The 539,809-nt window shown below is 40.4% G+C and overlaps 22 protein-coding genes, 2 long non-coding RNA genes and 1 other non-coding gene across 43 annotated transcripts in view; 13 read left to right on the forward strand and 12 right to left on the reverse strand.

The window, feature by feature from the left end:
* Positions 1-15,339: 15,339 nt before the first annotated feature.
* Positions 15,340-20,083, reverse strand: LOC144901916 (uncharacterized). Its single transcript, XR_013630078.1, has 3 exons — positions 19,298-20,083; positions 18,734-18,763; positions 15,340-15,553 (listed from the first exon to the last, which is right to left on the reverse strand). It is a non-coding gene; the product is annotated as an uncharacterized LOC144901916 (long non-coding RNA).
* Positions 17,129-18,969, forward strand: twist1b (twist family bHLH transcription factor 1b). Its single transcript, XM_058084700.2, has 2 exons — positions 17,129-17,821; positions 18,389-18,969. Exon 1 carries the CDS (start codon positions 17,283-17,285, stop codon positions 17,793-17,795), a length of 513 nt encoding a protein of 170 aa, XP_057940683.1. The 5' UTR covers positions 17,129-17,282; the 3' UTR covers positions 17,796-17,821; positions 18,389-18,969.
* A 35,078-nt stretch (positions 20,084-55,161) lies between the features above and the next one.
* hdac9b (histone deacetylase 9b) lies at positions 55,162-95,509 on the reverse strand. 6 transcript variants are annotated; one of them, XM_058084671.2, is made up of 12 exons: positions 95,182-95,509; positions 94,902-94,955; positions 82,136-82,377; positions 81,851-82,055; positions 78,835-78,958; positions 78,636-78,757; positions 69,839-69,970; positions 67,977-68,092; positions 63,256-63,378; positions 61,467-61,644; positions 61,175-61,389; positions 55,162-56,937 (listed from the first exon to the last, which is right to left on the reverse strand). In XM_058084671.2, exons 1-12 carry the CDS (start codon positions 95,273-95,275, stop codon positions 56,593-56,595), a joined length of 1,950 nt encoding a protein of 649 aa, XP_057940654.2. In that variant the 5' UTR covers positions 95,276-95,509; the 3' UTR covers positions 55,162-56,592. The 6 variants fall into 6 exon arrangements, with proteins under 6 accessions (XP_057940654.2, XP_057940652.2, XP_057940658.2 ...); XM_058084669.2 differs by having other exon boundaries at positions 78,835-78,965; positions 81,849-82,055; XM_058084675.2 differs by lacking the exon at positions 94,902-94,955.
* Positions 95,510-119,130: 23,621 nt separating this feature from the next.
* Positions 119,131-124,419, reverse strand: LOC144901917 (uncharacterized). The gene is made up of 3 exons (XR_013630080.1): positions 124,311-124,419; positions 122,038-122,087; positions 119,131-119,752 (listed from the first exon to the last, which is right to left on the reverse strand). It is a non-coding gene; the product is annotated as an uncharacterized LOC144901917 (long non-coding RNA).
* Positions 124,420-129,428: 5,009 nt separating this feature from the next.
* ankrd28b (ankyrin repeat domain 28b) lies at positions 129,429-152,019 on the forward strand. Of its 2 annotated transcripts, XM_058085165.2 has the most exons (28): positions 129,430-129,719; positions 131,975-132,058; positions 132,344-132,422; positions 134,409-134,479; positions 134,585-134,785; positions 136,359-136,446; positions 136,669-136,811; positions 136,986-137,198; positions 137,275-137,353; positions 137,439-137,553; positions 139,333-139,415; positions 140,551-140,614; positions 140,722-140,790; positions 140,869-141,009; positions 141,134-141,245; positions 141,339-141,365; positions 142,627-142,701; positions 142,779-142,980; positions 144,930-145,017; positions 145,103-145,220; positions 145,356-145,575; positions 146,285-146,372; positions 146,484-146,567; positions 146,658-146,803; positions 146,873-146,955; positions 147,075-147,157; positions 148,748-148,839; positions 151,217-152,019. In XM_058085165.2, exons 1-28 carry the CDS (start codon positions 129,693-129,695, stop codon positions 151,498-151,500), a joined length of 3,159 nt encoding a protein of 1,052 aa, XP_057941148.2. In that variant the 5' UTR covers positions 129,430-129,692; the 3' UTR covers positions 151,501-152,019. The 2 variants fall into 2 exon arrangements, with proteins under 2 accessions (XP_078653712.1, XP_057941148.2); XM_078797586.1 differs by lacking the exon at positions 141,339-141,365 and having other exon boundaries at positions 129,429-129,719.
* Positions 152,020-153,679: 1,660 nt separating this feature from the next.
* On the forward strand, positions 153,680-163,784 carry LOC131137418 (uncharacterized). The gene is made up of 5 exons (XM_058085359.2): positions 153,680-153,956; positions 158,753-158,873; positions 161,477-161,625; positions 161,708-161,975; positions 162,059-163,784. Exons 1-5 carry the CDS (start codon positions 153,906-153,908, stop codon positions 162,220-162,222), a joined length of 753 nt encoding a protein of 250 aa, XP_057941342.2. The 5' UTR covers positions 153,680-153,905; the 3' UTR covers positions 162,223-163,784.
* Positions 163,785-165,267: 1,483 nt separating this feature from the next.
* Positions 165,268-176,047, forward strand: LOC131137401 (carboxypeptidase Q-like). Of its 2 annotated transcripts, XM_058085321.2 has the most exons (11): positions 165,268-165,436; positions 165,724-165,853; positions 165,944-166,153; positions 166,321-166,437; positions 167,528-167,735; positions 167,817-168,024; positions 172,281-172,392; positions 173,755-173,846; positions 174,772-174,867; positions 175,174-175,279; positions 175,547-176,047. In XM_058085321.2, exons 2-11 carry the CDS (start codon positions 165,724-165,726, stop codon positions 175,705-175,707), a joined length of 1,440 nt encoding a protein of 479 aa, XP_057941304.2. In that variant the 5' UTR covers positions 165,268-165,436; the 3' UTR covers positions 175,708-176,047. The 2 variants fall into 2 exon arrangements, with proteins under 2 accessions (XP_057941304.2, XP_057941305.2); XM_058085322.2 differs by lacking the exon at positions 165,268-165,436 and having other exon boundaries at positions 165,724-165,831.
* Positions 176,048-177,464: 1,417 nt separating this feature from the next.
* Positions 177,465-180,990, reverse strand: dscc1 (DNA replication and sister chromatid cohesion 1). The gene is made up of 9 exons (XM_058085323.2): positions 180,695-180,990; positions 180,456-180,624; positions 180,197-180,331; positions 179,849-179,939; positions 179,394-179,532; positions 179,272-179,324; positions 179,055-179,209; positions 178,842-178,990; positions 177,465-178,168 (listed from the first exon to the last, which is right to left on the reverse strand). Exons 1-9 carry the CDS (start codon positions 180,862-180,864, stop codon positions 178,057-178,059), a joined length of 1,173 nt encoding a protein of 390 aa, XP_057941306.2. The 5' UTR covers positions 180,865-180,990; the 3' UTR covers positions 177,465-178,056.
* Positions 180,991-181,165: 175 nt separating this feature from the next.
* Positions 181,166-186,470, forward strand: mrpl13 (mitochondrial ribosomal protein L13). The gene is made up of 7 exons (XM_058085324.2): positions 181,166-181,334; positions 181,708-181,831; positions 183,094-183,187; positions 183,367-183,427; positions 183,542-183,628; positions 185,209-185,330; positions 186,327-186,470. The coding sequence occupies exons 1-7, from the start codon at positions 181,221-181,223 to the stop codon at positions 186,349-186,351; spliced, it is 627 nt and encodes a 208-aa protein (XP_057941307.2). The 5' UTR covers positions 181,166-181,220; the 3' UTR covers positions 186,352-186,470.
* Positions 186,471-195,715: 9,245 nt separating this feature from the next.
* Positions 195,716-326,800, reverse strand: col14a1a (collagen, type XIV, alpha 1a). 2 transcript variants are annotated; one of them, XM_058084545.2, is made up of 50 exons: positions 326,683-326,800; positions 320,997-321,159; positions 319,277-319,519; positions 314,715-314,821; positions 304,683-304,799; positions 301,074-301,217; positions 299,738-299,833; positions 282,364-282,516; positions 282,143-282,262; positions 281,908-282,072; positions 281,646-281,810; positions 280,467-280,618; positions 280,142-280,271; positions 279,461-279,606; positions 276,589-276,718; positions 275,059-275,198; positions 274,815-274,941; positions 272,291-272,430; positions 269,064-269,196; positions 266,396-266,431; positions 262,841-262,983; positions 259,298-259,430; positions 256,839-256,961; positions 254,870-255,019; positions 249,027-249,143; positions 248,474-248,620; positions 245,741-245,815; positions 242,502-242,641; positions 238,232-238,355; positions 230,300-230,443; positions 229,948-230,112; positions 229,842-229,880; positions 229,627-229,765; positions 227,998-228,140; positions 226,267-226,376; positions 222,673-222,831; positions 221,004-221,081; positions 220,457-220,543; positions 217,135-217,188; positions 215,137-215,232; positions 214,687-214,740; positions 209,008-209,061; positions 204,606-204,659; positions 204,452-204,523; positions 202,919-202,954; positions 201,465-201,531; positions 200,562-200,753; positions 200,376-200,453; positions 199,323-199,478; positions 195,716-195,869 (listed from the first exon to the last, which is right to left on the reverse strand). In XM_058084545.2, the coding sequence occupies exons 4-50, from the start codon at positions 314,797-314,799 to the stop codon at positions 195,841-195,843; spliced, it is 5,337 nt and encodes a 1,778-aa protein (XP_057940528.2). In that variant the 5' UTR covers positions 314,800-314,821; positions 319,277-319,519; positions 320,997-321,159; positions 326,683-326,800; the 3' UTR covers positions 195,716-195,840. The 2 variants fall into 2 exon arrangements, with proteins under 2 accessions (XP_057940528.2, XP_057940527.2); XM_058084544.2 differs by lacking the exons at positions 319,277-319,519; positions 320,997-321,159; positions 326,683-326,800 and adding an exon at positions 317,413-317,610.
* On the reverse strand, positions 325,738-349,216 carry deptor (DEP domain containing MTOR-interacting protein). Its single transcript, XM_078798090.1, has 10 exons — positions 348,899-349,216; positions 348,738-348,827; positions 342,392-342,570; positions 342,001-342,124; positions 337,286-337,464; positions 335,612-335,794; positions 334,801-334,938; positions 332,364-332,434; positions 332,029-332,133; positions 325,738-328,817 (listed from the first exon to the last, which is right to left on the reverse strand). Exons 1-10 carry the CDS (start codon positions 348,910-348,912, stop codon positions 328,695-328,697), a joined length of 1,206 nt encoding a protein of 401 aa, XP_078654216.1. The 5' UTR covers positions 348,913-349,216; the 3' UTR covers positions 325,738-328,694.
* Positions 349,217-349,670: 454 nt separating this feature from the next.
* trnar-acg (transfer RNA arginine (anticodon ACG)) lies at positions 349,671-349,743 on the forward strand. The gene has a single exon. It is a non-coding gene; the product is annotated as a tRNA-Arg (tRNA).
* Positions 349,744-350,276: 533 nt separating this feature from the next.
* On the reverse strand, positions 350,277-371,556 carry limd1a (LIM domains containing 1a). Of its 2 annotated transcripts, none has more exons than XM_078798089.1 (8): positions 370,041-371,556; positions 362,854-362,955; positions 357,101-357,168; positions 355,757-355,819; positions 354,786-354,916; positions 353,332-353,383; positions 351,781-351,852; positions 350,277-351,480 (listed from the first exon to the last, which is right to left on the reverse strand). In XM_078798089.1, the coding sequence occupies exons 1-8, from the start codon at positions 371,071-371,073 to the stop codon at positions 351,343-351,345; spliced, it is 1,659 nt and encodes a 552-aa protein (XP_078654215.1). In that variant the 5' UTR covers positions 371,074-371,556; the 3' UTR covers positions 350,277-351,342. The 2 variants fall into 2 exon arrangements, with proteins under 2 accessions (XP_078654215.1, XP_057940534.2); XM_058084551.2 differs by having other exon boundaries at positions 351,781-351,849; positions 370,041-371,555.
* A 7,335-nt stretch (positions 371,557-378,891) lies between these two features.
* On the reverse strand, positions 378,892-427,694 carry lars2 (leucyl-tRNA synthetase 2, mitochondrial). Its single transcript, XM_058084547.2, has 21 exons — positions 427,525-427,694; positions 424,179-424,412; positions 422,098-422,229; positions 414,937-415,028; positions 414,799-414,859; positions 414,634-414,723; positions 414,212-414,355; positions 408,673-408,780; positions 405,494-405,653; positions 405,106-405,210; positions 403,457-403,572; positions 403,106-403,389; positions 394,224-394,322; positions 389,656-389,793; positions 389,467-389,570; positions 387,695-387,874; positions 387,437-387,606; positions 385,909-385,986; positions 385,723-385,834; positions 383,414-383,541; positions 378,892-381,106 (listed from the first exon to the last, which is right to left on the reverse strand). Exons 2-21 carry the CDS (start codon positions 424,404-424,406, stop codon positions 380,927-380,929), a joined length of 2,709 nt encoding a protein of 902 aa, XP_057940530.2. The 5' UTR covers positions 424,407-424,412; positions 427,525-427,694; the 3' UTR covers positions 378,892-380,926.
* Positions 427,695-435,475: 7,781 nt separating this feature from the next.
* On the forward strand, positions 435,476-438,149 carry tmem158 (transmembrane protein 158). Its single transcript, XM_058084571.2, has one exon. The coding sequence runs from the start codon at positions 435,721-435,723 to the stop codon at positions 436,420-436,422; it is 702 nt and encodes a 233-aa protein (XP_057940554.1). The 5' UTR covers positions 435,476-435,720; the 3' UTR covers positions 436,423-438,149.
* A 1,610-nt stretch (positions 438,150-439,759) lies between these two features.
* Positions 439,760-449,113, forward strand: cdcp1a (CUB domain containing protein 1a). The gene is made up of 9 exons (XM_058084549.2): positions 439,760-439,997; positions 441,311-441,517; positions 441,588-441,950; positions 442,019-442,387; positions 444,248-444,445; positions 445,324-445,692; positions 446,760-447,113; positions 447,186-447,273; positions 448,400-449,113. Exons 1-9 carry the CDS (start codon positions 439,937-439,939, stop codon positions 448,839-448,841), a joined length of 2,451 nt encoding a protein of 816 aa, XP_057940532.2. The 5' UTR covers positions 439,760-439,936; the 3' UTR covers positions 448,842-449,113.
* Positions 446,520-452,061, reverse strand: clec3ba (C-type lectin domain family 3, member Ba). The gene is made up of 4 exons (XM_058084572.2): positions 451,937-452,061; positions 451,767-451,862; positions 449,588-450,763; positions 446,520-447,097 (listed from the first exon to the last, which is right to left on the reverse strand). Exons 1-3 carry the CDS (start codon positions 452,034-452,036, stop codon positions 450,363-450,365), a joined length of 597 nt encoding a protein of 198 aa, XP_057940555.2. The 5' UTR covers positions 452,037-452,061; the 3' UTR covers positions 446,520-447,097; positions 449,588-450,362.
* A 642-nt stretch (positions 452,062-452,703) lies between these two features.
* fez2a (fasciculation and elongation protein zeta 2a) lies at positions 452,704-461,736 on the reverse strand. 3 transcript variants are annotated; one of them, XM_058084563.2, is made up of 10 exons: positions 459,294-461,596; positions 459,025-459,133; positions 458,803-458,916; positions 458,531-458,663; positions 457,111-457,364; positions 456,889-456,969; positions 456,682-456,757; positions 456,529-456,594; positions 455,247-455,274; positions 453,134-454,031 (listed from the first exon to the last, which is right to left on the reverse strand). In XM_058084563.2, exons 1-9 carry the CDS (start codon positions 459,602-459,604, stop codon positions 455,264-455,266), a joined length of 1,155 nt encoding a protein of 384 aa, XP_057940546.2. In that variant the 5' UTR covers positions 459,605-461,596; the 3' UTR covers positions 453,134-454,031; positions 455,247-455,263. The 3 variants fall into 3 exon arrangements, with proteins under 3 accessions (XP_057940543.2, XP_057940546.2, XP_057940545.2); XM_058084560.2 differs by lacking the exons at positions 453,134-454,031; positions 455,247-455,274 and adding an exon at positions 452,704-453,116 and having other exon boundaries at positions 459,294-461,736; XM_058084562.2 differs by lacking the exon at positions 455,247-455,274 and having other exon boundaries at positions 453,135-454,031; positions 459,294-461,593.
* On the forward strand, positions 459,356-465,662 carry ubxn11 (UBX domain protein 11). Of its 4 annotated transcripts, XM_078798188.1 has the most exons (14): positions 459,364-460,325; positions 460,668-460,708; positions 460,768-460,845; positions 461,167-461,267; positions 461,344-461,395; positions 462,832-462,893; positions 462,963-463,044; positions 463,108-463,325; positions 464,552-464,629; positions 464,710-464,812; positions 464,883-464,968; positions 465,051-465,124; positions 465,251-465,397; positions 465,470-465,662. In XM_078798188.1, exons 1-14 carry the CDS (start codon positions 460,258-460,260, stop codon positions 465,606-465,608), a joined length of 1,329 nt encoding a protein of 442 aa, XP_078654314.1. In that variant the 5' UTR covers positions 459,364-460,257; the 3' UTR covers positions 465,609-465,662. The 4 variants fall into 4 exon arrangements, with proteins under 4 accessions (XP_078654313.1, XP_057940536.2, XP_057940542.2 ...); XM_078798187.1 differs by having other exon boundaries at positions 459,356-460,325; positions 461,368-461,395; positions 462,963-463,325; XM_058084553.2 differs by having other exon boundaries at positions 459,358-460,325; positions 462,963-463,325.
* A 441-nt stretch (positions 465,663-466,103) lies between these two features.
* hacl1 (2-hydroxyacyl-CoA lyase 1) lies at positions 466,104-472,863 on the forward strand. The gene is made up of 17 exons (XM_078798184.1): positions 466,104-466,320; positions 466,681-466,785; positions 466,857-466,897; positions 466,975-467,055; positions 467,127-467,199; positions 467,273-467,350; positions 468,375-468,469; positions 468,548-468,660; positions 468,742-468,877; positions 469,368-469,473; positions 469,574-469,657; positions 469,758-469,859; positions 470,044-470,198; positions 471,191-471,349; positions 471,692-471,799; positions 471,878-472,064; positions 472,677-472,863. Exons 1-17 carry the CDS (start codon positions 466,270-466,272, stop codon positions 472,707-472,709), a joined length of 1,707 nt encoding a protein of 568 aa, XP_078654310.1. The 5' UTR covers positions 466,104-466,269; the 3' UTR covers positions 472,710-472,863.
* A 1,017-nt stretch (positions 472,864-473,880) lies between these two features.
* On the forward strand, positions 473,881-486,762 carry colq (collagen-like tail subunit (single strand of homotrimer) of asymmetric acetylcholinesterase). Of its 5 annotated transcripts, none has more exons than XM_058084566.2 (17): positions 473,881-474,368; positions 475,393-475,502; positions 476,938-477,024; positions 479,070-479,114; positions 479,290-479,316; positions 480,763-480,834; positions 481,080-481,142; positions 481,211-481,237; positions 481,306-481,350; positions 481,435-481,470; positions 481,551-481,631; positions 482,455-482,551; positions 482,924-483,045; positions 484,184-484,303; positions 485,068-485,209; positions 485,338-485,440; positions 486,523-486,762. In XM_058084566.2, the coding sequence occupies exons 1-17, from the start codon at positions 474,257-474,259 to the stop codon at positions 486,590-486,592; spliced, it is 1,359 nt and encodes a 452-aa protein (XP_057940549.2). In that variant the 5' UTR covers positions 473,881-474,256; the 3' UTR covers positions 486,593-486,762. The 5 variants fall into 5 exon arrangements, with proteins under 5 accessions (XP_057940549.2, XP_057940551.2, XP_057940548.2 ...); XM_058084568.2 differs by having other exon boundaries at positions 473,882-474,368; positions 485,083-485,209; XM_058084565.2 differs by having other exon boundaries at positions 473,883-474,368; positions 482,924-483,054.
* A 6,821-nt stretch (positions 486,763-493,583) lies between these two features.
* On the reverse strand, positions 493,584-501,037 carry plekha8 (pleckstrin homology domain containing, family A (phosphoinositide binding specific) member 8). The gene is made up of 13 exons (XM_058084265.2): positions 500,886-501,037; positions 500,386-500,502; positions 500,152-500,307; positions 499,963-500,084; positions 499,741-499,896; positions 499,634-499,671; positions 499,470-499,567; positions 498,477-498,765; positions 496,779-496,864; positions 494,601-494,659; positions 494,323-494,524; positions 494,189-494,250; positions 493,584-494,102 (listed from the first exon to the last, which is right to left on the reverse strand). Exons 1-13 carry the CDS (start codon positions 500,923-500,925, stop codon positions 493,905-493,907), a joined length of 1,623 nt encoding a protein of 540 aa, XP_057940248.2. The 5' UTR covers positions 500,926-501,037; the 3' UTR covers positions 493,584-493,904.
* A 217-nt stretch (positions 501,038-501,254) lies between these two features.
* On the forward strand, positions 501,255-502,830 carry fkbp14 (FKBP prolyl isomerase 14). Its single transcript, XM_058084908.2, has 4 exons — positions 501,255-501,582; positions 501,652-501,803; positions 501,862-501,989; positions 502,192-502,830. The coding sequence occupies exons 1-4, from the start codon at positions 501,386-501,388 to the stop codon at positions 502,348-502,350; spliced, it is 636 nt and encodes a 211-aa protein (XP_057940891.2). The 5' UTR covers positions 501,255-501,385; the 3' UTR covers positions 502,351-502,830.
* A 462-nt stretch (positions 502,831-503,292) lies between these two features.
* chn2 (chimerin 2) lies at positions 503,293-535,945 on the reverse strand. Its single transcript, XM_078798119.1, has 15 exons — positions 535,823-535,945; positions 534,451-534,676; positions 528,889-528,933; positions 525,588-525,626; positions 522,204-522,259; positions 520,993-521,024; positions 520,805-520,918; positions 520,462-520,732; positions 513,076-513,159; positions 511,795-511,879; positions 509,532-509,705; positions 509,363-509,440; positions 507,805-507,942; positions 507,622-507,727; positions 503,293-506,426 (listed from the first exon to the last, which is right to left on the reverse strand). The coding sequence occupies exons 2-15, from the start codon at positions 534,497-534,499 to the stop codon at positions 506,255-506,257; spliced, it is 1,443 nt and encodes a 480-aa protein (XP_078654245.1). The 5' UTR covers positions 534,500-534,676; positions 535,823-535,945; the 3' UTR covers positions 503,293-506,254.
* Positions 535,467-539,809, forward strand: part of cpvl (carboxypeptidase vitellogenic like) — a 6,858-nt gene continuing 2,515 nt past the window's right edge. Inside the window, exons 1-9 of the mRNA XM_058085599.2 lie at positions 535,467-536,318; positions 536,398-536,570; positions 536,645-536,766; positions 537,162-537,276; positions 537,371-537,429; positions 537,526-537,605; positions 537,685-537,751; positions 538,779-538,901; positions 538,976-539,107. Coding sequence (XP_057941582.2) covers positions 536,314-536,318; positions 536,398-536,570; positions 536,645-536,766; positions 537,162-537,276; positions 537,371-537,429; positions 537,526-537,605; positions 537,685-537,751; positions 538,779-538,901; positions 538,976-539,107 — 876 coding nt within the window. The 5' untranslated portion in view covers positions 535,467-536,313. The remainder of the gene's footprint in view (positions 536,319-536,397; positions 536,571-536,644; positions 536,767-537,161; positions 537,277-537,370; positions 537,430-537,525; positions 537,606-537,684; positions 537,752-538,778; positions 538,902-538,975; positions 539,108-539,809) is intronic.

A 539,809-nucleotide genomic window follows, 5' to 3' on the forward strand; every position in this document is an offset into this window, starting at 1 on the left:
TTTATGTTGTTCTTATTGTTATATTTTTATAGTTATCTTGTATACAAATTGAGGGAATAAAATAAAAATAAAATTAAAAAATAATACTATAAAATAATCATTTAAAAATAATATAATATAAATATATTAATTAATATAATAATAATAATAAATAATTGTTCCTGATTAATACATATCTTTGTTGTCTTGTGTGTGATTCTGTTTGAAATAAAAAAAAATCAAATTAAAAATTGAAAAGTATCGATATCGGTATCAGCAATACTGACCTGTATTTACTTGGCATCGGATCGATACCTTAATATTTGCATCTCGACCAGCCCTGAAGTGAGCGTAGAAGTTTGTGTAGGTATGCAGCCAACAAGCACGGGAGCCCCCCCCCCCACAAATCACTTGTTTGAACAGAAGCATTCCTCTGTCCCCCTTGGGTGTACGACGCTTCATGATCATGATTCCATGATATATGCTGGGGGGCAAGAAGTCATTTGGCTTTCAATTTATTAGCCTGCTGATTTATGCTCACTGCGGAGGCCATGATGGTGACTCCTACCACAACACACACACCCCCCCCCCTCAACCCATCCCTTTTTTCGCTTTACACCCTAATAATTTAGTAATGGATGATGTGAAAGCTGAGACTGTTGGCTAATTAGGAAAGTCAGGGTAAAAAAAAACAACAGGAGTTTACAAGACAGCACGTCATTTATCAGTGGGTATTGAGTCACTGTGATTGTAGAGTAAAACAACAGCAATTTCAACTAATGCTAGCCTTAATAAACAAAGTGGTCATCAACGCAACAACGAATATAAACTAACGGCTGAAGTTGACAGTAGTACGTATATTATGTTGGCAATTTTTGAAGCAGCATATTTGTGGCGTTACAAGGTGTTCCATGCCTTTCGTCTGAGTAACAGCCTGCTTGGAGCCTCTTCCCTTGACCACCGCTGGGAAGGAGGAAGCTCCATTACCAAATGACTCACTAAGGAAAGAAAAAAAAAAAAAAAAAAAAAGACAACGTGAAGTGTTTTGGCAGTGTTTCGAGCAGCTTTGTGCGTAATCTACATCCTTGGACGCTTCGCTTTACTCTCACATTTTCCACCATTCGGCCTCAAAGAAGATGAATTTTATGATGCTACAGTATAAAGTCAAGTTTTTTTTTTTGTTTTTTTTGGGGGGGGGTAATTAATCTTGTATTCTCGTGTTAAACGATGCCAAAGTTTCAGATTTGCCCATTTGGAAGTTAGCCCTGAAAGAAGTTTGGGATGGCTCCAAACACTCGGTTTTAGAGGGCGTTGCAAAACTGTTCCTTTGTGATGTCACAGAGGAGCTGGGTTCCTTATGGGCGTGGCTATAGGCGTGATACACTTGAGGCAAGGTTTACGAGGCAAGCTCAGGTTATCGGAGCAAGAGAAAAATATTTTCATCCGTCAACTGAATTTTACAGGGGACTGTTTTTGTGAACATGAACACGGAATATTCGCCAAACAGTTGCTGAAGCCACACGCTGTGCGTCCACTGATGTTTGAAATAACCACAGCGCTAACTGTCTGGAACACGATAGCACCACAAAAAAAAACGTGTAATGACCACATTTCCACTACCGATTTTTTGCCAAGATTGTCTGCAGTTCGTAAACACGGCTCCCCTCGCGTCCGACTTCTGAGCTCCACGGCACCAGCGCTACCTCTGACAAAGTGTGTCTGACAATGAGTGCTCCTCCTCTGGCAGGCAAGGTTGGAGGCAGTGGTCACATGTCCCGGTTCTCCTGAGCTCCACAGCACTAGCGGTGCTTCTGACAAAGTGTCTGCGACAATGAGTGCTCCTCCTCGGGCAGGCGAGATTGGAGGCAGCGGTCCATGTCTCGGTTCTCCTGAGCTCCACAGCACTAGCGGTGCTTCTGACAAAGTGTATCTGACAATGAGTGCTCCTCCTCGGACAGGTGAGGTTGGAGGCAGTGGTCACATGTCCCGGTTCTCCTGAGCTTCACAGCACTAGCGGTGCCTCTGACAAAGTGTCTGCGGCAATGAGTGCTCCTCCTCTGGCAGGCAAGGTTGGAGGCAGTGGTCACACGTCCCGGTTCTCCTGAGCTTCACAGCACTAGCGGTGCCTCTGACAAAGTGTCTGCGACAATGAGTGTTCCTCCTCGGGCAGGTGAATGGTTAGGAAGCAGTTTGCACATGTGACCAATCACAGCGGAGTTAGGGAACCCGCCGAAGCACAACTACAGCTGGAATAGGTGCAGATTCTGGAAGATCTACAAAGTTTTCTGAGCTGGTTATTGTATGTAGCTGCTCTTTAGGGGTCGACAAATCAATACAAAGGTTCGGAAAATTAGCATAATAGTTCCTCTTTAAGGGCAGCACGGCAGTCAAGTGGTTAGCGTGTAGACCTCACAGCTAGGAGACCAGGGTTCAATCCCACCCTCGGGCATCTCTGTGTGGAGTTTGCATGTTCTCCCCGTGCATGCGTGTTTTTTTTTTTTCCGGGTACTCCGGTTTCCTCCCACATTCCAAAAACATGCTAGGTTAATTAGCGACTCCAAATTGTCCATAGGTATGAATGTGAGTGTGAATGGTTGTTTGTCTATATGTGCCCTGTGATTGGCTGGCCACCAGTCCAGGGTGTACCTCATCTCTTACCCCCACGACTCTAATGAGGACAAAAGCGGTATAGGATTAATAAAATGAACGTGAGGTCTCGTGGCTAAATCAAATCAAATTACAAAACAATCCTATTACAAATGTTGATCCAAAATCAGAGGAGAACGTCAATTTATGGGATTGGGGAGCCGTGTGTCACTGGTATTCAGTTAAGGGTTAATGGTACAAAAAATATGTCGAAGTCCACTTTTGGGACTTTGAGTTCCGCTGTACAGATGACAACCGTCAAGACATAAATATGAATCATTGCTTTAAGGCACATTAAACCTTATTTTAATTGTGCTCATCCTATGTAGCGGTAAGTGGTAAGTTTAGTCAGGTGTCCCATAATGGTGTTGGGAGGGGGGGGATGTGTTGAGAGCGTGGCTGCTGACAGGTCTGATATACCAACCGTGACACTCCCAGTCCACCGATGATGTACAAAACAGATGGAGAAGGGCTGGGAATGCAGAATGGGAAGGATTCCACATTCTGATAATGAGCACAGCAATAATACATGTTAAACGTTCATAGCCACCATGCCCCCCTTTCCCAACCTCTATGGGACGGGGGCACTGCTGTCAGATATTGTTAAACAACATATTACTCATTAGGAATTTTACAGATGTTCAAAATCGGGATCAGCTGTCGATCCGCTGTATTTTGAAGAGTGGATAAAATCGGCTTTCATCACGAGATTGAGACAATCCGGTTGCCGTATTAGGTTCGTAACTCTGGGCCCCACTCCACTCGAATCCCACCACTGGCCCAAAGAAGAAAACACAACGCCACCATGCAGGCATTCGTTTCACTTTCCACATTGGATATTTAGCTACTTAGCTACTTAGCTACAGTGGTAGTTCCCCCCCACTGTGACACCCCTGGTCAGTGGACATAAAATCGACCATTTTTGCTTTTAGCATGAATATATGAATATTATCATTTTTGTGTGGCGTTTGCATGTTCTCCCCGTGCATGCGTGGGTTTTCTCCGGGTACTCCGGTTTCCTCCCACATTCCAAAAACATGCTAGGTTAATTAGCGACTCCAAATTGTCCATAGGTATGAATGTGAGTGTGAATGGTTGTTTGTCTATATGTGCCCTGTGATTGGCTGGCCACCAGTCCAGGGTGTACCCCGCCTCTTGCCCGAAGAAAAAAAAATTATCTTTAAGGAAATTGTATATATTTCTGGCCTAAATTGAGTATTTTGAAGCATAAAACTGTCAAAGCCAACTAAAATACATTCAAATTGTGAATGTAGTATTCTATATTGGTCACTAGGTGTCAGTGATTGTTCGACCTGACTTGATCGCCAGAACAACAGGCTTTTCTTGCAGCTCAAAAACATGAATTTAGTCATCATAATAATAACACAGGCTGCATGGTAGACGAGTGGTTAGTGCGCAAGCCTCACAGCTAAGGAGACCCAAGTTCAATTCCACCCTCGGCCAACTCTGTCTGGAGTTTGCATGCTCCAGTTTCCTCCCACATTCCAAAAACATGCTAGGTTAATTAGCAACTCCAAATTGTCCATAGGTATGAATGTGAGTGTGAATGGTTGTTTGTCTATATGTGCCCTCTGATTGGCTGGCCACCAGTCCAGGGTGTACCCCGCCTCTTGCATGAAGACAGCTGGGATAGGCTCCAGCACCTCCTGCGACCCTTGTGAGGATAAGCGGTAGAATATGAATGAATGAATGAATTTTTTCATTGGACTTTTCTGTGCATTATAACAGAAGAAAACTAATTAATATGAGCTAGCTAACAATGCACGTCATTTGGACACACCTATTTTGACTATAAAGACCTGTAAAAAAAAACCTCTAACAACGTTGCATCGTCTGATATCCATGCTGTGATCATACATTAACATATAAACGGATGATAACATGTAATCATTGCAGTATCTTGCCCTATTTTGATGATTGTAAACACTACCGAATCTGAAAACACTACTATACCCCGCCTCTTGCCTGAAGACAGCTGGGATAGGCTCCAACACCGACGCGACCAGTAGAAAATGAATGAATGGACTTTTCTGTGCATTATAACAGAAGAAAACTAATTAATATGAGCTAGCTAACAATGCAAGTCATTGGGACACACCTATTTTGACTATTTAGACAGCTGGGATAGGCTCCAGCACCCCTGCGACCCTTGTGAGGATAAGTGGTAGAAAATGAATGAATATGAATATGAATATTATACAATTTTCTCAAGCTACCGCACCTCCCTTGAAGTCCTTGAATCCTGGGCTCACGTTTTAAAAATAACTGTAAACGGTGTCAGTACAGTTAATAAAAGGTTTTATGACGGGGACAGAACCTGGTACAAATGAAATATACTCCTAAAGTCCTAAGTTATATGGGAAATATTATAAGAATATAAGCAGAATGATGTGAAGCTTCGGTGAAAATCCCCATCTGGGAGACTGCACCACTTCCTCAGTGATGAGTCCAAACAAATAAAACCCCTCAGAGCAAATACACCAAAATCTACAATCAGCTGAGACCACGGGGTAAAAGGGTGGGGGGTAAATCTCTTGGAGGAAGTCTTAGCTAATTTCTGTCAACCAAGAGGGAGAACAAGCAAGACTGAAGGGTTCCTGTTCCAAAAACAACATAGCTGGAGAAGGTAGCCCATTGTGGAAGAGGTCGCCTCCAACTGACACTCCGGGATGAGCAAAGGTGAGCAGAGATGAGAGCACAGCTGCAGTTCAGAGGGGCATCGGTGTCGCATCGTTTCCATCCGTGCGTCGGGTTTTGAACACCTCTGACGGACTTGATAAAAAAAAAAAAGATGGAAGATAAGATTCCTCGCTGTTTAATATAGAAGTCAGCGGGATCCTATGCACTGCTTCTGTGTTGTTCTTGGCCGGGGATGGGACACCCTCCTCCGCCATGATCACTCCCCAGGTCCTGACACCCCTCCCCACACCTCTGCCCATCACCCCCCCCGTATGCTATTCATCCTCATATGCAGCTGGAGCACTCTGTTTGACCTCCTCTCTCCTTCAGACAGAACTTCAATGTACTTGTGGTTAGCGGAAAGTACCACTGACATTAAACTCATCACTTTGATAAGGTGCACTATAGATACAGTAATGGGGGGTACGTCATAACCAACACTGAACTGAACTGCACGGTGGACGAGTGGTTAGTGCACGGGCCACACAGCTAGGACACCTGAGTTTGATTCCACCCTCTGCTATCTCTGTGTGGAGTTTGCATGTTCTTCCCGTGTATGCGTGGGTTTTTTTTCCGGGTACTCCGGTTTCCTCCCACATTCTAAAAACATGCTAGGTTAATTAGCAACTCTAAATTGTCCATAGGTATGAATGTGAGTGTGAATGGTTGTTTGTCTATATGTGCCCTGTGAGTGGCTGACCACCAGTCCAGGGTGTACCCCGCCTCTCGCTTGAAGACAGCTGGGATAGGCTCCAGCATCCTCCGCGACCCTAATGAGGATAAGCGGTAGAAAATGAATGAATGAATGAATGACTCAAAATGATCCAAAAGTCAAACCCGCTCGGTTGGTTTAATTCATGCAATTACTGCTGAATGACAAAATATATCTCCTGACTGTAAATAAGACTGGAAATATACCACAAAGTCACAGAAATTACATCCACCATAATATATTACATATAGTCATTTAAAAAATGTCGCTAATGACAGCACTTGAAATAGTCCACAAAGTCATAGAAGTTGCAATGACACAGCAGAATACAACCTCTTGTCAGTCATTAATGACAGCGGCAACTTTGTAAGACTTAATCAAATCATCTCCAAGTCAGACTTGAAAAATAGTCCACAAAATCAGATAAATTGCCATGCAGTAATACAGTAGAATACAACCTGTTATTTAGTTAATAGAATTACTCCTCTTGCAAATAATTAATGACAGTGACAACTATGTACAAAACAACAACTCCAAATAAGACTAGAAATAGTCCATAAAGTCATAGAAATTACAGGAGTACACAAAAATAGAATGTGTCATTTGATTCATGCAATCACCCCTATTGCAAATTATTAATAATAGAGGCAACCTTGTCCAAAATCATCAAAATGACTCCAAATAAGACTCAAAATAAACCACCAAATCAGAGAAATTGCAGTAATACATCAGAGACAGAAGCTATAGAACAATCGCGTCACGGTTCAAATGAGCAGTTGGGGGGGGTCAGGACAAGGGGTCCGGTATGGTACGCCCCTTACTTAGCACACTTGAACAGCGGAGTTCTCAGCTGGGAATCAAACCAGCCACCACTCTTAGCATACAATACTTTCCCACCCGAGGCCTCGCAAGAATGAAAAATGACTTTCGCGAAACTCGGCAGCAGTGGGACTTTCCGTACTCTTGACAGTCCACAGACCTTGCAATCAACCAACTGATTTGACTGGCTTGTTTTTGTTCCACCTGATGAAATAGTCCCTGTGTGCTATGTGGTTGCTACGTTCATTCCAGCGGGATACAAATGCGTATGCTATTGTTTTGTTTCTGCTAGCAAAAATAGCTCATGTCCTTGATTTTATTTTGACAGTACAAATATTACACGTTGGAATGTTAAAATACAACCGTGTTCTTTTGTTCAAATTCAAGGACATGGCAGCGTAATGTAAAAAGGCACAGAATTGAACGAACAAACAAACATTCTATACCCTATCCATGTGGGTCTAGCATCGTCAGACTACATATTGATGATGTATACACATGCGTGTAAGGAGACAACTATGCTTTTAAAGTAGAACTGCACTTATAATCCTTATGTGAAACATGATGCATGTGTCTTTCCCTTTTCTGTGCATTGTAGCGCAAAAAAACAGCTAATATGAGCTATGTCATGCCATGTAGTGTTTATGTAATTCTTCTGCATACACACAAATATAGTGCATTGTAAGTTTTATTGCACCACATGGGGGAAAGTACCCCTATGTGATTTTACTGTATTTTAATATTTTATAGAAAGCATTATTTCAATGCCATAGAAGAAGATACTATGTCATGCCATGTAGTGTTTATGTAATTCTTCTGCATACACACAAATATAGTGCATTGTAAGTTTTATTGCACCACATGGGGGAAAGTACCCCTATGTGATTTTACTGTATTTTAATATTTTATAGAAAGCATTATTTCAATGCAATAGAAGAAGATACTATGTCATGCCATGTAGTGTTTATGTAATTCTTCTGCATACACACAAATATAGTGCATTGTAAGTTTTATTGCACCACATGGGGGAAAGTACCCCTATGTGATTTTACTGTATTTTAATATTTTATAGAAAGCATTATTTCAATGCAATAGAAGAAGATACTGTGTCATGTCATGTAGTGTTTATGTAATCCTTCTGCATACACACAAATATAGTGCATTGTAAGTTTTATTGCACCACATGGGGGAAAGTACCCCTATGTGATTTTACTGTATTTTAATATTTTATAGAAAGCATTATTTCAATGCAATAGAAGAAGATACTATGTCATGCCATGTAGTGTTTATGTAATTCTTCTGCATACACACAAATATAGTGCATTGTAAGTTTTATTGCACCACATGGGGGAAAGTACCCCGATGTGATTTTACTGTATTTTAATATTTTATAGAAAGCATTATTTCAATGCAATAGAAGAAGATACTATGTCATGCCATGTAGTGTTTATGTAATTCTTCTGCATACACACAAATGTAGTGCATTGTAAGTTTTATTGCACCACATGGGGGAAAGTACCCCTATGTGATTTTACTGTATTTTAATATTTTATAGAAAGCATTATTTCAATGCAATAGAAGAAGATACTGTGTCATGTCATGTAGTGTTTATGTAATCCTTCTGCATACACACAAATATAGTGCATTGTAAGTTTTATTGCACCACATGGGGGAAAGTACCCCTATGTGATTTTACTGTATTTTAATATTTTATAGAAAGCATTATTTCAATGCAATAGAAGAAGATACTATGTCATGCCATGTAGTGTTTATGTAATTCTTCTGCATACACACAAATATAGTGCATTGTAAGTTTTATTGCACCACATGGGGGAAAGTACCCCTATGTGATTTTACTGTATTTTAATATTTTATAGAAAGCATTATTTCAATGCAATAGAAGAAGATACTATGTCATGTCATGTAGTGTTTATGTAATCCTTCTGCATACACACAAATATAGTGCATTGTAAGTTTTATTGCACCACATGGGGGAAAGTACCCCTATGTGATTTTACTGTTTTTTAATATTTTATAGAAAGCATTATTTCAATGCAATAGCAGAAGATACTAGTGCAGTTTTCTTTGTATGAAGCCCAACTTTGAGCCGCCATTTAAAAATAGCACCGCTGCACCCGTACGTCCCAGTTTGCAATAAACCAGAGTCTTCCAACACAGTTCCTTAAGAAGCTGAACACAAACGCAGCACTCTCTAAACTCCACCACAGCACCTGTTTATAGGAGAGTCACGATAAAGCTACTGGAACTCTGCTCTCAGACGTTTTCATTGCGTGGGTCACCGCACCGGACAGCTTGCCGTAGCAGCCGGGGTGAACATGTGTGTGGTCTGCTGGATGCCAGCAAGCTTTATAGACAGCAGAAGGCACGGCTCAGTGGTGTCCAGGTTTTAGGATTTAGCAGTGGCCAGGGGGAGCTAAATACACAAACGGACTTTCCATGGAAAAAGTTACTCCATGATGCTTAGATGCAGGGATACACCAGGGCGAGATTTTGATTCATGCATCATTTGAGATGTTTGGTGAACAAAGTCTAAACTTTGTGTGTGTGTGTGTTGCTTTCCAAGCTGTGAAAACATACTGTAGGTTTGTTGCGTCTTTGTGGCTAATAAGGTGTCATTGTTCCCTTTTAGCTGTCTCACACCCCCGAAGAGTCACTAGGATGACATAAACAGATTTACCAGAACATGAAAAACACCCTTCGGAGGACCCAGACCCCGTTGCCTGTGAAGATAACACCTATGAGGGCACGCCTTGAAGGAATTTCCTGTGTAGTTTCCACCCTAACCTTTATTAGCTTGGTATTGCTAACATGAGGTTTTTAACTTACGTTTTAGGTTCTAAGGAGGCAGGAATTGCTGCTGCTGAAGCGTGGATACCCTCGACATTGTCACGTGGAGTCCGAACATTAGCTGTCCATCTCATTACCGGCCATTTTTTAATATTATGTTCTTGGGTTATAAAGACATGGTATCGTTCAGTAGTACTATCCTCTGTTGTTGCCAGCTTGCAAAGCTATTTGAGGATCTTTTGAGATTGACTTGACTTGACTTGACTTGACTTGACTTGACTTGACTTGACTTGACTTGACTTGATCAGAAACATTTCATCAAGTGTAGTAGTATTGGGGGTAGCAGTTATATTGCAATACTGTTATGACCTGACTTGATTTGACTTGACTTGATCAGAAATATTACATTAAGTGTGGTAGTATTGGGGGTAGCAGTTATATTGCAATACTGTTATGACCTGACTTGACTTGACCAGAAATATTTTATCAAGTGTAGTAGTATTAGGTGCAGCAGTTATATTGCAATACTGTTATGACCTGACTTGACTTGAATTGATCAGAAATATTTCATCAAGTGTAGTAGTATTGGAGGTAGCAGTTATATTGCAATACTGTTATGACCTGACTTGATCAGAAATATTTAATCAAGTTTAGTAGTATTGGGGGTAGATGTTATATTGCAATACTGTTATGACCTGACTTGACTTGATCAGAAATATTTTATCAAGTGTTGTAGTATTAGGTGCAGCAGTTATATTGCAATACTGTTATGACCTGACTTGACTTGAATTGATCAGAAATATTTCATCAAGTGTAGTAGTATTGGAGGTAGCAGTTATATTGCAATACTGTTATGACCTGACTTGACTTGATCAGAAATATTTCATCAAGTGTAGTAATATTGGGGGTAGCATTTATATTGCAATACTGTTATGACTTGACTTGACATGACTTGATCAGAAATATTTCACCAAGTGTAGTAGTATTGGGGGTAGCAGTTATATTACAATACTGTTATGAATTGACTTGACTTTGGGTGGTTAGCATGTGGGCCACAGAGTCAGGAGATCGGGAAGACCTGGATTTGATTCTCTTCTTGGGCATCTCTGTGTGTAGTTTGACATGCATAAAACAGGCTGCACGGTGTTCAAGTGGTTAGCACCCAGCCTCACAGCTAAGACACCCAAGTTCAATTCCACCCTTGGCCATCTCTGTGTGGAGTTTGCGTGTTCTCCCCGTGCATGCGTGGGTTTTCTCTGGGTACTCCGGTTTCCTCCCACATTCCAAAAACATGCTAGGTTAATTAGCGACTCCAAATTGCCCATAGGTATGAATTTGAGTGTGAATGGTTGTTTGTCTATATGACCCCTCTACAGCAAAATACAGTTGTTTTTTTTACTTGTCCACTACTGCAGCTTCAAAAACCCTGCAAGTGGATAACAATCGAGAAGTTCTAGGTAGGGTGGAGGACGCTATTGACGAAATGCAGCATTTGGCAGAAGACATTGAAATTGTCAAAAGTTATTACTTAAGAGTACTATCTGTACTATTCTACAAAAAAAAAATTATGTTTTTCGGATTATGACCATCAGCTATAAATTGAATGCAGCCTCTGAATTAGGATTCCAACGATGAAGTGCCAAATGCCGTTTGCGACTATGAGCCTGACAACAGGCTTTGGGTCAGACCTCTCACACAAAGTGAAGCTGTGCTACAGGAATAGTGACTTGAGGCCCGATGAGAAGGTGCAACATCAAAGCCTGTTGCTTTAAAGGCTTTCTTTTACTACTTGGTCCAGGAGTCTTGGCTCCTCCATGTCCAGACAGCTTATAAAGAGTCACCTCCTTCCTCAACACCCCAACTCCTCTGTCACTCTCACAGGACGGCTGGTATCAGAATTAAAAAAAAAGAAACGAAAGATATGTCTGGATTGCTCTACTGAATGGCGCATTTTGTTACTAAGGAAAAATGTTGTCATCCACGCTGCATGACCTCATTAGCCCCCCCCCCCTCAAAGTTGATTGGGCGCTTTCTTCTCTTTGAAGCGCCATGTCGTTCCTCACAGCATGCAGCTGATCCATCTTGGCGAGCTGGCATCAGACCGGCTGCGGTGGCGGCTTAAATGGAGTGAACACGGATATCACAGGCAACTGTGGGAGCTTCGTACATGTGGGGGGACTGTGGTTTGTTATTGCAGCAGATATGAGTGGGCCGATAGAGAAATGCTGCCTTTAAAGGCCCCCGGCAGAGAAAATAGACAGGTCTCTGTGGATCTGGCTTGGGTTTAGATCAGGGGTCTCAAACACGCGGCCCGTGGGCCACATATGTCCATATGTGGCCCGCAGGACACTAGTTTGAGGCCCCCGCCTTGATATGAAAGTTTAATGTGGTTACATAACTGTTAATAGTTATCCTCCCTATCCGTGTGGAAGTGGTAAGTTTTGGGCTATTTAAGTTTAAAGGAAATAAATCGGAGGCTACCGTTGAGGTCGCTAGCTCTCTAGTTTGCGAGTTAGCATGTGTCTCAAGACCCTGCAGTTGCGCAATCTGTTGTAAATCGGGGGTCTCAAACATGCGGCCCGCAGGGCCAAATGTGGCCCGCAGGACACTAGTTTGAGGCCCCCGCCTTGATATGAAAGTTTAATGTTAGTGCGGCCCTCGCAAGTTTGATATGGATGCTGTATGGTATCATGTACCCAGAAAAAATGATTACGTTTGATTAATGTTCATGTTAAAGGTTAAATAACTCTTAATAGTTATCCTCCCTATCCGTGTGGAAGTGGTAAGTTTTTGGCTTTTTTAAGTTTAAAGGAAATAACTTGGAGGCTACCGTTTAGGTCGCTAGATCTCGAGTTTGCGAGTTAGCATGTGTCTCAAGACCCTGCAGTTGCGCAGTGTGTTGTAAATCGGGGGTCTCAAACACGTGGCCCGCAGGACACTAGTTTGAGGCCCCCGCCTTGATATGAAAGTTTAATGTCAGTGCGGCCCGCGCAAGTTTGATATGGATGCTGTATGGTATCATGTACCCAGAAAAAATATATTACATTTGATTAATGTTCATGTTAAAGGTTAAATAATTGTTAATAGTTATCCTCCCTATCCGTGTGGAAGTGGTAAGTTTTTGGCTTTTTTAAGTTTAAAGGAAATAACTTGGAGGCTACCGTTTAGGTCGCTAGCTCTCTAGTTTGCGAGTTAGCATGTGTCTCAAGACCCTGCAGTTGCGCAGTGTGTTGTAAATCGGGGGTCTCAAACACGTGGCCCGCAGGACACTAGTTTGAGGCCCCCGCCTTGATATGAAAGTTTAATGTCAGTGCGGCCCGCGCAAGTTTGATATGGATGCTGTATGGTATCATGTACCCAGAAAAAATATATTACATTTGATTAATGTTCATGTTAAAGGTTAAATAACTGTTAATAGTTATCCTCCCTATCCGTGTGGAAGTGGTAAGTTTTTGGCTTTTTTAAGTTTAAAGGAAATAACTTGGAGGCTACCGTTTAGGTCGCTAGCTCTCTAGTTTGCGAGTTAGCATGTGTCTCAAGACCCTGCAGTTGCGCAATATGTTGTAAATAAAAAAAGTATAAATGTGACTATAGTCGTGTTTTGTCATGTCTACAGGGCTCTAATAATGCTTTAATTTTAATCTGAAAAAATAATTTGTCTACCCACCAACTATATGTGGTTTCTTAATTTTTAATTATTTGCCGTTTTATTATTATTATTATATTTATTTATTACTGATTGATTGATTTTCTTTATTCTTGATCTTATTTTGTGTAGAAAAATGAAGATATTTGAGAACAGTGGAATGTTTTATCAGAGCTTTTTTTGTAGAAAATCGGAACCAAAGCAAAGTTTATTCATTTTTTTGTTTTTAATTATTATTATTATTTTTTTTTGAAAACCTGATACGGCCCAGCCTCACCCAGACCCTAGCTCCAGTGGCCCCCAGGTAAATTGAGTTTGAGACCCCTGGTTTAGATGGTATAGTGAGTGAGAATCTGAGTTCTGTCTGCCTTGATGTGACCTCAGGAAGAAGTGCTTAAGGACGCTCAATTATGGCTGACTGTGTGTAGTAATGGACCGCAGCGGAATTCATTGATAAGGTTTGATTTAAATGGGCGAGTGTGGGCACACGTCATGGATTTCTGCTTTTATACGCGTCCTTTCCTGACAGTCTGATGAAGGTTAGGTCTTTATTAAAGATCAACACTGGAGGAGTTGTCCGGTGCTGACATCATGTAGCTGAGAAGCAGCTGTGTTTTCTCAGAGTCACTTCAGCAGCAAAGAACTGACCTCTGCGGCACAATCTGCCAAGGATTATAAATATAGAGTGGGCCTGGACGCAAGCTTCTATTTTTTTTTTTATGTGCATACAGTGCAGAGTAAGAGTCTTAGGCCACCAAGAGCTTTGTTGTTTTAGAGACCTTTTTTCACAACAGTCATTGTGACGTAGCAAAACAACTAATAGTAGGGCATAGGAAGCTATATTCACATGACAACTTGGTAAAACGGCTGCACGGTGGACGAGTGGTTAGCGCACAGGCCTCACAGCTAGGAGACCCAAGTTCAATTCCATCCTCGGCTATCTCTGTGTGGTGTTTGCATTTCCTCCTACATTCCAAAAACATGCTAGGTTAATTGGCGACTCCAAATTGTCCATAGGTATGAACGTGAGTGTGAATGGTTGTTGTCCAGGGTGTACCCCGCCTCTCGCCCGAAGACAGCTGGGATAGGCTCCAGCAGATAAGCGGTAGAAAATGAATGAATGAATTAATGAATGTTTTCATTGGACTTTTCTGTGCATTATAACAGAAGAAAACTAATCAATATGAGCTAGCTAACAATGCAAATCATTGGGACACACCTATTTTGACTATGAAGGTCTGTAAAAAAAAACCCTCTAACAACGTTGCATTGTTTGATATCCATGCTGTGATCATGCATTAACATATACACGCATGATAACATGTAATCGTTGCAGTATCTTGCCCTATTTTGATGATTAAAAATACTACCGAAACTTCTTTCCTAGGTGCATTGATCCACATACTTATGCTAGTACTTATGCTTATACAGCGACAACACTTACAATGTCCGCTCTCCTTGGGATGGCTGTATCTTCCAGCACATGTTCCCTGTGATTAGCAACTCAAGCAAGCCAGTGGCGGAAGAATACACTATGCGCTCAATCACTGGACAGTCTTGACTATTATTAAGGATAAACATATAATGCATATAATGGGATATTGTAAGCATGACAATGGTGGCATCCTATTGAGTAGAATAATGCTGCTTGGAGATATTATGTTATCTTTTTATAGACCACTAGTTGAATCAACGGTGTCTCTGCTGGCTCAAACTGCCTCCCAACTGTCTCGTGGTGGCCCGTAACGGCGGCAAAAATTGCACATGCAAACTCTACACAGAGATGGTCGAGGGTGGAATCGAACCCGGGGCTTGCACACTAACCAATCGGCCGTGCTGTTAAACAGATGAGCATATTTTTTTTCTTGCTGGCTGGGAATCAGAAACTCCAACCACTTGTGCCTGATGCTTGCCTCTTTAGGAAAGGTAAACAACAAGGGAGTCATTGCAAAACTGGGCATGCCCATGTAAGGAAGTCCGGGTTACAGTGATGTCAGTAGGAGTCTGTGTTGAAAAAAACTTAGTAAAACACATCGTGTAGAATAACATTAGCAGTTTTTCCACTGGTCTTAACAGTTTAATCAGGGGTGTATTTATGTGTAAAATTGAAATGAATAAAAAATGAATGAATGAATGTTACTCACATGCATGCTGACATCAGTACCATGGACAGGGACAGCACACAGGTAAGCTCACCTTGACAAGGCTCAAGCTGCTCATTACCTCATATTGACCGTAGCACTCTGGAATAGAATTCAAATATGAACTGCTTAGTGACCATACAAACAGTCCATTGCCACTTAAACAAGCCTGTGTGTGTTGTCGGTACCTGGAGGTGCTCCCTTTGGAACAATACATCACTCTCAGGCCCCCGTGAAGATGTAAATGGATGTTCGGCTGGTGTTGTGCCCTCTGACCTCCACTGCCCCCCAACCCCCTGTTTCCTGAACCAGATGCTGCTCCTGTGGACTTACAGCCTCCTCAAACTAAACAAAGTAATCCTCCACTAAACAAGATGGGTATTGTATCACCGTGCCAGTAAATACGGGAGGGTCTCGCACACACAAAGCCGCCTTCTCCTCACCTCTTGGCAGGAGCCAACAGGAGGCCCCTGATGCACACATTGTTTCATACACCGACAAAGATTTATAACGTGTTTAAAACTACATTTGTGGCTTATAACCAAAACATGCCCTCTTGTGGGGAATATAATTAGAGCATGGGGGGGGGGAGTTGGATAATCTGCAAACCTGGCTGCATTACAAATGTGTCAGTTCGGGCTCATGTGTTGCATAATGAGGCGCGTTTGATCTCACTGGGTTTAGGTCAGACTATGGAAACATTATTACCAAACGTCATGCGGGTTGCATGCATGGTTGCATAATAGAATAGTCTTTTTTTTTTCCCTCCCTTTTTAGTATTTTCTTTTGGTTTGTGCAGCAACTTCAATGAGGATTAATCAGCGGAAGAACAATATGTCCGTATTTTACTCCTATAAAACATAATAACATGCAATATTAACTCTATTTCTATTTCTATACGACAATATCTTACATCAGAAAGAACAGGTCCCCATCCAACGCATACCACATCATATGATACGGAGCCAAAACTGGTACCAATGACTTCCTGTTTCTCAAGAACGATACAAATACTAATACTAGATTGTGTAACTTTGTCCTTAAATATCATAATAAAACATGACAAAAGCAGGTAAAACTTCATTAATGGTAAAGGGCTTATCATCCGGCGGCATTGTTGTACTGCAGCGATAGAAACAAGCCCCGGGCATCGTAGCGAAAGTGGCGGTTGAGGTTTCAGGTGGTTGATAAGATTTGATGTGTTGTCAATTTGAGATCAGGAGAAGTTAGAACAGGCGGTAAGCAGCACATTACAGAAAAGGAGCGTTTGATTTGCTCATGCTAAACCACCTACAGAAAAATACGGGTAATCTCCATTTTTTTTAAATAGGTTTTTAGTTATGCTACATTTTGTTATGCACCCCTAATCCAAAGCACACCACAGTCTAATGGAGTTTTAGGTCTACTTTATAGAACTGCAAACTACACACACAGCAATAAAATGTATTATTTTTAATAAATAACTCTTATATTGCATCATTAGATTATGCAATCAGTCATGTTTAATGACAACAACGCAGGGAATTATCTTTTTCTGTTCCGTTATCTGGGTTCCTTTTGCAAGAAGACAGAGTATCCCTCGTGTGACGTCACTCGCCTTCTCAACCAATCGCATTCCTCCCCAGCAAAGTTTTCAGCCTATAAGAACACGCTAACTTTCTCAAGTGTCAGAAAAGACTTGTCCTCCCGGAGGCCCATCTATGGATACTTTGGTGGCTTCGAAGCACACAGACCTACAGGTGGACTAACCCGTGGACTTGATGACAGGGATATAAGGTCTGGGACTCTTCTTTAGAGGGGGGGGGGCACTGTTTCAGTGTTGAGAGTGGAGATGTCCGAGGAAAATTTGGGGGAAGAGTCAAGCAGCTCCCCGGTCTCCCCTGTGGACAGCCTGAGCAACAGCGAGGGGGAGGCGGACACGCAGCCCAAAAGAAGCGCGAGGAAGCGGAGGCCGAGCAGGAAACACGCCGAGGACTCAGACAGCCCGGTGCGGGGGGGCAAAAGAGGCAAAAAATCCAGCAGCAGCGGCAGCCCGCAGTCGCTGGAGGACCTCCAGAGCCAGAGAGTCATGGCAAACGTGCGGGAGCGCCAGAGGACACAGTCTCTCAATGAGGCGTTCGCGGCCCTGAGAAAAATCATCCCTACTCTGCCCTCGGATAAACTGAGCAAAATACAGACGCTCAAACTCGCCGCCAGGTACATCGACTTCCTGTGCCAGGTGTTGCAGAGCGACGAGCTGGACTCCAAGATGTCCAGTTGTAGCTATGTGGCCCACGAAAGGCTCAGCTACGCCTTCTCCGTGTGGAGGATGGAGGGCGCCTGGTCCATGTCAACATCTCACTAGCACCAGGACGACTTAAGCCCAACACGGTAGGGAACCGTTTATTATTATTTATTTATTACTAAAACTATAATATAAATAGTCAAAAATGCTTTTTTTTCACCTGAAACACCCAATCCAAACAACAAAAACATATTTTTACACCCAAATACAAAATGTAAACTATAAATATATGGTTTTACAGTAAAAATGCATGATACAAACAACCGGATATACAACTTTTTTTTATCCACAATGCACATGCAAACTGCAGCATGTTTTTTTTCAACTATGCCAAATATCAAATGTGAGTTTTCAGCTAAAACAAATAGTGCAAATTCAAAAATATGTACCATCCACAATGCAGTATAAACAATACAAAATGCAAATGTATTTTTTTAGTTAAAATGTCAAAATAGAAATAGTTTCCTTGCTAAAATGCATGTATCAATTGCTCAAATATGTTTTTTTTTTTTGCTCAAATGTCAAACATTGCTTTGTTTTTTTTTCCCAGCCACAATATATAATACAAACTGCAAAAAAAAACATATTTTCTTCATGCATTGCCTTTTTTTTTTAAATCCCACTAACAGTGAATCATTGCGTGTACTTTACAGGTGACTGCTGATTCTATACTTCTCACATTTTGACGGGACAAATCTGGAGTCCAATGCTGGATACATGGGATCACTATTTAAAGCAAAGACCATGGAGGTAATGCGGGGGATTTTTTTTTTTTATTGTTTTTGACCCCCCCCCCCCCCCTCCAAAACACCCCCCCCCCACTCTGATAACGACGGTGTCTGTACAACGTTGTTGACGACGAATGTTGAAAATATCACGGTTGATGAAGAGTTGTTGTTTTTTTAAACCACCATGTATTTGTACTCATTTCTGCCTAAGTGGAATGAGACTGTGTGTGTGTGTGTGTGTGTGTGTGTGAGTGTGTTGGTGTAACTCACATTATAAATGGCTGTCTTTGTGGATCCAACCTGTGCAAGAAAAAAAAAATATTTTCAGAATACATTTATTTATTTATTGATGGTACATTTAGGGACTACATCCTGTGTCTGAAATACAAATACATTCCTATTTTTATTATCAATTTTTGTAAATGTTTGTATATATTTTTTGCAATAAAGAAAACCAGAATATTTGGCCTATTTTTTTTTTACCTTTTTTTTTGGCAAAACACAAGAATAACCTAATAGAAAATGAAAAATATACCGTTTTTAATACAGTACTTCACATAATAAAATCACATTGACATAATTAGATTAGCATACTGATGGGAAAATACACTGCCAAAAAACGTAAAAATTAAATTAAAATTTATATAATTCATAAATAAACGAATATAACATTTCTGTTTTTAGGAAAGTGAAGTAAAAACCAGCATCCCGAATAAGAATCACGTCGTTGCATATTGTTTTGTTGTTCTTTTAATAAGCTAGCACGCTAGCATGCTAGCATGGCATCGTCTCTGCTGACGTCATAACAGTCGACTTGAATTTAATTAACCCAACCTCGACCAAATGATAAAAGCCGACTTCTGGGGCGCTCTTGATGCGAACGGCTACGGGTGCTGTCATCGCCTTGTGAGAGATCGTCTGTGACGTGGGAAAGTTTTTTTCTCACTGTCCAAAAAGAAAGCCGTGACCGTTTGAAGGTGTGTAATTGGCCTCTTCGAGGCATGTATGGAATTCCCAGATGTCTATGAAATTTAAGGAGGCCGTGAAGGTAGCATGAACGTGGGGGCCAATTTCACTGTGTGTGTGTGTGAGGTGGGTGTGGTGGTGTGGGGGGGGGGCACAACCCCACAAACACATGCACGGGCCCGAAGTTTAAAATCGCATGTAGTGTATTGAGAAATAATAATTCCATACCCGCATTAAACGCATCACCAGCGAGCAATGGCGACACATTTAAAACAACCCAGTTGCCAATGGAGACGATGCAGAGGCACCGAATGAAACCTATTTAGAACAGATGTTACTATTTTTCCTTTTTTTTTTTTTTTTTTTTTTGAAGGAAAAAGTCACGTGAAATCAGCAGATGTTCAGCAGAGGCTCATTGCAGTGCAGAGTGCAGTCCACGGACGGAACACACACATACACACTCACTAATACACAGTCACGCATTCGGGCCGAGTGGGCTCACAACCGAACTAAATATGCTCAAAAACATCCAAATTTGTCGATGAAATGGATTATAAACCTGCTGGTCACGTGGGGGGTTTTGTGGATCATCGCCACGCGGGAGAAAAAAAGGTAGGCTGTTTTATATATTTATTATTATATTATTATTATTTATATATTATATATGGAAATGTGCTGATGGAGACATTAATCTCGAGAAAATGCGTGAAAATGTGCAAAGATCAGAGTTTTTGTACTGAGGTCAGTATAAGCAGTGTGTGTGTGTGTGTGTGTGTGTGTGTGCTCAGAAAGGGAAGTATGAAAATTATTTTGCAGCTGTTTGGGGGAGGAGGGGGGGGGTAAAAGCAGATTTAAAAGTATTAACAAATATAGCTTGCACTATTTTTGCACAACAATAAAAATGCACAATAAACCATATAAATACAATTTAATTGAATATTTGTACATTATGATTATATTAATTTAATTTATTTGGTTAACTGTATTATAACATCAATTTATGTTCATTTTAATTGTCACTTTTGTTATTATTTATTATGTGTTGCCTTCAAAACAGAACTAAAATGCAGTGAACAATTTTCTAAAAACTTTTCTAAATTGAAACTAAAAATATTTAAAAACCTTTTTCATGCGCATAAAAGCCCTACCTCTTTGAAATGTGTGTAAATGTGAGTTACCCAAAAGTCATAATTCATCTATTTCGCAGTTGTACAGTACATCATTTTTATTATTATGAATTACTTATTATTTTGTTATGTACAGAGAAACCGTGATGAGAAAAGTATGAGTATTAGTATAAGAAAACATACTAACCCGAAAAATACAAAATTCAGTAATCCCTCATAATCATCCCCATAATAAAGCAAAGTAAATTCCATATTTATAAATGGGATATTTTCACAGAATCTATTTACAACCTACCAAATATCACTCTTAGAGCCCTCCAGACATGAAATAACACCCCTACATTCACTTTTACACTCAGGATGGCTGTAAATTAGTCAGCCTTTACGTCCAACAGCTCAAAATAAAGCATTAGCCGTTCAACACTTCCTAGTTCCCCTCTTCTAATGACTTATTTCCTAAAACCTAGCTTCAAAACCAGCATGCAGAAAGTCACATGACACATGACCGCGACGCCCACACTCTGAACAGCAGCTCCGAACCACACAATACATCCGCTGTGACTGTAACATTACTTAGAATACTACATATCACCTCTTTAAATGAGTTTTCTGAATGCCTTATATTTATATTTCTATCCATTTTTATGCTTCAAAATGCTTCATTTAGGACAAGAATATATCAAATGTTATCAATAAATCATATTTTGTACCAATAATAGGCCGTACACAATCACGAAACTTAAACAGCAAAGCAGCAAGGGACGACGGTGCTAATTTTGGAGTGGCCTTTTATTGCAGCCAACCTAAGAATCACCTGTACACTAATCATGCTGTCTAATAATGAATTATGAATGCTCACTAACACAGATTTGGACAGAGTAGTGAACAATATTTGCGTTTAAAAATATTATAGTTTGCATGGTTGTTTGTCTATATGTGCCCTGTGATTGGCTGGCCACCAGTCCAGGGTGTACCCCACCTCTCGCTCGAAGACAGCTGGGATAGGCTCCAGCACCGGCAAAATGAATGAATGAATGTTTCTGTAACCGATACCGATACTTTTTACTCAAACATTTTCAAGATCGGGCTGCGCGGCGGTCGAGTGGTTAGCGCGCAGGCCTCACAGCTACGAGACCCGAGTTCAATTCCACCCTCGGTCATCTCTGTGTGGAGTTTGCATGTTTTCCATGTTTTCTCCGGGTACTCCGGTTTCCTCCCACATTCCAAAAACATGCTAGATTAATTAGCGACTCCAAATTGTCCGTAGGTATGAATGTGAGTGTGAATGGTTGTTTGTCTATATGTGCCCTGTGATTGGCTGGCCACCAGTCCGGCGTGTACCCTCGCCTGAAGGCAGCTGGGATAGGCTCCAGCACCCCTGCGACTCTTGTGAGGATAAGCGGTAGAAAATGAATGATGAATGTTGCAAGCTTGAGTGGTTAGCACACAGACCACACAGCTAGGAGACCGGTGTTCGATTCCCCCCTCGGGCATGTCTATATGGAATGAATGAATGAATGAATGAATTTACAGAGGTAGGACATATACACATAGCACAAAACATAAAAATACACAAAACACACAAAACAGCATATGGTTGCTGATGTGTAGATTGTGTTCCAATTAGAAGTATTAAGGCCAAATCAGAACCAAAACATTAACAATGACTGAAGTGTATTTTTTTTTTTTTTTTGGATTAGAGCGAGCAAAAATGGAGTAATGATACCCCTTAAAGCCGCCATGTTAAAATGTCTTTGCTTGTTCACATCAGCTGTAAAGGATGTAAAAAAGCATGTTTAAATTGGCAAATGGTACATTTCAGCTCATAATGTGGAGGCGCTACAGGTCAGCGTTTCATCACGAGGCTCTGTGGAATGACGACACAACAAAGTCATGCAAACTGATTGCAGACCCTTACCAAATATCTTGTGAAGGGCACGGTCAAAAAACGTGTAATGAGTGCCACCCATACTGCAGACAAGACACAAAATGGGGTGTTTTTGTAGGAGGAGTACACAATGATGTCACAGACAGGAAAAAAAAAAAGGGCTGGAAAAAAAGGCTTGGCACCTACTGGAATTGGCCACATCCCCATTGGCTCGGTGGAAAAGCTGAGAAAATAAACAGGCAATCAGAAAGCGGCGTGAGCGTACACAAAGGCATCAAATCAGATTTGAAAACCTGATTTTTTTTTTTTTGACTCAAAAGGCGATGATTATTCGCGGTCGTCGGGTGTCCGTGAATAGAGGGCCCCTCCAGGAAGTATAAACTTGACATGAAACGTTCTACCACCATTTCAAACATTCCTGTTTATGTTCAATCAAGACGGTATTTATATTCATTCATATGTGATATACACGTGACTGAAGCGAGACTAATGTACTTTATGTGATGACAATCCGGTCTGGGATGCAGGCCGTCAGAAATAGAGGAAATACAGGAAATATAGACATATAGACAAACAACCATTCACACTCACATTCATACCTATGGACAATTTGGAGTCGCTAATTAACCTAGCATGTTTTTTTGGAATGTGGGAGGAAACCGGAGTACCTGGAGAAAACCCACACATGCACGGGGAAAACGTGCAAACTCCATATAAAGATGCCAGAGGGGGGAATCGAACACCGGTCTCCTAGCAGTGTGGCCTGTGTGCTAACCACTCAAGCTTGCAACATTCATTCATTCAGTCATTTTCTACCGCTTATCCTCACGAGGGTCACAGGGGATGCTGGAGCCTATCCCAGCTGTCTTCGTGCGAGAGGCGGGGTACAGCCAATCACAGGGCACATATAGACAAACAACCATTCACACTCACATTCATACCTATGGACAATTTGGAGTTGCTAATTAACCTAGCATGTTTTTAGAATGTGGGAGGAAACCGGAGTACCCGGAGAAAACCCACGCATGCACGGGGAGAACATGCAAACTCCACACAGAGATAGCCGAGGGTGGAATTGAACTCGGGTCTCCTGGCTGTGAGGCCTGTGTGCTAACCACTTCAATAATAGCTAAAATTAGTAGCTAAAATTTGACGATTCGCTATCATCACCCGATAACAAACTGCTGCTCACTGATGTCACTGATGTTGTCGGGTACGGTGCTAACTTAGGAGTGGCCTTTTATTGCAGCCAGCCAAAGAATCACCTGTTCGCTAATCATGCTGTAATAATGAATTATGAATGCTGACTAACACAGTTTTGGACAGATTAGTGAACAATATTTGGTGGTGGACGGTGGACGAGTGGTTAGCGCGCAGACTTCACAGCTAGGAGACCCGAGTTCGATTCCACCCTTGGCCATCCATGTCTGTGTGGAGTTTGCATGTTCTCCCCGTGCATGTGTGGGTTTTCTCCGGGTACTCCGGTTTAGATTAATTTTATCAATTAATTATTGATATGGGCGGCACGGCGGTCTAGTGGTTAGCACGCAGACCTCACAGCTAGGAGACCAGGGTTCAATTCCACTCTCGGCCATCTCTGTGTGGAGTTTGCATGTTCTCCCCGTGCATGCGTGGGTTTTCTCCGGGTACTCCGGTTTCCTCCCACATTCCAAAAACATGCTAGGTTAATTAGCGACTCCAAATTGTCCATAGGTATGAATGTGAGTGTGAATGGTTGTTTGTCTATATGTGCCCTGTGATTGGCTGGCCACCAGTCCAGGGTGTACCCCGCCTCTCGCCTGAAGACAGCTGGGATAGACTCCAGCACCCCCGCGACCTTTGTGAGGATAAGCAGTAGAAAATGAATGAATGTAAAACTATTTTTTTGTGTCATGTTGTGGAATAGTGGGCTGCACGGTGGAGACCAGGGTTCAATTCCACCCTCGGCCATCTCTGTGTGGAGTTTGCATGTTCTCCCCGTGCATGCGTGGGTTTTCGCCGGGTACTCCGGTTTCCTCCCACATTCCAAAAACATGCTAGGTTAATTAGCGACTCCAAATTGTCCATAGGTATGAATGTGAGTGTGAATGGTTGTTTGTCTATATGTGCCCTGTGATTGGCCGCCGACCAGTCCAGGGTGTAACCCGCCTCTCGCCCGAAGACAGCTGGGATAGACTCCAGCACCCCCCGCGACCCTCGTGAGGAAAAGCGGTAGAAAATGAATGAATGAATAATTATTAATTATATCAATGATATAACAATTCCAACCATGAAGTTTCAGTTTCACCTTCAACTAACAACATAGAATTGAAGATCCTTGTAAAAATCTCTGCAGGGTTCGAGGAACCCGTCATATCCGAGTTTTACTTCTATAGTATTGTCCCAAGAGAGGATATAATAAAATGGTAATGTGAAATGCGAGCTACTGTACACGATGTGACTGACAGCAGCCTGGTTTTTAGAATGATACAAAGCATACTGCTCTAAAAAAAAAAAAAATAGAAAAAACAACACCTCATCATCCAATGTCAACCTTCTAAGAGCTTCAGTTTCATTGAGCGACACGACACTTGCACTAGCGTCAGTCTAGCAAAACTAGTTCGCATTGCTTAAATATATATATATATACATATATATATATATACACACTGCATTCAGAATACAATTTGCCCTTTTATTTGCACTGCAGAGTGAAAGCTGCGGTGCTGCACGGCCACAGGGGATTAAAGATGTTCCTGATCCCGTCCCTCAGGGCGTTTGACTCCCCGGGTATTAATCCCATTGCCTTCATTAACCCGGTGGCCCACCGATAAGTGGGGGCTCACACTAGTAATTAATGCGTCATTACCTCCACTTACAATGATCCCCCTGTTCCTCCTACACCGTCTCCTAAGTGGATTCCAGGCAGACGGGGGAGAGGATCCTTTTGTGGAAGCAGGACAAGTCAAATTGACCATCAACACCCATGTTTTAGGAGGACTTTAGTGCGCTTATGTGAACCACACAGAGAGGAAAAAAATGGACTCCATGTGAGTTCCTCAAAGGTGGAAGTATGAAACGGATTCGTAAGTTGCTTGAAACGTGGCATTAAAAAAAAAATCAGTTCTGGGAAGCTTCTTTTTTTTGGGATCAAGAAATAATTTACATTGGAAATGTAAAGATCAGCACTGCACGGGGGTCACAGGGCTCACAGCTAGGAGACCAAGGTTCAATTCCACACTCTCTGTGTGGAGTTTGCATGTTCTCCCCGTGCATGCGTGGGTTTTCTCCGGGTACTCCGGTTTCCTCCCACATTCCAAAAACATGCTAGGTTAATTAGCGACTCCAAATTATCCATAGGTATGAATGTGAGTGTGAATGGTTGTTTGTCTATATGTGCCCTGTGATTGGCTGGCCACCAGTCCAGGGTGTACCCCGCCTCTCGCCCAAGAAATAATTTACATTGGAAATGTAAAGATCAGCGCTGCACGGCGGTTGAGTGGTTAGCACGCAGACCTCACAGCTAGGATACCAGGGTTCAATTCCACACTCTCTGTGTGAAGTTTGCATGTTCTCCCCGTGCATGCGTGGGTTTTCTCCCGGCTACGTGACTGTTTAGATGGTCCACTGTACAAACCAGCTAAATCTCAATTGGAACGGATAAATATGGAAAAACAAAAAGTTCCTGCATGGAATCAATGAGTTGTAATCACTCAAACTGTCAATAAGATCTGCCTTCGAGAGCGTCCGTCTCCAATTTCACAAATATTTGGAGCGCAACTTTATACTTCCAGCAAGTCTACCTTAAGTATGTTTGTTATAAACATATATGACTGTGTGTTTATAGAAATCAACTTGGTTTATATGGTGTGGAATTCTACATATCCCACGGCAATGGAGATATGGAGCAGGTCCCGATCGTAGAAGAACATTCCATTATCAAACAAAAAAACAGGAATTATTACTCACGGTGGTCGAGTGGTTAGCGCGCAGACCTCTAGGAGACCCGGGTTCAATTCCACCAATTCAGTTTGCATGTTCTCCCAGGTTTTCTCCGGGTACTCCGGTTTCCTCCCACATTCCAAAAACATGCTAGGTTAATTAGCGACTCCAAATTATCCATAGGTATGAATGTGAGTGTGAATGGTTGTTTGTCTATATGTGACCTGTGATTGACTGGCCACCAGTCCAGGGTGCCCGAAGAAAGCTGGGATAGGCTCTAGCACCCCCTGCGACCCTTGTGAGGATAAGTGGTAGAAAATGAATGAATGAATGGTTCTTGCCTGGTTTTAAAGGACAATAAAAGTAGTGACTTACAATGTGTTTCTTCACTTCGAAGGAGGAGCATCACAACGACGCACGTTCATCCCACGGACAGAAGGAACACCTGGAAACCAAGAACCACAGTCGGAATAGGCTTGATTTGTTTTTTTAAAAAGCCACACTTTGCTATTATTATTTTTTTCTGTTTGTCATGTGGGTGAAAATATGCCATAACGTCAAATACTGAAATGATATATTAGGAAAGCAGGAAGTGAACAAATGTAATAGTTACCAATTGTAAAAGTACCAGATGGAGGGGTAGGATTTAATAAGCTTTGCTTCTTCCTACTCCTTTTGGACATGTGGAACTGTGAACCGATTATGTGATGCATTCAATCGTAATCTGATAATTCTTCAAATAAAATTAAACCATTACCATATTTTTATGTTTTATAATTTTTACACTTTTATTTAAGTCATTTTTATTTGATAACGTTCACAGTTTGATATTGATTTATTATATACTTTAGTAGTTTTTACTTTTAATTTACATTTAATTTATATTACTTTTAATTATTTTTTTATTTTTAATGTTTTTGTTATATAATTGATTTTTAATTTTGATTTTTAATTTTTAATGTACACTTCTTGGAATTTTATTTCTCTGTTTTTATAATTTTACACCTTTATTTAAGGAATAATAGTTTTTTATTAGTAATATATTTTTTATTAATTATTTTTTAATATTAGATTTTTTTATACATTTTCACAATTTTTACATTAAATTTACAATAAATTAAATTACTTTTATTGTTATGTTTTATAATTTTTACACTTTTATTTAAGTCAGTTTTAAATGAGATGTATTTATTTGTAATTATATTTGTAATTATTTATAATTAATAATAATCATTTATTTAATTATTTGTAATTATATTTGTAATTATATTTGTAATTAGATGTTAGATGTATGTATTCTGTCATCTATGTACATATTTTTTTAAATGTCATATTTATACATTGTCCAGCAATTATGAACATAGCAAAGGTGTAGTAAATGTATCAGAATAAATATACATAACATTGTATTAATAAACAAACAACTGCAACATTATAGCAGCCTTTGAGTTGAAAAACCGCCCTGCAAGTAGGCTGAGCTGTACGATTGTGACCGCACGACAAGAAAACGAACAACACGACGTGGTGTTGTTGTCCTTATTTTCATTGTTCCTTTGATTGAATTCACAGCCGCCGCAGCCTTTAGAAAATTGCTGTTGAAATTGATTGAAAGCGATTTGTCATGCGTCACTCTGGTTAGGTTTGGCCACAAAAACACTTGGCTGGGCTTAAAGTTGTCAAAACCGGTGTTGAAAAATGGAACACCACGTAACTCGATTGGACTCAAATACCCTCGTTTATTGGACTCATGTACCACCCAGATCGATCCCCCAGCTTTATTGACCGATGACCAGTTTTTGGTTGTTTTTTTGGAGCTGGCTTTCAATTTGCATGTTGATTCATCGCAGGAATGAAGATGCTGTTAAGCAGCATGGTAGCAGTATGCAATACTGTATATGAGTACTGTATTTTCTGGACTATAAGTCGCTTCGGAGTATAAGTCGCACAAGGCCAAAAATGAATAATTAGCTAGAAAAAACATACATAAGTCACATGAACACATACTGTATGTCTTTCTGTTTCCTGTACTTTCTTAAAATATAAAAACTAGCGCTGTTCGATAAGTATCGGTACCAGTTTTTTTCCCCAATCATGAAAAACGGTATTTACCGGATTTTCTGGACTATAAGTCGCTCCGGAGTATAAGTCGCACAAGGCCAAAAATGCATAATTAGCTCAAAAAAACATACATAAGTCACATGAACACATACTGTATGTCTTTCTGTTTCCTGTACTTTCTTAAAATATAAAAACTAGCGCTGTTCGATAAGTATCGGTACCAGTTTTTTTTCCCAATCACGAAAAACGGTATTTACCGTATTTTCTGGAATATAAGTCGCTCCGGAGTATAAGTCGCACAAGGCCAAAAATGCATAATTAGCTCGAAAAAACATACATAAGTCACATGAACACATACTGTATGTCTTTCTGTTTCCTGTACTTTCTTAAGATATAAAAACTAGCACTGTTCGATAAGTATCGGTACCAGTTTTTTTTCCCAATCATGAAAAACGGTATTTACCGTATTTTCTGGAATATAAGTCGCTCCGGAGTATAAGTCGCACAAGGCCAAAAATGCATAATTAGCTCGAAAAAACATACATAAGTCACATGAACACATACTGTATGTCTTTCTGTTTCCTGTACTTTCTTAAGATATAAAAACTAGCGCTGTTCAATAAGTATCGGTACCAGTTTTTTTTTCCAATCATGAAAAACGGTATTTACCGTATTTTCTGGGATATAAGTCGCTCCGGAGTATAAGTCGCACAAGGCCAAAAATGCATAATTAGCTCGAAAAAAACATACATAAGTCACATGAACACATACCGTATGTCTTTCTGTTTCCTGTACTTTCTTACGATATAAAAACTAGCGCTGTTCGATAAGTATCGGTACCAGTTTTTTTTTCCAATCATGAAAAACGGTATTTACCGTATTTTCTGGAATATAAGTCGCTTCGGAGTATAAGTCGCACAAGGCCAAAAATGCATAATTAGCTCGAAAAAAAACATACATAAGTCACATGAACACATACCATATGTCTTTCTGTTTCCTGTACTTTCTTACGATATAAAAACTAGCGCTGTTCGATAAGTATCGGTACCAGTTTTTTTCCCCAATCATGAAAAACGGTATTTACCGTATTTTCTGGAATATAAGTCGCTTCGGAGTATAAGTCGCACAAGGCCAAAAATGCATAATTAGCTCGAAAAAAAACATACATAAGTCACATGAACACATACCATATGTCTTTCTGTTTCCTGTACTTTCTTACGATATAAAAACTAGCGCTGTTCGATAAGTATCGGTACCAGTTTTTTTTCCCAATCATGAAAAACGGTATTTACCGGATTTTCTGGGATATAAGTCGCTCCGGAGTATAAGTCGCACAAAGCCAAAAATGCATAATTAGGTAGAAAAAAACATACATAAGTCGCACTGGAGTATAAGTCGCATTTTTTGTGGGTAATTTATTTTACAAACTACTTAACCAAAACAGACATTACATCCTCTTGGAAGGCAAGTTCTAACAATAATAAAAAAATCAAGAACAAGCTAAATAGGTATAAGATATGCTAACACAATATTATTCAGCTACACAAAAAATAAACATGAACAGAAAACAGTTTTTTCATTTATAAGTCGCTCTGGAGTATAAGTCGCAGGAACAGCCAACCTATGAAAAAAAAAGTGCGACTTATAGTCCATAAAATATGGTATATGTTCCATGAAATTGTATTATTTACCTTCATTTAGTAGCAAGTCTCTTGGCTTTGCAGCTTCTAGTAGTCAGATTTCAGTTTCTACTATGTGTTGCCGGGTCAATGTAATCTGCCCAGGGCCTTCAGAACCGGTCGTGCTGGCCCATGTCACAAACACAAACATAACAGGTCACCTTTTGTGGATGAATAAGTAAAAATATGAAATAATTTCATTAAAAAACAAATAACGTGTAACTGAATACCAAAAAGCAGTCAATTAATTGGATAATTGGTTAATCATTGATTAATTGTTGCACACAATAAAATCCGCATTTTTCCATGCTCTGAATAATCAGCATCTATGATGTATTTTATTGAAATGTTTATACTTTTTGGCTGCACGGTGTACGAGTGGTTAGCACGCAGGCCCCACAGCTAGGAAACCCAAGTTCAATTCCACCCTCGGCCATCTCTGTGTGGAGTTTGCATGTTTTCCCCGTGGGTTTTCTCCGGGTACTCCCGTATCCTCCCACATTCCAAAAACATGCTAGGTTAATTAGCGACTCCAAATTGTCCATAGGTATGAATGTGAGTGTGAATGGTTGTTTGTCTATATGTGCCCTGTGATTGGCTGGCCACCAGTCCACCAGGGTGTACCCTGCCTCTCGCCTGAAGACAGCTGGGTTAGGCTCCAGCTTTTGTGATGATGTTGTAGTGTAGTTACATATTAGTCAAACTATGACAATATATCACTTATAAATAAGGAATCCTGCTTATTATAAATTCACTTATCACTATCGGGTCTGGAAGCAATTACCTGCAATAAACGAGGAATTACTGTATACAAAAAAATGGTCATATTTCAAATCAACTGTCAGAGTTGTGCCTCTAATGCTATGGCTAATGTTTATTATATAACAGATATAACAGAAACACAACACATTTTTTGAAGTTGGGCGTGTCCCGGAATGTGCCTGTTTGATTTTCAACATTACATTTGATTATACCGAACACCCAAAAACTACAAAGTTGCTTATTTAGCTAATCAAATCATGGTTTATTATTGAAAGAACACCAGCCAACAAGTCATCTTGGAAAACATATGAAATGAAATATCAGCATATAGTGATCACTTTAGAGTTAACACAGTTGTGTTGCTGAAACGCTGTAGAAATAGCCGACATGGTCCAAATAGTAAGAAATACATGTGGTAGATTGATTTTCCACAGTCTGTGTGTCTCAACTCTTTTGGAAGGCCTTCAGGGAAAGTGGAATATGTGTTTATTTTGTATTAAGAGCATATTATCACGTTAGAAGAATGAATAATGAATTGTGATTGGACTGCTTTTATGTGGACAAAACTGAAAGTATTAATGAAGTGTTAGTCTCAAGTGGGGGTTTTGTGTGTGTGTGTGTGGGGGGGGGGGGTAATAAAATTAAAGTCTCATCTTAGCTTGTAACTCTTATTTAAAATGGCAATACATCACAAAAAGTTGCTGACTGTTAACTTTGGCTTTGTCTATGAGAATATGGATATTTTAAGTATGCATTTTTTTTTTTTACACACAAACGTTTTTGAATTTCACCCATCATCACACATATGTCTCTCTTTTATGTGCATTTTAAAGATATAAAAACAGATAAAAAGCGACAACTCAGTAATGCACGCAATGGGATACACCTCCAACAAGGTTGGCGTAGTAACAGGTATATTCAGTATTTTGTGTATTTCACCCATTGCATTTTAAAGATATAAAAACAGATAAAAAAGCGACAGCTCAGTAATGCACGCAATGGGATACACCTCCAACAGGGTTGCCGTAGTAACAGGTATATTCAGTATATTGTGTACTTTGCCCATTCTAAGCATTACCGGAACTTCCTTGCTTGGCGTATTGATTTCCCCTCGCAAGGTCGTAGAACCCAACACCTAGCGTTAATTCTTACAAACTCAGACATAAAAACATCTCGGATATGTAGCCTTACCCTTTGGTCATGTCTGAGGCGTTGTGTCTGCTGTGAAGCTAGCCGCTAGCCCGTGTCATTATACCGGTAATGTGGGTCAATCATAATAATAATAATTTTTTTGAGATTTTTGGACGACTTTATAGACTTTTTTGGCTGTTTTTATTCGGGATGTCCGATATTGGCTTTTTTGCCGAAAACCGATGATATTGTCCAACTCTCAATTTCGGATACCGATATATGTAACCTGACATACTACGTATCTCATGTAGTGGAATGAACACGTATGTGTTGTATACAGCATTGTTTTACCGTATTTTCTGGACTTTCTTCATAGGTTGGCTGTTCCTGCAACTTATACTCCAGAGCGACTTATAAATGAAAAAAATATTTATGTTACATAAACACATGTTTATTTTTTGTGTAGCTGAATAACCATTGTGTTAGCATATCTTATACCTATTCAGCCTGTTCTCTATTCTTTTATTATTGTTAGAACTTGCCTTCCAAAAGGACGTAATGTCTGATTTAATTAAGTAGTTTGTAAAATAAATTACCCGCAAAAAATGCCACTTATACTCCAGTGCGACTTATGTATGTTTTTTTTTTACCTAATTATGCATTTTTGGCCTTGTGCGACTTATACCCCGGAGCGACTTATATTCCAGAAAATACGGTAAATATCAGTTTTCATGATCGGGAAAAAAAAAACTGGTACCGATACTTATCGAACAGCGCTAGTTTTTATATCTTAAGAAAGTACGGGAAACCGAAAGACATACGGTATGGGTTCATGTCTCACATAAGGATTATGGATCACGAAACATATTTTTAAAGTGTAGTTTTCCTTTAAAAATGTAGCCAGCCAGAGTGTATATTTTCAAAAACTGCAGTTCTGTATGTGACGGTGTAACACTGAGATTTTGGTTTGTGTCATAAGTAGTGATGTCACAAGATCTTGTGTTGCCAGATTAAAATGTGACAATATTTCTCAATCAGAAAAAAAAATTGTCCTGTGGGAACTGGTCCTGGGATGCTAATGAATTATGACGCAATATATGAAAATGAAGTCAATGATTTTGCTGGTCTCAAGTAAGAGGGTTCACTCTGTGCATTGCCCAGTTTGTCCCATAGAACAACGCCATGAACGGAGTGATCCGTTTTGTCAGTCATACATTCTCTTTGTCTCGGTGGGTGGAGGCGGGGCTGCTAGCATACACACAGAGAGTAGTACGCATGAAACGAGTAGATTGAATTTTTTAAATTGAAATTTTTGACATTATCTCGTGTTTTTCTAAACTCATTAAAAAACAGAACATGAAGTTATTGACTTACGGCTTTCCGTCAGCTTTACAAGACTTCAAAAAAAACCTTCACGGTGCTTCCTGGGTTCTATATAAGTGTGTTGATTCTGCTGATATTTTATGTTCATGTGGACGTAGCCTTAAGCAAGCGGCTCCAAAACAAATCCAATTCCGTATTAATCAAGTATTCATATTATATGTTGTTTTAGTGCCTTTCTCCGACCTTTGACACTTGGCCCAGGGAGATGAAAATCCCCAAAGAACATAATGGCTCCCTTCCTGTGTAAAACCAGGGCCATAAAGGACGATAATTAGGGTTGTCGTGGCAACAGGGTCCATGCAAGCTGATGGTTCCACGATCTCACTCGGACTCGAACTTCAAACAGTATCAAAGCTCCAGCCGGGGCCAGTATACTCGTTCTGGTTTGAATTAGCGGCAGACTTCCACGGCTTACTCTTTAAATTCAAGATCAATATGGAGCCCCTCTCACCCCCACCCAAAAAAAAGGCTCATGCTAGAGTTCTGGTTCAGTTCCCGACAGACCCAGGGTTCTGGATTTCATTAGAGACAATGATCTTATCTGTTTCATCTCACTGCTGCCCCAAGGTTGGCAGGAGGACCAGCGGGTTCTTTGCAGTTTGAGAAGGCTCGCAGCCAGCCAGAGGCCTGTGGATGGGGTCGTTTAAACACTCGTGCCCCCGCTGCGAGTGATCAAATATTTTCCGGCTTTTGTAAACAGATTTTCATCTTTCAACCCCACAGGACACCGAAAACACAACATGTCTTCTGTGGATATTCGAGGATGTTGTACATTTGAAGAGATTTCAGACCGTCGGTGTTAGCTTTGCTTGTATTGAACGTGTCGGCACTTGTGTCAGGTTTCTTTGACGCTGGTCTTCAACGGCGCACCGTGCGCACCACTGGTACCTGGAGAGGCTGCAGATACACTTTAACAGGATTAAACACTCGGGGGCCATTTATAAAACATACTTTGGTATGAAAAAGTGTTTGCCCTGTCTTGATTTCTTATTTTTTTTTTGCGTTTTTGTTTTATTTAATTTAAATATTAGTCAATGACGGCGACTCCAAATTGTCCATAGGTATGAATGTGAGTGTGAATGGTTGTTTGTCTATATGTGCCCTGGGATTGGCTGGCGATCAGTCCAGTCTCGCCCAAAGACAGCTGGGATAGGCTCCAGCACGCCCGCGACCCTCGTGAGAAAAAGCGGTAGTAAATGAATGAATGAATTAGTCAATGACAACACAACTGAACACAAATGGTGAAAACATGAAATAATGGTGAACCTCCCCAGGAGTGTCCGGCCTAACAAAATCACCCCAATAGCGCAGCCACGACTCAACCAAGAGGTCACAAAAGACCCCACAACAACAAAATACAAAGAACTCCACCATAAAAAAGACACTGCTGAACAAAAAAAACAAAAACAAATTTGCTCGAAAAAATCTTAATGATCCCCAATACCTTTGCGGTAAATACTCTTTGGAAGGTGAGTCCAATTAAATCTGGCATTAGGGTAACAAGTAAGTAACTAAGTAGAAAAAGAATCATACCAACAGTAAAATATGGTGGCGGTAGTGTGATGGTACGGGGCTGTTTTGCTTGCTTCAGGACATGGAAGACTTGTTGTGATAAATGGAACCATGAATTCTGCCGTCTACCCAAAAATCCTAAAGGGCATCTGTTGGTGACCTCAAACTGAAACCAACTTGGGTTCTGGAGCAGGACAATGATCCAAAACACACCAGCAAATCCACCTATGAAAGCCTGAAGAAAAACAAAATGAAGACTTTGGAGAGTCAAAGCCAAAGTCCTGACCTGAATCGTATTGAGGTACGGTGGTATGACCTTAAAAAAGGCGAAAATTTGGCTGAATGACAACAATTCTGCAAACATGAGCGGGGCAGAATACCTCCACAGCACTGTAAGAGACTCATTGCAAGTTACCGCAAACGCTTGATTGCGGTTGTTGCTTCTAAGGGTGGGTATTAGGAGGGTATTAGGAATGCCCGATAAATGCGATATCGGTTGATATTGGTATCAGATTTTTTTTCCCGATCATGAAAACCGATATTAAACAAAAAGCTGTATACAACAGATATGTGTTCATTCCCCCACAGGACATCGGTATCAGCTGGTATCGGAAATTGAGAGTTGGACAATAACGATCAGTATAACATCGATTAACAACAGTACAGTAATAAAACAGTAATAACTATACTATTTTATATTATTAGCACCAAAAATGTATTTTTGTGCTGTAATGTTTTCATGCCAAAGTAACCGCGCCGACTACACACGGCACTCCAATTTTTGGAATAATCTTCCCATCTGGAAATGTTTTAAAACGTCTTAGAAGATACAATCCTGGCAATCAGCTAAGCTACACCGCCACAGTTTTAGCTCAGCCTGCTCAAGGGAGGGATGCCCTGCCATGGTTGGAGATTGTGGTGGTGGGGGGGGGGGGGGGTGGTTGGGAAGTTAAGGTGGAGGTAAACAAGCAGAGAGACGGGGGACAAGAGGCCCGGGACCCGGAGCCTGAAATTGAGAAGCCTCCTCATCAAGGGTTAGGGATCACGCGGTCCTGGACTTCCCTTCATCACCGCCGAACTGGGAAAATGCGGAGGACAGCAAAGGGGGTCAGCACGTCGCCCCCGTTGCCGTGGCAACCAAGCGAGCAGCCAAAGAAAATAGATGACAAGTACGGTAATACGAGGTGTAATCACCAAGATTACTTGACTGTGGTGTTTTTTGCCTAAACTCTTGAGACTCTTAAACGAAAAAAAAAGTTGTTTAAGGGAAAATGAGTCAATGTGGTGGATTTCCTCCATGCTTCCAGAAAGCAGGAAACCTTGAGGGACATGCTTGGGAGAGACTCTCCACGAGCAGCCATTGAGGGATTCCAGTCCACTTCCACAGCCAGTTATTTATTTTCCGGTTCTTTGTACTGGGTGCCCTGCAGATGGAATCTCGGATCCTCTTAAAGGGGAAATTTTATGACTTATTAACTGTCAACAGTTCATAACCTCAGAGGAGCTATTAAACTTTCTCCTGTGGTCACACCGAGAAAAGTCCGTGTTTTATTTGGATTGGAAAGATATTTTGGTGCTCCACCCTGCCCACGAGCGCAACAACAACAACAACAAAAATGGCTACAATCAGCTTAAAGATCAGATACTTTGGTGTAAGTGAACTCACCACCATGACAAAGCAATCCTGCAATATTAACCTGTAAAATATTTCTCATAAAACGGCACGGTGGTCGAGTGGTTAGCGCGCAGACCTCACAGCTAGGAGACCAGGGTTCAATTCCACCCTCGTCTATCTCTGTATGGAGTTTGCATGTTTTCCCCGTGGGTTTTCTCCGGGTACTCCCGTATCCTCCCACATTCCAAAAACATGCTAGGTTAATTAGCGACTCCAAATTGTCCATAGGTATGAATGTGAGTGTGAATGGTTGTTTGTCTATATGTGCCCTGTGATTGGCTGGCCACCAGTCCACCAGGGTGTACCCTGCCTCTCGCCTGAAGACAGCTGGGATAGGCTCCAGCTTTTGTGATGATGTTGTAGTGTAGTTACATATTAGTCAAACTATGACAATATATCACTTATAGGAGACCAGGGTTCAATTCCACCCTCGTCTATCTCTGTATGGAGTTTGCATGTTCTCCCCGTGCATGCGTGTTTTTTTCTCCGGGTACTCCGGTTTCCTCCCACATTCCAAAAACATGCTAGGTTAATTAGCGACTCCAAATTGTCCATAGGTATGAATGTGAGTGTGAATGGTTGTTTGTCTATATGTGCCCTGTGATTGGCTGGCGACCAGTCCAGGGTGTACCCCGCCTCTCGCCCGAAGACAGCTGGGATAGGCTCCAGCACCCCCTGCGACCCTCGTGAGGATAAGCGGTAGAAAATGAATGAATGTAAAACTATTTTTTTGTGTCATGTTGTGGCATAGTGGGCCGCACGGTGGACAAGTGGTTAGCGCACATGCCTCACAGCTAGGAGACCCGAGTTCAATTCCACCTCCTGTGTGGAGTTTGCATGTTCTCCCCGTGCATGCGCGGGTTTTCTCCGGGTATTCCGGTTTCCTCCCACATTCCAAAAACATGCTAGGTTAATTGGCGACTCCAAATTATCCATAGGTATGAATGTGAGTGTGAATGGTTGTTTGTCTATATGTGCCTTGTGATTGGCTGGCGACCAGTCCAGGGTGTACCCCGCCTCTCGCCCGAAGAGAGCTGGGATAGGCTCCAGCACCCCCGCGACCCTTGTGAGGAAAAGCGGTAGCAAATGAATGAATGAATGTTTCTCATATTTGAGTCTATGAGGCTCACTTTCTTTTAGCGTGGATGTTTTATTTGGGCTGGTGGAATGGTGTTGGTGGTGTCACTAAATCATTTATCACCGGCCAAAAACAACCCGGATGAATAATTGAGTCCAGATGTAGCTAGTTCATGCAAGATACCAAGGTTCATTTCCTGTCTGTGCTTTGTAAGACAACCTATTACGCCTCCCAGGCAGCTGCTGGCTACACCGACCCAGCCTGAACATCAACACTCCTCAGGTGTCGGCGCAGGAAGCCCACAAAACGACGCATAACTTCTATCTTTTCTGTGCCGCAGGCAAATATTCCACTATTATAGACAATGCTGGGATGCTGGAGCCTATCCCAGCTGTCTTTGGGCGAGAGGCGGGGTACACCCTGGACTGGTGGCCAGCCAATCACAGGGCACATATAGACAAACAACCATTCACACTCACATTCATACCTATGGACAATTTGGAGTGTAATTATAATAATAATAAATGTAATTTATAATGCACTTTACATCAAATAAATGATCTTAATAGAAGTTACAGTTAACAGCAATTATCACAATAACACAATAAGAACAACCAAAATAATTAGAGCAGTGGAGGTGAAAATTAGCAAAGCCAAACGAACACAACACAGTGGACCAAAGTCGTTAAATATGCATTAAAATAGGCAAATTATGTAAAAGCTTTTCTAAAAAAAGATATGTTTTTAAGCCTTTTTTAAAACAGTCTAATGCCTGCGGCGCCCTCAGATGGTCAAGGAGTCCGTTCCAAAAGCGCGATCGCCCGTAGTTTTACTAATACAGTAAACCTCGGATACGTATATCGGACTCGGATATATCGGAAATTCGCTCACAACGGACAGTTAAAAAAGAACCAATTTTTCTGTAATGCATTTCCAATAAAAATTCATTGCATATATCAGATTTTTTTTATAACGGATTTCGCCTATTTCGGACAAAATCTCCAGTCCCGTTCCAATTTCGAATGGCCGCATCGTGGCCTTTGACCCATCTTTGATCCATGTTCACAGCCAAAGCTGAAGATTATAACATCTTTGTATGAATTACAGACATGTACATGAGCATGTACAACGAAATAAAAAATTCTCAAATCTGTAGAAATGCCTTCTTGTTGCTATTAGCGAGGTTTAGAAACCAAACGATAAACGTAAGTGCAAACGATAATGACGTCACAGGCTATTGAAATGTATGGGAACTTGCCAATAAAGTTAAATTCTCATTACCTTATGTCTCTTTTCATTGCCCAGTCCAGGTACATTGGAAACATAGTCAAGGAAGTGCCTTTTTATAACGGATAAAATCCGATTTACGCATATACCGGATATAAATCCGATATATGCGTAAAACGGACATTTTCCGGTATACGCATATAACGGATTTCGCTTATATCGGACAAAACCAGTGGGAACAATTGAATCCGATATATCCGAGGTTTACTGTACTATTCGGACCCCTACTTTGCAGAGATTCGCTTATCACGGCACCAATGAAACGTGCTAAACGAGAGACCACCGTAAAGGAAAAAGCATCCTTTCATAAATCCATGCGGCCATTAGACAAAGTGGCAGGTTTATTTCACTGCTACATAATTATGATCAAATGCTAACTAAAGAGTTCATAACGTCACACACACACACACACACACACACTCACTCACACGCAGTAGCGCTTGCTTTGTTTATTTTACATGCTAAAAGATGTGGAAGGGCTATAACTCTATGAGGCTGCCTTAAAAGCATTCTCTTCCGGGGGCCCTTGGGCTTCCATGTGGTAGTCATTAAGTCCTCGGTGCAGGTGACTGACACTGAGTGACCACTCCTCAGCAGCCATGCATGCGATAATGAAGCACAGCTTCCTGGTTACAAAGACAGTTCCATGTTTTTGTCCCAGTCACCAGCTATGCAATATTCTTGTGAGATTTAGCGATGAGATTTGAAGTGACATCGATGTGCCCGTGTGCAGGTGGGAGCACCGAATCCAGTTCTTGGAAATATGCAACCATCAAATTCAGTAATACGAATTCATTCATTCATTCGTTTTCTACCGCTTTTTCCTCACAAGGGTCGCGGGGGGTGCTGGAGCCTATCCCAGCTGTCTTCGGGTTGAGAGGCGGGGTACAACCTGGACTGGTTGCCAGCCAATCACAGGGCACATATAGACAAACAACCATTCACACTCACATTCATACCTATGGACAATTTGGAGTCAACAATTAACCTAGCATGTTTTGAGTACCCGGAGAAAACCCACGCATGCACGAGGGAGAACATGCAAACTCCACACAGAGATGGCCAAGAGTGGAATTGAACTTGGGTGTCTTAGCTGTGAGGCTGGGTGCTAACCACTTGTCCACCGTGCAGCCTATTTCCTGCATGTCAAACTATAAACTCCAGTCTCCAAGCTGTGAGGCCTACGCGCTAACCACTCGACCGTCGTGCAGCCTGGAATAATAATAATTAATATTATGATCAACTTCCTTGATTCATTCATTTTCTACCGCTTATCCGCACAAGGGTCGTGGGGGTGCTGGAGCCTATCCCAGCTGTCTTCGGGTTGAGAGGCGGGGTACACCTTGGACTGGTCGCCAGCCGATCACAGGGCACATATAGACAAACAACCATTCACACTCACATTCATACCTATGGACAATTTGGAGTCGCTAATTAACCTAGCATGATTTCGGAATGTGGGAGGAAACCGGAGTACCAGGAAGAAAACCCACGCATGCACGGGGAGAACATTCAAACTCTACACAGAGATAGCCGAGGGTGGAATCGAACCCTGGTCTCCTAGCTGTGAGGTCTGCGCGCTAACCACTTGACCACCGTGCCGCCGCTATAAAACATATAAACACAAAAGGCAAATGGGTTTTGTGTGGACAGAACGAGTCTGGAAGTGGATGTCAGGATTGTTTAGAGGAAGGGGTAAATAGTGGAGTGGATTGGAGTGGCCTTCGGACTTGGCTGTTGTGTTTAGACTGTAATTAGTCTTTGCTGAATGAGCCTCCTGACAGAGGGCCCGAGACTGCGTGGCATGATAGAATAAACTATAAACAGCCCTGTTTGAAGGATTCTTCGACGGTCATAAACCAAGACGCCTTCCACAAACTACTGCCTCTAATTTTCCAAATGGGTGGTCTGAATTTCCTCGTCGACCAGAACTTCCTTTTGGTTTGAGCCAGTTTCTCCCACACTTCTGCATATTTGCATTTTCTCTCTATTTTTTGCTATTCACTGTTTCCTGCTCACTGCTATGCTGCTTTTCCACTGACAAGTGTACTAAAAGATACAATCTTGTTGTGGGAGTGGATATCATTTTTGATTCATAATCTTACAAACTCAACAGCCTCAGATTTCTCAGTGACAGCTCCAGCAATAATAATAATAATAATAATAATAATAACAACAAAATGGAACATACCTTATTCTGTAGCGATTACACCAGAAAGTTCAGTTGTAGTAGAAATTTTAGGTAGAGGACGCCTGCACACACAGAATAAAAACAATGTTTCTGTATATTAGTAGTATTTACTTTGGGATTGGAATATCGTGGATTCACGTTTTTTTTTTTTAAATATATTAACACATTCGTGACCAAAGTTGTTTTTATACATCAAAATATCCACGACAAATGGATATACAGTAAAGTCTCGTTATATCGATATTCTCGGGACTCGGAAAAAAATACCGATATAACCGGACTATCCATATATCCGATCCTGCGCCGAACTGCATTAAAAGTGGGCGGATCTTTGATATGGCATGTAATTTTCTCCTTGAGTTCATGGATTGCGTATCTAGCATGCTTTTGTACTACAATAAATTTTGTACTACAGTAAATAAAAATAAAATTACGCTGTAGTGATTACCGGTTACCGGGACATAATTCACCCCGGAACTATCGATAGGGAAGGTGTTGCCACCCGGAGGGGTAGGCGCGAGGGACGGGTGTTTTCCGCTGTGTGTGCTGCACTCTGGTGGTGGAAGTGTGAAAAATAAAGTTGACTGGAAGCAGCCGTTCGCCGTGTTCTTTTTTGGTATTGAAATCCTTAAGCAAAGATTGATTTAAGCTGCTTTTGTATCGATATAAGCAGACCAAATTGGCTGGCGGGAGATGAAAAGGGCATCCTAGTAACCGGATTATCATAATAACCGGGTATCGTACTAACAGAACTAATTATATCATAAAAGACTAGAAATTTGCCGGGAAATGAAAATAGTATCATAATAAGTAGTAATTCATTATAACCGATATCGATATAACGAGACTTTACTGTATTAACACATTCGTGACCAAAGTTGTTTTTATACATCAAAATATCCACGACAAATGGATATACCGTATTTTTCAGACTATAAGTCACACTTTTTTTGGTTTATGTTACGGTGGTCGAGTGGTTAGCTCGCAGACCTCACGGCTATTTGCATGTTCTCCCCGTGCATGCGTGGGTTTTCTCCGGGTACTCCGGTTTCCTCCCACATTCCAAAAACATGCTAGGTTAATTAGCGACTCCAAATTGTCCATAGGTATGAATATGAGTGTGAATGGTTGTTTGTCTATATGTGCCCTGTGATTGGCTGGCCACCAGTCCAGGGTGTACCCCGCCTCTCGCCCGAAGACAGCTGGGATAGGCTCCAGCAACCCCCCCACACAACCCTCATGAGGATAAGCGATAGGAAATGAATGAATGAATGAATGTTGCAAGCTTGAGTGGTTAGCACACAGGCCACACAGCTAGGAGACCGGTGTTCGATTCCCCCCTCGGGCATCTCTATAGGGAGTTTGCACGTTCTCCCTGTGCATGTGTGGGTTTTCTCCGGGTACTCCGGTTTCCTCCCAGGGTGTACCCCGCCTCTCGCCTGAAGACAGCTGGGATAGGCTCCAGCAACCCCCACGACCCTTGTGAGGATAAGCGGTAGAAAATGTTTCTGTTTTGGTGAAGTAGTTTGTAAAATAAATTACCTGCAAAAATACGACTTATGTATGTTTTTTTCTACCTAATTATGCATTTTTGGCTTTGTGCGACTTATACTCGAAGCGACTTATAGTCTAGAAAATACAATATAGTATATACACATATATACAGTTATAGGCCAGGCTATGTTAAAAAACATTAGTTTTCCTCTTTGGCCCAAGTGAGGGCGCCTTTTTGGCTCTTCTGTTGTTGTTTTTTTTTTTTGCACGGTGCTCCCTCCAATAGAAACACATTCCTGTCATGCCTCACTGCGGTTCTCTGTTTAGAATTCTCATTACAAACGGTATTACATGCACAGGCTGGAGATGGGGAAGATGCTGAGGGACCCTTAAGTTGTCCAAAGACTGCAGGAGAGAAAGATGGAGATGCGGCAGTCAGAAAAAAAAAAAAAAAAAAACACTGTCTTGATATCAAACCTATATGAGTAGACCCTGTGATTGACGAACCCCTCCGATATCCAGCAGATGATTTATGATTATGAAGTGGAGCTGCCTCTCAAGATACCGCATCTTTATGGAAAGCAGACCTGCTCTTTTCTCCCGACGTTCTCTCATGTTGGTCCAAGAGCGGCACCAGAGGACCGGAGCAGACATCACTCTCCGGTTGTTCTGGGTTTTGTTGACTGACACGTGACCGCATCCATCAGTGTTAAAGAACTGCAGCTACGAGGTGGTGCTACCTGCGCTAACATTACCCTGAAGAGTCTTTTTGACTCTTTGTACTTCTGTGACATTTAGCAGACATTCAAGCCTTTTAACCTCAAAGACATGATTTCACAGAGTTTCCAACTTAATCCTTCACAAAATCTCCCGAAGAAAGAGTCTACAGAGCGTTGAGCCCACACTGAGAAGGCAAATAAATCTGTATTTTTTTTAAAAATTGCATTAAATCCACATTGAAATGTGTCAGTTTGAACTAAATCCATTTTATTGTGTCATAAAGCGGATTTGTTTGATATGTTAGACATTTCATGACACTCACACCAGTCTTAAATCAGGGATATCTAAAGTGCAGCCTGGGGGCCATTTAAGGCCCGTGGCTGTTTTTGTATTGGCACTTTCTAAAAGTATAATTAACTCATTCGCTCCCAAAGATGCATTAATATGTCTTTAATGTGTTTTGGTTGTTTTTTGACACAAGAGGCACAAAGAGGTGATGATGTAACTCCACAACAGAAGAGAGCATGTTTGGTGCAGTCTTAAGCCAAACGAGGTGGCAGAAGTGTGTTTTATAAGAGCTCAGCCAGCATCTTTTCCATAGAAATACATGCTCCGCAGCAAACCAGGAAGTGAAAAGGCATCTCGCCCTGTTCTCTCATTTGTTTTTCTACTTCTAATTTTTGTACTTCTGAAAAATCCGTCAAAAATATAAAAAATGGCTGGGATTGAATGAGTTAAACATGAAAAAAAAACTTTTAAAAAATGAAAAAAAGAGCAGTAACAGTAATGAAAAGAAAAAAGTTGTAATATAAGAAACAAACAAAACAAAAAAGTTTAAACTTAAATTGGCAAAAAGTTATAAAATTAGGACAAAATACTATGAGAAATAAAGTCAAAATATTCCAAGAAAAAAATTACATGAAGAAAATATTTGTAAAAACTTTAATATAAGGAGTAAAAGTTCATACAAATAATCTACATGGGCAATATATCGATATTTAAAAAATACCGATATTTCTTTTAAGCATGATATCCAAAACAAGCATATCGTTCATATCGATATAGACTGGATTTGATGCGAAGGTCTCACGTTTCAAGATGGCGCCGCTGTTTCTTCTGCAACGTTTTTATTATCTAGTGCTTTATTTATTACTTCCTTATTGTTTTTGGTGTCATACCGACCCCTTAAGCAAGTGTGCAGCTATGGATGTTCTTGTTACGTTTGTAGCTTGTTCCATTGTTTACATTCGGGAGCAGCTGTTTGCATTGAGCACCCCTTCGCTATGCAGAGCAATCAGAGATCCCCGCGGAGATGCAAAGGAGGAGAGGCTGCATAGCTTGAGTGAACAGTGAAAAAGACGAGGCTAACGGTGCTAACCTGGCTGCAGAGACTACGTGAGTGCAACATGATTGAACAGTATATTTACATTTTTTTTATTTTCTATATTTATTTAAAGTTTGATAAGATTGTTTACATTTTAGGGTGAATCACCATGAAATTTGACTTGCGGTGAAATCTGCACATTGCACATGTTACATGAATCGATGTAAACCTACTGATGCAGTTAAGCTTTATTCACCCAAATGCAAGCACGCTGCTCCGCTTGGTGTAACGAGGTCTCTGCTGAGAATGACATTAAGCTAAAACCACCTGTTACCCCCCCCCCCCCCTTTCCCTCCACTCGTGGCATAATGCAGCCTTGTTCATGGCACATTAACACCAGCTCATACGATGTGGCAGTGCCAGCTGAACTTCAAGAAGAGATGATCTGCCACTGACCTCCGTTCACCGCAACTTGTGGCGTCCAATGTGTTTATATTCACATGCCCCCCCCCATGCAGATGAATGGCCAGATTATCCGAAAAAAAAGTCTTAACACTGGCGTGAGCATGTGTCCCCGTCTGCTCTGCTAACACATTCCTGCATTACATCGTCGTTGGTGATATCGCGTCTGCAACATGCCTACTCAGCAATGTGGATCTGTCCCAAAATAAGAAATTGTATAGTTTATTCCTAATTATAGCTTGTGGGGATTATACAGTAACTCTCAGGGGTACCTATAAAACGTTGCTGGCTTCCACAACTCAACGTTTACTTATTTACTTCTTCTCCTCTGATTGCACAGATAAAAATCATTTGGCAAAGTGAAGCAATGCACAAATATTAGCCAGTATTTATCTCAATGTTGCGTCTTATCATATATCAATCACATGTTTACATACACTACATCATTTAATGACGTAAACATTTCTGTAAATCTTCAGTCATTGAGTAAACAACTGAATTTATTTGGATTTTCGCACAGTCCAAAAAACATACTGTGGATACCATTACCTAATTCATTAGACTTGATGAAGGTTCCAAAATGTAGTCCAATGTAGTCCGAAAAAAAACTTTTCCTCCCATTTTGTGTGGAAGTGGTACATTTTTGTCGGCTTCTTACTTTGTCCTTCTTCCTCACTCCATTTGAAATCATTTCTTAAGTTTATAATAAATAAATTGGAGGCTAACTAGTTAGCCTCTAGGCCTATGAACTCTGCCTAGCAACAAAGAACCATGCAAACGTTCAACGTGACCAGGAAAAAAAACTAAATACAAGCTACATACATACAGTCCAAAAAACATACTGTGGATACCATTACCTAATTCATTAGAGTTGATGAAGGTTCCAAAATGTAGTCCTATGTAGTCCGAAAAATATGTTTTCCTCCCATTTTGTGTGGAAGTGGTATATTTTTGTCGGCTTCTTACTTTGTCCTTCTTCTTCACTCCATTTGAAACCATTTCTTAAGTTTATAATAAATAAATTGGAGGCTAACTAGTTAGCCTCTCTGAGCCGTTTGATGTATAGGCTGTGCCCTACGAATTCTGCCTAGCAACAAAGAACCGTGCAAACGTTCAACGTTTACTACTGGGGATACCATTACCTAATTCATTACAGTTGATGAAGGTTCCAAAATGTAGTCCTATGTAGTCCGAAAAATATGTTTTCCTCCCATTTTGTGTGGAAATGGTATATTTTTGTCGGCTTCTTACTTTGTCCTTCTTCTTCACTCCATTTGAAACCATTTCTTAAGTTTATAATAAATAAATTGGAGGCTAACTAGTTAGCCTCTCTGAGCCGTTTGATGTATAGGCTGTGCCCTACGAATTCTGCCTAGCAACAAAGAACCGTGCAAACGTTCAACGTTTGCTACTGGGGATACCATTACCTAATTCATTACAGTTGATGAAGGTTCCAAAATGTAGTCCTATGTAGTCCAAAAAAAAAAAGTTTTCCCCCCATTTTGTGTGGAAGTGGTACATTTTTGTCGGCTTCTTACTTTGTCCTTCTTCCTCACACCATTTGAAACCATTTCTATAATAATAAATTGGAGGCTAACTAGTTAGCCTCTAAGAGCCGTTTGATGTGTTGGCTGTGTAGGCTGTGCCCTACTAACTCTGCCTAGCAACAAAGAACCATGCAAAACATAGATAAGACATGACCTTAGATGACATTACCTTAACACTACATAGAGTCATGGCATGATACGTGAAGCGAAAAACAAGTTTTCCTCCCATTTTGTGTGGAAGTGGTACATTTTTGTCGGCGTCTTACTTTGTCCTTCTTCCTCACTCCATTTGAAACCATTTCTTAAGTTTAGAATGAAAACAATTGTAGGCTAACTAGTTAGCCTACAGGAGCCGTTTGATGTGTAGGCTGTGCCCTACGAACTCTGCCTAGCAACAAAGAACCGTGCAAACATTCAACGTTTACTACTGGGGATACCATTACCTAATTCATTACAGTTGATGAAGGTTCCAAAATGTAGTCCTATGTAGTCCAAAAAAAATAAGTTTTCCCCCCATGTTGTGTGGAAGTGGTACATTTTTGTCGGCTTCTTACTTTGTCCTTCTTCCTCACACCATTTGAAACCATTTCTTAAGTTTATAATAAATAAATTGGAGGCTAACTAGTTAGCCTCTAGGAGCCGTTTGATGTGTTGGCTGTGTAGGCTGTGCCCTACTAACTCTGCCTAGCAACAAAGAACCATGCAAAACATAGATAAGACATGACCTTAGATGACATTACCTTAACACTACATAGAGTCATGGCATGATACGTGAAGTGAAAAACAAGTTTTCCTCCCATTTTGTGTGGAAGTGGTACATTTTTGTCGGCTTCTTACTTTGTCCTTCTTCCTCACTCCATTTGAAATCATTTCTTAAGTTTAGAATGAATAAATAGGAGGCTAACTAGTTAGCCTCTAGGAGCCGTTTGATGTGTAGGCTGCGCCCTACGAACTCTGCCTAGCAACAAAAGAACCGTGCAAACATTCAACGTGTACTACTGGGGATACCATTACCTAATTCATTAGAGTTGATGAAGGTTCCAAAATGTAGTTCTATGAAGTTTGAAAAAAAAAAGTTTTCCTCCCATTTTGTCTGGAAGTGGTACATTTTTGTCGGCTTCTTACTTTGTCCTTCTTCCTCACTCCATTTGAAACCATTTCTTAAGTTTATAATGAATAAATTAGAGGCTAACTAGTTAGTGTCGGCTGTGTAGGCTGTGCCCTACGAACTCTGCCTAGCAACAAAGAACCGTGCAAACGTTCAACGTGACCAGGAAAAAAAACTAAATACAGGCTACATACATACAGTCCAAAAAACATACTGTGCATACCATTACCTAATTCATTAGAGTTGATGAAGGTTCCAAAATGTAGTCCGAAAAAAATAAGTTTTCCTCCCATTTTGTGTGGAAGTGGTACATTTTTGTCGGCGTCCTACTTTGTCCTTCTTCCTCACTCCATTTGAAATCATTTCTTAAGTTTAGAATGAATAAATAAGAGGCTAACTAGTTAGCCTCTAGGAGCCGTTTGATGTGTAGGCTGCGCCCTACGAACTCTGCCTAGCAACAAAGAACCGTGCAAACGTTCAACGTGACCAGAAAAAAAAAAAAAAATTGCTACATTGCTGCACCTGCCAGCTAGCTACATTTTAGCCACACGTCACAATAATAATAAATTAATAATGAACCACATAGCTTTTGTTTTTGTTGTCTGTGCAGACAAGTTGAGTCTTCCTGGTGGAGCCTCCCTCCGTGGTTGGTGTCACTGACCAATCTTTTTCATAGAAAACCACCACAGGGAAAGATGATCCTTTTCTGAGGTTAGATCGAAACGTCGCCTTGAATTATCTTGAAGAGGATTCTTTCTTTGAAAACTTGGCTGTCGTATTGGAGGCAGTGCATTATTAGCGGCTATTTTATTTCCCTTATGTTTAATGCCCACGAGTTAACATATATCATGTGGATCACTCACGACAAATCCCAACGGTCCACGGTCACAACCCGCAAATGGCAAAAATGAGAAGTTCTGAGCTGGGACCTCCTGATGGTATGTTGGCATGTACTTGGGGGAAGAAGTCTTGCGGGTGCCATTGCAGTCAGGCAACACTTACATGCACAGCTTGTCCAACCATTTGGGAGAGCAACAGACTGGTTTTACGGTCTCCGAATTGGACGGCGTTAGAAGGCATAGGCACATAAAAGCGCCTGGTCCCCAGGAATCAAAGTGAATAGACGCCAGAGCCACACTGATGGCAGGAGAGTCCAAGTTTGTCCGTGCTATTCTTTCAATTCTACATCCCGGGATTCCTCAGTATCAGCCAGGTCAATCAGTGGCTGAGATAAACCAGTTGCTTAAGCCGGACGGGTCTTTGAACACAGCAGGGAGAACTCCCCCAGGTCTCTTATCGCATTAAACTTGAAAAGGTACATTAATCCTTGGAAGGCTAAGATAACAGTAAGGTTGACACCCGTCAGGCGGACTGACAGTATTATAAACGCTATCTCCAAGGGGTCATCGGTGTTTTATCTCAGGAGACAAGAGGAAAAGTTATGGATTGCTTTCTCTGCTCTTAAAAGGATGTTTTTAACTCGCTGGGGGGGGGTTATATGTTTTCAAGAGTGTGGGATTGTCCAATTGTTTGTTCAACCCTAGATATTTTTTTACGAGAGGTAGGTATTCATCAACAATACTCCCATTACATTTCATTATAATCCATATATGGAGGATGTCATAAAAATATTTATATGTGTTAATATTTTTTTATTATGAATTTCAACTCCAAGCCAATCCTTACAACTCTTATAAAAATACAATACAAAAATAATAATAACAATCAGTAACAACAATAATAAAGCATGTTAAACTCCAAATTTAACACTGAATGGCCGATATAAGCGGCACGGTGGGCAAGTGGTTAGCGCGCAGACCTCACAGCTAGGAGACCCGGGTTCAATTCCACCTTCGGCCATCTCTGTGTGGAGTTTGCATGTTCTCCCCGTGCATACGTGGGTTCCCACATTCCAAAAACATGCTAGGTTAATTAGCGACTCCAAATTGTCCATAGATATGAATGTGAGTGTGAATGGTTGTTTGTCTATATGTGCCCTGTGATTGGCTGCATGGCCACCAGTCCAGGTTGTACCCCGCCTCTCGCCCGAAGACAGCTGGGAAAGGCTCCAGCACCCCCCGCGACCCTTGTGAGGAAAAAGCGGTAGAAAACGAACAAACGAATAAATAAAGTGAGCCTTCTCATCGGTCATATAGTCTCTTTATCTCTGTGGGTGGAGGCGGGGCTGCTTACATGCACACGGTGTAGACGAGCGTAGCCTTGTGAGGAGCAATGCAAAGTAACATGGTAAATCGGGAGACAAAAAAACGCTACATCACAAAAAAAAAATGCTGCTCTATAATCCAGCTGAAGAGCCACCTGTTTAAGAAATGCTGCAAATGTTTGACAGAAAGTACAAAATCATGTACCACAGTGTGTTGTACGAGCTGTGAGGTCTGCGCGCTAACCACTCGACTGCCGTGCATCCCCGTTTTAGAGGTCTTCATAATCAAAACAGGTGTGTCCCAATGACATGCATTGTTAGCTTGCTCATATTAACTAGTTTTCTGTTATAATGTACAGAAAAGGGAAAGAAATGTGTTCATGTTTCACATAAGGATTATGAATGATGGGGAAAATTCCCTAAAAAGTGCAGTAAAAGTTACTATTTAAACCTGAGGAGAAAGAAAGGCTAAATATGTCAGTTTCCGAAGGAAAAATGGGTCGGTTGACAGGTAGTCCTGTCTCGGAATACTCTTTGTTTCTCCTTCACATTCCTTTTATGGAAATAAAACGCTCCAAATCATTTACTGAAATCAATTTCCACATTCGAAAATGCAGCCTCCAATGAATTAATCTTTGTGAAGTTCATGATTTAACGTCAAATGGCAGCCGTGCAAGGCGACATAGAACAAAAAAAAAACTCTGGCTTCACACAGGCCGCAAACATTCAGTTAGCTTTCAGCAGCACACCCATCTGACATCAGTCCCCCCCCCCATCCGCTCCTTCTTTTTTTTTTTCAAACCAGGACACAAAACACTCTCCTCCACCGGCTGCCAGGGGTGCACTGTCCCAAGCCTCGAGCGCCGTTAACAGCGCATGGAAAGAAAAACACCACGTTGTACCATGAGATGCCAGATTCATGCAAATCTCAAAAGAACACGCGCTAGAAAACTTGGAAACTTTCCTCCGCTGTTCCTTAGCTGTCTGTCATCCTCAACTTTGGTGGGCAGGAGTTAAAAGAGTAGAGTTTCGCTGAATAAATGTCTTACTCATTTATGGCTGAATTATGAGGACACGGCGATATATGGTGTCCAACTCTCAACACGTATTTAGAAATGGGAGTGAAGATAAGTGAATGTTACTGCCAATACCAAAATATGTGGTAAATGATGGATCATAATGTAAGTGAATGCACATGATTGACAATAATCATAAACTGTAGAGTGGGGGAGGGGGTGCATTACATACCTGGACCTTCACCGACATGATCCACTTCACAAAGCATTATTAGAACCCTGTAGACATGAAAAAACATGACAATAGTCACATTTATATACATTTATTCACTGTTTACAACATATTGCGCAACTGCAGGGTCTTCAGACACATGCTAACTCGCAAACTAGCGACCTAAACGGTAGCCTCCAAGTTAAAAAACTTACCACTTCCACACAGATAGGGAGGATAACTTTTTTCCACTCGATTATGCCATGGCTGACTTCATGCAAGTTAAGGTAATGTAATATAAGGTAATGTCTCAATGTTTTGTTCTTGTCTCATTACTGCCACTCAGTGACCATAATACTACATATCACTTGCATTTCAATATGTTTTGATGAGTATTATTAATTCATTTCGGAAAAATCGCAATACAGCAAGGGAGAGATAATCGAACCATGATATTTCGAGGAACCAATGTATATCAAACAACATGACAAAAACATGTAATGTAATGTAAGATGTCGCAATGTTTTGTTCTTGTCTCATTACTGCCACCCAGTGACCATAATACTACATATCACTTGCATTTCAATATGATTTGACGAATATTCTTAATTAATTTCTGCGCAACTGCAGGGTCTTGAGACACATGCTAACTCGCAAACTAGAGAGCTAGCGACCTAAACGGTAGCCTCCAAGTTTCCTTTAAACTTAAAAAAACCAAAAACTTACCACTTCCACACGGATAGGGAGGATAACTATTAACAGTTATTTAACCTTTAACATTTTCAGGGTACATGATACCATACAGCATCCATATCAAACTTGCGCGGGCTGCACTAACATTAAACAAAATCAAGGCGGGGGCCTAAACTAGCATCCTGCGGGTCACATTTGGCCCGCGGGCCGCGTGCTTGGGACCCCTGCCGTTATTACTCACTATAAACTGGAGCTTGTCCATATTTGGATTCACTTGATTTGGGTTAGCAAACAAAGACAAAGGTGGCTTCTTGGTGTTTTTTGGTTATTTTCTGATGGATTAGCTTCATAATTGCTTTTTCCAAAATACACATTTGAACGGTTTCCTCGTGTATGCAGCGTTTTTTGCTCGAATTTTCCATTACCTTTAGTTACAACTTGCGTGTTTCCATCGCATCTCTTGTAGGCGGGTCCGACAACAACCGGACGTGACGTATGCCTCTTCCGGTTCGAAACCAAGCTACAAATGTTTTATGCTACTTCTCATCCACGCATACACCAAAACTGAACTTTGTGACCTAACAAGTTCGCTCCATTGAAAGCTGAAAAAAAACACTTACCGGTACTCCATTGACTTTAATGTGGAAACTCCATAACCGTATTGTTCAGTGTGTCAGGGCTGCGAAAGTTGCTAATTTTCCTCTGCGGCGCTACTAGCTAGATAAAGTGTGTCTCGAGTCAAACAGCTGATGATACGGTGGTATTTGATTGGTCAAAGATATGCCAATCATGCAACTGACCAATGACAAGTCAGTAGTAGTAGTAGTAGTAGTAGTAGTAGAAGCGGAATTGTTATGAATTTATTTTTAATTACTAACAAATCCAGATAAATATTAACTCAAAACTGAACTGCTAAATTAATTTATTGTAATTTTATAATTTTTTTATAATTGTATATTTTAATGATATTTTAAACAGTTGTGTGCCATTAGTATTTACTCTGGCCCAGTAACATGTACCCATTGGGTGATACCAGGATTGTAAAAATACACACTATACTTGCCTTTTTTTGGGGGGGGGGGGTTGAATGCAACGTCAGTAAAGAAAAATATACTCAATTTGTCATTTGCAAATTGAGAACTGTCATTCTGTGGGATTGAGTTTTTAAATTGTAAGCTGCACTGAAGCGGAATCTCCAACCTTGTGGTCCTTGGGACCCAGAGAAACATTCCACGTTTCGCGCCATCAGTGGGAATATCATGGATTTATTTGGGAGTCTCCGCTATTAATCAGTAGTCTCAAATGACGACCGCGGCACGGCTCGCGCTCATCAGTCCAATTAGTCGTGATGGAGGTGTGAAAGGGGCCAAAATGCTGAAATTCTACATTCTCCCCTACGGAGAGCTTCAAAAGGAAGCGTACGTCATAGATAGAAAGTTAGGAACCGAGCCTGACATATGTGGTTTAAGCTATTAGCTTTGATTCATGTCAGCATGGACAAGTCGAAACTGAAGGTTCCTATACGGCCTGGAGTTTATTTTTCTCTCCGAGTGCTCGTTTCACTCAAGTGGCTTTGAACACTGGGTCAGTGTTTTTGTATTTGGCCTGCTTTAGCGACTACATGTGTTTATTATATGTATTATTGTTCATGCATTATTGCATTTCATCATGAAAACAATCACCTTCAAGGGCACTTTGGTGGCATCCTTACATATTTTTATCACAGGTTTGAATGTTGTATTCATTCATTCATTCATTTTCTACCGCTTTTTCCTCACGAAAAAGGAGCCTATTCCAGCTGTCTTCAGGCGAGAGGCGGGGTACACCCTGGACTGGTCGCCATCCAATCACAGGGCACATATAGACAAACAACCATTCACACTCACATTCATACCTATGGACAATTTGGAGTCGCTAATTAACCTAGCATGTTTTTGGAATGTGGGAGGAAACCGGAGTACCCGGAGAACTCCATGCAAACTCCACACAGAGATGCCCGAGGGTGGAATTGAACCGTGGTCTCCTAGCTGTGAGGTCTGCGCACTAACCACTAGTCCGCCGTGCCGCCCTGTTGTATTCATATTATCATTTATTTATTAGAAATTTGAATCATTAATACGCCATTCTTCAGTCTTGGAAGCTAAGCAGGTAATGGTTAGTACTAGGATGGGAGACCACCTGGTGCTGTAAGGGATGCACGGTGGTAAAGTGGTTAAAACAAAGGCCTCACAGCTAAGAGACCTGAGTTCAATTCCACTCTTAGGCATCTCTGTGTGGAGTTTGCATGTTTTCCCTGTGCATGCGTGGGTTTTCTCTGAGTATACCAGGATGCTGTAAGGGCTGCACGGTGGAAAGTGGTTAGCACACAGGTCTCACAGCTAAGATACCCGAGTTCAATTCCCCCCCTTTTTGTGGAGTTTGCATGTTCTCCCCGTGCATGCGTGGCTTTTCTCCAGGTATACCAGGATGCTGTAAGGGCTGCACGGTGGATGAGTGGTTGGCACACAGCTAAGAAACCCGAGTTCAATTCCACCCTCTCTGTGGAGTTTGCATGTTTTCCCCGTGCATGCGTTGGTTTCCTCCCACATTCCAAAAACATGCTAGGTTAATTAGCGACTCCAAATTGTCCATAGGTATGAATGTGAGTGTGAATGGTTGTTTGTCTATATGTGCCCTGTGATTGGCTGGCCACCAGTCCAGGGTGTACCCCGCCTCAAGTCCATAGACAGCTGGGATAGGCTCCAGCACCGCGCGCGACCCTTGTGAGGATAAGCAGTAGAAAATGAATGAATGAAAATTTGCAGGCTGCACGGCAGTCGAGTGGTTAACACGCAGGCCTATCAGCTAGGAGACACAAGTTCAATTCCACCCTCGGCCATCTCTGTGTGGAGTTTGCATGTTCTCATGGGTTTTCTCCGGGTACTCCGGTTTCCTCCCACATTCCAAAAACATGCTAGGTTAATTAGCGACTCCAAATTGTCCATAGGTATGAATGTGAGTGTGAATGGTTGTTTGTCTATATGTGCCCTGTGATTGGCTGCATGGCCACCAGTCCAGGGTGTACTTCGCCCGGGATAGGCTCCAGCACCCCCTGCGACCCTTGTGAGGATAAGCGGTAGAAAACGAATGAATTATAACGGGTGATGGTGACTAACTGGTTAAAAGTCAGCAAAAATTCCAGAAATTTGAAGGTAAATTAACTTTATTTTTTTTAAAAAGTGTGTCACACAAGGCCAAAAAAAAAAAAAAAAAAGACAAACTGCGATGAACAGACTTCCAGAACCGCCCCCCCCCTCCCCTCCCTCCCTCTCTCTCATCCATCTCTAAAAAGTGCAGGGCTTCTCGGCACAATGAAATCAAAGAACAGGACTCACATTATTCTGATGGTGTTTACTTAACCTAGCACATTAAACCCCAGACAGTGTGAATTGTACATTTCATAATAAGACAATAAGACAGTTCAAATGAATCCAAAAACACTCACAAGCAGTTTTACACGTTGTCGACGGTACGAACGAACGAACGAACGGTAGGTTTTACAGCTATCCAATACATTTGACCGATCACTTTAAGACAGACTATACATGTCGCAATGGGCACTTTCAGGGGACTGGAAAAATAAGAAAAATTACGGTCCCGTCCAAATTTTTTTTTTTTTTTTTTCCGATCTCTTCAATTGACATGACATCAAACAAACCTGCATATGTTGAGGTACGCACGCCATTGGCCATCTCCCATATATATATATACATATATATAGGACTCCTTTGACCGTATATCCCCACTCAACTTTGTAATCCGCCTTGACAGTAAATCAATTGTGAAGCCTTGTGGCCCCCTCGGACGGACTCGTGGTCCATTCCAAGGCCCCTCCTCTCTCTCTTGCAAACATTCCTACACACATGAATCACTCCAACTTCTGGCTTCTAGAAGGCATTTCCTGCCCGGCCCTCTCTCTTACTCTCTGTGTCTGATTCCTCTGCTGAAAGCTTGGGTAGGTAGCTTTTTTTTTTTTATTTTTATTTTGGACCCGCAGGGATTAGAACTCGGCTAACATCAGGTCCTGGCTCTGAGAGCACTCCGAGAGACAAGACATGGAGACACATGAAGACGTGTTGTGTGATGCATGTGCATGTGCACACCCCCGGGGGTCAAGGTTTACTGCGTTATCCTTAAAAACTGCAATCTGAGTAGTTTTAAGGGTATTCCACTGTTAGGATTTCTATTGTACATTCACACTAAGACAGATGTTCACCCCTTAACATGGAACATCAATGTAGTTTTTTTCCAAAACAACACAGTAGGTACCCCCCCCCTTGCCCCCCCCCACCCACCCACCTAAAGATTCAGTGGTAAGAATGTGCACACGTTGGCTCATTCACACCTGTTTTAACCTCTAGAGATGCACTACTGATGCTAAATCCACAATATACGTATGTACGCGGTGCATTTATATGGTTTTCTTTCACTTGAGTAGACTCCAACCAATGTAAGCAGCTGGTTTGTTTTTGTATTATTTACATTAAAAAAATGTAGCCTGAACATATACGGTACTAGACCAGGATTATGGGGGCTCGGAGGGATTGATGGAAAAGGGATCATTTGATGCTGCGTGATAAAGACAGCCTACAGTGCAATATATATATGTGTGTGTGTGTGTGTGTGTGTACACTAAAGGGATGTGGTTTTTATCTGCGAATGTCGGAGTGTGTGACCTCTTCCCGGTCCTCCCTCAGATCATGGCTCTTATCACCAGTCTCCCTTTGACCTGGTGGAGATAGGTGCTCCTTTCCGCTTCTAAGCTCTGATTGGCCAGAGCCTCGTCCTCGCTGTCCAGCGGCTCCTCCTTAACCTTGATGACCCCGTAGTGCGCTTCGGGGAGCTCCATGCTGGAGCCGCCGCTGCTGCTGCTGCTGCTGCTGCTGCTGCTGCTGCTGAGCGTGTGCTTCCGAATGACTCCTCCGGGGGGCAGCCTGTCCTCCTGCATGCGCTCCGTCTGTTGCTCCTCCTGCTCCTCTTCAGACTCCTGCAGGTGTGCGTTGGGCTGACGTAACTGCTCGATGGACTTGGAGAGAAGCTGCGGAACACATTGACAAAAAGAACATCTCTTTTATATGCTATATATATTTTAAAGAGGAGCAGTACCACTGTTGGCCACAAGGGGGGTGTAAGAACAACAAGTAACTGATATAAATAGCCTTGTAAACACACTATAGACTTTTTCCAAATCCCTAATCTCTTGTAAATTTCCACGGCTGCCCCCTACTGTTGCAGGCACTGGAGGCTGAGAAAAAAAACACCCCCCCCCCCCCCGCCCCCTACACCCCTGACAAGCCTCTACTGGGAAATTAATTAGGGCAATGTTTCACTGATCCCTGGCTGTAAACACTCAGGGCTCATCCCTGATTAGTGGCCATTTATAACCTCCGCTTTAAGTGGCTTTGCCCGTGATCTTATTGGGAAGGTTGATCAGAGCGCTGCTTGTTCACGGGACAAGATGTCGGCATTATTCCAAAGTTCTTTTCCAAAGGGGGGTCATACTGTGTACAGTACATAAGGCGCTATGAAATTTGTGTTATTGACGCCCAAAGGGGGAATCGAACACCGGTCTCCGAGCTGTGTGGCCTGTGTGCTAACCGCTTATCCTCACAAGGGTCGCGGGGGGTGCTGGAGCCTATCCCAGCTGTCTTCAAGCGAGAGAGGCGGGGTACACCCTGGACTGGTGGCCAGCCAATCACAGGGCACATATAGACAAACAACCATTCACACTCACATTCATACCTATGGACAATTTGGAGTCGCTAATTAACCTAGCATGTTTTTGGAATGTGGGAGGAAACCGGAGTACCCGGAGAAAACCCACGCATGCACGGGGACAACATGCAAACTCCACACAGAGATGGTCCAGGGCGGAATTGAACCCTGGTCTAAATTTGTGTTATCTTTTTACAAATTCAGTTTATTCTGTTAAATTAAATTAAATTAAATTAAATTAAATTAAATTAAATTAAATTAAATTAAATTAAATTAAATTAAATTAAATTAGTGTGTTTATACCATGTTGTGATTAATCTACCTTAACCACAAGCATGATTTAAATTAAATTAAATTAAATTAAATTAAATTAAATTAAATTAAATTAAATTAAATTAAATTAAATTAAATTAAATTAAATTAAATTAAATTAAATTAAATTAAATTAAATTTAATTTAATTTAATTTAATTTAATTTAATTTAATTTAAATCATGCTTGTGGTTAAGGTAGATTAATCACAACATGGTATAAACACACTCATACAGCCGCATTAGCATGCTCTGCTAAACTAAGCTAACCCAGCTAGCTTGCATTCACGTTCCGGTAGATTCTGTCTGCGATTCAATCACAACACGGTATAAAAACACTCATACAGCCGCACTAGCATGCTCTGCTAAACTAAGCTAACCCAGCTAGCGGTAGATTCTGTCTGCAATTCAATCATGACACAATATAAACACACTCATACAGCTGCACTAGCATGCTCTGCTAAACTAAGCTAACCCAGCTAGCTTACATTAACGTTCCGGAAGAGATTAGTTCCACAGTTTGTACGCTAACTTTCGACATGTTTCGTTCGGGAGGGGAGCGGGTTATTGTTTTGTGATGACATTTCGCGGTGCAACGGCAAAATACTTCCCCACTGAAACATTCGTTCTCCTCATGATGACAGCGTTTTATTCATAATTTGTCATTTTTCTGTGTTTACGGGCCAATTTGGTGATTCTGTCTGCGATTCAATCACAACACGTTATAAAAACACTCATACAGCCGCACTAGCATGCTCTGCTAAACTAAGCTAACCCAGCTAGCTTGCATTCACGTTCCGGAATAGATTAGTTCCACAGTTTGTACGCCAACTTTCTCGAGTGTTTCGACATTTTTAGTTCAGGCGGGGGCGGGTTATTGTTTATGATGACATTTCGCGGTGCAACGGCAAAATACTTCCCCACTGAAACATTCGTTCTCCTCATTATGACAGTGTTTTATTCATAATTTGTCATTTTTCTGTGTTTACGGGCCAATTTGGTGATTCAATCACAAGCATGCTCTGCTAAACTAAGCTAACCCAGCTAGCTTACATTAACGTTCCGGAATAGATTAGTTCCACAGTTTATACGCCAACTTTCTCCAGTGTTTTGACATGTTTAGTGATTTAGCCAATTTTTTTGATTCTGTCCGCGATTCACTTAAAGAGGAAAAATCGCAGGCCCCGAAATAGTTGATATTTTTTTTTACTTTCATTTTGATGCCATCCGCAATAAAACTGTGAAAATCTTCACATGTCACTTGTACAAATGACTGAGGTCATTTGTACTTTTTATTCCTTCCCGGTAAGAGTTCCTCAGTGGTTTCCCTATGACTCCTTAGGGCCCAGTGTTGGGACACATCAATGTGTGCGCTCACACAATACCGCCTTTCACGGCGTCATCCACCTCACACGCGTCCCTCACCAGAATAATTAGTCTCTGTGTCTCACGACGTGACCTCGGCCAGCTTTCAGAAACACAAATATTGCCATAGAGGAACAAAATGTATTCTGGGCGCTATTTTTTTCCCTCCTTCTGTGTTTGAACTTAGCTGAATTGAATTTCACAGCGTTAGCATGTGAACAGCACTGATGCCTTAAGCTATGATAACAGAATAAGTGCAGAGGAAGCGTTTCTTCCCCCATTTTCAAGTCCGGCAGAGAAGCAGAAATAACAACAGGACAGCGAAGGAAGAACAGACCGCAACCACTTGATTTTACACAAAGGTTGAAAAATAAATGAGTGTGTTGAAAGGAGTCCTATCCTGATCATTTCAAAGGATTTTAAAATGATTGGGGGTCCCGGCACCCCCCCATCCAGCACCACCGTCACTGCATAGAGACATGCCCCCTCGGTTCTGGCCAAAATATTTCAATATCGAACAAAGCAAAATTTTGTTCTCAATCATAAATCACTCCACACTTTTTATTGCTCTCTGGTTCTACCATATCTTACTTATTGTGTGGAAATATGGGCTAATAACTATAAAAGCAATCTTCACTGGCTAAATGTACTGCAAAAAAAAGCCAGTAAGGATAATTCATAATGCCGCCTACAGAGAACATACTAAATATTGTAGTTAGTATGTTCTCTGTAGGCGGCATTATGAATTATCCTTACTGGCCTTTTTTTGCAGTACATTTATTGTGTGGAAATATGGGCTAATAACTATAAAAGCAATCTTCACTGACTAAATGTACTGCAAAAAAAGGCCAGTAAGGATAATTCATAATGCCGCCTACAGAGAACATACTAACTCCTTATTTCTAAAATCACAAATACTTCAACTTGCTGATATAGTTCATCTTCAAACAGCTAAAATAATGCATAAGGCTAAAAATAACCAATTAGCTAAAAATGCCATCCAATACTTCTCTACAAGAGAGGAGAAATATGATCTCAGGGAAGAACTACATTTGAAACACTTCTATGCTAGGATGACGTTAAAAAGCCATAGCATTTCAGTATGTGGAATCATACTATATGTATCACTATATTGACAGTTACTATGGTACCCATTATGTCATTGTATGGTCATATCACCTCATACTTTGGTAAAATAAAATAAAATAAAATAAAATAAAATAAAATAAAATAAAATAAAATAAAATAAAATAAAATAAAATAAAATAAAATAAAATAAAATAAAATAAAATAAAATAAAATTTATTATTATTATTATTTATTTAATTTTTAAAATTAATTTATTCAATAAAATAAAACAAAAAAAAATAAACTATATTAGGAAAGCAGGAAGTGAACAAATGTAAGAGTTACTGATTGTAAAAGTACCAGATGGAGGGGTAGGATTTAATAAGCTTTGCTTCTTCCTACTCCTTTTGGACATGTGGAACTGTGAACTGATTATGTGATGCATTCAATTGTAATCTGATGCATGTTCAAATGAAATAAAACCATTACCATTACCATTGCCGCCATAGGGAGATTGTGAAACCGGACCACTACAGCAAAGTGGAGACTGCTGAATATAATAATGCGGTGTCCAGAGCTAAGGCATAACAACAGCGTATGCTAGCATTAGTGCGTGCGGCCATGATATGTTGGTATCAAATGGTATCAACTCAGCATACTACAAACCCTAGCTGACCAAGTCATAGAAAGAATACCATGTACTAAAAAATGGTCAGTGTACAACTATGTCAACCTCTATCTGTACTGTGCATTGGAAGAAAAGCCCGAAAATACTTCAAAAAGCAAATTCTCCCTTGTGATGTGAATATTAGCATACCTTATTTATATGGATCTGCTGCTGGTACTGTTTCTGTTTCTCCAGGAAGTGCTGGTGCTGCTGCTGGATGACCAGTTGGGCCAGTGTGTTCTGGGGTAAGGGCGCAGACTGGGTCCTGTTCAAGGGTCGATGTTTGGGTAGTTTAGGGCGACTGCTGGAAGGGCGATCCTTCATGGCCAAAGGGGACGGAGGGTGGGATGACAAGGAACCCGGACCTCGGGGATAATAAAATAAAAATAAATACTAGTTTTCTATTAAAAGTCGTTTCAAATGTTTGACCGTTTGGCGTTACCAGTGGAAAGCATCTTCTGCTGCCTCATCTGTTCCTTCTGGAGGAGGTGTTGGAGCAGAGCCTGGTGACTGGAGCCCACTTTGGACTCTAGACCGGTGTGAAGGGGAACAGGACCCAGGAGATGCCCGGGAAGTCCATGCTTTATTTCTGCTGATCTGTCCTTCAAACCCATTGGCGCCTGAGAAGAAAGGACACAACAAAACACGATGCTCAGCATAATATAGTTATGTAGGACACTTTGTGCTAATAAATGACATTAGTATAAAAATAGGAGCCATTTTATGTTGAAGAGCAGACCTCCTTGGAATGTGCCTGAAGTGAATGATGATAAATCAAGTGGCGGGTTATCAAGAGTTGTACTTGAGTGGACTTGGACTTTTTGTGGTGATAAATGAGGTAAGAGTAGAAGATAAGAGCACGCCTGACACCAGACACTGCACCACAATATTTATCTAATGGCTGATAAAATCATGGAGTGCCACAGAGGTGAGCGGCCTGTGGTCACATGGAGGTTGCAGCCACTGATGGCCGACTTTCAAGATTTAAAAAAAAAAAAAAAAAACTCTTCATCTAATGATACACTGTATGGTCATATGACCTTGTACTTCGGTACGTGACAAAAAATTACAAAAAAACCCCAAAACAAACTTAAACTATATTAGGAAAGCAGGAAGTGTACAAATGCAACAGTTAATGATTGTAAACGTTATGTCATTGTATGGTCATATCACCTCGTACTTCGGTATGTGACAAAAAAATTAAATAAAATAAAATAACTTCAACTATATTAGGAAAGCAGGAAGTGAACAAATGTAACAGTTACGGATTGTAAATGTTATGTCATTGTATGGTCATATCACCTCGTACTTCGGTACGTGACAAAAAAATAAAATAAAATAAAATAAATAAAAATAAAATAAATGAACTTGAACTATATTAGGAAAGCAGGAAGTGAACAAATGTAACAGTTACTGATTGTAAATGTTATGTTATGTATGGTCATATCACCTCGTACTTCGGTACGTGACAAAAAAAATAAAAATAAAATAAAATAAAGGAACTTAAACTATATTCGGAAAGCAGGAAGTGAACAAATGTAACAGTTACTGATTGTAAATGTTATGTCATTGTATGGTCATATCACCTCGTACTTCGGTACGTGACAAAAAAATAAAATAAAATAAAATAAATTAAAATAAAATAAATGAACTTGAACTATATTAGGAAAGCAGGAAGTGAACAAATGTAACAGTTACTGATTGTAAATGTTATCTTATGTATGGTCATATCACCTCGTACTTCGGTACGTGACAAAAAAAATAAAAATAAAATAAAGGAACTTAAACTATATTCGGAAAGCAGGGAGTGAACAAATGTAACAGTTACTGTTCGTAAATGTTATGTCATTGTATGGTCATATCACCTCGTACTTCGGTACGTGACAAAAAAAATAAAATAAAATAAATGAACTTAAACTATATTCAGAAAGCAGGAAGTGAACAAATGTAACAGTTACTGTTTGTAAATGTTATGTCATTGTATGGTCATATCACCTCGTACTTCGGTAGGTGACAAAAAAATAAAAAAAATAAAATAAAATAAAACTATATTCGGAAAGCAGGAAGTGAACAAATGTAACTGATTGTAAAAGTACCAGATGAAGGGGTAGGATTTCATAAGCTTTGCTTCTTCCTACTCCTTTTGGACATGTGGAACTGTGAACTGATTATGTGATGCATTCAATTGTAATCTGTATGTTCAAATGAAATAAAACCATTATCATACTTACATTCATAGGGGACGATGCAGTTGAAAGCCCCAAAGATATATTGGGTAGGGACGGAGATGTGTACAAACTCAACACGGACACGGAGCTCTCAGGTCGGAATAATCTTGGCTGTGAAGGCCATCTCTATAGGACACAAGAGGGACAGAAAACATTGCTGTCAGATTGATAAAATATATATATATATGTATATATATATATATACAGGCTTCGCTACACATCTTAAAATAAAGCCTGAATCTCTGCTAACTATCCATCAGTCAGCTCAATAACTCATTCATTTTCTACCGCTTATCCTCACAAGGGTCGCGGGCGTGCTGGAGCCTATCCCAGCTGTCTTCAGGCGAGAGGCGGGGTACACCCTGGACTGGTGGCCAGCCAATCACAGGGCACATATAGACAAACAACCATTCACACTCACATTCATACCTATGGACAATTTGGAGTCGCTAATTAACCTAGCATGTTTTTGGAATGTGGGAGGAAACCGGAGCATGGAAACTCCACACAGAGATGTCCAAACCGAGATTCGAACCCAGGTCTTCCCAATCTCCTGACTGTGTAGCCAACATGCTAACCACTTCCACACCATGCAGGCGGTTACAATTTCAAAACATGATTCTAAACTAAACACGATCTCTTCGATTGTGAATTTGCATTATGGATGCACGTGGTTAGCACGAAGGTCACACAGCTAGGAGACCCGAGTTCGATTCCACCCTCAGCTATTTCAAAATACTATATTAACACATTAGTTGCCAAAGTTGTTTTTATACATCCAAATATCCCACAACAGATGTAGTTGTTGTTTACAAGGTTCTATTCTGTCCCCCAATTCCCCTGAATACTTGTTGGTCACCGCCTTCGGGTCGTCTCTCCAGGAGGACGTCACTACTGGGGCACACTTCCTGTACCCAGCAGAGAAGGCGACCAGCATGTGGTTTTGGAACAGCCTTGTTTATCCTTGCGACCCCTACCAGTACTCAGTGACCCGAACGTGGATATCCGGCCCGTATTCGACCCGAGGGACCCGTTCCCTCTGAAAAAGGATACCTAATGTAACGGTGTGTAAACACACGATGCTTTTGCAGCAGGCATGAGGTCTACAGACGGCCCCGCACGCCATCAACGACTTTCAACCGGAGCCTCAGCTTCCAAAGAAACAATAGCAAGCCTGTGTGTTTATGTTGCTCGCATGTGGGTGTCTCTTTGGCTACCAGCGCCTGGGATATCAATTAAACGCCACAGTCCGTTTGTCTCCACAAACCCTAACCCTTAGACCAGGGGTCTCAAACTCAATTTACTTGGGGGCCACTGGAGCTAGCTGATAAAACATTCCACTGTTCTCAAATATCTTTAAAAAAAAACTTACCACTTCCACACAGATAGGGAGGATAACTATTAACAGTTATTTAACCTTTAACATGAACATTAATCAAACGTAATAATTTTTTCTGGGTACATGATACCATACAGCATCCATATCAAACTTGCGCGGGGCCGCACTAACATTAAACTTTCATATCAAGGCGGGGGCCTCACACTAGTGTCCTGCGGGCCACATTTGGCCCCGCGGGCCGCGTGTTTGAGACCCCCGATTTACAACACATTGCACAACTGCAGGGCCTTGAGACACATGCTAACTCACAAACTAGAGAGCTAGCGACCTAAACGGTAGCCTCCAAATTATTTCCTTTAAACTTAAATAGCCAAAAAACTTACCACTTCCACACGGACAGGGAGGATAACTATTAACAGTTATTTAACCTTTAACATGAACATTAATCAAACATAATAATTTTTTCTGGGTACATGATACCATACAGCATCCATATCAAACTTGCGCGGGGACGCACTAACATTAAACTTTCATATCTAGGCGGGGGCCTCAAACTAGTGTCCTGCTGGCCACATTTGGCCCGCGGGCCGCGTGTTTGAGACCCCTGATTTACAACATATTGTGCAATTGCAGGGTCTTGAGACACATGCTAACTCGCAAACTAGAGAGCTAGCGACCTAAAACGGTAGCCTTCAAGTTATTTCCTTTAAACTTAAATAGCCAAAAAACTTACCACTTCCACACGGACAGGGAGGATAACTATTAACAGTTATTTAACCTTTAACATGAACATTAATCAAACGTAATAATTTTTTCTGGGTACATGATACCATACAGCATCCATATCAAACTTGCGCGGGCCGCACTAACATTAAATTTTCATATCAAGGCGGGGGCCTCAAACTAGTGTCCTGCGGGCCACATTTGGCCCAAGTTATTTCCTTTAAACTTAAATAGCCAAAAAACTTACCACTTCCACACGGATAGGGAGGATAACTATTAACAGTTTTTACCATACAGCATCCATATCAAACTTGCGCGGGCCGCACTAACATTAAACTTTCATATCAAGGCGGGGGCCTCAAACTGGTGTCCTGCGGGCCACATTTGGCCCACGGGCCGCGTGTTTGAGACCCCTGATTTACAACATATTGTGCAATTGCAGGGTCTTGAGACACATGCTAATTCGCAAACTAGAGAGCTAGCGACCTAAACGGTAGCCTCCAAGTTATTTCCTTTAAACTTAAATAGCCAAAAAACTTACCACTTCCACACGGACAGGGAGGATAACTATTAACAGTTATTTAACCTTTAACATGAACATTAATCAAACATAATAATTTTTTTCTGGGTACATGATACCATACAGCATCCATATCAAACTTGCGCGGGGCCGCACTAACATTAAACTTTCATATCTAGGCGGGGGCCTCAAACTAGTGTCCTGCGGGCCACATTTGGCCCAAGTTATTTCCTTTAAACTTAAATAGCCAAAAAACTTACCACTTCCACACGGATAGGGAGGATAACAATTAACAGTTTTTACCATACAGCATCCATATCAAACTTGCACGGGCCGCACTAACATTAAACTTTCATATCAAGGCGGGGGCCTCAAACTGGTGTCCTGCGGGCCACATTTGGCCCGCGGGCCGCGTGTTTGAGACCCCTGATTTACAACATATTGTGCAATTGCAGGGTCTTGAGACACATGCTAACACGCAAACTAGAGAGCTAGCGACCTAAACGGTAGCCTCCAAGTTATTTCCTTTAAACTTAAATAGCCAAAAAACTTACCACTTCCACACGGACAGGGAGGATAACTATTAACAGTTATTTAACCTTTAACATGAACATTAATCAAACGTAATAATTTTTTCTGGGTACATGATACCATACAGCATCCATATCAAACTTGCGCGGGCCGCACTAACATTAAACTTTCATATCAAGGCGGGGGCCTCAAACTGGTGTCCTGCGGGCCACATTTGGCCCACGGGCCGCGTGTTTGAGACCCCTGATTTACAACATATTGTGCAATTGCATGGTCTTGAGACACATGCTAACTCGCAAACTAGAGAGCTAGCGACCTAAAACGGTAGCCTTCAAGTTATTTCCTTTAAACTTAAATAGCCAAAAAACTTACCACTTCCACACAGATAGGGAGGATAACTATTAACAGTTTTTCCCATACAGCATCCATATCAAACTTGCGTGGGCCGCACTAACATTAAACTTTCATATCTAGGCGGGGGCCTCAAACTAGTGTCCTGCTGGCCACATTTGGCCCAAGTTATTATCTTTAAACTTAAATAGCCAAAAAACTTACCACTTCCACACGGATAGGGAGGATAACTATTAACAGTTTTTACCATAAAGCATCCATATCAAACTTGCGCGGGCCGCACTAACATTAAACTTTCATATCAAGGCGGGGGCCTCAAACTGGTGTCCTGCGGGCCACATTTGGCCCGCGGGCCGCGTGTTTGAGACCCCTGATTTACAACATATTGTGCAATTGCAGGGTCTTGAGACACATGCTAACTCGCAAACTAGAGAGCTAGCGACCTAAACGGTAGCCTCCAAGTTATTTCCTTTAAACTTAAATAGCCAAAAAACTTACCACTTCCACACGGATAGGGAGGATAACTATTAACAGTTTTTCCCATACAGCATCCATATCAAACTTGCGTGGGCCGCACTAACATTAAACTTTCATATCAAGGCGGGGGCCTCAAACTCGCGTCCTGCGGGCCACATTTGGCCCGCGGGCCGCGTGTTTGAGACCCCAGCCTTAGACCGATGTCAGGGCGTCTCACCGGAGGTCCCCGCGAGAGTAAACAGCCATGCTATAGCAAAAACACAGCTGCTGTGTTAAGATTGCAAAGAGATGTGTCATATCTGCCACCCGCTATAACGGTCGCTTTTGTGGGCTCGGTCCAAAGGGGGAGCCGTGGTCCGTAAACTCAGTCTTTAAATCTACTGGGAAATACCTTGAAGCCGAGCCAGTGACAGAAATACAATGACAAGCCAACAGCAAAGCTCAGAGCCAAACTTGAATTTTTTTTTTTTTTTTAAGAATAATTGTGCAGAACATCTGGAGGAATAAAAAACGAGCAGGATTCTTCTTCTGTTGTTTGCACTTAAACACTCACATTTCCTGCAAAATGTGTTGTTTTAACACAAGTAAACCCGGCACAGTCGGACATATGGGTCAAGCTGTGCCTCTTTAATGTCAGTGCGGGTAGTCATTTTCACTAGAGGGGAACAGACAGAGGGGCAAATGGCTGTTTTTATAGCTGCAGGCAGAACGCCAAGCAAGCTTTTCGTACTTTCACACCAAATACATGCAAAATATACTGTATGCTTCATTTGGCTGACGTACCTCTGTTTTTGTAGTAGTAGGCAAAGAGGAGGGTCCGTTTTCAGCCCCCAAGGCACTGGAGGCCCCTATGGGGGAGCTGGGGCCCGAGCCGGGGGCACTGTTTGTGGGCGTAGAATCTACAGAACATCAAGGTGGTTTTCAGTATTCACGCTCACACGCTCACAAGACACAAAAAAAAATCCTGGAATATCTTATGTAATACTCTCCTGTGACATTTGACTACAATTGACTATTTTTTGTTACATAAAAGCAGCCCAGCACTTACAGTATTTAACACAGCTCATATAGACAAACAACCATTCACACTCACATTCATACCTATGGACAATATGGAGTCGCTAATTAACCTAGCATGTTTTTGAGTGTGAATGTGAGAGGAAATCGGAGCACGAATCTAGACGGAGAACATGTAAACACCACACAGAGATGTCCAAACAAAGATTCAAACCCAGGTCTTCCCGATCTCCTGACTGTGTAGCCAACATGCTAACCACTTCCACACCATGCAGGGGGTTACAATTTCAAAACATGATTCTATACTAAACATGATCTCTTCTATTATGAAGTTACATCATCACTTCTTTTTGCCTAAATACGACCATGGGATGGCTGCAAATGGTTAGCACGAAAGCCACACAGCTAGGAGACCAGAGTTTGATTCCACCCTCGGTCATTTCAAAATATTATTAACACATTCGTTACCAAAGTTGTTTTTATACATCAAAATATCCACAACAAATGAATGTTGAATGTTGTGGCATAGCGGGCTGCACGGTGAGCTAGTGGTTAGCGCACAGGCCTCACAGTTAGGAGACCCGAGTTCAATTCCACCCTCGGCCATCTCTGTGTGGAGTTTGCATGTTCTCACCGTGCATGCGTGGGTTTTCATTCCAAAAACATGCTAGTTTAATTGGCGACAAATTGTCCATAGTGGACAATGGACTCCTATAGAGCAGCTACACACAATAACAGGCACAGAAAGCTTTCTAGATCTTCCAGATTCTGCACCTCTTCCTGCAGTATTTCCATTGACGTCCGGCTTCACCTCAAACGATCTGTTTAATTTACTCCACCCCCAGATTGGTTACACTTCCAAGCACTCCCGAGCACTTCTGGATACGCAGTTCCGTATTTACTTATTGATTTAATTGCAGTTTTTATTATTTGCCGTTTTATTATATTATTCTAACTGTTTTGTTCACTTATAACTGTTAATAGTTATCCTCCCTATCCGTGTGGAAGTGGTAAGTTTTTGGCTTTTTAAGTTTAAAGGAAATAGCTTTTTCTAGTTTGCGAGTTAGTTGCGCGATATGTTGTAAATAAAAAAAGTATAAATGTGACTATAGTCGTGTTTTGTCATGTCTACAGGGTTCTAATAATGCTTTGTTCATTTTAATCTGAAAAAAATAATTTGTCTACCCACCAACTATATGTGGTTTCTTAAGTTTTTATTATTTGCCGTTTTATTATTATATTTATTTATTTATTACTGATTGATTGATTTTCTTTATTCTTGATTTGTTTATTTATTTATCATCTTATTTTGTGTAGAAAAATAAAAAAATGAAGATATTTGAGAACCGTGGAATGTTTTTTTTTCTTGTAGAAAATCGGAACCAAAGCAAAGTTTATTAATTTTTCTGTTTTTAATAAATGCGTTTTTTTGTTGTTTTTTTTGGAAAACCTGATGCGGCCCAGCCTCACCCAGACCCTAGCTCCAGTGGCCCCCAGGTAAATTGAGTTTGAGACCCCTGACTTAAAACAATAAAAGGAAATAGCTAATAAACAAATGATAAACAAATACATAAATATTGCGAGGGGGGGGTTTTAGTGTATGTTTTAACAGAAACAGTCCATCATACCCATTAGCTCTAGCGCCCTCTTCTTGTAAGGCGTCATGAGGTTGCTGTCTCTCCTCTTGAGCATGGGACTGCTCCTCCTTTCGGCGACTTTCTGTTTCAGTCTGGACCGCACCTTCAGGTTGGGCTCAGAGGCTGGAAAAAAAACAGAAAAAGGACCTTTAGGTTAGTTTCGGTTCATTCTCTCAGGAAGAAAAATGATCTGGTTGTGTGAGCGAGTCAAGCTGTATTCTTTTCCAGCCGGCGTAATGACGCTTGTGAAAGCAAACATGAGCATCGTAAAAAAAAAAGAAGAGACTGCCAAATCAGCTTAGAAAAATACAAACTATTACCACAAATTCAAAGTCGCTTTTTGATCAATTAAATGAGTCAGGCTCTAGGCGCCATTTCCACTTCATCTGGACTAAATTAGCCCGAGCAACACGCAGGGCTGTAAGTGAAAATCTCCGCTACCTGCCCGCCCTCGTGACCACAGTGTGATACAGTAGCAATAGTTAAACTAACAGAAAAACATGGCAGATGTTTCAAGCAATCCCCCCCCCCCCCCACACACACCACATGCTCACTCTTGCTAATGCAAAACAGAAATACCAACACACTGCACGCGCTCCTCGGTTCTTAACCTGATCCAGACACAATCAATCAGATTTGATAGAAAGGCAAGTATTTTTCCCATGAGACATTAGCGTTTTTTGTGCTTTTTATCTGCGATTATTAATATTTTTTATAACATTTGTCAAAATTTGAATAGTTAATTTACTCGGGATAAAGGCACGTATAACAAAACAAAACCTCAGACTTTGCTTTGATCGATCGGATACTGGTCAAAAATCATTTCATCGTCATATGCGTATGTTTTTCAATGACAATCACCTGTAACTGGCACTATTCCGGCCTGAACAAATGTAGTGCCTTGCTCGAACCAACATCTTGGGCATTGTCATCCTTCCTTTACAATGCACAGGTGTGCCAAAATGGGCGGCACGCGGTCTAGTGGTTAGCGCACAGACCACACAGCTAGGAGGACCAGGGTTCAATTCCCGCGCATGCGTGGGTTTTCTCCGAGTACTCTGGTTTCCTCCCACATTCCAAAAACATGCTAGGTTAATTAGCAACTCCAAATTGTCCATAGGTATGAATGTGGGTGTGAATGGTTGTCCAGCCCAGGGTGTACCCCACCTCTCGCCCGAAGACAGCTGGGATAGGCTCCAGCACCCTCGTGAGGAAAAGCGGTAGAAAATGAATGAGGTGTGCCAAAATAAAAACAATCATGTCTGCCGTGTGGACAGTAAATGCCAACACATCTTGCCGGTGTAGCATGTTAATACGGCATTTAAATGTAAACATTGTAAATAGTTCATATATATTTCATATTTCATAGTTCATGGTTATTTTCATGTAAAACTATTTTTTTTGTGTTATGTTGTGGCATAGCGGGCTGCACGGTGGTAAAGTGGTTAGCGCGCAGGCCTCACAGCTAGGAGACCCGAGTTCAATTCCACCCCCTGTGTGGAGTTTGAATGTTCGGTAGGTTAATTAGCGACTCCAAATTGTCCATAGGTATGAATGTGAGTGTGAATGGTTGTTTGTGTATATGTGCCCTGTGATTGGCTGGCCACCAGTCCAGGGTGTACCCCGCCTCTTGTCTGAAGACAGCTGGGATAGGCTCCAGCACCCCCTGCCACCCTCGTGAGGATAAGCGGTAGAAAATGAATGAATGAATGTAAAACTATTTTTTTGTGTTATGTTGTGGCATAGCGGGCTGCACAGTGGTCGAGTGGTTAGCGTGCAGGCCTCGCAGCTAGGAGACCTGAGTTCAATTCCACCCCCTGTGTGGAGTTTGCATGTTCTCCTCGTGCATGTGTGGGTTTTCTCCGGGTAAAAAACATGCTAGGTTAATTAGCGACTCCAAATTGTCCATAGGTATGAATGTGAGTGTGAATGGTTGTTTGTCTATATGTGCCCTGTGATTGGCTGGCCACCAGTCCAGGGTGTACCCCGCCTCTCGCCCGAGGAAAGCTGGGATAGACTCCAGCACCCCCGCAACCCTTGTGAGGATAAGCAGTAGAAAATGAATGAATGTTGTGGCATAGCAGGCTGCACGGTGTGCTAGTGGTTAGAGCGCAGGCTTCACAGCTTGGAGACCCGAGTTCAATTCCACCCTCGGTCATCTCTGTGTGGAGTTTGCATGTTCTCCCCATGCATGCGAGGGTTTTCATTCCAAAAACATGCTAGGTTAATTGGCGACAAATTGTCCTTACTGGACAATGGACAATTTGTATTGAGATGTGGACTCCTATAGAGCAGCTACACACAATAACACGCACAGAAAGCTTTCTAGATCTTCCTGCAGTATTTCCATTGACTTCCGGCTTCACCTCAAACGGTCTGTTTAATTAACTCCACCCCCTCAGGTGCACCCACTCAGCTGTGATTGGTCACACTTCCAAGCACTCCCGAGCACTTCTGGATACGCAGTTCCGTGTTTACTTATTGATTTAATTGCATGGAATGCAAATGGTGAACCATGAAGTTTTATACTGTGTGAACTAAACTTTAAAGTACTTCATAAGAACTATGAACTTGCAGTAAAGGTTGTCAACATGGTGATAGTGAAATGTTTAAAATGGCCACCTACAGCAAGGCGAATAATCATGTTATGTAAAGCTGTTACACAATCAGACACTCAGTCTTAATTATTCAGTTTGCAAATCAATATCTGAAGAGGTTTTCTGTGTCGAACATACAGCTGAACATGGCGAGGTGGGGGCCATGACGCGCCTGCAGGGGGAGGATGGATGTGGGGGCGGTGCCGCAGGGTGGACGGGGGGAGGCTCAGTGGGCCAGATGCTGCTATTTCTGGCATTTGTCAAAGGCAGCCAAAGCCTCATCCCTAATACGTGGCGCGAACCTCTAATCCTGTGGGCGTGAGGATGAATGAAAGCGTGAGGAAGAACGGAGGCAGGAGGAAAAAGAACGGAACGGAAGAGAGAAAAAAAAGGCTGCTGGGGAGTCCTGCGAATCTGCTTTACGCCCCGCTGCCTTGATTGCTTTCTATTTTTACACACCGCTGCCACCAAGCAACGTATCCCAATTGGTCGCCACGGGAACGCCAGACAGCAGCATGGGAAGGAACACTTTCTCACCGGTCTCCGTGGTAGGGAAAAAAAACATCCTGGGGCTCATTGCTACCAGTAGGAAATAATGGAAGCCGCAAAATGTAATGGAACCTCAAAGGTTAGCCGGTTAGCCTCAGATTTTGATCTCATTTTGGGGTAAAAATACAGTTCTAAATAAAATATTACATAAATACATCTCATTGTGGAATACCTGAATATATCCCAAATAAACAATGGGATTCCTCACATTTGTTCCAACTAACCTAGCCATAATGGGGGAAAAAGTGATGATAACCATAGAAGCTGTAGAGAACCCACATATTACAATTTAAAAATTAGCATATTTAAGCAAAGTGTACATATTCTGGGGGCTAATTAAGCATTTATTTAGCATACAGTATATTTAGCATACACTATAAGCCATTAATACCACCAACTTGTGAATGTAGTATTCTATATTGGTCACTAGATGTCAGTAATTGATGTCAGGCTTTTATTTTATTTTATTGATTTGAATAATCTTAAGTGGCTAATTTTAACTACTTATATCTGTTATACCCTCGTGACATCGTGGGTCACCTCTCGCGAACTTGCTTGTTTTTTTTCACAGCGTATGAACGCACATTGTGTTCTGTGTCCTTGTGGTGTATTGGAGTGACCGATCTGTATTCACTACTACTACCATTAGAGGGTGTTGTTTACTCAAGTGAGAGTAGAGAAGGAACACTATATTGGATGATACGAATGTAAAGGTGACTATATAGGCGTTATATCATATCTAGTGACATATTTAGAAGACCAGGGTTGGCTCATATAGCTAGCTAGTAGCATATCCATAAGGATATTTTTGTCCATTATGAAAACTCGGAACTTCAAACAACACCGTTTGAGCGGCTCGCCTCTCAAAAGTGGAGCTTTTCACAGCGTATGAACGCACATTGTGTTCTGTGTCCTTGTGGTGTATTGGAGTGACCGATCTGTAGTCACGACTGCTACCACTAGAGGGTGTTGTTTACTCAAGTGAGAGTAGAGAAGGAACACTATATTGGATAATACGAATGTAAAGGTGACTATATAGGCGTTATATCATGTCTAGTAACATATTTAGAAGACCAGGGTTGGCTCATATAGCTAGCTAGTAGCATATCCAAAAGGATATTTTTGTCCATTATGAAAACTCGGAACTTCAAACAACACCGTTTGAGCGGCTCGCCTCTCAAAAGTGGAGCTTTTCACAGCGTATGAACGCACATTGTGTTCTGTGTCATTGTGGTGTATTGGAGCGATCATCTGTATTTACTGTATTTACTACTGCTACCACTAGAGGGTGTTGTTTACCTTTACGAATGTAAAGGTGACTATATAGGCGTTATATCATGTCTAGTAACATATTTAGAAGACCAGGGTTGGCACATATAGCTAGCTAGTAGCATATCCATAAGGATATTTTTGTCCATTATGAAAACTCAGAACTTCAAACAACACTGTTTGAGCAGCTCGACTCTCAAAAGTGGAGCTTTTCACAGCGTATGAATGCACATTGTGTTCTGTGTCCTTGTGGTGTATTGGAGCGATCATCTGTATTTACTGTATTTACTACTGCTACCACTAGAGGGTGTTGTTTACCTTTACGAATGTAAAGGTGACTATATAGGCGTTATATCATGTCTAGTAACATATTTAGAAGACCAGGGTTGGCTCATATAGCTAGTAGCATATCCATAAGGATATTTTTGTCCATTATGAAAACTCGGAACTTCAAACAACACCGTTTGAGCGGCTCGCCTCTCAAAAGTGGAGCAAACAATTCTTATGTTTGGTGCTCATTAACAGGCTTGAGGGGCAACATATTACTGTTAGAACATCATTAAAAAGCCCATTTTGCATTATAGAGGATTTTTAAGGTTCCTCGGCTTCCAGTGTGAAATGGTAAAATTCACATTTCAAGTCCGACAAACCTCCCTTATTTATTATCTCCGGTAAGAAGGTAGTAATTGTTTATTATAGGCAATAAATAATGCTTGGTTTTGTACATTTATCTAAAAACTACTAGTGATGTAGGGATGGAACCCATAAAAATCTGGTCTGTATGCAGGATTTTTTTTTTTTTGCTGACAGGATGTTTTCTCATTTTAATTTCAGTGAATATTGTAATACATTAATCTTGAAAAGTAGGTAGTAGTATCTGTGAAAGGTGTACAATTTGGTGCTGATCCAAAAAAGTAATGTTCAACCTGAGTGATTTATGATATTCAGTATTTTTAATGAAACCTAGCCATGTGAGAAACAGTCACATGTCGTTCGGGGGAATATTTGGCAACGCTGCTTCCTGCTAAACTTGGAATAAGAAGCTATTTACTGTGTTTTGTAAGAGAACCGAGAAGTATGTGTGACAAAATATAATATTACTGACAAATCTGATTATGAACCTCAACCAGAATAAACATTAGCCTTTGACCCTTTGGCCGAATGAAGCAGTCGGGTGTCTCATTGAGTCATCTCTAACCTTGTTTTGAGAAAGCTATCTTTTCTTAAACAAACAATCTTCTCGAGGTCCATCCTGCCTTTTGCCACGCTGACCTCAGCAACACCTGCCAATCAGCCATCAGTGGCAGCGAGTGCCTGGGAACAACACTACCTTTGTGTGCCGGCCTCGCGTGCCACGCTCTCTCAGAGGGCTCTAATGAAGACAGACAGGAAGTGGGGGAGGAAGGACTGAGCAGGAAATGACCACATATAGATTCAGGAATCCAAGGAGCAACAAGTAGTTTTATCAGTGTGAGAGTCGGGCTCATGCGGTTCTCATGTTTCTGCAGACTGTCTTTTATCCTCATTTGTGGATAAAAAGTAGACCTATTATGCTTTTTTTTCAACTTTTCTGACCATTAAGTTTAGTTAGAATGTTATATTCCCGTCTTAAACGATGCTAAGTTTCAGATAACGATAATTTACAAAGTTTGGGATGGCTCAAAACGCTCAGTTTCAGAAGGCGTGGTAAACCTGACTCTTTGTGATGTCACAGAGGAGCCGACGTCCTTATATGGGCATGGCTGTAAGCTCTCTGTCGGATTCAGGATCCAACACATATGCCTGTATATTCAAAGCGGACATTTTAAAAAGATACATTACCGTTCATTATCAACTTCTATGTTGTTTATTAACTCGTATAAAGTTGAGTTAGCGGCTAGCGGCACAAATTCGTGCGTGGGCCGTGGGTGGAATATATTAAAACAGACCGTTTTCGCGGGTAGTATGAAATCCAAACAAAAACAGCTGAATAGGGGTACATTCTGGAAGATCTAGAACGCTTTCTGTGCTGGTTATTGTGTGTAGCTGCTCTATAGGAGTCCACAATTCAATACATTAATTCATTCATTTTCTACCGCTTTTCCTCACGAGGGTCGCAGGGGTGCTGGAGCCTATCCCAGCTGTCTTCAAGCGAGAGGCGGGGTACACCCTGGACTGGTGGCCAGCCAATCACAGGGCACATATAGACAAACAACCATTCACACTCACATTCATACCTATGGACAATTTGGAGTCGCTAATTAACCTAGCATGTTTTTTGGAATGTGGGAGGAAACCGGAGTACCCGGAAAAAACCCACGCATGCACGGGGAGAACATGCAAACTCCATGTGTGGAGTTTGGGAACTCGATGTATTTCCTAGCTGTGAGGTCTGCGCGCTAACCACTCAACCGCCGTGCAGCCGACTCAATACAAAGGGTCAAAAAATTAGCATAATACTGTCACAATATAATGTTTAATGTGATTATTGCAACAAGCAGATGAATCTTACTATAAAGTGAATTTAACCAAAAATATCCAATTCCTTTGTGTGATCTCTAAATTGGATATGTACACATCATGACAGTGCAGTCATGCATTGCAGTTAAATAACTCAACAAGTCGCACAGTTTCGGGTCGTAATTAAAGAGACAAGGGGAAAAGAACATCATGTAATTCGGTGAGGTCATTGCTGAATTATGAGTTGTTAGCGTGGCCAACTTTTGTGCTGGTGAAATAGATGGGACAGGAATTATTCTTATTTATATAGCCTTCCCCCGACGGGGTCCTCAAGCTTTAAAGCAACAAACCGAAGCGTTTTGCCTTTTGGTGGGAACCTGCGTCCAGTCAAAACACTTTGTAAAGCTCACACCTTATGAGAGAGAGAGATCTGCTTTCGTTTTCTCATTTATTCTAAGTAAGAATTAGAATGTAAAATAATAACATAAGTCATTTTAGTAGAAACACAACACTATTTAAATGGCCAGAAATATTTCAATATTGAACAAAGCTAATTTTTTTTCTCTTTATTGCTCTCTGGTTCAATCATATCTTTACTTATTGTGTGGAAATATGGGCTAATAACTATAAAAGCAATCTTTACTCATTAATTGTACTGCAAAAAAGGCCAGTAAGGATAATTCATAATGCCGCCTACAGAGAACATACTAACTCCTTATTTCTAAAATCACAAATACTTCAACTTGCTGATATAGTTCATCTTCAAACAGCTAAAATAATGCTTAAGTCTAAAAAAAAAAATGTCATCTAATACTTCTCTACAAGAGAGGAGAAATATGATCTCAGGGAAGAACTACATTTGAAACACTTCTATGCTAGGACTACGTTAAAAAGCCATAGCATTTCAGTATGTGGAATCAAACTATGGAATGGATTGAGTAAGGAACTCAATATATTGATAGTATATTGATAGTTACTATGGTATCCATTATGTCATTGTATGGTCATATCACCTCGTACTTTGGTACATGACAAAAATAAAAAAATAAAAATTAAATTAAATTAATTTTTTAAACTATATTAGAAATTATAAAAAATAAAATATATATATTAATTTTATTTATTTATTTTTATTGTATTTTTTTAAATTAAAATATTTATTTATTTATTTATTTTTAATTCAAAAAATATTTTTTTTATTTAAAAAAAAATTAGGAAAGCAGGAGGTGAACAAATGTAACAGTTACTGATTGTAAAAGTACCAGACGGAGGGGTAGGATTTAATAAGCTTTGCTTCTTCCTACTCCTTTTGGACATGTGGAACTGTGAACTGATTATGTGATGCATTCAATTGCAATCTGATGCACGTTCAAATGAAATAAAACCATTACCATTATTACCATAAGTGAATGAAATGTTCTTATAAGAAATTCCTTGGTGATGAGCCCTGCAGGGATGAGTCTTATTAATAAGCCTAACTGATGTTATTAGCAGGTCATCAGCATGCCCTTAGGAAACACTCAATGGCTCTGCCGACCTCTTGATTGACAAGGGGTCAAAAAGAACCTCACTGTATTATTAATAATGACTATCGGAAACAAGGGTGTAGTCGGAGTCAATCGTGTGCCTCGAGGTTCACTTTAATGTACCCCGAAGGACTCACTATTGGACTCCAAAGTACCCGTTCCTGGGCCCAAACACATCAAGTTCCCAAGCTGTAAAAGCAAGAAAGGCAGCACAGTATTCCCGAATTATCCCTGAAGGTGTAATGAATTTTCTGAGCGTGGAGTGCAGTGAATACAAATTAACATCGCAAAAGTCAGCGAGCATGTGGAATTTACATTTGCACGTACGACATGAGCCTGCGTGTAGATTTATGTGCCTGCATTTTAATGCGTCCTACGTGCGCTACAGAAATGCAGAAATATGCAAACCTGTCTTCCTCAAGGGGAAGTCGTCCTTGCTGTCGACGGGTGACGGCAGAGTATAGTGGCAGGTAGGGGACGTGCCGCCCAGAGGCGGAGAGCTTTGGTCCAGGGATGTGTGATGGGAGGAGCTGACCACACAAAACATGGAGTAAATATGAGCGTGATGTGTTTGAGTGACGTAAAAAAAATAGTAAAAGTTAGTTACCTGTACCAGAGCTTTGGGTGATGAATGAATGAGTGATTGACGCCATTGCTGGAAGGGTCCTTTGCTGATTTGCTCAACAGGAAGTCTTGGAGTTTCTGCTTCACCTCAGTACTGGCCACTGCACCTGCCAGACCAAAAGATGGAAGAACAAAGATTGGGGTTACCCTAAGGCAGGGGTAGGAAAACTACGGCCCTGGGGGCCACATCTGGCTCGCTAAGTGTTTGAATATGGCCCGCCTGTTTTTTTTTTTCATTTCAAGTATTTCATTTTAAATTTCGCACTTTTTTTTTTGTTTATGTTACGCCTGCACAGCGGTCGAGTGGTTAGCGTGCAGACCCAAGTTCAATCCCACTTTCGGCCATCTCTGTTTGGAGTTTGCATGTTCTCCCCGTGCATGTGTGGGTTTTCTCCGGGTACTCCGGTTTCCTCCCACATTCCAAAAACATGCTAGGTTAATTAGCGACTCCAAATTGTCCATAGGTATGAATGTGAGTGTGAATGGTTGTTTGTCTATATGTGCCCTGTGATTGGCTGCATGGCCACCAGTCCAGGGTGTACCCCGCCTCTTGCTTGAAGACAGCTGGGATAGGCTCCAGCACCCCCGCGACCCTCATGAAGATAAGCGGTAGAAAATGAATGAATGTTGTGGCATAGCATGGTGGACTAGTGGTTAGCGCGCAGGTCTCACAGCTAGGAGCCCCGAGTTCAATTCCACCGTGGTGTTTGCATGTTCTCCCCGTGCATGCGTGGGTTTTCATTCCAAAAACATGCTAGGTTAATTAGCGACTCCAAATTGTCCATAGGTATGAATGTGAGTGTGAATGGTTGTTTGTCTATATGTGCCCTGTGATTGGCTGCATGGCCACCAGTCCAGGGTGTACCCCGCCTCTTGCTTGAAGACAGCTGGGATAGGCTCCAGCACCCCTGCGACCCTCATGAGGATAAGCGGTAGAAAATGAATGAATGAATGTTGTGGCATAGCATGGTGGACTAGTGGTTAGCGCGCAGGTCTCACAGCTAGAAGCCCCGAGTTCAATTCCACCGTGGTGTTTGCATGTTCTCCCCGTGCATGCGTGGGTTTTCATTCCAAAAACATGCTAGGTTAATTAGCGACTCCAAATTGTCCATAGGTATGAATGTGAGTGTGAATGGTTGTTTGTCTATATGTGCCCTGTGATTGGCTGGCCACCAGTCCAGTTGTGTACCCCGCCTCTCACTTGAAGACAGCTGGGATAGGCTCCAGCAACCCCCTGCGACCCTCGTGAGGAATCAAAACGTTTACCCACCCCTGCCCTAGGACTCCATAATGTATTCTCACCAAAAATCCTGCACATCATATTTGACTTGGACTGAGTGGGCAGACCCTACTCATGTATGAACATCTCCCCCTAGTGGCCTCTCAGTTAAAGAAAAAAAAAATCAGCTCTGGCTAAAAGAACCCCTCTTTCCTTTCCTACAGGAGGCGGACAGTTCCAGGGCACCGTTTCAAATTACCTGACCTGACAAAGTCATAAGTTATCTCCTCTATTATTAGACAGAATGTAAAAACAGAAACGTAACCTAAGACCCAGAGCTATTTTCACGGAGCTATTAAAAGAAGTTTTCAACAAAATGTGAGGAAGAAATTGGCCTGGGCAACCTCAGCTTTTTTTGTATTGCTTATCATTGTGAGGCATGTGCCATTTAATTATAGTAGTTAGCATCATCGTCATCTTGAAATGATTGCTATCTATTTTCTTATTGGTGAATATTTACGGTTTATATAACTTCTATGTTGTTTATTAACTCGTATAAAGTTGGGTTAGCGGCTAGCGGCACAAATTCGTGCGTGGGCCGTGGGTGGAATATATTAAAACAGACCGTTTTCGCGGGTAGTATGAAATCCAAACAAAAACAGCTGAATAGGGGTACATTCTGGAAGATCTAGAACGCTTTCTGTGCTGGTTATTGTGTGTAGCTGCTCTATAGGAGTCCACGATTCAATACATTCATTCATTCATTTTCTACCGCTTTTTCCTCACTGTCTTCGGGCGAGAGGCGGGGTACACAACTGGACTGGTCGCCAGCCAATCACAGGGCACATATAGACAAACAACCATTCACACTCACATTCATACCTATGGACAATTTGGAGTCGCTAATTAACCTAGCATGTTTTTGGAATGAAAACCCATGCATGCACGGGGACAACATGCCGACACCACGGTGGAATTGAACTCGGGTCTCCTAGCTGTGAGACCTGCACGCTAACCACTAGGGTACCATGCAGCCCGCTATGCCACAACATTCATTCATTCATTCATTTTCTACCGCTTATCCTCATGAGGGTCGCGGGGGTGCTGGAGCCTATCCCAGCTGTCTTCAGGCGAGAGGCGGGGTACACCCTGGACTGGTGGCCAGCCAATCACAGGGCACATATAGACAAACAACCATTCACACTCACATTCATACCTATGGACAATTTGGAGTCGCTAATTAACCTAGCATGTTTTTGGAATGAAAACCCATGCATGCACGGGGACAACATGCCGACACCACGGTGGAATTGAACTCGGGTCTCCTAGCTGTGAGACCTGCACGCTAACCACTAGTGTACCATGCAGCCCGCTATGCCACAACATTCATTCATTTTCTACCGCTTATCCTCATGAGAGTCGCGGGGGTGCTGGAGCCTATCCCAGCCAATTAACCTAGCATGTTTTTTTTTGGAATGTGGGAGGAAACTGGAGTACCCGGAGAAAACCCACGCATGCACGGGGAGAACATGCAAACTCCACACAGAGATGGCCGAGGGTGGAATTGAACCCTGGTATCCTAGCTAACCACTCGAACACCGTGCCGCCCCCTTATGATATTACTCTTAAAAAAACCCATTTGACTAAAACGAATAGTCGCACCTTCTCTCAGGTGATGAATTTCAAATAGTGAGGATTATAATTTTGGTGTCCCCCATGGTTCCTTTCGCCTTAGGCCCAACTAAATGACTCAATTTCCCCCTCGGTGTCGAGCTCTTACTCTCTCTAGCGCGTTCTTTGGCCCGGAGGCTCAAACTGGAGATGTGCTGCTCTCGCCGATGCCTCTCTAGTTCTTTCTCCTGCTGGTTCTGTAGAAGCTGATGATTCTGCTGCTGTTGTTGTTGTTGCTGCTGCTGCTGCTCCAGACGCCTCTCCTTCTCTGCAAGTTCCTGCTGCTGTTTCATGGCCTGGAGCTCCTGTTGAAGCTGAGAACCCAGCACAGTCATTTTTCTGTATTGCTGTAATGGATAATTTAACGCTTGTCTCAACAAAAAAAAACACCCACCTTGAGGTGCTCCTGGAGTTGAGCCTGATGCTGACGGGTCAACTTCTCATGCTGTTTCTGGAACTCGCTGATGAGTAGCTGCTTCTGGATCTGCTGCTGCTTCTGGATGAGAAGAAGCTCCTGCTGCAGTTGCCTCTCCCAGAGCCCCGGGTCTGACCCCGGCCCCAGCATCCTCAGGTCTGTGCGTAGGTCCAATGGCGAGAGAGGTTCCACGGCCAGCTGTACGTCTGACTTTATCTCCACTGAGAGAATAAAGAACAGGAAAAAACGTAAATAAAAAAAGACGGAGAACTTCAGCAAGTATCAGCTGGATGGAGGACTGGGAGGCATGGTTTTTCTCTCATGTGAACCTGCAATTATAATAGTTTCTAAAAACAAACACTGGATCGCATCCGGCAGCGTCTACTGGGAGCAGCTACAGCAGACCCAAAGGACGCTTGGCACGAAGTGAAGGAGTGGTCATTTCAAGGATTTCTGTAAATACAATCTTCTGTCAGTTCTAATCAACAAATGATGTCCAGTCCAAGTATACACAACTATACTACTGACATTCATTCATTCATTCATTCATTCAGGGTTGCAGTGGTGCTGGAGCCTATCCCAACATTCACACTCACATTCATACCGACAATTTGTCAGCAATTAACCTAGCATGTTTTTGAATGTGGGAGGAAACCAGAGAGAACATGCAAACTCCACACAGAGATGGCCGAGGGTGGAATTGAACCCGGGTCTCCTAGCCCAATATAGTACACAGAATATGAGTAAAAAGCCATAAGCAGTCCCCTCTCTGTGTTCTTTGCTCTTCTTTTCTATCCCCTCCGGCTCCGGTCTGGCTGCTCCAATATAATGCATAATGTTTGGAGTAAAAAGTATTATTATTATAATTATTATTTTCATTATTTATTCTGCCGCTTATCCTGAATAGGGGTACATTCTGGAAGATCTAGAACGCTTTCTGTGCTGGTTATTGTGTGTAGCTGCTCTATCGGAGTCCACGATTCAATACATTCATTCATTCATTTTCTACCGCTTTTCCTCACGAGGGTCACAGGGGTGCTGGAGCCTATCCCAGCTGTCTTCAGACGAGAGGCAGAGTACACCCTGGACTGGTGGCCAGCCAATCACAGGGCACATATAGACAAACAACCATTCACACTCACATTCATACCTATGGACAATTTGGAGTCGCTAATTAACCTAGCATGTTTTTGGAATGTGGGAGGAAACCGGAGTACCCGGAGAAAACCCACGCATGCACGGGGAGAACATGCAAACTCCACACAGAGATTGCAGAGGGTGGAATCGAACTCGGGGCTACTAGCTGTGTGGCCTGCACGCTAACCACTCGCCCACCGTGCAGCCCAGTACAATATCAGCAATACAAATACTGTTAATATTTTTACATACTTAGAACACTCCGGCTTAAAAAATGAGCGGCTAATTTATGACTATATGGCAAAATGAGCCATTTTGTGTCAGGCGAGTATTTTTACTGTTACAGTAAAGTCTCGTTATATCGATATTGTCGGGAGTCGGAAAAAATATCGATATAACCGGACTGTCGATATATCCGATCCTGCACCGAACTGCATTAAAAGTGGGCAATAATGCACTCGACATTGTTCTATAGTATAGAACAATGTCGAGCAGCTTAAATCAATCTTTGCTTAAGGATTTCAATACCAAAAAAGAACACGGCGAACGGCTGCTTCCAGTCAACAGAAGAACCAACGAACGCCAGCATGTACATATGAAAAACAGTGATTATTGCAAGCGATAAAAAGATATCTGAATACAACACAATTAAATACATGTATTTGTACGCTTCGTTGGAATAGGTGTGTATGCTATGTCAGTTGGTTCTTCTGTTGCAGGCATGTGTTTGGCCAGCTATGTGGGGTGGGTTGAGCATGACCTGTGAACCAGGAAGTGCGGGAATCGGTGTGTGTGCTGTACTCTGGTGGTGGAAGTGTGAAAAAATAAAGTTGACTGGAAGCAGCCGTTCGCCGTGTTCTTTTTTGGTATTGAAATCCTTAAGCAAAGATTGATTTAAGCTGCTTTTGTATCGATATAAGCAGACCAAATTGGCTGGCGGGAGATGAAAAGGGCATCGTAGTAACCGGATTATCATAATAACCGTGTATCGTACTAACGGAACTAATTATATCATAAAAGACTAGAAATTTGCCGGGAAATGAAAATAGTATCGTAATAAGCAGTACTTCGATATAACCGATATCAATATAACGAGACTTTACTGTAGTTTTATTTAATTTTATTGTATGGTTGCAATTTGCATTTTGACTTAAATATGACGTTGTTTGTGTATAAAGAAGTGTCTCGGAGTGCTCGTCCTCAGATGTTGGAACACCATATATACACTGATCTTGGTCCACAACGTCCTGCCAAATCGATTAAGCGTGTTAGCAAAGGTGATGGTGATGTAAGAACCAATGACACATATATATATATATATATTGGGCGGGTTGCTACAAAGTGTTTTGACAGCGGAGAAACATCCAAACCTACTTGAAATTCCAGTAGCTGTGGGGAGATTTACAGAGTGCATTCATCGCCTTAATGTTCTCCAGGCAGGAGGTGGCAAACACACTCAGTTAGTTTATCACCTGAAACCATTTTTTTGCCATTATTTAGCAACATATGAAGATTTTAAATCATCCGTCCATAACAGCCATCATTTGAGAACATCCGCATGTTCCGTGTGACTGTGACGAATCACTATGTTGTCTTTTTCCCTCCTATACCGACCGCCACCATTCCACGCGTATGTGGCGGCGCTGATTATAAATAGCAACATAAAAGCAAGTGGCGCAATCCCGGTCTGTGACAACCCCCCCACACCCTAGTATCCACCACCCTAACTTGTCGCTGTCATGGCAACGCCGGCTACGTAATTACACCCCACCACCACCACCAAACACCACCACCATCCTGCAGATACGTAGACTCCGCCGCTTGTCATCTCCTGCCTACTGTTGCAATGTGACATGTGGGCTATTATATCAGCGCTTATATAAGAATGGAGTCCCCAGCAAAAGAGAGAAACAGACAAAAAAAAGATTACAAAACCCTCCAACACAAACACATAACAAGAACGCTGAGTGATAACTAGTCTTAAAAAAAAAAAAAAGAGGTTCAAAAGACTGAAGACAGCCAACGGGGGACTCCTGGGCTGCGGTGTTCTATAAACAGCTCCGCTGAGATGACAGCGGAGGGCACCAGCTCAGCAGGTATGGGAATAAAACGTACCTGTAGATCAGACACTTCTCAGATGACGAGAAATATTCATCTCGGCGTGTAAATACCCGACAAAAGGACTCCCGTGTAACGGGGCGCTGTTCCAGGGACAGCCGTGAACCCGCGAACCGTTCAAGGACTCGGCGTGACGCCGTTGTTGCTTCTGCTTAATGGTGCTAAAAATAGCAACAAAAACACCTGCTGCTGGCTGGGAGAACTCGCCACTGTGATATTTAATTAATCTCATATTTCATTCGCCAACCCCCGACAGTGAATGACATTAAAGATCTCCGCTTTGATCGGCGCATCAAGCTGAGACGACATCGCTATTCCTCAAATAAGGAAGTAAAGCGGAGGCGGGAGTGTGAAGGCTTAAGGCCACATTTGATAACCAAGGCTGCACAAAATGGCCCTTGAGGAAGGAAACCACGACAGCCTCATGCACCCTGTTCTATTCTTGTCCACTTAAAAATAAAAGCGTTAAGGTACCGCGTGATGAATTTAAAACATCTTTCATGACTGCGGACAATGCTGCGCTTCAACACAATAGCATGGTGGTATGGGCGGTAACAAAAACTTCTTGCTCCCACCTGCAAACTGAAATCTGCAGCTTCTGTCAAAGGAAAAGAATCCGTAGGCAAGACAAGAACACCGGAGCACCAGTTACCAGGGGCCAAATATAAACGCTTTTCTGAGCACGGTCTTAATATAGAGCAAGTGCGAAAGACTGTCACATTTGTGAGGGTGCCAGCTTAAATTTAATGCGGGCAAAAAATAAAAGCGAGGTAATGTCCAGCCGAACGCTCCAAAAGTGGTACAATTTGGAGTGTACCAACTGTTTCTTAAAAGACAAAACTTCAACAAATCACCAATATATGGAAAATCAGCAAATTTTGCAATACTTCAATTCCGCGATGAATTTGTGACGATAACCATAGAATCTGACATGGAACTTTGGAAAGTTTTCTATGCAACATAAGAAAGGCTGTGGCTTCTCAGTACAATATTCATTCATTTTCTACCGCTTATCCTCAACGGTCGCGGTGGTGCTGGAGCCTACCCCAGCTGTCTTCGGTCAAGAGGCGGGCTACACCCTGGACTGGTCGCCAGCCAATCACAGGGCACATATAGACAAACAACCATTCACACTCACATTCATACCTATGGACAATTTGGAGTCGCTAATTAACCTAGCATGTTTTTGGAATGTGGGAGGAAACCGGAGTACCCGGAGAAAACCCACGCATGCACGGGGGAGAACGTGCCAACTCCACACAGAGATGGCCGAGGGTGGAATTGAACTCGGGTCTCCTAGCTGTGAGGCCTGTGTGCTAACCACTACCGTGCAGCCTGCAATTTTTCATTCATTCATTTTCTACCGCATATACTCACAAGGGTTGCGGGGATGCTGGAGCCTATCCCAGCTGTCTGGGATAGGGACAACCTGGACTGGTGGCCAGCCAATCACAAGGCACATATAAACAAACAACCATTCACACTCACATTTATACCTATGGACAATTTGGAGTCGCTAACATGCTAACCTAGCATGTTTTTGGAATGTGGGAGGAAACCGGAGTACCCGGAAGAAAACCCACGCATGCACGGGGAGAACATGCAAACTCCACATCGAGATAGCCAAGAGTGGAATTGAACTCGGGTTCACACGCTAACCACTCAACCACCGCGCAGCCCAGTACAATATCAACAATACAAATACCATTCAAAGCCGTTAATATTTTGACATACTTGGAACACTCCGGCTTAAAAAGTGATGTGGCTAATTTATAAGTGTGTCCGAGTGTAGGTAGAATGGCAAGGTTTATAGTGTGTAAATATCCTTTGTTACAACGCCTGGGGCTTATAGACAAGTGCACAAATATTTTTTTTTCCTCCTTAAAAATTTGGTGGGTGTGTCTTACAATCAGTTGTGCTCAACTGTCCGGAATTTAAAGTAATTAAATATCACATGTACATATTAATTTGATAAGCTGTTTTCAATGTAAATTGCATGTAGTTGAAAACAAAATGAGGCATAATGGACAACAAACAAACGGATCCATTATGTGTCAGGTGAGTATTTTTACTGTTAGTTTTATTTAATTTTATTGTATGGTTGCAATTTGTATTTCGACTTAAATATGAAAGTGAGTACCAAGTTTTCCGGACTGTAAGTTGCACAACAAAGACGCGAACGTTACTGTTGACAGCCACAAAAGAGAGCTCTAGGTTAGTGACGAAGATTAAGAATTCAATGTATTCAGTCATGTGAAATGAGATCGGGAGTTCGGAGCAATTTATTTTCGGAAAAAATACAGTACTTTCACTTTATGGCAGTTCACTTTATGGCAAAATGAGGCATAATGGACAACAAACAAACGGATCCATTATGTGTCAGGCGAGTATTTTTACTGTTAGTTTTATTTAATTTTGTTGTATGGTTCCAATTTGTATTTCGACTTAAATATGAAAGTGAGTACCAAGTTTTTCATACTGTAAGTCGCACAACAAAGACGTGAACGTTACTGTTGACAGCCACAAAAGCGAGCTCTAGGTTAGTGACGAAGATTAAGAATTCAATGTATTCAGTCATGTGGAATGAGATTGGGAGTTCGGTGCAAGTTATTTTCCGAAAAAAAACAGTACTTTCACTTTATGGCAGTTAACTTTATGGCAAAATGAGGCATAATGGACAACAAACAAACGAATCCATTATGTGTCAGGTGAGTATTTTTACTGTTAGTTTTATTAAATTTTATTGTATGGTTGCAATTTGTATTTCGACTTAAATATGAAAGTGAGTACCAAGTTTTCCGGACTGTAAGTTGCACAACAAAGACGTGAACGTTACTGTTGACAGCCACAAAAGCGAGCTCTAGGTTAGTGACGAAGATTAAGAATTCAATGGATTCAGTCATGTAGAATGAGATCGGGAGTTCGGTGCAAGTTATTTTCCGAAAAAATACAGTACTTTCACTTTATGGCAGTTCACTTTATGGCAAAATGAGGCATAATGGACAACAAACAAACGGATCCATTATGTGTCAGGCGAGTATTTTTACTGTTAGTTTTATTTAATTTTATTGTATGGTTGCAATTTGTATTTCGACTTAAATATGAAAGTGAGTACCAAGTTTTCCGGACTGTAAGTTGCACAACAAAGACGCGAACATTACTGTTGACAGCCACAAAAGAGAGCTCTAGGTTAGTGACGAAGATTAAGAATTCAATGTATTCAGTCATGTGGAATGAGATTGGGAGTTCGGTGCAAGTTATTTTCCGAAAAAAAACAGTACTTTCACTTTATGGCAGTTAACTTTATGGCAAAATGAGGCATAATGGACAACAAACAAACGGATCCATTATGTGTCAGGTGAGTATTTTTACTGTTAGTTTTATTTAATTTTATTGTATGGTTGCAATTTGTATTTCGACTTAAATATGAAAGTGAGTACCAAGTTTTCCGGACTGTAAGTCGCACAACAAAGACGCGAACGTTACTGTTGACAGCCACAAAAGAGAGCTCTAGGTTAGTGACGAAGATTAAGAATTCAATGGATTCAGTCATGTGGAATGAGATTGGGAGTTCGGTGCAAGTTATTTTCCGAAAAAAAACAGTACTTTCACTTTATGGCAGTTAACTTTATGGCAAAATGAGGCATAATGGACAACAAACAAACGGATCCATTATGTGTCAGGTGAGTATTTTTACTGTTAGTTTTATTTAATTTTATTGTATGGTTCCAATTTGTATTTCGACTTAAATATGAAAGTGAGTACCAAGTTTTTCATACTGTAAGTCGCACAACAAAGACGTGAACGTTACTGTTGACAGCCACAAAAGCGAGCTCTAGGTTAGTGACGAAGATTAAGAATTCAATGTATTCAGTCATGTGGAATGAGATTGGGAGTTCGGTGCAAGTTATTTTCCGAAAAAAAACAGTACTTTCACTTTATGGCAGTTAACTTTATGGCAAAATGAGGCATAATGGACAACAAACAAACGGATCCATTATGTGTCAGGTGAGTATTTTTACTGTTAGTTTTATTTAATTTTATTGTATGGTTGCAATTTGTATTTCGACTTAAATATGAAAGTGAGTACCAAGTTTTCCGGACAGTAAGTCGCACAACAAAGACGTGAACGTTACTGTTGACAGCCACAAAAGAGAGCTCTAGGTTAGTGACGAAGATTAAGAATTCAATGGATTCAGTCATGTGGAATGAGATTGGGAGTTCGGTGCAAGTTATTTTCCGAAAAAAAACAGTACTTTCACTTTATGGCAGTTCACTTTATGGCAAAATGAGGCATAATGGACAACAAACAAACGGATCCATTATGTGTCAGGCGAGTATTTTTACTGTTAGTTTTATTTAATTTTATTGTATGGTTGCAATTTGTATTTCGACTTAAATATGAAAGTGAGTACCAAGTTTTCCGGACTGTAAGTCGCATAACAAAGACGCGAACGTTACTGTTGACAGCCACAAAAGAGAGCTCTAGGTTAGTGACGAAGATTAAGAATTCAATGGATTCAGTCATGTGGAATGAGATTGGGAGTTCGGTGCAAGTTATTTTCCGAAAAAAAACAGTACTTTCACTTTATGGCAGTTAACTTTATGGCAAAATGAGGCATAATGGACAACAAACAAACGGATCCATTATGTGTCAGGCGAGTATTTTTACTGTTAGTTTTATTTAATTTTATTGTATGGTTCCAATTTGTATTTCGACTTAAATATGAAAGTGAGTACCAAGTTTTCCGGACTGTAAGTTGCACAACAAAGACGCGAACGTTACTGTTGACAGCCACAAAAGAGAGCTCTAGGTTAGTGACGAAGATTAAGAATTCAATGTATTCAGTCATGTGGAATGAGATCGGGAGTTCGGAGAAATTTATTTTCGGAAAAAATACAGTGCTTTCACTTTATGGCAGTTCACAACATGGTTAACTTCTGATTAGAAATTGTTGTAGAAGAACTTCTAAGTCCTCCAGTGTCTCAAAACAGAGTGGACTTTGGAGTCCATATGTCTGTAGATGTTCTGCCCGATTAGAGTTGAGGCGCCTCCATTTTGGCTGAGCGCACCTTCACTCGATGCTGTGGTAAACAAGATATTTATGAATGACAGCCCCCCAAATGTGTTTTTAGCACCAGTGGGAGACAAGCACCCGGCCCCATGCCCAAATTTCTCCCTGTTAGAAGGCCCCCGTCGAGTGGCGATTGGGTGACTCACGGCCTGTGACCGTTGCAGTCTGAACCACCAAGTGTCCCTAACGTGTTTACGTGTCTCCGGTCCATTTGCGTAGCGTGAGTACTGCTCTTGGTTACAGTGACAATCACAGCCTTAATTTGAGATGGCTGCTTGAAATAAATGTAGCTTAGCATGAGAGAAGAGTCATTCATAATATAAATATCACACACTGAATAGAAAGTGCAATGGTTTTTTTTAATATATATATATATATCTCCAGTTTGCCCTTGTGTCATTAAATGAAGGGTATAATATTCAAACCTATGCAAAAGTAAAAACAATTAACAGTAATCGGAATACTGGTGATTCCACATAAAGAGTTAATTAGGTAACGCAGCAAGTTCAAACAAAAGTTTTTCCCCTTGTAAGACTGGTTTAAATACTTTAAAATAGTACAACCGCACCAGTTGCATTTCTATTATAAGTGATTTATACAACATGTTTTTTAATCATTTTTAGCAATAAATTTGAGCTCCTTTTGTGTTGCCTGAGATGTTTACTGATCTAAATCTGACAATATAAATAGAACCAAAGACAGAAGATGTTCGACAAAAAAAAAAAAAAAAGCTGATCCTTGAGACTGCAATGTGGCACTGGATCTACCATTAAGTGTCTTGTTATTTTCAGGAGCTGGCATAGTCTAAAGCAGGAAACGGCACTTTTATTTTTAAAGACACAGGCTCGTCCTTGCAGCTGAGCCAGATTTGAGACTTGCGGGCTATCTGTGAACAAAGAGAACTGACCCGAATCACCACGCTGGAGCCAGGAGTCTGGCCATCTCCTGTTCTGCTGTCAACAAACAACAACTCACAATAGCCCTTCCATTAACTATTAATGCAAGAAGAATGAGAAAACGAATAACAGACAAAGCAACATGTTATCTGGAAAACTCATATCACAAATATACAACATAAGGTGGCAAGAAATATTTCAATATTGAACAAAGCAAAATTTGTTCTCAATCAGAAATCACTCCACACTCTTTATTGCTCTATGGTTGTGTGGAAATATGGGCTAATAACTATAAAAGCAATCTTGACTCGCTAAATGTACTGCAAAAAAGGCCAGTAAGGATAATTCATAATGCCGCCTACAGAGAACATACTAACTCCTTATTTCTAAAATCACAAATACTTCAACTTGCTGATATAGTTCATCGTCAAACAGCTAAAATAATGCATAAGGCTAAAAATAACCAATTAGCTAAATATGTCATCCAATACTTCTCTACAAGAGAAGACAGTTGATGTTTGCTACCTCGTACTTCGGTACGTGACAAAAAAAATAAAAAAAAATGAAAGAAAAAAAAATTTAAACTATATTAAAAAATTACAAAAAATAAAAAATATATATTAATTTATTTTATTTTTATTTTATTTTTTAATAAAAATATTTATTTATTTATTGTTATTTTTTATTTAAAAAATATTTTTTGTCTTTAAAATATATATATATATATATATTAGGAAAGCAGGAAGTGAACAAATGTAACAGTTACTGATTGTAAAAGTACCAGATGGAGGGGTACGATTAATAAGCTTTGCTTCTTCCTACTCCTTTTGGACATGTGGAACTGTGAACTGATTATGTGATGCATTCAATTGTAATCTGATGCATGTTCAAATGAAATAAAACCATTACCATTACCATAATCTTTTAATTAATTATTGACTAATTCTATTAAATGTTGATATCGTGTAGTCATACAATAATACCGTATAGCTACAAGAATAAAAAACAAACATCACTATCTCCTTTGGTGATGAAGACAAACAAAAGTGGGGGAAAAAAAAAAAAACCTAATGAAAACTAGCCGGTCATAATGATTGTTTTTGTGATTCGGTCATGATCACTTCAAACACACGCTGTGAGGGAACATGAAGGTAGACGTGCCGCACAAGGATGCTTGTTAGGTAGACCCTTTATTGTCTGCAAGGTTCCAAATTGAAGCAGACTTGCATGCTATTTTGCACCCAGACACCGAGCTAATTAGTTTATGTCTGATAATAGACACGTACATTTTGCATAAAAAAGGTTACGGCGATTCCTGACAACAGATCTTTTCCGCAACTACCACAAGCACCTCGGACAACATCCATTAACCTAAAAAATTCAGAGCGTATGAGCTTGTATTATAAATCTACGCAGGCGAATTAAACAAGCGTAGATTGCTTTTACTGTATATGTCAAGTACCTGCCATAAAGTGAGACATTAGGGTAAATTCAACAGACAAATGACAGAATTGTCTATAAATATATGTTCCAAAGCGCCGTTATATCAGGAGCACGCCGAGATGGAATGATAACGCACAGACCGCCTAATCTTAGCAGCCTAATGCCATAAGCCGAAAATAACTCACCTAAGAATAGCTGACCCACAGAATAAGCAAGGAGGCTGAATTCAGGCGCTCCGTGCAGCCGTTTGTTTGCCTCGGTCACACAAAAGAGGACAAGAAGTGTCACAACGTGATTTACGGATACGTGGAATGTGTCATCCTCGTGTCTTTATTTCTAAATTTACCTCTGAGGGGCTTCTTTTTTTCCGCCTGGAACCCGAACCTGTGTCTTTCATTAAATCTAGTCGTGGGATAATGTAGTTCAATGAAATTAACTAAATTATGAAACACACATGACGCACATGGTTTCACTTGACTGCTATTCAAAGACCATTCAAGCGTTTTATCAATAGGGAGAGATGCATGAGAAAGTGACTCATCCTTGAGTCCATTCACTGAATAGTCATTCTGATGTGACTCAGCCATTGTATATTAATATTATATACCAATGTATGTTACGAGCATTCATTCATTCATTTTCTACCGCTTTACCTCACGAGGGTCACGGGGGGTGCTGGAGCCTATCCCAGCTGTCTTCGGGCGAGAGGCGGGGTACACCCTGGACTGGTTGCCAGCCAATCACAGGGCACATTCCTGTTTTGTAGCATTGTTAGAGCCCTCCAAACATGAAATAGCACCCCTATAGTCACATTTACACTTATATTACCCAATATAGTAGATATTCATTCATTCATTCTTTACCGCTTATCCTTACAATGGTCGTAATGGGTGCTGGAGCCTATCCCAGCGGTCTTCGGGCGAGAGGCGGGGTACACCCTGGACTGGTGGCCAGCCAATCACAGGGCACATTCCTGTTTTGTAGCATTGTTAGAGCCCTCCAAACATGAAATAGCACCCCTATAGTCACATTTACACTTATATTACCCAATACAGTTGATATTCATTCATTCATTCTTTACCGCTAATCCTCACGATGGTCGCGGGGGGTGCTGGAGCCTATCCCAGCTGTCTTCGGGCGAGAGGCGGGGTACACCCTGGACTGGTCGCCAGCCAATCACAGGGCACATTCCTGTTTTGTAGCATTTTTAGAGCCCTCCAAACATGAAATAGCACCCCTATGGTCACATTTACGCTTATATTACCAATACAGTTGATATTCATTCATTCTTTACCGCTTATCTTTACAATGGTCGTAATGGGTGCTGGAGCCTATCCCAGCTGTCTTCGGGCGAGAGGCGGGGTACACCCTGGACTGGTCGCCAGCCAATCACAGGGCACATTCCTGTTTTGTAGCATTGTTAGAGCCCTCCAAACATGAAATAGCACCCCTATAGTCACATTTACACTTATATTACCCAATACAGTTGATATTCATTCATTCATTCTTTACCGCTTATCTTTACAATGGTCGTAATGGGTGCTGGAGCCTATCCCAGCTGTCTTCGGGCGAGAGGCGGGGTACACCCTGGACTGGTGGCCATGCAGCCAATCACAGGGCACATATAGACAAACAACCATTCACACTCACATTCATACCTATGGACAATTTGGAGTCGCTAATTAACCTAGCATGTTTTTGGAATGTGGGAGGAAACCCGGAGAAAACCCACACATGCACGGGGGGAGAACATGCAAACTCCACACAGAGAGATGGCCGAGGGTGGGAATTGAACCCTGGTCTCCTAGCTGTGAGCAGAGGCAAAAAAAAAAAAAATAGAGAGTCCTGAGAGAAACCTTTAAGCTGTCCCCTCAGCACACTTTTTCCACTTCCCTAAAAAAAAGTGCACAAAAACACAACATCCCGTTCATGTTCTCTGTGACTCATTTCTGCCGGAGTGCATAGCAGTAGTGGGAACTACACTTCCTCTTTGTATTGTTTAGTAGAAAAACAACATTATATTAAAAAAAAAAAAAACACTGATGGACACTACACGGAGCGGGAAAGAATAAATACCTGGAATCAGGAAGAAGTGCCTGTGTTCTACCACGAAGCCCAGCTGAGGGTCGTCTTTACACACACAGAAAAGAGAGACCGAGTGCAGAGTTAGGAAGCGAGGGAGAGAGTGAAAGAGAGGCGAGTACACAGAGAGGATGGACGAAGCGTGTTTGAGGAGAAGCGAGGCTGGATTGCACCAGCAGGAAAAAAAAAAAAAAAGAGAGAGAGAGAGAGAGAGAGGGGGTGAAAAAAAAACTGAAAAAGGCTGAGATTCCCAGGACTAGAAAAGGCTGATCACCTGAGCTGTTCACGTTGTGCATCCCGTTCTGGGCTCCAACGTTGCCGTCTGTTGTGGAGAAACTTGACTCGCCCTCGTAAATCGTCTGCAGCATACTCCACTTAGCGCTCAGGTCGCATTGCACGCCGTGACCGAAAAAGCCACCCCTACAGCCACCTGGGAGGGGGGGGGGGGGGCGCCACTCCTCTAAGACACCACTCTCACTGGAAAGCAAGCACGCTCTCTCTGCAAGGACTGTTTGCGTTCTGCCTTCCTCTTTTCTCAGCAAAGTGTCAGCAAATGTGAAGCAGAGTTACTTGGCAAAGCCCGTACTGTGCAACTGAGCGCCTCGCTAAAAGAGAGTGATGCAAACCAAGGGAGGGGAGGGAGTGAGCTTCATTTGCATGTGAATCAACAACTGCGTGGCCCACAGGTGACAGAAATAGAACAATAGCCAGCCCCGGCTAAAAATAGGTCAGGCGAGGCGCGGGGATTGGAGCAGCATTGATGCGTTTAAAAATACCACACCAAACACAGCTGTCTTCTGCAGCTCCTGCCAGAAGGCATGTCTCCTGACTCCCTCTCTGCAGATGGAGGCTTGATTCCTCCTCCCCCCTCTCTCTCTCTTTCTCTTTCTCTTTTTTTTTTATTACTTGAGCTGTTGAACAAGTCTCTTCCACTCCTTACTTCTGTCTTCATTTGTTCTCTCAGGTATGACAGAGACAGCATCCCTGTGTACGTTGATATATTTAACAAAGATTCTTAGAGCTTGTTAAAATGTACTGCAAAAAAGGCCAGTAAGGATAATTCATAATGCCGCCTACAGAGAACATACTAACTACCAGGAAATATAGGCTAATAACTATAAAAGCAATCTTCACTCACTAATTGTACTGCAAAAAAGGCCAGTAAGGATAATTCATAATGCCGCCTACAGAGAACATACTAACTACCAGGAAATATGGGCTAATAACTATAAAAGCAATCTTCACTCACTAATTGTACTGCAAAAAAGGCCAGTAAGGATAATTCATAATGCCGCCTACAGAGAACATACTAACTACCAGGAAATATGGGCTAATAACTATAAAAGCAATCTTCACTCACTAATTGTACTGCAAAAAAGGCCAGTAAGGATAATTCATAATGCCACCTACAGAGAACATACTAACTACCATATCTTACTTATTGTGTGGAAATATGGACTAATAACTAGTATAAAAGCAATCTTCACCCACTAATTGTACTGCAAAAAGGCCAGTAAGGATAATTCATAATGCCACCTACAGAGAACATACTAACTACCATATCTTACTTATTGTGTGGAAATATGGGCTAATAACTATAAAAGCAATCTTCACCCACTAATTGTACTGCAAAAAGGCCAGTAAGGATAATTCATAATGGCGCCTACAAAGAACATACTATCTCCTTATTTCTAAAATCACAAATACTTCAACTTGCTGATATAGTTCAACGTCAAACAGCTAAAATAATGCATAAGGCTAAAAATAACCAATTAGCTAAAAATGTCATCCAATACTTCTCTACAAGAGAGGAGAAATATGATCTCAGGGAAGAACTACATTTGAAACACTTCTATGCTAGGACTACGTTAAAAAGCCATAGCATTTCAGTATGTGGAATCAAACTATGGAATGGATTGAGTAACTAATTAAATTAAATTAAATTAAATTAAATTAAATTAAATTAAATTAAATTAAATTAAATTAAATTAAATTAAATTAAATTAAATTAAATTAAATTAAATTAAATTAAATTAAATTAAATTAAATTAAATTAAATTTAATTTAGAAAGCAGGAAGTGAACAAATGTAACAGTTACTGATTGTAAAAGTACCAGATGGAGGGGTAGGATTTAATAAGCTTTGCTTCTTCCTACTCCTTTTGGACATGTGGAACTGTGAACTGATTATGTGATGCATTCAATTGTAATCTGATGCATGTTCAAATGAAATAAAACCATTACCATTACCATAGAGCTGTTTCTTTCATATGATTCACAAAAATATAGGTTTTATATTTAAACATACTGCCTCCGACCACAAAGACGTTACACCTATAATTCCCTTTCTCTGGTCCATATCAGTTGAAGGGGTGGTAAACCACCTGTTTCTTTCCCTTTTCACACAGTAAAACATTCAAGCTAACCAAAATCACAAGATCGCTCTCTGGTGTAATTGCTGGGTTGCACGTGCCGTCACGTCCTGTTGCAGTGGTCACGGGCTCCAGCAGATGGGGGGTCGGATGAATATCTGTAGCTATAGCAGTGAAATGTCGCATACATATGCTGGTCTTTTCATTCATTCAGTTTCTGCCGCTTATCTTCACCAAAGTCGCACACCCTGGACTGGTGGCCAGCCAATCACAGGGCACATATAGACAAACAACCATTCACACTCACATTCATACCTATGGACAATGGAACAACAGCCCATATGCTGGTCTGTTGTTACTGAGACAGTCCACCCTAAAGGGAAAAAGAGAAAACCCATGCATGTACGACGGTGGAATTGAACTTGGGTCTCCTAGCTGCGAGGCCTGCGCGCTAACCACTTGTCCGCCATGCAGCCATAAATGGAACACTGTTGTTTTTTTCGGTATTTTTGTGAGGGCTATAGCATCAAAATAGGTATTTCTGTTGTTAGCTAGCTCCTATTAACTCATTTAATTTAATTATACTCATTTAGAGTAAAATTAACCTAGCATGTTTTTGGAATGTGGGAGGAAACCGGAGAACATGCAAACTCCACAGGTGGAATTGAACTCAGATCTCCTAGCTGTGAGGCCTGCACACTAACCACTTGTCCGAAAGGCAGCCATAAATGGAACACTGTTGTTTTTTTCGGTATTTTTGTGAGGGCTATAGCATCAAAATAAGTATTTCTGTTGTTAGCTAGCTCCTATTAACTCATTTAATTTAATTTTACTCATTTAGAGTAAAATTAACCTAGCATGTTTTTGGAATGTGGGAGGAAACCGGAGAACATGCAAACTCCACAGGTGGAATTGAACTCAGATCTCCTAGCTGTGAGGCCTGCACACTAACCACTTGTCCGAAAGGCAGCCATAAATGGAACACTGTTGTTTTTTTTGGTATTTCTGTGAGGGCTATAGCATCAAAATAGGTATTTCTGTTGTTAGCTAGCTCCTATTAACTCATTTAATTTAATTTTACTCATTTAGAGTAAAATTAACCTAGCATGTTTTTGGAATGTGGGAGATAACCGGAGAACATGCAAACTCCACAGGTGGAATTGAACTCAGATCTTCTAGCTGTGAGGCCGGTGTGCTAACCACTTGAACACCGTGCAGTCAGGGACATTCATTCATTCATTTTCTACCGCTTTTTCCTCACGAGGGTCGCGGGGGGTGCTGGAGCCTATCCCAGCTGTCTTCGGGCGAGAGGCGGGGTACACCCTGGACTGGTGGCCAGCCAATCACAGGGCACATATAGACAAACAACCATTCACACTCACATTCATACCTATAGACAATTTGGAGTCACCAATTAACCTAGCATGTTTTTGGAATGTGGGAGATAACCGGAGAACATGCAAACGCCACAGGTGGACTTGAACTCAGATCTCCTAGCTGTGAGGCCGGTGTGCTAACCACTTGAACACCGTGCAGTCAGGGACATTTTGTGATAAAAAAAAAAAAAACGCTAACCAGGAAATGTACGTGAAACGAGGCAAAATTTTGCCTACATTTTTGACATAAACCAAAAAATACGGTAACCAGATTCCACTATACCAGTAACTCTTCACCTCTGTTACCTGTCAATTAAATTAGAGAATAAAATAAATACACAAAAATAACCAGATTATGAACTGGCTAATTATACATAGGCTATCTGGATAAAGAACGTACAGTAAGTACAAGGTCTGCTGCAACATGTGATTCAACCGACTCATTTTTAGCACGTGCTAAGATCGCTGCGCTCATATAAATAGAGACTCCATTCTCATATTATTCATGTGATGGACTGGCTTCCCCTTTTGATCAACTATTCCTGGCCTTTTTAGAGGTCAGCCTGCGGGGTCAACGCGCTCCTGGTCTGACAGATGCTGTGACAGATGGGAGTTCTGAGTCTTTAGCAGTCATTACTTTGGACTTGAAGACTTGTTATCTCTCTCCCAGGATCTTATCCTTCATAAAGATTAGGAGCTTCCTAAATCTGGAAAATGTGTCACTCGAGTCAGAGGCACTGAGGGGGGAAAAATAAAAATTGCATGCAATCAGATGAGAATGTTTACGAATAAATTGTAAAAAATGTTACACATTAGTTGTGCAACGCAGTTATTGACTTTCGGCTGTGCGGTGACAAGAGGATGCAAGGGTTAAATGTTTGTCCAGCTGAAGCAACACAGTAAAACTCCTTCTGTGTGTGTGTGTGTCTGCAGCCAGTCGTCAGAGCTCGCCACCTAAAAATAGCAGTGCTGGCTCCACGCCCCTGGCTGGGGGACAGGTCAAATTATGAAGGAAGATCAAAAATTTAAAGGCACAGGCTGCTTGGCCACAAAGCCAAGGGCTGCCTTAGTGGTCAGGTTTGATTTGACTTTTATGGGAGGGAGTCAGATTATATCAACAATGGACCTTGGCTGCATTTGGAAGACATATTAATAGAAAACTCATGAAATGTTATACAGTAAAGTCTCGTTATATCGATATTCTCGGGAGTCGGAAAAAATACCGATATAACCGGACTATCCATATATCCGATCCTGCGCCGAACTGCATTAAAAGTGGGCGGATCTTTGATATGGCATGTAATTTTCTCCTTGAGTTCATGGATTGTGTATCTAGCATGCTTTTGTACTACAATAAATTTTGTACTACAGTAAATAAAAATAAACTTACGCTGTAGTGATTACCGGTTACCGTGACATAATTCACCCCGGAACTATCGATAGGGAAGGTGTTGCCACCCGGAGGGGTAGGCGCGAGGGACGGGTGTTTTCCGCTGTGTGTGCTGCACTCTGGTGGTGGAAGTGTGAAAAATAAAGTTGACTGGAAGCAGCCGTTCGCCGTGTTCTTTTTTGGTATTGAAATCCTTAAGCAAAGATTGATTTAAGCTGCTTTTGTATCGATATAAGCAGACCAAATTGGCTGGCGGGAGATGAAAAGGGCATCCTAGTAACCGGATTATCGTAATAACCGGGTATCGTACTAACCGGAACTAATTATATCATAAAAGACTAGAAATTTCCCGGTAAATGAAAATAGTATCGTAATAAGTAGTAATTCGTTTTAACCGATATCGATATAACGAGACTTTACTGTATTTATATTTATATTTCTCAGGGTTCAGGTTTTTTAAAAAAAAAAGAGTAATGTGCTTGCATGTTGTCACACCCCGCCATTATACATCAAATCACATCAGACTGTTTCATGGAGGTGGTGCTGGGGGGGTCGGGGGGGGGGGGTGTAAAACATGAGAGACGCTCTTGACACAGTTGGTTTATGTAATTGCCATCGTGCTGTTACGGCATCTTCCAGTTGGCTTCCCTGGCAAGCTGAAAGCATGCTTCCCGAGTAGCAGCACTGGCCTGGATACACGCTTAACCCCACACATAGTACATACGTGGGACTGACACAGCGAGGGGACGGACGCTGCCTCTTCAACTTAACACAGCTTTTATCTGACGTCCCACTTAAATGTAGTGGGTTTGTCACAGAAAGCAGATTCTTTGCACAATATGAAATCATCTTGTGTGTTATTAGTATCGTACAATACAAGCAGTTGATGTTTGCTAAATACAAGGATGAAGAGTCTTGAACCAGTCATGATGTGCTATATATATCACTATATTGACACTTACTATGGTACCCATTATGTCATTGGGTATCACCTCGTACTTCAGTATGTGACGAAATAAAATTAAAAAAACAAACAAAAAAACTATATTAGGAAAGCAGGAAGTGAACAAATGTAATAGTTACTGAACGTTATGAACGTGCTCCCATAAATAAATAAAAAAAACACTGGACTCCCTCGCACTAGTTACAGCATGTGCAGCAGGTAAATAGACACTGCATTATGGTGGAAATGCGCCAAGGAAAAGGAAAGCCATCACCATGAAAGTGAAAGTGAACATTAACACTGGACTCTCTCGCACTAGTTACAGCATGTGCAGCAGGTAAATAGACACTGCACGATGGCGGATATGCGCAAAGGAAAAGGAAAGCCATCACTATGGAAGTGAAAGTGAACGTCACAAAATGCTTCAGCAAGAGGAGAAACACCCACCAATATTTTTAACTACCGCAGCCATCATTAAGGATAAAGATGTATCCTTGAGCATGTTAAAGGATCTGGCTGGAAAACCGAATCAATATCCCAGTCAGCGATAGATGGATTTGAGAAGCTGCGTAGCGGGAGTGAACAATGGAAAAGATGGTATAAAGGTCTTCAATGACGGCATCAACAATGTTTGCCATCTGTTGTCATGGAAACATGAAGAACGTGAAATGGAAGCGCTAACGGCGCTAACGGTGCTAACGGCGCTAACCCGATTGCAGAGACTACCATGAGTGCACCACTATTGCACAGTATATTTAACTTTTTCTATATTTATTTTAAAATGTGAATATACTATTTTATTCCAGTGGCTATTTTTAGCAAAAAATTTTACATTTTAATAAAAATTTGGCTTTGAATTTTGTCTAAATTCAGTTCATGGAAAAAATATTGATATATATAATATTGGTATCTGTTTTTTTTTATTGATCACGGCTGCAAAACAAACCAAAATGGGGCCTAACATAGTTGCAACTACCAATATTTTAATAAAGAAGAACTGAATTAAAGAAAGAACTCATTGCAAAACGGAAAAGTGATCATGTGGATCTCATGGCCTCATGTAAAAATGGTAAAAATGACGTTAAATGTTCATTTATCCCTTTCATGCATCATTTTGAATTTTTTTTTTGCATGTAAAACTATTCTAATAATTTTTTTGTTAACAATGTTTGGGATTTATTGGATTTAGATGTTTTCTTATGGGAAAACTTGATTTGGTTCGAGTAAATTTCAGTTTGCGTCAGACCTTCTGGAACGGATTAATGAGGCTAACCAAGATTCCGCTGTATTAACTTGAAATATATGTTAGTAGTGATTAACCTACAATGTTTATTTATAACTGACTTCCTGGGGCTGACGAGGGATTGTGGGATTGTAAAAAGCTCCATCCAAATGCTCGGACCCAGTAAACCGGCAATGTGGCACGACTGTTATAGCTCCGACTGCGTCACCCGTGGCCTTTGTCTGCTTTAGTCCTATTAAAGCATTTAAGTGTGAAAGTCAGCGTCTCTGCAGGATAGTCAGTCTGGGGCAAGTGACACCATTGGGGCACACGCATGCACACGCATACTGTCTATACAAGACCTGAACTTTAGTAAGGTATATAAAATAACATACACATAACAGATTATTCAGGCTACATGACAAATAAATTAATAGATCTCATGCAAACAATAAGGGCCTCAAATGTAGTATTCTCGTGTTAAACGATGCCAAAGTTTAATTAATGAGGTTTGCGCATTTGGAAGTGAGCCCTAAAAAAAATTTGGGATGGCTCAAAACACTCGGTTTCAAAAGGCGTGGCCAAACTGTTCCTTTGTGACATCACAAAGGGGTGGATTTCCTTATATATAAATTATTTGCTCTTTACTTGCTAGAAATGCCTCAAAAACGTAAAGCCATATTTGTTTACAATTCCTAAAGACGCCACCATCAGGCACAAGCGGTTGGAGTTCCTGATTCCCTACCAGCAAAAGAAATACATTTTACACGTAACAGTTCACCTGGTATTATTGTATCTGTAAAATTGTCATGCAATCTGCTATTATTATTTATTATTTTATATTTATATTTAAATATTTAAAAAAATAATAAAATATTATAATAATTACAATAAAATTAAAATAATAATAATTATTATATTATTATGTAAAATATGCAAATATAACAATAATATTATATATAATTAATATAATAATTAGCATTAATATAATAATTATAATAATCATAATAATTCTAATAATAATTATAATAATCTAATAATAATAATTATTATTATTATTATTAATAATTATTATTATTATGTGCTTGTGTCCCTTTTTTCAGGAGCACTTTGCAAACAACAGACCATGTCAAAAAACGAAATTGATAAAACCATCAAAAGGTTGGCTCAGGCCATGATGCCGGGTTGTATGTTGAGTTTAAATGAAATACTTTGGAAAGATTGGGCGGGCCGTATTCAAACACTTGGCGGGCCGGATGTGGCCCCCGAGCTGTAGTTTGCCCACCCCTGGTCTAGTCTCTAATTCCGGATCGGATTCCGAATCCAACACAATACAATATGGTTGACATTTTAAAAAGATACATTGCAATTTATTATTAACTCCTATACTCTACCGGAAGTCCTATTCAGCACTTGCGAGTGTGACTGGAGGCGGGCCGTGGTTGGAATACATTAAAACAGACCGTTTTTCCCGGGAACCACAAAATCCAAAGAAATACAGCTGAATAGGTGCAGATTCTGGAAGAACTAGAAAGCTTGGTGTTTTGGTTATTGTGTGTAGCTGCTCTATAGGAGTCCACAACTTAATAGTACAACTAATAGGTCTCCATTAACAGTCCGGTTAAGATCAGGTCTGGTCTCGTTGACCCAATCATGTGACACACTTAATAAATAAGGAAAGCCGCACCTTGTCAATCAATAGCATGAGAAATTGGGTACTGAAAATACAAACAGAGCTTACACGGGCAGACTAAGAGTTTGTGTGTTTCAAAATAGGAACACTGACCAACCAACAATAGAGATACGTAACTTGGAGCACATAAACATGTCATTTATGCAAAGGCAACTTAAATTATCTTTGAGGATTGGATATTTCCTGTTGTGGTACATCAAAATGAAGGCAGTTGTATGTCAAAAAAAAAAAAAAAAAAAAAAAAAAAAATTGCCACAGTTACTGTAGCAGTCCCAAGTCAACACCCGACTTCTGTGACTTAATCACCATGGCACTGCCGCCTCGTGACAAAGTGTGCATGATGAAACCCAGCAGGGAGGCAGGCGAGAGCGGGATAAGTGTTGCGAGAAATAAATTAGGTGGACAAAAAAACGGCGTTATTTTACAAATGTGATCCGGCTAAAAAAATGTGTTGTTCCCTTTTCACAGCGCATGATCCGTTGCGTGCGAGGGAGTGTGCGGGATGCGTTTTATTGTTTGTCTGAACTTCACAGCCCCCCCCCCCCCTTTTAAAACCAACCGTGGGAGGATGGTCATTTATACAATCTAAAACAGGGGTCTCAAACTCAATTTACTTGGGGGCCACTGGAGCTAGATTTCAGATTAAAATGAACAAAGCATTATTAGAGCCCTGTAGACATGACAAAACAAGACTATAGTCACATTTATACTTTTTTTATTTACAACATATTGCGCAACTGCAGGGTCTTGAGACACATGCTAACTAGCAAACTAGAAAGCTAGCGACCTAAACGATAGCCTTCAAGTTATTTCCTTTAAACTTAAATAGCCAAAAAATTTACCACTTCCACACGGATAGGGAGGACAACTATTAACAGTTATTTAACCTTTAACATGAACATTAATCAAACGTAATAATTTTTTCTGGGTACATGATACCATACAGCCTCCATATCAAACTTGCGCGGGCCGCACTAACATTAAACTTTCTCAAACTAGTGTCCTGCGGGCCACATTTGGCCCGCGGGCCACGTGATTGAGACCCCTGATTTACAACATATTGCGCAACTGCAGGGTCTTGAGACACATGCTAACTCGCAAACTAGAGAGCTAGCGACCTAAACGGTAGCCTTCAAGTTATTTCCTTTAAACTTAAATAGCCCAAAACTTACCACTTCCACACGGATAGGGAGGATAACTATTAACAGTTATTTAACCTTTAACATGAACATTAATCAAACGTAATCATTTTTTCTGGGTACATGATACCATACAGCATCCATATCAAACTTGCGCGGGCCGCACTAACATTAAACTTTCATATCAAGGCGGGGGCCTCAAACTAGTGTCCTGCGGGCCACATTTGGCCCGCGGGCCACGTGATTGAGACCCCTGATTTACAACATATTGCGCAACTGCAGGGTCTTGAGACACATGCTAACTCGCAAACTAGAGAGCTAGCGACCTAAACGGTAGCCTTCAAGTTATTTCCTTTAAACTTAAATAGCCAAAAACTTACCACTTCCACACGGATAGGGAGGACAATTATTAACAGTTATTTAACCTTTAACATGAACATTAATCAAACGTAATCATTTTTTCTGGGTACATGATACCATACAGTATCCATATCAAACTTGCGCAGGCCGCACTAACATTAAACTTTCATATCAAGGCAGGGGCCTCAAACTAGTGTCCTGCGGGCCACATTTGGCCCGTGGGCCACGTGTTTGAGACCCCTGATTTACAACATATTGCGCAACTGTAGGGTCTTGAGACACATGCTAACTAGCAAACTAGAGAGCTAGCGACCTAAACGGTAGCCTTCAAGTTATTTCCTTTAAACTTAAATAGCCAAAAAATTTACCACTTCCACACGGATAGGGAGGACAACTATTAACAGTTATTTAACCTTTAACATGAACATTAATCAAACGTAATGATTTTTTTCTGGGTACATGATACCATACAGCATCCATAGCAAACTTGCGCGGGCCGCACTAACATTAAACTTTCTCAAACTAGTGTCCTGCGGGCCACATTTGGCCCGTGGGCCACGTGTTTGAGACCCCTGATTTACAACATATTGCGCAACTGCAGGGTCTTGAGACACATGCTAACTCGCAAACTAGAGCGCTAGCGACCTAAACGGTAGCCTTTCAAGTTATTTCCTTTAAACTTAAATAGCCAAAAACTTACCACTTCCACACGGATAGGGAGGACAACTATTAACAGTTATTTAACCTTTAACATGAACATTAATAAGCGTGTTTGAGACCCCTGATGTAAAAAGATATTTGATTGTTGACTTCCTGCCTTGGTGGATGCAGAGTTTCATCATGTCACCCTGGGGGCAGAGTGTGGGGGGAAAGATGATTATCAAGTGCCAATTCCTGCGCACCAAGGGATGTTCCTCCTCGTGCTAACAGCAACCTCTGACGTAAGACTACCGCCCACCTCCTCCCCTGAGCATCTTCTCCCTGGTGGCTGTCCTGACACTGCAGGGAAATTAACTCTCCTCCCAATGATCTCATTGCCCCCTATCTTACTTACATCAGCTACTCGTGAGTCACCATAACTGCGGTGGAGATTCTCCATTAACCTGCAGGGATTAACGTATTTACTAGTGAGCTAACCGCAAAAGGATTGGAGGCTGCAAAACATCCCGTTTTTTTCCGCTTACCTTGCGGTCAGTCTCATAAAAGCACAAAAGCCTTCCAACTGTTGATATGACGGTGAAATCCAATTAGCGTGTACATCTGGATGTGTTATGCTAGTGCGTTTCTGCGCTCATGATTTGGACGCGTATGCTTTTTATTGGGTTACTCTGTCTGGCGTCGTGTGGTATTTCCTGTTGGACGTTCGGGGCGATACAGAATGCTCTTAACAGGTTGGATCAAGTAACATGAAAAAAAAAAACATTTGAAGGCAGTCAAACCTTTCATGAAACACAGCCAGCAAAGTTTGGCAATGCATCCAATAATAACACAGTTAATTGGACCCCACTTCCGCTCTTAAAAGAGTGAACATGAAAAATATAAAGTCATCAGTGGGGCCCGTGTACCCCACTGATGTACACTGAAAAGCATCCTTTTGATGTTAAGCTTAACTAAACTAAAATAAAACTAAAATAAACTAAAATAAACTAAAATAAAACTAAAATAAAATAAAACAAAACAAAACAAAACAAAACAAAACAAAACAAAACAAAACAAAACAAAACAAAACAAAACAAAACAAAACAAAACAAAACTAAACTAAACTAAACTAAACTAAACTAAACTAAACTAAACTAAAATAAAATAAAATAAAATAAAATAAAATAAAACTAAATAAATAAAAAAACAAAACAAATTCATTCATTTTCTACCACTTATCCTCAAGAGGGTTGTGGGGGTGCTGGAGCCTATCCCAGCTGTCTTCAGGCAAAAGGCGGGGTACACCCTGGACTGGTGGCCAGCCAATCACAGGGCACATATAGACAAACAACCATTCACACTCACATTCATACCTATGGACAATTTGGAGTCGCTAATTAACCTAGCATGTTTTTGGAATGTGGGAGGAAACCGGAGTACCCGGAGAAAACCCACGCATGCACGGGGAGAACTCCACACAGACATTGCAGAAGGTGGGATTGAACTCAGGTCTCCCAGCTGTGAGGTGTGCGCGCTAACCACTCGACCGCCGTGCAGCCCAAACTAAAGTTAAAATAAAGTAAAACTACTCACCCTTTGAAGAGTGTTACAAATGTTGGACCGAGCCACATGTTTGAGACCCCTGATTTACAACATATTGCGCAACTGCAGGGTCTTGAGACACATGCTAACTCGCAAACTAGAGAGCTAGCGACCTAAACGGTAGCCTCCAAGTTATTTCCTTTAAACTTAAAAAGCCAAAAACTTACCACTTCCACACGGATAGGGAGGACAACTATTAACAGTTATTTAACCTTTAACATGAACATTAATCAAAGGTAATAATTTTTTCTGGGTACATGATACCATACAGCATCCATATCAAACTTGCGCGGGCCGCACTAACATTAAACTTTCATATCAAGGCGGGGGCCTGAAACTAGTGTCCTGCGGGCCACATTTGGCCCGCGGGCCATGTGTTTGAGACCCCAGATTTACAACATATTACGCAACTGCAGGGTCTTGAGACACATGCTAACTCGCAAACAAGAGAGCTAGCGACCTCCAAGTTATTTCCTTTAAACTTAAATAGCCAAAAACCTACCACTTCCACACGGATAGGGAGGATAACTATTAACAGTTATTTAACCTTTAACATGAACATTAATCAAACGTAATCATTTTTTTCTGGGTACATGATACCATACAGCATCCATATCAAACTTAAACTCTCATATCAAAGAGGGGGCCTCAAACTAGTGTCCTGCGGGCCACATTTGGCCCGCGTGTTTGAGACCCCTGCTCTATTGGAACATAATAATTGGAAGGTTATGTCACAGTTGAAGGGGAGGGATTTAAAAAAAAAATAAAAAGGTCCGAACAATGTCACGCCTTCCAAAATGGCAAAAACATTTTTCAAAGCAATTTCAAAGCATCCACGTATTGTGCGCTGAACTTGAGGTCAGTTGACTTTCTAACTTTGAATAGGTCTCTGACGCCGTGCATTCATCTGCTGCCATTGGCTTTCTATAAATAGTCGCAGAGCACAAAGGCGCTCTGGAAACAGAGGGCAGCGGTTTGTGTTTTTACTGATCAATGTACTCATCTCTGTTGGAAAGCATTGATCCGTTGGATCCATGGAACCACGCTGTTGTACAACTGCCGCCTACATACATTCAGCCCACTTCATGCTGAATACTTTTAAGCACTCTTTCGACTGTATATAATGACAGCTTTCATTACTTCATGCTTTTAGATTTCTTAACATGGAGCATTATTATGCAGGGTTCAGGTGCCAGCTTGAATATTTGCCTAATGTACACAAATAAGACAGATGCCTCACACAAAAACACAAGCCAAGTGACACAAGCGGAACTGGAAATCTTGCAAAGCTTAGCTGACCTTAAAAAAAATTCCCTGGAGGACTCATAAAAACAAAGGTTCTCTATCGGAAGCATGTTTACGGAGCACATCCTGACCCATATCCCTGCATCACCCCTCTGGGTGCCCTGGAGATATTATCTTATGTCGTGATGAAATAAAAGTATACATGTATTTTGTATTAATGCGCATTTAGAAAAAAAACAACGTCAGACTTGTTTATCCTAAAAAAAAAGCCAGTCACTGCAAAGGTTTAGGCTATTTTGCTGTAAATAAAACCACGTCAACTCAAACCATGTTGCAATATGGTAATTTAGTAGTTTAGTAGTTTTATTTCATTTGAACATGCATCAGATGACAATTGAATGCATCACATAATCAGTTCACAGTTCCACATGTCCAAAAGGAGTAGGAAGAAGCAAAGCTTATTAAATCCTACCCCTCCATCTGGTACTTTTACAATCAGTAACTGTTACATTTGTTCACTTCCTGCTTTCCTAATATATATATATTTTTTTAATAGAAAAAATATTTTTTAATTAAAAAATTAAAATAAATAAATATATTTATTAAAAAATATAAATAAATAAATGATATATTTCTTTTATTATTATAATTTTTATGTAGTTTAATTTTTTAAATTAAATTTTTTCAATATTTTTTTGTCACGTACCAAAGTACATATTTTGTTCAAGTATTTGTTCAAGTTCAAGTATTTGTTCACTTCCTGCTTTCCTAATATATATATATATTTTTTTAATACAAAAATATTTTTTTAATTAAAAAAAGAAAAATAAATACATATTTTTATTTAAAAAATAAAATAAAAATAAATAAATAAATATTTTTATTATTATAATTTTTAATATAGTTTAAGGTTTTTTTATTTAATTTTATTTATTTTTTTATATATTTTTTCATCACGCACCAAAGTACGTATTTTGTTCAAGTATTTGTTCAATTCAAGTATTTGTTCACTTCCTGCTTTCCTAATATAGTTTAAGGTTATTTATTTATTTATTTATTTTTGTCACGTACCGAAGTACGAGGTGATATGACCTAACAATGACATAATGGGTACCATAGTAAACATCAATACAGTGATATATATAGCACATCATGACTGGTTCAAGACTCAATATGTTACAGTCCTGTAGACAGTAACTGCAAATTGCATTTGTCAATGACCTTTAAAGACTAAGTTCCATTCAAGGCCTGTTTAAAACAACGCAAGCAGGAAATCAAGTTTACTATGGGAAGGGTGTGTTGACGCGAATTGTCCAGAGCACTTCCACCTACGCCGACGCTGCTTGACCATCGACACAAGTTTTTCCTCCTGCAGAGTCTCAAAGGCTTTAAATTCAACAATACCTAAAAAAAAAAATAGCTCTTCCTCTCCTTTCCGCTCATGACAGAATTGCCCCTTAGTTTATCCACAACATGTGTCATGATGTTAATGACCACACAAAAAAATTTGCATTTACAGTGGAACCTTGGTTAGCCTCATTAATCTGCTCCAGAAGGTCTGACACAAACCAAAATAGATGCCTGCCGAATCAATTTTTCTCATAAATAATCATGTAAATCCAATTAGTCCGTTCTGGGATACCCAAAATATAATATACTTATTTAGCAATAATAGTTTTACATGCAGAAATGACATGAGGACATGGGGGTGCTGGAGCCTATCCCTGGACTGGTCGCCAGCCAATCACAGGGCACATATAGACAAACAACCATTCACACTCGCAATATTTTTTTAATTAAATAATCATGGTTGTGATATGACTTTATTTTCATTGTATAACTTTTTTTGCTAACTTAATTTAACTAATACTTAACTTTACTTTTTTACCAAAAGTTTATTATGATAAAATTATAATTTTTTTTCCTTGTTAGAATCTGACATTTTGGTCTTCATTACATTTCATACATTTCACTTTCTTCATGTACATTTTTTTCTTTTAATGTTATGACTTTATTCCCATATTATAACTTTTTTGCCAACCCAATTTTCCAAAAATTATTTTATTTTGTTTGTTAGTCATACTATAATGTTATGACTTCTTTTCTTTAATAATTGATTTTCTACTTCTAAAATGACATTATTTTTACTCATAATCATAAGTTTATTATTATATGGACAATTTGGAGTCGCTAATAAACCTAGCATGTTTTTGGAATGTGGGAGGAAACCGGAGTACCCGGAGAAAACCCACGCATGCACGAGGAGAACATGCAAACTCCACACAGAGATGGCCGAGGGTGGAATCGAACTCCAGTCTCCAAGCTGTGAGGCCTACGCGCTAACCACTCGACCATCATGCAGCCCAGAATAATAATAATTAATATAATGATCAGCTTCTTTCATTCATTCATTTTCTACCGCTTATCCACACAAGGGTAGTGGGCGTGCTGGAGCCTATCCCAGCTGTCTCTGGGTAACAGGCGGGGTACACCCTGGACTGGTGGCCAGCCAATCACAGGGCACATATAGACAAACAACCATTCACACTCACATTCATACCTATGGACAATTTGGAGTCGCTAATTAACCTAGCATGTTTTTTTTTTTTACCTGCAGAAAACCCACGCATGCACGGGGAGAGCATGCAAACTCCACACAGAGATGGCCGAGGGTGGGATCAAACTTGGGTATCCTAGCTGTGAGGCCTGTGTGCTAACCACTCGTCCACCGTGCAGCCCTCCATTTAATTCATCTTTATTATTATTTAAAATTATTTTGAATGGTTTTCTGCAGGTAAAACTATAATTATTCTTGATAAAAAAAAATTAAAATATTCTTCAGTGTCTGGAACTATGCTTCAGTATTAGTATTTTTTGCTAAATTCTGGAAGACAGACAACAACATATACCGTATCATCCAATAACAATACAGTGAATTTGAGCCACGGCACGGTGGTCGAGTGGTTAGCGCGCAGACCTCACAGCAAGGAGACCAGGGTTCAATTCCACCCTCGGCCATCTCTGTGTGGAGTTTGCATGTTCTCCCCGTGCATGCGTGGGTTTTCTCCGGGTACTCCGGTTTCCTCCCACATTCCAAAAACATGCTAGGTTAATTAGCGACTCCAAATTGTCCATAGGTATGAATGTGAGTGTGAATGGTTGTTTGTCTATATGTGCCCTGTGATTGGCTGGCGACCAGTCCAGGGTGTACCCCGCCTCTCACCCGAAGACAACTGGGATAGGCTCCAGCACCCCGCAACCCACGTGAGGAAAAAGCGGTAGAAAATGAATGAATGAATGAATTTGAGCCAGTATGAGTATGGGACATGTCATGGAAGTTCAACCAATGACTTTTTTTGTTTTGCTTTTCAAAGAGAGTGAAAGTAGGTTTTGGAAACAGGTGGGACTGCCAATTCCTTCACACCTCTCTTAGCCGCAGGGACCTTTACGACCCCTCTACTCTTAGATATCCAGCCAGTGTGTCCAATCCCTGTGTAATTCTTGGATCAGTTTGTTCTGCACATTTCACTCAAAGTAAGGAGGGGCAGCAGCCACGACGTCCCGCAGGTCCATAACTCACGGGACGTACCGATAGAGGTGACGTTTTCCCGTAGATGAAAGGTAACAACAAAGACATTTTTGGCATGACAGTGAATAGACGTGCGAGCCCGGGAGGTTGATGGGATGACAGGGTGTGAAGGCTAATGTGCATGGGACGTCTGAGGTTGGTCTGTTTTGGCCATCAGGGGAGACGGCCCCACCCTTTATGACAGTGAGGCGGCGATCTGCCCCGCACATCAGACATACCAAGGATTCTGAAGCATTGCTAATTTATCACCTTCAATGATATCACCATGTAGACTGTATTGAGAAGGAGCCCGTTAACACTGTATAGCAAGAGTGCGGCTAATTTATGGCTAAATTCTAATCTCAGAACTACTATTAATTGTTTAAATATTGTGCAAGTCAATGAGGAAACTAATAACAGTGTAACAGTGATTTACTGTATCGTCACTAAACTCATCACACAACAACTTAACCCTAAAAATGTATACCAGAAAAATATAAAAATGTGTACCAATAAGAGTTTTTGTAGAAATTGAAAAAAAGACCCCAAGACATTCATTGTGGTTCTGCAATGACGTCAGCCTCCCTCTGGGCTCCTCTTGCGGAAAGCATCCATCCATTTTCTATGCTGCTTTCTATGCTCCTACAAAGAAATGCTTTGCTCAAACTAATGAATTCTGGGAAAACTTTTAAAAGTAGTATTTTTTTATTTAAAACCATGAATGAACATGTATTGGTATATGTTTGTATATTTATGAAGTATATATTTTGAGTGTGAAGTCGCTGTGTGATGAATTTTGCCCGCCTGCAATTTCCAATGAGTTGACGAGCTTATTGTGAGATTTTTCATAGATTGGCTCCTGTCAAATAAAGAGCTGCAACCAAGTGTCACGGAGTTGGACACGTGTGTACGAATTTTTTTTTTCATGACATTTCCTTTACTTCAGAATTACTACTAATTGTTTAAATATTGTGCAAGTCAATGAGGAAACTAATAACAGTGTAACAGTGACTTACTGTATCGTCTTACCTAAAGAACACTAAACTCATCACACAACAACTTAACCCTCAAAATGTATATCAGACAAATATAAAAACATGTACCAATACGAGTTTTTGTAGAAATTGAAAAAAAGACCCCAAGGCATTCATTGGGGTTCTGCAATGACGTCAGCCTCCCTCTGGGCTCCTCTTGCGGAAAGCATCCATCCATTTTCTATGCTGCTTTCTATGCTCCTACAAAAAAATGCTTTGCTCAAACTAATGAATTCTGGGAAAACTTTAAAAAGTAGTATTTTTTTATTTAAAACAATGAATGAACATGTATTGGTATATGTTTGTATATTTCTGAAGTATATCTTTTGAGTGTGAAGTCGCTGTGTGATGAATTTTGCCCGCCTGCAATTCCCAATGAGTTGACAAGCTTATTGTGAGTTTTTTCATAGATTGGCTCCTGTCAAATAAAGAGCTGCAACAGAGTGTCACGGAGTTGGACACGTGTGTACGAATTTTTTTTTTCCTCAAAATTTCGTGGGTGCAGCTAATACACTGCTGTATCTTGTACAGCGGAATTTACAAGTCAAATATACACAGAACGACTTTACACATTAACAAAATCTAACACAACATAATTCTAGTGCATGGCAAGGTTTGCACCACTCAAACAATAAAGTGTTAAACTCGTCATCAACTATACATAGCGCGTACACGCTAGCCTGCTCCTTTACGAATTAACAGCCGCAGCCACAACTCTACACAGCGAGAACAGAGCTGACTTTTTCACCCAGCAGGCGATGCTGGATGAGAATGTGAGATTAAAAATGATTTGAATATTTATGAGCGTCGCCGTGGTGTTGATTTAAGGACAGCATTAGCCAAAATGAACAAAGCAGAATAAAGGCGTGAATATGACTCAGTTTCTTTTTTTGTCTATTACACTTTACATTTTAATCTGCGTGTTTTAGGTTCGGTTCAACGCCACGAGTTTGCGTTCATTTGCATTGAAGATAAAATAGACTTGGTAATGATGCAAGCATTTCAGTGAGCAGAACACTTTCTGTCATCTTAAGCCGCCAACTGATTTTTGACATCTCATATTAATATGTTGCACCTCTGCCAACACATTCAGTCGCTCAACTTCAGACCACAGCAAAGAAAGAGAGCATGCAGGAAGACAACCAGCCTGGCATGCAAGATGGAGGAGAACAATCATTCATTCATTTTCTACCGCCGGGGTGCTGGAGCCTATCCCAGCTGTCTTCGGGCGAGAGGCGGGGTACACCCTGGACTGGTGGCCAGCCAATCACAGGCTACATATAGACAAACAACCATTCACACTCATTATCTCCTCCAAACGGATATCCGTTGCATCGTTTTATTGTTTACATCACTAGCATCGTCTCGTAATATAATTATAATAACAACACAATCTACTGTCTACTGTAATCCAACTAAAACTCAGCAAAGAACCCCCAACATTATTATGTCTTATTTATGTCTTAAAGGGGAACTGCACTTTTATGTGGAATTTTGCCCATCATGCACAACACATATTTCTTTGCCTTTTTTGTGCATTCTAGCGTGAGAAAACGAGTCAATATAAGCTAGCTAACAATGCATGTCATAGGAAATACTTATTTTGATATTAAAGCCCTCACAAAAAAACAAAAAAAACTTCAACAGTGTTCTATTTACATAACAGACTTGTATATTAACCAAGCTATAGCCATATTATTATTGTATTATTATTGTAGCAGCTAACAAAAAAAAAGACAAACTATTTTTATCTGGCAAACTAACACAAAGCGTTGCTAATCGCTAGTCTCAGCATCGTTCAATTTCACGACAAAGACTCAACAAGATGTTTGTTTACCATTAGCATTTTCTTACCTGAGGACTGGTGGACATGTCTTGTGCTGGAAGACACAGCCATCCTAAAAACAGAAAAATGCTGCTGACAGAACTAGCATATATAAGTATTACATACTTATTACATATTATCATCGATGTACGTGTTAATGCATAATCACGACATGTATATCGTTGTAAGAGTTTTTTTTCATAGTCAAAATAAGTGTGTCCCAATGACATCTGTTGTTAGCTAGCTCATATTAACTCATTTTTTCATGTCATAATGCACAGAAAAGGGAAATAAATATGTGTTCATGTATCATATAAGGATTATGAATCATGGGCGATAGTCGAAATAGGTGTGTCCCAATGACATCTGTTGTTAGCTAGCTCATATTAACTCATTTTTTCATGTCATAATGCACATAAAAAGGAAAGAATTATGTGTTCATGTTTCATTTAAGGATTGTGGATGATGTGCGATTGTCGAATTAGGTGTGTCCCAATGACATTTGTTGTTAGCTAGCTCATATTAACTTGTTTTCTCATGTCATAATGCACAGAAAAGGGAAAGAAATATGTGTTCATGTTTCATATAAGGATTATGGATGATGGGTGATAGTCAAAATAGATGTGTCCCAATGACATCTGTTGTTAGCTAGCTCATATTAACTCATTTTTTCATGTCATAATGCACAGAAAAGGAAAGAAATATGTGTTCATGTTTCATATAAGGATTATGAATGATGGGTGATAGTCAAAATAGATGTGTCCCAATGACATCTGTTGTTAGCTAGCTCATATTAACTCATTTTTTCATGTCATAATGCACAGAAAAGGGAAAGAAATATGTGTTCATGTATCATATAAGGATTATGAATGATGGGCGATAGTCGAATTAGGTGTGTCCCAATGACATCTGTTGTTAGCTAGCTCATATTAACTCATTTTTTCATGTCATAATGCACATAAAAAGGAAAGAATTATGTGTTCATGTTTCATTTAAGGATTGTGGATGATGTGCGATTGTCGAATTAGGTGTGTCCCAATGACATTTGTTGTTAGCTAGCTCATATTAACTCGTTTTCTCATGTCATAATGCACAGAAAAGGGAAAGAAATATGTGTTCATGTTTCATATAAGGATTATGGATGATGGGTGATAGTCAAAATAGATGTGTCCCAATGACATCTGTTGTTAGCTAGCTCATATTAACTCATTTTTTCATGTCATAATGCACAGAAAAGGAAAGAAATATGTGTTCATGTTTCATATAAGGATTATGAATGATGGGCGATAGTCGAAATAGGTGTGTCCCAATGACATCTGTTGTTAGCTAGCTCATATTAACTCATTTTTTCATGTCATAATGCACAGAAAAGGGAAAGAAATATGTGTTCATTTTTGATGTAAGGATTATGGATGATGGGCGATAGTCAAAATAGGTGTGTCCCAATGACATCTGTTGTTAGCTAGCTCATATTAACTTGTTTTCTCATGTCATAATGCACAGAAAAGGGAAAGAAATATGTGTTCATTTTTGATGTAAGGATTGTGGATGATATGCGATAGTCGAATTAGGAGTGTCCCAATGACATCTGTTGTTAGCTAGCTCATATTAACTCATTTTTTCATGTCATAATGCACAGAAAAGGGAAAGAAATATGTGTGCAAAAAGTGCAGTTCCCCTTTAAATGGCTTATTTTCTCTGATTAAGTCTACTATATTGGGTAATAAGAGTGTAAAGGTGACTATATGGGTATCATGTCATGTCTAGAGGGCACTAATAGTGTTAAAAACATATTTAGAAGATCAAATACCACAAAAGTATTCCACTTATGAAGAAGGAATCCCACTTTGCGAGAATCCCCGAACCAATAATCGCGATAAATGTTGTTCATCTTGTCCTTGTGAACACAATCTAGTGTATTGACTCATCTTGAGTGTATCGTGACACCCCTGGTATGTCCTGTTCCTATGGTTACTTTGCGGTTAGTCCATCCGCCGTGTCTCTTGTTGTGTACATATAATTGCTACTTCATGCTGTCATGTAAGCCTGCACTGCACAGACAAAGGAGAACATAACAGAAAAGCCTTCGCGGAACAGACACCAGCACCGTCCTCTGGGCATCAACAACACCCCCCGCCTCCTTTTGAAAACTCACTGACCCAAACCTATTTTTTTTTTTCCAGTCTAAGAGAAATGTCAAGACCAGACCTAGAACTTGTCTCTTGCAAAGGGAACATAGCAGCCAAATATAGCCCGGTAGTCTCTACGGCCGCTTCACATCCACAAGGCTCTACGGGGCTCTGCAAGCGGTACTTAACTTTGGATGCCTGCCATGTAGTCACTTACTATCAAGCATCATAACTAAACAAAATAAATCATCACCGTGCAGTGGAGCAAAAAAAACGGTGCCTCCTAACCTAATGCAGTTGGATGAGAAATACAGCAAGAGCCAAAAATAGAAGAGAAATGCACCATATTTAATAGAAGCAGCATGTTCCAAACTTCGGGGTTGTGACCCAGGTCACTTTTTATTGGGTCACAGTCAACATAAAATGCTGTAAAAAAAAACAAAAAAAAACTTTATTGGTCATTAAGCAGGCACACAACTTCCTTCCTGCTTTGTTGTCATTAAATGAATCATGTATGTCTTGTGTATGAGCGTGTGTGTACTGTCAATAAACACAAAGATGAAGAAATATGAAATATAATGAAATGTATGAAAACAGAGTATCACATAATCAGTTCACAGTTCCACATGTCCAAAAGGAGTAGGAAGAAGCAAAGCTTATTAAATCCTACCCCTCCATCTGGTACTTTTACAATCAGTAACTGTTACATTTGTTCACTTCCTGCTTTCCTAATATATATATATATATATATATTTTTTAAAGACAAAAAATATTTTTTAAATAAAAAAATAACAATAAATAAATAAATATTTGTATTATAAAAATAAATACAATTAATGAATATATATATTCTGATATACCGTATTTTCTGGACTATAAGTCGCTCCGGAGTATAAGTCACACAAGGCCAAAAATACATAATTTGGTAGAAAAAAAAACATACATAAGTCGCACTGGAGTATAAGTCGCATTTTTTGTGGGTAAATTATTATTTTTTGCAAATAAATTATTTTACAAACTACTGTATTTTCCAGACTATAATTCACACTTTTTTTCATCGGTTGGCTGTTCCTGCGACTTATACTCCAGAGCGACTTATAAATGAAAAAAGTGTTTATGTTACATAAACACTGGACACCTTTTCTGTTCATGTTTATTTTTTGTGTAGCTAATAACCATTGTGTTAGCATATCTTACACCTATTCAGCCTGTTCTCTATTCTTTTATTGTTAGAACTTGCCTTCCAAGAGGACGTAATGTCTGTTTTGGTTAAGTAGTTTATAAAATAAATTACCCGCAAAAAATGTTACTTATACTCCAGTGCGACTTATGTATGTTTTTTTTCTACCTAATTATGCATTTTTGGCCTTGTGCGACTTATACTCCGGTGCGACTCGTGTATGTTTTTTTCGACCTAATTAGCATTTTTAGCCTTGTGCGACTTATATACTTGAGAAAATACGGTACTTGACCAAAACAGACAGTTCTAACAATAAAAGAATAGACAACAGATATACTAACACAATGGTTATTCAGCTACACAAAAATAAACATGAACAGAAAAGGTGTCCAGTGTTTATGTAACATAAACAGATTTTTTTCATTTATAAGTCGCTCTGGAGTATAAGTCACAGGAACAGCCAACCTATGAAAAAAAGTGGAAAATACGGTAATTTAATTGTTTGGGTTTTTTTGGGGCGGGGTTGGTCACATACGGAAGTTGTTTTTTTTTTATTTTATTTTTACCACGTACCAAAGTATGAGGTGATACCATAGTAAGTGTCAATATAGTGATACTATATATAGCACATCATGACTGGTTCAAGACTCTTCATCCTTGTATTTAGCAAACATCAACTGCTTGTATTGTTTCTTGAATTGGCTCATCGTTGTGCATTGTTTGAGTTCCTCACTCAATCCATTCCATAGTTTGATTCCACATACTGAAATTCTATGGATTCAGTATACTACAATTGTATGGATTCGGTTTACATCACTAAATGAATGACACTAACCAAGGTTCCTTTACTTACTGTATTCAGGTTCTATGTTTTATTTTTGCACACTGTCTTGGTCTGTGTACCCTGATCTGATTCTAAGTATCACTTTAAAAAAAAAAAACAATATTACAATAGCACACCTATTTGTGTGAAATTCGATTGGCGTCCATCACAACAAAAACCCACCCAGACATTCTTTTTCTCGATTGTTACTGTAGTTTCTGCAGTGTGGCATTAAAGGCTGCCTTCACACTGTCACGGTCAGTCAAGGATGGCCCACATAAACAGGAAATAAATTCATCACCTTAGCTGTGAAAAAAAAATAAACAAATAAAAATATATTTTAGTTCCTGCGTAACGTGTAAACAGCCCCCCCTCCCACTTTTGCTGTCTATAAAGTCTTACCGTGTTGCATCTATATACCGTGTTTTAAGCAAACACAAGCCTGTCTGGTGCCAACTTTAAGATTAGAATAATAGCGAAGATGCGGCGCACAGCGGGGATGTCGGCATCACGCTGCGTCTGTGAAAATTCTCCTCGGCGATTCGATGCTAACTTATCAGGTCCGGTGAATAATTCGCAGATGCCTGCCAAAATTTGTTCTATCGAAAAACATTTTGTCTAATTAGCACATTCATTGGTACTAGGAAATTATGTGTCAGGCTAAGTGGAGGGTGCTGTTAAAATGACTCCCCCCTCCAACCCCCCCCCCCCCCCCCCTCGACACAGCTCAGATGGTACCTGCCCCCTCAAGCCATCTGAGCATTTCAGACATCTGTGAGCGTTAACCTGCCAAGAACAAGTCTAATGTAAAAAAATATTAAACATTCTGAAATGGAAAGACAAGCTAAGGGGGGGGGGGTCATTCTGTGGGACGGCGGAAAGCTTTCATGTAAGCACGAGTGCTGTTTTTTTAGTGTCAATGTCAAAGTGGAACTGTGTACACTGTGGGGGGCTGCTGTGTTCCAGTTACCTGGCATCAATAGAATTGGAACAGGAACGCCAATCCACATTTTCGGAAAGTCATTTCTAACCAAACACATTATGTGGAATGGCGGCGTTTCCACCAAAACAACCCAAGCAGACTAAGTCCGACTAACTCTTAACACGGTGTTTACCATACAGCCGCCCCCCCCACTTATCGCAGTTAATTGGTTCCAGGTAAGTGAATTTCTACAAAGTAGGATTTAATTCATTCATTCATTCATTTTCTACCGCTTTTCCTCACGAGGGTCGCGGAGGTGCTGGAGCCTATCCCAGCTGTCTTTGGGCGAGAGGCGGGGTACACCCTGGACTGGTGGCCAGCCAATCACAGGGCACATATAGACAAACAACCATTCACACTCACATTCATACCTATGGACAATTTGGAGTCGCTAATTAACCTAGCATGTTTTTGGAATGTGGGAGGAAACCGGAGTACCCGGAGAAAACCCACTCATGTACGGGGAGAACGTGCAAACTCCATATAGAGATGCTTGAGGGGGGAATCGAACACCGGTCTCCTGGCTGTGTGGCCTGTGTGCTTACCACTCGAGCTTGCAATATTCATTAATTCATTCATTTTCTAGCGCTTACCCTCACGATGGTCACGGGGGATGCTGGAGCCTATCCCAGCTGTCTTAGGGCGAGAGGCGGGGTTTGCATGTTCTCCCCGCACATGTGTGGGTTTTCTCCGGGTACTCCGGTTTCCTCCCACATTCCAAAAACATGCTAGGTTAATTAGCGACTCCAAATTGTCCATAGGTATGAATGTGAGTGTGAATGGTTGTTTGTCTATATGTGCCCTGTGATTGGCTGGCCACCAGTCCAGGGTGTACCCCGCCTCTCGCCCGAAGACAGCTGGGATAGACTCCAGAACCCCCCCCCCCCCCCCCCCCCCCGCGACCCTCCTGAGGAAAAGCGGTAGAAAATTAATGAATGAATATCTACTATAGACTGCATGGTGGTTAAGTGGTTAGCGACCCGAGTTCGATTCCACCCTCGGCCATCTCTGTATGGAGTTTGCATGTTCTCCCCGTGCATGCGTGGGTTTTCTCCGGGTACTCCGGTTTCCTCCCACATTCCAAAAACATGCTAGGTTAATTAGCGACTCCAAATTGTCCATAGGTATGAATGTGAGTGTGAATGGTTGTTTGTCTATATGTGCCCTGTGATTGGCTGGCCACCAGTCCAGGGTGTACCCCGCCTCTCGCCCGAAGACAGCTGGAATAGACTCCAGCAAGCCCGCAACCCTCATGAGGATAAGCGGTAGAAAAATTAATATCTACTATATTACATAACACAAGTTTAATAGTGACTATAGGGGTGTTATTTCATGTCTAGAGGGCTCTAATAATGTTAGGTTTTACATAAATATTCCATTCATAAAAAATGGATCCTATTTAGCAGAAATTCACTTATTACGGTCGAGTCTGGTAACAATTAACTCAGATAAACGATGGATTACTGACCATCTCCAAAATGAGCTATACTGTAATTTGGGTGACTTTTTCATCTAAATCTGCATTTTAGTCTTGATACAATCCTGTTCACACACACACACATTCAAGCAATCATACAAAGTCTCACATATAAATGTTCCAGGGACTTACTAGTCTTTGGTTTAATTGTGGAGTCCTCGCTTTCCACAGGTCTGTTGCATCTGTTGGGAAACAAACGAGGAAAAAGTCAAAATAAACAGTATGAAGGGAAAAAGGCAATCATTCAGTAATTGTTCAAACTTAATATTCACAATGGAACCTCTAATCTCAACCGTCCCTTAGGCTCCATATTTTTCGCGGAAAATACACCCCTACAATCACATAAACCTTCATTGTTCTCACCGCCGACATCAGGACGTCAGCAGAGACGTCAGCATATTATGCAAGACTTCAGCGTGGCTCAGATAAGTGAGCGTCAAAGGACTGACTTTAAGGACACGTCTTGCTTTTTCTTTGGCTGTACTGTGGCACTTATTTGCAAAAAAAAAAAAAAAAGCCTCATTAAGGTGAATAGACAAGAATATGCAAACCTTGGTTTTAGACAAATTATTAATATTGACATATTCTAACAGTCCACCTGGAATTATTGTATCGGTAAAAGTGTCATGTAACCTGCTATATGTGATTGTGTCCATTTTTTCAGGACCACTTTGTAAATAGAAAACCATATCAAATAACCAAATTGATAAAAAAAAAAAAGCTACCTAAACCATCAAAATGTTGGCTCAAGCCATGATGTGGAGTTTCAATGAAATACTTTGGAAAGAACGGATGGGCCGTATTTAAACACTTGGCGGGCCGGATGTGGCCCCCGGGCCGTAGTTTGCCTACCCCTGGTATATACCGCCAATTAACCTAGCATGTTTTTGGAATGTGGGAGGAAACCGGAGTACCCGGAAAAAAACCCACGCATGCACAGGGAGAACATGCAAACTCCACACAGAGATGGAATTGAACTCGGGTCTCCTAGCTGTGAGGCCTGCACGCTAACCACTTGTTTGACGTGCAGCCATATAATATTTATTCATTTATTCATGTTTTACCGCTTATCTTCACTAGGGTCGCAGGAGTTGCTGGAGTCTATCCCAGCTGTTTTCAGGCGAGAGGCGGGCTACACCCTGGACTGGTGGTCAGCCAATCACAGGGCACATATAGACAAACAACCATTCACACTCACATTCATACCTATGGACAATTTGGAGTCGCTAATTAACCTAGCATGTTTTTGGAATGTGGGAGGAAACCGGAGTACCCGGAAAAAAACCCACGCATGCACGGGGAGAACATGCAAACTCCACACAGAGATGACCGAGGATGGAATTGAACTCCGGTCTCCTAGCTGTGAGGCCTGCGCGCTAACCACTCATCCACCGTGCAGCCATATAATATTTATTCTTTCATTCAGTTTCTACCGCTTACCCTCAATAGGGTCATGGGGGTGCTGGAGCCTATCCCAGCTGTTTTCAGGCGAGAGGCGGGGTACACCCTGGACTGGTGGCCAGCCAATCACAGGGCACATATAGACAAACAACCATTCACACTCACATTCATACCTATGGACAATTTGGAGTCGCTAATTAACCTAGCATGTTTTTGGAATGTGGGAGGAAACCAGAGTACCCGGAAAAAAACCCACGCATGCACGGGGAGAACATGCAAACTACACACAGAGATGGAATTGAACTCGGGTCTCCTAGCTGTGAGGCCTGCACGCTAACCACTCATCCGCCGTGAATATAGACAAACAACCATTCACACTCACATTCATTCCTATGGACAATTTGGAGTCGCTAATTAACCTAGCATGTTTAGCATGTCCACACAGAGATGACCTAGGATGGAATTGAACTCGGTTCTCCTAGCTGTGAGGCACACCACTCACTCACCGTGCAACCTCGCAACATTTCAATTGTTATATTTTATATTGATGAGGGCTATGTAGCATTTAAGCTAACTTCTGCCTGTAAATCATTACTTTGTTTGACTATATGATGATGATAATAATAACAATGGACATTTTACTCATCACTCTATATGCCTTGTTGTGCCTTATCAGCTGTTACATTTAACTAGTTTGACTTGATCACGTCAAAAGAGAAGAGGAATTGTTCCTTGGCTAGCTTTAAAGCTTTAAAGCTTTAAAGCAGGGTCTGACCGGTTTGATGGCTGTGTTAAAATTAGAAAACGTGTAGGAGGCAAGCTGTGTCTGCGCCATGATGACGACCGAACTATAAATACTTGAATATTTCAATGACAAGAACGACGACCACTAACTCTTAAGTGTCCTCTGCGTGGGTCCACACGCGGCAGGTTACATTTAAAAGTACAAAAATAACATTAAAAAAATTCTGTAAGTTTAAGAGGATGCCCGTCCGATTACATACCCTTTTTTTTAGCTGCTGTGGTCGTTGCTCTATGCTTGTTTTCGTTCAGCTTGCTGTGTTTTTCTCCATAACATCTGCATCAACAAGCACTGATAGCACCTGTAGCTTAGGCACATACAGGACAGCATTCAAATGAAATTGCTGACATCTACTGGTCACTTTAAGTATTGCGTCCACATACACTAATGTTACATTTCATAGGACAAATGCACACATCTACAAAAACACTATATCCAATAACTCTCTTGTATTTGATTATATTAGATTAAGCAAGTAGGTTGATGTGAAGTGTTCTGGAGTTTGTCCTGTAGTTCAAAAACTCCAGCCAGATATGCTTTATATTGCAGGACCACTAACGACCAAATATGGTAATGGTTTTATTTCATTTGAACATGCATCAGATTACAATTGAATGCATCACATAATCAGTTCACAGTTCCACATGTCCAAAAAGGAGTAGGAAGAAGCAAAGCTTATTAAATCCTACCCCTCCATCTGGTACTTTTACAATCAGTAACTGTTACATTTGTTCACTTCCTGCTTTCCTAAAAAAAATGTTGTTATTATTTTATTAAATAAATTAATTTTAAAAATAATAACAATAATAATAATAAAATCTTTTATTATTTATTTATTTTATTTATTATTAAAGTGTTACATTTGTTCACTTCCTGCTTTCCTAATATAGTTTAAGGTTTTTTTTGTTAGTTTTTTGCAAAATAGAATCAGAATCAGAATTGCCTTTATTGTCATTGTATTGCATACAACAAAAGTGCAACTCCATGGTGCATTTTGTAGAAAGTAAAAATAAGAATAAGGAAAAGTATAAAAATAAAACAAGGAATAACAATATAAATGTATTTATTATTTATTATTAATTCAAATATAATTTTTTTAAATTAAAAAAAATATTTTTTTAATTAAAAAAATAACAAAATATTTTATTTTTATTTTTTTAATTTTTTATTTTTGTCACGTACCAAAGTATTTGTATTTGTATTTTGCATAGAACACAATACACAAAGTAAAGAATCGACTTTACCAGCAACTGGACGGTTCATACCGATCAAACGAACAATCAGACATGGGAAAAAATATCGGAGGAATACACAAATCTGTTAAAATGAGAGGGTGCAAGGAAAAAAATTGCAAAATTGTGTACTTTCCCAGTGAAAACTGCACAATTGACAGATATTCCTATGACAAAAGTGCTTTTTAAGAATCTATTAATCGCCGCCAACTGAACTGCCCAGTCTGTAGTCATCCACGGGAAGAACCCTGGTATACTTTATACCAGCTTAAAGGGAGACTTTCCCACTTGTGTGTATTACATAACAGCCCACTGGTGAGTGTTTTTTGGTAAAAGGAGCAAGGCTCACAGTGATTAGTCCAGATTATACACAGATTTGTCATTGTCATAACTCTCCATCTGTTCTTGGTCTCGCATTTTTATTTGTCACTTCAAAGCATTCTTTTTTTTTTCCCTAGCCTCTTCTTAGTTTCCCGTTGGGCTCGGTGGACAAATGTCCTCCCTCTTGTCTCTCTTTACACGTTTCCCACAGCACTGCTCATCAAATGTCACCATGTTTTCAGAGGAAAGTGCGCCACACGGCTCGCTTGGGATATTAATCCCAGCTCGGAATATTTGATTTGTGATTTTATATTTTGTTGATGCTTTCTTTTCCTGCTGTGTGTGTGTGTGTGTGGGGGGGGGGGGCGTTGTGATTAGACATGACAACAATTGACGTGACAGCTCTTTTTCTCACAGAGTCTCGACCAGCCAGATGTTTGCCATCCTTCAATGGTGTCATCCCATGGCAAGGGCACAGCTGGACTTCAGGGTACTGTATGTCACTGTGGTCGTCTCTGCACATTGTCAGGTCACATGACTGACACCAAAGTGGTTTGGATTGTATCATTTCTCACTTTCACAGGCCTTAAGGGTTGACCAATTCAGAATTCAACCAAAAATATTTCAACAAAGCCTTTAAAACTTACTCAAAGTCGAGGTTAAACGCTACTTACTTGTTATGAAACTTAAGGTGTTTCTGTGACAAAGTGAACAAGTTGTCCCTTGTATTATTGTATTCATGATTTGTTATTGTTATGAGTTATGTCATTGATAATAGTGCTGTATTCATTCATGGTAATGGTTTTATTTCATTTGAACATGCATCAGATTACAATTGAATGCATCACATAATCAGTTCACAGTTCAACATGTCCAAAAGGAGTAGGAAGAAGCAAAGCTTATTAAATCCTACCCCTCCATCTGGTACTTTTACAATCAGTAACTGTTACATTTGTTCACTTCCTGCTTTCCTAATATAGTTGAAGTATTTTTTTATTTTATTTTTGTCACATACCGAAGTACGAGGTGATATGACCATTCTAATATATGATATGATATAATATATAGTTCTATATAATATAATTTAATTCTATATAGTTAATTCTATATAATTAAATTTAATTCTATATAATTAAATTTAATTTTTTTTTCATTAAAAATTTGTTGTAATTTTTTTATTTATTTTTGTCACATACCGAAGTACGAGGTGATATGACCATTCTAATATGATATGATATTCATTCATTCATTTTCTACCGCTTTTTCCTCACGAGGGTCGCGGGGGATGCTGGAGCCTATCCCAGCTATAATATAGTTCTATATAATATAATTTAATTTTTTTTCATTAAAAAAATATATATTTTTGGTAATTTTGTAATTTTTATTTATTTTTGTCGCGTACCGAAGTACGAGGTGATATGACCATTCTAATATAATATATGATATAATATGAGATGACATAATATAATATAGTTCTATATAATATAATTTAATTCTATATAATTTAATTTAATTCTATATAATTTAATTAATTTTTTTTCATTAAAAAAATATTTTTTGTAATTTTGACATTTTTTTATTTATTTTTGTCGCGTACCGAAGTATGAGGTGATATGACCATTCTAATATAATATATGATATAATATGAGATGATATAATATAATCTAGTTCTATATAATATAATTTAATTCTATATAATTTAATTCTATATAATTTAATTTAATTCTATATAATTTAATAAAAAAAAATTCATTAAAAAAATATTTTAGTAATTTTGACATTTTTTTATTTATTTTTGTCACGTACCAAAGTACAAGGTGATATGACCATCCAATGCCATAATGTGTACCATAGTAAGTGTCAATATAGTGATATGTATAGCACATCATGACTGGTTCAAGACTCTTCATCCTTGTATTTAGCAAACATCAACTGCTTGTATTGTTTCTTGAATTGGCTCATCGTTGTGCATTGTTTGAATTCCTTACTCAATCCATTAGTAGTGGTTTGGGTTATGTAGTTCCATTCCTCATTGACTACTGTAGTTTTGTGTACCTTATTGTAAAATGTTACCAGAAATCTACCAGGGTGCAGGGTGAAGGAATGGGCATCTGTTTTCAGCATTTATGGATTTATTGCTCGGTCCAGCCTTCCCTTTCTCTTCTTAAATGTTACTTTGTGGGAACCCCTCGGTGAGAAAGTATTCCCACTGGGGTTTAGTGTGGCCTTCAGCAGGTTTTAGCATGAGATTAGGAGGATTTACCCTCAGCAAAGACCTGCAGCCTACCCTTAAAAACATACTCATAGTTGCAACAACCTCCCATTCACCCCCCCCCCTCCCCCCCAGCCTTGTATACAATGCCTTGAAATATGATACTGCCCTGGAAACACTAATACTTTCCCTGGAAGACTTAGTCTTACATTTATTTCATCTATGTATTTAGACTGTTGAACCATGATCCATGTCTTCTGGATCTAGCTTTTCCAGATTCTATTGGCTCTATATTATGGTGTTTGTTTATAGCTTCATTTATTGTCTTCCTAGTATAAAAATTACAAAGGGCTCAAAGGGATCACAACACAAACTGTAGTTCTTCCATATCCCATTTCTGACTATTCCTGAAAATTTCATGCAATCCATTGAGTCAAAGATCGTCTATATTCGTCTTTTCCAATATTTGCCTTTTGAGCCAAAGCACATTTTATCATCACTTAGTTGTTGTATGAATATCAACAGGTGGCTACACAGATTAATTATGTAACTTCTGCCATCTAGTGGATGAACATTTAATTGTTTTGCCTGTCACTACAGTATGTCACTGTCAGATGAACAGACAGATGAACAGGATTTTCTATATTTTTGTAGAAATATATTTTCTGGAACTGGATCATTTCCCGGAATCGCTGCTTTAATTGATGTGCACTGATGTTTTTAAGGATTTACTGCAAAAATATTCGACATATCCATCCTTCAAATGCATCCTCTGTGCGGGACCACCGGTTGGATAGTCCTGATCAAGGACGCTAATGAATAGTGATGTCCTTAAATAACGGGAACAGGTTGTTGCTCACCATCATGGCACCATCAGTCCGCCATGATGGTAAGCAACAGGCGCACAATTGTTTTGTACAATGTACTCACTCTGAGTATAATGTCCTTAAATAACGGGAGCAGGTTGTTGCCTACCATCATGGCACCATCAGTCCGCCATGATAGTGAGCAACAGGCGCACAATAGTGTAGTACAATGTACTCACTCTGAGTATAAATAAAGTTATGTGCTGTGCGTAACATTTGATCAAATGAAATGTTATTTATTAAACACAATGAATATATATGTATATATACTACAGACATATTACCTACATATTGATGTCAATAAAAGCCTGAGAATCTGAGAACCATCATCACTGACTGTCAGTAATTAAACTAATCACCCAGCTAAACGATTAGCTTAAAGCTATATTGTGTCGGACGACAACAGCCAGTCTTATAAATCAATAACATTTGTATGACACATACTTCTTTCGTCTGGTCGTTTGTAGCGTCTATTAGAGCAATTAATATCCGAGCAGTGTGCAGAGGACATGTTTGCAGTGCAATGTTTCTGGATTCCGCTCACCATCATGGCGGCCAAACACAGGCATGGTGTATTACGGAAGTGTAATAGACATACTACCTCATATTTCTAGTGTCCTTGTTTTTTGGGCACTTTCACATACCCAAATCAAATGCGTCAAAGAGCGCCAGCCAATTGTATTCTTTCTTCCTCACGGGGAATATTTGACCAATCGGATAGCATCATTTTGGGAGGTGGAACATGGCGGCGCTAATGTTATGGAGTTTCCGCTACTCGTTTGCTTGCATGCAATCAGGCCAGGGTTTCTAGCAAAGCAGCTAAGCTAGCGTCACGCTAGGCCTCCAGCAGAACCAGCGGCTGAGGTAGCAACAAGATCAAAAACACTGCTGTCAGGAAAGGAAACAAATATCCCTTTACGAGTCTGCATGAGAACACGTAAAACCACACAAATATGGTGGTTCTCAAAATTCGAGACCAGGTAAGAACGCTGTGTGAGAGGGCAGATCTAAAGATAGCATTAGACTAGCTAGTGTTAGCATCGATTTCAGTCTTTCTAGGGGAATGCAATTGCAATATCTAGCTATTATCTGAATCGGAAACGTTTATTATAGCACTTGAATGTATGTTTCAAATGAGCTGCTATGCGTTGCCTAGCTTATACATCACAGTTGGTTAATCTAAACACAACCACAGCTTTTGTTGTAACCATAATACCAATCTCTTATGCATGGGGGACTCTTAATGGCACGGATGAGATGTAACCTGTTAAACAGGACTGCTTATCTCCAGCAATTAGCCTCCTCCTCTTCTCTACAGCTAATGAGCTATTGGACTACAAAAAACAACCAAAATGACGTTAGATATTTGCCGATAAAGCTCTGTCAAATGTTTTCTTGAGACTCGTACCATGACAACCATGTCGCTGTGTTTGGTGTGACGGTGAGACATGCCTTATGAGATGTTTACCTTTTTTTTTTTATATAGCGACGACATTGCAGCATAAGCAAACAAGACAAAGAAATTACGTCATTTTGATATCAACATCCCACTAAGCTATTGTTATTTGATTAAAAACGTTCACTTGTGTGCATATTATTTATTTCTACACATTGCTTATTGACCTCTATTACATTTTGTAAGGTCTATAACATATCTTTATAATAATTAACATACATTATGAGTGTTGTGGGAAGTCATATGTCACGTGGTTTTATAAAACCCTCATTATTGTGAATACAAACACAGCTTCCATGAACCTCAAGTGTTTTGTTAGGCTTAGTTTGTTATTCCATGTGTGTGTATGTGTCGTCACCGAGCGTTTTTCCAATGATCTGGTGCCTTGGTCTTCTGTAAGCTGTAAGTGTAAGTTGCTTGAAGAGCCGTCTCCATGGTGACAGTATTAGAGGCCTTGCATGAGACAAGGAGCATAGAAAATCTCCTGCAGCATTTTGAGCTGTGCAATTGGAAACAACAACAAAAAAAAAAAAGCGGCTCTTGTCAAAATGAGACATTGTAGTAAGGAGCACAAGTGCAGACTTGTTAGCGTGAATTGATCGTTGTGGCTGCAGATATTCATGTACGTTACAGAGGGAGATACTTGTTGTGTGACAGTAAGAGACGAGCTACTGGTGTTGTTGTCTTGAATGCTTGCATTTAATGGAGTCGTTCGAAATCAGTAGTCGGTAGGTTCAAAACCACCGTCATACTATTCCTTCTTATCTACCCATAAGCGGTAGAAAATGAATGAATGAATAATTGTAGGCTGCACGGCGGAAGAGTGGTTAACATGCAGGCCTCACAGCGAGGAGACCCAAGTTCAATTCCACCCTCGGTCATCTCTGTGTGGAGTTTGCATGTTCTCCCCGTGCATGCGTGGGTTTTCTCCGGGTACTCCGGTTTCCTCCCACATTCCAAAAACATGCTAGGTTAATTAGCGACTCCAAATTGTCCATAGGTATGAATGTGAGTGTGAATGGTTGTTTGTCTAAAATAATGTCTCAAAAATAAAAATTACTATGATTATTCATTCATTCATTCATTTTCTACCGCTTTTCCTCACGAGGGTCGCGGGGGGTGCTGGAGCCTATCCCAGCTGTCTTCGGGCGTAAGGCGGGGTACACCCTAGACTGGTCGCCAGCCAATCACAGGACACATATAAACAAACAACCATTCACACTCACATTCATACCTATGGACAATTTGGAGTCGCTAATTAACCTAGCATGTTTTTGGAATGTGGGAGGAAACCGGAGTACCCGGAGAAAACCCACGCATGCACGGGGAGAACATGCAAACTCCACACAGAGATGCCCGAGGGTGGGATTGAACCCTGGTCTCCTAGCTGTGAGGTCTGCGCGCTAACCCTTAGACCTACCATGATTATTTAATTTAAAAAATATTGCGAGTGTGAATGGTTGGTTGTCTATATGTACCCTGTGATTGGCTGGCGACCAGTCTAGGGTGTACCCCGCCTTACGCCCGAAGACAGCTGGGATAGACTCCAGCACCCTTGCGACCCTCGTGAGGAAAAGCAGTAGAAAATGAATGAATGAATTTAATGAGTTCAAACAAATGCAGTGGACCAAATTGTTATATGGGATAATAAAATAACATAAAAGAACAGATTGCAGCAAGGTGAATATAAAATAAGAAGTATTTATGTAAGGGAAACACAAAATTGTTAATTAAAAAAGTGACCTTGACATGATGTTCTCGCTGTTTTTTTCATTCCAGCCTGCTTTGCTGAAAGCCATTTTCAATGTGGACCCCGACGAAGTGCGGTCACTCATATTCAAAAAGGAGGATGTGAATGCACAGGTAATCCCTGAAGATTTTACCGTCTTATTTTTGAAAGCCGCACACTTTTATCTTGTCCTTGAATTGCTTCAGTGAAAACGGCACAGTCACATTTCCTGTTGCAAATGCCATTTTTTTGTATTGCGTTTCTTGCTGACGTTCAAAGTGACAAACGCACTTTCAGCGGGAATGATGATCACAGGGTTTTTAATAATCACCATAATCAGCATTTTTGTGTTATTTGTCATAACACATGAAGATCACAGTAATGTATTTATGTGTTTTTTTATGTCTCTCTCAATGCAGGACAATGAGAAACGAACACCACTTCATGCTGCCGCCTACCTTGGAGATGCGGAAGTTATAGAGCTTCTGATACTTTCAGGTGTGTTTTGTGTTGCAAGGCTACAGCTAGCTAAATGGTTTATGTTGTGAGAGGATGTGGTTGTGCCCTTTTACACAAAAACAATGGACGCTCCAAAGTCACACTTTCAATTGTTTATGTAAGATTTAAAATAAAACTAGGGAAGTAGGGAGCAGGAATTTTCCACTGCAATTCTGTCGCTCAGTGACGTATTGCTGGAGTTAATAATTGTATTGTGTGTAATAATTATTTTTGTTAGCATTAGCCCCAAACTAACTCAGTTTTTCTCCCATATTCCAAAAACATGCTAGGTTAATTAGCGACTCCAAATTGTCCATAGGTATGAATGTGAGTGTGAATGGTTGTTTGTCTATATGTGCCCTGTGATTGGCTGGCCACCAGTCCAGGGTGTACCCCGCAAAAATAATTAATTAAAACTAAAAACATGCAAAGTTAATTGGCGACTCCAAATTGTCCATAGGTATGAATGTGAGTGTGAATGGTTGTTTGGCTATATGTGCCCTGTGATTGGCGGGCGACCAGTCCAGGGTGTACCCCGCCTCTCGCTTGAAGACAGCTGGGATAGGCTCCAGCACCCCTCGTGAAGAAAAGCGGTAGAAAATGAATGAATGGCCCTAACTAACTGCATTGGTTGCATTGACTTGAGCTTTCCGAGAAGTTTGCAATAATCTAGTGTGTTTCTGTGGTAATCATAAAAAAATCCATACAAAATGAAGTATTTTGTCATCTTCAGTTTGTTTGTAATTATAAGAAAATATTGTTTCGGTGATATATCGCGATACTTCGTTCCACGATACTGTATCGATATTAAAAAAAGTATGATATGGATATTTTTAGGCATTTATCATAGACTGTATATGGTATTTATTCAAGTGCAAACACGGCAAAGGTTCATTTCTGATTTGAATTTAAACCTCCGATGGTTAGGTGGCAGCACTTAGGTAGTCAATTTCTACACAAAGTAGGGTGTGCAGAAATTAACAAAACCCATGCAGTTTGTAAAATGTGTCGTGTTTCCCGAATAATAATAATAATAATAGTATTCGGGAAACACGACAAATCTGCAAGACACCATGAGGACCTGCTGCTAGCAAGTAATGCGAAGGTCCTTTTGTATACTCCAAAAGTAGTACTGTGCTATTGCAGGTATTTTCTTTTTCAAATTGATATCACTATTTTGTTAAATAATGATTATTTCAAGCATCTTAAAATGACTTTTTTTTACTGATGTTAGTTACTTTGTTACACAAAAATACACTTCTGATGGTGGATAAGTCAGGGACTGTATACTGTATACATAAGAAAATATATTTTCGGTGATATATCGCGATACTTCGTTAAAAAGTATGATACGGATATTTTTAGGCATTTGTATGCTACAAAAGTAGTACTGTGATATTGCAGGTATTTTCTTTTTCAAATTGATATCACTATTTTGTTAAATAATGGTTATTTCAAGCATCCTGAAATGACTTTTTACTGATGTTAGTTACTTTGTTACACAAAAATACACTTCTGATGGTGGATAAGTCAGGGACTGTATACTGTATACATTTTTTCCACATCTAATCGAATGTGAATGTTTTTTTAATGTTTTTTTTTGTAAAAAAAAATAATTTTAATTTTAATTTTAATTTTAATTTTAATTTTAATTTTAATTTTAATTTTAATTTTAATTTTAATTTTAATTTTAATTTTAATTTTAATTCAAAGCTGGATGTTAAAGCTTATTTATCCAAATGCTACACTCAGTGCATATTGCTGGTGTAATTCCAGGAAATAATCTTTAACTACAAGAAAAACAAAAAAAATATCACCTTGTTAACAGTATCGTGATATCTTGTATCTTGTGATACGGATCGTATCGCCAGATTCTTGCCAATACACACCCCTATTATGTATATACAAGTCCACTTTGTTGTGCAAGTTGTATGATTAATGTCCTTAAATAGCCTCACTGCTGGTGTCACCTGACTTGTACTGTAGGTGCCAGAGTAAATGCCAAAGATAGCAAGTGGCTCACTCCTCTGCACCGAGCTGTTGCCTCCTGCAGCGAGGTACTGTATATGAATATCCTCTCTCACATACACACAAACACACCACAGTGAATATTAAACAAGGTCAAAATTCTAATCTTATGTTTGTGACATTTTTTGCGGCAGGAGGCCGTGCAAGTGTTGCTCAAGCACTCTGCAGACGTAAACGCACGAGACAAGAACTGGCAGACGCCGTTGCACATCGCCGCGGCGAATAAGGCGGTCCGATGTGCGGAAGCACTCGTGCCGCAGCTGAGTAATGTCAACGTGTCGGATAGAGCCGGACGGACGGCGCTGCACCATGCAGCCTTCAGTGGTCACTTGGAGGTAATATTTATCCCTTAATATGTGTCTGTTTATAATAAAATACATTTATTATAAATTTATTATAAATAAATTGCAGCTACATAGTGGGCAACATATAATAGAACTAATTCTAAATGTAATGCAATGCAGTTCTACATTACGGTGAACTACAACGATTAGGAGTGTAACAGGACGGTTCAGAACTATCAAAATTTTCCCATAATTCATTGCATCTGAGCAAAGCATTTAATTGGACAACAAGCGGCATAGACTCTAGATGTATGGATGATGCTGCAATGCTGTTTCTGTCCATCAACGGGACACAGAGGAGCCCAGAACTCGGAGAGAGGCTGACGACATTGCAGCGCCCCAGCAGGCACAATGAGTTATTATTATGGAAAAACTTTTTAAAATATATATATTTTTCATTTTAAGCTCTTGTTGTAACGGTATATTTTTTAGGTACACCTTTTTGAGTGTTAAGTTGCTGTGTGAAGAGTTTATTATTTGTAAGATTACGTATTGAGTCAGACTGTAATTAAGAGCCACAGCATTAAAAAAATGATTTTCTACCGCTTATCCTCACGAGGGTCATACGAGGGTCGCTGGAGCCTATCCCAGCTGTCTTCAGGTGAGAGGCGGGGTACACCCTGGACTGGTGGCCAGCCAATCACAGGGCACATATAGACAAACAACCATTCACACTCACATTCATACCGATGGACAATTTGGAGTCGCCAATTAACCTAGCATGTTTTTGGAATGTGGGAGGAAACCCACGCATACACAGGGAGAACATGCAAACTCCACACAGAGATGGCCGAGGGTGGAATTGAACTTGAGTTTCCTAGCTGTGAGGTCTGCGCGCTAACCACTTGAGCACCGTGCAGCCCCGTATCAAATACACATTATTATTGTTATGCTTTTTCCACTTTTCTGACTTATAAATGTAGTTAAAATGTAGTATTATCGTGTTAAATGATGACAAAGTTTCAGATAATGAGGTTTGCGCATTTGGAAGTGAGCCCTGAAAGAAGTTTGTGATGGCTCAAATCGCTCGTTTTCAAAAGGCATGGTAAAACCGTTCCTTTGTGATGTCACAGAGTGGCGGAATTCCTTATATGGTTCATAGTTAGGAATTCCGTGAGTGGAATAAATGAAAACAGACCGGTTTTGGCCGGAAGCACAAATCCAAGGAAATATAACTAGAATAGGTGCAGATTCTGAAAGATGTAGAAAGCTTTCCGTGGTGGTTATTGTGTGTAGCTGCTCTATAGGAGACCACAACGCAATGAAGTACCTTTAGGCCAGACACAACATTGGATACAGAACCTCGGCCAGCGTTTGTTCCTACCTTGTACTTGGGCCAAAATGGTAAAAACCTGCCAAATTAAGGTCTGTGCGCTAACCACTTGACCACCGTGTAGCCTGTTTTGAACATACCAAAATGTATTTCTAATCTAAAACACTCTATGCTTTCACCTCAGATTACATAACATAGTGTTGTTAATTTTTCCACTCTGGAAATGCAGAAACACTGTTGTCATCGTGATCATGACTCATAGTTTGTTTTTTTTTATTTAAATCTCATCAGATGGTTCGGCTTCTGCTCTCCAGAGGGGCTAATATTAATGCCTTCGACAAGAAGGACCGGCGTGCAATCCATTGGGCAGCCTACATGGGTAAAAATATATCCACTTGTTATGTCATATTATTAGTTCTCTGTGTTACCTAAACCTGAAATAGGAGCTCCTTTGCATGCATCAAATGGATGACATTGGACATGTGTTGGGGCAATTAATCACTGATTACATTATATTTTAAATAACTGTTTATTTTCAACTGTTATTTCCTCCAATGAATTGCATAATCATGTTCATGTGCATGGGGAATGTGACCTTCAGGTCACATTGAGGTGGTAAAGTTGCTGGCGTCTCATGGAGCCGAAGTCGCGTGCAAAGACAAGAAATCGTACACGCCTCTTCACGCCGCTGCCTCCAGCGGGATGATCAGCGTTGTCAAATACCTCCTGGACCTCGGGGTGGATGTGAGTTCTAACCGCTATCAGACTGTTCGCCACATTCATTTTGAAACTTAAATATGTCAGGTACGCGCTAAGTGAGAATTGGTCTTCTTCGGTGGTTCTGAGCTGTTATTAGCTTATTTTCCTCATTCCTAACATTTCTAACAAATGTAAAAAATTAACGATTTTGGTTTCCAGATCAATGAGCCGAACGCATACGGCAACACGCCCCTCCATGTGGCGTGCTACAACGGGCAAGACGTGGTCGTGAACGAGCTCATAGAATGCGGGGCGAGCGTCAACCAGGTAAACGAGAAGGGCTTCGCTCCTCTACACTTTACCGCCGCCTCGCGTCACGGCGCGCTGTGTCTGGAGTTGCTTGTGTGCAACGGGGCCGACGTCAACATCAGGGTGAGTTATCAAGACATACTCATGTATGTTCGAATTCGTGCTCGCAACATCCAATCACATCTCTGTACCAATTCAGAGTAAAGATGGAAAGACTCCTCTCCACATGACGGCTATACATGGACGGTTCTCACGGTCTCAAGCAATTATTGAAAACGGTGAGCTCCCTTGTAAACGTTACTCACTCACAGTAAAACAATAACATTTACTCAAAGGCACTCTTGTGTTTCTTCTACTCTGAAGGTGCAGAGATTGACTGCGAGGACAAGAACGGGAATACGCCGCTGCATATTGCCGCACGATACGGACACGAGCTGCTCATCAACACGCTTATTACCAACAGAGCTGACACAGCCAAGTGGGTGAACTTGTACAAGTACAGTTGCTAGCATATCCTCATAATTTAATATGGCGGGTTTTTACCATATTGACCCAAGTACAAGGTAGGAACAAACGCTGGCCGAGGTTCTGTATCCAATGTTGTGTGTGGCCTAAAGGTACTTAATTGAGTTGTGGTCTACTATAGAGCAGCTACACACAATAACCACCACAGAAAGCGTTCTACATCTTCCAGAATCTGCACCTATTCTAGTTATATTTCCTTGGATTTGTGCTTTCGGCCAAAACCGGTTTGTTTTCATTTATTCCACTCACGGACTAGTTAACCTTGTATTATGTTACGGGTCAATTTGACCCGTTTCAGTTTTTGTGTTAATGACCCTAGATGAGGAAAAGTCACAAAATTTCATGAAGAAAAAGAAAGGATAACCAGTACTTTGGTCAACACAAAAACTGAAACGGGTCAATTTGACCCGTGCAAGGGTTAACTAGCATGACTTGTTAACAAATCATGCTAGTTAACCTTGTATTATGTTACGGGTCAATTTGAGCCGTTTCAGTTTTTGTGTTAATGACCCTAGATGAGGAAAAGTCACAAAATTTCATGAAGAAAAAGAAAGGATAACCAGTACTTTAGTCAACACAAAAACTGAAACGGGTCAATTTGACCCGTGCAAGGGTTAACTAGCATGACTTGTTAACAAATCATGCTAGTTAACCTTGTATTATGTTACGGGTCAATTTGACCCGTTTCAGTTTTTGTGTTAATGACCCTAGATGAGGAAAAGTCACAAAATTTCATGAAGAAAAAGAAAGGATAACCAGTACTTTGGTCAACACAAAAACTGAAACGGGTCAAATTGACCCGTAACATAATACAAGGGTTAATATGGCGGGTTTTTACCATATTGACCCAAGTACAAGGTAGGAACAAACGCTGGCCGAGGTTCTGTATCCAATGTTGTGTGTGGCCTAAAGGTACTTAATTGAGTTGTGGTCTACTATAGAGCAGCTACACACAATAACCACCACAGAAAGCGTTCTACATCTTCCAGAATCTGCACCTATTCTAGTTATATTTCCTTGGATTTGTGCTTCCGGCCAAAACCGGTCTGTTTTCATTTATTCCACTCACGGACTAGTTAACCTTGTATTATGTTACGGGTCAATTTGACCCGTTTCAGTTTTTGTGTTAATGACCCTAGATGAGGAAAAGTCACAAAATTTCATGAAGAAAAAGAAAGGATAACCAGTACTTTGGTCAACACAAAAACTGAAACGGGTCAATTTGACCCGTGCAAGGGTTAACTAGCATGACTTGTTAACAAATCATGCTAGTTAACCTTGTATTATGTTACGGGTCAATTTGACCCGTTTCAGTTTTTGTGTTAATGACCCTAGATGAGGAAAAGTCACAAAATTTCATGAAGAAAAAGAAAGGATAACCAGTACTTTGGTCAACACAAAAACTGAAACGGGTCAATTTGACCCGTGCAAGGGTTAACTAGCATGACTTGTTAACAAATCATGCTAGTTAACCTTGTATTATGTTACGGGTCAATTTGACCCGTTTCAGTTTTTGTGTTAATGACCCTAGATGAGGAAAAGTCACAAAATTTCATGAAGAAAAAGAAAGGATAACCAGTACTTTGGTCAACACAAAAACTGAAACGGGTCAAATTGACCCGTAACATAATACAAGGGTTAATAGTAGTTCAGTGTCTTTTACTACATTAGCTACATTCTACTGTATAGTGATATGTACATTAGTATGTGATCATGATGGTGTCTTTTACAGACGAGGGGTCCACGGTATGTTCCCGTTGCATTTGGCTGCCCTTAGCGGATTCTCGGACTGTTGCCGAAAGCTTCTGTCTTCAGGTAACTCTAGTGTTTCCCCATACATCGATTTATTTGTGGTGGCCCGCCACAATTACATTTGGACAGCCACAGATACATTTTGGAGCGTCCCTCACAAGCGCATTGTAAAGTGATTTGTCTTTGTAGCTTGTCGTTACAACGCCGTGCAGCAGATGGCATCGTAACTCTGCTTCTTAACATACTAATACTATAAAAAAAAGTAACAACGAGCTTGTCAACCCATCAGAAATCGCAGGAGGTCATTACAAACTGACTACAAAGAACACTAAACTCATCACGCAGTAACTTAACCATCAAAAGGTGTGCCTGAGAAATATACAAACATGTACCAATGTCAGTTTAAAATGAAAAAAAAGTTGGATGGATTGATGGTGCTGCAATGTTGCCTCTGTCCAGCAGAAGTAGCCAGAGGAACTCAGAAGGAGGCTGACGTTAACGCAGTGATCTAGCAGGCAGCATTGAATGCGTTGCTCAGACACAAACCATAAAGGAGATTTTTTTTTGTATTGCTACATGTTTGTATGTTTCTAACACAAACACTCATTTTTGCACCATGGCCAATTATGTATATTAGACCATTGATCCCAATACCACACATAGATTGCAGTCCTGTGGGAAACACTGAACTCCTGAATAAAACTTACTTGTGAACACATTGATGCTCACTATGCTGATATTTTAGTATGACAGTATTTCGAATTTGAGCGGCACAGCGGTCGAGTGGTTAGCGCACAGACCTCACAGCTAGGAGACCAGGGTTCAATTCCACCCTCGGGCATCTCTTGTGTGGAGTTTGCATGTTCTCCCCGTGCATACGTGGGTTTTCTCCGGGTACTCCGGTTTCCTCCCACATTCCAAAAACATGCTAGGTTAATTAGCGACTCCAAATTGTCCATAGGTATGAATGTGAGTGTGAATGGTTGTTTGTCTATATGTGTGCTGTGATTGGCTGGCGACCAGTCCAAGGTGTACCCCGCCTCTCGCCCAAAGACAGCTGGGATAGGCTCCAGCACGCCCGCGACCCTCGTGAGGATAAGCGGTAGAAAATGAATGAATGAATGAGAATTCCGAATTTACAACTGTACGAGCTAATGGTGCTAATGTGATTTGAGTCTCTGCTCTTCGTCCTTTTCAGGTTTTGATATAGACACTCCCGATGACTTTGGAAGGACGTGTTTACATGCTGCAGCTGCTGGAGGGTGAGTGTCGTTGGAGCCGGATGTGCTTAAACGCAAATGTTTGTATCAGTTCATCACGCCCAACAAGTGTATTATCGCCAACGCCACCCTCGTACAAATCTCTGCAGAAACCTGGAATGTCTCAATCTACTTCTCAACACGGGGGCAGACTTCAATAAAAAAGACAACTTTGGCAGGTTTGTCATGTTTTTTGTTTTTTTTTTAATATCTCTGTTCAATTAAAACGATCTGCTAAGCAATAGTTGCCTTTCCAGGACTTCCCTGCACTACGCTGCCGCTAACTGTAACTACCAGTGTTTGTTTGCACTGGTGGGCTCGGGGGCCAGCGTCAATGACCTTGATGAGAGGGGGTGCACACCTCTCCACTATGCCGCTGCTTCTGACACAGATGGAAAGTCAGTATTATGTTTTTTTTTTGTATTTAAAAGCTAAAAGTTCACATGCATTATTAAAAATACTGATTAACACTTGCATACATAATTAAAATATCTTAACGAGTATTTTCATTTTTGGCTCTAGGTGCCTGGGATATCTACTGCGAAATGATGCACATCCAGGGATCCGAGACAATCAGGGCTACAATGCTGTACACTATGCCTCTGCATATGGACATCGCCTCTGTCTGGAGCTGGTGAGAGCATCGCCATTGAGTTCATGCTGTTTCAAACTTACTGTACTTAGTTATATCAATAGATGTACTTCTGAAACCCCTTCATTGTTTTAGATTGCAAGTGAAACCCCTCTAGATGTGGTGAGTAGTATTTGTGAATTTTCTTCATGTGATTTGCCGTATATCCTCACATAGTAGCAAGTACGTAAGAATAAATAAAAGTAATTTTAATACAACTGCGCTTTTTAATACCAATCAAGCTATGAGAATTTGACTGAAAATAAACAAGTCGCTCATTTAATTAAATACAGAACTAATAAAATACACGCATGGTCTTGCAGAACTGCAGCAAGTGCAAACTTGAATAGATTGTGTAGTTCAGTCACTGTGTCATTGTTTGAATAAAAACTACCTTGAGGCGATTGGTCTTCCAATTGTAACACAGAAGTAAAAATTTACATTAAATTAATAAATAGCACGGCTGCACGGCGGTCGAGTGGTTAGCGTGCCTCCCACATTCCAAAAACATGCTAGGTTAATTGGCGACTCCAAATTGTCCATAGGTATGAATGTGAGTGTGAATGGTTGTTTGTCTATATGTGCCCTGTGATTGGCTGGCCACCAGTCCAGGGTGTACCCCGCCTCTCGCCCAAAGACAGCTGGGATAGGCTCCAGCGACCCTTGTGAGGACAAGCGATAGAAAATTAATGAATAAATAGCACGGCTGCACGGTGGACGAGTGGTTAGCGTGCAGACCTCGCAGCTAGGAGACTCGAGTTCAATCCCACCTTCGGCCATCTCTGTGCGGAGTTTGCATGTTCTCCCCGTGCATGCGTGGGATTTCTCCGGGTACTCGTTTTTTTTCCCACATTCCAAAAAACATTCAAATTGTCCATAGTGTCCAATGTGGGAGGAAACCGGAGTACCCGGAGAAAACCCACGCATTTTCGAGTTCGATTCCACCCTCGGCCATCTCTGTGTGGAGTTTGCATGTTCTCCCCGTGCATGCGTGGGTTTTCTCCGGGTATTCCGGTTTCCTCCCACATTCCAAAAACATGCTAGGTTAATTAGCAACTCCAAATTGTCCATAGGTATGAATGTGAGTGTGAATGGTTGTTTGTCTATATGTGCCCTGTGATTGGCTGGCCACCAGTCCAGGGTGTACCCCGCCTCTCGCCCAAAGACAGCTGGGATAGGCTCCAGCAACTTCCGTGACCCTTGTGAGGATAAGCAGTAGAAAATGAATGAATGAATGAATAATAAATAGCATGCCTTGCAGGTCTAGCAAGAGTTGTGTCAATAAACACCCTCAGCCACTATTTGAGGAAATACGGTATTGTGTCACTGTGATCCTCGGCTCTAAAGTCAAGCAAACAATTTTATCTTTCTATTATTTGACTAGTTAATGGAAACCTCAGGGACGGACATCCTGAATGAGTCTGACATCAGAGCACCAATCAGCCCCCTGCACCTTGCCGTGAGTCGCATTTATCAAAATGCTCCCCAAAACCGATTCCTTCCCTAAATCTAACCTTTTATATTTATGGGGTTCAGGCATATCACGGTCACCACCAAGCCATGGAGGTCCTGGTGCAGTCCCTGTTGGATCTGGATGTGAGAAACAGCCAAGGACGCACGCCTCTAGATTTGGCTGCGTTTAAGGGCCATGTGGAGTGTGTAGATGTTCTAATCAATCAGGGTGCCTCCATCCTGGTCAAAGACTTCACCTTAAAGCGAACCCCCATCCATGCTGCAGGTATGAGTCTGGAATAAATCAACATACTGTACTAAATACCCCTGAAAAAACAGTACTTGTGTACTTTTAATTAACCCTTAGATGCATGAGTGACTGGACCCTACACTCTTCCATAAGTGGGTCAAAAATGACCCATATTAGAATCAATGTGCCATTTTGGTTAGGAATAATGCTATAGCATACTTGACTATGCCAATGCTATATTATATATTCCAGATTGACAGGTGTAATACCTATACTGCATATTATATTTTACAAAAACTGTGCTAGTGTTAGCTATTTATAAATTATGCCCAACAATACATATAGTAATGTTAGCCAGCTAGTGTCAGCTAGTTATAAAGTAGGCTAATTTGTTGATAATACTAACATATCATAAAAGACACATACACAATATTATATGACGATAATACTTGTTGGATTAGCACTTGATGTGTAAAATAATCTTCCTTAGGGGTGACACGTGTGGTCTACAGTTAATTTATTCCTGGCAGCCAAAGTTGATAGGAATCAAAGGTTCCTATTGGATTCCATAGAAAATGCATGCAGGTCATTTTTGACCCACTTATGGAAGGTCGGGGTAGTAACACAAAAACTAAAATTTCTTGGAAATGTGTAAAAGGTAAGTTAAAAATGTGAATGGTATGATATCAAAAACATGTTTTTTGAGGAATACCTGGAATATGAAATGATAATAATTTTTAATTACGAAGATGTTTCAAGAAAACAACCTGACCAGGTCATTTTTGACCCACTTATGGAAGGTTGGGGTAGTAACACAAAAACAAAAATGTCTTAAAATGTTAAAAATGTGAATGGTATGATAGCAAAACATGTTTTTTGAGGAATACCTGGAATATGAAATGATAACCATTTTTCATTACAAAGATATTTCAAGAAAACAACCTGACCGGGTCATTTTTGACCCACTTATGGAAGGTCGGGTTAGTAACACAAAAACAAAAAAATCTTAAAATGTATAAGAGGTAAGTTAAAAATTTGAATGGCATGATATCAAAAACATGTTTTTTGAGGAATACCTGGAATATGAAATGATAATAATTTTTAATTACAAAGATATTTCAAGAAAACAACCTGACCGGGTCATTTTTGACCCACTTATGGAAGGTTGGGGTAGTAACACAAAAACAAAAATGTCTTAAAATGTATAAAAAAGTTAAAAATGTGAATGATATGATAGCAAAACATGTTTTTTTTAGGAATACCTGGAATATGAAATGATAACAATTTTTAATTACGAAGGCATTTCAAGAAAACAAGCCGACCAGGTCATTTTTGACCCACTTATGGAAGGTCGGGTTAGTAACACAAAAACAAAAAAAATTTAAAATGTATAAAAGGTAAGTTAAAAATGTGAATGGCATGATATCAAAAACATGTTTTTGAGGAATACCTGGAATATGAAACGATAACAATTTTTAATTATGAAGATATTTCAAGAAAACAACCTGTCCGGGTCATTTTTGACCCACTTATGGAAGGTTGGGGTAGTAACACAAAAACAAAATCTTAAAATGTATAAAAGGTAAGTTAAAAATTTGAATGGCATGATATCAAAAACATGTTTTTTGAGGAATACCTGTAATATGAAATTATAATAATTTTTAATTTACGAAGATATTTCAAGAAAATGATCCGACCGGGTCATTTTTGACCCACTTATGGAAGGTTGGGGTAGTAACACAAAAACAAAAATTTCTTAAAATGTATAAAAGGTAAGTTAAAAAAGTGAATGGCATGATATCAAAAACATGTTTTTTGAGGAATACCTGGAATATGAAATGATAATAATTTTTAATTACAAAGATATTTCAAGAAAACAACCTGACTGGGTCATTTTTGACCCACTTATGGAAGGTCGGGTTAGTAACACAAAAACAAGGGTTAAACACAGTAATGTCAATTAACTGTTGGTCAACCCCCTGCAGCCACTAATGGTCACTCGGAATGTTTACGGTTGCTGATTGGAAATGCTGATCTTCAAAGCGCAGTGGACATTCAAGATGGTAACGGACAGTAAGTGTTGCATTCATTTAGTTTAGCATTTTTTATTTTCAAGAAATGTGAACTAATACCTAACATCTTGTCTGTGACTTCTTAGAACCCCTCTGATGCTGTCAGTTCTAAGCGGACACACAGATTGTGTATATTCTCTGCTTAACAAGGGAGCCAGCGTAGAAGCCAAAGACAGGTGGGGCAGGACGGCTCTGCATCGAGGAGTGAGTGTAACTTTGCCTTATTTCTCTGTGTAACTCACCATTAAAAGCTTTTAAAAAAAATCCATTATTTCAAGCAGCCATCTGTAACAACAATCTGTGCAAATCTGTTCTTTTATCATTTTTTTTTTTCCCCAGGCTGTGACTGGTCATGAGGAATGTGTGGAGGCTCTGCTTCAGCACAATGCCAGCTTTCTGGTGCAAGACTGTAAAGGCCGCATGCCGGTCCATCTGGCCGCAGCGTGTGGACACATCGGGGTACTGGGAGGTCTGCTGCATGCTGCCCAATCACTGGAAGCACCTCCAGTGTTAACAGACAGCCAAGGCTACACGCCGTTGCACTGGGCCTGCTACAACGGTATGGATGGAAGACATTCTTCTTCATGCGTACAAGACAGCTATGCAATCTGTTCCAAACATGACAGGATTAAGGATGTCTTTCAGTGGTATTCAGAGTATGCTGGAGCCTATCCCAGCTGTCTTCGGGCGAGGCAGTACACCCTGGACTGGTGGCCAGCCAATCACAGGGCACATATACACAAACAACCATTCACACTCACATTCATACCTATGGACAATTTGGAGTCGCTAATTAACCTAGCATGTTTTTGGAATGTGGGAGGAAACCGGAGTATAATATGATAATGGTTTTATTTCATTTGAACATTCATCAGATGACAATTGAATGCATCACATAATCAGTTTACAGTTCCACATGTCCAAAAGGAGTAGGAAGAAGCAAAGCTTATTAAATCCGACCCCTCCATCTGGTACTTTTACAATCAGTAACTGTTACATTTGTTCACTTCCTGTTTTCCATAATACAGTTTTTATTTTTTTTCATTTTTCTTGTAATTGAATTTAATTTAATTTTTTCATAAAACATTTTTTTAGTTTTTTTTTTTTTTTGGTCCCGTACCAAAGTACAAGGTGATATGACCATCCAATAACATAATGGGTACCACAGTAAGTGTCAATATAGTGATATATACAGCACATCATAGTCGTCTTAGTCTTTTTTTTTTTAATCTTCTGACCCAGTACAACAACATACTTTTTATTTTCAGGACACGATACATGCGTGGAGGTCTTGCTGGAGCAAGAGGTTTTCCAAAAGGCTGAAGGAAATCCATTCAGCCCCCTCCACTGTGCTGTGTAAGACATTTCAATCATTGCAATATGTGAGGACATACCTTAAAGTAAAACAGGTAAAGGAAAAACCAACAACATTATTATTATTATTATTATTTTTTTTTCTCTCTGAAGCATCCGTGACAATGAAGGTGCTGCTGAGATGCTAATCGACACCCTGGGCCCTGGCATTGTCAACGCCAAAGACGGCAAAAACAGGTGAACTCAAGTGTAACAGTCACTCGGTTAAACCTCAATAAAGTTTAACGTATTTAAAACCGCATCATTGCCCTCGCGCCATTTGCTCAGGACGCCCCTGCATGCCGCCGCCTTCACAGACCACGTTGAGTGTCTACAGCTGTTGCTGAGCCACAATGCCGAGGTCAGCGGTGCGGATGCGGCGGGGAAGACGCCACTCATGATGGCCGCTGAGAACGGTCAGACCAACGCTGTTGGTACGCCGGCTGCACACCAACAAATATACTTCAGCGAGAACTTGAGATTAACTTTAATTTCTCTTAAAGAGCTCCTGGTCAGCAGTGCAAAAGCGGATCTGACTTTGCAGGATGCTGTGAAGAACACGGTACTTCATCTTGCCTGCAGTAAGGTCAGTATATTTTCACCACCAGGGGTCTCTGTTTCACTCTTTTTACTGCCTTTTGCAGTAAACAGGAAACTGAAGCCGTTTGATTTATCACCATTTGTAATGCTGTTACTTTTCCACAGGGACATGAAACCAGTGCCTTGTTGATATTGGAGAAGATTACTGACAGAAACCTCATAAATGCCACGAACGCCGCCTTACAGACGTGCGTATCATTTATATTTATTACTATTTTAGTACGGATGTTCTGATCAGGGTTTTATGATCCTGATACCGATCCCGATAATCCATAACTGAAACCAGTTACCAATACAGATTTTTTTTTTCATTCATTCATTTATTGATTAATTTTTTTGAATTTGCAACTGTGTTACACAGAGAGTACCGCCCCTCCCAGTACTGTATTACCAATGTCCAATACATCATCTCGACTTCAAACTGCATTTATTAAAAACAAAAACATTTTAAAAACTTCCGTTGGTTCCAATTTTCTACAATAAAAGCTCTGATAGAACATTCCACTGTTCTCAAATATCTTACTTTTTATTTTTCTACACAAAATAAGATGAAAAATAAATAAACAAATCAAGAATAAAGAAAATCAATCCATCAGTATTAAATACATAAATATAATAATAATAATAATAATAAAACGGCAAATAATAAAAACTTAAGAAACCACATATAGTTGGTGGGTAGACAAATTATTTTTTTCAGATTAAAATGAACAAAGCATTATTAAAGCCCTGTAGACATGACAAAACACGACTATAGTCACATTTATTTTACGGCATATAGCGCAACTGCAGGGTCTTGAGACACATGCTAACTCGCAAACGAGAGAGCTAGCGACCTAAACGGTAGTTCAAGTTATTTCCTTTAAACTTCAATAGCTTAAGTTAAGAGCTAACCTGAATGCTCATCTTGCACAACAAAAAGTCTTGAAGGTGATGACTAAGTTAAAATGGGCTCATTTAAAAACATTCTTAAATGTATTGCTACTTAAACTTACCACTTCCACACGGATAGGGAGGATAACTATTAACAGTTATTTAACCTTTAACATGAACATTAATCAAACGTAATCATTTTTTCTGGGTACATGATACCATACAGCATCCATATCAAACGTGCGCGGGACGCACGAACATTAAACTTTCATATCAAGGCGGGGGGCCTCAAACTAGTGTTCTGCGGGCCGCGTGTTTGAGACCCCTGATTTACAACATATTGCGCAACTGCAGGGTCTTGAGACACATGCTAACTCGCAAACGAGAGAGCTAGCAACCTAAACGGTAGCCTTCAAGTTATTTCCTTTAAACTTAAATAGCCAAAAACTTACCACTTCCACACGGATAGGGAGGATAACTATTAACAGTTATTTAACCTTTAACATGAACATGAATCAAACGTAATAATTTTTTCTGGGTACATGATACCATACAGCATCCATATCAAACTTGCGCGGGGACGCACTAACATTAAGCTTATCATATCAAGGCGGGGGCCTCAAACTAGCGGGCCGCATGTTTGAAACCCCTGCGGTACACCGTTCTTTTTGCTGTACATACAAAAAGGTCAAAGAACACTCGACGCTTTGTCATGCACAAGCGAGCAACATAGGCGTGTCATATAGTGTAACTAACGCATTTTTTCCCCAGTGTATTGTATTAAAGAATACAACACAGCACACACTATGTTCAAGGAAAGCAAGCTCATATGTGCAGACAATGAAAGACGAATTATTTGCAAATTGAAAGGATTCATCACATTAATTGTAATATTTCTTTTCCAGGCCTTTGCATGTCGCTGCAAGGAACGGCCTGACTGTGGTAGTGCAAGAGCTACTTTCAAAGGGAGCCAGTGTCCTTGCGGTGGATGAAAACGGTAAATTTACTATTCTTATGTACATTCTTATGTACTAAATCAAATCAACTTTATTTGTAGAGCACTTTTCCTGCAAAGAAATGCAACACAAAGTGCTTTACAGAATTAAAAACAATTTCCACAATTAAAAGGGAAAAACAAAGAAACAAAAGAAAGCCCCTCCTTCCATACTAGACCCACACACACACACACACACAATCACACAATCACACACAGTAGGGAGACATGGCATGGCACTGAGGAACAAGGAAACGCCACCTTTGGGGCCGTCCACACTGGGAGGAGCTGCAGGCCGTGCCATCGGAGGACCAGCACCCGGGCCCCCCGACTCAGACAGACGGGCGGACCCCCACATTAAAGGGAGGAACCCCCAGCCGGCCGGGTCGAAGGGACGCAAGGATGGCACCCCCTCAGCAGACCCGAACAGCCCCCAGTGTGGAGGACCCCCCTGAGGAAACACTGGAGTTAAAAGCTGAAGACCAAGAGCAAAAAATAAGACTAAAAAGATAAAAACAAAACACTGGAGTTAAAAGCTGAAGACTAAGAGCATAAAATAGGACTAAAAAGATAAAAACATAACACTGGAGTTAAAAGCTGAAGACTAAGAGCATAAAATAGGACTAAAAAGATAAAAACATAACACTGGAGTTAAAAGCTGAAGACCAAGAGCATAAAATATGACTAAAAAGATAAAAACATAACACTGGAGTTAAAAGCTGAAGACTAAGAGCATAAAGTAGGACTAAAAAGATAAAAACATAACACTGGAGTTAAAAGCTGAAGACAAAGAGCAAAAAATATGACTTTAAAAGATAAAAACAAAACACTGGAGTTAAAAGCTGAAGACCAAGAGCATAAAATAGGACTAAAAAGATAAAAACAAAACACTGGAGTTAAAAGCTGAAGACTAAGAGCATAAAATAGGACTAAAAAGATGAAAACATAACACTGGAGTTAAAAGCTGAAGACTAAGAGCATAAAATAGGACTAAAAAGATAAAAACATAACACTGGAGTTAAAAGCTGAAGACTAAGAGCATAAAATAGGACTAAAAAGATAAAAACATAACACTGGAGTTAAAAGCTGAAGACCAAGAGCATAAAATATGACTAAAAAGATAAAAACATAACACTGGAGTTAAAAGCTGAAGACTAAGAGCATAAAATAGGAGTTAAAAGTTAAAAGCTGAAGACCAAGAGCAAAAAATATGACTTAAAAAGATAAAAACAAAACACTAGAGTTAAAAGCTGAAGACTAAGAGCAAAAAATAGGACTAAAAAGATAAAAACATAACACTGGAGTTAAAAGCTGAAGACCAAGAGCATAAAGTAGGACTAAAAAGATAAAAACATAACACTGGAGTTAAAAGCTGAAGACAAAGAGCAAAAAATATGACTTTAAAAGATAAAAACAAAACACTGGAGTTAAAAGCTGAAGACCAAGAGCATAAAATAGGACTAAAAAGATAAAAACAAAACACTGGAGTTAAAAGCTGAAGACTAAGAGCATAAAATAGGACTAAAAAGATGAAAACATAACACTGGAGTTAAAAGCTGAAGACAAAGAGCAAAAAATATGACTTTAAAAGATAAAAACAAAACACTGGAGTTAAAAGCTGAAGACTAAGAGCATAAAATAGGACTAAAAAGATAAAAACAAAACACTGGAGTTAAAAGCTGAAGACCAAGAGCAAAAAATATGACTAAAAAGATAAAAACAAAACACTGGAGTTAAAAGCTGAAGACAAAGAGCAAAAAATATGACTTAAAAAGATGAAAACAAAACACTGGAGTTAAAAGCTGAGGACTAAGAGCAAAAAATAGGACTAAAAAGATAAAAACATAACACTGGAGTTAAAAGCTGAAGACCAAGAGCAAAAAATATGACTAAAAAGATAAAAACAAAACACTGGAGTTAAAAGCTGAAGACTAAGAGCAAAAAATAGGACTAAAAAGATAAAAACAAAACACTGGAGTTAAAAGCTGAAGACTAAGAGCATAAAATAGGAGTTAAAAGTTAAAAGCTGAAGACCAAGAGCAAAAAATATGACTTAAAAAGATAAAAACAAAACACTGGAGTTAAAAGCTGAAGACTAAGCATAAAATAGGACTAAAAAGATAAAAACAAAACACTGGAGTTAAAAGCTGAAGACCAAGAGCAAAAAATAGGACTAAAAAGATAAAAACAAAACACTGGAGTTAAAAGCTGAAGACTAAGCATAAAATAGGACTAAAAAGATAAAAACACAACACTGGAGTTAAAAGCTGAAGACCAAGAGCATAAAATAGGACTAAAAAGATAAACATAAGAAAAGTTTAAAAAATGATTTAAAAACTATTCGATTACTGTAAATCTTACGTGTGGTCATTCTCTCCAGGTTACACACCCGCCTTGGCTTGTGCCCCTAACAAAGACGTGGCGGACTGCCTCGCCCTCATCCTGGCCACCATGATGCCTGTGTCCCCTTGCGCCCCAGCGCCCACCCTTCCATTCAGTGCCGTGAACCACTACACCACCAGCCCCTCCAAGAGTGCCACCTTTGACAGTCTGCCTGTACTGCGTGGCCAGCACACCTCCTACTGCAGCTTCAACAACATCGGCCATCACGATGGCTTCTACAAAGACGAGGAGCTCAACGACTCGGATTCAGAGACATACTGAACGACGGGGAAACACACACACATACACACTGTGTCTTAAAATTCACCCATGGCCAGCTTGAGAGGGTAAAAGAGATGAGCCCCCATTACAGGAGCCTTAAAAGTCATCCCCTCCCGACCTCATCCAGCACCATGTGTCCTTCCAGCTGAAAAAAGGCGACACTGACCCACTACTGAGTGACTGCACTCTATAGGCGTACAGCAACCTTTTTTACTGCAATAACATGCTGACGAAGGACAGTAGCACCTCACGGAAGGCAAAACCAGCATGGACCAAATGATGCGGATGCATTTTAACCCCAAGTAATCGTATAAGTGAGATTGTCAGGTTATTTCGTTTTAATTTTTGGAGTTTTTTTCCGGAGGGGCGGTGTGCAACCGTTTTTTTGAGATGTGTGAAATAAGGTTGATTTCTGCACGCTATGAAATTCAGAATGCACTTCAATGTCTGTGCATCACACAAAGTGGGGGAACGGTAGTTTCTTGGTTTTAAAGATCAATTTTTTAAAAAAAAAACAAACATCCTGACCCCTTGAAAAAAAAAAAAATCACACTTAGTGATATGAATTATTTAAAAATAATTATTTACATCAAATTATTTTGTTGATCGACCTCACCTTTTGTGTATCAAACCTGTTTGTTGCGGTTTAGTCTAAAGAATAAATTATTTGTGTACTTTTGGGTCTTATTTATGTGCTGGTTTTGTGCCTTCATTAGTTACTGAGGGTCTGCAGTCGCATTAGGTAAGTAAAGCATTTGTGAGAACTTCTCATTGAGAAGAGCTGCGTTCATGTTGAGGCTCCACCTTGCGACGTGAAACACTGTAACAAGGTTAGAATACACTTTTTGAATTACTTTTGTGTGACTTATTGCACAGTGTTTTTTTTTTTATCAGGTTCTGCTTGTCTTATGATAAACACGAACTTTCATCTCCCGCTATTGAAATTTCCACACCTTCCTCTCTTGAGTCATTTCAACCTAACTGCAAATATGTACATTTGTTGGGATTCCTTGTGGTTTTCTTCAATGACAATGTACATACAAAAAAAAAAAGAACTGGAGTCTAAGTTGCAATGGATTATTTCATTAGGGAGATTGGTGTATATTTTATGAGTAATAAAGAAATTGGTAATTTAATAATGATAATGGCTCATTATGGGGTGTTTTATTGTACTTTAATCACATTTTAAGAAAGTTTGGAAAATGAATACAAAAGACCAGGTGGAATAAAATATACAATTTATTTACTGAAGACTTTTAGTTAGACTTATTATAAAGACTTACTTAATTTCAAAAATATTTTCAAAAAGACAAACACTAAACTCCACTTGGCTGGTTGGCAAACAAGACAAAACTACTCACAAGTAACAGTAAAACCAGACAAAATACTAAGAACAAAAATGTAATTGAATCAATAATTATTTAATTAATAATCATTTAATTGAACGATAAACACTTCAAAATTAGTGCAGCTGTGCGCCATGGCTGTTAGTGATGCGTTCAAAAGACTGCCGACTGTGGGACTTACGCACTTCCAATTGACAATAAAATAAACCATTCCATTACAATACATACAAGTCCGTTTACATTCACACTTCAAACATCAGCAAAGACACGCACCTATTACATATTTGTCACGAGAAACAAATATGTATTTTGCTGTGTAGCATTGTCATTTTAGGCTAATTTGAACAGAGGCTATAATGCTAAGACAAAAATACCACTGGTTAGCATTTCAGCCTAACGGCAAGGAGACTAAGTTCGAATCTTTGCAAGAGCATATATCTGTGGTGTTTGCGTGTTATATTTCTCATGATTGAGTGGGTTATCTCTGGGTACATTCCAAAACCATGTTAGTTTAACTGATATACCCTAAATTGTCCATAGGTGTCAATAGTTGTCCATACAGTGCGTGCACGCGCCCTGTGATTGGCTTAGCAATCAGTCCAATCACCCACGGTCACCTCTTTAAAGAGAAAAGCATATTAAAAATATATGAGGTTGATTTCTATAAAACATTTAAATTAACTACATGCTATAAAATAACTTTGTTGAAGACAAACATGTGAAAAAAAACAAGTGAAAAAAAATCGTAAATCACACCCCTCACTTCCGCTTCAAGTGACGTAAGGACGTAATGACGTCATCTCGGCGTCACGCTGCCTTTGCCAGACCAAACAACTTTTCCAGACTGTGAGTCTGAACTCCACATCACGACTCATACAGCTGCGGAACACCGAGAGGCGAAGATTTATCAAGATTGTCGGGGGAAAAAAAACAACCGAAGCGCGACGACCATAGACTTTTAAGGACTTAACACTATTTCGAGTACATATACGTTTCCTTTTTGGCACTTTAAATTGTTTTTTTTCTCTCCACTTGACCGCCGTCTCGCTGAAAATTGAGATGAGGACTTTGTGGTTGTTGTTCCTGGTCGGGCTGGCCGTCAGTGAAAAAGTAAGTTTGCTTTAACTTGACCTTTATAGCTTCCTTTTTTACTTTAATATGTAATTTCTAACTTGGGCCTGTACTTGTTGTCCTGTTTTTTGTCGAAAAAACGAGTTCTCTGTACTCTTGTACTTTTTTCCCCCTAATTGGTCCACCTGGACTTTATTTAACTTTATTTAAACTAACAATAACTTTATTTAAAACCCTCACAAACACGAAATCCCTACTTGTTTACAAAATATGTTGTTTGTTTGGCGAATATTCAGCCAAGGCCTTTTCAGTGCATGTGTAAGTGCCTGGATTGGTGTCAAGTTCACACAGGACCAGTCTGTTCTTTACTTTCACGAAAAAAAAACTGACTTATTCTCACCCACGCACTTTGGATTAAGCTTTATCTTAAAGCAAGTTTAGTCCACATGCTGCCTGAGGCCATTTTTCTCCCTCAACAACTAAAAAGCAATCTGTTTTCTCCTCTGTGCATCTGTTGTAAAGCTGGAAAACACCTGGAAATGGTCTAAGGTTGACCTATGGTCTATTTCCGACATAGGACAAAAGATCTAATAGGTAGAATTCAGTACAAATATTTGGAAACTATGCCACTTTTATTAAAAAAAAACATAATTATGAATCATGGGCTGTGTATTGTTTAAAGCAAGCCAGTTGAAACCTGAGACTGTTATTGAAAAGGAGGTTTATAAAGTTTCCCCACCTACAGTGCATACTGTATAAGGCCTTCATAGCTTGAAATGAGTATCGGAAATAAATCCGAAGACGGAGGAACAGTCTTTCAGATGCTGAGATTTGAATGATGAATGTTGAGAGAGGGCTTTCTGCTCATGACAAGATCTGAGCTGGTTTTTTTTTTGTGTCATCTTCTGGATGGATGACTCACGGTGAGTCCCTGCGGGCTAGCCCGGGCAAGCTTGGAGCTAGCTGCGTAGGATACATTTGAAAATTTGTGAGCGATAGTCGGGCACCTGCTTTCATTGATGTATCCCACTTGGTAAACCGAGGGACACACTGGACTCCTCATCATACATCCACATTAAATAAACTTTAAATTATCGGAATACGGGTCAAGGTTTTATTTGGATTGCATTAAAATTTTGTGTTTTTGTACCAACACTTGAGATCTCTGAAGTTATTACATTTTTTATCATAAATTGAGTGCAATTCAAAGGACAGGAAATAGTTTGTTTTATCACCTCCTGTAGCAGATAGGTTGCCACACATGGTGGTCGTCTATAATCATGCATTTCTAGTTATTCTTAACTTTATGGCCAAATATACTCTTGTAAAGGTATTAGCGGAAGTGTAAAGTAGCAGGATTTTTGTTTTGTTTTTTTGCTCCCAAAACCAAATTAGACACACTGATATTGGTAGATTCTCACATCAGTACGCCTGTCACGATAATCACAGGCCACATGTAGTCATGGAAATATTAATAGAGTTTAGGATCTAGCCAATTTCCACGGCTTTCTTTATAAATGTTTTAATCATAACCAAAATCACATGAGTTCCTACATCAATAGCTGTGGTATTGTACTGTCAAAAAAGGACCAACCATTTGATTAAAAATGTGGGAAACTCTACTGAATTAACTATTTGGTGCGTGTTGATCTCACTGCTTTGTTGTGTCTTTGGCAACAATCGTGTAAAACTGTAATTGTAAAAGTATGTGTTTTGTGTTAATGTTTTTGAGACTTGTGGCGTAACTGAGTTAGCAGAACTACAGTCAACCACTGATGACATCATAGATGGTCGACTGAGCTGACCACGATTCCTGGTTCAATGTACTTCTAAGCTAATAGACTGCTAGCAAGGACGTTTTACGATACAAATACATTAAGAATACAGTTTGTATATATATATAAGTAATAAATCCATGAATACTATGCGGCACTGTGAATGCCCAACTGTACACAAAAGCGTTTGGTGCTGCTGCTATAATGCTAGCGATGACAGCCTTGTGTACTTACGTGGGTTACACAACCATGCTCCCATTCTGTCATTAATACTGACCTGCAGCCCATGGGAGGAATATTTTCAGGGTTCCAGACTAACTTATTTTTTTTCTTCGGGGCACAGTGGCCTCTAAATTACAAATTTTTGGAGCACAAGCAGAAAATTTAAGGTCACACAAAACCGACTTGCAAAGTAAATATTCACATTTCCTCTCATTTTCACTGTTTTACTGATAAATATTCAAACAATAAAGCACAACTGTCCTTGTTGATGGCATCGTATACATTTCTTCTTCTTCTTCTATATACTTCTTCTTTAGGAGTTAACTAGCTAATTTCCACGTTACTGTCACACAACTAGGGTTTAGAAGACAAACCATAATCATTATAACCGCGGCAAAACAGCAAGGTTGTGAAGTAACACTTTATAAAGTTAGCATGTACCTTTTTTTAAACGTGACAGCCAAAGTAATTTCCCTGTGGGATGAAAACGAGCTCAGAACGAACCAAATTACTTGTTTGTTCTAAACACAATATGTCACTGTGGTAAAAATAAAAAAAAAAGTCATATACAGAGTCGGTGGACAAGAGAAGAGATGGATAATTATAGGTAGCTAGCTAGCTGTCGTCAGGCAAAATGTGTAAACAAAGATGGTAGAATAGTCCAACTTCAATGCAAGCGTGAGCGATCACACACACTGGCATCGACTGTACATTTAATATACGTTATAAGAGTCCAGAACAGATAGACGCATAAGTAGATGGAAGAAGTCTCATATTTTAGTCTGGAGCCCTGATTTTTACCATAACACTATAAGGCCAAGTGGTTTTATTTATTGCAAAAGCAAAATCTTGCATTTCCCCAGGCCACGCTTTTAGGCTGCTTCATATGTTCAGTGTTTTACTGCTGCGACCAAGCTATTTCCAGCATACTCTTCTCCTCACGACCAAGCACCAGGCAACCAGATGAGTATATACTGTATGCTGTGTGTGTGTGACACGGTGTATGTTTTCCAGATGTCTGCTTTTCTTCTAAACCCACATGCATTATTATAGCAACTTTCTGGCACGGGGGCAAGATGGTGAAACTTTTTTTGTTGCATTTTATTCTGTTACATTGTCGCTGCAATAAATCTTTGTGCGCAGAGTGTTGCAATAAGTCCTTTTTAACATTGTGTAGTTCATTTCTTTGGTCAGGTATCAATTTATGCTTTCTGTATGAGAGGAGCATTGCGGAAGATGGGAGACTGTTCAGTAGTTAAAACCACCTGAGGTCACAGTAAGACTAGCCTCTATCGCCTTAAAAGGGAATCCTGTTGATTGAAGCGTTCCCCCTACATAAGGAGCGTCTGTCTAGGAAGTAGACACTGGTGTGAGATGAAGACCAGTGGAAATATCAAAGAGTAACTGGTAATGTTCCTACTGTTCCTAAAATGCTTTTCCTGGATGGTTAAAGGTCCTGCATATACACCTTTATGGGTATTGTGTTGGTTTGTTAGCTAGCAGGATTAACTCATCAATTATTCATTCATTCATTTCTACCGCTTTTTCCTCACAAGGGTGCTGGAGTCTATCCCAGCTGTCTGGACTGGTCGCCAGCCAATCACAGAGCACATATAGACAAACAACCATTCACACTCACATTCATACCTATGGACAATTTGGAGAATTGTGAATGTGGGAGAAAACCCACGCATGCACAGGGGGAACATGCAAACTCCACACAGAGATGTCCGAGGGTGGAATTGAACCCTGGTTCTCCTAGCTGTGAGGTCTGCGCGCTAATCACTAGACCGCCGTGCCGCCCTCATCAATTGTTATTTTTAAATGTTGTTTTCATTGGGTTGGAGAACCCCTCTTAGAATGTTCTGAACTCCCTTTTCTATGCCAGCGTCATATTATATGCTACCTGGAGAAGTTGTGCCATTGTGGAGGTTTTCTTCAGACAGAAAACAGCGCCAAGTAATGTACCCAATTTCCTCAAGAACAGAAATCCAGTCCACATGGTCAACAGTGAATGAATTATTATGCCCATCCCTAGACCACACATGCCTCAAGAACCAGGAAGTAGCCAAACAGACACAAATATGGAACACCACACTGTTTTGGTCACATTTTTTTAGAGGAATATATTTTTTTCTCTTTACCATTTGGTCACAAGGGATTTTTTCAGGGCTCACTTTCAAATGCGATAACCTCATTATCTGAAACTTTGGAATCTTTTGGCATCTGAGGTTTGCGGGTTTCTGAAAGCCTCTTCTACCATTTCCACAACAGCAACTCATGACAATGTGACTTATTTCACAACATGAAGATACACATCTGCTTTGTGCATACCCACTTCATTGCCACTCTCTTAATCAAACCAATCCGCTTATTGCGCGACATTTATTACCGTGTCTTCTTGTGTGTTTTCAGCACCTGTTTTACAAGAAGCTTCTTCTGCTTCCTTTCTCCATGTTAGCACCTGTGTTAGTGGAAGCATAGCGTGCATACCAGACGTGCATACTTCACATCTCAATGGGCCACATTCATCCCTGTGTGTGTGTGTTTTGTCCGTGTGTTTCTTACGGAATGTCAGCACCGTATTACGCTGCATTCTATAAAAGTAATGCTTCCATAATATTTATATCATAATATCCTCAACAATTATTACTGTAAATGAAAACTGCATGCGTGTCGTGATGTTTGAAACTGGGTACTTCCTCTGATCAACAATGATAAGTGTTTTGTGTTTCAACTATTCAATGGTTCCCTGTGAGTGTGGATGACATTTTTCGTCTTCCTCTTTGTAGGTGATAGTCATGGGAATGAGTAATAATACCGTGTTTCCTCTTTCAGATGCTGGTCTCTTCCCAGTCATTTATGGGAGATGACATTTATATCGAGGGTCAAACATCAGGTGAACTCCCAATAGATGATGAAGATGGGGATGGCTCAGGCTCAGGATCCGGAGACTACGGTAAGGGTGATGTTGATCTCATGCCAATAGATTATTAGGTGTGGCCTTTTTTCATATATCACAAAGTACATTTATATTGTTATTAATTGGACTTGCTAACACAGCATGATAAATACTTGTGTGTTCCGTCAATTGCGCACCAGATGTTTGTCTCGGGGTGATATGTATTAGGTGGGGTTTCTTAGAAGCCAGCAGATGCAAAGTACATTTCACCTTTTATTTGAAATGAGTCATCTTTATGCCCCTCGGGGGAGAGCATTTTGTGCAATCAAGAGGACACATTTGTGGGTTTGTAAAATCTGGGTGTACTAAAAGTCAAGTTGCGGATCTAAGCAACTATGCTGTAAACATCCAGAGTGCACATTCTAACACTTTGCGATGCCAAAATAAGGTTCTCTCTCACTGTTATGAAATAGCACATTGCTGTGAAAAAGTCTTGTTTTAATTATCTTCTTCACAGCAGTCCTCTTGACATGTAGTAAAACAATAAATAGCAGCAGAGACGGTTAAATAAATTACACGGATTTCCACACAATTTCCAAACAAGTGACCGTGCAGGTGCTTTAGTGAGGATCTGGATATACTGTCACTATATAGCATCAATGGAACACATCCACCACCCAGAATCACAGTAGCATCACCCTTGTTTTCATCACCCTCCATTAAACAGGAAGTAGCCTGCTTGCTAACAAACACATATAGCTGTTAATACCTCTATATAATCTTCTATATTCAGTAGAACCTTAAAATTTGATGACAGTCTGTTACATGATGCTCACTGATCTTCCTTTTTCCATAGGAAACAATTGAAATAATCTGTTCCAGAGTCAAACCATCACCATCATGAAACTTTTAACTACACATTTGATGTGTTAACCAACTTCCAACATGCCCGGGGGTTGGGGGGCTGTGGAATTTGACCAAATAAGATTTTCGGGGAAAAATGATCACTTTACATCATAAAGGGATAAAGTTTCAGAAACCCAGACAAAGGTGGGTACTGGACCTGTCTCTCTCGTTAAGTGCAACTTTATACTAAAACCATTTACTATTGCTGGGACTCAAAAATGCTTAGGAAAATGGGAATTGCCCCTCTATAGATATGTCATTTTTTTCTACCGCCTCATCCAAATACTACAACTGTATGTGGCCAATTATTGAATAAACACCATAAATATACCACCAAGATTACAATGGCCACTTTGTTGTAGGAAAGTATGATGGAAAAGTAACATGTAAAAGAGAAAGCGGGGTCGGGGGGGGTCTTCATTCATCAACCATAAGACTACAAGGGTGGCTATCGCATTGTTTATAGCAAATGAGTGGTATGGAAAAACAGTGCAGTGCTGACTTGGTGTAAGAAACCAGATACACATGTTAAGAAGCATCTGTCACATGAATTATGTTTGACATGGAAGATAAACGTTCACTATTCCGCTTGCGTTTGATAGGCTTGTTTTCAGCTACTTTATGCAACACACCATGTACACTCACACAGTTGGATACATCATTTCAATAGCATGTGCCGTTATTCGCATTACAAAGACACTGAGTTTGTGTGCGTCCATATTGAATGTTTGCCCACCCAAGCATTATACCGAAAGTGATGTTGATTTGAAGTTAAAGAGGTACTGCACTTTTTGGACGACTTTTGCTCATCATTCACAATAACAAACACATTTCTTTCCTTTTTCTGTGCGTTATAACACGAGAAAATGAGTTAATTTCAGGTAGCTTACAATGCTGTCATTGGGATGCACCTATTTAGACAATGAAGCCTTCTAAAAAAAATGCTTGTTTGCTGCAAGTTGGGATACTGCAACTATTACATGTTATCACTGTATGTGTTAATACATGTTCACAGCATGTACTGTATATCAAACCAAGCAACGTTGTTAGAGGTTTTTTTTCAAGGGCTTCATAGTCGAAATAGGTGTATCCCAATGACAGCATTGTAAGCTAGCTGAAATTAACTAGTTTTCTTGTGTTTTAATTCACAGAAAAGGGAAATAAACATGTGTTCATGTTTCATATAAGGATCGTTAATAATGGGCAAAATTTCCAAAAAGTGCAGTTCCCCTTTAAGACTGAATCAACACCGCCTCTGCTACTGAAGCCAAGTAGTGCGCTTCAGTTTGCTTTAAGACATGACTAATCAACAATAAACTTGACATAATTGTGAGAGATTGTAATGATCATGTAATTGATTTTATACCCATTCCTGCACACGACACCTCGCTACATGTTGTTAACACATGCACACACACACACACACACACACACACACACACACACACACAACTTCATACATCACCTCAATTCTCATGTGTCCTCTAAAAGGAACCACACACATACACACAATGCACAATTCTATGGTTGTCATCATATTTTCCATCCTAACTTGCGTTCATCTGTTCTGCTGTATAAGATGAAGTCTCTTGTGAAAGGTGCAGTTTTCTGTCATATTTTCCCTAAAAGTTGTACGACATCTGGGACGATCACCGCGTACATTAGCCATTAAAGCATTACTGTAGCAACAAATCCTATGGTGTAGACTAAATGTATAACACTGGAAAGTGACTCATATAAATATGTTTTTGCAGACAAAGAGGAGGAGACGATAAACATCACAGAGTTTGTCAACGTGGTCAAGAGCAACGACATGCTCCCAACTCAGTCCGCGGCAGACCCAACAACCAAGGCGATGGACACTGAGACAACAGCGTTCACCGAGGACCCAAAAATCAAGGAGGTAAAAAAAATACTTCCCATACTAACACTGCTGCTGAAAGCCTTTTATAACAATTTCTAATGGCTGCTTGTCCCCTTTTTAGGTTCCAGTTAAGGACCCAGTAGCTGACTCGTTCACACTTCCTCCCAGTCTGAGCACCACCTCTGAGGCCGTTAGCACCAAAGAAGCAGACGAGGACAACAGCCTGGATAGGTGGGACGACTCCAAAACCAAAGTCAAAGACACCGAAGATAAAGTCACAAATACAATTCTGACAAACGAGGTTGACGATGGTCACGGCAGCAGGCTATTTTACCCTCCTGATGACGTGACATCTGAGAGCATGTGGGAGAGGACGGAGGTGCTGGCAGGTGAGCGCATTTTTTAATAACGCAGGCTACTTTTAGTGGAAAAAAAAAAATTGGAAATATAACATTTTACATGTGTCTTCCAGCGGTGATAGCTTGCGTGGTGGTCGGATTGCTCTGTGCCGTCTTTCTGCTGGTCCTCCTCGCCTACCGCATGAAGAAGAAGGATGAAGGCAGTTACGATCTCGGCGACACCAAACTGTCCACAACAGCTTATCAGAAAGCGCCTACCAAGGAGTTTTACGCCTGAACTGACCAGTAGAGACTCAAAATGGATACCATCACCTGCCAGTTTGGACTGTGAACGGCTCATCCTTTTTTTTTTTCTCTTCTCCGCATCTTCAACAGCATCAGCATCCTCTCTCTTCTCTCTTTACACATCTTCATCTTTATAGTCAATGCACAATTCTCAGGATGGGTGAAATCTATTAATCATGTCGTTGTAATCGTAAAAAAGGATTTTGGGCATCAATCAGAAAGAGAGGCTCCCAGGATCACAGCCATCACACTGTGCCTTACTTAATAAACCCACACTGCCTCCCTACAATGGACTTGCCGCTGCAGCTGATTGGTCTCAGCTCAGTCGAAAACGGTAATGAGGAAGTTGGCCGAAACCAAAGAGTAGGACAGCTTTGAATGCTGTTATGAAATGGTACCACATATGCAAAGTATTCCAAAGGTTAATCAATGTTTCCCTTTTTATTTTTATTCAAGGTCAGATTTCATGTGTTGTTACATTTCATTTAGCGCTTTTTTTTTTTTTTTGCTTTGACTGTAAGAACTTTTTTATTCGCTGTTGTGACAAGTGAATATCTTATTCCATATTATGTCCAGTATTGGTACGTGAGATGTGGTTGTCCTGCAGGTACTCCCCTTCCCCCCTTTATGAATTTATGAATTTTACATTGTAACAGATCAATATAATGTTCTTATGTTGCCTTTGGAAATTGTAGCTTGTTTGCGATTATTATTATTATTTTTTCTAATTTCTTTTGAGAGTTTGAGTTCCAAAAGCCATTTAAAGAAAACAATTCCAGTCCATACATTGTATTCCCACCATCTTTGCACACGCATCTAGTGAAATTGTCAATATTTACAAGACTATCTTATGTGATGACTGAGTGCAGCAAGCGAGGCCATCCCACATTCCTTTGTGACTGCCAACTGTATGCAGCTATAATAACAGGTTTGGCTGCTGTTCCGCAGTCCCCAGAGTCCTGGCCTTTCTGCACAATAAGGTGTTTCAGTCAAACACAGGCGACGGAAAACGACAGCTTGGTCTTCAGCTGTAGCATTCCCATTTTTAATGCAGTTATTTGTAGTTACTCTGTTGTATATCTCAGCATTTAATCTGGTGCTAAGCGTATGTCATAGCATTTTCATGCCTTGTTTGCTTTGTGGACGCAGGGAAGGTTATTTCGGAGCAGCTCTTTTTTTTTTTGTTTGTTTTCAAAAGTGGACTCATAGTTGGACCGCTCGAAAAAAAAAAAAAGTGATTTGTTTTTCAAGATCATGAGATTATTGCGCTTGGCCGCTAAAATATTGTTTCTTTAATTCCCCTACGCAAGTAGAACGCAATCATCTGTTTTACGGTTGTTTAATTTCACACACCATGTATTTTTAGACACTTTTGTTTCATTTAAAACCTCGATTTCTTTTTTTTTTATTGCAAATTTAATAGCTTCCACCTTTTGTTAGTGAGATGGCATGTTTACAAATTTTCCGTTACCATGCATTTCCAGATAATGTGTGGAAATCTGGTAAACTACCTACATTTCATGGCTGGAATAAACAGAATGTTATGAACATTAACCCGCTGTGATTTACTGCTTATAAATCCATGTTTTATTACTTTTAATTAAATTGAAGCTCTAGCTCTTTAGTGGCTTGAACCACATTTTAAAATAAAAATATAAAAAATAGAAATGCAAACACATGCACAATGTAAAGCAGTGGTTAGCTGCTGCAAACATTCTTTTGGGATTATTTAGTAATTATAATATGTATTAATTTATGCTACTTTAGTTTGTAATCTATGTCAAGTGTACAGTACTTATGTTTTAAGCATATTTGTTCCTACTGATCAAATATTTTAAATGTATTTTTTTTTGTTTTCCTGGAAAGCTCTGGTTCATTTATTTGTTAGTAAACCAGCAGTATGCAATTGTCTTTTATATGGATACATTTAATAAAAGCTATGAAAGTGGAGTATCATTCTCTGAAGCCTATTTTTCATACATTATGTTAGACTCCCATTGCAGACAGCACCTAAAATGTCCTAGTCTTCTGCAAGCTTAAACTATTATACTGTGTGTTTGCAGTTTGCACAGAACTTTCAGAATAATGTGCAAGGAACCAAATGGCCTGAGGTTTTCCCAAACTCGATGATCCATTCAGGAATACACAGATGGTAGTGACAGGCACAAGAGGCGTTTGGATTTCTCATCGTAAGGTGTTAAAAGTTGCTGTATAGTGTTACAGTAGATATGTTTCTGCCACAGAAAAAAAAAGTTATCCCAATGGTAAGTCATTATGAGATAAGAAAGTCAAAATTAACACATGAAAAGCCACAATTATGAGATACAAACTGCGCATGTGCAACAGGTGCCGCCTTTTTCACTTACAAAAAATGGCGACACAATTGTAAACAAGGTGGTTATCCTCCGAACAAGAATGCGACCCCGGACAACTCATTACACTTGCAGCAAACGTCGAACGTTTACAAAAGACACATAGTATACCTTGTAGCGGGGCAATGGTCCTTGGGGGCCCAAAGCAAAAAAATAATGGGCCCCCAGTGGCCGATAAACCTTGTGGTTCTCGCTGATTGACAGATAGGGCCGTGCGGGGTCCTCCAAGGGGGGTTTGTTACGTCATTGTTTCATAATTGCATTGTAAATGCTCATTGTTGTCGTTTTCTGTGCAGTACATGTATTCGCACTTGGGGCACCCGGTCTCGCGAGAGGACCCCCTAAAAGCCGGGACCCTAGGCCCCGCCTCTGAGTATAACCAGTCACACACATGTGGCACATGCGCAGTTTGTATCTTAGAATTTTGACTGTTTAAATTGATTTAAAAATGGATGGATTCATCTGGCTAAGTTTTTTCAGTGGTGGAAACGGTCTGCCATACATACAAGAGGATTGGAGCATTTGTAATTCCTCATCTAAACATGTAGAGTTTTTTCAATATAATATTTAATTTTCTTTTGTATTTTCTGAATTATTTCCTTTTGTTACGTCTTTTATTGCCGAGGGCTTGTAGACAAGTGCTTTTATTGTGAAATAGTCTTGAGCGGAAGTTAGCAATCTGAGACGGGCTGTATCATTAGCACAGTTCTGTCAATGTGTCAACATTTTACTGTCTGACTGTTAAATCCTTTTGTCCGCATTTCACTCCACCGTCAAGTCACCATATAAAGTCCCGAACAGCAGCGATAAAGGTTCTACTCCTGACCTGAAAGGGTTCGTGTTATTTCAATCGCTTTTCAGTCACTTTCAATCACGTCGTCAAATGTATCAATCTCTGCTGCTTGTTTGAAGTCCTCCATTGATCTAATTCATCGTAAACAACTAATATAATTTACCTAAATGGTGTTTTTGGGGACTCGGTTGCTATCTTCCTCTTTCTTTTAAGTGAAAGTGAAACTCTTACTGCATCACAATTCCATGTGAAGGCTTTTTTAAAAATTGAAATTCAAAATTAGACAGCTAGCATTGCTATACTAATACTAACAAAACTGTATCCTCAGATGGCACAGGGTGGCAAACTGGTCATCCTCCTCTCCATCCTTGTGGGTGTCTTCATGCTGACCTCTGTGGATGGGCGACCCCAACCCTCAACTGTGATCATATCTGATGTAAACAGTACTGCTTGGAAAAGTACCACAAACTCTCTTTTTAAGCGTTGACTCTAAAGTCTATGACTAAGCAATCTTAAAGCGCTCACACTAGGCTGCAATGTCATCCCAGATGTGGCAGCAGAGGTTTCAAGCTATGCCGATGTGGCTAAACGGATCATCGACCTTGCTGTGTTTGGAGCGGCCCGGAACCGCTCATATCGACGTCTCGCCGACTTCACCGACACTATCGGAAACCGAGTCAGCGGCTCTGTCAACTTGGAGATGGCTATTAAATATATGTACAAAGCCATGATGCAGGATGGTTTGGACGTACATCTGGGTGAGTCATTCTGTGTTAATGTTCATCTTGGATGCATGAATGCCACATGACCTCAGATATCTTTACAGCCTTGTTAAAAGTTCCGCTCTGAGATGTCCGACCTCGGTTGTCTGAGATGGAGAAAGATCGCTTTTCAACTCTAACATTTTATTTTTGTGTCTCACCAGAACCGGTAAAAATCCCACACTGGGTGAGAGGAATGGAGAGTGCACAGATGATTTTGCCGAGAGTGAAGAATCTGGCCATACTGGGACTGGGTAGCAGTGTAGGGACACCACCTGAAGGTCAGCCATATTGGATATGTTCATATTTTTAAAGTCAGTTTAAATACAGTGGGACCTCAAAGTTGTAATGGCACAATACAGAATTCCATCCAATTTTGAATGCATCTCTAATGAGTCACACGAGACCTCAAATGATACTTTCTGGCTGGGTGGCTTGCTTTTTCTTTGGCTTTTTATGCTTTTTATGCAAGGTATTTGACACAATCAGTAATATACACTAGTGTGTGGATATGATTGGCTCTACATTGAATGATGGTTAACGTTAGTAGCCAAACTTAGCCAAATTGCTATCATTAGCTGACAACCAGTATAATGTACGGATGCGTGTGTTAGGTCAGCATACCCAAAGCAGGAAGAGGTGGGATGTAAACCTAGCAGTATGTTAAAATTTTCGTACGTTCAAAAAGCTAACGTTTTTTTTAGAATAAACCCAAATGCTCACCTCGCTCATGGTGCAACCAAAAATGTAAGGATCGAAATCGACGCTTATACAGGACTATTAGTAGTGTAAGTGTTTACTGTCATTACCGCATAGTCTTTGTGGTACAGTTACATTTTGTGCTAATGTTGGTTTTTGTTGCACTGTGAGTGAGGAGGCATTTGGTTAGATGACCTTGTGTCATTCATTCATTCATTTTCTACTGCTTATCCTCATGAAGGTCACGGGGGGTGCTGGAGCCTATCCCAGCTGTCTTTGGGCGAGAGGCGGGGTACACCCTGGACTGGTGTGGTGGTCAGCCAATCACAGGGCACATATAGACAAACAACCATTCACACTCACATTCATACCTATGGACAATTTGGAGTCGCTAATTAACCTAGCATGTTTTTGCAATGTGGGAGTAAACCGGAGTACCCGGAGAAAACCCACGCATGCAAACTCCACACAGAGATGGCCGAGGGTGGAATCGAACTTTGGTCTCTTAGCTGAATTATTTGTTATTAATGCATTTCAGGGGTGGTCTGAGAGTGCGACCCTGTATTGTGTCTGATCTTAGAGGTTCCACCGTATCACCAATGTAGCATAAAGTTTCTTTTATGGTGAAACACTGTGTATTTTAAATGTTTTTTACATATTCGCTGTCTGAAGGTATTGAAGCGGAGGTGTTGATTGTTCAGTCTTTTGAGGAACTGAAGCGCAGAGCCAGTGAGGTCTCGGGAAAGATCGTTGTCTTCAATCAGCCGTTTGTCAGCTACGGGGAGACAGTGGCTTACCGTTCTTATGGCGCCTCAGAAGCATCGAAATTTGGAGCCGTGGCGACGCTCATCCGATCCATCACTCCTTTCTCAATTAATAGGTACAGTACATATTTAAAGTCTTAGCGGACTTTGTAATCAAGTGAATGTTTACATAATATTCCTTGGCTTTTCCCTTGTAGTCCTCACACCGGTTGGCAGGACTACAAATATGGCGTGAAGCGCATCCCTGCCGCGTGCATTACCATTGAGGATGCTGAGCTAATGTGGCGTATAGCGCAGAGGGGACAGCGGATCACCGTCAGACTCACTATGGCGGCCAGGACCTTTCCAGATGCCGATTCCTTCAACACGGTGGCAGAGATAAAAGGATGGCAGCACCCTGAGCAGGTACCTTCTTCCAGTCTGCCGCCATTTTTATTTACAGTAATATGTTCTCAATTCCAAATGAACTTGAATGGGACTTTAACATGAATTTATTTATAAGGGAAATGCATGTCACAAACTTAATTCCCACTCAAAACTGTTTACTGTTTGTGCTGGATTTAACCCTCCTCTTGTGTTAGGGTCGGCACCGACCCGTTTTACATTTTAATGCATAAAAAGAATCAATTTGTTTATTGTATCAAGGCTTTTTGACTATTTCAACAAAATAAAACCAAAAAAATAATTTTTACTACATTTTAAAATGCACCACTGTATTGTTAGGGTTGGTTTCGACCCGGTTATAATAATATGACTATAAAGCAATATTTTGAGCCACAACCGAAATCATAAGTGTACAATTAGCCAACACAATGACAACCAGCTCCTCTTCTCCTCGTGTAAGCTTCAGGGGATTCTCATTTTGACCGCTTTTCCAGTATACCAGCAGAAAAACAAGGTCCAGACATGTGAGGGGAATTCACTCATTTGATTGGCTGATTTCACATTTACAATTTGGATCATGGAAAGAATGGCAACAAGTACAGTGAACCAACATCTGGACCTGTTCTGCTTTTTGATTTCAGTTTATACTCAAGTTCTGTTGCTGAAAACAATAACTTTTTCTACCTTTTCTTGACATTAATATATATGGGTCAAAATTCACCCGAACACCATAGATGTTTCTTTAGTGATTAATACTAAAATGAGAAAATATATAAAACTAATTGATTTAAGACATATGTTCTATATCCCTCAGTAATAGCCAGGTAACAAAAGAACCTTCAATTAATAATAATAATAATAATACGTTTTATTTGTATAGCGCTTTTCAAAATACTCAAAAACACTTTACAGAAGAATGAAGTTGAATAAAGCAAGTAAACAGAATAGAAGACACACCAAAATACAACATTCATTGGTTAATACACAGTTAAAACATGAGTAAAAGCGGGGCTGATTCTTTTGAGGTTCATTTTACCATTTTTGGAAATTGAAATGGAGGTGTATAGTGACAAAAAAAGGCCTACATGCCGACACCAAAAGTATTAACACCAACGTTTTCATGGATGAGGAAGCCTAAGAAGGTAACCAAGACATGAGAAGCAAATTTGATGGTAACTTATTATTTTTTGTGTATTTTATAGCTGATTTAATACACGGGTCAAAACCGACCCGTTAACATAAGAGATGATACCTAGCTAACACAAGAGGAAGGTTAATAAAAATACTATATATATTATTAGAGGTACTAAAGGTTCAAGTCGATTTCAGACAAGGATCTAACCCACATGTTTACTTATTCTACATATTATCACACGAAAAACAGATTATTTTGTACTCCAGCACAGTCCTCCTCTTCCTGTTTTGATGTTTAGGCTACTAAACAAAGTGGTCTGTTCACCTTGAAACTAAACACGGTATAAAAATGTAGCTTTGCTTTATCAGAATCTTATCGTACAGTATGTCACATACCACAACCTGAGCCGACATGCATTGTTAACTGACTTGTGCGGGGTCTTTGAGACGGCACATACCTGCACACCGGGAAAAACGGGTAGAACTTGATAAGCCGATAAGTCCCTGCTGCACAAATCTCTAAAAAGTACTATCGAGAAGGAAGTATAGTACATAAACACACTGGCCACAACATTATGTACCTTTTGATCATTTAGTGGTTTTCAGCGGTGCACTGCATGATACAGAGAGCTTTTTTCTAGTATTTTGGTTACCACATGTAGCTACATTAGAATGAGCTAACATTATTACACTGCTGGAAATGATAACCACAATAACAAGCATAATATTAAATAGATACGTGTTACTCAACTCAACAGTATTAAGTATTGCATGTTGAGTCATGCGTTGCTATTAAATAGAATACAGCAAAGGTTGGAGATGATTCATTGGAACTCGATGATTGTGAAAGGTTAGCGTACCAGCCTCTAATCATTTACAGTATCACGCCAGTAAAATTGAGGCCTGATCATTTTACAGTTAGAAAAAAACATATGTACAACTTGAGGAGGATACAGTCCAAAGGGGCAGACACAAAGAGCCCATTGTTGTCTAATTACTGCAGGCCAATTCCTCTTTGTATATATGAATTGACACTTTTATTAATATAGAATAAGGAAATGAAACCCATGACTTGATGGACATGGCAAAAGTAGTTGGACTGTGTACACAGGGATGGGTATTTAGGGCTTAGTGACTCAAAGTGTGAGGCTGAGTCAGTCAGTCAGTCATCACAGACAAATAAGTTGTCCGTTGTCTATGTTCCCATTCAGCTGGACGCTTTTACACTGAATTGAATTATAATTCCGATCTTTGCCTTGGTAAGCCACCAGTAGTTTTCTGTATATAATGGGATCTCACAAGATTAAAACATGACTGTATTTCTCATTTGGAGAAAATCTGTCTCTTAAAAACAAGGCAGCCACAAGCCAATAATACTATAAACCAGGGTTCACCAACCTTTTTGAGGCCGATTGCTACTTTGTGAGCACGGATAGTATGAAGGGCTAAATAACAAAATGACAAAACTTGCACGGATCACTTTTTAGTAATCAGAACAAAAGGAATAGTAGTAGTAACACTATGTGAAGCGACTGCTCACATATCAATGTTAATTATTTTCCACAACAATGGTAACAAAAACATATTTTTTAACAAGAAACATTTATTTATGTGCTCACATATTTGAAAGTCAGAGGGAACACCTTTCTGTGATTTTTTTTTCACCTGCCTAGTGAAAAAAGTCCTCTTGTTTGTCCATAGCTGCCTTTAACAAACGGGGCTTTTCCGTCCTTAATGCGCTGCCGGGTGGGTAGCTCGCATTGAAGCTTTTGTGTCTCTCCACATTGTGCCGCTTTGGTATTGCAACAGTCGTCCCGCAAATAAGACACATACATTTTTCTTCAAAATACGTAAAGAAAAATTCTTTCTCCAATCACTGTGGAAAATGTAAGTCCTTTTTCGCTTTTCTGCCATGTTTTTGGGAGCTAAACTGCACGAGTAGGCTAACTCCTCATCACCGCTGCACTATATCAGAAAAGCGGTGAGCGGACTCGTGCGCACACATGAACTTTGAAATTTTTTTGTTTAAATTTTTGATGCTATAAGACGATTTAAAAAAAAACATTAATGTAAGCAATTCTGATTCAAAATTTAAAGCACAAAATAACAATGATAATTTGTGACCAGTGCTGTTTTTGGAAGATGCCTCATGGGCGCCTTAAGTGGTCCACATGGGCGCCCGTGGGCACAGCGTTGGTGACCCCTGCTGTAAACTATGGTATCACAACTATGAATGATGACGTATGTAATATGGAAGTGGCAATGCGCAAGGCAGGATTGGAACCGAACATTAAGTAAGACATTAAGCACACTATAAACCTTGCAATCCAACCTACCTTGGTGGTGTTTTTTTTTACCCATCAGAGTTGAACAGCTGGCGGCATTATAAAATCCAAGCAAAAGCTGTAGTATTTCTACATTTGATCAAAGTTACTTAAGATTTGTCAGATTAAAAACACGATCGTTGCACCAGACTTTTATCAAAACATGTGATAGCATCTTTCACTACTTCCATCACGGGAGATGTATTTTTTGGTTTTTATTTTGCATTAACTAATACAATCTGCCATATATTTTACATCTCTTTGCATAACTACACATCAACATAAATGATTTTAACTTTTATCATTTTTAGTTTTTGTTTCAATTTGTAAGAAAAAGTCTATTTGTTCAGTCCTATATTTTGTCATTTTTTAAAAGTAATGTTAAAATATCGTCTCGTTTTGTTAGATATTGTAATATAGTGTAGTATCCTGTCTAGTGAGTGTATCGTGACACCCCTAGTTTATAACTATGCAGCCTATTGTCCTATAAATACACTTGGGTTGGTTGGACTTGACTCATGTAACTACAGCCACCGTTGTTAAGTAGTCATCTGTCATCATAGCATTACTTAAAACATTGCCTGCACATAGGGCGTACCTATGGGGACTTTTAGGGGGGTTTTGATTATGAAACAAGATCTTTGCCTCTGTTGATGATGTTTTCCTTTCAAAGTGATGCAATCTGTCAATGTCATTGTCCCCGCTTTGTTTGCCGACACGAATCCAGCAACAAAATTCCCGGAATTAGTATTTGTCCCCAAAGCCGATGTGCCAACATCTCTTTTCAACGATTCCATCTCTTGGACATATTTCTGCCAGGTGGTCCTTCTGAGTGGTCATCTGGACAGTTGGGATGTGGGCCAGGGTGCCATGGACGATGGGGGTGGAGCCATGGTATCCTGGGAGGCCCTGTCACTCATCAGAGATCTAGGTAAGCCAAGATAAACAATCACAAGCACATGTAAACAAAGCTCGGTCAATTATTCACCGGTAACAGTACTTTAACACAACACAAATATCTCTCCTCACATCTGTTTGTGATAAAATAAGGATACACTATTTTAGAAGTGTTTGAAAGTGTATGAAATATATCATTTTTTTTGCAGCATTATGTTGAATAAGAAAGTCTCTAAACTTTTAATTCTATTTATACATGAGTAGTTTTTCAAAGATATACTAATTAATTAATCATGCTATTGAATATGGCCTATTAGTGAAAATAAAATATGAATATTTAAGCAATTTTTGCCTAAATTAATCATTTTTCATTTTCTATCTCCTGGGTCGCGGGGTTGCTGGAGCTTATCCCAACTGTCTTCAGTCCAGGGGGTACACCCTGGACTGGTGGCCAGCCAATCACAGACAATATACAATCACAGACATATAGACAAACAACCATTCACACTCACATTCATACCTATGGACAATTTGGAGTCGCATGCACGGGGAGAACATGCAAACTCCACACAGAGATGGCCGAGGGTGGAATTGAACTCGGGTCTCCTAGCTGTGAGGCCTGCGCGCTAACCCATTTGGTCGCCGTGCAGCCTAAATGAAGCATTTTGAAGCATAAAAACGCTTAAATGAAAGAAAACATACTAGGAATTAAGAAGAGGCATTGAAATTGTGAATGTATTATTCTACACTGGCCACTAGGTGGCAGGAATTGACAAGCACTAGACTTGATTGCTGGAACAACAGGCTTTTTTTTTGCAAACAGTTACATTCTGTCAGGGATGATGAAAAATACAACAATGAATAATACCATAAAATAACTGGTAATATCTGTCAATTGAATTTATTCTAGATGTATTTTCTGTATGATTTCAATTGTTTGAAACATTTTTTTAAAGTAAAAATCGCCTTCACTTTTTGTTTACTTTTCACTCAGCTCCCTTAGGGAACACATTTCCTGCACTACACACAAGCATGCATTGTAAATGGCTTGTTTTCTCTTATTATGAGTATGTGGGTGTTATTTCATGTCTAGAGGGCAATAATAATATGAAAAGCTGTATTTAGAAGCTCGTAAACAGATTTCTTTACGCTATAACTGTGAAAATATTACTACTTTGGGTCTGGAACCAATTATTACGTTATTATGTTGGCTCACTAGTTAATTTCAGCTATTGTCATTATTTTTGTTTGTTGTGCTTTTACCATAACAGCACATTTTGGCAAGCGGGAGCCCACTTTAACTGTTATCTGTAACGTACAGCCTTTTAAATACGGTCAATACAACAGTTTATAGGGATACTTTTTTATTGTGAAGCGGTTCCGTTTATGTTTCCAGGTTTGCGCCCAAGGAGAACCATGCGCACGGTGCTATGGACAGGCGAGGAGGCGGGTGGAGTCGGAGCGCAGCAGTACTTCAATCTCCACAAGGTACAAGAACTAAGTGTTAAATTGAGAGTGCGAGAAAGCAGAATTACACGAATCTTCGTCTTGCTTGTGGCTTTGTGGTCAAGCCAAAACAGTCGCTCAAGCAAGATATGTTGCTGTCGTCTGCTTATGGCACGTTCTGCTTTTCCATACTCACAAATCAGCAAAACACTTAAAATTCACCACAGAGCTCCTTTGATGAAGGATTTTACATTTTTAAAGCTCTAAGAGTCAGTCAGCAAAGTAAAAATGTAATCGTCAGCACATTTGTAGGTGAAAGGATACCTTGACCTTAATGATATTGCCTCAAGCAGTCAAAAATCTATTCTAACGAACCACATTGAGTTATACACATTATGTCACTATGTCCTATGTGATAATGTAGTACCGTATTTTCTGGACTATAAGTCGCACAATGCAAAAAATGCATAATTAGGTAGAAAAAAACATACATAAAGCACTGGAGTATAAGTTGCATTTTTTGCGCGGAATTTATTTTACAAACTACTTAACCAAAACAGACATTACGTCATCTTGGAAGGCAAGTTCTAACAATAAAAGAATAGAGAACAGGCTGAATAAGATATGCTAACACAATGGTTATTCAGCTACACAAAAAATAAACATGAACAGAAAAGGTGTCCAGTGTTTATGTAACATAAAAGTCGCAGGAACAGCCAACCTATGAAAAAAGTGCGACTTATAGTCCGGAAAATACGGTATTTTTTAACTATTAATACACATAATTGCATATGCAATACATTCAGTGGTAATAAGTAAAACTAACAAAAGTTTTGTGATATGTGATTGGTCGCTTCTGACCCACCCACAATGGGCCCCCCCTTTGAGCATCAGATTCAACAATCAAGTGTAATCACCACGTCTCACTTTACTGTTTCTTTTCTCAACTCCACTTTTTCCCGTTCAGGCGAACGTGTCCAACTTTGACATGGTCATGGAGTCGGACATGGGGACATTCAAACCAGTGGCGCTGCAGTTTACTGGCAGTGTTGAAGCACAAAAGGTGAAAATACGCGCAAGACCCGCAAAAAAAAAAAGCACCAACATGGTTTTGTATTAAGTCCTTTGCTTTGACATATTTACCACATGGTGGTGCTGTTGCTATAGTTTGACCCTGTTACTGACATTAACTTGGAATTGGTCACACAGCTCAATGCGCTTTCCAAAGCAGCCACTGTCACTTTAAGGTGTTTGGCCAGATCACCACAAAATTATGGGACAAATGAGCATTTCCAATTCAATCCTAATTTTGCCAGTTTTGCCTAATTTTGCTCATTTTGAGCAGCCAGTCTATTGTATGTACCAACAGGTGATGGAGGAGGTGGTCAAACTGTTGGCTCCTCTCAACACGACCAAGCTGGAGATGCATGGTGAGGGGACGGACATCTCACCTTGGATGCAGGCCGGAGTACCGGGTCAGTTTTTTCATCTCTGCAGCATGACGTTGCTTGCCGCAAAGGAAAATAGGAAGTATTTTATGCTAGTTTTGTGGTAAGATTGTATAACTTCCTACATATGAAAATGCTGTGCATTGAGAATCACTTCCTCTCTGAAGGTTGCGAAAGATGTCAGTTAAAAAATATGATGTAATATCCAAAAATTATTACTATTATTATTAGCTTGTCTGATTGTGTAATATCATCACAGACTGTTTTTTTTTTTTTTTTTTGTACCTCAATCAGGTGCCAGCCTCCATGTGGCAGACAGTCGCTACTTTTGGTTCCACCACACAGAAGCTGACACCATGACCGTTCAGGACCCTCAGGACATGGACCTCTGCGCTGCACTTTGGGCCGTGGTGGCCTTTGTGGTAGCCGACCTGGAGGACATGCTGCCCAGGTAGACAGGTAGCACACTGGAGGTGGGTGCCCATGACATTGTAGCTAAGCAGTTTATGTACTGTATGTATGGGCGGAAGGCTATCATTGCACAAAATACCACCGAATAAGGGAGGATTTTTCTTGAAAAAAAATGTCATGGTATTTTTTTTATTTTTACTGGCTTTAAGTCATACTGCTTTAACATAAAGCAGGAGGGACAAATGGAACATGTTTGTTTAAAATTTCCCATTTTACATTGTTTAAAAGTATTATTTTGCATACCACGTTTACATGTGCTTTTAAAAGTTTTAAAATGAATATTTTTATTGTTTTATTTCAAGCAATAAACTGTCATTACTTGGCGTTATTCTTACTAAGTTGGCTGTTTTTAGAAGATGCAAGTGATGTAGCTCAATATTTACGAAGCTATTTGAGCTACTGAATTTTCTGGACTATAAGTCGCTCAGAAAACGCACAAAGCCCAAAATGCATAATTAGGTAGAAAAAAACATACATAAGTCGCAATGGAGTATAAGTCGCATTTTTTGTGGGTAATTTATTTTACTACTACTTGACCAAAACAGACATTACGTCATCCTGGAAGGCAAGATGACGGGGGCATTTGTATTCTGTCGTTCTCAGTTTTCTATGTAAGCTAACTCTACTATTTCAATATTGAATTGTTAAGAAGTAGGAAATATCAGTGTGAAAGTCCAGAGTGCCCTCTTGTGGCTGTCTGTGAAATTATATATATTTTCATTTATAAGTCGCAGGAACAGCCAACCTATGAAAAAAAGTGCGACTTATAGTCCGGAAAATACGGTAATCATCCACATTTTGGCTTAACTGGTGGGCCCGGGACCCAAAATCCTCATTAGAACCACAGTGGTATGCAGGAGCCTATCCCAGTTGACTTTGTACAGGAGGCGGGGCACTGCACATCCAGGACTGATGGCCAGCCAATCACAGGGCACATATAGACAAACAACCATTCACACTCACATTCATACCTATGGACAATTTGGAGTCGCTAATTAACCTAGCATGTTTTTGGAATGTGGGAGGAAACCGGAGTACCCGGAGAAAACCCACACATTTTTTTTTTAAGAAAAACTGAGCATCTTCAGTTCATCTTCCTCTTTAATATATATACAGTATACTTCTCCAAAAATTAAAGGGAAGGACTAAGAACATTACGTCAAAGTAGTGTGTTGATTTCCATTGATAATTTTGATGGTCAGTACATTTAACTATGTAAATAACAAAGTATTTACTGAGAATATTTCATTCATTCAGATCTAAGATGTTTTTTTTTAGTGTTACCTTGATTGTGTTTTTTTAAAGCAGTATATATTCCTTGCACATTGGAAGCGAAATATCTGATTTTGTGGTTTTATTTCATGCAATTTAAATTCAATTTAAATTTATCAGGGCCAGCAAAGCCTTCTCTTCTGGCCTAACACGATCACAAATGCATTCATAACTTACATAACTTCATATCTAGTATTTCTTCCATGAAATTGTAGTAATTCATTGTCAACAGTGTTCCTACGTTCCTAGTATGTTTCCTGGCTGCACTGTTCCAAGTAGTGTAAGTGTATGTTTGACTTTTTATGTCCAATTAGATCTCAGATTCAGAATGGGGCTGTTTTTTTTTTACCTCACTAAAGGGTTCACAGAGCCAGCTAGCTGGCCTACAATAACGTAGAATTTTTCCGTCCTGATTGGAGGATGGCTGACTTATGAAGAGAAATTAACATCTCTGGTGAGTAGATGTATTTTATTGAAAAAGTGCACACACACACACACACACACACACTTGCTCAATCAACTGATAAGTCAGACTTCCCATCAGTGATGTCAAGGTCGGCCAACCAGTGTAGACAAAGGTCCTCTTGGAATCTGTGTGTGCGTTGATGGATGTTGTTGAAACAGGCTTTAAGTCACTTTTTTTTTGTCAGCGTCTGCTGAACTCATGGGATGATTCACGCACACAAGTTGTGTTGGTTGCGAAATAGTCAGCGTAGGTTTAACACAATGAGTCACACATCAGTGCTGACACGGGCTGCAAGAAGCCGCATGCAGGCACAAACAACACAGACGTCATCTGTTGGAATTGGCTTAACTACACCCCCCACCAACCACCACCACCCCTGGAGATGAGACCTTTTATGTTGCCACGTCTCCACCTGGTGGACAGCCAGTGGAACAGCAGTAAGTAAACATCAAAATGTGATGAAATATCTAAATGTATTACTTTTAGCTGTAATTTTATTTAGTAAAACTGAAGAATATAACAATTTTGCATGATAAATGCCAAAAATCAACATGACAGCACATAAACATGTACATAGAGATGTGATGGAAAATGTTCATGTAGCCACAGGTCTTCTGGAGTTGAACACCTTGGTGCCGTTTTGCATGGAAGATCGAGCATATTTAGTCAACAGCGCTCCTGTAGTCTGTTTCTCGCCACACAGATCCCTGAAGGAAAGAGGGAGGTAAGATTACCCACTATACAAAAAAAAAAACACAATTTCCCATATATAACCTTTTTAATGCGGCACAGCGGTCTAGTGGTTAGCGTGCAGACCTCACACCTAGGAGACCAGGGTTCAATTCCACCCTCGGCCATCTCTGTGTGGAGTTTGCATGTTCTCCCTGTGCATGTGTGGGTTTTCTCCGGGTACTCCGGTTTCCTCCCACATTCCAAAAACATGCTAGGTTAATTAGCGACTCTAAATTGTCCATAGGTATGAATGTGAGTTTGAATGGTTGTTTGTCTATATGTGCCCTGTGATTGGCTGGCCACCAGTCCAGGGTGTACCCCGCCTCTCGCCCGAAGACAGCTGGGATGGGCTCCGGCACCCCCTGCGACCCTCGTGAGGAAAAAGCAGTAGAGAATGAATGAATGAATGAACCTCTTTAATGGACACTAAGTCTTGCTTTCATTGAACGCTACTTCCTTAATTTTGTCAGAGCACATTCTGCTGTTTGCAGAAAATGCTGTTCCAATACGATGGGACACATTTTAGGCGACATGGGGAACCAGATTCGGGGAACCTGGATTATAATAACAGCAGCTTAAAAAAATAAAGAGCGGAAAAACTTGATAAAGTATTGTACAGAAATGAATCTAAAAGAAGATGGCACCCACTCTATATAAGGGGTGATGTCCTCTTCAGTCCATTTCTCTCGCAGTGTGAAGAGATGGTTAAAGCGTTCCAGGGTGTCCTCAGGGAGATCTTCCACCCTAAGCAGGCAAATGGTCTCGGGGCGGGAGGTGCGGTCCACCAGGGCCACACTCTGGAGGGCGTATAAACATATGGAAATAAGCAAATCGATGTGGTGATTAAAGATGGAGGCTAACCTTAAGTTGGTCTAGTCTGGTGTTCATGCCCTCTGGGACGCTCTGCTGCCAAACCTCGTTGAACTCCCCCAGGTTGAACTTAACAGCATTCTTCAGCAACATCAGCGCCGTGGCTCGGCATACTTTAGCCTCATCCAAGGCGTAGAACACCTCGCCTGTTTTGGAGGCAAGAGACTTCAAGTCTTATGGCCTCATTTTTATAGATGATGCTGTTTACCATTTTCAATGTAGCGTGTCCCGTAGCAGTTTAAACAATGCTCGATCATCTCTCTGCGAGGACGAGAAAAACGATTACCCATCAGTATTTATAAGTGTCTTTAAAGCGACGGCGACGCTAACCTGGGTTCTAGGGGGCCCAACTCCTGGAGACTGGTTTGAAGCGGAACCTTGTCGAAAGGCCACGACTCGGAGTCCACCAGCTGTGTCACATGACCTAGTAACTTCATCTCGTAGTCTGAGTCCAGCACACGCCAGCAGCCTGGATACGAGACAGCTTTGCTGGTTATGGACACTTTATTAGGTACACCTGAACAATGAAATCTGCCTTTACCGAGACAATAATGCTAAGTTTTGCCTTCAGTTTTGGTTTATTATTGTGGTTGCAGTGGTGTAAAACTGCAATTAGTGCATGTGTTGTCAGTATATACCATCGATTGTGAGTGCAGAAATTGATCGATTTGTGCGCTAACGATGGATCCATCTCGGGCGCAGTGCTATCTATCGATCGATCGCATAGATCCATCGTTAGCGCGTAACATATACAAGGAACAAAACAATTAATATAAAGAACGTACCGTTTATCTGACAAGCATGGAGGGTCTGCAAGTGTTTCGTTATCTCCTCTTCACTGGCTTGGATTGTCTCCAGCAGATCATCCATGGTGTACTACAACACATCACACACAGTTTACATACAATGTGAAATAGAATGTGTTGTCATGTGACCACACGCATCATGTAACTAGGACTGGGACAACGTGTCAATGTCATCGATGACATTGACACAAAAAAATACGTCATGTTTGTGGCTTATGTTTTCAGGGACTTTCAGGGATTAATCGATGCATTGAAAAACTACTTTCTAGATTAATCGATTACAGAAATAATCGTTTAACCCAGCCCTACATCTAACATGCACGTTACCGTGTTCTCCGTGTTCTCCTGCTGCCCTGCCAGAGCAGGTCCTTCATAAGGGTTCTCCATTAAAACCCGTAACAGTTTCTTGAGCCTGGGACGTTGTTTCCTCACTTCCCAGTAGCTGTTGCAAAAGCCCCAGATCTGTCATCCCAGGAAGCAACACAATACACTCATGTAAATGTGCATATGTCATATATGACAGTAACATGTCAATCATGGAATGTGTTTTAACTTGGATACATATTTCCAGGATAATGCATCTTACCTGAGCATGAAGCACCTGCATGCTCTGCTGGCTGCTGGTTAGTTGTTCAGATGTTTTACATCCGGGTAGGAAGAGCAGCAGGTTGGACGTGTGAGCAATCTTTAAGTCGTACGTTTTGTCTCCACTACACAACACGGCGTGTTCGTCATTGTCTCCTCTTATCACCAAGCTGCCACAAACAGACCCATCGTCAGGCGTACATAATCAATTTTAATATGTTTAATAATTATAATTCCTACCTCTGTCCAGCTTCAATGTGTTGACATAATGTGTCGTCCAGCTCAAAGAGACAGTAGTTATCAGAGGAGACGCTGTCTCCAATAGACAAACACTGGACAGTTGGCTGGAGATCTTCTTCGTTCAGCTTGGCGATCTCAAGTGTAGCTTGAACTTCCTCCAAAGTTCTCATTTTTCAACAACCCACCACAGAATTAACATTAATAAATGAAATGAACGAGTAAAAGCGCACACGTTGTAGTTTTTAAAGAGTACGGAAATGAGGAAGTGATGTCGCTGCTCGGCAAAATTACCCGCTCTCTTTTTTGCCGCCGGAAACCGCTTAGTGTGTCACATCAAAATAAATCCGACACAGTCAAGTTTGAATGCATTTTAAAATGCAACACTATACTAAAGCGGGTCTGTAATATCTTTATAATACACAACATTAACTAGTTTATCTAATTATCACAAAATTAACCGAAAAAACGTTACTTGTACGTAAGATAAAGCGGGCGATTTAAATGCGGAACACTACTTGTGCACACAATGTTTCAAACGAGTACATGTCGTAGTTGCACAGCCATTCACGTTGAGGGTCAAATATGTCGAGGATGTTGCTGTAGTGTCATCAAAATGTCAAGTTTCTCCAGGTCTGCACAGGTAATGTAATTTAACATGATATCACCACCTTTTCTGGAGCTATGTATTACATTTTGGTTACCCGTAGGTCAGTTCACGGTCTTCGGCTTCAACTGCTAGCTAACAACGCTACGTCCAGAAATGTTTCACACCTGACTTACATAGCTTTGATAATAACAAGCTAACAGTCAATGGAGAATCGTATAGTCTGATTTGTTGGACAATATTTAGTTATTGAAAATAACCAGGCGGTAATACCGTAAATGTGAAATACAATGTTGTTTTGTATATGACCAATGTGGTATTTATGTTATGGTTTGTGTTGGTCTTATTTGGTTAAAATGATGTAACCATGTCAATGTATGTACTGTACTGTATGTATGTATCTTTTCAGCAATGGGCGACCTTCGCTCGCTCATGGTTCCTAATTGATGCCAGGATGCAACCTCCAGGGAAGATAGCATCCATGTGCTCTGTTAGACTACAAGGGAAGCACAAACCCATTTACCACGCAATAAGTGAGTTGTTTTACACACACACACACACACACACACACACACAATCCCATGGTTCATTCTTAACATTGTATAGCAGTTTTTGCACCTTCAGTGGCCTACTTGCATATTTTATCATGTTGAAAATGTACATAATGGTTTCAATTATTCATTTGAAACAATGTATATTAACACATTGTTTTAATGAAACTGGTATAATTTTAATTACATTAATTAATTTAAAATATAATTAAAATTTAATTTTGTACAACAAAATTGAATATGATGATTGTATTAAAGCATGGGTTTCTTATTAAAATAGTTATATTACTATCTACGTATTGTGTATGTATATTTGCATTTATTAACATTTTTTTAAAGTGATCTTATTTAAATTAGTTATTAATACAGTTATTATATTATCAAATTATATAATTATATTATTAGAATTATTCCAAATTTAACAAGGTAATTTTCATTTTTTGCACATAAAAAATATAAAAATATTACCCACTGAAATGTACTATACTTTATCTAATATTAAATTACTATAATTAATTTATCAATTATTGAATATGATGATTGTATTAATACATGGGTTTCTTATTAAAATATTTATATAACTATCTCCATATTGTGTATGTATATTTCCATTTTTATTAAATTGTTTTGAATATGTGATCTTATTAATACAGTTATTGTATTATCAAATTATATGATTATATTATTAGTATTCCAAATTTAAAAAGGTAATTTTTATTTTTTGCACATAAAATATATAAAAATGTTACCCATTGAAATGTACTGTACTTTATAGAATATTAAATTACTATAATTAGTTTATCAATTATTGAATATGATTGTATTCATGCATGGGTTGCTTATTAAAATATTTATAACTACGTACTGTGTATGTATATTTGCATTTTTATTAACATTTTTTGAATATGTGATCTTATTTAAATTCGTTATTAATACAGTTATTATATTATCAAATTATGTGATTATATTATTAGAATTATTCCAAATTTAACAAGGTAATAATTCAATTTTTTGCACATAAAAAAATTCTAAAAATGTATTACCCATTGAAATGTACTATACTTTATTTAATATTAAATTACTATTATCAATTGATCAATTATTAGTATCTAAAGTAATTATATTACTATTATTATTTTTGTGTACAGGCTAATATGAACCCAGTAATACTACAAATATAAATACTACTTGTACTGCTAATGGTTGTGGTCGTTGCCATGGTGAAACGTGTCCTGTGTGTCCAGGTGACTGCGGTGATCACGTGGTGGTGATAAACACCAAACACATCGCCTTCTCTGGAAATAAATGGGAGCAGAAAGTCTACTCATCCCACACGGGGTAAACGGACGCCATCAAACCTGCTTAAGAAAAGAAAAGGCCATTTTGGAGTCGCTCGTGCAGCGTAGATATCAATAATTCATGGAGTTCCTGTCAAATAACTGCATGCATGATGAAGGAGCGACGATAAATGAAGTGGGCATGCCTCCTTCACAGTCCATTCTTTGTCTTTTCCAAAGTTATCCTGGGGGCTTCAAACAAGTCACTGCTGCTCAGCTCCACCAAAAAGACCCCAAAGCTGTAAGCATCACTAAGACCGGACCGCACACACACACACACACACACACACACACACACACACCGAGAGTTGTCATTCATGCACACTAACCTTGTCAAACGCTCTTTTGTCACCAGATAGTGAAGCTGGCGGTGTACGGCATGCTGCCCAAGAACCTACACCGACGCACCATGATGCAGCGACTACACCTCTTTCCTGAACACGTAAGTACACGTACGGTACACATAAGTACACGTAGGTTTGGACTTTGGAAAAAGAATAAAATAGTACTAATAATACTACTAATAATACTAATACTAATAAAGATTTATCAGAATTTTCTACCACTTATCCTCACGGGGAGGTGCTGGAGCCTATCCCAGGCGGGGTACACCCCGGACTGATGGCCAGCCAATCACAGGGCACATATAGACAAACAACCATTCACACTCACATTCATACCTATGGACAATTTGGAGTCGCTAATTAACCTAGCATGTTTTTGGAATGTGGGAGGAAACCGGAGTACCCGGAAGAAAACCCACGCATGCACGGGGAGAACATGCAAACTCCACACAGAGATGGCCCAGGGTGGAATTGAACACGGGTCTCCTAGCTGTGAGGTCTGCACGCTAACGACACGACCTGATATATTAGAACATATTAGGACAGAAAAATAATTATTCATTGATTTTTATAAATTAAAAAATGAACTGAATGTAATTAATTTGGGGGGTGGGGGGGGGTTAATTTAATATCTTTTATTTGTGATTTTTTTTGAAGTTGTCCTTTATAACAGTAAACAATATGAGGGTGTAATAGTAATAATAATAGTTTAATAAGAAAAAAGTTTTATATTAAGACAAAAAAGTCATAATTCCTCAATATTAAAAAGGTTATAGGTATAAAAAAAGGTTGTAATATTACAATATATTAAATTATTTTTTGAAGTGAAAATATTATGAAATAATTAACAAAAAAAACTGGGGGGGGCCTCACAGCTAAAAGACACGGGTTCAATTCCACCCTGTGTGGAGTTTACATGTTCTCCCGGTGCATGCGTGGGTTTTCTCCGGGTACTCCGGTTTTCCTCCCACATTCCAAAAACATGCTAGGTTAATTAGCGACTCCAAATTGTTCATAGGTATGAATGTGAGTGTGAATGGTTGTTTGTCTATATGTGCCCTGTGATTGGCTGGCCACCAGTCCAGGGTGGTAAAGTGTAAAGTTATTCCAATAATTAAAAACATACTTAGTATAAGCATCGTAGAACGTGAAATAACTTATGACAATGACACAAACATAGATATATTTTAATCAGTTTCCTGTCATATTTATTTCTACTGTACAATGTCGCCCTTTTTAAAAGACGTCTCTCCTTGCAATGCACACTGCTAGCAGTAGGTGGCGCCTGGAGCCGGTGGGTCCCATAGTACTACTGTATGTAGTATGCATGCATCATTCCAAGTGAGAGCTTCCATTGGGGGGTACTTGCCAGCATTCCCTACTGCAATACCCTGGAGTACAAGTATGGCGTGTGAAGTATCTTTTTCATGTCCTCATGAATATTAATCTCCACACCTTTGGTGATTAATCAGACGCTGGCGAGGCCTCCGAGACTCATTTCCAAGGTCATGCAAAGGTTTTTAGAGCGTTGAAGGCCTCGGCTAAGTCGAAGACTACCTCTGGGTCATACTAATTAAAATAAGGAGGGGTTGCGGGTTTGCTTCCTGAGTAGTGCCGAGCTACCTCTGAGCAAAGCAGAGCTCAGAAAGACTTGATTTTTGTTCTGTGTCGCCATCAGGAGCTGCCCGAAGACATCCGCGCCAACCTGACGGAGGAGCTGCCTCAGCCCAGAGAAATTCCCAGGAAGCTCAGCGAGTACACGCGGGAGGAGATGGACGCCTTCCCCAGGCTGTGGACGCCGTGAGTACAACACAGCGTGTAATAGTGATGTAATAGCGATGATCCGCCGGCAGGGGGCGGTGTTGAGTCAGCGTCCCATCTGAGCGATCGTTACAAGCGACCCCGGCTGTCGCTGGTGGGAGCGCCAGATGGTTTCCAACACTGCAGATGCTCGCGTCATAAAGAAGAAGAGATAACTAAGACCCCACAGAGACTCCTTAGCGCCCCACTAAAGACCTAAATACTCCATCACTCTTAGACTTTCCAGTCGTCATCGGAATGCTGATTTGTTTCTGCTGCAAAACACATAACATACGTAATATGTAGCCTAATACCACATAGGCACAAAGCTTACATACATATGACGTATATATATTCTGCTTACGTGACTTCAACATCCGTCTGTTGACGCTGCTGTGACAAACATTGAATATACATTTTTTTTTATTCCCCGAGTTGATGTAATGATATTCATGGCTTGTCAGAGTATTTCTGAGTGAGTTTGCTGTTATGGTTTTAATATTGATAATAATAATAACAGTGTCATCCTGTATGAAATCATGTAAAAAGTTCTATAGAGTCAGTCGGGTGCCGAGGTCAAGCTAATGCTGGTTTATTTCAGAGAGACACCTCACTCTTGTTAACATTAACAATGGTTTCATCATTCATTTTACGCTCTCGTTGTGTGTTTCAAAGATGTTAATCATTGCAGTTAATATTCTCCCAGGACCTGGGAGCACACACACACACACACACACACACACACACACACACACACACACACAGAGAGAGAGAAACAACAAGTGCTCAGAGAGAAGATAAACAGGACCAATGTGGAAATGTGGAGGTGTTATTAGGCATTGTGGATCAGCTCAGCCTGATCATATCAGACTGCGGCCTGATATTAAACAGGAACAACAACAGAGAAGTAGACTATGATGCGTTTGGTGTCATACAGTAAAAAAAGAAAACCTGTTATAATCTCTGTCATACTGATGTGTTCTCTCCACCGCATAGACCCGAAGACTACAAGATGGAGTGATCGCAGCACCGCCACACCCACATGGACGCCTTTTCAAACGGATTAGGAGAGTCACTACTGGATTTTTTCTCTTCCAGAAATAGGATTGAACTCATCAATAAAAGTGAACTAATAACGTAGCATCCATTGTAGTTTTTTCGTGTTCCAATGTAATAAACATTTAAATAGACATTCTTTTTTAGCATAACATATACACACATACACGCACACGTACATATGTACAGACATACATATGCATACATACACACACACAGGTACATACATATGTACATACTTACACACGCATACATACATACACACACATATATAAATACATACATATGTACATACATACACACGTACATACATTCATATGCATACATACACACACAGGTACATACTACTTACACACACATACATACATACATACACACACACACGTACATATATAAATACATACATATGTACATACATGTACATACATACACATACACACACGTACATACATACATCTGCATACATACACACACACATATACATACATACACACACACAGGTACATACATATGTACATACTTACACATACATACATACACACACACACATATAAATACATACATATGTACATACATATACATACATACACACACATATACATACACTTATGCATACACATACATATGTACATACATAGATACATACGTACATACATACATACGTATGTTTCCCCTTTATTTTTGAACAGAAAAGTGCATTTCAAGCAAGTTGAAAAAATAAAAAAAAACCGACATACTAACCCCTTACCTTTTTTGTCAAAAATTACAAAATTCAAACGCCTGATTTTTATGCCATTTTTGGGGGCTTCTGGGCCCCCTGTTGAGCGACCCACCCAAAAATGGCATAAAATGCCAGAGTTTGATTTTTGTCATTTTTGACAAAAAACGTAAGGGGTTAGTATGTCGTTTTTTTCATTTTTTTCAACTTGCTTCTAATGAACTTTTCTGGTCAAAAAGACAGGGGGAACCTCACACACACTCAACAGGGGCCCCAGAAGCACCCAAAAATGGCATAAAATGCCAAAATTTTCGGGCGTCGATTTTTGAAAAAAACGTAAGGGGTTAGTATGTCGTTTTTTTCATTTTTTTCAACTTGCGTCTAATGAACTTTTCTGGTCAAAAAGACAGGGGGAACCTCACACACACTCAACAGGGGCCCCAGAAGCACCCAAAAATGGCATAAAATGCCAAAATTTTCAGGCGTCGATTTTTGAAAAAAACGTAAGGGGTTAGCATGTCGTTTTTTTCATTTTTTTCAACTTGCGTCTAATGAACTTTTCTGGTCAAAAAGACAGGGGGAACCTCACACACACTCAACAGGGGCCCCAGAAGCACCCAAAAATGGCATAAAATGCCAAAATTTTCGGGCGTCAATTTTTGAAAAAAACGTAAGGGGTTAGCATGTCGTTTTTTTCATTTTTTTCAACTTGCGTCTAATGAACTTTTCTGGTCAAAAAGACAGGGGGAACCTCACACACACTCAACAGGGGCCCCAGAAGCACCCAAAAATGGCATAAAATGCCAAAATTTTCAGGCGTCGATTTTTGAAAAAAACGTAAGGGGTTAGCATGTCGTTTTTTTCATTTTTTTTCAACTTGCTTCTAATGAACTTTTCTGGTCAAAAAGACAGGGGGAACCTCACACACACTCAACAGGGGCCCCAGAAGCACCCAAAAATGGCATAAAATGCCAAAATTTTCGGGCGTCGATTTTTGAAAAAAACGTAAGGGGTTAGTATGTCGTTTTTTTCATTTTTTTCAACTTGCGTCTAATGAACTTTTCTGGTCAAAAAGACAGGGGGAACCTCACACACACTCAACAGGGGCCCCAGAAGCACCCAAAAATGGCATAAAATGCCAAAATTTTCGGGCGTCGATTTTTGAAAAAAACGTAAGGGGTTAGCATGTCGTTTTTTTCATTTTTTTCAACTTGCGTCTAATGAACTTTTCTGGTCAAAAAGACAGGGGAAACCTTACACACACTCAACAGGGGCCCCAGAAGCACCCAAAAATGGCATAAAATGCCAAAATTTTCGGGCGTCAATTTTTGAAAAAAACGTAAGGGGTTAGTATGTCGTTTTTTTCATTTTTTTCAACTTGCATCTAATGAACTTTTCTGGTCAAAAAGACAGGGGGAACCTCACACACACTCAACAGGGGCCCCAGAAGCACCCAAAAATGGCATAAAATGCCAAAATTTTCGGGCGTCGATTTTTGAAAAAAACGTAAGGGGTTAGTATGTCGTTTTTTTCATTTTTTTCAACTTGCGTCTAATGAACTTTTCTGGTCAAAAAGACAGGGGGAACCTCACACACACTCAACAAGGGCCCCAGAAGCACCCAAAAATGGCATAAAATGCCAAAATTTTCGGGCGTCGATTTTTGAAAAAATTGTAAGGGGTTAGTATGTCGTTTTTTTCATTTTTTTCAACTTGCTTCTAATGAACTTTTCTGGTCAAAAAGACAGGGGGAACCTCACACACACTCAACAGGGGCCCCAGAAGCACCCAAAAATGGCATAAAATGCCAAAATTTTCGGGCGTCGATTTTTGAAAAAAACGTAAGGGGTTAGCATGTCGTTTTTTTCATTTTTTTCAACTTGCGTCTAATGAACTTTTCTGGTCAAAAAGACAGGGGGAACCTCACACACACTCAACAGGGGCCCCAGAAGCACCCAAAAATGGCATAAAATGCCAAAATTTTCAGGCGTCGATTTTTGAAAAAAACGTAAGGGGTTAGTATGTCGTTTTTTTCATTTTTTTCAACTTGCTTCTAATGAACTTTTCTGGTCAAAAAGACAGGGGGAACCTCACACACACTCAACAGGGGCCCCAGAAGCACCCAAAAATGGCATAAAATGCCAAAATTTTCGGGCGTCGATTTTTGAAAAAAACATAAGGGGTTAGTATGTCGTTTTTTTCATTTTTTTCAACTTGCGTCTAATGAACTTTTCTGGTCAAAAAGACAGGGGAAACCTCACACACACTCAACAGGGGCCCCAGAAGCACCCAAAAATGGCATAAAATGCCAAAATTTTCGGGCGTCGATTTTTGAAAAAAACGTAAGGGGTTAGTATGTCGTTTTTTTCATTTTTTTCAACTTGCGTCTAATGAACTTTTCTGGTCAAAAAGACAGGGGGAACCTCACACACACTCAACAGGGGCCCCAGAAGCACCCAAAAATGGCATAAAATGCCAAAATTTTCAGGCGTCGATTTTTGAAAAAAACGTAAGGGGTTAGCATGTCGTTTTTTTCATTTTTTTCAACTTGCGTCTAATGAACTTTTCTGGTCAAAAAGACAGGGGGAACCTCACACACACTCAACAGGGGCCCCAGAAGCACCCAAAAATGGCATAAAATGCCAAAATTTTCGGGCGTCAATTTTTGAAAAAAACGTAAGGGGTTAGCATGTCGTTTTTTTCATTTTTTTCAACTTGCGTCTAATGAACTTTTCTGGTCAAAAAGACAGGGGGAACCTCACACACACTCAACAGGGGCCCCAGAAGCACCCAAAAATGGCATAAAATGCCAAAATTTTCAGGCGTCGATTTTTGAAAAAAACGTAAGGGGTTAGCATGTCGTTTTTTTCATTTTTTTTCAACTTGCTTCTAATGAACTTTTCTGGTCAAAAAGACAGGGGGAACCTCACACACACTCAACAGGGGCCCCAGAAGCACCCAAAAATGGCATAAAATGCCAAAATTTTCGGGCGTCGATTTTTGAAAAAAACGTAAGGGGTTAGTATGTCGTTTTTTTCATTTTTTTCAACTTGCGTCTAATGAACTTTTCTGGTCAAAAAGACAGGGGGAACCTCACACACACTCAACAGGGGCCCCAGAAGCACCCAAAAATGGCATAAAATGCCAAAATTTTCAGGCGTCGATTTTTGAAAAAAACGTAAGGGGTTAGCATGTCGTTTTTTTCATTTTTTTCAACTTGCGTCTAATGAACTTTTCTGGTCAAAAAGACAGGGGAAACCTTACACACACTCAACAGGGGCCCCAGAAGCACCCAAAAATGGCATAAAATGCCAAAATTTTCGGGCGTCAATTTTTGAAAAAAACGTAAGGGGTTAGTATGTCGTTTTTTTCATTTTTTTCAACTTGCATCTAATGAACTTTTCTGGTCAAAAAGACAGGGGGAACCTCACACACACTCAACAGGGGCCCCAGAAGCACCCAAAAATGGCATAAAATGCCAAAATTTTCGGGCGTCGATTTTTGAAAAAAACGTAAGGGGTTAGTATGTCGTTTTTTTCATTTTTTTCAACTTGCGTCTAATGAACTTTTCTGGTCAAAAAGACAGGGGGAACCTCACACACACTCAACAAGGGCCCCAGAAGCACCCAAAAATGGCATAAAATGCCAAAATTTTCGGGCGTCGATTTTTGAAAAAATTGTAAGGGGTTAGTATGTCGTTTTTTTCATTTTTTTCAACTTGCTTCTAATGAACTTTTCTGGTCAAAAAGACAGGGGGAACCTCACACACACTCAACAGGGGCCCCAGAAGCACCCAAAAATGGCATAAAATGCCAAAATTTTCAGGCGTCGATTTTTGAAAAAAACGTAAGGGGTTAGCATGTCGTTTTTTTCATTTTTTTCAACTTGCGTCTAATGAACTTTTCTGGTCAAAAAGACAGGGGGAACCTCACACACACTCAACAGGGGCCCCAGAAGCACCCAAAAATGGCATAAAATGCCAAAATTTTCAGGCGTCGATTTTTGAAAAAAACGTAAGGGGTTAGTATGTCGTTTTTTTCATTTTTTTCAACTTGCTTCTAATGAACTTTTCTGGTCAAAAAGACAGGGGGAACCTCACACACACTCAACAGGGGCCCCAGAAGCACCCAAAAATGGCATAAAATGCCAAAATTTTCGGGCGTCGATTTTTGAAAAAAACATAAGGGGTTAGTATGTCGTTTTTTTCATTTTTTTCAACTTGCGTCTAATGAACTTTTCTGGTCAAAAAGACAGGGGAAACCTCACACACACTCAACAGGGGCCCCAGAAGCACCCAAAAATGGCATAAAATGCCAAAATTTTCGGGCGTCGATTTTTGAAAAAAACGTAAGGGGTTAGTATGTCGTTTTTTTCATTATTTTCAACTTGCTTCTAATGAACTTTCCTGGTCAAAAAGACAGGGGGAACCTCACACACACTCAACAGGGGCCCCAGAAACACCCAAAAATGGCATAAAATGCCAAAATTTTCGGGCGTCGATTTTTGAAAAAAACGTAAGGGGTTAGTATGTCGTTTTTTTTCATTTTTTCAACTTGCTTGAAATGCACTTTTCTGTTGAAAAATAAAGATGAAACCTCACACACGCTCAACAGGGGCACCAGAAGCACCCAAAAATGGCATAAAATGCCAGAGTTTGATTTTTGTCATTTTTGACAAAAAACGTAAGGGGTTAGTATGTCGTTTTCTTCATTTTTTTCAACTTGCTTCTAATGCACTTTTCTGTTCAAAAATAAAGGGGAAACCTCACACACGCTCAACAGGGGCCCCAGAAGCCCCCCCAAAATGGCATAAAATGCAGGCGTTTGAATTTTGTAATTTTTGACAAAAAACGTAAGGGGTTAGTATGTCGTTTTTTTCATTTTTTTCAACTTGCTTGAAATGCACTTTTCTGTTGAAAAATAAAGATGAAACCTCACACACGCTCAACAGGGGCACCAGAAGCACCCAAAAATGGCATAAAATGCCAGAGTTTGATTTTTGTCATTTTTGACAAAAAACATAAGGGGTTAGTATGTCGTTTTTTTCATTTTTTTCAACTTGCTTCTAATGCACTTTTCTGTTCAAAAATAAAGGGGAAACCTCACAAACGACATACTAACCCCTTACGTTTTTTGTCAAAAATTACAACATTCAAACGCCTGCATTTTATGCCATTTTGGGGGGCTTCTGGGGCCCCTGTTGAGCGTGTGTGAGGTTTCCCCTTTATTTTTGAACAGAAAAGTGCATAAAAAGCAAGTTGAAAAAATGAAAAAAAAAAACGACATACGTTTACGTACGTATATACATACATACGTATAAACATACATACATAGATTGTTGGCGAGGAGGAGACAAGTGTATGAGCTGACCTGAGTCCTGTGTTGAAATTGAGCTGTACTATTGGCGTTAAGGTTGGCAATAATGTCACATGTAACAACAATGGAAAGTGTTGAGAAATGTTGACAAATCTAGGGCAATCACAGCTGCACTGATTTGTGAGCCAACCAGTGATTACATATCTGGGAAGCACTTACCAACATCTTTCATTTGCAGTGATGTGCAGTGAGGGTCATGGATGTTGAGGCTCCTTCAGAAACACGTAGGTCATTAACATAAGAAAATAGAGTATTTCACTTTCATTGGAGAAAAAAAAGAGTTTCTTTTATTTTACAAACGGGAAAAACATTTGTGGTCTTACCTTTTTATCTGTATATGAAGTACATGCACCCTTTCCTTCTCCGGGAAAAGCCCGATCACTTTCTGTTGAGCTTGGATATATATACATAAGCCTCCATTTTGACAGTCAAATTCATTCATAAAAATATTAAAAAATATCTTTAATGCATTTGATATGTTGCTAAAACAAAACAAGCACAAAAAAACTAAACAAAAAAAAAAAAAACAGCAGCGATGCGGGGAGTACTGTCGCGCCTCCGAATGTGACATTTCTATGTATTTTACTGTCCTGTTAGAATAATGATGACACTATACAGGCTTTAGAAAGTCATGGTGTATAATTAATGTTTCTGCCCTGTTTTCCATCTAAAGAAAATACAGAAAATGCATGTTTCACAGTTCATTGGACAAATAATGCTTTATTTTGTGTTATTGTATTTATTAATTTTTTAAAAATAATTTCATCTACCTCCTATGACCGCGTCTTGTCACTGTTAATTTGTAGTATGACTTGATGTGGTTTCACTTCTTTTTTTTTTTAACCTATTTGATTTCTCTGTGACCTTGAACTTTGACCTTCACCTTGATGTTTTGACCTGTAAAAAAATATGGTGCCAAAAAATGCACACTTTTTGCGTGACTATAAGACAAATAATACCATACAAACATTTCAAGTTTGACATTATAACAAAGACTCAAAGGTTGACTGCCGTACAGTTACGTTACGATGACAACATGAAGAGTCGGGTCATAAAAAATATCGTTAATAAAACATGTATGTATTCCACAGTGTTCAGGTAAGAATATTTGTCGAAAGAACCAAACGCTGCACGGAGAAAAAAAAAGAAAAGTATGGGATGGCGCTACCTCCAAAGTTGTACAAATCACAATTCAACTGAGGTAAGGACGAAAACCCGGTCTTGGATCGTGAACGTTCATTGGTGCGGGACATCACTTTTGGAGGCTAACGGTTGTGGCTAACACTCGTGACCGTCAGATGGCTAAGCTAGTAACCCGAGAAAATAATTGAATTTGCTACCAAAGACGTATTTATACGCTTTTTTTCAACCCGAACGCCGATGCCAAAGATGTATTTATGCGTCTTTCATTTTATAAAAGCTCGGCCTGCATTTTTCCGATGTATTAACGCGCTACACAGTAAGCAGGAAGTGGACAAAGCATTTTTTTTTTGTTTTTTTCGCATTTTCCTGATTACGAAGTCGCCATAGCGGGTCTTTTTGATCTGTATACCGATTTTTGGCTTGAGCTCTTTATATTCCGGATGCTCTTCTGGACAAATACTGATGATGCTTACTAGTGGAGATTCGAACCATACGCTAACCACTACAGAGTGTTAGCAGGTTATTCATTGACGCAACATTGTGACAGATGCACACGCGTGCACTCACACATTTCAATTTTTCCAAATGTGAAAATTGTACATACTTCAAGTTTTTTATATTTGTAAATAAATTGGTATTTTCATGTCAAATAATAATTTTGTGTGTTGTTGTTGTGGTATAGCGGCTTGGATATTTTATTAAATATATATATGACTATATTTGTATCAGAGTGAAAATTATACTTAAAATATTTGTCTGATATTTTGCTAAAACGTACCTATATCCGTACTAAAGAACGGAAATTGGTTATTTTGGTGTTGCGCTAGGTATGTGTATATGTATACAGTATACGGGGAGCTATTGTATTATATGGAATGAATATGTTTTATTGTCTTGCATGGTTTTGCAAGTGTATGTTTTATGTTTTAAAAACATATAATAAAAACAGAAATAGTCTTATTTGGAGGCGTTATTATTTGTGTTATGGGAAGATGGCGGCTGTCAGTCATTGTACTTGGATAAAGGATTCATTAAAGCGAGTCAGGGTGCCGTCGGGTTTGAATTTCGGACTATTTTGAGTCTTTGTGCTCATTTCTATTATCGTTTGACTTTGGAGGTTCCACTGTAGGACGTAAAAGAGAGGAGCACCTAACGAGGGGGTGTGGTCTCACCTTGACGATGAAAACAGAAATCAGGCACTTTTTGCACCGCTTCTCTTCTTCTTCTTTTTTTTTTTTCTTTTTTACAGAGATATCATACAAGTGGGATATTTACATCCACTGGGAGTGGGGGTCCGGGTTATGATGATGGGTGTGCGTTTGGGGATCAATCTGCATCCTTCATCTCGAGTCCTCCTTGCTCGTTCCGACATCTCTTGGAAACCTCCCGACCGCTCCCGGCGACCTCAGCTCCATGTCTTCTGAGCGGGAAGAAGGCTCGTGAAGCTGGCGATAGTGCTGACGGAGGTAACGGCGGTAGTAAGTGTCCTCTTCTTCCTCCTCATCATCATCATCATCATCTCGGCCTCGTTGGTCGTCGTTGTACGCTAGCTCAGCAGGGTTATACGCTTGGTGGTACGGTTGATAGCCGCCATGGGGAAGAGGTTGGACTGCAAGAGCGTGTGGGGGAGGGGGGATGAGGATATCGGGGGTCATTTGTGGCCGAGGCGTGAAAACGGCTCCATGGAAAAGTGTCAGAGCTGCCTTGAGGACTTGGGAGGCAAAAATCCCACCACCAGAGGAGACGAGAAGCGAAGGTTTGAAGCCACGTGAAGGAGCATGCATAGGTCCAAATCTTATCCCCTGGTCATTGAGAATTAGTGCCCCAGATTTCCAGAGGGGGCAGGGGGCGGGGGTTTTTTAGGGGGCCGATTTCTAGAAGAACTTCACTGGTTAGTTGACTCATGCGCTTTTGAAAGACAAGATTAGCGCCTAAGAGATTTGCTGCTGCTGCATAAAGCTCTGCTTCTGGTAAACTAATCCAGGTTGTTTTTCTGGGGAGATTGTCACAGAATAGCAAAGCGGTTTCAATTGAGAAATGCAGCCAATGCATTCCTTCTGATACGCAGCTACAATTACGAGTATTCAGGAACTCCAAGACGTGCAAGCAAGAACTGAAACGTTCTCAAGCAGTTCCTGCAGTTTAAAATGCTTGGAAGGCTTGTCTTTGAGTTTACAGGACGCACGGGCAGGAGGACTGGGGAAGGGGGGGGGCACTCCTCAGTAATCATTGCCATAGTCCTGTTGAACTTGAGTCAGGGAGGAGGAGGAGAAGAAGGAGAAGAGGAGATGTTACCTCATGTCAAAAAGTCACCCAAAGGTACAAGAGGCTCCAAACTGTCAAGCAGCCCTCAGTTGAGAGATGGGAAATTATTAGTGTTGGACTGGAAGAAAAATATAAAGAATATGAAGGAAAGAATACAACCTGAATGAATGGCCATCACTTTACAATAAGGTGCACAAAAATAGAGTAGTTACCGAGGAACTAATAAGGAACTAATGGCTAAGGCATATACATTTAGAGTAGTTATTCAGGAAATAATTAGTAGCTAATGAGGAACTGATTAAAATAGTTACGGAGGAACTAATGACCAAGACGTACTATACATTTAGAGTAGTTATTAAGGAAATAATGGGGAACTAATGAGAAACTAAGTAAAGTAGTTACGGAGAAACTCACAAGGAACTAATGACCAAGGCATATATATTTAGAGTAGTTATTCAAGAAATAATTAGTAACTAATGAGGAACTGATTAAAGTAGTTACGGAGGAACTAATAAGGAACCAATGACCAAGGCATATATATTTAGAGTAGTTATTCAAGAAATAACTAGTAACTAATGAGGAACTGATTAAAGTAGTTACAGAGGAACTAACAAGGAACTAATGACCAAGACATACTATACATTTAGAATAGTTATTAAGGAAATAATGGTGAACTAATGAGGAAGTAAAGCAGTTACGGAGAAACTAAGAAGGAACTAATGACCAAGGCATATATATATTTAGAGTAGTTATTAAGGAAATTAAGGAACTGATGAGTAACTAATGACCAAGACATTGTACATTTAGAGTAGTTATTGAGGAACAAATTAGTAAGTAATGGGGAACTAATGACCAAGACATTATGCATTTAGAGTAGTTATCGAGGACCAAATAAGTAACTAAAAAGGAACTAATGACTAAGCCATCATACATTTAGAGTAGTTATTGGGGAAATAATAAAAAACTGAGTAGAGTAGTTACGGGGAAACTAATAAGGAACTAATGACCAAGGCATATACATATTTAGAGTAGTTACTAAGAAACTGATGGGTAACTAATGACCAAGACATTATACATCTAGAGTAGTTACTGAGGAACTAATGTCCAACACATTATACATTTATAGTAGTTATTGAGGAAATAATGGCTAACTGATGAGGAACTGAGTAGAATAGTCACTGAGGAACTAATGAACTAATGACTAAGTCACATACATTTAGAGTAGTTATTGCGGAAATAATGACTAACTAATGAGTATTTACCGAGTATTTACTATACTACAGTACTGAGGAACTAATACGGACAAAATGACCAAGGCACATACATTTAGAGTAGTTACTGAGGAAATAATGAGTAACTTAGTAAAGTACTCAGTAACTAATAAGGAACTAATGACCAAGTCATATACATTTAGAATAGTTAGAGGAATGTATTCATATTCAGGAATGTATTATTTTTCTTTTTTTTTAAATGTTGTTTTCTATGTTTTTTTTTATTACTGCTTAGACATTTGAGTAGAGAATTGTTTACTACTGTACAACACAACAAATTCAGTATTTTACAATGACAGGGTGCAACGTTTCATCCGCTAACGATTTTCAAAGTCTCCAAACGACAGAAAAACATGTGAAGCGTGACGTTCTAGAATAATAAATGTGCTTTGATGGATGAAGCGGCATCCATCAGCCACGTGCAGCAGACGACGGGCGCCTCACGAGGACGACGTGTGATCAGAGGTGTGAAATCCTGGCTGTGAAGCAGACACACCTGCTTTTCTTTGTGTTGCTTTTGTGGACGGCGCCACCTTTGTTTACATCCCCACACAGCGTCCTCCAATGGATAAAAGTTCCCAGCACAAAAGCTCTCTGAGAGGGCTTTAGGAGAACAATGACCACGCCAGAGTCTGCTGTCCATGAAGTTTACGCTACGTTGTTGTCTTTACGGTGCTAGATTTGGAAGATGGGTCCACTCTTCACTACAATTACCAAGAAATACACTAAATAGAAGCTTAGTAAATATACAGTATACATCTGTTGTTCCCATCAACTGTACTAAAAAGATGGCAAATATATGTATGAAATAAGTCATGCAAATGTGACATTGTACATTTAGAGTAGTTATTGAGGAACAAATTAGTAAGTAATGGGGAACTAATGACCAAGACATTAAAAAACTATAAAAAATGAAAATAAGGTGCACAAAAATAGAGTAGTTACTGAGGAACTAATAAGGAACTAATGGCTAAGGCATATACATTTAAAGTAGTTATTGAAGAAATAATTAGTAACTAATGAGGAACTGAGTAAAGTAGTTACAGAGGAACTAATGACCAAGACATAGTATAGTATACATTTAGAGTAGTTATTGAAGAAATAATTAGTAATTAATGAGGAACTAAGTAGAGTAGTTAGGCATATATATTTAGAGTAGTTATTAAGGAACTGATGAGTAACTAATGACCAAGACATTGTACATTTAGAGTAGTTATTGAGGAACAAATTAGTAAGTAATGGGGAACTAATGACCAAGACATTATGCATTTAGAGTAGTTATTGAGGAACTAATGTCCAAGACATACATTTAGAGTAGTTATTGAGGACCAAATAAGTAACCAAAGAGGAACTAATGACCAAGACATTATACATACATTTAGAGTAGTTATTGAGGAACTTATGAGTCACTGATGAGGAATTGAGTAAAATAGGTACTGAGGAACTAATGACTAAGTCACATACATTTAGAGTAGTTATTGAGGAAATAATCATTAATTAATGACTGAGTAAAGTATTTACAGAGGAACTAATAAGGAACTAATGACCAAGGCATATACATTTAGAGTATTTATTGAGGACCAAATAAGTTACTAAAGATGAACCAATGACCAAGACATTATACATTTAGAGTAGTTATTGGGGAACTTGTGAGTAACTGATGAGGAATTGAGTAAAATAGCTACTGAGGACCTAATGACTAAGTCACATATATTTAGAGTAGTTATTGAGGAAATAATGATTAATTAATGACAGTAAAGTATTTACAGAGGATAATAACAAACTACTGACCAAGGCATATACATTTAGAGTAGTTATTGAGGAAATAATGATTAATTAATGACAGAGTAAAGTATTTAAAGAGGATAATGACAAACTACTGACCAAGGCATATACATTTAGAGTAGTTATTGAGGAAATAATTAGTAACTAATGAGGAACTTAGTAGTCACTGAGTAAGTAATAAGGAGCTAATGACCAAGGCATATACATTTAGAGTAGTTATTGAGGAAATAATGGGGAAATAATGACAAGCTTAGTAAAGTAGTTAGAGCAAGTAATAAGGAACTAACGACCAAGGCATATACATTTAGAGTAGTTATTGAGGAAATAATGACAAATGTATGTATGAAATAAGTCAGGAAAATGTGAAATAGCTTACTTACCTCCAACATTATATCCCAAACAGGAGTTCTGGTCACAATATCCTGGAGGTCCAGATGGTCCTGCGGAGCCTGGGTTGCCCGGCCTCCCTGGTGACCCCGGGTTACCAGGCCGACCGAGAGGACCCTGGCTGCCTGTACGCCCCTCACCTGGCAACCCTGAGACGTAAGAAGATATGACGCATCAATGTGGATTGTGTTGTTACTGTCATTTCTGCATAAAAGGAAGCCACAGTGGGAGTGAAGGGATAAAAACTATGTCTTAGCAGACATTTAGTCAGAGGGTTGACTTTTGTGTACTCCATTCGGTTTTACATTAGCTGTCACACCGGATCCTTTGGTCATCTCTTTAAATGTCAGCCCTGAATATTTCTGATGCAGTCTACTGAGCAGGGATAATCCTTCGTCGTGCCTTCCATCATTCATCAGCATTCATCATTCATCACCGACACAGCATTATGATGTTATTAAAACATCCCGTCGCAATCAAAATTCTTTTGAAAATCAGTCCATGAAAATCAGGGTTGCTGGTGAGTCCCAGCGGACTTTGGGAGAGAGGTGGGGCACACCCTGGATTGGTTCACCAGTCATCAGATCACACACATAAAAACAAACAACCATTCACACACATTCGAAATTGGGAATGTACTGGAGCACCTGAAGTAATCCCACACAAGCACAGGGGAGAACATGCAAACTCCACACAGAGCTGAGATTCAAACCCAGAACAATATACACTTGCACAAAGTCAGCTTGGATAGGTTTCCAAGCTTCCTGTGACCCAAACTAGGACAAACAAAAGAAAATGAATAAATTGATGAATGAATGAAACCTGATCTGGTTTGAAATGAACTGGCTATGTGTTATAATAGTGCAATGTTTTTTTTTTTAACCGCCATTTTTTACGGTTTATTTTGATTCACACCACAAATAAGAACATCCGTAAACCAATCATATTGTTTAATATATCAAAGACTGGACCCAATAAGCGGTTCTCATACAGAAACACAAACAAAAACACGATGATCAAAACATGGTGGGGGTAATATCACTCACCTGGGGGTCCGGGGGGTCCTCTAGGCCCCTGATTTCCAACACCTGGACTCCCCCTCTCACCCTTCTCTCCAGGCAGACCTGGAGATAACAAAGTATAGTCGTATAATATTTATACTAGTGTAGAATGACTACACATTGATTCTAGAACCGAATTGTTATGTGTTTATCTTGTCCTTCCTCTCTCACCTCTGTCTCCTGGTCGTCCGCTCTGCCCGTTAGAACCAGGGAAACCAGGCCTGCCGGTTGACCCTTGTTCTCCCTGAGGTCCCGGGGGGCCTCTTCTACCGGGTTCACCAGGTGGTCCAGGCACGGTACGCACCGAAATGGCTGACTGGGCTGGGATTTGGTTGAGGACGGAGTTGTAACGGGACAAATGGTCTGCAAACAGGAAGGTCAGATGATGATGATGTTTGGAGGGGTGGCCTCATCTTCCGTATCATCACCGTAAAAACAGCCTTTGGGAGTCTGACATCGGGGGCCTGCCTAAATATTAGGGGCCGCCTGGAGATCTGGGAAGGACCTTGCAACCATATGACCCTGTCCTGTTGCACCACCATCACTCCTAAACTGAACTGAACTCAAAAGCAAGTTCATGGTGCTTCTCCGGCCTGTTAGCTTGTCAGGAGACGTCGTTTTGAGACTTGTTGCCAATGGCCTGCACAGGCACAAATGTTTGAGTCACGTGGCTGGATTAGCTCCCGACGACAGGAACAGACCCCGTCCCACACTGTCAAACTTATGTTAATATTACCAACTGGCCAGAACTGTGAACAAGTCTCAGAAGCCCAAATGAAGAGAGTCCAGGTGCCCAGTCAGGTAATCCACCACCTGCTGCCATGGCTTCCCTATTTGGGACCATTACCGGTGCTTTTACACCGAGTTAGAGCAGACCCGGAGTGGGGACAATTAAGGGGTAAGCACCACAATAGCCAGAATTTCAGACCTCCTGGACTAAACCTTGTTGCAGTTATGTGTCATACCCATACCCAGGACATCAGAGTTAATACAATGGATGTAATATGTCACTGAGAACTCTTGTACTTAATTATACTGTGCAAGTGTATCCAATGAGGTGCCTACAATACTCACTCTGAATGAGCTGCTCACATACTTGGCGTGCGATGGCGCGCACGGCTGCTTGGGACTGCACGTCACCCTGGGAAAAAAACCTCACAGTTATCTATTTATAGTACTGTATTTTCCGGAATATAAGTCGCTCCGCAGTATCAGTCGCGCCAGACGTTTTGTCATTTTTTGTCACTTACCGAAGTACAAGGTGATATGACCATACAATGACATAATGGGTACCATAGTAACATAGTAACTTTACGATTCAATATGTCTGAAAAGCAGCAGGTAGAAACGGAACTCATTTAACTCTACAACTTCTCCACATCTCAGTAATTACTGATAGTAAAACACATAATTAATGTAGCCAAACTAACAGATGGATGAATAAATTATGGTAACAGTTAGCGGGATGCTTTATAGTGAAAAACATTGCACTTAGTTAGATAAAGGATGTTAATCATTAAAGAAAATGTAAAAATCAATTACATATTGTTATTATAATAAAACATATTGTTATATATAATAAAAATGTTTGCCTTAATTTTATTGGGTTTTTTTTCAACGACAAGAGAACTGTTCAAAAAATAAAAATTTTTACTTTTAGCGGAGTTATGGCCACTTCTCTGGGAAAAGGATGTACAATTTCGGGATGAACTATGGAATCCCGGCTAAACTGAGAATTCCATTTGTCGACACAGTGTGGTGCACATCTCCTAGTGGGAAGTCAGTGCTCCCGCAGGATTGTGTCCAACATGTTAACACATCACCATGAAAACATAATGGACTATCCTGCAGGCTAGTTTAAATCCCTGAAACCACATTTGGTGAAATGCAGTCTGGCACTTTTATTGCAAACCCACAACAGATGCAGGTGGAAGTTGGGGGGGGGGGGGCTTAAATATTTCATGTAACTATTTCCTGTGAATGTTTTAACTTTTCCCTGTTAAATGATCATACATCACCCCTACGCTGGGAAGTGAGTTTCATCATTGGGGGAAGACGCCCACCGGGGGCACAAAGTCGCTGTGTATTCCTGAAGAGACTTTCTACTCCAATAAATGAAGCACAGCTGGATATAAATGAGTGTCGGAGAAGATGAAATTGGATGGAAAGAGCTTTGATTCGGGGGGTGGCAAGCTGCGTGTCTCGGTGATGGCACCCTGATCAAAAAGTACAGACCCTGCTCTGGTGACAATCCGAGGAATGAAGGTGGACTTGATTTGTTCTAAATGAAGGGGAGGGAGTCGCAGGCAGACACAGAAGGAACATGTGAGCCAATATCACACTTTTTTTTTTTTTTTTTTTTTTTAAATGGGAGCAGAGTCGCACATTGATTTGTTCAAACCAAGACAGTGTTGGCGAGTGTGGCAAAGTAAAATTTCCATTTCAGAAAAACTTGATTAGTTTGAACCGCCACTGATTGACTGAGTGTGTGTGTGTGTGTGTGTGTGTGTGTGGGGGGGGGGGCTTACTCTTTCTCCTTTGTCTCCTTTGATACCAGCAGGACCCTGGGAAGTGAAAGCACAGGAGAATAAAGATAGGACTCTTATTATTCTTACCCCTTTCTACAATCCAAAGTACTCAGTTGAGGTGGAAACGCATTTTCTACTTTGACATATCATGTGTTCATGTTGTCTGTGTGTGTATTTATAACAACAATAATAATACGCTTGAAAGCTGCCAAGCTCATCAAGGCTACAGATGCATATATTACAACGCCTCAGGTTTGATAAGTATCATTTTGTGCCCAGTACAACATTTGAATAATGGCTTATTTGTCCCTGAGTCTGTGTGTTTGTGTACAAGTGTGTTAGCCAACCACAGGTGAATTTGGAAAAAGTGTTGCCCCCTACCTGATTTTTTTTTTCCTGATCATAAAAACCGATATTAAAAAAAAAAACACATATGTGTTCATTCACATATCGGTATCAGTATCAGCTGATAGTGGTATCGGAAATTTAGAGTTATACAATATCGGCATATCAGCAATCCTTATATCTTACATGTACTGTAAATGTATCAAGTATAGCATTTTGTAAAGCTTCTTCTGATCGGTACATATGAAGTATTCAGAGTGAGTATGTTTTACTTTATTTTAGTTTTATTACAGCAGTACAGCGGGTCTTTGCTCTTCATGCTTGTATGGCAGTTAACTCATTCACTACTAAAGACTTAGTTATATGGTTTTTTTTTTAAAAACCCAACCGCTCGCCCCCAGAGGCAAAAAAAAAGATGTGACAATGCAACTGCATAATAGAAGAGAGCATGTTTGGTGCAGTTTTAAGATATTAAAATGGCAAAGAGTTGACAGAAATGCATTTTATAAGAACTCGGCCTGCATCTTTTTTTCATAGAAAATACACGCTGCACAGCAACCAGGAAGCAAAAAGGCACAGAGTTTTGTAGGGTTGACAAGATTACAAATTGAGGGGATATTTTAATGCATTCATGCACACACACATAGTTCAGTTCCAAATGTGAAAACTGTAAATAGTTCATAGTGTCACATTTATTTTCATGTAAAACAACCACTTGTTTGTGTTGTTTATGTTATGGCTAAATGTTAGTCTTGCTCCGATTGATTGGGCACCGATCGGGATTGGCCGATATCAGTGAAAAAGTACTGTATCGATATCGGCCGATACTTGCATCATGATGACGATCCTATCCGCCAAGCAACTCTTGGCCATTTTCATTTAGTAAAATTAGCTCACACGATAATTGGTATTGATATTGGTATTGGCTGATTTCACTAATGGAGTATCGGGATTGGTATCACTAGCATAAATCCGTGATCGGAACATCCTTACTAGATAAATATGGCTAAATTTGTGTCAAAGTGAAAGTTACTCCTGAAATGTATCTTTTCAGAAAAATATGTTTTTCGCCTTTTTTTGTTGGGAACTGATATTTACCTTCTTTCCACTGCTGATTACAAAAGAATGGAAAAGGGTTGCCCAATAAATGTTTTCCAATGTCTTTCCATGAAATTCTAGATTACTTACAGGATGTCCTTGATTCCCTTGGGGTCCTGTTGACCCATTCGGTCCTGTAGCACCAGGGGCACCAGGGGCTCCCTGGCAGAGGTAACATATAACAGTTAACAAATGAATCAGATTGATGTGAACAGCGGGAGTAATAATAAGAACATCAACTTACAAGAGGCCCCGGTGGTCCTTGTCGGCCCTGAGGTCCGTTGTTACCTGGCAGACCCTGTGACAGATACAGAGAGCACGTGGAAGACTTTCAGAGCTCCCGTTCTGATTGGCCGTGTACACTGACAGCAACAATGTCATTATCTTCTCCAAACAGCAATTATTATAACGAGCTGCTGATGCAAACCAAACTCACTGGCATCCACTGATTGACAACAAATCTACCAAGCTCTAATCACATTCGGAATGTTGTGTGCAGTTTTACCCCCTGTTTATTGTCATAATTTATACTACTTTAGCTCTGTTTTGATACACAGTTGTACAAATCCGGAAAACTTTCCATACTGGAATTATTATTATTATCTGTTTGCTTCGTTGCCCGATGCCCTTTCAACATTGACTCGCTCCTTCCATGGCTCTTATTTCACCCTGAGTGAAGTGGTGCCAATCAAAAGCAATACAACTGCTAAAATATTGAACACAGCTGAAGATACAACCCCCCCCAGATATTAGAATGAATTAGCCTCTCGGTTGTGATTATGTGTTTTTGGCTTGCTCCACTGTTAAATCCTGTAAGACAAAGACGGGCTGGGAACATTACATTCCCCGTGGTGTTGAGTTTTTAGGAGGCGGCTACAATATCAAGGGGCTCTTCAGCCTTCCAAAGGAAAACAGCAGCTCCGAGCGTTAAGACACAATGGCACGAGCTCTATTCTTCACACAGTAACAAACGACTGCAGCGTGAGAGACGCCCAGTCGTCACACGTTCAAAACCACCATCTCACTCTTGCACATATGGTTGTAGTAGTGCACATTTTGGAACAAAAAAAAAAAAGCACCAAATTCTTGGGATGGAAAAGGTTACTAAAATTCCAAGTGCAACCATCCAAAAAAATTGGGATGTGATTGAAAAGCCTCCGGTCTCACAGGACCAACTGCTGTTACACTGTAAAGACTCACTACAGCCAATCAAAGCTCCATTAGTAAGGCATCTGTTAAGGTTTACTCTCACGGAAGAGCCAAAAACGGCAGAATGAGCTCAAGTATTTCACCAATAGCGGAGAGTCCCCGTTTTAACAACACTGCTCATATTGTTCATCTCCCTTTTGAAGCAATTAGTCAAATATTTTCTAATACACTTCACAGAATTAATATATTGATTTTTTATTTAGTATATTGGCCACACAGTCAGGAGTTCGGAAGACCTTCGACTCTCCGCTTGGGCATCTCCGTGGAGTTTTGCATGTGTGTTTGTGGTTTTCTCCCACATGAATGTGAGTGTGAATGGTTGTTTGTCTATACGTGCCCTGTGATTGGCTAGCGACCAGTCCAGGGTGTACCCTGCCTCTCGTCCAAAATCATCTGGGCAATCGGGTCCAGCATACCCCTGTGATGAATGCATGTTTCTGTATGGTGACTATTATGTTGTATTATAGTAAACAACTGGAAATGATCATGCTATAAAACACCATAATGTTGTTAATAATAATAATAATAAATTTAATTTATAACGCACTTTATATCAAATAGTTACAATAAAAGAATAAAAGTTAACAGCAAGTGTCACAATAACACAATAAGAACATCTAAAAAAAAAATAGAGCAGTGGAGGTGGAAATAACCAAAGCCAAACTACACAGTGAACACAACACAGTGAACCAAACACATTAAAATAGGTAAGCTATGTAAACGCTTTTCTAAAGGCAAAGATAACATACGGAGAAAGTAACATACCCGTGAGAAAGCTATTTACAAGCGGTAAAAAAAAAAAACAGATCAGACCAGGATTAACCAGGATAGGCAGTGTTGCCATGGAAACTCACACCTAATTGGAACTCAAAAGTTGAGGACGATAACTGTTGATATATTTTTGAGCTCAGCCATGATGGGGCTGAGATATTCTCTCTTCTTGAAATGGCTTGCCAGAGATTGCACACTGTTGCCTCAATCATCACTGTAAAATAAGGAGGTTGATGCCATAACGTATTTTGCTGGAGATGTGTATATAATATTAATATGAATATTGTCTGTTGATTGAGAATTGTCCTGTTTGGGGATTGAATTTGCAGTTTCGGCTCATGCACCCCTGCGATTGGCTGTGGAACAATCCTGGGTCCCACCCAAAGTCCGCTGGGATAGGCTCCAGCATACCTTTGCAACCCTAATGAGGATTAAGCGGTATAAAAAAATGAATGAATGAATGCTAACGCACCCTATTCGTCAGTGCAATTAGGGTCGAAAGTGATTTTTTTTGTCTTTCAGCATCACTGCGGCATCAAATGTTTAGTCTATTTAACCAGAAGCTACTATTTGTTGTTTATGGATGATCTAAATCTATCAGTAAACAAAGTATGTGTGCTCTTCTTTTCTGTCGTGACAGTATGTTGCATTAAGCCTCTATCTTGGGAAAAAATCGTGTTGTCCTCTGTTAGACAAGATTTTGACAGCTCCAGGGTAAACACTTCCATGTCAAGATAAAAAAAAAAGTATGGCTTCTCTGCTTCCCTTCCAATGGGATGAGGACAAAAATGCTTTCCTGTTGTTGCAGCTGCAATGAGCTGAAGTTGTTGGAATGTCCCTTGCCACAATTTTGTAGTTTCACTTATAGTTATTCAAACATATATAAATTATAAATCATGCTGATTTGTTCTACATTCATTCATTTTCTTTCCGCTGTTCCTCACGAGGGACGCGGGTGGGGGGGGGGGGGGGGGGGGTACTGGAGCATATATTTAACAGTATAACAATAAAACAGTCTTACAAAGAACACTAAATTCATCACACAGCAGCTTAAGACTCAAAACATAAACCTCGGAAATATGTAACAACACAAGTTCATTCATTCATTCATTCATTTTTTACCGCTTTTTCCTCACAAGGGTCGCGGGGGTGCTGGAGCCTATCCCAGCTGTCTTCAGGCGAGAGGCGGGGTACACCCTGGACTGGTGGCCAGCCAATCACAGGGCACATATAGACAAACAACCATTCACACTCACATTCATATCTACGGACAATTTGGAATTAACCTAGCATGTTTTTGGAATGTGGGAGGAAACCGGAGTACCCGGAGAAAACCCACGCATGCACGGGGAGAACATGCAAACTCCACACAGAGATGGCCGAGGGTGGGATTGAACTCGGGTCTCCTAGCTGTGAGGTCTGCGCGCTAACCACTCGACCGCCATGCAGCCGATATATTGGTATATGTTTGTATATTTATTAGTTATAAGGGCTTATATGGGAGTGTTAAGTTGCTGTGTGATGAGCTTAGTGATCACCCATGCATGCACGGGGAGAACATGCACTCGGGTCTCCTAGCTGTGAGGTCTGCACGCTAACCACTGGACCACCATGCAGCCGATATATTGGTGCACGGGAACGAGAACATGCAAACTCCACACAGAGATGGCCGAGGGTGGAATTGAACCCTGGTCTCCTAGCTGTGAGGTCTGTGCGCTTACCACATGACCGCCGTGCCGCCCATAAACATTCATATATAAGCTAATTTTTACATTTTTTTTAATGTAAATTAAGTGCTGCACAGTGGACGAGTGGTTAACATGAACAGTCGGCCACACAGTCAGGAGATCGGGAAGACCTGGGTTTGAGTCTCCGCCTGTGCACTCAGTTTGCATGGTGCATGCGTGGGGTTTTCTCTACCCCGCCTCTCGCCCGAAGCCAGCTGGGATAGGCTCCAACATACCCATGACCCTAGTGAGGTTAAGCGGCATAGAAAATGGATGAATGGATGTAAATTAATCATTTTCAAGTATAAAAATAGCTCAATGTACTAAAATACAAGGAATTAAGAGGCCGCATTTTATTTTTTTTATATTTTGTCAGATGAAATCTACTTTATAGAGTAATACAAATATAAAGGTCTTATTTAGAGGGCTCCGATAATGTTAAAAATCATATTTAGAAGATCCAAAACAGCTTATGTATGCCACAGAAGGAATCCTACTGGACGAGAATTCACTTATAGTCGGGTATGGAACCAATTAACTGTGATAAATGAGGGATTACTGCATAAATAAAATCAACAAACCATATAACTTGCTGCACAACTGTTTGCTTTGCCTTTGTAAATATTATGAAGGATAAATAAATCATCAGTTAGTCAAGAACTGAATTGCAAAGCTGTTTAGCTAGGGAGGTTGAGATTTGGGATATAGTATTCAAATTGCAAAACATTTCATTGGAATTAATGAATATGCATTTTTTCACATAGTAATTCCATGAAATTATTATACTCTTTGATAAGTGAAGTGATCCTTATCAACACTTTGTCTTCTGATTTGCTGTTCTTTATTGTTCTACACAACATCACCATGTTGTGTAATATGGATAAATAGATCCACACTTCCACTTCCTGTCAGATAAAAAAACAACAAGTGAGGTCTTACCCTCGCTCCTGGGGGGCCGTCTCTACCTGGGGAACCTTGGCTTCCAGGAACACCCTGAACACAACACAAGCAAGTAGCTTTACATCATCATAGCGACACTCACTGTTGTCAATATATATGGGACCTTTTATGCACATTTTTCAGCTCTTTGTAATGATTCCTAGAGAGTAGCTACACACAATAACCCACACAGAAAACATTTTAGATTTTGCATAACCTATTCCAGCTGTATTTCCTTGGATTTGTGCTTCCTGCCAAAACTGTGTTGTCATTTATTCCACCCATGGCCCGCCTCCGGACATGCCCACTCCACTGTGATTGGTCAAAAGTTCTTCTTAACTATGACCCATATAAGGAAGTCCGTCCCTTTGTGACATCACAAAGGGGCAACTTTACCACGCCTTTTGAAACAGAGCGTTTTCAGCCATCCCAAACATTTTTCAGTGCTAACTTCCAAATGCGCAAACGTCATTATCATCGTTTAACACGCAAATACAACATTCTAACTACATTTATGGGTCAGAAAAGTAAAAAAAACATAATAGGTCCCCTTTCAGGAAAAGGATAAAACAGCTCTCAGGTCCTTCCTCAAACTGGTCCCAGTTGCTAGAATGGGTAGTACAAATGTCTTGTCCAGGCTCTGATGAACTAATTGATTAAGAGGCGTGTCTTGTTGAATAATGTTTCCACACTAACAGTGCGCATAAACTATAATTACAATACCACATTTGCCGTTCCTCCAACTGACAATTGCAAAATACCATCATGGATTAAGTGCTGTGATGATTAATCGCTGTACTTGTGAGTATTGGAGGACTCGTAAAGAGAACAGTAAACACAAAACGACAATTTATTACAGCGGGTCAAACAGGACACACATCTTCTGATTAATGATTTGTAATTGATTATAAGCTGGCTGGACTGCATTGAAGACATTGGTAGCCATGTACGTGTTATCTAGTAATATGTTGGTATTAAGATCAAATGTAACAGGAACTGTAAGACGATTTTCTCTAAACATTGTGGAACACAACACAAGTGGAAAGTTTGCAGCATCTGATTGATTGTTCAGTTGTGATGGTGGACACTGCAGGAATAAATAAACACCATTTATTTACCAATATCCAGTAAAATGCATGTATACAGTCAAGGGCTGGGACCTAATATTACGATATATACAAATATTTTTTCCATAAACTGAATTTAGACAAAAGTTAAAGCTAAGTACGTGTGCAAAATTTTGTTTTAATGTAAATATTAGAGAAAATAATATAATAAAATGGTATATTCTCTTTTTTAAATAAATATAGAAAAAGTTAAATACACTGTTCAATCTTAAGTGCAATAGTGGTGCACTCACGGTAGTCTCCGCAACCGGGTTAGCACCGTTAGCGCTTCCATTTCACGTTCCCCCATGACGACAGACGGTAAACATGCTTGATGCCGTATTTGAAAACCTGTTCAATCCCGCTATGCAGCCTCTCCACCTCCATATTTCCGCGGGGATATCCGATCGTCCGACATAGCGAAGGGATGCTAACAGCTGCTAGCTGCTCCCGAGTGTAAACAATAGCGCAAGCGGCAAACTCCAAAGTAATAACATGAACATTCATAGCTGCACACTTTCTTAAGGGGCCGATATGGTACAAAACAATAAGGAAGTAATAAATAAAACACTATTAAACACTAAAAACGCGACAGGAGACAAGGAGCTGTCGTAACTAGCTTGCACTTGGGCGGCGCCATCTTGAAAATTGAGACCTCCGAAATTAAATCCAGTCTATATCGATATGAAAGATATGCTTGTTTTTTTTTATTAAAATATATTTTATAGGTTTGTTTCTTCAGTTTCTTGTTCATTTTAATGCCTGGCACAACAAAGCGTACCTTTATTTGGACAAATATAATGATGGCAACAAAAGTAGCTCATACAATTTGAATTTTCTGGCACTACAATGGCCTAAGAACTTATTTTAGTAGAGTCAAATTGAGTTGGCCTTACAGCAATGGTTCCCAAACTTTTTTTTTTTTGCAGCGCCCCCCTTTTGGAGATGAAATTATTCCCCTGTTCCCCCGCTGTAAATAACAAAACACCCATGAAAACAAAAAATAATGCAAGAAGGCAGGCGGCTCACTCAAACACCCACACGCATACAAACGTCCAACTGTATTTTCCTGTCTCAGACAAACAAATTATAACACAGTACACACAGATAAAGAAAATGAAAGCAAGCAATAAAAATGATGGATGCCCAGATACACAATTTGTTGTTCGTTGCAGCTGCATTTTGTTACCCGTCAAATTGAGAGATGAAGAGATGCTGATGACAAGCAGACGCGGTATTAACAGCGTCAACACATGGAGGACAGAGAATGATGGAGAAAGGAAGCAGGAACATCACTGATGTATTAAATCGGGGGTCTCAAACACACGGCCCGTGGGCCAAATGTGGCCCGCAGGACACTAGTTTGAGGCCCCCGCCTTGATATGAAAGTTTAATGTTAGTGCGGCCCGCGCAAGTTTGATGTGGATGCTGTATGGTATCATGTACCCAGAAAAAAATATTACGTTTGATTAATGTTCATGTTAAAGGTTAAATAACTGTTAATAGTTATCCTCCCTATCCGTGTGGAAGTGGTAAGTTTTTGGCTATTTAAGTTTAAAGGGAATAACTTGAAAGCTACCGTTTAGGTCGCTCGCTCTCTAGTTTGCGAGTTAGCATGTGTCTCAAGACACTGCAGTTGCGCAATATGTTGTAAATCAGGGGTCTCAAACACATGGCCCGCGGGGCAGGACACTAATTTGTGGCCCCCGCCTTGATATGAAAGTTTAATGTTAGTGCAGCCCGCGCAAGTTTGATATGGATGCTGTATGGTATCATGTACCCAGAAAAAAATATTACGTTTGATTAATGTTCATGTTAAAGGTTAAATAACTGTTAATAGTTATCCTCCCTATCCGTGTGGAAGTGGTAAGTTTTTGGCTATTTAAGTTTAAAGGAAATAACTTGAAGGCTACCTTTTAGGTCGCTAGCTCTCTAGTTTGCGAGTTTGCATGTGTCTCAAGACCCTGCAGTTGCGCAATATGTTGTAAATAAAAAGAGTATAAATGTGACTATAGTTGTGTTTTGTCATGTCTACAGGGCTCTAATAATGCTTTGTTCATTTTAATCTGAAAAAAATAATTTGTCTACCCACCAACTATATGTGGTTTCTTAAGTTTTTATTATTTGCCGTTTTATTATTATTATTGTTATTATATTTATTTATAACTGATTGATTGATTTTCTTTATTCTTGATTTGTTTATTTATTTTTCATCTTATTTTGTGCAGAAAAATAAAAAAATTAAGATTATTTGAGAACAGTGGAATGTTTTATGTTTTTTATGCTTTTATTGTAGAAAATCGGAACCAAAGCACTGAAAAAGTTTGTATATTTTTCTGTTTTTAATAAATGCGTTTTTGGTTTTTTTTTTGAAAACCTGATGCGGCCCAGCCTTGCCCAGACCCTAGCTCCAGTGGCCCCCATCTAATACAGAGACCCCTGTATTAGATGGAAGTTCCAATATTCCTCAATGTTATAGTGCACCAACACACACATTGTTATTCTTCCTATATATTATTTCAATGTAACATTGTGTTGCATTGGTTATAGAGAATGAGGCTGAAGATATCGGAAATAGAAGCGAGCAAAAAAAAAAAAAAGCCGCTATCACAGTGTGTGCTGATCGCTCGATCAATGCCGTCGGTTGGACAGCATCGCTGATTGACAAAAGGAACCGCTGATTGGAATAATTTGGGTTCTGTGCAAAGGAAACTAAATGACTGAAGTGTTCTGATGTCTTTCGGCTCCGAGACGCTTGGAAGGAAGGCATCGGTTTGCTTCACATAGCTGCTGCCAAATCTGGTTGTAGATCTAAATATTTTATGAGGTGCACCCGTTCAAGCTCAAAAACTCAAACAGGTCATCAGATTTGACAACATCTTAACTTTAGCATACGTATTTATAAATAATATGCATGGTATCATTGTGTTTAAACCATAGTTTCAAAGATGATATTCAAACCCAGTACTCTCTTGGTTGCAGTTGGTAAGACCGTCAGCCAGTGACTTCACTTTAAATATATATTTTTTTATACTGAATTATAAGTCAGAGTTGACTAGCGCTGCTTGTGGTTCTGCTCACAGCAGATTAATATTTAATTTGCTCCGACAGCGCAGTAACAGATAACACCAGCTTCGGAACCTGAATAAACAGTAGGCGTGTAAATTGTTCATGAGTTTCAAAGAAAAGTCTCCATTTCATCCAGTCAACTGTCAAAGTGTACTTTGGGGGTTTTATACTTGGTCGAGTATTAGTATTAGTACTGATAGCACAGCCTGTATTATCAGATGCTACCGTGAATCAAGCATAAGAGTTTTGAGTTATACTACAGCAACACTGCGTGTGTGTCTACAGGCTGCTGGCACTCAAGTGATAATTCTTGGGAAGAACATTTGTATTCATGACAAACAACACACACACACACACACACACACACACATATATATACAGCTGGGTTTATTTTGACCCGCTTCAGCTGGGTTCATTCCATCATTATCAGAATAGAAGGAGCAATGGAATTATTTGGTGTGTTGGACAGACAAGGAAACAGTGTGTATTCTTTTGCAATGTCAGGTGTCACTACTCAGTCTCGCCAGTATATGTATGTATATATATATATATATATATATATATATATATATATATATATATATATAGTGTATTTTTATTTTATTTTTTTCACTATTTTTATTTTTTTTTACTATTTTTATTTTTTTACTATTCTTATTCTTATATTTTACTATTCTTGTATTTTACTATTTTTATTTTTTAACTATTTTTATGTTTATTTTTTACTATTTTTATTTTTTACTATTATTCTTGTTTTTTGTTTTATTTGTATTTGTATTTTTTTTACTATTCTTATTCTTATATTTTACTATTCTTATATTTTACTATTATACTATTATACTATTTTACTATTTTTTTTACTATTTTTAGGCTTATTTTTTTTTACTAGTTTTATGCTTATTTTTTCAACCATTTTTATTTTTGTTGTTTTTTTTATTGTTTTTATTGTATTTGTATTTTTTTACTATTCTTGTTCTTATATTTTACTATTCTTATATTTTACTATTATACTATTTGACTATTTTTTTGCTTATTTTTTTACTATTTTATTTTTGTTGTTTTTTAATTGTTTTTATTGTGTTTATTGTATTTGTATTTTTTTACTATTCTTATTCTTATATTTTACTATTATACTATTTTACTATTTTTTTTACTATTTTTAGGCTTATTTTTTTTACTAGTTTTATGCTTATTTTTTCAACTATTTTTATTTTTGTTGTTTTTTTTAATTGTTTTTATTGTTTTTATTGTATTTGTATTTTTTTACTATTCTTGTTCTTATATTTTACTATTCTTATATTTTACTATTTGACTATTTTTTTGCTTATTTTTTTTACTATTTTATTTTTGTTGTTTTTTAAATTGTTTTTATTGTGTTTATTGTATTTGTATTTTTTTACTATTCTTATTCTTATATTTTACTATTATACTATTATACTATTTTTATGGTTATTTTTTTATTGCATTTGTATTTGTATTTGTATTTGTAGTAAAGCAACCTTACCGTTGGCCCAGCAGCACCGATCTCTCCTTGCTCTCCCTTCTCCCCAGCAGGCCCCTGCAATGCAAGCAGTGTTCCACATATCAGAGTCCTCGTGGTCGTATTGACAGGTACCAAGAGGCAAAGAAACCCTCACACATCAGCTTTCCTTCATAAGGTTTTGCTCCAACATATACTATCGGCTTTGGAAAGCTTTGGACACAATCCTACAAATGCCTGGCAGGTTATTTGAGCAACACCTCATCTTTTGACAGCTTATACTGGCAGGTGTTTGATAGCACAGATGCTGTGAAGTCTGTGAGCACATATTAGGGCTGCCACACGGACACAACACACATTTAATTACTTTTCTATGCAATAATTTAATGTCTAATGAATTTTTTGATCAGCAATTACGATGCAAATGTGGAATTCAGGTAATACTGGACATGGAAAATATTGTATATTTCTTACCGGGGGTCCTTGAATAGAAAGACCACTGGGTCCCTGGGGACCTGGTGGTCCGGGTGGTCCAATAGGGCCAATCTCTCCCACAGGCCCATGAGGTCCCTATGAAATAATCATATGTTATGAGATCTTGCGAGATTAAAACATGACAAGATTTTTCTAAAAAAAAAAAAAAAAAAACTGAATTAATTAATTAATTAATTAATTACACAATAATTGAAAATTAACTCCATCATTTTGCCGGCCGCCATATATTAATAGCCATGGTCTGCGCGCTAACCACTCGACCACCGGCAAGGCCACAATGTTGCCACAATTTTTTTTGAGTTCATAAACTCAAACATTTGAGTATGTCAGAGCTTTAATATTTGGAGCTGATATTAGTTGTTATTATATTATACTTTATTAATTTTGGGGTTGAAGAGAGAAATAGCTTTCTTTTTTGCATTCTTAATTGATTCTTGGTTTGGTTTATTCATGTTTAATAAAGGGCGGCACGGCAACCTAGTGGTTAGCGCGCAGACCTCACAGCTAAGAGACCCGAGTTCAATTCCAGCCTCGGCCGTGTGGAGTTTGCATGTTCTCCCCGTGCATGCGTGGGTTTTCTCCGGGTACTCCGGTTTCCTCCCACATTCCAAAAACATGCTAGGTTAATTAGCGACTCCAAATTGTCCATAGGCATGAATGTGAGTGTGAATGGTTGTTTGTCTATATGTGCCCTGTGATTGGCTGGCCACCAGTCCAGGGTGTACCCCGCCTCTCGCCCGAAGACAGCTGGGATAGGCTCCAGCACCCTCCGCGACCCTCGTGAGGAAAAAGCGGTAGAGAATGAATGAATGAATGTTTTTGTGAATGAATGAATGAATGTTTGAGTCTTAAGCTGCTGTGTGATGAGTTTAGTGTGAATGTGAGTGTGAATGGTTGTTTGTCTATATGTGCCCTGTGATTGGCTGGCCACCAGTCCAGGGTGTACCCCGCCTCTCGCCCAAGTGGTAGAAAATGAATGAATGAATGTTTAATAAATACTTTTTTATAAGTAACTACAAATTATTTTAAGTAGGTTACACAAATCTGCAAAAAGTTGATATTAATCAAAAATTACAAGTTAAATAAACAGAAAAGACGGATAATGCACGTGGCAATCAACATTTATAAGTAGAACTTTTAAGAAAATTTTAAGTTAACTATACTTATACCAATTAATTATTTTGAGCAATCGTATTTAAAAACTATGTTTTTAACTTAATCTTACTTAATGTAGCCATAGTTCAATTTAATCAAAACATACTCAAAATGCAACAACATGTTAAATGAACTCGACGTAAGTAAGTTATTAGAATTTTTTAAGTATGCATTTAAGTACTTTAAACATTCGGGTTTACAGTGCAGCTATTTCACATCTCATGAACGGATTTGCTAATTCCTTTTTTGACTGCCCACGAGTGTGTCGTCATCGACTTTTGAAATTATATACGTACAGTAGACCGTATATATAATAAATCCGCTTTTGTCTTTGCAAAACTGACCCTTGTTGAAGACGCACATCAAGTGGGCGATGTTTGACTGGCCTCTTTGTTTGTTTTAGCCCACTTGAGAGTTCATTTCATCCTCGGACCGCTTGAATAGACAGTAGACGGGGGTGTTCTGTCCTTGGAGATGAGGAGTGGGGCAAAAATACAGTATGGAGAATGTACAGTCAGCAAGTGTGTGACTACATCATTGCTGAGAGACCTTGACCGTGTAGTGGGTGTTTTTAAAAAAATATATATATTTATTTATGCTCCCTTACTTCTTCCTCTTGGGGTGCATCTGCAAACCTCTGTAGCATTGCAGTGGAACCTATTTAATAATAACCTCGCAACAACAACAAACAGCTCACAGTAAAAGGGAGTGATGTTTGAACCATGAGGCAGCGAGGGACGACTATACAGTATTTGTCTTTATGCTCCAAACAAACCCAAAGAAGAAGGTACAAGAAATGTAACATTTTTTTTTAAATCTTACCGTCACTCCAGGTTCCCCTCGGTCTCCTCGCGCCCCCCTTATGCCTGGACCACCCTGAAACACACATAATCAGTTCAAGCTTCCCGAGTATGCACAGTTTACTTTTTAATGTTACATGAGAACATTCATTCATTTTCTACCGCTTTTTCCTCACGAGGGTCGCGGGGGGTGCTGGAGCCTATCCCAGCTGTCTTTGGGCGAGAGGCGGGGTACACCCTGGACTGGTCGCCCGCCAATCACAGGGCACATATAGCCAAACAACCATTCACACTCACATTCATACCTATGGACAATTTGGAGTCGCCAATTAACTTTGCATGTTTTTAGTTTTAATTAATTATTTTTGCGGGGTACACCCTGGACTGGTGGCCAGCCAATCACAGGGCACATATAGACAAACAACCATTCACACTCACATTCATACCTATGGACAATTTGGAGTCGCTAATTAACCTAGCATATTTTTGGAATGTGGGAGGAAACCGAAGTAACCGGGGGTGGAATTGAACCCTGGTCTCCTAGCTGTGAGGTCTGCGCGCTAACCACTCGACCGCCGTGCATGAGAACATCTCCCTCACATATTTGCGCCACTTTTGAGACAAGAGGCTGTCAAACTTTTGCTTCCTCTGCCCATGAAAGGGAGCCAGAGAGCCCAGAGGGAGGCTGACGTCATTGCAGCACCCCGCCAGGCACCAATGAATGCGTTGCTCAGAGGTAGTGTATTAAGAGTTTAGATTTTTTTTAACTTGTTGTAGCGCGCAGACCTCACAGCTACGAGTCCAGGGTTCAATTCCACCCTCGGCCATCTCTGTGTGGAGTTTGCATGTTCTCCCCGTGCATGCGTGGGTTTTCTCCGGGTACTCCGGTTTCCTCCCACATTCCAAAAACATGCTAGGTTAATTAGCGACTCCAAATTGTCCATAGGTATGAATGTGAGTGTGAATGGTTGTTTGTCTATATGTGCCCTGTGATTGGCTGGCCACCAGTCCAGGGTGTACCCCGCCTCTCGCCTGAAGACATCTGGGATAGGCTCCAGCCCCCACCGCGACCCTCGTGAGAAAAAAGGTAGAAAATGAATGAATGAATGAGAACATCCCCATCACATATTTGCGCCACTTTTGAGACAAGAGGTTGTCAAACTGTTGCTTTTGAAGGTCCTGGTTTACATGGGATCTTCAAAAAGCCTCATTCCTCATGGATATCTGAGCAGCTCCTAGCTAGATACGTGCACCCGGTATATATGGTCACCACTTCAGAGGACCGCTTTGTAAAAAAAAAAAAAAAAAAAAAAAATGCTTCCTCTGTCCATGAAAGGGAGCCAGAGAGCCCAGAGAGCCCAGCCAGAGGGAGGCTGACGTCATTGCAGCACTCCGCCAGGCACCAATATTTATACTCATATCATAGTGCGGGTAAAATGTGATTTAAGAGGTGACAACGAGATAGAGATTATTTCAGAGAAGTAGCCGAGCTATGCGAAATTAGCTGAATGCTAAATCTCATGCACCAATTGCTTCTATATGAATAATGCAAACTGCATACTGTCAAACTAATAATAATAAAAAAAATGTCTGACATTCTGTGCAAATGGAGGTGGCGTTGAAAATGAGATACCATACCGTGAATATTAAATATTAGTATTCCTAAACTGCACTATATTAGCGCTACAAATGAAAGGAAATTAGCATATATTGAAGAAGACTGAGGTGTGTGGATATGTGGGGGTTGCAGATGACAAAATGGACCAAAATATGATGCAAAACAATGAGAATTGTGTCTGACTAACTTTCATTATGGTCTCAAACCACGTGGTGCTGGTGGTGGAGACAGACAGTGATAGAGAGAATACAGAGGGGCAAGTAAATAGCGGAAAACAAAGGATGTATAGAAAATTGCCAAGAAAATAAGACTAAAGACAAGAAGCCTCAGGCCTGAAATGAGATACTTCATTTGCTTTCTTAGGACATCCCATTTTGCTTACTAATTTGCGAGGGGAATTCAGCTACTCCAAAGTAACTTTTGGTATCGAAAATACCAACTTTTAAAAAGTCAGATAATTATTCTCCGACAAAATGTTTGAATTAACTTTCACCATGTTCAGAAACCACTTCTGTAAAATGAGGTTTCTTGGGAAATACATTGTAGTGCCGCTAATCAAAAGTGTTTGCTCCAAACTTTTTGATTATAGAACTAAACAGAATGAACAACTGTTGGGAATTTAGGGCTGGGAAGAAATGCGCTGAGGTACAAATAAGTGAGACACTAGCCATGTATACATGGACCCAAATATTCCAATTGCATTCGGTTTATTTGCTCAAACAGAAAGTCTAACCTTTGTATACACCTCATTCCGAAAAAAAAAAATGCCAATCCAAATTAATATATAATCAGATTCATAAGGGTGGAATATTCCTTTCCCCAATCCGATTGAGGTATCTTGTACCCGCTCAATCGGAAAGTTGTCAGACTGCGTTGTTCTTCGTGGTGTTTTTCTTCTGTTGTTTATTGGCGGTTGGCAAGCAGCTTTCGTGGAATATTCCTTTCCATGTATACCAGGGGTCTCAAACACACGGCCCGCGGGCCAAATGTGACCTGCATGTTAAAAGTTAAATAAATGTTAATAGTTATCCTCGCTATCCATGTGGAAGTGGTAAGTTTTTGGCTTTTTAAGTTGAAAGGAAATAACTTGGAGGCTACCGTTTAGGTCGCTAGCTCTCTAGTTTGCGAGTTAGCATGTGTCTCAAGACCCTGCAGTTGTGCATTATGTTGTAAATAAAAAAAGTATAAATGTGATTATAGTTTTGTTTTGTCATGTCTACAGGGCTCTAATAATGCTTTGTTCATTTTAATCTGAAAAAAATAATTTGTCTACCCACCAACTATATGTGGTTTATTAAGTTTTTATTATTTGCTGTTTTATTATTATTATATTTATTTATTACTGATTGATTGATTTTCTTTATTCTTGATTTGTTTATTTATTTTTCATCTTATTTTGTGCAGAAAAATAAAAATTGAGATATTTGAGAACAGTGGAATGTTTTATCAGAGCTTTTATTGTAGAAAAGCGGAACCAAAGCACTGAAAAAGTTTGTATATTTTTCTGTTTTTAATAAATGCGTTTTTTTTTTTTGTTGGAAAACCTGATGCGGCCCAGCCTTGCCCAGAACCTAGCTCCAGTGGCCCCCAGGTAAATTGAGTTTGAGACCCCTGATGTATACTATTGCTTTCGGAAAGGTCATTCGGAAAGATTCTAAAAAAAACTTGTCATGTAAACGTAGCTAATGGCTTCATAAAAGCAGACAAGAAAACAATGGGACCTTACAGGGGGCCCGGATGGTCCTGGGGGTCCTTTGCTGTCTTGGGAACAGGTACAGGAGTGAGGCATTGAGGGGCAGTCCTCTTCAACCCGCTGTAACATAAACACATTAGTACACAGACTCAAACTGTTTATTTTTTAAAAACCTACCCCAATGTTTCACAATTAAAGAGTATTAACAGATTGTGAGAAGGTGATACCATTACTCACATAGGGGTGGCAATAAGTTGATACCTGGAATGATGGCCGATGGCCGCTACTGTTTCATAGTCCGTCAAGTCACAGTATTGTCGATGCGGTCCAAAAGCGACAAATGAAAACATGCTCTTCCCTCAAGGTGCTCATTCTCATAAATGAAATTGCCCCCCCCCTTACTGCAGGTGCTGTTTAATGCCTTGCCACTGATTCCACTTCATTTGGATCTCATTTCAGTTTTTTGTCATTCTGGTTTTTATCGGCACTCGCATTAATGGGTCTGATTATCTCAGGCTGGGATATCGTCCAAATTGCTGCACATTCAGACGTATGTGTGTGTTTGGAGTGATGGTCTCACCATAGCTGGCAGTTCACAACACTTATCCCTGCTGGCCCAGGAAGTACTGCAGATGATGTCAAACATCTGGAGCTGGAACTGCAGATAGATGTAAAATTGGAATCAGTGGGACATCTTCATATGTAATGGTAATGGTTTTATTTCATTTGAACATGCATCAGATTACAATTGAATGCATCACATAATCAGTTCACAGTTCCACATGTCCGAAAGGAGTAGGAAGAAGCAAAGCTTATTAAATCCTACCCCTCTGTAACCGTTACATTTGTTCACTTCCTGCTTTCCTAATATATTAAAAAAATGATATAACAGTATAACAATAAAACAGTCTTACAAAGAACACTAAATTCATCACACAGCAGCTTAAGACTCAAAACATTAACCTCGGAAATATGTAACAACACAAGTTCATTCATTCATTCATTCATTCATTTTCTACCACTTTTTCCTCACGAGGGTCGCGGGGGTGCTGGAGCCTATCCCAGCTGGCGAGAGGCGGGGTACACCCTGGACTGGTGGCCATGCAGCCAATCACAGGGCACATATAGACAAACAACCATTCACACTCACATTCATACCTATGGACAATTTGGAGTCGTCAATTGGCCACCAGTCCAGGGTGTACCCCGCCTCTTGCCCCAAGACAGCTGGGATAGGCTCCAGCACTCAGGATAAACGGTAGAAAATGAATGAATGAATGGTATGGTTCCCAACATACTGTGTGTGATTGAGGTGTTCCTTCCATGCCGATATTCATTCATTCATTTTCTACTGGAGCCTATCCCAGCTGTCTTCGGGCGAGAGGCGGGGGTACACCCTGGACTGGTGGCCAGCCAATCATAGGGCACATATAGACAAACAACCATTCACACTCACATTCATACCTATGGACAATTTGGAGTCGCTAATTAACCTAGTACATATATTTTTGGAATGTGGGAGGAAACCGGAGTACCCGGAGAAAACCCACGCATGCACGAGGGTCCATGCCGATGTATTCCATTAATTATTTTATGACTGGTAATTATGAGGTAACAATGTAAAAGCCCTTTTTTAAGTACTTTGATGTACAAAAAGTGAACAGTTTTTCTGGTCTGGCTCATTTGTTGAAACAAAAATTGCATTATTAAAATAACATGAGGAGGTACAAAGAGGAGATGCAGTGAAGGAGGACACGAGGGTAGTTGGTGTTAGAGAGAGACAGATGCAGAAGACAGGGTTGGATGGAGGCGTTGATTTGCTGTGACGAACCCTGAAGGGAAAAGTCCAAAGAGAAAGGAGAAGAAGAAGGCTACATAATTGTCCTAGTTTTTTGTTTATGTCCTTATATAACAGTATATTACTATAATTATTCTTATTTATTATTATTATTATTGAAACATTTCACTTTCAGTGCTTACATAATGCCAAAGGGATGATATGTTTTGTTGTATTTTGCTAAAAGAACCAAGAGAATTGAGTAGGGCCTTTGAAGAAATTAGCTTTGAAGCATGAGTGAACAGTTTTGAGAGATATATGAGCTTTTGCAGGCGAGCTATGGAGTTAATGATCTTAATAATGTCATTTCTGTTTGAAGAAATCAGCCAAACCAATGGAAGAAAAAAAAAACGGAAACCATCCTAATCATTTAATTAACGTGCAAACAAGCCACGCAGAACTCCATACTCACCGGGGCAGAGTTGCTCCGTCGGTTTCGAGACCGCACCATGCGCCCCAAGACCTCCACACCATCCGTGGTGATGTTGCCAGCCGCATTGATGCCTTTTTCCCCAACGGCAGTACAGTCCAACACAACCTTCACCGCCGTCTTGCTGATGGTTACATGCAGCTAAACAGAGAGGATAATTAGATGCATTAGTTTGCCTAATGGGAACATTCAAATATTTGTGTAATGGTTATATTTCATTTGAACATGCATCAGATTACAATTGAATGCATCACATAATCAGTTCACAGTTCCACATGTCCAAAAGGAGTAGGAAGAAGCAAAGCTTATTAAATCCTACCCCTCCATCTGGTACTTTTACAATCAGTAACTGTTACATTTGTTCACTTCCTGCTTTCCTAATATAATTTAAGTTTTTATTTATTTTATTTATTTTATTTATTTTATTTATTTTATTTATTTTATTTATTTTATTTATTTTATTTATTTTATTTATGTTAATTTAATTTAAATCTTTTTTATTGTTTTACCATTAATTGTCATTGCTATTTGGGCTAAAATATTTCATCAATCCATTACAAAAACTATTTTTTAAAATTTTTATTTTATTAATTCTATGTATGTATTTGTTTATTTATTTTAATTTAATTTTTTTTATTTTATTTTATTTTTTGTCACGTACCGAAGTACGAGGTGATATGACCATACAATGACATAATGGGTACCATAATAACTGTCATTGCTATTTGGGCTAAAATATTTCATCAATCCATTACAAAAACTATTTTTTTAATTTTTATTTTATTTATTTTATTAATTCTATGCATGTATTTATTTATTTATTTATTTATTTAATTTTTTTTATTTTATTTTATTTTTTGTCACGTACCGAAGTACGAGGTGATATGACCATACAATGACATAATGGGTACCATAATAACTGTCATTAATTGTCATTGCTATTTGGGCTAAAATATTTCATCAATCCATTACAAAAACTATTTAAATTTTTTTTAATTTTATTTATTTTATTAATTCTATGTATGTATTTATTTATTTATTTTAGTTTAATTTTTTTTATTTTATTTTATTTTATTTTTTGTCACGTACCGAAGTACGAGGTGATATGACCATACAATGACATAATGGGTACCATAGTAACTTTCATTAAATGTCATTAAAAACAATGACCACATCAATGTCTGTTCAATAATGGTCGGATGAACAAAAAGTGAATGTGAAGGCGACACAGCCTTTTTGGAAGTCGGATGTTGTTATTGTATCAACCTGATCAGATAAACCCGCAAGACTGCAGGTTGTTTGTTTTTATGAAACAAAAGAAAATCAAGGCAAAAAATCAAATAAATAAAAGAGCAACACATTGTTTGCGTTTCACGATTCATCCAAAGCTAATGTCTCAGACGTCAACAGCACCTCGTTTGTTTTGTCTTAGTTATCACTTTCCAGACAAGAGACAAATTGCTTTTGGTTCTTCCAGCGAGAGTGATGCATTATCACTTATATTGCACATATCATGTTGGGGGGGGGTACTTATTAACTCTATTGTGCTGTGAGCGGAAGAATCCAATCCATAACGCTTTGTTATCCACTGGTTCTTATCTTCAAAGAGTACAAACAATGCTAAACAATGGCAGAAAAGACAAATATGTGCTAAAACCTACCAAGTCTCGACAAAGTTTCTTTTGAAATGTATGCAGTTATTTAAAACCTAGGCTCCCAAAATGTGGTACGCGTACTCAACTGTGATGGGGGTTAATAAAAATTAAAAACCACTGGCGCCTGAACGCCTCATAGCATGAATAGCACGGAACAGAAAGGGGAAGTTGTTCATTGCTCTGTGCATTATTAAGTAAGTTTGATCATTATTTTGTGCATTAAAGGGGACCTATTATGCTACTTTTTCGACCCTTTGTATTTTGTATTGAGTTGTGGACTCCTATAGAACAGCTACACACAATGACCAGCACAAAAAACTTTCTAGATCTTTCGGAATCTGCACCTATTACGGATGTATTTCGTTGAATTCCGGCCAAAGCAGTCTGATTTAATTGGCCTCCAGGCATGCCCACTCCGCTGTGATTGGTCACACGCCCAAAGTGCTTCCTAATACAAACAAACTCCACTTTCTAATATACTGTCGTGGGATGAATGTCTTCAGAGAGCTAATTGAAAAGTGTTTAGGAGCTTCTAGCAGATCATGATCTACTGGCTGGAGACCCCTTGACTTACTATGTATGAACTCAGAGTGGTAACGTAGGCACCACTGATGCGATGGAGCTCCGGAGGTGCTGCCTCCAACATTGCCAGCCCGAGGAGGCACACTCATTGTCGGACACACTTTGTCACAGGCACCATTGCTGCTGTGGAGCTCAGAAGCTTGACATGAGGGCACCCAGTGTGTCCAACATTAACGCACTTTTCGGGGGGGGGGGGGGGGGGGGTTCACGTTCACGAAAAACAGTCCCGTGTAAAATACAGTCTAAAATAGACAAAAATAGTTTTCTCTTGCTCCGATAACTTCTGTCTGAGCTTGCGTTGTAAACAGAGAAGCATAGCTAGCATGAGGACATAAAGTGCCCATAAAGAAGCCCGCACCTCTGTGACATCACAAAGGAACAGTTTTGCAACGCCCTCCGAAACAGAGTGTTTGGACCCATCCCAAACTTCTTTCCGGACTAATTTCCAAATAAGCAAACCTCATTATCTGAAACTTTAGCATCGTTTAACATGAGAATAGAACATTCTAACTACATTTATAGGTTGTTAAACCTTTACTTCCAATTTGGTATCATCCAGACTTCAACCATAGCCATTGTGAATAAACAAAAATAAATGATATGTAGGATCCCTCTTGGTACCGACCGTTTTTGATGATTTGATTTTCAAATCTCTGAAGGGTTACACGACTGTAAAAAGTTTGTGAACCACTGACCTAAAAAACAGAATTTCTTAAGAATATGTTCGACCCCCCGCCCAGCATTAAAGGTTTACAGTTGCATTAAGTGTTACTGGTGATGTGTGCTGTCATGACTTCACTAATCGCTCAGCTTAATGTCAAGAAAATGTCACTTCACTCGTACTTTTATCTTTGCAGTTTGGCCTGTCTCAATCCCTCCCACCTCACCGCTTAAGAGCAAAAAAAGTGGATTTATGTCCACAGTAATCCTTTCGTACGCACCGCTGCTTGAAATGTGCGCACCTATTTGAATTGAAGCTGCGGCGTTAACTACTCAGTAGTGACCTTGATAAAGTAATTATCATAAAGTAAGGCAGAAAACTCATTTGTAAAAATGCTTATATTTCCACTAATGCGGATAAATCAGCAGGTTGTTTAACATCCGCTTTTATATTACGAAGCAGTGAACTGTGATTGAAAAATTCATGTTGGGATAGATGACATGCAAATTAAATGAGTAAAATCTAAATAAGACAGTGAAATACTGTCACTGACTGTAAAAAAAAAAAAAAAAGCAGAGCACCCCAAGGCAAATTGAATAATTCTGTGAGGACAATTTCACTTTTTATAATACCAAACACCACCAAAACTTTTTAAGCAAAAAAAAAAAAAAGACTAACCTTGTGGAAACTGCCATGGAAAAGTTTTCTTATTTGAGTTCCTTCAAAGGTGACAGTCTGAAAGTCTCCTTTGTAGTCATAGTTGAAGAATGTCAGACTCTTCCCAGAACCTGCAAGAGTTAGTAGTTGAGAGGAACACACACACACAATGATAAATAACCTTATATGTAAATAATACATTGGTATTTGCATGCTAAAGAACAGATCGTGATCCAAAGCATACAACTTTTTTGTACTTCCTCATTCACATTTTTTGAAGTTTTCATTCATTTTCTACCGCTTTTCCTCATGAGGGTCGCGGGAGATGCTGGAGCCTATCCCAAATATTGCCTGTTTTCATAGACTTCTTATGCATCGATCGTGTTTTGATCTGACAAATCTTAAGTAAGTTTATTCATTCATTCATTTTCTACCATTTATTCTACCGGTCGCGGGGGTGCTGGAGCCTACCCCAGCTCTTCATCAAAAGGTGGGGTACACCCTGGACTGGTGGCCAGGTGGCTATAACTTTGCATGTTGTTTTTAATGTTAAAAAAAATGTACAGTTGTACTAATGTTTACATTAGTAATATTTTGATGTGGAGTAAAATAGACTGCAGATTGTAGTAGATTAGTTTTTTGTTTACACTGAAGGAACTACATTTCCCATGATGCTTGCCAGAAGTACTGTTTTTCCAAATTAGATACAGATATTGCCTGTTTTGATAGATTTCTTATGCATCAATCGTGTTTTGATCTGACAAATCTTAAGTAAGTTTATTCATTCATTCATTTTTCTACTGTTTATTCTACCGGTCGCAGGGGCGCTGGAGCCAATCCCAGCTGACTTCAGGCAAGAGGCGGGGTACACCCTGGACTGGTGGCCAGCCAATCACAGGGCACATATAGACAAACAACCATTCACACTCAATGGACAATTTGGAGTCGCTAATTAACCTAGCATGTTTTTGGAATGTGGGAGGAAACCGGAGTACCCGGAGAAAACCCACGCATGCACGGAGAGAACATGCAAACTCACACACAGAGATGGCCGAGGGTGGAATTGAACCCCGTGCGCTAACCACACAACCACCATGCAGCCGAGAATAAACACGGAATATGAAAATAATATATGTGTAGTTTAACAGGATATATTAAGACATATTAGGACAGAAAAAAAATATTAATTGATTTGAAGAAGATGACCCTGAATGTAAGGCAACCCTAATTTTGGGGGAAAATGTATTAATATTAATATTATGTATTTGTGATTTGTTTTTTTTTTTAAGTTGTCCTTTATAACAATAAACAATATGAAGGGAAAATAATCATAATTATAATTTAATAACAAAAAAGTATTATATTAAGACAAAAAAATCATAATTCCTCAATTTTAGAAGACTGTGGTTGTAATATTAAATAAATAAATTAAATTATTTTTTGAAGTGAAAATATTATGAAATAATATATTAAAATAAAAATAACGCAGGCCTCACAGCCTTGATCTCCTAGCTTGTGAGGTCTGCGTGCTAACCACTTGACCGCCGTGCAGCCCATTTTGAAGCAGTTCTGATAAAAAAAAAAAAAAAATCTGATAAATCTACATTCTAATTAAACGATTTTCCCTACCTTGACTTTCAAAAATTGCTGCATCATGCATCGTTTATCGGGAGGTGCTGAGGCTGCAGAATACATCACATTTCTACATATGGAGCCAATGACAAGCTAGAGAGCCAAATGAAATCAACTCACTGTCCAGTATGAGTCCCACCAATGGCTCGCTGTCTTTATTGAGGATTTCCCACAATGCAAAGGGCTCCTGTGGCGTCTCAGGAAGCAGGCGCATCATCATGGAGATGGTGTACTCAGAAGGTAAGCCTTCAGGGTGGAGGTACCTGACACAAACATATGAGAACGGGCGCACACACACACACACACACACACACACACATACATACAAAAGATGAGTTAAGTGTGCCCCGAAGGCATGCACCCACTAGGTGTCTTTTCCGGGTCTCTTTTCTGTGAGAGAGCATTGAGCCGCCTCAAACTGTCTGTGAGTGCTGTCTTCTTTTGATCAGGAAAATCTAGCTTTTTTTTTTGGTGGGGGGGGGCTACTCTGAGCACACGAGGTTCAAATGATTTCAGCGCTCTTGTCAATGTCACTTCTGGGAAAAAAAACGAACACTTGCCATTAACGAGGCTAAATTTAAAGGCGCTTGGCGGAGAAGTTTGGAATTCTTTGGACTGCGGGTGAACATTGGAAGTTCAGTTAGCGTCTGTGTTCTTGTATTGTTCACAGAGGCTTCATGAGGCGGGGGTGCTGGAGCCTATCCCAGCTGTCGTCGGGCGTGAGGCGGGCTACACCCTGGACTGGTGGCCAGCCAATCACAGGGCACATATAGACAAACAACCATTCACACTCACATTCATACCAATGAGTTATTCATTCATTCATTTTCTACCGCTTTTCCTCACGAGGGTCACGGGGGGTGCTGGAGCCTATCCCAGCTGTCGTCAGGCGAGAGGCAGTGTACACCCTGGACTGGTCGCCAGCCAATCACAGGGCACATATAGGCAAACAACCATTCACACTCACATTCATACCAATAAGTTACAAAACTACATAAACATTAAAAGAAACTTTAGACTCTCTTATTTCATCAGGAAAAAAGTTTGTTTTTAGCCTTTTCGTGTCTTTATAAATTAGGAGTAAAACATAGGGTGGTTACAGAGAAATGTAGATTCATTCATTTTTAATGCTTTTTCCCTCACAAGGGTCATGGGGTGCTGGAGCCTATCCCAGCTGTCTTCGGGTGAGAGGCGGGGTACACCCTGGACTGGTGGCCAGCCAATCACAGGGTATTATATATATATATATATATTATAATATTATTATATTTGTATACTATATTAATTTAGCAATGCAACAGAAACCTAAACTAATTTGACAAATACATTCATTCATTTTCTACCGCTTATCCTCACGAGGATCACAGGGGTGCTGGAGCCTATCCCAGTTGTCTTCTACCCTGGACTTGTGGCCAGCCAATCACAGAGCACATATAGACAAACAACCATTCACACTCACATTCATACCAATACGTTTTAAAACTACATAAACATTAAAACTACATAAAGAAACTTTAGACTCTCTTCTTTCATCAGGGAAAAAGTTTGTTTTTAGCCTTTTTGTGTCTTTATAAATTGGGAGTAAAACATAGGGTGGTTACAGAGAAATGTAGATTTTTAACCAAAAAACAAATTTTGACCAAATTCAAGCAGAATGGTGACTGATGTTCATATTTTTTTGTTTTCGTGACACCTCACTAACCATTCACAAACAAACATTTTCAACGATGATTTCGGATCTTGACTCACTTGGTGGGTTGGGACACCATGGCATCGCGGTGTAACCGGTAACACGGGTAGCTATTGAACGAGCCTGGCTCCAGAGAAACTCCAGATATGGTGCTGTACTCCTTCTCCACCAGGCCAAACTTCTCCATCATACGAAAACCTGCAGGAAACAGATCCCAGATCAAATTCTCTTCTATGGGATTGTCTATGAAATCACGTAAATGTCCCCGTCTTACCCGCCATGGCGTTTCCGCTCATCAAAATAGATGGACAAGCTGAAAGGTAAAAATAAATTAATGTTCCTTTAATGTTGCTTTCGACGCTATAAGTGGGATTACTCACTCGCAGTGGCGGCTTCGCAGACAAAAGTAATAAGCTGCTCCTCGATTTTCTTCACCGCATCCAAATCGTCCACGAAGAAGACATGTCTATCGCTAGGCTTACTGGCTATGTTGACTAGTTCTCCGTAATCTGCATCGGCAAAGCCGATTGCAAATATGATGTATCCTAGGAATGGGATTAGTTAGAGTTCAATGTCATTGAAAACACCTACAGATGATCATCTGCGTGAAGACGTAATGCGGATAATGAGGAGTTGGAGATGGAAACGCACAACAGTCATACACTGCAGTCCAATTTTATGACATGGAATGCAAACATGGTTCATTTCGAGTTAGATGAACATAATACGAACCTTCCATCTGCATTTCCTTGGACACTTTATTCACATCGTCTTGTGAACGTCCATCAGTGAGGACAACCAGGACTTTGGGTACCCCCCTCCTGACTCCAGCATCTGACGTGAAAATGGACTCCTTCACATGCTTGATGGCTCGGCCTGACAAAAGGACAAAAGAAATCAGTTTGAATTTATGATAATATATACTTTTTGTTTGGCGGCACGGTGGTCGAGTGGTTAGTGCGCAGACCTCACAGCTAGGAGACCAGGGTTCAATTCCACCCTGTCTTAATATATCCTGTTAAACTACACATATATTATTTTCATGTTCCATGTTTATTCTCGGCTGCATGGTGGTCGTGTGGTTAGCGCGCAGACTTCACAGCGAGGAGACACAGGTTCAATTCCACCCTCGGCCATCTCTGTGTGGAGTTTGCATGTTCTTGCATGTTCTCCCCGTGCATCCGTGGGTTTTCTCCGGGTACTCCGGTTTCCTCCCACATTCCAAAAACATGCTAGGTTAATTAGCGACTCCAAATTGTCCATAGGTATGAATGTGAGTGTGAATGGTTGTTTGTCTATATGTGCCCTGTGATTGGCTGGCCACCAGTCCAGGGTGTACCCCGCCTCTCGCCCAAAGACAGCTGGGATAGGCTCCAGCACCCCCTGGACCCTCGTGAGGAAAAAGCGGTAGAAAATGAATGAATGAATATACTTTTTGTTTGGCGGCACGGCGGGCGAGTGGTTGGCGCGCAGACTTCACAGCTAGGAGACAAGGGTTCAATTCCACCCTCGGCCATCTCTGTGTGGAGTTTGCATGTTCTCCCAGTGAATGCATGGGTTTTCTCCGGGTACTCCGGTTTCCTCCCAAAATTCCAAAAACATGCTAGGTTAATTAGCGACTCCAAATTGTCCATAGGTATGAATGTGAGTGTGAATGGTTGTTTGTCTATATGTGTCCTGTGATTGACTGGCCACCAGTCCAGGGTGTACCCCGCCTCTCGCCCAAAGACAGCTGGGATAGGCTCCAGCACCCCCCGCGAACCTCGTGAGGAATAAGCGGTGGAAAATGAATGAATGAATACTTTTTGTTTATGTTTATTTGCTGCCTAAAAGCAATACAGTTATATCATGTGCAACAACTGCATGGATGATAATACGGCATACTATAACATTATACATGCACTAATTTAATTAAAGCACATCTCTTCCATTATGGAGTATTTTTGACCCGCTACACAATTTAATCCATTCACAAATTACAGTTTTACAAGTTTAATTCCTGCACTCAGGCACTAATGAAATACACGATGCCTGAAAATTTCTGCATGGAAAATGAGAGACCTACAAAGTCTGCAACCAGTCCAGTGAAGGTCAGGCTTTTTCCATTAGCATTTAGAATAAGCGTATTTAAATGAGCGCCTGATGTTTACAGATAAGACTGACCCAGACAAAAACATGTCACAAAGGTTGAAAGTTGATGAACTTTTTAAAAGTCCAATCATAGCTAAACTTAAATGGACTTAATCAGTCAATAAAATGCATCCAGACACTTGGGGAAGTTTTTCAGACCCAACCACTGCACAGAAACTTTTCATTAGAAAGAGCACAACAAGAAATGTTGTTAATCTCAGTTATGGGAATTGTTAAATATTGGATGTTTTTGTTAGATAATGACAAATAACTGTAAGAACTGTAAGAACATACAGTACTGGACCTCATTCAATGTCTATTTAGTACAGTGGCTCTCAGTTATTTTTTGTTATGCCCCCCCCCCCCCACACCCCCACACATTCGAAATACTACAAAAATTGATCATATCTATTCATTTATCTGTACTGTACAGACTGGATTTGAAACTGAAACCAGGAAAATCAGGAATCAAATTGCCTGTTCATTCATTCATTGTGCTGGAGCCTATCCCAGCTGTCTTCGGGGTGAGAGGCGGGGTACACCCTGGACTGGTGGGCAGCCAATCACAGGGCACATATAGACAAACAACCATTCACACTCACATTCATACCTATGGACGATTTGGAGTCGCTAATTAACCTAGCATGTTTTTGGAATGTGGGAGGAAACTGGAATACCCGGAGAAAACCCACGCATGCACGGGGAGAACATGCAAACTCCACACAGAGATGCCAGAGGGTGGGATTGAACTCGGGTCTCCAAGCTGTGAGGTCTGAGCGCTAACCACTTTTTCCACCGTGTAGCCGATATATTGGTATATGTTTGTAAATTTATTAGTTATAAAGGGACTATATGGGAGTGTTAAGTTGTTGTGTGATGAGTTTAGTGATCACCCACGCATGCACGGGGAGAACATGCACTCGGGTCTCCGAGCTGTGAGGTCTGCGCGCTAACCACTCGACCTCCGTGCAGCCGATATATTTGTATATGTTTGTATATTTATTATTTATAAGGTATTATATGGGAGTGTTAAGTTGCTGTGTGATGAGTTTAGTGATCACCCATGCAAGCACGGGGAGAACATGCACTCGGGTCTCCGAGCTGTGAGGTCTGCGCGCTAACCACTCGACCGCCGTGCAGCCGATATGTTGGTACATGTTTGCATATTTATTAGTTATAAGGGATTATATGGGAGTGTTGAGTTGCTGTGTGATGAGTTTAGTGATCACCCAGGCAAGCACGGGGAGAACATGCACTCGGGTCTCCGAGCTGTGAGGTCTGCGCGCTAACCACTCGACCGCCGTGCAGCCGATATATTGGTACATGTTTGCATATTTATTAGTTATAAGGGATTATATGGGAGTGTTGAGTTGCTGTGTGATGAGTTTAGTGATCACCCAGGCAAGCACGGGGAGAACATGCACTCGGGTCTCCGAGCTGTGAGGTCTGCGCGCTAACCACTCGACCGCCGTGCAGCCGATATGTTGGTATATGTTTGTATATTTATTAGTTATAACGGATTATATATGGGAGTGTTAAGTTGCTGTGTGATGAGTTTAGTGATCACCCATGCATGCACGGGGAGAACATGCAAACTCCACACAGAGATGGCAGAGGGTGGGATTGAGCTGTGAAGTCTCCGCGCTAACCACTTGACCGCCGTGCAACTTGACCGCCGTGGTCAATTTCATGCTTATGTTATTTAGACAATAATGTCTTTCACTTTCATTTCTGTAGTATTGTTCTGTGAGAAGATATAAACTGGCACATGTTAGGGGTGGAATTGAACTCGGGTCTCTTAGCTGCGAGGCCAGCATGCTAACCACTTGCCCACCGTGCAGCCCCAAATTGCATGTTGAGTACTATAAATGTGTACATATTGTACACTGTCCGCCCCCCCCCCCCCAGGGGGGGGCTGCCCCACTATTTGAGAAGCACATGTAGTATAACGCTGTATGGGAAAAGATCATGAATCTGTCCTGATGATCCTGACTGATTGGTTTATTATGAACACACTTGTTGGAGGTCTGCCATTTCTTACTTCCTGCCCATCCATATTAGTATTTATAGTTCATGACGCTCCATATGACCTTTTGATAATGGCATGAACAATCACCACCATCAATCCACACAAGCGCTCCTCTCAATTAACATTTTTTTTTCTCATCCTTCTTGGGTTTTCACTGGAGTGTCTGAGTTAATAATGGAGGATGTTTCTTGTTTTTGGGCTGCATCCGATGTATAGGGGGAGACGGGGGTTATGTAGGTTGTTGTTGTTCGTCTATAAACACACTTACTTACATATACGCACATGTAGTTTTAATGTTTATGTAGTTTTATAAATTACTGGTATGAATGTGAGTGTGAATGGTTGTTTGTCTATATGTGCCCTGTGATTGGCTGGCCACCAGTCCAGGGTGTACCCTGCCTCTTGTTGAAGACTGCTGGGATAGGCTCCAGCACCCCCGCTACCCTTGTGAGGATAAGTGGTAGAAAATGAATGAATGTATTTTATAAATTAATATGTATAAATATTATAATATATATACAAAAATATTCTATATTAATATATCTAATATTAATTAGTATGTATATTTAATATTTAATATTTATATATAATATTCTGGGCCAAATTTACTGGCCCTCGAAACATTCTAAAAATACAATTCAACATTAAAATAAAATGTAAAAAAACAGAAAAATTCGAAAAAATGCAGTAATTTTATAAGATCTAAATAAAAGACAAAATATTAAAAACGTGAAGTCATGATATTATTGGGGAAAATAGCATGAAGTTGAAATTTGTAATTGTAGGAAAATAAGCTAACATCAAAATATTACTACAATAAAAAAAACTGAAAAAGGTTGAAATACAGTATTTGTAAAAATTGTATATACTGTATATATATTCATCATTAAAAAAAAAATTTTTTTTCATATAAAAAACCTGCATGGGTTGGATAAAAAAAATGTAAAAGTGGCCCCTGATTTTTTATTTTTTTACACCCCTGCACTAAACAGTGCTTATGACTTATCTTGACTTGACTTTTTACTTGAGACTTGACTTGGGACTTGAGATTAAGGACTTGCAAACCACTGACTTGCGCCCACCTCTGTTTCTCCGAGGGCCACGAATTGCAGAAAAAAAGCCCCCACAGCCGCCCGCCTATGTTGCCGGGCAACATCCAGTTATAAAAATAATTATAGCTGCTAAACTTTTCCCTTGAGAACATGTTGGAGGATGGCAGACATCCGCCACAGTTACATTCTGTACATCCCCCGCCCCCGCCATCTTAAAAGTCAAACTGACAGGTGTGTTAAGAGTGGAGCTGATCCACGCTGTGATTCTTCCTCTGCATTCATATCACACGCACTCGTCTGCTTACTACCGCATGCAAGGACATTGAGACTAATTAGAAGCTATATGTGCTTTCTGGTTTCATGGTTTGGCTATGTAGCAGGAGAACAAAACGAGCCCACTTTGAATGTAACACGTGCAGGAGTGACAGCGTGAAGGCTCATATGCTTCCGCTTATTTATGCTATATAAACCCCGTCTGCAGTTCCTAACACCAAACTAAAACAAATTATTGGACCACATCCATAACTCTTTTTTTTTTTTTTTTATACAGAGCTGTCAGCGATGACAAATGATCGAGCACTTGGCCTATAAAATCTGCCAGTGGTACATCTGTTTCTGGACCGTCCTGGGATCGCACATCGGGATGGCGGAATTACTGAAGCCAGCCTTGTTGAAAGTGAGACGCAGAGATCATCATAGGGGACGAATGATCCGGGAACTCAGACATGGAACGTTTGGTTGTGTGACGAGAAGAGCAAGAAAATCAATGTAAGATAAAGAATGTAGGTAGGAAGTCAATTAGAAGATTGAAAACAACAAAGAATAGACAGAATGATATAAACGTGACGGTAGATTACGGTTCAGCGGCTTAATTAGCCAGTAATCTTTGTGTGTTAAGGAAACCTGTCAGTTCGGATTTTGGCTCCTTGTATAAGAGCAGTTTCATATTCATATCATCATCATCATCAGCAGCAGCAGCAGCAGGGATGTGAGAGATAAAAATATTTGAAAATAATCTTTTTCCTGTTTTAGCACGCAAAGCCTTGCCGCATCTCCAAACCTTTGTTGTTGCAGTGAGATATTTTTACCTCAGCCAAGGAGCTTATGTTTTTGTTGCTTTTTGTTTGTTTGTTTGCCAGCCTCTCAGATTATCGAAAAAAAAAACATTGGGCGTAGTTTCATGAAGTTGGAAGAGGGAACGTAATATGTGGACCAAAAAAGAACTTAGGACAGACCAATGAAGCATGGTTAATCATTCATTCATTCATTTGATACCGCTTATCCTCACGAGGGGGTGCTGGAGCCTATCCCAGCTATCTTCCAGCGAGAGGCATGTTTTTGGAATGTGGGAGGAAACCGGAGTACCTGGAGAAAACCCACGCATGCACGGCGAGAACATGCAAATTCCACGCAGAGATGGCTGAGGGTGGAATTGAACTCAGGTCTCCTAGCTGTGAGGCCTGTGTGTTAACCACTCAATCCGCCGTGCAGCCTGCAATTTTTCATTCATTCATTTTCTACCGCTTAGCCTCACTAGGGTCGTGGGGGTGCTGGAGCCTATCCCAGCTGTCTTCCAGCGAGAGGCAGGGTACACCCTGGACTGGTGGCCAGCCAATCACAGGGCACATATAGACAAACAACCATTCACACTCACATTCATACCTATGAACAATTTGGAGTCGCTAATTAACCTAGCATGTTTTTGGAATGGGGGGGGGGGAAAAAAATTTGATACAAATTAGATACAAATATTTGCCTGTTTTGATAGACTTCTTATGCATCAATCGTGTTTTGATCTGACAAATCTTAAGTAAGTTTATTCATTCATTCATTTTCTACCGTTTATTCTACCGGTCGCGGGGGTGCTGGAGCCTATCCCAGCTGTCTTTGGGCGAGTGGCGAGGTACACCCTGGAATAGTGGCCAGCCAATCCCAGGGCACGTATAGACAAACAACCATTCACACTCACATTCATACCTATGGACAATTTGGAGTCGCCAATTAACCTAGCATGTTTTTGGAATGTGGGAATCGAACTCGGGTCTATGGGGGGGAAGAAAAACCAACACATGTACGAACATGCAAGAACATGCAAGAACATGCAAACTCCACACAGAGATGGCCGAGGGTGGAATTGAACTCGGGTCTTCTAGCTGTGAGGCCTGCGCACTAACCACTCGACCACCGTGCAGCCAAAAGTATAAATATTTTCTTATATTTTTGCTGGAAATTGTAAATGTAAATCATTTTGACTATTCTTCAGCAACAGGTCGGCTTAAATCAGTGCTTCTCAATTATTTTCTGTTATGACCCCCCCCAGAAAAAGTACCCCCCCCGATTTGAAATACAAGAGAAACTGGTAATATTTATCTGTATTGTACACACTGAAACCAGGAAAATGCAACAAAATGGCGAACATGCAAGCATATTCAAAAGTCAAATTCCATGTTGAGTACTATAAATGTGTACATGTTGGCAGGTCCGCATTGAAATGAAAGCCTCCTGCGCCCCCACTGACAGTTCCCCGCATTCCTTAAACAGGACAGGATTTTGGCCTGGAGTACTTTGAGATAAGTTGCCTGACTTGAATATAATTTGTGCTTGTTTCCTGTATGGTTGTTTTTACCAGGAAAGGAAAACAAGGATGACTGAATGAAGCCAAGGAATGATGGAATGATGGAATGACATGGTTACACCAGAGTAGAGAAAAGGTGGAAAAGAAGGGATCGGGTAGAGATAAATACATCAAGGGTAGAAATGATGAGTAGATCAGCCCAAGGACACATGATCCAAACCCAGACGAGAAGTGCTCAGAGCAACCGGTATTCCCTGTAAAGCCTCATTAACGCATCAGCGTTCCCGACATTCACCTTGTGCTCACTATCACAGCTTGACGCTCTCACATGAATATTACAAGAGCTTCAGAAACTACAATGATTTTTAAGTATTCAAACCCTCGGAGTCCTTTCTCCTGGGTGGCGTATGTGAGTGTTTTAACAAATATCTCATGAGCGCAAACCGGAAATCCAAATTCCTACACACTCTTTGTGGAAAAACGGTGGCATACACTAGGATTAAAAGTTTTTGTTGTGAACTTCCAGCAGTTGGGAACACAATCTGTTTTAAATCCATTATTCCTTTTCGTGCCTTTTGATAATATTACGGCAGCAGATGGCACTGGTCCTGCTGTTATGGATTAGAATTGTAAATGGGAATATCAAGTTTTTCCGAGCAAAATGATGCAAAGAGCGACAGTCCTTGTCCTTGGAAACAGCCGTCGAGAAAACTCTCCTATCTAATATTACACCTGGGGAAAGCCCATCTGCTGCTGAGCATCCTAACACTAACACTCTCAGGTCCGGAGCAACTGCCAACGGTCGCCAATGTAGACTGCTCAAATATCTTCTTAGACCCCCCCCCCCACATCTGTGGATCAATACCAGATGTACTGACCTGTCTTTGTGTTGCCTCCCTTGTATCTGATCCTCTGAATCGCTTCCAGCAGCGCTTCCTTGTTGCCATGGGAACTCAACTGGACCTCTGTCCGAGCATCGTCACTGAACTGAGCAATGGCCACCTGTACAAAGTCAGATGTTGACAGTCAACAGATGCTGCATAGCAGACATGGACATTGTTACATGCATATGTAACAATGTAACATGCATATGTAACAATGTAACATCATATGTAACAATGTAACATCACACGGATGCTGCCAAGTCTTAAAGGGGTTATGGAATAACCAATAAACACCATTGATACCAAAAGGTACGGGCATCTCAGAATAGGCGACTATTTTTCACAGGGCACATATAGACAAACAACCATTCACACTCACATTCATACCTATGGTACATAATTTGGAGTCGCTAATTAACCTAGCATGTTTTTGGAATGGGGGAGGAAACCGGAGTACCCAGAGAAAAAACACGCATGCACGGGGAGAACATGCAAACTCCACACAGAGATGGCTGAGAGTGGAATCAAACTCAGGTTTCCGAGCTGTGTGGCCTACACCCAAACCACTCGACCACTGTGCAGCCTTCATTTTCTATCGCTTATCCTTATCCTCACGAGGGTCGCGGGGGTGCTGGAGCCTATCCCAGCTGAACATGCAAACTCCACATAGAGAAGGGGGAATCGAACCCCGGTCTCCTAGCTCTTTGGCCTGCATGCCAACCACTCCACACTGTGCAGCCCTAGTAATATTTATCTAATAAAATATCCCCCCCCAAAAAACAGTCTGTGTATCAAAAATGGGTTTCAATCCATCCATCACAGGGGGTTATGCTGGAGCCTATCCCAGCTGACCCAGGACTGGTCGCTAGCCAATCACAGGGCACATATAGACAAACAACTATTCACACTCACATTCATAAAAAAAGACCCCCAAAAGCCCAAATTATGTGTTATGAAAGCTAAAGTACATGTTGTGTTTCCTTAATGATATAAAACTGCTCCCATTTTATCCAACAAAGGCCGACCCCACAGAGTGAGTACATTTGATTTTGCAGATAGTATTTGACATAGCAGCAACCAAAATGTTATTTTAGTGAGTAATGAGTACTTTCAAGGAATAACACAGGAATAACACAACTAAGTTGGCGTTCTTAATATAGTTCCCAAAGCAGCGTATTTAGTGAATGAATAGAAATATTTACATGCAAATTCCTCAAATAAGAACCATTTGCAAGCTCTAAGTGCATTTCCCAAAGAGGGACGACGATTACCTCCAGACTGCTAATGGTGCTGATGTTGGCTCAAGTCGGCCTACATCAAGCAGCCAGCTTTCTATTTAGCGCATACTCTCTCATTGCGGTCAGTGTTTTGGTGTCGGTAGCCCACCACCAGAAGGATACGGCCATGTTGAGGGTATCACACCGTTTCAAGACTATCGCACGAATGGAAGAAAAGGCTTCAGCAAGCACCTCAACAGAGTGATAAATGAGGCAGGTGAACACTGGTGACAAATTGCACATGGGGGGGGGGGGGGGGTCTATTATAGCCAAGCATTATTGATGAACCGGATATAGTAGAATAGCTTTCAGGCTGAGGAGATTGGCAACGTGATTCAAAGTATAGCTCCTGGTAGATTTTATGCTAAGGATGAAGATAATAGTGTTTTCCAGTCGTGGTGGTATAGCCTTGAGGCGGCGGTGCTGGAACCACTTGATATTTGTTGCAAAGTGTAATGCGTTTGGAGTGTACTTGCCAGAAAGCAGACTTTTCAGGCACAAAACAAAGTGGCAGCAAATGAGAAGAGACACTTAAATGTTTTGCAGAAGCAACAACATAAACAGACGAGGCTCTCTCGGGGGGGGGATCTTCATCCTGTTTTTGTAAACTGACCTCGTTCTTCCCATGTTTGTCAACTTTGGCGCAAGGATGTATGTTTTTATGCTAATTTCAGGGGAAAAAACTGCAGAAAAACTGTACTTAGAAACTGTGTTTACAAAACGTTGGGTTGCTTGTTTGTGACAACATCAAAAGACTCGCTTACTTTCATTGTTGTTTGCAGAAAACTATAGGCTCATTAGGAATTTGATGGACAGTATTTAGCATAAAGTCGGGAACATAGCTGTCATTTTAAAATGTTTTGACTATGGTTTGGTGAACAGAACACAAAAATGACAACAACAGAGTGATGGGGAGGTCACAGCTACCAAACAGGACATAGCTTCCCATTCTGAATAGACAACTCAAAAATTAAAATAATATTAACATATCTTGGTATATATTAAGGTCATCTTGGCAATGTTGTAGAGGTCTTTATGCACGATTAAGGTGCTGTAGAAAGGCAAAATAGTCTGCAATATGTGAAGTAAAGTAGCCAAATTATTTTTTTAAGGCTGCAAACCCCCCCAAAAAATCCACTTTATATACTTTTCTTAGACATTAATATTTTCTCCTATTTCTCTCTTGTTTAAACATTGAAAAAAGTTCAAATTTTAATGGTCAATCTATGAGGTTTGCAAAGTGATTCACCTGGTGCCTATTCCACTGTACTGTAGTGTTTTTGTATCCTCGTAAAAAAAATTGCTGCAGTACTCCTACTGTTGCAGTCTCTCCTCTAAGTGAAAATTCATTTTTTCTGTAAAGCCGCCCTTCAGCCGCATTCCTTTCCAACATTTTGTGCAACGGCTAGCATCTGCCTTTTGCGTTTTGGCCGCAAAACTTTTTGTCGACATTGTGGTTTTTGTCAAGGAGAAACTGACAAAGATAAAAAGACTACAAGCTGGAAACAAGGAAGCTAGCGATGACATAAGAGATGTACCAGGGCGGCACGGATGGTCAACCTATGAGGTTTGTAAAATGATTTAACTGGTGCCCATTCCACTGTACTTACTGTAGTGTTTTTGTATCCTCGTTAAAACATATTGCTGCAGTACTCCCATTGTTGCAGCCTTCATCCAACTGAAGATTCATTTATTCTGTAATGCCACCCTTCAGCCACATTCCTTTCCAACATTTTGTGCGACGGCTAGCATCTGCCTTTTGTGTTTTGGCCGCAGAACTTTTCGTCAACATTGTGGTTTTTGTTGGGGAGAAACTGACAAACACACAAAAACTACAAGCTAGCAACAAGAAAGCTAGCGATGACATAAGAGATGTAGCAGGGCGGCACGGATGGTCAACCTATGAGGTTTGCAAAATGATTCAACTGGTGCCCATTCCACTTTACTGTAGTGTTTTTGTATCCTCGTTAAAACACATCGCTGCAGTACTCCTACTGTTGCAGCCTTCCTCTAACTGAAGACTCATTTATTCTGTAATGCCGCCCTTCAGCCGCATTCCTTTCCAACATTTTGTGCGATGGCTAGCATCTGCCTCTTCTTGTGTTGCTAGCATCTGCATCTTCCTGTGTTGTCATCGCGGTCCGAGCATCAAAAATGTATTGTTTTGTGGTTGAATATGGTCTTTAATTGGTATGGGTATCACGAAAAAACATGATGAGAGTTCTTGCTTGGAGAAAAGCTGTATCGCGAGAACATGGCAGCCAGAAGCTGCCAGAATCAGACTGAACTATTGTATCGTTTTTATGAAGAGAGATCAAATTTTTTGGAAGAGAGATCAAATTTTAATGGTCAAACTATGAGGTTTGTAAAATGATTCAACCGGTGCCCATTCCACTGTACTGTAGTGTTTTTGTATACTCGTACATTACGTGCTTTGCTGACAAATAAAAAAGCCACATGAATCAAAATGTAGCATCGCTTGAATCAATCGTAACTGAACTGTTCAGGATGTCTCAGAAGATGTTTCCCCTCTTATCTGAGCAAGTTTCATCACGACTAGATAGTGTGAGACAGCTCTCGTCTGAGGGGATGGTGCAAGATCCGAGTATTTATCCTCAGAGGTAGAGGCACGCCCCAAGCAAGAATGGTTAGACTCTTTTGTGGTGGAAAACAACATCTGTGAGGTCTTTACCAGCCAGTTGTTTGGGTGTAATCACCCTTGTTAGTATTCCATGTTAAAACTCTGATATATTTGCAGTAAAAGTTTTGTGCCCTAAAACAAAACCCTGTATTCTCAAGGCATCGAACTGAGGTTGTCTCAGAAGATGTTCCACCTCTCATCCGTGCAGACTTCATCAATTCAATACAGGGCTCTACGTTAAAAACAAAAAAATGACTTGTCCATGGGGAATCTACATAGAACAGCTCTAGTCTGATCCTGGATGACATACAGTACTTGTAGTGTTGGGCGTGGTCATAAAGCTCACCTGGGTGCCATCAGTTCCGATCTGATCCAAAGATCCGATGGTGCTGTATAGGAAATTTGTGATCTTCATGAAGTTGTCGTCTCCAATGGACCAGGAACCATCCACCAGGAACGCTAGGTCAGCTTTGGCCTCTTTGCATACTGCATAAACAACCATAAACATGGAGCTATAGTACATACAGTACATATAGTATAGTACATATAGTATATAGTACATATTGTACATACTTGTAGTTGCTGAAAATGAAAATACAGCAAATATGGGATTGGTTTCTCTATTGCAACTATCATAAACCACTTTTACATAATCAGTTCAACATTGGATTTATATGCCTTTCTATGGATGCAAGGCACAAACACATATTTCGATATTTTGATATCGGTATCTGTGGAAAAGATGGATGCTGATACCAGGACAGAAGTATGACATTTGATACTCGATACGGACTTCTTCTGCCCTGTTGTGTTAAAAGCAATGTGACTGAAAGGTTTTCTATGTCATACAATACATCAGTGCTTCTCAAATAGTGGGCGGGCGCCCCCCCCCCCCCCCCCCACGGGGGCACGGGGTACTGCTTTAATTTTAGTGCAGATCTACCAACATGTACATTATTACTACTCTTAACTGAGTTGTGTTGCTGTGGTCCTTTTATTGTATCTCTGTATCCCATATAATCCCTTATAACTAATAAATATACAAACATATACCAATATATCGGCTGCATGGCGGAGAAGTGGTTAGCGCACAGACCTCATAGCTAGGAGACAAGGGTTCAATTCCAGCCTCGGCGATCTCTGTGTGGAGTTTGTTTTCTCTGTGCATGCGCGGGTTTTCTCCGGGAACTCTGGTTTCCTCCAACATTCCAAAAACATGCTAGGTTAATTAGCGACTCCAAATTGTCCATAGGTACATATGAATGTGAGTGTGAATGGTTGTTTGTCTATATGTGCCCTGTGATTGGCTGCATGGCCACCAGTCCAGGGTGTACTTCGCCTCTTGCCTGAAGTCAGCTGGGATAGGCTCCAGCATGAATGAATGACAAATTCTGCATTAGCAGAAGAAATTTTTGTCGGCCATGAATGTGAGTGTGAATGGTTGTTTGTCTATATGTGCCCTGTGATTGGTTGCATGGCCACCAGTCCAGGGTGGTAAAAAGCGGTAGAAAATGAATGAATGAATGAATGAATGTTTAAAATAAGCGGTTCCACTCTTTTGTGGGTTTTTTTTGGGACTGTCTTTATTCGTTATTGTCCGTAACTTCCTGTCTCCACACAGGATCAATCATCAAGTTCTTGGTCGCCAAGGATCTTCTCCTCAAATTTCACTGGATGGAGTAGATAGAGTTCAGATTGTCTCGAGCGGCCAATGTTCTCTAGGGAACAAACTTTTTTTTCCCGGCCTTGATTTGTCATCTGGGTTTGAATGAATAAAGAATAAAAAAAATAATACTGTAGATTTCTAAATTATTTAAACATTTCCTACAAATAGTTACTAATTTACATTGCTGGTCCATGAGTGATACTCCCTTTGCTAATTTCTCTCAAGGGTTCTGAGATACTTCCCTCTTGTTGATGCCACAAAGCTGTTTTTAGGTTTGGAAAAATGTATGAAGAAAAATGTTATTCTCACTGCTTATGATCAGTATGACAGCGTCCCATGACAACAAAGTAGGTTTGGTGCTACAGTAAAACCCAAAGCTGTTATGAAGTGGTACGACTGTGTTTCCGGTGAGAAAAATCTCGACATAAAAGGTCAGAGTTTTTTTTCACAAATAAGTTTTACCAGCTGTAATGCTTTTGCAGCCTTTGCTCATGAGTTGGTTGCTTAGGGAATTCTCTCACATTGTCTCTGTATTGTATCCCAATATAATATAATAGTCTAACTTCAAATAAAATTACATTTTTTTTCTGTGTTTTTGCTGTCTGCATTTCTCAAAAAAAAAACATGGCTTCTTTGTCCAGATTTAAAGGCATCAGTGTGACAAAAGGTCATGTCCACTTGAATTACAAGCGAAAGGCTCAGGAGGCGTGTCAGATGGTGTCTGAGCAGTTTGTGTTGCGGGTCAGACTTTTATCTGAGCTTATCAGACAGGAACCGTGGAAGAGGAGGAACAACATGATGGGAGCAACTTTTTTTTTTTCCTCATCTTTCATTATGGTTTGTCTCCTTTCTTGAAACCGATTCGATGGGGGCATTTTGAAAGCTTACATTTTTTTTGCACTGCCACCTTCTTGGAAATATATTTTAGATTTTACAATGACATCAAAAAACAGAAAAAGTTCAATCAAATCCAATCAAAATCAGTTTTTTGTGTATTTTCAACACTTCAAACTAACAGGAAGCAAAGGTAATTCAGCTCAGATAAACTTTCTTCCAAAAAGGAGCTGTGACCCTATGAATTAAGCTCTGCTTCTTACTACTCTTTTCGGACATCCTGAATTGTGCAAATGTAAATGTGATGCTCCTCAATGGAACTTGTTAAGCATAAAATACCGATAAAATACTTTGTACAGAACTATTGTACAGTACAGTCCCCTTCACTGAGCCATAAATTATTTTTTTAATAATTTTATTATTATATAACATAAGTAAAATGTTAAGAATATTTATATACAGTTTTTGACATGGCCGACCAAATTTCTTCTGCTAATGCAGAATTTGTCATTCATTCATCCTATCCCAACTGTCTTCGGGCGAGAGGCGGGGTACACCCTGGACTGGTGGCCATGCAGCCAATCACAGGGCACATATAGACAAACAACCATTCACACTCACATTCATACCTATGGACAATCTGGAGTCGCTAATTAACCTAGCATGTTTTTTTTGGAATGCGGGAGGAAACCGGAGTACCCGGAGAAAACCCACACATGCACGGGGAGAACATGCAAACTCCACACAGAAATGGCCGAGAGTGGAATTGAACTCGGGTCTCCTAGCTGTGAGGCCTGTGCGCTAAACACTTGTTTAGCCTAAAGATATACGTATATTGTGAATCATTCAGTATATGTTATGCATATGTATATACTTTATAAGTAGGCTATATCTGTACAAGTATCTAATGCACATTTCTCGCTTTAATACCGCATTTTTATGAATTATTGTCGAATAATTTGCAAATTAGTGGGGAGCTACTGTATTTCATACCAGAGTTCTTCAGATGCTATAACAGCACAAATACATTACATTCCACCACATAGCATATAGTACATTATGTTTGTTTTCAACTCTTTTCTCACCTTCTTTAGCAGGTGGGATGGTTTGCGGGGGCTCTGTAGCAGGGGGTTCAGTCGGAGCCTGAGTGGGTACAGGCACTGGGGACACACACACATACATGGACACAGTAAATCAGCAGCGATGTCACGCAACAGAATCCCATAGCTATTCCTAATCCACATTCTGCTGTGTATTAGCCCTTTCCGGTATAGAAGCAATGTATTTGGGGTGTTTTTTTTCCAAAGTGAAGTTATCGCAAAAACAAAAAAAAAACTTTCGGTATCACCCATCTGTTCGCCAATAACCTGAGGACAGAAAAAGTATTTTCATCAATCCAGTGTGTGTCTGTCCAGAGGCTGTTTTTCACAGTAAAAAACAACCCCCGGCAAAGGGACGTGTCTGTGCCAAGACGATTAGTTGGCAGGAAGGAGCAGATTTGGTCAAAGGTAAAAAAAAAAAATACTGTAGCTCAAACAGAAATGGAAATTGCATTGAGTATGTGAAGAAATCAAGGAGATGACGATAAAGGCACGAGAAAAAAAAAACAAAAAAACATTGAAATTTCTTAATAATGTGTTGCAAAACAGATGGCAAACGTAAACAGTGTTTGGGAGTCCCCAAGTACAAACTTCACATGTGCTACTTCACTTTACTGGGGAGTGGAATCAAATTGGATGTAATGATTCAGAACTGACCAATTAGAGCTAAATGTTTGTCTTCGGTCGCCATAGCAAACGTTAATGCATTTAACGATGACCATTAAAAGTACATGAGTGAATTGCTGTGCACATTGACGGACTTATTGGCTTAGAATGGCTACTACAAAATGATCCAAATGTACTAGAAAAAGTTAAAAATTACCCCCCAAAAAAGCTTCTTACACATCACAACTAACATGGCGTATCATTTAAAATGTTTTATTTGTAGCGATCCCCCGATCTCCATTACCTGTGCTTTAAAAAAACAAACATCAAAATCCCGATACAATATGAAATGAACGTTATCTAAAGGAATATGACACTAATATAACCTACGATCATTTTAACCTATGAACGTTTTCCAACCTGAAGGTTGCGGGTTCGAGCCTCCATCTTCCCATGATCATGTCGAAGTATCCTTGGGCAAGATACTGAACCCTCAGCCGGTATCTAGCATCTTTAAACTTACTGTATGTAATGCTAAGAGTCCACCCACTGGGCCGGCGCCAGTTGGTGTCAGTTCGCGCCAAAGATTATGAGATTGGCGCGAACTGGCTCCTCACTTGGCTCGCGCCATTACATTCCAGTGGATTCCAATCTGTAGATCGTTTGCGAGATTTGGTTCCACTTGGTGGACACTTTGTGCCAATTGCTTGATGCCAGTGATGTGATGAAGATTTTAAACATTTTGAAATTTTCTTGCCGATAAACTCAATTTTTGCCGCCGTTACGGGCCACCACGAGCCAGTTGGGAGGGAAGGTATTGAGAAGGTATTGATCATGATCACGTCAAAGTACGTATCCTTGGGCAAGATACTGAACCCTCAGTCGGTATCTACGTAGCATCTTTAAACTGTATGTAATGCTAAGAGTCCACTGGGCCGGCGCAACTTGGCTCGCGCCATTACATTCCAGTGGATTCCAATCTACAGATCGTTTGTGACATTTGGTTCCACTTGGTGGACACCAAGATTTTAAACATTTAGAATTTTTCTCACTGATAAACTCAATTTTTGGCCGCTGTTACGGGCCACCACGAGCCAGTTGGGAGGGAGTTTGAGCCACTAGGCACCATATTGGTGACACTAGGCGCCACAGCAAATTGCATTGGCGCGAACTGGCACCAACAGTGGACTCTTAGCATAAGTTACCACTCTGTTTAAACACTGTAGTGAGTGGAGAAACAAGGATCCATCTTGGTGTTTATTTGTTTGTGGACAGGGATTAATTGAGACATAGTGCCTGGACACTTTTGGGTGAATATCGTCCGACAAATTTCATCCATGCCTGTTTGTGAATTTTCAACAACAACTGCTGATCCACAGTGTCTTATGTGTGTGTGGTTGTGTTATCTATCTGAAACCCTGACAGTAAGCTGAGCCATCAAAGTCCCTTGAGCTGTTTGATACAACCAAGCTCATCACCTGACCAATGGGCTGCAACAACAGCCAGAGTCTTCGCTGAGTAAAAAAAAAAAAAAAAGTAGTATGAAGGTCAAAGAGACAACTGCAGAGATATATGAAAAATGTAAAAAAAAAAAGAGAAATGAAAAAAACAAAAATATTAAAAAAATATTAAATGTAAAAAAATACAAAAAACAAAAATGAAAATATGAAAAATGGAAATCTAAAAAATGACAAAAATGACAAAACAAAAAAAATTAAATATAAAAAAATACAAAAAAACAAAAATGAAAATATGAAAAATGGAAATATAAAAAATGAGAAAAATGAAAAAAAAAGACAAAGAAAAAAAATGACAAAACTCTCCTCTCCTCTCCTCTCCTTATAAGGCCGGTTTGTACAGGGCTTACTATAATTATTAATTATAATTAGAATTAAAATTAAGAAGAAGTCAAACTGAGAGTAGAAGAAAATGAATTGATTTGGCATCCAATGGATACCAAAGTTCACCTTACGGTTTTATATTAGTCTGACTGTATAGGACACATCGGGTCGATGTACTAAAATTCTCTCCCAAGAACACTTAAGAGTTACATTTGTAGAGTATTAACCCCAAATTACATAATTGTTGTGTTCATGGCAGATTCATACATACATGTCATGTCCGTGATGGAAACGGGAGGTCCTTCCGTTTCCTGCATCTGCGCATGAACGCTGATCTCATATTGGCTGCTCGGAACAAGGTCGTAGAAGCATTGTCGGGAAGCCCCGCCCCCAAGGCTCACTTCCTGCCTCTGACTGTCTTCAAGAAGACAAAAAAAAAGCATATAATCATTGGAATCGGTTGAATCTGTAAAACCCATACACTGTAACGTATGACTTTAAAAGCGGTGTGTTTTGTTGAGGTTAAAACTGATTGTGATTCCTCAAGTATTTTTCTGTTTTATGTGACATTTAAAAAAATAAATAAAATAGGGTAACAAAATCGACCAAGAACATATCCAAATAAAAGGTAATAAATGGCAGTATTGATTTGTTTTCTCTTGTAGTTTCAATTTTATTTGGTCTTTGAAAAGGCCATACAAGCTCTTTTATTTGGAGAAAAAGACTGAATGAGATTTTATACCAAGGAACTAAATTGTCACAAGCTGGAAAAACAAATTTAATTGTTTTTTGGGTCGTTTTTTTAAAAACTTAATTCCACTTACTGAGAGTAGACTGGATGGAGACTCTGTATAAAGTAGCGTGCAAATGAGGCTGCCATTGCACGCATATGCTGTTGGGTCGCACCTGGTAGGCGGTCAAGCCAGAGACACCCAGGAACACTGGAGGGAGGAAGATAACATGACAGACGTGTTACTAATCGCTCTATTCGCAGATGTGCATATTTAAGCAAACTGTACTTTAATTTTAGCCTAATTTATGCGTTTTAAAGCATTCAATAGACGCATTCAAAGACATGTTGTAATATGTAGTACTCTACACTGGTCACGCACTGGCTACCACAGGAAGTACCGTCCAAACATTGGAAGAAGAACTATATAGAAACTCCACACAGAGATCCCCAAGCAGAGAATCAAACCCAGGTCCTCCCAATCAATCCCAATTTTTAATATATTAATTCATAATATTTTCACTTCAAAAAATAATTTAATTTATTGTAATATTTAACCTTATTCTTCTAAAATTGAAGATTTTTTTGTCTTAATATAAAACTTTTTGTTATTAAATTATTATTATTATTTTCCCCTCATATTGTTTATTGTTATAAAGGACAACTTGAAAAAAAATCACAAATACATAATATTAAAACTAATAAAAATTTCCCCCAAAATTAGGGTTGCCTTACATTCAGGGTCATATTCTTTAATTAATAAAAATTAATGAATAATTATTTTTTCTGTCCTAATATGTCTTAATATATCCTGTTAAACTACACATATATTACTTTCATATTCCATGTTTATTCTCGGCTGCATGGTGGTCGTGTGGTTAGCGCGGAGACCTCACAGCTAGGAGACCAGGGTTCAATTCCACCCTCGGCCATCTCTGTGTGGAGTTTGCATGTTCTCCTCGTGCATGTGTGGGTTTTTTCTCCGGGTACTCCGGTTTCCTCCCACATTCCAAAAACATGCTAGGTTAATTAGCGACTCCAAATTGTCCATAGGTATGAATGTGAGTGTGAATGGTTGTTTGTCTATATGTGCTCTGTGATTGGCTGCATGGCCAACAGTCCAGGGTATACCCCGCCTCTTGCTCCAAGACAGCTGGGATAGGCTCCAGCACCCCCTTGTGAGGATAAGCAGTAGAAAATGAATGAAATGTTGATGTTTATTATATTTAGAACATTTTGTAACATTGTCTTATTGTTGTTATTACTTATGAGTGGTTGCTTTTGGAAATATCACCTACTTTGGGCTGCATGTGCGTGTGTGTGTGTGTGTGAATGCAGCGGCATCTTGTATCACAGGAGTTTTGTGATGCACCTGAATGCACCATTTTAGAAAAAGCTTGAGTTGCACTGACAGCAGTTTAGTAGTTTTGATCCTGCTTGTTGAGTATGAAGTGTCCGTTATCTTACTGGAATAATTCCATGGTGTCCCAACTCTAAAATAACCACTACGTAATAGTATCTGAAATAAAAAAAAAATACATACAAACATCAATATAGCCTCATTTTTGAATCTCCACCCACAGTGTTTTCACTGCTGCACCGTGTGAAGTGCACTAAGTATACTCATTCAAACGTACTTATTTGTTCATATGAAGCACACGGAGCAAGGAACAACTTGCCGCGGTCTCCTTTCTGCTGTGGTCTAGTCGCACTGTGAGGCGTTCAAGTGCACTGATCATTTTGAGTGTTAGGCGCTAATTGTTTCTCATTTTTATTACCCATGGGGATACACGCACCTTACTTTGGGCACCACTTTTGAGCTCTTTAGTATAGTAAGCAACATTGCAATTCAGGGTCCCTTTTATTTTTATAATATTTACTAATTGATCCCTAAGGGGAAACTCATGAGATTTTAGTTTAATTGTAACGATAGTAAAAGGAACCTACTTTTGGCTTCCTATTAGAGACCAATAAACATGGTGCACTGAAAGCCAAATGACCTTAATGTACTACTTATGCTTCGCAAAGAGTGTGTGTATTTGCTCTTATGTATTACTGCAATGAATAATGTGTTATTGGAAATAACTAAAGAGTACAAACCATATGCTCACAGCACAAAATATCAATTAGGTGGCACTCCGGCCGAGCTTGTTTCATACCATCAGCACATTTAGTTAACAAGGAGGGAAATTGAGTGCGGAAATACTGTATAAAGTCATATTGGAAGTAGCTCCTTGGAGACCGCCTTGCCTCCAGTGCTATTTACTGTAAGTTGTTTATGATGTTTTGCATCTTGCTGCGGCTGCTCCATTGTGATGAAAATATGTACAGTATATTAGTATCCCATATGCACTCATGTTGACCTTTTGAAAATAAAACCGTAAGATTGCAAGACGAAGAAATAGCGTGTGATATAATATGTTCTCAATTTGGCCACTTCACATTTTCTTAAGTGACAATAGACCTACTATAAATATAGCAATATTATATATAAAATAGCCTGTACTGTAGTATAGATCTACTCACTCTCAAACAGTCATTAGGGTCTAAATAGGTGGCAACACAAGATAATTGGATCTCTCCTGCAATCAAGCCCGAGGGTGGTATTGTCATAGTCATAGGATGAATGAGTGCTGGTAACGCTGGGGGGGCTGTAGTGTGACATGTAGTGTGACATTGTGAAGCAGAGCATGAACCCCCTTCCTTGGGAACCTGGGTTGTATCGACATTTTCCGACATGATAAGAAGCAACAATCAAGTGGCTCGCTGAGGAAGATGAAGGTGATGGAGTGGCTCAGTATGCCTCCAGAATTTTTTTTTTTTGGGGGGGGGGGTCATCAAGTGGAAGTAAGGAAGGTGGAGGAGCACAAGGTGTCTCACATCCACCAGCTCGTTGATATTGTGAAGGAGTGGAACAGGATTCCGGGAACAATCTGGCCAATTTCATTCATTCATTCATTTTCTACTGCTTATCCTCATGTGGGTGACAGGGATGCTGGAGCCTATCCCAGTTGTCTTCAAGCGAGAGGCGGGGTACACCCTGGACTGGTGGCCAGCCAATCACAGGGCACATATAGACAAACAACCATTCACACTCACATTCATACCTATGGACAATTTGGAGTGGCCAATTAACCTAGCATGTTTTTGGAATGTGGGAGGAAACCGGAGTACCCGGAGAAAACCCACGCATGCACGGGGAGAACATGCAAAGTCCACACAGAGATGGCCGAGGGTGGAATTGAACTCGGGTCTCCTAGGTGTGAGGCCTGTGCACTAACCACACGAACGCCGTGCAGCCGTATGTAAAAAAAAAATTTAAATTAAAAAAATTAACATAGAAATTAGTCAATCGATTAAAATAATTGTGATTAATTCCCCCCATAGTTAACTCAATTAATCGCAGACAGACATTTTAATCTATAATTCATTTATTCATTCATTTTCTACCGCTTATCCTCATGTGGGTCACGGGGATGCCGTAGCCTATCCCAGCTGTCTTCAGGCAGGAGGCGGGGTACACCCTGGACTGGTGGCCAGCCAATCACAGGGCACATATAGACAAACAACCATTCACACTCACATTCATACCTATGGACAATTTGGAGTCGCTAATTAACCTAGCATGTTTTTGGAATGTGGGAGGAAACCGGAGAAAACCCACACAAACTCCACACAGAGATGGCCGAGGGTGGAATTGAACTCGGGTCTCCTAGCTGTGTGGCCTGCACACTAACCACTAGTCCACCGCGCACCCTTATTTCACGTTAACATAATAATGTTTATGTTTTCTAAGTGTAAAAAGTTTGGGAACCACTTCTGTAGCGTATAAAAATGCAACACAAGTGGAAAGAAATAAAGCAGAGTGTAAAAGTGTTAAGGACGCAATCTAAAACAACATGGATCTTCACAATCTAAGGAGCACATGAAAAATATTGCAACTACTGAGGCACCTCAATTCAAACAACATAAAAGTTAATTATGAGAAAACATTTTCATCCCCTCCACTGAATCCTAAGGGACTGATAATTATGTTGAGTTATTGGTGCAGGAAGGCCTGTGTGCTACCATGACAAGAATGTGACCATGAATCACAATAAGTATCAGCCTTAATCAATCAGGGGAGTGTAATGTGGATCTAATTCATCAGTGCACATTCAATTTCTGCCAACAGATGAGTGATTCATTGAAACATTGTTTGTTAAAGTCAGTAGAGGTCGGCCGGATGATCCAAATAGCGATGTTATCGATACCTGGGGTGTATCGGTATTGGCTTTATACTAGCGTGATGACATCAACAGATGACTTCATGCTTATATATCTGTATGTTTCTATGTGTTGTCATGATGTTCAAATATACTGTTTTTACACTTACATTGCTTAGAATGTCAAGAAATAAGTTCAAAATAAACATAAATGATGTGCAATATAGCACAGAAACATACACTAGGAGAGAGGTGATGATGAAACTCCACAATAGAAGAGAGCGGTTGAGTGGTTAGCGCGCAGGCCTCACAGCTAGGAGACCCGGGTTCGATTCCACCATCGGCCATCTCTGTGTGGAGTTTGCACGTTCTCCCAGGTTTTCTCCCACATTCCAAAAAACATACTAGGTTAATTGGCGACTCCAAATTTAATATACCGCTTATCCTCAATATGGTTGCGAGAATATGCTGGAGCCTATCCCAGGTGAGGTCTCTCACCTAAACAAAAGGTCTCTAAACAAATCATCAACTAGTAAGCTAACCTGCCCCCCGACAATATTATCGCCTGGACTGGTGGCCAGCCAATCACAGGGCACATATAGACAAACAACCATTCACACTCGCATTCATACCTATGGACAATTTGGAGTCGCTAATTAACCTAGCATGTTTTTGGAATGTGGGAATCAAACTCGGGTTTCCTAGCTGTGAGGCTCGTGCGCTAAACACTTGACCACCGCGCAGCTGTTTGTCATTATTTGCAATTTCCTGGCAACCGGTCCAGAGTTGAGGCTCCAGCATATTCTCGCAACCATATTGAAGATAAGCAGTATATTAAATTTGGAGTCGCTAATTAACCTAGCATGTTTTTGGAAGGTGGGAATCAAACTCGGGTTTCCTAGCTGTGAGGCCTGCGCGCTAAACACTTGCGCACTGTGCAGCCGTTTGTCATTATATGCAATTTCCTGACAACCGGTCCAGAGTTGACTATGAATGATAGGTGGACCGGTTGCCAGGAAATTGCAAATAATGACAAACAGCTGCACGGCGGACAAGTGTTTAGCGCACGGGCCTCACAGCTAGGAAACCCGAGTTTGATTCCCACATTCCAAAAACATGCTAGGTTAATTAGCGACTCCAAATTGTCCATAGGTATGAATGTGAGTGTGAATGGTTGTTTGTCTATATGTGCCCTGTGATTGGCTGGCCACCAGTCCAGGCGATAATATTGTCGATTTAGTGGGCAGGGTAGCTTACTAGTTGATGATTTGTTTAGAATAGGTACGCTTTAGTCATGTACACACACCGAAAAACCAAATCTACATGTCCATTTATCGTTCTCTCAGTCCGACTGGGAATAATCAATCCTGTTGTGTCTTCTGCTAATGGAAATCCCAGCCGTTCATTTGCATGTTGCACAAGTCTCCCTTTTCCAGAAACCAGCGTCCTTGTTATTGCTTCCTCTGCGCACAGTGTCCTTCCCACAAATCTGCAGAGAAGACTTAACCTGACAGCAATGTCCCATTAAAGCTTCCAAATTCAATTTGAAATGTTATTTTAACCACACTGTCATCATTAACCTTCTGCCCCATCAAATCCAATGCAAGATTGATTCCTCCATTTCCATTTCATTTCATTTCTTATAGTGAGGCCAAGAAAAATATTTAAGTGATCTGATTAGCTTGACGTCCTGTGCATGTTAAATGAAATTGAGTGCGTGATCTGCGCTTACGTGTCTTGGCATTCACGAGCAGTGGTTCGCTTTGTCCTGCAGGGTAGGATGCAGTCACATGGACGCTGTACTCTGTCCCACTTAGAAGGTTCATCAGGAGAAGCGAGTTTATGTTTTCACCCGCAGTCGTGTCCAAGACTGGTCCTGGTACTGAAAGAGAAAAACATGCATCAATGAATGACTGATGACTAAATCCACAGTTTCAGTCAATACTAAAGTAAGACTCGGGAAGCGAGAGAGACATCCGCGACAGTATCCGCGTTTACATGAGATTTTCCTCTTTCCAGAAAACAGTGTATACATGGAAAGGAATATTCCAATCTCCTGTCTACATGCGGCTGCTATAATCAAACGGAATAGTCAATGGGGCATGTGCAGTAAAACGTAAACAACATCACGTGATTCATCAAAGATGGCGGACGAGAGTGTGATTACCATGCGATCCTGCGGAAAATGACAGCGAAGAAGAGGCGTAGAGAGGATGGGATTAATTTTTAATAACAATAAATAAAATAATAATAAATTAATAATAATAAATTGTTTTTTCGTCCGTCCAGTCTTGCAATTATGTTCAGTTCTTTTAAAGTTTGTATCAAAAATAAACTTTCCGACTGCTCGTCGCCATTTTCAAAACCTGAGAGACGTCTGTGTGTCCGATTGAGCGGGTACAAGATACCTCAATCGGATTAGGGAAAGGAATATTCCACCCCTGTGAATCTGATTATATATTCATTCGGATTAGCACTTTTCTTACGGAATTAGGTGTATACAAAGGTTAGATTCTTTCCGTTTGAGCAAATAACCCGAATGGAATTGGAATATTTGTGTCCATGTAAACGTGGCTAGTAGCATTAAATGCCTGGTACACTCTGATACACAGGGGTGGAATATTCCTTTCCCCATTCCGATTGAGGTATCTTGTACCCGCTCAAGCGGAAAGTTGTCAGACTGCGTTCTTCTTCTTCTGTTGTTTATTGGCGGTTGGCAAGCAGCTTTCGTGTGCATTAGCGCCATCTGTGGAACAGAATCTAAACCCTTCCATACGCCATTCACAAGTCCAGTTTTATTAAAAACTAAAATACATATCTATATAAAACATGTGCCGAGCTTAATTATAAAATATTAGCAAGATTGAACTTTATCTTTTTCCTGTTCCCGGGTGCGTTCTTTAAGCGAATGCTGAAATATGACGTAACACGAGATGTTTTTTGATTTTAAAAAATGGAGGCGAGTAATCGGCACTGGACTGCTGTGGAAAATTATTGAATTTCAAGACTGTACGAAGGAAAAACTGGGAATACGGAGTTATTCCAACAAGTGAAAGAAAAACTCAAGGAAGTCGGTATCACGTGATGTTGATGTTTACGTTTTACTGGGCATGCCCTATTGACTATTCTGGTTGATTATAGAGGCGCATGTAGACATGCGATTGGAATATTCCTTTCCATGTACACCATTGCTTTCGGAAAGGTCATTCGGAAAAATTCCATTCGGAAAGAGAAAAACTCGTCATGTAAACGTGGCTACTGAGTCTTTTTAAAATGGCTGCAAAATAAATGGGCTGGAATAATTCTAATGACATCCAGCATCAGGTAATGACGCCAAGGCAAGGACAAACACTTCCAAATGAAAAAGGGTAATAGCACTGACTTAACAGGAAAACATATAATAACTATCAAGACAGCAAGCAGAGGACTCTGTGCCCATTATGTGTGTATGACCATGCGAACACACCCACTGTGGGCTTGAGGGCGGATCCTCAGAAAAAATCTGTAATTGTGTCAAAGCAAGCACACATGAAAAGTAAACTTGAGTGGATTCAACTGTAAAATTTCCATCCATCTATTTTCTATGCCGCTTATTCCTTATTGAGGTTAAGTGGGCAATGCTGGAGCCTATCCCAGCTGACTTTTGCGCAGGAGATGGAGTCCACCCCGGATGTCATTTCTCCCTATGTTTGTGTTCCTACCGTAGACTGGCTGGTAAGTGATCTTGTAGCCCACAGCAGGAGCTTGTGGCGGATCCCAGGTCACCCTGAAGCGGTTGTACCACTCCTCCGATGCACGGAGGTTTTCAGGAGGCAAGAGGGGTACTGGACAGGGGAAAAAAAAAAAAATGAATAAAAACATCAAGATGGACAGATCAAATGTGCAGCATGTTAGAAAGTCCACAATTTTACATTTCAGCATTGATTTTCTGACATTATTATTGATTAGTGGTGAGTACATATACATTCCATACAATTAATGTGTTTAATCAGTGTTTGATTTCGGACTTGAACCTAAATTGTATCACTAGTGAAAATGGCGATTCAAGCAAAAAGGGGATGGATCTGGAACTGAATCTAGTCTAGTAAACAGTCACCTTTATTGTAAATCCTAATATGAAATCTGAGGACAACATCGACGTCAAGCTAGCAGTAGGGTTAGGGCGAGGCGAGTCCCCAAAAATAGACATTTTTATAAGTGGCGGTGGAACATAACCCCAGGGAAAAGCAGGGATCTACTCTGTATTTAATTTGGGGCTTATTTTAAACATTTTGCAGTACTTTAAATATACAGTATGCTGGCTACAGCTTAATTAGAAGAGGTGGGAGCAAGCTTTCAATAAGGCTCAAGTCTTTAATCTCGAGTCTTAGGTAAAGACTTGTACATCCAAGTCGTGTCTAAAGTCATGATGAGTCAAGTCGAGTCAAGTCCGAAGTCAGTGACATTTTTTTACATCATATTATACAAGGTCAGGCAAATATAATCGGACACATTTGTAGGTTAAATAAAACGCAAATAAAGTAAAGAAACAAAAAAGTGTTTTTATGTTCGAAAAGTATTTTCTGCACTATAAGTCATTCCGGAGTATAAGTCGCACAAGGCCAAAAATGCATAATTAGGTAGAAAAAAAACATACATAAGTCGCACTGGAGTATAAGTCGCAATTTTGGCGGGTAATTTATTTTACAAACTACTTAACCAAAACAGACATTATGTCATCTTGGAAGGCAAGTTCTAACAATAAAAGTTTTAAAATAAATAATAAAAATTATACGTCGCTCTGGAGTATAAGTCGCAGGAACAGCCAACCTATGAAAAAAAAGTGTGACTTATAGTCCGGAAAATACGGTAAATAAAATGCCATTTTGGTCTGAATTGGACTGGTGAGCATCGAGCTTTCATTGTGGAAACGTTTATCAAAAACGAATCTGTAACGGCAACACAACGAGCGTTCCGTTTGCACTTCAATCTTGGTAGACATGATCCCGTACCAGCTCTTGTTATGGGTTACCGACTTCAGAGCTACTGGATCTGCATTGAAACGAAAATCAAGCGGCCGACCTCGCACCAACAGAACTGATTTAATTTTTTAAACATACCGAAACAGAATCCAGAATTATATGTACTTTTCGAAAAAAAAAAACTTTACTTTACTTTATTTTCCTTTTATTTAACCTACAAATGTGTCAGATCATTTTGCCTATATAATATAATAATATATATAATATTATTAATATATATAGGTATAATAACAATCATGTTAGTTCAATGCGGACACATTTTACATAACACATTCACTGGAAATTTGTAATATTTCAAGTATTTCAAGTCATTAGACTAAAGTCTGAGTCAAGTCACAGATGTCAAAGTCTTTCAAAATGTTGAAAGTCATCAAAATTGTCACCAAATGTTCACTCGAGTCCACACCTCTGTTTATTACTAATTAAAATAAATCAATTAAAATATACAATACTTATGTTTATTTGAATGCATCTTCACAACTATGTTTTTTTAATTATTTTTGTCCTACTTTGAGGCAGCAGTATAAGAAAAACACTTGACTTTTTTGTTTGTATGGCACTCTATACAGCATATATTTATTTATTTTTAGAAAATGTTGCATTTTTTTTTATGAGTGGCTCGAATTGGAGTAATATTTCTTTTCTGAATAATTTATGTGAGAAGACAATTTCATCCCCGCACAAAATAGATCATCTCGCCGTGTAGTACGTGCGCACGTGTCTGAGGTCTGATTTATGACTACGCCGCTTGCAGGTTTTTATTTGCAATAAGGAAACTAATGACGCCCCTTGTATAAGAAGACGACATATTTCATTTCATTTTTTTTTTTCCTTCTTTAAAGAGGCGGCCGGCTCTCGTTCTCATGAGAAAAATCAATAAGCGCCTTAATGAAAGGAAATGCGGTAATTATGAATGAGCTTCATTAAGACAATTAAGAAGGCGTCTGTGTTTTCATCGACATTTGCATTCTCTTTCACTAACATCAATGAATGTACTGTAAAATTAATACAATGCAAATGAACGAGTCTGTTCACAGCAGTTCAATTAAGGTTCAGTACTTTTGTCCTTTGGTGGATTTGTTCTGAAACTTCCTGAAAAATGTGTGTGTGTGTGTGTGTGTTTGAGACGGAGAGCTTACATGTGCTGCCTTGTGTTGACACGCTGATGCCATCGACTCCATCAGTGTACACTGGCGTGACCTTGACTGTGTACCGGCTGTCGGGAAGTAACGACTCCAGCAGCGCACTTTTCTGACCGCCAGGAACTAACACCTAAACACACAGAGACATAATCAAGATAGACGGGCTGTCAAGGTTCGCTTTCGAGTCCAAGCGGTAAAAAAGTAGGGGTGTCGCAAGATCTCGCGAGATTAAAACATGACAAGATTTCTCATTCATCCAACGATGGAATGGATTGAGTAAGACCCTCAAATATATATATCACTATATTGACAGTTACTATGGTACCCATGATGTCATTGTATGGTCATATCACCTCGTACTTCGGTACATGACAAAAATCAAAAAATCAAAAAATAAAATTAAATAAAAAAACTTATACTACATTTAAAAAATATTTAAAAAATAAAATAAATATTTATGTATTAAATAAAAATATTTATTTATTTATTTTAATTCAAAAAATATTTTTTTATTAAAAAAAAAACTACATTAGGAAAGCAGGAGGTGAACAAATGTAACAGTTACTGATTGTAAAAGTACCAGATGGCGGGGTAAGATTTAATAAGCTTTGCTTCTTCCTACTCCTTTCGGACATGTGGAACTGTGAACTGATTATGTGATGCATTCAATTGTAACCTGATGCATGTTGAAATGAAATGAACACCATTACCATTACCATTCAGAATTGCGTGTCTAGTGCCACCCGTGGTAAAAGGCATACCAAAGCAAGGAAGAGGCAGATGCATAAAATAGAAAAGACCAGGCTTAGTTTGCTGACAGGCTGCAGATCGCTCTGTGTAACTTCAAGGATTTCAAGCACAACTGTTCAGCAATTCTACTCACGTCAGCCCAGTCAATAAAGTCAGACGGGGCCACGACTGAAGCAGAACTATTAAAAGCCAAGTTCTGGATAATTGGTGTTGAATCGCTCTGTTTCAACATTTGAATGTGCTTCTTCTTATGAAATAAATGGTTATGTGTATAATATTACACCAAAGTAGCCTGACCATTGCCATTTTGTTGATATTAAGTGATGATTGCCGTGACTGAGACTGGAAACAGGACTTAATATAAAAATGTCCACTGTGGGTTGTCTCTTTTAGGTTGCTTACTATACAAATTTCAATTATTTCACAAACTCTGCAGTTAATGGTTAGCACACAGGCCTCACAGCTAGGAGACCCGAGTTCAATTCCACCCTCGGCTATCTCTGTGTGGAGTTTGCATGTTCTCCCCGTGCATGCGTGGGTTTTCTCCGGGTACTCTGGTTTCCTCCCACATTCCAAAAACATGCTAGGTTAATTAACGACTCCAAATTATCCATAGGTATGAATGTGAGTGTGAATGGTTGTTTGTCTATATGTGCCCTGTGATTGGTTGGCCACCAGTCCAGGGTGTACCCCGCCTCTCGCCCGAAAACAGCTGGGATAGGCTCCAGCACCCCTGAGACCCTTGTGAGGATAAGTGGTAGAAAATGAATGAATGAAAAATTGCAGGCTGCACGGTGGTTGAGTGGTTAACACGTCGGGCTCACAGCTAGGAGACCTGAGTTCAATTCCACCCTCTGCCATCTCTGTGTGGAGTTTGCACGTTCTCCCCCGTGCATGCGTGGGTTTTCTCCGGGTACTCCGGTTTCCATAATTGACAATAATAAAAATTGTCCATAGGAATGAATGTGAGTGTGAATGGTTGTTTGTCTATATGTGCCCTGTGATTGGCTGGGGACCAGTCGAGGGTGTACCCCGCCTCTCGCCTGAAGACAGCTGGGATAGGCTCCAGCATGAATGAATGACAAATTCTGCAATAACAGAAGAAATTTGGTCGTCCATGTCAAAGACTACATATAAATATTACATTATTATTATATTATATTATTATATTTTATATTATAAATATTATATACTACTTCACAAACACATTTCCGATGTCCACAACTTTTGTAAATGTATTAAAAAATGTAATTCATGGCTCCTTGAAGGGAGCTGAACCTCGAGGAGCTGTTCCTGCTCGGAAAATCAAACCCTCTATTTCCTGACTGTGAGACCCAGATGCCCACCAGATGCCCACCGCTTGTCCACCGTGCAGACTGTTGTGATATTCCCGGTTGTAAATGCTCCCATCCCAACCCCAGTGCAAACACAGCCCTTACACATCCATAAAAACCCTCAAGTGCTATATGACAGCCGGTTGTCCTCCCCTCTCCTGCTTGTTTCTTGTGCTCCTCTCGCTACCCTTCTTCTCTGTAGCCAGCGAGGTAAATGGCTGCTGAAAAGATAATGGAATGTCCTCTGGCTTAACAAAGCCTCTCCATCTTCCAAAGCGCTGACGCCACAGCGGCACACTAAAACAAGGGGCGGAGGGGGAGGAGGCATGGAAGTAAAAAGGAGGTGATGAGAGAAGAGGGAGCCAAAGTAGAATTGGAGGAACAGATGGAGAGGGAGATAAGGGAGATGCCTGGTAAGAGTACACGTGTGTAACAGCGATGGGTGGGATCGGGCAGGCCAAGTGAAGCGGGACTAAATGTGTAATCGGTTTTCAGATTGAGGTAGATGGTCACTCGAACCGACCACGGCAGAGTAACCCCTGAGTAGCGTTTTGGTTGTCTGTTCGGTACAAAACCAGACTGTTCTCTTAAGACTTTTCGAAGATCTTGCACAAAAAATAGTGCTTACTAAGCACTGCTTTCACACTGACTGTATAATTATGTAAAATGATATTTTATATAGGTGGCACGGTGGTCGAGTGGTTAGCGCGCAGACCTCACAGCTAGGAGACCCAAGTTGTTCTCCCCGTGCATGCATGGGTGATCACTAAACTCATCACACAGCAACGTAACACTCCCATATAATCCCTTATAACTAATAAATATACAAACATATACCAATATATCGGCTGCACGGTGTTAAAGTGGTTAGCGTGAAGACCTCACAGCTAGTTCAATTCCACCCTCGGGCATCTCTGTGTAGAGTTTGCATGTTCTTCTCGTGCATGCGTGGGTTTTCTCCGGGTACTCCGGTTTCCTCCCACATTCCAAAAACATGCTAGGTTAATAAGCGACTCCAAATTGTCCATAGGTATGAATGTGAGTGTGAATGGTTGTTTGTCTATATGTGCCCTGTGATTGGCTGGCCACCAGTCCAGGGTGTACCCTGTACTCTGGCCCGAAGACAGCTGGGATAGGCTCCAGCATCCCCCGCGACGCTCGTGAGGATAATCGGTAGAAAATGAATGAATAATGACAAACGACCATTCAGAATCACATTCATAACTATGGGCGATTTTGAGTCTCGAAATTCGAACTCGAGTCTCGAAATTCGAACCCAAATCTTTAGCCAACATGCTAACAACATGCCAACACTGTGCAGCCATACAACACACTTGGCCAATAATAAAAAAAAAATACATTCATGGTGTTTCCTAGGCTGTACTGTGAACGTAAATACCAATATTCTATAAACACGTTCCACTTTTTAAGAGCACGCACAGCTTGATGACCTTACCGTCTGTTCTTTGGGATGGCCCCCGAGGCTGGCATAGGACACCCTGTAGCGCTCCACACGTGGGTCATCCATCTCCCATGATACCTCCAGGCTCTGGGTGGTCTCTTCGCTCGAATGAAGGTTTCTCACTGCTTGACGGGGTGCTGTGCAACAACAGCACAGACCTTCGTTACTCAATGGGAAGATTTATTCATGGAAATGTCACAGAAAACAGGTTGCAGGTTTTAGTGTGCTTTCTAGCAGCTGTGGGTTGGACAGATTTAAAATGTCATCATGATGTATAAAAAAAAAAATCTTGCAATGTGAGTTTTACACAATCCAGTAAAGATGTTTGTTTGTGTCATTGGTCTTTATAACAAATTTAAACTTGTCTGCACATAAATCTGAATTGTGGGACATTTGTGAAGCGACCGACAAGCTAACAACCTTGAAACAGAACAGCAGATGTTTGCTATAAATGTGTGCATGGCAAAGTTATTTTTAAAAAGAGCTTTAAAGCTTTGACTAAGTAAACGCTTTCACTCGATTAAATGTGGCCGCCTCCACACGCGCGCAACGACAATTCAGGCCACCACTGTGTCGCCCCTGAAATAATAACGTTTGAACCAGCGTTTCTGGGTAAATCCAGATTGGTAAAGTCATTTATCAAAACACAGTCACATTCATCATAGAAAAGCAGACAACCCGAGGCTCTAAAGTGTGATGAATTCCACTTCCTGGCTTTCACAGCACACACTGGCAACTAGCAAATCTTTACACGTTCCAAAGAAGGCGACCTATTAGGCTTTTTCCACTTTTCTGACCTATAAATGTAGTTAGAATGTTGTATTCTCGTGTTAAACAATGCCAAAGTTGCAGTTAATGAGGTAAAACTGACCCTTTGTGATGTCACAGAGGAGCGGACTTCCTTATATGGGCATGGCTGTAAGCCAAAGTTGCAGTTAATGAGGTTTGCGGATTTGGAAGTGAGACCGGAAAGAAGTTTGGGATGGCTCAAAACGCTCCGTTTCAGGAGGCGAGGTAAAACTGACCCCTTTGTGATGTCACAGAGGAGCGGACTTCCTTATATGGGCATGGCTGTAAGCCAAAGTTCCAGTTAATGAGGTTTGCGGATTTGGAAGTGAGACCGGAAAGAAGTTTGGGATGGCTCAAAACGCTCCGTTTCAGGAGGCGAGGTAAAACTGACCCCTTTGTGATGTCACAGAGGAGCGGACTTCCTTATATGGGCATGGCCGTAAGCCAAAGTTGCAGTTAATGAGATTTGCGGATTTGGAAGTGAGACCGGAAAGAAGTTTGGGATGGCTCAAAACGCTCCGTTTCAGAAGGCGAGGTAAAACTGACCCTTTGTGATGTCACAGAGGAGCTGACTTCCTTATATGGGCATGGCCATAAGCCAAAGTTGTAGTTAATGAGGTTTTCCGGATTTGGAAGTGAGACGGGAAAGAAGTTTGGGATGGCTCAAAACGCTCCGTTCCAGAAGGCGAGGTAAAACTGACTCTTTGTGATGTCACAGAGGAGTGGACTTCCTTATATGGGCATAGCTGTAGGCCAGATAAGCTCGCTGCCCTTTTCCCACCACAATTAGTGTTTTTTAAACACTGGTTGTCCCGCAAAACACAATTGACGTTACCGATGCTAACGATAAAATGCTAAATCTACTTACCATTAATTATACGATCATACCAGTCTCTACTTCTGGATCAGATTCGGAATCCAACACATATGGTTGTATGTTAAAAGCGGACATTTTAGAAAGATACCTCTGCATTTATTGTCACCTTCTATAAAGTTGGGTTCGCAGCTAGCGGCACAAATCTTAAATACTTTTAAGCACTGGCGAGTGTGACCAACCACAGCGGTGTGGGCGTGCATGGAGGCGGGCCGTGAGTGGAATACATTAAAACAGACAGTTTTTGTGGGAAGAACGAAATCCAAAGAAATACAGCTGAATAGGTGCAGATTCTGGAAAAACTAGAAAGCTTTCTGTGATGGTTATTATGTGTAGCTCCTCTATAGGAGTCCACTCAATACAATGCCGAAAATTAGCACAATAGGTCCCATTTAAAGGGATAGTTTGCTAGTGTGCAAAGTTCGACCGCTAGTTTGCTCGTTGGACCGCTACGACGCGAGAGAGCTAAAGTGAGCGCTAGAGTGGTAAATATATTGTCACAAAAGAAAATATAGGGTACCTAAAAAAACGGTGCAGACTTGTAATTACCCAGGCAGTAACAAGAAGAATGTGTTTGAATCGCCCTATACGTATATAATGTACACCCTTTTCCAGAAAATTTAGCTTCTTGCTAAATTGGCTATAAAATGCCAAAGTACCTAGGATGAAAGAACTTTGGGCGTGTAGTGCACACTTCAGTAAGGGCGATTACGTTCCTACACGCTTAGGACAGAGGAAGAAACATGTTTTAAAGAGTTCTGACATTGACAAGTGAAGTGGAAGCTAAGATCACGTTCGTGTTTTGATCTGACACATCTTAAGTAGCTTTGATCAAGTGGAGAATTGCTACAGCTTCTGTTTGGGTTGTGTGGGGACTGATTTTTCTAGCACTTAATTGGGGTTGCCATAACTATATTACATCATTAAAATGTTCTATTGTCAAATAGTCCATCGTAGGGCAATAAAATAAAGCTTTGTCTTGAAAAATTTATAACTTTTTTGGCCTTATTACAAAATTAAACAATACATAAAAATAACAAAGTATCCTGCCTTGTTTGGACACCCATGCGAGAAGAACCTGTAGTAATTCGACATTTGATCAAATTTACTTAAGATTTGTCCGATCAAAATCTATCTATTCTAAGATTGCCCACAAAATGTGTAATACGGACTTGAACAGATGCAGTAATCTCTAAGAAATTAGAAAGAAAGAGAAGCTGATAGTATTTTATTTTAGTGGTGTCAAAAGATTAATTAATTATTCTCTGACATTATTTGATCTAATTAAAAAATTCAGAGGTATTTTTCAAGTATCACTTGAACTGTACTTCATTTTGTGTAAACATACAACTAATTTACTGTAATTTGTTCTTTATATAGGCTGCACGGCGGTAGAGTGGTTAGCGCGCAGGCCTCACAGCTCGGATACCCGAGTTCAATTCCAACCTCGGTCATCTCTGTGTTGAGTTTGCATGTTCTCCCTGTACATGCGTGGGTTTTCTCCGGGTACTAAACATGCTAGGTTAATTGGCAACTCCAAATTGTCCATAGGTATGAATGTGAGTGTGAATGGTTGTTTGTCTATATGTGCCCTGTGATTGGCTGACGACCGCCTCTCCAATAAAAAAAGTCTGTTTATTGCCCAAATAGCCTAACATGTATGTTTTTAGCATGTGGCAAGAAGACGGAGCACCTGAAAAGAACCCAACAGGTAAACTACATGCTTTGATGCTTCAACTGAGATTCTAACCCATGACTTTTTGACTCTGAGGCCCACACGCTGAGCACTAGGCCACCGAGAGAGACATCGGATTCATATTGAGCATCACCGTATGAAAGGTTTCACCCCCATTTTTTACAGCTGCAGTTATTCGCGCTCTTCTTACCTGAGGTTGTGGTGGCGATCGTTACCGTCTTGGCCACTGGGGAAATACAGAGAACATCAATCACATAATTAGAGCGTAACACAGCAACTCTCTATATCAATAGCTCAGGTAATTAGATAGATACATACAAATCATTGACGGGGAAAATAGATTTTCCACCTCTGAGATAAACAAGGACAAACAAGTCAATGCAATTAGTCATGTTCGGAATTGAATGAGTACAGACATGATTGTGTGATGATTGTGTCAACAGTACGACTTCGCGGCCCTCACGGCAACATGAGGGGATGCAAGTCGGTAAATTCTGCCGTATTGATTCGTTCAGGGATGTTGATTTTTTTCCCACTGAGGGCCGCATCAATAAAAACGGAAATATGTCCGATTTGATATCATTAAGCAATTTTAATATTAAACATGCATTCACCAATCTTAACTCTGTTTACTACAGATTTGAAAAATGTGTCATTCCCCCCCAGGGGACAGAAATTTGAAAGAAATAGAAGCTGATAGTATTTATTTTAGTGGTGTCAGAAGATTAATTAATTATTCTTTGACATTATTTGATCTAATTAAAAAATTCTGAGGTATTTTTCATTTAAATTAATTATATTCTTGCGGTAGATCAAAACATAAATAAATAACAAAAAATAGTTATTTATTGTTTTTAACAGACTTGAACAGATGCAGTCGTCTCTAACAAATTTGAAAGAAAGAAGCTGATAGTATTTATTTTAGTGGTGTCAGAAGATTAATTAATTATTCTCTGACATTATTTGATCTAATTAAAAAATTCTGAGGTATTTTTCATTTAAATTCACTATATTATTACGGTAGATCAAAACATTAATAAATAACAAAAAAGAGTTATTTATTGTTTTTAACAGACAAACAGATGCAGTCATCGAAGAAATTTGAAAGAAAGAGAAGCTGATAGTATTTATTTGAGTGGTGTCAAAAGATTAATTAATTATTCTCTGACATTATTTGATCTAATTAAAAAAATCTGAGGTATTTTTCATTTAAATTAATTATATTCTTGCGGTAGATCAAAACATAAATAAATAACAAAAAATAGTTATTTATTGTTTTTAACAGACTTGAACAGATGCAGTCGTCTCTAAGAAATTTGAAAGAAAGAAGCCGATTTATTTTAGTGGTGTCAAAAGATTAATTAATTATTCTGTGACATTATTTGATCTAATTGAAAAAATCTGAGGTATTTTTCATATAAATTCATTACATTATTACGGTAGATCAAAAAATTGATCAATAACAAAAAAGAGTTATTTATTGTTTTTAACAGACTTGAACAGATGCAGTCGTGTCGAAGAAATTTGAAAGAAAGAGAAGCTGATAGTATTTATTTTACTGGTGTCAAAAGATTAATTAATTATTCTCTGACATTATTTGATCTAATTAAAAAATTCTGAGGTATTTTTCATTTAAATTCATTATATTATTGCGGTAGATCAAAACATTAATAAATAACAAAAACTAGTTATTTATTGTTTTTAACGGACTTGAACAAATGCAGTCGTCTCAAACGTTAGCGGTTGCTGCACTCGCGTTGATCTGCTTCGGTGGCAAGCAAACCCCTTACCCTTGGTAATGATGCATTCGGAGCATTTCCGAGATGTAAATTTCCCATTTATTAGAACGATAATTTTCCCAAGCGCCTGTATTTTCACTCCTCAACTCACAGCTCCTCACCTTGCCCTGCCAACAACTACAATGGGAGCCTATCAGGGGGATGCTAAACAAGCCCAAACACAGTGGCAGCCAATCAATGTCCACTTCAGGGTGTTTTTTTCCCACCACTAACAACTCAAGTACAGGAAGTCCAACGCATAAAAACAGATTTTATAACAGCAACCTGCCTAAAGAAAACATTAAAAATTTGATTAATGCAATTTAAAAAAAATAATGCATTAAACGTGACTGTAATGAAGTCATCTCAATTAATGCTTTAATTTGACACTCTAATTTATTTATGTGTGCAAACCTGCATAGCCTTCTGCATACAATCCCCTGATTATCAAAACAGATGAATAAAATGAGCCGAGACAACATCTGCAACAATTTGAAACAATTTTCCAAGATAAGATGATTAACTCAATTTATAACATTTAAACACGACGGCTCAGTCTGTGTCGTTCTGAAAAGAGAGGGAAAAAAATGCAAATATCTCTTCGCTGAGCTAGCAGTTAGTGGGAAGCAGGAACAATGCTAATACCTAATGTCCCCCCCCGACACCTCACCCCCATTACATGAAACGCACTGGTGCAGGGTTGCGTAACACCATCATGTTTTTCTCTTTTCAGTGTTGTTGTAATCCAACGGTTATGTTTAAATTAAATTAAATTAAATTAAATTAAATTAAATTAAATTAAATTAAATTAAATTAAATTAAATTAAATTAAATTAAATTAAATTAAATTAAATTAAATTAAATTAAATTAAATTAAATTAAATTAAATTAAATTAAATTAAATTAAATTAAATTAAATTAAATTAAATTAAATTAAATTAAATTGTATTTAATTTTATTAATAATAAATCAAGAAGTGAGCCACAAATGGACTTTGGGCATCCATGGTTTAGATTATTGGAGTTCCTGAATCAAAAATAACAATTCATGGTGAACGTAAAGAGGCGGCACACATCTTACATGTGGTCTCTGTGACAGAGACAGTGTCGCTTTCTGATTGGTCTTTGAAAACTGCCGTCAACATCACTTCATACTCAGTGGAGGGGCGCAGATCAGTCAAAGCGTATTGGTTAGCACTTCCACTTAGCACCACCTGCAAAGGAAATAGACACAGAAAATCTAAACACTAAAACAAAAACGGCAAATGTAATTAAATTAAATACTGTAGCTAATTTCACACATTATTAACATATTCAAATGTGTCAGTTTGTGCTTCAAAAAAGCCGTTTAGGGACTTAGAACTGAAGCGATTTACCAGAAATGTAAGTATTTATTCTGTGAATACCATGCCAATGAGTTCCAAGCCAAAGGTCATTCATTTCAGTCGAGAGAGTAATAAAAACTAAAATAACACAATGTCTTGGTTTTTATAACTTCAAATCTTTTAATTGCGCTTGCCGTGTTAAGTTTAACAAGATGTTGCTAGTAATTCAAACATGTGCAGTGACTGCCAGTTGGGTCCAAGTGCTGCAGTGGCAGAGGTCCAAACAACAACATCTGTACGACACAAACATGAATGAAACCCCGTGGTGGGACTTGTTTCCACAGGCAGCAACAGTGAAATTGGAATTTACTGGAAGTGGCTAAATATCCACACGATTTGCCGAAATGGCTTTTTCACAGAACCCGAACACCGGGAGTGCTCACACTTTTTCAGCCTGCAAGTCCCAAACATGTAACTTCGACTTCAGCGCTTATCCCCACCGCTTCAGGATCAAGTACTGCAAGTTGTGTTTCTGTGTATTTTAGAACAGATTACCAAGAATAATGACGTCACAGTCGTGTCAAAGTCGTGGTGTATAAAAATATTTGTTATCTTATTGGTGGCATGCTGACAAACAGAAGCTGGCAGGCACCATGAAGTGCACTCAGACGGTAATGTTGTTTGTTATTTTTCATTCCCAGACTGCAAGTCACTGGTGTATGCAAGCAATTAAAAAAACATTTCCATAATATACAATATCCCCTTTAAAGATATATTGCGCAAAAAGCATTCATGTTTATATTTACCGTATTTTCTGGACTATAAGTCGCCCTGGAGTATAAGTCGCACAAGGCCAAAAATGCATAGTTATGTAGGAAAAAAACATACATAAGTCGCACTGGAGAATAAGTCTCTTTTTTTTTTTTTTTACAAACTACTTGACCAAAATAGACATTACGTCCTCTTGGGAGGCAAGTTCTAACAATAAAAGAACACTTTGAATAGGTGTAAGATATGCTAACACAATGTTTATTAGCTAGACAAAAAATAACATGGAAAGAAAAGGTGTCCAGTGTTTATGTAACATTTATGTAACAACAGTTTTTTCATTTATAAGTCGCTCCGGAGTATAAGTCGCACAAGGCCAAAAATGCATAATTAGGGCGGAAAAAACATACATAAGTCGCACTGGAGTGTAAGTCGCACAAGGTCAAAAATGCATAATTAGGTAGAAAAAAACATACATAAGTCGCACAAGGCCAAAAATGCATAATTAGGTAGGAAAAAAACATACATAAGTCGCACTGGAATGTAAGTCGCACAAGGCAAAAATGCATATTTAGGTAGAAAAAAACGTACATAAGTCGCACAAGGCCAAAAATGCATAATTAGGTAGAAAAAAACATACATAAGTCGCACTGGAGTGTAAGTCGCACAAGGTCAAAAATGCATAATTAGGTAGAAAAAAACACACATAAGTCGCACAAGGCCAAAAATGCATAATTAGGTAGGAAAAAAACATACATAAGTCGCACTGGAATGTAAGTCGCACAAGGTAAAAAATGCTTAATTAGGTAGAAAAAAACATACATAAGTCGCACAAGGCCAAAAATGCATAATTAGGTAGGAAAAAAACATACATAAGTCGCACTGGAATGTAAGTCGCACAAGGTCAAAAATGCTTAATTAGGTAGAAAAAAAACATACATAAGTCGCACAAGGTCAAAAATGCATAATTAGGTAGAAAAAAACATACATAAGTCACTCCGGACTATAAGTCGCACTGGAGTATAAGTCGCACAAGGTCAAAAATGCTTAATTAGGTAGAAAAAAACATACATAAGTCGCACTGGAGTATAAGTCGCCCAAGGCCAAAAATGCATAGTTAGGTAGAAAAAAAACATACATAAGTCGCCCAAGGCCAAAAATGCATAGTTAGGTAGAAAAAAAACATACATAAGTCGCACAAGGCCAAAAATGCATATTTAGGGAGAAAAAAACATACATACTAAGTCACTCCGGACTATAAGTCGCACTGGAGTATAAGTCGCACAAGGCCAAAAATGCATATTTAGGTAGAAAAAAAAAAAACATACATAAGTCACTCCGGAGTATAAGTCGCCTTTTTTGTGGGTCATTTATTTTCCAAACTACTTAACCAAAACAGACATTACGTCCTCTTGGAAGGCAAGTTCTAACAATAAAAGAATAGAGAACAGGCTGAATAGATGTAAGATATGCTAACACAATGGTTATTAGCTACACAAAAAATAAACATGAACAGAAAAGGTGTCCAGTGTTTATGTAACATAAACAATTTTTTCACTTATAAGTCGCTCTGGAGTATAAGTCACAGGAACAGCCAACCTATGAAAAAAAAAGTGTGACTTATAGTCCGGAAAATACAGTATATATGTGAAAATTGACCTTAATGTGTGAGCCTATGAAACCACGACAACTGGCACATTTACTGCAAAAGGGTAAGAGACAGCGACCGCTTGTATCTGTGCTTGCAGCCCACCTCTCTAACTCCCAAGAGTGGTATTCTCAACACTAATCACTCGGCAAAAACAGAACACAAACACACACACACAGTTAATCAGACATTAGAGGGTTCTATCGCATCCCCCCAGTTGTCTCTAAAACCCTAGATCAGTATAATAAAACACCCAGGCCATTCATTGTGGGTCCATTCAGCTTTTATGTACACTCAGTCATGTCAGGGTTTTACCAGCTAGAGTGGAACAGTTAGGTCCACACAGCATGGGGTCCATTTTATCTGGCCACAAAAGCAGACTGCAGTCTTATTGAAAAATGGTGACTCCCTGAAGGGTAATAATGTTAGGTTCTAAATTACATTTTCACAGGAATTATTAGTCAGATTGATTGAGAAGAAAACACCGCAAATATGTGGCTGGTTAAAGCCTATTCAAGTTAAACGCGGTCAACTTCGACTGCTCTAACATCAAATGAATGTACTGACCTCCTTTGTGTCGCCACCGGTGGATGGAGCCCAGGAGAGTCTGTAGACGATGATGCCATCGGCTGAGTGGTCCCAAATGACCCGAAAACTGTCTGGACGGACATCGCTGGAATGGAAGTGTTGAGGACCTGGAACTGGAGCTGAGAAATAAAGGTAAACTTTACTTGTTTACATCAAGTACAAAGATCACAAAATACCAAGTTCATTCATTCATTTTCTACCGCTTATCCTCACAACAGTCTCGGGCGTGCTGGAGCCTATCCCAGCTGTCTTCGAGCAAGAGGCAGGGTACACCCTGCACTGGTGGCCAGCCAATCACAGGGCACATATAGACAAACAACCATTCACATTCACACTAAACTCATCACACAGCAGCTTAAGACTCAAAACATTCATTCAATCATTCTCTACCGCTTTTTCCTCACGAGGGTCGCGGGGGTGCTGGAGCCTATCCTAGCTGTCTTTGGGCGACAGGCAGGCTACACCCTGGACTGGTGGCCAGCCAATCACAGGGCACATATAGACAAACAACCATTCACACTCACATTCATACCTATGGACAATTTGGAGTCGTTAATTAACCTAGCATGTTTTTGGAATGTGGGAGGTGGAATTGAACCAGAATCAAACTCCTAGCTGTGAGGTCTGCGCACTAACCACACGACCACCGTGCATCCCAAAAAATACCAAGTTGATGAGCTGATTTTTTTTTAAATATAAAACTTGAGTAATGTAGTTCATAGTACCATATTGACCCGCATATAAGACAACACTGATTGTTATTATTTTAGGTCCGGTGCAGTGTGTCAGACTCAGTTGGTAATATCATTTTTCATAGCTGCTGGACAGTCGTTTGATGACTTCATTGATCACCCTCAGCGCTTTGAATCGATCGCAACTGGACTGTTTAGGTTGTCTTAGGAGAGGTTTCGCCTCTAAGACATCCTGAATGGTCCAGCTGTGATAGATTCAAGGCCACGGGATCACAATGACCTGCATGACTGACAATATTCACAGATAATTGATCACCATTATATTAATATTAGCCTCATAACGCCTCTTATGTTGTATATTAACTTCTCTCTCCAGGTCACTGGTGCACGTGAGTGACAGGAAGAAAAGCTGAACGTAGATCTGGAATATAAGACGACTCATCTCAATAGAATATTCATCATAATAACGTATGTTTGATCTAAGTGCATTGGCATTGCATTGCATTGCAATTGTGTCACCACAGTTTTGTCCGATTAACAACGTTTGCCAAGTGATAAGTAAAAACCATCATCAGGTTGTAGATTGACGAGGGCGTGATTCCCTTGCCAGAAGTCAATTTATTTATGCTGACTCAGCGCTGGAGCGTCTGTGCAGCTTGTTGCTTAAAGGGATATTCCGACCGATCAATAACCGTTAGCGTGATTGAATAGTCAGGGACAGGGAAATGACCTTTTAATGTGACTGGCCTATTATGCTGAGCTGTAAATGAGGTGGGCATGCCGCCAACGGAGCAGAGGGTTTACTAGGGGGTAATACCATTCAACGCTGTTTGGCACCACCGGAAAAAATGGCTCACCTTCGAACGGTATTGATAGACCTCTTCGTGGAAAAAACGAAAACAAATTGCCAACAGTAAAGATTGCATCGGTAAATGAAATATGGACAATTAGAAAGACAAAGTTGAGGGAGCCTGTATATTTACTGTTCTATGCAAATTAGTAGTGACATCTCTACTGGTTAAAAGTTGCTCAATTAGCTTAAAAGCTAGCTATGTATTCACACAAATTATTACCACAGACACACTCCACACTGTACTGTACCGTATGTTGGATACCCGATAAGCCAAAAGTGATTATTACTAATAGCACATTTTCTACCGCTTTTCCTCACGAGGGGTGCTGGAGCCTATCCCAGCTGTCTTCGGGCAAGAGGCGGGGTACACACTGGACTGGTGGCCAGCCAATCACAGGGCACATATATACAAACAACCATTCACACTCACATTCATACCTATGGACAATTTGGAGTCACCAATTAACCTAGCATGTTTTTGGAATGTGGGAGGAAACCGGAGTACCCGGAGAAAACCGACGCATGCACAGGGAGAACATGCAAACTCCACACAGAGATGCCCAAGGGGGGAATCGAACTCCGGTCTCCTAGCTGTGTGGCCTTGTGTGCTAACCACTCGAGCTGCCAACATTCATTCATTTTCAACCGCTTATCCTCACAAAGGTTGTAGGGGTGCTGGAGCCTACACCCTGGACTGGTGGCCAGCCAATCACAGGGCACATATAGACAAACAACCATTCACACTCACATTCATACCTATGGACAATTTGGAGTCGCTAATTAACCTAGCATGTTTTTGAAATGTGCACGGGGAGAACATGCAAACTTCACACAGAGATGCCCGAGGGGGGAATTGAACCCTTGTCTACAATTAAAATATTTTTGATTAAAAAAAAATAATAAAAAAAAAAAACACTGCAAGCAACACATATTCATATTGTTTATCTCCCAAACTTACTTGTTGTGAATCCATCATTGAGTGGATCTGACTGGCCCTCGTCATACAGAGCAAATACAGCTACCGAGTACTCCATCAGCGATGCCAGTCCACTCAGGTCATACGAGTTCACGGGCCCAACTTCCACCTGCAGGACACACAACAAAAAATTATTCCTGTAAGTCCTGAATAACGACAGTCTGTGTGGTTCAGTTCAAAAACATATCGGAATATTTAAGGACAATAAAAATAAAAACTAAAACACCTCCTCTGCGACCTGCCCGTCTGTCTTGACCCACATGATGCGATAACCCGTAACTCCTCTCCCCGGGGGGTCCCAGCTGATGCGTGCTGAGTTGTGGGTGATGTCAGAGAACTGGAGGTTACTGGGAGGACTCAGTGGTACTGAGCAGAGAACAAGGAGAGTAATATCAGATACATAACTACATTCTACTACATACCGGTATCTAATTAACAATATGGTTATTGTGCATATACATTTTGTCTAGTGATGGACCCATGACAGAAAAATCTGAGGTTGTGGGGACCACTTTTGATACATTTTGTGGTAGCACTTTACAATAAGGTACACAAAATTACAGTAGTTAATGAGGAATGAACCTACCTAAACCTTTACCACTACTCATTACTTCCTCAGTAACTATTGTATTTTTGTGTATCTTATTGTAAAGTACATTACAGATAGTAAGCTATCTGAGCAAACGCTGACATCTTAGCTTTCTGTGTTATTCATTGATTCATTTTCTACCGCTTATCCTCACGAGGGTCACAGGCGTGCTGGAGCCTATCCCAGCTGGCGTCGGGCGAGAGGCGGGGTACACCCTGGACTGGTCGTCAGCCAATCACACGTCACATATAGACAGCTGTCTTGGGGGTTTGCTGGAGCCTATCCCAGCTGTCTTGGGGGGGTTGCTGGAGCCTATCTCTGCTGTCTTGGGGGGGTTGCTGGAGCCTATCCCTGCTGTCTTGGGGGGGTTGCTGGAGCCTATCCCTGCTGTCTTGGGGGGTAGGGGTTGCTGGAGCCTATGCCTGCTGTCTTGGGGGGGTTGCTGGAGCCTATCCCAGCTGTCTTCGGGCAAGAGGCAGGGTACACCCTGGACTGGTCGTCAGCCAATCACACGTCACATACAGACAGCTGTCTTGGGGGTTTGCTGGAGCCTATCCCAGCTGTCTTGGGTGGGTTGCTGGAGCCTATCCCAGCTGTCTTAGGGGTTTGCTGGAGCCTATCCCAGCTGTCTTGGGTGGGTTGCTGGAGCCTATCCCAGCTTTCTTGGGGGGGTTGCTGGAGCCTATCCCAGCTGTCTTGGGGGGGTTGCTGGAGCCTATCCCAGCTGTCTTGGGGGTTTGCTGGATCCTATCCCAGCTGTCTTGGGGGTTGCTGGATCCTATCCCAGCTGTCTTGAGGCGAGAGGCAGGGTACACCCTGGACTGGTGGCCAGCCAATCACAGGGCACATATAGGCAAACAACCATTCACACTCCCATTCATACCTATGGACAATTTGGAGTCGCTAATTAACCTAGCATGTTTTTGGAATGTGGGAGGAAACCGGAGTACCCGGAGAAAACCCATGCATGCACGGGGAGAACATGCAAACTCCACACAGAGATGGCCGAGAGTGGAATTGAACCCTGGTCTGTGAGGTCTGCGTGTTAACCTTCCCCAAATATGCCTGCATATATTTTGACAGTGATGCTATTTTATGCTATTTCATCCACTAGATGCTCGTCACAGCAGAGTGCAAGCCAAATGTACGTGGGTGTGCATCACTCACGCGTAGTTTGCTGATTTGCAATGGGGTCGCTGGCCTCCTCTCCATACATCGCATAAACAGTGACGGTATACTCGGTGTGTGGGATCAGACCATCCAACTCCATCTCTGTCACTGCATCGGACACTTTGACCTGGAGACAAGAACACACAAACGTCAACAATGACACTGGACACCTTTTCTGTTTATGTTTACTTTTTGTGTAGCTGAATAACCATTGTGTTAGCATATCTTACATCTATTCATCCTGTTCTCTATTCTTTTATTATTGTTAGAACTTGCCTTCCAAGACGACGTAATGTCTGTTTTGGTCAAGTAGCTTGCAAAATAAATGACCCGCAAAAAATGCGACTTACTACTACTTACATACTCCAGTGTGACTTATGTATGGGTTTTTTTTCGACTTTTTGTGCGACTTATACTCCGGAGCAACTTAACTTATAGTCCAGAAAATACGGTAGTTTATAGAATAAATTACCCGCAAAAAATGTGACTTATACTCCAGTGCGACTTATGTAGGTTTTTTTCTACCTGATTATGCATTTTTGGCCTTGTGCGACTTATAGTCCAGAAAATATGGTAGTTTATAAAACAAATTACCCACAAAAAAGCGACTTATGTATGTTTTTTTCTACCTAATTATGTATTTTGGCCTTGTGCGACTTATACTCCGAAGCAACTTATAGTCCAGAAAATACGGTAATTTATAAAATAAATTACCCGCAAAAAATTTGACTTATACTCCAGTGCGACTTATGTAGGTTTTTTTCTACCTGATTATGCATTTTTGGCCTTGTGCGACTTTTAGTCCAGAAAATATGGTAGTTTATAAAACAAATTACCCACAAAAAAGCGACTTATGTATGTTTTTTTCTACCTAATTATGTATTTTTGGCCTTGTGCGACTTATACTCCGAAGCAACTTATAGTCCAGAAAATACGGTAATTTATAAAATAAATTACCCGCAAAAAATTTGACTTATACTCCAGTGCGACTTATGTAGGTTTTTTTCTACCTGATTATGCATTTTTGGCCTTGTGCGACTTATAGTCCAGAAAATATGGTAGTTTATAAAACAAATTACCCACAAAAAAGCGACTTATGTATGTTTTTTTTCTACCTAATTATGTATTTTTGGCCTTGTGCGACTTATACTCCGAAGCAACTTATAGTCCAGAAAATACGGTAATTTATAAAATAAATTACCTGCAAAAAATGCGACTTATACTCCAGTGCGACTTATGTATGTTTTTTTTCTACCTGATTATGCATTTTTGGCCTTGTGCGACTTATACTCCGAAGCAACTTATAGTCCAGAAAATACGGTAATTTATAAAATAAATTACCTGCAAAAAATGCGACTTATACTCCAGTGCGACTTATGTATGTTTTTTTTCTACCTGATTATGCATTTTTGGCCTTGTGCGACTTATACTCCGGAGCGACTTATAGTCCAGAAAATACGGTAGTTTATAAAACAAATTACCCGCAAAAAATTTGACTTATGTATGTTTTTTTTCTACCTAGTTATGTATTTTTGGCCTTGTGCGACTTACAGTCCAGAAAAAACTGTAGTTTATAAAACAACTTACCCGCAAAAAATGCGACTTATGTATGTTTTTTTTCTACCTAATTATGTATTTTTGGCCTTGTGTGACTTATAGTCCAGAAAAAACGGTTGTTTATTAAAAAAATACCCGCAAAAAATGCGACTTATGTATGTTTTTTTCTACCTGATTATGCATTTTTGGCCTTGTGTGACTTATAGTCCAGAAAATATGGTAGTTTATAAAACAAATTACCCACAAAAAAGCGACTTATGTATGTTTTTTTTCTACCTAATTATGTATTTTTGGCCTTGTGCGACTTGTACTCCGAAGCAACTTATAGTCCAGAAAATACGGTAATTTATAAAATAAATTACCTGCAAAAAATGCGACTTATACTCCAGTGCGACTTATGTATGTTTTTTTTCTACCAAATTATGTATTTTTGGCCTTGTGCGACTTATACTCCGGAGTGACTTATAGTCCAGAAAATACGGTAGTTTATAAAACAAATTACCCGCAAAAAATTTTACTTATGTATGTTTTTTTCTACCTAGTTATGTATTTTTGGCCTTATGCGACTTACAGTCCAGAAAAAATGGTTGTTTATTCAAAAAAATACCCGCAAAAAATGCGACATGTATGTTTTTTTCTACCTGATTATGCATGTTTGGCCTTGTGCGACTTATAGTCCAGAAAGTATGGTAGTTTATAAAACAAATTACCCACAAAAAAGCGACTTATGTATGTTTTTTTTCTACCTAATTATGTATTTTTGGCCTTGTGCGACTTATACTCCGAAGCAACTTATAGTCCAGAAAATACGGTAATTTATAAAATAAATTACCTGCAAAAAATGCGACTTATACTCCAGTGCGACTTATGTATGTTTTTTTTCTACCTGATTATGCATTTTTGGCCTTGTGCGACTTATACTCCGGAGCGACTTATAGTCCAGAAAATACGGTAGTTTATAAAACAAATTACCCGCAAAAAATTTGACTTGTGTATGTTTTTTTTCTACCTAGTTATGTATTTTTGGCCTTGTGCGACTTACAGTCCAGAAAAAACTGTAGTTTATAAAACAACTTACCCGCAAAAAATGCGACTTATGTATTTTTGGCCTTGTACGATGTATAGTCCAGAAAAAACTGTAGTTTATAAAATAAATTACCCACAAAAAATGTGATTTATGTATGTTTTTTTCTACCTAATTGTGTATTTTTGGCCTTGTGCGACTTATACGTCTATAGCGTTTAGAAAATACAGTAATTAAAAGTTAAGACCGAAACATTTATCTATTAATGTCCTTTGTTTTAAACATTACCTCCTTCTCAACCAAGTCGCCTTCATCGGTGAGTGGTGCATAAAGTAACATGTAGCCCGACGCTCCCTCCACGCTCTTCCATCGTGCTTTCATGCTGTTATGAGTCACATCAAGCAGCTGGAGACCCGTCACCGTGGGAAGAGCCACTGCATATGCACAAGACCACACGCAGGGAAAACACAATTAGAGCTTGCAAATATTCCAAATAAAATCTTTTTTGGGACTGGATTTCAACAGGTAGAAAACGTGTTTCTCCACTCAATTTGGATCTTGATTTGTCTGCGCTGTACAGTCTGTGCTGTATTAATACAATCAACCACAATTACCAGAGAGAGATTTAACGGGAGTTGAAAACAAGAAAGAAATTATGTAATACATGCTGGACGAGCCCTCAGGCTCTCTGTCTGTCTTGGTTGGAAGAGTTAGAACAGCATATCAATTGCTTGGGGAAAAAAAGACGGCGTAATACGCGTGAGTGTAATGCATAATAATGTTACTCTTTTTTTATCCTCATAAATTTAGGGACATAGTGATCCACATTTGGTTATTTCCAAGTATTTCCTAGTATTCCAATGCCACACTTAAAATATCAAAGAATGATACAAAAAAATTCTCCTAGTTCTTCTCTAATTTTCCCTATTTCACTGTTTTGTATGCACGTGTGCATGTATTAACACTTACGAGTTGTTTCCGATCCTCTCAGTGGTTCACTGGCGTCATTTTCATTCACAGCAAACACAGACAGCTGGTATTCGGTCTGCGAGTTGAGATGCTGCAACACCACCGAGGTGTCATGGCCGTCTACCACGGACTGGGATGCGTGGAAGGGGTGCAAAGAAAAATAGACGTGAGGACATCAAAATAAATGAAGGAACGTGTGATACGAGATCGCATAAAATCCGGTTGTGGTTCAGTCTCAGTAATCGATAAAGAGGTGGTTATTCTAGAAGCAATACTGTTGTCTTCATAGAAATGTGTTTTCACACCAAAAAACAAAAACGCTTACCTGCTGTGGTTCTCCTCCCGGAGCAGGAAAATAGACCACTCTGTATTTCTCCACGTTCCCAGTGGCGTGGCTCCATGTCACTCTGAAGCTTCTGGCTGTAATCTCTGATGTCACCAGGTCTGACGGTGGTCCAATCCTCTCTGGTGGCTGTTCTGGAAGACGAAAAAGTGGTAGAAGATGAGTATATATGACACAAACTGATACTAGCAAATGAGCAAAATATATAAACTTGTTCTGTTACATACTATATGAATGTCAACATTCAAATAAATAAATGTAAGTTCTGTCCGCTATATTACAGTTTTTGGTTGAATTTTCCCTCAGTAAGACATTTTGCAGGGCTATATGCTTCCTGGTTTTTCAGCGGCCAAATCTGGTTCTTGGGACATGAAGCGACCCGGACCCAGATAAGCGGAAAAAAATGGATGGATGGCCAGAACATATATTTAAAACACACACTATTTTATGCTTATAATTAATAGTTATACTATATCATCTGTATGTTCTCGTGTCCCTTTTTTTCAGAAGCACTTTAAACATCAGACGACATCAAACTATGTCATTTAATTTTACAGTTTTTTGTTTTTTTTTTTTACTAAATAAGACATCCGACTTGCAAGTCATGTTGCCAGTTTGTATGTTAAAAGTTGAAATTATGTCATTGTATGGTCATATCACCTCGTACTTCGGTACGTGACAAAAATAAAATAAAAAAAAAACTTAAACTATATTAGGAAAGCAGGAAGTGAACAAATGTAACAGTTACTGATTGTAAAAGTAGCAGATGGAGGAGTAGGATTTAATAAGCTTTGCTTCTTCCTACTCCTACTTATCATTACCATTACCAAATACTTAGAAAGCAACTGGCGGGCCGGATTCAAACACTTGGTGGACCACATGTGGCCCCCGGGCCGTAGTTTGCCCACCCCTGTTTCCAGCCAGACTAAGGAGGAAGCTAATTTCAGCTAATTCTAGTATCCGGAATCTTGTTCTTCCCGTCACGATTCCTGACCTGCTCCTGCTCCACTTATACAAGGACCGAATGGCACGTAGTCCAAGTCCAGTTGGGTTAATCATGATGATTATGCCGTTTTGCTCGGAGAGCATTCTCATTGGGTATAATCCTGACATTAATGCTCCACGGTCCATATAGTGTGTAACGTCTTATTGTGCACTTACGTTGCTTGATGTCCTTGTCTTGCTGCTCCACTTGTTCACAAACTGTTCTGGTCAGTCCTTCCACGATGGAGCTCATAACGTTGAAGTCAGCTACATTATATACATGAGTGTCGTCCGGCTCGGAGGCGATGGAGCGTAGCTCGTTCTCATCAGCATTCTTCACACCTGCAACACAAGAAGGAAAGGACACACTTGCAGGGTAAGTCGATACATTATTAACTCATTTTCGCTGCAAAATTGTCATGATTTGAAGCAATCTCACCGATTGCAAACAGTTCAACCCCAGCTTTTTGCAGGCTTTCTGCAGGTGGGATAACATCATCCTGAGACTTCCCATCGGTGATGAGAATCCCAATCTTAGGGACATCAACCCGGGAACCAGACTCAGGTTTGAAACAATTCTCCAAGATGTAGGACAGTGCAAGGCCTGGAGACAGAGGAAGTGGTTGAAACATTGAGGAGGAATAAATGACCACAAATTTTAAAAAAAAAAGTACCTGTGAGAGTGTTTCCTCCTTTATAAGGAAGGTTCTTCACAGCATCAAGAACAGCATCTTTAGTGGTGAAAGCATTCAGGTGCCACTCCATCCTTGGATCACCGCTATACTGAGCCAGTCCTAAGTTTAAAAAACACATTTTCTAACTCCATATTTGCCTTTAAGTTTACATTACTGCAATGCAGACATTTACACAAATGAAAAAGTAATGGTAGACCAACCTATCCTGGTCTTATCGATGCCCACGTCAAAGGCGTTGACCAGATTTTCCAGGAACATGCGCACCAACCGGAAGTTGAGTCTCCCGATACTCCAGGAGCCATCTACCAGGATCACGATGTCTGCTCTGGACTCGGTGTGGCATATAAACTGGTCTGGTGGAAAATAATCAATAAAAATAGTAATGGTTTAATTTCATTTGAACATGCATCAGATTACAATTGAATGCATCACATAATCAGTTCACAGTTCCACATGTCCAAAAGGAGTAGGAAGAAGCAAAGCTTATTAGAGCCTACCCCTTGCTTACCCCCTACCCCTTGGTACTTTTACAATCAGTAACTGTTACATTTGTTCACTTCCTGCTTTCCTATTATTTTTATTTTATTTTTATTTTTATTTTTATTTTTATTTTTATTTTTATTTTTATTTTTATTTTTATTTTTATTTTTTCATTATTTTATTTGTAGTCACGTACCAAAGTACGAGGTGAAAAAATAATGATACTGCTTTGATTTGGTAACTGAACTACTTGTTGGATTTCTTACAGTTCTCAAAACAAAAGCTTAAGTTGTCTTTTTTTTAAGTTTTTTTTTAAGTTTTTTTAAGCTTAAGTTGTCTAGCTGCTAATGACATCACCCTTCGTCGATACACAGTGAACTGTCAAATATAGCAAAACACAATCAATACAATCGATTGCGCTAACTCACATACAACCGTTATTTCTGAGTGGACACCCCGCATGCAAATAAAAACATGGTCTTTATCCTTTTAAATGCATGTGACAGAGTCTCATAAGAAAGGCTATAAAAACTCAGATATTCTTTATGAAAAGTTCTGCCAGACAGAAAAAAAACGGAACGCTCAGTCTGCTGTCTGCGCCCAACTGTTTGAACCATCCATCTGCTGCAGACACCAGATAAAGTAAAAAGGAAAAGAAGGTTGGGTTCGGAGGTACAGCCTTTTGTGCTGACACCTTTTCAAAAACGGAAAGTGTTGAGAAGGGTAAGATTTTCAACAAGATGTCAAAAAGTACTTTGTTCATCCGTATGAAGGGCATATGGGTTGTATTGGCTCTTCCGTTAATGTAAACACAGATATACCATTTAAGGGACCGTTTAAAATACAGAGGCGGTACACAAAAGTGAGCACACCTCTCACATTTCAGCAACTATTTTTTTATATTACAGTGTATCTTCTCAAGAGAAAATACCATAAAAACAACATTTATACTGACAATAAACTCATTAAAAAGTAGTATACCAAGATAACTGTATCTTGCCTATAGTAAAGCATGGACTGGGACTTGCATGAGTGCTCTTCGCAATGGGGAGCTGTGGTAAAATGAGGGGAAACATGAATTCCAACAAGTACTGTGACATGGGATCTGGAATGTAATTATCGGTACTGATAATTATCGGCTCGATATCAGCATAAAAATGCGATATCGGTTGATATCAGTATCAGATTTTTTCACAATGAAAAATTACATTCAAAAAATGCTGTGTATAAAGTACTATGTGTTCATGCCACCAAATTAGATATCAGTATCGGCTGATATCGATATTGGAAATTGAGATTTTTGACCAAAAAAAAGCCAATATCGGACAACCCCACCTATTTGTGTTTGGTTCATATTGATTTGGTCTGGCTAGACGATGGACTAGCTGATTACTCAATTAATTAATTAACAAGATTAATCTACTCAGAACATAATTGTTAGATGCAGCCCTAATATTTAGTAATAGCAATAATAGTAATAGTATAATATTTAGTAATATTTAGAAGTATATACATACAACTTGACGACAAACAATAAAAAGAGACAAAAAGGTTGGCATTGGTATCAGATTGGTATCTGTATCGGTCTTCTACTGTCATTTATCTTTTATTGATCTATTTCTAGATGCAGCCCTAATATGTAGTAATAGTAATAATAATAGTAATAGTATAATATTTAGTAATATTTCAAAGTATATACACACAACTTGACGACAAACAGACGTCAGATTGGTATCAGATTGGTATCTGTATCGGTCTTTCTCTGTCTATGTCGACATCCATCCATCTTCTATTGATCTATTTCTAGATGCAGCCCTGATATTTAGTAATATTTAGAAGTATATATATACAACTTGATGACAAACAATAAAAAGAGAGAAAAAGGTTGGTATTGGTATCAGATTGGTATCTGTATCGGTCTTCCTCTGTCTATGTCGACATCCATCCATCTTCTATTGATCTATTTCTAGATGCAACCCTAATATTTAGTAATATTTAGAAGTATATACAAACAACTTGATGACGACAAACAATAAAAAGAGAGAAAAAGGTTGGTATTGGTATCAGATTGGTATCTGTATTGGTCTTCTACTGTCTATGTCGACATCCATCCATCTTCTATTGATCTATTTCTAGATGCAACCCTAATATTTAGTAATATTTAGAAGTATATACATACAACTTGATGACGACAAACAATAAAAAGAGACAAAAAGGTTGGTATTGGTATCAGATTGGTATCTGTATCGGTCTTCTACTGTCTATGTCGACATCCATCCATCTTCTATTGATCTATTTCTAGATGCAACCCTAATATTTAGTAATATTTAGAAGTATATATATACAACTTGATGACGACAAACAATAAAAAGAGACAAAAAGGTTGGTATTGGTATCAGATTGGTATCTGTATCGGTCTTCTGCTGTCTATGTCAACATCCATCCATCTTCTATTGAACTATTTCTATTTGTCTATTGATCCTGACATGTAACAACAGTAAACAGTAATTTCCTGCACGTATGATCAAGCAAGGGGTGTCTATTAACCTTGTAATATAAGAGTACACTTATCACCATGGTTACATGAAAAATGAAAGTGGTTGTACGCTAAAAATTGGCTTTAGTAGGCTAGGGGTCTACATCGGAATTGAATGTAAAAAAGTAATTATGGGAGAAAAATGTATGCGGTGTATTCATATAAGACAACCAATGAGGTAATTTTACAAACAATAAATGTCAATAAATATAGAAATAATAAGAATAATAATATTTCAGCAATGTAACCAAAGTATAAATGAGTCACCCTCTTATACACACACACACACACACACACACACACACACAGGTACAGCAGAGACAGAAAATCAAAGCCCCGCATACACATAAATATGCACACAATGCTGTTCATGTCAGAGATTATCTGCTTCTACTGTGATTGGTGATGATACCTCTCATCTCTCCACACTGCCTGGCTCGAAAGCAACAGTCGGCTGGTCAAAGGTGCCTCTGCTTCCTCCAAGTCCCATCTGCCTGGGTTCTTCACCGCAACACCCCACCCCCCCTTCCCCCCTTTCCTCTTCATCTCCACTCTCATCTAACACCCTCCTACTGAAATTACAGATCCTGAGGAATAGTGTCTGGGAGCTCATTCATGACACACTGCTTGAAAAATGAAGAAGATATGGGACCCGGGGAGAAGGCAAAGGGACTTTTTAGAACAAATTTTGGCTGCCTGGCACCACCAATTAAATAAGCTGCCACAAATGCCAGTCAGGACTGTAATACATTATATACACGGTTTAGACTATGGGAAAATATATTCAATTGGGATGACAAATCAAGAAAACTAAGCAGTACAATGCAAGCATAGAATTCAAACTAATATGGTCTAGACCAGGGGTCTCAAACATGCGGACACTAGTTTGAGGCCCCCCGCCTTGATATGAAAGTTTAATGTTAGTGCAGCCCGCGCAAGTTTGATATGGATGCTGTATGGTATCATGTACCCAGAAAAAATTATTACCTTTGATTAATGATCATGTTAAAGGTTAAATAACTGTTAATAGTTATCCTCCCTATCTGTGTGGAAGTGGTAAGTTTTTGGCTATTTAAGTTTAAAGGAAATAACTTGAAGGCTACCGTTTAGGTGGCTAGCTCTCTAGTTTGTGAGTTAGCATGTGTCTCAAGACCCTGCAGTTGTGCAATATGTTGTAAATCGGGGGTCTCAAACACGCGGCCCGCGGGACCAAATGTGGCCCACAGGACACTAGTTTGAGGCCCCCCGCCTTGATATGAAAGTTTAATGTTAGTGCGGCCCGCGCAAGTTTGATATGGATGCTGTATGGTATCATGTACCCAGAAAAAAATATTACGTTTGATTTATGTTCATGTTAAAGGTTAAATAACTGTTAATAGTTATCCTCCCTATCCGTGTGGAAGTGGTAAGTTTTTGGCTATTTGAGTTTAAAGGAAATAACTTGAAGGCTACCGTTTAGGTCGCTAGCGCTCTAGTTTGCGAGTTAGCATGTGTCTCAAGACCCTGCAGTTGTGCAATGTGTTGTAAATCAGGGGTCTCAACCACGCGGCCCGCGGGGCCAAATGTGGCCCACATTTGTCTACCCACCAACTATATGTGGTTTCTTAAGTTTTTATTATTTGCCGTTTTATTATTATTATTATTATATTTATTTATTACTGATTGATTTTCTTTATTCTTGATTTGTTTATTTATTTTTCATCTTATTTTGTGTAGAAAAATAAAAATCAAGATATTTGAGAACAGTGGAATGTTTTATCAGAGCTTTTCTTGTAGAAAATCGGAACCAAAGCAAAGTTTATTCATTGTTTTTGTTTTTAATATATGCGTTTTTTTGGAAAACCTGATGCAACCCAGTCTCACCCAGACCCTAGCTCCAGTGTCCCCCAGGTAAATTGAGTTCGAGACCCCTGGTCTAGACTAACTTCTGTGAGTAGTTTCACTATCAACACTACAATTCATTGTGCAAATGAATCGTCCCATTGGGTAGGTTAAGGAAAAGAAGCAAAACCATTGAGCCCCCTTCTCCTTCACCTTCAACCATGCGTCGACTTGGAGTTGTTTATGGGTTAGTAGCTGCTAAACAATGAGTTTGGGTGAACTACATTTGAACCTTATTTGCATATAAGCTCATGATTAGCACAGGCGCTGCCATCACTGATCCTATTTGCATGCCAGTACACAAGTGCATGAGCATCATTCAAATGAGCATGCAAGCACATGGTTAAACACCTGGCGCAAGGGAGCGACCACAGTACGGAGCTATGGGAAACAGCATGTGGGTCTGGGGCAATTAACTCATACAGGAATTCTTCCTAAAACTGTGACAGCTGCAATGGAAGCTGGGGTTTTCTGCCAGCAACTTCAAGCAGAGTAAGACCAGTCATCACTAAAGATGATAACCATAGAGAGTTGGGAACACATGTATTGATGTCATAGTCTTATGGTCGCAGGGGTGCTGGAACCTATCCCAGCTGTCTTTGTGGCGAGAAGCGGGGTACACCCTGGACTGGTGGCCAGCCAATCAAAGGGCACATATAGACAAACAACCATTCACACTCACATTCATACCTATGGACAATTCGGAGTCGCTAATTAACCTAGCATGTTTTTGGAATGTGGGAGGAAACCGGAGGACCCGAACATGTCCGAACTATCTCAGTCTGGCCTCTCTGACTTTATCTCCAAGGTCTCCAATGTCCCTCTGATGTACTTGTTCCTGATCCTATCCATCCCGGTCACTCTCGATGAGAACCTCAGCATCCTCATCTCTACTACCTCCAGTTCTGCTTCCTGTCTTTTTCTCAGTGGCACTGTCTTTAGGCCAAACAACATGGCTGGTCTCACCACAAACTGAACTTTTAATCTGTGTTTATTGGTTATGCGAGATATCGCGATACAACACAAGTTTTTCAACAAATTGTGTACAGCATATACTGTATCCTTTATGCATGTTTTTAGGTGTACGGTGTATTTTAAAAGGATCAAGTATTCAAGAAAAAACAGCAGGATTGTGATCCAGTTATCCTTCCAAAAGCAACACAAATGCTATCCTATTGCAACCGTCTGCCACTGGATATTTCTCAATTCATACAGCAGTAGTTCTTTACCAGGTAATACTACCTTTTAGTTTTCAACAGGCTGAAAAAGTGTGTCCAACACAACCCTTAAAACTCATAAAACTGGTAAAACTTGCAAAGGTCTTAAACCACACTTGACTATTCCATTGAGTCTTTCAACGTTCTCGATTGTCTGGCTGTGTTTTCATTCTCAGCAAGCAGCCGTGATATATTGGTGACCTCTATTTAGTTAAGGATCAGACTGTGAGTGGGTTGGAATTTCTGTCTCGCTTTTGAGCTTTTATTCCCTCCCATTTCTATGATTGCATCATTGATGTGGTTGAAATTAATGTTTAGCGTTAACAGCGACAGGCGTGAATGTGGACAGTCCCTACATGACATCAACATTTGACTTCATCAATTTTTCATTCGTGTAAAACAACTTTATGCATTCAAATTCCCGCCATGAGCAGAATAATATACAGCAAAGATAATTGAAAACTGATCTTTTTCCTATCTAATGTGAAATTTTGTAATGTAATAAAAGTCCCATCTGTGAAACAATGTCGGGAATATTGCAATGTTTCACTGATATGATAACCTCTGTAATATTTTCTAAATTATGACTCAGCACAGTGGAAGAGTGGTATCCTGCCGCTCGTAAATCAGATGGCATAAGCCCCAGCTTCCCACCCGTAATCCTGTAAAAGATAAGAGAAAAATGGATGGTTGGAAACCAAGTGCCTTAAAATATGATGAAGCTCCATCCCATATCATCTGGTCATCAGTATATCTCGAGCAATTATTCTAAAAAAAAAAAAAAAAAAATGTTTATGTTTCTGCTCCTTCCCATCCAAACCCTCTGGCGGTAACAACCTGTTATTTTGTCTTGATCCCACTCGATCAAAGGGTCAAAAAAATCCCCTGGATTGGTTTAAAATCCCAGAATCTACTGTATATAAGAAATATATGCTGATTCAGGCAATAATCCAAAATTCCAAGCTATTTATTTAACCTTTATGTAACCTTCAGTTCCCCGATATCACAGAAACTACAAAAGAAGTTCTTCCAACAGCTCAGAAAGCAAGATTTTTTCTTTGTTTTTCTGTCAAGTTTATTAGACCCGCGTATTGCGACGTTTGCCATTTGCTCAGTGATCCTCGGAGCACCTCAATAAACTCTCGCCACTCATTGCTATTCAAGCAGGATCCTGTGGTGTGATTCAGTGGGTTGTACGGCATAATCCCACAGATGTATTTTCAACGTCTCGCAAGTGACCTTTTCTCTGCCTCTTGATCTTCAATCGATGGCCTTGTTCTCTTTCACCCGACTGAAAAGATGTCCTGACACCAACGTATAGGCGCCATACACTGAGAGGCTTTTCCTTAAACCTTCCTCTGTTTGCGTTTCATTGCTCTCGCCGTTTTGTTTGTCTTTCCTTAATCTCTGTGCCTTGTTGCCCTGATATTTGTTGAGCCGAGCTGGTTTCTATTTCGCAAGTGGGACCCTCAGATCATATCTACATGAACATATTGTAAAAAAAATTTGCTGTTCGGAAAATACTCAATTGTTGATTCTGCAAGAATGGAACATTTTGGCATAATGAACCTAACCCCAGCTTCACACTGAATCCGTCGCAGATTCCGTAAGATTGAAATCCCTGTTGTAGGCTCGCAGCTCCGTCTCCGGCGGCCGTACGGAACGATGGAAAGAATCCGTTTGGGGTCTAACTTTTTTTTCAGATGCCACAGATGCCGGAGTACACTCTGGTCAAGCTGTGGGTTTCCATAGCCGGAGAGGAGTGTGAGTTGCACTTGGCGGTAAACCGGACAGGATCAGGAACCGGATTCATTGTGAGTCCGGAGTCACAGTTGGTTGCGGTTGGTTCCGTTGTTGCCGCCGGAAGCACTCCGCAAGACAAAACCGAAATAATCCATTTGGGGGTCCAACTTTTTTTTTCGTACGCCGCAGTTTCTGCAGATGCCGCAGCACTTTCTGGTCAAGCTAACGGGATACCAACATTGAAGGATGTTACATTTGAGAACAGCTCCAGCTAAAGGGCTAATTTGCCTTGAGACGAAAACAACAACGAAACTGACAAAGTGACTGACAACGTGTGTGATGAAGGAATTATGAGGCTGTTAAATTCCAACGCTGAAGAAGACGAGGAGAATGAAGATGCCGATGAATAACTTTTCTGGAATTACTTTAATCTTAATCATTCATTCATTCATTCATTTTGCTGGAGCCTATCCCAGCTGTCTTTGGGCGAGAGGCGGGGAACACCCTGGATTGGTCGCCAGCCAATCACAGGGCACATATGGACAAACAACCATTCACACTCACATTCATACCTACGAACAATTTGGAGTCGCTAATTAACCTAGCATGTTTTTGGAATGTGGGAGGAAACCGGAGTACCCGGAGAAAACCAACGCATGCACGGGGAGAACATGAAAACTCTGCACAGAGATGGCCGAGGGTGGAATTTGGTCTCCTAGCTGTGAGGTCTGCGCGCTAGCCACTCGACCACTGTGCCGCCCCTAATCTTAATCATATTAATCATAATCACATTACACAACCTATTTACAAACAATTCGGGCGCTGCATATCAAAGTGGTTTTTTTTGGACTTGGGAGTGGGTTAAAAATAGGGGTCTGCCGATCCGATCTTCAGGATCAGGATGTGCAAGACTGTTAAAAAAATCGGATCAGATCGGAAGCCATAAAATGTGGATTGGGACATGCCTCGTAAAAAAAGTTCACCATTGAAAGAAGAACACTGAAAACCATCATTATTTTGAACCCACAACCTACACTGTCAAATGAATATCTTTGTGCAACAAAGGGCAAAAACCCTTTCCCGTTTCGCTATGCTACACTGCAGTTTTCACCACATGTATAATAGGATGAGAGAGGAGCGTTGCCCTCCTCTCTACTATCCCTGAAGCTTACAACCACAGCGCACACACACACAAAATGAACCCCAGGGACAGATGTAGTTAAAGTTGAACCGGCGGCCAATGAGATCCTGTTGACATTCACTGCACTGATAGTGAGAGATGTATTGGGAGAGTCCTCTTAAGTCCACCACCTCTACAAAGTCATGACCAGGGAGAACCTTTGTGTCGGACAACTTAAAGCTATCTTATTTGACTCTTGAAGGAGGTTAAGTTTTCACTGAGACTTTTTCGCAGTTTGTACACAACAACCACCCACAGTAAGATTGCATTCAATTCCACGTCTATTCATTTGAATGCTCATTAGGCTACTCAAACAGATTTAAGTTCACAGTGTGACTATTTCACGTCAAAGGGCAGAATGGAGCCCCGGGTGAGAAGGATGAAATGCAACTGAACCGAATACAAAGAAAGCACTCATGTTGGAAAACTCGTCTCCGTGTCCTCCACAACCGCACACTCATTCTCGATTCGTCTTGTTTCACTTAATGCTCTTTCCACATTGGCAAAGTGTGTTTAATACTTTAGATGTTGGCTCACGACTGTATGATTTCTTTTCAAAGCAGTGTTGTCCTCGCACACGTTCAATGTCCATTCAGAGTCTTGGGAGCAAATCGACCATCACTCATCACCTTGTGTGTAAGAGTGTGTGTGTGAGTGGTCTTTGCCAGACTTTTGTCCTTGTCTTCAATTAAGTAAGAGGGTTCACCACGAGGTTAAGCTAATTGTGTGACACTGCACTTATGTAGCTGTTCCCGTGGTGTCCACGCCACAGTTTGCAACTTGTGTTATGAAATCGTAAAGGGAAGAGGTCAATTAGAATGATTAGCGTCCACCTTGAGAAACATATTACAAATAAATCCATGCTAAAACTTGTCGCATTGACTACCTGCTAGTGATGGACAAAACATTTCTTAAATTAGTCCGGCTTTCCAAAACGTGTTGGTGGTAGTGGATTTTGTGATGCACTTTAAACTTTACAATCCTACCTCCACTCAATGTTCAGAGCGTTATTCGTTAGTGTAGAAATCCTGTGGGTTTCGAAAAGAGGATAAGGGAATCTTAAAGAACCAAATCATAAAATGAAAACCAGATTGTTTATTCCTGACAACAATACCTAATTCAGACATCCGGGCTTATCTGCAGTCCCTGTATGCCTACAAGTAAGCGGGTCTTATTACAGCGCAGCTCCAAAAAAGCACCCTTCCTTTCCTTAACCGGTGGCCAATGAGATCCTGTTGACATTCACTGCACTGATAGTGAGAGATGTATTGGAGAGTCCTCTAAGTCCCTCCCCCAGAGGACTCTAAGTGGGTTTCGAATAAAGGATAAGGGAATCCTAAAGAACCAAATCATGAAATGAGAACCAGATTGTTTATTCCTGACAACAATACCTGATACAGACGTCCGGGGTTATGTGCAGTCCCTGTATGCCTACAAGTAAGCGTGTCTTATTACAGCGTAGCTCCTTTTGTGGGTGGGTGTATAAGTATCTTTTGTCTGTATTTGTGAGACTATGTGTTTGCTTTTATCTTTAGCTAGCAAAATACCTTCAGTTAGCTCCAGTCATGACACATGAGATGCTTTTTTACATTGGAGTTGAACAACTACCGCGGTCCAAAAAGTCCAACCAGAAGCTGTAGTAATTCTACACATGATCAAACTTACTTAAGATTTGTCAGATCAAAACGTTATATTAGCGTTCAATTCACTCGTTCCTGAAGCTGCATTCTAAGCATCACGGGAACTTTCAGCCATAAATCAGCCACATTACTGTTTAAGCCACAGGGTTCAAAGCTTGAGAAAACAGTATTGGCTTATACACCAGCAGTAACGGTGTCAAGGTGACTTAACTCAAGTGCCATCTCCCTCATTATTGGAAAACTCCTTCAACCCAGAGCTTATATAAACGTTTTCCAAGTGGATGAATGCATTTAGTTGGTAAAAGAAACTGACTTTTAATCATTTTATTGTAGGAGTTATCAGTGTGAGGATGAAAATGGAAGCTGTAAGTGTTTAAAAAAATATTAAAATAGTTTTTCTTTTCATGAAATAATGTTTTTTTTTTTAATAATTTCATTGGCTACAGGGAAAACTGTTATGACTTCCCGTATCAATTCAATTTTGGCCTCAACAGGAGATCATCATCTGTTTAACTATTGGGAGCTACTGAACCACATCTGTTACACACACACACACACACCAAACACTGTTTGATCTCATACCGCACAGCTGTCCAAATAATAGCTATCACTTTTCAGGAAACATGGGTGAGGTCCAATTTCCAATCAAAATACATGACTGCCTAACACAAGTCTCAGTAATGGTTTTGTTCTTGCTTTAACACGCAAAACAAACATATTTATTGATGCGGCTGTATAGCATTCTTTCTGACTTTATTTTGGATGAGACACAAACCATCAACAAAAACTAAGACACAGGACACAAATCCACTGTAATACATACGTATGCCCACACTAAATGACACTTCGGTATTCAACTGATGGAGTGACAGTAACAAGAAACAAAGTGGTTTTTTTCTGCAAAGCAAATAAGTAACTTGGATGACGATTTGCTCGATAATCCATCCAGAGAAACGATGAGTGTATACCTCCCTAACATGGATATCCATTGATAACATGGATAAATCCCTTAACAGCGTACAACTCTATAATATATTCATTCATAATATAAATACATGGCGGTGAAACAGCACGAGAGCGCAGCACTCACATGTCACTGCGGAACATGAAAGAACACCTTCGGCTAATCTGCATCATCAGCGCCACAGTACACAAAACCTCGGTGCCACACAACGCATCCATCGACTCTATTGACGCACAGCGGCATACTGTTATAAACACAGAGAGATGTGAGAAACGACACTAATGAAGGTCACTTCTGCAGCATCGGAAGGGTTTTGATGAAAGCGGTTGTAAGGAAATGCTTACATTTCGAGGATGAGGACGAAAATGATCACTGATTTTTCTTTTTCTATTTTGTGCATTTGAACAGATCGTCATGTGAGCAAATTTAAATTGCGGCGGATCCTCCAAAGATGAAAACAATCAGACACAGGTTGACCTGTAGCAATGAAACACTGAAGCTGTAGAGTTCTATGAAGGGCTGTTAAATATTACAGTTTTTAATCGTATTAATCACGTTTGTCATATTAATTAATCATGATTAATCCCCATTTTAAACTATGAAATGTGCCTGTTTTTTGTTGAAAGAAAAAATATATACTGTATTGTTTTTTAATAGCAGCAAAATATTTGAATCACACTTTAACCATGTTATTATGAGCGATGAGGGGATGTGTTCATAGATACAAGTTTTTAATCCTATTAATCACAGTTGTCATATTAATTAATCATGATTAATTACCATTTCAAACTATGAAACATGCCTGTTTTTTTACTCTATTTTGTTGAAAGAAAAACATATACTGTATATTTCTACTGTATAGTTCTATGTATTAACAGCTCCAAATTGACTGAAAATGTAAATAAAAAAATATCGAACATGTCGGAAAACCTATTTAAGAAACGCTACTGTTTTTTTAAAAGCAGCAAAACATTTGAATCACACTTTAACCATGTTATTGTGAGCAATGAGGGGATGCGTTCAAAGATACGAGTTTTTAATCGTATTAATCACGGTTGTCATATTAATTAATCATGATTAATCACCATTTCAAACTATGAAACATGCCTGTTTTTACTCCATTTTGTTGAAAGAAAAATATATACTGTATATTTCTATGTATTAACAGCTCTAAATTGACTGAAAATGTAAATAAATATCAAACATGTCAGAAAACCTATTTAACAAACACTATTTTTTAGTTTTTTTAATAGCAGCAAAACATTTGAATCACACTTTAACCATGTTATTATGAGCAATGAGGGGATGCGTTCAAAGACACCCTGTCATTTAAGTTGAATTCAGGAGTTATTAAATCAGCATACTACTTATTCTTTTTCTTTGTATTTCTGTTTATTTTGACCACACACACATAATAAAGACATTGTTGTGATTGTTGGGAGTGTCCATGAATGCATCTCACGGTCAAGTGACAGGGTTGTTCCGAGGACGAATTCGCGAGGGACGTGTCTGTGAGTTCCTGATACATATGCAGTGTTGGAATCGCATTGCTGTTGATGGGTTCAGGTCAGAATCAAATTCTAAAAGCGAGTCAGACTATGAGTGACTGTGAGGACGCTACACTGTGCCTTCATCTGGCATCATAGCAGAGAGGCCTGGCTTGCCATGAGGTACGTATAAGCATGAATTACTCTAAAGAATTCAAAGTAATTAATGAAATAAATTAGTTACTACCAGTAAGTCACTATTTTTGACAGCCCCTAAATAAAACTAAAATGAAGTAAAACCAGCCACCATTCAGGATAGCTTAATAAGGTTACTGTCATCTAGTGGAATTATATAGCTATAGCAAGAATGCCAAAGTGTGGCCCGCAGGACACTAGTTTGAGGCCCCCGCCTTGATATGAAAGTTTAATGTTAGTGCGGCCCGCGCAAGTTTGATATGGATGCTGTATGGTATCATGTACCCGGAAAAAATTATTACGCTTGATTAATGTTCATGTTAAAGGTTAAATAGCTGTTAATAGTTATCCTCCCTATCCGTGTGGAAGTGGTAAGTTTTTGGCTATTTAAGTTTAAAGGAAATAACTTGAAGGCTACCGTTTAGGTCGCTAGCTCTCTAGTTTGCGAGTTAGCATGTGTCTCAAGACCCTGCAGTTGCGCAATGTGTTGTAAATCGGTGGTCTCAAACATGCGGCCCGCGGGCCCAAATGTGTTCCGCCGGACACTAGTTTGAGGCCCCCCGCCTTGATATGAAAGTTTAATGTTAGTGCGGCCCACGCAAGTTTGATATGGATGCTGTATGGTATCATGTACCCGGAAAAAATTATTACGCTTGATTAATGTTCATGTTAAAGGTTAAATAGCTGTTAATAGTTATCCTCCCTATCCGTGTGGAAGTGGTAAGTTTTTGGCTATTTAAGTTTAAAGGAAATAACTTGAAGGCTACCGTTTAGGTCGCTAGCTCTCTAGTTTGCGAGTTAGCATGTGTCTCAAGACCCTGCAGTTGCGCAATGTGTTGTAAATCGGTGGTCTCAAACATGCGGCCCGCGGGCCCAAATGTGTTCCGCCGGACACTAGTTTGAGGCCCCCCGCCTTGATATGAAAGTTTAATGTTAGTGCGGCCCACGCAAGTTTGATATGGATGCTGTATGGTATCATGTACCCAGAAAAAATGATTACGTTTGATTAATGTTCATGTTAAAGGTTAAATAACTGTTAATAGTTATCCTCCCTATCCGTGTGGAAGTGGTACGTTTTTGGCTATTTAAGTTTAAAGGAAATAACTTGAAGGCTACCGTTTAGGTCGCTAGCTCTCTAGTTTGCGAGTTAGCATGTGTCTCAAGACCCTGCAGTTGCGCAATGTGTTGTAAATCGGTGGTCTCAAACATGCGGCCCGCGGGCCCAAATGTGTTCCGCCGGACACTAGTTTGAGGCCCCCCGCCTTGATATGAAAGTTTAATGTTAGTGTGGCCCACGCAAGTTTGATATGGATGCTGTATGGTATCATGTACTCGGAAAAATTTATTACGTTTGATTAATGTTCATGTTAAAGGTTAAATAGCTGTTAATAGTTATCCTCCCTATCCGTGTGGAAGTGGTAAGTTTTTGGCTATTTAAGTTTAAAGGAAATAACTTGAAGGCTACCGTTTAGGTCGCTAGCTCTCTAGTTTGCGAGTTAGCATGTGTCTCAAGACCCTGCAGTTGCACAATATGTTGTAAATAAAAAGAGTATAAATGTGACTATAGTCGTGTTTTGTCATGTCTACAGGGCTCTAATAATGCTTTGTTAATATAGCTATAGCAAGAATGCCAAAGTGTTTCATGTCATTACGATTTATGCAAAATTATTATGGACCTGCCAGCAAAGCACAGTCCATCCTATTGTTCCTCATATTCCTCATATGCCCACAAAAACGGGTTATTTATAGGTTATTTAGTTTATATTAGCATCTGTGGGTCAATACAAGGCAATTACTTCCATCTTTTTTTAATACACAACTGGAAATGCTATTCACATTATAAACAAAAAAACTCCTGTTCCTCCTTCAGGGGTGTATATTTTCTTCTACCTTTTCACACCTTATGATAAATGATACATTTAGTGTTTTTAGCGCAAAAAAAAAAACGGAATACTCAGCCAGCCTAAAGCAAGTGTGCTTAAAAGAAAAACATACTACCAGAATGGAATTCCCTTTTTGTCAAACTTCTCCTCCAGCCTTTCACACTTCAGGCAAAAAAATGCAGAAGTAAGTGTTTTGCCAAAAAAATGACTTTGAAAGCATTCATGTTCTATAAGTAGCAATTGAAAGCATTCCAACTTCAGCCACAAGCATTGTTGATGTCTTAAAGTAGGAAACACATAAACACTAAGGAAACTCTTACAGAAGAGCAGTTAAGAAATGAAAAAAAAACTGAGATGGAGATAAACTGCTATTTTCATTTTGCTGAAAGGAAAACTGCACTTTATTTTGGAATCTTGCCTATAATCCACAATGACACGAACACACTTTCACTCTCTATTTCTTTTTTCCTGCGTTCTAAAGATATAAAAACTGATAAAAAGAGACAACTCATTACTGCACGTAATGCAGTTTTATGGTTTTATAACCATGTTGTGACCATGTAGAACATGTACATTCATGATAAGATATAATACTTAAATTATTTTTGCCGTATTGAACATGTACACCTAGCAGATATTTTCACATGAACTTGCATAGCATCCCCATCAGTAGTGTAGTACATCAACGGTAACTTATCCACCCCGTGAATCCAGTTCTGGTTTGATTTCCGTGATTTGAACAGTTCCGTTTAGTTGACGGGGTCATTTAAGTAAGGAGGTTCTTCTTCTTTCTCTTTCGGCTTTTCCCTTATGGGGTCGCCACAGCCAATTAATCTCCTCCATCCAATCCCAACCATCTCAGTCTGGCCTCCCTGATGAGATCTCCAAGGCTTCTAACATGTAATGTTAAATTCGTAAACTCGTTCCTGATCCTATCCATCCTGGTCACTCCCAATATGAACCTCAGCATCCTCATCTCTGCTACCTCCAGTTCTGCTTCCTGTCTTTTCCTCAGTGGCACTGTCTCTAGATCAAACAACATGGCTGATCTCACCACAGTTTTCATTTTAGCTGAAACTCTGAAAATCTTCTCTTCTATCACTCTTCATCACGCCTGACAATTTTCTCCACCCGTTCCATCCTGCCTGCACACACCTCATCACCTCCTTTCCACAATTACCATTGTTGTGAAACGTTGACACCCAAGTACTTCAAATTCTCCACCTTCTGTATCTCTTCTCCCTGTAACCTCACTCTTCCACTTGGCTTTTCAAAACAATATGGGTTTAAATTTCAAAAATCATAAAAATGTGTCCTCTGAAAAAAGGAATCAGACCTCACAAATTACCGCTGTGGAACACACACGTAAACAAGATGGCCACGGTAGAAAAAGAAGATACAAGGTCTTGACACTGCAGTTCACGCAGCAAATGTTGCCATTGTTGACTAAACATACAATATATTCGAGGAAAAAGCAAGGAAAAGTATTTTAAATTTTCAAACAATTTCAATACAATACGTCATTCATTCATTTTCTACCGCTTTTTCGCGGGGTACACCCTGGACTGGTGGCCAGCCAATCACAGGGCACATATAGACAAACAACCATTCACACTCACATTCATACCTATGGACAATTTGGAGTCACCAATTAACCTAGCATGTTTTTTGGAATGTGGGAGGAAACCGGAATACCCAGAGAAAACCCACGCATGCACGGGGAGAACATGCAAACTCCACACAGAGATGGCCGAGGATGGAATTGAACCCTGGTCTCCTAGCTGTGACGTCTGTGCGCTAACCACTCTTCCGCCGTGCCGCCCTACAATACTTCAATAATTTCAATAAATATGCACAAGATACGTCTCCCAGCACAATGTCATGCTACGATTCCTTTGTTGTCTCACATTTCACAGAATTTGGAAACAAGGCATTTCATAGTTTACTATTTTAAAGCTGTCAGTTCAAATAAAATCCCGGTTTGAAGTTAAAAAGCCAGACAGTCTTGTCTGGGTCAAGGTCGAGTTCTTAGAAAAACCGCAAAGACAAGACGATCGTTGACAGAGCTGTGTACACAGCTTAGTGAATGATTTACCAACACAGCACACTCATTTCCTGTGTCGGTGTGCACATTAAAAAAGGTGGCCATTTGTCGTCAAGACTCAGCATGGAGGTAGAAATCACAATCACATTCAGCTGGACAAGGAAATTGTTTTTTTTTTTTTTCCGGCCTTAATAGATGGGCCCGACAGCTGTTTTTGCCGCTTCAATTCATCACCATTTATTTTTTTTATTCATCTGAGCGCCGCATTACCCCTGCATGTGGCCCCCTGATCCTCCTGGAAAACCGTGTGGGCATTTATCTTACCTCCGGAGATCTCATTGACGTCTTCAGGAAGACCGAACGCATCAGTCAGGCGCTGCGGCTCGTTTTTGACTCCTCCATCGCCGTTGCCTGTCTCAGCTGGTGCACATTGAACACAACACAGAGACACAAATACCGTATCACAATAGATTACACGCTGAAGAGGATGCTGTAGACCAGGGGTCTCAAACACGCGGCCCGCAGAACACTAATTTGAGGCCCCTGCCTTGATATGAAAGTTTAATGTTAGTGCGGCCCCGCGCAAGTTTGATATGGATGCTGTATGGTATCATGTACCCAGAAAAAAATATTACGTTTGATTAATGTTCATGTTTAAGGTTAAATAACTGTTAATAGTTATCCTCCCTATCCGTGTGGAAGTGGTAAGTTTTTGGCGATTTAAGTTTAAAGGAAATAACTTGAAGGCTACCGTTTAGGTCGCTAGCTCTCTAGTTTGCGAGTTAGCATGTGTCTCAAGACCCTGCAATTGCGCAATATGTTGTAAATCATGGGTCTCAAACACGTGGCCCGCAGAACACTAATTTGAGGCCCCTGTCTTGATATGAAAGTTTAATGATAGTGCGGCCCACGCAAGTTTGATATGGATGCTGTATGGTATCATGTACCCAGAAAAAAATATTACGTTTGATTAATGTTCATGTTAAAGGTTAAATAACTGTTAATAGTTATCCTCTCTATCCGTGTGGAAGTGGTAAGTTTTTGGCTTTTTAAGTTTAAAGGAAATAACTTGAAGGCTACCATTTAGGTCGCTAGCTCTCTAGTTTGCGAGTTAGCATGTGTCTCAAGACCGTGCAGTTGCGCAATATGTTGTAAATCAGGGGTCTCAAACACGTTGCCCGCAGGACACTAGTTTGAGGCCCCCCGCCTTGATATGAAAGTTTAATGATAGTGCGGCCCCGCGCAAGTTTGATATGGATGCTGTATGGTATCATGTACCCAGAAAAAATGATTACGTTTGATTAATGTTCATGTTAAAGGTTAAATAACTGTTAATAGTTATCCTCCTTATCCGTGTGGAAGTGGTAAGTTTTTGGCTATTTAAGTTTAAAGGAAATAACTACCATTTAGGTCGCTAGCGCTCTAGTTTTATTTTTCATCTTATTTTGTGCAATAAAAATAATACAAATAAGATATTTCAGAACAGTGGAATGTTTTATCAGAGCTTTTATTATAGAAAATCGGAACCAAAGCACTGAAAAAGTTTGTATATTTTTCTGTTTTTAATAAATGCGTTTTTTTTTTTGTTTTTTTTTTAAACCTGATACGGCCCAGCCTTTCCCAGAGCCTAGCTCCAGTGGCCCCCAGCGTGTTAGCTCACCTTTATGTCTGCCCTGCAGTGGTTTACTCTGAGTGCTGCCCCTGACTGAAATGACGCTGATGATGTAGTCCTTGGACGGGTCGTAGTCGGTTATCAACACTTTACTGTCACTTTTTGATATGATGATCTCCCGCTGATGACCACCTATCAGAGACATGGAACAATCGGATAACAATAGGCTGATCACATGTCAGAAACGTCACTTTGCAGCTGTCATATGACAAAAATGTGTGCACACATGTTATACATTTACATTACATTTACCTCTCCCAATGAGATGTCAGCTCACATTCATACAACATTCAACCATTCATACAATTTAGAGGCGCCAACATGAGATCAAATGCCTTAATAGAGCAACAAATATTCATTTTGTTTCTTGTGTTTACTATTAATGTCCTTTAAGTAATATACACTGCATGATGCATGAGGGTTTTCAACTATGTAGACCAGGGCTGGGCAAATATTTTGACTCGTGGGCCACATTGAGTTAACAAAAAAACCTTAAACTATATTAGGAAAGCAGGAAGTGAACAAATGTAACAGTTACTGATTGTAAAAGTACCAGATGGAGGGGTAGGATTTAATAAGCTTTGCTTCTTCCTACTCCTTTTGGACATGTGGAACTGTGAACTGATTATGTGATGCATTCAATTGTAATCTGATGCATGTTCAAATGAAATAAAACCATTACCATTACCAAAATTGTCCGGGGGGCCAGAACATATTATATATTTAACACACATAAACACACACTATTTTATGCTTATAATTTTCCTTGAATTATTTGTATATTTTTATCTGTAAAAGTGTTATACTATCAGTTGACTTTTACCACTTTTTTTTCAGGAGCACTTAAACATCACACCACATCAATTATGTAATTTAATTTTACAGTTTTTTTTTTTTTACTAAATAAGACATCCGACTTGCAAGTCATGTTGCCAGTTTGTATGTTAAAAGTTGAAATACTTAGAAAGCAACTGGCGGGCCGGATTCAAACACTTGTGAGTGTGAATGGTTGTTTGTCTATATGTGCCCTGTGATTGGCCGGCCACCAGTCCAGGGTGTAAACCGCCTCTCGCCCCAAGACAACTGGGATAGGCTCCAGCATACCCGCGACCCTGGTGAGGATAAGCGGTATAGAAAATAAATGAACGAATGAATAAAGCAACCTGAACGTCTTTCTTTCAACTTTACGACCAATCTCCCTTAACATTAAAAAACCCAACAGATCTGGACATTATCCAGAAGGAAAAACCAAGACCTATGAGCCTCGACTGCAGTCAAAGGGACAGATGATAACGGGGATGCAAAGTCGGTCAGTTTCGAATTAAGAAATAGTAATACACTTGAAATTAAAATGTAAATACTCTGTTTCATCAAGTGTAATTAACAACAATCTGAGTATATGAAATTATATAGAGGTGAAAGGAGAGCCTGGACAAGGCAAGGTGGCAAGGTGATGTTAACCATCTTGACAGTATGAGCTATGGAAAGGACACTGTGAAGGGGGCCAATATTTTTACTGCATGTGCTGAGTGCCAGGGAACCACTGCGGCACTTTCGCTCTCTCGCTGAGAAAAAGGAAGTGGCTATAAATTTGACTTTTTTTTTTTTTTTTTTTTATTTTCTACGCCATTAAACGCAGCACGGAATTGTCAGACAAGGCTTCTCTCGCCATGGGTTGTTTGTGGGGTGCAAGTTTTATGTTACATCGTGCTTATTCAGACCCGCTTCTTTCGCTTTTACAGCAGCCGGGAGAGAATTATCTGCAGTGTTTCGGCACGCCATTAATACGGAAACAATTGCAGAGTGGGCAGGATCGACAATAAAGGAGTTTATGTGACAAAGATGTATGGCGGAGAAAGTAGTGCCTCTGATTACATGATTAAGGAGACGTCAATGGTAATTAAGGTGTGCGTGGTAATATATCCCTACATGAAGTCTAGGTAATACCTGATGTTTTAACAACTAGTGGTATACACGATATTGGGTTCACGAGATGAGGCAGTATTTTAACAATATTTTTACGAAAACAACAATGACTAAATATAGGACAGGAAAACCCTTTTTTTATTTAACACAAAACAATGCAGGTGCATTTGGAAATATACTCGCTACACTGTAGTCCAAATATCCTTTTCTCACTCCGAATTAATTAATAAATGGCCGCCGTTATTGTAGTATTATGTAATATGTAGTACTGTGGCCACCAGGGAGACAGTAATGTTACATGACATTAGATTACATTCACACTGCATGTAGTCTGCCGTGGCATGTCTGACACGACATAGTTCTCTTTCCTGTTCTCCTCTCATTCAGTGTGGAAGTGGTAAAAATTTTGGTTTCTTACTTGGTCCTTCTTCCCCACTCCGTTTGAAAGACTTTTAAGTTTAGAATACTGTAAGTAAATTGGAGAGGCTAACCAGTTAGATTGGAGCTCGCTATGCTAGCGGCGGACGTGTGTTGTGCGCATTACGGTTGAGAAATGTGTTGTAAACAAAGAATAATAGGAGTGTAAAGTGGAAACTATAGGGGTGGGATTTCATGGTTTTTTTTGCTGACATTCTGGAACCAATTAATCGGACAGATTTTTAATCAAATGTACAGGGTCGGGCTAAATGAGCTGACATTTGTAGGTTAAATAAAAGGCAAATAAAGTAAAACAAAAAAAGTTTTATTTCAAAAAGTACATATAATGCCATTCTTTTCCAGATAATGCAATTTTTTCGTTTCTTTTTCCGTTGTTGCCATGAATTGGACTGGTTAGCATGATGCTTTCATTGTGGAAACGTTTATCAAAACAAACAAATCTGTAACGGCAACACAACGAGCGTTACGTTTGCACTTCAATCTTATTAGACATGATCCCGTACCAGCTTCAAACACCATCTTGTTATGGGTTACAGACTTCAGAGCAACTGGATCTGCATTGATTTTTACTTTATTTGCCTTTTATTTAACCTATAAATGAGTCAGATCATTTTGTAGAATTACTACAAGTTCTGCTTGGACTTTAACGCCACGAAAAAAAAGCAGACAAAGACGCAAGCAAACAAGTGACGATTGAGAAGTACAGGCGGGATTGCAAGGTTTATAGTGTATGCAAAAAACGTAATGTATGTATATTAGGTGTATTGTCATTTATAGTAGCAAAGTCATAGTTTACAGTCTGATTGGCTTCTAGCTGCCCTGTTCTTCTCTTAAATGAGAAATATCAGATTTTATTTTCGCAAAATCTCCCTATTTAACACTCATCCACCACTTCAAAGATGCAGGCTGATATGATGCATTTTGTTGCGGTTTTCAGAGCTTAGTAAAGATTCTACTTTTATTCCTGCTTACAGGTGACAGGCGGTCTTAAATATCCATTTTTTGTCCTAAACTTCAAAGAGATACAGAACAAGGCTTTTGGACTACCATGTTTCTCAACAGTGTAATACCTTAGAGGAGCATAGATAAGAAGTAAATTACATAATCCTTCCTGACATACAGAAAATACATAATGAGATCTTCTTCCTCAAAGTTGAGTGATTTACCATTTGCCTAGCACATGATCCCACGGCGCATTAATAAGAGTAGTCTTTTATAATAAATCCATCCTACCTGGTATGCTGTTGTAGAGGAACAGGTAGCTGTCAAAGTCTCCTTTGGGCTCCTTCCAGGTGACGAGCAGGGTGTTGGAGTTCAATGCTTTGAAACGCAGCCTCCTCGGAGGTGGAACTGAAGAAACACATTCAAATCAGCGATTGTACCATGGGAAATTAATCATGAGCCGATTAACCATCAAGGATATTAATTAAAAAAAAGCTCCAAACCAACAGGGACAACAAGTGTCTGAGAGGGATGGTGAATTTCCAGGTTGAAGTTTCTGCAAACCTGATATGAAACATTTCAGACTGGGAGGCTTTTTTCTTGGGTTACTAACACATGTTTGGAGTGTCTGTGAACGCACCTCATGGAAGTGTCTGAGGAGAGGCACAATTGCGAGATATTCGTACATTGGAACCTTGGTTAGTGTACACATGCAACACTCTCCATTTAGCATAAAATATGGTGGGCATCTTGTCATGTTGTTAGCATGTTGCATTTTTAGCACAAAACATCCTTGTTAATATCTTATATTAGCTTGTAAATCCATGGAAACAGGAACCAAAAGTCAATCTAGGGCAGGGGTCGGCAACCTTTCCTATCCAAAGAGCAATTTTACCCGCTTGCTGACTAAAGGAAAATAGAGTGGAGCCGCAAAACATAATTCCAAAAACAATATCTGATGAACTTTCAAAAGTTTATATCTGATGCCTGAAGAAATGCGTAGCAACATGCTCACATTGCGAGTCTCCCATGATTTTGATTGACTGCCAGATTTAGAAGGAATTTTGGGGTATCAAAGTAGTTCAGAGGGAAAAAAAAGCATACTCTTGCTAGTAACAGATCTTGCTAATACGGAAGATAAATGTACATAATATCTGTATAAAATTAAATGTAAACTATTCACATTTTTGGCTGCACGGCGGTCGAATGGTTAGCGCACAGAGCTCACAGCTAGGAGACCAGGGTTCAATTCCATCTATGTGTGGAGTTTGCATGTTCTCGCCATGCATGCGTGGGTTTTCTCCCGGTACTCCGGTTTCCTCCCACATTCCAAAAACATGCTAGGTTAATTAGCGACTCTTAGCGAAAATGTGAGTATGAATGGTTGTTTGTCTATATGTGCCCTGTGATTGGCTGGCCACCAGTCCAGGGTGTACCCCGCCCCTCGCCGAAAGACAGCTGGGATAGGCTCCAGCACCCCCCGCGACCCTCGTGAGAAAAAAGCAGTAGAAAATGAATGAATGAACGAATCTATTTACATTTGTTGTTTACTCTGGTCCCAACAAGTTTGGGTGTTAAATACTTGAGCATTGCGAAGGAGCCACAACAAAAAGGCGGAAGAGCCACATGCAGCTCTGGAGCTGTGGGTTGCTGACCCCTGATCTAGGATGTCAATAGCGGCTGACTCAAACTAAAATTGACTCTTTACTAAATTTAACAACAGAAACGTGTTTTGTGGAATGGATGAATCGGATTGCCGTGATTTCTTTTTGTGGAAAATTGATTCGGTTAGCGTCGGTTATGTTTAGAGTCAGACCATCTGGAACGGATTAATGATGCTAACTGCTAACTAAGGTTTGCACTTTTGTTGATGTGTTCAGGTCAAAATAAGAGCGTAAGACTAATTTAACTACCGACGTGAATGGGTTACTTTTGATAACCAACTATGGTTTCAAGGAGAAAAAAAAACATCCAATATTGAGCAACGTAAAGTTGGATTTTTAGTCCGAGTCGTCCTTTATATGATCTTTCCTAAGCACACTTCTTGTTATGTTATTCAATTACTGAGGCGCAGCGCAGTACTGCAGTTTTTCTTCACGGCACCCCTCACGTAATCACATCACGTCAACTATAGAATACTTCAAATGCATTGTACAAAACTGCATAATTACACCTCACCACAATAAGACTCTATGAATAATTCACCACAACCGGGAATATTATTACTCCGGTAGCGTTTGGTGTGTGTTTGATAGTGTTTGAATGGAGCTGGCAGGAGATTAATAACTGGATGATCATTTCCACGATAACCTCCATCTTCCCGTCGCATGTCAAAGAACGCACCCTTACACACAGTGAATGATAATTAACAAATGTGAAAATTGAATGAGACAGCAATGATGCTCTATAATGCCGAATGCGTGTCAAGGTCTGTACACTGAGGCAATTCAAGAGACAGTAAATATGATTAATGAATATGGATATAATAAAGCTAATAGCGGTGCATGCTGACTGAATGTGAGGGGTCTCCTACTTAAACTGCTCTTCACAGGTCAGCACATCTGCCACCTACAGAACATTAACATTCAAAATATCACTCTCGTTCGCTCTATGTGCCAAGACGCATTTGCAATTAGGTAGAAAAAGTGCAGCAAAAAAAGACGGAGATGGATGAGACTCCTGCCTAATATGTGTGGTATATACCGTAGCTTGGTCATATATTTCACACACTCGGGCAATTTATTGGGAAGAGTTACACCAGTGGAAGTGACCTCGTCTTGCTCATGACTGACCTGCGCATAATCTTCATGCCAGGCAGTAAAATGAAAGACCGTCATCTTAGTAGGACTTTGGTGGCGACTGATTTTGCAACATTTTGTATAGTAGTAAGAAGTGTTCAACTGTGTGGGAGTAATTAAAGACATGCCTTCAAAAGCCTCCATTGAAAGGTGTTTGTAAAAAAAAAAAAAAGAAGCAAATTCTTCAAACTATGCAGGAGGAGTTATCGGTCATTCCCGGTGGATATGTGCAAACCAGGAGAACAAGGCAGGAGTCCAAGGGGCAACAGACTAAAACAAGTTCATTCATTTATTTTCTACCGCTTATCCTCACAAGGGTCGCGGGGGTTGCTGGAGCCTATCCCAGCAGTCTTCGGGCGAGAGGCGGGGTACACCCTGGACTGGTGGCCAGCCAATCACAGGGCTCATGTAGACAAACAACCATTCACACTCACATTCATACCTATGGACAGTTTGGGGTCGCCAGTTAACATGCATGTTTTTTTTTTATGTGGGAGAACATGCAAACTCCACATCGCCAAGGGTGGGCTTGAACTCTGTGAGGCCTGCGCGCTAACCACTCGACCACCGTGCAGCCCTAGTATTTATTATTTTACCTCAAAATTCACTTCGACTTAACACTTCCCTTTACTTAACAAAACTGTCTATTTCATGCAAGAAACAGAGGTGAGCCTGTAGAGCAGGGGTGGGCAAACTACGGCCCGGGGGCCACATCCGGCCCACCAAGTGTGTAAATACGGCCCGCCGTTTCTTTCCAAAGTATTTCATTAAAACTTAACATACAACTCAGCATCATGGCTTGAGCCAACATTTTGATGGTTTACGTAGCATTTTTATCAATTTGGTTATTTGATGTGATCTTCTGTTTACAAAGTGGTCCTGAAAAAAAGGGACACAAGCACATATAGCAGGGTCTTACTCAATCCATTCTATAGTTTGATTCCACATACTGAAATGCTATGACTTTTTAAAGTCGTCCCAGCATTCCTAGCGAGTCAAGAAGTTTGCCCACCCCTGCCGTAGAGCATTTGCCTAACCATTAAGCGGGTCTCTTTAATTTCTCCCTTACCTCTAAATAACAAAGGAGTGAAACCGGCACCTACATTTCACAGCTCTATTCCGTACTGAAGTGTGGCTGGAGAGGGTGACAAGATGGATTACAGTAAACAGAAACAAGATGGTTGATTCCACCTCATGTATTATTGTGCGTGTGGTTACGCTTTCACCTCATTGGTTTCACCGAGTTCATTATAGACGGAATCATTGACCACCAAAGTCACGCCCTGACGTTCACTGCTCGAATGCCCGCTTTGATCGTTGCAGGAACACACCCACATAAATGCACACAGCAATGTAATGCTGTATGGTAATTAGAGAATCAAGAAATGACAGATCACACAGAAGTGACAACAAGCATGCATATTTTTTTTGCTGCTTTACAAACATATACTTCATCATCCAACAATCGCTGGACATTTTTATTCCTGCTTTCACTTTTGCAAAGCAATTTTTCTTTTACTTGCACCCTCTGGGGGCCGAGCAGGGAACAAAATGAAAATAACTTTTTCCTCTCAAGGCAAACATATGTTACAGTATGCTGTGAACTTAACAGACGGTGGACAAAAGAATAAGCAAAGCATGGCTGAACTTTTGGAACTCTATTTTTACCATAGATATCATAAACTAGGCTTTTTAGAAAAACAATACACAAGTTTGACGTAGATTAACTACCTCACCTACCGTTTTCATACTAGTCATTCGCCGTTATACTTTCAGCTATATGCTATTTACATTAGCATCCCATTGGTACATTTGTGCATGTTATTCATACTGAACTAATTAGCCAGACATTTATTATATTATATTGGAATAAGTTTGCTTTCTAGTTCTGTAGTTATTATCACACTTTTCCACTTTGCCATCACTGCTAACCTATTGTGGGGGCATCGTTCAACTTTTCTGACTTTTGGTTCGAAATCACCTCCACCTCGGACTATTGCAGCCTGCAGCCTGTAGCGATCTGCGCAGGCGTGCAAAACCCAAAACAAGCTTTGTATGTACTTAAGTCAAAAGTATAACGCAAATAACACAACATAATAATTGAATTGAATTCTTCAGACTAGATGACCAGTCTCTCTCATTGGTGGAAAACAGTGGGTTTGCTGACTGCTCTTTCACTTAGAGCGACTGGAAGACCTGCTAGAGCTCCGTCAGACATTGTACTCTCACATCCAAAGTCTCATGAATATTATATACTCAACAAAAATATAAACGCTACAATTTTGTTTTTGCTCCCATGTGCAGTTTTGTCTCACAGCAAAATGCCACAGATGTCGCAAGCATTGAGGAAGCATGGAATCGGCCTGCTGACAGCAGGAATGTCAACCAGATCTTTTGCACGTGCATTGAATGCTCATTTCTCCACCATAAGCCGATGGACGAAGAACACAGGTGCATTTTATTGATGGCATTTTGAATGCACGGAGATGCCGTGATCATCAGATCCTGAGGCCCATTGTCGTGCATGTCGTACATTCATGAACATCACCTCATGTTTCAGCAGGATAAGAACCCCATGTTGCAAGGATCTGTACACAATTCTTGGAAGCTGAAAATGTCCCAGTTCTTGCATGGCCAGCATACTCACCGGACATGTCAACCATTTTGCATGTTTGGGATGTGCTTGACCGGCGTATACGACAACGCGTACCTGTTCTCACTGATATCCAGCAACTTTGCACAGCCATTGAAGAGGAGTGGACCAATATTCCACAACTGACAATATGATCAACTCTATACAACGAGGTTCGCGGGGGTGCTGGAGCCTATCCCAGCTGTCTTCAAGCGAGAGGCGGGTTACACCCTGGACTGGTGGCCAGCCAATCACAGGGCACATATAGACAAACAACCATTCACACTCACATTCATACCTATGGACAATTTGGAGTCGCTAATTAAGCTAGCATGTTTTTGAAATGTGGGAGGAAACCGGAGTTCCCGGGAGAAAACCCACGCATGCACGGGGAGAACGTGCAAACTCCACAAAGAGATGGCCAAGGGTGGAATTGAACTCGGGTCTCCTAGCTGTGAGGCCTGCGTGCTAACCACTCATTTACCGTGCAGCCTGCAATTTTTCATTAATTCATTTTCTACCGCTTATCCTCACAAAAGTCACGGGGGTGCTGGAGCCTATCCCAGCTGTCAATTTGGACAATTTGGAGCCGCTAATTAACCTAGCATGTTTTTGGAATGTGGGAGGAAACCGGAGTTCCCGGGAGAAAACCCACGCATGCACGGGGAGAACCTGCAAACTCCACACAGAGATGGCCGAGGGTGGAATTGAACCCTCGACCAACCACTTGTCCACCGTGCAGCCCATCTTTGAGTCCATCTCATGAAAAACGGGAGCAAAAACGTGTTGCGTTTATATTTTTGTTGAGTATATGTTCCCTTCACATATGTTTTGGTCGAAATTAACGTGGTTTTATGGTTACATTTTTCACTTCATATAGCCAGTAGCAGGAGTGCAACAGGGAATTCTGGGCCTCAATTTTTTTTTTTTTCTATTTCGAATACCACATCTTCTGGCAGCGAAACAGCCTTCCTGTGCTGGCTAACTCTTCGTAGTAGTGGGAGTTCCTGTGAAGATATGTGTTGTATATACAAAACACACACAAATCCTCGCTCGAAAAATCCCCGCTGACCAGATGCTGTTGCTTACAGGGACATTACAGCTATCACATGCTACCTAATGAAAGAATTGGAGGGGTCACCTGTGTGCTGCTGCAATGTAGTAGGATCAATTCCCAATCTAATTTGTACTGCCACACTTTTGTCCCAGCTCGTGTTTATGTCTGCCTACAATGAAATAAATCACCTTATGTGGTGTGATTGCTGCTGCAAATTGGAATGAAATGATCAGAGAAAAGGGAACAAGAAAATGAACTGTGGGGTGTTAAAGTGAGACAGGAAACGGTGAAAGCACAAAGAGAGCGTGGTGATGGAAGAGGGGGGAAGAAAAGAAAAGTGCTGCTGGGATCACCAGTAAACAAACCCACTAAACACAAGGCGGGACCGCACCCATTTGTTTGGGATTAAAGACAAGCTGGGGAAAATTCATCAAGAAACATCCATTATTTAAGCGTGTAATTCCTCTTGCAACCTGGCTGTATATTGATGAGTAAGAGATCAATAAAAAGATTATGTGACAAGTGGATTATCGATTCTTGAAGAGCTATCTTTATTTGATTTTATTGCAGAACCTTCAGAGTAGACAGAAATAGCAGATCCATGAAAATGAATTGAGATAAAACAATCAAGATGTCACTGAACTCTGAACTTTTAGCGATATTCTAAGACATTTGGATATTACAGCCATTTTTTAATGGCCAAGTCAGCTAGCTGATGTCGAACCAGTAGGGCAAAAGTCTTCAATTAAAACTGAGTAAAGTCTGTTTATGCAGTTTTTTCACAGCGAAGGTCCAAACATTAATTTGGCGTATATTGCATCAACCATCATTAAATGCAATAAAACCTTCACTTCACCCTGCAACATAATTATTTTGGCACCTTAAAAAGAAAACGAACCCAAATTCCACCTAAATAATAAAAAGTTTGACTGTACAACCGAAGAATGAACACAAGAGGCTTGTTTTTAAGTAATAAAACTGCACCGGTTTCACTGAAAAAGTAATTAAAGCTGCAGCAGTACGTTCTCTTAAAGTTTCACATTTTCTTGTTATTGTAGCTGACACTGGAATTTGCCGCAATTTGTTGCACAATTTCTGTTTACCTTTAAGTAAGGTCTCTGCAGTGAACAATGTTTTATTATCCATACGGTAAAGACTTAGTAAAGACTCATTTGCATATATACGTATATATATATAATTTTTTTTATTTTTTTATTTATTTTTTTTTTTATTTCTTAGGGCTGTCAATTGATTAAAATAGTTAATCATGGTTAATCACAGTTAACTTAGAATTAATCGCATTTAATCATGATACGAAATTAATTTCAGAACTATGGGCCATTATTTAAAACAATACAGTCAGTCACCCTGGACTGGTGACACAGGGCACATATAGACAAACAACCATTCACACTCACATTCATACCTATGGACAATTTGGAGTCGCTAATTAACCTAGCATGTTTTTGGAATGTGGGAGGAAACCGGAGTACCCGGAGAAAAAAAAACCCACTCTTATGCCAAAGTAGCACTGTATATGACAATAAAAACAAAACCTGCACTGCTCCGGTCCAGTCTACTCCAGCGACAGTAGATACAAATAACTTTGGTCTTGCTACAAGAGCCATCTGCCAGGGCTTTGAAGCTAACTTTACCAATCAAAATACTCTTTTCTTTCTCCATTTCTGCTCAATATTTGTTCCAGCTTGTGGCTACTGTATTATGGAAAGCAGGAAGTGAACAAATGTAACAGTTACTGATTGTAAAAGTACCAGATGGAGGGGATTTAATAAGCTTTGCTTCTTCCTACTCCTTTTGGACATGTGGAACTGGGAACTGATTATGTGATGCATTCAATTGTAATCTGATGCATGTTCAAATTTGATAAAACCATTACCATTACAGAGTTACTGTGCTTCAATCAGGAGCGCACATTCAAAAAAATGACCGCCGTTATATAGACACACACACACACACAGAGAGAGGGAATCAGAGATATCCAAATGGTGTATTTCTGGCTCATTTTCATTTAATATCTTTTGAGATAAATACAGCATTTGACCTTTTGCACTTCCGCAATTGCACATTCAAACACTTGCACACCAATTTACACACTAATTTTTGAAGTATCTGAGCACACAAACGACCTGACCATCAACCTCTGGGGGGGCTCCATCAGACATGGACACTGTACTATCACACCTGTCCAAGACCTGACAACCTGAGGTAGTCCAGCTTCCATTCTGTGGTATTCTGTATATGATTGGGTTCAAAAGGTCAGCAAGGCGTATATCACAGTGTAGCTTTCTTGTCCACCTCAGACAAAACAAACCTCATCCAATGAATGATCGGAATCTTGAAGGAAATACCTAGTTAGCATTTATTTTGTTAATTAGGTATACTTTTATTTGCTATTTCATACTCGGAAGCAATGCCACATTTGCTGTATGTGTTTACTTTTGGTGAAATATAAATTAAATTAAATACATTTTTAAAAAATAAATTAAAATATAATCTAGTTACTCAACTTGGCATAACTTTTGAATGGTTTTTTATCGCTGCACGGCGATCGAGTGGTTAGCGCACAGACCTCACAGCTAGGAGACCAGGGTTCAATTCCACCCTCGGCCATCTCTGTGTGGAGTTTGCATGTTCTTGCATGTTCGTGCATGGTGCGTAAGTGGCTAGAAAGCTAGGAGACAGAGCTAGGAGACCGGGGTTCGATTCCCCCCTCTCTGTGTGGAGTTTGCATGTTCTCCCCGTGCATGCGTGGGTTTTCTTCCGGGTACTCCCGTTTCCTCCCACATTCCAAAAACATGCTAGGTTAATTGGCGACTCCAAATTGTCCATATGTACAAATATGAGTGTGAATGGTTGTTTGTCTATATGTGCCCTGTGATTGGCTGGCCACCAGTTCAGGGTGTACCCCGCCTCTCGCCCGAAGACAGCTGGAATAGGCTCCAGCATCCCTGCGACCCTCGTGAGGAAGAAAATGAATGAATGAAAAGGTATACTTTTATTTGCTATTTCATACTTGGAAGCAATGCCATATTTGCTGTATATGTTTACTTTTGGCAAAAAATAATAATATAAAAAAAAAAATACTGCCTTTCGTCACTCATTGCAAACTTGGCGTAACATTTATCCTGTGATTGACTGGCGACCAGTCCAGGGTGTCCCCGCATCGTGCCCAAACTCAGCTGACATCGTCTCCAGCTCACCCGTGATGCTGAACATGTACCAAAAACAACTACATGTGGTGCAAAACGATATCAGCACATGCCCAATTAAGACGTACCACCAGATGATGACTCATTAGCACATCGTATTTTACTCATTTGTCAGCACAAACCCAACAGCTCACCACTTTGATTAAATCAAGACTACTGAGGTGTGGTTGATTGCGAGGCACAGTGGAGCGTTATATATATATATATATATATGTTGTGCGGCACATCGCGCAGCAAATCATCACAGCCTTGAAGCCAGCTATTACACCACGTTTATTAAAATGGCTCTGAAGCGTGGCGGCATCTGCAGCCTAGTGGCAAGCGGTGCAGTGACGCTGGGCTGAAACGGTACCATGATAGAGATGATAGGTGGTTGCACGTGTGTGTGTGTGTGTCATCTGGTGGGTCTCAACCTGTTCATCAAACTGAGATGAGGCAGCAGGAGGAACCGTGAGGAAGGTTTACTGAGGAGAAGGTTAAAAAACCCCAAGTGTTTGGATTTGGAAAAGGTCAGAATGTGCATAAGGGAGTTGAGGTAGGGATGACGATAAAGTAGAGAAGGAGGAACAAGGAGTTAAGAATGGAGAGAAATGTGCATAAACCTACCTTGATCCTGTGCTTTACTTGGGAAATGGGAAACAACAACAACCAGCAACACCAGTGGAGCCCACAAATAATCCCGAGATAACATCCTCACGCCCGGTACCGCTAACCTGGAAGAGAGTGACAGAAGAAAAGAAAAGCACATTGATGAAACAATAAAATGCTAATTGGACCAAGACATCCAGTGACAGCCTGCAGGAATGCCATTCAGCTGTGGGAAGGAGCTCAATGGGTCACAAAGATCCACCTAGCTTCCTTCCTCCCCCACTCACACACACAACAACCCCAGGGCGCTGATCTGGAATCAGTTAGCCCCTTAAATGTCCACTTTGAGACAATTACACATCAGTCATTGAGCGGTCTAGACTGACCACGGAGCAGCCGCCGAGCCTCACGCCCACACGGGGGAGGCTTAGACAGAGGAGGACTTTGTTGGAAGGAGAAGAGACTAGAAGACGAGATAAAGTTTGACTATTAACACATTGCTAGTTAAGGAACTATACAAGAAATATGCAACTGTATTTTCATATGGTAATGGTAATATTTCATTTGAACATGCATCAGATTACAATTGAATGCATCACATAATCAGTTCACAGTTCCACATGTCCAAAAGGAGTAGGAAGAAGCAAAGCTTATTAAATCCTACCCCTCCATCTGGTACTTTTACAATCAGTAACTGTTACATTTGTTCACTTCCTGCTTTCCATAATACAGTTTAAGGTTGTTTTTTTTTCATTTTGACTTTTTAAATTTTTTGTCACATACCGAAGTACAAGGTGATATGACCATCCAATGACATAATGTGTACCATAGTAAGTGTCAATATAGTGATATGTATAGCACACCATGACTGGTTCAAGACTCTTCATCCTTGTATTTAGCAAACATCAACTGCTTGTATTGTTTCTTGAATTCGCTCATCGTATGAAAAATGAGTTGATGCAACGTACTGAACATATTACCTCAGTCAACTTGCTATGGACAACGGACTCATGTCTTGAGGACTAAAACAACATCACAGTCGCTCAACTTTACCGCACTGACTTGAATATAAGAAGACTAAAAAAAAAAAAAGTCTAAAATTATCGGGTCCCGTCCCTCAAAGTGAGTCAGAACTTTTCTTCCTGTTACACATTAACAACGCACCTCAGCGACAAGGCAACACAGAGACCCGCTTCAACAAAGATGTCTGAAAGCTTGTGCAAGTTAGCAAACAAAAGGTCTGAGAGTTAAGAGTTATGATGCAGAAGAACGCTGATCACCAACTGCTAAGAAATACAATAACTGTTATTTATATAACTTATTTCTCGGATGTTTCAGATCAGTCATTTTGTGCTTCGTGCACACACTCTTATCACGAAAAACACACAAGAAATGCATATGATGGTGTTTTAAAGTTAAAGTTAAAGTGGATCTTGATCTTGGTTTCCAAAGGCTGGAGTACTGCGTGATAAAGTGGACACACAGAACAAGACCAAAAGCTAATTTGCTTCCTTACGAAAGTGACACTGAGTGACAACGAAAGAAAGAGGGAGGCTGACAAAGTGTGTGATGAAGAACATTTCCGACAGTGGAAGAAGATGACTTTTCTGTTAGGCTAGTCTTTAACTAGTCATATTACATGTACCGTTCGGCACCCTTTGTGATTATTTAATAAAAATCGTTCTTTATAACAAGTGTACTAAATACCCAATGCTACACCTGTGGCATATAGACTGCTGTGCTCAACAGTCCAGAAATTACAGTGTACAAAAGAGTACAGTGTCACTGACACAGAAATTACACTCAGATATCTTGGTTGAGTATAGTTATGTATGTCGTTCAAGCAAACCACACCTTTAAAAACACCTCCACACAAAGAAAATGACCTTTTACCTTCCCCTGACAGTCACGCAAAAACAATTCCACCACCGTTCTATTTGTCTAAATTAAATATAGAAAAAAAAAATAAACTTCCCAAACATAAACACTTTCGATTTGGACTTAATCTTAAATATGAAAAGTCAGTTTGGAATATTATTATAAATATTCAGCTTATTTGGCTTAAAAGGAAGTTGATGAAATGCATCTGCACAAAAAAAAACTACAAACAATAAATCATTTGATGTCTACTATTAAAAAAAAACAACATTTAACCTTATACCAGCTACTCCATGCATCCATTTTTGACCACAACAACAAATTTAACAGAGCAACGGAATTATTAATGAAAGAAATGAATTGCTGCAAATGAATGGATGACAAACACAGCACAAGTTTGATTGACAGCTCAAATGGGAAAGACTGTCTAAATTGCTCATTGTCCATCCACATATAGAAGAAAGATCTCCTGTCTTCACACCTCACTTTTCTTCATTAGCACCTTTGATACTCATTAAAACTCACACCGGACTCAGGACTCCATGGGTAGACCCCATCAGATGGGTGAATAAAACAGAACTTGCAACAAAGTTTTGACAAGATTTGCTTCCTCCGGCATGTGGAAGTATAAGATAACCATCACAAGAAGGTGAAATTTGATGAATGGGTGTTAAATATTCCAGGAGATGGGAATGTTTTTTTTTTTACCAAACGAATTTACGCACACATTTCTGAATTGGAATATGAGATGAATCCTCATTACCTGCAACCACACGCACCTGAGACCTGCTCTCAATCATGCACATTCACAACGAATGAATGAAATCGCATTTCCTACCTCTTCACACATAAAGCAAGAGTCCCTTTCCAAACCAAAAAAGGGAATCCCGTGAGAAGGCAAACGAGCACGCCGCGTGCGTTCCTTCTTCCCCTTCTCCTTGGGTGTCACCCCCTTCTTTCTCGGAGAATACGGCTCGCTTGGTCAGGAGTGGGTGTTTCTCTCCTCGTTATTCAGTCATCCCTCCCTCCGGCTAATCCTTCCTGTCCCAGCCCTCTCCATCTCTCATCTCACACGGAGATGACACAGGCGCCACGCAGTGCCGCTGCGCAAAAAAAAAAAAAAACCGCGATCATCCTGCAAGTCGCACCCGGGCTGCAGCAGCGCTCCCCTGGGTTACTATACGGAGCTTGTGCTGGGAGAGGAGGGCACTGGGTCACTGCCAATCAAATTTAGGCAACGCACGGAAACGTCTAAGCATAATGATGCAAGTGACCTATGGAGAACTTTCTTCACTTTGAGTTTCTAAACTTTTCCACACTAATATTAAATTTGGTTGTTCCATTTTATATATATATAAAGTTGAGCATACTTCACATTTACCCAACCATTGTATCACGGCACAGTACTATACAACTAAAAGCTGGATATACTGTTTATTTACCATCTACTGAGTAGATAAGATAATTGTGTCTTGCCTACAGTCAACTACGGTGGTGGTAGTGTTATGATCTGGGGCTGCATGAGGGCGGCCACTTCAGGGGAGTTGAGAAAAAAAGAGCCTTTTTCAGTGGGTTGTCAAAAAAATAAATTATGTAAGAACCCATTCATTCATTCATTTTCTACCGCTTATCCTCACAAGGATCGCGGAGGTTGCTGGAGCCTATCCCAGCTGTCTTGGGGCGAGAGTCCAGGGTGCAGGGTGCACCCTGGACTGGTCGCCAACCAATCACATGGCACATATAGACAAACAACCATTCACACTCACATTCATACCTATGGACAATTTGGAGTCGTCAATTAACCTAGCATGTTTTTGGAATGTGGGAGGAAACCGGAGTACCTGGAAAAAACCCACAGAACATGCAAACTCCACACAGAGATGGCCGAGGGTGGGATTGAACCCTGGTCTCCTAGCTGTGAGGTCTGCGCGCTAACCACTCGTTCGCCGTGCAGCCCCGTAATGACCCATTTGCCAGAAAACACCTTCATGATGTCCAAGACATTTGGGGAAATACTCTGCGGTCTTACAAGACAAAATCTGGCATAACAGTAACTCTGCCTTTCAGAAAAGGAATATCATATCAACAGTAAAATATGGTGGAGGTAGTGTGATGATCCGAGGCTGTTTTGCTGCTTCAGGACCTGGAAGACTTGCTGTGATAAATAGAACCATGAATTCTGACTTTGAATTTGGACTATGGAGTGGCCTGGTCAAAGTCCTGACATGAATCCTATTGAGATGCTGTGGCATGACCTTAAAAAGGCTCTTCATGCTGGAAAAACCTCCAATGTGACAACAGTTCTACAAAAAGTAGTAGGCCAAAATACCTCTATTAGCACTGCAAGTTATCGCAAACACTTGATTGCAGACAAAAGCTGAATTTTTGATCTGGCATAAAAGTAACTCTACCTTTCAGAAAAGGAATATCATATCAAGTAAAATTTGGTGGTGGTAGTGTGATGGTCCGAGGCTGTTTTGCTGCTTCAGGACCTGGAAGATTTGCTGTGATAAATCTAACCATGAATTCTGACTTTGAATTTTGACTATGGAGTGGCCTGGTCAAGCCATGCTATGCTATGCTATGCTATGCTATGCTATGCGCTAGTTTATGAGCTATGAGATACTTTAATAGACTGTAGTTAAGTTAAACTGTCCTTTAATGTAGACAAAAACCATTAAAAAAAGTCTTTTAACACTCACTTGTGCTGTGTGGCTCGCCCTCAGGCTGAAAGAACCATGGGAAATAGAGGCTGGTGAAATGTCTCCGTGGATGGGTGGAGACACACCAGGTGTGTCCCTGGGGCTCCTCACACATTCTGGTCTCTGCCAAACAACCGTCCTCATACCATAAACACTGTCATCAACTGGATCAGGAGTCTTTTTCCTTCTTGTTGTTCCCCTCGTCCTCCATTCTGTCCTGTTGGTGCTCAATGTCATCTTCATCTGTGGACAGCATGCAAACATCACACCAAAGCACTCAATTTCAACTACTGGCTTTCAATTTTTATCCAACGGACGACTCTACCTTTACCTTATTGAAAGCATGTAGCAAAATCTCTCACCTTTTAGCGTCTTCTGCAATAACTTTACTGTAATAAGTGTGTGTTTTTACTTTTTTTTCCAGTAACAAAAACAGCAGATTTAATTGAAACATATTGGCTTTTAATGGGCTAAATCTCCATAATATAATTATTTTATATGTACATTCCAAACAGAGTAAGTTCTAAATGAGTGACTTGTTTCACGTGGGGAAAAAATAGTATATATTTTTAAAGCATATTATATTTTTTTTAGAGCATATTATATTTTTTTTAGACTTAACTTTTTTTTACTTGTTTTAAAAACACAAAAAAACAACAAAACATTAATTGTGTGAAAATCTCCTAATAATAAAGCTAATATAATAAATAATGAGTATATTAATAATCAAATACTCCTTGAAATGCATTTGAAGTTACTGACTTGTTTAAAAAAATAAATTTTTGTCATTTGGGAAGAATATGCGGGTGAAGGACCATTCTGCTAGTAGTTTGAGGTTTGAGGAGTTCCACTCGCTTCGGAACTGAAGGGTTCCTCAGGCGTGGTGCTGGGACAGGTTTGGGACGCCGTGGGCCAAGCACCAGGAGAGTGGAAGGATTGAAGGGGCCATACAGCGGAAGGAATCCAGGAATGAAAGGTTTGAAATAGCATGTGGTGCTAAACCATACAATGCAACAACAACAGAAGAAGCAATTATTAGCATTAGCATAAGCAAAAATTAACATCTAGTGCTATATCAATACAGTCATCCGTCATTTTTATGCAGTTAATTGGTTTGAATGTCTGCAAAGTAGAATTTAAGATTGATAAATAAAATATTTTTGAGTTAGAGCAAAGAAAACCTGTTTTTTAACATAATTAGAACCCTGTAGACATGAAATAACACCCCTATAGTTTCCCTTACGCTCTTATTATTGTTTGTTTACACCACATTTCGTAGGCTACTGAGCTAACAGTTTCCCTCTCCAGTTGGGCTCACTTAAGAAACCAGACAAGCAACCATGGATCATTAAACCAATGCAACAATCAGTCCTAAGGTCATATGTCAGGTTTGTGGAATTAAAACGAGGCAAGTACATGCAGCAACAAAAGACGACTGAATTTATATTAAAAACACTTTTTGTAGGAACTAAATGACCCATCTGACTGGAAAACAACAGAATGTTTTGCATTTAAATTGATATTTGCACATCATCAACCTGTGCACTCCCAGATGACTTTTGATGGACGGCTTCTTTGTGCAGACTTCATGCCCAGAGGATGAACCATTTGTTTGTAATTCTTTGTTTTTAATCCCTACACGTCCAGATTTTTATTTGTTTCTCCTTTTATGGTCTCATCTTTTTTTTTTTTTTTTACACATCGTCACTCTCACCCTTACCTCTTATCCCATCGCCCTCCACCTGTCCCATCTCTTCAATGCCGCCGTGCTCCCCAAAAGGGACCCTGTTGAATAAAACCGTCAGTCTCCTGGTGGAGCTGAGCTGGGGGGTCATTCTTCTCAAGTTGGTACGTCTGACAATGCACCACAATATCTTTCAGACCTGCAGCAAATAACAATCACAGTCATCGACACAGCAATACACAGTCAATAAATGAAATACTGTATCTACCGGTACAGCTTCCTAACTATATAAACTATCATAATATGTCTCGTAACTGCAAACACCCAGACAGCATTGCACTGAAAATGAAATTCTGACATGCAATTACGCCTGCTTTGACACTGAAAAAGGTTCATCCTGTCAAAAGATTTTTTTTAATGCAATACTTTTTGAAGATGTGAAATTCTACACAGTTCTTTTCCCCTCATTTATTGCCATTCCCTCATTCATCACACTGTGTTGACAACCTGGTGTCATTATTGTTTTGGACTTTTGGACACACACAATCATAGGTTATTGTCCTTGTTGGTGAAGACCAATGACATGCGGTCAGGAGAGGCAGGATATGATACAAACAAACACATAACATCCATCCATTCATCCATTTTTTATGCTGCTTACCCTCACCATGGAAAGGATGTGTGATAGAAGAGTTTCAGCTGAAATGAAAGGAAAGGTATACAAAACTGTGGTGAGACCAGCCATGTTGTTTGGTCTAGAGACAGTGTCACTGAGAAAAAGACAGGAGGCAGATCATTGGGAGTGACCAGGATGGATAGGATCAGGAACGAATCCATGAGAGGGACATTACATGTTAGAGACCTTGGAGATAAAGTCAGACTGAGATGGTTGGGACATGTCCAGAGGAGAGATACTGAATATATCGGTAGAAGGATGCGGCGTTTAGAGCTGCCAGGTAGGAGGCGTAGAGGAACGCCTAGAGGTTTATGGATGTAGTGAAGGAGGACATGAGAGTAGTTGGTGTGAGAGATGCAGAAGACAGGGTTGGATGGAGGTGATTGATTTGCTGTGGCGACCCCTGAAGGGAAAAATACTGGAGCCTATCCCGTCTAACTTGGGCCGAGAGGCGGGGTACACCCTGGATTGGTCACCTGGGGTACCAACCATTAACACTCACATTCATACCTATGGGGAACTTAAACATACTGACAGAACTTTTCGGATTTCGGTCCTGAGGAAAGTAGTTCCAGTAAGCCGTCATATCATTTCGCCATCTACAGCGACAACAGACCGTTCAATGACAGCAGTTTTGGACAAGACCGGATCGGACCTTTAGTTGGGGAGGAGGGGTGTACAACTTTGAGTCCTATCAGTCCTCACATTGCTCCTCCTTTTGGGTATTAGGGTAAGGGTAATAGGGTCTATTTGTATGTCCATCTTTCTTAAAGCAATCTACTAGTGCCTATAGCAGGTGTGTCTGCTAATGTGAGAACAGTTTAGCTTTCTGTTAGGAACTTCGGGCCAAGCAGTTCAATCTTCATTCTATCAGATGGATGGATTTTAACTCTGTGCTCCATAATTCATGGTAGTGCCTTTTGGCAAACACTCACGGGGGCTGTCGTGTGCCCTTCAGTGAGAAATGGCTTCCATCTGGTCACTCCACCGTGACAAGCTGCTGCAATGACTCTTGTCCTTCACTAAAGGTCCAACCATTGGAACTTTGGCTCTTATTTACAGGGAACACTGGGTACTCGTGTGAGGCATTTTGCTCAAGTGTTCACTACTCGACTGCTTGAAGGTAACATTCTTCGAGCTCAAAACCAAACCCAAAACTCTGGAATGCACACACACACACATTAGTGTGTTGTTAATAATAAGCAGCGGGTTAATATGAAGGCAGACCACAACCTAGTGATTAGTCTGACTGGTCACAGTTATTAGTCGCTTTGTCATCAGCTAACCTGTTCTTCCCACACTATGAAGTGTGGGGTGGTTTACTTGACATTGCTACACACAATGGATGGACGGATTGACAGTTTATATTGTCCAAGAAATGCTTCTTTTTGGGAATTAAAGAGAAAAGACATTGAAGTGAATTGAAAAGATGTGACTTTTTCGAAAAACGCTTTTTTTAATCATTTAATTGAAAAAACTAACAAAAATAAGTAGTACAATATTAGAAATGCGGTTATTCTAGGCTGTAATAATTGATTGTCATGATCTGCACTTGAACTGCATGGTGGTTGAGTGGTTAGCATGCAGACCTCACAGCTAGGAGACCCAAGTTCAATCCCACAAATCGGCCATTTACATACTCCGGTTTCCTCCCCCATTCCAAAAACATGCTAGGTTAATTGGCGACTCCAAATTGTCCATAGGTATGAATGAGAGTGTGAATGGTTGTTTGTCTATATGTGCCCTGTGATTGGCTGGCGACCAGTCCAGGGTGTACCCCGCCTCATGCCCGAAGACAGCTGTGATAGGCTCCAGCACCCCCCGCGACCGTAGTGAGGATAAGCGGTAGAAAATGAATGATCTGCACTTGTTTTGGTCTGCTGGCCCCTTGGACTCCTGCCTTGTTCTCCTGGTCTGAACACCTGTTGCCGAAGTTAATGCTGCAATTATTGACCGAGCCAAGGCTGTAATAGCCTTATAGCAATAATTCCACTTTCTGCCTCATTTTTGGATCATATTCTATTGCATGTTTTGTGTTTTTCCAATTGAAATAAAATCAGCGGATCCTATGACAAAAAATGAATTAAGAAAAAAATCTATAATTTTTATTTGACTTCTGTGAAGGGACCGTTTTATGTCCCAAGGGTAAAAAGGTTTCTCTAATATACAGTTATTAGGTCCAAAAATGATACTGTTTACAAATAAATGTTATTACCAATTATTGACCCAGCAGGGGCTCGAATAGCCTCATTCCAATAATTCCACTTTTATCATTTTTAGAAAATAATGCCTAATTACTTTTTTCCTATGTCTAAGTTTAAGGGCCCTCAAGCTCTGATAGTACTGTACCTCCAGAGGCAGAACATTTCCCTCCACCCTTCGATTCAGTGTCAGTGCAATTCATGTCGAAGCATTACCTGGAGAGAAAGGTGCAAAAATACACTTCTTCTCCAGACAGTGTGAAAAGAGCTACTTTCACAGCCCCTTTCACACTACGAGGTTACGCTCACACCTTTCACGTTTGATTAAAATGAACTCTTGTGCGATTGCGCTCATAGTAGTTCTGGTTTGGTCGAGTGTGAATGCAATCGTTTCAACACGGGTGCATAGTAAACAAGTGACAAGCAGGTGTTATAGGCATCAATATGGAAACAACAATAATTCAACACATGGGTTATTAAAGAAAATGTATGTAGGCCTGGTAATCAGTACAAATTAGTCAAACGTTAAGAAGGAAATACACCCAACTCAAAGTGATGTTGGACAGATTGTGCTTGCTGTGACTTGTCCTGATAGCCAAGTGGTGGACATGGTGGATGGGAGGAGGTAATCCAAACACTGTAATCACAGCTTAAAATCACACAGTCCATCATCCACCTTGAAACACCTTTGTCAACTTTTTGTACTGAGGACTGCACATCAAAAAATTGACAGGAGTTATCATTTTGTAGAAAGATTTCTAAAAAGTGACACATATAAGGACAAAGTTTTTGTGTTATTATTAGGGATGTCCGATAATTATCGGTACAGATAATCAGTATCGGTTGATATCGGTATCAGATTTTTTTCCCTATCATGAAAACTGATATTTAAAAAAATGCTGTTCCCAACACATATTGTATGTGTCATTCACCACCTTACACATATCGGTATCAGCTGATATCAGTATCAGCTGATATCGGCATATCGGTTCATTCATTCATTCATTCACTTACCGCTTATCCTCACGAGGGTCACAGGGGTGCTGAAGCCTATCCCAGCTGTCTTCGGGCAAGAGGCAGGGTACACTCTGGACTGGTGGCCAGCCAATCACAGGGCACATATAGACAAACAACCATTCACACTCACATTCATACCTATGGACAATTTGGAGTCGCCAATTAACCTAGCATGTTTTTGGAATGTGGGAGGAAACCGGAGTACCTGGAGCTCTGGGATAGGGTGGAATCGAACTTGGGTCTCTTAGCTGTGAGGCCTGCCTGTGTAGTGAAAATCATCAAATATCATATATTGTAATACACATTTGGTCATTTTGTTTGTAGGTACGCTTTTATCAAAAAAATGTATAGAATGTGAGAATATGACGGGCCCATATAAAGTGAGCTACTTCTAATTTGTTCTGGTAATAGATCCACAAGTCTTGTTTGACTTTTAAGGAAAACGGTGGTAAAATTACAAATTATGTCTCTTTTGGGGGATCTTGACTTTGAATGTTACACCCTACAAAGGAAGATGCCACATTTACTACCCTCTTGATAGTTTTTTTTATTGAATAAGTTTCTCTTGTGTGTTGTTGTCTTATGGATTTCTCCACTATGGGACGAATAAAGGCTGAAATGTTACACCATTTTTAGCACAATACTGGCATCTGCTGGTAGCTTTGTGCTACTGCGTCGTTATGTTGAGTAGTGTACCTAATGCGTTTGTGAAAAAGAATGTAGTTTTAATAAATGTAGTTTGAATAAATCCACATTTTTTTCACGATATTCTGTTTATAATATTATATTCCTAAATAAAATAGAATAATAAAATTTAAGAATATTGGGATGAACACTGACAAAGCACTGTATTTACATTTTTAAATCCCAAAGCACACACAACTTGCACAGTAACACATAATTTATTTAACATTTAATCAACATGTAATACAGTAACTATTAATTCTAGCTAAGAGAGCTTTAAGTTGATTTCAAAAGCAGGGATTTTTACATAAAAACTGCTAAAATATTCATTCATATGTATTCCCTTTTATAGACGGATGAGTTAAACGCTGAAGAGGAACTATGAATAGATCAACCGTTACATTGCAGAGGAAATACATTCTCCCATCAGCCCTGCATCTTAAACTAATCTTGTGCCTTCGAAAAGGATGTGTCTGTCAAACACTGATTGTCATTGTCAAGATGGTTGGCTACAGCCGCACACCAGCGACAGTTTATACGCAACACAACAAGTAAAGAGCAGCAAATAAAAAAAGTCATTAAGGCATGATGTTGGCCTTTGACGTACTACTGTATTTCAAATCCAACTGAAAAACTTTTTTAGTTGAAAAGTGATTTTTTTTTGTACAAAAATAAAGGCCTACATCAGACATGGCAATGGTTGTCCTTAGGAAGCATTCATGTAATGTTTGTATTTCCATTTGAACATTCTGATATCTTCCCACATTGCAAAAATATGAATACCAGGTTATTGGAGACTCGAAATTGAATGATTCTTTGTATGTACCCTGCGATAGGCTGGGATAGGCTCCAGCATACCCATGACCTCAGTTGCATAAGAGGTACAGAAAGCGGATGTATGGATGGGTGTGTTTAGTTAGAAGGTAGTTTAAGAAGTAAGAAGGCAAAGCATTACAACAGAACCTCCAAAGTGGTCACATTTTCCAAATTATGGTGACAAATGACATTTGTTGACTTTTTAAAAATCGAAAGTTCCATTGTAATTGTACTGAGGCACCTTCCAGAAAAAAGCATTAGTACGTATAATCAGCAGTCATACACCAAACATTAGCATTAGCTTCATATAAAATAATGCATACTACACCTTTGAAGGACTTCCTTTGTTTTGTTTGACTTTGGAGTCTTGTAGGAGTTACGAAAGCTTTATAGATTCACACGAAGCATGCACGTTTGTCACTTGATATAACTTTAGCTCACATTTGGACTCCGGATGAATGTTCTAATTGAATACTAATGCTAATTGAATTCAGCATCGGGACTCCGCCCAGCGCCTGTTGCCATGTACACAGACCAGACACTTCATTAGGCACACCTGATCTGCAATCCGTAAAATAGTCAAACTATTAGTAATACAGTGTTCCCTCGCAATTTTGCACATTTTTTAAGAACGTATAAGAGGATCTAGGTACTCAGTTGTATGTGTGTTGTTATATTTACTACTGCTACCAGTAGAGGGTGTATATGTCCGGGCATGTCTCTGTATGTATCGACACCCTCAACAGTCCTTGATTGGCTAAGGGAGAACCCGCTCATTATGTTCTGCATTCTGATTGGCTGCTGCCCATTGTCAGTCAATCTCCTTCACGTGCCACTGCTATGTTTCTCTTTGCTAGCGCTCTTAGCTAGGACGCCATTATGTAATAATACTGTAAATAAATCTTCCGTTCTTGGGGTACCACAAGGACTAAAACACTACACCAGGAGCTATATGTTTTAACAACAATACTAAAACATTAGAGCTGTGAGTCATTTTTATGTCGAAATTTGAACCTTGATAGTGTTTAAACGAGAGAAATGTGAGAAAATGTGTGCCTGTTTGAGAAAAGTGTATAAAGTTTAAAAGTGAGTGGTTTTACTGTCTTTAGCAGATTTCACTTGTTGCAGGTTATTTTGGGAACCTATCCGCGATAAACGAGGGAACACTGCATGAATGGCCCTTATAAGATGTGAAGGTGTTCCTAATGTTATGTCCAGTGTGTCTCTTTCAATGTTGCTATGGCTACAGTACACAGGACAACATAACACTTAATACTTATACAATACTATTAGTATATATAGTATGTATTGGCTTATTAAATGAATCGAGTTGAAGGAAGTGATGTTTGCTAAATGTAAATGCATGAGTTGCATTTTTACTGCCATTATACTCCTTAATGAAGTATTAATTATGTATTCAGCTCCTAACCGAAAGCATTTAATGTGCTTTTGAGGAAAACCAAGCGGAATAGTTCAAGTGCTTCTATATGTGACTGAAAATACATTCAGTGGTGCCTTTGACCCTGCTTATGCCATGATGATGAGCGTTGTGCTAATTTAATACACGATGAAAGGTTAAAAAAGGTTAAATAGGAATGTTGGGTTGTAAATATTTAAGACACTAATTGTGGGAGTTTCTTTATATGTTCATGCTTTTTAGATCATTGTTTAAATAAAAGTTAATCTGGATATTCATTGTTAACATTTTGGCTAGAATTGTCACGTTTTATATCAGTATTACTTTTAAAATGCAAAAACACAGATAGTTTTTTGTTTGTTTTTTCAAAACAATTTCTCAGCAAAAAAATGATTAAGTTTAGTTGTTACAAATGTCACCGCTGTTATAAACCTTGAAAGCATGAGTAAAGCATAACCTGTTTGATGAAACTTAGCCATATAGTTATTAGTATTTTCCTTTATAATATAAAATACATTGCCAGTCAATGTAGGTCTGTGTGTTTGTGCGTCTTCCTGTCCTGGCGGGGGCAGCACTGAGCTGTCCAAAGCTGCCATTTTTTAAATTGTAAAGTAAGTGGGGTAAAGGTCACAGAAGGTGTTAGGTAGAATGAAATCTCTTTTCTGAGCTGAACATACATGTTCATCTCCATTTTGTGTTACGGACATTTGCATTGTCCTTGGATTGAGCTGAATCTTAAATCGCTGCTTTTTCTGCATGTGCTTCTAAGAAACAGTGAACGTTTCCCACATTTCCTCCTAGGTGCTGTCTCTCAGTAGTCCACAACAGGACAAGAGTCGTTGCGGTCATCCTCTTTCGTCATCTGGCTGCTGCTTTTGCAACACCAAACCTTCAAGTTCCCTTCTCCTTCTCCAGCGGGTTTGTCATATCTCCTCCATGACTTCCATGACGATTGTCCTGGGTCCTGTTAGGATCAGGTTGCTCACTGTTCTGTAGTCCTGAGAGAGGACGTTTAGTCCATTCACCGACACCACAAATTGACAAACCTACGGAAAGAGAGGATAGATGATGCTTATTTAATGTGACAAGCGCTGCAAATTATAGCAGGATAAACACAAAGCATCTGGCATGTCCTCCTACATGCTGTGTGAATGTGTGCGTATATAGCATCTCAATGTGGCATTGTTGGATGAGCCAATCCATCCAAATATCCATAGTATGGATATTGGGGATGGTATGGTACTGTACCGTTTGATCAGCCCTGCATGGAACAATCCATTGTATGGTCCGGCGGTTTTTCAATACATTTTTTTCAATACAGTGTGTGTGTGTTTAAGTATGACAAAGTATTTCCCACCCTGTACATATTACAAGTGAGTGACAGTCTGCTTAAAACCAGGAAAAAAAAGGCTAGGCATTCTGTGACAGTGCGTCCCTTTTGTTTCTAAATATGGAAGAATTCCATTTTTCAAGGGATGGAATTGTGTATCCCCCTCCCATATCCCCTTCCCCCCCCTCCCCGCCTGTTCAAACCATAACGCCTCTGCAGTATCTTATAGAAAACGGTAGCACAACAAGTTTCCTTTGACAGTTAAGACCCGCTGCACGGCGGTCGAGTGGTTAGCGCGCAGACATCACAGCTAGGAAAACTGAGTCCAATCCCACCCTCGGCCATATCTGTGTGGAATTAGCATGTTCTCCCCGTGCATGCGTGAGTTTTTCTCCGGGTACTCCGGTTTCCTCCCACATTCCAAAAACATGCTAGGTTAATTGGCGACTCCAAATTGTGAATGTGAGTGTGAATGGTTGTTTGTCTATATGTGCCCTGTGATTGGCTGGCCACCAGTCCAGGGTGTACTGTAATTATGTTGTATGATGTAATTATTGTTGTAGTTGTACATTGAAATGCGATTGCAAAAAGCAAAAAGCGATTTCCCCTACTTATTATAGATTAAATTAATTATTTCATATCGTGATTAAATGTGATTAATTGTACGTTAACTGTGATTAATCACGATTAACTATTTTACTCAATTGACAGTCCTAAGAAATAAAAGGTTAGGCGGTAGAAAATGAATGAATGAATGAGTTTAGACCCGTCATATAGTAAGAATTCATCTAAATGCTTCCAACAAAGACATGGTATGATAAGAAAATGGCGTATAACGGTAGAAATTGCATCATTGCATCATTGAGTTGATGACATGTATACTGTATTAACATTACCGCTTCACGTTTAGCGCTACCATGGTACAGTGACGGCGGAGAAAACTGACGAAAAAAGATACAAAGAGCATCACTAACGGTGGAGGAGAAGCGGAGACGATAAACGAAGAAATGGTTGGTAAACATGGAGGTACCGCTGCAATATGGAAGTGGTTTGGTTTCGATAGAGCAGATCTAGTACAGACATGTTTCTTGCTTGTAAAAATGGTTTTGTGTATTTTAATGTCCTTTTCCTGCTAAAGTGCTCAACATAATTGTCTGTACATTTTTGGCAAACCAAAAAGAATTCTATTCACTTATAATTTCACCACATGTCATCATCATCTATCACCCGAGAAGGAAGAAAAACCTCCAAAACATCTCAGCATAGCCTCAGCATGTGTCCATTATTCACTCGCCACATTTTCTGTCTCTTTCCTGTGCCAGACACTTTTTTTAACCCCCTCCCTGCCGACTGGAGCCCAGCCAAGACTAACAAGCCCACAGCCTCAGTATCAGGGAGTGAAGAAGAAGAAGAAGAAGGAAAGTGGGGGTGTTCGGAGAGCTTCAGAGAACAGACCAGAAATGAAATGAGATAAGGTGGCAATCTCTTCTTGGCCTGAAGAAATTTGGACAGGTTTCCACGATGAGTTGACAGGTTTTTATTGTTGTTGTTCACATCGTCCTCGCCCTTTTTGCTTGTTATGACATATCCTTAAACCTTAGGAAGCATATTAAACTTTTACAAAGTGATGATAGTTTTGTATAAAAGGATGTGAGGCGCTTCTGCAAAACATCTTTAACTAGAGTGCTCCACCAATTTGGGAAGATTGCGGTCTTCATATCAACACAAAAAGGCAAATTGCACTTTGTTTTTATGGTTTCATGCTGTTTTGTGGTTGAATGCAGCCTATTGTTAGTTGCAAAAGCAAATGTTATTATATAGCGTATTTTTGGCCGAAATTAAAGGAGACCTATTATGCTTTTTTCCACTTTTCTGATCTATAAATGTTGTTAAAATGTTACATTGTCGTGTTAAACGATGCCAAAGTTCTCAATGCTTGGTTTCAGAGAGTTTTTTCTAACATCCGCTCACTGTGACATCACAGCAGACGTCCTTATATGGACGTGCCCAGCGACAAGCTGTACAAGCTGAGTAGGACCAATCACAGTGAAGTGGGTGTGCCCGGAGGTGGGCCGTGGGTGGAATAAATCAAAACAGAGTGTTTTGGAAATCCAAGGAATAGGTGCAGATTGTGGAAGATCTAGAAAGCTTTCTGCGCGGGTTATTATGTGTCGCTGTATAATAATTACTATGGTTATAATAGCATTATAATAGCATTATAATAGCATTTCTTCCATCCCAGTGGCATGGAATAAATGACACTGTACTTAATAAAAAGAGGCACATTGGAGTCACGCTGTATTTAGGTGACACGATGAGTCTAAGTCCAGGTAAGCTAATCTCTCCAAGACACAGTTGAACACTTTATCAGTGCTTGTGACCTATGACACGCACTTCCACTGTCATTAAATATGACGGTTAACACAGCAACCAAAGCAGAAGTGATTATTTCTACTTGCCACTTCCTCTTTTCTCTACAAAAATGTATATTTAGTTACAGTTTGCTTCCAGATAGAGAAAATCAACAGGATCGTATCATAGAATCATGATCAGTTAGTCCATTTTTAACTCCTCAATGACATATTTTGAATGAGCGACAGTTGTAAGTAATTATTACTACTGCAAACAATGACTTTAGGTTATAACTATGTGTGTTTTATATTGCTATATTTATATTGTGTTTTATATGAGCTGCTATACTGCATTCCCAGCATTCCTTGCTGCTGCTCTGCTTATACAACTTCACGCCAGCTGTGGCACCACGGGCAAAACGACCTACATATCCTCCTGTACCGCTTTTATCACTTTTTTATTGTCTAACAACTGGTATTTATCACATCAATGGACCTAACTTTGCATGTTCCTCCTTGTCCTTTGCAGATATCAATCCCTGCGTGCGTGTTTATTGTCACCTGACCGGTCCTTACCTTCATGCCCGCAGCTGCTGCAGGTCCCCCAGGGTCCACGGCCTGGATGTGACAGGGTTTGCTACCTCGCACGACGAATCCCCATCCCACAGCATCGCCTACAATCTGCGGAAAGGCCATCAAACGTTGCCATGGTAGCATCACAGCACGCACACGCCACAACACACTCCTGTATTGACAACGACTGCATGTTTCTGACTCGTGACTTGTGTTTGCAACAGTCTATTTACGATTGCCCTAAAGGGTCTCATGTGTATTCACAAGGGTGTGTGACTGTGTTATACAACTTCCTCCTCGTGAGCATACAGTATGTGTGTGTGTGTGTGTTGTCATACAGTGAAGGTCTTCTTCAGGAAAGGTCCTCCTGGGGTCTGGAGCTCCTCTGGACTCACATGTCTCTTCAGAACTGTCCAAACACATAATTAATGATTATAATTAATACAATAACAATTAATGGCTATCACACACACACACACACTGTGGGTCATTACTTAAAAGTGTATGTCACAACTTCCCCAAACAGTCACAGTAACTTGACACATGCTAACTCGCAAACTAGAGAGCTAGCGACCTAAACGGTAGCCTACTATTTCCTTTAAACTTAAAAAGCCAAAAACTTACCACTTCCACACGGATAGGGAGGATAACTATTAACAGTTATTTAACCTTTAACATGAACATTAATCAAACGTAATCATTTTTTCTGGGTACATGATACCATACAGCATCCATATCAAACTTGCGCGGGCCGCACTAACATTAAACTTTCGTATCAAGGCGGGGGCCTCAAACTAGTGTCCTGCGGGCCACATTTGGCCCGTGGGCCACGTGTTTGAGACCCCTGATTTACAACATATTGCGCAACTGCAGGGTCTTGAGACACATGCTAACTCGCAAACTAGAGAGCTAGCGACCTAAACGGTAGCCTTCAAGTTATTTCCTTTAAACTTAAATAGCCAAAAACTTACCACTTCCACACGGATAGGGAGGACAACTATTAACAGTTATTTAACCTTTAACATGGACATTAATCAAACGTAATCATTTTTTCTGGGTACATGATACCATACAGCATCCATATCAAACTTGCGCGGGCCGCACTAACATTAAACTTTCATATCAAGGCGGGGGCCTCAAACTAGTGTCCTGCGGGCCACATTTGGCCCGCGGACCGCGTGTTTGAGACCCCTGGGTTATATGGAAAAAAAAACAGGCCTCCAGCTAAAATTTCCGAAATTGGCGCTCCGATAGAGGCAGTCCGTTCTGTACTTGGCACCGGCATTTCTATTAAATATGCAGAATCCACGTGATCACAACAACAGCGTGTGCTAGCGTGTTTAGAAAGGAGCAGGAGTGATGTAAGATGTGTGGCTGTGTTCATTTGTTAAAGTCCGAAAAAGACGAGTGCAAAACTTGCCATGCACAAGTTTCCTGTGATGGCACAGTATAATACGAGCCATCTTATCGCGCATTTGAAGACGCAAACATCAGTCAAAAGAGTCAATCCCTTTTCGATTTCACCCTCGGCCATGTCTGTGTGGAGTTTGCATGTTCTCCCCGTGCATGCGTGGGTTTTCTTCGGGTACTCCGGTTTCCTCCCACATTCCAAAAACATGCTAGGTTAATTGATGACTCCAAATTGTCCATAGGTATGAATGTGAGTGTGAATGATTGTTTGTCTATATGTCCCCTGTGATTGGTCCTAAACAGGTTTTCTATGCTCTAACATGGAAAATATTCCATGTATAAATAAGGACTTCACGGGAATTCACTTATCATGGTCGGGTCTGTAACCGATTCATCAAGATAAACATTCTTTGTGATTCGTTGTTAAAAATACTGTTTTACATCTTATTTACATCACTTGTTAACTTACTTTTACACTTGTTTGACAGTTAGGGATACTAAAGTGTTGTCTGTATGGTTAGTAATGGAATGTTTGACCCTGGAACAGACCATTACAATTTATATTATTTTGGACGGGTGTTTGTTGTTTCTGATCCAAACCAATTTCACATGCCACTACTTTCATATGTTCAGTGCGGTGAGTCTGTACCATCATCATCATTCATAGCTATTTTTTTTCCTTCATATTTCAACCAAACAACTTTTTCCTTTACGTAAACATGGATGCATAAACTGGATGCCCAACTCTTGGGTTTTAGTGGTTTCCTGGCACGGCAACAACAGCAAACGTGGGAGTGAAAAACATGCTCGTGCTTGCGTGCAGCGTTTATGGAACCAAAGTTCGTTATGAATGCGAAAAAAAACATGGGAGTAGACACCTTAATAAATACGTTTAAATACGTCATGTCATTTACTGTACTGTGTAGACAGGTATCATTGAGCTCTTCTATTGGACCTTAAGGCGTACCGAATGATATGGCCAGCTTTACCATGTGGGCTTGTTCCATATTATGCTATAATTGCTTCAATGCGTGTGTGTGGGAGGGAGGGGGGGGGGTCTTTTCCTGTCCATTGTTTCTGTGTATATAGTAGTTGGGAAGGTTTATGACTACAAAGGGAAGACCATCAAGGACACTTGAAAACAAACACACACACAGCAAAAAAAAAATGTCCTGCTCATCTCCACATGATTCCTATTGCATAATTACAACTTTTTTCTATACCCTTTAGTGTGATTGGTCACATTAGGCTGCTTCAAGCTGTCTGCGTCCAATCAATGGAGGACATATATGATGTATACGGCCGTTGCTTGTTTGGTATAGCAGACGCAGCATGTCAATGTGCACGAGTGCATTTTGTGCTCACCAGACTTGGGGTTGCAGAGCACCGGTGGGCTGCTGCTGAGTGTCGGACTGCTGCTGTAGTAGCCGCTGCTGCCGCAGCTGCTGCTCATGCTGCTGCGGCGAACCCCGACCACCATCTTTATCTCTTTAGTTGGACTCACTGTGGACGTCAGACGTAGAGAGAGGTTTAGTTGACAAAAAAATCTGTTAAAAAAAGGCATTATGGTAATGGTAATGGTTTTATTTCATTTGAACATGCATCAGATTACAATTGAATGCATCACATAATCAGTTCACAGTTCCACATGTCCAAAAGGAGTAGGAAGAAGCAACACTTATTAAATCCTACCACTCCATCTGGTACTTTTACAATCAGTAACTGTTACATTTGTTCACTTCCTGCTTTCCATAATACAGTTTAAGTTGTTTTTTTTTTTAATAATGTACCTCGTACCGAAGTACGAGGTGATATGACCATACAATGACATAATGGGTACCATAGTAAGTGTCAATATCGTGATATATATAGCACATCATGACTGGTTCAAGACTCTTCATCCTTGGATCCTTCATCCTTGATCCTGAAGGTGCAATTTTACTAAAACCTGAGCCAATCCTCATTGCTTATGTGGTTATCTCACCCCCTCCCTTGTCACTCTGCAACACTCTCACACTTTCACTGCGCTGCAGATCAGTTATGAAGTGGGTGATATATTTTTAGGCAGCTTCAATAACTGCAGTAACGGCGTTATACTGACAGTAAGAGTAATTAGTTAGATTACCCGTTACTGAAATAAGTCACTCTGTCTTTGCAGTTGCGTGTACAGGACTACCTGAGAGAAAGCTGGTGTTTCCTCCATCCGAGTTCTGTTTACGGAGACAGAAGGGGCTGTCGTGACTCTCTGGAATACCGCGTCCCCGTTCGTGGAGAAGCTCCATCAAGCGCCTCCTCCTCCGAAAGTTCATCCTGAACTGGAAGAGCAGGGGCCCGTCCACAAAGTGATGCTTATTGGTGACTGGTAAAAGAAAGCCAAGGCACATTTTTTACCAAAGAGGATTAGAAGGTAAATGGATGTTAACTCAAGTCAGATGATTTGTGACTAAAGACGCAATTACCCAGGCCTCAGAAACATGAAACGGTCCCTCACAAAACCACAAACTCTGTGGGAATTATTGTCTATTCATCCAGAAGAACATCAGGAGGTCAGATATGTGTGTTTTAGCTAATTCCAACTGTGTTTGATGGGGTTCAGGTCAGTGCTCTTGTGTTATGACACAAACAGAATGCCTTTATTAGCCTTGCTTTGTGCAATGGCGACACAAACAGGCCTTCCTAAAATGTTCCCACAAAGTCAGAAGGATACATTTAATACAATTTAATTTGGCGTTTTTTTCGGTTTTTACCATATTGACCCAAGTACAAGGTAGGAACAAACGCTGGCCGAGGTTCTGCATCCAATGTTGTGTCTGGCTTAAAGGTACTTAATTGAGTTGTGGTCTCCTATAGAGCAGCTACACACAATAACCACCACAGAAAGCTTTCTACATCTTCCAGAATCTGCACCTATTCCAGCTATATTTCCTTGGATTTGTGGAATACTACATTCTAACTACATTTATAGGTCAGAAAAGTGGTAAAAGCATAACAATAATAATGTGTATTTGATACAGGGCTGCACGGCAGCCAAGTGGTTAGTGCGCAGACCTCACAGCTAAGAGACCCGCGTTCAATTCCACCCTCGGACATATCTGTGTGGAGTTTGCATGTTCTCCCCGTGCATGCGTGGGTTTTCTCCGGGTACTCCGGTTTCCTCCCACATTCCAAAAAAAACATGCTAGGTTAATTAGCGACTCCAAATTGTCCATAGGTATGAATGTGGCCTCTCGCCCGAAGACAGCTGGGATAGGCTCCATCACCCTCGCGACCCTCGTGAGGATAAGTGGTAGCAAATGAATGAATGTATTTGATACAGTTAAAGGGAGTTCATACATTTCATACACTCCATTTCTATGAACAAATGCAAAATTTAAATATCCAGACATGACAGTGGAGCACAGAGGACTACTGTGAGGCTGTTACCATAGACTTAGTGACAGCACAAACAGCACTGCAATGTGTGTGTGTGTGTGTGTGTGTCAGAACACACCACATTCCAAGGCCTTGGAGATGCTTGTTGGCTCTATTACAGTTCATGAGAGACGGGATGCACAGAGAGGAAAATAAAAGAGTTCTTTGTCTGCGGAACACACTGCAGACGATACTGTCCAGCAATGTTAAAGCTATGTAAGCATTGTAACTATACACTGTACAAGCTGTGGAAAATCAAATATAAACAATATGACCACCCTAATTGTATCATGAGTGAGTGTGAATCACTGACATCCTTGTCAAATTCAATTTTTAGTCAATTTGAGTCATGTGGACTGGAAGCTGTCCAAGTCAGCAGAGACACTGAACAGCCTCATTTTATTATGTTTAGGTCCTGATGTGACGCATCCCTCCTCACCATGCTGGATGATCCCATGCTCAAGGAGGCGTCGTCCCAGCTGCTCCGTCTCCTCCCTGGTCGCCATCTCGCCCTCTTGGATGAGCCAGTCAATGAACTCGGAGGCCACCAGCGTCCGCTCGAAGGTCCCGCCCTCCTCCTCCCTGGTCTGTAATAAGCTGTTTTCTGTGTTCATCAACCTGGACAGCATTGAGGGAACTATAAGTCTTTTTTTTCACGGTCTAGCTTGTCCTGTCCAGGTTATTATATATCAGAATACATACAGTATATGCCTTTAAGTTAAAGTTATTGTTTGGAAACATGCTAATGGCCACAATAATTCATTGAGTTGAGCTTATGACGCAGTTAGGCACAAATAATCATTTTGAATACTCTTATGCCTTGTTGAGTAGAGACTGTAAGTAATGTGCAACTATTTACTAACAGTATGGATTGACAAAAGATGGCAGTGTTGTTAAATTCGGACACTAATTATGTCTTGCGTGTAGATTGTAGCTGCTCTGTCAGCCACTGACGATATAAATACTGACAAATTATTTAATTCACATCATTTGCATGTTTTGGTGTTAAAATCCACGCTTTTCTTGTGAATTTAATGGAGCGGCGCCATGACACTCCTGGTAAATAGGCTCACTCTAATAATACCTCCATCTTAAATACCAGTAAATATAATTTATAGTCTATAAAACACGGCACTACTGAAGGCCTTATGTACGTAACTATTACAATACAATATTTGCATTAACACACCAAGACACGGATAAGTAGTCAGTGTTTTTGTAAGTGTCGGAATTATGGACGCATGAATGCCATAAATGCCAGAAATGGGAAATGTTACAGACCAGCAGCTCAGACACATTCCAGGCGATATAATCAGAATAACTGGAAGTACTAAGAATTTAAAATATTTTTCCTCTAAGCTTTTAAATCTAAGCTGCTGATCAATATAACACAACCTATTCCAGACATGTTCAATAAATATTATTGCATAAAAAGGATGATAATATAGAAATATTACAGCAAAGACCAATCTTATGGAAGGGTTGGAGTCCAGACCCACCAGCGAAAAAATGAGATGACCATAAAAATGTCTATTTTTGACACATGGTTCACTCCATGATGTCAAAAAAATCCTGATTACTTAATCTTGATGTTCTCGTTTGATTTCAGATCAGCATTTGCACTAAATCTATGGTGCATTCAGTGAACTAAGTGCAAAATCTCACCACATGACAAAAAACATCATCAGTGAAGCATAAAGAAATAATGTAAGGTTACATATATATATATTTTGGTATATTTTACCAGTGTTTATTATCTTTGTGTATTCTGTGGGAAAAAAGCTACTATTTTGGGGAAAAAAATTTTTTGGCATTGTTAAATTCACCGCCCTGATATTATTTCACAACGTATCACATCTGCATCGTCTTTCTTGAGTGTGGATTGAAACCGTCGGAAGTGTTCGTATAACAGTTTGTTATTGCATGACATCTATTTCTCCTTGTAGCTATAAAAGGTAACTAGGTGCAGTTCTACACCACTGCAAGTGGGTCAGTGAAAGTGTCTTTCCCGGAATGGCCAATAAATGTGATGTACAGTAGGATTGACCCCCCCCCACCCCACCCCACCCATGACACACAAACCAACAACTGCCAAGTACGCCTAACTGCTGTCGCTGTGTCTCCTCTACATTAAAAAAAAAACGCACTTGTCAGTCGAGTCCCCACGCAGCCAGACTGTGCTCTCATAGGGGTGACCCACCTTTGAACCCGGGACATGTCCCGACATGTCAGTCAGCTGCACCAAAGCTAAGCGCAAACCCACTGTATCTTTACAGGCTGTTTAACGGCCATTGATCACATGCTAAAACGTCACACGCCTGAATTAGAGACACTTGGGAACAATTGATTTAAGTATCAGTCAAATTAAGAAAATTGAAAGATGAAATCGAATGAAAATAGTGATAATAATAATAAAATGAATACAGATTATTAGCATGCTAACCATGATATTACATCATAAGACCCAATTATAAATGACCAGGGTTCCCGTTTCACATACAATCAAGTCAACCATATCACATTAGGATGTTACTAAGCAATATTTACGAGGGGAAAAAAAACCCAGGTCGGGCCGAGACAATTCAGCACATGACCATGCGTTGCCATGGTAACCCGCGCCAATTGGGGACACGGACGGAGCACCCTCTTTGGGTTCTGAACGAGACAAGGACTATTTCTGTTGCCCGAGGTGGAGATTTGAGTTAGGTTAGTTTAGTTGTGTGCACAATTTTTTGTGATTGGCACCAAAATAACTGTTGACATGAAGAAAAAAAAAACCCAAAATGATTAGACAGTACTGGGTCACATCAGATAGTACTTTATCTAGGTCATTATGTACACTGTCAGATAATGTAGGGTTGTTCTATATGAACTGAAACCAAGTGTGTAGAAAGTTCCGGAAAAAAAGTATGTATATGGAGCGTCCATCCTCTCAGAGAGAGGGGGGGTTCTGTTTAATCCCAGTGTTAGATTTCAGAAAAGGGTTGAGACCTCATGCAAAGTCTTGTTGAAATGTCTTATTGAGATGGATTACAGCATGAAGTGGAAGAGCCTCTCTGCCCCAATACCGCGGGTACAAATTGCGGGTTGCAGTGTCCCATTAAAGCGGACTGTGTGTACAGTGTCATCTAGTTTGGCTTAAGTCAACAGCACATGTTAGCTCAAGCACAGTGGTTTCAGTAAGAGCACCTCCATAGTTACGTAAAACATACAGTGCATAGACTGCATGGGTAACAAAGCAAATAGCAGTGACCTGAATATGCACTATGCATTATTAAGTCTGTAGATAACACAGGGGACTATTTAAAAATAAAAATTATTGAAACTAATTTTTTACATATTATACTATCTTTATGGGCTGCACGGTGGACGAGTGGTTAGTGCGCAGGCCTCAAAACTAGGAAACCCGAGTTAAATTCCACCCTGGGCCATCTCTGTGTGGAGTTTGCATGTTCTCCCCGTGCATGTGTGGGTTTTCTTCCGGGTACTCCCACATTCCAAAAACATGCTAGGTTAATTAGCGACTCTAAATAGTCCATAGGTATGAATGTGAGTGTGAATGGTTGTTTGTCTATATGTGCCCTGTGATTGGCTGGCCACCAGTCCAGGGTGTAACCCGCCTATTGCCCGAAGATAGCTGGGATAGGCTCCAGCACCCCCGCGACCATGTGGAGGATAAGCAGTAGAAATTGAATGAATGAATGAATGAATGAATGAATGAATTAATGTATTTTAATGGAAGAGATGCAGGCTGAGTTCTTATAAAACAGACTTCTGCCAACTTATGGTCGTTTATTCGGCCTAAAACATGCTCTCTTCTATTGTGGAGTTACATCATCACCTATTTGTGCCTTTAGCACAAAAAAAACATAAAAATTTGTAGAGTCAGCGCTCGGGTTGAAAAAAATACGTCTAAATACGTCTTTGCTATAGCGAATGAGTTAAGATCCAACAGCACAAAACATAAACGCGTGCAATTTTTTTTTTGTCTTCAAATTTTGATCATGAGTGTATGCAACTCGGCGCTTACGCTAGCGCAGTGGGCCTCAAAAGACATTATTTTACCAAATAAACCATTCAGCCTAACTTGGAGAAGTGTTTCATTCCTTCATTACAGGGGGGGGGCCGCAATGACGGCTTGAAGCACAATGAAGCATAAATCGAATCAGACGGCTCGCAGTTAAACAAATACGGCACTATCAACTCTGAAAAAAGGAAAAGTAGATGCTGAAAGTTTGACTTATAACAGCAATGGAATACAAAATATGCATATAAGACGATGCATATATACATATAAGACGACAATACTTGCTGTTATTGACACCATAACGCAATGGCTGTTCTCTCACACTATGCTGGCAAATACTGGCAAATAATAATAATACATCAAGGTAGTGCTGCCAATGATGTGATGCAGTGCAGTTCCACGGTTTGTTCCATTGTTTACCCTGCTGTGCTTCATTTGTTTATGCTCCTGTATCACATCGACTACACTGAGTATTAAAAAAAAAAAAGGAGGGAGACGCGAAAAGTCCGAACAAAGTTTGTGCGTCTGTTACATAAAGCCGATGATTTGAGAGCGGAGACAACAGATGTCTGTACTCTTATGCAACTAATGTGTGTGTACATCTGTTTGTGTGTTGTCTGGAAACGGATGAAAACCAGGACTTGTGTGAGTGTGTAGGTGGGTCCCTGTCTATTTTTTATTAGTTTTTATATCTTATTAAGACATGTCTCATATAAGGATTATACATGATGGGCGCAATTCCCCTACAAAGAGTGCAGTTTTCCTTTAAGAGAGGGATATAAATGTGCACAAAACAATATTTACAGTATATCTAAGTGTCTGTTATGATGGAGTTGATAAACCATTCCAGGAAAAAAAAACACCACAAGCTCAGAGCTGAGGACAAACAAAAGCAGTTCTATTAGTGGTGTTCTAGCCACCCTAATTGGACAAATATTCTTAATTGAACTTCCAATAGCCCCTAATTTTCAGCTTAATACGACCAAATTTATCAGACAGTAATGTTTTCTGGTGCGTTAGATTGCGAACACGGCTATTAAGTCTGATTTTCCCCAGAGAAACAACAGGAAACTGAATGCAACACAGCGTACCACAGTGCCATGTGTGTGTGTATTTTAGCCACTTACTTCTCATAGATCCTCTGCCCCCTCATGAACACTTTAGCTTCATTGTCCAGCGGGAAGGTGCCGTCATCTTTCCGGAAGCGGTAAAACAACTTCATGTCTTTGAACTCCCGATGCTCGTCACACACTGGCAACACATCACACACATTATCAACACGTAAACATTCAGTTTGAACGTTGAACTATAGTTTCTCATTCTAGTGTTTTGAAATGGAAATCTACATGCCCAAACCGGCACTCTTTCGGGAGTACGTATATTGGAGCCAAATTGGCGATGAAGCAATAAGACCTATTTGCAGGGGGCAGGGATCGTTTCCCAGAAAATGTCAAGAAAGAACGTATGAGAAGACAACCGGGGTAGAGAAAGCACCACTCATGGCTGAAACAACCTCACCGTGATGGATGATGCTCTGGTCGAGAAGCTTCTGCATGATCTTGATGGCTGTTTCTCTCTCCGAAGCCTCCTTGTGCTCAATCAGCCAATCGATGAGCTCTTTGGCCACAAAGCAGTTTGGGTACGTTCGCAAGTGATGGCGCCGATCCTTAATGACCTTCCCTTCATGGAGCCGCAACCTGGAGGAGAACATTATTAAGTATGTGTATTTGTTTCTAGCGCTTATTATTAGGGTCGCGGGGGTGCTGGAGCCTATCCCAAACTGGCGGGGTACACCCTGGACTGGTGGCCGTGCAGCCAATCACAGGGCACATATAGACAAACAACCATTCACACTCACATTCATACCTATGGACAATTTGGAGTCACCAATTAACCTAGCATGTTTTTGGAATGTGGGAATCAAACTCGGGTCTCCTAGCTGTGTGGCCTGTGCGCTAACCCCTCATCCGCCGTGCAGATCTGTTTCTAGACATATTTCCTGCTACTTCATCACTCATACTGATATCGGTTTATTAAAAATGATTAGGTATTCTAATACCACTAACAAACATGGCTGATTGTTTACATACTACATACTAGCTAATACAACAGAAACGGAACTTCCTGCTCCGTTTTGAAATACAGTCGACCCTTCACCCTTGTTCCCTTACTTTATCCAGGTTTTGGAAAAAAAAATCATTAATGCTTCATGGTAGTTTTTTTTAAATTCATATTTAAGTAAACTGTACGACTTCAGCTAGCTAGAATTTATTGTTTTTACAGTAGCTACATGTTAGCAGTGTGACTGCCATGAGTTGCGTCCGACAGCAACTCCTGTGTGAATGCTCACTGAGATTGATGAAAAAATAGGCAATGCAGGAAGTACGCTGTCAATGCTATGTCTTATTTCTTATTTTTTGTAGAACCCAATGATTTGGAAAGGATTACTATTGCGAGTAAGGTAACACTAACGGAATTACGGACAGAATCACAGAATTGGCCGATAAAAATTGAATTTACTATTAAATGCGGAACCTCTCAGAAATGCTGAAGAAGTATTTCCACGGCGGGAAAAACCAGGGAACAAAGTGTGAATGGAAGCTAGCAGGGTTAGCTTTAGCAGAGCATGCTAGTGAGGCTGTGTGTTTGCAAACTATGCTAATTTAATGATTATGTCAAGCCATTGCCATTAGCAATTCATGTTTAATGAAGTGCTAACAGCAAATTGTATACTTCCCTTATGAAAATACATCAAAACGCCACTAAAACTGAAGAAAGAGACACAATGTTTGCTTGACGTTGACGTCTCAAGGATGCAAACAACACGGTGACATGTGTCAACATGTGTCAACAACATTTCCTCTCTCGGTTCTTATTTCACCTGGTCATTGTGACCTCCTCCTGAACCGTGAGAAAGCTGACAACACGGTCTTTGCGAGCATCGTGCCTGATTGCTGCCAGCTACTTTCCCTCCATGCTGTGTATCTGGCTAGCATCACGCAGGATTAGTGAGCGCAGTCCAAAGTCTGCCCAGAGCGACCCACACACACACACACACTCGTCTGCCAAGAGTCCAGATGAGCAAACAAAGTACACCCAAAAGACTTCCACCCACAGTGGCATCATCTTTTACAGCGTAATTCCCCGCTAACTCATCTGAACAGAGTTGCGTTCAAGTTCCGCAGACCTCACTTTGGGGGAAGCTCAGAAAGGTCACTTCTACCGCTTTCGCTTTCACGATGTCCAACTCGAGTCTAAGCTTTATAGATTCTGACACGACACGTCGTGTTTACACCAGCGGTTCCCACACCCAACTGGGCCCCACCCAAAGTAGGGAAACCAACGTCCATTTTGTGATGCTGAGTAACAAATGGGCCTCCTGAGGACGCCCCATTACATACTAAGTCTATAGCGAGGTAGATGACTCGCTCCAAGCTTTGCTACTAATGTCATAACTGAAACTTAGCAGCACAAATATAAACAAATAATATCCCTCCATTCTTGCACATATATAAACATATTGCATCATATACGTTCTATAACCACGTACTGTCCCTAACGACCTGTTGATAAATTACAAGAATGTACATTTTGCATTACAAAAGTTGAAGACTACACTCTTTGAAAGCTCAATTCTTAGCAAAAATGTGGATTGTTGAGCTGCATGAGCAAGTTTTCTTGCAGCACGCCATAGCTGCTGAGGCTGGAAAAATTCTTCAAACATCCTGAAGGTTACAGAACCAAAACGTGAAGTGGTACACCCAAAAAAATATCAGCCGGAGGATCGGATTGGTCCAAATTGTCCATAGGTATGAATGTGAGTGTGAATGGTTGTTTGTCTATATGTGCCCTGTGATTGGCTGGCCACCAGTCTCGCTTGAAGACAGCTGGGATAGGCTCCAGCATGCCCGCGACCCTAGTGAGGATAAGCGGTATAGAAAATGGATTGGATACTGGGCCCAAATGAAGGTTGTTACTGGTGCCGAGTGCAGTCCAGCAAACAAAAAGTTTTCAAAAATAGAGCTTCAGGTTGTGCAGGGGTGTCAAACGGCAGAAAGTTATGCTTCTAACTCGCCCCCGCTTATCCTCACAATAGTCGTGGAGGGTGCTGGAGCCTATCCCAGCTAGCAAGAGGCGAGGTACACCCTGGACTGGTGGCCAGCCAATCACAGGGCACATATAGACAAACAACCATTCACACTCACATTCATACCTATGGACAATTTGGAGTCGCCAATTAACCTAGCATGTTTTTTTTTGGAATGTGGGAGGAAACCGGAGTACCCGGAGAAAACCCACAAATGCACGGGGAGAACATGCAAACCCCACAAAGAGATGGCCGAGGGTGGAATCAAACTCGGGTCTCCTAGCTGTGTGGCCTCCGCGCTAACCACTCGGCTACATTCATTATTATTGTTGTTTTTGCACCGACCACCACCAACATAATGACAATAATGTCATCTCTTACACGGATCTTTTCCCATCAGGAAAACACGGATCTTTTCCCACTAAGTTGGCGTGAGCCACCAATGCAAGTATATGATAAGATATTGTAGAAGTCAATGTACTCTTATCAGCCCGTCATTCATGAGCATGACTGGTGATAATGTGGACAAATAAAGGTGTGTATTGAGTCAATATGAACACCAAGCCGTGTAGCAGTGATGCGGTTTAACATAAAACGTTGAAACGTGAAAGTCTTGCCTTCATTGGGTTCATCGGTATTGGTCTAAGGCCGAGATGGCAGGGAGTGGAGGTCAGACAAGGGAGCGTGTCAATCATTAAAGTATGTACGCTTTAAGCTCTCAAGCTTAGGTGGAAGGAGGAAGTGGAAGAGCGTGGAGGAGTGTAGCGTGTAGAAGGTTTACCCATTGTGGGGAAATTTTAACACACAGTTCAGTTCCAAATTTTATTTATAAATATATTTATAAATATTAATAAAGGCAGCACGGCGGTCGAGTGGTTAGTGCGCAGACCTCACAGCTAGGAGATCAGGGTTCAATTCCACCCTCGGTCATCTCTGTGTGGAGTTTGCATGTTCTCCCCGTGCATCACTGGGTTTTCTTCGGGTACTCCGGTTTTCCTCCCACATTCCAAAAACATGCTAGGTTAATTAGCGACTCCAAATTGTCCATAGGTATGAATGTGAGTGTGAATGGTTGTTTGTCTATATGTGCCCTGTGATTGGCTGGCGACCAGTTCAGGATGTACCCTGCCTCTCGCCCAAAGACAGTTGGGATAGGCTCCAGCACCCTCCGCGACCCTCGTGAGGAAAAGCGGTAGAAAATGAATGAAAATATTAATAAAATACAATTTTAGTCGGAAACTGATATTTTCCTGAAACTTCCCTATGTTCCATTGCTGATTACTAAAGAATGGAAAAAAGTAGAAAGATACTTTTTATTCTGATGAAAGACAGTCTAATCCTTTTTTCGGTAGGTTCCATGTTCATATAGCCATAGAACACAATAATCTGTGTAATAATAAAAAATAATCTAGACAAACAACCATTCACACTCACATTCATACTTATGGACAATTTGGAGTCGTTAATTAACCTAGCATGTTTTTGGAATGTAACCGGAAACCGTAGTACCCGGAGAAAAACCCACGCATGCACGGGGAGACTCCACACAGAGATGGCCGAGGGCGGAATCGAACTCTGGTCTCTTAGCTGTGAGGCCTGCGTGCTAACTACTCGCCCACCATGCAGCCTACATTATGTCAATTTGTCTTGTTTTTATTCCATCCATTAACACAGAAACCGTAGGAGATAAGGCATAGAATAGTCAGAAGACACAAAACAATGAACCGCAGCTCTCCAGTGCCAGCTGCCACTCGTGCAGCTACGGCCACCACCATCATGTTTGACTTTAGAAAAGACCCAATCACCTTGCTACTCCCTTGTGTTGCCATCTATTTCAACAATAATGGCTCAATAATAATCACGAAGCTAACAAATCGTTTTTTTTTAGGTCACAAGCTGGACTTCTTCCACGCTGAGAAGAGCTGCAGGATTCTTTGGATTTCCACCAGCCAGCAAGTCAACCTGCCTTTCACCGTCCTCGGTCACGTAGCCAGCTGGCGGCCCCCCCTGCATCCAGCTGTGCCAGTCAGGGACACTGACACACACACTATAGCATTCACGGACACGCTAGCTAGCGCTCAGTGACAACACACTGAAAACTTTGTGCTGACGCAAGCTATTCCTCTCCTGTAGTGTTGAATGGTGGAGGTGTCACAGCTAATGCAGCAAACTGAGGAAACAATTCCGTTTGCAGGGGAAAGGGCGGGTGAAATCCCCAGGCATTTGTACCACTGGTGTGACCGCCACCGTGGTGACGGGGGGCCTCGCTTGACACGCAGCGGGGTCAAAGGGTACGTCAATAACATTGCCACAACAACATTGTGCAGGGCATTTACACCTGGCAGCACTCATGCAGCCCGGGATCACAACACTACCACCGCCATGATTGACTGTCGACAGTATATAGTTTTCTCGCCACTGACTTGCAGGTTATTTTGACAAGAACAAAGTATCGCTATGATTATAATGAACCGTAGCTTCCCCGTGTTGGCAGCACTCATGCATCCCGTGAACACATCGCTGCCACCACCATGATTATCTGTCAACAGTACGTATATAGTTTTCTCGCCACTGACTTGCCAGTTACTTTTGACATGAACAAAGTATCGCAATGATTATAATGAACCGCAGCCTCCCTGTGTCAGTATCACTCATGCAGCCCGGGAACGCAACGCTACCACCACCATGATTGACTCGATGGGACATAGTTTTCTTGCCACTGGTTTGCCAGTTATTTTTGACATGAACAGAGTATGGCAATGATTATAATGAACCGTAGCTTCCGCGTGTCGGCAGCACTCATGCAGCCCGGGAACACAAAGCTGCCACCGCCATCATTGACTGTCGACCGAACATAGTTTTCCCGCCACTGACTTGACAGTTATTTTGACAAGAACAAAGTATCGCAATGATTATGATGAACCGCAGCTTCCCCGTGTCGGCAGCACTCTTGCAGCCCGAGAACACATTACCATTACCATTATTGACTCGACAGAACATAGTTTCCTCGCTACTGACTTGCCAGTTATTTTGACATGAACAAAGTATGGCAATGATTATAATGAACCGCAGCTTCCCCGTGTCGGCAGCACTCATGCAGCCCGGGACCACAACACTACCACCACAATGATTGATGAAACAGGACATAGTTTTCTCGCCACTGACTTGCCAGTTATTTTGACAAGAACAAAGTATCGCAATGATTATAATGAACCGGAGCTTCCCCCGTGTCAGCAGCACTCTTGCAGCCCGGGAACACAACGTTACCACCACCATGATTGACTCGGCAGGACATAGCTTTCTCACCACTGATTTGCCAGTTATTTTTTACATGAACAAAGTATCGCAATGATTATAATGAACCGCAGTTTCCCCGTGTCGGCAGCACTCTTGCAGCCCGGGAACACAACGTTACCACCACCATGATTGACTCGACAGGACATAGCTTTCTCACCACTGATTTGCCAGTTATTTTTAACATGAACAAAGTATTGCAATGATTATAATGAACCGCAGCTTCAACGTGTCGGCAGCACTCATGCAGCCCCAGACCATGACCACCACTGTGCTTGCCTGTAGACAAGGCACAGTTATTGTGGTGCTCTACCATATCCTTCAAAACCAATGATTAGGCGTAAATAAACATGTTCAAAATATGACTTGTGATTCAGACACCACATTCATCTTCAGGTCATGAGGTCAGTGCAAATGCTTCATGGCTCAAAATCATGTGAGATGAGGCGGATCATGTGAGCTCATGTCCGAGGAACGACCTACCTGAGCTGCTCCCCGGTGACGAGCACCTCGGCCAGCCGCTCCAGCTCCGCAGCCTTCATCTGCATGCTGTTGCCGATGCCGTCCATGTCTCTGTCAACACAGCAAGACACGAGTTGTTGTTAGTAGCGATGCGATGCGATGTCAATGTTCATTTTCCTCACCTTTCAAAAACCATGAAGAACGAGATGGGTCGAGCCTCCTTATTGACAGTGAAGCGGCTCCATCAGCTGCAGACTTTTTTTTTTCCGCGAAGATGTTTGCACACGCTAATTCATAGCTGCTTGCACGTCGTCCCGCACGCCTCCTCCATTACTTGACCCTTCCTCTCCATCGATTATGTTTTAAATGCAGCTTCGATTAAATCCTGGTGTTGTTCGGTTGGATTTGTCCCGCATAAACACCACAGAAGGACCGCACAATGCACATTTTCCTCCATACAACAGTCTCCCGCATGGGGAGGTTCTATGTGACGTCATTGGGGGCGTTAGCTGAGGGGTGGAGTTATAAAAGCATAACGGATGCGCTCCCTTCACGTTTCTTTTTTTTCTCTCGAAAAAAACATATACAATAGAATATACAGTACAGTATATTTCTAGAACAACCCCTCAAACAAAAATATGTATTTACGCTTAAGAATGTGTAATTTATTTTGAAGACCATCCGTGACTGTTCAATGTGCTACACCGTTGTAATGAATTCAACTTTAGATAAGAAGGCATTGAATGCAGCTCAACAAGCATGGTCACAGTTCGAAACGTGATTGGACAAGTTTCTGGTGACGTAACAACAACGAGGAAAATTACTTTTTGTTTGTGGACTTGCTAAATTATTAGAAAAGAAACACGCTTTGGGGGCATTTTTCTTGATTTTGGTGTCAAATGAGACGGTATAGGGTTAGAATATTAGGTACTGTTACTACGCTAGCTTTTCATCGGGCCAGTGGCGCAATGGATAACGCGTCTGACTACGGATCAGAAGATTCCAGGTTCGACTCCTGGCTGGCTCGAACTTTTTTTTGTCCTCTGTACAACGTGAATCCGGTATAAGCGTTATGAGTTGCCACCAAGAATCTGTTTCACTTTCGTTACTTAACGAGACTTTCTTCTTACCAATTGATAAACCTGTCAAAAAAGTAAGCATACGCTGCCCCCTGCTGGTTATCCTGCGTCACAGTCACGAAAAGTTCATACAGTACAGTATTTATTTAAAATTGATAATATGAACGACACCATACTTATGTAGAAATACCAAATAAAGCAGTAATTAATGTTACTGGGTTATTTTGTAAGCGACTACAAATCATTCTCTTGTGTGTTGTGGTAATAAAAAACGGAGAGTTTTTATATAAATTATGTTGCAGCGAGTCAGATACAAGAAAGGAACATCCTGCTAGACATTAGCTAGCTAGTTGCCTGCGTAATGCGCGTGCGTTGACCTACGTTGGCCCTGGAAGGTGAATACTCATATAATTGTGCCCACAGTCAATGTAGTAAATATTGTAATGCATTATAACGGAAAATCCAAACTGAAATAGGTTGATTAAATAGTATTTATGACGTCAAATAGACAGGAAAACATTCAGCTCACTGATTGGACAGAATGTTAGTCAGAATGCAAAAAAGTGATTGGACAAGAATATCGGTTGGAATGTAGCTCGCTGATTGGATAAGAATCTGAGTTAAGTCACGTGCTATTGGCCGTCTCGATCACTTAAAAAGCTAACACAAAAAAGCTAACATTTAGCAAGCACATTTTAAACGTCGAAATAAACTCAGTTTCAACATTTGTCCAGGAGCACAGACTTTATTCAATAGATTTATTCAACAATAGAATCCATGTTTCTATCTTCTCATCATAAACTACGATAACTATCGAATGAGGTCCTGAAATGATACACTAAAGTTTGAAGGTATGACACGTGCATGTTCCACTGCAAACAGTCAACGTCCGTGGGTTGTTGCCCAACAGTTAAATACACAAAACTAGAGTATAGAAATTAATATAGGCCCAAAACATATACATTTTAAAAATATATCATTCTTGAAAAAAAAACAACCTTCATAGGTGCTTAGAACATAAAAAAACTAAGTGCTCATCAGAGTATTGAAATGACTACACTAAGCTACTGTAGCTAGCTCTGCATTGTTTACATGATAGAAAACATACATTTTTAATACAATTACTAAGAATAACAGAGTATCATTTATTGCCCAAACGTTTGAGCATTATCAGCACCAATCTTCATTCATTTTTTTATTTTTTATTTTTATCGTTTATTAAGCTGAGGAGTCATTAGGAAGCTTGATTCCAAGTTATGACGCAAAAAAAGCGGGAATTTTGAGTAATAAATAATAATACACACACTTGAGCCAACTCTGTATTAACTGAATGGAGAAGAGTGAAATTGAGGCTAAAGCGGGTGTACATTATATCTGAAAAGTAATTATTACTCCATTATCACGTGATGGCTTCTTTATGTCATAATAACATCCGGAGTTTTCAATCACCCAATCCTCTACAACAAGAATTGTGCACCTCCATTATGTGACAGTTCCCGGAAATGTCCACCAGGTGTCTCCCTTCACCTTATATTTTACACTGACTGTTAATAAGCGGTGCTGCTGGCCCTCGAGGGGGCGCTGCCCGGCTCGATGTGCTTCAGGTGGCAGGAATGGCAGAGAAGGTGCCCGTTAAGAGGGTAGCAGCGGTGACCCTCCTCGTCATTCAGCTCCATTCTGCAGTCCTGGGAAAAAAAAACAACAACACATAGACAGGAGCCATTGATACGGTCTAGGCATTGAACTTAAAGGAACAGGATATAAATTGAAAATATTAAAATAATGAGAGTGATGATGAGTCGTTGCATGCATGCTGCTCAGCTCAGCGGTATGCAATTATTGTCAAGGCTGTAATTAAGATGGGGGGATCATTATGATGTCTAATCAGGAGCAATTTACAGAGGCCTGGCTCCATGCCGCTAAGTATTTATGTTATCTGATAATCCGGCAGCGGAACCGAGACGTGTTGACGTGTTGCTACCCACCTCGCAGTGATAGCATTCCACATGATAGTCTTTGTCCATGGACACAACACGAACTGTTTCATCAGAGCCCTGCTGAGACATTGGAGGAATGTTACTGTAGTGTCCTTTGGCAAGATTGTCTCCACCGGCGTCAATCTTGGAGCATCCGCTCCCTCACTTTAAAAACCTCGGAGCTTTCCACTTAAGTTTCTGGGATGTAAATGTTTCATACATTTTTTTACAATTGGGGTGATCAAACTTACTTAAGATTTGTCCGATCAAAATACAATTGATGCATGATGGGAACTGTAGTTCTATTCTACATGTCTATACATAACTGGACCTGAACATAAACAATTGATTAATTGTTAGCTATGACCGCCATTCGTTATTTTAGCTTTTATCATATTTAGTTTTTGTTTACAGTATTTTGTCATTGTAGTTTTCTCGTGAGGTGAGTGTATTGTGACAACCCTAGCAACAACGCACTAAAGAACCACTCAACGACACACACACACACACACACACACACACACATAACCTCTCCTCTACATAAAGGTCTCACTGAAAAGGGTCAGAGGGAACATTCCAGCAAAGTCAGCGCTAAATTTGGAAATTTGCTTTCGCCAACATGGCCCCGGCACTAGTGGTGTGTCGGTCATGAACGAACGGGTCAAAAGAACTGGTTCTTTTTTGTGAACGGAATGAACAAGGTCAACTGTTTTTTTTTGATTGGTTCAGTTCATCGTTCCGTTATGTCTATATGTGCCCTGTGATTGGCTGGCCACCAGTCCAGGGTGTACCCTGCCTCTCGCCCGAAGACAGCTGGGATAGGCTCCAGCACCCCCTGCAACCCTCATGGGGAAAAGCAGTAGAAAATGAATGAATGAATGAGTTCACCGTTCCTTTTGCGGGGCGGGACTTTCGAGTCAGTACATTTACTCATCTTCACGTTCGTTCCGCAACAACACGTGATGAGGGGGTGCTGGAGCCTATCCCAGCTGTCCTCGGGTGAGAGGCGGGGTACACCCTGGACTGGTGGCCAGCCAATCACAGGGCACATATAGACAAACAACCATTCACACTCACATTCATACCTATGGACAATTTGGAGTCGCTAATTAACCTAGCATGTTTTTGGAATGTGGGAGGAAACCGGAGAACATGCAAACTCCACACAGAGATGGCCGAGGGTGGAATTGAACCCTGGTGTCGTAGCAGTGAGGTCTGCGTGCTAACCACTTGACCACCGTGCAGTCCTAAAAACCTTATATTGTTTGTTATTCCTACTATAATTTTATATTGGGAGTGCGCGGGGGGGGGGGGGGGGGGGGGGTAAAACACCTGGATCCAGAGTGCTGTCGTGATACTTCAGATTTCAAGGTACGTCATCACGTGTTGTTGTGTGTAGCCCACGGGTCGATGCACAGGGGGACACAGGCTAACAACCAATTGACTGAAATGACCGAAATGAACGGATCTTTTTACTGAATGAACCGGTTCACTGAACGGTTTTAAGCCCAGGTGCATCAAAAAGCTGGAGGTCTTCATATCATGATTAGACACGATTACCTCGGATGGAAGGATGGGCTGGTTGCATGCAGCACATTTAGGCGCCAGGACCCTGGAGAAAGGAGGTGAAGAGTCGTTATTGTAGATTGACTTGACATAGATAGAAATGCTCACACCACCAATTCCAAATGTACGGCCATCATTCTTGTGCTTGATGTCTCTCCCGGTTTTTAAAGTTCAGCCTCAGGATTTTGATCTGACTAAGCAGATGCCAGGTCCGCAGATGTTGTTGGCTCCCCCACAAACGCCACGGAGAAAAGACTCCATAAAGTACACACAGGCCAAACTGCTAAGCAGGGGTCAATCTCAGACTCTGCTGAGCTGTCCATGGCGTCCCAATCGGAGCCAACAGCTGAAGATGCAGAATGGCTGTTGATCCTCTGCAGTGCCCTCTAGAAGTACTGGAACACTGAAGCCAAGTCCTTTATTTTTGCTCTACACTAAAAACATTTGGGTTGGATGTGGAAAGATAAATATGGTAATGGTAATGGTTTTATTTCATTTGAACATGCATCAGATTACAATTGAATGCATCCCATAATCAGTTCACAGTTCCACATGTCCAAAAGGAGTAGGAAGAAGCAAAGCTTATTAAATCCTACCCCTCCATCTGGTACTTTTACAATCAGTAACTGTTACATTTGTTACATGTTACATTTGTTCACTTCCTGCTTTCCTAATATAGTTTAGTTTAATTTAGTTTAATTTAGTTTAATTTAGTTTAATTTTATTTAGTTTAGTTTAATTTAGTTTAATTTTATTTAGTTTAGTTTAGTTTAATTGTATTTAATTTAGTTTAGTTTAATTAAATTAAACTAAATTAAGTTTAGTTTGGTTTAATTTAATTTAATTTAATTTAATTTAATTTAATTTAATTTAATTTAATTTAATTTAATTTAATTTAATTTAATTTAATTTAATTTAATTTAATTTAATTTAATTTAATTTAATTTAATTTAATTTAATTTAATTTAATTTAATTTAATTTAATTTAATTTAATTTAATTTAATTTAATTTTATTTAATTTAGTTTAGTTTTATTTTATTTAGTTTAGTTTAATTTAGTTTAGTTTAATTTAGTTTAATTTAATAATCTTGATGATGAGACCAGACAGCATCATTTCAGTTGTTATTTTCAGATATTTCCATCTGGATTGGATAGCACCTTTTGTTTGAAACCATCCACTTTTCATGCGACCAAAAGTACTTAACAAGAAGGTTACATAACAGTCGTTAATGAGGAAGAAACCTACCTAACCCTAACCACTCCTCGGTAACTACTCTAAATGTATATGCCTTAATCATTACTTCCTGAATGTCAGATAAGGTGACAACAAAATGAAAATCTATACTGCTACAGAAGTTGTACACTGACTACTCTAAGCTTTCATTAGATATTAAGACACAAAGACAGGAGTGGAGCTCAAACCGCGGGTGGAAGGAGTGAGACTCACCTGTGGTAATCTTTAACACAGTAGATCTTATTTTCCGTGTCCACAGTAAATGGAACGCCGTCAAGACTCTCGTTACAGATAACACAACGGAAACAGCCCGGATGGTACGACCTCCCGAGGGCCTGCAGGATCTAGACACAGGAAATTAGTGAAGGATATTATTTTTTTATATTATATTATATTATATTAGCATCTGCCAAAATGCATTATATACTGTATAACAGGGGTGTCCAAAGTGTGGCTCAGGAGCCAATTGCGACTGTGGCTGTTTCTGTATTGGCCTGTGTCACATTCTAAAGATATCATTATTTTATATTGTCAAAATATTTTGAGTAAAAAAAAATATATAAAAATTATAAAAATAAATTATATTAAATAAATAAAGTATATAAAAAATTATATTTATATATATTTTTTAAGTAGTAATGTTATAAAAAAACAAATGAAATGGAAAATTATGTTGCAGAAACAGTTGCTAATGTTGTTAATGAAAAAGCCTAAATATTATGGGAATAAAGTCATAATTATAAGAAAAAATTCCAAGAAGAGAACAAAATATTTTTACAATTTTACAAGAGTATACATGTGATATCGGTTGGAAATTATGACATTTTAGTAGCATATAATATTTAAATATTTATAGATTTTTTTTTATTTATTTTGCGAAACAAAACAAAATAAAGTTGCAATTTTTAGAAAATTATTTTCTGGCAATATTAAAATATTATGGACATAAAAACATAATATTACATGGAGAAAACATACAAAGATTATTTAATACGGAAGTAAAAATATTTGGAAAATTAAAAGCAAATATGGGGAAAAAAAGAGCAAAAAGCCAAATATCACCTATAAAGCTGAAACTTTTTTTTCTTGTGTCCTTTCATTTTTCCACTCCGTGGCCCCCACTGGACAAGGTTTTGACACCCCTGCTATATAAAGAAGGCCATGTGCAGTCTTTATTCACGTACCATGTCCATGATCAGGTGACCGCATGCGTTGCATTTGTCCGCTGACTGCTGGAAACCTGAATACTTTAGCAGAGAAAAAATGACCATCAGCATTTCCAAGACAAAGATCCAAAAGTCCAACGTGGTTGTTTCATAACTCCTGACACTAAAAGACGGGCATCTGAGGAATGCATTCATGGGGCAACTTTTTCCCAGTCAGGGCGAGGAGGTTTCTCGGTATTAACTAGCACAGCATATCTTTGTGTCATGTGCAGATCCACGGCATCTATTTGGCATAACAATAATCTGTAATCCACTGCACTAATGTGAGGACCCAGACCCCCCGCCCCCCCCACCCTAATAAAGTTACGCAGCTTCTCAACTTACTGACCTCTGTCCAACCTCTCAAAAGGCAAAGACGCTGAATCAGAGGCCATGGGGTCATTTTTACATTTTTAATGGGATTATTTAAAGTCAATGGCATTATTAATTAAATACAATATGCATAACAGACACAGCATCTATTTAGTCAAACCTTGGTTTTCATGATTAATGCATTACAAAACCGAAAGGTATAAAAACCGAAGCAATTTCTTTCCAAAGAGATCCATGTAAATCCAGTTGATCGGTTCCAACAACAGATTCTACCTTCGTACTTTTCTATGAGTTCTTTCTTGAATTGGACAATCTTTCTTTGGTACAATCATGGATTATTTTAAAAAAAAAGCATACAGAACCCTCAGAAATATGCTTATTCTTATTAGAATAACTAAAGGAGACAGAAACAGAGTTGTTCATCGTTCATTCATTCATTCATTTTCTACCAAGGGTTGCAGGGGGTGCTGGAGCCTATCCCAGCTGTCTTCGAGCGAGAGGCGGTGTACACCCTGGACTGGTCGCCAGCCAATCACAGGGCACATAAAGACAAACAACCATTCACACTCACATTCATACCTATGGACCATTTGAAGTCGGCAATTAGCCTAGCATGTTTTTGGAATGTGGGAGGAAATCGGAGTACCCGGAGAAAACCCACGCATGCACGGGGAGAACATGCAAACTCCACACAGAGATGGCAGAGGGCGGAATTGAACCCTGGTCTCCTAGCTGTGAGGTCTGCGCGCTAACCACTAGGCCACCGTGCCGCCTGTTCATCGTTCAGTGTAAATGAAATTAAATAATAATTAAAGGATCCGACCTTAGTGTTTGCATGTTCTTCCTGGTGTGGGTGGACTACTTTGTCAAGTGCATTGTTTGGCTGAACAATAACCGAATGTATGAAAACCGAGACATTTGTGACAATAACCCCCCCCCAAAAAAAACAGAGTGTATGAAAACCGAGGTTTTGTTGGTAACTGAACTCACCAGAAAGTCCTCCTCGCAGAAAACCTTCCCTCCCACATAGTAGAAGGCCTTCCCTCTCAGTCTTCGACCTGCAAACAGTAGTGACATGTTGGTGTTTGACTCAATGACAAGACAAGAATGAAAAGATCTCAAACAGCACTGAAGGTCTTGAAAATCCTGGAGATTAATTGCACCATTCAAAAGTAATGGACCTTCTTGCAATATTCAGCATATCCTGCTGAACCTGAAGTCGATGAATCAAATGGTGTCTGGTGGTAATATATTGTAGCCCAGGCCCAGGAAACTAGGAGCACATCTGGGTCTCGCATGAAGGGAACATTATCACCGAATCAAATTACTGGACAGGTGCAAAAAGAAAACAATACTGCTCCTCTGGAATTCACCGCAACAACGAGCCAAGACCCTAAACGACCTAGTGTACTTCTACTGTGATCTCTTCACATGCTGAGTGTACTTCCTTTCTGTCTGCTTCAGTGCTCCTTCGGGTCGGGTCTGACTTTTAAACCCACTCACACACTCCCAAGCCTGCACACACTGCCCCTTCACATGGCTAGTCCTGCGTGAGTCCCACAGGAAGAGGCAACATTCTTTACATTTTCTGTGTGGGGAGGTGAAAGAGGAGGGGCTAATGTTAGCGAAAAGGGGTCGTTCTTCATAAGCATCATTTGCTCCAGTTCATCCTGTGTTTAGAGAGCTATCAAATTGACTGGTCTTTGTCTACCTAAGAAAGACCGTAACACTAGCCCCATTTATAGTTCCTTTTATTCCGGGTTTCACTGACACCTAATGGGGACGTCACCCCAGGCTGTAGTACCAGAAACGGGACAACACTTTAGTTCATAGTAAATGCCATAACAGTGGGTCAGAAGTGTCAGGTTTTCCAACACGCCTTGTTGTGTTGACAGAAATGTCACCGGTCAATTTAGCTTTTGCTAGGTTCTAGGTTCCACACAGAGACGCCCAAGGGGGGAATCGAACTCCGGTCTCCTAGCTGTGTGGCCTGTGTGCTAACCACTCGAGCTGCCAACATTCATAACACCCGGATGGGGGGACAGAGGGCTGTCGTGATACTTGTCGTGATTTCAAGGTACGTCATCATTTGCCGCCAGCAAAGAACTAGAGTTTCTCAGTGTTAGTCAAAACATGTTGCCATTAAGAGCTGTGGCTGTAGGCAACCCATTGAATAGCTGCATTCAGCAGTTTTAACTCTGCATGCGCTTCAAAATGTTGGAGGGTACTCAGCCTTTGGTGTGTGTATATATGACACTTGCCGCGCTGTTGTTGACAATGAACTCAGCAGTATTAATACTGCGTTATTACAACATTGGTTCTGTTTTGGGATACAATTGTAAATATATGACCATGTGATCAATCATAGCTATGTTTCCTTTTCCACTTAAATGAGGGCAACATTTAAGGTACCTGCTGCCAGTTAGCCTCATAGCTTTGTTAGCGTGGTAGCCAGACTTGGTTATTGCCAGATTGTCCCTCAAGCTAGCCCATGCTGCACGCCGTCGTTCTGCTCGGCTACCGGTATGACTTATCTGCATCGCTGCTTTCTGGCTTTTAGTCTTGTTCTTGTACGTACATAATTACATATAATTAATAATTTAGTGAGCTGTGGTTTTTGTTTTGTTTTATCAGCTACTAGTTACTTCCTGGTTGATGTTTTTTCGGCAGTGTTCTTCATGCCTGTTTTTCAGCTTTTTGCTACAATGTTTTTTCATCACCTAACTTTTGTTATCTTTTTTACAATTTTCGTATCATTTGTATTTTCCAGACGGGTTCACGCCAATTCTTGACAATAATGGCTAGTGTTTTATTACTCCGTCTTCTACGTCTACATTTTTTATCCCAGTGGGTACAAGCTGAAGACTCTGTTGGGAAAGATAACACCTTTATTAAAGTCAGACATTAGGACTTGAAAAGGGCTATGTCGAACTACATCTTAATAAAAATGGAAATGACATAACTGACAGAACAAAACACAAGGACTTTTTCTCATTAAAACCTTCTATGTAATCCTATTCAGAAATGAAAGCAATTTAGTGACCCCCCCCTTCTCAGAGATTCCCCCCGCCCAATAGTGACTCTACCCTACGTTTCCTAGTGAGGATATGACATTCCAAGAGATGTTACTCACACTACTTTATGCTAGTTGTCTATTTGCAGAGCTAGCGACATGTTTGCCTGCAAAACAGGGGTCAGGGTAAACTTTTTTGGTGTTATTTCCCATTCCTCCTGAATACGTTGTTTGTGTGCCTTTCAGTCACCTTGAGCGAAGTGCAGTCCTGACGCTAATCAACATGACTTGTTACAAACCAGCGAGCGTGAAAGTTGTCTTGATGTTGAGATTTTGGAAGATAAGAAGTTATGTGTGACAAATGGTACTGCGTGCAGTCGTTTGTTTACTGTTAGTGCATTTAACATGAATAGAGTACATAAATATGTACTGCATACCACTGTGAGTGTTGGTAGGTAGGTGGCATGCTCCCATTGAATGGTCGCCCTGTTCCACTCTGTACTCCTGTTGTGCCCAGCTGAAATAACAGCATCTAGTATTCTCCTCCATCCCAGCCTCCCGAGGGCGCCCCCCCCCCCTCTCCTCCATGCTTGCATTCCTACTCAAGCAAAGATGCCTTTCCTTAGGGGTACCTCATGGCAGGCACAGTCCTTGTACTTTCACATGGAGCAAGCTATGAGAAGTATGCGGTTTGTAAACTCCTCTCAACACCACTTTAGCCATCAGCGTCACTATGAGCACCCCACAGCGCCCAGCTTGCTTTTTCATCTCTAAGGCAAACAGCAACACACACACGCACACACAAAGAGGCCAGGTTAAATGAGTAGATGTTAATCATGCTCATGGGGTTGTAGCCACAAGGTCAAGGGCACTGCAGAATTGAGGCCCGGAGTAGGGGGTGGGGTCATCTCCCTGCCACAAATACTTCACATACCCACCATCTGATAATAGAGGCAGCAATTTCATTGGTCAGAAAAGACTGGCCTATGGTTAAGTAGCAACAACAGTTTCAACCTAAAATGCACTTTTCATTATAAAATAAATAATGTGTGTTTTTTTTTGGTAATGGTTTTATTTCATTTGAACATGCATCAGATTACAATTGAATGCATCACATAATCAGTTCACAGTTCCACATGTCCAAAAGGAGTATTAAATCCTACCCCTCCATCTGGTACTTTTACAATTAGAAACTGTTACATTTGTTCACTTCCTGCTTTCTATAATACAGTTTAAGGTTTTTTGGGGGGAATTTTTAATTTTTTGTCCCGTACCAAAGTACAAGGTGATATGACCATCCAATGACATAATGTGTACCATAGTAAGTGTCAATATAGTGATATATATAGCACATCATGACTGGTTCAAGACTCTTCATCCTTGTATTTAGCAAACATCAACTGCTTGTATTGTTTCTTGAATTGGCTCATCGTTGTGCATTGTTTGAGGGTCTTACTCAATCCATTCCATAGTTTAATTCCACATACTGAAATGCTATGGCTTTTTATTCCAAATAAAGGCCCTAAAAGGGAGATTAAACGGTCATTGTTTTTTGTATTATTGTGATTGTGATGGCAAAGGGTAAATATGTAATGATAACCATAGAACCTGATATGAAACTTTTGCAACAGTGGAAAGGGCCTTGCTACATTGATAAAACTTTTATGAGTGACACCCGAGAACCAATGTATTCACTTATTTCCTAGAGAAAAAAAATTAGAAAATCAATTAGCATGTAAAAAAATGTGTTGGACGACTGTAATTTTTTTGTTTTTTTTTTAGGAGATCTGTTTACTTCCACTGTGGCGGCGTTACAGTAGAATTACCCCAACCACAATGACGAGTGGCCATTAGTACACCGAGTGAGGTTTAGCCAAAAGTGTATATGCTGTGACAAATCTGTCCACAGATATCGAGCTGCCAAAGTACTCTTGTATGGTCGGACTTTGGTGACTCACTAGATAAAAACCAAGTCATACGCCACAAAGTCATACGGTCTGCAATAATGTGTTTGAGGTTTCATCCACTCACAGCAGCAAGTGAGGGCAGTAACGTTTCAGTAATGTACTTTCTAAAATTGGATCCCGGCAGCGCCATGCAGGTTTATATCTTGCAGTCACTCCGATTTTTGAGTGAGTCAATCACATGAAATGATGTGGTCTTATGCAGGGACGTTTCTATCACTGAATTTATTACTACCAGGTGTAATGGAGAGTAGAAAACAGGATTGCTGCTCACTTTCCAAGGTCAAATCAATACTTTTTTTTACTACTTTTATGGCTGTGCTAATAAAAACATATAGAGTACATACTCATTTTTGGGTGAATGCTATTATGCAGTACACAGATAATGTGTACAGCCATTTCTCACTTCCCTTTACATGTTTACACTTTCCTTTTATTTTACATGCTACCATCAGTTGGCTGAAATTTTGGAGGTTAAAAGGTTAATTAAAAAAACAAAACAAAGGAAAGTTGTCCTTCTTCAGTTTGCAACTTTTCTCTTTGTGGTACTAAGAAGTGATGATGCAACTCCACAATAAATAAGAGCAGGTTTTGCTGATGTGAGAGGATCCTTGTTTAGACATTTTGGCTAAATATATATATATGACTAAATTTGTGTCAAAGTGAAAGTTCTGCTTGAAATGTATCTTTTCCCCCAATTTTTTTTTGTTGAAAATGAGGTGTGAATGAAATGAAAACTTACCTATGTTCTACTCCTGATTACTAAAGAACAAAAAAATGGAGAAACAAACCTTTTCTCCTCACAAAAGATGAGAGTCTAATCTTTCTTTTAGTGTGTATCAGGGGTGGGCAAACTATGGTCCAGGGGCCACATGCGGCCAGCCAGTTGCTTTCTAAATATTTCAACTTTTAACATACAAACTGGCAACATGACTTGCAAGTCGGATGTCTTATTTAGTTTAAAAAAAACAAAAAAAAAACTGTAAAATTAAATTACATAGTCTGATGTTTAAAGTGCTCCTGAAAAAAGGGACATGTGAACATACAGCTGATAGTATAATAAAATTAGACAGATAATTCAAGGAAATTTTAATTTTATTAGGAAAGCAGGAAGTGAACAAATGTAACAGTTACTGATTGTAAAAGTACCAGATGGAGGGGTAGGATTTAATAAGCTTTGCTTCTTCCTACTCCTTTTTGGACATGTGGAACTGTGAACTGATTATGTGATGCATTCAATTGTAATCTGATGCATGTTCAAATTAAATAAAACCATAACCATAACCATATAAGCATAAAATTGTGTGTGTGTGTGTGTTAAATATATGTTCTGGCCCTCTGGACAATTTAGTTAACTCAATGCGGCCAACAAGTAAAAATATTTGCCCACCCCTGGTGTATACCATGTCTCTATAGCCCAAGAACAAAATATTCTGTGTGCCTTGAAAAATCAGTCAAAATCATCAAAAATGGCCGGTATCAAAACGGAAACTGTGTTTGAAAAATAGCTGGGATTGAATGAGTTCATAATAAGCAACATTGTAAAATGAGTCCCACTTCCACTGACTGTTTAAGCGTGTCTCTGTGGGAGTGAATGGCACACCCAGAAACCAAACACCACCAATAGACGATGGTCGTTTTCATTCACAGTTGTGAAAATGCAAATACGTCACTTTATTTTAAAAGGCTTTTGGTCATCATTAGCTTTACATAACCTGCAGAGAAAGTGGTTGAATGGGAGCGAAGTTGAAGAAACGTGTACTTACAGCAGGCACTGCAGGTGAAGCAGTTGTCATGGTAGAGGCTCCCCATTGCCTGGCAGGCTTGGTTGGCTCCATACACTGCTTTGCTGCACTTTACACAAACCCCTAACAAAAAAAGAGATATGTGAATGAGATGAGAACAGATAATAACTCCAATAACAAGCTTGAAGTGTTCAGGGATGTTTTCATGTTAAGCCTACACATTCTGTTCATTTGAAACAGCCAGATAAAGGCAAAAAGAAGCGTGGAGGCCATGATCCGGATTAAACCAGGCAGACACAATGAAGACAAAGGTGACAAAAAAATGTAATATAAGTCAGGAAGCTACTCAGCAAGCTGAGTCATTGCAAGGGAAGAACTGTATCCCTATTTGCTTATTTGATTTGGCTTGGAGGCTGAGAAGTCGGTTAATGAAAGACTGATAAAAATCAAAGGGCGCCGTCTGTCAGCAGTACAAGCTGCCCGTGGCTGAGAGTGGGGGGGCTTGGGGGCGATACGCTTGCATTAGATATGCAAAGCAAATGACAAGTATGAAAAAACAAGACTGAATGTTCTGTATTAAAAAAGGCAAATGATATGCATGCACGCCAAACATTACATAAACCCGCTTTTGTCTGTGGATCAACAGCTCATGGGACCAGAAGACTCTACAATGACAAAATATATGTTTTGCTAACTTTGCATGCATGACCTTTTTTTCCCACACAAAACCTCATATTACAAATATACAACATAAGGTGGCCAGAAATATTTCAATATTGAACAAACCAAAATTTGTTCTCAATCAGAAATCACTCCACACTCTTTATTGCTCTCTGGTTCTACCATATCTTAATAACTATAAAAGCAATTTTCACTCGCTAAATGTACTGCAAAAAAGGTCAGTAAGGATAATTCATAATGCCGCCTACAGAGAACATACAACATACTCCTTATTTCTAAAATCACAAATACTTCAACTTGCTGATATAGTTCATCTTCAAACAGCTAAAATAATGCATAAGGCTAAAAATAACCAATTAGCTAAAAATGTCATCCAATACTTCTCTACAAGAGAGGAGAAATATGATCTCAGGGAAGAACTACATTTGAAACACTTCTATGCTAGGACTACGTTAAAAAGCCATAGCATTTCAGTATGTGGAATCAAACTATGGAATGGATTGAGTAAGACCCTCAAACAATGCACAACGATGAGCCAATTCAAGAAACAATACAAGCAGTTGATGCATTATTAAAAAAAAACAACCTTAAACTGTATTATGGAAAGCAGGAAGTGAACAAATGTAACAGTTACTGATTGTAAAAGTACCAGATGGAGGGGTAGGATTTAATAAGCTTTGCTTCTTCCTACTCCTTTTGGATATGTGGAACTGTGAACTGATTATGTGATGCATTCAATTGTAATCTGATGCATGTTCAAATAAAATAAAACCATTACCATTACCAAAAAAAAAAGGGTTTAAGTTTAGCTTCAAAGTTTGGATTGCAAGGTTTATAGTGTGCAAAAAGCAAGTAATGCGTCATTCCAGTTCTGCCTCACCATATTACGTGAATTCTTTCATCAGTCAACCTCTCTTGGTCTTAAGTATGTAGTAGGCGACCAAACGTCAGCCACCATCATCTGCGACCCTTAAAGGCCTCCAAATCACATGCACTGTAAATGGACAACGCAACCACGAGTTTAAACAGTAACAACGGCAAGAAAGCAAGTACTCATGTGTCTCTTGTATTCTGTGCATCTGTACATTTGTGACGCAAATGTGTGTGTGTGGTTTTTTTTTTTTTATATATAGGAAAAACTCCCTGGTGACTCGGCAACTGAGGCAGGCCCGGCTGGCTCTTGTCCTCATCTGACGAACACAAAGAAACTTCTGTTTCCACCTCATATGCAACACACACACGACGCCGCCTGCTTTCACCAGAAAACACACTCTTCCATTAATACACTTCTTCAGACCTGACATAACACAATTCACAATAGGGCTTTATATAATTTAACACAAGACACAACTCATCATCAGGGGGGGGCCCCATCGGCTTGGAAGAAGATTTAGAGATAACAGAGGTTATTATTGGGGGAGCAGAGGAATGTTGCTATTATGTAAGATATTTTGTTTACATGAAAACATTACACAGCGTCCTGACTACATTATTGAAAGGTTCTCAAGCTTTAATGACTTAAGACAGTGAATGAGATGCCGTTTGTGCGGAGAAAAACATCTAACTTTCATAGAAAAATCACAAATATTTTGACCAAAAATCCGCAAATATGCAAAATCCAATGTGTTCTGTGTAAAAGGCAAAGAAAGACAATTTGTTGCAGCTTTGATAAAACATGTTATGGTGGGGTACTTTGTTCCTTTTTACATGAGTACATGAGCATAGAAGTGTTTCAAATGTAGTTCTTCCCTGAGATCATATTTCTCCTCTCTTGTAGAGAAGTATTGGATGACATTTTTAGCTAATTGGTTATTTTTAGCCTTATGCATTATTTTAGCCGTTTGAAGATGAACTATATCAGCAAGTTGAAGTATTTGTGATTTTAGAAATAAGAAGTTAGTATGTTCTATGTAGGCGCCATTATGAATTATCCTTACTGACCTTTTTTTTGCAGTACATTTAGCGAGTGAAGATTGCTTTTATAGTTATTAGCCCATATTTCCACACAATAAGTAAGATATGGTAGAACCAGAGAGCAATAAAGAGTGTGGAGTGATTTCCGATTGAGAACAAATTTTGCTTTGTTCAATATTGAAATATTTCTGGCCACCTTATGTTGTATATTTGTAATATGAATTTTTTTTTGCTTCAATGTGTGGAAAAAAAGCTCAAGTATTTGTGATTTTAGAAATAAGTTAGTATGTTCTATGTAGGCGCCATTATGAATTATCCTTACTGACCTTTTTTGCAGTACATTTAGCGAGTGAAGATTGCTTTTATAGTTATTACCCCATATTTCCACACAATAAGTAAGATATTGTAGGATGGTAGTATTTGTGATTTTAGAATGTGAGGTTTACCGCCAACCACCGGCATGTTTTTCTGATCTTGTGTGCACACAGCACCCAAATAAAACCTGACTGGTCTCAAATATATTCAGTCATAGCAGCAAGCAATGGCAGGAAGTCATATTAGTATTTGAAAAGTCAGCCCCTCCAAAACTTACCACAACAAAGGCCAAGAATCGCTGGGAAGATTCCCCCCTCAACATCAGGATGGAATAAATCAATCCTTTATCTTAACCCAACAAAACAGTCAACTAAATCAGTGTGTACATGTGTGGAAAAAGAGCAGAAGGATGATCCGGGTACTTATTTCCTCTTGGTTAGACTAGTCTATAAATCTCTTCTGTCTCAGACACTTGCGGCCAAGGACAAAGAAACAGCCACCAATATGTCTGCATATGTCTTGTAAGTCCATTCAGTCGCACCGCAGGCAGCTCTTAAACGCCCTTTTTCCTTAATATCTGGAACCCTCATTTCTACGATGTGTTTTTGCACATTCTACAGACATTCCTCTTTGCTCATTTGGTGCAGCCGTTTTGGCACTGGGCTCATTTTCCCAGGATTTCCAGCTGCAGCAGTTATGTCAGGGTACGGATTAGCAGATGAGTCAGGGAGAAATACTTCAAAGTCTATTTAGTGTGTTTTTTTTAAGCACACCAGGAAACACCATAACAAGGCAACACAATAACACTGGATGACACTCTGAAGAGTATGAATAACAACCATTCATTCATTTTCTACCGCTTTTTCCTCACGAGGGTCGCACAAGGACGAGACTGGTCACCAGCCAATCACAGGGCACATATAGACAAACAACCATTCACACTCACATTCATACCTATGAACAATATGGAGTCGCTAATTAACCTAGCATGTTTTTTTGGAATGTGGGAGGAAACCGGAGTACCCGGAGAAAACACACGCATGCAAGGGGAGAACATGCAAACTCCACACAGGGTGGAATGGAACCCAGGTCTCCTAGCTGTGAGGCCTGTGTGCTAACCACTCGCCTACCGTGCAATTGTTTTTTTTTTTGTTAATATATTATTTCATAATATTTTCACTTCAAAAAATAATTTTATTTATTGTAATATTACAACCTTTTTTATACCTATAATTTTTTTAATATTGAGGAATTATGACTTTTTGTCTTAATATAAAAAATTCTTATTAAATTATTATTATTATTTCCCCCTCATTGTTTACTGTTATAAAGGACAACTTAAAAAAAAAATCACAAATAAAAAAATTAAATATTAAAATTAATAAATTTCCCCCCAAAATGAGGGTTGCCTTACATTCAGGGTAATTTTTTTAAATTATAAAAATCAATGAATAATTATGTTCTAATATGTCTAATATATCAGGTTGTGTGGTTAGTGCGCAGACCTCATTCCACCACTGGCCGAGGGTGGAATTGAACCCTGGTCTCCTAGCTGTGAGGTCTGCGCGCTAACACTCGTCCGCCGTGCCGCCATATAACAACCAATTTTCCATAATGTTAAAAGGTCACCATACCTCAATAAATCACTGAGTAACGCTACAGTACACAATACCCTGATTAGGTTAGTGTTTCCACTGCGTCCACTTGAGTGCGGGTGGGATGCCGATAACTACATAAGTGCCATAAATATATGGCATTATCCATCAATCCACCCATTTCCTATGCTGCTTATCCTCACTAGGGACACAGGGGGATCCTAAAGGGTACACCTTGTACTGGTCAATCACAGTACATGACATTATAACAAGTACAATTCTATTCTAGTCAACCCTTACATAAGCAGACCATTATATTTATGTGGAAATTGTGGCCTTTATTATTACTCTAATACTTCATGACATCCAACATACGTCTTTTTGCACCACGCGCAGCAGGAAGTAGTCCCAAAAAAAATGATCGACCTACACAACTTGATGATGCACGAGTGCGTGACTCACAGCATGAGCCATTGTCTTGTGGGAAGATCAGGACTACGCATGGTCCTCCCACACTTTTTTTAATATTCACACAACTCAGCTATTTATGAGCCATGTTGTGACAGTGACGTACGCCAGAATATCTTACCAGTGTACACACTTAAGGGGTGGGGTGGGGGGGGGGGTCTAAACATTACATTCCATCAGGAAATTCCTGCAACTGAGGAAGCAACGGTATGCATGGGTAGGAGTATAAATTCAAGCGGCTTAAGCATCTCACGCCCCTTCCTTGTTTCAATTTATTTTCATCAATGGCCTTTGTTACAAACAGCTGGAGAACATATGAACAAAAAGCCGACTTTGAATCAAGAACATCTGCAAAACATCTCTCCGACTAGCTGGATGACGGACAACGTTGCCACGAGTCTTGTCAGCATATTTGTCACAAGACGATATGTAAGCACAATAAATCACTTTAATATTGAATATTGATTGCTTAACGCGACTCATATTGGCTGAAATAAAAGTAAGCCGCATTTCAGCAAAAGCCAGCTCGGCTACTTAAATGAGTGACATCATGGCGGCGATGAATTCAACAAATCTGGATTAACATTACATGGTTCAAGTGACCTAATTCTGTTTTTTTTTCCCTTTCATATGGTCCAATGACGACATTTGTCAAAAAAAACAAAAGCAGACACTCAAAAATGTTAACGCAAAACATGTTTTACAATTATAAATGATGAATAAACGGGATAAATAAATTAAATTCAAGATAAGGTAAACATTTAAGCTAGATCAACCACCACCTTCCCTGCTTTGTCACGTCAATTATCACATCTTCATACATCAATTTTCTATGCCGCTTATCCTTACTAGGGTAGCAAATGTGCTGAAACCTATCCCAGCTGTCTGTGGGCGAGAGGCGGGGTACTCTCCGGACCCTGGACTGGTGGCCAGCCAATCACAGGGCACATATATATGTATACACATACATGTGTGCGACGTGTGTAGGATACCTGCAGTGCATGTGTGGAGACACAAACGCTCGCATTGTTGGTCATTTGGCTACATTTGCGGACAACAAGCTGAGGACATGAACATTGATTCAATAGCAAAAGTATACTGGTATTGGATTGTCCTACAGTATATCCCTACTAGCAAGAATATATTTTTCATCTTTTTTTTTTCTCTGAGACAACAAAAGACAAAGTTTTGTTTGAGAAAAAGGCTTGTGATTGCATTCCCACTGTCACATGGAAGTGACAATTCTCAAACAATACACAGACAACAGCATGTACCACAGCGAGGTGGCAAGTGCTATGGTGGAGATAAGTTCTTTTGACAGAAAACGTGAAAAACAAAGTGTTTAGTTATTAACAATGGAGACCTCAGAAGATCTTTCCTCTTCCTGTCTTTTAGCCTCACCAACCTAACCTCTATCAGCAAAAGAAAAGTTCATAATGGAACAGTAAACAACTGAGAACAAGAACAAGTTGTGCACAGAATGATAAGCTTGATAATCAATTGTATCAATTTCCGATACAGATATCAGCCGATACCGATATGTGCAACATGACGTATTTCCTATGGTGCAATAATCACATATGTTGTGTACAGCATTTTGTAAATATCAGTTTTCATGAAACATCTGATACCAATATCAACCGATATCGGATTTTTATGTTGATATCGGGTCGATAATTATCATTACCGATATGCTGAGGAGACCAAACTGGCGTGGGAGAAAGGAAAACTGTCAGATAATTATAAAGCCTGTACAATAATCAGACAAAATAAGTCAATTAAGAAATTTGTGCTTGCGTGTCGCAGTAAATGTTTTACGTTAGGAGGACGGGACAGGAAGTGCGATTCAGAGTTGTGTTTTAACTTCCTGGGATACAGCCGCCACAGTAGCCGCTTTTATTATTATGATAATGATTATTCTGTTTATCAGAATTGTTATTATTGTACCTGTTTTGATGTCATTTCTGGTTCTTGTCTCACAACAATTACTGACACCTAGTGGCCAATGTAGAGCGCTACACTCACAATGTGAATGCTTGTATTTGAATTGTTTACAAGGATTATATTGGTATTTTTAGTACATGTCGCCATTTTTATGCTTGAAAATGCTTAATTTAGAAAAAAATACTTGACATTTAATAAATATAAATATTGATAAATCATTATTCAACCATTTATCGACTGTCTAAATTCCAATATTCCACTGCAGTGGGACCTCTGAGATATGGTACTTACCAAAATAGTCCGCCTTTGGTTGGGTATTCCCGTCTTTTTCCAGGTTTTTAGTGAGGGCCTCTAGTTTGACTTCAGCCGCCGAAGAGCCCTGTTCTGCAGGTTTGAAGGAAGACGCTTCAGCGCCAAAAGCTTTTCCAAAGCTGGCAATGTGGCTTGGATCTTGACTCTGGCTGAAGCTTTTGGAGACGGTACTGGGATTTATGGCCGCAGATGTGACCTGGACTTTGGTTTGGGGTTTTTCACATGCAACCACGATACCATTCTGAGTGGAAGAGGTTCTCGAAGTCTGTGAGGGCGGTGGTGCATAATGAGAAGACTGAACGGAGGTTAAATCGGCTCCTCCGGTGAAGGCACTGAGAGGCAGTGAAGGAATGAGGTCTGGTGGACTCCTGTGAGTCGACAGTGGGACATCCTGGTTTTGGGTCATAGTTGGAGATTCAGACTGACGCCGTTGCGAAGACGCAACACTGACCTCGGACAAAGATGGGGAACTCTCTCTGGATGAGGCCCAAGGAGCAGCATGATGAGGCGGATTGTGAAAAGTGCTTCCTGGGCTGACGGCTGCAGGGGTGGTGTTCTGGTACAAATGTGGGTCTGAGCGCTCCTTGTTATCAGAATTGTTTCCGTAGCCGTATGCCCTGCTGACTGGGGGTTCAGACTGAACGGCTGCATGGTTCTTCTGACTATCAAGCTGTGGAGGCAAAGGCAGAGGACCGGACAATATGGGTGGCTTAGCAGCAGCTTCCCCAGGCTGTCTGTAGCTATTGATGGGAGGCCTGTCTTTGGTGTAATACGTGTTGTTCAGACCGCCATTCATTCTTATTGCCTGGTTGTTTTTTGCCATTTCCTCTTGGTGTTTCTGCATGTGTATTTTAGTCATTTTGGAAGCAAAAACTCTCCTGGTTTCTTCAAAGTCTGGGTTATTTCCTGCATCCCTCCTCATCCTGAATAAACCATCTCTGGAAGCTTCATACATGTTTAAATCCTCGATGAACTTACTCGCTTCCAGTCCTAAATCCTCGTATTTATCCATTTTGAATAGTTGATAGTGTTAAAAAGTAAGAAAAAAAGTGAAATATCAGCTTACAGTGCAGCAGCTAGCGGTCCGCATCCAAACTTTTTTCTTCGTTCCACCGAACTCTTCTTTCTCCAGGAATAAAAGAACCCGCTTATTCCTCCTCGTCTTCGGTGTGGCTTTACTCGAGTCTAAACGCGGTCTGCCGTCAACAAGCCGCCGTCTTGTCTAATGGGAGTCGATCTCTGGTTCTGATAGTCCAGTACGAGTCCACTAGCTTAGCCCCCTCCTCCCGCCACTCGACTCCCGCTACACCCCCAACAACACCGGGAAGTCATTCACAACTCGACTCTCCTCAACCAAAGTCCTCCAAAGTACTTAAAACAACTATTAAGTCGCGACAAAGTCGTTTTATTTTAACCGGAATGAGCCGTACCGGTGGCTAGTAGCCACTGTGTGCGGCTGCGGGTGGACGAGAGGACTGGAAACAAGGAGCGGATTGCTTTTAAAGGGGCGGTACTACTTTTTACTGGCGACCGTAAACGCAACATGTTTATATATAACGGAGACACGTGTAATAAAATTAACAACAACTTTATTGTCCTGTTTTCTATTGACACCGTCTTTGTAGCCATAACTTAAAATAGTTGAATAACCCATTAAACCCCATTAAACATGTTGTGTCATATATTTTTTATGATTTCCAAGCTGTATTTACTGTTTTGAATGTTTTCATAACTTACAGTGGAATATACTTTCTCATAAAAGTGTTGACACGACTTTCATTTCAGCGATGATTTTACTATATTAGAAATAATACTATACAAATTAAAATTGGATATACTTTAGAGGAGGAGCGGGCAAATTTTTTGACTCGTGGGTCACATTGGGTTAAAAAAAATTTTAACCCAATGTGACTTGCTCGCAAAGCGACTTGCTCACGGTGCAACACATCCACAACAAGTTTGCGCATCACATGAAAATCAACAACTAAACGCTAAACACAACACGTAACTTCAAACTGTTATTTACAAATGCCCTCAAGGCATGCTGGGTAGTCCAGCTGCAACAACAATCTAAACTATGAACAATAAAACACTGGATATCAAGTGTGCAAATGTGCAAAATGTCGGGAGAAAGAGTACCACAATGTACCCAGCATGCTTTGCGGCAGAAATATATGAATCCAACTGAGCAGCTGTGGGGGCATCCTCAAGCAAAAGGGAGGTTAGAAACTATTTAGAGTAGGAAATAATTATTCTGTACAGTAGATTCAATTTTAATTTCTATGGTATTGTTCTTTGAAAAGATCATTTTCAAAATGGCGGTGATGGGTGTATTCACTGTTGTTAGATACTGTATAGATGGGATAGGTCGTGTAAGCAGTGTGTGCATCCCATGCCGTGCAACATTTCACAGCATAGCATGGGCGTACGGGCGTGTTTGACTTGTGGTGGAGGTGAGCTATTTACAGCCCCCTTCTGTTTTGGTTGAGTGATGTCACACATTCCACGCCCCTGACCCCCCCCCCCCCCCCTCCTTTGCTTACTGAACCTTGCAAGTGTAATAGGTTTTAAAATTCCAGCTGATAGCAGGAAGGGGTGTGGTGGGCTGCATGCAGCTTTAATTAAAATTAACACAAGCTTTACACAGTATGTGTTTTTATGTGAAGCAAAAAGCATTACGCAACCTTAAAGATAGATCATTCATCACTTAGAAAGACATAAATCAAATAAATGCGTGTTATTCGTCAATCATTTATTGAGGGGATGAAGATGTATTATTCATTCATTCATATTTTACCGCTTATCCTCACAAGAGTTGTGAAGGGTGCTGGAGCCTATCCCAGTTGTCTTTGGGAAAAAGGCAGGGTACACCCTGGACTGGTGGGTGGGAACTGGTGAGTTACAGAAGCAAAGTCAAGTGCTAGACCCAAAAAAAATATCAGCCGGAGGATCGGATTGGTCCAAATTGTCCATAGGTATGAATGTGAGTGTGAATGGTTGTTTGTCTATATGTGCCCTGTGATTGGCTGGCGACCAGTCTCGCCCGAAGACAGCTGGGATTGGATACTTGGCCCAAATGAAGGTTGTTACTGGTGCCGAGTCCAACAAACAAAAAGTCATCGAAAATAGAGCTTCAGGTTGTGCAGGGGCGTCAAACGGCACCCAGTTATGCTTCAGATGTGGTAGTGTAGATGTATGTTATCCTCACGACGGTCGCGGGGGGTGCTGGAGCCTATCCCAGCTGTCTTCGGGCGAGTGGCGGGGTACACCCTGGACTGGTGGCCAGCCAATCACAGGGCACATATAGACAAACAACCATTCACACTCACATTCATACCTATGGACAATTTGGAGTCGCTAATTAACCTAGCATGTTTTTTGGAATGTGGGAGGAAACCGGAGTACCCGGAGAAAACCCACGCATGCACGGGGAGAACATGCAAACTCCACACAGGGGGTGGAATTGAACTCGGGTTTCCTAGCTGTGAGGCCTGCGCGCTAACCACTCAGTTGCCGATATATTAAAGGGGACTTATTATGCTATTTCCACTTTTCTGACATATAAATGCAAAAATTTAGGGATGACTCTGAACGAGTTTTTTCATACTTTGTGACATCACAGTGAGCTTTGTGAGACTGGCTCCATGACTTCCTTATATGGGCATGCATTAAAACAGATGGTTTTGGACATCCGAGGACATAAAGCTGGAATGGGTGCAGATTCTGGAAGATGTTGAAAGCTTTCTGTGCGGGTTATTGTGTGTAGCTGCTCTATAGGAAACCACAACTCAATACAAAGGGCCGAAAATGAGCATAATAGGTCTAATAGGTCTAATATACTACTAATAATATACTAATAATCAAAACTACAGTCTTGTGAATCTTTTGTACTCATAATATCATGACAGATCCCAAAATATTTTGTTTTCATTCTCGTAATCTAACTTTGTTCCAATGTCTATTCTTTGTTTTCTTTCTCATATTAAAACTTTTTTTTGTATTTTAGTTTTTTATATTAGTTGTCAATTGTGAAATTTGACTTTTTTCACATGATTGTCATTGCTATCTGTATTTATTTTTCAACAATATCAAAATACAGTAATAAAAAGTGTTTTATTTTAATGAGGGACACACTTTGGCTTTGTTCAAAATCCTTTCCTCCACAGGAAGACTTTCTTAACAGGAAATGAAGGCAATTTCATAATTCATCACGGACAATTCACGCTGTACATTTCAAGTACAAGCAGAAGTGAATGAGTCACACAGCACGATATATAGTGTTGTATGCTTAGTGACTCTAGTTGTCATGGCAACGGCTGTAAAACGGGTATATACATATTCCGCTGTACTTGGCATTGGAGCAATACTAAAATGAGCAATATCGTCATTCATATTCAGTATTAACGTGTAGAAAACACCTGACTGAGATGGACTTGAATGAAGCAAACAAGAAATTGAATGCAACACCACAGTCGCTTCCTGTTATTCTCTCTGCTTTTCCCGTCACCTGATAGCTCACAGATAGAGCTCGGAAATACGGATCCGTGAGGAATGTTGGGTTTCTTTTTTAATTCCCCATAACTTCCTAACCAAAACAAGTTGTCTGTATAATTTGCTGATACAGCACAAGGAGGAGACCATAAAAATAGAAGCACTTCCTCATAGAGGAGCTGCTGGCCGTTCCTGACGCCTGGCCACAAGGCAGCTATAAGTTCACCTACACGTATTGATTTCAAAATAAATAAAAGACCTCGGCTTGTGCAGGAAGTGCTTATAGTGTACATAATCATCTCGCTATTTAAAGACAAGCTTGTGGGAGTACAACCGAAGGCCAGTTCAACTCCCTGCGTCACATTTTGAAAAGCGCTAGTGAGTAACGCGCCGTGTGAGAGGCCTTGCGCCTTTAAAGTCTAAACATGGCAGTCTGCGGGTAAAAGCAGCGAGCGGAGACACCGAGCAGATCAGCTGTGATAAGGCAGGATCACGCCTGACTCAGCGGACGCTGAATGGAGAAGCGGCGGGTGGCGACGGGAATCTGAGCGATGAGCGGAATCCAAAGAGGCGCGTTCTGTGGTGTTTCTTGTGGCACCGTCGAGACAGCTTGATGACACGGGAAGAGGAGTTGATAAAGATGTTGACTTTTCACGTCGAACTTTGAGAACGTATCGCAGTTTGCTATACTTTTTGATTGCTGTGTTGTGGTTGACTACGGCCTATTGATAAAACGGTAACAGAAAATTACAATAGTTGAGGAACCAACCTACCGAACCCTAACCACTGCTCATTAGTTTTTCAGTAACTACTCTAAATTGGCACCTTAGTCATCAGTTCATCGGTAACCACTCTAAATCTGTGTACCTCAGTTTCTCAGCAACTACTCTAAATACAGTGAAGAAAATAAGTATTTGAACACCCTGCTATTTTGCTATTTCTCCCACTTAGAAATCATGGAGGGGTCTGAAATTTTCATCGTAGGTGCATGTCCACTGTGAGAGAGATAAACTAAAAAGAAAAATCCAGAAATCACAATGCATGATTTTTTAACAATTTATTTGTGTGATACAGCTGCAAATAAGTATTTGAACACCTGTGTATCATCTAGAATTCTGACCCTGAAAGACCTGTTAGTCTGCCCATTAGAAGTCCACCTGCACTCCATGTATCATCCTGAATCAGATGCACCTGTTTGAGGTCGTTAGCTGCATAAAGACACCTGTCGAAGACCAAAGAGCTGTCCAAAGACACCAGAGACAAAATTGTACACCTCCACAAGGCTGGAAAGGGCTACGGAGCAATTACCAAGCAGCTTGGTGAAAAAAGGTCCACTGTTGGAGCTATCATTAGAAAATGGAAGAAGCTAAACATGACGGTCAATCTCAATCGGAGTGGAGCCCCATGCAAGATATCACCTCGTGGGGTCTCAATGATTCTAAGAAAGGTGAGGAATCAGCCCAGAACTACACGACAGGACTTGGTCAATGACCTGAAAAGAGCTGGGACCACCGTTTCCAAGGTTACTGTAGGTAATACACTAAGACGTCATGATGTGAAATCATGCATGGCACGAAAGGTTCCCCTGCTTAAACCAGCACATGTCAAGGCCCGTCTTAAGTTTGCATATGACCATTTGGATGATACAGAGGAGTCATGGGAGAAAGTTTTATGGTCAGATGAGACCAAAATAGAACTTTTTGGTCATAATTCCAATAAGCGTGTTTGGAGGAAGAAGAATGAAGAGTACAATCCGAAGAACACCATCCCTACTGTGAAGCATGGGGGTGGTAGCATCATGCTTTGGGGGTGTTTTTCTGCACATGGGACAGGACGAGTGCACTGCATTAAAGAGAGGATGACTGGGGCCGTGTATTGTGAGATTTTGGGGAACAACCTCCTTCCCTCTGTCAGAGCATTGAAGATGGGTCGTGGCTGGGTCTTCCAACACGACAACGACCCGAAGCACACAGCCAGGAAAACCAAGGAGTGGCTCCGTAAGAAGCATATCAAGGTTCTAGCATGGCCCAGCCAGTCTCCAGACCTGAACCCAATCGAAAATCTTTGGAGGGAGCTCAAACTCCGTGTTTCTCAGCGACAGCCCAGAAACCTGACTGATCTAGAGAAGATCTGTGTGGAGGAGTGGGCCAAGATCCCTCCTGCAGTGTGTGCAAACCTGGTGAAAAACTACAGGAAACGTTTGACCTCTGTAATAGCAAACAAAGGCTACTGTACCAAATATTAACATTCATTTTCTCAGGTGTTCAAATACTTATTAGCAGCTGTATCACACAAATAAATTGTTAAAAAATCATGCATTGTGATTTCTGGATTTTTCTTTTTAGTTTATCTCTCTCACAGTGGACATGCACCTACGATGAAAATTTCAGACCCCTCCATGATTTCTAAGTGGGAGAAATAGCAAAATAGCAGGGTGTTCAAATACTTATTTTCTTCACTGTAGGTGCCTCAGTCACGAGTTCCACATGAGTTCCTCAGTAACTACAAATTTGTGCCTTAGTCACTAGTTCCTCTGTAACTACTCTAATGTATGCACCTTAGTTCCTAAGTAATTACTCCAAATATGTGCTTTAGTCATTAGTTCCTCAATAACTACTCTAAATGTATGTGCCTTAGTTCCTCAGTAACTACACTAAATCTGTGCTTCAGTCATGAGTTACTCGGTCACTACTCTAAATCTATGTACCTCAGTTTCTCAGCTACTCTAAATAGGTGCCTTAGTCATGGGTTCCTCATTAGTTCCTCTGTAACTACTCTAATTTATGTACCTTAGTTCCTCAGTAACTAGTATAAATCGGTGCCTTTGTCATTAGTTCCTCGGTAACTACTCTAAATCTATGTACCTCAGTTTCTCAGCTACTCTAAATAGGTACCTTAGTCATGGGTTCCTCATTAGTTCCTCTGTAACTACTCTAATTTATGTACCTTAGTTCCAACTAGTATAAATCGGTGCCTTTGTCATTAGTTCCTCAACAACTACTCTAAATGTATGTGCCTTAGTTCCTCAGTAACTACTCTAAATCTGTGCCTTAGCGATTAGTTCCTCAATAACTACTCTAAATATATGTGCCTTAGTTCCTCAGTAACTACTCTAAATTTGTGCCTTAGTCATTAGTTCCTTGGTAACTACTCTAAATCTATGTACCTCAGTTTCTCAGCAACTACTATAAATAGGTGCCTTAGTCATTAGTTCCTCTGTAACTACTCTAATGTATGCACCTTAGTTCCTAAGTAACTACTCCATATATGTGCCTTAGTCATTAGTTCCTCAATAACTACTCTAAATGTATGTGCCTTAGTTCTTCAGTAACCACTATAAATCTGTGCCTTCGTCATTGGTTCCTCGGTAACTACTCAAAATCTATGTACCCCAGTTTCTCAGCAATTACTCTAAATAGGTGCCTTAGTCATTAGTTCCTCAGTAACTACTCTAATTTATGTACCTTAGTTCCTCAGTAGCAACTCCAAATATGTGCCTTAGTCATTAGTTCCTCAATAACTACTCTAAATGTATGTGCCTTAGTCCCTCAGTAACTACTCTAAATCTGTGCCTTAGTTATTAGTTCTTTATTAGTTCTTCATTGACTACTCTGATTTTATGTGCTGCGGTTCGTCAGTAACTACTCTAAATTTGTGTCGTAGTCATTCGTTTATCATCTTTTATCATTATTTGCATCTTGCGACTTGTTTAATATTGATTATTATTAAGTGGTTAATATAAAATTAAACCATAAAAGTAAAAAAAATGCAGAAAAAATGGGAAAACAAATAGACTTTTGATACTCATAATTAATAAGTAAATGTAAATATGTGTATTGTTAGCCCTTTTATGAAATACAACACATCCAAGTGGCCCCTAGTAGCCTATTCATTGACTTGTCTGTATGCGGCCCTCAGTTGTGGAGTCCTTCTTTACCGCTCTCACAATGTTTCTGTCATGAACTGCTGATGTGTTCCCTGCTCTGCCTGTTTGACATGTTACTTAGTACACCACTACTTTATTTCTTCTTCAGGACATTCCAAATGGTTGGAGCGGCTATGACCAATGTTTACCGAATGGTTCCGATTGATTTTCTGTCTTCTCTCAAATTGCTTGTTTTTCACCCAAAGACAGCTCTCCGCTTTTCATGTTGTTCTCGCCTCTAGATGCAGTCCACACGGACAAAACCTATCCTAACCTATCTGAAAATGAGTGGAGACACTCAGTGCTATTTATTGACCCAGTAAGAACGTAATAGGAAACACCTGAGCAACAAAACACACCTGTCAGTCACATGATCCAATGCTTTTTTTTGCTCACCTGAAAAATATGACAAAAGGTCCCATCCTCCAAGTTCTGATTTGTCGTCAAGGTTCCGGTACTTCTGGAGGGTATTGTGTAGTCAGCATCATGAGACTTGATGACTTCCTCTCAAGCAAGTCTGAGCTTTTTGTCCTGTCGCTCACACACATATACACACTTTTTACACAGAGTCCAACCCATAGTGTACAATGTTAAATGTCTAATATTACCTCAAAAAAGGGGGTCAATCACAGCCCCCCCACCACATTCTGGACGGTGCAATTTATACAAACCAGCAAGCAGAAGTTTTAAGGGCCCTTAAAGGGGCAGTGCAAATTTGTTATTGTGTTATATTTTTCAAACAACCACGTGTTAAAAGACACTTAAGGACATAATTTCCATCCCGGTAACGTCTACATCGCAGGAATGTTCCAAGTGTGTCATAGCGAGCCTCTCCTCCAGAGAATACAAGACCGTTGAGGTACTCTGGAGCATATTTTGCGAGAGTTTTCTTCTCCCTCCAGACTGTTTACTTTCTCGCTGTAGAAACTCCAAATCAATTCGTCTTGCCTTTAAACATAACTTAAGTTAGGAAAAATGTCGTTCTTTACTTTACTCAAGCTGTTGTATCGCCTCTAAAATCCCAGGGGGAGACCCACCTCACACTTTGAAAAAAAAAAAAAAATACCTGATGTAAACAACTGCACTGCCTTTATTTAGTCGGAACATATTTCCATATGGAACACAATGTCCTACGGTCTTTTGCTACCTTCTTCTATCACTTCCAGTTAAAAGATACCCACCCATTCATCAAATAAAAACTCACTTTAACGGAAAATGTAACTTCAGGGGCCTTTTAGTTATCACTTACATTAAAATTAGCATAATACTTACTAATGATACATTTACCTTACTCATGATACATGATGTTGACTTGTTTGCTTGTTAAGTAAAACACGATTATTACGTTATTACTAGGGGTGTCACAAGATCTCTCGAGATTTAAACGTGACAAACTGTGTCATGGCAGTAGGCCTGGGATGATAATAAATTGATTAATTAATCACACAATTTTTCGTTCATTCATTCATTTTCTACTGAGGGTCGAGGGGGTGCTGGAGCCTATCCCAGCTGTCTTCGGGCAAAAGGCAGGGGTATACCCTGGACTGGTGGCCATGCAGCCAATCACAGGGCACATATAGACAAACAACCATTCACACTCACATTCATACCTATGGACAATTTGGAGTCGCTAATTCACCTAGCATGTTTTTTTGGAATGTGGGAGGAAACCGGAGTACCTGGAGAAAACCCACGCATGCACAGGGAGAAAACAAAAAACTCCACACAGAGATGGCCGAGTGTGGAATTGAACTCGGGTCTGCGCGCTAACCACTCGTCCGCCGTGCAGCACTATTTTATTAACATTTTATTGTAATTATGACAAAAAAAGTTACATCTGTTCTCTTAAAATTGTTGGTGCTCTGTCACAGTAATTTCCATTTCTGGTTCTATGGTTATCATCACACATTTCCTGTTATAGTCATCACTGGTACCCATAAAAAAACCTTGATATGGTCAAGAAGCATGATTGTTTGATACTTTTTGTTTGACTTTTTTGTTGTAGTTGAACCCCGGTCTCCTAGCTGTGAGGTCTGCGTGCTAACCACTCAACCACTGTGCTGTCCCCACATAATTTTTTTTTTTTTTTTACAAATTTTGCCGGCTTCAATGAATTGCCATGTACATGCATGTCTGGTTTTCCTTGCCTCCAAACAGACAGGGAGAGAGTTCACTCTGTGCATTGTTTTGGTGCATCTTTTGCATAGAAAAACGGCATGAACAGAGTGAGCCCTTCTGTCATTCATACAGTCTCTTTGTCTCAGTTCATAGACCTAATCGCTTATATCTTCGGAGCCATGATTTGAGCCTTACGCAAGACTCGCATTAACTTAAACAGTCAAATTCGTCAAGTATGGATATCGGATGTTGGCATATTGATACTACAGCTGTAGATATACAACAGCCACACTAGCAAACCGTCACCCAAGTAGTGCTGAAAGGTCAAAGGTCACTCCCCAAGAAGGAAATTAATGAGGGCAGTCCGTGGCGAGAGGATGACTCTCTTGACGCTCGCCTCTCTGAGGACTTTCTGTCCGAGTGGGCTCTCCATGACCAGCTTCTCCACCTTCTCGGAGTCTTTAGACACCTGCAAAGGCACCGTCACCCTCCCGCAGGCTTTGTTGTTAATCTGGGAAGGGGGCAATCCAAAGACAAATCAAAATGTTAGGGTTCAAACTATAGCGAAAATGCTTACGCTTTGGCATAAAAATAAACTTTTCCCTTTCCACACATGCGGTGGAGCCACAGAAGCTGTCGTTAGTGGTAGTTATGGGAAGTGTGCTTAGGGTTATAGGTTTAGAAGCAAGTGTACACAATGAAGGGGAACGTCAAGACTTCCTGTGTGTGTGTGATGGCGTCTTTGGAAGCGGTTAGAAGCAGTGGCATGTGCATGTGTGTGTGTGTGAGGCCACTCCGGCACGGTGTCCCCCACGGGACAAACGTGATTAGAGGAGAACGGATAAGGAAGCCCACAACAGAGAGCCCCTGTGAGTCAACTCATCATCAGCCAGCCCTGTGAGCTCAAATATATTTACTGCACAGACGAGCACACACGGGGAGGCAAACACACACACACACACACAAGCAATAAAAATACGTCAAGGCGTATTTTTTTCAAGTAAAACACAAACAGCTGTCAAACCACCGCGAGCGTACACATATTTACATCATTTCTGTCTTGTCTCTTGAGTTATCCAAAGTCATGGTGTAAAAGTGGTGCAATTTACAGTTTCTAAACAAACACAGAATAAAAGTTGCTGTTCAAACAATCGCTATGTGCGCACACAGTTCATTTGCAAGTGTGAAAATTGTCAATAATTGTCAATAATTGCAAAATACAAGGATGAAGAGTCTTGAACCAGTCATGATGTGCTATATATATCACTATATTGACACTTACTATGGTACCCGTTATGTAATTTATGTAAAAATTAAATTAAATTAAATTAAATTAAATTAAATTAAATTAAATTAAATTAAATTAAATTAAATTAAATTAAATTAAATTAAATTAAATTAAATTAAATTAAATTAAATTAAATTAAATCAAACTATATTAGGAAAGCAGGAAGTGAACAAATGTAACAGTTACTGATTGTAAAAGTACCAGATGGAGGGGTAGGATTTAATAAGCTTTGCTTCTTCCTACTCCTTTTGGACATGTGGAACTGTGAACTGATTATGGGATGCATTCAATTGTAATCTGATGCATGTTCAAATTAAATAAAACCATTACCATAATTCATGGTGTTATATTTGTTTAAAAAAATGTTTTTGATAATAGGGCTGCACGGTGGGAAGTGGTTAGCGCACAGGCCTCACAGCTAGGAGACCGGAGTTCAATTCCAACCTCGGCCATTTCTGTGTGGAGTTTGCATGTTCTCCCCGTGCATGCGTGGGTTTACAATGGTTTCCTCCCACATTCCAAAAACATGCTAGGTTAATTGACGCCTCCAAATTGTCCATAGGTATGAATGTGAGTGTGAATGGTTGTTTGTCTATATGTGCCCTGTGATTGGCTGGCCACCAGTCCAGGGTGTACCCCGCCTCTCGACCGAAGACAGTTGGGATAGGCTCCAGCACCCCCCTCGACCCTCGACCAATGAATGAATGTATGTGTCAATTGGGCATCGTCAAAGGGTGAGTAATTTTACTTTATTGTAGTTGTATTAAAGAGTTATTACAATGTTTTAAGTTTGATTCTGGAACAAATGATCACTTTACATTGCCATCCTACAGGGAAATTACTTTTGAATGAGGCAAACTTGAGCAGACTGTGCTCAGGAGCAAAGTATCAAATGATCATGTTTGCTATAATCCCATCATGTCACAAGAAAAATGAAAACAGATGAATGAGCAGTTTAAAGTGTAAAGTGTGTGTCAGCTAAGCCACACTTATTTTCTTATTATTTGATGAGATAACACTTAATCAGTGCCACAGTGGAGAAATGTGCAGGAAATGCCTATGAAAGCAATCAAAACGCAAACAAAAACACTCAATTTGAAAGACATACAAGAGACATTGAACGCCATGCTGTATGTAAATCAGGCATAAATCATTAGTCGTATGCTAGACTTTTAATTATTGAGCCACTGGACTGTTTTAGTTTCAAGCACGACTCGACTTGCAGACGCATAAATTGCACACACGCTCTCAGACATGCACACTACTAACTAATCATAGGCTCTCTTCAAAATTACAGAGCACGGATGTATTCATGGAGTATGACTTTAAGAGTTGAAAAGCGTCTGGATTAAAGAACAAATGTTCAATCACGAATGTTAACAAAGAAAGACCCGCCTTAATCTCCAGCATGAAAACAATTACGAGACGGCTTTTAGTTAGGCAATTATCCGTTTTGTCTTTTGTAAACAAGATCGAAAGTGACGTTTATGGGTTGTCTGAGGGTGTGTGTTCATGTGTGTGTGAGCCTACCAGTACGGAAATCTCTACAAAGTCAGGGGTCTCCAGGTACTCGGGATCCGCAGTGGGCCAGGACTGTGACAGGACGTCTCCGCCCCGCTGGAGAGTGCTGCTGATGGGGTTGTTCACCTTGCAAAGACCTGCGTATCAGGAGGAAAGTCAGGAGAATAAAGATGAAAATGGCATACACAATCATAATTCACATTCATAATCAGCTAACATTGCACAACCTATTCATAAACAATGCAGATTGAAGACTTACCAGAAATTGGGTGGGTTCTAGAGATGAATCTAATTTAATTATTAGAACTTTTATTGAAAATGTTGATCAGAAATCGAAGAACACAGATATTTTTCTCAGCATTTGCTAGCAGTCCCAAACATAATTTACACAATTCTCATATGTTGGTTTGTCGAAAAAAAATAAAGCCACTTTTTTCCCCCTGGTTTTGTGTATGGCGCAGTTTGGTATCAAACATGTTGGTAAACATAATGGTGACACCAGCTTTCCTACTGTACCACCAACTAAAGCACTTTTGTTTATTTTTATGTCCAAACAATTTTGTGCAATTAACAAAAATTATTAAGGTGATGTTTTTGTTGACATAACATGGCAATAATAATGTGTGAAACTGGTTAAAGGGGACCTATTATGTTAATTTTTCAGCCCTTTGTATTAGAGTTGTAGACTCCTATAGAGCAGCTACACACAATAACCAGAACAGAAAGTGTTCTAGTGCTTCCGGAATCTGCACCTATTCAGCTGTATTTCGTGATTACAATAACGGTCTGTTTTAATGTATTCCACCCATGGCCCGCCTCCAGGCACACCCCCTCTCCCTCAAACTCCCGAGTGCGTAGAAAAAGTTATTTTTATTTCTTAATTTATTTCAGATATGCATACTATGTTACATTATTATTATTACACTTACAATATCTATTTATAGTTCTGGTTTGTGCCGCTAACTTTATCACCAGCCATCATCACCATTAATGATGGCGGCGGTGACCAGTATATGTTCTTTAAAGCTGTGTGCAGAAATTGTGTACGTGTGCTGTCGACAATGAAGGGATGTTGATGGGCTCCACACGTGAGGCCCCCCCCCCCAAAAAAAATGAGGCTCCGTCTTCCTTCCTGCTGTTTGTTTTCTACCCCTGAGCCAAGAGATCACAGCGTGGCTTTCGTTAGCCGGACCAAAAACTGTATGACAGCTAACTGGATGGAGTGTTTTAGAAAGCTGGTTAAATCACACTTGGGCAGTCTTAATTAACACTTCCTGTTAAAAAGGTATGGGAATGACTCCAAATTGAAAATATAGTTACAGACATTCGGAAATTCATACTTTGTAGCATATTAAAATGTGAAAATTAAATTAATAATAATGTATTTTTTTTCATATGTCACACTTGTGGACTCCGTATACACTACCGCTCAAACGTTTGGGATTTTTTCGGCTTTTTCTTGGCGATCCTGCCATGAAGTCCAGCATCCTGAAGTCACCGCTTCACTGTTGATACCGATACTGGTGTTTGACGACTACTATTTAGTGCAGCTTCCAGGTGACGACCTGTGAGGCGTCTACACACTCTCGGATATTTTGTCTTCTTGCACAGTTGTGTATCGATTTTATGTCCTTGTTAGACCCAGTTTGTGCACCCCCCCCCCGCGACCCTCGTGAGGAAAAGCGGCAGAAAATGAATGAATGAATGTTTTGAGTCTTAAGCTGCTGTGTGATGAGTTTAGTGTGAATGTGAGTGGTTGTTTGTCTATATGTGCCCTGTGATTGGCTGGCCACCAGTCCAGGGTGTACCCCGCCTCTCGCCCAAAGACAGCTGGGATAGGCTCCAGCAACCCCCGCGACCCTTGTGAGGAAAAGCGGCAGAAAATGAAAGAATTAATGTTTTGAGTCTTAAGCTGCTGTGTGATGAGTTTAGTGTGAATGTGAGTGTGAATGGTTGATTGTCTATATGTGCCCTGTGATTGGCTGGCCACCAGTCCAGGGTGTACCCCGCCTCTCGCCCAAAGACAGCTGGGATAGGCTCCAGCACGCCCGCGACCCTCGTGAGGAAAAAGCGGTAGAAAATGAAAGAATTAATATATAATATACAGTAATATATCATTTAGTTTTTACAAATTAAGATTGAAAAAAAAGTACTCATTCTTTTGTTTTATCCTGTTTACACTTATGGACAATTTAGTCTCCAATTCCCCTGTGGGAAGAAAATGTAGTACTTGTGGGAAACTCAAGCATGTAAAAGTGGAACCAACTACACCAGCAAGCAATCTCACCGGTAGAGGGATCATTTTTCATATCACTCACCTGCCCAAAGTTCAGAGGCCAAGTGGGGTGCCATGGGAGCCGTCATCAGAACCAGCGTGGCCAGAGCATCCTCAAACTCCGCACTGTGCTGCATCACGCTGACTGATGCACACTGGGTAACACACATAAAATGTAATGAGTGGGGTTGCTGATTTGAAACCTGAAGATGTTACTGTGTTCGCTCACGCTCAATGTATTGGTAAGGCCCATGAGACGAGAAATGGCTGCATTGAACAGGAAGTCTTCCGTGAAGTGAGACGTGACCTGAAAAAAAGCATATTTCTATTTGGAATTAATCCCATCATCAGTTATTTACTTGGCTGAGTGTTGGTTGCCTGGGAAGAGAAGACAGCGACATGCCCAGAGGATGCACACTGTTCGGAGTATGTCAACAACTCCCAGCTTAGCCCTCCGGGAGGAGAAAGCCCATTGGGGGAAGGGTCTTAGGGTGGAAGCGGCTGATCACCGAGGACTGAATCAAAGCACAGCCTTGACTTTGAGAGCTTAAGGCTAACAGGCCTGATGTCCTATAAAAGCTCTGGCCTTGAAGGGTGGAGGGAGAAAATCCAACCTGGCAGCTTTGGACATCTATTTATAAAAAGTGTGGGAGAGACAGAGTGGGTTTTTAAATCAATTGCCATCAGTCTTCCTTTACTCTGGGGGGTGTTCGGGTTAGAACGGACGATCGGGTTGCCGTGCATTGTGATGACTGGCGTATTAATCTTGCCGTAGCATGTTAGCATGGTAACTCATCTCATGACGGACTTCAAGTCCAAGTAGATAAAGGTGAAAGATTCATCTAGATCGGTGGTCTTAAACACACGGCCCGCGGGCCAAATGTGGCCCGCTGGACACTACTTTGAGGCCCCCGCCTTGATATGAAAGTTTAATGTTAGTGCGGCCCGCGCAAGTTTGATATGGATGCTGTATGGTATCATGTACCCAAAAAAAAAATGATTACCTTTGATTAATGTTCATGTTAAAGGTTAAATAACTGTTAATAGTTATCCTCCCTATCCATGTGGAAGTGGTAAGTTTTTGGCTTTTTAAGTTTAAAGGAAATAACTTGGAGGCTACTGTTTAGGTCGCTAGCTCTCTAGTTTGCGAGTTAGCATGTGTCACAAGACCCTGCAGTTGCGCAATATGTAAATAAAAACAGTATAAATGTGACTATAGTCTTGTTTTGTCATGTCTACAGGGTTCTAATAATGCTTTGTTCATTTTAATCTGAAAAAAATAATTTGTCTACTCACCAGCTATATGTGGTTTCTTAAGTTTTTATTATTTGCCATTTTATTATTATTATAATATTTATTTATTACTGATGGATTGATTTTCTTTATTCTTGATTTCTTTATTTTTCATCTTATTTTGTGTAGACAAATAAAAAGTAAGATATTTGAGAACAGTGGAATGTTTTATCAGAGCTTTTCTTGTAGAAAATTGGAACCAAAGCAAAGTTTTTTAATTTTTTTCTTTTTAATAAATTATCAATAAATAATAAATTAATTAATTATTAATAAAAAAAAACATTTTTTGAAAACCTAATGCGGCCCAGTCTCACCCAGACCCGAGCTCCAGTGGCCCCCAAGTAAATTGAGTTTGAGACCCCTGATCTAGATTTTAAAAAAAACATGCAAGAGAAGGAAGAGACTTTGAAAACAGGCCATCTACCGACCCCTGCTGGTGGAAACTGTAACAGCTATGTCCCTACCTCTTCGATAGCATAGTTTTTGTTCCGCCAGATCTTTTTGGACTCCTCCAGCTCCTTCTTCGTCAGCAAGGAGGGACATGGAACATCACAGAGCTGACGAGCTTCTCGTAGCTTTGTCACAAGCTGCCACAGTCTGGACTGCCAGCGCAAGACCCCAGGAAGAGCATCCTCTGGAGTGGAGTCCATTTCCGCATACAATTAGAACCACCATAAGATAAGACCAGTAAGATTCCGATTGTAAAGACGACACTATCTCACTTTTAAGATTCCAGAGGATGTCCTGTTCAGGCGGTGCGGCATAGAGGATGTAGAGTCGAACTGTGTCCACGCCGTACTGCTGTACCACTTCTTGGGGGTCCAGACCGTTGTGTTTAGACTTGCTCATCTTCTCCCATATCACCTCCACCTGACCTCCTCCCAACGCCACTGGCTCTTTTCCTAACAAAGACAGAAGTAAAAGGTCAGTCCACAGTGGTGGCCTTTTTTTTCAAATGACTGTTCTGCAAATGCTGAGATGATGCTGAGATATGCCAACATGAGACTAAAGCTGAAGCATTATAATGCTGGTCCTCATATCATAGACGCCCCCAGACAAGATCCACATGTCCTTGAAGTGGTTTTGAGCACAGAAATGGATTATATCAGGTCATAAAGTTTATTCCAAAATAAACTGCCAAATAGTTACTGCCAAATAATGCTTACTATATTAAAAAGTTGACATTTCTTGAGTCAAAACACTCCGAAAATTTTCAATTTGGAGTTCAGCTGCATTTTTTTTTTTACCTAGGCCTAATGGCTGATGTGCAACAGGTGTGCAGACCAGGAGAACAAGGCAGGAGTCCAAGGGGCCAGCAGACCAAAACAAATGCAGATCATTCATTTTCTACCGCTATTTCCTCACGAGGGTCGTGAGGATGCTGGAGCCTATCCCAGCTGTCTTCGGGCGAGAGGCGGGGTACACCCTGGACTGGTGGCCAGCCAATCACAGGGCACATATAGACAAACAACCATTCACACTCACATTCATACCTATGGACAATTTGGAGTCGCTAATTAACCTAGCATGTTTTTGGAATGTGGGAGGAAACCGGAGTACCCGGAGAAAACCCACGCATGCACTGGGAGAACATGCAAACTCCACACAGAGATGGCCAAGGGTGGAATTGAACCCTGGTCTCCTAGCTGTGAGGTCTGCGCGCTAACCACTCGACCACCGTGCTGTGCCGACTCAAAAGTCAAAGAAAAATTAAACTTGAGCATATAAAGGTATTTTTTGGGGGGGCACCAGTGATGACTAACAGGAAAAGTGTGATGATAACCATAGAACCTGAAATGGAAATTAATTTCAATTCCACCCTCGGCCATCTCTGTGTGGAGTTTGCATGTTCTCCCCGTGCATGTGTGGGTTTTCTCCGGGTACTCCGGTTTCCTCCCACATTCCAAAAACATGCTAGGTTAATTGGCAACTTCATTGCTTCTTGTAGAGTGCTGTATCATTCCATCTGTTGTTTTCTGAAATCCGCAGTATTTGTGCTTTTATTGTCAATTTATTAGCACACTTTTTCCCCCTAAGTGTAATATTTACATTACATTACATTATTTTCTGGATTGCATGTGTCTAATCTTGTGCATTAAAAAACAAGAACTTGAGACTGTGTCTGAACAGGTGATATTAATATTAAAGGTCATGTTCAATAATAATAATAATAATAATGTATGATAGCATTAGTGTGAATAGATAACCGTGTTCATTCATCAACTATACAAGAGCAGTTCTAGTGCGAGGATCATTGCTTAGCATCCAGAGACGTGTACGGAACGATTATCTGTTTTTATCCTTGGACCGAGTTACAGAGAGAAGGTGAAAATCTTTGCCATTTGAAGATAATTGAAAGAAAACGCCCTCAGATTTGCAGTGCTGCTTCAGTAAAAAAAAAAATAATACAACAATAATCCTTAGTCCTTGTATTTATAGCTATATTTCCGACAAAGTCACCCTTAGGGAAGCTTCTGATTGGGTCGAAATGTACCTGTGAAGTCAACCTCCTCTCTTTTTAAGTACTGGCCACTGTCTGATCGTCGGAAAGTCTGACCTTTGATCAGACCCTGCACAAGTAACTTCCGAAAGGGCTCCCTAGGGGAAAAAAAAAAAATCAAGAATTAAATTTCAATTGTGTGTAAGTAAACTCACACAGCTGGCATTGAACAATGCGGTGTACCTGTGAGCCACAAGCCCTTGGTCCTTGCAGAAGTGACAGAGGAAGCGAGCGTAGTACAAATGCATGACGGCGTGCTCTTTACCTCCAATGTAGACGTCCACGGGTAGCCACTCATCTGCTAGGTGACGCTCGAAAGGCCTGAAAGAACACAAGATTGAGCTTGGGGAAGTGGAAAAACTACAAAAATGGCGCTCTACACTCAGTATGAAATGAGTATTGTTTTTTAATTATATTTTATAGGGGGTAAAATAGCTCTTTTGTTAGTAAAGGTTGCCGACCCCTGCCCTAAGGGATCCGGGAGTATGGCCTCTGCTCCTTCATATTGAGAGGAGCCACTTGAGGGCCCGACCCGGGAATCTACTCTGGATGCCTCCCGGACGCCTCCCTGGTGAGGGGTTCCGGGCATGCCCAGAAAGGAGAAGGCCACAGGGAAGACCTAGGACACACTGGAGGGACATTTTCCTAGTTATGGTGGTATTTAGCTGAATTTCATAGGAAAAATTACTCCTAGAACTAACTAGTCTAATATATCTTAGGGGTCAGCAACATACGGCTCCAGAGCCGCATGTGGTTCTTCAGCCTTTTTGTTGTGGCTCCCTTCGCAATGCCAATTTGTTTGTCAACATATGTCAACAAAGTTTACATTTAATTTACACAGATAGTATTTATATACATTTATCTTCTATATTCGCAAGATCCGATACTAGCAAGAGTACTCGATCAACTCCGCTTTTTCTCCTACTTTGATACCCCAAAAACCTTTTGAAAGTTAATAAGATATTGTTTTTGAATTATGTTTTGCGGCTCCACTCTATTTTTCTTTAGTGAGCAAGGAGGTAAAATGGCTCTTTGGATAGTAAAGGTTGCCGACCCCTGCCCTAAGGAATAGGGTGAGAACCTTAAACATCCGGGAGTACGGCCTCTGCTCCTTCATATAGAGAGGAGCCACTTGAGGGGGGTCGGGAATCTAGTCTGGATGCCTCCCGGACGCTTCCCTGGTGAGGGGTTCTGGGCATGCCCAGAAAGGAGAAGGCCAAAGGGAAGACCTAGGACACGCTGGAGGGACCCTTTTCCTAGTTATGGTGGTATTTAGCTGAATTTCATAGGAAAAAATGACTCCTAGTACTAACTAGTCTACTATAAACTTAGGGGTCAGCAACCCACGGCTCCAGATCCGCATGTGGCTCTTCAGCCTCTTTGTTGTGGCTCCCTTCGCAATGCCAATTTGTTTGTCAACATATGTCAACAAAGTTTACATTTAATTTACACAGATAGTATTTATGTACATTTATCTTCTATATTAGCAAGATCCGATACTAGCAAGAGTACTCGATCAACTCCGCTTTTTCTCCTACTTTGATACCCCAAAAACCTTTTGAAAGTTAATAAGATATTGTTTTTGAATTATGTTTTGCGGCTCCACTCTATTTTTCTTTAGTGAGCAAGGAGGTAAAATGGCTCTTTGGATAGTAAAGGTTGCCGACCCCTGCCCTAAGGAATAGGGTGAGAACCTTAAACATCCGGGAGTACGGCCTCTGCTCCTTCATATAGAGAGGAGCCACTTAATGGGGGTCGGGAATCTAGTCTGGATGCCTCCCGAACGCTTCCCTGGTGAGGGGCTCTGGGCATGCCCAGAAGGGGGAAGGCCACAGGGAAGACCTAGGACACGCTGGAGGGACATTTTTCTAGTTATGGTGGTATTTAGCTGAATTTCATAGGAAAAAATGACTCCTAGTACTAACTAGTCTACTATAACTTAGGGGTCAGCAACCCACGGCTCCAGATCCGCATGTGGCTCTTCAGCCTCTTTGTTGTGGCTCCCTTCGCAATGCCAATTTGTTTGTCAACATATGTCAACAAAGTTTACATTTAATTTACACAGATAGTATTTATGTACATTTATCTTCTATATTAGCAAGATCAGATACTAGCAAGAGTACTCGATCAACTCCGCTTTTTCTCCTACTTTGATACCCCAAAAATCTTTTGAAAGTTAATAAGATATTGTTTTTGAATTATGTTTTGCAGCTCCACTCTATTTTCATTTAGTGAGCAAGGAGGTAAAATGGCTTTTTTGATAGGAAGGGTTGCCGACCCCTGAGCTAACTAATCATCATTATACCATTTTTTAATCTTCTTCCAAACAAACTGGCTCCTTTTAATAAATAAATAAAAATATTGTAGTTCCTCAGAAGATATTTGTGGCAATTGTTGTGTTTTGATTGAACGTATGGACACATGCTTCTTATCTATGAGATTCTCCACCCATCTTATTAGCAGGGAAGTGCTGATGGAGAGGAACATATGAGATGATGAGCCGAGTCGGGGCATCATGTGGTTGGCATCGCAGGGATGATGATGGTCAGTCAGCACATGGCTGCTATCTACAATATATGTGTCACGTCACGCATGTGGTAATTACCCTCCCCCACATCTCTGTGCGACTGGTGTCTGGTGATAATTGAACCTTGGGATAAAGTTATGAACTGGCAAGGCTGAAAATAATTTGGCCTGTGAGCTGGCATCAGGCCAGCACTCCTCTAATACATCACACACACACACACACATTCTATTTCCTCCTCTCGCTTCCTCAGCACACCAGGCATCCTACTTTTCATCACTTCCGTACACATAAGACTCAGCAGGCCGACTGAAATGCACAAATAGTGTAATTGCTTTTTCTGTTGTGCCATAATCTGCTCTGCTAAGAAAACTGATGGGAGCAGGAAGTTCCCCCCCCCCCCCCCCAACCCACCTACTTCTAAAAGCAGCTTTACAGCTTGGTCAAGAAGATGGCAAAAATACTTCTCTTTTTGTTAAGCTTTGGGTATCACCAGCATCCCGAGCAGGTGACAGCCATGCCTCCATAATGTAATCTCTATGGGCAGAGAAGCCCACTTTGCAGACAAATGTGCCTGTGTGTGCACCCCCCCCCCCACTCACCCACCCACGACAAAATTTCAATACTATTGACAAAATAATATTTATTTATTTATACGAACCACTGTATGAGTTGCTGGCACCAGCATCATTCAAGCATGAATAAAGACCCCCCGCCCCCCCCCTGGAGGGGGGCCCCACCCCGCTATTTGAGAAGCAGTGGCGTCGAGGCCATAATATACATGCTTGAAATAGCAAAGTGGGAGAGTGGGTGGTATTTGACATAATCATGTGCTTGAGTACATTTCCATGTGCATATATAAACCAATGGGATGTAATAAAAAAAAAAAAAAAAAAGTCATATCATAAATTCGGCAATGCTCAGTTTGATTGACACCATCTGCAAGGCATTGATTGAACAATATGTTTATTATTGTGGGTGTAGTTTGCAGTAGTGTACAACTGCACCCGCATCATACTGAGAGCTGTTGTTATTATTTAACTGCAGTATAATACGGCTGCACGGTGGATGAGTGGTTAGCATGCAGGCCTCACAGCTAGGAGACCTGAGTTCAATTCCACTCTCGGGCAATCTCTGTATGGAGTTTGCATGTACTCCGGTTTCCTCCCACATTCCAAAAAACATGCTAGGTTAATTAGCGACTCCAAATTGTCCATAGGTATGAATGTGAGTGTGAATGGTTGTTTGTCTATATGTGCCCTGTGATTGGCTGGCCACCAGTCCAGGGTGTATACCCCGCCCAAATATAGCCCTCGTGAGTACAAGCACTAAAAAATGAATGAATGAATGATATTGATTTTTTTAGGCACAACTAAACCCTCCTGCTAGCTTGACTTTGACGTTCTCCGATTTTGGATCAACCTTTGCTAGAAAAGTCATTCCTTCTTTTATTTATTTTCTTTTATTTTGTTTTATTATTAGGGTCATGGGGGGAATGCTGGAACCTATCCCAGCTGACTTCGGCCTAGCTGCGAGCCAATTGGCAGGGCACATATACACACATATATAGACAACCATTCACACCTATGGACAATTTGTTGTCTCCAATGAACCCTAAGGTAAGTTTTTGGAATGTGGCTGAAACTGGAGTACCTGGAGAAAACGTTCTCCCGTGCGTGCGTGGGTTTTCATCCCACATTCCAAAAACATGCTAGGTTAATTGGCGACTCTAAATTGTCCGTAGGTATGAATGTGAGTGTGAATGGTTGTTTGTGTCTATATGTGCCCTGTGATTGGCTGGCCACCAGTCCAGGGTGTACCCCGCCTCTCGCCCGAAGACAGCTGGGATAGGCTCCAGCACCCCCGTGACCCTCGTGAGCATAATGAATGAACGAATATCTACTATATCGGGTAATATAGTAAGTGTAAAGGTGACTATAGGGGTGCTATTTCATGTCTAGAGGGCTCTAATAATGTTACATATATATGTGCCCTAACGAGTCCCCACCTCTCAACTGAAGTCAGCTGGGATAGGCTCCAGCATACCCCGGAAAATAGAAAATAAAAAATGGATGGATGGATACATTGAGCTCCAGAATTCTCCACCTCCTCTCATCAATAAGCCCCACACATATTTTAAATCATATACTGTAAATACACACACCACTAATAAATGATAATATAAGTTGATCAATGAATTAGAGTCATAGAAGGCTGCCGTTCATACCTTATTGTGTTATGTGGGTCGACGTATCTAAAGTAATACCAAGCTGAGTCCACAAACGTGTCCATGGTGTCAGTCTCCCTTTTTGCTGGGCCGTTGCATCTGAAAAAAGTAGAAGCGGGACAAATAAATAAATAGAAATCAGACTAGCAACTTCGCAGGCAAACAGAAAAGCTCCATTTTTTTTTTATGCCCGGCATCTCTATGTGATATTTGTATGTGATAATGTGTGACGCTGCCTCCATCTGGCTGTAGAGGTCACGTTCCTGCAGACAAGCACAGCTTAAAATCGGACTGGCACCGGAACATGGGTCTCTTGCCCCGACTCGCCGGCTGTGCTAACAAGGGAAACGGACAAGCGGGCTAAACACACACGATCATGTATTTGTGTTGGAAATGTCACCCTGCACCCCCTTTTTTTTTTTTGCCAAGCCAGAGACCATTTGGTTTGTAATGCGAAGCTGCCAATACAACTTTTGACAATACACAGTAAACAGAGCTAACTTTCTTTTTATATTGAAATCAGGGAGTGGAACAGGGAAGTCATCTGCTTATCGTTTCATCATCAGTCTCAACAGAGAGAGTCCCAGACTGCAAAAAACAACCGATGCATGTCTTGGTGTACTTTTCCGGACCATATGTCTTGTCTTATATCTGTCTACCTGTCTAACGTTTTACTCACACAGAATGTTAGGCACACATTTAGACGCAAACACCCTCGGCTGGTATCTACTATACCAGTCTACTAAAAAGCCTTTTTTACAAAGATCACCCCAAACAGCCGAGCCATCAGAGTAGTGGATGCCATCCACGGCGATGCCAATTTGCTAATTTGTGGTCAACAATGATTTTTTTTCCATTCAAATATAAACTAAATATAAAAAGCATCTAATTTTCCCTAATTTATATAATGTGATAATTGAAGTACCGTAAAACGGGGTTATAAAGGACAGCGAGGTAATAAGGGACAATTTTCGGGAAAATGTTTTAAATATAATTCTGCCTTTTCATGTGAAACAGGAAGCTGCTTTGTGTTGTTTTTTTTCAAAGAAGATTATGTTATGTTATATTCTTGAACAAATCGTTAAAAAATGGTCCCTTATTACCCCGCTGTCCCTTATAACCCCGTTTTACGGTACCGTATTTTCTGAACTATAAGTCGCTCCGGAGTATATATCTAAGTCGCACAAGGCCAAAAATGCATAATTAGGTAGAAAAAAAAACATACATAAGTCGCACTGGAGTATAAGTCGCAAACTACTCGATCAAAACAGACACTATGGTAATGGTAATGGTTTTATTTCATTTGAACATGCATCAGATTGCAATTGAATGCATCACATAATCAGTTCACAGTTCCACATGTCCAAAAGGAGTAGGAAGAAGCAAAGCTTATTAAATCCTACCCTTCCATCTGGTATTTTTACAATCAGTAACTGTTACATTTGTTCACTTCCTGCCTTCCTCATATAAATTTAATTTGTTGTTTTTTATTATTTTTTAATATCATATTATATATATATTTATTTATATTTTATTATATTTTATATTATTTTTATTTTATTTTTTTGTCACGTACCAAAATAAATAAATAATAAAAATAATAAAAGAATAGAGAACAGGCTGAATAGGTGTAAGATATGCTATAGCAAATGTGAGACTTCCCTTGTACACAGGCACCCCCTGGCCTCTGTTACAGCTTCCAAGGTTTGATTTCCCTGTTATGGCTCTGTTGTAGCTACTTTGTGGGATCTTTGTGTTAAATGGGCTACTTCGTCCCACCATTCTGTGTCATGGCAGAACAAAAATCACAAGGGCTCGTATCGAGGCTCTGATTATGAAACACGAGCATGGGGTTGCCTAGCAACGACACACAAAGGTGCAGCAAGGTTAATATTTGGAAGGCTGACATTATTTCATCAAAATGAAAAAGCCAGGAGCCACACAAAGGCTATGACCAAAGAAGCCAAAAATAGAAGAGGAGACACCGGTTACATTTGCTGCAAGAGATTTCACACATTTCACCTCACACCAGACTGACCAATAGGAGGCCAGAAAAGCTGGAAAAACATGTCGGCCCTTTTTAGAGCCATGAAATCTGCCCCCTTAAAAGAGACCTTTTATGCTTTTTTCCACTCTTCTGACCTATAAATATAGTTTGAATGTTGTAGAATGTTCCAGATAAAATGACAAATCCCTGTTTATTATCAACTTTGATAAAAATAGCGGTACAAAGCGGAAGTGTTTCTATGAGGCGGGCCGTGGGGGAATACATTGAAACAGCCCATTTTTTGCAGAACCATGAAATCCAAATAAATACAACTGAATAGGTGCAGATTCTGGAAGAACTATAAAGCTTTGTATGCTGGTTATTGTGTGTAGCTGCTCTATAGAAGTCCACAATTCAATACAAAATGCTGAAAAATGAACATCATATTTTCCCTTTATGGGAAAAATTTAATTTAAATATTGTATTTCAGCTGAATAGGTGCAGATTCTGGAAGACCTATAAAGCTTTGTATGCTGGTTATTGTGTGTAGCTGCTCTATAGAAGTCCACAATTCAATACAAAATGCTGAAAAATGAGCATCATAGGTCCCCTTTATGGGAAAATTTTAATTTAAATATTGTATTTCAGCTGAATAGGTGCAGATTCTGGAAGAATTATAAAGCTTTGTATGCTGGTTATTGTGTGTAGCTGCTCTATAGAAGTCCACAATTCAATACAAAATGCTGAAAAATGAACATCATAGGTTCCCTTTATAGGAAAAATTTAATTTAAATATTGTTTTTCAGCTGAATAGGTGCAGATTCTGGAAGAACTATAAAGCTTTGTATGCTGGTTATTGTGTGTAGGTGCTCTATAGAAGTCCACAATTCAATACAAAGGGCTGAAAAATGACCATCATGGGTTCCCTTTATGGGAAAAATTTAATTTAAATATTGTATTTCAGCTGAATAGGTGCAGATTCTGGAAGAACTATACAGCTTTGTATGCTGGTTATTGTGTGTAGGTGCTCTATAGAAGTCCACAATTCAATACAAAGGGCTGAAAAATGACCATCATGGGTTCGCTTTATGGGAAAAATGTAATTTAAATATTGTATTTTTAAGAAGCTACAAAGGCGGTGGTTCTCAACTGGTTTGGCTGCAGACCCCACCAGACCCTTCATTTCCAAATGGTAAACAAAATGGACGGAATTTTTCAATTTTTCATGCATATTATATTTCAAAAGGTACGTTTTTGATGCTCTCTATTCTCCAGCAGATATCTGCAACTGTGCTTCAGACGGACGGCACGCTAAGTCTCCATTGCCATGTCCCTCGATGCCACTCGCAGCGGCATAGCAAGCTAATAGCGCAGACAAGAATGTGAGGTGCATTTTTTCCCATCAACTGTAAACATATCAGCGACTCACTTTCGTGTCTCGGCCCACCAGTTGAGAACCACTGTATGTAGGCATACACATGCACAAATAGGATGCTATGGAAGCACACAGAGCAAGGTGTCAGAGTTGGGGATCTGCACCCAAAGGCATGCCCTCGGCAGTTATGGAGAGCAGGGAACCTCAGCAGCGCCAAGCAAGCAAAGTGACCCATCTCTAGCAGAGCAAGACTTAATTACCACATTAGCCTCTGCCAAGTAAGAGCTATTGTTTGTTTGTGTGTGTGTCTCGGCCGTTCTTAATGAATCCGCTTTCAGTTTTATACAAGAAACAATGTTAAAAGTTCTTTTAGATGCCACTGAAAATTTCTGGGCTGCACGGTGGTTGAGTGGTTAGCACGTAGGCCTCACACCTAGGAGACCCGAGTTCAATTCCACCCTTGGCCATCTCTGTGTGAAGTTTGCATGTTCTCCCCGTGCATGCGTGGGTATTCTCCGGGTACTCCGGTTTTCTACCACATTCCAAAAACATGCTAGGTTAATTGTCGACTCCACATTGTCCATAGGTATGAATGTGAGTGTGAATGGTTGTTTGTCTATATGTGCCCTGTGATTGGCTGGCCACCAGTCCAGGGTGTACCCCCACCTATCGCCCGAAGACAACCGGGATAAGCTCCAGCACCCCTCGCGACCCTCGTGAGGATAAGCGGTAGAAAATGAATGAATGGACTGACAACAGCTGCACGGTGTTGAGTGGTTAGCACGGGGGCCTCACAGCTAGGAGACCTGAGTTCAATCCCACCCTCGTTATGATATATTTATCATTATTTATCAAGGCTGTTTTCTAATTTAATTGAATCTTCTTCCAGGGATTATAAACCTGTACCACATTATTGTACTGCCTTATCATTGTCCTTTGTATTTAAAATTGAAAAAAGAATACAGGAAGTGAACAAATTGTTGTGAAACAGGGAGGGTGTAGGATTAAATAAGCTTCCCTTATTCGTTCCTACTCCTTTTTATACGATGTGATTTATTCCAGTGTAACTTGTATGCCTGTTCAAAAGTAAAGTAAACCATTACCATTACATGGTTAGCAATTTTCTGCCAGCTGTCCTCCCTCGTTCTACTGGCGGCGGCAGCGTTGCTTTTGGCAGTGATGATGTTTTTTAACTCCTCATAACGCTCCATAATAATTACTTGCGCCTCTTATGTAAAATACACCGGCCTGAATCACTGCATTTATGGGCAGAAGTAGAATAACATGGCGTCAAATGCGCCCCCTTTTATGTGAACACATACAATCACAAAGCTGAGAACTGGACTTGTGTGAATCTGTTTGGGGGGGTGGGAAAAAATGGCCTGAGTATGTTGACCCACTTTTTGCAGTACAGGGCTCTGGTCTGCCAGAGACCTTTCGGTGATGCCAACTTGGCAAAGTATATTTAGCGGGTATTCAGACCCCTGTAGATTTAGTTTTTTAGCTTAGGGGTCGTCAAACAGAACGACATACTTGCTTATGGTGCAACAAAACAAAAACACAACACATCCACAGCAAGTTAACGCATCACGTAAATCAACAACTGAGTGGCAAACACAAAACTATTAATTCCAAATGCCCGCAAGGCATGCTTGGTAGTCCGGCCGCAACATCCTCCTTGCTTACTTCTCTGACAACCTCATCAATATATTTTGCAATTTGGCAAAAATGCGACCAACACAGCAAAATATTGTGAGAAAGACTACCACAAGATACCCAGCATGCCTTGCGGTGGGAATATATGGGTGTTTTTTTGGCATGAGTATTGTCTGCACAAGCTAGAGATCGCATCTGACTATTTTGGAAACGCAAATGTGCCACAATAGTAACTCAAAATTATTATTTCCAAATGCCCGCAAGGCATGCTTGGTAGTCCAGCTGCAACATCCTCCTTGCTTACGTCTCTGACAACCTCATCAACGTATTTTGCAATCTGGCAAAAATGCGACCAACGCGGCAAAATATTGGGAGAAACCGTACCACAAGCTACCCAGCATGCCTTGCGGTGGGAATATATGGGTGTTTTTTTGGCATGAGTATTGTCTGTACAAGCTAGAGATCGCATCTGACTATTTTGGAAACGCAAATGTGCCACAATAGTAACTCAAAATTATTATTTCCAAATGCCCGCAAGGCATGCTTGGTAGTCCAGCTGCAACATCCTCCTTGCTTACGTCTCTGACAACCTCATCAACGTATTTTGCAATCTGGCAAAAATGCAACCAACGCGGCACAATATTGGGAGAAACCGTACCACAAGCTACCCAGCATGCCTTGCGGTGGGAATATATGGGTGTTTTTTTGGCATGAGTATTGTCTGTACAAGCTAGAGATCGCATCTGACTATTTTGGAAACGCAAATGTGCCACAATAGTAACTCAAACTTATTATTTCCAAATGCCCGCAAGGCATGCTTGGTAGTCTAGCTGCAACATCCTCCTTGCTTACTTCTCTGACAACCTCATTAATATATTAAGCAATGTGGCAAAAATGCGACCAACGCAGCAAAATATTGTGAGAAAGAGTAAAACAAGATACCCAGCATGCCTTGCGGTGGGAATATTTTTTGCATGGGTATTGTCTGTACAAGCTAGCTTTTGGAAACTTAAATGTGCCACAATAGCACTGCAAGTCTTGTTGCAAGGCTTCCAGATTCCTTAAAAAAATTATCTGGAAATGTCTGGGGGGGCCGGATTAAGACACGTTAAGACGGGCCGCAGTTTGCCCACCCTTTCCCGAGGGGCACAATGAGAAGCTTTCCATGTTGTTTGCTCACAGCATCCATTAAAATCGCCAATTATGCAAACGATATATGCCAACTATTACACCCAAAGTGCAGAGGCTCATGAAAGGTACAAACACGCCTGACGGGGGGGGTGGGGGGGTACAGAAAGCAGAATCAGATATCTGAAGCTGATTTTGTTGATGGAAAAAAAATGGAGTCAAAAGGTTGTCAAACAGATGAGGCAGAGGAGTCATCAGCCACCTCCACGAAAAGGCATCTTCATCATGGATTGTGGCGCTCCATCTGTTCAGTCCCCCACGCCTGTAAGCGTGTTAAATAAACCACGCGGCTTTGTCTTTACCTGGGAATTTACAGAACACAAACCGGCCGCCGTGGGCCAGGCTAAGCTGAGGCAAGGTTCAACTGGCAGACCCTGAACTGGCAGACGGCTGCTTCACAGCGCTGCAGAGCGTGGACCGTTGTGTTGAGGAGAAAGGATATGACTTCCTCAAGGACACATGAAGCTCCATCTCAGCCGCCCCGGCTCTCATCAGCGTGTTCTTCTGCGTTCCACTCAAAAGTTTAATTGGACATGCTCGACGAGTGAAGGGAACAAATTTCCAACGACACTTAACAACGCAAGGGGAGACGGGGGAGTGAGGCGATAACGGAGTCTTTGCGATTGCAGCCATCAATCACCTCTGATGGGGAGACTTCTGGTGGCTTTGCGGAAAGCGTGTGAAAACAATCTGATGACTTGTGCCATCTGCCGCTGAGCGGGCCATTGTTTTAATCTACATGGTGCCACTGTGAATACTTTAGGATTTAGGGAACGGATCCTCGTGTCGACGGAGGGTGAGTGAAAACAACAGAGGGGTAGTCAATCTGCATTTTTGATACACGGTTTGTGCGTCATTATCATCATGGCGCCTTTCATTAGAACAGGGGTCTCAAACTCAATTTACCTGGGGGCCACCGGAAGCTAGGTTCTGGGTGAAGCCGGGCCGCATCAGGTTTTCAAAAAAAAAAAAAAAAAAAAACAACGCATTTATTAAAAACTGGAAAAAAAAATCAATAAAAAAAACCTATCTTCAATGCTTTTGCTTCTGCTATACCCTACACTTTTTCAGTACTTTGGTTCCGGTTTTCCACACCAAAATATCTGATAAAACATTCCACTGTTCTCAAATATCTTGATTTTTATTTTTCTAATTTTTTCTATTTTTTCTAAAGGGGACCTATTGTGCTAAATTCCGGCCCTTTGTATTGAGTTGTTGGCTCCTATAGAGCAGCTACACACAATAACCTGCACAAAAAGATTTGTAGATCTTCCAGAATCTGTACCGGCTAGATTTTCTTGGATTTCCAAAACAGTCTATTTTAATTTATTCCACCGCCTCCACTGTGATTAGACCCACTCCCAAGTGCTCCCGAGGACTTCCTGAATACTGCCAAACCCCACTTTCTTATTTTGGAATAGAATGGCCTTTATTGTCATTATACAAAATGTACAACAAAATTGGAAATTATGGTAGTATAAATTTTGGTAGTATAGGGAGAGATATATGACAGGTTTATGATAGAAGATGACAAGTTGACAAGCTCTATGACAGCCATAGAACTGGAAATAAACACGGGAAAACCTTCCACACGTGATATAGATATTACTGGATCCACTTCATTCATTTTCTACCGCTTTTCCTCACGAGGGTCGCGGGGGGTGCTGGAGCCTATCCCAGCAGTCTTTGGGCGAGAGGCGGGGTACACCCTGGACTGGTCACCAGCCAATCACAGGGCACATATAGACAAACAACCATTCACATTCATACATATGGACAATTTGGAGTCGCTAATTAACCTAGCATGTTTTTTTGGAATGTGGGAGGAAACCGGAGTACCCGGAGAAAACCCACGCATGCACGGGGAGAACATGCAAACTCCACACAGAGATGGCCGAGGGTGGAATCGAACCCTGGTCTCTTAGCTGTGAGGTCTCCGCGCTAACCACTCAACCGCCGTGCATGGATCCAGTTCATCCAGATGCTAAATTGGTCACTTTATGAATTGGTCATTCGGCAAAAAGAACGGAATATAGACCATAGGAATGTTCAAATATTAGCTAGCATATTGGCTGTGCAGTACATAAAAGTATAATGATTGCCACACCCGAACCAGATCGCTTCAATTATAATTGATCCCAATGGGAAAATGTGTTTAAAAAATAAAAAATAAAACCAGAGGTTATTTATACGAGTTTGAACAATTAGCTGTCCTTGCAGAAAGATTCCTCCCCACCACCTCAGTTTAATTTGCAGCAAATTGGGAATGTGAAGATCCGGCTTGCGGCTAGATACAACTTGTGACCTCTGCGTTGTACAAAAACACATTACGTTAACATGTTTTGGTTGATGTCAGCTAATGGGCTACAGCTGACAAGCAGACCTGGCTGTTGTTACATTTTGTTAAATAGCCAAGCCATCATCATATCATTAGTGCGCTCGTGTTTATGCAACAGCGATGAAACAAAACTAAGACGATTTCCAAAAGTTCAAGTTTTACAGCATAACCTCCGACGTTAAGCACCACCAAAAAGAGTTTAAACCATAAAACGTTGTGCAACTTCAGCTCAGTACGCATCTGAAGGACAAACTTCCCACAAAACTAAAATTCTTAGCAAAAAGAAAAAATGTGATGATAACCACAGAAGAAAAAACTGAACATTAAAATGATCTCACCTCGGACACGTGCAATTGACCCAGTCTTGTGCCGCCGCCAAAGGTGACGCCCCCTTTCCTGTGAGAGACTGGATCTCCGGTAGCGTCACTGGTAAGTCCTCCTCGGGGACAGCAACTGGACCACAGGACCCACAATGCACCACGGGAATGGGAGTACCCCAGTAACGCTGTCTCGATATCAGCCAATCCCTGAGTTTCGGACTCGTCAGGTGTCCGCCCACCTTCAGCTCTCTGGCCTTCTGGGTAATGTAGTCAAATGCCTGCTGCCTGGTGAGTCCTGAGAACTACAATGGGAGTAAAAATCTGAAAAAAAATATGAAAATTTGACCGTGACTCTGTTGTTGCTTTCACCTGATCAGAGTTAATCAGAGTTTGAGTCCCATCTTCGTGGCTTTTCAGAACACTGGTCCACCTTAAATTTAAGGACTCGGCTACAGATTGATGCTCCTCACTGCAGTCCGGGGTACCTGGTAGACACAGGTACAGTACGACAATAACACAGGAAAAAAAACATAAATTACACAAAGATACACAACACAGTTCTCCTGGGAATACCCGCCAAGCCTCCTTGTGCTTAATGTTAGTCTTTGCTGTGACGCGACTAATTGTTAGCAATCCCTTGGAGTCCATCGCCGCTCACTGTGGAACAAACAAGCCAGCGTTTCACAAATGGCTGCATGACATTGCTTAGCTTCACTGGGGTTGTATTACATAAGAGTGGGGGGGGGGGGTCTGTTGATCTTCATGTACCTTTTGAGTGTGCCTATAATGCTCTAATATATTCATAAAATAAAATGTGCAGCACCATATTATGTAATAATGGTACATTATGTAATGCAATACATTTTCACCTCTTTATGTAATAACGTGGGGCCTCACAGCTAGGAGACCAGAGTTCAATTCCACGCTCGGACATCTCTGTGTGGAGTTTGCATGTTCTCCCCGTGCATTTTTCTTTCGGGTACTCCGGTTTCCTCCCACATTCCAAAAACATGCTAGGTTAACTACTAGCAAATTGTCCATAGGTATGAATGTGAGTGTGAATGGTTGTTTGTCTATATGTGCCCTGTGATTGGCTGGCCACCAGTCCAGGGTGTACCCCGCCTCTTGCCTGAAGACAGCTGGGATAGGCTCCAGCACCCTCTTGACCCTTGTGAATGTATGTGTCAATTGGGCATCTTTAAAGGGTGAGTAATTTTACTTTATTGTAGTTGTGTAAAAGAGTTATTGCAATGTTTTAAGTCTGTGCCCTGTGATTGGCGACCAGTCCAGTGTACCCTGCCTCTCGCCTGGAGACAGCTGGGATAGGCTCCAGCATACCCCTGCGACACCTAATGAGGATAAGCGGTACAGAAAATGGATGGATGCAATAACACCACATTTTGCAATAATTGCCATATTTTTCAATACAATTCTTCAAAGCGTTTTGTAATGAACCTAGTAACTATTTCTTACATATTGTAAAATTTTGGGGGGGTCATTGATCATTTGTTCCAGAATCAAACTTAAAACATTGTAATAACTCTTTAACACAACTACAATAAAGTAAAGTTACTCACCCTTTGAATTGCTCAATTGACACATACATTCATTCATTGGTTGAGGGTCGAGGGGGTGCTGGAGCCTATCCCAGCTGTCTTCGGGCGAGAGGCGGGGTACACCCTGGACTGGTGGCCAGCCAATCACAGGGCACATATAGACAAACAACCATTCACACTCACATTCATACCTATGGACAATTTGGAGTCGCCAATTAACCTAGCATGTTTTTGGAATGTGGGCGGAAACCGGAGTACTGGTCTCCTAGCTGTGAGGTCTGTGCGCTAACCACTAGACCGCCGTGCCGCCCATCGGTTTTCATGATTGGGATAAAATCCAACACCGATATCAACCGATGTTGCATTTTTATGCCGATATTGGGCCGCTAATTATCGCACATCCCTTATTATTACATGATCCACCATTATTACCAGTTTATCCACAATGAAATACATTCTTACCAACAACAGTGTCTAGATAGCCATCAAATGCCTCTTTGTGAGATATAACCAGGGGAACCTCAAGGCCGGTGAGCAGGTTGACAGCGGTGACCTCAGTCAGGGAGTCTGCAGATCAGAACAAAAAGCATGCTGTGTTTCTCCTGACGGCTCATTAACACTTTTATTCCCACGACAATCTTGAGGGAATCCCAGTTAACACACAGGTTTAGACAATACCGTGCAATTAGTTGCTTGCTAAACGGATCTTGATGATTTCTGGTATAATTTACAGCTTTAAAATGTTCAATAAAAATTTAAAATATCAGAAAAAAAATAATATTTAAGTTAAAATACAACATTTGCATGAGACAAAAACCCACAGGTGAGCTTAGTATGGATTGTTGCACACCTATTCCTGGCTGGAAGGTCTTCTCCAGCTCAAAGCGGACTGAGCTGCTCCCGTGCAGGAGTCTGTGAGAGGACAGGATGGCCAGGTAGGCTGCACCAAACACCGCCTCTGGAGAGGCGCTGTAAGCCGACAAAATCTCGCCCGTCTCCTCCCCACTCACCTGAGTAAATGAAAGACAAAATCGTTAGGGAGCTTTGGCACAATTAAACTGAGTAAACAACGACTTGTTTTCTCTCCAAGCGGCAGGAAAAGGACAATATTTATAAATGTATAATATCATATCCATTTTATAGTTTTTCCTTATTGTTAGTTTCAATATATTTGCTTATGTTTCAATTGATAGCACAAGAGAAGTGTGTTTCACGCTGTATAGTCAAAGAACCAAAACTGCCTTTGTGTAAACCAGGGGTCTCAAACACACGGCCCGCGGGCCAAATGTGGCCCGCAGGACACTAGTTTGAGGCCCCCGCCTTGATATGAAAGTTTAATGTTAGTGCGACCCGCGCAAGTTTGATATGGATGCTGTGTGGTATCATGTACCCAGAAAAAAAATATTACGTTTGATTAATGTTCATGTTAAAGGTTAAATAACTGTTAATAGTTATCCTCCCTATCCGTGTGGAAGTGGTACATTTTTGGCTATTTAAGTTTAAAGGAAATAACTTGAAGGCTACCGTTAAGGTCGCTAGCTCTCTAGTTTGCGAGTTAGCATGTGTCTCAAGACCCTGCAGTTGCGCAATATGTTGTAAATAAAAAGAGTATAAATGTGACTATAGTCTTGATTTGTCGTGTCTACAGGGCTCTAATAATGCTTTGTTCATTTTAATCTGAAAAAAATAATTTGTCTACCCACCAACTATATGTGGTTTCTTAAGTTTTTATTATTTGCCGTTTTATTATTATATTTATTTTTTACTGATTGATTTTCTTTATTCTTGATTTGTTTATTTATTTTTCATCTTATTTTGTGCAGAAAAAGAGAAATTAAGATATTTGAGAACAGTGGAATGTTTTATCAGAGCTTTTATTGTAGAAAATCGGAACCAAAGCACTGAAAAAGTTTGTATATTTTTCTGTTTTTAATAAATGCGTTTTTTTGTTTTTTTTTGAAAACCTGATGCGGCCCAGCCTTGCCCAGACCCTAGTTCCAGTGGCCCCCAGGTAAATTGAGTTTGATACCCCTGGTGTAAACAGTTGGAATATACATTTTTAATTAGCCAGCTCAATACAATTCTCAAAAAGGTATGTATGGGTTACACTTCCTGTCCTTCGTGGGAGCTTGGTTCCCATCTGTGCACACTGGTGCGTTCGTTGTGCGAGGGGAGAAGTTTGTTATTTTGTCTTTTGATATTAAAATAAAAAATAAAAAAAATCAACAACCCCTAAATTTTCACAAAGGCATTGAAAACTCAGTTGGAGACAAAAACACAATGCTCCTTCACACCCACACTCATGCGTGAAAGCATGCAATTATCATCACCTCTATGGAAAACAAACTCCGCCAGGATAGATAGAAACATAGATTCTTTATTACTGCAAAAGAAATTCACTATATACTATTAGAAGCTCATGTCCGACTGAAATGCTGCAGTTAGCATGCTAACGGCTAGCCCTGATGAGCTGACGCCGGACTGAAATGCTGTCGTGAGCATGCTAACTGATAGCATATTAACGCCTAGCCCAGGTGAGCTGACGCCGAACTGAAATGCTGTCGTTAGCATGCTAACTGTTAGCATACTAACACATGACAGCACGATGTGTCAAGGTAAGATAATTGGCTAACATGCTAACATGCTAACATCGCCATGCTAGCCCTGATGAGCTGACGCCAGACTGAAATGCTGTCGTTAGCATGCTAACTGTTAGCATACTAACACATGACAGCACGATCAGTCAAGGTAAGATAATTGGCTAAAATGCTAACATGCTAACATCGCCATGCTAGCCCTGATGAGCTGACGCCAGACTGAAATGCTGTCGTTAGCATGCTAACTGTTAGCATACTAACACATGACAGCACTATGTGTCAAGGTAAGATAATTGGCTAAAATGCTAACATGCTAACAACGCCATGCTAGCCCTGATGAGCTGACGCCGGACTGAAATGCTGTCGTTAGCATGCTAACTGATAATCGCCGGACTGAAATGCTGTCGTTAGCATGCTAACTGATAGCATACTAACACATGATAGCACTATGTGTCAAGGTAAGATAATTGGCTAAAATGCTAACATGTTAATGACAACACACTAGCACTGCGAGCATGCAAACTGGTAGCTTGACAACGCCTTACACAAAACCAATATCTATGTAAGTTTATACTTTTAAAAATAGAAAAAAAATTAGCATGCTATTATTGCTAAAATGCTAGCTGTTAATATGCTAAAACCAAACATTAAAACACAAAGTGTATACCTTTGATCAAATGATGATCAAAAAAAGCTAAGATGCTAATTTTACCATGCTAACATGCTAGCTGTTAGCACTGTACAGTTAACAACTGTTTGTTGTGATTTTCTTTGTTTTGTACTGTACATGAGTATAAGATCTGCTAGCCAAATGTTTCATGTCGGAAAAAAAAACATGACTACGAATACATGTCCTGACACTCCGTGTTGTATGTGATTTTTAATTATTTACACATCTTGTCTCTGGACGATCCAAGTTAATTAGTATCTGACATGAAAAAAAAAAGTGCTAATGCCAAGCTTCAAACCCTATAGGGATAATTCAGTGAAGAGTTCCCATCACAACACATTTATGATGACATAACAACACAAGCTTCTATCCAATTAAATCTAACATCCTCTGGTTGGGACTGCTTTTATGCAGCTCCGAGAATAACAGACAGAAAGCAATAGCTCACCTTCTGCTTGAATATATTAAAAAAAAGGAATTAATATGCGACCAATAAGGTTGTAGTTTTTTTCGAGCTGATCCATTTGACAAAGCAAGGAAGAACTTGCAGAAAACTAATCTCTTTGTCGACAGAAATACTTAGATCTGGGAATCATCATCAATCTAAAACAAGCAAGCTTTGCTTTGGGGGAAAAAAAAAAAGATGAAACGCAGTAGTTGGGGGAGTGGTGGGGGGGCACAGACACACGCTTAGTGAAAGAAGGTCAAGAGTTCCAAAGAAAGCCGGAATGATGAATGAATAAATAACAAGCTGAGACCCACCTTGAGTTTGAAATCAAAATAGCAACCCGTGCATTCTCCAATCCAGTTTGCCTGCATGGCTTTGACCCCGTACCATTCTGGAAGGTCAGACAAGGCATCCAGGAGAGGCTGGAGGGGCCAAAAACAACAGAAACACATAACACTCAATTAAATGGAAGTTTGTGCTCAACAGAGGTCGCTTGATGCTGACTTTAAAAAATACAGACTTTCTTTCATAATCAACAGGCCTGGAAAATACAAGCCATGACATTTTCGGGTTTATTTTAATATTTTCATATCAAGTCACTCAGTCGCAACTGGGCAAATACTTGTGTTGGTCCATTGTTTTCCTTTCAGTACAACACAAATCCATGACACACAAACCCACTATGGACATTACTTGTGTGAAGAGAGGGGGGAAAAAAATCTGATTTTCCTCGCCAAAAGAATACAGAACTGTGAATAAAGTAAAGACTCCACCATGACCTAAAAAGGTTTCATCGTTTCGAAACAACCTGACCCCAGAACCTGGGAGAAGGTTCTGCAGCATCCGCTGTAGAACAACCAGGTTTAGAGACAGCTATTTGCCCCTGGCCATCAGACTGCTCAATGCCAAATAAGCCCCTCTACCTGCCCACACGCATAACCAAAACTTTAAATTATTGTTATTTATTCTAAATTATTTAAATTATTATTTATTATTTATTATTTATTATTTATTATTTATTATTTATTATTTATTATTTATTATTTATTATTTATTATTTATTATTTATTATTTATTATTTATTATTTATTATTTATTATTTATTATTTATTATTTCACGGGAGCCAGGCAACAACATTTCATTGGCAATTTCACTGCTGTGAAATTATAAATTATAATAATAAAGAAAGTCTATGTCTATGTCCCAGACAGCTGGGATAGGCTCCAGCATGCCCGGGACCCTCATAAGGATAAGTGGTAAAAAAATGAATGAAGGAATAAAAACATCTTTACCACATGATTTTTCTCTTTATATTGCATTTTTGCTTTATTTTGGTTTAATTTGATCAACTATTGTGGACTACAGTAAAGTCTCGTTATATCGATATTCTCGGGAGTCGGAAAAAATACCGATATAACCGGACTATCCATATATCCGATCCTGCGCCGAACTGCATTAAAAGTGGGCGGATCTTTGATATGGCATGTAATTTGTAATTTTCTCCTTGAGTTCATGGATTGCGTATCTAGCATGCTTTTGTACTACAATACATTTTGTACTACAGTAAATAAAAATAAACTTACGCTGTAGTGATTACCGGTTACCGGGACATAATTCACCCCGGAACTATCGATAGGGAAGGTGTTGCCACCCGGAGGGGTAGGCGCGAGGGACGGGTGTTTTCCGCTGTGTGTGCTGCACTCTGGTGGTGGAAGTGTGAAAAATAAAGTTGACTGGAAGCAGCCGTTCGCCGTGTTCTTTTTTGGTATTGAAATCCTTAAGCAAAGATTGATTTAAGCTGCTTTTGTATCGATATAAGCAGACCAAATTGGCTGGCGGGAGATGAAAAGGGCATCCTAGTAACCGGATTATCATAATAACCGGGTATCGTACTAACAGAACTAATTATATCATAAAAGACTAGAAATTTGCCGGGAAATGAAAATAGTATCGTAATAAGTAGTAATTCGTTTTAACCGATATCGATATAACGAGACTTTACTGTATTTAGCTTGGTTCTTTTGTTTGTCACGAGCAAACAATCAATCAATGTGTCGCATAGGTGCTGTACGCCCTGTGAATGAGTCCTTCACACACAGGAAATAATGAAATGACCAATCATTGCCTTTAACCCACAGGGTGCAGGTCACGCCGTGAAAGACGTGCTAGTATAATGTACGCTGGCGGTTCGACACAGGAGAAACCGGCAAAATGTGTACCTGGAAATCAGCGATGGTGTAAATCATCCAAGAAACTGTTGGATTTAGACCTGTGATGGTGCCAATCAAAGCGGCAATGGAGACAGAGCGGAGCAAACGAGTGTAATTATGCACAAAATTGAAAACTGTGCCATCACAAAATGACTCCCAACACATACACTGTCAAAATAATCAATCTTCGTAATAACTGTTATGGGTGGTGTGGGGGGGGCATAAAAGTCACACTCTCAGCGTGAAGTGAAGTGGAGTGCAGAATAAATATTATCTGAAGTTAATGTTGTCTAGCAGACATCATGAACAGGCAAGTGGGGGGGGGGTGGGGGAATGGGGCGGCCAGGAAATCACTATCCAATTACAAGGCACGTTCATTTGGCGCGCTCCGTTTTTTTTTGCCAAGGCCCTCCTGCCTCTCCATCTGCCTCTCTCACTTCTTTCTCTTCGCACCTTCCTCTTCCTTCCTTCCCACTTCTCCATTTGTCAGGGAAAATTAGAAATGCGCGAACACATTGTCACAGTAGGCTGCTCACACCTCCGCTCATACCTCTGACATGGACCAGCATGGGCGACTGCGGAGCTATCGCTAAAAAAAAAATAAAAAAAATAAAAAAACAGGAAAAGCTTGAATGTGGAAGTGATGATTTTTTTAATGAGCTGACAGCACCACTAATGGTCGTAGGAGCCCCGCCTCCCCCCCCCTCTCTTCAACAGGTAACTGTGCTCACATGGGGATGGTCACAATAGTGTTGCTGGTGAAGAACCAGCCTGCATAAAAACAGGTGACTCACCTGCCTAGTAACACAACAGCTTGTTAGTGAATCAGGCCCCAGGGTTGAAAATAAGTTGCATCCACAGTCCACACTGTGCAAGATTAGAAAATATTGTATTTTCCCGACTATAAGTCACACTTTTTTTTTCATAGGTTGGCGGTTCCTGCGACTTATACTCCAGAGCGACTTATAAATGAAAAAACTGTTTGTTACATAAACACTGGACACCTTTTCTGTTCATGTTTATTTTTGTGTAGCTAATAACCATTGTGTTAGCATATCTTACACCTATTCAGCCTGTTCTCCATTCTTTTATTATTGTTAGAACTTGTGTCTTAATGTCTGTTTTGGTCAAGTAGTTTGTAAAATATATTAATTCATTCATTTTCTACCGCTTATCCTCACAAGGGTCGCAGGGGTGCTGGAGCCTATTCCAGCTGTCTTCAGGCGAGAGGCGGGGTACACCCTGGACTGGTGGCCATGCAGCCAATCACAGGGCACATATAGACAAACAACCATTCACACTCACATTCATACCTATGGACAATTTGGAGTCGCTAATTAACCTAGCATGTTTTTGGAATGTGTGAGGAAACCGGAATACCCAGAGAAAACATGCAAACTCCACACAGAGATGGCCAAGGGTGGAATTGAACCCGGGTCTCCTAGATGTGAGGTCTGCACGCTAACCACTCGACCAACGTGCAGCCCCTGTAAAATAAATTACCCGCAAAAAATGCGACTTATACTCCAGTGCGGCTTATGTATGTTTTTTCTAGCTAATTGGCCTTGTGCGACTTATACTCCGTAGCGACTTATAGTACAGAAAATAGTGGAATTACATGTAGTATAAGATAAGAAAATAATCGGGAGCATGTCGACTACGGTGAGTCATGACACTCTAAATATTCAGATATTTTAGCTTGTCAACAAAGCGCACTAGGACGGGTCGGTGATGTCATCATTGTAAAAAAAAAACGAGCTACTTTTGCTAGTCCATATGGAAAGGAGGAGGAGGTGTTTTCAGATTTCAGAATACCTGGTGGTATTCTTCCAAGATATTCCCTTTTAATTTTAATAAAGTTCTCAAACACCAATAATATCATTAAGTAAAATCCCTATCTAATTCATCTCAATAGCGGGACAAAAAAATCAAAACTTTGCTTTGTGCATAACAGCTTCGAGGCATTTTCCAGCAATCTAAATTTAACATGGAAAATCGCATTAAACTGTTAAGTAGGTTATATCTCTGCCATATCTCATCTGATCAGGTCGTATCTCATTGTGCTTATGTAGGCTCTTATTACATTTGGTTCCCTTTGATGCACAAGTGCCAGAAGATAATCTGAATCTGGAGGAAACGTTATACCCGAACCTATTAAGACCAGAGAACATCGCCACTCATTGAGGACTACACGCTTGTTACGGTACACAGGTAATTCATTTTAAATGGCGTCAAATGGTGTCCTATCTTACAAGGTGAAATAATTCTTTAGAAAAGTTTCTGGATCCAGTCGGTGATCCCGATCACCCCCAAAATGTTCCTGAAATTCCTGAAAACTTAATCTTTAATATAAATTTTTTATTTAATTTAAATCTTTTAATTTAAAATTTTAATAATCTTATCTTTAATTTAATGTTATTTTGAACACAAACAAACACCGGCAAAGACAAAACCACCACGCTGCACAAAAACACACACCAAAATTTTCCTCTGCATTTGGACTCACCATAAAATAAATACGTGGCATACAAAAGCGGGGCCCACACCGGTGTATCTGGTCGCCAGCAAATCACAGGGCACATATAGACAAACAACCATTCACACTCACATTCATACCTATGGACAATTTGGAGTCGCTAATTAACCTAGCATGTTTTTGGAATGTGGGAGGAAACCGGAGTACCCGGAGAAAACCCACGCATGCACAGGGAAAACATACAAACTCCACACAGACATGGCTGAGGGTGGAATTGAACCCTGGTCTCCTAGCTGTGAGGTCTGTGTGCTACCCACTTGACCGCCGTGCAGCCCCTGTAAATTATTACCCGCAAAAAATGCGACTTATACTCCAGTGCGACTTATGTATGTTTTTTTTAATCTTTAAATTTAAACTAAGGGTCGCTGGAGCCTATCCCAGCTGTCTTCGTGCGAGAGGCGGGGTACACCCCGGTGTGCTTGGTCGCCAGCCAATCACAGGGCACATATAGACAAACAACCATTCACACTCACATTCATACCTATGGACAGTTTGGAGTCGCCAATTAACCTAGCATGTTTTTGGAATGTGGGAGAATGTGGGAGGAAACATACAGTTTCCAACATTGTAACAACTTTTAGAGGTCAGAAAAGTGGAAAAACGCATAATGGCTGACAGGCTGGGAGAAATCACAACATATGTGGACTGAATTTAGACTGAACTGCAAGGTGCCAATATATAATATTTGTGCCTTATTGTCTTTCCTATATTCAAAAGGTTTTATACACGTTTGGTGACAAGCTAATGGAAAAACACTCTGTGCATGTGTTCAAGCACAGTTGAATGTCTTATTATGCATAATTCATGAAGCTTCTTTCTTGCAGGATATTCATAAGTCCAAATGGGGTAATTTCCTCTGCACCTCTTTGCTAAAGAAGGCGGAGGCTTCTCATCAGCCATCCAAGCCGCCTGTTGGTATTACCCCGAGTGTGGCGGGCAGGATGCCAGCCAGTAATGATGATCTCCAGGGGTCTGATTGTACAACCGCGGAGGCGGAGACTGTCACTTTATTATAAGAGCAGGCAGGCTGCTCAAGTAGAAAAAAAAACAATAATCAAGACGCTACCTGTGACATCCGCACGCGCAGACGACAGCGGCGGTCGTACCTTCCCGTAGTTGGTGGTCTTGATGAACCACTGCGTGAGCATTTTCTGCTCCACCGCGGCGCCGGACCTCCAGGAGCGGCCGTTTTCATCCACCTGTTCGTCAGCCAGCACAGTCTGATCGACGGGGTCCCAGTTCACCACAGCCTGGATTACACATTTACATTTACATACACACACAGGCAAATTTGTTCATGATGGAGGAAAGCAGCGATTAGAAAGTAGCTTCAATGAAAGAGACAAGACCACCAGCTTTATTTAAAGGCTGTCACACTTCATTACACATTATCAAAGGTTTTCTATACTAGAGCCCCAATTAACTCTGTCACTGTGAAAGCCCTCAAACCTAAAGCAATCATAATCCTTCAAAAAGAAGAAAAAAAAAAACCCCAGGCTAAGTACTTTGATGGAAAGTCTAGTCCTACCTCTTTCTGATATGCCAGTCCCGCTTTGAAGAGCTTAATAAAGAGATACTGTGTCCACTTGTAGTAGTCAGGAAGGCAAGTGGTCACCTCCTGTGGGGGGCAACATGGCCGTCAGGGAGAAGAAAAACACTTTGCGACTGTTGCGCACGTCTTGTTTCTACTGACCCGATCCCAGTTAAAGCAAAGACCGAGGCTGTCCAGCTGCTCCCGCATGGACTGGATGTTCCTGTGGTGGAGAAAAAGAGCAGTCATAAGCCAAATTGGAAAAAAACATGATGAAACACAAGCGTGGCTTTTTGATACCTTTTAGTCCAATCTTCTGGATTTAGGCCTCTCTCGATGGCTGCATTCTCTGCCGGAAGCCCGAAAGCATCCCAGCCCATTGGATTTAACACCTGAGGAGGAAGTAAAAACACCGCATCAGAGACACAAGTCATCAAGTATTGTCTAGTTTGACAATTTGTGACAGAGGTGGACTAAGCATCTAACTGACATCTGAAATCGAACTCGGGTCTCCTAGCTGTGTGGCCTGCGTGCTAACCACTTGTCCGCCCATCTCTAAAGTTGAATGTATCAAATATAAATTGGTAAAAAGGCTTTGAAATATTGGCTATATAATCATAAAAACGGTACTGACCCAAATATACAACTTTTTTCCACCCCTAGAAAAGTCTCCTAAAAATAGGTTGTCTTATATGCGTGGCCCTGCCAGTCCAGGGTGTACTCGAAGTACATACTTAGCTTTAAAGACTGGAAGATTTGAGCTGTATTTGTTCACTTCAGCAGACACACTGGAATCTGTCTATAGTGTCCCAAGTCGAAAATAACCACGATCCATTCTTCACAGAGACTGCTTGTTTGGGTAATCGACTTAGTTTGTTAGTTAGATTCCAACTGGATTTGCTCACTTCAGCAGACACACTAGAATTTGTCTGTAGTGTCCCAACTCGAAAATAACCACAATCCATTCTTCACAGAGACTGCTTGTTTGGGCAATCAACCAGTTTGTTAGTTAGATTCCAACTGGATTTGCTCACTTCAGCAGACACACTAGAATCTGTCTGTAGTGTCCCAACTCGAAAATAACCACGATCCATTCTTCACAGAGACTGCTTGTTTGGGCAATCGACTAGTTTGTTAGTTAGATTTGTTAGATTCCAGCTGGATTTGCTCACTTCAGCAGACACACTAGAATCTGTCTATAGTGTCCCAACTCGAAAATAACCACGATCCATTCTTCACAGAGACTGCTTGTTTGGGTAATCGACTAGTTTGTTAGTTAGATTTGAGCTGTATTTGCTCACTTCAGCAGACACACTAGAATCTGTCTATAGTGTCCCAACTCGAAAATAACCACGATCCATTCTTCACAGAGACTGCTTGTTTGGGCAATCGACTAGTTTGTTAGTTAGATTTGTTAGATTCCAGCTGGATTTGCTCACTTCAGCAGATACACTAGAATCTGTCTATGGTGTCCCAACTCAAAAATAACCACGATCCATTCTTCACAGAGACTGCTTGTTTGGGCAATCGACTAGTTTGTTAGATTAGTTAGATTTGAGCTGTATTTGCTCACTTCAGCAGACACACTAGAATCTGTCTATAGTGTCCCAACTTAAAAATAACCACAATCCATTCTTCACAGAGACTGCTTGTTTGAGCAATCGACTAGTTTGTTAGTTAGATTTGTTAGATTCCAACTGGATTTGCTCACTTCAGCAGACACACTAGAATCTGTCTGTAGTGTCCCAACTCGAAAATAACCACGATCCATTCTTCACAGAGACTGCTTGTTTGGGCAATCGACTAGTTTGTTAGTTAGATTTGAGCTGTATTTGCTCACTTCAGCAGACACACTATAATCTGTCTATAGTGTCCCAACTCAAAAATAACCACGATCCATTCTTCGCAGAGACTGCTTGTTTGGGCAATCGACTAATTTGCTAGTTGCACTGTTTGGTTGTACGATAACCAAGATATGTGTACAAAATTCCAGGACATTTCCATCAAAACCCGAATCCTACGATAACCTCGGCGTACAAAAACAGAGTTTCAACTGTATGAAAGACTGTACAGCCATAACCTACTTTCAAAACATATATACATTCAATTTAGAGAAATCCGGAGTAGAAATAATGCAGGTCATAAACCGAGAGCCGTCCTGCCGTTACAGTATAGGTATAAAATAATCCTACAGGTGCAACGGTTGTGAATGGCTTTGGTCCAGGTGGCAGCAAACACACACAATATTTCATTCTCTTTTAAGTCCTTCAGCACTTGATAGTCTATATGATAATGAGCAGTCCCTTGCTGATCTCCACTCCATCACACTCTGAGTTAGTACACGGGCAAACGGCAATTTCTATGCAGCTGTTACATAAATGAAGAGCAGGTGGAACTCAGGATAGAAGATCGGCATGTGAGAGCTTTAAAAAAAATACCTGCCAGACATTCACGTTGGTAATAAATTTATGCAAATGTCATGCAAACATTATGATCTTTTCTTCTATGTGGACCCCCTCGCCCCCCCCCCCCCCCCCCCCTCCACCCCGTGTAATCCCAATAACTCTTTTGCTTTCAGTTCTTCAGGGGTGGTTTTCTGCTCGGCGAGAACCAAATGAGATGAAAGCACAGGTGTAGAAAGCATGACTCAAGAGAAGCAGACGGCCACCGAGTCGAGGATCAGAGAATATCGCCGCGCAGACTTTTAACAGGTCTAATGTTTCAGATGAGCTGGTATCCTTGGTAACTGCATGGGACTCATTTTTAAAGTGCTGGATGGTATTTTCGGCTTAGAAGGCTAAGCACAAAGGTCCGGTGCGGCTGCTCGGGGGTAGAAGACAGGCGGACTAAGCCAAAGATAGCCTGTTTAAATAACAAAGCAGGGGGGGGGGGGGAGATCCACCTCATTAGTGTGAAGCTGCTACCGTTGTTGATTCAGTGTTGAACTCCATTAACATGAGACTGTTGCCTGCAGTGGTGGAGAGGCAGCTTCATAAGTGAGCTCAAGGTTTTAAGAGAATAATAGCAGGAAATTGGTGTTTGGTCTCACTTTACAATAAAAGGTACACAAAAATACAGTAGTTACTCCTGAAAAAAGGGGACATTAAAAACATACAGCTGATTGTATAACACTTTTACAGATACAATTAGACAAATAATTCAAGGAAAATTATAAGCAATTATAAGCATCCAATACTTCTCTACAAGAGAGGAGAAATATGATTAAGAACTACATTTGAAACACTTATATGCTAGGACTATGTTAAAAAGCCATAGCATTTCAGTATGTGGAATCAAACTATGGAATGGATTGAGTAAGACCCTCAAACAATGCACAACGATGAGCCAATTCAAGAAACAATACAAGCAGTTGATGTTTGCTAAATAATAACTAATAACTAATAACTAATAACTAATAACTAATAAATAATAAATAACAAATAACAAATAATAAATAAACCTCATACTTAGGTACATGACAAAAAAATATTTAAATAATAAAATACATAAATAAATATTAGGAAAGCAGGAAGTGAACAAATGCAACAGTTACTGATTGTAAAAGTACCGGATGGAGGGGTAGGATTTAATAAGCTTTGCTTCTTCCTACTCCTTTTGGACATGTGGAACTGTGAACTGATTATGTGATGCATTCAATTGTAATCTGATGCATGTTCAAATCAAATAAAACCATTACCACTGTGTAAATGTTCAATTTAGTTAACTCAAAATATTTGCCCACCTCTGAGCTAGATGCTATCAGAAGGGCCGATCGCAAACTCCGACCCGCGAGCATCTGGAACCCTTTTGGCTTTCACGTAGTTGAAGGTAAAAAAAAAATGAGCTGGACAAAAGCCAGACAATATTTAAGCTTTGTCATACATAAATATGAAATACCACATTACATGTTTCCGCTCGAACGAAGATGAAAAACAGCCAGCCGAAGTTGCTGCCAACCACAGAGAACCGTCGAGCAGGTGATAACTAATTTTCCACCCAACTCTGTAAAGGTGCTGTTATATAGAACACAATATTATATGTATATTGAAAAATCAGTTATAAGTTATTATCATAAATGATAATGAAAAACGATCCAACAGCACAAAATGTAAATTCTTGCAATTTTTCATTCATTCATTCATTCTCGGTGCTGGAGCCTATCCCAGCTGTCTTCGGGCGATAGGCGGGGGTACACCCTGGACTGGTGGCCAGCCAATCACAGGGCACATATAGACAGACAACCATTCACACTCACATTCATACCTATGGACAATTTGGAGTCGCTAATTAACCTAGCATGTTTTTGGAATGTGGGAGGAAACTGGAGTACCCGGAAGAAAACCCACGCATGCACGGGGAGAACATGCAAACTCCACACAGAGATGGCCGAGGGTGGAATTGGAATTGAACCTTGGTCTCCTAGCTGTGAGGTCTGCACGCTAACCACTAGACCGCCGTGCCGCCCTGCAATTTTTCATTCATTCATTCATTCATTTTCTACCGCTTTTCCTCACGAGGGTCGCGGGGGTGCTGGAGCCTATCCCAGCTGTCTTCGGGCGAGAGGCGGGGTACACCCTGGACTGGTGGCCATGCAGCCAATCACAGGGCACATATAGACAAACAACCATTCACACTCACATTCATACCTATGGACAATTTGGAGTCGCTAATTAAGCTAGCATGTTTTTGGAATGTGGGAGGAAACCGGAACATGCAAACTCCATACAGAGATGGCCGAGGGTGGAATTGGAATTGAACTCTGGTCTCCTAGCTGTGAGGTCTGCGCGCTAACCACTAGTCCACCGTGCCGCCCTGCAATTTTTCAACTGCTCTTAAAATTTTGATCAAGAGTGTATATTTCATCTGAGTGGAAAAAAAAAATAGTGGACCACAAGCGTGCACACAGGAACTGCTCCACACAAGCTGGAAATAGCAGCAGCGCGTGACCGTCTACCGAGTGTACCCTCATTAATTAACCGGGGTAGACTGTGTGTGTGTGTGTGTGTGTGTGCATACAGCAGAATCATGTTCACTTTCCTGACAGATGCAGAGAGAGAAAGTATACTCCTGTGCAGGAAATAGGTTGCCAATCATGTGAAACCTTCTTCCCTTGTAGAGAGAAGCCAGAGGGTTTTTTTTCTCTCCAAAAGGTGACAGCCCACAGTCTAAAATCCACCAGGGAAAACACATGCAAAGGGGCTTGTTATGCGCCATGTGAGACAAACCGGGGGGGTACAGGAGAAGAACTGAACGCAGGTTGTCATCAAGGTGTCGGCGGATGCTGCGACTCCAGCGGCGTGAAATCACACGTGAGTTACAACCACCAGCTTAGTGGAAACAAACAAGAGTGTGTGACCATCGACTGCTGTGTGTCATTTCTAACAGAATGGACTCAATAACCCAACAGGGTGCTCGCGAATCGAGAATATGGATTTTACGTTTACCTTAACTACACCATCATGGGCGGTGCTGCGATGGGGAAAATAATTGCTTGCTTACGAGCCTGACATTTTAGTTTGTAATTTTCTGAAGAGCACAAAAGCAAAATTACAGTTGTGCAATCCAAACAAATGCTAGGCTCCCAAATCATTCATTCATTCATTTTCTACCACACATGAAATAGCACCCCTATAGTCACCTTTACACTTACTATATTACCCAATATAGTAGATATTCATTCATTAATTCTCTACCGCTTATGCTCACGAGGGTCACGGGGGTGCTGGAGCCTATCCCAGCTGTCTTCGGTACACCCTGGAATGGTCGCCAGCCAATCAGTACTAGTCAGTTCCGGGGTCAAACTGTTTCAGACTGATCATAAAACATGTACAGTTCATCACAGCGAGCTGGTCCTGTTTTGTAACATTATTAGAGCCCTCTAGACATGAAATAGCTCCCCTATAGTCACCTTTACACTAACTTATTACCCAATATAGTAGATATTCATTCATTCATTCATTCTCTACCGCTTATGCTCACGAGGGTCACGGGGGGTGCCGGAGCCTATCCCAGCTGTCTTCGGGCGAGAGGCGAGGTACACCCTGGACTGGTCGCCAGCCAATCAGTACTAGTCAGTTCCGGGGTCAAACTGTTTCAGACTGATCATAAAACATGTACAGTTCATCACAGCTAGCTGGGCCTGTTTTGTAACATTATTAGAGCCCTCCAGACATGAAATAGCACCCCTATAGTCACCTTTACACTTGCTTATTACCCAACATAGTAGATATTCATTCATTCATTCTCTACCGCTTATGCTCACGAGGGTCACAGGGGCTGCCGGAGCCTATCCCAGCTGTCTTCGGGCGAGAGGCGAGGTACACCCTGGACTGGTCGCCAGCCAATCAGTACTAGTCAGTTCCGGGGTCAAACTGTTTCAGACTGATCATAAAACATGTACAGTTCATCACAGCGAGCTGGTCCTGTTTTGTAACATTATTAAAGCCCTCCAGACATGAAATAGCACCCCTATAGTCACCTTTACACTTGCTTATTACCCAATATAGTAGATATTCATTCATTCATTCTCTACCGCTTATGCTCACGAGGGTCACGGGGGTGCTGGAGCCTATCCCAGCTGTCTTCGGGCGAGAGGCGAGGTACACCGTGGACTGGTCGCCAGCCAATCAGTACTAGTCAGTTCCGGGGTCAAACTGTTTCAGACTGATCATAAAACATGTACAGTTCATCACAGCTAGCTGGTCCTGTTTTATAACATTATTAGAGCCCTCCAGACATGAAATAGCACCCCTATAGTCACCTTTACACTTGCTTATTACCCAACATAGTAGATATTCATTCATTCATTCTCTACCGCTTATGCTCACGAGGGTCACAGGGGCTGCTGGAGCCTATCCCAGCTGTCTTCGGGCAAGAGGCGAGGTACACCCTGGAATGGTCGCCAGCCAATCAGTACTAGTCAGTTCCGGGGTCAAACTGTTTCAGACTGATCATAAAACATGTACAGTTCATCACAGCGAGCTGGTCCTGTTTTGTAACATTATTAAAGCCCTCCAGACATGAAATAGCACCCCTATAGTCACCTTTACACTAACTTATTACCCAATATAGTAGATATTCATTCATTCATTCTCTACCGCTTATGCTCACGAGGGTCACGGGGGTTGCTGGAGCCTATCCCAGCTGTCTTCGGGCGAGAGGCGGGGTACACCCTGGACTGGTGGCCAGACAATCAGTATTAGTCAGTTCCGGGGTCAAACTGTGTGTCAAAATTTCCCCACTGAGGGACGAATAAAGGCACTATTTATCTTATCTTAAATAAAAAATTAAAAAAAATTAATAATTAAACAAAAAAAAAAAAATCAGTGACGTCCGCCCTATTTGGACGCCCGAAAAAACGCCACTCAAACACATTAATTGAAAATGCAATAAGCAAAAAGCGTGTATTGTTTCTGGGATAGAGTGATTGCGGTGCGAGACGATAAAAGGCAACTGACAAACCTGATAGCCTCTCATTCTCTGAAAGTGGCCGATGACATCACTGATGGTGTAAACCCGCACGTGGCCCATGTGCAATCGTCCGGATGGGTACGGGAACATGGAGAGAACATAGAACTTTTTCCCGGTCTGACTCTGCAATAACAACAGACAGTGGAAATATTTCAGCAAAAACTCCGTTCTCCGTGAATGTAATTAATTAATAGTAATTAACTCAGCAGATACACAGAAAGAGCAATAACTTGTAGCACATTTCCGTATGAGGTGCAAACATGCTGCATCTGAGCACTCGCAGCACCGGGATACAGTTGGGATACAGTAGCGACACTGTTACCATGGCAACAAAGCAACTGCCTGATACATCAAGCTATACGTGATTACAGGAAACCTGAGCCATAAATTTTTCAATAAATTAATTAGGAGCAGAGCTGTCACGAGCGCACTTCATCACTGTCAGCCGCACCATCAGACCATTAGGACGTATAATCAGCCAGAGCTCACAGTAATAGCGGAGCATCATTTGGCTGCATGACAAATTATCTATTAATCAAGTCATTTTAAGATAAACTCTTCAGTGGACTGAAATGTATATGTGGGATTTTTTTTGTTTTTTTTTCCGTCATGTAGTACTGTTACTGCAGTACATGAACTTGTGTACATTTCACAAATTCCTGCAATTGTGTTTTGGTTCAATTGTCGCATTGACTACACGTACAAACACACAACAAGGAACGGGTTTGAACAGCATGCCGCACCCTAAATAAAGTGTTCCATCACATGCTCTTATTGTTTACTGATCAATACCTCGGCATTGCATGACGACAGCGGTGCAAACAGGCCAAGGTGATAACTGGAAACCTGAATGCAGACTTTACACTTCATATAACCTTGCTAATGAGTGCAATCGTGATGCGCGGATCCATACTGAAATACCGATACCAGCTCTGCGTGCTCTAAAATCGACTCTCAAATCAAAATATCAATACTTTGGAAACATCAGTCATTTCAGATAATGATTGTCCTGTAATTACTGTGCTTGTATACAATTTTTTAATCGTGTGAATTTGTGTCAAATCCGAAACCCACCTAAATTTCTCTCAGGCTACGACGGACAATTCAAATTTTTTTGTTGAAATCCAATTTTTTTTTTTAATATGCTTGTTCACATTACTACACAAATCCAACAGGCTAATTTGAATGCAAAGCGTCTGAAAAGTGATGTGCATGCGAAAAAGCACAACATCGCTTACATTTCCGTGTGTTTACAGAAGTAAATATTGCTAGTGATGTGTGATGCCATTGACTTTTTTTTTCCGAGCCGATACTGGGTAAAAAATTTGTATGGTATCGGCGATACAGATTTGGATTCTACGTGCAAATTCACCTAACATGTTCAATTTTGAAAAAGTAGTTCACATCATAACATACGGAATACGATGTAACCATGCTAAGAAAAGACAAATTACAGAATCATATAGCTAACGTATCAATATTTTGTTTTCAGAATCGAGCATGAAGGAGGTGGTATCAAAGTATCGATATTTCAGTATCCACGGACTCGTTACTAGCGTGCTTTCCTTAACCGTTTCTAGCAATTTCAAGCTTTTTGTGCAACAGGAGCCAATATTAGCTCAACAAAATGATTCCGTGTAGGAGATTAAGAAGAAAGAGGGTAAAAATTTTGGACACAACTTGAGACATGACAAGAGCTGTTTCGCTAACCCCTTTTTCAATAATAATTCGGATGAGAAGAACTTTGCCTACATCGGTGAGTACTCTTTATCCTAATTCTTCACAATAAATCATCATTGAGTAACTTTTCAAGTGTCTGTTAGCACGGCGATACATGCCTCTCCATGACGTATAGGTCGAATATATGCGACCTGAGCGTTCATACTGCAGTCGCATCACATACATATCAGATTTATATCCACATACCATGAAAAAAATCTGAATTGTGCCGTTCACACATACTGAAAAAATCAGTTACAGGTCAAATATGGACAAATAAATCGGAATTGACCTGTAGTGTGAACATAGCCTCAGTATCAGATCGGAAACTAAATCAGTGTGGGCGACCTTACGTCCTCAAGTGTGCTCTTGCGCCACTGCGCCATGATCCGCGGGTGCCACCATTCCTCCACTCTGCGTCGGGTCTCCGTACGATAGTCTTTCTCCCACACGCCGCTCTCGCTGAACAAAGTGCGGGTCAGCTGGACGGGGACCGACTTCGGGAGAGCGGTCCTGTTTGGGCGAGAACACCGGGCGACACCCTGACAATGCACCACCAGGCGTCTTATCCACACCTGCATGATTCGCTGAGTGAAAACACAGACACAGCATTCATTGACAGTGGCGTCAAGGTTAAAGGTTAAAGGTTTCCCAATCGATCTTAAACTCGGACGCGTTTTTAGCTCTCAAGTCACTTTTATACTGCAAGCAAATTGATTTTGCAAGAATAGCCTGCAAAAAACACACCATGTCTAAAGATTTAAATATTTAATCATGATTAATCACAGTTATCCTGAGTTAACTCATAATTAATCACAGTTTCCAAATTTAATTTATAATGAGTGTACCTTTGAAAGACCATTTTTAAAGTTTTTAATACAGCTGTAGGAGACAGTTTTTAAATTTGAGTGTTGGAAAAATAAATATTGGGAACTCACAAAAAGTAAATACCGTATTTTCCGAATTATAAGTCGCACTTTTTTTCATAGGTTGGCTGTTCCTGCGACTTATTAATGAAAAATCTGTTTATGTTACATAAACACTGGACACCTTTTCTGTTCATGTTTATTTTTTGTGTATCTGAATAACCATTGTGTTAGCATATCTTACATCTATTCAGCCTGTTCTCTATTCTTTTATTGTTAGAACTTGCCTTCCAAGATGACGTAATGTCTATTTTGGTCAAGTAGTTTGGAAAATTAATTACCCGCATGCGACTTATACATGTTTTTTTCTACGTAATTATGCATTTTGGGCCTTGTGAGACTTATAGTCCAGAAAATATGGTGCTTTTTTTTTTTTTTTTACAGAGACATCACACTTGCGACTTGGACGTGTGACACCCTGGGTCATTTGTCATCTTTGACAAACACGGTAAATGAAAATAAATGTCTCAGGGTCATAAAAGATGATTATATGAACTCTCACAGTAAAGATATACAACATAAAGTGGCAAAAAATGTCTGAAAAATTAATAAAGCAAAATTTGTTCTGGACCAAACCTCTATATTACCATAAGTATTTAACTTATTGGTTAGAGATATGGTGAAATAACTAAAAAAAAAGTACACTTCACTCACTAACTATGCTGCAAAAAAGGGTCAGTCTGGATAACGCCTTCATCACAACATTGTGTGATCAGTTGGAACGCTTTACACTTTGGATCCACATGACTGAGCCGCGCTTGTGCATGCTGTCAGGAACAGAGTGACAGCTCCGGCTGCGATTTCACAGACCATGTTCTGTGCACGCTGTCACTCACAAAAAAAAAAAAAAAAAATTCAGATCCATCATAGTCCATGTGGAGGTAGCGAGGCTGACACAATATTTTGCAGCTCAGTGCTTTGTAACTACTTTGAAACATGAAGTCTGGTAGGACAGATGCAAGAAACGTCAGCCAGCCTCCGCCCCTGCGACTGCTAATGTGACTCACTCAGAGTATTAACGCCATGCTGATGCCGCTGGGTATCTGACAGCGAGACCTTTATGGGAGCCGATAATGTCCGCAAGCAGACAACAGATAAAAATGGGAATGAGGTCAGTAATCAGTGATTCTTGGAAGTCGTGCAGAATTCAATGAAAAGCTTGTCTCCATTCATTCATTCATTCATTTTCTACCACTTTTCCTCACAAGAGTCGCAGGGGGTGCTGGAGCCTATCCCAGCTGTCTGGTGGGACTGGTGGGCAGCCAATCAGTACTAGTCAGTTCCGGGGTCAAACTGTTTCAGACTGATCATAAAACATGTACAGTTCATCACAGCTAGCTGGTCCTGTTTTGTAATATTATTAGAGTCCTCTAGACATGAAATAGCATCCCTATAGTCACCTTTACACTTACTTATTACCCAATATAGTAGATATTCCTTCATTCATTCTCTACCGCTTCTGCTCACGGGGGTCACGGGCGTGCTGGAGCCTATCCCAGCTGTCTTGGGGCGAGCGGCAGGGTACACCCTGGACTGGTGGCCAGACAATCAGTATTAGTCAGTTCCGGGGTCAAACTGTTTCAGACTGATCATAAAACATGTACAGTTCATCACAGCTAGCTGGTCCTGTTTTGTAATATTATTAGAGCCCTCTAGACTGAAATAGCACCCCTATAGTCATCTTTACACTTACTTATTACTCAATATAGTAGATATTCATTAATTCATTCTCTACCGCTTATGCTCAAGAGTACTTGTTGGCCAGCCAATCACAGGGCACATATAGACAAACAACCATTCACACTCACATTCATACCTATGGACAATTTGGAGTCGCCAGTTAACCTAGCATGTTTTTGGAATGTGGGAGGAAACCGGAGTACCCGGAAAAAAACCCACGCATGCACGGGGAGAACATGCAAACTCCACACAGAGATGGCCGAGGGTGGGATTGAACCCTGGTCTCATAGCTGTGAGGTCTGCATGCTAACCACTAGTCCGCCGTGCCGCCCCAAGCTTGTCTCCTGTGTGTCAAAACTGAAAAAGTCCAGCTCATATATATATATATATATATATATATATACACAAAATACAAAATAAATGGGGATTCTTTTCAACAAGAATGTGACAGCTCGACTGGTCAAGGCTACTTCCTGCAAGACCTTGTCTGGAAGTCTTGACAGCGTGAGAGTGGGCTCAAGCGAGAGACTGAGAAACTGTTTCTATGGTGACGGCTGGCCTCAACCATTTAAGCATCTCCCGATAAGAAATGACTGTAAACTTATGTAAACTCACACAAACAGGCAGGAGAAGAAGGCTGTGTTATGTACACTTCTACAATCATAATACACTCATGCTTGACCTAGAAAATGGCATTCAGCATTCAAGCAGGGAGAATCTTTTGAATCCATCTTGGCTTGATGCAAAGCCTTGTATTGATATAGCAAAATGGCCTCTAATATTAGACTGTGTCTAATATTAATATGTCTAATATTGGCAGTTCTACACCAGCGCAACCAAATAATAAAAAATATACATATCTGACATTGTATTGTCAAAGCAAAACAAGCATTTGTAAAGAGGAGAGGTTCCGGTGTGTATAAAAACACAACGCTAGAAGAAATTCCCGCCTTAAACAACCAATATACACCTACCATTGTGCTTGTTAAGCTAGGTGTTGTCATTTTACTGCAATAGTAAGTACTTGTTTCTTGACAGCTGAGTCTTTCGGGCTGCTTTCCGAAGTATAAATAAACAACGAGTCGCTTTTTACCTTGTTTGTTTTATATCCACATCGCTGGCTGTGTCACCGTAAAAATTCCATACTGTATATAAGGTTTGCAGCGTTTAATTTAGCTGCGAATGACCGGTTTTCAAAGAGCACGGCTGTACCATGAGCGCCGCCATCTTGTTTTGAATGTAACTTTATTGAGCGGAGGTAGTGAATGACGTAGTCTGAAAGCCTGAAAAGGAGAAGTCAGCGGGGCCGTAAATCGGGTAAAAGTTAAAACAGGTGGCTTTTGCTATATGGTTGTGTTTTAAAGGCGTTTCTACTTCTAAGGCATTTTTTGTCCCCCCCTGCGTAATGGTGCTTTTTCCCCAACACAACATCAGTTACATCATATGCAAATTGGTCGATGACGTCATAGATTTTTTACTGAGGGGCCTGTCCGTCAGCACTTGCGGCAGAGAGAAACTACTACTACTACTAATAATAATAATAATATTATTATTATATTTATTATATTATTATTATTATTATTATTTTAGGCACAGGCAACAAGTTTCTCTCTGCCGCAAGTGCTGACGGTCAGGACATATAATAATGTCCTTGACATAATAATAATAATAATAATAATAATAATAATAATAATAATAATAATAATAATAATAATAATAATAATAATAATAATAATAATAATAATCTACAAATCTATAGCTGTGTTAACGTTGATCAAGCCACATATTTATTGTGTGGCTATTGCACTTGTTTATCGCATGGTTATTGCACAGTTTATTGCACGGTTCTTGTACAGATGCACCCGACAAGTGTGTCCACCCCTGCCACTAGATCCAAGTGTTCATTGTAACTATTCTTACTGGCCTTATAGTATATTCATATATGTATTGCAGCTCAGAAAAAAAATATTTCAAAATGGCGGCGCTACACTACGTAAGCATGGATTTATTTACTCATTACATAAAACTGTGTATGTAAAACTTACCGTGACATTTGAAACAACCCCGACTACTGTAATTTTGATCATCCACCGTGCTGCTCACGCCTCTTTTACGCAGAAAGAAAGTTTATTAAGTATTAAGAGCTGTATTACGTAAAATGAGAACTTTTTGTAGTAGAATTGGTGGCTATTGTAAAGGTAACAGCATCCCAGCTATTTCCTTATATATTTCTTGACGCAGAAAAATGAGGCGACTCTTTGTGGGATGGCATTTATATGTTAGCCTGCAACAAAATGCTGCTATTTTATTGTCATTGTTTGAAAAACTGGTGATTGGCACATCAGGTCAGGTTGACTGTGGAATGATTTTATGTTTTTTTTTAAATGCACATATTCTTGAACCATTTAGCAAGGTAATGCTGCTACTCAGGATCAATTCTTCTTTGATAAATGATTTGAAATGAAATCTAAGTGAATTAGGTCAGCTCTAATTCTATGTAGAAGTTGATCATGAGAGAAATTATTCATATACAGCGAAAGCAGGATGTGCATCCTCCAGAGAGTTACCATGTGAGGAAGAACATTTTATTGATGTCACTATGGAGAGACTGTTGGCGGAGAGATCATCTCCTCTCACACCCATCTTCATCACCGAGAGGAGGAAGCCAATCTTTGATCTGACGCGGAGGGAAAGGAAAGCATGGGACCGGCAGTCTTGACGTCAGGCAGATAAACACGAGGCTTCACTGTGGCCCCGCGGTCGTACATCAGAGACAAGTGGGCACTTTTGCTCAGGGCAGAGCAGGATGTGGATGGAGGAGGGGGGGCGGGGGGGGGGGGGTGAGAGGAAATGGGTTTCTGCCACAGTGGAAGCGCTAAGTCTCCACACAAAGCTCTGCCAGGAGACAGATAAGAGGCCTCCGGATTAATAAATCTGAGACGTTCTTCCTCATTGGATCAGTATCTGATTGAGGACTGCAGACGGCTTTAAATTATGTTTAGCATTTGTTGAAAATAGCGACTTGATGAAAAGAAATACAATATGATTTGGGATTCAAGCAACATTTACTGTAAAAACAGTCAACAAAACTTTAAATCATTGGTCCTGTTTTGTAACATTGCTAGAGCCCTCAAGACATGAAATAGCACCCCTATAGTCACATTTACACTTACTATATTACCCAATATAGTAGATATTCATTAATTCATTCTCTACCGCTTATCCTCACGAGGGTCGCAGGGGGTGCTGGAGCCTATCCCAGCTGTCTTCGGGCGAGAAGCAGGGTACACCATGGACTGGTCGCCAGCCAATCAGTACTAGTCAGTTCCGGGGTCAAACTGTTTCAGACTGATCATAAAACATGTACAGTTCATCACAGCTAGCTGGTCCTGTTTTGCAAAATTATTAGAGCCCTCTAGACATGAAATAGCACCCCTATAGTCACATTTACACTTACTATATTACTCAATATAGTAGATATTCATTAATTCATTCTCTACCGCTTATGCTCATGAGGGTCACGGGGGTGCTGGAGCCTATCCCAGCTGTCCTCGGGCGAGAGGTAGGGTACACCGTGGACTGGTCGCCAGCCAATCAGTACTAGTCAGTTCCAGGGTCAAACTGTTTCAGACTGATCATAAAACATGTACAGTTCATCACAGCTAGCTGGTCCTGTTTTGTAATATTATTAGAGCCCTCTAGACATGAAATAGCACCCCTATAGTCACCTTTACACTTACTATATTACCCGATATAGTAGATATTCGTTCATTCATTCTCTACCGCTTATGCTCACGAGGGTCACGGGGGTGCTGGAGCCTATCCCAGCTGTCTTCGGGAGAGAGGCGGGGTACACCCTGGACTGGTGGCCAGCCAATCACAAGGCACATATAGACAAACAACCATTCACACTCACATTCATACCTATGGAAAATTTGGAGTCGCCAATTAACCTAGCATAGAACATGCAAACTCCACACAGAGATGGCCGAGGGTGGAATTGAACTCGGGTTTCCTAGCTGTGAGGCCTGCGCGCTAACCACTCGACCACCGTGCAGCCCTTAACGTGTGAAAGTCTACTATGTAATTGGATTGGATGAACAATAAGTTAATGTATTTATTCAAGTATATAAGTATATATAAGTATAAGTATATAAGTCTAGCTCAATAAAGCATCTGAATTGTTGTTTTTAAATCTATACAAAAGTTTTTAGTGTGAGGAAATGAGGGGGAAATGCTAAAAATAACACGCAGGGGCAGGTGGAGGCTTCATGCTGTCAGCAAATGTCTACACTATTGGCAAGTTTCTTGCTGGAAAACCATAAAGGAACAGCTCGCTAAAAACAAAAAAAAGTAGACATGGAATCGCTTCAGAGCAAAGTTTTTCCCCAATCTACAGTCGCTTTGTATCAATGTTTTAGTTTGTTTCATTTTCCCCTAATGAATGGCTGAAAATAGTTCTGCAATTTAAAAATCTTTGTGTGTGTGTGTGTGTTCTGGGTTCAAGTTGTGTATTTTTGAATTGCTATGTTGCCTTTGGGTCTCAGCAGATTGTTGGTTGTTTTTCAAACAAATCCATTTTGAAAGGAACCAATCATCCTTTTCTACCCACATCCGCCTCCCCCGTTCCCACCAGGACAAAAAACTGGTAATCACCCAAGCGGCCATGTCTGCCTGTTTCAGGGGACGATTACGTTTCGCTAGCAGAGAACCAGAAGACAAATGACCGTACATAGCTGCTGGAGCAGCAGTGCGTTATGGGAAAAAAACACATTTGTAGCGAGGTTACATGTCTTTACCTGTCCAAGGTGACCTTTTATGGATGGCTGTGTACTTCACAATCAACAGGAAGTGGTTCAGTGTTGGTTGTTAGCACTGAGAAACAATCTCACTCCATCTCGGGTTCCTCAAAAAGCAACAATGAGAAGCTTGACGGGGTCTCCTGCAAGGCCCCCCAGACCGATGTTCCCCCAACCTGATAAGTGTGATGTTATTTCCAGAGCCTATTCCATGTGTCCTTCACTTATCTGTTCTCATGGAGGAGAAACATGGCCGTGTACATGATATGTGGGGAGGGGGGTCGGATGCGGAGCTGGAACAAGATCTATCAGTCACTGTGATCTTTCTTTGTCTTTCGCTCTAACAGACTACTGAAGTTGCTTCTAGCAGATCGATTAAAAATACACTCACTTAGGATTGTCATCATGTCAGGAACTCTGGGAAAAATATCTATTTTACTTCTTGTGGTCATTTGTCATTTATAGTACTTCATCTGGGATACCTGGTAGTATCAAACTAAAGTGAAGAAAGGAACTAAGACAGAAATAGAGATACAGGTCTGGTCAGGGTGACACAGTCGTTCCGTTGCTACCCGAGGATTGGTTGTGGGCTTATTGACCCAAATATCAATAGTACCGTATCGATACCAAGGGTAGACTCAGTATGATGGGATAGACAGCAGAGTCTCAAGTTAGTGTTAAAAGTCTTTAATTTCACGTCTAAGGTAAAGAAATGCAAGTCCAAGTCAAGTCAAAAACAAGTCATAGACTTAAAATGTTTGAGTCCTTTTGAGTCATAAGCACTTTTTGGTTATTTTAAACAATTTTAACAATGTCAGCAGCCAGACGTGCATGAGATGGAAGGTGCTTGTCCCATAGAGGAAAAGCCAGTTTTTTAAAAAAAACTTTATTGAACAAAACAAACAGCAGTGCTGGCTAGAGCTAGCTTAACAAACAAGTCAAATATAAGATAATTTTATTGAAATCGGCTGCACGGTGGTCAAGTGGTTAGCATGTATGCCTCGCAGCTAGAAAACCAGAATTCAATTCCACCCTCGGCCATCTCTGTGTGGATTTTCTCCGGGTACTCCGGTTTCCTCCCACATTCCAAAAACACGCTAGGTTAATTGGCGACTCCAAATTGTCCATAGGTATGAATGTGAGTGTGAATGGTTGTTTGTCTATATGTGCTGATATATATATATCTACTATATTGGGTAATATTGTAAGTGTAAAAGTGACTATAGGGGTGCTATTTCATGTCTAGAGGGCTCTAATAATGTCACAAAACAGGACCAGCTAGCTGTGATGAACTGTACATGTTTTATGATCAGTCTGAAACAATTTGACCCCGGAACTGACGAGTACTGATTGGCTGATTGACATCACCTCTCGCCCGAAGACAGCTGGGATAGACTCCAGCACCCCCGTGACCCTCGTGAAGATAAGTAGAAAATGAATGAATGCCTTGTGCTTGTGTCGTAAACAAAGCAGCAGAGCATGGGGGAGGGCAGAGAGCTTACAGCCACGACCAAATAAGGAAGTCCGCCCCGCTGTGACATCACAAAAGGGTCAGTTTTACCACGCCTTTTAAAACAGAGCATTTTGAGCCATCCCAGGGTGTACCCCGCTTCTCGCCCGAAGACAGCTGGGATAGGCTCCAGCACCCCCTGCCATCCTGAGTATAAGCAGTAGAAAATGAATGAATGTTTTTGGAATGTGGGAGGAAACCGGAGTACCCGGAAAAAACACACACATGCACGAGGAGAACACAGAGATCTCTCCACACAGAGATCACCGAAGGTGGAATTGAACTCGGGTCTCCTAGCTGTGAGGCCTGTGCTCTCACCACTTGTCCCCCGTGCAGCCGGTTTGAAGTTTGGGTTGACATTTTTGGAGAACATTTTGATTGAACTTTAAACTGACCAATAGCAGCTTCTGTGCTATTGTGCTTGTTTGAAGTGGGACAACACATCTGTTTTTCCTCAGTGGAAAAAGGAGGAATAAATGATAATAGATAGCAGCATTCTATTCATAATTATGCAAAATGTGTCAGAAAAGACAATAAGCAATTGGCAGAACTGGATCGTGGAGCAGAAGAAACAAAGACATTGATTATTCTCTTTCGTCTTTGCAGTTGACAAAGCAAGCACTTGAAGGAAATGCTTGCCTTTGTGATGTTTAAATGGTATAATTTGCCGAGAGGGGGTCTGGCTTTCTGTGTGTGATGTGAGGGCCAGTTGAAGTGAAAGACACCTTGACCCCAATTTGCACCTGAAAGCCCTCGTCCTCTTGTTCCACCTTCATTATGACAGCATGTTCCACTCTTTTTTTTTTTTTTTGCTGGAAGACAATCATGCGCTATAGCTTAGCTCCCGTTCTGCACGCTCAGACGTCTCACATCTTGGATATGACCCGGTAATCTTGGAACAGCGCAACATGTAAATGGTTTTCTTGTTCATTAATTATGCTATAAAAATGTAAATTGGTTTGGTGACAAAAAATACAAATGGGGCTAAGATAAAGTCTCTTGCGCCGAAGGAGAATGCATAAAAGATTCATCCGCTCAAAGTGTGGCTCTTTCGACAGGAAACCAATTGTGGCGTGTGGCTTGGCCCGGCAGCCGTTCTGTGCAGGATCAGACACCCATTAGTCTGAAACGCAGGCTCCGACTTAATTAGAAGGCAAGAATTAGGTCTGCGCATTCTCATATCCACAGTGTTCGGCTCTTCGCTCACATCGAGAGTCTGGTGAAACCCCGATTTGTCTCCCGTGGCCTGTCACACCACCGATCACTGCCAGGACTCATCACCACGGCAACCAAATGGTGCTCTCCCTGGAGGAGGGAGAACAGTGGAGTCTACTGATGAGGAACAATACAGTATGTTCAGCGGAGGCAGACGTTCGCAATATTTCACTGTCACTGTTTGGCGCCACACTCAAGGAAGTAAAGTATACGCATAAACACTCTGACTGGTACCTCTTATACAGTATAGGTAAACAACAGGCTATCATTATAATGGTAGCAGGTTTTAATCCAGATCACAGGTTTGCAATGGCGATTATGTAACCGCGTGGAGTTTGCATGGAAAAGGCAGTTTTTAAAAAAAAACTCGCTCCACGAGTGCTGGAGCCTATCCCAGCTGTCTTCGGGTGAGAGGCGGGGTACACCCTGGACTGGTGGCCAGCCAATCACAGGGCACATATAGACAAACAACCATTCACACTCACATTCATACCTATGGACAATTTGGAGTCGCTAATTAACCTAGCATGTTTTTGGAATGTCGGAGGAAACCGGAGTACCTGAAGAAAACCCACGCATGCACGGGGAGAACATGCAAACTCCACACAGAGATGCCAGAGGGTGGGATTATTCCTAAAAAACATGCTAGGTTAATTAGCGACTCCAAATTGTCCATAGGTATGAATGTGAGTGTGAATGGTTGTTTGTCTATATGTGCCCTGTGATTGGCTGGCAATCAGTCCAGGGTGTACAACGCCTCTCGCCCGAAGAGAGCTGGGATAGGCTCCAGCACCCCCTGCAACCCTCATGAAACTAAGCAGTAGAAAATGAATGAATGAATGAAACTTCAGGGCGGCACGGCGGACGAGTGGTTAGCGCGCAGACCTCACAGCTAGGAAACCAGGGTTCAATTCCACCCTCGGCCATCTCTGTGTGGAGTTTGCATGTTCTCCCTGTGGGTTTTCTCCCTCATTCCAAAAACATGCTAGGTTAATTAGCGACTCCAAATTGTCCATAGGTATGAATGTGAGTGTGAATGGTTGTTTGTCTATATGTGCCCTGTGATTGGCTGGCGACCAGTCCAGGGTGTACCCCGCTTTTCACCCGAAGACAGCTGGGATAGGCTCCAGCATCCCTCGCGACCCTTGTGAGGAAAAAGCGGTAGAAAATGAATGAATGAATAAATGTGACCATTAATTCAACACTACAGTACATTATTGATAGATTAGCTTTGTCCCTTATGATGCATAAAATTTAATTTTTAGCATGTATTTACCTAAATTAAATCAGTTTTATTACTTTTAATGCTGAAAATGTATCATAATGGCTGTATGTTTATGAGACCCATACGTCAGTTTTACTGGTATTGCATCGGCTCCCATAAGAGTGAGGTCAGGGAGTCCAATTATGATGCAATAAGTTATGTAAAGATTGTTTGATCCACTTCATATGTTAGGAGTTTATAATCCTTTTGGTGTTTTAAGCGGCGTAGAGAGGGAGAGAGGGAGAGAGGGTGGGGTTGGCAACACACAGTGCCACAGGCGCACAGGACACAGTTGGATGAGGAGAATAATCCAAAGGGAGGAGGAAGAGGAGGAGGAGGAGAAGGAGGAGGAGGGTGACAGCCGTTGGACGTTTGCATTCGCAGCAGTCGAACAGAGGAAAGAACCTCTCCATCAGGAGCTGCGTGTTTAAAAAATAAAAAAAAAAATCACCAGCGGTTCGTCCCACGCACCATGCGAGCTGGAGAGACCCGCCCCGGGCCATGCTGAACAAGTGTCCGACCCTCCTGCTGGCTCTCACCGCGGTGGCCGGACTTGTGCAGCGATGCCAGGGCTGGAGCGACGAAGACCTGCTCCTGCCGCCCATCAACTCCTCCAACAGGTTCCTGGCCAACCTGGAGGTGGACGTGCGCCTCTCCAAGAGGTCCGTGGAAGGGAGCGAAGCCTCCCCGGACACCGTCCCCCTGCAGACGCTGTCCCAGTGCAACGTGAGCGTCCAGAGACTCCTGCCCGCCTCGCTGGTGGCCCGCTGGGACAGCAGCTTCGGCTTCCAGTGCGATGTCCTCATCTACACCACCAACAACCACGGAAGGGCTTTTTTCTCCGCGTCCTTCAACCGCGCCATCTCTCCCGTCGTCATCGAGCACCTGGGCACCACCGGGGGTCAGCAGGAGTTGAGGCTGTGCGTGGGATGCGGGCTCTCCCGCTACAGGAGGCTCGGCCCCGGCAGGCAGAGAGGCCAGCAGAGCGGGGATCAGGTCAATTTCTGCTGCGTGGATTTCAGCCTCGACGAGCTGAAGGGTGACAAAAGTTGGAGGCTGAACAGGAAGCCCATCGAGTCCACACTTGTGGCTTGTTTCATGACTCTGGTCATCATCGTGTGGAGTGTTGCTGCTCTCATATGGCCGGTTCCTATCATTGCAGGCTTCTTGCCTAACGGGATGGAGCAGAGAAGACCCAGATGACTGACCTGACCTTTACAGCCTGTGCTGCCTATACTTATTATTATTACTCGTAGCCATTATATTCCTTACCGCAATTCATGGAAGACTGTTTATTGATATTTGGGTTATTTATAACCCCGATAAACTTCCTCAGAGGACCAAGGTATGAATGTGACAGAACTCTACTGGGACCAATGTGCTTTTTCGGATAGGTCTTGTATAGTCTAGAACAGTGATTCCCAACCTTTATTGAGCCAAGGTGCATACACATACTACCCCCCCCCCCCTAAAGTCCCCTTGCTGGACTTCCACTTTTGGGATGGACACTTCTTAAGGGGCCTTATCCTACATTTCTTCCTTTTCCCATGTACTGTATGTATACATTTAAAATGTTGCATTCAGCGCCATATCGAGTTATCCCGTATTTAATTGTTATGCCGCTCCTAAAACTCGTAAACAGGACCTTCTCATGATACAAGTTACAACTTGTAACATTTTTACTGTGAATCACAGCAAAGTAAGTCTGGGAGGATGCTGCCAAATCTGAGCAAATAAGGAGAATAATGCAATATTTACCCCGTAAGAAATGTACTATAGTTCCCCACTAGGATCCAAGACCCTGAAATGCAGGTTAGGGCCCCTTTAATTCGATTTTTAGAAGTTTCAACCATCTCCTCAGATGATGCAACCATGCAAGTGGTTCTCAGTTGCAGAGTTGCCCTCATTGGGGGGCAGAAATGTTTTCGCCCTCTCGATTTTAAACATTATCGAGAAACATATTTATTTATTTGTACTGTACAGACTGAACATAAAACTAAAACCAACTAAATGGAGAACAGAGAAACATACAAACGTATATTTAAGAGTCAGATTGCATGCTGAGTTTCATAAATGTTGGCACATCTGCACTAATATAAGTCCTCCCTGCTTTCCACGACCCCCCCTAGGGGGGTCCCGCACCACTATTTTAGAAGCAATGATTTCCACGACCACACAATACGTCCTTGAAGGGATTTTTTTCCCCCATCCAGGCAATGTATTTGACATTTTTTTTTAATCAAAATCGACCTACCAACATGTACACATTTATAGTACTCAACATAGAATTTGACTATTGAGTATTGAGTACGCTTGTATGCTCTCAATTGTGTTGCATTTTCCTGGTTATAGTTTCAAGTTCAGTCTGGACCATACAGATAAATGGACGGGGGGGGGGCAAAAAAAATTCTGCCCCTTGGGGGAGGCATAACAGAAAATAATGCTCATATCATATCGTGCATCACAACAGACATACAAGTGTATAATTACAACCAATATTAGTCAATAGAAATAATATCATTATTTCTAGTAAATAAATAAGTATTTTGGACCAATTAAGTGAATTTAAATATAAAAACCGTCCACACCGCGATGGGAATCACTGTCCTAGATTATGTCAGAGTAAACTGTGCACACTTTTCTCGTTAAATGGCGTTTGTAGTTTTTCTAGAATGTTTTTTGCCTTATTCCCTGTGTACAACTTTTTGCACTGCCCATGTACCGACCATGTATAGCATCAAATAATCCAAGTTACTATAAGCCTTTTTTTCCTAACCCGTTCTGACAAAGGAGTTGTTTAATGACTGACCAGCAAAGAGAGTTTCAGTGTTTATAACGCTAGATTTATAACGTCTGCTCAATATGTGTGCTTATTTGGATTTATGTCACACTATATACTGTATAATGATAATAAAATTGATTATATGACAGTTTTGTGTTGCTTTTTTTAATTAAGAACAAAAATAGTGGGTATTATTGTGACGTTGTGGTTATGATCCGGGTTCGGATTTTCATTGGAGGTTCTCTGTGTGGTGCTTACATGTACCGAAGTATCTCTGTTTGAACAAAAAACTGTTCTGAAATGATGAGAACTATAGTACCACTGAGAGTACTCAAAGGCACAAAATGCACTAAAAACGCCTTTCCACTGGGGATACGCTACTGGAAAAAAGGTTGAGAACCACTGTAACTGTTATGTAATATCACTTGTAGAATAACAGTGAATGTACTAATACTACTGCAAATGAGGCATTGGATGCCATTAAGTTTAGGCTGATGTAAACATTGCAAAAAGTGCCACTGAAAATTATAACTCTTTTCATTTGGATATTTTTTTTTTGTGTCCGTCTTCAGGTATCGCCTTTATTTTTTTTTTTCAGTGACAGTCCAGTACTGGTTAGAGTTTCGGCTTAATGGCAGTGATTTAGATGGGCGAGGCTCGTAGTGCTTGAATGCGTGAAGTCATTGTTATCAGCCAGACTTATCAGCACAAACATTTACATGCCTGCTGAGCTGTTTGGTTTGTGGCCACAGGCAAGTAGCCACCTGTGGGAAGGCTAATGAGGCTTTTGTTACCTCCTGAAATCTCTTCTTAAAACATTTATCTGACTGTTTAACTCGGTATTAGGTGTAGGTTTGAATTGTGTGCTTTTTAATATAGTATTTTGTCATATATGTGTTACAATTTACAATTATTTTAACTTTACAATTATTACAGCTGGTAATTGATGGGAAATAATAGTGGCTGGCCAGTTTAGTATTTGGAGTGGGGGGGGGGGCACATAACACAACAAAAACATACACATATTTGTGAAAATAAACACAGACAAGAACCAGGCGTCACTATCGGTTCTGAGGAGGGGGGAGCAGACATTAAAAAAAATCCCCAAAATCCAAAAATCCTAGCTACTAGGCTAGGCTAGTATTAGCCTGCTTATTGGCTTGTTTATTAGCCTGCTTTTGCCCTATTATATGAAATTTGTCAGAGATTTTTTTTTGTAAAAAAAACCTTTTTTTGTAAAAAAAAAATCTATAAAAAAAAAAGAAAAATCAATAAAACATGTCAAATTATTTAGGGGGGCTTAAGAACATTTTAGGCGGGCGGAAGTCCCCCTAAAATATGCCTAATGACACCACTGACAAGAACTGAAAAAATAATCTCATCGCTAGTATCTATCTAATATCAATATTTGGATCAATCCACCCACCTCTTATGCATCAGCACAAACTACATTAATCAAGTGAAAAAAAAACAGCAATCTGTTCCATGTTGACAATAATAAGCCATATAAAGAATAAAGATTTTATATAATGTACGTTTTGATTTACACAAAGAACCGGTGTTGGTCTTTTTTTTAGCCGAACAATGAGAACCGACTCTATTAAAAGAATCGGAATGCAGTTCAGTTCAGTACAGTTGTTGTTCATAAACTCCGCGATACCGGAAGTCGTGGTTGTCCACTTGGCACGCCCACATTACCTGCTGCTTACCACTCCCTCGCTGCAGGACACACACACACACACACACACACACACACACACACACACACGTATTCCCGGAAGTGGAAGGCTTTAGGTTACCTTATCAATGAGTTCAAGCTAACCATCTTATCAAGGAGTTCAAGCTAACCGCAAAGTCTTTCATTGACGAGGCGCCACGAAACCACCATGCTCAAAAGTTCAGTGATTTCACACCGGAGCTGAATTGTTGGACGGCATGCATTTATCAAGAGTTACAGCCTTTTTATTCTTTTTTTATTTTTCCCTTGCGGTTTCAGGTGAGTTCGTCTTCAATTATTAACCGTTAGAAAAAAAGTAGTGTGAATTGTAGGCGAGGCGGTCACTGACGAGCTGTTGTTTTTACGTCATTATTTTGACGTTTACGGCTGGCAGGGCAACCACATATAACCTGTGTACTTACGGAGTTAATTTTTTTTTCTCGCATGCTAAAATACGACGACGTAATACATACATTTGAATTCATACATAAAGTTAAATAAATTGTCGTGTGTGTTTCATTATGAGAGTCTGTTCTGTGTGGAAAACATCTGTGTGTTAATAAAATCAACACGTTGACGGTACCCATCCGTCCATCTTTAGTGCCGCCTATGCTGTAGGGCAGGGGTGAGCAAACTACGGCCCGGGGGCCACATGCGGCCCACCAAGATGTGGCCTGCTGTTTAAAGTGCTCCTGAAAAAAGGGAAATGAGAACATATAGCTGATATTATGACACTTTTACTAATAAAATTTGACTAATAATTCAAGACAGACTGTTAGAATTATAAGTGCAAAATTTTGTGTGTGTGTGTTAAATATATGTTGTGGTCGCCCGCACAACGGCCCACAAGTCAAAAAGTTTGCCCACCCCTGCTCTAGGGGGTCGTGGTGGTACAACTGTGTCTACCATTAGTGGCTATTAAAGTCATAAAGTACAATACATATGAATGGAGGATGCTTAATGGTTGTATTTTGTGATGTAAAAAAAAAAAGTAGCCATCTCACCATGGCGACCATTATTGTTTCTGTGTAATGTGTCAACCATCCGGCACAATTTGATCGTCGTGAAGGTAACTGTTTGGTGTAATCACTTCAATGTGGCTTGTAGAATTGCTCCTCATGCACATTTGCGGATTCGAGACTCGAGAGAAAGAAGCGACTAGCTCTCTGAAAACAACCCCCATAACAACAGAGAAGTTGGGAATTTGCAAGCGACTCGGCAAACACAAGCAATGGGCGAGTCTGGCAACGCTGGCACAGCTCTTTTGTTTATAAGTGACTTAACAGGCCAACCGAAAAACCACGCAGAAAGGACCATAAGCGCCATCTAGTGTTTTGGGAGGCACATAGCATATAGCCAATAATCCCAGCGTTCTGATAAATTAAGTTTAGTTCTGATCGTCAGAATAAAGAGAATTTAAGATGGGCAGAAAACTTAAGGCCCAAAGATTCTCCAATGGGAGGCTCACTGTGCCACAATTTGAAAACCCTCATATAGCTGATCTTTAACTTAACTTTCTAATTTAGATTTGTTTAATGCAGTGGAATCTGGAAATATGTGCAGCCTTTTATCTTCATTTTCTTTATTTCCAGGATTACAGAGGCTGAAACTAACCCCTGAACGAGGCACCACCCTCAACATCAGCAACCAGGTCAAAGGATCAGCATGCAAAGTATGCTCAGGGGAAAGGCGCCGGTGTGACACATCTTTGGTATTAAAAGATAACACCCCAGTCGAGGTGGAATTTGATTGCCGCCAACCAGAAGATGTGTTCAGAGTGGAGATCATAAGAAACATAGGTAACATTTTAACCTCAAGAATTGTAGAAATGTCTTCTTCCAGAGAACTTATCTAATTATGTCTCCCCAGAATGCACCACAAAGTCATGCGGCGGTGACATCATTCAAGCCGACACAGGCTTGCATCCATTGCTGGATTTCCACCGCACCTTCACTTGGAACTTGAAAGCCTCAGTACCGAAAGCAGTCCAAGTGGACTTCACTAAAGTGGGTCTGAGGCAAATGAGTCCATCTGCGAACTGTCCAGACAGACACGCTTACGCACTGAAGGCCTTCCAGGCAACGGGGACCGTGGTCATCGGCAAATACTGCAGAGCAGGCCCTATAAGCGGTGCTCAGATACTGAATAAAGGTAGCTTTTCTTTGGATGCTCCACCAGGACTGAAGGTGCAAAGTGACCAATTTGGTGTGTCCGTTGGGGAGGAAATCAAATGTAAGTTGGCATCGATGTCTTCTATATTCTGTCTTTGCTGTGTCTAAATTTGGTCTTTTCTCTTGTAGCCTTTGCCAAAATCACGGTATCTTTGCCACAGCAAAGCTCTTCCTTAGAGTTGCTGTCTCCAAACTTCCCAGAGAGCTTCCCCGATGACGACGTAATGGAGTGGTACTTTCACATGGACGCAAAACACAAGGCGACCGTCGAGTTCCAGGACCTCACACAGCCTCGTTGTCTTAAGAAGAAAACTGCGGCAGAGTACCACAGCCAAAGCAGAGCTGCGGTGGTGCTGGGTCTGACGGACACCCAGCCCGTCCAGAATCGGGGGGATTTCTCTTTGACTCTGAGGAACTGCGAGATGGACAGAAGACGAGCTGATTCTCCTGGACTCGCCGTGAAAATCAAGGTGTCAGCTTCAAGGGCGAGTTCACCAGGTATTGTTCAAGCCGGCCACAAGAATGCATTCAGAATGCAGTCGAAATTTTTAGATTGCTCTTTGAAGATCCAAGAATAAACCGCATTCTGGCTGATTCAGCTTCTAGTGTGACTAAGGACAGGGGTCGCCAACATGTCAATCCTGATCCACTAGTCTATCTTTGGGAATTTGACTGTGAATTGCGAGAATATTCGAAAAAAAGTTTGAAGTTCATGTTCACAAAAACAGTCCCATGAGAAATGACGTTGACATATGAAAATATTTTTCTCTTACTGGGAATCACCAAATATAACAACTTGCACGGTGGATGAGTGGTGAGCATGCAGGCCACACAGCTCGGAAACCTGAGTTCTATTCCACTCTCTGCCTTCTCTGCCAATTAACATGCTAGGTTAATCAGCGACTTCAAATTGTCCATAGGTATGAATGTGAGTGTGAATGGTTGTTTGTCTATATGTGCCCTGTGATTGGCTGGCCACCAGTCCAGGGTGTACCCCGCCTCTACCTAGGTCTTCTACCTAAGCGGTAGAAAATGAATGAATGAATGCCAGAACTTGTGTCGTAAACAGAGCAGCAGAGAGCTTACAGCTACGGCAAATAATGAAGTCTGCCCACTGTGACATCACAAAGGGTCAGTTTTACCACGCCTTTTGAAACAGAGCATTTTGAGCCATTCCAAACTTCTTTCAGGGCTCATTCCAAATGCGCAACCTCAGTATCTGAAACTTTGGCATAGTTTAACACGAAAATACAAAATTCTAAATACATTTATAGGTCAGAAAAGTGGAAAAAACATAATAGGTCCCCTTTAAGTAAGTCAGTGTGTAAAGTGTCTTTCTGTGTAAATATTCCATGTTACTACATTGCGGCTTAATAACAAATGCAGTCTATGTATGTACAATTTATTTTTGTCTTTAAATTTGAGGGTTTATATAATGTGGAATGTACGGTACATATACAATAAGTTACACTTTTGTGTCTCACAGCAACTGTGTTGGATTCAAGGACTGCTGAAGTGCAAAATCTCATTGCTTGACGATAAAACACTAATGGCTTTGCTTTGTGTCTTGAACTCCACTATAGAATAGAAATGTGTGTTTTCCACATTGCTGTTTGTTGCACTGCTTTTTCATGTTTAATTTGAAAATGTGGATTGCTGAAACCTTTTTTTAATATTTTAAATATTTTTTAAAATTGACTTCAGCTGCATTGGCTGAACCAACTGAAACCCCAGTGAAGCATTAAGACATAAACTAGTCTGTTAACTGTTTTTTTTTTTAAACCAAAAATCCACACATTTGTGGGGAAGTGAGTATGGGGACTCACTCTACTCGAAAGAACACGTTTCATTATTAACCTTTGTATTTTTTTTAACTGTTAAAGTGACCCCATGCAGTGCTTATTGGAGTTATGTTTTTCATGAGGGATTGGGCTGTTATTGTTATTGTAACACTTGTCGAAACAACGAGTCATATGGTCAAAATAAACTTGGATATTGTAGTTTTGGAAGTTTGATCAAGATTCTACATGCATGTTGCAGCAAGTAATATTGCAAAATGTATTGCTTAACATCGAGACGTGCAGGAAGGCGTCCTTCTAAAATGCCACAGAAGAATCCCACTACACGTTATTTTATGTTCTTCCTTTTCACAAAAAGGTGAGGTGATTATAGGAAGATGTGGAGATTGGGATTTACAGTAACAATGCCCTCAGGCTTTCAAGGTCGGGGAGCTCTGTTGTTGCCTCATCGCTTAGTCATGAATGACATCCGCACACCTGGGAATGACGTGAGGAATTCTGTTTCTGCTTTTTTGTGTTTAGAACGAAGCAATAACATAATGTTATGTGTTTTCCGCAGTGTTGTGTGGTGTGGACCTGAGGAAAATCAAGGTCCTTTCTCTTCACTTGGAGAGGTTGAGGAAAGCCTCTGAATGTGAGATGAAGATGAACTCCGTAACCATGGAGAAGATCACAGTCCCATCCGGAAGCGTTACTCAGCTGTCTTTCCAGGACTGCCTTCCCGATGACGTCTTAGTCACCGCCAGTGGAGTCATAGGTAAATCCACATTTGAGTCATAAGGTTTTGACTGTTCGGAAACGTTCACTCACGTCACAGATAGTGTTGTTTTAGATACTGTAGATTTTGCGATATGTATTGATATTTTGTTTCGATACTGTCGCTATAGAGCATTTCCAGCAAGTTACCCAGACGCCTTCTTTCGGTTCACGCAGTCCGAGAAATCTTAAAATCTGATGTGTGGGAGCACTTTGGTTTTAAAAAGTATGGCAAACCACCTGGACAAGGTACCGCTAAAACAGACCACGTTTGTCACTTGAATTATTGGCTATTTTGGAGGAGTCATGGTACTATGGTGGCTGCACTGGCTACCTCATATGTAACTAAGACTGTCACCTCCAAACTTGCAGGAGTATGTGGGGGTAATAACAATTATAGTCAAATACTAATACCTAAAAGTGAGTAAGTAATAAAAATATAACTTAAAAAAACATTTAAAGGAGGTATCTTTCAAAGCAGCACACAGTGCCACTTTCCCTATTTCTTTTTTTTTTGTTTTGTTGCACTTAAATATTTCAGATCATCAAACAAATGTAAATATGACAACACAAGTGAACACAAAATGCAGGTTTTTAAATGAAACATTTGATTACGAGGGGAAAAAAAGTGTTTTGGGACTCCAGCAAACCACAGTGAGAGCCATCATCCACATAGGGCGAGTGGTGAACCATACAAGGAGTGACCGGCCAACCAAAATTATCTCAAGACCCAAAATGAAACATACTGAATTCAGCCTCAAGACACTTTTCACTTTCACTTTCCCTTTCTTACTGTAGGTAACTCCAATTAAGATCATAATTCGCCTCAGTCCTTCCTATAAAAGCTTTCATTCAAGGTCTCCCTCCTATTTTGCACAGGTTGTACTCACATTAAAGACTGCCTGAAGCTTCCAGTTCCTCTTTCGGTGCCTTCGCTGCCAAGCTGCCTCCCGGTCCCTCTCAGTGCTGTGACCTGGGCCCTCCGCCCTCCCCTGCACGGTACCGTCGAGCTGACCTCTTCAATCGGAGCCCTCCAGCAGCACCTGCCGAGGAAGCCGTGCAACGACAGCATCATCACAGTGTCGGAGGACGATGGCACTACTGTGGGCCACTTCTGCCCTCAGGGGGCCATTCAGAAGGTCCAAATCCACACCAACGTATCTGTCACCGTGACCAGAAGGGGCGGCCAAGCTCTGAGACCTGCTCTGAAGCCTTTGTTGACGGCCTGTATGAAAGAGGAGATAGCGGGTAACAAAATTATCATTGATTATCATGCTTTCAATATAATGACTGTCACTACTGTCACCTAGTGGTTTTATACTGTAGGTGAGCATTGCTGTATTTTCTGGCCATTTTCATGCTAGTTTAGGTAAAATGGCAGCGCTACCAGTTTGGGTCCAGTCTAAAAATTGCCCGACTTCAACTAGTAATGGCATTTGATATCCTATGCTAAAATAAATATGCACAACTATACCGAAGAAATAACCGATATATGAAATAATCAGCTCAGTCGAATGCCCATCCCTAGTCATAAGCTATGCTTTTAGCTACATTCATTCATTCATTCATTTTCTACCGCTTATCCTCACTAGGGTCGCGGGGGGTGCTGGAGCCTATCCCAGCTGTCTTCGGGCGAGAGGCGGGGTACACCTTGGACTGGTGGCCAGCCAATCACAGGGCACATATAGAAGTTTGGGATTGCTGAAAATGCTCGGCTTCAAAAGGCGTGGTAAAACTGACCCTTTGTGATGTCACAGCGGGGTGGACGTCCTTATTTGGCCGTAGCTGTAAGCTCTCTGCTGCTGTGTTTACGACACAAGTTCAGGCATTCATTCATTCATTTTCTACCGCTTAGGTAGAAGACCTAGGTAGAGGCGGGGTACACCCTGGACTGGTGGCCAGCCAATCACAGGGCACATATAGACAAACAACCATTCACACTCACATTCATACCTATGGACAATTTGGAGTCGCCAATTAACCTAGCATGTTTTTTACCCAGAGAAAACCCACGCATGCACGGGGAGAACATGCAAACTCCACAGAGACGGCCGTGGGTGGAATTGAACCCTGGTCTCCTAGCTGTGAGGTCTGCGCGCTAACCACTTAACCGCCGTGCTGCCCTGCTTTTAGCTACATGTGATATTTATTTTTTTTGCTAATACTGTACTGAGCAGATGGACTCTTCCCTATCTTTCAGTAGGTTCCATACACTGTTCTATGGTTAGCATCACTATTTGTTTATGTCATCACTTCAGGGAAACACCAAAGTGTATGAACCTAGTATATTTAACAGTCTTTTCCCTCCAACACAGAAAGATACATATTCACTGTATCCCCCAAAAGAGACAAGTCCGTCCTTTTGGCGACACCTGGTTGGCCGGAGGGGATGGAGTCCTACGCCACCGTCTCCTGGATCGTATCACTTCCCGCCAAGATGGAGGCGCACCTGATGTTTGTCAACCTCAGTCAGCCCAAGTGCGCCAACCGCCACACCAACATCCGGGTGCAGAGGATCGGTAGTCTGGAGGAGGACTACAGCCGCAGGGAGGACGAGGAGCTCGAGGAGACCAGCGTCGCCGAGAACTTCTACCTCAACATGTCCAACTGTATGCCTGAGACAGGACACTTCAAGGTCATCACGGAGATTACCCTGCAGAAGAGCACAAGTACATGACCTGTCCGCACTTTATTGACATTTACGAAACTGCTTGTGTCTTCATTTGTTTCCTCTCTTTCAGACAAGATGTTGGTTACCATTGTGAGTGTGGTCGCTGCTCTGGTGCTGCTGTTTCTTCTCGTGTTGGTGGTGGTCTGTTTTGTAATTAAGTAAGTATACAATGGTCAACATTAGTTGTCCACCATGTTTTGAAACTTTTCAGGTTTATTGTCATGCAAATGTGCCCACAAATTTAACTTTAATAATGATTTGGAGTGCATGAGAAAGTGGAATGAAAGAAAATAGAGCTCCATGTGGCCAAAGGGTTAATTTCATAACTGCACAACACAGCAGAACCAATGTTGCAATAGCAGTACTTTTTCATACTTCAAATACATCTACGGCCATCTTGTGGAGTTTAGATACAAACCACAGCTGTTTTTTTTTCACCCAGTGTTAATGTCTGTGAGTGTATTCTGTATATTGCCTATAATAATTGAAGCAATAGTTTGTCAGATAATTACTAAATTATGGCTTCTCCACCGGACACACATTTTCCCCATCGTCATTGTCGCTTTTGTTGGGTGAAAATCACCAAAAATTAGAGTAAAATGTAAGCCCAGAAGTGTGAATACAGTAGTTTAACATGCGTGGCTCTTTTCAACACGTTCATTAATATATTGGGTGTCAAATTGGTACATTTAGAATAGTTCCCGAACTTGTAACTGCATTTTATAACATCCAAGTTGTACAAAATAGTCATTGAAGTACTTCAATAATATAAAATTCAATAATTAAAAAAGTGATAAATTCACCAATACAAAACAATTTGTCATAATTACAGCAAAACCAACAGCAATACTGCCACTTTTATGTTATTTGTCGACTTTTTCAAATCAAATGAGGAACAATCCGTCCAAAAAGGCTTCTTCCGTTCTTCTGTTTTAGATATGGAGTTTTGTCATTTATACATTGCATTTCAAACCCACTAACACCCCTCACACAAAAGATGGTTCATCCCAAGGACAAAATCCAGAGACGTAAACTCAGCAATGTTATTTATGCAGTACATTGTAGTGAGAAGAGCAGATGACACTTACATTGGAGAGACCAAACGGTTGTGTTTGGTCAGCCAGCCGTGGCGTATTGTGAGCACCCCCAGGGGACACGCCCACCACGGACATAAATGGAGAAATTACACCTAAAATTGTAGAACGGAAGAAGCCTTTTTGGATGAAATGTGAAATTTAGTTACAGATATGGAACTAATTGCCTCTTGTGCCATCCACCAAACAGGAAAAAGAAAAAGAAGCTTGAACACGAGGTGTCCATCTACAATGCCAATGGCACTGACTTCCTCGCGGGACACAACAGCTTCCCGAAATCACGTGAGGACAACGAGTCCCACGTCTACGCCTCCATTGAGGACACGCTGGTTTACACCCACCTACTCAGAAAGGGGGAAGAGATGGGCGTCTACACAGAGTCGGATACCTACCAGCCCTTCCCGGGGCAAACATATCCCCAGAGGCCATTGGCGTCTAAAGACGGCAACAACATGGAGGTGGCAGTGTACCAGGAGTATCCTCTGTCAAACCAAGAAGCTCCCCCGCTTCCCAACAGGCCCCCGAGTCACAACCAAGCCCTTGTAGACAATGTGATTTACCAGTCCCAGCCCTCAATGGAGGAGCATTCCGCTAAAATGGGGCCACGGCTGGAACCGGAGGGGGGCGACTGATTGGACGCGGCTTTCCTGATTCCTTCAGGAGATCTTTGTTCCTGGGTGTGTGAGCGCCTGCGGTTGACCCTCACAAGATGTCTTATTTTTGCCCTGCTGACACACAAAATACACGTTTAGACCTGCCTGTGGTCACATGGATGATGGAGCTTCTTCTACCACTTTTGACCAATGAAAAAACAGTGACTATTTTTCAATTGGGACATTTGTATTTTTGTACAGATGGAGAGTATTTTATGCATTTTTTTTGCCAATAAAGTGATGAAAAGAGATCATTTAGTACAGTGTTGGACGTCCATCTGACTCACAGTTAATATAGCTAGAAACTGTATTTACTGGAGAGGATTACAGCGTAAAACTGTGTGGGATTTCCACATTGTAGCTGTAAGTTTGATCATTTTTGTTTCTTTTCTGCTAATATGCTAACCTAGCCGTGATGTGATGTTAAACTACGACTCTAATGTTAGCACAGTAGTTAATACAGCTATGCTAATGTTGCTATTTTGTGATATATGGCAGCGGACCCCAACCTTTTTTTAACCTAAAACGTCACTACTGACATCAAATTAAAAGCGCAAATTGAATGCAGACCCCAAAAATCCATCACGTTTGTTTTTCAGTGACATGATTATTATACTGTTGTGGTAAAAAGCAGTATGCTAGCATGAATTACTAGCATGAATAACTTACAACTAACTTAACAACAAATACGCACATTAGCACTCAATAATGTCATCAAAACTTACCTTTATGAATTCCCACATAGTATCAGCATTTGAGACCAAATATCATGTGAAAAAAAGTCTGAAAAAGCCGAAAGAAACAAACAAAAAATGACACATTTACGGCACGCACACTGGTGCGTTCAACGACTATGGGACGAGATGCCGCTTGCAAAAAATAACATATACGTACATGCAAAAAACATGGAATTTGTAACTTTAACAACTTTTTTATTATTTTTTTTTAATGTTTCCAAAATTGATATGCATTTACATAAAATTGTAGTTATTTATAAGTGTGTGTTTTTCATCATTCTCCGGTGGTTGGGGACACCTGAATATGGCATCCATTACGTTCTATTAAGTGTAGTGTTGCAGCCTTTATGTAAAAAGTGGAATTATATAATTTGATAATATGGAAGGCTACACATCACATCTTGATTAGTTTGATTTTTTTTAATTTAAATGCAAAATCATTAAAAACTGTCATTAAGCAATGGAGAAAGAGTATACTGATGTGATGTACTAAGTGTCCTCTGGGTGAATAAACACTTATGAGGTCATTAGCTTTGGAGGTTAGAAACATGTGGCCGGGTTGGAATCGGCACTGAAAAATCTGATCCAGGACTCGCTTTGTTGATGTGGGATTTGCACTTTGCGCAATACCCTTTCTGATTGTTGAATTCCTTGTAATCTTGGATCTGAGTACTAGCCTTTACCTGTAGAAAAGATTACTGTGAAAAGAGTACTGAAGAACTGCAGTGCGTAACGTGTACCTTCAAGACAAGGTGTTATTCTCTCACACAATGTTGAACTCACAAACCGAAGCCTTTTCATCTCGACAGTTCTCATCAAACCACTTCCCGTTGGACCTGGTGGACAGCATGCCGCAGTTCTGGCTGCGTCCCCCGTCCGGCTGCATGGTGATCTCCGTCTCCCAGTTCTTGAAGCGTAGATTGGACCCGGACATGTCCAGCCACTGGCCCTCGGTCACCATGTCGTTGATGCCCAGCCAGATGGGCTCCTCCGGGCTGATGCTCTGACGCACGTAGACGTACAGATGGTCGTTTTCGTCCCCTGTCAGCGGGGTGCTCAGGCTGCCCCCCTTGGCGATGCAGTCGTCACTGGCCGCATGGAATGTCTTCTTGACCGGGTCGGCGAGGAAACACTTGCCGAGGACCTTGGTTCCTCGCAGACACACTGACATATAGATAGATATACACTCATCATCAAATTTTAAGAACAGTTGAAAAATTGCAGGCTGCACGGTGAACAAGTGGTTAGCCCGCATGCCTCACAACTAGGAGACCCGAGTTCAATTCCACCCTCAGCCATCTCTGTATGGAGTTTGCATGTTCTCCCCGTGCATGCGTGGGTTTTCTCCGGGTACTCCAGCTTTCCAAAAACATGCTAGGTGACGCCAAATTGTCCATAGGTATGAGTGTGTTACCATAAATATGTTTCCTACGGGACCGCAAAGGTAAGCGAACAGGAAGTTACATTAATGCTTCAGAGATGAGTTTCAGGTTTGTGCGGGTAACGACCGCAAAGTGATTCATGTTCAATTCCAACCTCGGCCATCTCTGTGTGGAGTTTGTCTGTCTGCGATTAATTGAGTTAACTATGCGGAAAATTAATCACAATTAATTATTTTAATCTATTGAATAATTTCTATGTTTAATAGTTGTTTGTTTTTTTTTACATACGGCTGCACGGCGTTTCATGTGGTTAGCGCACAGGCCTCACAGGTAGGAGACCCGAGTTCAATTCCACCCTCAGCCATCTTTGTATGAAGTTTGCATGTTCTCCCTGTGCATGCAAGGGTTTTCTCCGGGTACTCCGGTTTCCTCCCACAATCCAAAAACATGCTAGGTTAATTAGCGACTCCAAATTGTCCATAGGTATGAATGTGAGTGTGAATGGTTGTTTGTCTATATGTGCCCTGTGATTGGCTGGCAAGCCGTCCAGGGTGTACACAGTCTCTCGCTCGAAAACAGCTGGGATAGGCTCCAGCACCCCCACACACCCTCATGAGGATAAGCAGTAGAAAATGAATGAATGAATAATTTCCAGATGACGCACAATGTGGTATGCATTGGATTCCTGAGCCTCCCATATATACGCAGCTTAGGAAGTTTCCGTGCATGTATGACGCATGCATGATGTTATATGCTTTGGATCACAATCCACGGAACAAACTTACTTGACTGCAGAGATTGTTGCTCTTTTAACAAGTTGAGGTCATCAACAATGTCTTGAATTTGTTGCTTCAGTTCCTCAATGGCAGCACTGATGGAGTCTGTCATGGTTAAAAAAAACATCCATGAAATCCATGCCAAACATATCCATGTCGAATATTAATATGAATCTTACCTTTCTTTGGATTTTTTCTCTTTTCTGCTGTCTGCTGGCCAGTGTACTGTGTCAGCATGAGAATGCACAACACCACACGGATACGTCGCACATGTTCCATGGTGGTCTTCAGGACAAAGTCCACAGTCAAATTCACCTTATGGATGTCGTTTAGACAGCAGCTCAATGTCTTCTCTCAGAGAGCACAAATGTCTTGCAGATGTCTGACAGACGTTGGTGTTGTTCGGGAAAGCGTGAGGGGAGGTGACCGAAAAGGGGAGTCTAACTTCTTCTTGGTCTTCAGCCTGATGTCTTGGGAGCAGTATGACTCCAGCTGAATCACTGCTTTTTTTCAAGTCTACGTTGTAACGTATATATATATGGTATACAGGGTCAAAGGTCAAATCAATATATGCATCTTCTCAGTTTCAATGCATTAGTCCTCCATTGGGGACCTTTCCCAAACCCATTAGGGGCTGGTGACACCAAACAGGGACGCAATTCTTTGTCATAGGGGTGGTGGTCATTTCAGGAAATAAAAAAAACAACCACTGGAATCATACAGAATAAATTCACAAATGTTAATTTATATGTATAGATACAGTATATATATTATTTTATGTTTTCATCAACACAGACCTCACAGCTAGGAGACCAGGGTTCAATTCCACCCTCGGACATCTCTGTGTGGAGTTTGCATGCTCTCCCCGTGCATGCATGGGTTTTCTCCGGGTACTCCGGTTTCCTCCCACATTCCAAAAACATGCTAGGTTAATTAGCCACTCCAAATTGTCCATAGGTATGAATGTGAGTGTGAATGGTTGTTTGTCTATATGTGCCCTGTGATTGGCTGCATGGCCACCAGTCCAGGGTGTACCCCTAGGATAGGCTCCAGCACCCCCGCGACCTTAGTGAGGATAAGTGGTAGAAAATTAATGAATGAAAAATTGCAGGCTGCACGGCGATCGAGTGGTTAAGACGCAGGCCTCACAGCTGGGAGACCCGAGTTCAATTCCACCCTCAGTCATCAATATATGGAGTTTGAATGTTCTCCCCGTGCATGCTTGGGTTTTCTCCGGATACTCCGGCTTTCCAAAAACATGGAGGCATGCCGCAAAACCAAATACACCAGGGGGTTTCCAAAGTGCGGATTGGGGGCCATTTTTGCCCTTCAGCTCATATTTTAATGGCCCTTGGCATGCTGTAAAAAATTAAAAAAACAATGGTGAGAAAGAAAGGCACACTATAAAAAGATGAAATGTGATTGTCTTTGTACTGTCCTCAATGTTTCTGCATGCCCCGCCCCTTCCTGTTTTAAAAATACATACTGTATGACACTCAAACACATAAATAACAATCATACATTTCAAACATTTATACAAAATAAATTAGACATCAAATTGTCTCGTCAAAGAACATTCATTGAAAATACTGTACGTCGTTTACAATGTACAAAAAAGGCAGTTTGTATACATCCACAATGACAATTCCTGGTAAACAAGCACAGCAGGCACATTGACATTTGAGTCTCTGGTTGACTAAAAAAGTACTGACAGTGCTTGGGTCAGCAGTACTAATACTATAGTATGCATAGTCGGGCAGTTCATTAGCTCATTAGTGCAAAATGTTTCAGACAATATAAAAAGGATCACAGTGGCCCTCAGCCATTAATGTCTAATATGTGGACTACTGATGATAGATCATAACATTGTGTTTATATTAAGGTTGTGCTATGTTTGATGCCTATGCAAATATGCCATGCTCTCTCCCTAATCTCTTAAAATGTGCTGCTGAAGATATGAAGATGACGTTGACCTCTGAGTAGATTAGCCTGGAAGCCCCGATGTGTTTTGTGCACATTTGATCATTGCTCGGCGAGTAAGCACTTTGGATTAATGCAAAGCCCTTAGCATCACACAAAGCAATGCATCGAAAACACTTGTATTGCTATTCAGTTAAAAATAAAAAAAATCCAAAGGAAAGAATGAAATCACAACACAAATGGACCAAACCTAACAAGGATAAATCTTGAAAAAAACGACAAAAAAGTCAGATAAGTCATCTCTTAGTGGTGGTCCGCATGGTTTCCTCCTACGGTGCTACTTCGGGCAGAGCACTGTAACAACACAGACGTGAAGATCAGATGACCTTAGCGTGCTTTTATCGCTAAAAAAAAATCACAACGTGAAGGGAAACAAAGGGAGAAAAAAAACTCACTTGACATAAATGGAAAAATAGGATTTGTTTGTTCAGTTTTCGTGTTCATTTTAATACCTGGCACAAATGGACAAATATAATATTGACAACAAAAATAGTTGCATTTTTTTGGTACTACAATTTTGTCGAAAAAATTTCTTGATATCATCATTATAAATATCCAAATAAATTAACCTTTAGTTGTACCAGGCATTAAAATGCATCACTACACTGAAGAAACAAGGGTGGTCTGACCAATAATTAAAAATTATTTTGCAATTATTACATTATTAAAAATTATAGTAAAAAATATTTACAATGGACCTCCAAAGCCAAACAAAATCTGTTCTATCACGATAAATTAAAATTAAAACACAATAAAAAAAACACAAAAAAAATTACAAATTATCTTTTTTATTTTGCTATTGTTGTTTTATTGTGTTTTAGATGGGGGAGGGGTCCACAGATGCACATTAAAAAGGGCGCTACATGCGTTCACGTCAAGAGTCGCCAAAAGATTTGTCGCTTTTAGGAAAAATAGCACATAAAGGACTGTGATAAATCGCTAAAATTAATGTGTGCATGTACGTAATTCAATTGCTCATGTTGTATTGACTAGCCAGACTCTTTCCTATGTTTCTATGGTTATCATCACATTATCATGAGATTTCCTTGAGTGACGTCACACATGTTTGTTTTTGTTTGACTTTTGAGGTTGAAATTGCTTTAAAGCAGGGGTGTCCTAACTTTTTCCACCCGGGGACCGCATACTGAAAATAGGTGTGTTTTTTTTAACTTGGTAAAAAGGCTTCTTCTTTTTACATTTTACTGTATTTTTTTGTTTACTTTTATTTCTACTATATGCCGCAGGTCAATAAAAAATAACCCGCAGCCCACGAATAGCCCCTGGGCCGCACTTTGGCCATCCCTGCTTTAAAGATACAGTAAGTGTAAAGTGAGTCATCAGCAAATTCTTTAGTATTTAGGCATAGTGAAAGTGTTAATAAGCTAAAGGGAAACACTGGGCGGGGGGGTCAAAGTGCACCACAAATCATGTGCTGGAGGGGTCCGCCCTGCCACGGTGAGCACCGACAACACTACAACAGTGCACGTCACGTGTGAGTATGCCACAAACCTGCCCCCGACTGTCGCTCACACCACGGCTATGGAGTGTAAGGCAGCAATGAATTAAGAATAGAAACACAAAGCAAGTGGAGTGGAGACAGTGCCACAGAACAAAATAAGATTTGTTTATCACCCTGAAGACCAGTTTTAATTCAATCCATCCTTAAAACAGAGTCAAAGGCCGACTCAACTTTATTTACTTCTGCGTGTGCTGTAAAATGTTGTGTTTTGTTTCCCTAAAATGAACCCATCAGTGCTACACATGCAGGGTGTGTTGCTGTTGTGTTGTGCTATAATATACAAGTTAGAGAGTGACCATTTGGTCAAGGAAAGCTATATTTCCCTTCCCAATTTCTCATGCATTCCACATCATTATTAAAGGTTTAAAGCATCCATTGTTACATATCCATATACAGTAATCCCTCATTTATCAAAGTTAATTGGTTAGAAAACCTGTTCATTTTTAATATTAGAGTCACTAGATGTGAAATAACACCCCTATAGTCACCTTTACACTCATATTACGCTACATAGTAGCCGTAATGATTGTAAATAAGCCATCATTATTAAAGGTTTAAAGCATCCATTGTTACATATACAGTAATCCCTCATTTATCGCAGTTAATTGGTTAGAAAATCTGTTCATTTTTAATATTAGAGTCACTAGACATGAAATAACACCCCTATAGTCACCTTTACACTCATATTACGCTACATAGTAGCCGTAATGATTGTAAATAAGCCATCATTATTAAAGGTTCAAAGCATCCATTGTTACATATACAGTAATCCCTCATTTATCAAAGTTAATTGGTTAGAAAACCTGTTCATTTTTAATATTAGAGTCACTAGACATGAAATAACACCCCTATAGTCACCTTTACACTCATATTACATTACATAGTAGCCATAATGATTGTAAATAAGCGATCATTATTAAAGGTTTAAAGAATCCATTGTTACATATACGGTAATCCCTCATTTATCGAAGTGAATTGGTTAGAAAATCTGTTCATTTTTAATATTAGAGTCACTAGACGTGAAATAACACCCCTATAGTCACCTTTACACTCATATTACAGCTGTACGTCGGGGTTCAGAGCTGAGTTGTAGCTTGGCGTGGGTTACTAGAGTAGTAAGAGTAGTGTAAGATCATTCAAACCTGCAATAAAAGCCTGTTGTTGTGGCAATCACATAAACTACCTTGAAAACTACTATCACAATAATAACAATATTATGAAATTAACAATGAACAATGAAAACGAAAATCGATAAGGTGCTGAGTGGCTTACCTTTGAGAATGTAGTCTGTTAGGAGACCTGGCACCTTGTCGCTGTCATCCCTCATTGCATGCAGAACTGAATGGTAGCCAATGAAAACAGACAATCAGTCACATGGTACAAGGAATCAAATATAATGGTCACAGGAGGAAATAAAATATATACTTTTGATCAGGATCTGGAGGTCCTCGATTGAAGGAGGGTGTCCTTTCTTTTCATACGGGATGATGGTGGTCAAATACTGTTGTGAAGAATCAACGACAAATAAAGAGAGAGATGACTTGGTTGATCAGAATAGGAAAGACACCGCAACACCTACAGTACGCCACTAGGTGCCAGTATTGTTCCACAAACTGTGTTGTGTAGGTCTACCTGTCTTTCACTGCATCCGCTCCCAAATGTTTGGCGAAAGCTGCTTTGAATAATCGAAGAGAGGCCCTCCATACTGAAACGCTGACAAGGTGAAGGACAGCAAAGGAACATCAAGATAAAAAATTAAGAAACTACCTATAAAGTGCATGTTAGATCCAATTTTGCAGGGTCACTCTAGTATTGGTAAGAAACAACACCAATATGACGGAATCGAGCGCTCACCGATCCTGGGTGTCCTTGCGACAATCCGGCTGCCCCTTTGAGCTTCTTCTTCTTCTTCAGAATCTCACGGTGTTCCTTCTGTCGGTTCTGCACGTCGATGAGCGCCGAAATGAAACTGTTCTTCACTTCCTTCTCAAAGACCAGCTCATCCCTGAGAGCCAGATGCTGCACCAGCTCCTCTGAGAAGCTCCTGATGGAGGCCTCCGTCTCCACTAGCCGCTCGTTCAGCTCCGCCACGTTTAGCGTCCTCATACCTGTTGTCATAAGACAACAGCCGTCCATTTTCTCTTTGAGTATTGCTTAATTAATACAGACTTTGCCCAACGTTCCCCATGTAAACATCCACATTAATTGGTTCCGGACCGGACCGTGATAAGTCAATTTCCACCAAGTAGGATTCCTTATTAACAAATTGAATATTTTTATAGTTACAGCATCGAAAACCTGTTTTGCAACATTCTATTTACAGTTTTTAACATTATTAGAGCCCTCTAAACACAAAATAACACCCCTGGAGTCACTGTTACATTTGTATTACCACTACAGTGTGTTACCATAAATGTGTTTCCTATGGGACCGGAAAGGGAAGCGAACAGGAAGTGACATTGATGCTTCAGAGATGAGTTTCAGGTTTGTGTGGGTAATGACTGCAAAATGGTTCATGTTCAATTCCAGCCTCGGCCATCTCTGTGTGGAGTTTGTCTGTCTGCGGTTAATTGAATTAACTATGGAGGGAATTACAATCACAATTAATTATTTTAATCTATTGAATAATTTCTATTTTAATATTTTAAATAGGTTTTTTTTTTTTACATACGGCTGCACGGCTTATGAGTGGTTAGCGCACAGGCCTCACAGCTAGGAGACCGTGTTCGATTCCACTCTCGGCCATCTCTGTGTGGAGTTAGTCTGTCTGCGATTAATTGAGTTAACTATGGGGGAAATTAATCACAATTACTTATTTTAATCTATTGAATAATTTCTATGTTAATTTTTTAATAGGTTTTTTTTTACATACGGCTGCACAGCGTTTGAGTGGTTTGCGCACAGGCCTCACAGGTAGGAGACCTGTGTTCAATTCCACCCTCAGCCATCTCTGTGTGGAGTTTGCATGTTCTCCCCGTGCATCTGTGGGTTTTCTCCGGGTACTCCAGTTTCCTCCCACATTCCAAAAACATGCTAGGTTAATTGGGGACTCCAAATTGTCCATAGGTATGAATGTGAGTGTGAATGGTTGTTTGTCTATATATGCCCTGTGATTGGCTGGCGACCAGTCCAGGGTGATGATTGATTTTTGTTATGTTTGGTGCTCATAAACAGGCTCTAGGCACACATATTCAGACATTAAATAAATACTTATTATCTGTATACCAATTACTAACGCCAATTTAGTGTCCAAGATGCTGTAGTTCCCACTCACTGTCTCGGTAGCTAGGGCTTCTTTTGGTCCGCTGCACATCCACAGACAGCATTAAAAGACCTGACTGTGATGGATTCTGCTCTTCTTCAAATTCCACAGCATCCTGCATCATCTCCTCGATCTCCTCAATCACCTACACATCCAACAAACACACAGACACGCACCAACCCTGCGGATCAGTCGTAAATCCCTCCGTGCTGAGTTAAGTTAATCTGCTGCATCATCCATTTAAAAAGCTCTGCTGAAGTCGGATGTTTACGGGGTTACTGTACCTGCTCGGCTGTGAAAAGGGGCTCATCCCCGATGCAGGACACGATGATGGAGTGCATGTCCAACTGTTCCCTCAGCTCCTCGTCGTCCGACAGCTCCGCCGTGACATCACCCGTCTGTCACAGACAGATTTAATCATAGCTTATGGCTGACGCTAATACATCAGATTTGGATGTGGAGTGGAGTAAAAGTGGGACACTCATAGCAGGGAGGGAGTCTCTAACCGGTTTCGCCTCCATGTTGAATACGGGCATGTGGAGGGCATGTATTCTGGAACGCTTCCAGTCCAGAGGAATCCCATGCCCGAAGCGTTTGGTTAAAGCGGTCCAGATCCTGTGGGTACATGAGGGATACTTCATTAGGTCCAGTTATATGGAAAATTAATGTATGACTTGTTATGGGTCTCCATAATAATAGCAATAAATGTGATATTTACTGGATATGAACTGATTTAAAAGCACTTTCATAGCATGATACCAACAATAACACTCACTCGTCCCCCTGCAGAAGCGTGTCCTCATTTACCACCGTCACTGCATCGATGCATCCCGCATCTCCGAAGCACAAAGACAAAATCTCGTCAAAATTCTCCACTCGGATTTCCTCCATGGATTTGGAATCATCGCTTTTTCCCGGGGGTGTATTGTTATGCCGCAGCCCCTCTTCGTCATCATCATCATCATTACCATCGTTATCATCCTGGAGTGATGATAACGTCGCAGCGGCGGACACGCATCCTTTCAGCGGCTGATCTGAACTCACATTCGGCCATCCGTCGTCTAAGCGAGCGGTGGGCGCCGCCATAGCCCACCCGGAACTGCCTAATCGCCCTGGCTGGATGATTGATGTGTGGCTGGCATCCTCCCTTCCACCCACCCCCTCTTCTTAACCCCAAAGCCAGAGCCCACTAATGGCTGCTCCACCCTGAGCTGTCCCACAACATCACACAGGACACTGACACGTGATTACACGTGAATACTGTACGGCCATTTTGTATTATTGTTTACTCATTTAAATCAATCATATTGAAACTATTTGCATTGCGATACAGAATAAAATAACATTGGAATAAAATAAACACCACGATACATATATCGATAATGTAACAGTATGCTACATGGTATCGAAGCGATACCATAATTTGCTGTATCGCCCACCCCCCTATTGTCCACACATACCTGGTTTGATACATGTACTATTTGACTCTATTTTGTGTATTTCTTGTGTAATAATGCTAAGTTCAGTAGCTAACGTCATTCCATTTTATCGCAGGCTTAAATCATAAATATCAATGTGTGTAACAATTGATCGGTGATGTCATTTACACTTACGTATGTTGAAAAAAAAATGATAGCGCGTGAGTGCGAAGTTTCCACTTCCGGGTTCTTGTGCTGCTATTGGTAACAGACGCCAAACATTAAAAAAAAAGAAGCTTCTGAACCGCTTATACTGCAGTCATGAGTTCGCCTTTGTCGATGCTTAAGAAAAATAGACGTTCTCCACTTGAGAGTGAGAATACAAGGCCGTGAGTAAATGAAAAGACGAATGAACCTGACTAAAAACGTTTAAATATTTATATTCCGTACATGCTAGCGCCAAGAGACTTCCGGGAAACGTGGTCACGTGTTCTGATAGTTTTTATTTAGTAGCTTAGCTTGTTTCTTATCAAAATATGTATATAAATTATATAAAAAATGTTTAATTACATAGTCCACTGGGCACATATACATATACAGGTATCAACCATTAAAAATAAATGTATATTACAACGTAGTAATTTTGAAATGTATGCTTATCTTGTAATTTAACTGAGGTGAATTTTATTCTGACTAAAATAAAAGGTTTATTGTTTGCTTTTGACCTGTAGGGGCCAGAAACAAGTGCAATTCAGGGAGACTGCATCACCAGGTAAGCTGAAGGTGCCACACATGCAATCACACAATTCACCCCAGCTATATTAATTTCAGAATTACCAGTATCAGATAATCCAAGTCTTCCTGGGGGCGGTGATGTTAACTCCACCATTTGTGAAGCACCAAAAAAAGGTAAAGTCGTAATCAAATGGGTTTCAGACACTTCTCAGAATGATGCAGTGCTTTTGTTGGAAATTGTACACTGAAATGTAAACAATGGAGGGTAGCGCTGTGTTCTTTTTAGCTTTTATTGTGTCACATAGTTAGCTCATCTGACACGCTAGTGAGCTAAATGTTAAAAGAACCAAAGGAACTCTTTGTTTGTGTCTCGTAAGAAATTATGGCAGGTCATATTTGTCCAGAAAATGTTAAATACCAAATTGTTCCACTTTACACAAGAACTTGACTATAAGTGTGTATTAATGTGTTCTGTTATACTTTAAAAACAATCAGGTGTTCCGCCAAGCGACCTTATGCTGATGTCTGTCATGATGCAGCGATTGACCCTGCTGGAAAGGAAGGTCAGAAGCCAAAAAGAGGAGATGGGGCACAAGGTGAACGCGTACTTTCCTCTGATGAACCACAGACATGTGCACAAGTTGCATTAACCTTTTCTTTATTCATTGGAAGGAAAACATGATTTCAATTTTGAAGGACCAACTGAAGGCTCAAGAAATGTCAGGTAATCACTGTCGGGACCACCCCTTTTACGGGGGTGAAGGTTCCCCCCAGATTCTTTTCATTTAACCCTTAGATGCATAAGTGGGTCAAAAATGACCCGGTCAGGTTGTTTTCTTGAAATATCTTCGTAATTAAAAATGTTTATCATTTCATATTCCAGGTATTCTTCAAAAAACATGTTTTTGATATCATGCCATTCAATTTTTTAACTTACCTTTTATACATTTGAAGACATTTTTGTTTTTGTGTTACTAACCCAACCTTCCATAAGTGGGTCAAAAATGACCCGGTCAGGTTGTTTTCTTGAAATATCTTCGTAATTAAAATTTTGTATCATTTCATATTCCAGGTATTCCTCAAAAAACATGTTTTTTGATATCATGCCATTCAGATTTTTAACTTAGCTTTTATACATTTTAAGAAATGTTTGTTTTTGTGTTACTACCCCAACCTTCCATAAGTGCGTCAAAAATGACCTGGTCAGGTTGTTTTCTTAAAATATCTTCGTAATTAAAATTTTGTATCATTTCATATTCCAGGTATTCCTCAAAAAACATGTTTTTGATATCATGCCATTCACATTTTTAACTTAGCTTTTATACATTTTAAGAAATTTCTGTTTTTGTGTTACTACCCCAACCTTCCATAAGTGCGTCAAAAATGACCTGGTCAGGTTGTTTTCTTGAAATATCTTCGTAATTAAAAATGTTTATCATTTAATATTCCAGGTATTCCTCTAAAAACATGTTTTTGATATCATGCCATTCACATTTTTAACTTACCTTTTATACATTTTAAGAATTTTTTGTTTTTGTGTTACTACCCCGACCTTCCATAAGTGGGTCAAAAATGACCTGCATGCATTTTCTATGGAATCCAATAGGAAGCTTTGATTCTTATCAACTTTGGCTGTCAGGAATAAATTAACTGTAGACCACACGTGTCACCCCTCAGGAAGATTATTTTACACATCAAGTGCTAATCCAACAAGTATTATCGTCATATAATATTGTGTATGTGTCTTTTATGATATGTTAGTATTATCAACAAATTAGCCTACTTTATAACTAGCTGACACTAGCTGGCTCACATTACTATATGTATTGTTGGGCATAATTTATAAATAGCTAACACTAGCACAGTTTTTGTAAAATATAATATGCAGTATAGGTATTACACCGGTCTGAGATACTGTCAATCTGGAATATATAATATAGCATTGGCATAGTTAAGTATGCTATAGCATTATTCCTAATCAAAATGGCAACAATGGCTTAAAAACACATTGATTCTAATATGGGTCATTTTTGACTCACTTATGGAAGAGTGTAGGGTCCAGTCACTCATGCATCTAAGGGTTAACATGAGTCGAAGGAGTCTCAAGGACAGTTTACAATTGAATTTGAAATTTTGAAATTGAAATGATGTTTGATATAGAGGGCTGCAGCAAACTTGAGAGAAGGTGCCAACAGCTTCAGCACCAAGTGGATGAAATGGAGGTGCGTTGTCGTGATCACATCGTTCCCAATGTTTCATTCAGTGATGTATATTTCTTTCACCACTTGCAGAGCTTCCTGAACGACTATGGTTTGATTTGGGTGGGGGACAGGAAACACAGGGATGCGGCGGTGCAAACAAGCTCAATCACAGGTACCATCATCCTCTGTTATAACTGCAATTTTCCATTCAAATACAAGGTGTACCTTCTCACAGATACTTCGGGGCTTAGACATTTCCACATGGACTTTGACCTTCTGCTACAGAGGATCAAGGAGCTGAACATCCTGGCAGGGGAAGGGGAATCGTTTGTACAATCCACACCCAGTGGGGCACAGTTGGCTCGAAAGGTTCCCGTGCAACTGAGACTCTACAGAAACGGCATTGTGATGTTTGAAGGACCTTTCCGCTCTTACCAGGAGGACAGCACGCAGGTAATCGAGACTGGTCTTAGTGGAGAGACATTCCCAGTTGGGAATATTTGAAATTCTACACATTCATTCATTCATTTTCTACCGCTTTTCCTCACAAGGGTCGCGGGGAGTGCTTTGGGCGAGAGGCGGAGTACACCCTGGACTGGTCGCCAGCCAATCACAGGGCACATATAGACAAACAACCATTCACACTCACATTCATACCTATGGACAATTTGAAGTCGCTGATTAACCTAGCATGTTAATTGGCAGAGAAGGCAGAGAGTGGAATAGAACTCAGGTTTCCGAGCTGTGTGGCCTGCATGCTCACCACTCATCCACTCATCCGGAGAAAACCCACGCATGCACGGGGAGAACATTCAAACTCCATACAGAGATGACTGAGGGTGGAATTGAACTCAGGTCTCCCAGCTGTGAGGCCTGCGTGTTAATCACTCCATCACCGTGCAGCCTGCAATTTTTCATTCATTAATTTTCTACCACTTATCCTCACTAAGGTCGTGGGGGTGCTGGAGCCTATCCCAGGGGTACACCCTGGACTGGTGGCCATGCAGCCAATCACAGGGCACATATAGTAGACAAACAACCATTCACACTCACATTCATACCTATGGACAATTTGGAGTGGCCAATTAACCTAGCATGTTTTTGGAATGTGGGAGGAAACCGGAGTACCCGGAGAAAACCCACGCATGCACGGGGAGAACATGCAAACTCCACACAGAGATGGCCGAGGGTGGAATTGAACCCTGGTCTCCTAGCTGTGAGGTCTGCTAACCACGAGACCGTGCCGTGCCGAGAAATTCTACACATAATACCCTAAAATAATTAAATGTGTATGGTGGCATCACAAGAAATAAGTTCATTTCTAGCAAAAGTATTGATTCAATGACTTAAATACTGATGCATATTGGTCCCCTTTGGTCCCCCTTAAATCTCTGAGTCCTTCCATTGCATTGCAGATGACATGTTGCACTCAAACACACCAACAAATCAAACCCCATAACCCTAACAAACAGCAACACCAAAAATTGCGCTTTAAAAGTCCTTTTGTGTATTTTAGTGTATAAAAGGGATTAGGTGGATTTGTAATTTGTCTTTATTTGTCTTCATTTGACCCCGCCTCACGCCTGAAGACAGCTGGGATAGGGTCCAGCACCCCCCTGAGGAAAAAGCGATAGAAAATGAATGAATGAAAGAATGAATGTCTTAATTTGTCTTTACAGCAATGCATGCAAGATCTCATGGACGGCTATTTTCCATCTGAGCTTCAGGATCGATATCCAGATGGCGTGCCTTTCGAGGTAGTGTATCCGTCCTTCTGCTACGTCTTATACTAACACTGAATTGTTAAAACTCCTGTCTGGACCGTATCTCCTATAAGGTGCATGACAGACGAGAGGAGGAATTTGTCCCCAGACTACCATGGGGTCACTTTCCAGGTGAAGGACATGCCGTACAGGACAGAAGAGATGAATCTTATCCGGGTTAGTTCTGCACTCTTAAGGATGTCACATGGTTTAGAAATATTTTATGATATGTTATTTTGGCTCACAGGTAAGACATTATGCACAAACCACTTCCTGAGAAGACTACCCAAAGTGGTGGTGAAGGCGGGTCGAGTGATTGATGTCAGGGACTCGGTGCGGACAACCCTGGATGTATGATTTTTGACAATTTTAGTCTGATAATTTCTGCTAATATAGAATATAATCTTTCCTCAAGGGGTCACCTGACACCCGCATCAGCAACTCAGTCATCCTGGTAGATACGCCAGCACTGCAAGTAATCAAGGACAGGTACTCCAAAGGTTATGAATTTTACTGTACATAAATTGTCACCTGCTCAATGTCATTGCTCACTTGCAACCCTGAACAAAATTGTACATTGTATGTAATTATCATAAATATTGTCACTTTCCTGAGGCTGCAGACACCGACCTCTGACCGGCCTTCTGGTCATAACATCATCACACTCAAAGTGAAGTCAGAAGATGGCAATAGCACTTACATACTAAAAATGTGCCTTTCCGAGACCGTGGGTCACTTACGACAACACCTGGACAGATTTAGGTGAGCCAGCGACTTCGCAGATTATGCAATATCATCGGACGACATGTTATGATTGTTTCTATTGCGTTACAGGGGACATGACCTGGCTGGCTATGACATTATCAGCGCATACCCTAAGCGTCACTACAATGATGATTGCCAAACGCTTGGGTTGTGCGGACTCACGACAAATGTCACTCTTATTCTGCGAGGAAGGAAAACACAAATGTGAAATAAATGGCTCATTTAACAATGAATAAGTGTGTTCAGTAGGCCTCTTTTACATTCAATTTCGGACTAAACCATGTCTTAAATAAGACTTTTAAATATTATTTTCTACCAAAGATATTTCCAGTATTCCATAGAATAATGTTTTAATTCAATACAACGCAAACCAAAGGATAAAACAAATGAAAGCATATAAATCTGAGTAATATATCGAAGAAAACAAACATGAGGCAGCTACAGTACTAATCCTGTCAAAAACGTTTCCAAACGCGTGTTGCTCCTGAATGTATCCCTGTGACGTACAGCGCGTCTCATTGGCTCACACCCCGGAAAAGCGCGAACTGGAGTGGACACAGTTCAGAGTAGAATTCTTCTAACTCGCCTTGATTAGATAGCCCTCTATTTATTTTAACCTAACATTTGTTTTTGCATGTGTGTCAAAGTTTAAAAAACGAAAACGTTTCCAAACGTGTGTTGCTCCTGAATGTATCCCTGTGATGTACAGCACGTCTCATTGGCTCACACCCCGGAAGAGCTCAAACTGGAGTGGACAGAGTTCAGAGTATAATTCTTCTAACTCACCTTGATTAGAAATAGTTAATAACTACCGTACAAGTATCAAATATTTCACATTGAAAAGTGGAGTATATTGTTTCAAGACAAACATGGACGATGTGACAGGAGCTCAGCTCATTGCTGAGTCTCTTAAAAGTCAGGTATGTAACTTAAAAATAACTGTCATTGCCCTCTATTTGTTTTAACCTAACATTTGTTTTTGCATGTGTGTCAAAGTTTAACAACGGGGTTCCATAATGTCCACATTTTGCTGCAATGTAAATAACGTACGAATATCGTAAGCATATTAATATACTGTTATGTATACTGTACTAGTGATATAAGCATATAATATACTAAATAATTTATGTACAATGTATAATGCAAACTGGTGATGTGTTTTCAGAAAATTTAAGTAAGAAATTTAAGTTTTCATTCACTTTATACACATAAGACGATATTAGTGGTATATTATTTTTAAATTACACAGAAAGTTTCATGATTTAAAAATGTCCCTGCAGAAAGTGGAGTACATGTTTGGAATTGTTGGCATCCCAGTCATTGAAGTAGCCATGGCTGCTCAGGCTGCAGGGATCAAATATGTGGGCATGCGAAACGAACAAGCGGTAAGCAATGTGTCCATATTCTGCTCTTTTTGAATATATTCTCCTGTTTGATCGAATCCTCCATACATCAGGCATGCTATGCTGCATCCGCCATTGGATACCTTACTGGAAGGTAAGACTGTTGGTCGGTGATTCAAATAATACACAAGGTGACTTGATTCTGTGTTCTGTGTTACCTGATCTATTCAGACCTGGTGCCTGCCTAGTGGTGTCTGGACCAGGACTCATTCATGCTCTTGGTGGAATGGCCAACTCTAACATAAACTGCTGGTATGAATTACATTGCAATAGTCAATAGTACATTATTTTGTGTATGAAATGTATGTTGCATTTTTACACAGGCCCGTTATTATTATTGGGGGATCCTCGGATAGAAGCCAAGAGACAGCAGGGGCCTTTCAGGAGTTTCCTCAGGTAATAAACGTGCAAATACACATTTAGGTTTAAGGATGTTTGCATTTGCTTGAGTTTTTTGTCATTTTTGTAGGTGGAAGCGTGTCGTCTGTATAGCAAATTTTCTGCCAGGCCAAGCAGTCTGGAAGCAATCCCTACAGTGATCGAGAAGGTAATGTAATGGTAATGGTTTTATTTCATTTGAACATGCATCAGATTACAATTGAATGCATCACATAATCAGTTCACAGTTCCACATGTCCAAAAGGAGTAGGAAGAAGCAAAGCTTATTAAATCCTACTCCTCCATCTGGTACTTTTACAATCAGTAACTGTTACATTTGCTCACTTCCTGCTTTCCATAATACAGTTTAAAGTTTTTTTGTTGTTGTTTTTTTAATAATGTGATATATATAGTGATATATATAGCACATCATGACTGGTTCAAGACTCTTCATCCTTGTATTTAGCAAACATCAACTGCTTGTATTGTTTCTTGAATTGGCTCATCGTTGTGCATTGTTTGAGGTCCTTACTCAATCAATCCATTCCATAGTTCGATTCCACATACTGAAATGCTATGGCTTTTTAACGTAGTCCTAGCATATAAGTGTTTCAAATGTAGTTCTTCCCTGAGATCATATTTCTCCTCTCTTGTAGAGAAGTATTGGATGACATTTTTAGCTAATTTGTTATTTTTAGCCTTATGCATTATTTTAGCTGTTTGAAGATGAACTATATCAGCAAGTTTTAGAAATAAGGAGTTAGTATGTTCTCTGTAGGCGGCATTATGAATTATCCTTACTGACCTTTTTTGCAGTACATTTAGGGAGTGAAGATTGCTTTTATAGTTATTAGCCCATATTTCCTCACAATAAGTAAGATATGGTAGAACCAGAGAGCAATAAAGAGTGTGGAGTGATTTCTGATTGAGAACAAATTTTGCTTTATTCAATACTGAAATATTTCTTGCCACCTTATGTTGTATATTTGTAATATGAGGTTTCCAGCTCATATTTTCAAATTTATTTTCGTTCACCCTTTCAATGTCCACACCATCTATTTGTAATCAATCTATTATCATCAAACCATCTTTTTAGTGTGACCATTACAAATGAATAAATGTATTAATTTATTTGATCATTTATTAGTTTAGAGTTGTTAATATTAACATTGTTATTATTTTCTTGTTTGCAGGCTGTTCGCACAAGCATATATGGGCGTCCAGGTGCTTGTTACGTGGACATTGCAGGAGACATGGTGAATGCCAAAGTGGACAGAAACAAAGTCAGGTTTGTAGGATTGTTGTCTCTTTTGTAACGGTCGCCATAGCATAGTTAACATTCAAATAAATGCCGTTTCTTCCCCAGATTTGTACGCTGTTGTCTGCCTCCTCCCATTTGTCTGGCCAACCACAATGCAGTCACAGAAGCTATAGCTGTCTTAAAGTCAGCCAAAAGACCTTTAGTCATCATTGGCAAAGGTATACATTAAATATATTTATATTGCTACTTGTCTTTAATAAGAGATGTTTCGTTTCCTCGTCGTATGTCGCGGCCAACAGGTGCAGCTTACGGCCGAGCAGAAGCCGCCCTGAGGGACTTTGTGGAATTGAGCCGCCTGCCATTTCTCCCCACACCCATGGGCAAAGGTGTGCTGCCTGATAATCACCCCAATTGCGTGGCGGCCGCCCGATCGAGGTACACAATTAAATTTAATAATATTTAATATTATTTTGACTAGCATTCCATTGCAATTTTGCCCGCAATTTGAAATAAAAAAACAACTTCAGTAATTAAAGTGTGTTCATGAAATCGGGTACTAGTTATTAGAGGTATTATGTTATTGAGTATTGAAATCTTCATCAAAAATGTCCACTTTTTCCACCAAATGGCGGCCAGTTTGGCGGCCATTTTTGAGAAGATTCATCTAAATATCTGTTAGACACATCTAGCACCATACTAACGACACATAATGAAGTCTATGCAATGACGCTAATGTTAAATGGCGGCCATTTTGAACAATATCTTCCAAAGGGCTAATGTTTAGAATATATGAATCTACATGTGTGCCAATTTTGGTGCTTTTAGACCAATTTGAACAATTGGTCTGCTATGCCGCTTTGCTATAATAAAATTCCTCTAGAATGATTTCCAGTATGTTGATGTTCTTTCTTCTGCTGAAATGAAGAGCTCTACTCCAGGCGGATGTTGTGCTCCTCCTTGGAGCCAGACTCAACTGGATCCTTCATTTCGGTCTGCCGCCGAGATTTGACCCTCATGTCAAGGTCATCCAGGTTAGTGGATGGCCAATGTCATGGACTTTATGTTGGCAGTTTTGTTTCCTTCTTTATGACGTTGCATTTTAATAATACTACTTATACGTACTATCTGCAGGTTGACCTTTGTCATGAGGAGATGGGAAACAACGTGAGGCCTGCTGTCGCCCTCCTGGGGGACGTCAACGCCGTGGTCAGTCAGGTACATCAACCACAAACTCGTGATTCATATGCAGTAACTGTGCCTTTAAAATACCAGCTCATGTGGTATTAATCAAGTATTGTTCTCCTTTCTACATCAGCTGAGGGAGTGTCTTTTTAAAGATGGTTGGAAGTATCCCTCTGACACAGAGTGGTGGAGCACACTTCAGGAGAAAATGGCTGCCAATGCAAAAATATTGAATGTGAGTTAGAAACAGACTTTCTTTCATTTCACAAACACCCCAAAAAGTCATCATTTTCAGTGGTGGAGCTTACGGCATCTCCGATAGCAATAGGAGATTCTATTTAGGAGCAATTTATAGTATATTTTATTCTACAGTTTACTTGTTTTAATTATATTATCCTGCCTTTCATTACACCTTACAGGCATTCGCTGTGCAGGCAACGTTGCCTATGAACTACTACACCGTGTTCCACCACGTCTCGCAGCTGCTACCGCACGACTGCATAATTGTCAGCGAGGGCGCCAACACGATGGACATTGGACGCACTATGTTGAATAACTACTTACCTCGGCACAGGCAAGCATAGCATGCTTTGGAAAGTGTCAGGAAATGACTTTTGTGCATGCCGAAGCATCTTTTCACCACATGTATCATCTGTCTTCATTTAGTGTTTCCTGCAGGACTGTAATCTATTTGTGGCAGTGTTGCGAATGACGTCACAAGACTGTTACATTTTTTAAAAATATTTATAATATATTATATAATATATTTTAAATATATATTTTAAATTAATATATTTTAAAATATTTTCCTGGTTATAGAAAACCTGACTTCGTAAAGTTTTTAGCATTATTTGAGCCCTGTAGACATGAAATAACACCCCTATAGTCACCCTTACACTTGCATTACTCAATGTAGTAGGCATAATAATAGAAAATGGGCCATACAGAATGCTTTGTGTGCTGGTTATTGTGTGTAGCTGCTCTATAGGAGTCCACAACTCAATACAAAAAATTAATAGGTCACTTTTAACAATTTTACAATTATACCTTATTACACCTCTCACATCACGCCTTTTGAATGCCCTACATTTTCATTCATTTAGCCATGTTCAAGGCTGCACGGCGGTCGAGTGGTTAGCGCGCAGGCTGCATTCCAAAAACATGCTAGGTTAATTGGCGACTCCAAATTGTCCATAGGTATGAATGTGAGTGTGAATGGTTGTTTGTCTATATGTGCCCTGTGATTGGCTGGCCACCAGTCCAGGGTGTACCCCGCTTCTTGCCCCAAGACAGCTGGGATAGGCTCCAGCACCCCTGCGACCCTCCTGAGGAAATGAAAATGAATGAATAGCCATGTTCATTGCCCTGTGATTGGCTGGCAACCAGTCCAGGGTGTACCCCCAAATGCCTGCGACCCTAGTAAGGATAAGCGGCATAGAAAACAAATGGGTAGCCATTTGTATACTTTAAAATACTTAATATTAATCCTTAATTTGCTGAAATATGCAAGTCAGTGTTCATCTGAATTCATTTATTACTTTGTGCTTATTCCTGACCACATTCCAGGTTAGACGCTGGCACATTCGGAACAATGGGAGTGGGCCTCGGTTTCGCTATAGCTGCAGCTACTTTGGAAAAGAGCCAGAAAAATGGCAGAAGGATCGTCTGTGTGGAAGGAGACAGTGCCTTTGGATTTTCTGGCATGGAAGTCGAAACCATGTGCAGGTAAGCAACTTTTTACCCTTCTTTGATGCTATTGGGGCGGCACGGCGGTCGAGTGGTTAGCACATAGACCTCACAGCTAGGAGACCAGGGTTCGATTCCACCCTCGGCACCATCTCTGTGTGGAGTTTGCATGTTCTCCCCGTGCGTTTTCTCCGGGTACTCCGGTTTCCTCCCACATTCCAAAAACATGCTAGTTTAATTGGCGACTCCAAATTATCCATAGGTATGAATGTGAGTGTGAATGGTTGTTTGTCTATATGTGCCCTGTGATTGGCTGGCCACCAGTCCAGGGTGTACCCCGCCTCTCGCCCGACTAATCGATGTTTGTAATTGATTTCACAGGTATAGCCTACCTGTAGTGGTGATCGTGGTGAATAATAACGGTATATACAGCGGCGTAGACGCTGAGACGTGGAAAGAAATGGCGACAATGGGCGATCTAACCAGCATGTAAGACATGTCTCGTTGTCACTTTTTGCTCCGGTTTGCTCCCTTAACTTTGCCGAATGTTCTCGTTTGTATTATGAGAGCCCCTCCGGTGACCCTCCTGCCCGAGGCGCGCTACGACCAAGTCATGGAAGCTTTTGGCGGCCGGGGTTTCCTGGTGAGGACGGTGGAGGAGTTGCGGAGTGCCTTGCAGCTTAGCTTGAATGACTGGGAGAGACCCAGTCTCATCAACGTCCTCATTGACCCTTCCTCAGACAGAAAGCAGCAGGTAGGACAGTACCTCCATGCACATACTGTATATATAATGAACTTGCAGGTTTAACTCAATTCATGTAGGTGGCAGTAGTGAGCTGTCCTAGAGCTACACCCATGCAAGTTTCCTGAAAATATAATAAATATTTAATAAAATCCCACATAAAAAGTCGACGAGAGCAAGCGAGACCCTTAACATAGTGACGGGAATTAATATCAACAAGTGTTGCAGCTAAAATCATCAGCGCCCCAGTTAGCGATTTAATAAACAGAAACAAGCGGCCCAATGTTTATTTGACTCTGCATGTGTCCCCCCGAGCGGTAATCCTTCCTCTCCACAGGTGCTCCTTTCCCACTCAACAATCCCTCCACTTCACATCAACCTGACCTTTCTATTTCTAGGGCCCTTATAATTAGAAAGTGGGGCCTTCTGTGTTTATGTTGAATGTATCCATGCAACACTCCATCCGTGCAGGCTTGCACTGATACATTCAGGTGTTGGAAGGTTCCATTGCGGAATTAAGCTCCATTGTTGTACCCTCCTTTTCTTTGTCTATGTCTGCCCATCCAACATTAACTAATTACCTAAATTAGGTATCATCTAATCCTAGAATTTCTCTATTTGCAGGAGTTCCCTTGGCTGACCCGTTCCAACTTGTAGACTGAAAACAAAACAATCAAACAAACCAGTGGAAAGTGAAGATTGTAATATTTTAATTTAATTTTAATTTTAATTATTGCAGTATAATTTAAATGTAAAAATAGGATATAAATAGCACTATAATAAAACTAATTTTAGATCACTTCCTATGTTTTATGTTCTATGTTTTTTGTCCATTTCCCTTAACTGATTTTTGGTTGCCAGTTTTTCTCCGGGTACTCCGGTTTCCTCCCTCGTTCCAAAAACATGCCCTGTAATTGGCTGGCGACCAGTCCAGGGTGTACCCCTGCCTCTCGCTCGAAAACAGCTGGCATAGGCTCCAGCACGTCCACGGCCCTCGTGAGGATAAGCGATAGAAAATGAATGAATGAATAAACTAAAATACAAACACAAAGCATTAAAAAGATGCATTCAAAGACCTTGATGAAATGTATATTGCTACACAGGGATCAAATTCCTAATAAAAACACGATCTAACTTTGCGGTCGTTACCCACACAAACGTGAAACTCATCTCGGAAGCATCAATGTCACTTCCTGTTCGTTTACCTTTCCGGTCCCATAGGAAACACATTTATGGTAACACACTATAGTGGTAATACAAATGTAACAGTGACTCTAGGGTTGTTATTTTGTGTCTAGAGCGCTCTAATAATGTTAAAAACTGTAAATAGAAGGTTGTAAAACAGGTTTTCTATGCTGTAACTATAAAAATATTCAATTTGTTATAATAGGGAACCCTACTTGGTGGAAATTGACTTATCACGGTCCGGTCCGGAACCAATTAATGTGGATGTTTACATGGGGAACGTTGGGCAAAGTCTGTATTAATTAAACAATACTCAAAGAGAAAATTGATTTGTGATCAACAATAATACTCTTTTTAATAATGCATGATGATAATGTGGTACTACAGAATCAGGAGCAAAAACTATAATATTACTACGTCCTCCTAATGTATCTGACAGCAGGTGCTTCAATTGTAATGAAATAAGCCGCCAATTTAATTCCCTACAAGTCGTCTACACAGCAAATGTATCTATTAAGAGACGAGTATGCATCCCCAGAAGTATTTACTGCTCACACATCCCCCTTAAAGAGCCTCAGTGGAAAAGTAGGCAATTTATTTTGGCAATAAAACCAATGTGGCCTGCAGTAAAAAGGATACACCAACAACACTCAATGAAATATGTGCAAAAGTATGTGCAAATGATGCATTGATAAAGGCAAACCGTCAAATAACTGAAAATGTTAAACCGCCACTGTGAGAGGAGTGGAAACAACAAAGACACCCCCCTCCCGCTGCAGTAGTAAAGATCTAATAGTGGCACCCATAAGCAGCTGGCGTGTTGCCTTCTGTAATTTTAGCGCACACTGATGCGGAGGAAAGATTTAATGGGCGCTGGTGGACATGCCCTCTCGCGAGGGCGTAAAGGGGACACAACGGGGAGGGTTGGGGGGGTATTGGATGAGACGCAGAGAGGAAGAAGGCAGTGAGGAGTGAGTGAGGGTTGCTTTTGCTTCACAAATAAAGTCAAGAAGGCGACTATGAGCAGCAGCATGACTCCTCCAGCACATGGACTTCTCTACCTGGTGCTGGGCTTTTATTATGGCCTGGCTCAGTCCTCCTTCCTGGACAGCTTTGTTTCATTCCCAGCAGGTAAGCACACATGATTATTGCATAGTTTGCTAATGTGTATGTGCATGTGTGTACAATGGCAATGCAATGAAATCCAATGTGCCTTTACAAATATGTTGACTTTTGTAGTGCAGGTGTCCGTAATGAAGTACTCGTGTTAAAAGTACACTTGTTGTTGTTGTTGCCCATGAGGTTGGACTGGAAATGGCTCTAAAAATAGCCAATGCGGCTTCGGCCCTTCGTAGTGTGGTACCTCATGTCTGCTTCAGGAACTCTGTCGGACGGGTGTTACCATGTAATAGTTTGGTAATGGTTTTATTTCATTTGAACATGCATCAGATTACAATTGAATGCATCATATAATCAGTTCAAAAGGAGTAGGAAGAAGCACAACTTATTAAATCCTACCCCATTTGTTCACTTCCTGCTTTCCATAATACAGTTTAAGGTTTTTTTTGTTTTCTTTTTTAATAATGCACCTCATATTGAGGCATTAAGCTCCATTGTTGTACCCTCCTTTTCTTTTTCTGTGTCTGCCCATCCAACATACTAATTACCTACATTATGTTGACATTGAATGCATCACATAATCAGTTCACAGTTCCACATGTCCAAAAGGAGTAGGGAGAAGCAAAGCTTATTAAATCCTACCCCTCCATCTGGTACTTTTACAATCGGTAACTGTTACATTTGTTCACTTCCTGCTTTCCATAATACAGTTTAAGGTTTTTTTTTTTTTTTTTAATAATGCACCTCATACCGAAGTACGAGGTGATATAACATAATGGGTACCATAGTAAGTGTCAATTTAGTGATATATAAAGCGCATCATGACTGGTTCAAGACTCTTTGCACCTGTTTCCTGCATCCTAACTGGTTGTAGTTGAGCCTCCTTTACTGGTCCTGCATGATTTCATAACCATATCAATGCATCCCACCTTACATTGGTACTCTTCATTTGTTGTTGTTGTTGTTGTGAACTCTTAATGCCTTGGACCCGTTTCTGACACCCCGTCCTCCCTCCCCTGAATTGCACCACGCACAGCGCTCACTCCCCGGGAGCAGCAGAGGAGCTCCAACCCATGCTGTTTACTGAGTCCGCCTCCACCCCCGCTCTTCCCTCCACCTCCTTCACTTTGGCGCCGCTCCACTGATGTGAGTCCAAGTCACGTGACCGTTGTCTTATTGTGGAATATCTGACATGCGTCAATGTTGACATGTCCTTGGATCACACGCAGAGAGATTTAATCATATGATGTTACATTGACAGATGCTTAATTGTGCTTAAATAACACACACAGAATATGTGTACTACTTTGGAGGTTGTAACAGTTTATACTACAAGTGTGCAGGGGTAGTTTTTAACACCCGTGACTCACTTCAGTCGCTCCGAATTCATGCATATACTTGCCTCATTGTGGAACGCCATGTTACTATGTTTATACAAACATATACAGATATATACTAACATATTATGTGCTACGTTTTGGATTAGGAACTGTTCCTCCTCAATGATACTGTGGATAGGTGACATGATGTGGTATGCGTCGGACATTGTAGGGTTGATAGGGGACACGTGACGTCGTACGCTTTGGTTGCTTCAATTTAATAATCATTCAACAGGTGTAAAGTAAGCATATACTGTAATATCATCATTAATTCATTCATTCATTTTCTGCTTCTTTTCCTCACAAGGATCGCGGGGGGTGCTGGAGCCTATCCCAGCTGTCTTGGGGCGAGAGGCGGGGTACACCCTAGACTGGCCGCCAGCCAATCACAGGGCACATATAGACAAACAACCATTCACACTCACATTTTGGAGTCGCTAATTAACCTAGCATGTTTTTGGAATGTGGGAGGAAACCGGAGTACCCGGAAAAAACCCACACATGCACGGGGAGAACATGCAAATTCCACACAGAGATGGCCGAGGGTGAAATTGAACACAGGTCTCCTACCTGTGAGGCCTGTGCGCTAACCACTCAATCGCCGTGCAGCCGTATGTAAAAAAAAAAAAACTATTTAAAAAATTAACATAAAAATTCCATTCACACTCACATTCATACCTTTGGACAATTTGGAGTCACCAAGCATGTTTTTGGAATGTTTTTGGAAAGCCGGAGTACCCGGAAAAAACTCGTCAAGTAAGTCATAATATGGTAATATAGTCATTAATAATAAAAGTAAAGTTGCATTGTCACATAATTGTGATATTATTATTATTATTCATTCATTTTCTAACGCTTATCCTCACAAGGGTCGCGGGGGATGCTGGAGCTTATCCCAGTTGTCTTTCAGGCAAGACTGGTGGCCAGCCAATCACAGGGCACATATAGACAAACAACCATTCACACTCACATTCATATCTATGGACAATTTGGAGTCGCTAATTAACCTAGCATGTTTTTGGAATGTGGGAGGAAACCGGAGAAAACATGCAAACTCCACACAGAGATGGCCGAGGGTGGAATCTAACCCTGGTCTCCTAGCTGTGAGGTCGGCGTGCTAACCACTCGACCGCCGTGCCGCCTAATATCATAATAATATATCATATTAATTTGAAGAATAATTTAATATTTTGCATCATCAGGAAACGGAATCAAAGTCCGGCTCTGAAGACAAAGGTTCCTCCTGTGCCAGTGGACCCCCTGGACCCGCCGGCCCCCCCGGACCTCAGGTAAGAGCATGCATATTATCATTACAGCCTTTGGACTTAGCGAGACTTGACCAAGCATCACATGACTGCCGTTTCCTCCTCTACAACCTGAGATTTCCTGCGGAGGAGGCAATAGAGGTTGGGCTTCTCCGCGGCCGTTTTCTCATGCACGGAAACACAGCAGCCCATTAACGCTCCACATTTAGCCATTGACATAAATAGCCTTTTTCCACTGGTGGCCCGCAGCGTGCCTCATGTCATCCTCTGAAACTCGATGAAGAGTTGTCTGCCTGGAAAGGCGTAGTACTGGCTTGCGTACATTCCGGGGATTACCAACACATGCATGTGGCCATGTGTGCACTTGGGTGACAGACGCTTGTAAAGACATTACCGCGGATTTGTTTTTCCTTTTTTTTTTTTTTTTTTGTGGACATGTTTAATTTATTATTAATTGTTTTGCAGTGGTCGACCACCCTGGGCTGCCTCAGCAGCATCAGGACTGCAGCAGGCATTTTTCAATCAATAGTTGCTCTCAACCCTTAATTAAAACTACAGCTCACATATCCATATACAGACTAGAGTAGGGTTGGAGTATAATTGTATATGCAGAAATGTATTATATCGTATGTGGTGCAGCAGTTTTGAAAGTGGGAGGTGCCCCTACCCTGAGGGGGAGTCGGCAACTTGAGAAAAATTAAGAGAAAAATGTATTTTCCATATGAATCTGTGTGATAATGCACGGCTCATGAAAGCTTGAAACATCCCAGTACTCGCATGACCGGCATACTCACTGGACATGTCACCCATTGATCCTGGTACTGTTTTCTGACCCCCTCGGTAACCCCCTGGTACAGTTAATTATATTGCATATTTTGGAGTAGTGCAATAATCTTGCTGTCTTATCAGCATCTTGATTTGTGAGGTGGATGAATTAATGATGTTGACGGGTTGAAAAAAATTGGTGTCTGAGTGAAAACAATGCAGTACACAAAAAACGCCTACATGTGGCGCTGTAAACAGACGGATTCCAAGGCTCATATAGATTGACGACAAAGTGGAGTTACTTCCGTGAGTTATTTTGGAGAAAAATACAACAAAATATCAGGAGTATATCGACTAGGGTGAGTCGTGTCTGTCGAAATATTCGGATATTATGATGGCTTGACGTCAAAGCTCACTTCTGGGCACGTGACGACGGCGGATTGGTGACGATTTCCCTTTCTGTAAGTCGTTTTAAATAAAGAAATACCGTTTCTGGGTACCCACATGACAGATTTGTGAACAATATTTGAGAAAGTTGGGCCTTTTGTGGAGAAGTGAAGTATTTATATTTTCATTCATTCATTTTCTACCGCTTTTCCTCACGAGGGTCACGGTGGGGTGCTGGAGCCTATCCCAGCTGTCTTCGGGTGAGAGGTGGGGTACATCCTGGACTGGTGGCCAGCCAATCACAGGGCACATATAGACAAACAACCATTCACACTCACATTCATACCTATGGACAATTTGGAGTCGCTAATTAACCTAGCATGTTTTTGGAATGTGGGAGGAAACCGGAGTGTGGGAACATGCAAACTCCACACAGAGATGGCCGAGGATGGAATTGAACCCTGGTCTCCTAGCTGTAAGGTCTGCGTGCTAACCACTCGTCCGCTGTGCAGCCCTATTTCTATTTTTTTCATTTCTTATTATAAAGCTAACACAGAGCCACACGGTGGCCTAGTGTTTAGCACCGTCAGGAGATGGGGAAGATCTGGGTTTGAATCTCCCATGGAGTTTGCATGTTGTCCCCGTGCATGGGTTTTCTCCGGGTATTCCAAAAACATGCTAAGTTAATTGGCGACTCTAAATGGCCCCACGGTGTGAGTGTGAATGGTTGTTTGTCTATATGTGCCCTGCGATTGACTGGAAACCAGTCCAGGATGTACCCTGCCTTGTGCCCCTAGTGCGGATAGAAGATGGCACAGGCTTATTTGGTGGGTGGGTTCTATCAGTTACGAACCGGTGATTTAGTATGGCCAACATGTAGAAAACCACGAGTCATCCCGTTGTGCAATATTTTACAGGGTCCACCAGGATTGCCAGGTATTGGAGGGGCCAAGGGAGAAAAGGTAAAGATATTTCCATCCCTGACATGCATGCCAGTCAATGTACATGATTACCATGTGCTCATAATTTTTGAGAGCTAAATTTGTCTTGGCCTGCAGCCCAAGATGCTGACAGATGCTAGTTTGGAAATGCATTAACGGCGTCTGTCCTTGTCCCTCCTTCACATCCTGTTGTCAGGGAGAAATCGGAAGACCTGGACAAAAGGTGAGCATCTCCATTAATCATGAGATATTCTGTGCTAAGTGGATTTGCACAAAAAATGAGATTCAATGTCAGCGGCTGCTTTGCTTTTGTGAGCAACCTTGACAGGAGACAGTGAACATGCAACCACCGGATGCTCGGCTCAACATGCCTCAAAGTCGACCGTTCAAAGATGCAAAGAACGCATTACTGTAGCACGCCATTCCCGTTCTATTAGAAGGGAAGCTCAGGTGTTTTTTTTTTCTCCTTCCCCCTCAACGGCGGAAGAGTAAAACCTCCCGTGATCACTTCCTGTCCGACTGAGCTGTAAAAGTAGTCCAGTAGGAGAGCATCATTGGCGGGGTGGTCCGGGGGGCGAGCGGCATTCGCAGCACTGCAGTGCAATTTAGCTTAGTGCTTCAAGCCAGGTCATAAATCATTTTATTTCCCACAAGCACCGGCTCCTGTTCTATACACAGGCTATCATTTAATTAAATAGGGCAAAGTGACAGCACTCGTTAAAGTCATTCCTCCTGGACATGTGCAGGAGTACATGCAGAGGAGCACCGGATAAATTCTGTATCACACAGACCGACAACCAAAACCGATACAGGAAATACTGAGATTTGTAGTTTTTAGCGGATTTTATTCATAATTCGCTTGATTTATCAAAAGTAGACATTTGACTGGATTTTGTTATAAAGCAGGGGTCTCAAACTCAATTTACCTGGGGGCCACTGGAGCTAGGGTCTGGGTGAGGCTGGGCCGCAGCAGGTTTTCCGAAAAAAAAAAAAAAAAAAAAGCATTTATTAAAAACAGAAAAATAAATAAACTTTGCTTTGGTTCCGATTTTCTACAAGAAAAACATTCCACTGTTCTCAAATATCTTAATTTTTATTTTTCTACACAAAATAAGATGAAAATAAATAAACAAATCAAGAATAAAGAAAATCAATCAATAATAAATAAATATAATAATAATAATAAAACGGCAAATAATAAAAACTTAAGAAACCACATATAGTTGGTGGGTAGACAAATTATTTTTAGAGCCCTCTAGACATGACAAAACACGACTATAGTCACATTTATACTATTCATTTACAACATATTGCGCAACTGCAGGGTCTTGAGACACATGCTAACTCGCAAACTAGAGAGCTAGCGACCTAAACGGTAGCCTCCAAGTTATTTCCTTTAAACTTAAATAGCCAAAAACTTACCACTTCCACACGGATAGGGAGGATAACTATTAACAGTTATTTAACCTTTAACATGAACATTAATCAAGCGTAATCATTTTTTCTGGGTACATGATACCATACAGCATCCATATCAAACTTGCGCGGGCTGCACTAACATTAAACTTTCATATCAAGGCGGGGGCCTCAAACTAGTGTCCTGCGGGCCACATATGGCCCGCGGGCCGCGTGTTTGAGACCCCTGTTATAAAGTCATATTTCCTGTCAGGGCCGAATGGGGCCGCCTGGACTTCCCGGGAAGCAGGGACCCGTGGGCAGACCAGGACCAAGTGGGCCCAAAGTGAGTAAGTCAGATCTCCTTAAAAAATTACATTAAAAAAAACTGGAATGTCCAAAAAATATGTGAAAACATTTGAGACTGAATCAACAGCGCCTCTGCTGGTTGCAGACAAGTACTGCGCTCCATTTGGTTTCATTTGCCTTAAGGCACAATCAATTCCCCACAATGGAAATCCATCTACCCATCCCTTTTATTATTGACATTTTTATGCTTTTATATTTTATTTGTATTTTTCTGTGCATCAGGGGGAGAAAGGTGACCCCGGCCTAATGGGTTTGCCTGGAGGCAGAGGACCAATTGGACCAAGGGTATGTTTGATCCATTCACAAATTCTGTTTCCTCCGCATGCACATAACGTGTGTCAATCATATTTCAGGGTCTTGCTGGCTATAAAGGAGAAAAGGTATGCGGCTCCTTATAATTATTTTTGATTGACAGTAAATGTATAATAAAAGGTGTTTATTCAACCAGGGTTCAAGAGGAGAGCACGGTGAGAACGGCCTTAAAGGTGACAAAGTGGGTACATCATCGCTATTCTTGTCAACATATAATAAATCATCGGAATGTTTTCTTTATTTACCTTTTTTGTTTTTTCTCCAGGGGGCAATGGGTTTCCCTGGAATGCTTGGACAGAAGGTAAGCTCAATTTTCAATCCATTTTCAATTTGGAATTCTGTCGTTAAATAATTATTGCATTGGATTTGTATTTTATTCAGGGTGAACTGGGTCCAAAAGGAGAGCCTGGTGTTTCAGGAAACAGAGGACCCACAGGTCGACCAGGGAAGAGAGGCAAACAGGTAAAAAATACAAATTATATTATTGTTATTCACGTTTTGAACAGCATAAAAGTACACAAAAACATATACTAGAAGCTGTGGAATATGTATGTAAAAGCTACAGGAAGGATTGTGTACCATGTATACCAGGGGTGGGCAAATATTTTGACTGGTGGGCCGCATTGAGTTAACAAATTTGTCCGGGGGGGGGGGGGGGGGGGCAGAATATATATTTAACACACACACTATTTTATGCTTATAATTTTCTTTGAATTTTTTTTTTCTAATTTTATGTAAAACTTTTTCAGAAGCACTTTAAACATCAGTCATTTAATATATTTATTTATATTTATTTATATTTATTTATATTTATATTTATTTATATTTATTTATATTTATTTATATTTATTTATATTTATTTATATTTATTTATATTTATTTATATTTATTTATATTTATTTATATTTATTTATATTTATTTATATTTATTTATATCATATATCTTTTATATGTCATTTAATTTGTATTTTTTATTTTTTTTTTTACTAAATAAGACTTGCAAGTTATGTTGCCAGATTGTATGTTAAAATTTGAAATACTTAAAAAGCAACAGGCGGGCCGGATTCAATCGCTTAGTGGGCCGCATGTGGCCCCCTGGGCCGTAGTTTGCCCACCCCTGATGTATACTGTACAGGCTGGTCAACCAAAAATAATACAGACCAGGAACCTATTTACAGAGTTATCTGTAAATATTAACAGCTGAAATACACTATTGCGGTTATACTGCAGTATAAGACGAGTACAGTGTCTAGATATGATTGTGTATTTTTGGCCTATGTTGCAGGGATCAAAAGGAGACCTAGGCAGTGTTGGCCCAAGAGGACCTTCAGGTCCACAGGGAACTCCTGGACTTCCCGGTCCTCCTGGTTCTCCTGCCACAGGTGTAAAAAAACAAAAAAACTGCAACTTATGTTAGATATTATCAAAGCAAAGTAACACGATGCTCCGTCACCACATATTACATCGGACACCGTGTTCCGCCTTCCGTATTGCTCTGCACGCACTCTGCTGTGGGACGGCGTGGCGCCAAGCTCTCTGTCAGCAGAAGGCAAAGCAAAGACTGCTGTGAGCGCTCGTCTTATTTAGTGAGGAGAAATCTAATCTCCCGAGTTGAAGCGAAATGCTTGCGTCATGACATCCTAGAGTGTTGGACACTTTGGACTTGTTTTTTTTACGCATTTATTGTATAATTTCAGACAAATAAACCAATTGAACCCACTAATGTACTTTTTCTCTTCTTTCTTTGATTTCAGGACTTTACATGGTTGGAACTAAAGGTGCCCGAGGACCACCCGGACCACCTGGGAAGTGTAGCTGTAGCTCACTCAGTGGTTCTCTTTTGGAAGATCATCACTCCAGAGGAAGCTCTGTCAAGGTACCAGCGGTAAGGTCTAATACACCAACTTTCTTAGGTAGACATAGATATAAGCATCCATTATTGGATTAATTTTGGTTAATTGTGTGCAATTAATTAATTAATCATGTCTTAGTGCAACTACTTCACTGTCTGAAGAAGAACATAACATCCATGTACAGTATACTATTTGTTTCTACCACTTATCCTCACGAGGGTTGCAGGGGGTGCTGGAGCCTATCCCAGCTGTCTTTGGGCGAGAGGCGGGGTTACCGGCCCGCCAGTTGCTTTCTAAGTATTTCAACTTTTAACATATAAAAAAACAAAACAAAAAAATATATTAAAAAAATTAACATAGAAATTAGTCAATCGATTAAAATAATTAATTGTGATTAATTTCCCCCATAGTCAACTCAATTTTAATCTATAATTCATTCATTCATTTTCTACCGCTTATCCTCACGAGGGTCGTGGGGGTTGCTGGAGCCTATCCCAGCTGTCTTCAGGCGAGAGGCGGGGTACACCCTGGACTGGTGGCCAGCCAATCACAGGGCACATATAGACAAACAACCATTCACACTCACATTCATACCTATGGACAATTTGGAGTCGCTAATTAACCTAGCATGTTTTTTTGGAATGTGGGAGGAAACCGGAGTACCCGGAGAAAACCCACGCATGCACGGGGAGAACATGCAAACTCCACACAGAGATGGCCGAGGGTGGGTCTCCTAGCTGTGAGGTCTGGACGCTAACCACTAGACCACCGTGCAGCCGGTGATAAAACAAAATTTTCAAATGTTATTTTTTGCATGGCTTGAATTGTTTTGACTGGTCACCTTATACTTGTTGCTAGGCAGAAATGAAGGCTAGCAGGAATTGAACTCGGGTCTCCTAGCTGTGAGGCTTGCTCGCTAACCACTTGACCGCCATGCAGCCATAATCCAGGTTTAATCCCAAAATATGCCTCACACACTTTTTTTAAAGGTTGAATCAGAGTCAGTGAGTGTATCTATTCACAGCACACAACTATGGTGCATTTAAGGACCACTGAACTAAATGCGGTGAAGCAATAATATAATTCAGTGAAGCTTAAAATCATAAACAATGCTGAGATATTCATAACCTTTGACTTGAATATTCACATCCATTGTCTCAGATATTTGTGGTGAGCAACGAGGAGGAGCTGGAGCGTCTTCAGACCGATAACGCGTTTGCATTCCGCAAAGACCAGAGAGCTCTTTATTTCAAAGACAGCCATGGCTGGTTTCCCGTTCAGGTTAGTGCTCCTAAAGTATCTTAAAGGGGGGGGCTATTATGCTTTTTTTCCCACTTTTCTAACCTATAAATGTTGTTAAAATGTTGTATTCTCGTGTTAATAAGAAGCTCTAAGTAACAACTAGTCAGTGTCCTAACTGTGTTTATTTTGTGTAAGGAAGCAGTTGTCTGTGTAGCAGTATAGAGTGTGCATACATGGAACTGATGTCACTGATGTGTGGAGTTGCTAATAGCCATTTTCGACCACAGTCGGTGGTCTACCAGAGCTTTCTAAACACAAGTAGTACCACAAAAAATATGCAATGACCACATTTCTACGACCGATGTTGTAGAAAATCTACTTTACTGCTCTTGGAGGTCCCACACGGTACATCCGGGGTCTCAAACCAGCTCACGAGCTACCACTTTTCAAGTAGTTCTCCAAAGCGTTTATTCATTTATTATCAACTCCTATACCGATAAAATTAGAAAATGGGGTTCGGCAGTAGTCCGGAAGTCCTCGGGAGCGCTTAGGTAGCGGGCGTATCCGGAGGCGGACCATGGGTAGAATAAATTAAAACACACTTTTTTGGAAATCCAAGGAATTAGAGCTGGAATGGGTGCAGATTCTGGAAGATCTACAAAGCTTTGCGGGTTATTGTGTGTAGCTGCTCTACAGGAGTCCACAATTCAACACAAAGGACCCAAAATAAACATACTAGGTCCCCTTTTAAACATTCATTATCTTTTGTTTTTTTATTTTATTTTAACTAATGTTTGTAAAAGACTTTCCCATTCCAGATGACGGCGTTCCAGTCCATGGAGAACCCGCCGGATGAGGACGGTTACTGCGGCGACGGCATCGTGCAGCGTTCCAGCGGAGAGGAATGTGACGACAGAAACAAAGTCGTCACCGACGGCTGCGTCAGTAAGTTGCAAATATATTTTGTAAAACTGTATTGACAGTAAATGTATATCTATATCTATGTTATATTGGTTCTATGTTATCTATGTTGTATACGGCGCCAATCTTGACCCCTTGTGGTCTCACCACAGAGTGCAAACGTGCCTTCTGTGGCGATGGATACCGCCATGATGGCGCTGAGGAGTGTGACGGTAAAGACTTTGGCTACCAGACGTGTCATTCCTATCTGCCAGGGTAAGTAAGCATGCTCAGATTGCTGGAAAATTGTTGTATTATCGTGTTAAAATAGGCAAAAGTTTTACTGTAACATCACAGTGAACCGGGACTTCCTTATATGGGCGTGCCCGGGTACAAGCTGTAGAAGCTGAGTGGCTCCAGAGTAGGCGTGCCCGGAGGCGGACTGTGGGTGGAATAAATTAAAACATACCGTTTTTGGAAATCCAAGGAAATACATGCTGGAATAGGTGCAGATTCTGGAAGATCTAGAAAGCTTTCTGTGCGGGTTATTGTGTGTAGCTGCTCTATAGGGGTCCACAACTCAAATACAAAGGGATGAAAATGAGTATAATTGGTCCAAGCTAGGTTTATTACATTAAATTCAGTTTAAATTCAGTACATTCAATACATAGTGTTATATTTGTAAAAAAAAATATATATATATAAATTTATATTTTATATAATATTTATTTATATTATTTACATATATTAGTATTTATATATGTATATATTACTTGTTTATATTATTTATATATTATATTTATATATATTTATATATTATATATATATATTTATTTTCATGTAAAACAAAAAAAATTGTGTTTATGTTGTGGCATGGTTGGCTAAATATACTATATGGCTAAATGTATATCTTTTCACAAGAAGCATTTTTCTGATATTTTTCTGAAACTTATCTGTTTATTATTAAAAAGAAATATATATATATATAATTTATTTATTTATATACATATATTTATATATATTTTTATATATTATTATATTTACATTTTTTTATTTTCATGTAAAACAACCATTTTTTGTGTTTATGTTGTGACATGGTTGGCTAAATATACTATATGGTTAAACAGTGTCAAAGCGAAAGTAATGCTTAAAATGTATATTTTCACAAGAAGCATTTTTCTGATATTTTGATATTTCAGATTCATCTAAAAGATGAGAGTCTAATCTTTCTTTTGGTATATAAGATTCCTATACAGACCCATAATGCGCTATTCTAATCAGTTAAAAATGAATATATGGATTATATCGAGTATATGATGACTACATTTTTTTTAGCATTTCCTGTATGTTGTTCCCAGGTCATACGGTCACCTCAAATGCACGCCGTACTGCGCCATCGATTCCACCAGCTGCAAGTACTTCACTTGAGCGGACATTGAACCCGGAATCCTTTGCTGGGGGAAACAAACTGGGAATATTTTTCATTGCAAAAACTAAAAGAAGCAAAAGCAGCAGATGAATTTAGATCATCGCTGTGGTGTACATAAGAAGAAACCCCTCGGAGCGTCGTTGCTACGCGGCGGCGGCGGCGGGGGTTGGGTGCGGGGGGGGAGGGGGGGACTTTTTTCAACCCACACATCAGAAACACAAGGACAGCTGCGCTCCGTCTTAAGCGGCCGGATTTAAGCTCGGCCTTCCTTATCATGCCTGAATGGACCCCGAGTCTATGGGTGCAACGGATGTCAATCATGCTGACATTGAATGAAGTTCCTGTGGAAGATTAGAAGAAAATACTACCAAAAAAAAAAAAAAAAAAAGCGTAGATACTGTAGGGTAACGTGAGCTGGACCGTGTCCTCGGGTTTAATGGCGTCTGCATGAGGCATGTATCACTTTACCTCTTATTATCCACCACAAGCGTCAACAAAAGCAGGGATCTTATCTTATCCAGCCAGTGTGGTGCTTCTCTACTTGACGCACACATTTGGACAAAACGTCACATATCCACAAGAACAACTCTCAGGAACGCAACGCAAAGCATCCCCCCTTTACCCAAAATGCACCCCCTTTTTTCCATGTTGCTTGAATGGGAAAAAAAAAACACACACTACTCCTTTCTCATATGTGAAGGCTTGAAACTGTTATGTCCTTAAAGCTCTCAGTGAAGCTAAGGCCAGGCTGCTAAATAAATAGGCAACAAAACTGTTCCGTACTCCTTACTGTATTTACTCCTGTTACCTCGTCATGCAGTCTGTTGTGTCTTACAGTAAGCAACTTAAAGAGAGCGTAGATCCGAGACAATTAACTCCACATAAGCTACAGTTCAGCCAAAATGGAGACGCCTCTCCTGTCTGTGTGTAAAATGTACAAACATCAAGACTGTTAGAAAATCTCATATCAGCATGCTTGTGCTAATGTGCTGTTAAAAATAATAATAATAATAACTCATTGTCATCAGCAGGTGTCTTAAAAAAAAAACGTGTGTAGTGGTGTGATAATGTGGTAAATAAAAAACACTATTTGTGTTCCTTCCACTCCGTGATGTATCCCATTTACTGTATGTCGGAAACATAACGTGCATGTCGGCTGTGTAAAAAGTATGAACTGTCACTCTGTCGTAACTCTGATATGATTTATACTTATCGTCAAGAAATTCAATAAAAGACTTCAAAACATATCCGAGGGGGATTTGTGTGTTAGAAATCTAAGTTAACAATAAAAATAAAATAAAATATATTTTTTTTTACTGTGACACATTATATATTTAGATACGTTGTAAATGTATTTCAGATTTTATAAAACAATATTAAAAAATAAATAAAAAATATATTTTTTAATATTTAAATATTAAATGTTATGTATCGCTATTTAATATATTTTTATTTTTATTACTAGCATTAAAAAATAATTTATATATATATACGTATACACACACACACACACACACACTATATGTACTGTACGTATACTATGGTGTAAAAAAAGTGATTGCCCCACAGTTCAATTTCTTAGCCACACCCACCTGTTTTCAATGTGACAAAACGAAGTCGACAAAATGATACTCAAAAACCAAACATCATCCCGAGATCTAAAAAAAAAAAATCAGGAAGTGGCATCTATCAATCTGGAAAAGGTTATAAAGCAATTTCTAAAGCTTTGGGACTCCAGCTAACCACAATGAGAGCCATTATCCACAAATGATCAAAACATAATATGATAACCCCAAGAATGACCTAAAGAGCTCGGCGACGATTCATCCAAGAGGTCACAAAAGACCCCACAACAACATCCAAAGAACTGCAGGCCTCACTTGCCTTGGTTAAGGTCAGGGTTCTTGACTCCATCATAACAAAGACACTGGGCAAAAACAGACTGTAAAATGAACATCATACCAATAGTAAAGTATAGTGGTGGTAGTGTGATGGTGTGAGGCTGTTTTGCAAGACTTAAATGACTTAAACGAAACCATAATTTCTGCTGTCTACCAATAACAATTATGAAAAGATGAGTGGGCAAATATTCCTCCACGGTGCTGTAAGACAGTTTTTAATGATTATTGCGACATAAAAATATTTGAATATGAGAAAAAAAACCACTGGAATACAACATTCAGCCTGAATGGGCCTGAAGACACTTCCTTCCTGTGAAAGATGTCCATCAATTAACGAAGAGAAAGAGAGAGAAAAAGATACCGTCAGCGTCCTTTTTCCAAAAACTGCTGCGTTGACGTAAAGAAGAGGCTGCATTTATTTTGTCAGACATGACAGTCAGGTTGTTGTCACTGTCTTAAAGGGACCACGCAGAGATGCTGATGCAGCTGGACGGTGGGCAAGACGCCATAACTCCATTATTATTATTATTCTTAGAGTGCTAAATGACTAAATTAGATGTATTAGAAGATGCAGCAGCATCCTGTAAACAGACTTTGAAAAGTTTGAAAGGAAAGGAAGTGGCACACAAAGACAACCAAATGACGTTTATTTAGTACAAATATTAAAAAGCTAATGTAAATAGTACAATAGCGCATTGAAACAATTAGTATTTATACAAATATGCTTTCATGTGCAAACCTTTACACTTGTAAAAATGGAAGTTAAAAAAAACTGAATATAAGACGACCCTGAATATAACATCACCGAAATGTGCATTTCTCTCCAAGTCACTGGGGTGTGTGAGTGAGAGGATGAAAAGCTCTGACTTGCTTGTTTGTTGTCGTTTTTTTAAATCATAAAAAAATATATATATACTTAACACAGTAATCCCTCATTTATCACAGTTAATTGGTTCCAGACCTGACTGTGATAAGTGAATTTCCGTAAGAAGGTTCCTTATTATTATATTGACAAATCAAATATTTTCATAGTTACGGCATAGAAAACCTGTTTACAAACTTCTAAATACAATTTTAAACATTAGAGCCCTCTAGACATGACATAACACCCCTATAGTCAACTATCTGTGGAATTTGGCTTATTTATTAAATATAAGCATCAACCTAAGCTCCTATAAATAGTGTGTGAAATGAAAAAAAGTGAAATAAAACTTAATATAAAGCGTCGTGTACAATATTATCAGCCTGAAAAGGTCACTTTTCCACTCATATTAGCCAATATTATAGACAAAATAATAGAAAATAAGACACCTGAGACATAAGACACACACATTAGCATTGACAGCGTACTTCCTGCGGTGGCTGTTGTCTCTGTTGTATCAATGTTACTCTTATAAGGAATCAGTAACTCAATGTTTAAAAAAAAAACCTTTCAGGGCTCTGACGTGTTAGCATTATTTCACATGCCAATAGAACATTCTAACGACATGTATAGGTGAGAAAAGTGGAAAAAGCATCATAGGTCCCCTTTAAGGAGAAACCCTGTCAATCGCTTTACTAAACAGAAAAGAACACATTCAGTATGCATATTGGTATGGATGTATGATAGTATGGATGTTGGTATGTATGTATATGTATGATAGTATGTATGTATGATAGTATGTATGTCTTGGTATGTATGTATGTATGTATGTCTATATGTATGTCTTAGTATGGATCTATGTTGGTATGTATGATAGTATGTATGTCTTAGTATGGATGTATGTTGGTATGGATGTATGAATGTTGGTATGGATGTATGATAGTATGTATGTATGATAGTATGTATGTTGGTATGTATGTATGTATGTATGTATGTCTTGGTATGGATGTATGAATGTTGGTATGGATGTATGATAGTATGTATGTATGATAGTATGTATGTTGGTATGGATGTACGTATGTATGTATGTATGTCTTGGTATGTATGTATGTATGTATGTATGTATGTATGTATGTATGTCTTAGGATGGATGTATGTTGGTATGGATGTATGTATGATAATATGTATGATAGTATGGATGTATGATAGTATGTATGTATGATAATATGTATGGATGGATGTATGATAGTATGTATGTTGGTATGGATGAATGTATGTATCATGTATGTATGTATGATAGTATGTTGGTATGGATTTATGTATGTATCATAGTATGTATGTATGTATAATATGTACGGATGTATGTATGATAGTATGTTGGTATGGATGTATGTATGATAGTATGTATGACAGTATGTATGTATGATAGTATGGATGTATGATAATGTTGGTATGGATGAATGTATGTATCATGTATGTATGTATGATAGTATGTTGGTATGGATTTATGTATGTATCATAGTATGTATGTATGTATAATATGTATGGATGTATGTATGATAGTATGTTGGTATGGATTTATGTATGTATCATAGTATGTATGTATGTATAATATGTATGGATGTATGTATGATAGTATGTTGGTATGATAGTATGTTGGTATGGATGTATGTATGATAATATGTATGGATGTATGTATGATAGTATGTATGATAGTATGTATGTATGATAGTATGTATGTATGATAGTATGGATGTATGATAGTATGGATGTATGATAATGTTGGTATGGATGAATGTATGTATCATGTATGTATGTATGATAGGATGTTGGTATGGATTTATGTATGTATCATAGTATGTATGTATGTATAATATGTATGGATGTATGTATGATAGTATGTTGGTATGATAGTATGTTGGTATGGATGTATGTATGATAATATGTATGGATGTATGTATGATAGTATGTATGATAGTATGTATGTATGATAGTATGTATGTATGATAGTATGGATGTATGATAGTATGGATGTATGATAATGTTGGTATGGATGAATGTATGTATCATGTATGTATGTATGATAGGATGTTGGTATGGATTTATGTATGTATCATAGTATGTATGTATGTATAATATGTATGGATGTATGTATGATAGTATGTTGGTATGATAGTATGTTGGTATGGATGTATGTATGATAATATGTATGGATGTATGTATGATAGTATGTATGATAGTATGTATGTATGATAGTATGTATGTATGATAGTATGGATGTATGATAGTATGGATGTATGATAATGTTGGTATGGATGAATGTATGTATCATGTATGTATGTATGATAGGATGTTGGTATGGATTTATGTATGTATCATAGTATGTATGTATAATATATATGGATGTATGTATGATAGTATGTATGTATGATAGTATGTTGGTATGGATGTATGTATGATACGTCAACTTTACCCACCATGGCCCCACTTACCTCCACTTCCGGCTGCCCTGACTGCTCGATCCTCCTGGGAGAAATCCACGAGTTGGAGGAGCGCATCACTACCATGCACAGGGTCCGCGAGGCTCAACTCCTAATGGACACCATCACTTTCCGTCTCCCATCTCCACGGTCCGAATCTACCACACATCAAGCCTCCCTCGCTGCCTCAACCGATAGTCCACCTCTCCCGTTGCATGATGTCCTCCACGATCGGCCGGATGTTTCCCTCGCTGCCCCCCCCCCGGCAGCTCTCAACGCCGCAGCCGTCTTGCCGGGGGATAAACCCAAGTCCTTGGCGACCTCCACCCCAGCTAAACTGTCACCCAGGCCAAAAAGCTCTCGTCGCGTCTCTGTTGTGAACTTCACCTCTGCACCACGGCGCCATCTTGCCTCTTTAACTTCTACCATTTCCAGCTGCGGAGTCGCCCCCACCCCATGTGACCTCGCCACCCCATGTGACCTCGCCACCCCATGTGACCTCGCCACCCCATGTGACCTCGCCACCCCATGTGACCTCGCCACCCCATGTGACCTCGCCACCCCATGTGACCTCGCCACCCCATGTGACCTCGCCACCCCATGTGACCTCGCCACCCCATGTGACCTCGCCACCCCATGTGACCTCGCCACCCCATGTGACCTCGCCACCCCATGTGACCTCGCCACCCCATGTGACCTCGCCACCCCATGTGACCTCGCCACCCCATGTGACACCGCCGCTGACCACCTGTCCAGGCTTCTTCAGCCAGCATTCTCTCCCTCCACACCTGGCTCCGGTCTGCTCCAAACTCCCTCTCTCTTAACTATATTGACAACTTCCATCTTTTTTTGGGGCCGGAAAACCTTTTTTTAATCCTGACGGCCTCCATCTTAGCAAGCTTGGCAGTCGGATTTTAACAGTACACTTACAACATCGCTGCCCCCCCCCACTCTCTGGAACTCTTTGCCCCACTCACTCCGTGCTTGCCCTGACCTTCCCACCTCTTTAAATCTGTTTTTAATGTCTAACTTTTTATATCTGACTGCTGTGCCCCGCCCCTCCCCGCTTTTACTCATTTTTAACTGTGTATTAACCAATGAATGTTGTATTTTATTCTGTTTACTTGCTCTATTCAACTTCATTCTTTTGTAAAGTGTCTTTGAGTATCTTGAAAAGCGCTATACAAATAAAATGTATTATTATTATTATGTATGTATGTATAATATGTATGGATGTATGTATGATAGTATGGATGTATGATAGTATTTATGTATGATAGTATGGATTCATTTTCTACCGCTTTTCCTCACGAGGGTCGCGGGGGTGCTGGAGCCTATCCCAGCTGTCTTCCGGCGAGAGGCGGGGTACACCCTGGACTGGTGGCCATGCAGCCAATCACAGGGCACATATAGACAAACAACCATTCACACTCACATTCATACCTATGGACAATTTGGAGTCGCTAATTAACCTAGCATGTTTTTGGAATGTGGGAGGAAACCGGAGTACCCGGAAGAAAACCCACACATGCACGGGGAGAACATGCAAACTCCACACAGAGATGGCCGAGGGTGGAATTGAACCCTGGTCTCCTAGCTGTGAGGTCTGCGCGCTAACCACTCGACCGCCGTGCCCCCTGGATGTAGAATTTACATACATAAAATTAAATTAAAATAAAATGGAAAAATATAAATAGGACATTTTCACAGCAATGAAGCAGCCATTTTTTTTGTCAATGGGAACAAATGAATGAGAATATTTAAAGGTTAAGGGTTACGTGTATTTGACCAGTAAAAAATACAATAAGTAGTGCAAGATATATAGAATATAAGAAAGCTTTGTATTGGACACACTGGCATGAAAACGGTGCTTGTTGTTGTTGTAGTACATTCTACTGCTTCAGGGGAGCATCAAAGTGCCAAAACATGGTCAAGTCAAATAACCACAACTGGCTATGATGCATTCGCAAAATCCGTTAACTCCACTTCAGTGCAGCGGCGTTCCAACCGAGAGCGTCCACTGGCATACGTCTTCCTCCATCCTTCCAGTAAGTATTGTGTACAAAGTTCACACCACCTCATCGGACTCCAGGTTGTATTCCTCATAAAGAGCGTCCAGGATGGCGAGCTGCCTCTCCATGGCAAGTAGGTAGATGTTCAGGTCTCTGTGCATGCTGCTGGTGAAGCCGCTCTTCAGCTCATCGCCTGCCGTCGACACCAAAGCGGCGGTGAAGCTCTGGTAGGACGGCGCGGCTCTAAGCGCCAACTGATGAGAAGAAAGGAAACGTCAAAAAAAAAAAAAAAAAAACAACAGGGGGAGGAGTTTGATGGACTTGGTTGGGAGTCACATACCGCAAACACACCACGGACAACCCACCCGTGATACTGGCGAAGAGTTTTACCGTAGGCGTGATCTGATGGACAACAAGATCATGACAATCATCAGAGTGAGTGACGCGTGTTTGGTTGATGATGTTCATACTGACTCAGGGCTCCGTGGATGTCTTGTTGTCCGCCATTGATGTCCGACAGGAACTCCTTCAGGAACTTGAGGCCGCGTTTGAGCCACAGTAGAGACTCGGTGGCTGAGTTGCGAACCTGAGCCACTTCTGTGTGAACTTCATGCAGCACGATGGCCTGCAGCGTGGGGAAGCTGTCGGGGTCGGACATCTGCTTCTGCTGAATTTTCTGCACACAATTTACGGATATCGGAATACCGGAATTTTTTTTTTTTGCAAATCAATACATATTTATATTCACTTACTTTGATGTTTCCCACAAAGTCCATTTTTACCGGAGCAAAGACCGTGGGGCCAAGCTTGTCTGCAGGGGGGAATCAAACATCATTTCTTTGTCCTTCATACCAAAATAATAAAGAATACTTCAAGAGTCTTAGCATTAGAATTGAGTTGACAGTGTTAAAAAACATGAGGCAAACATAAAGCTGTAATCCGGTCTTAATGCCTCCCGGACCCCTCTGTGGGGGGGCGTTCAGGGGGGGCTCTGACCAGTAGAAAACCCAGGACACATTGAAGAGACTATGTTTGTTGAGTATATTGAGTTCTAGACCGCTATAGAGCAGCAACACATAATAACCAGCACAGAAAGCTTTCTAGTTCTTCCAGAATCTGCACCTATTCAGCTGTATTTTTTTTTGATTTCACGGACCCTGCAAAAACAGTCCCGAATATGATCCGGAAGTGGATACTGGACAGTCCAAAATTTCTCAAAAAAAGTTAGTTCAAGACGTCTCTCAATGGTAAGTAGATTTAGCATTTTAGCGTTTTGTTTTGCGGGACTAGCATACAGCTTCCTGTATGCTATAATGCTACACAGACAAGCGCTTTTGCTCCATGACTTACACTAAATAAACACAGTTAGGACACTGATTAACTGCTACTTACGACTTGACCTACTGACTCTTCCGCAAAAGGCGTAGGGTTTTAGCAAGTTTATCGGCTAGTCCAGCTGCTAGCTACTAGCCCATGTTCATAAAACAGTCCAGTGTGAAATGGCGTTGACAGATTAAAATAAGTTATTTTGCTGGTAGGGAATCAGGAACTCCAACCACTTGTGCCCGATGGTGGCGTCTTTAGGAATTGTAAACAAATGTGGTGTTCCCTTTCGAGGCATTGCTAGCAAGTAAACGGCGGGCTTTGTGACATCACAAAGGAACAGTTTAGCAACGCCCTCTGAAACCGAGCGTTTTGAGCCGTCCCAAACTTCGTTCAGGGCTCACTTCCAAATGCAAAAACCTCATTTAAGACGAGAATACAACATTTTAACTACATTTATAGCTCAGAAAAATGGACAAAATCATAATTTTTTCTTGTAATATTGTAGCTTTATTAATGTAAAACATTAATAACATATGCTAAACGTTTTTTTAATTTTAAATTCGAACATTCTCACGAGACTTCTTTCTTGTAATATAATTTTATTATCATTAACAATAATAATAATATGTATGATGTATGATATACATGTAATATTAAAATGTTGTTTGATTTTATTCTCACAATATTTCTTGCCTTTTTTATCATTTTATGAAACAGTAATAATGTAATGTTAAAGCATGCTTTTTTTACTTTGTTGTCATAATATCAAGACTTCTGAGAATATCATTGAATTATCATAACATTAACAATTTAACATTTTAATGTTAAAACACAGTTTTTCAAACTGACTTATTTCTTGCAAACTATAATTTTATCAACATAACAGTAATACTGCAATATTACTGTTTGTTATCCTCACAATACTGAGATTGCAATATCATTTATTATAGTAATAAAATACGGTGGGCGAGTGGTTAGCGTGCAGGCTAACTCCCACAGCTAGGAGACCGGAGTTCGATTCCGGTTTCCTCCCACATTCCAAAAACATGCTAGCTTAATTAGCGACTCCAAATTGTCCAAATTTGTATGAATGTGAGTGTGAATGGTTGTTTGTCTATATGTGCCTTGTGATTGGCTGGCCACCAGTCTCGCCTGAAAGACAGCTGGGATAGGCTCCAGCATCCCCTGCGACCCTTGTGAGGATAAGCGGTAGAAAATGAATGAATAATAATAATAATATCACAATTATGTAAACAATGCAACTTTACTTCTATTATTAATGACTATATTACCATATTATGACTTACAAGTGAATAAGAGGCCACAAGGTGGCAGTAGTGCATTTGAAAAAAGCTCAGCATGTGTCTTTTACATGTATTAACACACTGTAGCATCCAGAAGGTTTAACATTCTAGGGACATTTTAAAAAAACATGGTTTCTGTAGAATAAAATATCCTTATTAAAAGACCCCAAAAAGAGGAAATAAATGCCATAAAGTACGTAGAGTTCACGTGTGAGGAAGGGAATGATCAGCAAGCAAGTGAGAGAGGCGTCCAAGATGATAGCATGAAAAGATGAGATGATGAGGACATGACCGGCCTACCTAATACAGGCACTATTGCATAGCATGACTCCAAAAAGTCTTGTGTGGGGATACCATTGTCGTCATCCAGCTTTAAGTCACTAAATCTACAAAACAAAGGGAGGGGAAACAGGACAAGATTCAAAACAGGACAATGTTAGACACAATTCCCAACTTTATTGGAGCAAACGGGAAAAGAAAAGAATACACACGGCAAAACCAAAGACAGAAACACTTCTTCAGTGGTATGCATGTGGGTTTAGAGACGATATTCTCTACGTGAAAGACTACGTAACATAATGCAATCACAAAATGGAGGCGCACAAAGCTCGCCTCCATTATAACTACCGCAGTGGAAGCCGTTTATGTCGACATATATTACAGCCTTTGTATATATTTCTACTGAGAGAAAGCAGGAAGTGAACAAATGTAACAGTTACTGATTGTAAAAGTACCAGATGGAAGGGGTAGGATTTAATAAGCTTTGCTTCTTCCTACTCCTTTTGGACATGTGGAACTGTGAACTGATTATGTGATGCATTCAATTGTAATCTGATGCATGTTCAAATGAAATAAAACCATTACCAACTATTCATGCTAGTCGATAATGGTGCTATAATGGGTATCATCAACATTTTTTCAGACCAAATCACATTTGAACCACTAGATTCCGGGTGGACAAACTACGGCCCGGGGGCCAAATGCGGCACACTAAGTGTTTGAATCCGGCCCGCCAGTTGCTTTCTAAGTATTTCAACTTTTAACATATAAACTGGCAACATGATTTGTTGCCAGTAAAAAAAACTATAAACTATAGACTAAAAAAAAAACGATTAAAAAAAACATAGAAATTTGTCAGTCGATTAAAATAATTAATTGTGATTAATTTCCCCCCTAGACAACTCAATTAATCGCAGACAGACATTTTTATCTATAATTCATTCATTTTTCTACCGCTTAAACTCCACACAGAGATGGCCGAGGGTGGAATTGAACTCAGGTATCCTTCCTGTGAGGTCTGCGTGCTAACCACTTGTCCACCATGCAGCCACTTGCAAGTCTTATTTAGTAAAATTTTTGAATGAGAACATACAGCTGATCATATAACACTTTTACAGATAAAATTAGACAAATAATTCAAAAAAAATTATTAGCATAAAATAGTGTATGTTAATTATATGTTCTGGTCCCCCAGACAATTTTGTTAACTCAATGCGGCCCACGAGTCAAAATATTTTCCCACCCCTGCTCTACATATTACCGTTGTAAGACACATTAGCTTGACAGAAGTTGTTGTTTAAAACCTTTGCCATACATGCTTACATTGCTTTTGCACTGTAGCGAGCGACACCGCCATCATTTTTCACTGTTATATTAGTTTATATTGCCATGTTGACAAAAACAGTTAAAAATGTATGTCAACATTAAGTGGACATAGTCAGGTTGTCGACATAAGCAGGTTCCACTGTAGCATCCTCCATACTGTGTACACACTAACAATGTCGTCAGGAGATACAGACTGAGCACATAAAGATCCTATACGTACCCCGACATCAGACGAGGCCCTAGCTGTGTCATGTGATCGAGAGCACACTAATATAAAATAGTTGAAATTTGCACTGAGCTACTGTATAATGTCACTAAGTGAGTAAACTGTGCTTGAGTGTTGCATTCAGGTGCTCCTAAAGGATGTGACCTTCCAGGGAACAAGTGTCATACCTGTGACTCATTGTGCTGAAAAATGTCTCCACCGGCTCCTCGTCTTCGGGCTCTGTGGAATCCTTCAAAATCTCACCCCTGTATCCGTCTGAAGCTGCTTCCTGTTGAGGCAGCACAGCTTCCTCCTTCTCTGCGGTCTGATCTGGACTTTGGTCTGTTTTGTGCATGAATGACTCTCCTTCTTGTTCTGCGTCTACGTGGTCTGTCGGGGAGTCACAGCTTTCAGCCTGAGGGATACTCTGGGATGGAGCCTGGTCTTCCTGGATGGAGCCATTGGCTGTGAGGACGTCTGTGTGGTACAGCGTTATGATTATGAAGATTATTATTGCAAGATTAATGTTGCAAGGTGGTGTCACGTCTTCAATTAAAGTAAAAGCAAACTTAAATGTTTAATTTATTATCGCTTTCATTCATCATTTATATGTATGTACATGTATTTTGAATTGTTTTCTTTTTCTTAAATGATAAAAATATGTTTTGTGTTCACATTTTTGGCTTTGTGGAATAGATTTATTGGATTTAAATTATGTCTTAAGGGGAAAAAAATTATTTGTTGAGCCTCTGTTTTGGTTAGAGTCATACATTTGACATCATACATTTATTTCCTTGTATAATGAATGTACATTTGTTGATTTTTTTTTAAATATTCCTCTTCTCCACTTCTAAAATCATCCCTTCTCAATCCTGGCCCTTGTTTTTGGTGTTGCAAATAAGCCAAATAACAAGAAAAACTTCAGAAAAAAAATATTGTTTAAGTGTGGACCTCCGATTTTATGTGGCAAAGAACACAATTGATAGATTTTGTAATCATCTGAGTTGACATCATGGTAACTGTCAATATAGTGATGTGCTACGTATACATATCTCTATATTGACAGTTACTATGGTACCCGAATGGAATTGGAATATTTGGGTCCATGTATATGTGGCTAGTGATTTGCCTGGAAACAAATAGAAGGGAACAACATAAAGCGACTTATTATAGAACTAGACCTGATGGGGAGGGATGGTTCACTGGTCTGTCTGGTTGGTCCGGTCCTGCCGCACCAGAGTCAAAGCTGTGGGTATCTGTTTCAGACATATCTATCCACCTGGAATATATATTTCAAGTGAATGCAGAGTTCTTTAAAGCTATTAGATGTATAAAAATGACTTACTTATCTCCAAGGCGGTTTAACTGATTGACAGGTTTCATCTGTAATAAGAACATGAGGGTGTGAGACTTGTCTGAGTTTGATTACATCGGACTGAAAAATAAGAGCACCTTTTGAGGTTTAATGGCGGCGACTGGAGGGGACGCCGGCGGACTGTGTTTGGACATATCTGCAGTGAAAGTACAATGGGCGATCTGCATGCACTCCTCCAAGGTCTTGAGGAAAGTGGTGCATGTCGACTTCACCAGGTCTCCTGTGTCTGATGTCTGAAAAGAAAAGACCCCCATAAACACTTCCTGACATTTCAGGAAGTCACCCAATTCAATGTTTACCTCTACTGTGTCGCCACGTTCGTTGCTGTCGTTGATTTTGTTGACTTGTTGCAGAAGAAGGTCACAGTACAATCTGAGTTCTGACATCTTTGTCTTCAGCGCTTCTGTGTTCTCTTGGAGTTCTGCAAATAATTTACTGTAAACAAACGCTTCATAATGGCGGGTTCTTATATCACGCCGACTGTTTACCCTTCTCTCTCTTTGTTCTGTTGTCTGTCAGGCAAGCTTTAGCTGTTCCCAGAGCTACCAGCCATTTTTGTCTCTCTGCTGCATTGATGGCTCTCAGGTAGAAGTACTGCTCTCCAGGTATGGTCAGGTCGAGCCGTTTGGAGTCAGAGGAATGCACTAACAAACAGAAGCAAAACCTAAAACATTGCATGCATGCACAATAAAATAAAATGGGTCAACATGGGATGCACTAACCTTGAATTTCACAAACAGATATTTTAAGACTCCCCTTGCAGCCTTTCCAAGCATCCTCTTGAGAGTCATAGTAGGACAAAGTTCCTCCATCAAGCACAAACCAGCGAGGTTGCCACCCTGGAAGAATATTTATACATAATAAAATCACCAAGTCACCAATGTGTTCGATTAATTAGCAAGGCTAATACTGTAAATAGTTAGCTTAAAAGTTTACAGGGACAGGGTGACACTTGTCCTGTTTAAATGTCAAGTAATTTGTGCCTTTGTTAAATCGATAAAAATGACAATACATGATAATAATGGCTGCATTCAATGTCAATAAAAATTGATTATTTGTCCAGCAGACACACAAATCGTTAATTCAAGTGGAGCCTATTAGCTTACGTTAGCTTGCCCGCTACGGCTTAATGTTATCACAAACTCAGCACAGTCATGCTAGCTAGCTGTCATCGCAACAGTAAACCTTAAAAAAAAAACAACAAATGCAGAAAATGATTTACCGCTGATGTAATTGGTCCATTTATACAGAATCCCCTCCATTGTTTAAATATATTTGCCATTCATTACTTGTTTATCATGGTAAGATTAGGCGAACAGCTGACTGCAGCGACTCCATCCGGCGCCGAGAGTGAGATTTTTAGAGTACAGTACGTGGATATGAATTCTGTCTACGGTGGTAAAAGTACGTAAACTTTTCTAGAATACAACTCTAAACGCTCACCCTTCCGTGTCGTCAGAGGATTTACGTTAAATGGGTGTGGATTTAAGTGATTGACACATATATACACCAATTGAATAACAGTATTGAGATATAGGATGGTGCTTAGACGGATTATCCAATAGAAATGAGAGGCGGGGGAATTGTTGAACAGAAGTGGCGTTCATGGAGTTTGGTGCCACGTAGTTAACCTAAACACTGTTATAGTTTATACTTTTGTAATGCAGTGTAATGTTAGGGACCCATTCGGAAACTGTGTGAGTACGCTTTTCGGGTGACAAAATGATATTTCTTTCAATTTTTTCGATATTATCATTTGTAACTATGCTAGTCCATGGAGGAAAACTGCCTGACCCCGAAGTGAAAATAGAGGTTCTGCATAAACCATTCACGTGTTACCGTAAGACCAAATATGGAGATATGCTTCTTGTCCATTACGAGGGATTCCTAGAAAGCAATGGCACCATGTTCCATTCCAGGTAATGTCTTAAAAAAATGTCATTTTTAGTGATGCATCATGTGAATTTTGTTATGGATCTATTCTGCAGCCGTACAGAAGGGGATAAAAACCCAATGTGGTTCACCTTGGGGATCCGAGAGGCTCTCCAGGGCTGGGATAAGGGTCTGAAGGACATGTGCACAGGAGAACGACGCAAACTGACCATCCCTCCAGCACTGGCCTATGGGAAAGAAGGGAAAGGTAAACAAAATATAACAGAAAACGGAGGCGAGTTTTCAAACATTTTGTTTGTTGGCAGGCAAGATCCCTCCGAGCAGCACCCTCATTTTTGACATTGAGCTCGTCGATATCCGCAACGGACCTCGATCGCACGATTCCTTCCGGGAGATGGATCTCAACGATGACTGGAAGCTCTCCAGGCAGGAGGTGTGGATGCACACATACAAGTGGTGGAAAAAAGAGCATCATACATAACAGTAAAATATAATGGTGGTAGTATGATGGTCTAGGGAGTCATTGCATTTTATGTTCAGACTGCGCCGGTTCCCGGCTCAAGGGCACGGTCACAGTACTCAGGAAACAGACTAGCATCTCTCAAACAACCATATCAATTGTGTGTCCTGCACAGGTGAAGACGTACCTGAAGAAGGAGTTTGAGAAGCACGGCTACTCGCCAAATGACACACATCATGAAGACATGGTAGAGGACATCTTTAAAAATGAGGACGAGGACCAAGACGGTTTCATCTCTGCCAGAGAATTCACTTATCAACACGACGAACTGTAAAGGTTGCACACGCTGAATAAGTTACCTGTGTTTTTTTTTTTTTTTTCAAAGTCTTACCTCCAGTGGCGGAGCTACGGGGTGGCCTAACCATGGCCACCCCTAATGAAAAACATCTGACTCCACCATTGTTTTAACTTAAATGCCTTACCTTGGTTTTGTCTCACTGTGCTATGTCTGTACAGTTAAAAGTAATGTTAGTGTTTTTATTTTTTTATTATTATTAAAGATTATTCATAGGTCACCCAGTGCTCACTTTACTCCCCAGACTCAATATTTTTTAATAAGATTGTGCCCAGAATGCGAGTTTGTGATTTATTTACTTTTTGTGTTGCTGTTGCAATTGCACTTTTTATTCACTAGAGGGCAGAGTTGTACCAATCTTCTGCTACCCTTGTCCCATTACTGTACAGCAGGGGTTCCCAAACTTCACCCACTCAGGGCCCACTTGAAAATCTAAAAAATGTCAGTGGCCCACCTTTTGTCCTATAAACAGTACATAGATGAAATGCTGCGTTCTCAGAGCACAATTATTATTATTATTATTATTATTATTGTTATTATTATAAAGATTCAGGATTGAAATTAAAGCAGGGGGATAAAGGAAGCCCAAACATTTAATCTGTGGTGTACACAAAAGACAGAATTAATGTTCATACTTTTCATAACTGCTTTCAAGACTGCCATGATGACCAGAGAGCTATGTTCCAATCATAAAACTATAAAATTCCTAAAATATTGTGACAGGTCAATAACACTCAGTATGTTTTTTTAACCGTGCAATAAATATTTTACAATAAAAATAATTTTTATTTTTAAAAATAATATTTGCAAAAAATAATATTTTTTTATGACCTCTCATGGCCCACACTTTGGGAATCACTGCTGTACAGTATTTCCTTACAAAAGCTACAGCCCAGCAGTCTCATTCAATGTCATTTTGTCCCATTAAGAAATTAAAACACAATTCTAAGACATTAGAAGTTCACCATATTAGGCAATGACCGCCAGTATAATTAACCAGTAAAACAACCTCAGCACCAAATTAATGCCCTTTACTACAGTGGCTCAGTGGAATGTAAAATCAAGCATCGCTTATTGAATCAGGCAACATGCACAGACAGACTGCCAAAACAGACACAGTTGTCAAACATGTTTGCACAGAAAGTCAGACTTGCGGTATCAAAATTCCACCCTGCAGGCCACACCTTCAGAAAAAGCTGGAAGAATGAGGAGGTTTGACTATGAAACAAGAGATTGAATTAAGAGATAGCGGCGGCAAGATTTAAAAAAAAAAAAAACATGACAAGATTATAGCTTTAACAAGAAACGGAAATAAAGTGTAAACAGTAACTTGTAGCTATAATTAATAATACTATTACACGGCTGTGACCTCAGTGGGATGGAAGCCCACAATAGCTCTAAAGACATTCAATCAAACAGCATGTATTTGTATCAGTAATAATATAATTAAGGTCCACCAGCAGTAACAGTAACTTTGTTTATTTTTCAGAACTGTTTGTATCCAGACACCAGTTTAACAAGCATCATTCCCAACAGTAGTATATACACAGTGGTGTGAAAACATCTTTACCCCCTTCTTGATTTTTCTTTGCATGAACAAAAACAACATTAAGGCTCACAAGAAAACATCTTGATGATCCCCAAGACCTTTGGGTAAAAAAATTAACTTTTCGGAAGGTGTGTGTCCCATTATATCGCATTTCAGAAAAAGAACATCATACAAACAGTAAAATATGGTGGAGGTAGTGTGATGGTCTGGGGCTGTTTTGCTGCTTCAAGACCTGGAAAACTTGCTGACTGTGATAAATGAAAGCACAGATTCTGCTGTCTACTAAAAAAATCCTGACCTCAAAATTGAAACCAACTTGGGTTCTGCAGCAGGATAATGATCCAAAACACACCAGCAAGTCCACCCAAAAATGAAGACTTTGGACTGGCCTAGTCAAATCTTGATGATCTTTAAGGCCCTTCGGGAAAATACTGTGGTCATTAATCTGGTGTGCAAGGAATGTCGAATTTCAGAAAAAGATTATCATACCAACAGTAAAATATGGTGGTGGTAGTGTGATGGTCTAGGGGGTCATTGCATGCATTTTATGTTCAGTTGTGTTGTCATTGACTAGTATTTGAATTAGTTTGATGACCTGAAATATACCAACAGTAAAATATGGTGGTGGTAGTGTGATGGTCTAGGGGTCATTGCAAGATATGACCCAATCAAATATTGCATTTTATGTTCAGTTATGTTGTCATTGACTAGTATTTAAATTAGTTTGATGACCTGAAATATACCAACAGTAAAATATGGTGGTGGTAGTGTGATGGTCTAGGGGTCATTGCAAGTTATGGCCCAATCAGTTATTGCATTTTATGTTCAGGTGTGTTGTCATTGACTAGTATTTAAATTAGTTTGATGACCTGAAATATACCAACAGTAAAATATGGTGGTGGTAGTGTGATGGTCTAGGGAGTCATTGCAAGTTATGGCCCAATCAGTTATTGCATTTTATGTTCAGGTGTGTTGTCATTGACTAGTATTTAAATTAGTTTGATGACCTGAAATATACCAACAGTAAAATATGGTGGTGGTAGTGTGATGGTCTAGGGGTCATTGCAAGGTATGGCCCAATCAGTTATTGCATTTTATGTTCAGGTGTGTTGTCATTGACTAGTATTTAAATTAGTTTGATGACCTGAAATATACCAACAGTAAAATATGGTGGTGGTAGTGTGATGGTCTAGGGAGTCATTGCAAGTTATGGCCCAATCAGTTATTGCATTTTATGTTCAGGTGTGTTGTCATTGACTAGTATTTAAATTAGTTTGATGACCTGAAATATACCAACAGTAAAATATGGTGGTGGTAGTGTGATGGTCTAGGGAGTCATTGCAAGTTATGGCCCAATCAGTTATTGCATTTTATGTTCAGTTGTGTTGTCATTGACTAGTATTTAAATAAGTTTGATGACCTGAAATATACCAACAGTAAAATATGGTGGTGGTAGTGTGATGGTCTTGGAAGTCATTAAAAGTTATAGTCCAATCAGTTATTGCATTTTATGTTCAGGTGTGTTGTCATTGACTAGTATTTAGTTTGATGACCTGGAATATACAAACAGTAAAATATGGTGGTGGTAGTGTGATGGTCTAGGGGGTCATTGCATGCATTCTATGTTCAGTTGTGTTGTCATTGACTAGTATTTAAATTAAAATAGTTAATATTTTAATAGTCAATAGTAATTAAAAAGTGTGACAAAAAAACGAAAAAAAAAAAATCAGGAATGGGGAAAACACTTTCACTTTCACTTTCACACCACTGTGTATATAAATGCATATATATATATATTTGTGACAAAACATGATGCAGAGTAAGAAGACAAAAATAAATCTTTACAAAACAAATCTGTACACGTTTCATAAAAGTGCTTCATGAATTGATTAATCGTCTATCTTTTTTTTTTTTTTCAGCATTTGTACACAAGAAAATATCCGGGATTCGACCCGCAAGGACAGGATCTGTATCTTTTTTCGTCAAAGTTACCCGACACGCCCACAAATCACGCACAATATGCACACGCACACACGACACGTGGGGGGGAAGTTGCGATGAGTCTGTGCGGCGGCGTCATCTTCAAACGGAGCGGCGCTGCAGCTTGTAAACATATTGGATCCTGTGCTAAATCAAACATGACGGTACTGGCGGGGTATCAAACTCCAACACAGACGGAAACAAGACAACACCAAATCAGTCATGCGTGAAAAGAAACTCCCCCGAGAGCAATTTGATCCGTAATTACTCTTTTTTTTTTTTCCCCCGACGTGGCTTCAGTTTCCTCTTTGACAAAAAAAAAGTGTCCGTGATTGTGCCGTACGTTATCGGGAACTAGAATAAGACATCTTCGTGCTCGATCATGAGCTGCACCACCAGCTTCTGCTGCCTCATGTCATTGAGCGTCGTCAAGGCGTTCTGCTCCGGCGGCTGCATCAGCGTTGGACCGAAAACGATGCCCAAGTTCTCTGACGTCATTAAGTTGTCCTTTTCGAACATTGTTACCCTGCAACGCCATGCAAGCAAACAAGAGCCCATTGAGTTCAACTTAATTTGTATTTGTTGTTGGGAAAGACAACGGGGGGGGGGTGGCTGCACGGTGGACGAGTGGTTAGCGCGCAGACCTCACAGCTATAGGAGACCGCAGTTCAATTCCAACCTCGGCCATCTCTGTGTGGAGTTTGTCTGTCTGTGATTAATCGAGTTAACTATGTGGGAAATTAATCACAATTAATTATTTTAATCCAGTGCCTAATTTCTATGTTTATTTTTTATAGTTTTTTTTTTTTTTTTTTACATACGGCTTCACGATGTATGAGTGGTCTCACAGCTAGGAGACCTGAGTTCAATTCCAACCTCGGCCATCTCTGTGTGGTGTTTGTCTGTCTGCGATTAATTGAGTTAACTATGGGGGGGATTAATCACAATTAATTATTTTTTAATCTATTGACTAATTTCTATGTTTATTTTTGAAATATATATTTTTTTAAATACAGATACACGGCGTATGAGTGGTCTCACAGCTAGGAGACCTGAGTTCAATTCCAACCTCGGCCATCTCTGTGTGGTGTTTGTCTGTCTGCGATTAATTGAGTTAACTATGGGGGGATTAATCACAATTAATTATTTTAATCTATTGACTAATTTCTATGTTCATTTTTTAATTGTTTTTTTTTTTACATACGGCTGCACAGCATATGAGTGGTCTCACAGCTAGGAGACCTGAGTTCAATTCCAAACAAAAAGTTTGCATGTTCTCCCTGTGCATACGTGGGTGAAATTAATCACAATTAATTATTTTAATCTATTGACTAATGTCTATATATATTTTTTTGTTTGTTTTTTTTTTTTTTACATACGGCTGCATGGCATATGAGTTGTCTCACAGCTAGGAGACCCGAGTTCAATTCCACCCTCGGCCATCTCTGTGTGGAGTTTGCATGTTCTCCCCGTGCATGCGTGGGTTTTCTCCGGGTACTCCGATTTCCTCCCACATTCCAAAAACATGCTAGGTTAATTGGCGACTCCATATTGTCCATAGGTATGAATGTGAGTGTGAATGGTTGTTTGTGTATTGGCAACCAGTCCAGGGTGTACCGTGCCTCTCGCCTGAAGACAGCTGGGATAGGCTCCAGCATCCCCCGCGACCATTGTGATGATAAGCGGTAGAAAATGAACGAATGAATGAATGAAAAGACAACCTCTTGAGGTGAGCCATCAGGTAGCGTAGAGTCTCGTAGTGAGCCGGAGGAAGCTGCAGCAAACCCTCATGCACAGCCTCCAGTCTGGATTCAGCATTAGGAATCTCTGCAGAACGCCGGGAAATATGATAAGCATCATTGAAGCGGCAGGAAAAAAAAAAAAAAGATAACAGGTCTCCTTACTTGCTGCCTGAATGAATGTGGAGTACAGGTCAAAGGTGATGACTGGGATGGGAAGGTCTCTCAAGTAGAGCTTTAGAGCCCCAGCGATGATGTTGATATCCGCGTAGGCACTGGCACTGATGTCGGCCTTTTCTCCATCTGTTCATAACAACACAAACCTATGAGACACTTTGGAGGTTAAAAGACTCCAGAATTAACTTGGTGAAAACTTTTCTTTACGGTTCTTGGAACAGTTGCCCCCATCCTCTAGAAAGTGAATGTTAAGTTTGTGTGAAAGTGAAAAGTTGAGCTTGTGTGAGAGAGTGTCATATCTGTCATATGGAAGTGGTGCGCAGCTCTGGTTGTGCTATGTGAGTGTCAAGAAGGCCTTCCATGAGAAGCTATTACATCAGGGGCAGGGAAGCTGTGGCTCGGGACATTTCTCAGACATTTCTTAATATGATTAATTGATTTCTTTCACTAGAATTTTAAAGCAAAACATTACAAAAATTAGAGTGTGAAAAATACTATTTGTAATAAACTTTATGTATTTTCAACTGTAACGCGGGTGGCCAGAGCAGAAATAAATAAATACAGCTCTGTCTAGCAATTTAAATATAATAATAAAAGTATTTCCAGGCATTTTTTATTTATGTATTTATTTATGTGAAAAATAATTGGTTATATAATGGTTATTTTTTCAAATAAAAAGCTGAAAATTAAATTTCAATTATTCTTCAGCAACATTCTACCGCTTTTCCTCACAGATTAACAATATTTGTTTTCAATGAAAAATAAAACCTTTAGATGGTGTGTTCAAGGACCGTCAAACAAAGTGGGACAAATTTCCGCTCGCATTAAACATTCAAAAACTGGGGGATTTCTAACTGTATATTATTTTTGGAAAATCAATACCCCTTGACAAATCGACAATTACCAGAAAGAGATTTGCATCCCTACTTATAGATAGATATTAAATTTTAGATTAATTAGATTAATTGAGTTAACTATGGGGGGAATTAATCAAAATTAATTTTAATCGATTGATAATTGTTAATTTTTTTAGTGTTTTTTTTTTTTTTTTACATATGGCTGCACGGCGTTCGAGTGGTTAGCATGCAGGCCTCACAGCTAGGAGCCCCGAGTTCAATTCCACCCTCGGCCATCTCTGTGTGGAGTTTGCATGTTCTAACTGTGCATGTGTGGGTTTTCTCCGGGTACTCCGGTTTCCTCCCACATTCCAAAAACATGCTAGGTTAATTAGCGACTCCAAATTGTCCATAGGTATGAATGTGAGTGTGAATGGTTGTTTGTCTATATGTGCCCTGTGATTGGCTGCATGGCCACAAGTCTCTCGCTTGAAGACAGCTGGGATAGGCTCCAGCACCAGGATAAGCGTTAGAAAATGATATATCTTTTTGTTGTTATTTCAAGATCTTTTAAGGTTTTTTGTATGCAAGAAAGTGCAAAAATAAACTTCAAGCAATTTGAAGCATTTCAAGCTACCGCTGGAATCTTTTACATATGATGCCAAAGCTTTCTTGAAATTTCCTGGGGGGGGGGGGGGGGGGGGGCAAACCTCTGTCAAAGGCGAGTCTCACATCCTCGACGTGCTCGGAGAAACCAGACACTCGGTACAGACCTTCAGATTTCATACCTGCAGCACAAGCATGAGGAAGTTCAAAACATATCCAAACGCCATTGCTGTCTGAATACATTCCCCAGGTCCGTTGCGTTGCTCTGTTTACCTCGTAGTTCTATCTCTCGAATGCAGAGATCCACCACCATGGGCCTGGTGGTGTTGTGGGCCTTGACGAGTGTGGTGAGGTCACAGCTGAACACTTTCTTTATCCTACGCAGGTCCGGCTGGCAGTCGCTGGGCACCAGCTTTGAGCACTGCTTGTGTACATTCAGGCCGCAATCTTAAACGAGAGATGATGAGAATCTGCGTGATCTGCGTCTGAGTTGCAAGGTTTACATGGCGCTCCTGAGAGGATGCATCAGCAGCGATGGAGGACACGGATGTCCTGCTGCTTTCCCAAAGCACATGAGGTGTCTGATGATACAGTGTTGGCTTCGGGCTTATCACTGTGGAGAATGTGTCAACAACAAACACTCTGTTAGGGAGGAGGAGCCACATATTGCCTTGTGTTCGATTTCCCAGTATGAAATCTCGTGACGGATCGAGTCTTGCAAACCGCACACACACACGATTCAGCAGTTCTGGTGCTATTTTTAGTTGCTTTTGACCTATCCTTAACCTTTTACATAAGTCATTAGCATATTATTATTATTGACAGTGATTATTACAAAGGGAAACAATATTCTTATTTTATTCTAGGTAGAATCAACACATGATTTTTCTCTAAATATGCTCAGAAAATCTTGCTTTTGGAACACAAATTTAATTCTTATCTGGAGGGCAGGAAAAAGACCAAAAGGCATAAACAACTTGTGTTTTTGACACGCATTCCGATATGAAATATGATGAAATGGTACCCATTATGTTATTGTATGGTCATATCACCTCGTACTTCGGTACGTGACAAAAAAAAAATTTAATAAAAAAAAAACAACTTCAACTATATTAGGAAAGCAGGAAGTGAACAAATGTAACAGTTACTGATTGTAAAAGTACCAGATGGAGGGGTAGGATTTAATAAGCTTTGATTCTTCCTACTCCTTTTGGACATGTGGAAATTTGTGCAATTTACTAAAATTAAAATTAAAATTAAAATTAAAATTAAAATTAAAATTAAAATTAAAATTAAAATTAAAATTAAAATTAAAATTAAAATTAAAATTAAAATTTTATTATTTATTTATTTATTATTATTATTATTGTTATTATTATTTAGTAAATGATAAAATAATATATTTTTATTTATGTATTTATTATTATTAATAATAATTATTTTATTATTATTTATTTATTCATTATTATTTATTTATTAAATAAAAAACAATAATAAAATAATATATTATTATTATTTATGTATTTAATACAATAAAAACAAAAAAAACTATATTAAAGCAGGAGGTGAACAAATGTAACAGTTACTGATTGTAAAAGTACCAGATGGAGGGGTAGGATTTAATAAGCTTTGCTTCTTCCTACTCCTTTTGGACATGTGGAAATTTGTGCAATTTACTAAAATTAAAATTAAAATTAAAATTAAAATTAAAATTAAAATTAAAATTAAAATTAAAATTAAAATTAAAATTAAAATTAAAATTAAAATTAAAATTAAAATTAAAATTAAAATTAAAATTAAAATTAGTGATCTAGTTGTGACTCGACTACCAATGCAGCCTGTGTTATTATTATGATTACTAAATTAATGTTTTTGAGCTGCAATAAAAGCCTGTTGTTCTGGCGATCAAGTCAGGTGCTCATCTCACCGAACAATCACTGACACCTAGTGACCAATATAGAATACTACATTCACAATTTGAATGTATTTTAGTTTGCTTCGACATTTTTATGCTATGTACAATTTCCTTAAAGATAGATCGCCAGCCAATCACAGGGCACATATAGACAAACAACCATTCACACTCACATTCATACCTATGGACAATTTGGAGTCGCTAATTAACCTAGCATGTTTTTGGAGTGTGGGAGGAAACCGGAGTACTCGGGTCTCCTAGCTGTGACGTCTGCGCGCTAACCACTCGACCGCCGTGCAGCCGGTGTAGTGTATTTATTATAAAAAAATGTTTTTTTAACCATTAAGTGATGCCTGTGAATATTCTCATTCATGGGACAACGGGACTATTCTGGTCCAGCAGTTCTTCTAGTCGCTACATACAAGCCCGCCCCCAAACCACAAATGGTTTCACTCTTTTGTGGTGCAAAACGACCGTCGTTAAGATAAACCATTGGTCCATGCCCTTTAGAACACCAAGTGATTTTCAGAACTATGATGCAACTCCAGCATGTGTTCTCCACACGTTACACCGCACTGAACATCCCATGACCTCCAATACATTTACAGTATATGTGCTCACCTGAGCAGCGGACACCCTGGGCAATCAGGCCCCACATGAAGTTGGCACAGTACTCACACCAGTGTGGCCCTCGAAAGGTGTGTACCTGCAGGTGAAGAACACACACACAGAGCTCACTTTGTGATGGGACGCGACATTAAAGGAAGCCCGGTGGTCAAAAGGAGAGCATACGTACGCATAAGGCAGATTAAAGGATTTATGAATGATGTGTCTGACATCTGTTGCTCGGCAATCAGATACATGCAAGTCTAAATAGCAGTCAAACACCGTCAATAGGTGAGGGGAGTGGAGGGGGACATATGGTAGGTTCTCTTTTCAAAGCAAAAACGCTTGAAGACACTGGAACTGAAACGTAATACATTTTCAAGAATGAAGTATTTGCTTGCGATAATTCACAAATTGAGTTAGTTTGGACAAAGCCAGTAAGAGTTTCATATATAATATATGAAACTATATACTATATAGTAGAAAATACTATATACTATAAAAGCAATCTTCACTCGCTAAATGTACTGCAAAAAAGGTCAGTAAGGATAATTCATAATGACGCCTACAGAGAACATACCTACTTAAACTTGCTGATATCTACGTAAATAAATTAAATAAATAATAAAATAATACATTATTATTATTATTAATATTTATTTTTATTAATTAATATTTATTTATTTATTATTATTTAGTAAATAATAAAATAATATATTATTATTTATGTATTTATTATTATTAATAATAACAATATTTATTATTTTATTATTATTTATTTATTCATTATTATTTATTTACTTATTTATTAAATAAAAACCAATAATACAATATTATTATTATTATTTATGTATTTAATACAATAAAAACAAAAAAATAACTATATTAGGAAAGCAGGAGGTGAACAAATGTAACAGTTACTGATTGTAAAAGTGCCAGATGGAGGGATTGGAAAGCAGGAAGTGAACAAATGTAACAGTTACTGATTGTAAAAGTACCAGATGGAGGGGTAGGATTTAATAAGCTTTGCTTCTTCCTACTCCTTTTGGACATGTGGAACTGTGAACTGATTATGTGATGCATTCAATTGTCATCTGATGCATGTTCAAATGAAATAAAACCATTACCATATCAATGCTAATCAATGTACTGTGCTGTTAATGGTGTTTCCTCGCCTCTGTCCATTATCCACACATTCTAACAGGAAGTCAGCATGCCAACAACGCATCAAAACAACATCTTTGGCAAAGAAGGACTTACGAATGTGTATTTTTTTTACGGTTTTACTAAGCTTACCTTGAAGTTGTGGATCTTCTCATAGGAGCACTGCTTCTCAGACGCGTCTTTCAAGGCAGTGTGCCGCACCAGAGATGATGAGATCTGTGGACAGGAAGCCAACAGTTTGATAGGCTTCCATAAAAGTGTCCCCTTGCTCCCCAGTTTGACTCCCAGGGCAAAAGCCAGCAGCTCCTGTCGCTTTCGTTCTTGTCGTTTCGCTTTGTGGTTGATCACATCCGCTTCGAAACCTTGCTTATTTTCGGACTCCATTCTGGACGGATCTAGTTCCCACACACCGTCCATCTCCTTTGGGGGGGAAGCTGCGGAAGGGGATGATGGGAAGATGATGGAGCGTCCACTCCACTCCCCTCTCTCAGCCAGAAGAGTAAGTGACGGATCCACTTCTGGTGTGAGAGCGGTGGAGGAGCTAGTGGGGGATAAGATGGGTGGGTGGGTGTCCTGAGGGCTGGAGTGTGCCTTGCACAATGGCCCTCTTTCACACGCCCAGAAAGGAGCGAGAGAGAGAGAGAGAGAGAGAGAGAGAGAGAACAGGCTCTATAATGGGGAGGGGCCGTTGGGAGGGGGCGGCTGTCAGGACTGTTTCACACAGCTCAACAGCTCTGTAAAGCAGGATCAATAGCGCAGACGCCCTCTTTATATCACACAGCACTCTCACATTAGCTCACTGCCTTCCGGACACACTCCATCTCCACTTAGCCACAGAATATTCACATGCCAAACTCTGCTCCAAGCTCGCAGGCGGCATCGGGCCTCCTAAAATATGTCACCGCTGCCTCAGAGACTATTTAGCCCTCATAATTCAATCACATCTTGACCTCCATCTTTGTAAGGGAGCTGGGGGAATTCCCCCGCCATGCAGACCCGGATGAGGTCTTCCAGAAACCAGTAGAGCCAGACCAGCAACTGGGATTGGGCGAGATTATGGGCCATAATCCTGACATAGGAAATAATCCTACAGTGCTCAAATCCATGTAAAAGAGCAATGGAGCATATGGTGTATTACCATATGGCTGTAGAGCAAAGGGGGGGGGCAAATATTTGGACTTGTGGAGCCGGAACATATATTTAATACACACACACTATTTTATTTTAATATTTGTCCAATTTTATATGTAAAAGTTATACTATAAAAGTTTGTGTCCCTTTTTTCAGGCATCAGACAACATCAAACTATGTCATTTAATTTTACAGTTTTATTGTGTTTTTTTTTTTACTAAATATAGTGGTATGAAAAAGTATCTGAACCTTTTGGAATTTGTCACATTTCTGCATAAAATCACCATCAAATGTGATTTGATCTTTTGTCAAAATCACACAGATGAAAAATGAAAAAACAGCGTCTGCTTTAATTAAAACCACCCGAACATTTCTAGGTTTTCATATTTTAATGAGGATAGATTTTAGTATTTTAGACATCCGCTCCACGGTGGTCGAGTTGTTAGCGCGCAGACCTCACAGCTAAGAAACCCGAATTCAATCCCACCCTCGGCCATCTCTGTGTGGAGTTTCTGTGTTCTACTCCGGTTTCCTCCCACATTCCAAAAACATGCTAGGTTAATTAGCGACTCCAAATTGTCCATAGGTATGAATGTGAGTGTGAATGGTTGTTTGTCTATATGTGCCCTGTGATTGGCTGCATGGCCACCAGTCCAGGGTGTACCCCGCCTCTCGCCCGAAGACAACTGGGATAGGCTCCAGCATCCCCTGCGACACTTGTGAGGATAAGCAGTAGAAAATGAATAAATGTCTGTTTGCGATTAATTGAGTTAACTATGGGGCAAATTATTCACAATTAATTATTTTAATCGATCGACTAATTTCTATGTTAATTTTTTAAATATTTTTTTTTTTTACAGCTGCACGGCATAGAGTGGTGAGCACGCAGGCCTCACAGCTAGCAGACCCGAGTTCAATTCCACGCTTGGCCAACTCTGTGTGGAGTTTGCATGTTCTCCCCGTGCATGCGTGGGTTTTCTACGGGTACTCCGGTTTCCTCCCTCATTCCAAAAACATGTTAGGTTAATTAGCGACTCCAAATTGTCCATAGGTATGAATGTGAGTGTGAATGGTTGTTTGTCTATATGTGCCCTGTGATTGGCTGGCCACCAGTCCAGGGTGTACTCTGCCTCTTGCCCGAAGATAGCTGGGATAGGCTCCAGCACCCCCTGCGACCCTTGTGAGGATAAGCAGTAGAAAATGAATAAATGTCTGTTTGCGATTAATTGAGTTAACTATGGGGGAAATTATTCACAATTAATTATTTTAATCGATCGACTAATTTCTATGTTAATTTTTTAAATATTTTTTTTTTACAGCTGCACGGCATAGAGTGGTTAGCACGCAGGCCTCACAGCTAGCAGACCCAAGTTCAATTCCACTCTCGGCCATCTCTGTGTGGAGTTTGCATGTTCTCCCTGTGCATGCGTGGGTTTTCTCCGGGTACTCCGGTTTCCTCCCACATTCCAAAAACATGCTAGGTTAATTAGCGACTCCAAATTGTCCATAGGTATGAATGTGAGTGTGAATGGTTGTTTGTCTATATGTGCCCTGTGATTGGCTGCATGGCCACCACTCTTGCCCAAAGACAGCTGGGATAGGCTCCAGAAAGAATGAATGAATAAAGTTGCCAGTTTTTATGTTAAAAGTTGAAATACTAAGAAAGCAACTGGCGGGCCGGATTCAAACACTTGGCGGCCTGCATGTGACCCCTGGGCCGTAGTTTTCCCACCCCTGCATTACATTATCATTACTTTGAAAATGGGCTCCAGTCAACAAAAATAAATAAACTCACATATTACATCCTATAAATTAATAAACCTAAACAATTCTATCCACAAAAATATACAAACACAAAAACATAAAACTATATTTATGTCCTGTTCCGTCGCTGCGAAGAGTTGGCACGACAGGTGAAGATATTCGTGATTGTGGCGGGCATTCTTTAAGGAGACCTACACATACCAGAGGATACACAGGGACAGATGAGAAATACACTCGGGAGATATTTTAGCCACCAGACGGGGAGGAGGGAGTCGGACGGGCTGAGCTTTGTCTGCAGGCAGATGGCCTCTTGTCTGGCTAAAGAAAAAGCACGGAAGATAAAGGACACAAAAGGTACTCTCGCACAACAAGCTCTGCTTTCTTTTGGAGTGGCCTGACTCTTTTTATTCTTTTTATTTTCTTTGTAAAAAGGCACAGCTGAGTGACTTTAGAGGCAAAATTAACTAACACAGGGGGCCACTGACATAGTAAAACAACAGGATGTGCCCCCCCTTGCCCGTCTTTGCACAGTCCTAACCAATTCATAACAAAGAACATCAGCAACAAATAGATCCACTGGTACACTGGCATGGACCTCACAGGCGGAGAATTCCATGAAAAATGGCTTTTGGTTGGAAATAAAAGTTCATTCCCTAAAAATGCGCTAAGAAAAAAAAGAAATTACAGCTATTTACTGACACAGCAGGTCATTATCTGAATAAACAACACAGCACGTTACTTTGCAAATCATTCCATGGCAAGCGACCAGACCAGCCTGACCGGCACCTCGCTGATATTCAGTGGGGAGCATCAAGAGGAATGCGCTCGAGGTCTGGACGCATTCAGCGTGCAAAAAAGAATCTAAGCGAGGAGATAAATCTACCAGCTCTCGGCCTCTAGGAAACATTCAAGGTTGCAATGTGGTGGAGGTGACCGAAAAAGGGTAAATACGTGCCCGTATTGACGATACAGTCAAGGCACTGTGCAGCTAAAGCCTCAGGGCGCGGCTGTGGGAACTGTAAACATGAAGGTCAAAAAGCCAGTTTTCCAAATTTAAGCCATCAGAGGTGAGCTGTGCTTCTTGGACTAATTCCATTAGAGGGAAAAAAAAAGTAAATATTTTGCGCAAACACTACCTGATAGCTGTGGTTCTACATAAAGTCATGTCCTGTCCTGGCTTTTTTTTTTTTTTTTTTTTAGTGATGAAAGTATCCTGGTTTTCATTGTTTAGCCATGAAACCTATTTGTGTCTTTGGTTACATTTTTTTATATAACAATTATATTATTATATAACCCATACAGAGGAGGCACAATGGATATATATGGATATATGGTAATGGTTTTATTTCATTTGAATATGAATATGCATCAGATTACAATTGAATGCATCACATAATCAGTTCAGAGTTCCACATGTCCAAAAGGAGTAGGAAGAAGCAAAGCTTATTAAATCCTACCCCTCCATCTGGTACTTTTACAATCAGTAACTGTTACATTTGTTCACTTCCTGCTTTCCTAATATAGTTGATTTTTTTATTATTATTATTTTAATTATATTAATTAAATTAATTATATAAATATTATTTTTATTATTTTTAATTGTTTTTACTTCACTTAGTTTATTTATTAATTTTAATTTTAATGATATAATATCTGATGAAACTTTGAGTATCAAATATAATATATAATCATATGATCGAAATATGATCATCCCTAACGTAAGATCTCTCTAAAATATTATTATCATTATAAAGCACACTGTTAATTCACTTAGTTTATTTTTTAATTTAATTTAATAATAATTTAATTTAATAATTAATTAATAATTAATTTAATTTAATTTTTTTAATTTTTTATAATTTTTTTAATTTTTTATAATTTTAATTTTAATTTTAATTTTAATTTTAATTTTAATTTTAATTTTAATTTTAATTTTAATTTTAATGAAACTGAGTATTGCTGACTAAAAAAAACACATTTTAAAATATTATCATTATAAAGCACACTAATCATGGTATTTGTGTCTTGAGTGTCAGGTTACAAAGCGATGACTGATCTTAACGCCACAGCTGATGCTAACAGACGTCAGCAGAGCTGTCGTGTGTCTGTCAATGAACGTCATCATAAGAAAAGATGCATCAAACAGATGATACACTGCATTTCTTTTGGTGTTTCTATGAGGAGAATGTGGTGTGTATGTCTAAGAAACACTAAGTTACACAAATTGACATTGCCCCCTAGTGGAGGGATCGCTCCTTCCAGGCAGAAGGACAGCAATCTTCCTCCGATATTATGTGATAACAGCACCGCAGCTCCGGTAACACAATGGGCAATCTGTCTCAGTGTGTCTGCTATGCATGCCGAGCAGAGCAAAGTCCCCGTCCCCTTGGTCATCATTACTTTTCAGAGAAGGCAATCAAGCACGGCTGTAGTGAACACACCCAGGGGCTGCTGGCTGATAAAGTGCACTTAACTCCAGGACAAAGCGTCCTCTAAAAATCTATATGTACGTATATGTAGCTTCAGCAGGGCGAGAGTGGATTATACTGTAGGTCTGATAAAGGACCCAGCAGCCCAGATATCAGATACTCTATTGTACTTAAGTAAACACAACCTTGCTTCCTTTGATAACACAAATATGGATCGTTTCATTGCTACTTGGTTTTGCACCGTACTCTGTATCGTTCTTATTTTCACCAAAAGGTATGTGACCACATTGTCCAGTTATAATTCTTTTTTGTTGACCGACCCTGAAAATATTAGCTGGAATTGGATAAGAAATAACATATGTTCAATGTTATTTATGTTTGACTTCTATTATTATCATTTTCTACACCTTGTATTGAGTTGTGGACTCCTACAGAGCAGCTACACACAATAACCCGCACAGAAAACTTTACAGATCTTCCAGAATCTGCACCTATACCAGCTGTATTTCCTTGGATTTGTGTTTTTCCCATCAAAACGGTCTGTTTTGATTTATTCCACCTTCGCCCTTCCTTCCTTCCTTCCTTCCTTCCTTCCTTCCTTCCATCCTTCCTTCCTTCCTTGTCTCCTTCCTTACTTGTCTCCTTCTTTCTTTGTCTCCTTCCTTCCTTCCTTCCTTGTCTCCTTCCTTCCTTATCTCCTTCCTTCCTTCCTTGTCTCTTTCCTTCCTTCCTTGTCTCCTTCCTTCCTTCCTTGTCTCCTTCCTTCCTTCCTTGTCTCCTTGTCGCCTTCCTTGTCTCCTTCCTTCCTTCCTTCCATCCTTCCTTGTCTCCTTCCTTCCTTCCTTGTCTCCTTCCTTCCTTACTTCCCTGTCTCCTTGTCGCCTTCCTTCCTTGTGTCCTTCCTTCCTTCCATCCTTCCTTGACTCCTTCCTTCCTTCCTTGTCTCCTTCCTCCCTTGTCTCCTTCCTTCCTTGCCTCCTTCCATCCTTCCTTGTCTCCTTCCTTGTCTCCTTCCTTCCTTCCTTGTTTCTTTCCTTCCTTCCTTGTCTCCTTCCTTCCTTCCTTATCTCCTTCCTTCCTTCCTTGTCTCTTTCCTTCCTTCCTTGTCTCCTTCCTTCCTTCCTTGTCTCCTTCCTTCCTTCCTTGTCTCCTTGTCGCCTTCCTTGTCTCCTTCCTTCCTTCCTTCCATCCTTCCTTGTCTCCTTCCTTCCTTCCTTGTCTCCTTCCTTCCTTACTTCCCTGTCTCCTTGTCGCCTTCCTTCCTTGTGTCCTTCCTTCCTTCCATCCTTCCTTGACTCCTTCCTTCCTTCCTTGTCTCCTTCCTTCCTTCCTTGTCTCCTTCCTTCCTTGTCTCCTTCCTTCCTTGCCTCCTTCCATCCTTCCTTGTCTCCTTCCTTGTCTCCTTCCTTCCTTCCTTGTTTCTTTCCTTCCTTCCTTGTCTCCTTCCTTCCTTCCTTATCTCCTTCCTTCCTTCCTTGTCTCTTTCCTTCCTTCCTTGTCTCCTTCCTTCCTTCCTTGTCTCCTTCCTTCCTTCCTTGTCTCCTTCCTTGTCTCCTTCCTTCCTTCCTTCCATCCTTCCTTGTCTCCTTCCTTCCTTCCTTGTCTCCTTCCTTCCTTACTTCCCTGTCTCCTTGTCGCCTTCCTTCCTTGTGTCCTTCCTTCCTTCCATCCTCCCTTGACTCCTTCCTTCCTTCCTTGTCTCCTTCCTTCCTTCCTTGTCTCCTTCCTTCCTTGTCTCCTTCCTTCCTTGCCTCCTTCCATCCTTCCTTGTCTCCTTCCTTGTCTCCTTCCTTCCTTCCTTGTTTCTTTCCTTCCTTCCTTGTCTCCTTCCTTCCTTCCTTATCTCCTTGTGGCCTTCCTTCCTTCCTTGTCTCCTTCCTTCCTTTTGTCCTTCCTTCCTTCCTTGTCTCCTTCCTTCCTTGTCTCCTAGCTGTGAGCTCTGCGCGCTAACCACTCGACCATTGGAAATGCCAAATTGAAATAACTACATTTTATTGTGTTTAAAAAATGCCTGAGAGTCGGATGCAGCCAACATTTTGATTGATTGGTTGACTTCAAGTGTGAGAGTACTTCAAATCAACAGTAAAATTCAGAATTAAGTCAAATCTCAAGTATGATGTTTGCCCACCCCGGTCTAGATTATGCTGGAAGTTGTTTCTTTGAAAAAACTGAAAACTGAAACACGACAGCTCACCTGTTCGTCTCTCACAAAGGTGACCCTGCGAGGTTCCGTGCATCCGCGACTGAGCCTGTGTACCGTCTTGTCCTTCAGCAGTGAGGTGTAACCCAGGTGCTCGTAGATGGGGTTGGCGGTCATTCTGGCGATGTATTCCGCCGCCTTGGTCTCGATGTAGAGAGTGATGAGGGCATCTGTGACCAGGTCGTGCACAGACTCGAACCTCTTCTCGGCGACAAAATGCTTCCCATCGTAGAACAACCTGTAGTTGAGCGTCTGAGGCCCAAACCTGGACCGAGACGCGTGGATGAATTGGAGTTTTGGGACTAAAGGACCTCTGTTGACCTCACATTGCTGTTACCTTAAGGCCAATGTGTGCGTCCCTGGTTGTCTTTGACTCTCCCTGATCAGGTAGGAACCCTCAGCTGACCTCAGAAGCTCATCTGCATACTCTCGAGAGATCATGCCATGAAATCTGTAACAAATTATAACATTGGAATTTAAATTACTGTATTTTTTTTTCAGTACAGTAATTAGGGTTACGCTCACTCTCTGCCGTAGTATTTGGGCCTGGTCTCCATCTGTGAAGCAGAAACAACATACTTTGGTGACCTTTGTGATATAAAAGGCTTTTTAATGCATGACACTGTGTATGGAGGGGAACAAAATTAAATAAAATTAAAATAAAACAAAAATTTAATTACATAAAAGGCTTTTTAACGCATGACACTGTGTATGGAAGGGAACAAAATTAAATAAAATTAAAATAAAACAAAAATTAAATTACATAAAAGGCTTTTTAACGCATGACACTATGTATGGAGGGGAACGAAATTAAATAAAATTAAAATAAAACAAAAATTTTATTTACATAAAAGGCTTTTTAATGCATGACACTATATATGGAGGGGAAAGAAATTAAATAAAAATAAAACAAAAATTAAATGACATAAAAGGCTTTTTAATGCATGACACTATGTATGGAGGGGAACAAAATTAAATAAAATTAAAATAAAACGAAAATTTTATTTACATAAAAGGCTTTTTAATGCATGACACTATACGTATATGGAGGGGAAAGAAATTAAATAAAATTAAAATAAAACAAAAATTAAATGACATAAAAGGCTTTTTAATGCATGACACTATGTATGGAAAGGAAAGAAATTAAATAAAATTAAACTAAAACAAAATTAAATGACATATAAGGCTTTTAATGCATGACACTGTGTATGGAGGGGAAAGAAATAAAAATAAAAATAAAAATAAAAATAAAAATAAAAATAAAAATAAAAATAAAAATAAAAATAAAAATAAAAATAAAAATAAAAATAAAAATAAAAATAAAAATAAAAATAAAAATAAAAATAAAAATAAATATAAAATAAAAATAAAAATAATCGTACAGAATAAAAAGTACTGCGTGGGGTTGTAGTACAGTCGAGCATAGCAGTAGAACATTACTGCATTAATCTCGGCAGCACCTTATTTCATCATGTGCAAACAAAACAAGTGTAATAGTCGCCTACTAACGACCGTTATTCTCCATCAGAGTGGAACATTACTACCAGTGACTGAAATAACCAATAAAGAAACTCCCCATCCGGATTCAAAACAGATGTAAACACTACCTTAAAACTGTCGTCGTACATGTGACTAATTTGTCTCGAAAAAAGCTACTGACGTTTCCTGCTATGTTTAACATTTAGTAAAGACGGAATCGAACGTGAGCGAGGTCTCCTTTCAGGGGACGTACTCACCTCCTGAGGACATACGATCCTCTTTGGTCTTGGGGCTTCCTGCTGTAGCTGGTACACTGTCAGAGACACATAGGAGGACGTTAATGACGGCCTGTGTGTGTGTGCAGTTCAAGTGCAAGTTGTAATTACTTCAAAATAGTAAATCGGGGCTTAAAATAAAGTTGTCGATGCCAATTTAAGAGGAGGTAAACGAAATTAGAAGCTAGTACAGGGCAGTGAATGTGGCCCGGACATTGAGAAAAGGGGTAAAATACAGAGTAAACGCTGGAAAAAAGATCACATAAATAACCCAGTCTAGACGACATTGAACATATTTGAAGTTACATGTATGTTTAGGTTTCCAACTAAAACATTGCGTACTTATAATAGTACTGTAATAGTATTAAAACAGTGGTGTGAAAAACTGTTTGCCCCATCAAATACATTTCAATATTAGTCAATGATAACACAAAAGCTAAGCCCTTAGCAGCAACAACTGCAATCAAGTATTTTCAATAACTTGCAATTAGTCTCTTCCAGAGCTTTCCAGCGGAATTTGGGCCGACTATTGGAATATTGGAGGCTTTTCCAGAATGAAGCCTTCTTAAGGTCATGCCACAGCATCTCAATAAGATTCAGGTCAGGACTTGGACTAGGCTACTCCATTGTTTTCATTTGGTTTTTCTTCACTGATTCAGTTTTAAGGTCACCAACAGATGACCTTCAGGATTTTTGGGTAGACAGCAGAATCTGTGCTTCCATTTATCAGTCAGTAAGTCTTACAGGTGCTGAAGCAGCAAAACATCCCCAGACCATCACACTACCTCCACCATATTTTACTGTTGGTATTGGGACTTTAGGTGGTTTTAGTGCTTGTTTTTCTTGTGGTGGAGTCATGACCTTAACTGACCTTAACTAGTGAGGCTTGCATGTTTTTGGATGAGTCGTCGCTACACTCAGGATTAGTTTGGTCGGCCATTCCCAACCCAAGGAAGGTTCACCACTGTTCCATATTTTCATTATTTATGGATAATGGCTCTCACTGTGGTTTGCTGGAGTCCCAACGGTAACTTTTTCCAGGGCTGTGTAGGTTTGGATTTATTAAAAACATTTTAAAAACATGCTAGGTTAATTAGCGACTCCAAATTGTCCATAGGTTATGAATGTGAGTGTGAATGGTTGTTTGTCTATATGTGCCTTGTGATTGGCTGGCTGGCGACCAGTCCAGGATGTATCCCGCCTCTCGCCCGAAGACAGCTGGGATAGGCTCCAGCACCCTACATATCTATTATAATATCTACTAATATACTATATAATATATCTACTATTATAATATCTACTATCTAATATCTATCTAAAAAAACAGTCCATTGTGTCACAGTTTCCATTTGCACTCCTGTGGCTCTCCGGCGGAAATGATTTGAGTCACATCAAATATGGAAGAGTGGATCCATTTGCTCCCACATGGCACAAAACACTGGATGCTGAAGTGGGCGTTAAGAGGACAGAGAGAAAAATGATTTTCTCTGTCGGCAGTAACCTATTTTAATCATGTGAGGAGCACTATTTTGCATGTGTTGTGTCGGCGAGGGCAATGCTTGTGTTTACTATGCTCAACATTAGGAAAAGATGATTTGAATATTAAGGATTTTTTTTTAGCTTTGGGATGTTAGCATACACTCATCTCTCATCATGAATGTCATACTACCCGCTGTAGTTTATTATTTATTTATTTAGAAGGTTATATGGCTAGGGCTCAACTTCCTTTTCACTTCCTGGTTGCTGTGCAGCATCTATTTCAATAGAATACAATACAATACAGGCCGAGTTCTTATAAAATGCCCTTCAGCTACTATGGTGCATTCAAGTACCACCAAACAAAGTGCGAAATCTCAATGCTGGGCAAAAAACATTATTAACCAAGCATAAAAACCTGTATTATCACGTATTTAGAAATTATGACCAACTTATGAGTTAGCAGGCCACACAGCTAGGAGACCAGGGTTCAATTCCGCCCTCGGCCATCTCTTGTGTGGAGTTTGCATGTTCTCCCCGTGCATGCGTGGGTTTTTTTCTCCGGGTACTCCGGTTTCCTCCCACATTCCAAAAACATGCTAGGTTAATTAGCGACTCCAAATTGTCCATAGGTTATGAATGTGAGTGTGAATGGTTGTTTGTCTATATGTGCCCTGTGATTGGCTGGCCACCAGTCTAGGGTGTACCCCGCCTCTCACCCGAAGACGGCTGGGATAGGCTCCAGCACCTTACATATCTATTATAATATCTACTATATTGGATAATACAAGTGTAAAGGCAACTATAGGGGTGCTATTTCATGTCTAGAGGGCTCTAATAATGTTACAAAACAGGAATTGACTATATGTGGCTGGCCACCAGTCTAGAGTGTACACCGCCTCTTGCCCGAAGACAGCTGGGATAGGCTCCAGCACCCTATATATCTACTATAATATCTACTATATTGGGTAATATAAGTGTAAAGGTGATTATAGGGGTGCTATTTCATGTCTACAGGGCTCTAATAATGTTACAAAACAGGAATTGACAATATGTGCCCTGTGATTGGCTGGCCACCAGTCCAGGGTGTACCCCGCCTCTCACCCAAAGACAGCTGGGATAGGCTCCAGCACCCTATATATCTACTACAATATCTACTATATTGGGTAATATAAGTGTAAAGGTGACTATAGGGGTGCTATTTTATGTCTACAGGGCTCTAATAATGTTACAAAACAGGAATTGACAATATGTGCCCTGTGATTGGCTGGCCACCAGTCCAGGGTCTACCCCGCCTCTCACCCAAAGACAGCTGGGATAGGCTCCAGCACCCTATATATCTACTACAATATCTACAATATTGGGTAATATAAGTGTAAAGGTGACTATAGGGGTGCTATTTTATGTCTACAGGGCTTTAATAATGTTACAAAACAGGAATTGACTAAATGTGTCCTGTAATTGACTGGCCACCAGTCGAGGGTGTACCCTGCCTCTCGCCCGAAGACAGCTGGGATAGGCTCCAGCACCCCTGCAACCCTCGTGAGGACCAAAAATCGAGAAATTAGGCCATGAATGCTTAATCGTGACTCCATAATCAAAATTGTGCGTCAAATTCCTGTTTTTAACAAAAAAACATTCAATGTGTATGTAAATTTATGACCAGTTTTGTCATAAAAATATTCAGTTAAAAGGGAAATATATATATACTAATTGGATATGTGATATACTGTACCTGCAAAAATCCAACCCCAAAGCTGTATTATGTAATGTTTAAACAGGAAGAAATCTGTTGGCCTATGCTAATTCACGCCTATTGCACACAATATGAGCCAACATGCACATATGGCGAGAGAATGTGACTGTGTTATTTACGGTCGGTATACTCACAGTAGGACTTCCATATGGGCGCTTGGTAATCCTCGGGGTCTGTGAACACACCAAACATGGACAGGGTCACTGTGCTGCTGTCAACGGTGTAAACAAACGTCTAATCAGCATTGCTGCCTCAAGGACAATCAACACACACACACACACACACACTTTCTCACGGTGCATTGAAAGGAAAGCACAAACACAGCCACAGCAAGTTAACGCATCACATACATCAACTACGACTATGTGGGTGATAAACATCAAGTAACTTAAAATTGTTATTTACAATAGCCCGCAAGGCATGCTGGGTAGTCCTAGTGCAACAACATTAGAATCACTTCCTGATTAAAATATTTTATCTGCCATATTGATATGACTGCAAGTCATGTTTCTTGCTACAGTTTCTTATGTTAAAAGGTTAAAAAAAATCAGGAAATGCACGGTGTGTTTATAAAATTGTAAAATATCCAAATTACCCCTGCATTCATTGATTTTTCTGTATGCGGCCCTCAAAGGAAGATCATTTGGACGTCGCCGACACATTCCTGTGATATTTGCCGGAGGTTTTATTGAAGTAATTACATTGTTATTACTCAGCAATTACTGCCAGGCTGTGGGGAAACTTGCAATAAAAATTGCAATGTACTAAAATGTTCGTCACTCATTATGGTTTAACACACCCTTGTTGACAAAACAATAGAGCACTTTATTTGCGTTTATTTGTTTATTTTCTACCGCTTATCCTCACAAGGGTCGCGGGGGGGGGGGGTGCTGGAGCCTATCCCAACTGACTTCGGGCGAGAGGCGGGGTACAACCTGGACTGGTAGCCAGCCAATCACAAGGGACATTCCTGTTTTGTAACATTATTAGAGCCCTCTCGACTTGAAATAGCACCCCTATAGTCACATTTACACTTATATTACTCAATACAGTTGATATTCATTCATTCATTTTTTACCGCTTATCCTCACGAGGGTCGCCGCCAGTATTGAGATTTCGTACTTTGTTTGGTGGCACTTGAAGGCACCATAGTTGTGTATGACAAACGACCACAAGGTGGCAGAAGGGCATTTTATAAGAACCCACGCATGCACGGGGAGAACATGCAAACTCCACACAGAGATGGCCGAGGGTGGAATTGAACGCGGGTCTCCTAGCTGTGAGGCCTGCGCGCTAACCACTTGCATTTTCCTGGTTTCAGTTTCGAGTTCAGTCTGTACAGTACAGATACAGTAAATAAATATCACTTTCTCAATAGTGTTGATAGCTGTCCCCTGGAGGGTGGGGACTGGGGGGGTGGGGACGGGGTAGGGACGGGGGGGTATGACAGTAAATAAGCACTGAGTTAGAGTAATATTACTACTGTATGATTTCCAATGTGCATAATGAATGATATGAGTCCTTAGGCAGTGAATTCCTTTGCTCTCCACGCCCTTCAAGCCCGAGGTAGAGAAATGAAACACACCTGAGTTCTTGGCCAGATGAATACGGGACCAACCAGTAAGTACTTGTTGGATGACTCATGCCTGGTATTAATGTTTAAACCACGCCATGTTTATTATCTTAGCTCGTGATAGACAGATAGATAGATAGATAGATAGATAGATAGATAGATAGAAGAGATAGAGCGATAGATCAATGAATGGAATGGAATGAAATAGGAAGGAAGGAAGGAAGGAAGGAAGGAAGGATACATAGAGCGATAGATAGAGAGAGCAATGAATGGAATAGGAAGGAAGGAAGGAAGGAAGGATGGATGGATGATAGAGCGATAGATAGATAGAGCAATGAATGGAATCGAATGGAATAGGAAGGAAGGAAGGAAGGAAGGAAGGAAGGAAGGAAGGAAGGAAGGAAGGAAGGAAGGAAGGAAGGAAGGAAGGATAGATGTATAGATAAATAGAGCGATAGATAGATAGAGCAATGAATGGAATAGGAAGGAAGGAAGGAAGGAAGGAAGGATGGATAGATGTATAGATAGATAGAGTGATAGATAGAGAGAGCAATGAATGGAATAGGAAGGAAGGAAGGAAGGAAGGAAGGATGGATAGATGTATAGATAGATAGAGTGATAGATAGAGAGAGCAATGAATGGAATAGGAAGGAAGGAAGGAAGGAAGGATGCATAGAGCGATAGATAGTGAGAGCAATGAATGGAATCGAACGGAATAGGAAGGAAGGAAGGAAGGATGGATGGATGGATAGATGTATAGATAGATAGAGAGAGCAATGAATGGAATGGAATGGAATGGAATAGGAAGGAAGGAAGGAAGGAAGGATAGATGTATAGATAGATAGATAGAGTGATAGATAGAGAGAGCAATGAATGGAATAGGAAGGAAGGAAGGATGGATTAATGGATGGATGATAGAGCGATAGATAGAGAGAGCAATGAATGGAATCAAATGGATAGGAAGGAAGGAAGGAAGGAAGGAAGGAAGGAAGGAAGGAAGGAAGGATAGATGTATAGATAGATAGAGCGATAAATAGATAGAGCAATGAATGGAATGGAATGGAATAGGAAGGAAGGAAGGATGGATGGATGGATAGATGTATAGATAGATAGATAGAGTGATAGATAGAGAGAGCAATGAATGGAATAGGAAGGAAGGAAGGAAGGAAGGATGGATAGATGTATAGATAGATAGATAGAGCGATAGATAGAGAGAGCAATGAATGGAATGGAAGGATGAATGGAATGGAAGGAAGGAAGGAAGGAAGGAAGGAAGGAAGGAAGGAAGGAAGGAAGAAAGGAAGGAAGGAAGGATAGATGGATGGATGGATGGATGGATGGATGGATAGATAGATAGATAGATAGAGAGAGCAATGAATGGAATGGAATAGGAAGGAAGGAAGGAAGGAAGGATGGATAGATGGATGGATGGATGGATGGATGGAGCAATGAATGGAATGGAATAGGAAGGAAGGAAGGAAGGAAGGAAGGAAGGAAAGATGGATGGATGGATAGATGTATAGATAGATAGATAAGCGATAGATAGAGAGAGCAATGAATGGAATGGAATAGGAAGGAAGGAAGGATGGATAGATGGATGGATGGATGGATGGATGGAGCAATGAATGGAATGGAATAGGAAGGAAGGAAGGAAGGATAGATAGATAAACACAGCAGTGAAATTGCCAACAAAATGTCGTTGCCTGGCTCCTGTATCATAATAAAATAATAATATTAATAATAATGTTGATTATTGATTGCACTTGCGACCTGAAAGATTTACTCCCCTCCATTTAATTCAAAGAATCAGATTTCATGTGATTGCTTGCCAAATATTCTCTTTTGAATGGAATCCTGCTCACCCATCATCCTCTGCTTCTGCAGCAAAGGAAGCCAGTCTTCTGTATCTGCAAGTAAACACGCACACATGACGCAAATATCCGCAAAACATCAAAAGGATTTTTAGAGTGATTGGCTGATGATGCAAGAAGGCACAGCTGGAGGCCTTTTTTCTCCACCCTCAAACATAAAGTCATTAGATACGTTGCCCACAATTCCTCTCCACTCAAAGGCACTCAATAAAATAATGATGGTGTCAGCTCCAGTGACAAAGAGCATGAGTGATGAATAAAGACTGTACCCTGCTGGTGTCTCTGCTATGGAGGACCTTGGTGATGTTTCATTTCTTTGTTTTTTTCTTCACGCTACATGGAGATAGCGATGGCATGCCCGAGATTCCATAGTGAAAGAAATTTACCTCCCTTTCCGTGTGGAAGTGGTACTTTTTCAGCTTCTTCCCCACTCAGGTCTAAACCCTTTTTCGGGTTTAGAATCAATTAAATGCAGGCTAATTTGTTAGCTTGATATGCTTAAGGCAGCTGTCATTCTCACCGTGCAAATCAATCAAGTGACAAACAAGTGAGGATGGCTGATGGGCTGGCATTGATCTTCTAATACCATGCAATCAAACCACATTACGTCAGTGATACTAGGAAGGCTGAAATGACGTCAGCCTCCCTCATGGCTCAAGCAATATAATTCTTTACAGAGATGATATGCACTATGGAATGAAGTTAAAATAGATGTTGTTTTTATTTTAAACTCATATTGTACTCGCCTTGTATATTTCTTACCTATCTTTGGAGTGTTAAGGTGCTGTGTGATGATTTTAGCATACGATGACACCTTGAGTCAGACTGCTATATTGAATAATGACCTTTCTAATAGTCGGAAGGTGACTTTTGCAACCACATTACGTTGGAAATAGTAGGAACGCTGCAATGATGTCAGCCTCCCTCTGTCTCCCTGCAGTGGACAGAGGTAGCATTGCAGCCCCCGTGCAGCAATAAGCGATATAATGCTTTACTGAGATGATATGCATTATGGGATGAAGTTAAAATAGATGTTGTTTTTATTTTAAACTCGTATTGCTACTTGCCTTGTATATTTCTTACCTATCTTTGAAGTGTTAAGGTGCTGTGTGATGATTCTAGCATACAATGACACCTTGAGTCAGACTGATATATTGAATAATGACCTTTCCAATAGTCGTGAGCTCACTTTTGGAACCATATTACGTTGGAAAAAGTAGGAACGCTGCAATGATGTCAGCCTCCCTGTCTCTCCTTGTGGTGGACAGAGGTAGCATTGCAGCGTCCAGGCAGCAATAAGCGATATAATGCTTTACTGGGATGATATGCATTATGGGATAAAGTAAAAAATAGCTGTTTTTTTATTTTAAACAGGTATATTTCGAGTGTTAAGGTGCTGTGTGATGATTCTAGCATACAATAACACCGTGAGTCAGACTGCTATATTGAATAATGACCTTTCCAATCGTCGTGGGCTCACTTTTGGCCGGTGATCGGCTCCTGACAAAAAAAAATAGTAGTGAGATTCTTCAACCTTTGACCTCCAAGAAACCACATTTAGACTTAACACGACAGCTGCAAGGCACCAAATCCTTCTTGCTGACACACGTGATGAAAAAGGTTCACATTTTTTGGACCTAAACCGCATTTTCTCTTTGCACACGGCCGTGTGTTTGCTGTGATCACGTGACACGTAAGCTGTGTCATGAAGTCATGTGACCTTTACCAAGCCTGTAGGATTACCTAACAAGCCAAGAGGAAGGGAGAAAAAAAAATGGAGGTATTGTGACTGCCCTGTGTGTGTGAGCAGTAGGGAGACCATCTGTGTGTGATGAGGTCCAAAAACTAGCGATCCACCACTCGCCTTTGATGCGGTTAACAACTCGCAGGTACAAGGTCGCTTGGCTCTGACGGCCGTACTTACGTAGCTAGACCGCCTGATACTGTAAAACACGCAGCTAAGTCATTCTAAGTCGACTAATCCAGTCCTACACCAGCCACGCTGGAAAGGAGAACAAATGTAAGCAGTGGAAAGAACAGCGGTATTTAACATTTCATTCCATTGCTTTCAACTGTTTTGTCATTTGAGGTCCAAAGCTGAGGGTATTTTTTTTTTACTCCATCCCATAATTTCTCTAATATCTCCATATTGTGTGCATGTATAATATCCGCTCCTGTATGTATGAAGGCTGTATCTACTATGTTATCATGTTGAATTGCACTGTATTGTTCGAGTGGTTAGCGCGCAGGCCTCACAGCTAGGAGACCCAGGGTTCAATTCCAAGCTCGGCCATCTCTGTGTGGAGTTTGCATGTTCTCCCTGTGCATGTGTGGGTTTTCTTCCGGGTACTCCGGTTTCCTCCCACATTCCAAAAACATGCTAGGTTAATTAGCGACTCCAAATTGTCCATAGGTATGAATGTGAGTGTGAATGGTTGTTTGATAATATGTGCCCTGTGATTGGCTGGCCACCAGTCCAGGGTGTACCCCGCCTCTCGCCCCAAGACTCCAGCACCCTATATATCTACTATAATATCTACTATATTGGGTAATATAAATGTAAAGGCGACTATAGGGGTGCTATTTCATGTCTACAGGGCTCTAATAATGTTACAAAACATTATTAGTACAAAACATACATGTGCCCTGTGATTGGCTGGCCACCAGTCAAGGGTGTACCCCTCCTCAGCTGGGATAGGCTCCAGCAACCCTCGTGAGGATAAGCCTTAGAGAATGAATGAATGAATATCTACTGTATTGGATAATATAAGTGTAAAGGTGACTATAGGGGTGCTATTTCATGACTAGAGGGCTCTAATAATGTGACAAAACAGGAATGTGCCCCAGTCCAGGGTGTACCCCGCCTCTTGCCCGAAGACAGATGGGATAGGCTCCAGCACCCTATATATCTACTATATTGGGTAATATAAGTGTCAAGGCGACTATAGGGGTGCTATTTCATGTCTACAGGGCTCTAATAATGTTACAAAACATTATTAGTACAAAACATACATGTGCCCTGTGATTGGCTGGCCACCAGTCAAGGGTGTACCCCGCCTCAGCTGGGATAGGCTCCAGCAACCCTCGTGAGGATAAGCGTTAGAGAACGAATGAATGAATGAATATCTACTGTATTGGGTAATATAAGTGTAAAGGTGACTATAGGGGTGCTATTTCATGACTAGAGGGCTCTAATAATGTTACAAAACAGGAATGTGCCCTGTGTTTAGCTGGCCACCAGTCCAGGGTGTACCAGCTGGGATAGGCTCCAGCACCCCCGTGACCCTCGTGAGGATAAGCGGTAGAGAATGAATGAATGAATATCTACTGTATTGGATAATATAAGTGTAAAGGTGACTATAGGGGTGCTATTTCATGACTAGAGGGCTCTAATAATGTGACAAAACAGGAATGTGCCCCAGTCCAGGGTGTACCCCGCCTCTTGCCCGAAGACAGCTGGGATAGGCTTCAGCACCCCCCCCCCCGACGCTTGAATGAATGCATTATGTGTTAAACCATAATGAGTGACGAACATTTTAGTACATTGCAATTTTTATTGCAAGTTTATTGCTGAGTAATAATAATTAAATTAAATTAAAAACCTCCGGTGTGCCCTGTGATTGGCTGGCTGGGGTACCCCGCCTCTCGCCCAAAGACAGCTGGGATAGGCTCCAGCACCCCCGCGACACTCGTGAGGATAAGCAATAGAAAATGAATGAATGAATGAATTTTCTACGTGCTCACAGCAGGACAGCAAGGTAGAGTGTGAGCACAAGCGGCCGCCAAAAAGCACTTCCTTTGCAGCCAGAACAGACGACCCCCCCCCCCCTCCCCCCCATTTGGGGCACAAACAGCGCCAGGATTCATTTTGCCTCGTGGTGGAGATTATTCAAATGTCGAGTGGGATTGCCAAAAAAGCTCGGCTTGACAATAATCATACCCTTGTGACAAGCACTCCATCCCTGGCGGTACTGCGGCGACTAACCTCTGATAATTATGCTGAGAGTACGTAGTAATGACAGACCTCCCAATGCACCCCGAGAAAAGTTTCCTCTTCAAGCAAGCAGAAGCAGCTGCTCTCCGAGATAAAGCTTTTGTGAAACGTGTGGTTTATACCTCAGCATGCAATGAATGACCGTCACTACCACCGGGCGACGCCTCGGGAAATGAGACTCTCCTGTGAGGCGTGTTTGGTTTGGGATGAATGTGGCTTCGTTTTCCCTCCCCGATTTGCCCATTTTTGCCACGCTGGAGTAAAAGTCTAAAATAACTGGGGCAACATAACCGAAATGATGACAACGTTAATGCCTAGAGTGGAACACAAAACACATGACTCCGATCCTTGGCAAGGTTTCTAGTATGTCACGTCAACAGATAATGCACTTTGTACTTTTAGCCTGTAAGCAAACATGACAAGGCTGCTTAATCAACATTGAAAGGTGCACACACACACACACACACAAACACACATAAAAATTAGGAACACTTACACAATCTAAACAAGAGCCTGCCATATAAAATCTGCTCAGCTCAGTTTTGATTGAGGTATTAATTTAATTTGTTAATTTAATTTAATTATTTTTTAATTAATTAATTTAATTAGTATTGTGGTTGTACTTCTTATGTACTTCCTTCTTTCACTGCGTTTAAACATTCAAAAACTGTATTCAAAAATGTATTTTTAATCTGTGATTAATTGAGTTAACTATGACCAAAATGCGATTAGTCACAATTAACGATTTAATCACACTAGTTTATATACTATACAGACTGAAGGTCTGTGATTAATTGAGTTAACCATGCATGAAATGTGATTAATCACAATTAACTATTTGAATCACGCTAGTTTATATACTATACAGACTGAAGGTCTGTGATTAATTATGAGTTACCCATGAAGCAAATGTGATTAATCACAATTAACTATTTGAATCACACTAGTTTATATACTATACAGGCTGAAGGTCTGTGATTAATTATAAGTTAACTATGAACCAAATGCAATTAATCACAATTAACCATTTTAATCACACTAGTTTATATACTATACAGACGGAAGGTTTGTGATTAATTGTGAGTTAACTATGAACAAAATGTGATTAATCACAATTAACTATTTTAATCACACTAGTTTATATACTATACAGGCTGAAGGTCTGTGATTAATTATGTGTTAACCAAGAAACAAATGTGATTAATCACAATTAACTATTTTAATCACACTAGTTTATATACTATACAGACTGAAGGTAGTTTTGTTGCCGGGTAGAAATGGACTGAATTGAAACGCATTGAATCACAGTATTGTGACATATTGGGGTTTGAACGACGCCAGTGAACTTCCAAGCTTGGCGCCGCATGATGGAAAGTGGAGTAGACATGCCAAACACAATCCATACTTGCAAACCCACCACTGGTTGGAAAGTCAGGAAGGAAACTATGGCTGGGAATGACATGCTAAGGACGACATTAAACATAAACATGTGCAGAAATAAGAGCATGCAGCCATACACAATACATGATGCACTATAATCGTCACCATTGTTGATTTACCGGATGACAAGGATGAACCAGACAGGCTGGAGTTGCTGGAGGCTGCCATCCCGTCCCTCCACTTCCTCACTGGCGCTTGGCTGAGGTGCGCTCCCGGCAGAAGCTCCTGCCCGGCGGTGTCTCCATGTCCCTGGCGTCCCTGAGCGCTTCACCGAAGACCGGTCCAGCAACCAGCCCCCGGAAGCCAGACGGAGTATAAACCGAGACGATTCAATCCTCCCCCAAACTGCGGCAAAAAAAAGGTGCAGCGGATGAAAAAGGATAGATGTCCACCGTGGATGGGGAGTGGAGGTGTGCGGGTGGTGGATGCACGCAGCAGCCTGCTTCCATGTGCCTCCTGGAGGCTCGCAGTAAACACACTCGCCGCAGAGACGCGCCTTCTTAAAGTGAAAGTTTGGCTTTGCGGATGAAATCAAACCCAAACAATTTTAACTCTATGGATTATATTACAATCACTCGGGCTATATTTTCCCACGGGATGCACTTATCAGGATTTAAAATGTAATCTAAAGATCAATCATGCCAGTAATTATCTAGGGCATTGAATTCAACCATGATAAGTAGTAACAGCGCCATCTGGTGGACGGGCTACTTTATGACGTCTCTTCTTCAACCTCTTTATGGCAGACTAACGTTTATTTTGAAAATAAGGGACGTTTTCCGGAAAACAAAGGAAATTCTGATCTGCCACCAGCACACAGTTCATTTTCTATTCATGTTACACCTGTGGTGCCCAAACTCCGGCCTGGGAGCCATTTGTGGTCCACAGCTTGTTGTTGTTTCATTGGTCTGTGAACTAATAAAACGTCTTAAACACTTGCACACAACAACATAAGCAAATATGATTAAGAGCTAAATTAATAATAACCACAATTACCAAATGTAAGCGAGCGTGAAGGAACTGCAGATGTCTTTTCCATATCACACCACAATAACTTTTTTTAATTTTTTGTTACCTTTTTGTTATTAAGGCAGAGAAAAAATATACAGTACTGAATATATACAGCTGCGATTCCGAGATTGATCTATAGAGGGCAGTAACGTTTACCAGCTAGTTTGAGTCGCAAGGCAGCCCGAGAGAGAAGAAGAATGCGGAAATTGGTATTGAAGGTGTGGCGTACATTTTTCTGTAAGGTATACAATTTAAGGTTTCGTTTACGCCAACAAAAGGTTGATTTGTGCCCAGTAATCCCAAATAATTGTTTAATTGACATTACAATATTTAGAATAACAAACGCGTAAAACGCTATAAACTAACGTAGCTGCGCTGCTGGCATCGCACCTGTACTTCCACTAAGTAAAATATCCACTTATACTTAATAACAAGCTAATAACTACATCTACAGTTTAGTTTATAACACAGTTAACTCACCAAATTGGAGTAAAACATGTCGCGATATGACTGCTTTGGGTTTTCATCCAACATTTGACGACGAGTGAGCGTCCTGCAAGTCAACTACCGGGGAAAATAAAGGCGGTGTTTAGTGATCACATGGGTCTCAAAGTGGCACGTGAGTTTAAACAGGGCCGGTCATGTTAGTGTTGTGACGTTCACGAACGAACCGGTTCTTTTCAACGGCTCATTAATATGAACGATGGGAACCGAGTTGTAGCTGGGAGCCGCCCCCGGTGCTGATTAGATTTGCAAATAGCATCACGTCACGTGGTGCACGGTGACTTAAATCTTAATAAATATATAAATGAGCCAAATGAGACAGTTTTTTTGAACGGCTCTTTGAAAGAAACGGCTCATCAAGATCCGGCTCCACCCAAAGAGCCCAAAAGCCCATCTCTAGGTCATGTGACTTACGAGCCACTTTTCACCCAGCACTCATAGTATGTTGTGATCGACAGAGTGAAAACATGAGGTGAGTTTGAATCGAATTACCTTCATTTCGGAAATATGTATTCCATTTTTAATGTAAGCTTCTTTGTACACAATGGCAGAGCGTGGATGGAAACATTCCTGGTACTGTTGGCCGCTGCGGTTCCAGTCCAAACACGGAGATGCTCGTCCTTTTTCTGCACAAAATACCGCAATATCAGCAGCCTCAATGGCGTGGACCCTGGATCTCCTCTTTTTATCACTCCTTACCTGGAGAAGGGCGCCATTGATGAAGGTCGATGTGCATCTCACTACAGTTCAGATCAGTCACTGCTTGGCACTAATGGATATGTTTTCTATGTGTACCAGCCAGGACACTAAGCCAGGTTGGAGAGCTACCTGGTGAAAACGTGAAGAGTTATGCTGGTTATCTCACAGTCAACAAGAAATACAACAGTAATCTCTTCTTCTGGTTCTTCCCTGCACTTATGGTAAAGGCAAACTTATCAAAAAAATAATACATACATAATGTGACACAGATTTAAACATGCTTTTTACAAGCTGCACTTAAAAGCATCATGTGATTACAGTACGCTTGCGTAATGCAACACAGCACTAAAACAATAACAATTCAAGCAATACAGTAGTTTAATGTTTTGATGAATTTAGCAAAAGTCAACTTAATGTAATGTAGTTAACGTTGTTTATATTAAAAAAAGCATAAAGAAACTCATAACTAGTAAATATCTGCTTATTATTGTTACTATTGGGACAGTACTAGCAAAGTTTCCGTGATTTAGTTGTTACAGTATTAGCTTAACACTGCAATACCAAATGCTGCCAGAGGGTGGTGGTAAAATGCTGCCATTTTGTCTGACTGTTCCAGCCTTCCCAGAAGAAGGCCCCGGTTCTGCTGTGGCTCCAAGGTGGTCCCGGTGGCACGTCACTGTTTGGGCTCTTTGTGGAACATGGACCCTATGTGGTTTATAAGAACATGACGGGTAAATATTTAACCTTTTGCGTGCAAAGTGTGATGATGTTATGATATGAATAAAATGTCGTAAAATGTGTTGTCGATTTGTGTTGTTGTTGCAGTGGGACTGAGGGATTACGCGTGGACCCAAAGATATTCTGTGTTATACATTGATAATCCAGTAGGTGTTGCGTTTAGATACATGTAATTTTTTTTGATACAAGATGTTTGGCCTTGTGTGCATGCAAACGTTTTTTTTTCTTCTATTTTTGTCCAGGTTGGAACCGGTTACAGCTTCACTGATGACGATAGAGGTTTTGCTCAGAATCAGGATGATGTTGGCAGAGATCTATACAGGTAAACCGCTGCCTACTGTTCATGATATCACTTTCACTGATTTGTATATTAAAATGTTACATTTTTGTTTCTCTTCAAGTGCTCTAACACAGTTCTTCCAACTCTTTCCTGAATATCAGTCCAATGAGTTCTATGCTACTGGAGAGGCAAGTCAACAAGCCTAGCATAGTTTGCACCGTTCATGATTTTTTTTTGCATGTTTGTTACACTAAAATCATCAACAAAAATGTAAATATTAGTCAATGACAACACAAAAATGCAGTTTTTAAATGAAAGTTTTTATTATTAAGGGAGACTAATTGTGATTTGTAAGTCTGCAGAAGGTTGTTAAGCCATTTCTAAAGCTCTGGGACTCCAGCAAACCACAGCGAGAGCCAAAAATGCAGTTTTTAAATGAAACTTTTTATTATTAGGGGGGCTAATTGTGATCTGTAAGTCTGCAGAAGTTTGTTAAGCCATTTCTAAAGCTCTGGGACTCCAGCAAACCACAGCAAGAGCCAAAAATGCATTTTTTAAATGAAACTTTTTATTATTAAGGGCGACTAATTTATGATTTGTAAGTCTGCAGAAGGTTGTTAAGCCATTTCTAAAGCTCTGGGACTCCAGCAAACCACAGCGAGAGGTAAGATGCTGGTGAACCTTCCCAACTAAAATGACCCCAAGAGTGTAGCAAAAAACGGCCTGTATGGCAGAGTTCCAAGACCAAAACCATTTCAGAACAAAAATAACATTAAGGCTTGTCTCAGTTTTGCCAGATATCCAGGAAATACTCTTTTAAAGTAACACCATCTTTGAGAAAAAGAACATAATTCCAACAGTAAAATACGGTGGAGGTAGTGTGATGGTCTGGGGCTGTTTTGCTGCTTCAGGACCTGGAAGACTTGCTGTGATAAATAGAAGCAGGAAAGATGAGTGGGGGGAAATTCTGTAGCTGGATAAGGGCTCTCACTGTGGTTTGCTGGAGTCCCAAAGCTAACCTTTTCCAGACTGATAGATTAAATTTATGTTCAGTTGTATTGTCATTGACTAATATTTACATTTGTGATGATCTGAAACAAACCTTTCCCCACCAGTGGATACTAGAAATGCTTTTACAACATGACATTGACTAGTTTTAGTGCTGGATGTTAAACAATAAAATAAAAATCTTATTTTTTCCATGATGACATATAGTCATACGCGGGGAAGTACGTTCCTGCCGTCTCATACTACATCCATAAAAACAACCCCACCGCCAAGGTGAAGATCAACTTTAAAGGCATGGCCATCGGCGACGGCTTGTGTGACCCGGAAATGGTGCGTATCTGTCAACACTAGTGGGATTTTCTTTCCACGGTAGAGAGATATTCTCCTGTTGTTTTTGCAATCAGATGCTGGGTGGCTATGGCGAGTTCTTGTACCAGACGGGCATGATTGACGAAGTCCAAAAACAGTACGTCATCAAGCAGACCGACCTGGGGGTCAAACTCATCCAACAGCAGGAATGGCTGGAAGCCTTTAAGGTGCAGTATCATCTCATTCGGCTTGTTAGGCTAATTGCTATAGACAATAGCAACTGCAGGAAGTATTAGCGTCCAGAAACTAGAATAATACATATTTTCGATTATTATATCTATTATAGACTGCACGGTGGTTAAGTGGTTAGCGCGCATGCCTCACAGCTCGAAGACCCGAGTTCAATCCCACCCTGGGCCATCTCTGTGTGGAGTTTGCATGATCTCCCCGTGCATGCGTGGGGTTTCCTCCCACATTCCAAAAAACATGCTAGGTTAATTAGCGACTCCAAATTGTCCATAGGTATGAATGTGAGTGTGAATGGTTGTTTGTCTATATGTTCCCTGTGATTGGCTGGCGGCCAGTCCAGGGTGTACCCCGCCTCTCGCCCGAAGACAGCTGGGATAGGCTCCAGCACCCTATATATCTACTATAATATCTACTATATTGGGTAATGTAAGTGTAAATGTGACTATAGGGGTGCTATTTTATGTCTAGAGGGCTCTAATAATGTTACAAAACAGGAAGTGACTCATCACGGGTCAGCTAGCTGTGATGAAGTGTACATGTTGTACCCTGACAGCTGGGATAGGCTCCAGCACACCCCCCCCCCCCGCGACCCGTGAGGATAAGCGGTAGAGAATGAATATAAGTGTAGGGGTGACTATAGGGTTGCTATTTCATGTCTAGAGGGCTCTAATAATGTTAAA

The sequence above is a fragment of the Doryrhamphus excisus genome, linkage group LG17 (genome assembly GCF_037039965.1).
Source record: "Doryrhamphus excisus strain RoL-2023G ecotype Guam linkage group LG17, RoL_Dexc_Guam_v1.1, whole genome shotgun sequence".
In the NCBI taxonomy this organism is placed as follows: domain Eukaryota; kingdom Metazoa; phylum Chordata; class Actinopteri; order Syngnathiformes; family Syngnathidae; genus Doryrhamphus; species Doryrhamphus excisus.

Bases quoted from the DNA above. Each gene is read 5' to 3' on its own strand.
- twist1b (XM_058084700.2), top strand. From the start codon at position 17,283: ATGTCCGAGGAAAATTTGGGGGAAGAGTCAAGCAGCTCCCCGGTCTCC.
- hdac9b (XM_058084669.2), bottom strand. From the start codon at position 95,275: ATGCTGCAGACGATTTACGAGGGCGAGTCAAGTTTCTCCACAACAGAC. The intron at 78,966-81,848 runs AAGAGCTCGACA...CCATCTTTTGGT, and splicing joins AAGAACGCGCTAGAGAGAGT to CTGGCAGGTGCAGTGGCCAG. The intron at 69,971-78,635 runs GTTTGCATATTT...TTTTTTTTCCAG, and splicing joins CTTCCCCTTGAGGAAGACAG to CCTCTGAGCCCAACCTGAAG.
- ankrd28b (XM_058085165.2), top strand. From the start codon at position 129,693: ATGGTGGTTCTCAAAATTCGAGACCAG. The intron at 134,480-134,584 runs GTACTGTATATG...TTTTTGCGGCAG, and splicing joins CTGTTGCCTCCTGCAGCGAG to GAGGCCGTGCAAGTGTTGCT. The intron at 140,615-140,721 runs GTGAGTGTCGTT...AAATCTCTGCAG, and splicing joins CATGCTGCAGCTGCTGGAGG to AAACCTGGAATGTCTCAATC.
- LOC131137418 (XM_058085359.2), top strand. From the start codon at position 153,906: ATGAGGACTTTGTGGTTGTTGTTCCTGGTCGGGCTGGCCGTCAGTGAA. The intron at 153,957-158,752 runs GTAAGTTTGCTT...TTCCTCTTTCAG, and splicing joins GGCTGGCCGTCAGTGAAAAA to ATGCTGGTCTCTTCCCAGTC. The intron at 158,874-161,476 runs GTAAGGGTGATG...ATGTTTTTGCAG, and splicing joins CTCAGGATCCGGAGACTACG to ACAAAGAGGAGGAGACGATA.
- LOC131137401 (XM_058085321.2), top strand. From the start codon at position 165,724: ATGGCACAGGGTGGCAAACTGGTCATCCTCCTCTCCATCCTTGTGGGT. The intron at 165,854-165,943 runs GTACCACAAACT...ATGTCATCCCAG, and splicing joins AAACAGTACTGCTTGGAAAA to ATGTGGCAGCAGAGGTTTCA. The intron at 168,025-172,280 runs GTACCTTCTTCC...TATTTCTGCCAG, and splicing joins GATGGCAGCACCCTGAGCAG to GTGGTCCTTCTGAGTGGTCA.
- dscc1 (XM_058085323.2), bottom strand. From the start codon at position 180,864: ATGAGAACTTTGGAGGAAGTTCAAGCTACACTTGAGATCGCCAAGCTG. The intron at 179,325-179,393 runs GTTAGCGTCGCC...TCGTCCTCGCAG, and splicing joins TTGGGCCCCCTAGAACCCAG to AGAGATGATCGAGCATTGTT. The intron at 178,991-179,054 runs GTTAGCCTCCAT...TACGCCCTCCAG, and splicing joins CCAGACTAGACCAACTTAAG to AGTGTGGCCCTGGTGGACCG.
- mrpl13 (XM_058085324.2), top strand. From the start codon at position 181,221: ATGTTTCAAACGAGTACATGTCGTAGTTGCACAGCCATTCACGTTGAG. The intron at 183,188-183,366 runs GTAAACGGACGC...TCTTTTCCAAAG, and splicing joins GTCTACTCATCCCACACGGG to TTATCCTGGGGGCTTCAAAC. The intron at 185,331-186,326 runs GTGAGTACAACA...TCCACCGCATAG, and splicing joins TTCCCCAGGCTGTGGACGCC to ACCCGAAGACTACAAGATGG.
- col14a1a (XM_058084545.2), bottom strand. From the start codon at position 314,799: ATGTTATCTCGGGATTATTTGTGGGCTCCACTGGTGTTGCTGGTTGTT. The intron at 249,144-254,869 runs GTAAGCGCAGAT...TCCTCCCTCCAG, and splicing joins GCTCGTGAATGCCAAGACAC to TGTTCCTGGGTGTCTCTGGC. The intron at 221,082-222,672 runs GTGAGTATGGAG...ATCTATCTGCAG, and splicing joins GACGGAGCAACTCTGCCCCG to TTCCAGCTCCAGATGTTTGA.
- deptor (XM_078798090.1), bottom strand. The intron at 332,435-334,800 runs GTGAGCACAAAA...GTGTTTGGACAG, and splicing joins GCTCTGCAACCCCAAGTCTG to TTCTGAAGAGACATGTGAGT. The intron at 332,134-332,363 runs GTATGACAACAC...GCCTTTCCGCAG, and splicing joins TCCTGAAGAAGACCTTCACT to ATTGTAGGCGATGCTGTGGG.
- limd1a (XM_078798089.1), bottom strand. From the start codon at position 371,073: ATGGATAAATACGAGGATTTAGGACTGGAAGCGAGTAAGTTCATCGAG. The intron at 357,169-362,853 runs GTAAGTACACGT...TACTGTTTGCAG, and splicing joins CTTCACCTGCAGTGCCTGCT to GTCGAAGACTGAGAGGGAAG. The intron at 353,384-354,785 runs GTGAGTCTCACT...TCCTTTCTCCAG, and splicing joins TGTGTTAAAGATTACCACAG to GGTCCTGGCGCCTAAATGTG.
- lars2 (XM_058084547.2), bottom strand. From the start codon at position 424,406: ATGCAGGTGTGGATAAGACGCCTGGTGGTGCATTGTCAGGGTGTCGCC. The intron at 422,230-424,178 runs GTAAGGTCGCCC...TTGTTATTGCAG, and splicing joins GCAAGAGCACACTTGAGGAC to AGTCAGACCGGGAAAAAGTT. The intron at 383,542-385,722 runs GTGAGTGATATG...CCTGATACGCAG, and splicing joins GGCCTCTGAACTTTGGGCAG to GTCTTTGCAAGGTGAACAAC.
- tmem158 (XM_058084571.2), top strand. From the start codon at position 435,721: ATGCTGAACAAGTGTCCGACCCTCCTGCTGGCTCTCACCGCGGTGGCC.
- cdcp1a (XM_058084549.2), top strand. From the start codon at position 439,937: ATGCATTTATCAAGAGTTACAGCCTTTTTATTCTTTTTTTATTTTTCC. The intron at 439,998-441,310 runs GTGAGTTCGTCT...CTTTATTTCCAG, and splicing joins TTTTTCCCTTGCGGTTTCAG to GATTACAGAGGCTGAAACTA. The intron at 447,114-447,185 runs GTACATGACCTG...CCTCTCTTTCAG, and splicing joins TACCCTGCAGAAGAGCACAA to ACAAGATGTTGGTTACCATT.
- clec3ba (XM_058084572.2), bottom strand. From the start codon at position 452,036: ATGGAACATGTGCGACGTATCCGTGTGGTGTTGTGCATTCTCATGCTG. The intron at 451,863-451,936 runs GTAAGATTCATA...TAACCATGACAG, and splicing joins GAGAAAAAATCCAAAGAAAG to ACTCCATCAGTGCTGCCATT. The intron at 450,764-451,766 runs GTAAGTTTGTTC...TCTATATGTCAG, and splicing joins GCAACAATCTCTGCAGTCAA to TGTGTCTGCGAGGAACCAAG.
- fez2a (XM_058084560.2), bottom strand. From the start codon at position 459,604: ATGGCGGCGCCCACCGCTCGCTTAGACGACGGATGGCCGAATGTGAGT. The intron at 457,365-458,530 runs GTGAGTGGGAAC...TTATGACAACAG, and splicing joins AAGCCCTAGCTACCGAGACA to GTATGAGGACGCTAAACGTG. The intron at 453,117-456,528 runs GTAAGCCACTCA...AATTTTTTACAG, and splicing joins AACAGACTACATTCTCAAAG to CATGCCAAGGGCCATTAAAA.
- ubxn11 (XM_058084553.2), top strand. From the start codon at position 460,258: ATGAGTTCGCCTTTGTCGATGCTTAAGAAAAATAGACGTTCTCCACTT. The intron at 464,630-464,709 runs GTAGTGTATCCG...ATCTCCTATAAG, and splicing joins CAGATGGCGTGCCTTTCGAG to GTGCATGACAGACGAGAGGA. The intron at 465,398-465,469 runs GTGAGCCAGCGA...ATTGCGTTACAG, and splicing joins CAACACCTGGACAGATTTAG to GGGACATGACCTGGCTGGCT.
- hacl1 (XM_078798184.1), top strand. From the start codon at position 466,270: ATGGACGATGTGACAGGAGCTCAGCTCATTGCTGAGTCTCTTAAAAGT. The intron at 466,898-466,974 runs GTAAGACTGTTG...TGATCTATTCAG, and splicing joins ATTGGATACCTTACTGGAAG to ACCTGGTGCCTGCCTAGTGG. The intron at 469,474-469,573 runs GTTAGTGGATGG...TACTATCTGCAG, and splicing joins CTCATGTCAAGGTCATCCAG to GTTGACCTTTGTCATGAGGA.
- colq (XM_058084565.2), top strand. From the start codon at position 474,257: ATGAGCAGCAGCATGACTCCTCCAGCACATGGACTTCTCTACCTGGTG. The intron at 480,835-481,079 runs GTGAGTAAGTCA...TCTGTGCATCAG, and splicing joins CAGGACCAAGTGGGCCCAAA to GGGGAGAAAGGTGACCCCGG. The intron at 485,210-485,337 runs GTAAGTTGCAAA...GTCTCACCACAG, and splicing joins CGTCACCGACGGCTGCGTCA to AGTGCAAACGTGCCTTCTGT.
- plekha8 (XM_058084265.2), bottom strand. From the start codon at position 500,925: ATGGAGGGGATTCTGTATAAATGGACCAATTACATCAGCG. The intron at 499,897-499,962 runs GTAAACATTGAA...TTTTCTTTTCAG, and splicing joins AACGTGGCGACACAGTAGAG to ACATCAGACACAGGAGACCT. The intron at 499,672-499,740 runs GTGCTCTTATTT...TTCTTATTACAG, and splicing joins CCGCCATTAAACCTCAAAAG to ATGAAACCTGTCAATCAGTT.
- fkbp14 (XM_058084908.2), top strand. From the start codon at position 501,386: ATGATATTTCTTTCAATTTTTTCGATATTATCATTTGTAACTATGCTA. The intron at 501,583-501,651 runs GTAATGTCTTAA...TCTATTCTGCAG, and splicing joins GGCACCATGTTCCATTCCAG to CCGTACAGAAGGGGATAAAA. The intron at 501,990-502,191 runs GTGTGGATGCAC...TGTCCTGCACAG, and splicing joins GGAAGCTCTCCAGGCAGGAG to GTGAAGACGTACCTGAAGAA.
- chn2 (XM_078798119.1), bottom strand. From the start codon at position 534,499: ATGGCAGCCTCCAGCAACTCCAGCCTGTCTGGTTCATCCTTGTCATCC. The intron at 520,733-520,804 runs GTAACAGCAATG...GTCTCGGTCCAG, and splicing joins ACGCACACATTGGCCTTAAG to GTTTGGGCCTCAGACGCTCA. The intron at 507,728-507,804 runs GTAAGGAGACCT...GGCGTTCTGCAG, and splicing joins CACATTCATTCAGGCAGCAA to AGATTCCTAATGCTGAATCC.